Source organism: Ornithodoros turicata, chromosome 3, assembly GCF_037126465.1.
Source record: "Ornithodoros turicata isolate Travis chromosome 3, ASM3712646v1, whole genome shotgun sequence".
Lineage (NCBI taxonomy): Eukaryota > Metazoa > Arthropoda > Arachnida > Ixodida > Argasidae > Ornithodoros > Ornithodoros turicata.
In genome coordinates, this window is record NC_088203.1 from 86,203,929 (window position 1) to 86,780,644 (window position 576,716).

Genomic DNA, 576,716 nt, shown 5'->3' on the forward strand with positions numbered 1-576,716 from the left:
TTCGGGGATTACCGCTGGAAGGTGACGATTCCGCAAAACAAAAAACAAAAACAGAAAAAGAGAGATTAGGAAAGGACTTAATAGACAAGAGGAGAAACAAAAACACCCGAGAACACCCGAAGGCACAATTATCGCCCGATTGCTCCCTGAATTACAGATTTCAAAATAGCACCCAATTTTTACCCCCCGAATCTGAGAAAGGCATTTAACACGAAAAAGTCACTCCCTAAGTATATACGACCGAGTACGGTCAGCGGGGAAGGCAAAAGATGACATGCGACGTGCGACCAGGACAAGATGGCAGTTTTGCCAAAAGCACCAGGTTGAGGGCAGTTACAGCAATGACGGGTTTGTGTCACCCCTGTGCAAAAAGTAATCGCAAAATTCAGCGAGATGGTGTTGAGGATGAGTGTTATATAATGGGCGTGTGGCGGGGAGAGTGCAATCGTATAGTATTGCGGTTTCCTTCGTTCACAAAATCACGAACGACGCAACGGATGAATGCTGTTCCTTTTGTGGTAGTGTCAAAATAACGAGGTCTTCCATTCTGCCTGGAGAAATTTTTGTCCTCTAGTTCCTCTTTAATGCCAGCTACTCTGTATCGGAGCGAACCTAATCATCACAGTTCCATAATCAGTGTACAATCGGGACGGCAAAAGATGACAGTAGTGGATCTGCTCCGTTGCGCGACTTCTTTCGAAACAATTGAGGCGGTAATAAGGTTAGAGAAACGATGCTAAAATTTTCCATGTTGCGTAACGCGATTAAAGCATGACCCCCCCCCCCCTTCCCTCCTTTGATTTGTCACGGGCGCCTGCGCGAAAGCCAATCGCGACAATTTTCGCGGACTCATGCGGTCCAGTTAACGTTCGCTTCCGGAGAGAGTTGGCTGTACCGTTGCAATATGGTTTTATTCGCTTTGCTTTCCTCCCGCGCTTTAAGGAAGTAATGTAGTCGGCGCCAGCTTGCAGAACATGATAGCAAGCGACAAAGCCATTATTTTCATTCGCAGGGATCTGGAAAACTGCAGTAAGCTTGTCAAATTTTTTGATTGCAATCAATTGCCCGTCTGTTACTGTAGGGAATGACATCATATTCGCCCAAATATCGTGGGCGGGCGTACCGACAGAAGCGATTTTGTTGCATCTCCTATAGACTGCCATGTATTGAAAATATGACAAACTTTAATTAGCCAAAAATCAGTAGATCGCACCAGGCTTTCAAAAATATGTCACTCCCTAGATAAACTCGAGGGGAAGACGCCGGTACCTGTTTCGTGTCGAGATTTAGCGATGTGTACGAGAACCTTGCGAACAAAAATTCCCCATAGACTTCTTAAGAAGTGCAGCAGCAAGATGTGCAGCATGGGGATCGGATTCAACGGAGTACGCCTTCCGTCAACGAAGCGATTTGAGCACGCGCGCGCCAAAGACGACGATGGCTCGAAGTACTGCCTGTTGATCGATACCAAACCAATGGTGCCGAAGCTGCTCGTCAGCCGGGAAACGATGCAGCGCAAACATGCCGCAACCACAGCTGTCCCGCCGGACATTATGCCCAGCGTAGATCTCTTGCCATAACAGTTTACGTTTTCGCTGGTTCTTAGTGCACCTAAAAATGACACAATGATGCTCAGACGATCCCTCGCGAGCGTATGACATGCCACGTCCTGACCACGTTGCTGTCACTTCACCGAAGCGTCGAAAAACTACTTGATTCTCACGCACGTAACCGCGAAAGGCTGGCAGGTGCCCTGGCGGCCTGGCAGGTGGTTCCGGTGCGCTAAAACTCCCTAATGTGTGCTTCTTTTTGATTCTGTGTTAGCGCCACGAAGCAGCTATGGACTTATCGCGTACAGACGTGGACAGAGAGAGGACAGCAGGAACGAGAGGGGGATAGGGGTTGGTGTGAGTCCTGGGCCGACTTCAGGGAGCACCGTGTCAACATTCGTCTGGAAAGTCTCCCGGAAAATCCAGGGAAAACCTTACACAGCACAGCAGGTGATAGGATTCGAACACATCACCTCCTAGTCTACCGCACGACCTTGGCTACCACCGGAGAGTGGTGGTTTTACCCATTCGGCCATGACTCAGCTAGTGACTCAGTGTCCGCATAGTTTTTTTTTGATTGGGTGTTAGCGCCGCGAAGCAACTGTGGCTATGAGCGGCGTACAGACGTGGACGGGCGGAGAGAGGACAGCAGGAAGGAGTGGGGGACAGGGGGATTAGTATGCGTCCTGGGCCGACTTCAGGGGGAACTGTGCCGACATTCGTCTGGAAAGTCTTCGGAAAACCCAGGGAAAACCTCAGACAGCACAGCCGGCGGTAGGATTCGAACCCACCACCTCCCAGTCTTCAGCACGACCTGTCCGCATAGTGCGTCTCACGTGATCTGTGAATACAAACGCAGCGGAGTTACAGCGTAGGTGGTGTGCTACTCATGTACGTAACCGAGAAAGGCTGACAGGTGCCCTATCTGCACTCTTATAAAAAAGGGAGTCAAGAGGGAGTCAAATGGTTCTCGGACACCCTCGCGAACGGAGAGGGCGTTGCAGCGGCGCCCTTCCATGATCGTATTTAATGAGGGGTGTTGCGTGCACTCCCTTCATGGAGGGGTGTTAGCCGCACTCCCCAATGTTTATGACGAGGTTCTTCCAGACTATGCAACAGTGAAACCTCGTACCTTTATTCATTTGTTAAAATTATCGAGACACACCTGCAACTAATGAAAGAAGAGATGAACAAGCCTGTGTTGAAATGGCCAAAGTAGTTGTATCCCTGCAGAGGATATTTACTTTTCGCAGGTCCTGGCTGTACAAAAAAAAAAAAAAAAAAGGCGTTGGCGGCGGATATCCTTGGAAAGTGGCCAACATTACGTACTGAGGAACAGCTACTGCAACTTTCCAAGCATGCTGGTGCCTACATCTTGTTTTCTTGTGCTCATAAAGATACCGCCTCTACAATGCGGTTTTTCTGGTTATAATTGTCATTAACACTTGGATCGGTCGTTTCATTCGAGGGAAAATGTCCGTGGAAATACTCTCTAATGACAAGGGAAGCACCAGGTCAAGTAAGAAACGCAATGTCCGATAGAAAGGGATATCTGTTCTGTAACGCTAGGTACTTTGAAGTTACTGCAGATGCACTGCGAGTTGATGAGGCGTATGTCCGTCACCGTTACGAAAGTGTTTCGCTCCTTTGTACTCTAGGAGCGAGTTGTAAAATTTTGGGTCTTATAATACTGCAAGCCCAATGACGGTTTCTTGGGGATGTTCCGCTTGGGTAGTTCGGTGGGCCACTGCATCTGTTCGTGTTTTGGGGCGAGGGCAGTATTTTTTCTTTTTTGTAAGTGGTGCAACAGAGATCAGTAGCAAAAAAAAAAAAAGAAAGAAAAAGACCAATGAGGTAACATCACTTAATGACACAGTGGAAAACAGTGTGCTTAGTGTTCTCTGCAATGTGCTTGGATATAAGACAGTCAAGGTAACACCCTCAGAAAGGGGAGTCAAGGCAACACCCTTACAATGGAGTCAAGAAAACACCCTTACAAGGGGAGTAGCGTAAACACGCCAAAGGGAGTCATATGTGATGAGCGTGAACACCCCAGGGGAGTTTCCCATACTCCCTTTTTTCTAAGAGTGTGAGCCCACGTTTCACAGCCCGAGAGGAGGAAAGGAGCTCCGCAAGGAGCTGGCTCCAGGCTATTTTCCCCTTCTCCCATCGACCCTAAAAAAAGCTCCATACACTCGCTCAAGAGCACGTGGCTAATCGCAGGCCGAAGTGATGCATTTAACGCGTGTTACGGGATAACGACAAGTTGGCTCATGGGCCGACTTCAGAGGAAACTGTGCTGGCAGCGCTTTAACTCAATATTGTCGTTGAACTATATGCTGTTTATCCTTTAAAAATGCGTGTAGCTTCTTCTGGTTTCGTGCTTCGCGAGTGAGAACTTTGTACGTAATATACAACCTCCTTGTTCAACACGGCGAATGCGTTTTCGTGCTTGTAGGTGAGGTAGGCATGATGGGAGCGCATAAACAAATGGGCATTTTGCTTAAAATGCGATTTGCAATGATGGTCAAGCACAGGGTGCAACGAAAAAGGAGAACCGCCTTCTTTCTTCACGTGACACGTGTATACGCCTCAGTATGCGAAATAGGACTGCCTGGCACATACTTTAGGGAACTGAAACTCATTGCGGTTCCGCGGGAGGGAACATGGGGAGGGAATGGGAGATAATCTCATAAGAAGCACTAGGTGGAACGGGAATAAGCGAAGTGGGAAGACACGAGCAACTAACCATGATGCGCCAAACAATTGTGAATTATGATGAACCTATAGTTACAAACCAACATCATTATGCCAGAAGAACCAAGTAAAAGGCATTAGAATAGGTATAACGGGTAAAGACATGATATTAAAATCACAAGTCCTTAAGGATGCCGGTGTCCCTAAAAAATGCGTATACTCTGCTAAAAAGCGCAGGACTCTCGTTAACCATGCGAAAGGGCTGGATGAGGTGACAAAAAGTCGCAGGGGTGGCATCCAGAGTATTGCTCCGTAGACGAAAGCGTCCTGGGCGAACGCAATGCATCCTGGACGGGTCCTGGTCGCACGTCACAGCAAACGTCAAGGCACACGTGACCTTAAAGATGGCGGCGCCCGTGATCGGCGGCCAAACCGTTTGTAATCAATGCGGTTGTTTCTGCGCGACGTTTTGGATGTCTTTCGATCGCGGTAATTATTTTTATCCGATAATCTCGCAGTAAAACGCGCCCTTTTACACATAAGTCCTCAAGTCCCCCCTCAAGTCCTCCGAGCCCATTTTCATGCTCTGGTAGACGAGAAGTTTTCTACGTTTACGGCAGCATATACTGATGGCGCATCCCGAAACAACAAGTCCGCCTCAGCCTTCGTCATTCCATCCGAAGGCGTCGTGCACGGAAGACGCTTTTCACATCCAACCTCCTCCACAGCTGCGGAACTCTATGCCATCCTTTTCTTTCTACAACACATCGCTGATTTTCCACCCCGGGAATGGGCAGTCTTTACAGACTCCAAATCTGCACTTCAAGCAATGGAAAATTCCGGCATACGAGGCCCATCCGCACCCCTAGTCACAGACGTGTTAATGGCTTACCACACTATCTACGCCGCAGGCCACAGGCTAGTTCTCCAGTGGGTTCCAGCCCATTGTGGTGTCGTGGGCAGTGTTGCGGATTTGGCCGCTCAAATCGGATTTAAATCAAATCCGCATTTTTTCTGAAGGTAGTAAATCAAATCCAAATCAAGTCCGGATTTAATTTTGGCACGTTAAATCAAATCCTTTTAAATCCGGATTTGTTTTTCCGGACCTAAATCAAATCTGCTTTTAAATCCGGATTTATCGAATCTTTTGACAAATCCGGAAGCCAAAATTCGTGCAGTAGCATTACTAAACCTATAACCGTGTCTACAAATTACTAATACTGCACGTATTCACTAAACAGCGCTTAAATAACAGCGTGACGTGGCACAAAGAGCAATAAATTTCGTCTGATTGACGAGGATATAAAGGGCCAACCTATCAATCCGGTGGCCGAAGTTTTATTCATAGTTTAGGACATAAATTTTTGAGTTTAGGACGACATGTTCGGTTCTATTCACTTTGTTTTGACGTGAATGCGTGCACCTTATGCGTTCATATGATGGCGAAGACCACGAGTTTCGCGACATGATTTGGCAAGCTTGAAACCGGTCGTGCTTGAAGACTCAGCTAGAGGTCCACGGGAAAGGTGCTGTCCAATGGACAGAATAACGTTAACTGCGTTCAAAGAACTGCACCTGGTGCTCCCTCGGTGCGGTGAGGGCAAGTGATTGGAACAAAACGGCTACTCCTGTCGCTCTGGAGAGAGGACGCCGCTAGTGCGTGTGCAGATTTCAGACAAGGTCACATCAATTCGCGTAGAATGCGAAACGGCACTTCGCTCAATTTCAAATCCATGCATCTTGTGAGGGAGCTTGGCGAAATCCATGCGCAAATCCGCTGAAAAAGGGGCGATTCAATCCAAATCCAAATCATTCGTGAAAAATGCGATTCAATCCAAATCCAAATCCTGCCCATATTTTTTTGCGCAAATCAAATCGCAAATCAAATCCGCCAGCCCTCTGGTGGATTTAAATCCGGATTTAAATCAAATCTGTGGACTCAAATCCGCAACACTGGTCGTGGGGAACGAGCAGGCCGACAGCGCCGCAGAAGCAGCACTCTCGTATCGGAACCGGACCCGTATTGTTCTGCTCAGAGAAGACCGCCGTTCAATTCTGCGACGTCTAGTGACACCCCTGGCTTCCCGCCAACGGACAACCGACATTCTTCCCCCCTCTATGTTGAACAGAGTTGATCCCACGCTCGCTTTCCGCATGCCACGAAACACATCTCGTCAGGATGCTGCATTAATCCACCGCATGCGCCTCGATGTGGCCTTTACAGCTCAGTGGCGTTACCGCTTGAGACAAATTGATTCTCCCACCTGCTGCCACTGTGGTGCTCTTGAGGATCTGGAGCACATTCTTCTTCATTGCCCTCACTACGAACCTTCCCGAACCACACTCTCCGAGTCTCTTCGTCAGCTGGACTCTCGCCCTTTCTCCCTACCGAAATTGCTTGGTCCCTGGCCCAATCCAGCCCAGCAACGCTTTGCGCTCAAAGCTCTTCTGACATTTCTGGACACCATCGGACTTCGATCGTTATTGTGAAGGGGCTCGTTATTTTATTCCCCCCATTCCACCCAGCAATGGGGTAGAGTATCGCCTGTTGCGATGAAACTCCCCACTCTCCAAGGCCGAAAATAAAGTTGTTGTTGTTTTTACACATAAGGGCTTGGATTGTTAATGACTGCCAAAGATGTGATGACGGCCGCCCGTTATGACTCACTGAACCGATTTGATGTACTAAGGAGAAATGGGCTACCATGTTGCGGAAGAAGCACCGCATAGTTTACGCTGGCAAAATACGTTCATCTCTTGGCGTTAAGACGATGAAAATATGTCGGTAAGCGGCAAAACGACATGTAAACAGAGTCACACGACCTCAAAATGACGTTTTCTATGACGTGTGACCAGGACAAGATGGCAGTTTTGCAAAAAGCACCTGGTTTATAGTAGTTACAACAGTGACGGGTTTGTGTCACCCCTGTGCAAAAAGCAATCGTAAAATTCAGCGGGATGGTGTTGACGATGACTGTCATATAATGGGAGTGTGGCAGTGAGAGGGAAATCGTATAGTATTGCGGTTTCTTTCGTTCACAAAATCACGAACGACGCAACGGATGAATGCTGTTCCTTTTGTGCTAGTGTCAAGGTAACGAGGTCTTCCATTCCGCCTGGAGAAATTTTTGTCCTCTAGTGTCCCTTTAATGCCAGCTACTCTGTATCGGATCGAACCTAATCATCACAGTTCCATAATCAGTGTACAATGGAATGTCCAGCCCGACTTTTCACACTGCCGATACGCAAGCGTTAAACGCATCGCCTCGACCGTGATACGTCACGATCTCCTTCGCGAAGGCCAATCACGAGGTTTATTTCAAATGCAAATAATAATAATGCCGTGATGTTACACGTGATATTACACGATTTCCCAGTGTGGCGACATCTTGCACGTGCCGCAGGGCATAGGACTAGGGCATAAAAGACATAGGGCATAATTTCGACTACCTAGGGTTCTTTTGACGTGCCTATCAAAACAGCTTTCGGGTGCCGTCGCGTGCGCTCCAGAGCGTGCCTAATGCAGAAATAGCCATTTCGCGTGTTGCGTGCGCGTTCCAGATTGGGGACCTTGTGGGGTCAATCTTCAGCTCGCACGCGACTTCAACAAGTGCGCGACTGAACGCGCGGGCCGTCTTCATAGCACGAGATTGCGAGTCAACGCTACGATTAGCCTTCACTTCGTCGCTAAGCAGGAAGTGCGATACATGGCTCTTAAACGATCATGGGTCATGACTGTGTTTTCACTTGCTGCTCTGTACGCAATTCAATATAGTCGCCGATAAGAATTAACGATATCCACACAATATTTTCAGGCGCGACAGGGACGCCCGCTTGCTTGTCTTCGTCGACGCCTTGGTAATCGTTGGAACCGATAGAGCGTATACACTGAAAGATCATTAAAAGCAGGGCTCAACTAAAAATGCCAGCTGTGGTTCGCCTTGCTTCTCCGTTGAAAGTCTGGCACGTCGTCGCCGCCTTCTGGTCCCCAACGCGTTGGCACAGGAGAGAGAGAGAAAGAGAGAGAGAGAGCTGCTTCCATGTCACCGGCGTGTGTTCCAAGTGTTCCAGGTTCAGCTTCAGGACCTTGGCACAGTAGCGGACATAAATTATGCGCTCTACGGTTTGTACCGGGGTACCCCCACTGGCAACAACTTTAGTGAAGGGAATCTGCTACACTTTGGTCCGTCTTCCGTCATGCATGCCCTAAACTATCTTCACGTACTACCCAACCTGAACAATTTTCCACTCTTCCTATGAATCCTTCTGCTGCACTGCATCTTGTCGTCGTCCCTCACAAGACCCCTCTCCAAGTCGAGGAAGTTCTTTTTGAACGTAAGATCCTCCAATATTGATAATGTTTCTGATATTGATTTAATAGTGTGCAGGGTGGTTCTGAGCGATATGCTTTCATTGAACGTTCAATCTCCAAACTATCTCAGTTCACGGGTCCTCGTTTCAATAGCCTCGTTTACATGAACTCGACAGGAGCGGGTAGAGTTGACCAGCGGGCTGAGTAGCACCCGACCTGGCGCTGTTTACATGAACTCGCTACAAACGGAGGCAATCGCAGCATAGCCCGAGCGTGTCATGTTGAGTCGACTCGACGCGACGAGATGTGAACACGCGACGCGACAGCGTTTACATCAGGGAGTCGAACCAGTCAACTCAACTCGACCCGCTTCTGTGGAGTTCATGTAAACGCGGCTGATGTCAAGCCTCGCCTTCCTGTAGCTGCTGAGAAAGAATTGCGTGCCAAACGTCTAGTACTTCTGCAAAAGGACAACTCTGGACTTTCTGGTGCCTTCCCGCATGCTGATTTCTTCAGAATGCGCAATAAAGCTGTAGACAAGGTATCTATTGTTATTATAGTTACGTGCCGAAGATACTCTGAGTGTCGTGACAGACTTGTAGCCGCGTTAAGCCGGGTTGACAATCGACCCTTCGGAGTGCAGAAGGTGCTGGGCTCATGGTCACCGAGCACTCAACTGCCAGCTTTGCGAGCCGTTACACAGTTTTTAAGGGACACCAAGCTGTTAGACGGGCTATGACCCTGCCTGTGGCGTTCGTCGCCGCTTCGCGACATCTCCAGTGGGTGTGGGTGGATGTGTCTGGCATTCCTTTCCTTAGGTGATCTGGGGTAGCCGGCCCTCGTGATGAGGGCTACAATCCCCCCTTTTTTTTTTCTTTCAATCATCATCATCATCAAGGTATCTATTGTACCGTATAACCTCAGTGGTTTCAAACAACGGGTTCTTACATTTTTTTATGCCAATCAGATGATCCCGACATCCTTGGTACGTAAATTCACAACGCGCACGCACACACACACACACGCACGCACACGCACGCGCACGCACACAGACTGTTGAGAGCATCTAACTTTTAATGAGACGAGACTTTCGTGAAGAAGGCTGCACTTCTGCAGGTCCAACATGAAGTTACAATATTCCACAATATAGAAGACATGTTGTTAGGTAGAGAGCGAGGGTTGGTACAAATATAAATATAAAAATACAAACATATCAAATTAAAAGGGGGTACGACTCCATCAGTTTCAAACAGACAAGGGATGAGTTGACAAGAACACTATAGCATAATACATAAATGACCACGGTGGCGAGGTCAGTACTTGGCACAAAAGGCATTCACGGGCGCCATTCTGGGACCCTGTTTTCCCTGAATGTCGCTCGTATGCAACTCAGTACCCTCCCCACAGGGAAGCAAACTGGGACCCTTACTGTTTAACGTTTATGTCAATGATATTGCCAGCCTTGCCGCTGATACACATTTTATAATTGATGCGGATGATACCAGTATCTTCCTTTCTGAGACTGATGGTGATATTTGGGTAGAAGAGGCGAATATACTGTTTAATGCCAGTAAAAAAAGAGAAAAGGGGAAAAGTTAGCCATGGTTTAGGTTGCTATTCCCAAATGAAAACAAACAAACAGAAGGAAGATAAAAGCAGCAGACACAGAAAATTATGAACAGGAAAATACACAGCTCCTCCACTAATCATTGTGCAGACAGTCATGTAGTAGGCATCACTGAGTGCTTAATGAGTTTAGATTCCCTAAGGAATCGTGTCAGCGGAGACGTGACTTCAGCGTGGTGAGTAGGGCCAAATAGCACCACGAAGAAAAGCTCTCGGTAGCCTAGATGAGCGAGATGGCGCCGGAGACCGGACCCGTGATCTTCGTACCGCTGGCAGGCAAGGAGTATGTGTGGCACGCAGACCTGTGCGTAACGCGTTACTTGTAATCAATTACTTTCTTTAGTAACTTTTCGAGTAATCAGTTACTTTACTGTCACAGTAATTTTTCGAGTAATCAATTACTTTTCTGAGTAATCGATTACTCAGTAATTGATTACTTTTCTGGCAGAGATTAACTTATCTTTCAGATGTTCTGCCCCAAGTCAAGCCCCTTGTGCCGTCAACCTTTGTTGGGTAATTCTACTACAGCAAGCGTAGGTCATTGTAATAACGTTCTGTAATTTCAGGGTCTCGGTCCCTAATCTCTTCCTACACCAGTGTGGTGGTACCTGATGCTTTGGAGGTTTAGTGAATCATGGGGAAGTTCCACGCAATGCTCTTCCACAATCGGGTCAACGTCATAAATACAGTAGACGTACAGATCTACTTGTCCTAGGCGTTTTCGTGTTATTTCAGCTGTTCCGCTGTTGGATCTTTGTTTTTGTTTGTTTAACTGTTTGTTTGTTTGTCTGTCTGTCTGTAAGGGAAAAAAGAGGAGAAATTGGACTTGTCTCTCGACTTGTTCTGCTACACCTGAGGCACACAAAGACGGGTATACTTTGCGTAAATGCAGAGTAACGACCGGAGTAACGCGTTACTTTTCTACTCGTTACTCAATTACATTTGGAGTCGAGTAATTGGTGACGGTAATCAATTACATTTTCCGTAGGAGTAACGGTAACAGTAATCAATTACTTTTTTTGGAGTAACGGGCACAAGTCTGGTGGCACGTCAGCTTCTACATCACAAGTGGGGCAAAGAGGTGATGAATGTAGGCTCATCTTAAAGAGGAGGAGTGGAGTTCGTGCCACATTCAGACGTAGCCGATGAAGCAACGACTCCTCGATGCGCGGGATGCGGCCAGGCACAGCATGTGTCATCAGCGGGTCAATGGATTTGAGGAACATGAGTGTATATTACCGAGATTGCTATCAACGCATGGTACCGAGATTGCTAATGTTTTGTTTTCAAATGTTATGGTATTTGTTGTGTTCCTTTGTGCTTCCGGACGTGTGTCCACATGTTTCTTAGAAGTTCTTTTCTTTTTTTCTTTCGCCAGTGTACTGCTGTTGGTGAGACGAGCCTTGTCAAGCTTCTTTCTGAAGCTTTTTGCTCGATCCCTTTCACGTTTTGAATAAACATTATTATTATTATTATAAGAGTAGCATATTCGAGTTTTGAGCGAACGAAAGTTTTATTCACCCTTTCACTGTTTACAAGCAGAAGGCAGATCCGGAAGTTGGCTAGGGTTCCCAGCGTCAGCGGCAACATGTGGCGCCACGGTACCGGTTCAGATAAACTCTTTTACAATTTAAAAAAAGCGGAAGGATTTAACTCAAATGAGTAAAAGCGCGTGGCGCCACATGCAGCCGCTGACGCTGGGAACCCTAGATAATTTCCGGTTCTTTTCTTTCTTTCTGTTTGTAAACAGTGAAAGCAGTGAGCTTGACCTCGGTGGAGGTCTTGTCCAGCTTTCTCCTGATGAAGCCTATACGGAGCGGCAAGGTTTCAATACCATGTCCTTGATGTGATTTTCTTCATGACAGGTTCTCAGTAAAAGTGACGCCAAGGTACCGGTATTGTGGTACACTTTTAAGAGTAAGAGAACCAAACGTTTAAGTGTGTGGCACAACAGCCTTCTCGGGTACAAAAATACTTAATGGTTTGCTTTTCACAACATTTAAATTCATTTTCCAGGTGTGAATGCGGGGCGTGTGCGAGTGCTGTGTTTCGTGAACGTTTGTCCCAAGCAGTACAGCGCTGCTTACAGAACAGTATCAAATTTTCCTGGGGAGCGGGTGGCAACGGTTGTGCGCACGCAGGCGTACGGGAAGTGCCGAGCTGTTTCCCTATAACGTAAATCCTCAATCGGGAGTTCTTCGGCTTCCGTCAGAAACTGCCGTGTCTCGGCCATTCTCACAAACCCCAAAACAACGACAAAAGCTACGAACAAAGATGCCCCATTTACCCAATGCGTTCTGCATTAATACAGAACACATTCCCTCTCCTTTGTTTTTCTTCTCTCTTTTCGTCGTTTTAGTACTCTTTTTCTCCCGTAAGAAAAGGCTAAACGAAAAGTTTGTGGATGGGGGTGGGACCAATGTAGGTCTTCATGAGCGATGCGAATCATAGGGCGTGACAAACGAAATAAGTGGCGTACAGCTCGCATCAGTGTTAACCTGAACGCCATTGCGGAATGCGGGTACGTGGCCATTACATCCAACGAGCTGTTACATCCATCGTGTCGTTACATCCATCGATGGACGTAATGCTGCGGTCCCTGGTGGTGCTTAGCAGAGGTAGGCACCCTCACCTCACAATATTTGAGGTGAGGGCCAATTTTTCTGGTGATGTTTGAGGTGAGGTGAGAAAAATCGTCAAAAATTTTTTGAGGTGAGGTGAGGAAAATCATTAAAAAATGTTCAGGTGAGGTGAGGAAATTTTCAATTTTTTTAGGTGAGGTGAGGAAAACTATGGGAAAATTTTTTGAGGTGAGGCGAGGAAAAATTTATGAACGCACACTTTATGAAAACTTTTCCCGCGCATACACGAGATATATTTCCATCTTTCCGCAGCTTCTGTCTCTCATCTGGGCGGGGACTGCCCTCCTCTCTCGCCGCTGATCCGACGCCCGACTTTGCGCGCCATTCGCATACCCACAATTGAACCTCAATTTTCGCGCAACTTTTATGGGTATAGCAATCGTTCCACGAAGCGTTTTCTGTGATTGACTAGGCCAAATCCTCCAGCAAGAAGAAGAAAAATAAAAGAACGTTACATTGACTAAGCAATTTAATGAGTTCAGTTTCGAAAATGTATTTCATTGGCAAAGTGATGAAACTATTTGTATTTGCATGGTGACAAACTAAATGTCAAGAAGAATGTTGTTTACCCCATATTTTTCCGTTAAGCCGTTTTCTTATAATAGGCTAATGACACGTTTCGTGCCGCACCCTGTATGCACTCACGCTTGAGGTGGCCTCGGTGGCTCAGTCGGTAGCGTGTTCGCCCTCTGATCCCGAGATCGCGGGTTCGAACCCGGCCGAGGACGCCAGCAACTTGGTGGCAGGGTACAAGTTGCTTAGACACGCCGTCTTCCGCGAGGGACGTTAAATACGGGGTACCGTGTGATGAGCTTTCATCGCACGTTAAAGAACCTTCAGGTGGGCAAAAACAATCCACAGACCGACCGCTGTGGCGTCGCTCATGATCTCAGTTGTCTCGCGACGTAAACACCCAGTTATTATTAAAGCCAACGCGCATCGAATACACAATCTTCACATAGGATACACAAATAGCTTTAAAAAATTGAGGTGAGGTGAGGAAAATTTCGGAAATTTTTTTGAGGTGAGTCGAGGAAAAATTTAAAAAAAAATTTGGGGTGAGGTGAGGAAAATTTCGAAAAACATTTTTGAGGTGAGGCAAGGTGAGGAAAATTTTTCAATAAAAAATTGAGGTGAGGCGAGGAAAAATTGTATGAAAAATTTTGAGGTGAGGTGAGGAAAATTTTTCTCCCAGAAAATTGAGGTGAGGGCGAGGCTAGTGAGGACAAACGCCCACCTCTGGTGCTTAGTAGAAGTAACGGTCAGTCTATTTAGAGGGGTGACCCTCGTTGTGCAGACGTTGTTTTCTGCTAGTCGCCGCCAGGGTGGCTCTCTTCCCACTTCGCAGGCAGGAGCGATGTTCAAGATAACTTTGACGCGAGCCGTACGTCCAGGTGCATGGATTGCATGCGAGAACACGAAGATCATCTTCGCATGGCTCTTGCATCGTAGCAGCGAACATCAACTGACAAACTGTTTCCTTCGTTCGTGTGGGAAACAGAAATGGGTGGGGACGCCCGGCAACCTTAATTCAGTATGAAGATGTTGATTTGGTCTAAACGGTGTATAGATTGTGACAAGGCGAAGAACAACTCGGGGTAGCCAGGAGGACTAGCTAATAAACAGGCACATAAGAGAACACAACAAAACACATGGAAACAGAACAAGAACAACAACAACATAGATGAATGGATGATGATGATGTGGGATGTTTCCCTGCGTTGAGTGCAGGACCCTACCCCATTCCAAAGAGGTTCATATGAGAGGATGACGAGGGAAGGAAATCCCTACAGTTCGTGAAGGAGGCCGGTGGCCCTCAGAAACAGAAACAGAAATTTGGCCTCGTTCGATACACTTCCTCGTTCGAGGGACCTGTGGCTCACATTGTTTGCAGGCTGCAAGGTTTCAACGCCTTTCGTTCTGTTCTTTAATCATGTTTGTTTATATTAATTCTTTATAATTTTTTATTTTTCTATTGAGATTTTCTTTAATGTTTTCTGAATTAGTTGAAGGACAAGACTAGATGAGCGTGTTCGCTATAGCGAACACGCTCATCTAGTCTTGCCCTAGCACCGCGACAGAAATAAAAGTGATCCGCTGGCATTGAACACGTGTAGTAGTAACAGAGTGGCCGCCAAGATGCTTCCCTGAATATACTCCACTACAGCAATGCAACACGAGATATTCAAGATCCATACATCGCTCCCCTGTCCCAACCTTCATCACTCTGACGCAAAAAAAAACATGCAGGAGGTCTACACCATAGACTACATGATACAGCAGGAGGACTCGCGTTAGCGACCATGTTGAATATAGCTAGAGTCAACGGGAAGCTTTTTTAAATTCCGTGTAAGCGCCGCGAAGCAGAGCGGTCGACGTACAGATGTACACAGATGGAGAGAGGACAGCAGGAAGGAGTGGGGGACAGGGGGGTTAGTATGCGTCCTGGGCCAACTTCAAGGGGAACAGTGCCGACCTTCGTCTGGAAAGTCTTCAGAAAACCCAGGGAAAATATCAGACAGCACAGCCGGTGGCAGGATTCGAACCCACCACCTCCCAGTCTTCAGCACGAGCTCACCTACCACCAATGAGCGGGTCGCCTTAACCCGCTCGGCCATGCCGCTGGTCGAGCGGGGAAGCTGCTTCAATACGAAGCAGATGGATGCAGACACGTGTCTACAGATTTTTTTTTTTTTTTTTGTAAGGGCGCACTGAAAGACTCCTCCATATGTTTTTGTTTTTGGCTGTAATGGTTTGTGAGAAAAATACCTTACATGAGTTTGCAAGAACGATCATGGCGACACCTCTCATGAGCACACCCCCGCTCTCGTTCCGACATTCTGTAAGAGAATGAGTGAGGGAGACGTACGTCATTCCTTGACGCAGCAGGGCCCGATGGGAAGGCCACTCAAGAGGTTACATCACAGTTGTTCGCCGTGCTGCTGCTGCTGCTACGTCGCTCTGTGGGTTCACTACATCAAGTCAACAAATCGTTGACGCAATATGTATGCTATGGCAGCTCTTATTCAAAAGCGGTGCTGGTGCTGGTAAAAGGAAAGGGGAGTCTATCAGGAACTTCATAAGAGTCGGTAGAAAGGGCAACGTAAACGAAATTGAAACAGTGCTATCCGAAACAGTCATTAAAATAACTCTATCATTCCAGCAGAACGACACTGCTAAAAAAATAATGTCTTTTCTCAGGCAGCCGTCGAGCTAATAGAATGGGCGCAGTTTCAGAAAGCTCTCGGAGGCAAGACGTAAGTGGAGACGTTTGATTTTGTTTCCTTAAGGTTGACAAAGCCTAAAAGAATCAGTTTTTTTTTTTGCTTAAAACGCACAACGTCGTCCCGTTCGAAAGGAAAAGAAGAGAATACTTTTATTACCAATTAAAGGAAGTTCCAGGAGTTACCTTATCTTAGAAAAGGATAACAAAATATCTAGCACGCTTTCAGAAAAATTCCGTGCACGAAATGAAAGAGCCCCGCCAAGCACACGCCGTTTCAAACCACAACCGCACGCTTATATCAACCACACGCGTATTCCAAATGCACAGCACGGCAGGACGCATATAAACCAGTTAGTACGCCGACTCGCATTACGCCTTCCACAGGAATATTATTGTATTTTTACCGCGCCGCTGGAATTAAAATGTCAGGGGGTGACGCTTTTCTTGGGTAATGTTAGCGTAAACCGCCTTAGCGAAGTGACTCTGATTAAACCTGGGCAAAGAATGAGAAAGACTTGTTTCATTTCATTTCATTTCATTCATTTCATTTTTATTACCCTCAAGCGCGTTGTTCAACATAGAAGCAGAACACAAGCGAGCTGGTGTACACAGTAACGTTGGCAACATGTTCCTGAGCTTGGGGAAAGGACAAAAGACAAACACAAAAACGAGCAGCAGAAACGAACTGTTCATTTTTCTGTTTTTATCTGTTGCCCTTCCTCCAAGCTCAGAGGCGTGTTGCCAACGTCAGACAGTCTTGGCTCGATTACGACCGACAGCAACACACACACGTGGTGGTGATGACACGATGTGTATCACAGCGGGGGTGTGGTACCCCATTACATGTGAGTTATTACATGAATGTGATATAAGTAAAACTGATACAGCACGCGTGAGAGGTGTGCTTTATACGTCATGGAGCCTATATAAAATACACCACATACTAGTATGTACCTCACTTGTGCAGGCCAACTGAATGTATCCTCTTGGCATCCGCGCATGCACGCCGCGCCGTGGCTCCAGACAGACGCCGCCGCGATTCTTGCGTAGCGAGGAACATAATGCTAACGCATTAAAGCAAATTTATTTTATGATGATGATTGGGGAGTTTCATCGCCAGGAGCGATACTGTACCCCATGGCCGGTGGTAATGTGGGCAATGAAATAATGTGCCGTCTCACAGTGGGGACCGAAGTCCTACGACGTTTAGAAAGCTTTCCAACCAAAGAGCTTTCATGGCACAGCATTGGTGGACTGGATTTGGCCATGGACAAATCAATTTTGACAAAGAAAGGGGGTCCAGAGTACAACTGATTAACAGACCCCGAAAGTGAGGTTCGAGAAGTTGGCGATGTGGGCAATGAAGGAGGATGTGCTGTACAACAACAACGGATACATGATTCTGACGACATGGAATGTTTCATCGCTGGAGTGTGAACCCTACCCCATTACATATGACAGGTTAGATTAGCAATGGTATATGGGAATGAAGTGTAGCGGATTGCAGAACAGTTTAGGTGTCTCCAGGGGATATGTGCATTACAAAAGGAGACCGGGACGAAATCAAGAAAAAAAAGAAGAAAAAGAGCACTGAGGCTCAGTAGAGAAGGTCCAGCACAAATGTACGAAAGGAATGTGATTGTATGTGCCGTTCAAACTGACACATATTCGGAGAGCCACACGGTATGGGTTGCTGAATGCGTCCGCACTGAACGTTCTCACGGGTATATGTAAGCATCACGAAGCGTTCCAAAAAGAATACAAATATATTTTGAAGTGTACAAACGAGAACTTACAAATGTTCCTGCACCACTGGCACCTTTGTAGCCACTGCCATTGCGATGAACTTTCAATCTGTTACGGCGTTTGACAGTTTCGTCCAGATAGTGTCACACGACATTTTTCGTTGAAAGATTTCAAAACGAAAGTACGTAGATTTATGGCGGCGTTACTTCTTTTCAAAGGGTCCCGTTCCCTCTCTATCTCTCTGTATCTCAAAAAAAATAAAAATCAAACAGAGAGTAAACATTGCCCTTTGTAGAGATACCGCTGGCTAAAAAGGCCTCCGCGTCGCGTACAGACTAGAAGCAAAAGTAGGCAGTAATATTAATCGTATCTATTGTAAGACTATCCTGTTGGCACTTTTGTGTGGCCGTGTTATGTATAATAATATTGCCCTTGGAAATGCGGAACATAATACAGAAAATATGTGTGTTACTTGTGCTATACAGGGTGTTTCGTTTCAGCTGCAACACATTTCCATAAAAAGGGGTGTTGCCTTAGAACTCCTTTACTTTTGTCATTGAATTAGTCGACGGGGGTGCTACAAGGAAACCGTATATTTTCTCAATCAAGGAACTAATTAACGCAGGTATTTTTATCAACTTTTTAATTATTGACTTTATGGAACACATTGCAATTGCGATATTAAAGCCTGATCTCCACATGATGCTCTCGAACTACAGATGAAGCACAAAAGTAATCACAGCGCGCGTTACAGACGTAAGTACCTTACTTCCATCGTCGGTTGTGTACAGCAAGTAATCTGCAAAGGAACGACAGTGACGTCATTCGCACACAATTCAGGCAAACCCTTTTCGCGGTATGTTTCACGATCTTTGTTTTCTTGTTTTATTTTTATTTTTTGCTTGCAAGGAGCTTTGTGCATCACCGCTACATATCAGCGCTTATCGCACCGGGGAAAGGTGAGACCCAAGCAGCAAAATGTACTGAAAGTCGAGTGCAATAGGGGTGGACGAGTAGGTGGATGGCCTTGAACAGGCTGGTGAAACTGAAGTACTCTGATAAGACGAATACCGACCACCCCTATTGCACTCGACTTTCAGTACATTGTGCTGCTTGGGGAGCCGTGCCCAGCAGATTGAGATAAGAGATACGACCGACTCCGAACACATGAAGGAAGAAAAGAAAGCAAAAAAGAAATACAAAAGAATGATCCTGAAACATACCGAGATAAGGGTTGCCTACGTCGCGTATGCCTTTTTTCTGTGACATTAAGTGAGGGCGGAGATATCAACGTCGCTGACGCTCTTTTGTCGACCACTTGCGGTTTACAGTAGGCGACAGCGGCCAAATACTTTCGTTCGTAGAGAGCGCTGTCATTACTTTTGCGCTTCATCAGTGTCTCGAGCACATCATGCGGACATCAGACTTTAATATCGCAATTGCAATGTGTCCCTAAAGTCAATAATTAAAAAGTAGATCAAAATATCTCTGTTAGTTAGTCCCTTCTAATTGAGAAAAAATACGGCTTCCTAGTAGCAGCCCCGTCGAGTAAACCAATGACAAAAGTAAAAGCGTCCTACGGCAACCCCCTTTTTATGAAAATTTGTTGCAGATGAAAAGAAACACCCTGTATAATATGTTGAATTTGTGACACTGGGCAGCATTATACACTAATTTCGCATACAAGATTCCATCACGGAGCATTACAAACACTTACTATACTGGCTCGCGCTGGAGATTCCATTCTAGAATTCGTTTCTATATGAGAACAGTGATATAGCCTCATCGGTGTACTCAACGCGTGTCATGAGCACGAACTACTACATTATAGTGACAACATCATTTGCACCCGCCTCCAGCGCCGCAACATTGAGGCTGGCGGTGGCGCTTCTAATCGGCCCGCTCATTGCTATAATACATTGTACTCAAGCTTACGTGAGGATTTTCGCACAGTGAGTGCATGTTGTTCTTGCAAAAATAATACGTTGGCTAGCATCATCATTACATGAGTCTTGAAGTCTCGAAATAAGCGTACCGTCGATGTCGTCTACTACTGCTATGGGGGGGGGGGGGGGTGATGGCGAAAGGGCTTGCCGTTGTCGGCCACACAGAGGTGGGCGACGTCACGCTATGTGTACGCTTCCGAACGTCCGAAATTCAAATTTTCACTGGCCAATCACGATGGAGTAGATAGCGCCCCCAGCGGATTGCGCGGACGGGATTCCGCTTAAGGGTTGCTGATTATGACAAGGTCGCTAGTAGTGTTGGGATTCGGAAGATATCCCGAACCCCATTTTTCCCAGATTTCTTCGAAAAAAAAACGGGGATTTCAGGATTTGTGTTGAGTACTGCAAACCTATTGTGGACGCAGTCGCGACGCGGAACAGTGTAACAATGAGGCTGGTGCACAACACGTCACGCGCAGCCTTTGACCGCCTCTGAGCCACGTGACATGGGAAAACATGGGGATGCATCACAGGCGCCATACTGCGTACCGAATGAGGCAGCAGCGTGCGCTTTTATATCGTAATATACCTTGTATCGCCAACTGTAGGATGGGACAAGAGTCAGCTTGCCCACATAACGCTTCAAAAATAGACCACAAAATAGCAACCGCCTGAGATCCCTCAGAAGCCTTCGTATCTATCGTATATATCTCGTATCGTAATCGTATCGTAATATACCTTTCAGATATATACCTTTATATATACGTATATACCTTTACGTATACGTAATATACCTTTCAGATACCTTCAGATATTGCTTCAGATAAGCAAGCGCCACCTGTGTCACGCAAGGGCTCATGGGAATTTCGAGCGCCTTGTATCATTACGAGACAGCCTGAGGCGGAGGTGCAGAAAGAACAACAACATTCCCGGTGTGCGCAGCAGCAGCCTCAGTCGGAGTAAGCCATAACCGAAGCGACAGCGCAGTGTCTCTCAAAGTTCCCATGCTGCTTTGCGCCACGCGCTTGGTGGCGCGCGGGTCTTTTTAAAATCGTCTATTGCACGCATGTCGCAACAACTCACCGCATGCCCTTCTGCTGTGACCCCAATGCGGCAATATGTTCTCCTGCGTCACGTGACGTCGCTGCACAAACCTTTCTTTATTTTATTTCTAGCACGCGTTTTGAATTACAATTATTTGTGGCTAGCTGCCTCTAACGCAGTCCAAGAGCGTACGCATCTTATTTCATTCCTTCCCGGTAGTCAGGCTTCCATTGTTGACGCTCTAACTCTTGCGCCGGGGCTCCGTGCGTTGCTTTCATCGTTTGACGGGTACGGCGTCGTCGAACCGTGGGGCGCGCACGTGAACAACAGCACAAAGAAGGAAGGAAACACGAGCGTTTTCGCAAACCAGTCTTTTCCTCAACATCAAGCAGCCGGGAGCATTCACTTCATGTTGCTTGGGAAGTCTTGATATTTCACTGAGTCAGTTTTGGAAGTCGAATATTCGTTTCGCATTCGGCGAAATAAATCGGTCGGCGCTAGGCGAACAAAAATGATACTTTTACTCCAGGGCCTTATCAGTTTTTGGATGAAAAGTGTCCCATACTAAAAACGAATGTTTTGATTAACACGTAGTGACAGAACGCCGAGGAGCACATAAAATGCACACTGGAATCACCAGAGTTGCTACACAAGGGGCTAGATTTTGAACTTTTCGCTATCCCGTAACGCTTGCTAAACGCTCGTGCTTCAAAGTTGACGGCCAATGCGCGTGGCGGATTGAGCGCGCAAATTTTGAAAAATAGCTATAACGATCGCTATGTGCAGATGAAGATTGAGCCCAAGGGCTGTGTATGTGCGCTGTTTCGGTTTTACATGAATCCCGAAATCCCGACGGCCCGGAATTAGTCGGGATAATGCCGGGACTGTAAAAGCGGCTCGGGATTCCCAACACTAGTCTCTAATAATCTACTAGGTCGTGGTCGTGACCTTACCTGCGTCGCTGTGAACCTGCATCCCAAGTCCTACAACGAAGGGTATAGTACGGCATGGCAGTTCGTCTCTGCAGGCACAGCGGAGAGAGTAAAGTCTAGAGGAACCACGTGACAAACTGTCTGACCACTCACAAGGAGGAGATATTCGTAGAGCGCCATGGACGCACAGGAGAGACCACATGCACCTCAACCTTGAAACCATATTTCAGAGAGGGACCAAAGGCGGTCGCTCCACAGGCAATAGGGAAGTTAGGGAACTGAGAAGTTGCGCAGACAGCTGAGCCACTTACATAGCGTATGGGCACGTCAAAAATCGGCACAGCGCATATCGACAGCGACGTCACCGTGACATCACAGGCGGGAGGCATCTAGGTCACTTGGGTGTCCGTGGGAGAAGTCACGTGCTCGCGAGAACCAATACGAAAGGCTGAGGCTCCCACTCCTCTGACGTCAGCGCCTGACGCCGAACTTTTCTTAAGGACTTCTCTTAATATCACGCTAACGACGACACGCAGAAAAATAATTCATGTTTCCAATACTCTTGCAACCTGTACAGTGCGTGTATTGTGTGACATGAAAGAAACATATTGTACGAATCCGTTTAAAGAGACACGAAACTGGTACAATGCAATGTTCATGCATCTCCCAAAGGAAAGTCAATGAACAATACCATAGGCAGGCTTGTATGGTCAATCGCGCCAGCAAATACACGAGGTAACGTATTATCTCACTGATGTCACAACCGTCAGGGCCTTCACCATACACTGTGCTGGCTTATGTGCCATTCAGTTAACGGTTCATAGCACGTCAGGCCGGCGGGGAGATTATAGAAGCACGTACCATTCATAAAGTAGGATGTGATGAATGCTGCAGTCAAGCCCCAATCGCCTTTTGCGGTGTTCAGGTATTCGCTCCGAGATCGAGCAGTGTCGGCGCGCTGCGGAGAAACTATGAACTACCATTGTGTGGACGCGTCGTCTGCTTTTACACGTTTATTCAGCGTTTACTGCAGTAGGTGAAGCATTGAAAAACCGGACAGTATCGAACCAGTTTAACTAGATAACTAGACTGCATATAACTAGCAGTCTACCAGCGTATAACTAGACTGCATCGATGCGCACTAGGCGGTAGCCGACTGAATAGCGGACTTGGCGAGAATTTGGAACGAGACTTAACATGGCGGCACTTCTGGTTAGACCGCTAGGCAGTTGACTAACCGGGGTATTGGAACGCAGCCTAGAATTACGGAAAAGAATTATCAATTCCGAACATCGGCCCACGGGTTATCCACACTAGAAGGGTGACAGTTTCGCCCCCTATAGGTCGATCTCGCAGCGAATACGATTCTTTGATATAAGTGAAGGTCTAGACTGGTTTTTCCAGGATGACAATGGTGGGATCACATGTAAAGGTCACAAGACTAGACATGCGGCGGTGCCAGGATATGCAACATTTTTTGTCCCCATTGTCCTTTATCGCACGCCATGCATCATACAGCTAGATGATAAATGAGATTGCGTTTTCTACGGCGGCCTTCAGAGACTGCGAGGGCTGAGCATCACTTCTGCGAAGTGCAGTAGAAGAAAGAATGCACTTCATAAGTTCCCAACAAGGGCTCCCGTAAACTTTAAAGCTTAGCTCACGGCGAATAAAAGCTATAAATATTGGAGCACAAAGAAAGCAAATCTATAGCCGGCTGAATTGAAGGAACCGCCCCTTTGGGATCTTCGGACGTAGGAATCCTTGCGCCACTATAGTCGCCTGGCAACCACGGGCATAATCGTCATTCCGTGGTCCGCTCCATACACAGAAATTCCTCGATCATATATCATTCTGTGATGGCGAACCGCGCCGAAACTACAAACATATCGACTTTCATACGCTGTGCGGATAGATCATCGGTCTATTCAGTCACTCAGTTTCCCCCTCTCCCCTATTGCTCGTAGAGCGATGTCTTTGGTCCCTCTCCCAAACAAGGTGTACTATCTCAAGGTGAGGCACACGTGATTTACTGGCAGAGAACCATGCCGGTCTACGAACACCCCCTTGTTGCTGCCTTGTGACTGGACAGGGATTTCGTTACGTGGTTCCTCCAAACTTTACCCTCTCCCCTGAGCAGGGACAAATTGTTGTACCGTGTTGTACTGTGTTGTACCGTGTAACACTCCAGCGTGGGGAAGGAACAATCACACTAACGGGCAGCGACAACATATGCGCAAAGCCGGCAGAGACGACTTTGTAAAACAGATATGCTTTTCTCTCTGAAGGTCAGACATCGTGCACGCCCTCTGCACCGTAGAAATCATTTGGGGAGATGCTAGAAGCAAAGCTGAGAGAGAGAGAGAGAGAGAGAGAGAGAGGAATGGGGGAAAGCAGGGGACTTGTACGGAGGCGATGCCTCCTCGCAACGTCGAGGTCGTGATCGATATACGGCCACGGCCTTTCAATGCGTGAACGCCTGTCGGCTTCGGCATCCCTGGTATCCAATTCAATCCAAGTCGTGTTTTTCCTTCTGGGCTCCGTGTGCGAAGTGCGTGTGTTTTGTCTGCTATCATCGTGTGGCTTGAATTGCTGCCTATTCCGTTAGGAACGGGTATTGTACTGAATGAATCTTCTGCTGAGACACAAGAGAACGGCGTACGGAGCTTGTAGGGTATACCGTTCGTGACACGTTATGCCTTCCGTAACTATCATGGCGGCTCAGTTGTGGAGATGCCCCTCTTCGCCATCTTGGTTTCTATAGTCACTATGAGAGTTCCACGCTTTGCAGACACACTGAACCGAACAGCACATGTACATCTTGTAGTGCCATCTAGGGGGAGCGCAGAGTATTTACTATTGGACGAACACGTCGTCCTTTCACATCTTTTCATCCAGGGAGTTCCACTACAACGCATTCAGCAGCTCTCCACAAGTGACGCCTTCACTCTCGCGGATAAGCCAATGAGGGCTACGAGGCTTGAAGATGAGGCTGGGGAGAAATAAAGCAGATCGTCTATCATGTTGGGTAGGTAGCGCATCTGGACATTGCGTCATCTTCATTCACTGTGTACAACAAAAACTTTATTTCTGGCATTGGAGAGCGGGGAGGTTCATCGCCACAGGCGATACTCTACCCCATTGCCGTTGGGAATGTGGGGAATAAGATAACGAGCCCCTTCACAATAACGATCGTAGTCCGATGGATTCACTAGGTAAAGCAGCAGGAAAGTAGTTCTCCCTGGCTTTTCTTCAGACGCTTTAAGACAAATATCGCTACAGTTGCCTGTGAAGTCGGCCCATGACGCGCGATCTTCCCATGCGATAGTCATGAAGTAGCTAGCCTGAGCGTTGCCGACTATGACAAGCTGCTCAGCTGGCGGAAGAGGGGGAGTTGGTGATAGATCATGTCGCAACACCACTGCAGCACTCAGACAGGACCAAATCCGTGTGCGAATAAAATTCCTGTCAGTTGAGGGTCTGCAGATGCGTTCGTCTCGTCGTTTTAATCGCCTTGGTCCTGTCTGAGTGCTGCGGTGTTGCGACATGAACCACCACCGCTGCTATTTCCCGCGCTGCTCAATGCGCAGTCTCCGAGCTTGTTCGCTCTCCAAGCGTCACTTCGTACATTTTTATTGCCACGGTTAGGGCATTGCCTACTTTACTGAATCACAGCAGCATTACTTTTCTCATACTCGTGCAGTATAATATTATCGGCTTTTGGGATTATTACAATCGTTATCGTTTGAAATTTCCACTCCGACAGAAGTATGCGCAACACCAGGGTGACGACACGAGGGTGTTCCTGTGACGACATGACTGCTCGGCACACTCACACGCCACCAATCCATTCTCGCGTGACCTAAACCGTGTGAATGTTTCGCTTCAGCCAGTTTCGCGGTGGAATAGACGATTTTACAAAGATGTGTGCGTCACCAAGCACGCAGCGCAAAGCAGCATGGGAACTTTGAGGAACACTGCTGAGTTATGGCGAATTCGGGTGATCATTTCGGGGAAAGTTTTTTTTTTGCCAGATCCCGAGCAGTCATGTTCGCTTGTTCAAAGCGAAGCTATCTCGCATGTTCGCGTGATAGCTTTCCGAGAGCCCGGAATTTGCTAGCGAGAACTTTTTTCGCCAGGTCTCCAAACGACTGAACAGCGGGTTGGTCAACTATATCCGGTGTCGTCACATCCGCACTGCAACTGTGGCGAGTGGCCTCATTGGCCCGCACGTCGGAGTTCACGCGGTTTAGCAGACGAAGGACGATCGCGATGCCCCTAGCGTGATCCAAGCGACTAAAACCCCTACATTCCTGGCACTCATGTTCGGGTGGCAACGGTCACGTGAATCAGCTCGGGCGCCATCCTAGCAATTTCCGAGCGCTATGCCGTGTTGCAATGAAATGACCACCCGAATTCGCTATTATGGGGAACTAGAACTATAGCTCCGTCGTCTGCTTCGGTTACGGTTTACGCAGGCTGACGCTGTTGCTACGCACACCGGGAATGCTGTTGTTCTTCTTCTACCTCCATCTCTGGGGGTCTCGTAATTTTTTAAGTATCCCTCTAAGTTCCTTTGAGTTTTTTTTTACCTATTTTTGTACCGTGAATGGGGCAAGCTTACGCTTGTTTTATCCTACAGTTGGCAATACGAAGTTCCTTTGAGCTCTTACAAGCTTAACAAGCGGGATAAATGGTTAGGGAAAGCTTAGGAAAATGAGTACACAATTTTCTTTGGCTCATCTCATAGAGTCAACAATACACGAGCTCTTACATGCCACTGGTGGCGCTGGCTTTGTCCCGTTGTGGAGAATATGTGTGTAGAACGCGGTGCGGCGGTGTAGGTGCGGCGCGCATATGGGAGCACGTGTAATCGTGAATCTGAAGAATCTTCGTAACGAACAAGGTGAGCAAACGCCTTCCGGTCATTTCTTGCAGCACTTATAGAACTCGACTAGCTACTGAAAGGCAGGAGCTGTTTCTTAGAGGCACTTACATTTGGACCTGTTCTTAACATATTCTCGTACTCAGCAGGTCATGAGTTGTGCTTTGGTTGGTTTCGTGAATGCGCCATCACCTCGCTGTGGAACAATAAGGTTTCTTTTGTGATGTCACAAAACTGGTAATTCGCATTGGTTGTTGTTGTTAAGGCTGCGTTAGACGCGCACAGCACCGAAATTACATTGTAATTGCTATTCGCCGATAAATGTCGGGTAAACCATGTACACGCAAGGAAAAACACCGAAAAACTCCGATTTCGTGAAAATCAATAAACATCGAAAAACATACGCCGAATCAGCTCAAAAATAAACATCGAAAACGCGGAACCCCTACAGAAAGGCGCACGCGAAGAATACCGGTAAAGTGAAGCCCATTGTTGCTGGACCGCCCTTCCGTGGAAGAGCGCCGAATCACCCAAAGGAAAATTTTCGTTTTCTAGTAATGGGTGCGCCACATGTTGATGGGAAGATTGTGTCCACCGAATCATCATACGGTATGGATTCATATCTCACTGCTACTTCAACACGTTTTTCGTGTAGAGTCTCCTTTAAATTACTTCGGCAAAGTGCGGTTGCGAATCCCGTAAATTCCATTATTGACGACCTGTAGCTTGCTTTGCCCATTCGAGGTCTACACAAACTCCCTCATTTGTTGCTTGAAGTTCAATCATCAAAGGAGCACTGCGGGCACACCGAGCGTATGTTTCTTTATCGCGTTTTGGCTTCACCATGCCTTCAGGTGTGCCTCGCCATTTTGCATCGCTCGTGCACAGGCTTCGTCTCGAAGTTGCATTAAAGCAATTCAAGCATCTGATCGGCCGTTCCGACTCTATGCTCTGCTCTCGCTGTGCTGTTTTGGCCGATACCAAGCATGTGCTCCTCGACTGCCATCTTTACACCTCCCAAAGGGCAGCTCCTGCAGTGTCGCCTGCAATCGGTCGCTGCCGCACCATGCACATTGGCAACCATCCTCGGCCCTTGGTCTAACCAGATCGACCATCGCCAAGCTCTTGAGTACTTCAAGATTTTTCTCCGGGACACTGGTCTCCTTTGAATGGTACGGCCGATAACAAGGTCGTCGGGGTTGCAACGCATGCGGTGCTGTTCCGGGAAATAATTTTTCTTTCGCCTTTCTACCCTATGATGTGCCTGCGTACTTGCGTGCTGTGTGTGTGTTTTTGTGTGTTGTGTTTTTGCCTAGCGTTCTGTTGATGTCTCACTGACTCCACTGACTATCGACCCCTATTTAGCATCGTTCATCACCTCATCGTCAGGACACATCTCATCCTGCACATTGTGCCTTGTGGTAATGGGCCGCACCTCATGTGGCGAATTTCCCCATTCATCACCATTAATTTATCTGTTGTTGTCGTTAACCGCGTGACATGAACGTACGACCTTCACGAGCTGTCACGCAAAATATTTCATTTGGAAAGCGCGGAGAAAATTGGTTTAGAAGAGTATATGCGGCGGCGATCTCTGATCTCTCCCGGCTCCTTGTGGCCTGTTGTAACGTCAGATCGTCGGGCACTCTTATTGGCTGCTGAGGATCGTCTGCTACGGTAAGGGAGGAAGGAAGTCGACCGGTCGACTGCTCTACGTTAGACTCGGGACGGTCGGCGCCAAATACAACCTAAAAAAAAAAAAAAGAACGAAGAGCAGAAAACAAAACAAAAAGTACAAGGTGCGACATCTCACCATTGGGTGGAGGACATAGCGTGACAGACTGGAAGCTGAGCTTTCCTGGCGAGATGGAAAGTTCTCTTGCGCATCAGGATTGCGCGAATTTTTGTTTGTACGAAGCTTTTTGTACGAATATGTTATCCCAGGGCTTGGAATCCTTTTTTCTACTGTTCCTTGATATTTTGATCCTTTAAGATTAGTTTAGTTGGCCTCTTGTTCGAAGCTGTAGTTTTCACAACAAGCGTGTCACCGCAATGTGTCGTTTAGGAAAAATACGCACACCTTTTAGCGGTGGCGAGAACTTTGGGGTGTAGCATAACATTTCTTAAGAAAACATCTGCGTGATCGATTCCGATAACCGACGCTGATCGAGGGCCAGCAGCGATGGCGGAAGTACGCACACGGAACGGCGAACGCGCCGCTGCGCGAGATTTTGTTTTCTGAGAACGTCCGCTAGGGAATGAAACCTAAAAAAAAAAAGCCCAGAAACCCAGCTGCGGCATCACGGGACAACAGCTGTGGCGAACGCACTGACCTAACGCTCCTCTCTGAACGCCTCCTCTTCCAGCTTCAGACAACGCGCCCAGTTTCGCGCGCGTGTCGCTTAGTTGTTAAAAGCGTAGCTGATTCTCATTATTTTTTCCCTTCTTGAAGAGAAGTAGCGATTTCGTCCTACAAACTGGGACCCATTGCTCCCACGCAAAATTACTCTCTGTCACGCACACTATTATATTACAAACGGGCATGCATGCCTATACAGTAAATATTTTTTTACAGCTTTCGGGTATGATGGCGCATTCCATTGGCAGAGCTGGGTCAAATTTTTGCCCCGAGAAGGGACGAAAGCTGTTCCATTGGCAGAATCGTGTCAGACGCCGAATGTTTCATTGGCAGAGCAAGGGCAAAACGTTTGCTCGAAAAAGCAATAGTTTTTGACCCACGAGACCAAAGCGAACCCGGGAGAGCACCGGGTCACGCGCTATGCGCAGCGCGTGCTTCGTACCTCGAACGATTGTTAGCATTCCACTGACGAAGCAAACCCGTGTATCCCCGCCGGGAGCATGCACTCAAACCAGACTTGTGCCCGTTACTAAAAAAAAAGTAATTGATTACTGTTACCGTTACTTCTACGGAAAATGTAATTGATTACCGTTACCAATTACTCGACTCCAAATGTAACTGAGTAACGAGTAGAAAAATAACGCGTTACTCCGGTCGTTACTCTGCATTCACGCAAAGTATACCCGTCTATGTGTGCCTCAGGTGTAGCAGAACAAGTCGAGAGACAAGTGCAATTTCTCCTCTTTTTTCCCTTACAGACAGACAAACAAACAAACAATTAAACAAACAAAAACAAAGGTCCAACAGCGGAACAGCTGAAATAACACGAAAAACGAAAACGCCTAGGACAAGTAGATCTGTACGTCTATACTGTATTTATCACGTTGACCCGATTGTGGAAGAGCATTGCGTGGAACTTCCCCATGATTCAGTAAACCTCCAAAGCATCAGGTACCACCACACTGGTGTAGGAAGAGATTAGGGACCGAGACCCTGAAATTACAGAACGTTATTACAATGACCTACGCTTGCTGTAGTAGAATTACCCAACAAAGGTTGACGGCACAAGGGGCTTCACTTGGGGCAGAACATCTGAAAGATAAGTTAATCTCTGCCAGAAAAGTAATCGATTACTCAGAAAAGTAATTGATTAGTCGAAAAATTACTTTGACAGTAAAGTAACTGATTACTCGAAAAATTACTTTGACAGTAACGTAACTGATTACTCGAAAAATTACTAATGAAAGTAATTGATTACAAGTAACGCAATTACTAGTAACGCGTTACGCACAAGACTGACTCAAACCCCACCCCGCGCGGGGCAAAATCTGCTGTCCCAATGGAATACGTCATGAGCGTCTTGTCCTATGCCACACGCTTTTGTGGTGCAAGTTTCACACCATACAGAAATGTGTTTTGTAGTACACCCTTCTAAATGGTGTACAATAGAAAAAGCACCATTCGAAAGAACACATTCTATGCGGAAAACACCATTTCAGGGGAGTATATTCCTCCTAAACCCTCTTTCATATATTTTTTCTTCTTCATAGACCACTCATTTGGAACTGCGGAGTAAACAAAAAGATGTTCACTTAGGAAATAAAACCCTTTAACACGCTAAAAGATGTCAAGAAGTTACTGTGCAAGTTAGGCGGTCATGATTCTGTAAGCCGTATCGTCTATAGCAGGGTACAAGTGCCACAGGACCAGTTCCAGTGCACATTCCACCTTGTCCTGTTCGTGCAGAAGGTGTGCAATGCAGACAAGCTAAGCTGGAGAGGATGCATAAGCAACTCAGTCCTTGAGAGAGTGGAATTCAAGCTCATTGCCTGGTATACTGCAAGTGTACGAGGTTATATACACTGGAGCGGGAACTTCGTGTCCGCATTCGTAACGTTTCCGTGGCAACGTAGTGTGTAATATAAAACGGAAGCTAAGCAACCATCCTCTGTATTTACCTTGAGGGCTGCGTAGAGCTTTTGTGTCAATGTTTGTCGTCATGCAGGTGAGAAACGCTTACGGCTCCGTAAACCCACTTTTTTTCTCTCTGCATGGTCTGTAAACTCCCTAAGCAGGGTTGCAAAAAAAAAATCAGGATTTTTTTAAAATCAAATAAATCTGATTAAGTTGGTTTAAATCGGATTTGTTTGAGTTTAATCAGACTGTAGCAACCCTGATAAATGGCCATTTTTTCTTCACAGTCATGAAGTACGATGACATGACAATGACAGCTTCGGCTTCGTTTTATCCATATACGACACTGAGTGGCATCACGACTGTTCTAACACAACGTGCGGAATCTACCTCATCCGTGTCCAATTCATTGAATTTTTTTTGTTTGACTGTTGTTCATCTATAACAAGCTCGTATACAAGATACTCAAAAAGCATTTAAGGTTACAGGAGCCCCAGACGGAAACGTATCTGAGTAGAGTCCGAAGTACCACATGCCTCTAAGAGTAGCTCATTACTGTATGTGTGAGGGTACTATCTTGACAGACCACAACTCCTACATACCCCCAGCATAAACGCTCATGCTCTTCAGCACAACACACCAGTAAGCCGCGTATCCACTAAACTTGACGTGTTTCTCCAAATTACGCATCTACGAAAAATGATGCACGCGCCCCGGGATATCTACTGTCCTAAGGACAGAGTACATTGTGTAGCGCGTTGATGGCCATTGGTGTATTTAGTCTACCGTCATTCGACTGGACTGGGCATTAGTCGGACTGTGCTTGTTCTTTGTTATGCTTCTTGATCATCTTGGGATTGCTTTTGTTCCGTTTTTCTACTTTCTTTTCTACTCATGTGTTCTGGAGTACTCTGTCCCGACTTTGTCAGGACTCACATCTCCATATTTTTCGAATCAATCAATCAATATAAAAATGTTTAAGTTAGACACGAAATGCTGACATCTTAAAAAAATATTTCAAAATAATGGTAGTAATATACCAAGTTATTTCAAAAGTATTTGAGATAGAGGAACTTGAGTGGAGTATTTAAGTTATGTGCAAGTCTGCCGTAAAGTGCAGCATTACCCGTAATCGTTTGCGTTACGATGTCTTGTCGAAAAGGATGCAATGTGGGTACTGGGTATGTGTACAGGCGGCACTTGTATAACAACGAATGATTAGTCTTACTGTTGCTGCAATTATTACTAACCAAATATTTGTGCCCTTCTGCCACGTTTTGGATCTCCTTTCTGAATTTTGAATCGGTTTCTTTCTCAAGATAAATTATTCGATTTAAAGCGGTGATTTACATCACGCCACCCTGTCGCTAAGCATGCGCTACGTGACAACGGCAAGCCCTATCACCACCACCACCACCACCACCAGGCCTTCTCGGGCTCGGGAATGATATATCCAAACGTAATGTTTTTTTTTTTAATTTTGTGTTGGCGCCACGAAGCAACTGTGGCTATGAGCGGCGTACAGGTGTGGACAGATGGAGAGAGGACAGCAGGAAGGTGTGGGGGCGGCGGGGGGGGTTAGTATGCGTCCATGGCCGACTTCAAAGGGAACTGTGCCGACATTCGTCTGGAAAGTCTTCGGAAAACTCAGGGAAAACCTCGGACAGCACAGCCGGTCGTAGGATTCGGACCCAGCACCTCCCAGTCTTCAGCACGACCTTGGTTACCACCAACGAGTGAGACGCCTTAACCCGCTCGGCCATGCCGATAGTCCACACGTAATGTGTGAGACGACTAGACGTCGAATGGCGTCTGTTAAAACATAGGGCGAGCTAACGTGACACTCTTGTCGTAACTGTATGTAAGTTCAATCCCAAAATTCGCGGACACCCCCCCGCCGGTGAACTCCGTCACCATACTCAGCTGCTATGCGGGAAGCCTGCTTACAGGATGTTCATTCAATGGGAGACAGCGTTTATGCCAATTAACAGCAAAACAGAATAAAATTTTTAAGATGTCATCGCCTAATAGAGAAGAACACCATGTAAAGAACCCCTGGAGACATGAAAGGCACCAGCAGAATATAAGCCTAGTGCACCCTGGCCAAATGAATTTTAATGCATTGCTTCTATGGGGATTCCGTCGATTTTTGCACATCGCCCATGTTTAGACTACGATTTTTCGACAAAGGTAGTCAAATTCTGCAAATGTCATCGCCTATTTTCGTTCAGTACGTCCTCCAGGCCACATACCAACCACGGCACGATGTGTGAGTGTTAATCCTGATGCACCCAGGGCCTTCAAAGTCGCGACTGAGACAGGGTTCCCCTCCTAGGCGCTCGACGGACTAAGTCCCAGCATTATCGTTATACGCATGCGCTGAGACTGTACGGCCGGTCTGAAGGAGTTCGAAACGAGAACTGTCATTTTTTCCAGAACTCGAAGTGGCTGACAGAACAGACAACTTTATTTTCAGTGAGTAATATACAAATGATACCGTCTTGTATTTTATATTTATATGAAACTATACAACTTGATAAAACTGTGCATTTCGAGTGCCGTTTTGGAAGTGATTTTGTCAAACGCGACCTTTCAGGGTGCAGGAGAACAAGGTACGGGGTTCAAACCCTGTGATCGTACTTTCACATATACATACACATATACATTACATTACATAATCAGCTTAGGATATCTTTATTATCATCGTTATATCAAATGATATTAAGCCCCGAACTTGATGAAATTCGCCATTTGGCCGTTTTGGAAGCGATTTTGTCAAACGCGACCTCTCAGGGAGCAACAGGGGAAGACACGGGGTTCTAACCCCGTGATCTTACTTTCACGTATACATATTATAATATCAGCTTTGGTCATCTTTAATATTAATTTTATATCAAATGATATTAAGCCCCGAAGTTGACGAAATTGGCCACTTGGCCATTTCGAGTGCCGCTTTGGAAACGATTTTGTTAAACGCGACCTCTCAGGGTGCAACAGGGGAACAACGTACAGGGTTTAAACACAGTGATCTTACTTTCACGTATACATACTACAGAATCAGCTTAGGACATCTTTAATATTATTTTTACATCCAATGATATTAAGCCCCGAAGTTGACGAAATTCGCCACTTTGCCATTTCGAGTGCCGTTTTGGAAGCGATTTTGTCAAACCCGACCTCTCAGGGTGCAACAGGGGAACAACGTACGGGGTTTAAACACCGTGATCTTACTTTCACGTATACATACTACAGAATCAGCTTAGGACATCTTTAATATTATTTTTACATCCAATGATATTAAGCCCCGAAGTTGACGAAATTCGCCGCTTTGCCATTTCGAGTGCCGTTTTGGAAGCAATTTTGTCAAACCCGACCTCTCAGGGTGCAACAAGGGAACAACGTACGGGGTTTAAACACCGTGATCTTACTTTCACGTATACATACTACAGAATCAGCTTAGGACATCTTTAATATTATTTTTACATCCAATGATATTAAGCCCCGAAGTTGACGAAATTCGCCACTTTGCCATTTCGAGTGCCGTTTTGGAAGCGATTTTGTCAAACCCGACCTCTCAGGGTGCAACAGGGGAACAACGTACGGGGTTTAAACACCGTGATCTTACTTTCACGTATACATACTACAGAATCAGCTTAGGACATCTTTAATATTATTTTTACATCCAATGATATTAAGCCCCGAAGTTGATGAAATTCGCCACTTTGCCATTTCGAGTGCCGGTTTTGAAGCCATTTTGTCAAACCCGACCTCTCAGGGTGCAACAGGGGAACAAGATACGGGGTTCAAACCCCGTGATCTTACTTTCACATATACAGGATACAAAATTAGTTTAGGACATCTTTAATATTATTTTTATATCAAATGATATTAAGCCCCGAAGTTGAGGAAATTCGCCACTTTGCCATTTCGAGTGCCGCTTTGGAAACGATTTTGTTAAACGCGACCTCTCAGGGTGCAACAGGGGAACAACGTACAGGGTTTAAACACAGTGATCTTACTTTCACGTATACATACTACAGAATCAGCTTAGGACATCTTTAATATTATTTTTACATCCAATGATATTAAGCCCCGAAGTTGACGAAATTTGCCACTTTGCCATTTCGAGTGCCGTTTTGGAAGCGATTTTGTCAAACCCGACCTCTCAGGGTGCAACAGGGGAACAATGTACGGGGTTTAAACACCGTGATCTTACTTTCACGTATACATACTACAGAATCAGCTTAGGACATCTTTAATATTATTTTTACATCCAATGATATTAAGCCCCGAAGTTGACGAAATTCGCCACTTTGCCATTTCGAGTGCCGTTTTGGAAGCGATTTTGTCAAACCCGACCTCTCAGGGTGCAACAGGGGAACAACGTACGGGGTTTAAACACCGTGATCTTACTTTCACGTATACATACTACAGAATCAGCTTAGGACATCTTTAATATTATTTTTACATCCAATGATATTAAGCCCCGAAGTTGACGAAATTCGCCACTTTGCCATTTCGAGTGCCGTTTCAGAAGCGATTTTGTCAAACCCGACCTCTCAGGGTGCAACAAGGGAACAACGTACGGGGTTTAAACACCGTGATCTTACTTTCACGTATACATACTACAGAATCAGCTTAGGACATCTTTAATATTATTTTTACATCCAATGATATTAAGCCCCGAAGTTGATGAAATTCGCCACTTTGCCATTTCGAGTGCCGGTTTTGAAGCCATTTTGTCAAACCCGACCTCTCAGGGTGCAACAGGGGAACAAGATACGGGGTTCAAACCCCGTGATCTTACTTTCACATATACAGGATACAAAATTAGTTTAGGACATCTTTAATATTATTTTTATATCAAATGATATTAAGCCCCGAAGTTGAGGAAATTGGCCATTTGGTCATTTCGAGTGCCGGTTTGGAAGCCATTTTGTCAAACCCGACCTCTCAGGGTGCAACAGGGGAACAAGATACGGGGTTCAAACCCCGTGATCTTACTTTCACATATACATATTACAAAATTAGCTTAGGACAATATTATTGTTATATCGAATGATATTAAGTCCCGTAGTTGATGAAATTGGCCAATGGCCATTTCGAGCCCCGGTTTGGAAGCGATTTTGTCAAACTCGACCTGTCATGGTGCAACAGGGGAACAAGGTACGTGGTTCAAACTCTATGATCTTAGTTTCAGATATACACATTAGAAAATCAGCTTTGGACATCTTTAATACTATTGTTGTATAAAAATATATTAAGCCCCGAAGTTGATGAAATAGGCCATTTGGCCATTTCGAGTGCCATTTTGGAAGCGATTTTTAAAACGCGCCCTCTCAGGGTGCAATAAGGGAACAAGATACGGGGTTCAAATCCCGTGATCTTACTTTCACATATGCATACTACAAAATCAGCTTAGGACGCTTTTTGCTTAGGGAGTGTCGTTTCGGAAGCAGTTTCTTCAAACGCGACCTCTCCATGTACGGCCTGGCACCAGGATTAAAGGGGCTTCGCACGTTTTAAAGGGCTCGATCTGCTGCCGAACTTTGCGGTATCCTCTGTTACAATCCCAGTACAAGCCGTTCATAGTATCTTTTTGGCACAACGATACAAGTCATTTGAGTCATTGTAAAGGGCCCTGCTGCCGCCTTTTCCAAATTTTGCGGTGGTTTCCGATGCAATCACAGGAGAGGGGCATAACATAAGCTGTCGCGTCTTTATAGGTGTGTAAAATGTCGGCCACCATGATTAAAGGGGTTTTTGTCCGTTTTAAAGGGCTCTGCTGTAGCCTTTTATGGAGTTTGCGGCCGCATCCGTTATAATTCCAGTAGAACGGCAATAGCATGCATAACCCGTTGCGAATACTTATATGACTTTGGAACTATGATACAAGGGGTATCGACCGTTTTAAAGGGCTCTGCTGCCGCATTTTCCGTATTTTGCGGTAGTCTCTGTTACAATCCCAGTAGAACGGCATTGCACAAGCCATTGATGACATGTCATCGGCAGCATGATACAAGGGGTCTCGCCCGTGCTGAAGGGCTATGCTGCATCCTTTTCCCGATATTTGCGGTCGCCTGTGTTATGATCTCGGTAGAATGACATAGTATAAGTTGTTGATAATATGACTGTGACAGCATGACACAAGGGGTTTTGCTCGTTTAAGAGGGCTCTGCTGCCACGTTTGCCGAATTTGGTGATCGCCTGTGTTATAACTCCAGCAGAATAGGATTGCACAAGACACTGGTAACTTTCTTTCTTTCGCTCCATGATACAGGGAGTTTCGCCCGTTTTATAAGGCCTTGCTGCTGCCGTATCCAAATTATGCGGTCTCCTCTTGCGCAATTCCGGTAGAAAGGCACAGCGTAAGCCGTCATTAATATGCCTTTGGTACCATGATACAAGGGGTTTCGTACGTTTTAAAGCACTCTGTTGCTGCCTTTTCCGCATTTGGTGGTCGCTTCTGTTGCAATCCCTGTAGAAGAGCATCATAAGCCGTTGATAATATCTGTTTGGAACCATGATTAAAGAGGTTTTGCCCGTTCTAAAGGGGCTCTGCTGCGGTCTTTTACGGATTTTGCGGTCGCCTCCGTTACAATCCCAGTGGGAAGGGCAATAGCATAAGCCGTCTCGAATATGCCTTTGACACCATGATACAAAGGGTTTTGCCCATTTTAGAGGGCTCTGCCGGCGCGTCTTCCAAATTTTGCGGTCACCACTGTCAAAATCCCAGTACAAGGGCCTAGTATAAGTCGTTGATAATGGCTTCGCTATGCAGAATACACCAGTGACTCTTTGTGGTGTATTCCATGGATGCCCCTGCCATCATCGGGGTTGCAGAAAGGTTACTTTTTACTTTTCTCAAAGAAGTTGGCAAGTGATGCAATGTTTCAGAAGGATACTGTGGTGGTGGTGGTGATGGTGAAAGGGCTTGCCGTTGTCGGCCTCACGTATATGGGCAACGTCACGACTGACGCCATGGGGAAATGTGCGTCCTGGGCAGACTTCTAGGGTCACTGTGGGTCATTTCTTGCAGGTCGAGGTGTAAGCATACCATGGACTTGTTTATGCGTGCTGCACTTCGAGAAAAATTGGTTGATTACCATGAACAGTGAAATTCAAACGGCTTCGTAACCGATATGTTCTCAAGCGGTGAACCACCTCAGGCCATAGTCATGCACTATTTGTTGTTGTTGTTGTTGTAACGGATATGTATTTTCATCTATGATGTCTTTTCCTCAGACTTTAGCACCAGTGCTCGTAGGTGTCTGTTGCCGTGTAAATGTTCGGACTGCCGGCGATTTGCTGAGCAAGTTCACTTTTGTGCCCCGTATCTTGGCAAGTTTTTTTCCTTGCCGTCGCGGCTCTCTCGCTGAATTCAAACGGAAGGTATCAGCCTTTGGTCCGTTGCGCAACTCGTATCAGCAGCGAAGAGGAACGACAATTTCTTCTTTGTCATTGTTGTTGCGGCTGGCACTATCATCAATGCGCATAGAAGCTAAGATGCGGTACCCGGCGTGATAAGATGTCTGCGTGATTTCGAGTGGAGAGAACCATAGGGTGGTATATCTATATGGATACATATTTATGCGTATATGCATTGGTGGCCAAGGTGTATCGGGAAATCTCACGAATTACAGGGGAGTGGTTGGAAAAATTCAGGGGGAGTGTACACCTCCCTGGGGGCTGGGGGTAATCACCCTGGAAAGGACCGCAATTATAGCAAAGTACCTTAGCGTAAACAGCTGAGCGGTATAGTTATTAGGCATTAGCATATACAATTCGTCAATGAGAAACTTCACTTGACACACCAGCAGAGACAAATGAGCTTCTTTTCCAAATTAGACATTGAAAATTTGAAAGGCGTTACAAGTTCTTCGTACATAGTTCTTCACGAACGATTATCCCAACGTTCAGGAGCACTGAAATTGTCGGTTTACACACTGTATTGCTGATTTTGCTTGCATTTTCAACGTGAAAAAGAAAAAGGAAATCAGGGAAAGAGAAATAATTAAAAATATTCACACAATGACCCTCGAACATAACTACTCCATCTATTTTTTTTTCTTTTTTTTTCACTGCGCCTCTCTGTGCTCAGTATACAGTTTTTCGAGCATGATATCCGGAGAGGCTGCTGCTATGCTGTAAGCCCATAAACTTAGTGTAATAATTAACCAGATCGCTAATCGGTATAACTACTAGCTGAGGTTCATGAGTCACAAGAACTGCTCGAATGTGAATGTCCTTCCTAACGTCGACAGGAGCAACACTACAACGAGCAAGGGTAAAAACAATGCCTGAAAACCTGGTTTCATTCCGAATTCTTCATTATTGGTGTGCGCGCGCGTGTGTGTGTGTGGGGGGGGGGGGCAGCTTTATTCTATTTAGTGGTCAAGAGCCCTCGGGACACAGAATAGCTGACTGCAAGCCATGCACATGCGGCCCGCGTGTGTGAGAACCCTGATTGCCCTGATCTAAGCATTACTTCATCTTAAGCGAGAAATAATGTACTCGAGGGCGCGTAGCACTTGTTTAGCGTTATCTCCAAATCTGGTATTTAGTTCTGCTCCAAAATATCTGGTCCAAAGAAGTCGCGATTGATCAAACTATTGCCACTCGCATCGCCACAGCACTCGCAGACGCCAAACTGTCCGTATCTTCCATTTCATTTAGTAATAACTCTGGATATAAACGTGATATCGAAGATGTCATCACTTAATTACGTAGTCTGTGTATCCATGCTTAATAGCTATGAGTCCGCGGCCTATACCTGGTTCCCTTGCCAGAGCCCGCGAAGTAGCGTTTGGTCAAATCATTCATTTTCAAGCGACCAAAGAACAAACAGGAGACAAGATCAGACACAAGTCGCTCTGTTGTTGTTTCGTGTTTGTTCTTTGGTCGCTTGTGGATTTACACCAACCAGCCCAATCTATATACTTCAGACATTTTGCCAAATCATCGCCCAAGAGGCACTCACTGGCACCAATTTGTCAGTTTCCTCTATTTTAGCTCGTAATAACTCTTGATACCAATTTGAGACTGATGGTATCATCAGAAAATTACGTAGTCTGTGTATCGTCTGCGGACCGTAGCTGCTGTCCTTGCTGCACTCTTAGAACGCGCATTTAGTGAATTTGTCGTCCAGAAGGTATCACAGGCGCCAACCTGCCAATTTCATCCGGCAATCTCCCGATATCTGGAAAGTCTCATGCTCGTTCCCACAGTTATACATCACGTCTTATTCTTTATCTTATGCGAATGCTCCCGGGCGTGTTATCGGTGTTGTTATCAGGTCGGGGCGCGAAAAGGGAATTGTTCGCCTCAGATATGTCCTCCTCTCCCTGCCCAGATCTGTTCCTCCTCACGTAGTCACGCACCACCCTGTAAACTTAGCTTCCTTGCGTAGTCCTCTGCTATCAGGTCAAGCCGGGTTTCAGAGGGGGTGTCCCTGAATGCTGCTCTTGTTTCCTGCGTGATGACGATGATATGGGGATGACTTCCGCTCATTGAGCAGAATGCTACCCCATTGCTATTGGGGAAAAATGGAATGATGATGATGACGATGATGCTGACGACGCTGACGGGGTCTTAGAGGGAGTCGATCAGGGCGGTAGTTTCAATGAATTTGATAAAGGGTCGCAAGACGGACATCTGCTTTCGTTTGTCCCATGGTCCCAGAATGAGTCTGAGGTCAAGGGGTCGGCTGTCAATCCGCGCAAAGTCGTTTGCCAACAAGTGACGCTCCCTCCTGTAAGTGGCACATACGATGATCACATGGTCCGCGGTCGCTGGCACACCACACTCCGGGCACAGGGGGCTACTGGCACACCCTATCTTGTAACGGTATGGTACGACGTAAAGGTAACATTCAGTCGTAAGCGACCCGACACAGAACTACGGGTAGAGGTATCACATTGTCATTTCTCATGTATTGTGGATGTAATATGGATTCTTCAGCATGGGTAGGCCTTGGTATGTACACCTCGTATTTCATAAACGGCTGTGAACATTTGCGTTAATTAGTTCGCGGGATTGCTTTAGTTTGCATCTACGCATACGGTTTGCGTCTACGGTGAATAGTAATCGTGTCGTCAGTTTGAAAGGCTGTTGGCTGAACCTATTGCCTGGAACGATTCGACAGAACTTGCGGTACTCGAATAATGCAATATCTGAAAAAGCTACGCAACCACGGGGTCCATGTCACTTTGAGCTAAGGCAACGAGCGATCGGAGCTCTCGGAAAATTTGTCATGTACATCGCGGGCCGTTATAAGCGACACAAGTTAAGCAGCACGTGTATTAGAAAATAGTGTCGACTTCTTGTCAAAACACCAATTCCATGTGACATTTTTTGACTGACTTACTTAATGTGAGAAACGAACCGTGGATGTGCATCAGATACCGCACCTAGGAATTTAATCTCTTCCTGAAACGTTATCGGTGTACCTTTCAGCGATAAGCCAGCCGGTACCCAAGCAGCACAATGTACTGAAAGTCGAGTGCAATAGGGGTGGACGGGTAGGTGGAAGGCCTTGAACAGACTCTTGAAACTAAAGAACATTGATAAGACACATATCGTCCACCCCTATTGCACTCGACTTTCAGTACATTTTGCTGCTTGGGTAGGGTTGTGGTGAATGAAACACCATAGAAAATGTTTTACTGGTATTAATATTTAGTTCTTTATTGGTGGACCAGTCAACTAATCTGTGAATATGAAACTGTACTTTCAGTGACAATTATTTCAAAACGGTCGTCGGGGCAGTACGCTTGCGGAAAGATTTTTCTTAAATTATTTCGCCAGTAATAAGCAGAGTAGTATCATCAGCGTAGAGTAGTATCTTTGGGCGAATTCGTTTTCAAAATGTAACAAAACGGCCGGGCGCTCGGAAATTGCTAGCCTTTTGCCCGCTCTGGGTCACGTGACAGTTGCCACCCGATTTTAGTCGCTTGGATCACGCTAGGGGCATCACAATCGCTCGTCTTCGGGCTTCGTCGCTTCGTCGTCTCCTAACCCACTTGAACCAGGCCTCCATAGCTCCCCGCATTCGCGGCTTCGCGGCAGTAGAGAAATAAAATCACGTCATAGACACGTGGTATTACATCGTCAGGCATAATGGCGGATGCCCATTGGCCGAAGGAGGTTGCGCGCTCCGGGATTGATTGACAAAGTTTCGAAATATCTGACAGCTCACTTTTCGCGGGCAGTCGGCCTGGCGGGCAGCTCCAAGCAAGGTCGCGGCGTCTCCGCGGCTCGCCGATGTCGGTTGACCGCAACGACCAAAGAGGAAGTGTATTCGCGGGTTTGTTCGTGAATTATAGTGACTCTAACCATGTACTGATCTCCGACAAAGTGTCAACCTACAGACATTCTGGCCGGGTCGGAACTGGAATGCTTGGTGAGCTGACGCCCGAGGAACACTTTCGAGCGCTGTCGCATTTTCAAATACAGTGACTAAGAAGAGAGTGCTCGTAACGACAAAAGTATTTCCCGTGACTGTGTGACCTTCGGTGCATCGCCAATATGAGAAGAAGATGCTCATCTGTGAAACGCACGCACTCGTGGACTTCGCTCGCCTCCAGAAGTAGACTGTGTGTGTGCTTTGCAAGTTCGAACTTGGTTTGGTTGCAGTCTATTAAACGAACGAAACGTCCTGTACGCACGGTGAATATATGAGTCAAACATTTGAGTCTATACGTTGCATCAATAAATATGTATTTACCCTATCAAAAATATCTTAGTTATTTTGGAATAACGGGCGCCAGGTATGAAAACCAGTAGAAGTCAATGGTAGCCAGGGCCGGCTGGAAGCCGAGCCAAACGGAGAGGTTGCTGATTGGCTTGCTGCTAGGCATCACGACGCATTTTCATTGGTCGTATGTCCAGTGTTGCATGAATTATCTCAAACTATGGGCTCTATGGGGAGCTGTGGGCGCCTGCTTGAACTTCGACGTGCGGGTCAATCGGACCCCTTGCCACACTCGCAGTGCGGATTTGAGAACACCGGCAAGGAAGGATAACGGACGTATTTTCGTTGCCGTTTCTGACACCAGCTATTCAATTTCGTTTCCGTTACGTTTCAGTTACTCTTTCTGGTAATGGAACGGCTGTTACACAGCTACGGGAGGACAGCCCGTCCGGCTGTGTCAGCACCCTGTTTTACCTAAGTACTGCTTCGGTGTCACGCGTACACACTACACAGGTAATTTTGCGCACGTCTTGCAAGATTTTTTAAATAAATGTACGAACATGTCTTCAGTCTTCAGTCAGTCTTCTGTCTCCAGTCAGATTCAGTCCAGCAACCCAACATGGGCGCAACCTTCATCCAATGTCGCATTCATAGGCGGACGCTCTCTGTAGTAAACAATACTGCCATAGGCACGGTGAAATAAAAAAGTAAAAATAAATTTAAAAATCGTAAGCTGTCATCTTCATGCTATGGTGGAGTAGAGTGCGTGAGTCAGTTGTGCAAATATCACGTGTTGATGTCATGGAGTTATAAGGACTGGGACGAATAGGTAAGCGAGGGATGAACCCTCGAGATCCAATACTGCGCTTTGTTCCCATGTTCTCGTGTAGTATTTAGAGCGTCACAGGGAATGTTGTCATCAAAATACCAAAATAAAATGAAACGTCACTCGAATGTCATCGCATAACAGGAATAGCCGTTACCCGAATTCAATACCGGACGATAATTTTCGTTTCTTTTTCCGCTAAAGGAGGGCCGTGGTAAGCGTTTTCGTTTTGGTTATCGTTACCGCCTTCAATTTCGGTAATATACCGTTTCTGTTTCTGTTACCATTACCGTTACCTTTACCTGGATACCAGATGCAGTTGGGCAACCCGCTGCCCGGTTGTATCCAGGCCGGGCGAAAAAAGTGCTAGCTGTCAAATTCCTGGAGCTGGGAAAGCGCCACGCGAACATGTGAGGTGGCTGCGTTTTGATCAAGCGAACGTGACTGCTCGGGATCTGGCAGAAAAAAGTTGCCACGAAATGACCACCCGAATTCGCCATTAGAATCTTCAATAGATTTGGGAAGATCATTTATAAACCATAAAAAGAGGAGATGACCTAATATTAAGCCCTGTGGGACCCCGATATTTGTAACAGGAAGTGAATACAAATCTTGATATTTAACAATTTGAGTCTAAGTGCACGACCAGTTAGTTCATAGCTGACTAACTTATCTAAGAAGTGCTTGTGATTAACGGAGTGGAAAGCCTTGGAGAAGTCAACAAATACGGAAAGAGCTCAACCACCTGCGTCCAGTGATTGTGTTATTCGTCCACTGAAGGTTAGTAGAGAGAGAGAGAGAGAGAGAGAGAGAGAGAGAGAGTAGAGGTAAGATCCACAGCGAAAACCAAACTGGGTTCTACTGTCCTACGTAGTATGTTAAACCGGTTAATATAGTTCCTTAATGGATTGTATAACAATCTTTCAAACGTTTTGTTCATAGCTTGCATAATAATGATAATAATAATAATTGGTCTATAATTCCTTTTCTCTGAAGTACTACTTTTCTTATGAATTGGCACAATAATAGCCATTTTAAGTGCCGTGGAAAATTTTCCTTCCTTAAACGACAAGTTAACAGCATGAGATAATGGAGAAAAGATAGAATCTTTTACGAGTTTTAGTCTTAATTGAAACGCTTATGTTGGCATGACCAGATGGAGTCATCTTACGTGTAACTGTCCAGAAAATTATGAGCGGGACGAATTTTAAACGTGGGCAAATACACGGACCGTCCTCGGTGGGTCAGTTGGTATCGTGTCCACCTAATGATCCCAAAGTTGCGGGTTCGAACCCGGTCGAGGACGCCAGCACCTTGATGGCGTCGCTCACGACCATGATTGTCTCGCGCTATCGCCTTTGCGTGCGTAAGGAATAGCGTGGTGGCACCGCGCAATGCGCAAAGCTCTGTTTATGTATTGCGCGTTCGCAGAACCACCAACGCTATGGCCTTGCGTACGCAAACGCGATAGCGCACGGTATACTAAAACTCCATAGAGGGTTTTAGTGCGTCGTACGCTATCGGTGTTGCGTACGGAAGGAATAGCGTTGATGGTTCTACGCACGCCCACAACAAAATGGGAGCTTCGCGCAGTGCGCAGTACCACCAACGCCATCCCCTACGTACGCAAAGGCGATAGCGTACGATGGGCTAAAACTCACTATTATCAATGCACGGGTTCTCAAGCCGCGTACAGCAAACGACATTGTCTTCCTAAGAAGAGGATGTTTTGACGGCGCCTTCGAATATCCCACATTTTTCTACAATTTCTAGTCTAGGTGATAACGGAGATAACGCGTGGCTCATATAATGGCGTCTGCACGAGAGAAAAGAGCGGAAACGGAAGTAATGCTATCTCAGGGACACGGTTACAATACGGCGCGCTCACACAATGGATGCGACAGCCTTCTTTCATCCTGCCGCACTGATCATCATTTATGGAGATAATAGAGCGTATGCATGCGCGGAAACGCGTTGCGACAGCAGGCTTTCCGAAACCGACGTCTACGGCCAGGTCACCATATTTCATAAGTGTATGCTCTCTGAAACAATCTTGGGTTGAAAGTTTGTTAGCAGGGACGAAACACAACATCATTTTCCCCGAATATTTAGCTATAGAGGCAAGCTGGGCTGTTGATCAATGGTAGATGGAGGGGAAGGTGCTGGTGGGATGGCCAAATCCACAAAGGCAAACCTGTGCTATGCTCACTGGTGCGCTTCGTGAAAGGCATCGGATGGTTCTGGTCGTCTTTTAAGGATGAGAATGCTCAGAAAATCCTAGGAAAGTGATTAGTGGCTTGTCAAAGTGCAACAGCGGACTGAAAAAGTGTATTTATTTTGCATGTATTTCGGTATATATTTTGTCTCGTAACCTCTGAATCAACGACTTAATACTCAGAGCATCAAAGACGTTGGTGTAAACACTACGCGCGTCCACTAATTTTCACCGACTTAACATCATAGTTTCGGACTCTTCAGGAGGAAGTCACCTCACCAGGAGCCCTGGCGTCTGCCTCCTTGCAGAAGCGTTCGTCTCAAGACGGTAAGCTGCCAACAGCATTGGCGAGCAGACGGAAATCGACCATGTGAGACGGATTCCATCTACCTTCAAAAACACGGACCAGATATCCCCATGGCCATCATCATCCGTCGTCGTCGTCTTCTGAAAAAAGCTGTTTTTTGGAACCATCCACTATGGTAATGGTACCGTGATTGTTCCACGTAAGGTTTGTCTGCGCAGTGTGGCGACATGATTGCACGTGCCGCAGGGTAGGAGCGGATACTGCGGATAATTTAGACCACCTGAGGTAATGTTGACGTGCGCCGGAAATCTCCGACACATGGTGCTGGAAGCAATGTTTACCGCCCCCACATTGCTACCGCCCTCGGCCGGGATCGAACACGCGATCTTGAGCTCGGCAAGCCAGCACGTTACCGACTGAGCTGCCGAGGACGGTAAGCCCACCATGGTGAGCTGGTCCTACCTGCTCACCATACTTCCTCAACCTTCGTGGAGCAATGTTGCCAGTCGCCAGGCAGACTGTACAAACTATACCATCACAGTTCTCAAAACCAAATATTAATGTTATTTCCGCGCCACATAGAAAACAATACAGGGTAGCTACCTATAAAAGTTTACACAACATGACTTCTATTTTGATTGTTTTCCCATAGGAATTTGGAGGTTGTTTTATTGTAACTTTGGATTGGAAATTTTTCAAGATGGATGAAATTTATTTGAATTGGGATGAAATTTATTCATTTATTTAAATTTTATTTAAGTCTCATGTGTTGATGTCATGGAGTTATGACGACTGGGACGACTATAGGTAAGCGAGGGATGTGATGTGATAGAAAAAAAAAAAGAAAAAAAAAGGATTTAAGTCACGACAAAGTCAGACTGGCTTGCACACTTGTCACAAACGAGGGACCAGAAAGTCTCACAAAATGTCAATCAGATGAGCTTCTTCGAGGAAACGTAGGAACGCTTTCAATGCAGCCGCTTGGTGATTGACTGGCTGAGGACCCAGGAGCCTTACAAGGTCAAATGGCAGGCGTCCAGGCGAGCCAGACTTATTTCTAGTGTCCTGCGACTGTCGGCATACTTGGGGATGCACCACCGAGATCCAATATTGCGCTTTGTTCTCGCGTATATATATATGCTCTCGTGTAGTATTTAGGGCATTACAGAGAATGGAGTAATCGAAATACCAAAATAAAATGAAAAGTCACTCAGATGACATCGCACAACAGGAATAGCCGCCACCCGAATTGAATAACAGACGACAATATTCGTTTCCATTGCTGTTTCCGGTAATGGAGGACCGTGGTATGCATTTCCGTTTCCGTTATCGTTACCATCTCCAATTTCGGTAATATACCGCTTCTATTTCCGTAGCCCTTCCCTGGCTCTCACACCTTTAAAATAATCTGGAAAGTATAAAAAAATAGGCTGTATTTCAGTTCTGTTAGTTTACCGTAATTTCACGTGTATTAGCCGCGGCTTATGCGTGATTTTTGTTTTCTCACGGGCGCTCTGCGGCTTATCCACCGGTGCGGCTTATCTGATGACTATTTTTTCCTGGTATTTTTCCCATATGCCGGTTTTAACGAAAGGGCCGACAGTGTCTCTGGAACAGCACCGCCCTGCCGATGCACGAACAGTGCGTAACAGGGACGGGTCCACATTCGAGTAGACTGGTCTTCCTGGTGCATTCCCCCAAGGGGCTCTAACGAAAGTGGTGACAGTGATTCACGTCTTCTGGAAGACCACTGACCCATCAATCCATGAAAAACTCCCAACAAGGGCACAATCCGATCTTGGTAGAACTCTAGAGCTGACCTCCTATGCCGACCCTGTAGTATGGACCACAAGGTTTATGGCCTTCTCTATGGTCTCCTTTGTCTCACAAATCACTCGTCTCGTATTGCCCGCGGCTTATCTGCCAGAAAATTTTCAAAACGTTCCTAAAAACGCGTCCTGCGGCTTATCTGCGGTGCGGCTTATACACGTGAAATTACGGTAATCGCATTTTTCGCAGCAGGTTTTGTCGTACGCGATATAAACACGGGAAGACATTGGAAACCCAACAAAATGCCTCCATGGTCATTTCACGGGAACAATCTTTACTCGAAGTGTTTTTTTTCTTCTTTGTAGTATTTATTTTTATTTATTCAAACTACCCTACTTCTCCACTTACTGTGGAATTGCGTGGAGGAGAGGGAAATACAGCTGATACAAAAATGTCAATCACTTTATCTAGTTAACAGAAACTCAGTGCTTTCTAAGTATCAGGAAGATTCAGACATAAATAAACAAAGCTTCATGGAGAACCTGTTTCTACTGTTGGTGGCAACTAGGTCCCGTGGAAGGCCATTCCATTCTGATATGGTTCGCACGAAAAATGAATCCTTAAAGACCGACGACCGGTGGCGATACGGCTCGACCTTGCATGCGTGATCCAGCCGTTCCGAGATAAAATGGGGATTTCGCAAATAATCGTATCGGCTAACACCCGTGTATCCATAGTATATGTCGAAAAAAAGTTTCAAACGAGACGCCTTGCGGCGATTTTCCAGTGATGTCCAGCCCAAGGCTGCTTTTAAATCTGCTGATCTGACATGCTGAGAGTAATTGTTCGTAACAAACCTTGCAGCTTGATTTTGTACCCTTTCTATTTTCTTCCGAAGACCAATACCAGATGGGTCCCATACTGCGCTAGAATATTCCAAGATCGGGCGAACATACGACTCGTAAACTATTATCTTGATCTCTTTAGGAGCTGATCTAAAATTTCGTCGCAGGAATCCAAGTGTTTTAGTAGCTTTGGTAAAAGTCCGTTCGATATGTGTATCCCACTTTAAATTCCTGCTCAGCGTGATGCCCAAATACTTGTAGTCTTCTACAGTTTGAAGGACTGTGTTGTTTAGTTTATATGTTAAAGTGTGTATATTCGAAGAAAACCCGATAGACTGACATTTAGAGATGTTTAATGCCATGCCCCATTCTCTGCACCAGCTCTCGATTTTGACCAGGTCTCTCTGTAGGATATTAATGTCATCTGCTGAGTGGATTGCCCGATATACTACACAATCGTCAGCAGATAACCTGATGCAAGAATCCACGACTTTGGGAAGGTCATTTATATATATCAGGAACATTAGTGGGCCCAATACTGATCCCTGTGGGACACCAGATGTTACATCAACTACTTTTGAAACTGCACCATTTAACACTACAGATTGCTTCCTATCTTTAAAATAGTCATTGAGCCAGTTCAATACCACAGGGTCCAATTTCAAGAACTGTAACTTGTGAAGCATTAAGTTATGATTGACAGCATCAAATGCCTTTCTGAAGTCGAGGAAAATGCAGTCAGTTCGGATCTGATTATCGAAATTACGTGCAAGATCATGATAAAAGCAGACAAGCTGAGTTGTACATGACACGTTTTTGCGAAATCCGTGCTGTGATGGAAAGAAAAAATTATTTAGAGATAAGAGAGACACTATAATTGAACAAACAACGTGCTCTATGATTTTGCCACAAATGCATAGGAGTGAAACAGGTCTGTAGTTTTCACCGTGAGTTTTATCACCTACCTTAAAGACCGGAACGACGTTGGCAAACTTCCATTCCTTCGGGACCTTAGCCGTCTCCAACGAGCGTTTGTAGATCACATAAAGATATTCCACAATAACACTGGAGCATGCCTTTAACACAATAGAAGATATACCATCAGGTCCCGGACTTTTTTGGGTGTTTAGATTTCGAATCTGAATTAATATCCCATTTTTTGATAACCTAAGACTGTCCATGCAGTAGTCTAACGACACAACATACATTGGTTTGCGTATAGCAACATGACACGAAAACACAGATTTAAAATAATTATTTAAAACCTCACACTTGTCAACCTCATTTGTTACAAATTCACTATCAACCTTAATCGCTGGAATACCTGTAGGGACCTTATTCATCGACTTCTCATATTTCCAAAGTTCCTTTGTATTGCCGCCAAGTCTGGGCTTTAGTTTGGAAAAATATGCTCGCTTTTCTAACCTGATAGACTGTCGAATGCGTCTTGATAATAGCTCTATTCTATCGTACCTTGACGGGGTTTTATTCTTGACATAAGCGGAAAAGGCCCTCGCTTTCTGCCTAATTAGTTTCTTTATGTGCCTCGTGAAGTAAGGTTTGTCACATTTTGCTTTATGTTTGATTGTAATTAAAGAGACATAGGTACGGACTAAATTCATCAAGGTATTTTTAAACGCATTCCACAGATCATCAATATCTAAATGTTCTCCAAGAGCCTGGAAATTGGGAAGACTGACTACGAGCTCTCTATTTAAAGCCTCGAGGTCTCCATTTCTATACAAGAAGACTTTCCTCTGGTTGCGATAATTTCTGACACTGTGTGGGGTCCTCATTTTAAATACTACACAGTCATGATCTGATATGCCGAGTATAACTGACGTATTACAAACGATGTCCTTTTGGTTACACAACACTAGATCTAAAATGTTTGAAGCGCGAGTAGGAACGAGGACACTTTGTTGGAAAGAATGTGCTGTCAACAAATCTTCAAAGGCTCGGTACACTGGTGAATTATTTAGTCTAACATAAGCCGTCTGACCCCAGTTGTAATCTGGGAGATTAAAATCACCTGCAATTATCACCACGCTGTCAGAAATTAAACAAACCTGCTCATGCAATTTCATTATTGGATCGTCACCACTGTTTGGTGGTCGATAAAAGGAGCAAATCGCAACAGTTAAGCCTTTGAGTAATAGGCGGCACCATAATGAGTATGATGTGAGCCTGAAGTCTTCTGTGAATTTCACATGACTTTACGCCTTCATTCACAGAAATTTCATGACAATTCGCTGTTCGAGATGCGCCCCTCACCTTGTTGTCGGCCATCTTGTCCAGCACGTGTCTTCTGTTTTGCACAAACTTTGGACCACCACGTGGTGAACGCGGAGGCCTGTCGCGTGCGAAAATGACGAAAAAGAAATAGTGCGTGCCATTTGTACACTCAGGAGAGAGAAAGTCCCGGTTTGACTTGAACACCCCTCATACATTAGCACAAAAAGGTACGAGAGCAGCCCGTAATCGTGGTGCGCAAGAGAGCTTTCAGGAAAGACTGCTCCTGCGGCAACCAGTCTGTGACGTCACCACACTTGCCCAGTAGTGAGGATCGCGTCCTCTTTCTCCTTTCTTTCTTTCCGCGGTTGTGGCGCCGCGCGTCCCGCGCCTAACATAGGGCGGTCGACATGTCTCCTTGCTCCCGGGCTGCAGCAGACGATGCTCGGCAGCCAATAAAAGTGCTTGGATGAGCTGACGCCACAACACGCCAGAAGGAGCTGGGAGGGTTCGGCGCAGGCGTGCATTCTTGTAAATCAATTTTCTCAGGAAATGCACACTAGCCAAAGGAAATATTTAGCGTGAAGGTGATATATGTACATACCATGCGGCAAAAAAGAAAAAAAAAGGCAGGTGTTGCCTTCCGTGCTGCTTTAAATTTAGGACCCGGCTTATTTTGGGCATCCGCGACAGAACGTTTTCACAAAAGCCAATCAACAACGACCCCTTAATATGCATCGGATGAGGAATATCAACAAGGGGTTCTCTGAAGAAATTCCGAAACGGAACGCACCCGAACCCATGCGGAACGAAGAGCCCAGCTCAAAGCGTACCAGCGGGTACGTACACAAAAGTGATACGTGTCCCGCATTTGGTTTGGATTGCGAAAGTTGAACAGCTCGCTTTGCTGTGCTGGAGCAAAAGGAAGGCTAAAAACAGCAACACAAGCGAGGCAAACAGCGGAAAATTTCGCGGAGTGGCCGTGCGAGGAGTACATAGAGTTTCTCCGACGGTGTTGGTAAACAGCGTTTTCTTTGGGCATGTTTTGACCTGTCCCCATGTTGGTCCCCAAGCCGTCAGTCTACGTTGAAACGTACACAGGTAGAAAACCGACAGAGCAGCTCGAGGAAAGGGCTGGCATGAGGCTAACCTAACACGTGCTTTAGGTGTAAACGGAAAAGCAATCTTTGCAGTGGTTTGTCTCTTCACATTGGAGAGGGTAATATTTGCAGAGACCACGTGATCTGTCCACTCATAAGGCAGTACTTATAGACCTCCATAGCACAAAAATGTTCACCAAACCTTGCGCTGCTACACTTTCATTTGAGGAAGCGACCAACGAGGTTGCTCCACAGGCAATAAGGGAGAGGGGGAACTGTGGAGCTGCGAAGAATGCTTACCTGGTTGCATAGCGTAGCGTCTACATGTTCGTGCCTATGTGGGCAGCTATGTGGGGCAGCTGGGGTGGTTGGCAACCAGTACACATGAAAGTACACACCAGTGCTCATAAGTATTAGCACGAGCAAAAAGGTAGTAGGGAACGGGAGATTTTTCGAGGCTTTTCTGATTGCGGAGGTAAAGAAGTGTGTTAGCACGGCGCCTATTGGATGGACTGAAAAGGAAAAAGAAATTTGTGACCTGTTTTAAACCGTGTGTCCGTTCTGAATAAACTGTTGTTAGTGCGCTATCCATCTGTGTCGTCCCGTCTTCGTAGTCCGCGTTATTTTGGTGCTTTTATCATGGCTAACAGGCCTAAGCTGACACGTTGTACTAGCGCTAGGACACATTATTCGGGCCACTCAGAGGTAGTTAGACGGGTTGTGTACTCGACGGTTATAACTGCAAAGTGAAGGTTTAAGTGCAAAGCGTGTCGTGAAATAAGGTATTTGTCAGTTCAGCGCCTACTTGTGACCGTCCTTGTCGTTTCCCCAGCACTGCGGACTTTTATCGATTTTAGAAGGCGGTTATAAGTAATGCCATTAGGATACCTTTTATACATACAATCAAGTACAGCTGCCTGTCGCAGCTAACAGGGGTCTGTTCGGCAGGATTCCTGGAAGAAGTAATAAAATCTCTTGCAGACAAGGTGCTGCAAGAGGTGAAATGAGCGGGCAATTGGACGCAAAGAAGATAGATGTATAGGAAGACCGGCTGTCATGTTTGAGAACATTTCAATTGAATCTGTTCAAGCTTCGATTGAAACTTGGAGCTAAAAAGTCTGTAAGCAGTACTTCAGTCGGCCTCCTTCAAGAGAGAGCGTTCCTAGCATCTGATTGTACCCTACACAACATGTATTTCAAGGGTTGTTTGTGCTAATAAGCACCAGCCGTAAGTCGTCCCCGAACCTGTTTCTTCTTCTTCCCACGGAGAATGACCATTAGCCACAAGGGAGATTGGCCAGGGCTATGGATTTGACTATCTAGACTATGACTATGACATGACTATGACAATCTGCACGGAGAATGTATTTTTCTGTCTCGTTGTTAAGCTGCGCTGTATACATCATGTGGAGGTAAGTATTCCATTCAGCATCGCTTGTTGAATATTGCTACGTGGGCGAAATTATCCATACAGTCCTACCCTGCGACACGTACAGCATGCCGCCACACTGTTTACATGTGCCATGTGCTTAGTAGCAATGTGCTATTTGTTCTTTTTTTGCCCAGCAAAGGTGTCCAACTGGGCCTAATACACCACACAGCGCACTCTTAAAGGTGCCGTACTGGGCAGTACTATCATACAGCCGCGTCTTTGTAGAACTTGACAAATTAAATATAGTTTTATGCCACATCATGGTTACATCCCCCTGCTAAAGAAAACATAAAGCTATTCTTTTGACTCTAGAAGGTAAAATTCAAACTAAACCGCATGAAAACTGACAGCACAGATGCGAATATGACCCTGTTGATGAAGTGAGCGTACAACATGAAGGTTGCGAGAGACTTTAACTCCGCCGACATCATTGAAGAATGACTTCGGGAGTATGCTATGTGGAACCCCGATTACATCTCTCCGCGTCTGAGCAAGGCAACAAGCACTGCTACGCTTGAACTTCGCTGGGGTTCAGGCGAACCGCGCTGAACTCAGGTTGTTGTTGCAAATGTGACAACAACAAGAGTTCCAGGTTGTTGTTACATTTGCACGACGAGCACGACGCTCGGACGGTACCGCTCCCTCTGCATGACATCTGTGCATTCGTATCAAGGACACGAAAAGGTGGTGGTGGTGGCGTGCCGTGGTGGACCTCGCTATTGTTGGCAACGTCAGGACTGTAGCTGTGAGATGAGATGAGATGATAAGGAGAAGAGGGTGACAGGCACTTAGGCGGAATCGATTGATGAATGACCAGTCCTCCAAGTCTTTTAGCAAGACCCAACAACTTGACCTAGGACATTGAAAAGGTCTCCAAGCTACCACAACCCACAAGCAGCCAATGGACGATGACGGAAGACAAGTAGATACCACCACTGCTTCTTGTCTTCCATCCTGGTACTTTGGCTGCTTGTTTTTTGTGGAGCTATGTACCAACTACTCCGCACTGCCACCTTTGTGTCTCCAAGCTAATTCATGACATGAAAAGGTTAATGGCGCAATTCATTTCCGACGAATCACGAGCAGATGTTGCACTGCATCAGTAGCTAAATTCCAAGAACTAATTGGGTCTGTATGCTCTCGCAAAGGTGTGTCAGCGACGTCGCCAACGTAATTAGCGCAGAAAGCGCTGGACCAATAGACTACTGCAAATGCGTCGAGCTCGGGATTTTATCGTGAACAGTTGTCTTTATTCCGCTACAAACTTGCAACGAACGTACCAGTGGACGAAATAGCAGATGAAAACGTTAGGGACGATGGGCTCGCCTTTTTTTTTTCTTTTTGTGACTTATCAAACCAGTCAACAATACAAGCTATCACAGCTTGTCAACGATTAGTTACACAAATCTATAGTTCTGCAAGTGGTTATAACGCTTCTCTCAAGCAGTTGAGATGGAGAAACAGAAATATCAAAGCACTATTACATACCTTCTCTATGAATGTTGTACACCTCTTGTTATGCGGGGTAGCCCCGATTATATTATCCCCTTCTTTGGCTGCTACAGAAGTCAGAGCGTAAGATACAAGTATGCATAACATAGCATCTCATACAAGACGTATTCAGTTTTCAGTACTTGTACGTAGGACAAAGATATCAAACGCTATGAAAAGGTGCTGGTGGTGATGGTAACAGAAGAGAGGAGCTATGGTATACACTCTAAAAACAGAGCTTAACCGCCTAATACGCTCCTAGCCAGCGACCATCCCTAATGACAACGTTCTCTCCCCTCATTTTCTGAAAACGAGGGGCCTACGCCACTTTGTGGCATTATGCAGTTCATAATGGCCACAAAATTGGCGCATGACTCGTCTTCATCAAATCAAGGGAGTGAACGTTGGCATTCGGGATGATGGTTTTCCAGGAGGGTGGCCTATGATATCATCATCTTGCATGTGCAGTGCTAGACAAAAGCTTACTGAACGCGCGAGCAATGCATTTTCTCCTTGACGGGACACCCTATAGGGCGGAAGCGAGCTCGTTCACTCTGGTTCACTCGTTCAGAGGAGGGGAGAGGAGTGCGTCGGTAGCGACACCAATGCAAACCACTCCGTGACCACATTCAAGCGATACCGAAACTACCGCGGTGTGTCGCAACGGGACATGGAGGAAAGAAGAATAGGAGGCACCCCAACTGCTCTTCGACAGAAGAGAGAAGTGTGGGCCAAGTGACGTGAGTATAGGAGGCGAGCTGTAGCTTCTTTGGAGCCACGCGGGGGTCACGTTACCTGAATAGCCCAATGAGGTCGCTTTGCACACGCCACGTTGGGGACCACTTCGGCGTGCTACCACCACACCTCTCCAAGTATCCCGAAACTATGCGTTGGGGGGCTCCCATAGAGATGTATGTAACTGGCACCGGAAGGCGAGTGGTGATGTCACTGGAATGGCCCCCAATCTCGGCTTCCCCTCTCAGAGCAATACCGCTCCTCCTCTCTTTCCTTCCTCCATGCAACGAACGCACTCACCCATTCCTCTGAACGAGTGCCGAACGAGTGCCGAACGCCGATGAGAAAATATAGCTCTCGCGCGTTCCGTAAACTTTTGCCCAGCACTGTACACATGTGTTCGCATGTGGCGCAAGAGCTGAGATACCGAAATTTCAAAACAGAGCGTGATACTCAGCATGGGTGTCGGAAGTTCCTCGCCACAGAGGAGGGAGCTGAATCTCGAAGGACTAGTTCATTAAGTTAACACTAAAGTGCAAAAATTTACTCGTGGGATGAAAGGTGCCGTTACTTTGACACTAACACAAAAGGAACGGGAGTCATCCGTTCTGTCGTCTCAATCAATCTTTCTCTCCTACTCGGGAATGCCGACAGTGCTGAGCGAGCTCCCACTGGTCTCCTCAAACGACTTGTCCAATAATCGTGGGAGATCGTTTAGGGAGACCCACCCGAGGCAAGGCGGGTGCATCGCGCCTCCGAGTCACAACGTAAAGGGCAACCTCCATGGAGCGAATGTACAGCGAAAAAGCTGCGAAATTCGCTCAGCGTCGGACGCCCTGCGCGAGGCGTCAAAAATGTGAGCGTCGCCGCCGATCTGCCCATGCCAGATATTTTCGCCCAGCGGCCGCGATTCCAGAAGCGTCAACTGCACTTGAACCAATCAAAGTGCTCTTCCGCTACGAATGTACGCCAGATCGTCTGCACGTGGTCGTCTGCTCTCGTGAATCATCGTCATCGTCGTCTTCTTGCAACTGGATGGTGTCGTCTGCTCGCTGTTTCGTCAACAGCGTCGTTAGAACGTGAGGCATTCTTTGCCAAAAAACATGTTTTCCTTTCGCAGTAGTGAATATGCCTTTCGGTACGTTACTGGGCGCATCTTTTCGGACAGTTGTTGGATTTAGTTGCAAAATTTGTGACATTAAATGCACTTTTTCGAGCAACTGATTTCACTAAGCTTTCACCTTATACCCTGGCAACACTGACATCACAGTATGACTTCCCGACGCCGTCCGCTGGTTTTTCGTCCCATGGAGCTGGTGCCGGCGAACAACTGGCGGCAGAACTCGCGTGGCAGTCTGCCGCGCGAACTTCGTTGCAAAAAAATCGCTCCATGGAGGTTGCCCGCATGCTTCGAACTTTTGCTTTTATACTGATCATGTTGTGAAAACACCCGTTGGATGCTTGGAGCACATTTGCAAGCTTTCGATGCAAACACGTAAAACCTTCGCGTTAACAAACCATGTGAGCCGGCTTCCCCGTCTACTTTGCATATGCACACTCTCACGCGTGGCCCATTCTCAGTGTGTGGAAGTCCATTATCGGCTGGCGGAGATGCACCGCTGTGACTGCAGCTGTTGAGTAGTCTATAGGAGCATCGTCTTTCTATATATATTAATTACAGCACACACACTTTTAGATGGGGAAATGTGTTTTTGTTAAGTCACCGATTTCTCTCACAGAGCAGATAGAGCAGACGCGTTTGGCACAAGCTTTACGGGAAATGACCAGAATTCAGGGACACGACACAGAAAGCCGGCTTCTCGGGATAGCAGACAACGATGCAAGAAAGCCAACTTGACAGATTTGCACGAGGATATGGAAGGAGGAAAAATTAGGGGAAGGACGAGCAGGAGAGATAAGAAAGAGAACTTTTAACGTCATCTGCAAGGCAACAACACCGTGGGCACGCGGGGCATGCACGAGAGCTCGTGCTCAGGTAAAAACAAAATGCAACGCGTGGCTCTGAAATTGAAACATACATCAAGCCTTTTGTGTTGGTTGAATGTCGTTGCGAAATCAAAAATCGCGCTATAGAAGCTCATGAAGCGAAATGATTGGTCCGCGTGAGAAAGGCACGATTAATAATTGGTGGCGCCGACTATGATCATGAGCGACGCTTTCAGACATATGTTGGCACAGTTCCCCTAGAAGTCGGCCCAGGACGCACATTTCCCCAGGGCGTCAGTCGTGACGTTGCCCACATACGTGAGGCCGACAACGGCAAGCCCTTTCAACATCACCACCATGATCATGAGCGACGCCGCGGTAGATAGATTGATCTATTTGTGAACAATTTCATTATGCAAAAGCAGCTATGGCCTTAATGTAATCTTTAGTGGAAATTAATACATACATGAACAGTGTACTCGACAATAATTTCTATTGCAATTAAAAAATAGTAGACAAGGACGTCCAGAGATCGCTATTGCAAACCTGCTGTTCGTCAATCAGTACCAATGTAGCTACATTTACCGGGTCACTTATTTTTAGGCAGAATATTTCGTTTTCCTACATGATCACTTAGCACAGCCGCAAAAGCGTCGTTCTTCTGGTCTTCTGTAAGCGCGATTGCGCTGATTCACCATTTGTGTATTCCTTGGGCCTTTCTGTGAGCTTTTTCGTCACTGTGTGGAAAAGAAACATCACAGATATTTCATAGAATGCGAAATACTTGATAAAGGGAGAGAGAGAGAGAGAAATCTTTAAATGCACAGAACAGATGTGGCTATCCGGAGATAAGAAACATTCAATGGATGGTCTACAGTACGGGTGAGGATAACCACTCGCAACAGTAAGCTAACAAGAAAAGGAGCCAGCTGCTGGGAGTTCTTTTTCAATGCGGTCGCAGTTATGTCGCTGTCTTCACCTATCTTTGAATGACTAGGTAGCATACGTTTCTCGGCGTTTATCATCACTCTTACACAGTGTTTTATGAAGGCCCTCGGTTGAATTATTCGTAAACAAGTGGCGATATCTACATATCTAAAAGATTTCTTTTTACTGGGCGCCCCTGAGACATTGGTTAAGAACTCAACACCGAGCATAGCAATTAGCATGCGCTCATTAACTAAATAAAAAATGCACGTTTTCACTGGACGCTTTCGGAACCTCTATTTTACCAAAATCAGCGAAAAATATTCCGAAAAAAAAAACGCGTCGACACTAGGTGATTTCCTCTAGTAATTAATTGTTTAATTAATTCAATCAATAATTGATTAAGGTAACCGGTACTACATTTGAGTCCCAAATTCTTGTCTGTATGGATCTCACTATCATTTCGAAGACCCCAATACATCTATGGTAGAGGCTAGCGCTCCAATAGTCACAACGAAATAAAAGACGACGGTAGTTTCGTTTTCCGAAACACACGGATAAGCGCCATCCCGCTTGAGAAGCAACAACAACAACAGCACACGGACTCGGGCCGCGCATGAGCGCATGGGCAAGTGCATTTGTTATATGGCTATGTCGGTGGCACGCCAATGGCACACACGAATTTAGTGCAGTTTTGTTGACCACACTCGCCACACTTAAAGCCTTCGCCTTCTCCGCTGAGTCTTGACCAAGTCTGCCCTCACACAAATTTCGAACCGTCACTCAGGACTCGACGGTAGGATGATTCCGCCAGTAATCCTCAACAGCGGATCCCCGATCTGGATTGCACAACTCATCGATTCTATCGCCTGCTTTCCACGACTTCAATCGGAGGAGGCCCCGTCACAACACATGCCACGCAGCATCCCACGTTGAAGTATTTTTTCGACATCAGATACCATGAAAGAAGTGTTCTTAAAACGTGCTCGGACCAGTGTCGTCTGCACCAATGTCCAGCGACAGAGCAATCTTCACAACTGGTCTAAGGCATGCGCTAGCTGCTGGGCCATCGCCGACACACAGGAGCTGCAACTACGCAAGTTAAGCTAGTTACGGAGTCATAGTGGCGAATGTTCATCCGCTCTGCTTCTGTTCCTTCACGAATTTTTGTCCGACTATCTATCAACGGATTTTTGTTCTGAAAACGGCACCGGTATCAGGTGACCGAAGGGACCAGATGTTCACATTGGAACAACTTCGTAGCTTTTATAATTAAAAAGTGAATTATTGAAAGTTAATTAAGACATTGCCTTAGGAGCTTGCTAATGCCCTCCTAAGGAGTGCCCTTCAGCATATGCTATTGTAGAGGAGGTGGTGTCCCTCTACATGAGTCCTGACCTGCGATGATGGAATGTCCCAGCGGGCAAATAGACGTGGCCTCACACTAGGACTGTGCCGGTAGAACTGCCGTGCCAGCGCCGTAGCGCGTGGCAGCAGAGGCACGTCGTCATCGTAGTCCACCCGCCGCCATACTATATTGCAAATGATTGCATCTCGGAAGAAGTGATATATATATTTTTTAAAGAAATATGTTCGCATTTAGCTGGGACACCCTGTATGTGTTTCTCAAACTCAAGAAAGTGTCGCTGCATCAAGCAAAGTTTTACCGCGTCATCCGCAAGACATCCTTGGCACTTGATACACAACAAGGACCACGTCTTGCTTCGAGGCCAATCTTTTTTATCTCTTTTTTTTTTGAGGGGGGGGGGGAGGGGCGTCACATCATGATATGGAATGAGAGACATCTCTATCATAGGTGGTGGTGGTGGTGGGTGGTGAAAGGGCTTGCCGTTGTCGGCCTCACGTAGGTGGGCAACGTCACGACTGACGCCCTGGGGGAATGTGCGTCCTGGGCCGACTTCTAAGGGAACTGTGCCGACTTATGTCTGAAAGCGTCTGAGGAAAACCCAGGAAAAACCCCAGACAGCACAGCCGGCACCGGGATTCGAACCCGGGTACCTCCCAGTCTCGACCTCTATCATAGGTAGGGTTGGGATTTCGGGATTGATGGCAAACCGAAACAGCGCGCATACACAACCTTTGTTTAGTAACTCGAATGACTCCTGCGTGCGTTTTGTGTCTGTCTCCTCGGTGTTCTGTCGCTGCGTGTTAATCGAAACATTCTTCTTTTAATATACGACACGTTTTATTTTTTTTTAAACTGATATGGACTGTTTTGTGTTCTCCTTAAATAACAGTCGTTTTATTGGCAGTTGTCATGCATGGCGCCTACCGATTTACTGATTTGCTGATTACCGAGATTTCATACTGTCATTGAATACGAAACAAAGATTCGACTCCCGAAACTTTTTATTTCCAACCTTTTTTAACCGAGCACCAAAGCCTTGTTTATACCGGCAGATGTGTGGACGAACTAATGCGGCGGCTATGTGGCAACCTATTGTACAGCTTACCCTTGATTGATTTGTAAAAAAAAAAATGGAAATGTTAGTCCCGAGCCACTCGGGACTGGCTACTCCAAGACGCGTTATTCAGAAAAGAAAGGGAAACTACACAAATCTATACACTCCGACCTGTCGACGCTTCGCGTTCATCATAATTCGTCCTCTCATATTAACCGCTGTGAAGTGGGGTGTGGTCCTGTGACGACCACAGGGAAACATCCCATGTCATCATCACTTCTCCTTCGTTTATTGTTGTTGTTGTATACACTTTGAAACGGAGTGGATGAAAACATCACCACAAAAATTGGCACCAAAAGCAACAGTGTAGGAGAGTCCACCCTTACCCTTACCATCTTGTATTTGCATTCTTTTTTGCACCATGTGCTGATTTTGTGTGTGTGTGTGTGTGTGTGTGTGTGTGGATTTTTTGCATTTATGTTGTGTTGTCGTTGCTTTTATTGTAACCACGTTCGCTGCAGCGCCTAGATGGGAGTTCGGACCCCCATTGCAAGGGAATTGAGCAAAAAAAGGAGACAAAAAGAAGCTCAATCACTGACAGCAAGCAAGAGCAGAGCATGTTGGTTAGTATGCACCACAGTAAAGAATGCAACAGAGACACAGAAACGGAAGTTTCAAAACTTCTCAAGCAAGAGGACGTGAATGCCTCCGATTTTTACCGACGTCCCAAATCAACCAAAAGCTCATTTCATCCGAAAAAAATGTTCGGAGGTTCTGGGCTTTCGGTTGATCTGGGCACGCGAGTGGCAGTGACCCATATTCCCCAAATGCTCTTTTCATCCGAGCGCCCGGAACCACCGAAAGCGGGATACTTGAAAGGACACACTTCCCCCGTTTGCCAGGGAGAAGAGGAAGGGTGAGCGGTTCTTGGGTGTGCGGGAATCCAATGTACTTCCTGTATCTGACTCAGAAGTGAAGTTTGCCAAGGAAAGTCGATCGATTATTGATGTCGATCGCGTTCAAGAAGTGATCCGATTCGAATAGAGCGATTTTCCATGTGAGTGACTGGAGTCCGGGCACTGTGTAGGTCATCATAGTGGAAAACGAATAGTAATAAAGCGCTCACAGCTCAGGTCCCGAAAACACTCTATTAACCGGCTGAAACAACCCCTTGGAAATGCTTGCAAGCAGTATGAATGCATGAAACCAACCTATCGTCTGAACTGTCAATCTCCTCAGAAGGCGTTTGAGGTTTGTGTATTTTCCGCCGTCCCGCTATATGTTCCAGCCACAGGACATACCATTCCAACCATGTTCTTTTTCCCTGCCTCATGACGCGGACCTCCGTGAGCTTCCGAAGATAGTGCTTCTCCCGTGAGAAGCGTGCATACGAATAAAATTCATTTTCGAAATATCTCTCAGTTCAGATCACTTCTTGAACGCGACCTCATTTGTACACACCGAGTGTCGTGTCATTTCTACCCACCCAAGCTGAGGCTTCTTTAATATAGATCCAGTGCATGGGCTCTCTCTTTTATATCAGTCATATCTGTTGCATCTCGCGGAGATCCAGATGTCAGATCTCTAAAGAGAATTATTAAGCACGGGAACAAAAGAAGCTGTAGAAGTAAGCGGACCGCATACATCACGTCACAGAACATTTCGCGCACCGGATGAGCTGCACCCAGGGACCCAACGTGACGGCAAGGGTCACGTGACACCCTCTGGTGAGTTGCAGGAAGCACAGCTCGAGCCAGAGTTAACTGGAACGCGACTTCGACCGCCGAATCGGGAAGGGAGCCACCCTAGCGGCGCTTAGGAGAAATACAGGGAAATAATATTTCGACTGTCCTACTTATGGCGAATTCAGGTGGTCATTTTATGGCAACACGGCCTATAGCGCTCGGAAGTTGCTAGGCCGGCTCCCGAGCTGGTTCACGTGACAGTTGTTACGCGAATATTGAGTGCCTTGGATCTAGCGGTTTTAGGATCAGGGTCAGGCTTGAATCATCCCTTTTTGAATCAGGGCAGAGTTCGTACACTTGGAAAACGCTCGGGGCATCGCTGTCGCCCGTGTTCGGGTTCCGTCATCTGCTAAATTACGTGAACTTCGACGTGCGGGACAATGAGGTCACTCGTCACCGTTACAGTGTGGATTTGACGACATCGGATATAGTTGGGCAACCTGCTGCACGATCGTTTCGAGACCGCGCGAAAAAAAGTGCTAAATGGCAAATTCTGGGGGCGAGATTGCTTCGTTTAGACATTGCGATTTGCGACATTGAGATTGCGAAACATACGAGATTGCTATGTTTCGACCAAGCGAACTGAACTGCCCGCGATCTGGAAAAAAGTTGCCACGAAATGACCACCAGAATTTGCCATTATGCTGCGAGGGTGTCCGCCTGGGCATGAGTTGTGGACTCGGCATCACCCTCACCTGTGGTTATCATCGCGACGTTGTGTGGGTGTGAGGCGATTATGTAAAGGTATATGCAGACCGATATCATGCGGATGCGGTGCTGTTATCTCATTAACACACAAAGGTGGACACCAAATGCAATAAATTTGCCACTAGACTCCATGCATCCTTCATCCTCCCTTCCTGCTTCATAACAAATCTGAAAATGTCCCACTGAGCGAACGCGACCACCTTATATATTTACATACAATACTCTTGATCCAGCTTTGGATCGTTACAGGAGTGAGCTGTACACATGTCTTTCCAATTTAGCTAAAAACGTAGGCATGCTCTGTTCGGCAACAATTTGTTCAGGAAGGATGTTCCAGTCGTGTACTGTCCTAGGGTATGAGTATTTAAACACATCGGTACGGGCCTGAAATTCCTGAAGGGCCATACTATGTTTGTGTCTTGAAGGCTGACTGTCGGCAGCTAAATAGGGAGAGTAAGGGTTGCGTTTACGTAACAAGAACAATTGCTTAAGTCGCTGTATCTTGAAATATAACTCAATTGGGGGCAGCCCCGCCCGTCCACATAAAACAGATGCTGAGGTTGTTGATCTGAAATCCTTATAAATAAATCTTGCTGCTTTACGTTGCACGCTTTCCAGTTTCTTCTTATGAATGGCAATATGTGGGTCCCAAACTGTGCAGGCATACTGAACCAACGGGAGAACTAAGTATTTATACGCCGTTAGTCTAACCTGCGGTGTGCTTATCCATAACTTACGTCTGAGCTGGAACAGCCTTCGCAACGCTCTCTGGGCAACAAAGTCAACATGAGTACTCCATGAAAGATTCGATTGGAAATAGACCCCAAGATATTTAAAGGAACTGACCTGTTTTAACAAGACATCATCGACATAGTAGTCACAGGATAGCCGGCGTTGTTTTCTTGTCACACACATACATACTGTTTTGTTAACATTTATAGTTAATTGAGCAAGTTTGCACCACCCTGCTACACAGTCTAAAGCTCCGGACAATGCAATCTGATCATCAGGGCAAGTAATTTTTCTATAGAGGACAGTGTCATCTGCATAGAGACGTAAATTCACTCCATAACTACTAACGTCGGGAATATCACTGATGTACAAGTTAAACAAAAGCGGACCGAGCACAGATCCTTGCGGCATCCCGGAAGTTACATCCAGTAGATCTGAATTTGACGTTCCTACTTGTACAAACTGCTTCCGGTAGGCAAGATAAGACTCGGCCCAGGTTAAAAGAGTTCCGTTTTTCAATATGCTTTTTAATTTGGTCAGTAATTTGAAATGAGGAATCGAATCGAAGGCGCGTCTGAAATCGATGAATAAGACGTCAACCTGCTCTCAGTTATCTACAGTTTCAGCCAAGTCGTGATGAAATGCTGTTAATTGTGTAACTGTCGAAAAACCTTCTCTAAAGCCATGTTGCCTGAAGCCTAGTATGCCATCTTCCTCTAAGTATGACATAATATGTTTGTAGAGCACGTGCTCCATTAATTTACAACAATTGCATGTCAGTGATATTGGTCGACAATTGGAAGGAAGTAACGGGTCACCCGACTTAAATATCGGTATAACCTTGCTTAATTTCCAGTCATCTGGAATCTGGCCGGTCTCGAGTGATTTGGAAAAAAAAATAACTTCAAATATCTAGAGCACCACGGGGCGTATCTGAACAGAAACTCATTAGGAATATTGTCAGGACCGTTACACTTTTTAGTATTTACACTTAGAAGAAGATTAAGAACACCATCAACGGTAAACTCTGGATTTGAGATGGGGGCAGCTGACGATTCCCAACAAATTCTTAAATTGTGATTCTCTTTAGTGAAGACACTCTGAAAATATTCATTGAACAAATACGCTATCCTCTGTGGGTCTTCAATCACCTCCTCATTACGGCGAAGTCTGATGTCACCTTTGCGTTTTGGTGACAATTGTCGCCAAAATTTGGAAGGCTCGTTTTTCATAAAGTTACTAAGCGTAATGGTGAAGAAAATTTGCTTAGCATTTTTTAGCTCAATTCTCAGTTGATCCTTAAGGCAGATCATTCTTGATGTTAGTGCCATCGAATTCACTCCCTGCCTAAGTCGCTTCCGAGTTCGGGCTGTTCCACGTTTTAAATGGATGATTTTCCGGTTAACACAGGGGTTGTGCTTTGCAGTCTTCTTGCAGCACTTCGGTATGATTTGGAGGCATTGGAACACAACGCGCTTAAACTCGCGCCATATTTCATCGACCGTGATATCACTTAACGTGCACTGTCTCTGAAATAATTCAAAATTGTCCTCATGGTAAATGAGTAATTCGTTGTCTGGCGCTTGACTGAATCTGTATACAGTGATTGTTTTGTTCGCTGTTGATTGTGCACAGGTATTTACACTTGTATGAACCACCACCATCTGATGGTCCGATATACCATTTTCTACTGTGCAGTGAGATTCCCCTAGAACGTCGGACACAAACACAAGATCAAGAATGGAGTGTTGGCAATCTGCAACCCTTGTCGGTTTGTCAACAAGTTGTGTCAGGCCATGTAATACACTCATATCCAATAATCGCTGAGAACTTTTACGTCTGAAGAACCAATAGAAAATCACGACCAGTCTATTCCAGGCAAATTCAAATATTCGATTATTAAAACATTCCGAAACGACCTTAGGTTAAGAGCTAGATAGTCATTAATGTGATCCATGTAAGAGACATGTGAGCCTGGTGGCCGATATATGTTAATCGCCACCTTCGCATGTATCAGTGAGATAAAGTCATTGCACCCGTGCGATATCAGCCTTCACATAATCGCCGCGAACACAAACAAACATCACGATGATCACAGCTGATAGTATTTTTTTAATTCGGTGTCAGCGCCGCGAAGCAACTGTGGCTATGAGCGGCGCACAGACGTGGACAGATGGAGAGACGACAGCAGGAAGAAGTGGGGGACAGGGGGGTTAGTAGCTGATGGTAATGCTGAGTCAACACCTCATGGCAAGGAGGACACTCCCGGAGCAACAATGGGACAGTCGAAACACTATTTGCCTTTATTTCTTGTAAGAGCCGCTAGGGTTGCTCTCTCCTCGACTTTAGCTCCGCCAGTCGAAGTGGCGTTCCAGATAACTCTGCTTCGAGCTGTACATTGGATTCCCGCACACTTAGGAACCGCTCACCCTTCCTCCTTTCCCTGTTAAACAGGAGAAGCGTGTCCTTTCATGTATCCCGCTTTCGGTGGTTCTGGGCGCCTGGATGAAAAGAGCATTTAGGAGATATGGGTCACTGCCACCCGCGTGCCCAGATCAACCGAAAGCCCAGAACCTCCGAATATTTTTTCGGAGGAAATGAGCTTTTGGTTGATTTGGGACGTCGGTGGAAATGGGCGTTTGGAGGATATGAGCCGCTACCATTTTCAGCGCTCCAAATAAAGTACCTTCTTAAATCCGGATTTTTCAAATCCATCACAAATCCGGATGAGGAACTTGCACTGCTGAACAGCTGTGGAATGGTTTCAGAATCGACCGCAGTTTTCGAAACTCTGATTTTTACACAGAATGCCTAGTTACTAAGACGATCAGTTGCGAACAGTTGCGAACAGACGAACAGTTGCGGAACTAAGAAAAAGAGGCGACACATATGGAAGACGTCCAGTTCAGTGGAGCCCCATGAGCATAAGCTGCGGCAAAAAGAAATGAGAACTTCCTTGCGCGGGAAACGCCGTGCTTATTACTCCCTTGTCGCTGGTCTTGGTACGGTACACCTGCCACATGATACATTTCTTGCTGTGCAGTATATATGATCGAACGAGTGAAATAAAGTGACGGGAGGGCAGCATAATGCTACAGCACTGCGAAAATTGGTGGGGAGTAGGAAGGATAAGATGGGTTCTAGCGCTTTTTCTTTTTTCCGCGCATGAAGTATAGGCCGTAAATTGACGTAAGGAGCGTGCAAAATCGTTGTGCAGTGTTCGTGCAGTACCACCGTAGAACAGCCTATCATTGCTTTCTCCGTGATACGGGCCTCCTGTGCTCCCAGTGAGCAGTTTTTTTTAGGGAATAGCAAGCCGGCGTGCTGCATGGCTGACCTTTGCGTTTTTTTCCCCTTTCCTTCCTTTTTCGGCGGAGCAAGCGGCCACGGTCGCGCTGACATGCGCATCGCTCGTACATATAGGCTGGATTTCGTGGCAAATTAGGTAAATTCGAATCCAAATCCAAATCTTTGAGGAAAAAACGTGATTCAATCCAAATCCAAATCCCTAAGCAAAAATATGATTAAATCCAAATCCAAATCCTGTTCATAATGAAGCCGCCAATCAAATCAAAATCAAATATACCGTTCTCTTTTGTGAATTTAAATCTGAATATAAATCAAAGCCGAGATTTCAAATCGCCAACACACAACAATTGAATCCTGCTTATCGGTACCCCGCAAGGAACGGGAAAAACGCATGCGTTCTTAGACTGCTTGAGAGGCAACTAAGGACAAAGAATTTTCACTCAAAATGCGTGTTAGAAATTAAATACTCGTAATTGTTACGCTGTTCTGTGTCGCGACTGCGCCAACGATAGGTTTGCAATATTAACCCGAAATCCCGAAATCCCGGGATATTATCGAAAAAAATCGCAGAATTTCGGGATTCGGGATATCCCGTATCCCAACACTAATCATAAGCAGCTCATTCAATTTAAAGCACTTCTCTCGTCGACATTAGTCCTTGTGCGGAAATAAACATGCTCAGTAAAAGACTGAACACGGTTCGATTCGTACATGTACGAATGTTTCGAGAATGTTTCAAGTGTTTCGAAAGTGTCGACTATATTGACTATATACTAGTACTGACTGTATTGTTGTGGCCAGGGAAACAATTTTCTGTATGTATGCCCTCATGTAATGCACTCCGGCATTTGAGGTTATGTTAAATATATAAATAAATAAATATCACTGTTTTTCAGGTGGAGACGATGACGATAGTATTCTCGACTACTGTTATCGCCGTCTCCAACCTCACATTACGAAACACTGATACTTGCGAAACATTCGTGGTGCTAAGAGAAGGAAAAAAAAAAAAGAGAGGAAAAAAAAGAAAACCTCACGGCGGCCCCAGGTTCAAATACACTCCCCTACCTATATATTATCCCATAAAATAACCCCACGTCAAGGTGTCGTTTTCAATAAAGGCGGGAGGGAGAACTAACACCGAACCCGTGGCCCGGATCTGATGACGGCTCTTTACAGCCAAGGAAACGTCCCAGCAAGATCATTTATTTTACACGAGACACTTTCCTCGTAATGTGCTGCTCTCCGCTTCTCATTTGCATGGAAGATCGCCGATTTCTCAAGACATTTTTATTGCACATGTATCACCATGTCTTCGTGGTTTCGCATACAGAGTACGCTCGGCTCAAGGAGAGCGCACATTTTGATCCGTCCTTCGACGAGTGTCCTGTCCGGAGGAAACGAAATCGTGTCGGAAATCATCCATATATATATTTTGGATAAATATCGTAAATCCGCCACATTTGTGGGCGTATCGCGTTTTCCGTTGCGCGTTCCAAACAGCGTCTTCGTGAAGACTCAATCAACCCTGCACGAGCTCTCTCTGTAAAGCGGGCTACACCTCATCAAGTGTCTGCTGGCGGAGGAGTACCCTTCGAAGGCGGCCACTATATGAATGCCTGATTGATGCCACGTATAGGACTGAACGCTCTAAGCCTTGAAGGTAATTGGAAGTACATGCGGGTGGTTGAAGACGCTTTCGTTCGCATGAGCTAAACTGTAGATTATGGCATTTGGAATTGCAGGGCAGACAACGCGTTTGAAGAAATATAACTCTTCACCAACTAGCCCTTAAAGGAAATCTATAACACCCATCCGAAGATCAGCTCAAATTATTTTGAAGACTTTAGACTCCCGTTCGATTCAGTTTTAAAGGTACAATCAAAATCGTACCCACCTCTTTCTTTTCTCGGCACCACACCGCGACCATCACTTCGCTTGAGGGCCGTTTGTTGCAGTGACACGCGTACGTGTCCCGCAGCGAAACGGTCTCGCTCTAACGAGAGTGCGACCTATAAAGCAAAATCGCGTCGGCCATGCTGACAGCTGCCGGGGTGATGCGTGGATATGCTATCAATGACAATTGAATATGTCGTTTTGTAGAAGACGCGGCAATGTGCATGATACGGCGTCCTTATGCAGCACCCCGAACGAAGTGCGTTCGAAACGTGCGGATACACACTAGCTCGCGATCACTTATGCTGCCCGATTGGCTGCGGCCGTTTCTACTTCTTCGGGATTCGGATCAGGGTATTGGCTTCTTTCAATGATGGCGTTTTTCCTGGATATTGCGATAGCTTCAGTGGAATAGTGGCAGTTGAAGAAAAGGGGCCAACAGTGGGATTTTCTTCAACTGCCGCTGTTCAATTGAAGTATGCGACTGGGCGCTGTGAGGCTCGTTTTGTGTTCGTTCTTGTATGTTTAATTGCTTCGTCTACCACTACTGTTCGAGCGTCCATAGCGTTTCAGTGACAAACAGTAGAGCTCAATGACACTGCAGCTTTCATCTGAGAAAGAGATAGATATATTTATAGATGTAGAAAGCAAAGTACGGAAGCGGACTGCGACCAGCTGCTTCATGAGGCTTGGTGTCTGTTAGCACTGCACACTTAGCGCTGAGTGTCAAGCAGTGAGCCCGTCTTAAAAGATGGTTTCAGTCCGTATGCCCTTGAGATAGCTCGCTATGGCACATCATCCGGAGTTGTCTGTGCAGCTTCGATCAACTCGCCAGTACACCCTGCAGGGTCGACGGACCAGTTTATCGTTGTTCAATGTTTGCCGGCTAGAGTCAGGGAACAAGTTGTTTTTTGCGTTTTATTTCTCCTTTAAGCTGGGGTATTGCCGAGGCTCTGCACAATGACACCTCTCTCGCTTTTTGAGAAGTTCGAGCGCGAGTGCACAAGAAAATACCGCAGAGCAGGGCGTGGAGTACGCGTTGCTGCGCAGCGTCACTACAGTTTTGAATCGAAAGCATCGGAAGAAAATAATACCCACTGAGATCCTCCTTTTCAATTTGATTCGCCAGACGCTAGGCCTGTGTTTCTACCGGGTGTTTCGGTTAAATCCCCGGGCTAAATAATTCCCGAACCGGGGCACCAATCGAATAACTTTCTTTTTTACAAGTATCTGTCCAATACCGCCTACAAGATGCACACCGCGTGAATGAGCGGGAGGCGCTCATTATTTAAATAAAAATTCAAATGAGTTTCGTGAAAAAAGCTAACTTCTAAAGCAGGGCGCCGTCGGCATTAAAATGGGTACTACCCCTTCTGGTCCCCTCCGTAGATACCTTTTAGAGAAATGCCTGCAACCGAAGCGGGTCATTTGTTGCAGTAATTAATTGGTTTCGCTTTACATATTTTTGTCGCGGCTGGTCGCGGTGAAGCGCAAAAGAACGCTCTTTCACTCCCATGTCCACCAATGAATTACGTCCTTACACCAATGAATTACGACCTTTTGCGCTTCGCCGCGACCAGCCACGACAAAAATACGTAAACCGAAACCAATTAATTACTGCAACAAATGACCCGCTTCGGTGGCAGATTTTTCTCTAAAAGATGTCCACTGAAGGTCCCAAAAGGAGTAGTACCCATTTTAATGCCGACGGCGCCCTGCTTTAGAAGTTAGCTTTTTTCACGAAACTCATTTGAATTTTTATTTAAATAATGAGCGCCTCCCGCTCATTCACGCGGTGCGCATCTTGTAGGCGGTATTGGACAGATACTTGTAAAAAAGGAAGTTATTCGATTGGTGCACCGGTTCGCAAATTATTTAGCCCGGGGATTTAACTGAAACACCCGGTATACCTGCCTTTCAAGTCCCCGAGACTGTGAGTTACTAAGAGCTCGGAATCAAACGTCGGATTGTCTCTCCTCCTGTTCTCTGTACGATTTCCGTGCCTGTGTCTGAGAGTGTCACCCAGACTTCTACAGTAACTTGGGTAAAGTATTTAAGCTAGGTATCATAAATACTTTTGCGGGTAACTTGGTATCTCGCAAGTACTTGCAAAAGTTAGTATTTAGTAATCCAACTTAAATGCCTTTTTTAATGACTTCTACTCATTTTCCAAGTTGATTTAAAGATGCTCTATGTGTGACAGGGAAGTAGAGCGAAAGATTCTCTTTCGTTTCAGCAATGCGCTATGAGCGATACATATGCTTTTGCGTCAGAGATATTCGAGACATTTTGTGTGATGCCATTTTCAACATCAGGCTCTTCGTATTTCTTCGATACCGAGTTGCAACTGTGACGCGAAGGTATCTTAAAAGTAACGAGTTTGTTAAAGAATTTGCAAGGTTGGTTATTTAGCACTCCACTCAGTCACTTTTTTGCCCGTAACTCAGTAACTCGAGTCGGCCGCGCACCAGCCCTCGCTGACTTGCACTTTGTACGAGCTGTTCTCTCCCGATTTAAGCTCTTCGTCGATTTGTTGCAATTTACCTTCGCTAAAAAAGAGAAGTAAGAAAGAACAAACACATTCATGCTGGGATGATGTGCTTGCATGTACCCCACTACCGTTTGGAGGTGCGGTGATTTTATTAGTATTAGATAGTACTAGACGATTACAGTTTGCGTGAGAGGCGGGTCGTTGTCCAAAAGTTCCAAAAGAGGCGGATCTCTTACAGCTGATGTGCAGTGGTGGACAACGGCCTCGGAAGTGTACCAAGGAAAGAAAATTGTTTTTAATATTCCGTGTTTGCGCCGGGAAGCAACTGTCGCTATGAGAGGAGTACAGACGTGGATAGATAGAGAGAGGACCGCAGGAAGGAGTGGGGGACAGGGAGAGTTTAGTATGCGTCCTGGGCCGACTTCAGGGGTAACTGTGCCGACATTCGTCTGGAATGACAGCCAGAAAACCCAGGCAAAACCCCAGACAGCAAAGCTGGTGCGGGGATTCTAACCCACATCACCTTCCGGTCTCGGAGTGGAAAGCGGTCATCCTATAATCTCTATGCCACGGGAACTGGTAAAGGAAAATATAGTTGGAGGTGACATTCTTTGAGATTGAGGGAAGACATGTTATGAAGACGTGAATACCGTATGTTTATTCCGCATTTTCTTTCACATAATCGAAACCATATCATACAGGCGAAATTCATTTTCTCATTTCCTCACTGGGTCAGTGATGGCTTCTCTCTCACCCACTTGTTCATGTAGCGGTTCCTTGATTTCTGTAACAGTTATTTGGTGCGGTACACTGTAAGAAAGAATGTTAGAAGAGGGCGACAACAGCCTTGTGGCGCATGAGCACTGTTTCTCGCGCACTCATTCTACCTTTGCTTTTCGCTCCCACATTAAACCTGTTGTTTCGCACTGCCGCACTGCGCTCTTACTTCTTCAGGTTATGGGCCCAATGAAGCGGGCATCCTTCCCAAAAGTGAGCGGTTCAAGAGCGGAAGGCGTACTGGACCTGGTACATACGGACGTTTGCGGGCCCATGAGGGTTCTTACGCCGAGCAAGAACAAGTACTTTGTAACGTTTATCGATGACTACTCTCGGTACACTGTGCTATACTTGCTAAAGTCCAAGGACGAGGTACCTTCGAAACTTAAAGAGTACCTTGCATTAGTAAAGACTAAGTTTGGCACGTACCCGAAGGTCCTGCGTGGGGACAACGGAACCGAGTACACTGGCAGTAGATCTCGACTGATTCTGCGAGACTGTGGGGTTGAGCTTCAGACCACCGTTCCGTATAGCCCTCAGCAAAACGGTGTAGCAGAAAGGAAAACCCGCACACTGTGTGAGAGTGCCAGGAGCATGCTTTTTGGAGCGGATATGCCAACGACTTTTTGGGGCGAAGCCATCGTGACGGCGTGCTACCTCCAAAACCGACTACCAAGCAGAGCAGTTCACAGAACACCTTACGAGCTGTGGCACAGCAAAAAGCCGAGCTTGGAACATCTCAGGATGTTTGGGAGTCACGTCTTCGTGCATTTTCCAAAGGAAAAACGGTCTAAATGGGATGCTCGTGCTGTCGAAGGGAGACTGGTTGGCTACGGAGGAACTCAGAAGGGATACCGAGTACTTCTCAAGGGGAGTCATAAGATAAAGGTGACTCGGGACGCGGTAATCGATGAAGCTCCAATCATACAGAAGTTCTGCTCGGAATCGTCTCCACCACGTCACGAAGAATCAGGAGATCACCGGCTACGTCATGAAGCGGGTGCAGATAGTCCCAGCGAGATAGAAGTAGAGATGTGGCCGAGCATATCTTCACCTGGGGAAGAAGAGGTCAGTGGTGCCCCGGGAGAGGATCGAGAGACAGCCGTAACTGAGCTTCGGCGTCCGGCTAGGAGCAATAAGGGCGTCCCGCCAGACCGATTTTCCTACATCGCTCAGGCCGCGCCAACTGCTGATCCTGGCAGCTGGAAAGAAGTTCAAGCATTGCCAGCTTGTGAGAGAGTGAAGTGGATTGAGGCTGCAAACGAAGAAATTGCTTCACTTCACCAACTTGACACGTGGGCTCTTGTGGAGCTTCCCCCTGGAAAACGACCATTCGGTTGCAAATGGGTTTTCAAAACAAAGAGAGACAAAGACGGCAATGTTGAGAGATACAAGGCAAGGCTCGTTGCCCAGGGGTACTCTCAAAAATACGGAGAGGACTACGACGCTACTTTCGCCCCCGTTGCAAAGCTTACGACCTTGCGGGTTCTTCTCACGGTATCAGCATCACGAAAGTTGCAGGTTCGTCACTACGATGTGAAGACTGCTTTCCTCAATGGAGTGATTGAAGAAGACATATACATGAGACAGCCCGAAGGTTTCGTTTCGGTGGGTAAAGAACATCTAGTCTGCAAGCTGCAGAGAATGGGCTCAAGCAGGCCGCGAGGGCATGGAACATCAAGGCAAACGAAGTCTTTCTTGAAGAGGGCTTCAGCCGTAGCGAGGCAGACCCCTGCCTCTACTTCAAGACAGAAAAAGGCAGTCGCATATATATCCTTCTCTATGTTGACGATATGCTGATTTGCCACAAGGATGATTCAGTCATTACTGGAGTCTGGAAAAGTTTGAACAAGCATTTCGAGCTCAAGGACCTTGGGCATGTCAGCCGGTACCTAGGAATCGAAATAGAGAGATCAGAAGATGGTTGCTTCTACATCCACCAAGCTAAAAAGATCGACACCCTTCTGGAAAAATACCAGCTCATGGACGTCAAGCCTAGTCACACACCTATGGACCCCGACTACCTGAAATTTAGTGGCGATCACAGCTTACTGCCGACCAACGATCAGTACCGTCAAGCTGTCGGGGAGCTGCTGTACTTGAGCACAACTACGCGTCCGGACATTGCTTGTGCCATCGGAATTCTTTGTCGTCGCGTGAGTAAGCCACGCCAGCAAGACTGGAATGCCGTGAAAAAGCTTTTACGTTACTTGAAGTACACCAGAAGCTTAAAGCTGAAGCTCTCCGGGCAGCCAGGCAGCCAGGTATGAAGCTGGAGTGTTACGTGGATGCGGATTGGGCAGGAGATGTGTCGTACCGCAAATCGACTAGCGGGTACTTCGTCCAGCTGGGAGGCAGTCCCGTCTCCTGGTCCACGAGGAAACAGATGTCTGTAGCATTGTCATCTACAGAGGCCGAATATGTCGCAGCGGCACACGCGTCACAAGAAGTTTTGTGACTACGACAGCTCTTACAAGTTTTTGGTTATGACCAACTTCACCGACCTGCCTTTACGAGGACAACCAAGGCTGCATCAAGCTTGCACTTCGCGAGGGACACAGCGCGCGATCAAAACACATTGACGTGCGACATCATCATCTCAGAGATTTGGTCCAACGCGGAGTCATACACCTGCAATACTGCGAAACAGCCAGGATGGTCGCCGACGCATTAGCCAAACCCATCCCGCGACCGCGACTACTGCTTCTGGGGGAGCACATGGGTCTCTTTGAGCATTAGTTGTCGAGGGGGGGTGTTAGAAGAGGGCGACAACAGCCTTGTGGCGCATGAGCACTGTTTCTCGCGCACTCATTCTACCTTTGCTGTTCGCTCCCACATTAAACCTGTTGTTTCGCACTGCCGCACTGCGCTCTTACTTCTTCAAAGAAGGGTGTGAAAAGCTAGTAATTTCTATATTTACCGCCTAGGTCAACATAGCGTCTGATAAAGGGTGTAAAAGGGTGGTAAAAGAAATTGTCATATATCCAAATTGCTACCAAAAGGTGTAGGCCCCCTCGCTTACCGAATCAGAAGCGATATCATTCGTGGCAATGGTTGGCGGACAACGTGCTATGCGGTGAAGTTCTGTCTTGAGAGTGAGGTATAGCAGGTAGAACTTTGCAACCTTTTAGGCACAACATATGCGACAACTATTACCTCCTAAAAGGCGTAACTGCTCCAACTTTTTTTTTTAAGAGTGTACGGGAACTAGGGAATCTGCGTGAGGGAGTGGCAAGATTATGCTCGCGGATCCGATAAAGAGAAGGGAGATAGCGGACGTGCACGTCATTGCAGTGTAAGGAATAATGTTTTAATTGACATTCCAGGAAGGCAGAGCTTTCTGGAAACCGGCCTCACGCGGCACTCAACGTGAACAGCCGCTGCTACTGCTCCTTCCTCATTAAATGAAATCGTAGAGATAATGCACTCTCTGCCGATGAAAATGGGTGCGCTTTTTATTGAATTTCCAGGCACCCACTTGCTGCAGCCATATCCCCCGAGTCGACCTTGCATTCATTGCCGAGTTCGAAAAAGCCAGGGGTCAAGCCCCAGCCGTGGGAAGCCATACGAAGACAGCAACAGTGTCACAGATGCAGTGAAGAATGAGTCGTAGGACGAATTAAATAATGAAGCCGAACGAGCTCTGCGAGGCGAATGTACATAATCGAAAAATGTCGAAATTTTAGAGTTTTTTTTTTTTAAATACGGTGCGTGAGAATAGGGGACCCGAAACATAAGGGCTATAGAGCACGCATCATGATTGATAGAATAGTGTTGCGATAACGCAGAGCTGTGTATTTGCGCTTCTCGCTTGCAGTAAAATATCGTTGCTATCGTAAAAAAATACATTTTTTGTGTGTGTGTATGTGTTGTCAATGTTTTCTGTCGTTTGCAGACTGCACGCCCACGCAAATTCTCGCCGGACGCTAAAGCGACGCAAAGCCAGCTTTCGGGCACCACGCTATTTGCGAGAAATATTTGCAATGATTATTGTTTGAGAGTGCGTTATGCCGTTTACGTTATAAGCTTTTAGACCGTATATTGATCATATTGAGTACTGTGGAAACACCAGCGAACTTTTCCCACTCATATTCGAGATTGAAACGTCCCATACAAACATACAGAAATGCACAAAAGGGAGGCGAGCAGCGGTCGTTCATCGGCGAGCGATATTTCAGGAGAAACGCTCAAGATTTTTATGGCCGAAGCAGATTGATCAAGGCCACGATTTCCGAGCGCACATTGGTAGCAGATTTCCGCGCTGGCAGACTCCATCAGTGGCATTCCAACAAGGTGGAAGGCAGCGCCCGCCCGGCTGCAGTATATCGTCTGCCGCAACCGGAAGCAGAGCCAGCCCACGTGACGTGACACCACGTGACCGTCCGAATTCCCTGCGCGGCTCCTCACTCCCCAGTCGAGAGCTAGAGCTCGGAGCGAACCCATGCTGGTGCGTGTCGCGACATGACAGGATTAAAGTGCACGGATTAAGGTGGATTTGGAGCCGGATTACGCGTCCGGAAGTATGCGTGACCCATGACGGGAGTTGCTTTCCGGCCGTTGGCTGTGCTACTCTCCCGCTGTTGGCTTCTTTTGGCTCCGTTGCTGCTCTTTGCCAGTCTACATCACGGTGAGCATTCGCTTTCCATACGTTCACCGACTGTGACAATGTTGCCAGCCGATGGGCTGAATAAATTACGTCTGGGTCAAGGCAAAGAATGCTGTTCGTGCACCGGCAGTCGTCTTTCGGCTGCAGGGGTCAGAGAGGTGATGCTCCCTCATGAATAGACATGTATGTACGTGGAGTATCTTGAAAAGTTGTTACAGTGATGTAGAGCGTGCAACAATACGAAGCACTACATTTCTCGAGCACACTTCGGATAGATAAAGAAGTGCTACTTGGCTGCATGATATATTTTGCGAAATACGAATGAAAGACTCGGTGCCCGAAAAAAAAAAAAAAACGTATATCCCCCCGAAATAAAGAGCTTCTTATTGCACTTCACTCTATATACAGTGAAGAACGTTTTATAAACATTCTCGGATGCACGCCTAGCTGTTGTTTTAACCGACATATACATTATCTCTCTCATACGTGTTCATGTCTGTCCAATTCCGTGGCAATTAATGATTCCGATCCCTGTTCTCTCGCTTTCTTTCTTCTTTAATTGATGTATATTCTTTCGTTATTGATGATTAATATGTCCGCTCGACACGACCTAAACAAGGTTATAATATTCAGCTCTTCTATGGAAATGGGATGGTTACGGTATACCAGCGGAAGGCATGCTTTTCATTCATTTTCGTACTGCAGAGAGCCAAACGAAGCCGCCCATGTTTTCACATATGACTTTCTACATCTGAGCATAGTATGATGATTAAATATCCTAAACAGTATGATGACACAAGCGAGCTGGTGTGATCTTGAGACAGGCAACACATCCTTGAGCCTGAAGACAGCGGGGACCAGGAGACCAGACACACATGGAGGCTCAAAAACCAACGAAAACAGCGTTTTGATGGACGATAACGTTTATACTTTTTAACAATAGAAATACTTTTTATCCCTTCTGTTCCCGCTTTCTTCAGACTCAAGTATATATGTTGCCTGTCTCACGACTTTCTATCCTTTGACGCGCCCGTGACGCAAGCTTCGCCGCATCTCCAACGCCTGTCGTCTTATAGCAGCATATCAGAATTATTAACGCCCACCCTGGAGACTTTCGAAGTTTTTTTTTAGGCTGAATAAAACGAGACCTCTTTCTCGAAACTTCTCTCTTACAATGGCACTTTACCAGAAATCTGATGTCACAGGGTAATGAAGCTTATTGTTGAGGTTTATAGTCGGATTTACACCAGTGCTTCAGTAATCTTAAGGGGGTGTAAAGTCACGATTAGCGTAATTCGTAACTACAGGCGAGTCGGCTGCACTGCCCCTGCCGTACCTGGTTCTGTCGATTCATTGGGTCGTTATTTCAAGCCGTCTCATAAAGTTAGTTTTGTTTTCTGTTTTACTTTTCATGCCGTGGAATAAAGAATGCGAAGTTTTACTCGGCGAGCTCTGCCGAAGCTATTTAATTTGTATGCGGCTGTTTAGGTACTTAGTTTGTAGTTGTAGGTGCTAAAGTTGTAGTTGTAGGAGCGCATTCCTACCGAGTGCGTCGGCGTGGCGAGCGGCTCCTCTTCGTTACTGTGGTCGGGCGCCTATGCGATGCTGTCTCACAGAAACAACAACAACAACTTTATTCTAAGATGATGAATAGGTAGTTTCATCGCCAGAGGCGATACTGTACTCCTTTGCTGATGGTGATGTGGAAAAAAAAAAGTCAATTTAGCGGTACTATCGTAGACCATATACACGTCCGCAAGGTTAATCTGCCGTAGAACAGCTCTGCCGAACAGAACAGCACGACTGATCTGCCGAAGCTATCTTGCACGCAGACTTTGTCTTATACGGCATGTATCGGATATCACAGACCAGAACTAACCAGACCAGAAAGCCCAGAAAAACGAGCAGACAGTTGCCCATGTAAACACAAGCATAGTGTGAATTCGGCACCATACGCACCATACCCCATGAACAAACACAACGGCAGGCAGACCGCTTATTACACGCTGCCAATCAGCCACCCACAGAAGTTTCCGTAACCAGACAGCTGAAGTTAAGACATCACACGTTAGGAAACTTGAGCTTTATGCGTATACGATTCAGCTGTTTGGTAACCAACGAGATCTAGAGAAAATACAACGAAAAAGAAAAAGCGAACCTGTTTACATAAAAATCGTGCTGCGCTGCTAACGAACATCCGTTATATAGCAGTTTTACATCTGCTTTTACGTAGGCATGTACTGCGGCCCTAAACTTCGTCATCTTCTATCCCGTGCGAAATGGACTACACTCTAATAACGGAACCTCACTGCATAGCACTCTTAGCCAACCATCATCCCGAATGACAACGTTCCCTCCCTTGATTTGATGAAAACGGGAGGCGTACGCCATTTTTGTGGAAATTATGAATTGCGTAATGCCTCAACAATGGCGTACGCCCCCGGTTTTAAGCCATTCTTGGAAAAGAACGATGTCACTGATATTTGGCTATGTGGTGAAGTTCATTTTTAAGAGTGTAGGCAATTGGAATAGATTTACTCGTACACTGTAAAAAAAAATCGCAATTTCACACAAGAGTGACTGCTAACTCTGTTGCCGGCATATGTGTCGTAATCTTGTTATTGCAAACTCGCAAACTCGTTATTGCAAACTTTTGAGTGCACACTGCACAACTACTATAAGCAAAGAGCATGCCGCTTGCATAAGGGGGATATTAAACTGCGAAAACCTAGTCCGGAACTGTGCCGTGTGACGCCAGTCGAATTTTGTGCAGCATGTAGGTTACGGCTCATATGCCGGCAACAGAGTTAGCAGTCACTTGAGCAGTAAAATTACGGAATTTTTTTTTTTTCTACAGTGTAGGGTGTGTCAGCCTAGTTTGGTGAAATGCACTGTCGAACACGTGGCTTATGCTACACTCTTAGAAATGAACTTCACCGCATAGCACGCTCCTAGCCAACCATCCTCTCGAATGATATCGTTATCTGCCCTTATTTGCTGAAAACGGGAGGCGTACGCCTCTTTTGTGACAATTATGAACGGCATAAGTGTCACAAAAAAGGCGTACGCCTCCCGTTTTCAGCAAATCAGGGCAGATAACGATATCATTCGAGAGGATGGTTGGCTAGGAGCGTGCTGTGCGGTGAAGTTCATTTTTAAGAGTGTAGGATTCAAGTAAGTTTTGTGCTAACGAAAGCAGAAGCAAACCAGCCAGAAACAAACGTGCGAGGCTCAGAAGAGGACGGACTTTGACTAAGAAGGTTTTAAACGCAGCTGCAATAAACTTACTGCAGATAAAGGAATTGCGGGGGAAGAATACCGAAGAGATCTGTTTGTCAGAAAAAGTCATAATTCACGGCTGAAGGTCGAAGCGCATGCTGATACAATTCAAGCTCGTAGAGGAAGAGGTACGCGTTTTCTTCAACGGCCTTCTGCACTCTACACTGTTAAAACAGAACTTCACCACATAGCCAGCACCTAGCCAACCATCATTCCGAATTATATCATTCTGTGCCCTGATTTGTTCAAAACAGGGGGGAGGCGCCTATCTGGGACAAGATAATCTGTCCCAGATAGGCGCCTCCTCCCATTTTCAACTAATCAATACACAGAATGGTATCATTCGGAATGATGGTTGGCTATGAGCGTGCTATGCGGTGAAGTTCTGTTTTAACAGTGTAGAAACCGAACTTCACCGCAGGGCACGCTCTGCGCAAACCATTGCCCCGATTGATAGGGTTATCGCTTCTGACTGAAAGAGAGAGGGAGGCGTACGCCTTTTTATACCAGCTATCATATATCCAAATTGCCACGAAAACGCCCCTCTCTCTCCGAGTCAGAAGCGATAACCCTATCATTCGTGGCAACGGTTGGTGCACACCGTGCTATGCGTTGAAGTTCTGTTTTTAGACTGTATCATGGCCGACTTCCCCGGTCATAACAACGCTGCAAAAACGGAAGTTCACCGCACTGTTAAAACAGAACTTCACCACATAGCACGCTCGTAGCCAACCATCATTCCGAATGGTATCATTCAGTGTATTGATTTGTTGAAAATGGGAGGAGGCGCCTATCTGGGACACATTATCTTGTCCCAGATAGGCACCTCCCTCCTGTTTTGAACAAATCTGGACACACAATGATATTATTCGGAATGATGGTTGGCTAGGAGCGTGCTATGTGGTGAAGTTCTGTTTTAATAGTGCACATAACACGCTCAAGAGCAGACTCGTTATTGCTCGTGACTTGTGGAAAGCACGGGGCACAGGCCTTATTGTGACAAATAAGTTAATAATGTAATGGCATACACTTTTAGAAATTGAGCTTCACCGCATAGCACGCTCCTAGCCAATCACCATCTCGAATGATATCGTATCTGCCCTAATGTGTTGAAAACGAGTGGCGTACGCCTTTTTTGTGACAATTGTGAACAGCATACTGAAGTGTCACAAAAAGGAGTACGCCTCCCGTTTTCAACAAATCAGGGCAGATAACGGCATCATTTGAGATGATGGTTGGCTGTAAGCGTGCTACGCGGTGAAGTTCATTTCTACGAGTGTAGGTGTAACAAAAAGGCGTACGCCTTGCGTTAAGAAACAAAAAAAAAAAAAAAAAAACAGACCAGGAGGGAGAGAGGAGGGAGGAGGGAGAGCGGTGCCATTCGTCATTCGTTTACCACACTCTCGTTGTTCATGGACACAAAAAAAACAAAAAACAAAAAATAAATAAAAATAAATACCTACATACCTACATGTCACTCTAAAAACAGGGCTTCACCGCATAGCACGCTTCTAGCCAACCATCAACCCACACTCTTAAAAATGAACTTCACCGCATAGCACGCTCCTAGCCAACCGTAACCTCGAATGATATCGTTATCTGCCCTGATTTGTTGAAAACGAGAGGCGTACGCCTTTTTGTGACAATTATGAACAGCATAAGTGTCACAAAAAAGGCGTACGCCTCCCGTTTTCAACAAATCAGGGCAGATAACGATATCAATCGAGGTTATGGTTGGCTAGGAGCGTGCAATGCGGTGAAGTTCATTTTTAAGAGTGCATATGAAAATGCCCTTTCCCTTCATTTAAGAAAAGCTGGTGAGTGTGCGCCATTTTTGTGGCAATTCGGAACTGCACAATGCCATGAAAATGGCGTACGCCCCCCCCCCCCCCGTTTTCAGCAAATCAGGTGAAAGAACGATGTGACTGCACTCTTAAAAATGAACTTCACCACATAGCACGCTCCTAGCCAACCACCATCCCGAATTACAACGTTCTCGCCCATGATTTGTTGAAAACGGGAGGAGGAGCCTATTTTGTGCCGTGCATAATGGCACAAAATAGGCTCCTCCTCCTGTTTTCAACAAATCAGGGGCGAGAACGTTGTCATTCGGGGTGATGGTTGACTAGGAGCGTGCTATGTGGTGAAGTTCATTTTTAAGAGTGTGGGGGCGATGGTTGGCTAAAAGCGTGCTATGTGGTGAAGTACATTTTTAGGAGACATCGAGACGGGGAGGTACCCGGGGTTCAAACCCCGATGCAGGCTGCGTTGTCTGGGGTTTTTCCTGGGTTTTCCTCAGACGCTGTCAAGCATATGTCGGCGCAGTTCCCTTAGAAGTCGGCCCAGGTCGCATATCCCCCAGAGCGCTCGTCGTGACGTTGCCCACTTCTGTGAGGCCGACAACGGCGAGCTCTTTCAGGAGCAGCAGCGCCACCACCACATTTTTAAGAGTGTATAGGAGCGTGTTATGCGGTGAAGTGGTCCTTTACCGGTGCAGTCAGTGAGATACAAAACGTTGAGCGGACTTCTGCGTCAAGCCCTGTACACACACCCTCACTTCTCTTCAAGATGGGTCGGCTAAATTCACCAAACTGTAATGTCTGTGGAGTGGAAGCGGACATCCCACACCAACTCCTGTATTGCCAGCAGCACTTTCAACATAGGGACACCCTCCGCTGCCGTCTGCTCCAGATTGGCTGTAACGACTTTTCGTTGGCCGCTCTTCTTGGCCCCGTCTTGCACCCCAACCAGTGGGCTGTCCACTGCCGTTCTCCTCGGTTTTCTCCGAGTCTCAGGACTCCTGACCTGCATGCAACGTTGTGCTAGTGTTTATTCCCTTCTTTCTTTCTTTCTTTTCGTTTTGTTTCTTTTTTCTTTCCTTCCTTTGTTTCGATTCCCTCTTTTTCTTTTTCCGTCCTTTTCTTTCTTTATTCCCATTTTTGTTTTTTTCTTTCTCCTTCCTTTTCTTTTTCGTTTTCCCCTTCCCTATTTTTCCCTTTTTTTTCGGAATAGCAAGCCGGCTCTTTGCCTGGCTAACCTTTTTTTCTTAAGAAACATACCCCCCCCCCCCTGTACACTCTAGAACCAGAACTTCACCGCATAACAGACGGGAGGCGCCTATCTCAGACATGCATAATGTGTCCCAGATAGGCGCCTCCTCCCATTTTCAACAAATCAGGACACATAATTATCTCATTCGCATACGATGGTTCGCTAGCAGCGTGCTATCGTATCCGAATGATACAATTATTTGTCCTGGTTTGTTGAAAATGGGGAGAGACGCCTATCTGGGATACATTATGCATGTCTCAGATTGGCGCCTCCCCTGTTTTGAACAAATCATGACACAGAATGATATCACTGGAAATGGTGGTTGGCTAGGAGTGTGGTATGTGGTGAAGTTCAGTTTTAACACCGTAGTTGTGTTGCATTAGCTCGAATCCTTCCAAATCCTAATCCTGAATATCGGAATATCGTCGAAAACATGTACATCGTTTATAACCTTTCTTTAAAAAGTCTTTAAAAAGCGCGCTGGCCATGTCACGTCGGGACTGGGAGGTACACGGGTTCGAATCTCGGTGCCGACTGTGCTGTGTGGGGTTATTCCTGGGTTTTCCTTAGACGCTTTCAGACATACAGGGTGGTCCACCAACCATGATAGAAATTCACAGTAAAAAACGTAGGCCCCGGAGAGGCGTGCGGTGAAGGGATTTTTTTCCGACAATAACTTTTGCAACATATTGGTAACATTTTTGTTTCATTTCAATTGACGGAAAGTTAATTTCTTGAATTGAAATTCAAAATTTCCCAAGGCAACCTAACGTTTTCTTTGCGGAAATGGGTTCCCCGTGGTCATTTTACTCAGTATAGCACATAATCCCAGTCGTAATGCAATGGCAATTGCCGAAATAAATTCGCCGAAAATCTCTGGAAATGAGCCCTTGGCTCCGCCTCTTTTTTGACGGCTGGTAGTTTGAGCGCAAAGCTGGGAAGAAAGGAGGTTACATTGACACGCCACACGAGGAGGGAAAGGGTTACAAGCCGTCGGGTGACCTCATTTTTGATAAGATAGCTATGATTCCTGCACTCACCGCGCTTCTTTGTTCCGTGGGTAAGGCTTGTAACCCTTTCCGCCCTCGTGTGGCGTGTCAATGTAACCTCCTTTCTTCGCAGCTTTGCGCTCAAACTACGAGACGTCAAAAAAGAGGCGGAGCCAAGGGGTCATTTCCACGGATTTTCGGCGAATTTATTTCAGCAATTGCCATTGCATTACGAGTGGGATTATGTGCTATATTGAGTAAAATGACCACGGGCAACTCATTTCCGCGAAGAAAACGTTAGGTTGCCTTGGGAAATTTTGGATTTCAATTCAAGAAATTAACTTTCCGTAAATTGAAATAAAATAAAAATGTTACCAATATGTGCCAAAGTTATTGGCAAAAAAGATCCTTAGACCGCATGTCTCTCCGGGGCCTACGTTTTTTACTATGAATTTCTATCATGGATGGTGGACCACACTGTATGTCGGCACAGTTCCCTTAGAAATCGGCCCAGGACGCACATTCTCCTAGGGCGTCAGTCGTGACGTTGCCCACCTCTGTGAGGCCGACAACTACGGTGAGCCCTTTTACCATCACGACGACCACCACCAGCGTGCTATGTGGTGAAGTTCTTTTTTAACAGTGTAGAGCGAAGTGTCAGAGGCTCCTTAAATGTCAGACACCTTGTCGCTGCCTTGCAGATTGTCGCGAATTATGCACTGCGAGCGTAAACAGCAGCTTTGCCAACTCGCACAATTGATTAATCTCCCATTGTTCATAAGCTACGATACAGGCGCAAAATGGTAGCCATCATCGCCATTACTGGAGAGAGAGAACGTGCTTAAGCGTACATTTTTAGAACGCCTCAGAGGAGACAAATAACCGTCTTCGCTTAAAGAGTTTCTAACTGGCAGCTCACTGCTACCAAATTGGGCTTGGAGTTTGATGTTTCGTAACCTCGACCGGCTGATGACTGCAATAAAAGGTTTAAGCGGGAAATCTGAAGGATGCCGTTAACAGGGAGCTCAGCAGACAGAGAATAAAAACATATAAAAGACCACGACAGAAGAGTTTCGCAAGCATACACTCTTTGTCCCCTCTTTTGGGCAACGGTGTCAATATACTGTATATATGACTTCCAGGCATTATGAAAGGAAAGTCTCAGCATTTCCTTTTTGGAAGGCTCAGCTCTCCCGTCTTTCCCGAAAACTTTTTTCAACTGTCTCGCATCTTGCTTGTGTTCATCCTTCTATAGTGAAGGAGTCTCGCTTCTTTCAGTTGTTTGCTTAGTACGGTCCAAAGCCTCCAGCTGGCTATCTTGTTAGCCATTGTTTCAGTTGGACTTTAACGCTCCACCCTCTCTATGTGAAATCCCCATATAGTCCCCCATAGCACCCTGTGTCCCTAAAGATAGCGTCAATACAAATACGGCGAACGCGTAGCAGACGCGCGGGTTCTAAAACGGGAGCGAGTGTTAGTATATTTGCGGCTCAGTATTCTAACTCATAAGCATACCTCGGCTAAATTCACTCATAAGCATATGAGTGAGCAAAGGGAGAACTAAGCAGCGAGTGAGTGAGCATGATTGAGCAAACAAGGAGCTGAAGTGGAGATCGAGTGGAGCAGGGGCGAGCAGGAGTCACCGACCATCAAGTGCCGACACAGTGCCCACAGTCAAGTGCCGACCTCTGCTCTTAAGACAGATGTAATAGGACACGTAATATAAATTACTATCATTGAACTCGAATTCCGGAACGACGGGATATGGTGATATTTCTTGGAAGCACCGCGAGAACTGAGCGGTGCAAATGAATGTTGTTCTCTGAACCTGCACTCTTAAAAATGAACTTCAACGCATAGCACGCTCCTACACTCTTAAAAATGAACTTCACCGCATAGCACGCTCCTAGCCAACCATTATCTCGAATGATATCGTTATCTGTCCTGATTTGTTGAAAACGGGAGGCGTACGCCTTTTCTGTGACAATTATGAACAGCATAAGGGGACATTTATGCTGCAGCATCGCTGCTCGCTGCTCGCTGCAGCTTCAAGCACATCGCTGCTCGCATAACCGCTAGGGTGCGTTTACCCTGCAGATTGCTCAAGATGCTGCTCGCTTTCGCTATATCAGTCGCCTACACTGTTAAAACATAACTTCACCACATAGCACGGTCATAGCCAACCATCATTCCGAATGATATCATTCTGTGTATTGATTTGTTGAAAATGGGAGGAGGCGCCTATCTGGGACAGATTATCTTGTCCCAGATAGGCGCCTCCCCCCTGTTTTGAACAAATCATGACACAGAATGATATTATTGGGAATGATGGTTGGCTAGAAGCGTGCTATGTGGTGAAGTTCTGTTTTAACAGTGTAGCAGCGTTCCCTGTGGAAGGATGGAAACGAGGAAAAGTGGGAAGGAGGAAACCGACTTCATCACAACCAATCGCAGGTCGGATTTCAAGACGCCAGTCATCAATGATACCAGGAAGACAAACATGTTTACATTCCTATGTGCAGCGAGCAGAGCGGCAAGCAGCGGCGAGGATAAGCGAGCAGCCAGGCTGCAGGGTAAATGCACCAACAGAAAGCTCTGTGTTTGACCTGTCATCGCCAGAAGTCAGGTAGTCCCCGGGCATGTTCAAACATGTTTGGCAGCATTGTTGTGGCGATGATCATGGCGTGCATCTTTGGCAAGCAGCGATGCTGCAGCATGAACGCGCCCACAGAGATACATGTGTTTGTTTCGTCATCGCCAAACAGCGATGTGCCATGTGCCAGCAGCGATGCTGCAGCATAAATGTACCCTAAGTGTCACAGAAAAGGCGTACGTCTCCCGTTTTCAATAAATCAGGGCAGATAACGAGATCATTCGAGATGATGGTTGGCTAGGAGCGTGCTATGCAGTGAAGTTCATTTTTAAGAGTGTAGCTAACGATCGTCTCGAATGATATCGTTTTCAGTCCTGATTTTTTGAAAAGTGGAGGCGTACGCCTTTTTGTGACACTTATGCTGTTCATAATTGTCACCAAAAGGCGTACGCTTCCTGTTTTCAACAAATCGGGGCACATAACAATATCATTCGAGATCATGGTTGGCTAGGAGCCTGCTATGCGATGAAGTTCGTTTTTAAGAGTGTGGCTTTAAACTTACCCTCCTATATTCTATAACGCGTTGCACTTAGCGGCGCTACGATAGTCGCGCCTCTGTCGCACTAGCGGAATAGTGGTCCTGCTACACATTGTATTGGTAGTTGTAGAAAAACTATTTCCGCTACAACTTTGACGCGGCGACAATTTTTTTTTTTTTCTGCAGCACTACATATTTTTCATCAGATCAAAAACGGGGAACGCAGAGGAAAGGAAATGCGAGGCACCGGAAAAACATAAGTTGTTCCCATCCGATTTACTTGTCGTTCAGGCAGATGTGTCAGGCAATCCTCTTTGATTTCATATGCTCTTATAAGCTGAGCTACGCCGAACGCGACGCTATTCGAGTATCTCAGCATTTATCCAATTGTATTTTCTTACGCGTCTCCGCGTACCTTTCGGAGTTTTACGAAGCACATACTAGCACGGAGTAATATGAGCTATGGAGCCAATTGTTTAACGCGGAACTACGAAGCTGCTATGTGCGCGTTGTGGACATATTTGTGATAGTTTATTTCAATTGCATTCTTCGTGACAGGGAATGTAAATGTCGCGTCGTCTTTGAAAGGAATGCAAATAATAATAACGTGCTACATATAATATAGATAGGTACAAGAAAAAAAAGCAATCTGGGGACAGTAAGTGTGTAGAGGGATAATGTCTGTTTGAAAAAAAAAACAACAAACAAAACAGACGCGTGATGATGAAGATGATGGTGATGGTATGAGGTGTTCACTGTTGAAAACTGCGGGTATTCCCAACAGAAGAGTGTTTTGCGGAGCAACAGTGGTGGTGGTTGGTAAAATAACAAGGGGAGGTTGAATTCGCGCAAGCGAATTCTGCTACCCCCCAAAAAAGAAAGACGGTACACCCCGGAGCAACAGCCTTCAAAATGGTCGCATTGCCCAAGATAAAATTCAAGATACGCATAGTGCGAAGTGAAGTTTCATTGCGAAATATTGGCCCAGCCGGACCATTGTGGTCACCATCCTGGCGAGGCGTGCGAGTTAATTTGTCCACTGCATAGCTGGGCGTCCTCACTCATGAGGACCCTCGTGAAGACGCCTCACCCTCACCTCACGACGATGAGGTGAGGGTGAGTGAGGCCAGACTACGCTGAAAATTCCTCACGACGACAATCGTGAGGCATTGTCCCTCATGAGGCCCACCGTGAGGGCCCTCATGAGGCCAGTCATCGTGAAGCCATCATTACGTGAGGTACAACGTATTCCGTGAGGAGCCTCACGGATGAGGCCGTGAGACCCTTTGTAAGGAACCTCACTGATGAGGCTGTGAGGCCTTTCGTGAGGAACCTCACGGATGAGGCCGTGAGGCCTTTAGTGAGGGACCTCAGGGATGAGACCGTGAGGCCTTTCGTGAGGGGCCTCACGGATGAGGTGATAGGTTCGGACACCTCTTTGCTGGAGCCAAACGCTAACGTTAAACCTCACTGTGACAGTAACAACTGTTACCAAATTTATCCAAGCACAGCGCGAAATCCTATAAACAGTATAATGCCGCGCAATGTCATTAGTGCCAACTACCGACACAGTAGCTCAACGCCGACGTGTCATGTGAACATGACGGAAAGTTCTTTTGAGGCTCATGTGCCTCCTAGTGACTTGAAGACACGTCAGGCCATGAAGGTATTCACGAGGCGAGGGATCATGAGGCCATGAGGGTCCTCATGAAAAGAAGGTACGTGAGGTCATGAGGGCCCTCATGAGGTGAGGACACGTGAGGATGAGGACCCTCATGAGGTGAAGATACGTGAGGCCATAAGGGTTGTGAATAGCCTCATGAGGTGAAGGCATGTGAGGATGAGGATGGTGAGGCCTCTCGGGATCCCGATGCCTTGAGGTGAGGTTTGTGAGGGCAGAATTTAAAATGGAATGTGAGGATGAGGGCGACTGAGGTTTAGTTACTGGTGAGGAAAATTTGGTGAGGGTGAGTGAGGCCAATGAAGTCTGTGCTTCGTGAGGTGAGGATGATTGAGGCCGCAAGAAAATGCCCACCTATGGTCCACTGTAGAGTCACGGCGCCGTGAGACAATATGCGATGATGTCGACGCATCGTCCTTTGCAGTTAAAAAGCTTAGAGCAATAGAGCTACCCACTAGCTCTCGTATTTACTGCGTGCGGTCAAAAGGACAGTTCTACGGAATAGAGCATGTGGGAACAGACGACGGAAACGTTTTTGTAGTGGCATGCGGTCAAAGGTGAAAAAGAAGATGGAGACGATGAAGAGGATGAGAAGGAAACCGTGATTTGATCACTGTTCCCCGCAATACAATACTGATCACAATATACAATAGAGATCAGTGGATTTGATGGACTTGAGCTCGCCAGAGGTGTGCAATAAAAGGGAGCCTGGTCACTGGGAGGAGCCTAAAAAAGAAGCTCGACCTGCCAATCGCGGTTGCGCACCTCTCGTTGGTTTGCTTTTTACCGCGGGGTTACCATGACACCTGAGAGCCACCTAAGATGGCGCCTAATGCAAAGACGGTACAGGGCGAATGGAGCATTTTCCCTCGAAGGCACAAGCATGCGCGCGGCTCTCGTTCTGACTGAAACCAGCCGGAAACATTACGGTACACTGTTAAAACAAAACTTCACCACATAGCACGCTCCTAGCCAACCATCATTCCGAATAATATCATTATGTGTCCTGATTTGTTCAAAATGGGACGAGGTGCCAATCTGGGACAAGATAATGTGTCCCAGATAGGCGCCTCGTCCCATTTTCAACAAATCAATACACAGAATGATATCATTTGGAATGATGGTTGGCTATGAGCGTGCTATGTGGTGAAGTTCTGTTTTACCAGTGTACGGTAACGCTCGTTCCTGGAGCCCTTCGGTCGATGAGGAGGCAACGCTTCCGGGGTTTCAGAATCAAAGGTGTAGGGAAAGGATCCAGGGACGATAACGAACAACTTTAAAGGAGCAATGAGGTGACATTTAAGGTCGCTCGACATCCTGCCTGGGGGCTTAATCGCTTCATCGTCGTTACGGTCGTTACAAGCTAACGACTGGCGGGAAATTTAAAAAGGTGGGCACGTGACACATTGCGCGTGACGTGTACCACCTTTTTAAATTTCCCGCCCGCCTTTTTGAATTTCCCGCCACTCGTTAGCGTGTAACGACCGTAACGACGATGAAGCGATTAAGCCCCCTGGTCTGTTAAGCTGTCCAATTGGAGTCACCGTGCAAAATATTTTCAATCTGCGTTATAGGGTGCGTTATAGCTGTGCAATGGAATTGCAATCGGATATGTGCGGATAGCTTGGTGCTAACAGAAACGTTACAAACACCAATCTAGGACACAGTTTGCACGTGAAAAAGGTACAACAAACTGTGAAAAAATAATAGTATATCAACAAGATGCCTTTTTTCTTGTTATGAAACCTTGTTATATATATATATATATATAAAGAGGGGAAAAAAGCCATGAAAGAAATAAGTAAATGACGCTAGACGTGTTTGAAATTCAAACTTACAGATTAAGATGGCTTCAATGGCTGCACGTAGAGAAACAGATGCTCATGTGCTGTCGCATCGTTCCATGAGTATATATATATATATACCCGAAGAATTTTTAAAACAAAAACAACGCGGCATACCAGATTGTACTTCTTACAAGCAAACATTGAAGTTGGAGGCATCACCTTGAGCTTGAGGGAGACGAAGTAGAGAGGAGTTCAGCGTTACACCGGCTTGCTAGCGTACCTACTTTTCCTTTCTTCAAGCAAACATCACGGCGAGATAGGTTCATAGGGTTGTCACCGAAGTGTAGGCTGCATTCTGAAAGAGGAAGATGGATGACACACATTATCGAATACAGATGGTGAAGGTGATTTGGTAAAGATATTTTTCTCTTTTCTATACCCTGTATCAGAGCATTTGCTTCGTCTTGCACGACCCGGTACTGTGTCCAGTGTGACACTCTGAATTAAAAAAAAAAAAACAAAAAAAAAAAAACACCATAGCCATTGGCATCATATCGCGCGGACGGATCAATGTAGAATGATTTATACACTAACGAACTTGTTGTTCTTTCTAAGATATTTCGCACAACCACGAGAACTTAACTCGAGCTGTTTGGAGTTTTGTTTTGTTTTGAGCATATGGGCCCCATACTGCCAAGTTTGGACCAATACGGGGAAAATCCTGGCAATATGGGACCCATATTGCCCATGTACACCCCATATTGACTGAAAATGCAGAAAATCGTACGTACCCGTATTGGTATGCCCAAGCAGCTTCGCAAGAACCGAAAGCGTGTGCAAGATCCAAAAGCCGTTGAAGCGTGTGAAACGCCCAACTCAATACGTCGTTACATCCAACAACTTCCCGCAGATAATGCACATCGTTCGAAACAGTCAACATATGTGGTAATCCGACTGTAACATGTTCTGCAACTCAACAAGTCAACTTTCCACTTGCTGCGATGGAGGAAAGAAGAAAAGGTAGCGCCTCAACAGCCATTCGACAGAAGACAAGCGTGGGGCAAGTGACGTGAGGATAGGAGATGAGCAGTAGCTTCTTTGGAGCCATGCGAGGGTCACGTTACCTGAATAGCCCAATGAGATCGCTTTGCACACGCCACTTTGGGGGCCACTTCGGCGCGCTACCAACACACCGCTCCAAGTATTCCGAAACTATGCGTTGGGGGCTCCCATACAGATGCATGTAACCGAAACCGGAAAGCGAGCGGTGATATCATTGCAGTGGCCCCCAATCTCTGCTTCACATCTCAGAGCAATAGGGCTCTTCCTCTCTTTCCTTCCTCCATGACTTGCGGCAAACAGCCGCCATCTTGCTTCGCGATGCCAATCGGTCGAACCGACTGATAGCGTGGTCGTTTGAGTGAAAGCACACGTCCTAGAAATAATGCGCACGCGCGACACTCGGGTCGGACGTTCCATTCTCGCTAAAATGTCGCTGGTTCCTCTAAAGACAGTGGAATTGCGGAAGGTCAAGTAAAAAACGCAATGTTTGATAGAGAGGCATGTATATTCTGTATCGCTAGGTGCTTTCAAGTTACTGCAGGCAGCGTGAGTTGCTGAGGAGTATGTCGGTCACCGTCGCGAAAGTGTTTCTCTCCTTTGTACCCTAGGAGCGGGCTGGAAATTTTTGGTCCACACACTATTGCGATCCCATTGAAGGCTTCTAAGGGATGTTTGGCAGCCTGGGTCCTTCAGCAAGACGGGCGTAGCACCTCTTCTTCGTTTTTAGGGCGATGCAGTATTATTTTTGTAACCCTATGCAACGTGGACCAATAAGAAGATCTGCAGAAATAAAAAAAAGCAAAAAGAAGAGAAGTATCAGAGGTGGATATTATACCAGATAATGCTTTATTGTTACGCGGGCTCACCGTTGGCGTTATCACGGATATATTGGCACAATATGGGCAAAATGGACTGCCAATATAGGCAGCTCATATTGGATCAATATTGGTAATCCTGGCAGCCCACATGGGTCCAATATTGGACCAATATTGGCGTGCTCATTGGGAAGTAACTAAGATAGCACATAGTACGTTAGATGCATTAAGCAACGAGAGGGCTGAGCTGCGAGTGTACAATAGCGGAAAAGTATTTGCGTTGCTTTCAGTGTGTCATAGCAGTAGCGGCATGGCGTTACCTTTTCAAATTTGTAGCAATGGTAGTATTGCGCTACTTTTGAGCGCACTGCGCTACCGGACAGTTTGTCTCTGCGCAGGGAAGAGAGTAACGCTTGGATAACCTACGTAACCCATTCCAACGCAACAATAAGGGAACCTTTTTTGATGCTGTGTTGGCGTCGCGAAGCAACTGTGGCGTATAGATGTGGACAGATGGAGAGATGACAGTAGGAAGGAGTGGGGGACAGGGGGGGTTTGTATGCGTCCTGGGTCGACTTCAGGGGGAACTCTGTGCCGACATTCCTCTGGAAAGCCTTCGGAAAACCAGGGGAAACCTGAGAAAGCACAGCCGGTGGCAGGATTCGAACCCACCACCTCGCAGTCTTCAGCACGACCTTGGCTAAGGGGATATTCGTAGACCATCATTGGTCCATAGAAGAAACCACCTGCAACCTTCAAATGGTAACCCCTTATTTGGGAGAGGGAACAATGAGGTCGCTCCATGGGCAACGGGAGAGAGAAGGAGACTGAGGAGCTGCGCGGGGAGTTGACCTACTTGCATAGCGTGTTGCAGGTACAGCGGTACTTCGTTACTTAGTTTCGGTAGCTTGGACAACACTGCAGCAGCGAGAGTCAGATATCATGAGTCTGAGGTTCCGTAATATAAATACAGAATTACGTATGAGAAATATTGACGACGATCATTATAACAGAGAGAAGAGACAACGAAGACTTAGGCCCATTCGGCGGCGGGGTTCTCATACTCCAGTGGCCGTAGCGTAGAAAAGTAAAGACCACTTAGAAAAGTAAAGTAGCGTCCGAATGAATTGGAGAAAGTAATACTCAAAAGAAAGGCAGAGATTTCGCTGTAGAAGAGAAATTGGTGTCTGTGTGTTCGGACACAGCAAACGTAAATGCCTACTATTATAGAGGAAACGAAAATTCTATAGCCCGTCCTCATCTTGAGTATGCATCTTTCATTTGGAACCAACCTCAAAAATATGTAAGAGAAAATCTCAAATCTGTCCAGCAGGGCTTTCCCGCTCCACAACTAAAGATTGTTCCACATGCAGTAGCATCTCACAAATAAAGTAATATTTTTCGCTAGCAAACTTATTCTAGACTAATAACAAGACAAGTGTTCTTTGTCAAACCTTACTCTTTTACTTCTTCCTTGTCTCGTGCTTCCCATTTTCAACCGCTATATTGCCCGCGAGTCCTTTCGTGAATGTCGGTTTCAGCATCCACGCAAAATCCGTTCGTGTCCAGGCGGGCCAAAAGCCTTTATTCCAATCATCACCACATGAGAGACCGTTTATATACACGAGCGACATCCTCATGGAAGATTCTAGTGGAAGAAAGAGTGAAACAGTGCTCACACAGCCGAAGTTCCGTCCCGTGTTATGTTGAACATTCACGCGGCGCGGAATATCGGGAGTGGCGTACTGCACACACAGTAGATGACACCATCAGCATCTTTTCCTGCCGTCTGCTACGGAATATGTTGTGGTTGTGTCGCAGGATATTCCCCACGGTTAGCAGCGTACGTGAAGACACGACGTTGAGCGCTCGCGCTCACGTGACCGCAGAAAGCTATGACGTTTTTCGCATCTTCCGCTGGAGTATTCTGGGGGATTTCGTTCGTGTCAATACACGGAGACTGTTTGGTATAATGTATCACTCCATCATGTAGTCTCTCAACAGGACATCTGTATATTCCTTTCAAGCTGCGCCAGGCCATCTCGTATTTAACGGATATGCTCTGTTTGTTTTTTTCCTTTTTATCTTCTATTGTGTCATGCACTATTACAGTTTTACTTACCCCCGTTACGTAATTCCCTGTTAGGGTCCTCAAGGTAAACAAACGACGTAATTGAAATGGGAAGCAAATCCACACTGCGGGCACCACACGAGAAAGTAATCTACGATAAGTAGTGTATCAAGCGGACGGTTGAACAACGCGTTTGCTATGAAAATGATGGAACAATTGGGAGGAGCTGCACGTTCCTTCTCAGTCATTTCGAAGCTTTGAATATTAGTATTGAGCACACATTACCCCACCCCCGCTCCCTTTTACCTTTTTCGATATGCTAAACGCGCGCGACAAGGTTGATGGAACGAAGGTCTCCCTCCGTTATTTACAATTCTAATGGTTGACGCCACACAAAAAGAAAGAGAAGCCCTCGAGCTCTTAATGCATGTCATGTGAAAGGATTTTGCGCGATCGTTTCGCAGCCAAATTGAAACACTGTGAGCGCACGTCGGGAAAATATATCACGTGTGATTTCCTATTCTCTCTCTCTCTCTCTTTTTTTTTTTTTTTTTTGATCCTACAAGCCAATCACGTGGAAATAAGCTCTAGCGAACGGATGATACCATGTATTCTCACGGGCGGCATCTTCACCGAAGATTCGAGGAAAAGAGAAAGCAAAAAAAAAAAAAAAAAAAGAACTGATGTTCATGTGATTGTTGACAAAAAAAGAAAGAAAGAGGCAAACAACTGTTCACGGAGCCGTAGTTCCGTCCCGTGTTATGTTGGGCATTCACACAGTGCCGGAATATCGGGAGTAGCGTACTGCGCAGTTAGCAGACGACACTTTCGCAGATGACACCGTCAGCGTCTTTTCCTGTCGTCTGGTACGAAATATCTTGTGGTTGAGTTGCAGGGTAGCAGTGCACGTGAAGACATGACGTCGAGCGCCCGCGCTCACGTGACTGCAGAAAGCTGTGACGTTTTCCGAATCTTCCGCCGGAGTATATTCTGGGGAATGTCGCTCGTGTGACGTGAATACACGGTTACCGGAAGGTTCTTGGAGTCAACTGCATGTTGTAACTGTTTGCACTAAAATCATAGCTTCACAGAGCCCCTGTTACACGGGCAGTCTTCAATGGTAGTTGAAACCACTATCCATTGAACACGAGCGTAGCGCCACCAAGCGTGTAACGCTTAACTTCTCAGCAAGCATTGGATCCAATACTCCCTGAGAGGTTGACATGTTACAAGCTTGATGGCGCCACGCGTATGTTCGACGGCCACTGGTTTAAACTATCATTGAAGACTGCCAGTGTCTCGCCGAACCAACCATCATTCAGAATGATATCGTACTTTTCCTCATTCATTGAAAATAGGAAGTGTTGGCATTTTTGCATCACTTTTGACATGTATATGTTAATATCCTGTACAAAAAGGCGTACATTTCCAGTTCCATCACGAAAGGATTGCACTCGGCAACTTCGAACTCCCAGTTGTATCCGAAGGTAGTCGCGCGCAGGTCAGTTACCTACATACTACATAACAGACGTCATACTCCCACGGCTCACCGCCTTCCGTGCCGCGGCTGGGGGGACCCGGGTTCGAATCCCGGCATGACTCTGTCGGCATTTTATTTCCTCAGGCAGTTTGAGACAAATGTCGGCATCTTCTCCGTGAAGTCGTCCGAGCACTCAGAATCCCTACAATTCCCCTCCGTTGCAGTAATATCGCTCAGTAAGCCTATACCGAGGGAGTGAGGTAAGATTCTATAAGTGTCTCGACTTTCAAGATGATGCTTCAGTTCCAGCATCTGTATCTTGCGTTCTTCACAATGAGGTGAATCCCGAAATACATTGCGAACGAAACATTTTGCTGGCGAGCTGCAAGACAGCATGATTTTATTACTGAGAACGGCATAAGTGTCATCAACCTCATCAGCCGATCAAATGCGAGGTCGATACATAGACAGATATAGATTAGGAAGGGGGAAAAATGCATGGAACGTTCAGCAGCCATTAAAGGCGCTACCGGCTCCATTGCTAAGGATACGTTACAGTGGCACACTCCGAGACTAGAACTAAAAATACAAGAACATAACGACAATTCAAGGTACAACAAGGTAAAACAACCGCAAGGTACTCGGCTGAGAAAGCCTTTGACAGGCTCCTGCTATTCGAACCAGCATGATAAAGAAATGCTATTGTTCTGCAATTGCTTTGCAACTGTCGGCATGGTTGCAATTTCGTTCACATTTAGGGCTATTGTTTGTCGTTCAATGCATTTATGGACGCATATTTTTGTTGCCAACATCAGCCTGTTTCTGTAGGTTCGAATAATTGCGCTCTACATTCGACTTATTTTTAGCTCTTGTAGCCCACAAGATAGCTTTTCCACTGCCATTCTTATGTTTTAGTTATCCTCTTGTTTTCTGTTCCTATATATTATAACCTACTAACTATATACATGTGCAATACACAATTATGCCATGTGAGAGGGACTGTATAACAGGGCTTGCCCTCACAATCCCGGTATTTCCGTATTTGTCATCGTTATCTATTCGAATAAACTACTTTGACTTCGATAGAGCATTTAAATGCTGCATTTATATTTGATAATATTTACATACTCCACTTTCGAACTATCTATTTATTCTGCGTTCTTAGTAAATACGTTCTCAGACAAAATATTTGGTAAATACGCGAACATTTTATTTATTCCTATCCATAAGCTTTGGGATGCGTACCCACGAAGCACGTGCCATGTCTCAATCATGCTTTATATGCACTTAGTAGCTTGCAATGCACCCGGAGCAAATGTGGCGTAATAAATCTGCGTTATTTGCTTCCTAGAATTATCTTTTATCCGATAAGGTCATAAAAGTGTCTGCGGGGAGTCCGGGGGGTAGAATGCCTCACCTCCTCTTCCGCACATTGCGAGGGCCATAACAATATAATCGATCGGCCAAGAGAATAATGACACAGAGTTTCCACGCGAGTCCTTAAAGTGAGGCGGCTGTACAAAACGGCGACTGTTTCCGCAAATACCTTCCCGAAACGGCTTAAGAGGCTCAGGAGCTCCACTCCCGTCAATCGGTCAAGATTTGAGCGTCTTGGTAATAACGGTCGCTTAAGACGGTCCTTGGGTCGGAAAACACCGTCATGTAGCTGGATCTTGTTCAATTCGGGTAAGCGTGCGCTCAAAGGAGTGGCGACTTTCAATTTCAATTTATTCCATCAGATAGGCTACTGGTAGCCACGGAAAGCCTGTATTTGAAACTGTCTGCGGCGATTGGTTGACATCTTGACTTTACGTGTCTACGTGCAAAGGAGTGAGAGGAGGACTTCTCTATGTAGGTGGCACTGCGGTAGCCCTCGTTCCTCGGACGTCGGAGCTTGACGCTTACGTGCCGTCGAATGTTCATATGTCGCCATGTACGACAAGTAGAAAAATCATTATTTTTCCCCTCAGTACTCTAGCTTGTAGTACAATGCGTGCATGATGTAATAAACCACGTCTGTGAAAGTGCCGCAAGTAGCACAGAAGTCATTTTTAACATCCTGTTTTCTTTGTATAAAACTGCTAAGCAGACCAGTAAGATGCGCCATACCAATTAATTCACCCTATAGAGTTATAATTATCACAGAAATTGAACTTAAAGTGCTCCGCAAAAAGCGAGCGTGGAGAGCAGTGAACGGCGGTGAGAACGGCGGTGGAGAGCAGTACCAGCAAGGTATATTTAAACAGGTAGCGCAACTCCCATAGGCCCCTGTGTCTTCAGAATGACGCCATGATAGAGACGGTCAGCGCCATCCATCCGTTGCGCGGACTACTACGATTGTAAATAAATGACGTCAGAGACGACGTCACTAGTATGAATAATAAGTAGTGCATAATTAGCCATGCACGTTTATACTGGCCCACTTCGCTTGCCTTGTATTCCCTTTTCCGCGCCCAGTCAACAATACCAGACGAGAACACAGAAAAATAAAGCATATCATATTTAATGAATCATATCAATTCCAAATACATACGGTTATCACAGATTTTGACAACTCCAAACAGAAAGGCGTCTTGAGACCACAAAGAAATTAGAAAGGCTCACATAAGGCCCATTTCTCACCTGGAGCTATACGTACATCTAGTGATTAGACGTTTGCATTTATTCAATGAGTGGCCGTTATAGGTCCATTGCAACAAAACACAACATCGTTGGTGCACAGTTGGTTCCTGCTAACACTCACACCATCATGGCCGCTCGTCCCATGACGAAATCTTTTTTTCGCGGGCCCAGCAACAGGAGATGCATTGTTGCATTCATATCTGTTCACATCTGTTAATCTTGGTCTACAGCACGGAGATGTGAAGGTCGCTTCCTGTTTAACCCAAAGAGTGTACGAACTCCGTATTACAATGCACGGACACACGGTACGGATACAGAGACACACGGATAAACACCCCCCCAACTGTGTCACATGCGCAAAGGAGCAGGATACGGAAATGTACTGGAGTGGTAGATGATCTCGTATATATGCACGAGCGGGGCAACAGAAAGCTTTTTCTACATTGAAATTAAGAATAACCTATTAGTACACACACAAGCCAGGCCCATGTTGTAAAGTTTTTCTGTTTACAACCGTACTTCTACTGTCAACACCCAGGATCGCTCGCGCCTCATGCTGGTGGCCTTGCCGATGGGTCTGATTTGGTATTTTCGCTAGTTTTCGCTACCAGTTTAGATATACCTTGGTACCAGTTTGTGATCTCTCTGGGACCTCGTGCTGACGCTACAGGGGCCACGCTCGCTGATTGGTCCAGAGAAATGTTGTCTGCTACTCAGCTGTCGTCTGCTACTCGGCTGTTCGGGGTTCTGAAAAAGCATTGCTCCTGGCTCGGTCATGATTCGGCCGCTCCTTCTATCCCCAATTCTCCGGGGGAACTTGCGAAACTGGTTTCGGCGGCAAAAGGACAGGGCGCTGACCCCCACTGAACAGAGAACCAGAACGAGTTGCCCCTGCAACGTCATCGACGGCGTGCCATCATACTTCTCCTCCTCGTTATACACGGGGTGGCGAGCCATGCTTACGAAAGTTTTTTTTTTTTTCTGGGAAACAAATTGCACACATCAAAACCTTTCGCGCTACTCGGTAAATTAACCCACACACTTTTATCAGACGTCTTAGTCAGATTTTTTTTTTATGGCCCTCTGTACTCCTTTAAGATTTCTAAGGTCGTGGGTTCAAACCTAGCCGACGACGACATCAACTGGGTGGCATGGCACTCTTAAAACAGAACCTGGCCCACCATCACCTCGAATGGTGAAATCGAAAGGCGTACGACTTTTTGTAACGCTCACGCAATTTTGTTAATAGACCTCCCCCTGTTTGTAAACAAATGACGTCATAGTGTTTGACAGCGCCACCAATTTGGTAGACTTGAACTACGCTCGAAGCCAGAGGCGAACAAGGTCGCGCCCAAAAGCCACTGTCTCGAATGGATTACGATGGTCCCTGAAAGGAACGCGACCTTCGGTCCTCCTTTCCTTTCAGTAGGAAGCAGCGAACAAGTGCTCATTCGTGGAACACAGCCCTCCCCTTTCCGATTTGTTTCGATTTCAGTCTGTCTAGCAACGTCATGATGACGTTCGGGTAGTGGTCTATTGTATCAAAAAGGCGTATGCGTTTCCCACAAATCAGGAGTGATAACGGTGTTGTATTACCTAATGACTGGCCTTCACCGTGCTATGCGATGAAGTCCTTTTTTAGGTGCGCGCCAGAAGAACAATCAGGTGGACGAAATTAATCCTTGGCGTCACTCGTGATCATAATTGCCTCGTGACGTACGAGTATAAAGCCACGCGTGCATGTATACTGGAAGCTTCTGCGCGGTACTTGAGCTACACGCGTAGGATTACTAATTGATGGAGTGTGCAGCGTGCTGTTAGGGCACGGTTTCCAGCGTAGTGAAGCAGATCCCTGTCTCTATTCCAAATATGTGGTTTTGAAGAGCGCGTACATTCTGCTGTGTGTGGATGACATGCTTATTTGTCACGAGAGGGACTCTGTCATTGCCGGAGTTGGGAAAGAATTAAACCAGCACTTTGAGATCAAGGATCTTGGACCCGTCATCCAGTATCTGAGAATCCAAATAGACAACTCAGAGCATGTTTTTTTTCTCTTCCATCAAAGGAATAAGGTCAACGTGCTGTTGGAGAAATGCAACCTGGCAGATGCCAAAGCGAGTGTTACACCCATGGATTCAAATTATCGGAAATCTTACACGAGATTATGACGTACTGCCCACTAGCGAACTCTATCGACAGGCAGTTGGGGATCTGCTTGTACACCACACCACGTCCGGTAGTGGTGGTGGTGGTGGTGGTGGTAATGAAAGAGGTCGCCGTTGTCGGCCCCACAGAAGTGGACAACGTCACGACTGACGCCCTGGGGGAATGTGCGCCATGGGCCGACTTCTAAGGGAACAGTGCCGACATATGTCTGAACCACGTCCGAACATTGCTTGTGCCATTGGAATACTCTGTCGGCGCGTCAGCCTACCACGTCAGCGTGACTGGTGCGCTGTAAGGAAGCTATTAAGGTACCTGAAGTTTACACGAGATGCCAAGTTGAAGCTTTCCGCTGACGCAAGTTTGGAGTTGGTATGCTACGTGGACGCGGACTGGGCAAGCGTTTGACACACCACTGGTCAACGAGCCCATACTTCATCCAGTTGGGAGGCAGTGCTGTCCCGCAGATAGCAGCCCTCCGTGGCTCTATCATCTGCGGAAGCTGAATACGTGCCAGCAGCACGCGCATCGCAGGAAGTACTGTGGTTGCGACAGCTCTTATCTGACTTTTGTCAGGATGTGCGAGACACGACTTGCATGTTCGAAGATAACCATGGGTGCATCAAGATCGTACTTGGTGAGGCCGTAAATGCTAGGACAAAAGCACATAGATGTGCGCCACCCCCATTTGCGAGACTTAGTTGACCGCGAAATTGTCGACCTGCAGTACTGCCAAAGTGCTGATGTGTTAGCGGATGCCTTAACGAAGCCTCTATTTCGCGCCCTGAGAGTGCAGATGAGCATCGTCAACGGCTAGTTGTCGAGAGGGGGTATTGGAATTGGCGACAACGACGACATATTGCATGCATGCGCGCCTGTACTTGCGCACATGCGTAACAGTACGTGCATTAAAATATATCTCCGCTGTTCCACAGTACGGTATCACTTTATTCCCGCTACACAACACGATGAAGAAAAAGAGTGACATCTGTTCTCCGACAAAGGAAATCTGCGGAATCTACAGGACGTCGGCAATTGCCTCGACTTCCTGCAAGATAGGTTTTTTTTTCTTACTTTTCATGTGGTATATGCGTGCCTTGAAAGTGCTTCGAGCATATGCTTACTCTGTTTGCACTTGGCAGGTTGTGTACATAAGCTGTCCTCGCTTGCCTCACCCGGTTGTGGTTCATTTGAATATTTCGTCCCGCCCATGTGCCATTGGAAAGCTCGTTTGTCGAGGAAGGTATTAACGTGAGCGTGTCCTCTGGTTTAAGTAATTGACAGCGAGAACTGGAGAGCAATGTTGGCGCTGATCCTCTGAAAGTGCGCACGAGTGACGTCTTAGAAGTGTGTTATCTGAAGAGGCATGTAGTTAAATTACCTCGAACTCATTAGGAACGCCTTAACTTGAATTGCAACAGGTCCATTAGTAAGTCCATTAACTGCCTATGGGTTTTTGTATTAGTTGTTGACGGTCCATGGTAATTCACCTCTAGAATATGAGAGTACCTACATCGGTGAAACAGGACACTGTCTTAATCATGGCTCCCAATTGTCCTTGGAACGATTCCAATTTCAAGGTGTGGCAAATCCTGGAATTTTCCACAGTCCTTGAAAACCCTTGATTTTGCATCGCTTTGTGGTTACTATGGAGCTGCTGGTGCAAGTTACGCTTATCCGGACTATAACTATAGTTATAACCACATCACGTAAATTTAATTTAGTTCATTGATCTGATGATATGCAACTATAGAAGAGACTATAGAACACTAATAATATAGAAGATTAATAGTTTCGAAACCACAGCAGTTAGTACTCTTTGCAATAGGCGTCACCAGCAAGAAATTAACAGCGCCCTCGGTTATACTAATCAGTGTTCCTTTCCTCCCTTTAACATTGAGGTGTCGTCGGTCACATTTGCGAACGGATCACTATTGTGCAGTCACGTGTATTCTCTTACGTGATACCTGTAGCTTGTAAATATATAGTTTTTTTTAAATAGTGAAGCCCTGGTCATAAATTGCGTTTTACATCCCAGACAAAATGACGGATGGGCCTTGAAAGGTACAGAAAAGACCCTCGAATTTTTGTTGCAAAATTCGTTGGGAGCCACACTTAATTGCAGACCTAGCGAGCATGCACGCCTAAAATGATCACGAAGCACGCGGAGGATTAAACCCGTTCCTTTTATATTGTTGTCAAGGTAACCGCACCGTTCATTCCGCGAGCAGAAATTTTTGCACTTCAGCCCTTTTGCACTTCGACCCTTTGACCCCTTTGAGGACGCTGCAAGCGCTGTTCTTCATCGGTGTCCACCAAAGGTAATAGCCTAGTGCGGGTATCCTACATACTTTATGAGATTGTCCAGCAATAGGGGAAATTGTTAGTGCAAACGAAAGAGGGACTAGCTAAATAAGTAACTCAAATACGCCCGTCTCTGCATGCATGGCCAGCCATGCGTATCAATATGCTCTACGTGCTACCGATGGGCCATTTGTGAAAATATAGGGCGCCGCGCGTTTTGTATCGTCTTTTTTGTTGAAAGGTCCAGCCTTCGATCGGTGCACGGTATAGGTGGAGCCCACTCAGATTCCAGTAGCTCGCGCTCGAAAGGGTGTGTGCCACGCCATTGCTGGAGTGAGATATCAAATTTCCTATCAGTAACTGTACTCGCATTCGTTATTTATTTATTCACTTCATTTCCTTTTGAGGGGAAGGGGAACGGACGGAATACATAGGGAACAGTATCGTAAATATGATTTTGTCAGCAACATCTGAAAGATACTACTGCGCGCAACATAAGTCGGTTAGAGTGTCCTTGGAAGTGGGACTGTTCTCGATGTCTCAAGATATAGACGGTTCGACCCCCGTGGTAGTGACAACGAAGGAATCTGAGGAAAACTTCGTATTGGCAGGATGAAGATGTATGTTTTATATTCAAAGCTATGGTAGCGCCGCGAAGCAACTGTGGTTATGAGCACTGTGCAGAAGTGGACGGTTGGAGGGAGGACAACAGAAAGAAGGAGGAGACGGGTGGGTTAGTATGCGTCCTGAGCAGGGTTGCGGAGTCGCCACTCCGGTGTTTGGAATGGTTCCGGAATCATTCCAGATTTAGCAGAGCCCGGAATGGAATTGGAAAGGAGTGGCGGAAACTTTCCTAGGAATGGGGATGGAATGGTCTGGGTGCCCCGGGGGCAGTTTTGGTTTCAACGTGCTGCTTTCTGCCCTCGCACCTATTGCACCGCACCTGCACAGGGTCAAGAGTGAAATAACCTTGTCTTTGCGCTTTTTTGTGCTTGTTAATGTCAATCTCCTCTAGACTCTTAGAAATGAACTTCACCACATAGCACGCTCCTAGCCAACCATCATCCCGAATGACAACGTTCTCGCCCCTGATTTGTTGAAGACAGGAGGAGGAGCCTATTTTGTGCCGTGCATAATGGGCACAAAATAGGCTCCTCCTCCCGTTTTCAACAAATCTAGGGCGAGAACGTTGTCATTCGGGGTGACGATTGGCTAGGTGCGTACTATGTGGTGAAGTTCATTTTTAGGAGTGTAGCACTGCTGGACTTGCCAGTATATGGTTACCGGTCCTTTTCTTTTATTGAGGGAATTAACGGAATGGAATTCGGTTGCCAAGCCATTCCAGGAGTGGAAACTGACCATACCTTTTCATTCCAAGGAATTGAAAGGAATGGAATTATCGCAAATCTCCATTCCTCGGAATGGAATTGGAATGGAATGGAAGACCCCATTCCGCGACCCTGGTCCTGAGTCGCCTTTAGGGGGAAGTGTGCCGGCATCCGTCTGGAATGTCTGCCGGAAAACCGGTGGTATAGGACTCGAACCGACCCCCTTGGAGCTGCCACCAACAAGCGGATGGTTCCATCCGCTCGGCCATGACGTTGTGTCTGGTATGTACGTTTCGGATAGTGTTAGTGGTCAACGCTGTGGGAGATGTAATTAAGTGACGAAAAAGTGAGATGAAAGAACGGGGTGTCGCCATGACAATATACCTTGCGAAATACAGATCAACGAGCAATTTAAGGCGATAATGTGAGATTTTTTAAGAAATTTAAATTGTAGGGTAACGCTCCACGTACTGTTATAATCGGATAAAATAAAACGGGTGAGACTGCTTTGAGCAGCCTCTAACGTATTTGAAAGGCTGTCACTTCCACGATGCCACACGGAAACCGTATACTCTAGCTTTTGGCGAACAAATGACCCGTAGATATGTACCTTAAAGGCGAAAAAAGGAAAAGTCATGAATGGTATGATTCAGGATTACAATAGGGCACACATTTACACAAAACGTTTGAGTGCAGCGCGCAATCCTGGCGCTCTAAACAGGCTTCGCTCTGTTGCGGAGTCAGAGAAGCTCGTTCCGTCAGCTGCCAATATTTGACGTCACGTCATCCGTCCAATAGTGAGGGGGGGCGCATTCTTTTAGGGGTTGTATCTGCCGCCTCCTGCCGACAGAGAGCTGTCGACCGGTCGCCTTGCTTCCGAGCTGCACACGAGTACTCTTGGCCAATAAAAGTGCTCCGATGGTTTGACGTCACAACACGTCAGACGGAGCAAGGGGGAGATCGCCGGAGCTGCGCGTGCTATTGTGAGCTACTTTGTGCCAACTCCAAGGAAAGGAAATATTTGGGTGAAGCTCGCACCCGCGTAACAACATATACAGTGTGTGTTTTTAGCCTTTGCATAATTTTTATAAAGAGCTATAAGAGCAGCATAGATGTCGTTTTTGCAGCTGAGTTCTGCGGCGAGGCGGACATCCACTGGAAGAGAGTATATGTCACTATAAGATGACTGCTTACCTGAAATTCATTAGAAACTGAAACAGACTCTTGAAACTCTCAAGCTCTTTAATTAGGGATTTTCGGGCAAAAGCGAGATAACAAGCCGGGAAAAAATCTGATCGGGTTCGGGTTGAAATCCGCTCTGTCTTTTAAAAATAAAGAAAAGAGGGCGTGCCGTGGAATATCCATCGCTGAATTTCGGTATGCAAATGAGCCGAAACCGAAAAATCGCAACTGAGGAGCGCATCACCCTCGCCGACGGAGGCTATCTGGTCCGGAAAGCGGTTTGTCTGGCCAGCTGAGTGGCACCTACTTCAATCATCTCTATCGCTCCAAATCACGTGGCCCTCTGATGTGAAATGGGCGCTCTACTCGCCGCGTTCCCAATCGCCGCGGCTGTGGTTCACTTGCATATCAACATTCAGGGATGGATACGCCCGTACGTTTTCCAGGATTTGTTAAACGTGAAATGGCTTGCATCTGGGATAGTCTCTCAATCTGCTATCTCACCTTTGCCCAAAATCCCCTAATCAAAGAGATAATTAATGAAGGTAATTAGTCATCTTACAGTTGCACACTTTCTTTGTGAGAGGATGTCCGCCGTGGAACTCAACTGTAAAAACGGCATCTATGATGCTCTCATAATTTTTTAAATAAAAATTCTGTAAAGCCTATAAAAAAACCTGTATGTTCGAGTTGCCTTCCACGCTCTTTTAACGCTAGAAGGGGCAAGATAGAAGGAACGCTGAATGAAACCGAAAGATAAATCGTATACATTTTATGTATGAGTAATATGGATCTTCTATGAGAGATCAGATGCATGATGTATAAACGCAAAGGTACTTCTATGTTGATACGAATTGGACGCTGTCGCCGCTGACGTTATGCACGGGAGAGAACGCAGCGTTGCAAGAAAGGAGAATTCCTTCAGTGGCTTGCATTTATTACACTCGTAGATCAAAGCTTGGAGGATTGCTTGCATGATTGAATACGGCTCTGAAAGAGCATAGCGGGGGCGCTTTGTGTGTAATCTCGCTTTGGAAAAGCTTCACATATCAGAAAGCGTGAAGTTTATTATGAGGTGAGGACCACTGACTTTCATCGTCAACACTGATGATGACAATAATGATTGGCACAAGAACGAGATGGGGAGCCTAGTCACCACCAGTGATTTCTTTATAAAAAAAAACACACCTTACATAAAAAAGCAATGAGTCTAGGCCTTCCGTACCAAACCGAATGGGAAAACATGGTGCCAGGGAACCTTACACACATGCGCACAAAACAGCTCCTAACCTAGCTCTGAAAGCAGATGATTCCATCACGTTGCGCGTAAGCGTCTGGCTACGATAATGGATGTGAAGGAAGCGCTGCAGTGGGTTATTTGCAAATTGCAATATAGGCGCAAGTCATCAGAGGACGACACTACCGTGTCCTGGCCACAGGCTCTAGCGGCACCAAAATACAAGGTACAAGTACATCTTGTGCACTTTGTTGAAAATACGTCCTTCGAATTACCTCTGCTCATTGAAAATACCGTTCTAATTAACACCACTGCTCATTACCCAATATTTTAAAACTTAGCTAATGAGTCCCATGTAACTATTTAGTTGAACACCACGAAAAAATTACTTGTGGCTACGATATACGAGTGCTAACAGCATTCAGTTGGTTTCATTCGTGAAGAGTGTCCCGTCCTTTCGCTTAGTTAATGTTATTTGGGACACCCTCTGTATTTGTCGCGAGAAAAGACAGTTCCGCACCAGAACGACGATCTACTCCGTAGATCAGAGACAGTATAGGATAGGGCCGCAGAAGGGAGAGTACTTCCAAGACATACCAAGAAGCCTGTAGGGTTTGTGGTGTTATAGGTCTTCAACTGGCAGTTCTTGCTCGCTGCTCTTGTAGAGCCCACTGGGCGTTTCTGACTTTAGATTCCGGAGCTACGCGAATGTGGTAGGCGGTGACGAGCTTTAGATCCTGCGTCACAGCGTCGCACACATTAGGCTCCCTGACCCTGTGTTGCGTTCAGTTCTATTTTTAATAGCACCGCGTAGGAACTGTGGCTGTGAGCGGCGTACAGACGTGGACAGATGCAGAGAGGACAGAAGGATTAGGTATTACTGTCTTACTGGTTCACAGACAGTCCGCCTCAAGTGCTTTGCGGTGTGCTGTTCCCGGAGAGATTTTTTTGCTAAAATCTCGATTTGGCGGTCGCTATTGAGAACATCGACGTCCCTCTGGACAGTCGTTGCAGACGGCGTGAAGCTGCGATGACTGCGTATGGACACTCATCCTGCTTAAATCCAGACGGGATTACATGGAATGTAACGACCAGCCCTGTACCATTGGCTTCCATCGTGCCGCTGAGCTTTGTGTAAATAAATGCTGAAGAAACAGGGCAGTCCTGCACTCTTGGAAGACCCTCATACCGTTAACGTGTATGATCCTGTTAAGTATGCCCATAGTGTTTTGGATCATACCAGACACTCAGCTTAACCGGTTGCCTTTCAAAGGTAACTAATCCCCAATCGTTTGGAGTGAAATTCCGGAGTCCCGCAGAGTCGTTCCCCAAGGAAGTCTCGTGGACTGCATAGCGCCGAAAAAGAGAGGACAAATGACCTCCTTGAAAATGCTGAGGGCTAAGATTGCATTCATGGACCTTTTTTTTTTCTTTTTCACAGCCGCTTATGCGCATGTGCTGCAGCGTGATGACCTTGTGGGTGACGGACAAGCCTGTGTCCACGTGTTCAATAGATGACACTGGATGGGACTGACGGGCATACTGACAGGGGTGGAAACTAGTGGGGACAGCGCGCGAGCTCGTCGGCCCCACTAAAAGTCTGTTTTGGATTCTCTCTGCATCCCACGTGGGTTTGTTTTGGAGCGCGCCGTGGGTGTTTCGCCGGAGAGCCGCTTGGATACGAGGCGAGTGTGAAAAAGGTCCATTTATGCTCATGTGCAGCACTCGTAAAACAATTCGCGTATAACCTTCGATGAACTGCTACGTATCTGCAAGGGGAAGGGAGTTGCCTCAGGACAGAAGCCGCCGATATTTCGAACAGAGACTGTTCTTCTTCTGCGCCTACCCAGAAGAAGAACAGTCTCTGTTCGAAATATCGGCGGCTTCTGTCCTGAGGCAACTCCCTTCCCACATCTCTACCGGTTCGCTGGATTTCTACCCATCTACGTATCTGCAAGTATCGCAAGTCTTCACGGGTACAAATAGCGGCGAAAGCTGGTCTCTTGTCAAATTCACACCTTGGCATACGCTTGCCTGAAAGCGTAGATGTTAGCCCCTTTTTCCTCAACCTGCTTTTGTCATCTCTGCAGCGATAGTTCCAAATCACTGCTTCAGCTTTAGGCAATGTGCAGATAACATCTGTCTTTGACCTCAGGAGAGCCGTGGCCGGCGCTCGAACACACACTGAAGGAGCCCCCGACGTGGTGATCATGTTCCTTAAAACCAGTTGCTACTTTTCTTCCGTTCACTAAGAAGCTCCGGTCGTGTTTTCGGACGGACGTCAACGGGAGTGCTGGTCGTCGGACAATTACCATCGCGTTCTGAGCTTCTCCATTAAGTTATCATCTTCCAGAGCAAGTTAAATGTTTGCATTAGCATCTTGGGATTTTTGGCGTTGTCCCTGTGGGGATCTTCGTGTCCGTCACATTGCAGTTCTCCCTCATTTGAATAAATAATGGTAATGGTACTGTGATGTTACATGTAAGGTTTGTCTGCGCAGTGTGGCGACATAATTTGGACCACCGGGGGTTCTTTTGACGTGCGCCGGAAATCTCCGACACACGGTGCTGCAAGCAATGTTTACCTCCCCCACATTGCTACCACACTCAGCCGGGATCGAACCCGCGATCTTGAGCTCAGCAAGCCAGCACGTTACAGACGGCGCTACGATTTGAATTTTTTTGAGTAGCATTTGAACAGTACGCACAGGCCCAGGACGCACACTAACCCCCCTGTTCCCCATTCCTTCCTGCTGTCCTCTCTCCATCTGTCCACGTCTGTACGCTGCTCATGGCCACAGTTGCTTCGCGGCGCTAACACGGAATTAAGAAAAAAAGCATTTGAACAGTGTAGTTGTTTTCGCGTTTCTCCTATCGCGAAGCATTTGCGTCAGCTTGACTTGCGTGCACCACATCACGCGTCATTCGGCGCTTTTTGCGTCCTTATCGCAATCTAAGCTCACGAGAACGTGTGAAGTGTGATAAACTTCTTAGGGTGTACCTAATAACCGACTTTGCGGCGTCATCTGAACGGAGGTTACGGTGGTAAGAACTCACTTGCGTTGATATATTCATCACTTCACTTCTATCGTCATGAGACGTATAATAGAACGTGGTTAATGGAAAGAGTGATGGATCGAGGGGGGGGGGCATCACTTTGGACAGCACAGCCAATCGCTGCCCATCACGGACATCCCGACTCCATTCTGCCTGGCAGCAACCGCTTCACAGGGTGGCCCCAGGGATAGTTTCGGACACAGCTGGACGGCGTGGTAGACTTTCTTCCATGGAAATTAATAGCCCGTCTTTTTATTGCACGCACTCTCATCGCCTACAGGGGACACTCAAGCGTTTTAGCAACGCGTCCTATATAGGCACACTACAAACCGCCGTGTATAATCGCCTTGCGAATGGCCTCGTCCAACGATATGACACAGAGCTGGAAACAACACAACACTCTGCAGCGTCTAACGCTGTCTTGAGATGGGACGGGCTTCATCGGCGCTCTTTGGGACACTCGCTGAAGACAAGCAAGGCTTCGGCTGCAGAACCGCTCGGATTGTATACAGTTGCTTCCTCCGCCAGGCTGCTGAATGTTCAACACCGAACGAATCGCGACACCCCAGCGGAACAAGCCTGAGAGTCCACCGTCTTTGTAGAGAGACAGAGGAGATCCATTTGCACATCCAAACGTGTCAGCCTTGATTTTTTGCCGCATTTTTGCCACGCCTCCCCACATCTGTGGTCTTCTCGCGAAACGCAGAAGGAGGCCTTTACAGTGCTTTTATGATTGGCCATTCCAAAGCAGCAAAAGAGCCGATGAATGCTTCTTGCTGCAACTGCAGAAATGTCTTGGTAACATATCGATAAACCGGATCAGACCGGCATATACCTTGATCAGTGATCACGTGGTTCTACTGAAGAGATTTCAGTCCTGCAACCTCTAACGCATCCCTCGCACTCCCCAAACCTGTGACCCCACGTGTATGTGTTATAACTGTTCGTCCTCTACGTCGTCAACCGCGCAATATCGGCATATCGTCACGCCACTGCATGCCTGTCCTGCCGTCGAATGTCTCTTGACCCGCCTCTTCATCGTGAGGAAGCTGCTGCATGTCACCATATGCTTCCACAACCTCGGGATGCTAGATTCCTTGACTTCGAGAAGAAACTCACGTCTCTGACGCCATGAAACGAATTCCAATTAACTCGCCGAAACCACGATCACCACGGGCAATGGTATTGGCAGCGCCGTCATTGGTCGGGAAAAGTACATGGTGGGTCGAGAGTTTCTCCTGCTTATACTACAGCTAACAGCAATTTCTGATATTATTTTCTGCACAGTTGAAATGGAGCAAAAGTCTCATCTTGCTCCACCGGTTAGAAAAGAAATAACTAGTAGCTCAATTACCGTATCTTCATTGCTCCGGCTCTCGGTGTTAAAATCCAGGAGTCGTCGAGACCCCTGCATGTGTAGCTCATTTTTCCCACGAACGGTGAGGTTGATCCACTTATCAAAATTATAGTCCACCCTGCTCTTTGGTGTTCCATAATACTGGCAGCTCTCGGCGATCGAAAACGACGGCCAACTACGAACTACATGCACCGCTTCGTTCCGGTTTTCTACAGGGAGCGCGACAAATTACCCGTATAACTCTATACAGTGTGATCCGCGCATCTACGTGGGCACATATCACATCCCTGCCACATGGTTGTGAGCGGTGGAGGAACCTCAACAAATCGGTGGACCGCGCAAAATCTGGAAAATATCCTGCTCGTCGATCATCACGTTTTCTTTTGGATTTTTGCAGAGGGACCTTCAGTCGATCGGAAGTCGTCAAACACATTTTCTTCTCGCATGCATTTATCGCATACTGCGCAGTATTTCCTCCACGCAAACCATTTTTTCTGTCAAGTTCTGCTGGCACGCAGTTCCACGAGCGCATGTCATGTGATGGGTTGTGGATATGTTTATTGTAAAGGAACAAAAGAAAACGATAACGACGTGCCTTTTGCTGAGCAGTTATTGCAACTGTCTTTCACTCGCAATCTCACGAGAGATGGTGATGGCAGAGAAAACCCTTCAACAAGTTGTAAAAGGCGGCATATGCGGTTTTCAACTGAGGCGTAAATGAAAGATGCCATATTGAAAGTCCAGTCGGTGAAGTGTTTACCACCACGGCAGACTAGCACGTAATGCTCTCCTAGAACTAAGTCCGCCTTTCAGGTCTGTTTTGCACCGAACACTTTATATGTAACCATCTATCTCGAAACGCCAACGAAGCGCCAATACAACCGTATAACAGGACACTGGCATACCGCTCAACGGTATATGCCGGTGCATGCCGGTCCAATACCCAAAATAGACACGTTCAGATTTGTTGACACAATCGGGCTTTCCGTCACACTTCTACACACGTCGATTTTCATGCAAAACCGTATACGGTCCTTTCAAGGCAATTCTAAAGTGATATCGGTGCCATTCAGCACTCACCGTACATGCATCCCGGAGCGAGCCTCGCAGCATGCATAGATTGCACCATGCCACGCGGGGCACGTGTGGTGATGACACATCTCTCTCTCTCTCTCTTTTTCGTTGTTGGAACCGTTTACACAATGCACATTAGGGAAATTTCCAAGTGCTCGGTGAATGTTTGTTCGCTTAAGGTTGCGTTCCTTCTATGCTTGCGTCTGGCATGTTTTTCTAGGACCGTTCTGATTTTTCCTTGTTTGTAAAGCGCGATATGCCTCTTTTCGGATTATGTCCCGTTTCTTTTCTTTTTTTTGTAAAATAGGGCAGCATGGCACGTCTCGTTCTTTTGTTTGTTGTTGTTTTGTTTTGTTGGGTTGAGCATTTTTTTCAACCCTGAGTTTCCTCTGTTCTGTATGCAGGGCTCACCTGCATCATGTAGCTTATTGCTTTACGATGCACTCGGGAGGTTGTACGAATAGCATGATTGTCCAACGAGAGGTATCTACGTATACCCACGGTATCAGGTAACACAGGATATAACCTGACTCAGCCATGTGCGTGACACACATTGCTCCGTCTTGGTTGTTGTTTACGTACGCCAATAGTCGATGGCACAACACAGGAATAAAACCCAAGGAATACTAGGGACGGTCATTGAACTCCGAGACTGCCATCTTTCTCTGAAAAACTACAAGTGGAAGCAAGGTGGCATGAAGATGGGACATGTGTCAACCCTACGCAAGTGCATAGGCAAACACTGAAGCCGGTATCTGTCCCCGTGAGGGTCTCAGTGAACGAATATTTGCATTTTATTCCTCATTTCACGATGCAGACAATTCAACTCTCCTCATCAATGTGTGTATTCGCCTGAGGGAAACTGGTGGTGGAGCGCACGAATCTCTGAAAGCACCTTTCAAAGGAGACTCCTACGTAAGGCGGTCGAAAATATTTGTGTTGTATTCCCCTTTTCAAAAGGGAGCGCTTTCCTTTGAAGATGACCCTCGCCGTTCGCCGTCCACACAGAGGAGACCGTGGCACGTGGAAGAAATCCTTGGAGGTCACTAACGTCTATCAGAAAGGTTGTACTTAGTATGAGAAGAGTATTTGGTACTTATCTGAAGGTTTTAAATGAAGATATGCAATAGACAATTTTAAAAAGATGCGCGCGCCACCAAGCACGCAGCGCAAAGCAGCATGGGAACTTTGAGGGACATTGCTTTGTCGTCTGCTTCGGTTGGTTTACCCCGACTGACGCTGCTGCTGCGCACACCTGGAATGTTGTTGTTCTCCGTCTACCTCCTCCTCTGGCCGTCTAAGTTTCCATGAGCTCTTGCGTGCAACAGGTGGCACTTGCCTCAGTTGTTGACTTGGTTGGGGAAGATAAAGCAAATCAGTAAATTAACGATATAGGGAGTGGTAGGCTAAAACGATAAGGAAGATGGGCTCACTAATTATGTGACTCGTCTAATCAGTCAACAATACAGGTCCTTGTGACTGGGCTTCCGCCTCGATGCCAATACATATAAAAAGGTCTATTGATTCCTACCAACGTTCCTACATGGTTCCTACACCACGAGAACGCCCGTGCTCACAGACCTGTCGTGCACACGATCCTCTAGCGATTATGCCAGCGAATATTCCCTTGCTTTCATAAGCTCCCTTTCACCCTTTCCCTTTCATTGCCGTGCCGGGCTTCTTTTTTACCCTTAGGATCAAGAGAACAAGGAAGGGCAACGCAACGAGACTAGTCAGAACCCGTAAACAAAGGAGGCTTTCGGAGGTGCTTTCGTCAGTGGCAGTGCTTTTAACAAGCGGGTGGTAGCGAGGTAGTTAATTGAAGTACATACTTGAGTGAAAATGCAGCCTGTCCGCGCAAACCTGTCCGCGTCTGTTGCTGCATTTTCACTCAAACAGTGCTTTTGTCACTGGGATAAGTTCATATAAGACGACACTAGTTGGATGGAGTCGTGGCTTACTGGCCCGTAAGTTTGGGCACTCACTCAGGAAAAAAAAAAAGCTCCAGGAATTAGATGGGTTGCCCTCGTGTACAGAATCGTAGAGCAAAGCTCCGATGGAGCGCACGTATTCATCAAGATCACAAGCGCAGGTTCTCTGAGCTGTCCTGAGGACGCGCGGAATCCTGAACATCATAACAAATGACATAAACTGGAAGGTGTAGGTGAGGCGTTATGTATTACATGTTACTTATTCAGGGTTGTCTGGGTAGTAAAAAAAAAATCATTCCAAGGAGAAAAATAAACAGCCCAAGGTGGTCATTCAAGGTCTTTTTTTTTTATATTCCGTGCTAGCGCGGCGAAGCAACTGTGGCTATGAGCGGCGTACAGACGTGGACATATGGAGAGAGGACAGCAGGAAGGAGTGGGGGACCGGGGGGTTAGTATGCGTCCTGGGGCGACTTCAGGGGGAAAGTCTTCGGAAAAACCCAGGGAAGTAGCTTGCCGTTGTTGGACGCACACAAATGGGCTTCGTCACGACTATAGGAGGAAAAAAAAACAGGGGGGGGGGCGGGGGAGACGAGAGTTGACGAGTTCAAAGTGAAGCATAGGCAGGATGAACGATACCGATGGGACGGAGGTGCAGAGTGGTCTTTCCGCGAGGCCAGTTTGTTGAAGAAAACGCAAGAGGTTGCGAGTTTTTTTATTTCTTTTTTTTTGTAATGCGTTGTGCATGACGACGCACTACAACAGCGTGACGAGTATTACACCACACACTCGGCTCCTGCTCGATAAGAGTTACAGTTGTCTTCCTAAAAGATTGTTGTCGCGTTGGTTGGTGGCACGCTATTTCTGAGCAGTCCGCCTGTCGATAACTATGGGTGTGGGTCATTTCTTTTTGCTTCTCAGCAAGACAGCGTTTGCATCATGCCGTTCAGTCCAACGGGTCACGGTTTTCTTCAGCAATACGTTGTGACAGCTGAGAAAGAAAGGCAGGAAGAACGACGCGGTTACGCCTAAGCCGTCAGAAGTCGTCAGTGTTGGGCATTTGTCGGGAAGAGGTCGACAGTGACATCCCTCTCTTCGAAGCTTCCTCCTGTAATCCCTCGTGTGACATAAAAAGTTGAGTGCGGTAGCTTTCTTTCTGTCTTTGCTACAACGAATGGGACAGCGGGGACTATACGCTGTCAATGTTTTGTCAGGAGAAGCCTACGGAGTCTTACGGTCATGCCATTTAGTTAGTCCTAGGTGCTGCTTTTGGGATAGTGCCCTAAATCTTGCTAGAGGGTATATATAGATTAAGGGTCTGCGCAAGCAGTAAGAACTTTAGTGACTTCTACCGTTTATTTAACGTAGGTAGAACAAAATAATATACGAGACCTGCTGCGCACTTGGGTAATTTCATTGACCAATAGTGATTGAGTTGAGTTGAGTTGAGAAGAAAAGAAAAAAAATGAAGAAATAGGCACTTATTATGAGAGCCGGCTACTTCAGATCACTTAGGAAAACACAAATGGCTATCTACAATAAAACCAATGAGTGACAAGGACTCTAAGTCAGTCAGTCAGTCAGTCAGTCAGTTGGTACGATCACTATTGGTGTGTGGACCAATAGTGATCGTACTAACACAGTTATTGTTATTGTAGTACAACGGGAAGAATATAGCGCGAAGGACTTCGTTTCTGCGCACGTGCACTGACGACGTCTTAATAGCTTAGGGGCTCCACAGCGATGGGAATGTATAGACGACCCTCAGTTTACAAACATGTGACGTCACGAGAAGACCGGTTCGAGGTTATATTCTGCTGTGGTGAGCAAGATGCGGGAAAAACGCGTCGGCTGATAGGCTGATAAGGCTGATAGTGCCCACCAGCATGCTTTGCGCGGCGGCGTTACGTAATCAATGACGTAGGAGCTCAAGTCGTCTATACACTAACGACTGCATGAAATCCTGCATTTCTTACACGTCACTGGCAGCTATAGATGGTGCTAATCACAAATAGGCTGACTCACCTTACGTGTAAATCTAACCCTAATTTGAATTTGATAGGTGAAAGTGATGATATATGATGTAGTATACGCCTCGTGCGCCTCGATCGTCGCGCCACTCTGAGGACCTGGCTGCGCCGGGCGGAACTTGTTGTGGGATTCGCTCTCACGCCTTGGCTGCGACGCCGTGCTTTTTGCAAGTTTCGCTGTCGTTTCGTTATTTTGGTTAGACTTTGTTGAACTGCGCATAACCGCTACACGCAATGCCCTCGCGCATTAAATGCTGCTTTATGGCTGCTCGAACACGTTTACCAGCCTCGTTTTAGATAACTACATTTTAGAGATGATGTGTCAGTTTATCTTACTCCATTTCAGTGAGAAAGCTCATTTAAACGAGTTACATTTTATAGGCTGAATAATGTCTTAGGGAACGTCGTTCTAGTGACGTAAGGTCTTTGGAGGCATGCACAGCCCGTTTAGATAACTATTTAGTGAACTAGTTTAGCTTAGTTAACGAATCTTATCTACAATACATTAGATTACGGTAAATTAAAAAAAAAACAGTGGTACCTAAAAATACGGGACTGCTAACATTCAGGTAATTTCATTCGCATATCGCTTTCCGCGTTGTTTTACATCTTGGTGCTTAGGACAGCCGTGTACGTGTGAAGGTGTACACCATATCCGTATTGATAACATGCAGGTGTGTGAATGGGGTTACATAAGTGCATTTTGTTTCTTTTGGTCGCTTGAAATATTTTTGCTACTTGTGGAGGGAGAGACAGCCACCCCCAGCGCCTTATCCATGGGGGTTGCCTGACCCTGCCTTGGGAACTGGCAAGTTTCGACAATAACGCCGAGCGAAAGTTCACTCTAGGATTGAGAATATCATTTATATATATCACCATCAATATCGCTCACCGATTCGTAATCTGTACGCGCTATGCTCGAACGTGTCCTTTCGTTCGAGCGAAAATGATTCGCAAAAACTTCCTATTGTTGCAGCCTCAGAACCACCTGAAATTAAATGCGAACTATCCATTCATTTAGGCATAAGGTCAAACTGCTGAGGTAGCCTGTAACTGTGCGAAGTGCTGGCGAAGTGTCTGCGATTCATCGTCAGGGTGCATAGCGCTCACTCATCACCTTCGTTAAGAGCATAGCAGAGCTCTCGTCTTTTCAGACGTTTTTTTTTCTTTTTTCTTTACTAGACCTGGAGTAGACTGTCCCGCAGTGAGCGGGCTCACATTTCCCTTTTTTTGTTCTCCTATCATCATCATCATCACCAGTGCGAGTCACTTGTCTTAAAGGCGAAGTGCAGATGGGGTTTAAAAGATTAGGTACTCACTTCGTCTAATTCATCCATCTGATATAATCTTACGCACCCGTGTGCGATACACAATCTGATAGCTTTGTACGCTACACCAGCTTCTAGGCGACCTTAATACTCTTTCTCTGAGTAAAATAACCTCTTGTAAATTTGTCGTGTGACGAATTCAGTCTCTCTCTATTATTATTATTATTTATTTTTTCGCCAACGTCAACATCTTCACTCTAATTCATAATTTAAGTCTACAAGCGTACATAAAATTACGAACATAACATAACACGGAGAGTTCGTCTAGCGTTGTCAGTGTGCATGAACACTTTTGCAACAACACAGGGAGCAGGAAGATATTTTTATTTATTTACACAACACTGCAGGCCACTAGGGGTGTGATATGTTTATTAGAACAAAGGAAAAAATGGGGGAAAGACCTGCCAAACGGGACGCCGGCTTGCTATTCCGCAAAGAAAAAGGAAGAATAAATAAAAGAAGAATAAAATAAATAAAAAGAAAAGAATTAGGAAATGAAGGATAAACTAACAAACGGTGAAACGAGGATGAGATGGATTACAGAAAAGATTACTTTAAAAAAAAACAAAAAAAAAACATTAGGTTAATGCGTTGAGGGTGAGAGTGGGGCATTGAAGAATGATATTGCACGACTTCAGTTCACAGGCTGTTCATGAGACCTGTATCGCTCAAGAAAGTCAAAACTGCTTTGGTCACAGACCGATGTGTGGGACGTCGTACTGGGCTGAGCAGAGTGGCCACAGAAAAGTCTGTGCACTCCAGCTCGAGTTGGCGTCGTCTCAGCGTGGCTCGAGGGGTTTCGAATCTGTGACAGTCAAGGACAAGATGTTGAATATCAGCTTCAACAGCGCAAGTGAAGCATTTGGGCGAGTGGAGATGACCCATTTTATAGAGGAGCAGAGGTGTCCTGGCGACATTAAGCCGTAGTCAGCGTAGAATGGACGCTTTTCGACGCAAGCAGTGGTTTGTGGCAACGAAATGCACCGACTGGTTGATGGACTGGAGATGACCGTTCAATCGGACACCGTCCTCTTGAAACTGCCGAGTGCCGCTGTGGCGGAGTCGCTGTATCTGTAACCGACATGCTGAAGCTGAAAGTGGTAGTAAACAGTTAATATTGGTGACGTCCCCATGCGCCCGACGTGCTAAGGCGTCTGCGCGGGTGCTTCCGTGCAGGCCGGTGTGACTGGGTACCCATTGGAAACACAGGCTATGACCCGAGGATAAAAGTCGGCTGTATGTTGCGACTATCATGGTGTCTAGGACGCTGATTGTTCTGGTACAATAATTTGCCAGAACTTCTAGCGCCGCCTTAAGGCCTAAACGCCTGGAGCGTTTTCCCGACGTTTTCAGGACGCGCGCACGCTCGGCGTGTGTGCGACCTCGGAAAAACCAATTTTTCAACGCTCGCGGAAGGTGTTCGCCGGAATCTGTCGACTACAGATATTCGCGCGCGTCTGGGCGCGTTTTCCGAGAAGTAGACAGAACGATGGCCGCGGTGCGGGAGACAAGGTTGCGTATGAGTAGCTCGCATAAATTTTTTTAAACATCATCCACCACATTAAGTTTACTTGTACATTTTAATGATATCTGGAATGAATGAACGCAGGAACCACAGGAAAGAAGAGCACCGCCACGTTCGAACATACATTTGTGGCCGACGAATATAGCAACAGGGGGGCGCGTCGCTCGCTCCGCACGCGTCCCATGCGTTTCGGGTGGTCGCCTCGCTGGCGTTTCTTCGCCGCGTGTGCAAGGCCATGGCGTGCGCGCGACGTTTTGACGCTGGGAAAACGTCCCACGCGTTTCGGGCTTTACTGTCCGTGAACACAGTCCAAGCGCCGGGCGTTGATCCCGCAATGTGGTTCAACGCGGTCAGCAGGGCGAAGAGTTCGGACTCGGTAGATGACGTTTCGTAGGGGAGTTTGTGCGCCATTTCAAGGTTTTCATGTGGGATATAAAAGGCTGCTGTTGATCCGCATTGAGACACTGATCCATCGGTGTACACAGGGAGTCGTTGAGAGCAAGCTGAGCCGACGTGCTCCAGCGTAAGTTGATGAGCAACAACGGGAGGTACAGAGTTTTCATTCAGAAGACCAGGAATGTGGTCACATACAGAACGCTAGCCACAGTTGCTACGCGGCGCTAACACGAAAGTAAACAAAAAAAACATACAGGAGGCCTGTGGGGCCACTAGGGCCCCAGCAGGAGTGACTGTATAAATGTAGATGAAATAACAAACACAGAAAAAGTTGTGCGGTGACGCAAATACAAGATATATCGGTTACACGGATGAGTTGTTTTACATGTTACACGTGGTCAAGATAAGCATTCCAGTTTCCCGGCGATATCAGCACGTCCTCCGGTATCTCATTCCAATCTTCGATGGTTTTTACAAAAAAATGAGCTCTTGAATCTGTTAGTGCGAGCGTATATGGGGGTTATTTGAAGTGCACGTTTACGTCGTGTATGCCTGGTTTGTGCCTTGGATAAATAGTGGTCGGGATGAATGCCTAACTTGTGGTTGTACAGTAGGCACATGGATTTAAATCTACCACATTTCCTTCAATAATCCTGCCTTCGATCCCATGTCATCATCACTTCTTCATTTATTGTTGTTGTTGTCGTTGTTCGATATGCCAACGATGGTAATTGGGCTTCTAACAGCATATGTGATGGCGAACAATACCTATTATATTTATTAAGTATGAATCGGGCGGCCAATGTTTGAATTTTTTTTCTAATTTCTTTATGGTGTTTTGGGCCTGATATGGAGTGACTCTAAGGGTACATATAATAGTAGTAGGCATACCAGGGAGGTGATACGTTTGTAGTGCTCGTTGCTACACCACTGTGTTTCAATCTTTCCAGTCTTCACTGCAAATAAGTAAATTACGCACGGAACCCCTTGGCTTCGATGCATTGCTGTATTCGGAACATTTGAAGGAGGCTGGCAGGGATTTTTGTTAGAGGCGGTTTGGATGCAGGGCTACCGAGCCTTGTGAAGATGACTTGAGGGTGAAAACCTAATGCAAATGCGCAGCATATACTGTTTACAACGTGAAACCCAGGTTGACTAAAAATACTCATAACACAAGCGCTAAAAACAAAGAAAGGGACGGACAGAGAGCAGACACAGGTAGCGCGACGACTAGCGCATACGCTATGCAAGTAGGGAAACTATCTGCGCAGCTGCGCAGTTTCTCTCTTTCCCCGCGTTCCTGCGCTCTAAAAAAATGAACTTCACCACATAGCACGCTCCTAGCCAACCATCATCCCGAATGACAACGTTCTCTCCCCTGATTTGTTGAAAACGGGAGGCGGAGCCTATTTTGTGCCATTATGCACGACGCAGAATAGGCTCCGCCTCCCGTAGGTCACTCGGCGCGCCATTGGTTGGCGCAGCAACAAATCGGAAAGCACATGAAAAGACGTCAGGAGCCACACTCTTAAAAATGAACTTCACCGCATAGCACGCTCCTAGCCAATCGTCATCTCGAATGATATCGTTATCTGCCCTCTGATTATCGTTATGATATCGTTATCTGATTTGTTGAAAACGGGAGGCGTACGCCTTTTCTGTGGCAATTATGAACAGCATAATTGTCACAAAAAAGGCGTACGCCTCCCGTTTTCAACAAATCAGGGCAGATAACGATATCATTCGAGATGACGATTGGCTAGGAGCGTGCTATGCGGTGAAGTTCATTTTTAAGAGTGCACGCTGCGTGGTTGACAAAAGTTGCGTCCTTGCCAAAAAAAACGGCAACCGTGCGGGGTACAAGTACAAGCGCTGTCATTGTATCACACGCTGTGTCGGCCACGAAGAGTGCGTACGGCGCCTGCAAATAGGGAGTGGAGGGCCGTTGCAGAACGCGAACGGTGTAGCACACCGAGGGGACAAACAACCAAATGCACATTGGCTGCACGGCGACAACATGACCCAGAAGTGAGGGAATGCAAAGCGGCTGCGATGAAACAAAGGCGAGAAGACCCGACAGTTAGGGAACGCAAGGCCGAGCCCAAGAGTCGGAAACTGTCCCAGCGGGCTGGTAATCGTAAGGCTGAAACTCAGAAGGCCGAAAATTCATAAAACCGAACTATCAGAAGGCCGAAAGTTAAAAGGACGAATTATCGAGTTCTTGAGTGCCGAGGTATAGTCGTCGCTACAATACATTCCCCTCTTTCCATGTTCTGTAGCTGAAATATGGTCTAGCTCACCGTAGCTGAAAGTTCTGCCGCTGCCCTTTTTTTTTGTTTTCTTCTTCTTCATCCTACTTGCTACATTCCTGCAGAACTCTTCTAATCAGTCCCATATGTTTGAACCAGAATCGTTAAAAGACCATGTCAACAATAATAAAAATAAAAAAATATTTAAGAAACATGAAAATCCGCGCTCTAAAACTGGTTCGAGTTACAAGAGATAAAGTATACTGAATGGGATGGGCTTTTAGGTGAGGCTCTAGGACATTTCGGTACAGGACGTTTCGGTACGGACGTTTCGCACGGGCGTTTCGGTAAACGGACATTTTGGTACACTGACATTTCGATATGTAGACGTATCGCTAGGGCTGTCCACACGTTGCCGCGTCGAGAAGTATCTCATGTCCGCGGTCGTGATACATTAATGAGACGCTATTCACTCCTCAGAGCCTATATTCTATCAACAGTCAACAATATTGCCAATTGGTATACTGATGAATAATGCATTGGTATACCATCGTGAGCAGCATCTGTGATGACACCACTATACAGAGTGTTTCTTTAAGCGTTACAGAATTTTTATCATAAAACTACAACAGAAAATAAAAACTAAGATTTTTTTTAATAGGAGAGATACGTTTTTATACAAGATTTCTCGGAATCACCATTGATCACAAACTTTCCTGGCGAATACATGGCCTGGCGGAAATCCCACGAGAGAGATATGTTTTTGGGTGCGTGTGTGTGCTCATTCGCATAACTAATTGATTATAATGTATCAATTGATTTCTTCACCGAAGCTTTTGATGAAAAATGTGAAATTGCAGAACAGCAGGCGATCCTTTTTTTATCTCCACACCTTATCCTCGAAATCTTCAAGGCCGGCGTGCGGTTTATATTATTCTTCTCCCAAATTTTTCATCAGTTCTATCGAATCTTCGTCATGTTCCACTACACAGTTTCGAGTGACGTGAAGCAGTTCTTAATTCATTTTTGCTGTTATCTCTCCTGCGATTCGTGGGAAAGTGCGAGCTAGCAGTAAGGTGTTTTGTTTTAGGTAAAAGTATTTCGTTATGTGGCGACGCCTGGGTACAAAGCAGTGGGACTGAATTCCTTCGGGACACAACTCTCCTGGACAAGCTCCAACTTGGAAGACTTAGAACTCAGGAACTGACAACCCGAGCTGGCAGCAGTGAGGGAGCACCTAATCTCCCGTCTGTCTCACTACGTTTCACTTTGTTTTTTTTTTATTATTATTTGGAAGGAGTCTCTTTATTTGCCCTGTTTTTCTTTTGCTTCATTTTGCTCTCGCTTCTTTCCCCTTTTTTTTTTTGGGGGGGGGGGGGGAGTACCAAGCCGTTTTGAGGTGGTCTTGTTTTTTGTCACTAAACATATCCCCCCTTTATGAACCAGCAAACTTTGGCCAGCCCGTGACCACAGCCTGCAGCGACTCCCCCGAGAAAGCGAGCACAGCAGCAGTGGTAAAAAAAACATCCATTCGTCTAATATCATATACTTTCCCGATGGGTCAATAGCATCGACAAGCGTCGATGTACCGAAATGTCCGTACCGAAGGGTCTTGTACCGAAATGTCTGCGTGCCTTTAGGGGAGTTTTTCTCCGGGGACGTTTTCTCCGGGAACCTATTCTACGGTTTCCGTGCTCCTGTGTCAGGGGACAAGCGTGGTCATTATGCAGTTCTTGAAATACAACGGTACAGAATGTTGCAGGCGAAGCAAAAAACTCCTAGAGACCTTGTCACAGAGATTCTGTGCAGGGGTAAATTAACGATGGTCATTAACTGGGCTTAAGTTTATTCTGTACAGCAAGCGATTCAGACGGTTGCTTGTTCAAATCACGTTCGGGTTACCAAATGTAGAGACACAGTAGTGCACAGCATATGGCAAGTGGGGTCACCAGAACTGCACAGGAGCACACGTAGTGCATTTTATAAGTTTCAGTTGTAAAACCTAACTCATATAGCTCGTTTCCCTATTTATATATATCTTTATATTCTATTCATACATCTCATTTTGCCCCATTCTCTGTCTGGTTTTGGCCTAAGGGTCGGGGCAAAATGAGAATTTCGAGTATAGCTCACCAACTTCTACAACTTCCTTGTATAGCTCCTCTGGTCTTTTTTTTTTTTTGACAGTGAAAGTAAACTAATGATATTCAATTCAAAATTTGTGTCTCGTCTGTCCCACTTTACCCGATCTGTTCGAAGCTGAAGGCTTTCCCTTGTGGGCAAGACGGTACCATTTCCCCGCTCGGTCGACAGCCATAGTTAGGGAGAATAGACTGTAACTCAGCGTGATATGTACGTTATCCATTCATGTCGCAGCCCATTTTCTTTTCGACTATTCGATACCGGACGGGGCTGGTATGTATCCCGCATGTAACCGAATCTAGAGGCTCTGGAACGGACAGCATTTGATCTACAGTTAAAGGGGTACAGAGGGCCATCCAAAATATTTTCAGTTTGAGACATCTAATGAAAGCATATGCGTCAGCTTGCCGAACAGCCCAAAAGGTTTTGATGCATGCAGTTTTTTCCCCAGAAAAAAAGAAAATGAAAAACGTACACGAACACAGCCGCACTCGTTCACGGGGTGTAACAAGGAGGAGAGGGACGACCTTTGACGTCATAACGTCTGCGCGGTCAGTCGAGGCCAGCGCCTGTCTTGTTTGTGCGAGTGCGAGTGCGAGTGTGTGTGTGTGTGTGTGTGTGTGTGTGTGTGTGTGTGTGTGTGTGTGTGTGTGTGTGTGTGTGTGTGTGTGTGTATGTGTATGCGTGCGTGCGTGCGTGCGTGCGTGAACGTTTTCTTCTTTTGTAGACGGTAAACCTGTTCCCTCGAGGGGGATTAGGCATTGAAAGGGTTACCCTGGGCATGGAGAATTTCATTGTCCCGCGGGAGTTTCCCTGTGGGCAATGCTTCTTCAGAGCCCTGAACAGCTGACTAGCAGACGATACTCTGAACCAATCGGCGAGCGCGGACAGTGTAGCGTCACCGCTAGGTCGCAGGCTGGTTCTGCTCTCCACCACTGTTGAGCATGGTCGCTTTTTCCGGCGTACTTTAAATTCAATTTCTGCGATAATTATGACTTTGTGGGGTGAATCACTTCTCATGGTGCATTTTATTGGCTTATTTTACAGTTTTATAGAGTGAAAACAGTGCGTTAGAAATGACTTCAGTGCTCCTTTAAAGGAGGAGGAGTGTTATGAAAAAATTGTTATTTTATTTCCATTTGGTCCGTGTGTGTTCCCAGCTTTCATAATAATGATTTAATTATTCTAATTTCTAATTCCCAATTTCTAATTGCTGCATCTGGGCGCGCTGCAAGGACAAGGACACGTGGCAATGTCCAACAGCAGCGGTCCCCAACCGGTGGTGAAATCCCCCTGGGGCGATTTGGAACCTAGCAGTCATGAAGGGAATGGATGCATGTAAATTCGTCACCACACAGCCCTTGCGCGCACTCTGAGTAGAATATCGTTCACAGTACATCTCCCTCGCGGGATCGTCTCGACAGTATATCATGATTAGAGCCTCAAGTTTTGAAGTTGAAGTCATTTCTGTCTAAATTCGGGGGGTAAAAATCGGGCCAATAAACGTGTGCTTTAAATTCATGCATATTCGGTTGAAAAGACTTCCAGTCTGCTAAATTCGGGACGAAGTCGGGCTCAGTTACTCAAACTAATTGTACTGACTTGGTACAAACGGTGATGTAACTGCGTTGGCTGCCTAACAAGTTAGTGTGCATTCCTATACCGACGTCTGAGTGAGGGCGATCTGCCAGGTAAAAATCGGATTTCACCATAAAGTGGCAATTTTCGATTCGGGGTGCAAATTTGGGGGAAGAATCGGGTTAAAACTTCAGGCTCTAATCATGATGGCTCCTGGGTGCGCACGGTACTCGAATGGCTATGTAGCGTCAAGGTCGCTCGTCACAAACAATACCTCCGATACCAAAGAAATGCGTGCATTGATAGAGAGAGAGTTAATATGGCCGGGAGGGGGGGAGGGGGGCAACGCTTTGATGGACGACAAAAGGCGTGAATGGTACATAAGAGGTTGAGAACCACACTCCCACAGTTTGTTGATGACTATAGACACTGCACTGCGAAAAAGTGCTCCTGCGCCACTTAAATCTTAACTCTTTCACCATGTTCACATTAGTAAGTTGCAGTTATTCGAACTTCTCCGAGCGGGTGCTCTCGATAACATATGCGAAATTTTCCTTCGTAGTTCCTTGTTTCATAACTGAGCAAGAAACAATAACACTAGAGAAAACCAAGTAGTGGTTTTACTTTACCTTCCCCGCTTTCTAAGCCGCTTTCATGTAAACACGCATTCGGCGGTAACCCATTTTCCCACACAAAAACAAAGCGCGCCCCAGGAGTTGTTTACCAGGAGGCAAGTGGTTTGATTTTTCCGTCAACACAAGGGTCGGCTCACAATGAGCTATACTTCTTTAACAGCAGAGAAGCGGTTAAAAAACAAGCGAGCTGCTAGCATAGACCCATAACAAAGGAAGAAAGAAAAGAACACGAAGTTCGGTTTGGCTTGGCGGGAGGACAAAACACGAGAGCCAGTCTCTCCCTCTCTTTTTTATTATTTTTATTTTTTGTGATCTGTGCCATCAGCTCACTTGCTTTTTATTCATTCATTCAGTGGCCCAGGCTCGTGTTGTTTCTTCTTCTTCTTTTTCTTTTCGGTTTAGGCTGTCACGCAGATTCTCTCTACGCTTTAAAGTGCCACTACGGACTTAATGTCGCGTCTTCAGAATCCTACCAAAGTTATGTTACTGAAATCTTCTTGTCTCACTTTACATTCCTGCAAAATATTTTGGCTCTACACTCTTGAAAATGAACTTCACTGCATAGCACGCTCCTAGCCAACCATGATCTCGGATGACATCGTTATCTGCCCTGATTTGTTGAAAACGGGAGGCGTACGCATTTTCTGTGACACTTCATAATGCTCATATGCTGTTCATAATTGTCATAAAAAAGGCGTACGCCTCCCGTTTTCAGCAAATCAGAGCTGATAACGATATCATTTGAGATGATGGTTGGTTAGGAGCGTGCTATGCGGTGAAGTTCATTTTTAAGAGTGTACGTGACGCGTAAGCTAGAGAAAATTAATTTTTATTTTTGAGAACTGTGACGTGCGACCACCAGCGACAAAAATATGTAAACCGAAACCAATTAATTGCTGCAACAAACGACTAGCTTCGGTGGCAGATCTTTCTGTAAAAGATGCCCTCTGAAGTTCCCAAAAGGGGTAGTAATCATTTTAACGCTGACAGCGCCTTGCTTTAGAAGCTATGTTTCTTCACGAAACGCATTTGAATTTTTATTTAAATAATGAGCGCCTCCCACTCATTCACACGGTGCGCAGCTTGTAAGCGGTATCGGATAGATACATGTAAAAAAGAAAGTACTTCGACTGGTGCACCCGTTCACGAATTATTTATCCCGGGAATTTAACTGAAATACCCGGTATAATGCCTAAACCTTTTGAATGTAGTCAAATTTTCATGGTTTCTGTGTTTAGGGAATACATTGTACAGTTAATTTCTTTTCGGAACATGTTTGAACAGCGTATTTGAAGTCATTCGTGGGTTTTGAAATTTTTTCTGTATTCAGTTCTAGTAACTTTAGGAATTCGTAAAGGTAACTTTTTTTCTGTGAATATTTTCCCGACACGTAAAACAGTGGTTCCAAAAGCGTGTGAAGTAAAATTTAAAAGTTACACTCTTAAAACTGAACTTCACCGCATAGCACGCTCCTAGCCAACCATCATCGCAAATGATATCCTTATCTGACCTGATTTGTTGAAAACGGGAGGCGTACGCCTTTTTTTTGTGACAAACATGAACAGCATAAGTGTCACAGAAGAGGCGTACGCCTCCCGTTTTCAACAAATCAAGGCAGGTAATGATATCATTCGAGATTATGGTTTGCTAGGAGCGTACTGTGCGGTGAAGTTCAGTTTAAGAGCGTAGGATGTTTATTTAATTAGTGAGCGTATGCAAACGGGCCGCTCACTGCTCAGTTCGCGGCCGATGTCCCAATACTTTTTACCAAAAGGAAGTTCTTCGATGGTGCCACCTATTTACGAATTATTCAGCCGTGGGACACTTGTGAAACATCCGGTGTATTACATGCAGTATACTTAGGCGGGTACGGATGGACATGAAAAGGAATATTGAAAATGTGACGAAGGGACTCACGTACTCAAGGTACGAGTCTATACAGTTTATTATTTGCCTTTACCGAACTAATAAGAACTTAACTACGGGACTTTTGGAGTTTTCTGGCGCAAGGTTAATGCAACTTAATGAAACGGGGAGGTTATTACTACATAAAGTTAGGGTGTCATTATGGAGGTATCTTTATGTAGTCTACAACTTCCCTGTAGCTAGGTTCTTATTAGTTTTTAAATGTAATGTTTTCTGGCGCAAGGGTAATGAAACTTAATGAAACGGGGAAGTTATTTCTACATAAATATAGGGTGTCATTATGGAGGTATCTTTATATAGTCTACAACTTCCCCGTAGTTAAGTTCTTATTAGTTTTTATATGTAATAAATTTTCGTCTCGTACCAATTCTTTAAGGCTTCTGAGTCTCCTTCGTTCTTTCCATATATTGTATTACATACATATATACAATATGAGCGAACGTAGGAAGTGTGGATACTAAGCACTACGTTGATATATGAAGACGACGACGACAGAGGAAGAAGAAGAATATTATAACATCACCATTGCTGCCAAGATGGCGGACGGTGAGGGCAACGAGTTATGTGGCTCCTGCTCTGCCCGTTTCTATCCTGGGCAGCAACACCTGGACTGCGTTGGACCATGTCGAAGCCGTTTCCACCTTAAGTGCATTAATGTTGGATCAACGGAGTTCGAATTCTTCACGTCCGGAGGCAAGTCTTCTTACAAATGCAGCAAATGTGCGCGACAGCGGCAGAACGCACCATTATATAAGCCTAGCGCAAACGAGGAAGCCATGAGCGCATTGCCGCGCATTCGCAACGTTCTTGGCTCCGATGTCCTTGGCATCGAACAAAGTATGCCTCCTGCTGTGGTTGATCTTTTCCGGCTGTTCGTTCAAAATTTTGAAGACCTGACCACTGAAGTATCACTTCTGAGAGCCGAGATAAAGGACTCGCGTACTTCTGCCGCCCCTTCGTTTCCTCAGGAAAGTACAGGTGCCCATCCTTCAGCTTGTTGGACTGATGTCGCTTGTAGGATAGCGGGGGATGTCCCTGTGCCAACTACTACTCAAAAGCGTGAAACACAACCAGGCAACCAAGATCTACTTTGTCCAATTCTGAACGAAACTCTCCGAAACATCCAGTCGTCGACGAAGAGGTTCGACTCTTCGGGCACAAGGGTCGGGTAACGATTTAAAGACTTCGGCTGTCTTCCAGGCTGTGTGGCGAAAGCTCTCTTCGTTCCTCTGCTGCATCCAGACACCAGCACGGCGGACTTGTGTGAACTGCTTGCTCCTGTATTAAATGGTGGTGAGATTACCAACAACGTACCCAAACGAAATTTCACTGGTACTCTGCCTTCCATATTTCGAGCAATTCTCAACGCCATAAATGTAGCTGAGATTTGGCCACAGGAATGCATTTTACGCGAGTTTCGGGACAAGCGGGACGGAACTCTGGTATTGTGTGCTAACAATACTACATAGTTTTCGCATGGAAAGTCACTGTTTATTATCAGAATGTACGGGGTTTGAAAACTAAATCGTGCCAGTTCCTACCGGATTCTGTTTCATGTCCTTATGATATCGTTTGTCTTAAGAGAGACATGGCTATAGACAGTAACATGCCTTGTTCATTGTATTTTCCTCCTCGATTTCATCTCTGTCGGAGAGGCAGAGATTTAAGTACGACGGTGGTGGTTTAATTGCTGTCTTTTAATTGTTGTCTTGTGGTTTAATTTAAGCGCTGTCTCTGTACTATTAGCAAGAAGTGACCATAGGGGTGGTCTGGAAGTGGAATGTGTTTGGACTGAAGTTCCCGCTGCTGATGCACGGTTTCAACTTGTTGTTAGAAAATTATTTTCCTCCTGGCTTTGATTGTGATCTGTGTGTTAGCCATTTACACTCCCCGCCCATACCTGAACTTTGCTATGAAAGTGAACAAAAACCGTATGGGAGCGCAAGGCGGACAGTACTCATATATTTAAGAGTTCCTGCATGTTTTGGAGCGATGGAGATGATTGATAGGTTGATGATTGGAGTTGATTGATGATGGAGATGGACTTTGTAAGGTTTCGTGTTCAGCTATATGGTACCTGGTTTCCAGTGGGATCGCACTACAATACAATGAGAAATTGTGACTCAAACATAGCTAAGAACTTTTACTATACTTATACTTACTATACTTAGTTGACTCCGTATACCCTTGTGGTTTTCATCCATTTAACGTGAACTTTTTAACTTTGTGCTTGTAATGTGCTCAATTTAATTCTGTCTACTTTTATAATTGAAGACATAGGGCTTGTTGATGAACCTCTATCACGGATTGGTCCTTATCACCCTACTTTTACCGTTACGCTCGGTATTTCGTGCCGTACAGGTAGTCACCATGAGCAGTGGCGGAATTGCTACAGATGGTAATTGGTCAGATATGGTCACTTGCAGCAAGTATCTTTGGATTATGTACTGCACGATCGAAATGTGGATTGCACAGTCCAGAAAATAACTAGTATGTAGTGAAAGTGATAAGTATGTCCCAAAAAGACACTCGCGAAATGTAAAATACCCTCAGTGTTTCCTACAGAGTTGAAACGATGTTTACGTAGTAAATTATATTATCATCGTTTGTATAAAAAGAATGGATCTCAGCGGTGCTATCAGAGGTTCAGCGCAGCACGTGCGCTTTAAAAAGAAAAACTGTTTATCGGAGATCAAGCGCGTCTAGAGGAGTCTAATTAGCAGATCAAATGATTTCTGGAACTGTGTTAATTAGTATTAGCGGGAAAATCGCATTACTTGTTTTTACAGTGCGGGACAGTTCCGACCTTGTTTCGGACCCATTTATAGGGTGAGCATAGGGAGGGAACATTTTTGCAGCTCACTTCAGTTCCTCTTATTCATCTGTTTGCACCTGACACCGGGATACACTGCAACGACTGTCTTCCTTTTGCTGCTGTTAATGAACGTTAGGTCGTTTCAGCAATTAAAAGCTAAAGTCTGTCTCCCTCTGGTAACGACGGAATTTTTAACTACATCGTCAAGAGTTGTGGTGGGCTGCTGGTACATGTTCTCATTCTTTGCCGGAATATGTCCTAGCAGGTGGAAGTTAGCCGTTATTTTTCCTGTGCTTCCAAGTCGGGTGACCCGTATGTAGTTAACAATTGCCGCCCAGGGTTTTCGAAAGTGTTTGAAATGGTTATTTATGCTCCTTTTAATACTGTAGTATTAGTGGCCTAGCTCCTCAGAAATTCCTGTGGTCTGCCCCGAAAACCCAGCTCGGACGATAGATGGCGCCACAGAAACCGTGCGCACAGAAAGGTATATGATACTGGACTTGAGTACGCCGCTTTTCCCGTGCACAGGTCGCGTGCGGAATGTCGCCCGAAAACCCACTAGCGGCTAGGAGCTCCTAGTAAACCATAACACCGGGCGTGTTTGCTAGGTCAGGTTATCACGAGGCAGCTACGGGCTCTCGAATGCTACGTTCTACTACGGGAGATGACGACATCCCTTGAGGTTGATGGAAGAAAACGGCGAACAACAAGCAGCAGGACAAGTCTCATATGAATGGACCTTTTTCACATACGCGTCGTATCCTATAGCGGCTCTCCAACGAACCATGCTCGGCGCTCGTCAAAACAATCGACGTGGGTAGCACATAGGACGAGTGGCGTCGCTAGGGTACGCGTCACCCGGCGCGGGAGCTCTTTGCGTCACCCCCCACCCCACCCTATGCCCCCATTAACGGATATCATGATTTCCGTATCAGGCGATTCACGGTAAATAAACATATTACATCACACTCAGAAAGAAAGAAAAAGTGCCTCGCAGAAGGTTCCTCATGTTGTTTTTGGCGTCATCGTGCCACAGAGAACGGGAGGAAGCGGCAGTATTGATGCGGCGCGTCACCCCTACCGTCGCTTCACCCGGTGCGGACCGCACCCCCCTAGTGACGCCACTGCGAAGGACCAAAGCTGGTCAGGGGTGGGGCCAACAAGTTCGCGCCATTCGCGCGGTCTCCCCTTTGGTCCCCACTTCTGTCGTCCCCATGCTGCGCCATCTAGTGAAGACGGAGATAATCCTCCCCGGCACCTCAATGACATACGCATGCGCATAGGCCATTGTGAAAAATGTCCATTATCACCAGCTCGCTTGCATCTTACTTCTATGTTCAACATTGTATTACATGTTGCAAGCGAGAGTGCCAATGCGAGAGGGCGATCTCTTGCTTCGTCGTGGCGTGGCCCTGCCGACATGAACAAACCTGAGGCAGTTTATAAGGAGAGTTTGGCCATTCTGTGATCTTTTGCCGCCCGTAGATAGGGAGCCGCCATGACGTCAGAGCCATAATCGCTCCGCACACCTGACCGGGATGAAAGGCGAACCGCGGGTGCTCGGAGGAATTTCAAGGCTGTGCCTCAGCTCCAAAGTGGTGTGAATGAGAGATTTCAAGCCGATAGCTCTGATCCATAATGGTGCCACTGGCTGGCCTTGGCGCCGCCCATCATGTGACGTCCAATGGCGCGCTTTGAGACAGGCTCCTCCTAATGGCCAAACTCTCCTAATAAAGGGCTCTGGAACAAACAGTCGTTCTCGGACTTCCCGGAGCTTACCACTTTGTTCACCACCCATGTTGGTAGCCGTTTGTCTACGCGTAAATCCAGTTAGGGTGATCGTCATCCCCGCAGGTTTCATGCGAATGCTTCAGACCTTTAAAATGAATAGCTCTCGAAATACGTATTTCAGAACTCCGTAAGCCCATACCGTGCATGTGTTAAACCCGTGTACGTATAACGAAGAAGAAACAAACAAACAAGTCATCCTCTAATGCGGGACAGTGGATCTTAGTTCTTAGCCGTACCACACAGTGCGATTTCCTCTCTAGCATTACACCATAACAAGGGTTCCGCGTTTTCGGCACTTATTCCTGGGGAGATTCGGTGGGTGTTTATCGGCATTTACACGTTTTGTCAAATTCGGATATTTTCGGCATTTTAAACCCTTTACGCGAGGAATGGATGCCGAAAAGTCTACAATCACTAGGGAGATGGAGGACTATGGAAGGAGCTAGAGCAGCAAAGTAGGAGGACATTGAAAACGCAAATAATTTCGTGTCCTTTGTTGGAGAGTTCCATATGTACTTGGACGCCCTTGACCACTGATCAAAGTGTTGCAGGGGCACCCCTGAACATCCCCTAGCCCCCCTAGCAGCTCCGCGGGGCAGTGTTCCTCGCATTCCACCTGGAAACGAGGTGATGGACAAGCGAAAATGTGATGCCCCGGAGGAAGAAAAGTGCAATCAGGTACCCGCATTTTCGGCACGTAGCACCATATTCAAGGATATAATTCGGAGTTCGAACATGCCGAATTTCCACAAAAATATTCGGCGGGTGTTTTTTGGCATTTTTCGGCACACGGCGAAAACGCGCAACCCTAAGTCATTGCAGTTCAGCTCCTATAAATTTGACCCATATCTGCAGACCATTACGCGCCATTTAAAATCAGAGAGTTTTAGTACATCGTACGCTATCGCCTTTGCGTGCGCAAGGAATAGCGTTGAAACTCACGTGAAAACTCACTATTTTCTCCACATTTTCTTAGCCGTTCGATCGCTGTCGCGTTATTCCCCGTTGCATCAGCAGAGAGACTTTTTCTGTAACAAAATTATAGTTCTCCGCAATGTGGCTTTATGGGAGGTAGGTCAGTTGAATCTAATTAAGTACCTTTTTCGAACTGTGTGGAGCCCCACTTGTTTAAGATCGGCAACAAGGAGACACTGTTTACTTTGACGTTACGAAGGCGCCCGATCGCGTATATAGTTCACGACGCACTTATTTTAAAAGTCGGTCAATATGGACTCTGCAAGTTACTGTGTGTAGTTAAAAAGTTACCTTACGGACAGAAGTAAAGCTTTCAGAGCAGTCAACTCCATTCCTTTTTCTCTCGGGGTGTCACAAGGTAACAGCGCCTGGGCCCTCTCTTATTTGTTACGTTTCTTAATGATATTGTTCTTTTCGTACTTTTCGTAAAGTATTGTGACGGTCTTTTGCTTGCCGATGACATTAAAATCTTCCTTTCCGTATCTACCAGAGCCCATTGTGCTTCTGTTTAAATGGACATTGATTCGGTCAATGACCGGTATGTAAAGTAAACGATCTGTGTTTAAATGCTGTAGAAACTAAGGTTGAATCTTTCACCAGAAAACGCTCAACGTTGCTGTACGATTATTCTTTAGAAGGTTTGCAGACGCAACGTGCTGAAGTTGTGCGTGACCTTGGTGTGATTTTCGACAATGCCGTGTTTCAGTTTCACCATAACGTCTCGCACGTTTATGTCTCCTCCGTGAGGATGTAGGTACTTATAGCGCTGTCACACGGCAAACGGAATGGCATTCCCCGCGAATGTCATTCGTTTATCTTAAATCGAGCTAACCGAGAGAAAAAAAAAAAAAAAGAACAAAAAAAAAAAAGAAACTGAATGTTGTTCGCAAATGATGTCAATGTCGATAATTAAGACAGCAGGGCCGAACATATGAAGCATTAGCGTGTAATCACTCCATATACAACGCTAAATTGCCCTCTATGAGTTGCCTGCACTGAGCATGCGTGCTTACAGCACAACAGCGTGCACTAACGAAATTTGCAGCGTCATAATCAAGGTGAAGAGAGGAAACAGCGGTCACTGTGGTCGTTAATTTTTATCTGACAACATGAAATAATTTATCAGGGAAGCTATAAGTTCGTTCAGTGTAGAAATAACGTGATGCAGCCAGATGATTAATCGGAACGCGCCTATTGGATAGCGCTGCGCACGGTACTGCACGCCGTCCAATGGGCGCATTAAGTTATCTCTAGCAGGGTTGCGGAATGGGGCCACCAATTCCGTTCCAATTCCATTCCGAGGAATGGAGGTTTGTGATAATTCCATTCCTTTCAATTCCTCGGAATGAAAAGGTATGGCCAATTCCCACTCCTGGAATGGGCTTGGCAACCCCATTCCATTCCGTTAATTCCACCAATAACAGAAAAGGAACCGGTAACCGTACTGGCTAACCCAGCAGCCACCGGGACACCCAGACCATTCCATTCCAATTCCATTCCTAGGACAGTTTCCGCCATTCCATTCCAATTCCATTACGGGCTCTGCTAAATCTGGAATGATTCCGGAATCATTCCAACTCCGGAGTGGCAACTCCGCAACCCTGATCTCTAAACTGAACGAATTTGACCTTCCGGGAGCGTGCCGTTCCCGCGATTCTCTGAAAGAAACGGCATCGAAACGGAGTGCTCGGATTTCGTTCTTCCATATTTTCTTCTTCGGAATATCTGTAGGCGTGCGTCTCCTAATTCTAAAAACGAAATTTTTATTGCGAGCGTTCAAAGTACGGCTTTGACCGACGGCCTCTATAGGTCTTTTGCACGTGCCAATGCGCTCCCTCTTATTCTCCTCCTTTTCGCGACTAACGCCATGACGATGATGATGGCGTGGGATGTTCCACCGCAGGAGCTGCGTTATCCTACCTCATTATCCCATTTCACCGATTTGCATAATGAACACGCGAAAACGCTGTTATCAGAGCACTCTCTTTCGCGTTGTGTCCACATAACACACGCAGAGGCTCACGGGGAGTGACATGAATACGCTCAATAGGCCTATTACGACCTATAGGGCCTCGGAGCGTTTATTTTTAGTTACTAACCTCCTCTTGCAGAAAACTAATACCGCGCGATTATATTTCTAGAGAAAGTAGTAAAAATTTATAACAGAGAGAACGCGGTTGAAGAGCATCTAAATTTGAATGAGACAAAAACTTTCGTGCAGAAGGTTGCATTTCGTCAGGTCATTCATCAAGTTACAAAATTCCAGAATATATACGACATGTTGTAAGGCAGAGCGCGAGGGTAGGTAATAAAAATTAAAATACAAACACATATAATAAAAGGGGTGTACGAGACCTTTCTACCTTACAACATGTCTTATATATCATGGAATTTTGTAACTTGGTGTTAGACCTGAAGCAGTGCAGCCTTCTGCACGAAAGCCTCGCCTAATTAAAATTTAGATGCTCTCAACCGTATCCTTTCTGTTGTGGATCTCTATCACCGGGTACTTACACACTGTCCTTCTACGTACTCGAAATATATATATATATATATATATATATATATAAGAACGTGAAATTGATTGATTGATCTGTAAACGAAAAAATGGGGATGTTAGTCCCGAGCCACTCAGGACTGGCTACTCCAGGACACGTTATTTAGAAAAGAAGAAAGCGACGCGAACGCGAAACTGATTGATTGATTGATTGATTTTAAAAGAAAAAAATGGAGATGGTAGTCTCGAGCCACTCGGGACTGGCTACTCCAGGACCCGTTATTAATAAAAGAAAGGGAAACTACACTAACCTCGACGCTTTGAAATGCTTTGAAAGAATAAATGAGAACATCACCTAGCTTGGCACCAATAGCGAAGTCTCAAGGCACTAAAAACTAAGAGCGTCACAATGTGCGAAACGCGAAACTGAAATTCTACACGTTTGCGCAGCTGTCTTTTCAACGCAGATTCAGCAAAGGCACGGCTATTTTTAGCTATTTTTTTAAAAATTTATTAGGAAATACAACTAAATTGTGAGTAAGTGAAAATAAAAATAATATGGCGAAATCATATATTATCCCTATCCACGTGGGTGCTGTTTACTCCGCATGCGCGTAAAGAGGAAAATTGAGCCATAATGTGGGAAGAAGAGAAAACAGAAAACAAAGAAAAAGAGGACGAGAAGACAGCAGGACAGTAGAAAAGTGAAGAAGAGTCATTAAATATATATTATACGGAAACGACAAGCGATTTGGCTTTGTATACGAGACCAGAAGTCTCTACAATACCAGTATAGTCACGAGCAACCATTACACCCTCCTCCTCCTCAAAAGCGAGGAGTACGTCGAGAAACATGAGGGGAAAGTGTGCCCTGCCATTCGCCGGCCTAAATACCCACGCGGGGTTATTTCCAGAGTGCGGCGCAAAGCGTAACGTGACCAGCGCTTCCATTTCTGCGCGCATCAACATTTACGCCCCACCGTTACGACCGTGATTACAGTGCGAGATGCGGTTCATGCTCTGCGAGGAACGGAGAGTCCTATTTTGAGCCTCCCCTCCAACAAAAGCCGACCGAGTAAAATAGCCCGCGTGCGGACTTATGAGGAGGTTTGCACGTAGGGACCTTCCCGTTATACGGGCGCGCATTCATCAAGGCAGTAGCGAGAATCTGCTACAATGGAGACAAGCATTTCTCCAGGAAAAAAACGTTAGAGTCAGCCGAGAGCGGTAATCTGTTTTCACCCTGAGTTGTGTTTCGGGTGGAGAGAAAAGGGACGCTGCATTCTCTCCGCGAGAGAGCAGCCATCGATTTCTCTTCCGTCACTCAGACTTCACTTAGAGGGAGTGCGTTTGTGTGTGCGTGAGGGAGAAAGGTGGCACTCCGAAAAAAAAGAAACATGGCCAACTTAGGGATGCGGTCTGTGTTAAGAGGTCCGTACGTTTCGTCCCGCGTGGGAGAAATACCCCTAAAGGGGGAACCGAATACGGCGTATTTCAGGACGTAAAACCGCAAGCGGGACGCCCTGAAATACGCCCCATGCGGCTCCAGCCACGACTTACTAGATTATAACGACCGTGTCATAGGTATCCCTTCCCAGAGCCGCATTTGGAAGCTAGCGGTGGCGCTACTCATCGGCCCGGTTATTGCTTCCTCCATTTCGAGAATACTTTGTACTTCGGCTTACGTTATTCTTTTTGTACAAGCGGTGGATATCTCACGGAAGATGTTTCATTCGAAAGTGGATTATCATCATCATTCTATGCGTTTTCATAGGAGCTGTTGCTGTCGTCTGCTACGGTAGTCGTACGTCTGCTTCTGCGCGTTCAAAATTAAATTTCCATTGTCCAATCACGATGTAGATCTCGCGGGCCCATGGGTAGCGCCTCTAGCGGATCGTGCGGACGAGCTGCTCGGCGCGTCTTTCGCGCTGAGGTACGCACCATGAGGTTCCAGCTTAAGACGGGCAGTTTAGTGTCACGTTCACCGTGTGACACTTGCACATAGTGTCATTCTTGCACTGTCACACCGCATCTTTGAGTGACACTAGGCAGAATGTGTGCACTAACGATTTTGTGGGTTCCCTAAACTCACTTCACTTCTCTTTCGCGGCCCGAGTGCGCAGCCTCGACTGCAGGCTTCGAGGTACAGGTAATAATACTGAGCAGAAGCGAGGGGCCCCGACAACCACAATATTTTTAAATAAGCACTTTCAACAGCTTGTTTATTTGACTTTAGTACAGTGTGACATTGTGCCGAAAAAGAGTGTCGTTACTCTCGTTCGCAGCCTGTGAAAACTTCGCACTCTCGGCGATCATTTTTGTTCTGGCATACTTTTGAGGCCAATTTGTTTAATGTTGTACGAAGATTTGCAGGAATTTGTTTCTAAATCGAAGAAAATTCCCAGGAAGCTATTGTGGCGCATACCTAAAGATTTTGCCGCCGTTCATTCTTTATCTATCGTAATAGGCCTGGTCGCTTAGCGACACTTACTTAAGCCGTGTGGCAGACACGTTAGCGAAAGTGACATTCACTTGGGAGTAGTGCAATTCACGAAAGTGACACTATATTAGCCCGTGACACGGGTATGATATTCGATTGGGTGTGCGAAAAATGTACAGGTCCTATCAACAGCGCGGCTGCCACCAGTCCTGTTGTTGTTGTTGTGGCGTGTTCCACAACGAACGAAATGAGCTCCTTGCGAAAGAACGACCGCACGCCGATGATATGCACCGCACGCGAACACAGCACTCACCAACTCTCCATAGAGCCCATAGTATAGGTAAATTCATACAACATTGGGCACACGACCAATCAGAATGCAGAGATTACTCCCTCAATCCTCCAACCAGAAGTCTTTCCGTCCGGCTCGCAGCCCGACCGGTTCTGGCTGTTACACTCTCAGAAAAAAGGGTGTGAAAAGGTGGTAACTTCTATAGTTACCACGTAGGTCAACATAGCGTCTGATAAAGGGTGGTAAAAGCAATTATCATATATCCAAATTGCTACAAAAAGGCGTACGCCCCCCTCGCTCACCGAATCAGAAGTGATAGCCCTATCTTTCGTGGCAGAGAGTGAGGTAGCAGGTAGAACTTTGCAACCTTTTAGGCACAACATATGCGACAAATATTACTTCCTGAAAGGTATAACTGCTCCACCCTTTTTTCTGAGAGTGTACTGATTTCTGCGTACTGGTCTGAACCGGCTACCCCTAACCTCAGTCTACTAGCTTTCATGCACGCTGTGATTCCCAAACAACAGTAAAAGGTGTCGTAATGAACATAAATTTATTTGAGTCATTAAACTGACACAGTCGGCAGGTTGACGGATTTACATGCACTAAGCGTACTGAGTCCATTGCGTACACTCTTACAAATGAACTTCACCGCATAGCACGCTCCGAGCCAACCATAATCTCAAATGATATCGTTATCTGCCCTGATTTGTTGAAATCAGGAGGCGTACGCCTTTTCTGTGACAATTATGAACAGCATAAGTGTCACAAAAAAGGCGTACGCCTCCCGTCTTCAACAAATCGGGGCTGATAACGATATCATTCGAGATTTTGGTTGGCTGGGGGCGTGCTATGAGGTGAAGTTCATTTTTAAGAGTGTAGCGCTTCGTAGCACACTGGAACCAAGTTCAAACTTGCAAAACACGCATATCGACGCAGCTTATTCCCAGCAACGAGCAAAACGAGCAACTGTCACATACTTGCGCACAATCTCTTGATCATCATGTCCTTACCCGCTACACGTCAAACATAAAATGCTGCTGCTTCATGAATCCTATTTTCTTGTCACCGCTATGCAAATCTGAAGACGCTCGAACATGTTCATCGACCCAGAATTCACGACAACACTTCCGTTTGAAATCCGATTCGACCGATCCGGTTCGTAGACCGATGCTCGTGTCGAGGAAGAGGACAACACGATCAAAGACACCATAATACACGGATAAGACGGCGAACGCCGAACGCACTTGCCTCTCAACGAAAGGCACCGCCAACCTGACGTCCACCGTTCAAATTTCAAATGAAACCGCCGAGCCGACCAGTGGCTGGCCAACGCCTTTAAAAAAATCCTCTTGGAAAGAGCGTATCGGAGAACGAGAGAAGGTGGAGAGTACGTCGTGACGTAACCTATTCTCCTGACACGTGACTGGTGATGCAGGCTGCCGTGATTCAAGCAACAACGACGATCACGACGTTGACGTCAAGCGAGTGTCACGCAGGCCGCGCCGACTGTTTTTTTTCTTTGTGTGTGTGTGTGTGTAAATTTGATTGTGGTGACACTACACCACACAGGGAAAATATTTTGCACAGCGACTCCTGCGTGAGGAATGAGACAGGGTTCCGACCCATGTTAATTAGTTTGTCCCCCTTATTGTTCCTTTAAATACTTACTCTTACCTTAATATCTTACTCGGTACTTTTTCGAAAAGTACTTTATTTGTACTCAATTTCAACATTTTTTTTTTGTATTTTCCACTCAATACTCATTAAGTACTCTTCCTGAGGAACTCATGCTTCCGGAAAAGGCGTATTAAACGCAGTTTAACGTATACTCAAACGATTTGTATAAGAGAAGCGGTGGCGATGAAGCTCCCCACTCATCATCATTCATATATAGTTGTCGCTTTTGTATAAGAGAAGCCGTCGTGTGGCTGGGAGAATGAAAGCAGGGTATAGGCAACAACATAAGTCTGCCAATTATCGTGAGACCTACGCATTGGTGTGGTATGCCAACAGCACTCAGAAGGCTCTCTATTCCACTTGGAGGCGTTGGCCCCGGCGAAAGCATACGCGAACGTTATGCCATTCGTTTGACCTTTTTACCACCCAGTAGCTACTTATTGATGACTCGATGAGTGGTCCCTTACGATGACAATTGCGTCACTTGATCTCAGGGAAAACTGATCAATCCGTCGACAAGAAACAGACGGAAAGGTTTGAGGTTGGGATCTGTAGATATCTCGGACAAAATACTGTTATTGCTGACAAGCAGTCTTGTGTTCGAAACATTTTGACAAGAAAATTATTAAATGTACATACGCGCCATATATGTCAAATTATGTCTTAAACACAAATAATTTCAAGGTGAAGATCGACGTGAAATAATATGTCTTGGTTGTAATGAGTAAGGTAGAGTGTTGCCTCCAGAAGGGCAAGGGTCGGTATCGCGTTACTTTTTCAAATTTGTAGCGACGTTAGTACTTTTCTTGTGGAGTTGCGGGTAGCGGTATCCAGTTACTTCGTTTTGCTAGCAGCCCAAGCAGCACAGTGTACTGAAACTCGAGTGCAATTGGGGTGGACGGGTAGGTGGAAGGCCTTGAACAAACTTGTGAAGCTAAGGAAAAATTGATAAGACACATACCGTCCACCCCTACGCTCTTAGAAAAAAAGGGTGGAACAGTTATACCCCTTAGAAGGTAATAGTTGTCGCATACGTTGCGCCTAAAAGGTTGCAAAGTTCTACCTGCTTCCTCACTCTCTGCAACGAATGATACGGTTACCGCTTTTAATTCGGTGAGCGAGGGGGCGTACGCCTTTTTGTAGCAATTTGGATATATGATAATTGCTTTTACCACCCTTCTACACCCTTTATCAGACGCTATGTTGACCTAGGTGGTAACTATACGTCGAAGTTACCACCTTTTCACACCCTTTTTTCTGGGAGTGTATTGCACTCGACTTTCAGTACATTGTGCAGCTTGGTGCAACACTGATCCTCGGTACATTCTTCCTTCAGCATTCAGTACCGTAAGTTAAATACATTTTCAGTATAGTATCTTGCATATCACTGGCTGCCGCGTCTCCCGTCAAACCAGGGAATGGTGGCGAATTAACGCATGAGCGAAAAAATAAAAAAAAGACGCTGCCGGAATTGACAGCTGCAGAAGTCGTTATTGCGAAACCAAATAAAAAGAGTACACATCAAGGTGACGAAAAAGAGGAATGAAAGACCTGACGTGACGGCGTATGGAAGTGCGGAAGGTAGATGGACCAGTGAAGTTCTTGGCTTTCTCTTGCTGTTCTTTTTTTTTGTTTCCCCTTCTTCTTCTTTTATTTTTTTTTTTTTTTGCTGGCGTTGGCGGTTGGTAATAAACAGCCTTGCGTAACCGCGAGGATACTTACTTTACTTTTCCTTTTACGACTCAGGTTATCGTAGCGTGATGACAGAAAAAGAGTTTTAGGAGAACCAGGATGCTTCACGCGCTACGACTCCGCGTCATCAACGGCTGCCCAATCTGACATAGTAGACAAAAGTTCGGTATTTATGCGCTTAAATACTTACTACTCAAAAGCTCAATACTTGCTTACTTAATAATTCCTGAATACTTACCTAGGTACTTAATTTTTAAATACTGAACATACATCAGTACTTTCTGTGCTTAAGTACTTCCGTATGTAAGTATCTACAGATTTTGTGACTCTGTGAACGACCATGCGGCAATGTTTTCAAAATGATTTTTTGGCGCAACACTCCATGAAGGTGGTAGATATCGTCTACAGTGAATCTCCTTCACGAGTGACAGCAATACAGAAGGAACGGGATTAGCCTTTCGTTGCGTGAGGATACATGTTTTTGCGCTTCAGTGCCCCTTTAAGGAACATGTGCTGAGGATGCGCCTATCTTGGACATACGTAATGCGTCCAAGATACGCGCCTCCTCCCGCTTTCAGCAAATCAGGAGACAGAATGATATCATTCAGAATGGCGGCTGATTAGGGGCGTGTTACGTAGTGAAGTTGCGTTTTAACAGTGCGCAGACGACACCATTTCAGGAGGGCGCAGGAGCGCGCGCGGGGGCGGGGGGTGTAGTTAATATAAAGCACTGTTTCAAGTGGGCGGTTGGGAAACAGCCTCTTCAACAGTTACTACACCTTTCAGTCTATCTTGTGGAGTAAAATAAAGCTGTTTGTTTCCAAGAACACCCGTTTTACACGTTGAAAAGAACATAAAAATGGCTGTATGAGACTTTGGTGAACAACAACAACTTTATTTGAATGATGATGAGTGGCGAGTTTGACTTGGGGTAATATTGGACTGATCTCGCACCTAAATGCATACGCATAAAGGAGCTATGAACTGTACCCAGCGAGCCCGCCGACTGTGTCAGCTCCAAACGGCGATTTCAACGTGTTGTCTGTGACATCTTTTGTATATAGGTGACTTTGATAGGTGCGTATCTTCAGCACATAGCATGCTCCTAGCCAACCATCTTCCCGAATGACACCGTTCGCGCCCATGATTGTTGATAACGAGAGGCGAAGCTATTATGTAGCCATTATGCGCGGCGACAAAATGGGCTACGCCTCCCGTTTTCAACAAATCAGAGACGAAAACCTTGTCATTCGGGATGATGGTTGGCTAGGAGCGTGCCATGTAGTGACGCTTTCAGACATATGTCGGCACAGTTCCCCTAGAAATCGGCCCAGGACGCACATTTCCCCAGGGCGTCAGTCGTGACGTTGCCCACATACGTGAGGCCGACAACGGCAAGCCCTTTCACCATCACCACCACCTCATCTTGAAGAGTGTAAAGCAGAACGTTATGTGTACCTCCGCGTTGGCGTCTGATTGGGTGCTACGATTCTTCAGATGACGTAACGATGGATAGAGGCAGAGCCGTCGCGAGGCGCGTTTGCGCCGGGGGCAGGGCAAATCTGAAGCCCCCCTCCGTCACTGCCGTCAGAAACCTTGTAAACAAAGAAAAGAAAACGCCCACACTGGCGAGACCGTAAATTCAAATTCTCTTCATTCCTACTTTATACTGTCCTACCAACCTGCCACAGGGCTTGCCGTCCGGCGCCCTCTCTGGCTAGGGCGCCCGGGGCGGCTGCCCCTCTCGCACCCCCCCCCCCCCCCTTATGGCCTTTGCTGCCTTTGTGCCATTAAACCCAATCTTTCTCTCTCGCGCGCGCGCCCCCTCGCTACGTCTCTGGATAGAGGTATCTGGACGGCGGTGCGTGTACTCGCCCGAATACGAAAGAGTGCGTTTTTGTATTAACGCTGCACAAGTTATGACGGAGAAGGATTGAACAATAGATTGTAAATAGAATTACGAAGCGTATAAGAACAATATTGCATCTATTAATCCCGTAACTAAATACATGCAGAGAGGGGTTCTTACCTCCTTTAAAGGGGTTGGGACACTTTCGTGGATATGGTTCATTACATCATGGACGCGTTATACTGGACGCCAGAATACTGAGGAAGAAAGAAGTATTCTTCTACTTGTCGTACTTGGCGAGAGACAGGCCCTCGAACACACTACCGAGCAAGCCACAGACGTCACAGAGCTCAGAACTGCGTCCATTCCCATTGGCAGCAGTATTCACGTGACTTCTCGTGCACTGCCTCACTGGCAGCGGAGAAGGCTGTGACATCACAGCCGCGCAAGAGTCTCGGTCTGTGGTCCCGGTATTCGCGGTGCCCATTTTCTCCATTTCTATTACCCTCCTCGCTGTGAAACTTTCAATGCAGGTTCACATGGTTGCAAATAACAGTCTTTTTCGTTTATCTGGGAGAACCCGGAGAATCCGCGTTATGACTCTAGGGCCTCTGGTCCTCTCTTTGCCTCTCCTTCTCTGTGAAGCTTATCGATATATGTTCACCAAATTATTGCGAGCGACGATTCCGACGAGGAACAGTATCACCTGTGGCGATGAAGGTGGGGCTCACCTTTTTGGCGCCTCATCTAATCAGTCAACAACAATAAAGAAAAAAAAATTAAGACGTACCTCGCTCTTCATCCTAAAAATAAAGTTGGTGTTTTCGCTTGCTTCTACGCATTTGTCTTTCGCTTTTGGAAGACGACGGCAGCTGCCGTTTCATAACATCATGTAGAACACAGGTTCAAGTGTTCTGCAAGTCCCCGGCAAGCACATACGCATGTTTTCGTATGTGCTTTGAGAGTTAGAACACGTCCTCATGCATAATGGATCAAGATCGATATTTATGGCCCCCGACGAGAAAGAAGAGCACAACATTTCTTGGGGGGTGCCTTGGTTGATCTTCTGCTAACACAACGTTCGAGAGTGAGTGCTTAACCGAGATTCGCTTAGAAGGGCAGAGGAAATCGGTATAGCTGACGTTAAGTGTAGCTCTGCACGATTCGTTGGGTGATTGTCGTTCGCCAACTTAGATGGAGAAGAACGGGGGAGCTCCAGAACAGTCTGCGAAACGATCAATATCTGCTCTACGGGTTTAGATTGGATGTTTGAGAGAGAAAAGGAAAGAGAGGTGGCCCTTACAAAGTGCGCGATGCTTCTTTTTGGACACGACCTAAGACGTGCGGCTTCATTTGCTGACATGTGCTGCCCTGCAAGCGATGTTGGGCACGACGTCAGATCTCTGTAAGTCCGTACAGTCAACACCACCTAGACAGAGAAGGCCTGCTTACTCGTCGCCATGACGTAACAATTAAGAGCCAGCCAATGAGGATCGTGTTTTGAATGGCCGTCTAGCCAGTCACGGACGTGCTTTCAGCGGTCGTGGCCAGGAAGACGAACCATCGTCGTCTGCGAGTTGTGATTAAACGTATCCGCGTACTTAACGGGAAAACTTGGAAATACAGCGCAAAAGGTCTCAGCCTTTCTCAAAACTGATTTTCTGGAAAGCGTCTTGCACTTTTTCATCCAAGCATTTAAGTCTGCAGGTTCCAAGTGAGCTGCAGTCATTTGCGGGTTCTTGCGATGAATTCGCAGAACGGTGAATCGCACTAGCAGACGAATTCTAACTCTTAATCAAAGAAGGGAGAGGAGGCAATGACCAGGCCTTTTGTATCGAGGTGGCTTTGGTACAGCCCATGCCCTAGCGCTGCCACTCCGAGACTGAGAGGGGACCCGGGTTCGAATCGCACCGCCGACTGTGCTGTCGGCTTTTTTCTCCCTTGCTGTTCCTCAGCCGCTCTAAGACAAATGTCGGCACAGTATTGTGCCGACACAGTATTGTGCCCAGTATTGTGCCCCCCCCCCCCCCGCCCCTCCTGCGGTAGTCGTGACGTTACCCCGCCTGAGCGTGACCGATTACTGCAAGCATTTCCACCACCACAACCACCACCATATGTAAGCCATGTTTACCCTTCAGGGACTCAAGTGCCGTGTTCGGTTTATCAGTTCTCTTTTGGAGTGCACTGTGGTCCTCCTTCCGCGCGCCTGACGTTTCCTGAACACGTTTCACTGTAATTCGTATCATGCGACAACTTCTGAAATATGATATACGACGAGATCCAGACGGACTTGTGAGGCTTTTTTTTGGTCCACTGGTTAGAGGTAAAATTCCTAATGCCGCGAAATACCGCCACCATATTTCTAATGCTTGTTTAATAAATACAAAATAATTACTTTTAGGTTGGTTAATCCGCACAAATAAAGCTGAAAACGGAAGTTTGTTGACACAGTCTGATGGGCGTCTGGACTCGTCTTGCTTATAATAACATCGTGGAGTTCGTGTAAGGCGACGTTGATCTTCACCAAAAGCCAGGAGGCCCGGCATAACGAATAATGCAACGCTCAGAGGCGGTCCGAAGGTACAAAAAGACAGAACATTCGAAGCCAGAGTGGGAGAAAATGTTTATTGCCCCTGTCGCATAAAAGACAAGGCGTTCCACAGCGCGCGGCCATATATATCGGCATAGTTTCAGTGGTTCATTGCATGTAATGTAATGTAATGTATGTAATGTAATGTAATGTAATGTTCTTCGCTGGTTCATTGTATGCACTGTTCTTCGCTGTCTGTTTTTATCTACCACTGTTTATTCATTGTATGTTATTAACTGGTTTCTCTGTATATACCAGTGTTATTTACTGCTTGCACTGTACATATCATCAGGTTAATGTAATAAATTTTCTTTATATATATATATCGGACGGCTTTCGTGGGCACCCTTGTATATTTGCTTATAGGCCAGCTAAAAGAGCAAATTATCCCATGCCAAAAATAAAACCTTCACCTTTCTGGACACCACAGGACTTCGATCTTTATTGTGAAGGGGCTCATTATTTCATTCCCCACATCACCACCAGCAATGGGGAAAGTATCGCCCCCGGCGACGAAACTCCCTAGTCATCATCCAGTAATAAAGTTGTTGTGTTGCAATGCGGTAAGGGGAGCTAATGGCAGTATTGGCTCGGTGTTGTTGCTCACACAGAAGTGGGCGTCGTCACGACCATAGCAAAAAAAAAAAAGAAAAAACAGAAACAAAAGAAAGAGACGGATGGAGGATAGAGGATGGAGGGTGGAGATTCGTAGAAGGTGCATGAGTTCGTCGGGGAAAGCAAAGTGTTAGATGGGTCGTTGAGCAAGACCCGCCTTCTGCAGAAAGAGAATAAGGTTTCTTGCTTTAGCTGAACATTCGGCAGAAGAACCACCGAGGTATAGAGGATGTCCGCTAGCGTGCCCGAGGTGGAGCGAGGGAGATGGGCTTCGCGCGCAGAATGGTATGCTCGACATGGGGGTAGGGTATCACCTCTGGCGATGAAAGTCCCAATGACCATCGTCAAGTACAGTTGTTTTTATTGTGTGCAAGTATTTAAAACATAGTTTACGATAATCAAAATCATCCGCATGTGTTTGCACCAGACAGACGAAACTTTCGATGTCGGGCGCGCCCTGCTGCTTTAAAGGGACTATCGCATCCGTCCCGGTCGATTCCGAAACTGTAGTGCTTTTTTACTCCGCGTTTATCACTGATAATAACGCCGAAAACCCGACGCGAATTGGCAGCGTTGTTCCTGTGTAGTTTGACATAAAACTTGGCAAGAGCAGACGTCGCATTCTGGGATTCCCTCTCTGGAAACGTCACATGGACGAGGCCAATCACTGCGCGCCCTTTGACATGGAGAATACCAATCACGGAGCGGCCGGAGGGACCTTGGTAGCCTTGGCAACCGACCGACAGGCGGGCGGGCGAGGCGGAATGCTAGGGGACGGCGTCTTCTCTGTTACCGGCTCGTGGAATGTTGTTTCTGGTTAACATTGAAACGTGTTCGTACAGCTAGGAGCGTAACGCCGTGTTTCACGTAACATGGTTACGTCTGCACTCACACCGGTAAGCGAACGTCAGCCGTATTTACCGAGGACTTTTCACTTATTATAGTGCGATGCGAACGCCAAGCAGACGATCTCGGAGACAATCGCCTTGCGCTGCGCTCCAATTCGTGTGCCTGGCTTACGTCATCATCGCGCTGGCTGCAGATGGAAGGCGGACTTTTAAAACTCGTTTACTTAATATGTAAGCTGTTTTCGGAAGAGAAATTTGGCAAAGTTGACTCTGAAGCGGTGACGAACATTACCCTATCGGTATCATACATACGTTCCCGGACGCGATAGTCCCTTTAAATCAGCACCTGTGGGTTGATCTCTTGCATTGTCTAGGACCACATCGGCCCAGCTAACCTCTTGCCCTTGAGCGGGCGCTATTGTTTGAACATGGTCGTCCGTGCTCTTCGCCATGGTCTCGTCTATCTGCGACCGCGTCTGCTGCTGCCCTTTTGCAATACGCACGCGCTGACTGGCGATGGAAGACGGCGAAGATGTTAATGGTACCGGCAGGGTAGCGTTACTTATTGCCATGGGCCATTCAAGGTCACTGTAAATTTACCTTGCACCGTTCTTAAAGGTTTTGGGCCTGTTTCGGGCTTGCGGCTTCACTATTTGGGTGTATGCTAGACCCTAGACTGTGCTAGACCTCAGAACGGCTTGAGTTGACAGCTATTGCACGTATAGCCCTGGAGGGTTGATGTTTTCATTACTTTTCATATAGTGCGAAGGATGTGACAAACGCTACTATGTGACGAAACAGTCACGTATTTCATGAACCAACCACCGATGACATCCAGTTGACCGCCCGCGAGTACCCTATATGGAATACCTATCTTTCGTTCTAGGTTTTCTAGGACTTCGTTTTTCGTGCAATCTAAAGCAATTTAGTCGGGCGTTTCAGATGTCGGGAGTGATAAAAATACTTCCGATACACCTTCTGCGTGGTCCTCTCCGTTTTCTTTCATTTCCTTCGCCTTTTTCTAGGTCCTTCGCTTAGAGCTCCAAAATGTAAGGAAACACTAGTAAGACACACAAAAACATAGGAGAACGGAAGAAGAATTCTCGACAGTTGCCTGCTGGGCTTCCGGCTCCTTCGCAATATTTTACTCGAGACGCAGAAAAAGGCAATCGATCAGCTGTTACGCACACTTCCAGTCCATTGGAGGCAGAAACCACTTTCCTTTCTACGGCCATTGGTACACTATAAAACATGCGACAGTTTCCTCATTGCAGTTTGCAGGGAGAATATCGGTTGTGCATTACACGGGCTGTGTTGGATCTCAGACGCCGTGTATTGAGTGACGCTCCTCTGACGAGTCGAACAGGCCGCGTTAATTTGTGGGCGGCTTCGATTAAACCGGGCGCTTTGAATTAGGCGATATCGATTAGCGAAAATTCACTAGCGGAACTTTGGGAAACCTCAAACGCACTCGGCGCGTGGAAGCACGCCAATAATTTCGAACTTGCGTGCCTACGGATATGTGGTGATGATTTCGGCGACAGAGGCTGTGAGGGTTAGAGCAAAGGGTGGCCAGATATAAACGTTACAATTGGATTGGATTGGATTGGTAAAGAAAGAAAAATATGGAGAGGTTAGTCCCGACCGAACTGGATACTCCAAAACGCGTTTGTGGGTGAAAAATAGAGCCAGAAAAAGAGAACAAACAAACAAAAACAGGAAACAGGAAAGGGGTATTGGGTGAAGAAGGAGAAAGCATAAAGGAAAACGGGGGAAGGGAAAAGGGGAGGCGTTAGGCACCCAGAAACACTCACTGGAGAAACATTACAATTGTTTCCACACGTCCTGCAATCTTTGAGCACTTTGCGTTGATGAAACTGAGAAATGCCACGCCTTAATTTGAACGTTACGTCGACTTGAAACGATATTGCAATTTGAGTGGTAAAAACCTGGATTGACCTGGTAATTCTCATGGCGGTGCCAGTACGAAGGTAAATTTTGCCTTTCCGACATCACGAAGAAGGGTGATGGCACCCGGAGGAAATCAGCATGGTCGGAAGAGCGTGTACGAAATACGTCGATGGTCCTTCGGGGCAGTCTATGGCAGCTTCCAAGATATTTCGTGACTTTACGTCGCGAGACAACTACGATCATGGGCGACGCCACAGTGGTCAGTCCGTGGATTAACTTTGCCCACCTGAGGGTTCTTTAACATGTGCCGAAAGCGCAGTGCTCTGTGCACCGTATTTAACGGTCCTCGCGGAAGACGGCGTATCTATGTAACTTGTACCATGCCAACAAGTTGCTGGCTTCATCGGCGGGTGTCGAGCCCGCAACTTTCGCATCAGTATAGGCGGAAACGCTAACTGAATCACCGAGGCTGTTTGGAAGGAGGCTACACCATTTCTCGTCTCACTTGGTTCCGGTGCCTTGGCCGTGGCTCCTGGTCCATTGCCTCAGGTTTCTAGTTCCTGGCTCTGTGCCCCGATCCCGCCTCCGGGCTCTGGACCCTGGTTCGGCCCTTCATATCCCAGCAACAACCGACATGTACAGCAGACACCACCGATCTAGATCAGCGCTGGGACAACTTTACTGCCGCTCGGAGATCACATGCCCACTGTCCCATTCATTTGTCATTCGGACAGCAAATACCTTTCTCGCAACGATCTACTGTCCCTGCCTTATGCAATCCACGGAGGTCAAACCTCGCGAGAGCGCTATATATATACATTAACAAAGCGCTCTCCGGATCCTCTTAGGACCCTCTGCAAGGGCAAGGACAGCGTCATGACCATGTGCTGATGATTACGCCCGTATACGCATCGAAACGTCTAACTTTTAACGTTGTCCGCTCACGTTATGCAAAGCTGGTATATTTGGTCAACACAACAGCATGCTTCAGCCCGTAAAGAGCAGGCAAGTACGAACAATTATTTTAAAACCGAAGCGAGTACGATGCGAATAGAGACATAGGCCGGATGCGCATGCAGCAGGTGTACGGATATATAAAGATGTTTACCGCATGAATACGGGATATACTCCTGCGGTTCACAACATGAGGTAGCGTTCACTTTATTTTACGCCCTCTCTTGTGCGGTTTTCGGTCTTATGTGTGCAGCTTCAGAACCGTTCTAATATAGTTCGGTTTAGAAGAAACGTGAATTCGGTTCGAAATTCGAATATAAAATTAATCGTTTCGGAATTCAAAAAATTCGAATATTCGCACATGCCAAGTAAAGGGTCTCGAAATGGCATCCCGTTGCTCCTTCATGTGCCGCGACGCAACCTATAAGACGGCAAGAACCCCATTAGCGGACGGCACTCCTACACTTCGGCTGGATTCTACGGCCCTCATCTTCCACCATAGCTATATCTGTACGTATGGAAGAGATCCTCACCAGCCGTCATCAATCAAGATGGGAACCTCAATAGCCCTTGAACGACATCCGCCAACAAGGAGCTACCGCGTTATTGACACGTGTCGGGCTTCTTCGCGTCTCGCGCTCTCGACGGATAATCGACGTGGCGGTTGTTCGCAGACACTTGGAGACTGCGATTGCACCATGTGTCATCGTGGAAATCCCGAGAGGGGGCGCTTGGGGTAATAAAAAGGCGCCGAGCGTTATGGGAAGGCATCCGTTGTAACAGGCGTGTGTGACAAAAGAATATATGGTGCTAGGTTACTGTGTGACAATTTCCTCTGTCACTTCAGCAGGTACAAATATCGATTTTTTTAGGATGTGCGTTCCTCGTTAAGCAAAGGGATGAAGAGAGAGAGAGAGTAAAATGATGGCAGGATAGTGACTAGCTCACGACAATAGGAAATACGTATTCATATAGGAACCAGTGCACAAAATATTTTCTCTGTGCGGTGTTTTCTCACTGCGCAAAGAATTTTACGCGAAGCATTCGGAGAAGGCAGGCGCCCAGCATAAAATGGTGCCGTGTTGTTACACGTTAGGTTTGTCTGCCTAGTGCCCGCATGCCACATACCACGTGCTAGCGGATCTCCGTCCCGATCGTTTCCCTCAAGCCGCTGTTACTCTGCACCCGAGGAGCGGAGAAACCATACAGCGGGGTAATCCATGTCCAACGCAAGCAAAGAGGTCTTCAATCGAAGGTAACTGTGTGGTGGCCACCGATGACGACGACGACGACGTGCCCCCCCTGCCACGCGCTACTGCGCTGGCTCGTCAGTGTGACCGTCTTAGCGTGAGGTCACGAACATCTGCCCACTGGAACATTCCATCACCGCAGGACAGGACTTATGTAGAGGAACACCATCTCCCCCGCAACTGTACAGAAGACAAGGCTATGTGCAACGAAGAGGGGCACTGCGCGCCTCGGGGTAGCAATCGGTATATAAAAGGGACGCGGATGCTTTTGTATCCTTGGAATTACCGCTGGGAAAGAAAGCAATGCGCGACACGAAAATGAAGGAAAGACTTCGGAAAGACCAGCATCGGTAGCTCAGATAGTATAGCGTGTTGGCTTGCCGAGCTCATGATCGCGGGTTCGATCCCGGCCGAGGACGGTAGCAATGTGGGTGAGTTAAACATTGCTTCCAGCACCGTGTGTCGGAGATTTCCGGCGCACATCAGAAGAACCCCAGGCGGTCGAAATTATCCGCAGTCCTGTCGTGCGGCACGTGCAGCATGTCGCCGCACAAATAGGCTGACGAGTAGCTTATAGTTTCACAGAACGTCACACTAATGCAAGATTCGGAATCTGTATTGCTTCCTGGAGCCTCAATGCAAATCCATTAGCGGATTAACATTTGAATGTTGCGCGTGTGCAACACTGCAGATATTGCTTGGCAATGGATGTCGTTCGGCAAAACCTTTATAATGCATCAGGTTAGCAGGTCATTGATTGGTTCAACGGAACCGCAGTGGAACACGAACGTGATTTTTTAAAGTCTTCTCTGCTCGGTAAAAATACCCCTCATCTCACCCGATATGCTGTATCATCTCGTACTTCATAATGGAACTATGCAGGATCTAAAGTATGAGTTACATGCATTACAATTGGCAACACCGTTCAAAACCACCGGTCATTCAGTCGATGGAGTACATTTTCGCTGTACATATATGACTACACGTCTATGACTATATTCGTCACTGTGGCGTCAGGTTCTATTTTTGAAGCAAGCGGACGACCAATGCGGCAGCGTGAAACAGAGAGTTTTAGCACATCGGAAGAACGCTACGGAAACGATACCGTAAAGGAAGTTATCGAACCCAAGCTGAGCAATAGTGAGTTTTAGTGAATCGTACGCTATGCCCTTCGCGTACGTAAGTGATAGCGTTGTTAGTTCTGCGCACGCGCAACACATAAAAGAGAGCTTCGTGCAGTGCGCAGAACCACCACCACGCTGCCCCTTGTTTCGTGTTTGTCTTTCTTTTTGTTTGTTTCTTTTCCTTTTTTTTCTTTCTTTTTTCCTGGGAATAGCAAGCTACCGTAGCGCCAGGCTAACATTTCTCTCCTATTTTTTTTTTATATAATAAGCATATCCCCCCTTACGTACTTAAAGGCGATAAAGGAGATAAAGGAGATAAATGCGATACCGTACGATGCACTAAAGCTCTCTAATGTGATGTCACCCGCTTCTAACAAACTGGGCGGTTGACCTATCATGCTTTCAGAAATGCTGTCGTGGCCACCTTCCGATGTACCTAAAACACGGTAATGCAGGATGCGGCGGAAGAACACGACGACCCGCCTCTTTCTGTTACTTTCTCACTCTCGTGTCAGATAACACTGCCTTCTAACCACGCTGCCTTTATCAGCAGCAGGAGCGTGGAAAAGGAAAAGTAAAACGACACCTCCATGGCCTCGTTGCATCGCTTCCTTCGGAGATCTGAGCACGGGCGATGTTTTGCGGGCCTCGGAACCATGTTTTGGATCTCTCTCCCTCCTTTCTCTCTCTGGTTTCTTCTTTTTTTTTTCAGCTATTATACCATTGTAGTAGGGAACGTATTTTGCCACGTAATGGGATAAAACCAACCGAAATGATGACCGCCCTCTGAAGCACAGGCGGCAAGCCTCACCGGCCGCAGCACATCGTTGCCATCGCGGCTTCTCCCGCACCTGTTTTTCTTTTCTTTCTTTTTTAAGGAGTAGAACACCGGCACTTGCCTGGCTGACGTCTCCTTTTGTGTGAATAAACATATACCCCCCCCCCAACCTGCGCTTCGTCTTTCTGGCAAAGAAACGTGAGGTTGGCTCGGGTAATTTCGGGGTTCAACTCAGAAAATTCAATTTCTCGCGACTTAAAATCAACAAAAGTTCTCGGAAGTCATGGCAAAAACTCTCCCGATATAGAACCCATGATTTTCAGACGAGAAGGTTTTAATATTATTTTTTTAAGACGTTAGGTAAAATACCCTGTACCATCATATACAGGGTGTTTCAAAAAACGTGCCATTTGGACTTTATAAAAAAAAACGGGGCGACGAAAAAATACTGGGTCAACGGCATTTGTGTGGCAACTGAATTTGCCATCTTTCAAAAATATTTTCATTTGGTTTTAATTAAAAGAAATTGAATTTCTTTAGTTGAACTCCAAAATTTCCCAAGTCAACCTAACGTGTTTTTTTTACAGAATTAGAGAGCCCGTAGCGAACTTAGTCAGATCCACCAAGAAATTATTCGCTCGATATTGCAAATAGAACTGCACAAAGTCCCAAAATTGAGGCTTCAGGGTTTCGGGTATTCAACTGCGCACAAAATCAGTCGCCAATACGCGCGGAGAGCCTGACATGCTCCTGCCCCCACGAAGCTAGTACAATTTATCGCCGAACCGGCGTGCAGCACAAGACGTGCCGATAACAAGGCGGTTGACATTGCATTGTATGTGGAAGGGTAGGAAAATTCAGTGAACCACTAAGGAAATATTACGGGAACAGGAAATGTTAAGGGAACAGCCACCCGAACAGTTGTTCGTGTGTCAAGTTCCTCCTGCATACAGGGTGTCCCAGAAAACGTGTCATTGAATTATAATAAAAGAACTACACCATCTAGAATCATGCGGTCAACTGCATTTGTTCTTACTAAGTTTTTGCCACCTCCTGACGTGAATGTCGTGTAACGTAAGTTTAATTATGTAAGTTTTTGCGAACTGAAGTCGGAAATTTGCCAAGTAAAGGTCACTTTTTTACCCCACCAATGTGAAGAGCGAAACTAATTTACTTAAATTAATGATAATTGACAGGGATATTCAGGGGCTTTTCCCACCAGAAAAAATTGCTGTTTTCGAAAGAGAAACTTGGCCAAGATGACTGGTGAAGACTTTGACGAACATTACCGTATCGGTCTCACGTACAGTGAACCCTCGTTAATATGACGAGCACCGTTCCTGCAGATTTTTGTTATAAAGCGAATTGTCATACTAACGAGAAACGCACAATCCGCTGACCTCAGAGACCGCGTCGTGCCGGCCATTCTCGGGTGCACAATAGAGTCACTAAATAGGGAGCAGAGTAGCGACACTGAGCCACGCCGGTGAGCGAGACCGCCATCTTGGGTCCGGCACAGCTGCGTCGCTTAGCAATGGGACGCCAATCTCCCCATTCTCCGCCGGAGAATGGGGAGATTGGCGTCCACATACACATTAAACAGACGAGTTTTAAAGATTCCAACAAGGTTCAGAGGTCAATGTCAAGCCAAAATGTCAAAGAGAACTGGGACTAGACTTCGTTCAATGACAGGACGCTCGAGGGCGCTGTGATCGGTGTTCCTCGAGCGTCTGCGACAGGTGTCGCGTCGATTTTTCGTAAACCCGAAAGTTAGTTTTTGGAGCCGAGATAAAAGGATCCGTTAGAGGTAGAAAGTTGCAATCAACGGGTTGTCTGTACTCCTTGTAATGAAAAAAAAAAAAAAGACGCTAACTAATCTTACTAATTGATTACAAAACACATATAGCTTGACTGTCCTCACACCAGTGGTAACACTATGCAGTGCGTCTCTTTGCTGTGCAAGGAACCATTATATTTTTAAACTTTGGATCATTTTTCGTGAAACATCCCGTATAATACATCGTTTAAAGCCATAGAGTTACAAGTTGTAGAAGAACTTTCTTAACACGCCCCCCCCCCCCCCGGCCAAACACAAGAGAGAAAGAAAAAAGAACGAAAAAGCACCGCTATGACTATGAAGTATGAAAAAGACTATGTAAGTAATAAGACTAGTGTTGCCTTTTCCCATGCATCAGACTTGACATTTGTGTTGCTTCTTTGTGATCCAGGAACGAAATCCGACCTCACTTAAGAGACGTATTGGTACTTACTTACATACTGACTGACAATTACGCGTGCTGAGACAAGCCTACCCACAAACAGAATGGAAACTATTCCTGTTTTAATATGTCACGTATGTTGTATCAACTTCAAGTTCATACGAAGTTCTAAACAGCAGAGTCGCTGTGTGTGGCACTACACAGGCGTTGGTCAGAGTAAAGGTTACGAACGCGCAGCTCAAAATGTCTAGACCATCTGTTTGATTGGCGTGCGCTTCAGGAAGCAGGATTCTGTTTCAACACACTTCCAGAATTTTCCGTTGTTCTGAGAACTACGAACACACCAACTCATTCGGCAAAGTTCCCTTTCTGCATTTTCAAGCAGATGTGCCAGACAGCGCTTTTTATCGTATAGGTACGAACAGAATTGTGCACGCTGTGTTACGAGAACGACGCGACACCTCCTCTACTATATACACGGTGAGACGGCAGGTAATGAAGTTGTGCAGAAGTTAGATCCCCTATAGTTCCGAAATGTACCCCCCGCTGTGCACCCAACGGCTTGCTGCGAGCTGTATAGAACAACGTGGATGGACCAAGGAGGAATATTCAGCTTCATGCACGATTACAAGGTTGTGGTTCGCGAGCTTCCGGGAAAATGGTGCGCACCCGCGTCGAACGTTCCCATTCTCCTATACAACTCAGTATAACTGTTGTGCTAACCAGGGTTGTGGAGTTGCCACTCCGGGGTTGGAATGATTCCGGAGTCATTCCAGATTTATCAGACCCCGGAATGGAATTGGAATGGCGGAAACTGTCCTGGGAATTGAATGGGAATGGAATTGGAATGGCGGAAACTGTCCTGGGAATTGAATGGGAATGGAATTGGCATTTTTTTCGCAGGCAGAATAGAATTGGAATGTATGTAATGGTCTGGGCGCCACACGGTGAAGGGTGATGGCTTGGTTTGGTTTTAAGAAAAAATAAAATGGAGATTTTGGCTTCGCTAGTGTGAGGCCCGCAACCCCACATCACTTGCACCAGTTACTTTAGTGGAAAACTCCTGTAATGATGATGATGCCAATGAAAGGGAGGAGGGCGAAATAACCTCGTCTTTGCGCTTTTTCCCTGCTGGGTAATGTCAATATCCTCTATAGCACTGCTGGGCTAGCTAGCACGGTTACCAGTCTTAATTCTTTTATTGGTGGAATTAAAGGAATGGAATGGGTTTGCCAAGCGATTCCAGGAGTGGGAATTGACCATACCTTTTCATTCCGAGGAATTGAAATGAATGGAATTATCACAAATCTTCATTCCTCGGAATGGAACTGGAATGGAATGGGTGATCCCATTCCGCAACCCTGGTGCTAACTCTGCTTCTTCCTTAGTAGGTGTATTCCAAGACAACCTCCCCTGTGCAAACTCTAAAAAAAATGAGGGGCGGTCAACGCTTGAATGTAATATGAATTAACAGAGGGTAGCTACATTGTTGACAAACGGTGATTAAATAATTTTACCCAACAGAGTATATATTCTATTCTACTGCCCCTCGCATGGCGTGACGATGAGACCTTTGTGATCTGAGAAATGCGTCGTGAGAGTTGACACTTCTTGCACCAGTGTTCGAATCTCGAAGACCAGGTCGATGCACGAATTGCGGTTGGTGGTGGGTTCTGTCAGATTGTTGCACAGATACGATATGTAGCGTATACGCGGTGCGTATGCATTCAACCCAGCTCGTTCCTTGGCACGGCGCCGTTGTTTGGAGGCAGCTTGTGCTGTGCAGGCGACGCCTTCGGACGTCCCATCCTGACTAGATAATTTCGGAGCCCAGACAACACATTCCACAAACAGAAGAAGAGAGAGATCATGCCACACGCACAAACGCAGAGGACGAGAGTTTTGTGTCAACGTCGAGGCGGACGCGTGAAGGCGAAGTGTGGCGTTAACATCTTGTAATATATACTATATTATAATATAATAATGACATAATAATAACTGGGGGTTTACGTCACGAGACTTATGGCCTTAGTAGCTAATGCGCCAGAAAAACCCAAATCAAATCACATCACGAGACAACTGAGATCATGAGCGACGCCACAGCGGTCGGTCTGTGGTAGAGTTACTAAATAAGCTACGCTAGCTAGCTAAGCGTAGCTTATTTAGTGACTCTAGTCTGTGGATTACGTTTGCCCACCTGAGGGTACTTTAACGTGAGATAAAAGCTCACCACACAGCATCCCGTATTTGACGTGATTCGCGGAAGACGGCGTGTCTAAGCAACTTGTACCCTGCCACTAAGTTGCTGGCGCGCTCGACCGGTATTGAACCCGCAATCTCGGGACCAGAACGCGAAAACGCTACCGACCGAGCCACCGAGGCCGGTGAGGCATTAACATCTGCCGCCTGTAAAACAGAACTGCACCGGACGGCACGCTGGGAAGCAACCGTCATTCATAACTATATCGTTCTCTTCCTATGGCGAATTCGGGTGGGCATTTCATGGCAACACGGCCTAGCGATTAGAAATTGCCAGGTCGGCGCCTAGGAATTAAATAGTTTTTGTCCGAACTTTGAGGCACAAACAATCATAAAAAATTGTGATGAACAAGTTAACGTACACGTGGGCATTTGCAAGAACTCAAGAGAACACGTCTTTCTTTCGTTTGGTGATGACAAAACGTGCTCATATGACTTGAGGGTTGCAGAACTCTCTGACTGCATGTCAAAGGCATACGTGAACGATACATATTTTGAAAACCCGTGGCGCACACGCGTATATCTGACACCGTGTCTTCACTTAACACCATACATGTGCAATTATTTAACATACCATATGTTGCGCGGCGAAAATGTGAGCGCTGCAAACATCCTCTGGCACAGTGAAGTATTCTTTTTCTGCACTCCTCTTCGTATTCACGTACAACTTGGTTGATACTTTTATCTTTGCTAGTCATTCGTTGATACGTGTTGTGCGACACCAGACAGAAGATTTCTCTCGCAGAGAACACCCATAGTGGATGCATGTCTACTCCGCATTAGTACGGTGATACTGTTTACTTAGAAAACAGCGCAGAGGCGGGACACGAAAAACAAGTACACACACAGAGCGCTGTATAGCAACTGAAGCTTTACTTCTGAAAGGGGGCAAAACCGAAAAGGAGAGAAGAACATGAAAGGAGGACAATCAGGAACACACTTGAAGATAACTAATCTCTTTGTACAATAGGTCCACTGATGGCTTGCTGACACATCTTTCAACTCTATTATGAATTTGTGCTCCTTCGTAAATTTCCCTGGCGAGCCTGTCGGAGTAGCTCCTAAGTACACGTGTGTCTTGCAAACGAGGTCGGCATCCGCAATCGTGACAGTGCATGGCCAGGTTGCTGCCTGTGTGGGTTTGCAGGGAGGATGAGTGTTCGCGCAGCCTGTCATTCAGACACCGTCCTGTCTGCCCCACATATGCCTTCCCCACATAAGGAATGTCATAAATAACATTACACTTGCACTGGACGAAAGGCCTTACATGCTTTTTGTTGCATCCGGAAGCAACGGCTTCTTCAGTGTTGACGCGTCGACACAACACGCCTAACTTGTTAGGTGCAGTGAATACAACGCTAACGCCGGCACGCTGGGCAACTTTCTTTATGTTGTGGGAAACGGCGTGGATATATGGAATGGCCGCTATCCTGGATGGGCGATTATGCCTGGGAGCCTCTTCGCGTTTCTTGTGCAACTTCGCGAGGAGAACCTCAGCTAAGCCTCTTATCAGTTGAACGGGAAAGCCCGCGGTTTCAAGCCTCAAAACTTGTGACAAGAGGCTCCGCTGAACTTGATGCGGGCATGAGCGTTTCACGGCATTTTCCATTGCCGATAGTGCAATACTGCGTTTGACCAGCTTGGAGTGGGCCGACAAAAACGGCAAAAGGCCCTTCTTGGAGCGTAGGGCGGATGTCCAGCACAGGTGGTCAGGCTCGATGGCGAGTTCAAGGTCTAGGAATCTTAGTCGATGTTCCACTGGTAACTCCCTCGTGAGTGTGAAAGGTGAGAGGGTGCGCTGGAAGATGCGAGTTATGTGTTCTGTGCGCTCGTCCACGGGCACGTTCCCAGTGTCAAGGACGATCGAGTAATCGTCAACGAGCCTGAAAACCCTGGAGACTCCCATATCGCGGAGGACACGTTCAAGCCGCCTGTCGTATCTTGCCAGCAGCAAGTTGCTGAGCACGGGACACACACACACACACATACATTGGATGGTGATGGAGTGGGCGATTCACCGCCGCTGAGGCGGTACACTGCCCTATTTCGCGTTGGGGGAGGATGAAGGGATGATGATGGGGCTTTCAAAGAGCCGTCGCCAGACCGGTGGAGCACAAGTACTCCGCCAGAAGACGAAGGCCCTGTGTCTGGTGGGCAGCGTTCGACCACGGACCGAGGATCTTCGCTAGGTTCTGAGCACGGGAGCAACGCATGAACCAATGCAAACTCCGGCTCTTTGCGAGTACACTCCTCCCAAAAACTCGACCGCAGTTGATTGAAGGTACAGTCCGAGGACTGTTAGGAAGGTGAAGACATCAACTACAACTTCATTTTGAAACCGAACAGTTCCGTAACGGTCGACTCCTTTACAAACACCTTCGATGAGCTCGTCTTGAGGCAGGGAATAATACAGGTCCTTGACATCAAGTGAGAAGACGCTGTGCGATCCTGGGTTTAAACACTGCAGGAAGTCGGATACGTCGCTCGGGCGGGACACAAGGAACGGATCCTCAATCTCCAAGGCTGAAAGCGCCTTCTGGATGAAACGTCCTACCGGCTGCTGCCAGGTATGCCGCTCTGACACGATGGCACGGAACAGTGAGCCTTCCTTGTGAGTTTTTATGGAGAAGAAGACCTGGAGACTGAGTGCTTTTGCTTTCTTCACTGAGGCTACCAATCTAGGCAGATTCGTACTCTCGCAAAGTTCAAGGGCCCGTTTCCTGAGTGAATGGGGAACTAGGTTTGTCCTGACAAAGTTGTCATCCATGGCTTTCTGTGTCTTCCTGTAGTAGAGGTCTGAGGGAAGGACGGCGAACCCACCTTCCTTGTCGGTCTGGAGCAACTTGAGGTTTCTCTCACGTAGGGACTCAACGACGCCGTTGGTCTTGAATTGGGCGCATAGGCTCGCGGTGGCTGGAAGCGTGTCGACCGTGCAGGAGATGCAGCGATCAACCTCCTGGGGATGAGCCCTGCTAGGGGCTGAACATTCAATCTCTTTGGGAGGTTGGGGAGGATCCTACCCCAGACGAAATCAGAAACTTGCGACGCCACCCTGAGTTCGTTGTGAAACCGACGTTGCCACATGCCAGGGGGGCATTCCCGGGCGCACGCAGCTAGGAGAAAATCCTTGAGTAGGCGTACCTGCCGACAAGCCTCAGAGTGAACGATGCGACAAAGTCTTGATCCATGGGACGACGACAGTGGGAAGGGCCCGACCAAGAGTTTTGTTGACCAAACTGTTTTCTACGTAGTTATGTACCAACTTGCCCAAATCTCCGCCTTAACTCATTGTTTACTTTGCATGAGGTCTGAAAATGCATACATGTCAGCAAGACAAAGAAATGCCGGTTCCTTGCTCTGTATTCCGAAGATTAAATATTAGGTCGTGCGATGGGTCAGCACATATGAGAATTCCGTTCCATTCTTCTTGATTAGGAAATGATGAAAAGAAAGCGTGGTGTATTTCCAACATGCTGTGAAGAAATTCGTACTGCAACATTCTTGTTTTGGATTTCGATACATTCTTTGTTGCCGGCATTCTGTCCGTAAGCAAGAGAAACGTGTACCGCTAAGACGCAGGCAACAAAAGGCTTCTTCTGGCGGATGCCACACCCCCGAACATTAAGCTCTTTATTAATGTATGAGCAAAGACTTTGCAACTTACGCGGAGCAGAGAATATAGCCTGAATATCACACCTGACCGCAATCCTTTTTATATTGTGAGATACCCAATGAACATAGGGTATGACCACTGGCCTGGCTAGAGGCATGACAAAGGTCCTTTTCGGAGTAGTTCTCCTAAGTTGCTTCAGTAAAACCTCGGCAACATCAACTAGCACATTCTCAGGAAATCCAGCACATCTCAATCTGGTTATTTGGGTCTCGAAGCTACTGTTCACCATGTGCTGACACGATTTAATCAGAGCCGCACGCATTACTGATTTGGCCAAACCTCTCTTCACTAACTTGGAGTGAGCCGAATCATATGACAGGAGGCCTTTTTTGGACCTAGGGTTGTATTTATAGCAGATATGCTGTTGGGTCTTATACAACAAATACAACCCTAGGTCCAAAAAAGGCCTCGTGCCATATGCTTTGGCTCTCTCCAAGGTAGTGAAGAGGGGTTTGGCCAAATCAGTAATGCGTGCAGCTCTGATTAAATCGTGTCAGCACATGGTGAACAGTAGCTTCGAGACCCAAATAACTAGACTGAGATGTGCTGGATTTCCTGAGAATGTGCTAGTCGATGTTGCTGAGGTTTTACTGAAGCAACTTAGGGGAACTACTACGAAAAGGACCTTTGTCATGCCCCTAGCCAGGCCAGTGGTCATACCCTATCTTCATAGGGTATCTCACAATATAAAAAGGATTGCGGCCAGGTTTGATATTCAGGTTATATTCTCTGCTCCGCGTAAGTTGCAAAGTCTTTGCTCACACATTAATAAAGAGCCTAATGTTCGGGGGTGTAGCATTCGCCGCAAGAAGCCTTTTGTTGCCTGCGTCATAGGCACCATATTTTCTATTACTCTAGATTGTGGCGCGTGCTATATTGGTCAGTCGGGGCAGTGCTTGAATGTCCGACTTATGGAACATGCCTCGACCATACGCCGCACCCCATCAGGTCACGTTGGCCTGCACTGTAGGGGCTGCCAGTGCATACCATGCTTCGAAGAAACATCTGTTCTGTACAAGAACACTGATAAGGCTGTACGCGAGATAATTGAAGCCCTTTGTATTCACAGAAAAGGGATGCATTGTATCAGTGTCCCGTCCCTTGCGCTGACTGACCTAGAAAAAGAGTTTCTAATCGTGGAGTGTGGGGTTGACCTTGCGGGCCCACGTGGGAATGCAATTTTGTGTAGCTAGTGCGCCACCTAGCTTTCTTATGTTTGTTTAAATATGCCTGCGCAAATAAATTCCTGTCAGTTGAGAGCTCGCAGATACGTTTGTCTCCTTGTTTTAACCGCTCTTCGTCCCGTCTCAGAGCTGCATAGCGACCCGGACGACATCGTTTGTTGAAAGCAGGAGGCGTACGACTTTTTTGTACCGCTTGACATACTCAGACATACTATGACATGTTTGATTTCCCGTTTTCAACAAATCAGAGGGTCTATGTCATTCTTCATGATGATTGGCCAGGAGCGTGCTATGCAGTTAAGTTCACAGGCCCCGCACTGGGTCTGTGTTCACCAACTCTTAACTATTCAAGATCGGCTCTAGGGGTGACGCCTGCTGTGGCCACTGTCAACAACCTGAAACAATCCAACGCATCCTGTGAGATTGTCGGGCATACCATTCTGCGCGCGAAGCCGATCCCCCTCGCTCCACCTCGGGCACGCTAACGGACACCCTCTACCCCGGTGGTTATTCTGCCGCATGTTCTAAGCAAGAAACGTTTTGCGCAACGGCCCATCTAATACTTTGCTCTCCCCAACTAACTCATGCACCCTCTACGCATCCCCACCCTTCATCCTTTATCCTCCACCCGTCCTTCTTTCTTTCTTTTTTTTTTGGGGGGGGGGCTATAGTGACGACGCCCACTTCTGTGTGGCCGACGACGGCGAGCCGATCCTGTCATTAGCCCCCCCCCCCCCCCCCCCACACACATTTCTAAGAGAGTAGTGTTGGCCGAGTTGCATACCGCAACGTCAGGCAGTTCGTAGCGGAGTTCCTGGATTGGCGAGAAATATAGTACGGCAATCGTGGATCCGCGTAGGGCGCAGAGGGTAAAATTTGGAGAAACCACGTGACCAAGTGTCTGTCCACTCACGAGGCAGATATAGAAGGATATTCGTAAATCAGCAGGGGCACACGGAAGCGACAACGCGCGCCTCGCCTTGAAATGTTGCCCCTTAATTGGGAGCAGGGACCAACGGGGTCGCTGTATAGGGGAAATAGGGAGCTGCGCAGACGGCTCACCTACTTGCATGGCGTATTGCGCAGCCGTATTCTCCAGATCGTTTACAGTTGGCTACAAGTAGAGTGTCGAACCGAATAATTTACGACTTCTGTTTCGGTTCAGTTCTGGAGCGCAGAAACAACGGTTCGAACCGGTTTACATAATGCAAGCTTTCCCTCGAACACATAAAGTCAACAGCGTTTTGACGTCAAGCGTTGATTTATTTAAGACATGCATGCTGAGTTGATGACAAGGCAAGCGCACACGCGCTTTGCTCAACGCAAGCAGAAGTAAGAAATGTTTTATATAAAAATGTTAAAATCATGAATATGTACATCTTTTATTAGTGTATTGCCTACTTTTTGTGGTGCCGAGATCGCCACAGGCATACATTAAGTGAATCAAGTTAGAAACAAGACTCAGAACAGAGGCTTAACCCAAACACAAAGCGTACGACTAAATTTATTACGAGCATCGTGTACCACATTCACGTATAGATACAATTTAGAATAATATTTGCAACATATATAGACGGTTGCAATATGGCCGGTATGTCACAGGCGCGGTCGGTTATTTGCTTGCTCTGCCGATTGCCGGTTGAAAGATCACACCGGCAGCCTTTTGCCTGTAGTTCCAGCTTAAGGTCTCTCATAGAGTCTTTTGCCAGACTTCTCCTTCAACATTCCACAGGAGTTCGAGGAAATTTAGAGCGGAGGCCTAAATCCATTATTCCAAATCGATAAGGAAACTGGAATGTGGACTCAAGGTAAATAACCGATGGTCTCTCCTTTATCCACACCGACCGTTCAACTGGTGTAAGCGTTCCAGCTTTTGTCCTCCTGGCTACCATCGCAAAACACTAGTTCAGTGGTGCCCCCCCCCCCTTTTTTTTTCTTCTTCTGCCGTCTTCGGTAGATCAGTCGGCTTGCTGAGCTCAAGATTGCGGGTCCGATCGCGGCCGAGGATAGTAGCAATGCGGGGGAGGTAGACATTGCTTCCAGCACCGTGTGTCGGAGATTTCCGGCGCACGTCAAAAGAACCCCTGGTGGTCGACATTATCCGCAGTCCTACCCCGCGGCACGTGCAGCATGTCGCGACACATATAGGCTGACATCACCTTACGTGTAGATCTACTCCCAATTTGATTTTTTTCTTGTTCTTCAGCTGTCCACTACATTTTTGTGTTTCGTGGCGACAGTATCAGTGGTTGTGTGAGCCAGTCTAATTCGGACGGCTCAGTCACGGCAGACAGCTCGGGCGCCGCATTTTATATCCCTGATAGTGATTCTCAGCAGGGCTTTGCCCTCCCTTACCCAATGTCCTTTATGGAAGCAGAACTCCTCGGCATTCTGTCGGCTCTACAGCACTTGCTCGGTCAGCCGGATGTACCGTGGGTTGTTCTAACTGACAGTAAGGCTTCACTGGATCTGTTGCTGTCATTTCGCCCCAGCACAATATGCACTCTCCACGCGCTCATACTGAGAGCTCTGACACAACTCGCGGCTACTGGCCATTCTGTGACGCCTCAGTGGATCACGGGACACGTAGACCTTCTTGGTAACACCCGCGCAGACACAATAGCAAGGCACGCAACATCTACCAGAGCTCTCGCTGCTACCCCTCTACCCCTAACGACCTCTGCCTTTTCCCTGCACATTCGCCGGTGGTACTGTGTCCGTACCCGGCAATTCTGAGCGGACTCTACCTCATATTATCATTTCATACGTCTCGTAGACCCCCTGCAGGACTTTACTATTGCCTGCCGTTGCAATAGAGCTGAAGAACCACTCCTCCATCGTCTTCGAATGAATGTTGCACGGACACCCTTTACTCCTGTATAAAATGCGCCAGACGAACTCTTCCATTTGCGCAACTTGTTGTGTGGAAGCCGACATTGACCAATGTCTCCTATCCTGCAACCGGTACCTCTCACAAAGACTCATCCTCCAACGCCACTGGCGACAACTTGCCTACCCTAACGTCACTTTGGCCACCCTGCTCAGCCCGGTCCTGCACAACCAGGGGGCGGTTACGGCTACGCTCTTGAGTTTTCTCCGTGCCACCGGCATCTCCACCAGCCTCTAAGGCCCTTTTGTGTGTATGGATGTGTTTCTTTTCTTTCTTTCCTTTCTTTTTTATTGAAGGAACAGCAAGTCTGCCTACGCCTGACGAACCTTTCCTCCCTTTTTTTTTTCAATAAACATATCCCCCCCCCCTCTCAGTCTAATTTGAATGTGCGACTACCATGAGTTCTCCGCCTGCAAAGAAGGTATACGCCTTCGTTGATGCGTTTTTTTAAGGTGAGTAGCGATTGCATCCTGATTTTGACTCCAGTTCTATTACGTGTAGCGTTGTTTCGTTTTTGCATTGCAATATGCAACATCAAGATACCCAGCCAAAAACAGTAATGACTTGAGAGAACTGATGTTCTGAGGCTGGAACAACATAGAAAGGACAAAGCCTCAAATTCCCTAAGAAATTAACGAGGAAAGTGACTTCCATCTTTCATCAGTAATAACTACTTTTGTGCATTATCTTGAGCGAGCATACTATCTGTGTGCCTCATCTCCTCCCACCATTTCCCTTTCTCTCACATGTCCTCCTCTCCCTTTAACCTTACCCTTTCCTGTGGCTGGTGTCTTTCATGGCGAAAAGCGCCAACCCTAGCAGCATATGAGGCAGTCTTAGCCCCCGACTAGGGTACCCCTCACATCCTTCATGTCAGCCTTGTCCAAGCGCCTTACGAAAAAAAAAAAAAAAAAAAAAAAACTACGTAGACTCGTTTGCCAGACGGGACGGACACAGTACTTTTTATTAGTTTCGGTTCTGTTCCGGTTCTGAAAAATAACGGTTCCTACGGGTCGGTTCGGTGCCACACCCATGGCTGCAAGTATGCCGGCGTAGCCAACCCCAAACTCGCTGAACCATCAGTGACCCAGCAATTTTATCACTTCGTGGGAAGTCTTCCCTTCGTTGTTGACGTTGAATCACTACATAATTCCTTCCAAAGACCTCGTTCTATGAAAAGCCGTCGAATGCGCCGATATTAACACGCTATGCGCAAAGATGTGCGTTTGTGCGGTTCCTGATGCCGCGACGGAGGCGTGAATAAAATATCATGCAGCAGATGCCGACGAGGTGACACCCATTCCAATGCATAACATGCAAATGGGTACGCCTAGCAACGTTCGTAAATTAAGCACGAAAACTCCTGTGTCTCGCAACGCGGGCAGGTACACGTCAGGCACCGACCTTCTTATCAGAGGACATGTGTCTGTTGTATGTATTACAGATGACCTATACAAAGAGAATACGTGAGGAATTTGCTTGAGAGCAAGCTGCCTAGCAATGAAGTGTCATGTTGTTGTCATTTTGCACTCACTTGGTTGAAACGTTTGAACTACACCTTGAACTCCATCACTTAAACTCGTGCATCCGTTTGTATTTTCTCTGCGTAAGCGTCCTAGCCAGTTCGACGTCGTCGCGACTCACATCACCATTTGTTTCTTTATGACATCACCATCACCATCCATCACCATGTTGTTTCCTACAGATATCCGCGTACCGACAAAGTGAGATTTGAAAGCGATGCCTTATGTAAGCGGAGTACGTTTTACGTCTTATTCGTTAGCAGCTCGTTTTGAGCAGTTGATTTTTATACACTTTTTTCTTTTTACGTTTATAAGGCCCGGTTTCACCAACGCCGATTAACATTTGAAACGACATCAACCGTCCCTTAACTCGAATTTAACGCTTCACTCTGCTTCACTGAAAGGAGTTATTATCACTGAAACATTCATCAGGTCACCAACTAACGTTTATTAAAAAAAATGAGTGTTCACTTCAAGTTTTAGCAACCTTTGATCTCGGTTCAAAGTTAACCAGCGTTCGTGAAACCGGGCCTAAGCACGTTTATAAATGCAGAAACCATGTTTAGACGATTTTTTTTTAATGCTTAATATCGGTGTAACACAGGTTTCGAGGGTTCAAACACCCCCACTACGAACTCGTAGCTTTGGTAGTGCATTTGGGAAAAGGAAAATTGTGTGGAATCCTCCTTCTCACGCAACTTTCCTATAGAAACCCTCAGAAAATACGTTGCTGGCTACGCTACTGAATGACATCCTGATCCACCGTTTCCATTCAATACCATGTGTTCTAGAATCGTTAATAACAGGCAGTACTTTGACATTAAGAACAAGATGATAAAAGGCAGTGAAAATTATTTTTCCTACATGTAGCATCCTTTGACCCCGATTCCTTTAAGTCAGGACGTAGGGAGGCATGTCCTGCCCCTATGGATCGTGCAGAACTCTGGAACAAGGACTACGAGAGATAGATGACGCTGATGGTGCTGATGATGATGACTTAACATTTCAGGAAGCGCCCCGAAGTTTTTGATAATTTTGGTAGCTGCGTATCAACGGGGGTTTCGAGGGTTCAAACACCCCCACTACGAACTCGTAGCTTTGGTAGGGCATTTGGGAAAAGGAAAATTGTGTGGAATCCTCCTTCTCATGCAACTTTCCTATAGAAACCCTCAGAAAATACGTTGCTGTCTACGCTACTGAATGACATCCTGATACACCGTTTCCATTCAATACCATGTGTTCTAGAATCGTTAATAACAGGCAGTACTTTGACATTAATAACAAGATGATAAAAGGCAGTGAAAATTATTTTTCCTACATGTAGCATCCTTTGACCCCGATTCCTTTAAGTCAGGACGTAGGGAGGCATGTCCAGCCCCTATGGATCGTGCAGAACTCTGGAACAAGGACTACGAGAGATAGATGACGCTGATGGTGCTGCTGCTGATGACTTAACATTTCAGGAAGCGCCCCGAAGTTTTTGATAATTTTGGTAGCTGCGTATCAACGGGGGTTTCGAGGGTTCAAACACCCCCACTACGAACTCGTAGCTTTGGTAGTGCATTTGGGAAAAGGAAAATTGTGTGGAATCCTCCTTCTCATGCAACTTTCCTATAGAAACCCTCAGAGAATACGTTGCTGGCTACGCTACTGAATGCATCCTGATCCACCGTTTCCATTCAATACCATGTGTTCTAGAATCGTTAAGAACAGGCAGTACTTTGACATTAAGAACAAGATGATAAAAGGCAGTGAAAATTATTTTTCGTACATGTAGCATCCTTTGACCCCGATTCCTTTAAGTCAGGACGTAGGGAGGCATGTCCTGCCCCTATGGATCGTGCAGAACTCTGGAACAAGGACTACGAGAGATAGATGACGCTGATGGTGCTGATGATGATGACTTACCATTTCAGGAAGCGCCCCGAAGTTTTTGATCATTTTGGTAGCTGCGTATCAACGGGGGTTTCGAGGGTTCAAACACCCCCACTACGAACTCGTAGCTTTGGTAGTGCATTTGTTAAAAGGAAAATTGTGTGGAATCCTCCTTCACATACAACTTTCCTATAGAAACCCTCAGAAAATACGTTGCTGGCTACGCTACTGAATGACATCCAGATCCACCGTTTCCGTTCAATACCATGTGTTCTAGAATCGTTAATGACAGGCAGTACTTTGACAATAAAAACAAGATGATAAAAGGCAGTGAAAATTATTTTTACTACATGTAGCATCCTTTGACCCCGATTCCTTTAAGTCAGGACGTAGGGAGGCATATCCTGCCCCTATGGATCGTGCAGAACTCTGGAACAAGGACTACGAGAGATAGATGACGCTGATGGTGCTGATAATGATGACTTAACATTTCAGGAAGCGCCCCGAAGCATCTGTGTGGAACTTCAGATCTGTCAACGGCTCATCTATTGCATGCACTTTTGTTTTGTGACCCACACGAGCGTGCTCCTTGTATGGTTATGAAAACGGACGCTGCGAGAACTGTATGCCGCTAACACGATGTTTCTAGAGCACAGCACGCTGCACTTCAATACTGGGAAACTGAGCCCGACACATGGGGTTCGGACCACTTCCCTATTGTGCTATCGCCCCGACGTCGGAATAATGTGCCCAGGAAAACGAAGAAAATAACGAACTGGGAGAAATACTGACAGGGACTGGCCAGCTCTACGGCAGATGACCTGCTCGACTGTATAAAGACGTGCTTGGCAAATAGTACGAAGACAGTATTTTACCCCGCCTCAATGCCTGTTCCTGACGTTAAGTACCTCAATCTCCAAGCCGTGCGACGTCGGGCACAGAGAAGAGATATAAGAATCGGGCTAGAGGTCGACTGGATCTCGTACAAGCGAATCTTGACTGCACATAGAAGACACGTATTAAAACTGAGGCGCACATAGTGGATGCAGTTTAGTGAGTCCCTTAATGCTCACACCCCTGTCACAAAAGTATGGAGTACACTGAGAGTCATTGAATGCCTCCCTCAACCGTCAAACCCGCTGGTCAAGCTGTCCGATTCATACAAAAAGAGAGCCTAAGGATCTTGCAGAAGAGTTTGCCACAGAACTAGCGCAAGTGGGCAGCTGCAATGACCCTCGTCCGTCGCTTAGGGTCTCAGCTTCCGATGGTTCCCCAACAGATGATGACATTACCATGACTGAGCTACAGGAAGCTGCCAAGGGCTTAAAACGACGCAGCGTCGTTGAACCAGACGGAATATCGAATCAGGCCTTGAAGAACCTAGGCGTTGTCTCTCTCCTCCAGCCATTCAACAAGGTCTGGTGTTCCGGAAGCATACCCTCTGATTGGAAACACGCCCGTGTCATCCGTATTTTAAAGAAGGACAGACTGCCTGATCAATTGTCCTCGTATCGTCCCGTTGCTCTCATTTCGTGTGTTGACAAGCTACTGGAAAGAATTGTTCAAAAGAGGCTGTCATGGGATTTAGAGCAAGGTCACCATTTCCCTGAACATATCGCAGCCTTCAGGAAAGGCAGAGGTATATCGGACGCAATTGGTGAAGTGGCCACAGGACTAAGGCAGGCGAGGGAGTCAAATACATTCGCTCTTGCCCTGTTCTTAGATGTGAAGAAAGCGTACGATTCTGTAAAGCACTCATCCTGTTTATTGGCGCTAACTGATGCCAGGATTACTCGGCGTGTCCTGAGATTCATTGTAGACTTTTTGTCAGACAGAAAGTTCGACGTATCTGTTAGCGGCCACATTAGTTCCACAAAATCTTTTCAGCGAAGGGTCCCGCAGTTTACTATCCTCCACGCTGTTCAACTTAATCATGGATGGGATCCAGAAACGAATGCGCCCTACACCATCTGCGCCACAACTGACCATAAACGCCAATGATATCTGTCTCCGCATAGCAGGAACGAACAAGGAGAAGATTCGCGTCTCAGCTGACGTTAAACGCCATCAACGAGGCCTTGTCAGAGAGAGGGCTGGAGATATCACCAGAAAAGTCCCAATGTCTTGTCTGCATCCCCCCAAGGAAACACGTTGCTAGGGACTTCCTACGTCTAAGCATCAATAACATCCCTGTTCGAAGATGTAAAGCATGCAAATACCTTGGTGTCACTATTGACAGCTCCTTACGCTGGACTTAGCAGGTGAACGAAACCATTGCTAAAGGGAAGAAATTGCTAAATTTGCTCAGACGAATCAGTGGCAAAGCACGGGGCTATAATGCACGATCCATGCTCACTCTGCATAGAGCTCTTATTCTATCTCTGATTCTGTATGCGACGCCGTACGTTGACCTGTCGCCAACACAATGGCTGAACCTCGAGCGTCTCAATCGAGCCGGTATACGAAAAGCGCTTGGTCTACCCAGCTTCTCCAGCATTACCTAACCTATCTGGAGTCAAAGGAAAAGCCCGTCAGCATCCATTCAAAACTCAGAGGGCTCCAGTTCATAGACAACGCAACTCTTCTGGACAAGAAACAACTCCTCACCGGTCTTCAAGACAACCTTGTAGCGGACGACGACAACGACGACAACGATGGCCACGCGCGTGGAGCACCCGCTCCCAGTTCCACCGGCGCGGCCATGGAGATAGGCCACCGTCATCGCCTCTCCGTGGCATACCATCATCGCCGGTCGGGGCTCATGTAGAGGAAGACCACCGTCCTCTACATTTGGTGACCCGGACAAAGAACATCACGTCCGGAGCAATTCGGCCCTTCACCATCCCAAATTTCCGACCACGCCATCGAGCAGCACTACCTCCGGCACACACGGCCCACCTTCACTCTTACCGCACTCTTCGCTCTCTCTCACCTACGCTTCTCTCTTCGCTCAAGTCTTCTCACGCTTCTCACTGCCGGCCGCGACACTCGAGCCTTGCGCTCACCTGCCGGTTGCGGCAGTCGCGGCAGCCGACGCCTCGGCACGCTTAAGCCCGTCTCGGCACCTCACTCACTCCACCTGGGACTATCGAGCTTCGGCTCCCGTGCCGGTCGCGGCACCCCAGGACCACGACACCGAGCGCCTCACTCTCTCTGCGACGGATCGCTGTTCCCGTCCACACCTACCGCAAGGATGACTACCTACACACGGATCGCTGTTCCCGTCTTCATCCTCTCTGAAACGCCGCCAACGTGTGCCGTGCCCCTGTTCGACCACACGTCACCACGTCCATACGCCTACCACGGTCGCCCGTTAACTCCAGCTCTTGCGATGCGTCCGCAACGCATCTGACGGCCGGGGGACCCCTGTAGCGGACGACGACAACGACGACAACGATGGCCACGCGCGTGGAGCACCCGCTCCCAGTTCCACCGGCGCGGCCATGGAGATAGGCCACCGTCATCGCCTCTCCGTGGCATACCATCATCGCCGGTCGGGGCTCATGTAGAGGAAGACCACCGTCCTCTACATACCTCACCACGAACCTATAGGCCGCCTGGCTAGGTCGCACGTCGATTGCGCCCTACCGTACGACGAATGTATCCCACGACCTGCTACTCCATGGCGTGAAGTAATGACCAATATCTCGTTGCACATCCCAGGGCTACGAAAGAAGGGCGAATCCAGCTCACTGGAAGTCAAAGCAGCTGCTGAGGTCCTAATTAGTGACACTTTTCACGCTCACACTCTGGTGTTCACAGACGGCTCTGTTGACGCAGAGTGTAGGAGCGCTACTTCCTCCTTTTATATCCCATCATTGAATGTGGCATGGCAAGGAAAATCAGTTCGATACCCAATATGCTCTACGACGGTTGAGCTTCTGGCAATATTACGTGCAGCAGCTGCGGTACAAGTCAAGGGAATCACCAAGGCTGTCATCCTCACGGACTCGCGTAGCGCTCTGCAAATGGTGATGAACCCCACATGCAATAGCATTCTAGCCCGGTGTATCAGAACGTCATGTGCCCAACACAAGACAATCGGTGGAGACATCTCCCTGCAATGGATCCACTCCCACGTCGGCATTTGTGGCAACGAAAAAGCGGACCAATTAGCATCTGCTGCACACCACAGCACTAGCCCTATTTTGCCAACCCCGGGAGCCAGCGACAGAAAATTTGTCATCAATGAGATAGTTCTTACGCAGCACCCTGGGATCCGGGACATCCTGGAAAATCATCGACTTGATCTCCCGCACAGAGGACTTTCTCGCAGTACACAAACTCTGCTCTTCAGGCTGCGAACAAGAAGCGCTTTCAGTAAATCACAATTATTCAAGATTGGCTCACTAGACAACGCAAACTGCATACATTGTCAGCAAATTGAAACTATCGAGCACATCCTACTGCATTGCTGTGCATATGCTGCGGTGCGGGAGAAATACCTTGGCCATTGCAGGAACTGTACCGTGGATGATGTCCTACATCCCAAAGGCTCTTTCACGGAAAGACACTTCAAAATTCGCAGCCTCGTCTACTTTCTCCAGGAATCTGGCCTAGCTCAAAGGCCATAAGTACTGCTCAGACTTTTCGGCAACTCTGCAGTGACAGCCCTAAATCTTAAATTTCGGTCGTCATCATTCCTTCATCTGTTATCACACCATATCATCTCATCCTGGCAACAGTCGTGACGCAGCCCACATACGTGAGGCCAACAACGGCAAGCCGGTTCGTCACCACCTCCACCACCACCACTTGAATAGCACATTAAGTCAACAGCGTTTTGACGTCGAGCGTTGATTTATTAATAAAGTTGTTGTTTTTTAAGACATGCATGATGAGTTGATCACAAGGCAAGCGCGCACGCGCGTTATGCAACGCAAGCAGAAGTAAGAAAATTGTTATATAGAAATGTTAAAGCTGCTAAAACAATGAATAGGTACATATTTTATTAGTATATTGCACACTTTTTATGGTGCCCATGAAGATCGCCACAGGCATACAGTAAGCGAATCAAGTTAGAAACAAGACTCAGAACTGAGACCTAACCCAAACACATTACGAGCATCGTACGCACTAAATTTATTACGAGCATCGTGTACCACATTCACGTATAGATACAATTTAGAATAATATTTGCAGCATATATAGACGGTTGCAATATGGCCGGTATGTCACAGGCGCGGTCGGTTATTTGCCTGTTCTGCCGATTGCCGGTTGAAAGATGACACCGGCAGCCTTTTGCCTGTAGTTCCAGCTTAAGGTCTCTCATAGAGTCTTTTGCCAGACTTCTCCTTCAACATTCCACAGGAGTTCGAGGAAATCTAGAGCGGAGGCTCAAATCCGCAGTTACCCGATAAGGAAACTGGAATGTGGACACAAGGTAAACAACCAAGGGTCTCTCCTTTACCCACACCAGCCGTTCAACTGGTGTGCGCGTTCCAGTTTCTGTCATCCTGGCTACCATCTCAAAATACCAGTGCAGCGATCCCCTGGAAGTTTTTTTTCCTCTTTTTTTTCTGCCGTCTTCGGCAGCTCAGTCGGCTTGCTGAGCTTAAGGTCGCGGGTTCAATCGCGGTCGAGGACGGTAGCAATGTGGCGGAGGTAGACATTGCTTCCAGCACCGTGTGCCGGAGATTTTCGGCGCACGTCAAAAGAACCGGTGGTGGTCGACACTATCTGCAGTCCTACCCCGCGGCACGTGCAGGAAGTCGCCACACCATAACATCTCATCCTGGCTACAGTCGTGACGCAGCCCACATACGTGAGGCCAACAACGGCAAGCCGGTTCGTCACCACCACCACCACCACTTGAATAGCAAGTACATATAACAAAAAGCGAGGATGTCCGATCAAAGGAACTGCAAAGGTTTTACTACTAATCAAGATGGCGCTTTCTTAAAAGTAGCGGTATAAAAGACCGCTTCTAAATGCCATCCCTCCAATTATCATATTTTATCATAATTTAGCGCGTAACAACTGGAGCTGCAGGCGCCCTTAGGGCAGCCACCTAGCTCCAGAACATCATAACCCAGTTAAACTTATCTTATCTGTGGCGTAAGAATCCTAGACCCAAGTAGTGAGATCCTTTTCGTGATGTATGGTGAGGAAGAATTCTAGCTCACCATACATGATGTATGTGAGGTGCAGATGTCATCCTGTATTACAGCAAGGTTAGTTAGTTGCGGCGCCATCAGATGTGTGACCCTCTCTGGAAGCAGGATTGTGTGCATGTCCACCCATGGTAACAGCATACACCTGTGGTTGCGCGGCGATATTTGGGAAGGACTTCATATTCTTCGAATGAAATATGCTCCTCGCCGAACGATATACTATACACATGAAACACCTTTAAGGAATGCCGCAATCGACCGACAGCACGACGACGACGAGGAGAAAACACTTAGTCACCGGATCTTCTGGGGGTCCCGGAATTTTCCTTCCTATACAGCCGACTGTGCCTGCTCGAGAATGCTGCGTTCCATCAGAGCAGTGCTTTGGCGGCCGTTGCCAAGCCTTTCACACTCAGCAGCGTTTCCCTGGTAACAACTTCGCAAAACTGGATGTGGAGGGTAACCAAAGATGCGAGCAACATGTGTAGTATTGCTAGATTTATATGTGCATTAAGAAGACACAGTGCGAGCCATCAAAATTAAGCTGTGAGATGGATGAAATCGACAGGTCTTATAGACATTCTAAAAGTACTCTTGACTTACTTGAGAGACTTACTTGACACTCTTCACAGTAGCTTTTCATCCGGGGCTGCCGCCATCCTTGATGGAAATGGAAATAAACAAGAACAAGACGTCATCACAAGACACGATCCTAGTCAACCATCATGTTCAATGGTATGGTTATGACTCCTAGCTACACGTACAGCCAAGGTGTTTGTGTTGTGACCTTTCACACAGCTCTCTGTTGCGCATCCCCAAACACTATTTCTGGGTGCTCCTGCTGGGCTCTTGACCTTAAAGCAGTGAAATGCCTCTCTCTATTTTTTTTCATTGGCTCTGGCGCGTTGTGCAATTAGATTAGCCTTTCTTGAGGAACGACAAGCACAGACCACCGGTAGCGGGCGTTGAAGGCCTGCGATTTGCACGCCCTCCAGGAACCATTCTCTGCTGCAAATAGCAAGTAGCACTGGGATCCCTGCAATTCTCACGTCGCGAGACCCTGGGAATATTCTTAAAAAAAATTCTGGCATTTCATGACTCGAGAGAGATACTGAAAACCTACTGCTGGCGCAGTCGCGACGCAAAGCTTCGGCGAAGTCGCCCAGGACACAAACTAACCCTTATGTCCCCCACTCCTTCCTGCTGCCCTCTCTCCACCTGTCCTCATCTGTACGCCGCTCATACCACAGTTTCTTCGCGGCGCTACCACGAAAGTAAAAAAAAAAGAAAAAAAGAGGAATAACTCCGGAATAACTGATTTGTTGTTTAACATCTAGCACAGGTTTGATTGATCGACGGTCATGTGTCCTTAGCTGCGCAGACAAACAAAGTATATCGACATAAAGTGTATGGGGCGGGGTATGGTGTTGTGGAGGTCGGAAAGAGAGATGCGCAGACCATAAGAGCCAGGGTCGAACTAAACGTTTATTCCACTGGGCGGCCCCAGGAAAACTATAGCGCGCTTAGCGTGCCGCGCGTAGGTGCGTAGCTGGCCGGCTTCATCGTTGTCGGCCGGCCGCAAAGCGGTGTCTGCTACAGGGCCCTCCCCCTAGACTCCGGAAGGAGCGATCGGACCAGGAGACCTTCTTGCGGGGAAGGGGATGGGTTGGGATGGCAAGCGGCGGCGACGCAGAGAAGGGGACTGCAGAGCAGGTGGGAGGGACAGGTGGCTCGACGAAAGCGGGCTTGAGCCTGTCAATGCTCACGGTGTCAGACTTCCCGTTGACGTTTAAGGTGAAGTGTTTGCTGGAGCGGCTGATGACTAGGTGCGGTCCGGAGTATGGCGGCTGCAGGGCTTTACGCACGGCATCACGCCGCACAAAAACGTGCGTGGCGGTCGAGAGGGCTTGGGGCACGAAGGGTGTGCGGCCGGGGCAAGTACGCGGCGAAGCTGGTCGGACGTCCTCGAAAATCTGGCGCAGCTTGTCGACGTATGTAGGCGGGTCGGTGACAGAAGCTTGCGACGGGACGAAGAAATCAGCTGGCAGGAGCAAGGTGGTGCCGTAAACGAGTTCGGCCGGGCAGCAGCCGAGGTCTGGTTTCGTGGTGGCGCGAATGCCAAGCAGGACGATGGGAAGGATGGTAGGCCAGTTGACGGCGTTTTCGTGGGCCATAATGGCTGTAGCAGAACCTTAAAGCGAGATAGACGAACTTCTTCCAAAATCCGTTTATTGGAGGCAGTTGCTCCGAGCCATCCTACTCGTTCTACAACGTTAAGAACAACAAAAAACAAGGTGTTATTCCCCGTGCGCTTTCGAGCGAGCTTGCGTCTTCCTCTTCCTCACAAGCCAAAACAACGCCAGTACAAGCCAACAGCCAATAAGCCAACACATTCATAGTCAATTCTCAACACACTCCCCCGCAATGAGTTTGCTCATTCTTGGATCTCCAATGGGAACAAGTGCTGTATTGCACGCCTTAAAGTTCCACCGGTCGGAAGTTGCACGACACATGAACGGACATGTCCGTCTCTACCTGGAAACGTCTTTACGATTCGACAGATCTTCCATAGGCCGCGAGGGACCCTATCTTCCTTCAGGAGAACCAACGTGTCGGTCTGTAAGTCAGTTGAGCCTGAAACGCGTTGCCAATGAGCAGTCCGTAGTTCCTGTAAGTAGTCACTCCGCCACCTTCGCCAAAACCGTTCCAGTAGCGACTCGCGGTACCGCATTGCCCTCTGCAGTCGCTGCTGAGTTCCAGTAGGCAACTGCGCTGAAGTGACGAAGGGTGGCAGTCGCGTCAGCCGTTTTCCAATTAAAAGGTGCGACGGTGTCAATGGCTCCGGCTCCTCTGATTCCGCATAGACGAAAGTAATCGGTCGGGAGTTGATAGTCGCTTCAGTTTCGGTGAGCACGGTGGTGAGTTCAGGAAGTGTTAAACTGCTCCTTCCAAGAACCTTTCGAAGAGATGTCTTGACCGACCGCACCATTCTCTCGTAGAATCCTCCCCACCATGCAGCCTTTTCCACAATGAATTTCCAATGAAGTCGAATGCTGGAGAAATAATATTTAGCTTCTTCGCTACGAAGTGAGCTCCATAACTGCCGAAGATCTTTAGATGCGCGTTTGAAGGTCAGGGCGTTGTCCGAATAAACTGTATGACAGACACCCCTTCTTGACACGAACCTCCGAAAAGCTAGCAGAAATGTCGCCGTGCTCAGGTCCGTGACGATTTCCAAGTGAACAGCTCTCGTGATGGCGCAGGTAAACACTACTATGTAGGACTTGCAATCAGTGGTAGCACCCTTGTAGTAGAGAGGCCCGGCAAAATCAACTCCCACCACTGAAAAAGGTTCGTCCTTGGTAACTCGATCCCTCGGGAGTGGTGCCATTGGCTCTTCCGCAGGCTTCGCGCGCCACTTTTGACACGTCAGGCAACGATGAAGCATAGCCTTCACCGCTTGTCTACCATTGATGACCCAGTATGTCTCACGTAGCTCAACAAGCGTGTCTCGTACACCTCCATGAAGCAAACGAAGATGCGTACGCATTATTAACTTCTTTGTGAAGTCGTGATGTTTCGGTAAAATAATCGGTTGCTTCTGCGATGCAGATCCGTCGCTCTCTTGAAGTCTTCCCTTCAAACGAAGGATTCCATCTTGATCCAAGTAGGGGGATAGTTTAAGGAGCGGAGAAGTTGAGGATATCCTTCCACCGTTACTGGCCAGGACTTCGTATTCGTCTGAGAAACATTCACGTTGAACCTGACGAATCCAGTACTTTTCTGCCTCATTTATTTCTTCAGTAAGGAGAGGCCCAGATACGTTTTCATGTGGTCGTTGACAATTCAAATTAAACCGTTTGATCCACGCTGTTATCCGTAGTACACGAAGGAAGGAACTATGCTTGGTGAGGTCGAAGAGAGCACATTGATCCCCCTTTACAACCGCAACTGTAACTTCCACCGCCTTCGTTTCAGTATTGACGATGTCTGTGGGTGTTCCAGGAGCTCTGGGCTCTGGTACCGAGCCGACCATGTCAATGGATGACAACCATTTTGGTCCAGTCCACCAAAATTCATTGTTTTGCAGTTGCCTGGGTAAAACACCTCGCGTGAGTAGGTCGGCAGGATTTTGTTCCCCTGGACAGTAGTGCCATGTAGAGGGATCGCAAAGGCCTTGTATTTCTACTACTCTGTTTGCAACGAAGGGTTTCCATCGACTTGCATTGGCCTTGATCCAGCAGAGCGCTACACTCGAATCGCTCCAAAATATCGCAGGGAAGCGTTCAACGTGGAGTGCACCGACAATGTAGTGAGTTAGCCGCGCTCCGATCAGCGCTGCAAGGAGCTCCAAACGTGGCAACGTAACGCGCTTCAGCGGGGCTACTCTAGCCTTAGCAGCTATAATCTTCACGTTGACAGTGCCGGCATCAGTTTCCGTCCTCAGGTACACAACGGCGCCGTATGCTTGAATACTAGCGTCACAAAAGCAATGCACAGAGTGCTTTGCTGTTGGTCCCTCGGTTATAAGTGCTCTGGGTACGGCTATTTGAGTGACGTCCGGGATCCCTTTCGTCCACCGCAGCCATTCAGACAGGAGATCATCTGGCAGTAGATCATCCCATCCGAGTCCTTGCTCCCATACTCGTTGGAAAAGAATCTTCGCCTTGATAGTGTATGGTGCAAGGAACCCCAAAGGATCAAAAATTCTTGCGGTTGCTTGCAGCAGGCAGCGCTTGGTGTCCGTCTTGTAGGTGATGAATTTCACAAGAGAGTCCATGGAAAGCAGAAGTGTGTCCGTTGCGGTGTTCCAGCTGAGTCCTAAAACCTTTTTTGACTTGTAATGAGAATTAGCCTCCGCGTCTTGTTCGCTGCTTCTCCTGAACTCACTCTGTAGATCCGGCGAGTTCGTCGTCCACTTTCGTAGCTTCATTCCAGCTGTCCTGACGACCTCGTTAGCATCTCTGGAAAACTGCTCCCCTTCATTCCGTGTGGCAACGCTCGTCACCAAATCGTCAACGTAGAAACTCTCGTTCAACGTCTCACACAGGGACTTCAGAGATGGATCTGCCGAAGAAGTACTCTCAAAATGACAACGAAGCGTAGCAGCCATAATGAAGGGACTGGATGAGGCTCCAAATGGGACACGGGTCATCCTCCAGACCTCAATTTCTCGTTCGGTGACATCACGTTTCGGCGTCGCAGCATACCAAAAAAACCGAAAGGCGTCACGATCAGTCTTGTTCAAGGAAATCTGGAGAAAAGCCTTCTCAATGTCAGCAACGACTCCAATCCGTTGTTTTCGGAACCTCATTAGTACTGCCAGCAAGTCAGGATTAAGGTTTGGTCCAGAATCCAAAACGTCGTTCAACGAGGGACAACCGGGAGCACTGGAAGAGGCATCGAAAACGATGCGCATTTTGGTGGTTTCCCTTTCATGCTTGACAACGGCATGGTGGGGCATGTAATATGTTGGCCCATCCACTTCATGAGGGAGAAGAACCCTTTCTGCATGACCATCATCTAAATACTGTCTGATCGCCTTGTCATACTCGGCAGCCATGTGTTCATTCTTGGTAATTTGTTTCGTTAAAGAAAAGAGCCTCTTCCTTGCTACTTCTTCGTTTGACGGTAAATACGGGTGCACAGTCTTCCACGGCAGTGCGACCTGATATCTGCCGCTCACGTTCTTCATGGTCGACTTGAAAGCTTGAAACACGGCGTCCTGATGCGTCGGGTTACTGTCCGTCTGAATTCCGATATGTTCCAAGTCCCAAAATTTCCGTAATTCATTGCACAATTCCGTTTCTTGAGACTCGACGTTTACCCGCATGACTCCTACGTTCGTACATATTGTAGTTGAACTTGAAGACGATGGGCCCTGTACTGTCCATCCAAAAACAGTGTTTGCCGCTACCAGGTCCTCGCTGATGTGCTGTATCTCGCCAGTAACGGTCCGCCAGTAATAGTCGGCGCCTACAAGTATACCGATGCCAGGCTCACAATGAACGTTTCCAACAGAAAGGTCACCCACACGCATTCCGGCCCGATGAAGGTTGGAAACCAAATCCGTGTTTGGTAGTTGCATTACGTCGTTACAAATATCGGGCATTTCCAATGCTTCTATACGTAGCTCACTTCTGTCGTACTGACTTCGGAGCCAAATCTGAACCCGACGACACTTCCTCTGCCTGGCGCATTCCGTTCCAAAGGTGTACAGCGATATTTGTTCCTCCCCTACTGGTTGACAGTTGAGTTTCTTCGAGAGTGATTGCTTGATAAATGATCTTTGGCTTCCGCCATCAAGAAGCACACGAACCAATTGCCGTTCGGTCTCACTTTCCGCCCAGGCTCGAAGGGTTTGGAGCAGTATGGTGACACCAGCAGAACTTGCAGTGCTTAAGCTTGCCGACGTAGCCAAGGCTGAAGACTCCACGGAAGTAGGCTGGTTTATCGGATCACACATAACGGTGAGATGGCGTCTTCCGCATTTAAGACATCGAAGTCTGCTGGCATTCCTACAATCCCTCGAACGATGATACTGTCGGCCGCAGCGAAAACATCGCATTTGGGATTTCAGTTTCTCTTTCTTCTCTTGAATCGAAATTGGAGCGTCACAATTCTCCAAAGTGTGTTCGTTGGATTCACAAAATATGCATTTTGTCGTCTCTGCAGCAACAGTCAATGCAGCCCCGGTCGGAGGAGGCTTCTGTGGCCACTGCCACTGCTTCTCGATCATACCCTTGCGTCCTTCGGGTTTTGTGGTCGTGTCGTAAACTCTCTCTCGACTGGATACTTCAATTCTCAGGAACTCTAAATACGAGGTCAAATCCTCTTCCCCATCGAGGTGTTTCCGGTCGTATTCAAGGTTGAGGTCGCTGGGAACAGCCTTCCTTAGCGCAGAAAGTAGGAGAACACCGTAAGACGTTTGCGCAACGTCGAGAGCTTCAAGAGAGCGGACACCAGTCATGACGGCGTCATACAGCTCGCGGAGCTTCATTACTTGACTGGAGTCGCTGACTTTAGTCAGAGTCAACAGGCGTGACATGTGCGCATCGATGATGAGACTTTTCTTGCTGAACCTTTCTTTCAACAAGTCCAAAGCGATGTCATAGTTCTCTGCAGTCAGCGACAGTCCACTCACCGCCGTTGCAGCTTTGTCAGTGAGGTAGCTACGCAGATACTTGAACTTGTCCACCTTTGCAATTGACTGATTGCTGTTTATCGTAGAATCAAATTGGTCCCAAAAACTATTCCAGTTCCGGAGGTCGCCGTTAAATCGTGGGATTTCCAATTTCGGTAGCTTCACTGTAACGGTTCTCGTACCGCTACCTGTAGTCTCCAGTGTGCTGTAATCTCCCCCGCCTTGGCCATGTCTTCTCGATCCGTCAGCAAGTTCTCGGCCGTATTCCATGTTCAGTTTTTGTACAGCTCGGGATTTCGCTACGCATATCCTGTCCTGGTATGTCTGGGAGCCTGCAATCTCTTCGTCGTAGACTTTGTCGTCCAATACCATTTCTTCAATGGCGAGATTCAGCTCCTCCAGCGCAGTTTCTTTTACTTTCAAGAGATCTAGCTTCTCCTGAAGATCACCTCTGAGGCTGGGTGAATGTGGTCCGTCGAGTAGTTGTTGTATTCCGTCAATAAGTATCGTTGCAGCTGCTCGAATCGCACCTCGCTTCCGCTTCAGACGTTCCATTGCAAGGCTGGTCCACGTAGTCGTCTATCACGTTGATTTCGTTGATATGTCGCTGACGTTCGGCTACTCCCGGGTTTCGGCACCAACTTTTCTTTGTAGCAGAACCTTAAAGCGAGATAGACGAACTTCTTCCAAAATCCGTTTATTGGAGGCAGTTGCTCCGAGCCATCCTACTCGTTCTACAACGTTAAGAACAACAAAAAAACAAGGTGTTATTCCCCGTGCGCTTTCGAGCGAGCTTGCGTCTTCCTCTTCCTCACAAGCCAAAAGAACGCCAGTACAAGCCAACAGCCAATAAGCCAACACATTCATAGTCAATTCTCAACAATGGCTGCCTTTAGTTGACGGTGAAAGCGCTCCACCAACCCGTTGGAAGATGGGTGATAAGATGTGGTTCTGATTCTGCTCGAACCGAGGAGCTGGAGGAAAGCCGAGAAGAGCTTGGCCTCGAACTGAGCGCCACGGTCAGTTGTTATAAGGGATGGCACGCCAAAACGGGCGATCCAAGTGGCCAGGAATGTTTCGGCCACAGTGGCAGCTGTTGCATCAGGCATCGGGGCCGCCTCTGGCCAGCGGGTAAACCTGTCGACGGCGGTCAGGAGGTAGCGTTGGCCAGAGGATGGTGGAAGCGGGCCCACGATGTCGACGTGCACATGATCGGACCGTGCGTCGGGGGGCATGAAACGGGCAAGGGGAGCAACAGTGTGCCGTCCGATCTTCGATCGTTGGCACGGGTTGCAGGCGGCCACCCACGAACGAATGTCGGCATTCATGCTTGGCCACACAAACCGCGCACCGACGAGTCGTTGGGTCGCCCGCACTCCGGGATGGGCGAGGTTGTGCAGCGAGTCGAAGATGGACCGACGGAGAGGTGTGGGCACGTATGGTCTAGGTGGAGAAGTGGAAGTGTCGCAGCAAAGGCGGGTTGGTGAACCTGGGAGCGTGACGTCCTCAAGCCGCAGCGAGGTGGATGACGCGCGCAAGGCTTCCAGGTCACTGTCGGCAAGCTGGGCGTGAGCCAGGGCTTCGTGCGACAGCGGCTCAATGGTAGCAATGCGGCTGAGGGCGTCAGCGGGGCCGTTCTGAGAGCCGGCGACGTGCTCAATGCAGGTGGTGAATTCAGCCAGGAAAGCTAGATGACGCGTCTCGCGAGGCGAGTAGCGGCTGCTGGCCGATCGGAAGGCGTACATAAGTGGCTTGTGGGAAGGGAGTTGCCTCAGGACAGAAGCCGCCGATATTTCGAACAGAGACTGTTCTTCTTCTGGGCACCGTCCTCATCATTGGCATGGTATTTAAAGGGTTAGGTGTGACGTGTTTAAAGGTTCATGCGAATTGTGGGTCAACAGCCCGGAGGGAAGAAAGGTCCGTACGGGTTTTTACGGCGGGAGTGAATGGCTGCTTTGTTAGAGTGTGGAGGGGATTATGTGAACGTAGTGATCTAGGCTACAGACCGGTTGCAGAAAAATGGAAGGTTCACGAACACGTGGACGAAACGGGACAACAGGCAAGAATTCGCAAGCATAGCGAAAGATAAGGAGGTTAGTGGTTACGTGGGGAAAATTCCAGAACGAGCAGTTTTTTTGTTTTTTTGTTTTAATTATATTTGTAATACAAAGTTGTGGCATGCAATAAAGAGAGCAGAAAGCAGTGGCCATGCAGAACATAACAGATGATAATGGAGGTAGATGGGAAAAGCATATTTTATTTGTGAAGTGTTTCTAGGGTGCCTTGTGATTTGTTGATACCGGACGGGTGAAGAGCGTTGAACTTGTATATGAGATAAGACTCCCTATCACGTCTGTCACGTGTGGATCTAAACCCGGTTTCTAGAATATATAGTTTAATGTTGTCAAAATTGTGACCAGGAACGTTAAAGTGTTCGGCGACTGCTTTGGGGAGTTTGTTGGACGTGTCGGTTCTGTGTCCGGTAAGGCGGTTGTTCATTTGTTGGCCGGTTTCACCAATGTATTGCATAGAGCAGTCGCCGCATTCAATGCAGTATATAACATTGGAGCTTGTGCATGTGAATGCGTGGTTAACGGGGTGGGTGTAATTGCTCGCAGTGCTTTTGATGGAGTTAGCGTGTTGAACGTGCTTGCATGTTTTGCAGCACGGGAGGTTGCAGGGTCGTGTTCCCGTGTACGGGGCGCTCGTTTTGCTGATTTTGGCATTGACCAAGGAGTCTGCCAGGTTTCTTGCGCGTCGGTATGTCACCTGTATGGGATTTGTGAATATGTTGTTAAGTCGGTCACTGCTTTGGAGGAGGGGCTCGTGCTTCTGTAGAATGGCTTTGATGTTTGGAAGTGCGTTGGAATATCTTGTGATGAAGCTTATTTGGCACGCGTCGGGATTTTTTCGGTTTTCCAGAACCTCGTTTCGATCGAGTGTGAGTGCCTTGCGACGGAATTCGGTTAGGAGGGAGTCTGGATAGTCCCTTTGGGCAAGTGTACTGCAGAGTTCGTCAAGCTTCTCAGCGTAATCTGTGTCGTTTGAACAAATTCTGCGTAGTCTTACACTCTGCCCATTAGGAATTCCAACCTTACAGTGACGCGGGTGGTGACTCTTGAAGTGAAGGTATTGTTGTTTGTCAGTTGGCTTTTTGTACTTCCCTCCGGGCTGTTGACCCACAATTCGCATGAACCTTTAAACACGTCACACCTAACCCTTTAAATACCATGCCAATGATGAGGACGGTGCCCAGAAGAAGAACAGTCTCTGTTCGAAATATCGGCGGCTTCTGTCCTGAGGCAACTCCCTTCCTACATCTCTACCGGTTCGCTGGATTTCTACCCATCTACATAAGTGGCTTGTGGTCAGTCAAGATGGTGAAACTTCCGCCGTCCAGCTCGTAGTGTTGTCACCACGGAGAGTGCCGGGGAGGACCATCGTGAAGCACGTGGAGACCGGGAGTAAAACTCACTGTGGCCTCCGTGCGTGACCCCGGTGGAACGTTGGTCCCGGTGCCCCTTGACCGCAATTGGATGGACCGGACTGCCACTATGTTGCACAAAAGCCAGGTGGGAAGGCGAGGCGGGAAGGGTTCCTTGACCGCTGGCGTAGCAGATGCGGGTGGCGCGGTCGACAGCGGCGTACCGCGACCGGTACAGGAGCGTGATGCTCGGGAAGGTGCCGCTGGTGGGAGCCCGAGGAGTGCCATCGTGAAGCGTGTGGCGACGTGACGCAGAGTGCGAGACCATGGCGACGTGATCTGGGTAGATGGGTAAGGTGGGTAGGGCCATGGTGTGGCGCGGTCGGGCGTTGCGATGAGTGGAGCCGCGGTGAATTGACGTCGTCGCCTAGCGGTTCCTCGGTAGAACGTTGCACCGTACCTTCGGAGGTGGGCTTGCTAGGCTTGCAGTAGGCTCGGAGGTAGGCTTGCAGTAATTTGGGATGGTGCTTGGCCGAATTATGCCGAACATGGTGTTCGTTGTTCGGGTCACCAGATTTGTGGAGGTCGGAAAGAGAGATGCGCAGACCATAAGAGCCAGGGTCGAACTAAACGTTTATTCCACTGGGCGGCCCCAGGAAAACTATAGCGCGCTTAGCGTGCCGCGCGTAGGTGCGTAGCTGGCCGGCTTCATCGTTGTCGGCCGGCCGCAAAGCGGTGTCTGCTACAGTGTATGGGGACTTGTGTTCATCGTTAGTAAATGGTTGAAAGTTGCGTCGTCGCTGTCTCGTTTCTTCGTCTGTCGTCGCAGGGCCAAAAGTATATCGACATTCCGCTAAAGTCATGCGATTCAACCAGCGCGTGGTTTTACTTTTTGCGTGCCAGTAATGGACTGGAGGCTAACTGCAGAAGGAATGGCAAAACACTGAAAATTCTCCGCGTTTCTATACGAAGGGTCTCCACATCCATCACGTTCAACACAATATGAACCACTTGCTTGAGAAATAAACCATCTGGAGTTTAGAGAACAATACTACTAATTTTCAACACTATACCGCCGAAGGTATTCGCTTCTTGTCGATTGCCACAGGTTTTGATACTTCAGTGATTCAGTTTTGTAAAGTCGAAGCTTAGTTTCGTCGTCGGAGCCAGTATGAAGTGAATCCATGGGGATTACGCGTAACGACCGCAAATAAAACTAATCACTGAATTTGAGGACGACATAAAATAAGCCTCCGCAGATTTGTTTTTCTATAAAAAGATCCCATGTTAAAAAACAACGTAAAACATTAACTTATGAGTTATGACGATATTTTTATTTTTTATAGTTACAGTTTTTAAGCAGGCCGACAGCGCCGCAGAACGATAAAAGGGATAGGGCGCAGACTAACTGATGCATGACGATGACGATGCAACACAAGAGTTCTCAGAGAGAGTTCTCTGAGCACTCTTGTGCTTGTCTTCGTGTCCCGTGTCTCTCGGTTATTCGTTCCTTCAGCGCCGCAGAAGCAGCTCTCTCGTATCGGAAGCGGACCAGTATTGCACTGCTGAGAGGAGACCGTCGTTCCATTCTGCGACGCCTCGTGTCAACCCTGGCTTCCCGCCAATGAACAACTGACATTCTCCCACCATCTACGCTGAGCAGAGTTGATCCAACGCTGGCTTTCCGTATGCCACGAAACACCTTTCGTCAAGACGCTGCGTTAATTCACCGAATGCGACTCGATGTGGCTTTTACAGCTCAGTGGTGCTGCCGCTTGAGACTAGTTTACTGTGTCAGATGCTGTAACTGCGCTGCTCTATAAAATCTAGAGCACATTCTTCTTCATTGCCGACATTACCAACTTTCTTGACTCTCCTTTCCGCACTCTCCGGGTCTCTTGGCCCGCTGGATTCTCGCCCCTTCTTCCTATTAAAATTGCTTGGTCCGTGGCCGAATCCAGCCCACCGACGCTCTGCGCTCAAAGTTCTTTTGACATTTCTGGAAACAATCGGACTACCATCCTTATTGTGAAGGGGTCATTATTTCATTCCCCACAGTATCAGTCCCCATTCATCATCTTAACTCCCCATACCACATTCATTGTTGTTGTTGACGTATAGAGACAGAACGCCGAGAAGACGCCGATGAAAATGCCCAAGGGAAACGTCAGAGTTACTACTCAAAGGCGTTGTATGCTCGCTGTCTTTATCTCAATCCCGGGATTTCTCGGAGACAATTCCGACATTCTGGGATTCCCATGACTATACGTGTGAGTGAACGAGGGACGTCGACTTCCCTCCTTCGTGGTGGTGCTGGTGAAAGGGCTCGCCGTTGTCTTTCTCCTCCTCCTCCTCCACCTCCGTCGTGACGTTCGCAATGCCGGTGGGAGGGCCAGCCAGGTTATGTACTCGTGACGTAGTTGGCGCGGCCGAAGCGCCGTAGCAGTCGCAGTAGCAGACCAATTTTTGCCGGCCAATGAGAGCTCACGGCTGCTCGCACGTCCGCTGACATAGAATCATAAGCAGGGAGTCTAGGAGAAAAGCTGGGAGAGAGAGTAATTGGGGAGAGCAAACGAGCTGTACTGAAGCGAGACCCCCTCCCAGCGCCCAAGTCCAGGAGGCGATGAAAGATGAAAGAACATCAGTTCTTTCATGTTCCAGGAGGCGCCCTGATTGAGATTATGGATTCAGCCGGATTCGGCCACAGCCTTTCCACGGGTGAAGACCAGGCGCGTTCGGCGCCATGGTAAGGAATTGCATCCAATGCAAGAATCCAATGCAAGTTGTGCTTGTTTCCGCTGGGCTCCGTGTGCCATGCCGTGTGCGAAGTGTGTTTGTTTTGTCTGCTCTCAGAGAAATAGGCGCTCATTACGAGAACCGGCTACTCCAGATCACTTAGAAAAACAAAAATGGCTAACTACAATGAGAACAATGAGTGACAAAGACACTCCGTGAGTCACTCACGCACACTGTCCACACACACTGTCAGCCACACTGTGTCAACCAACTTTGAGCCTCCGCAAAATCGCACAAATACCTGCATGGCGTGGAAGTGATGGTCCGGTGACCAAGGGCCCAGAACCTTGACAAGATCGAAGGCTCTGCCATTCAGACGAGCTAAAGAAGCTTGTAGGTGTAGTCGGTACTGCTGATACCGTGGACAGGATAATCAGATGTGTTCAGTGTCCTCAACAGTCCCACAGGTGCCACTTTTCGAAAGAAGCCGCGGTTCCATAGTTTCGGATTTCTGCAAGAGTGTGTGACATCATCGAGAGTCAGTGTCTGTCTCCTATTCAATGATGGCAGTTGAAGAAAAGGCGCTTATAGTGGCACTCAAACCTACATCCTCTGATTGCCGGTCAGAGATGCGGCAGGTAATAGCTGGGCGTTGTGAGGCTTGCGTTTTAGCTGTTTGTCCTTCTATGTTTAACTGCCTCATCCACTACAACCTTACAACGTCTACAACGTCTCAATAACGCGAGCGCCCCCGCTCTGCACTCAACGTTGGAAGTTTGCCAGCAGGTCCCGGCGAGGAGACGGAGAGGGACCGTGAGGGAGCAATGTTGCCAGACGCATTGCAGACTGCGCACCATATGACGTCATACTTCTAAAAAATATATAAAATAATTTTATGATAGAATAAAGTGTGACACACGTGGGTTGTAATAGCATAAACCAGCTCCGTGGCATAGTGGCCAGGATGATCGGTTTCCACATCGATACTGGAACGTTCCACCGCAGACTTGTACGTATCTTGAGTACGTACTCAAAAGTCAAAATACAGTATTTTAAATACTTTTTCCGGTATTTTGGTACTCTACTCAATACTTTTTGCGACAAGTATTTTTGATGTATTTAAAATACTTTTTTCGGTATTTGCTACTCAGTACTCAAAATACTTTCCTTCCTCGTCAAGCCATATCCAGCACGCTTCCCGCCGTGCCGAGATTTTCAGCTCACTGGAATTCCGGGAATTCGCTAATCTGTCATTTATCCTCTTGTACAATAGGCTGGTCCCACGCTTGGCCTTGCTTGTCAATAGCCAACTTCGCCAGAAAACCGTTCCTATTCATATTGCCAGGCGAATCACCAGGGGATTAGGTACAAGAGAATCCCGGCATTTATTTCGTTGGTCACCGAAGCAATAAACACGTGCCAGAGGTTGAAAGACCCGAACGGACATACAGGAGGGATTACGAAGTTTTGGGTCAGAACATATCAACAAAGTTTGCTTGGGTTCACTAAAGTTCACTTGACATCATTACAACATTACTTGACACCAATACGTTGCAAATGAAAGATATGCTTAGGCATGGCTTATGAAGTTTATTGCTTTCATTTGTAAGGCCACGTTCAGAATACGCGTTTCACTTACTGCTAATACTAAAGTACTTTAAAGAGTATCTTAAATACTTCTTAGAGTATTTAGTACTCAACTCAAATTACTTTCAGTTTTGAGTATTTTGTACTCTATTTTAAATATTTTTTTACGTAGAGTATTTAGTATCTTATTTTAAATACTTTTGCGCAGTATTTTGTACAAGTCTGGTTGCACGTCACTTGGTGACGCGGATTCGAATCCACGCACCTGCTGTGCTGTCTGAGCTTTTTTTTTTTCTGGGTTTTCCGGTAGACGTTCCAGAAGAATGTCAGCACAGTTCCCCCTGAAGTCGGCACAAGACGCATACATCTCCCACTCGTTCCTGCTGTCTTCTCTCCATCTGTCCTCGTCTGCACGCCGCTGATAGCCACAGCTGCTACGCGGTGCTAACACGGAATTTTAACAAAATTGCATAAGTTCGGTAAAATTCTGGTGGCACTTCAACTGCTCAGTAACGTCTGAATAATCGATAAGTTTACATGTACAGTTGTGTTCGTCGGTCGTTCCTTTTCCCGTGCCTGTTTCTCCCGCTTTGCAAGACCCGCGCAATATAATAAGGCGTCCTTCACTGCGTCTACGTGTGCGCTATTAGCTTGCGAAGGAGGCAGGAATTCAGCAAAAGACGAATATGCCTCGTACGCCGATCCTTCTACCTTCTTACGGGACACACATTACACGCTTCGTTTAGCCCCAAATGAATAGCTTGGAGCGCCTTGTCGTTCCCGGAAATCCGACAGCTGCTCGGGCAAACAGAGCGCTGTTGAGATTTGGTCCCAAACGAGCCATGAATAATGGGCCGCTCATAATGACTCTTCGACGGGCGTTATGAAGCGTGCACGTGCATATTAATTGGCACCAATTAGGAAAAAACGCCGTACGCGTTCTCATTACACCTTCGTTCGCCCGTTCATCACTGTGGCGTTGCGCTATTCGCATGAGACGCCTTCAGTCGTCTTTTCAGTGCTTAGCATAGAAATCTGATTGAATGAGAGTGTATAGATGGAACGAAGTGAGCAGGAAAAAGTAGGACACAGAAGGGCTAGTATGTGTCCTGGGCCGACTTCAGGGGCCTGCTCCGGCATCTGTCTGGAAAGTCTGCCTTGAAACAGAGAGCGCTGTTGGTGATGGGTGTCGCACCCGTCATCACTCTTAAAAATGAACTTCAGCACATAGCACGCTCATAGCCAACCATTACTCCGAGTAAGACCCTTCTTTACCAAGCTTTGATGAAAACGAGCGACGTACGCCATTTTTGTGGCATTACGCAGTTCATAATTGGCACAAATATGGCGTACGCTTCCCGTTTTCATCAAATCCAGGCATATAACGTTGTCATTCGGGATGATGGTTGGCTAGGAGCGCGCCGTGCGGTGAAGCTCTGTTTTTAGAGTGCACCTCCAAATCTTTTTCATAACCTTCGAGCTGCCACCAACCAGTGGGTGATCTACCTATGTGGCCATGCGAGTGATGAATAGCTATTTTCGGAACACCTTTCATTTCCTCGCGCTACTCATAACTAACGAAATGTAGTCTGTCCCTGGTCCAAATCAGGTGGCGTGCGATATTCTTTGGAAGCGTTGTTTTGTAACTTCAAATGCACATTAGGGTGGTCCAGGGTTCGATGAACGCGAGAGCACGGCAGACACAAAAAGCCTATGTTATTGTTTTCCTTTCAGTCAAACATTTCCCTTGCTTTCAGCTGTGGCCTTCAACGACCTGGTGGCAATTACCTGCCGTTGCAACTTGTACCCTTCCGTCAGGTTGCGACCGTCCTCGGCTGGGTTTGAACCCGCGAACTTGGTATCAGCAGAGGGTCACAGACTGAGTCACCGAGGTCGGCCCAGACGATCGGAATGATATCATTCTGTCTTCTGACGTGTTGAGAACAGGAAGCGTACGCCCCTTTTGGACACGTTACGCAAAGTGTCCAAAATGGGCAGATTCACCGTATTTTCAACAAACCACGAGAAACAACTATGCCATTCGGAATAATGGTTGACTACGGGCGTGCTATGAATAGAACGCTATGTTTCCGCACAATTCATGTATCTAGCTCCACACTTGGAGGTCGCTATGAATTTCCCATTTCATCACTGCCACATTATCACGTGTCACATTAATCAATCGACTTTTCGAGCCAGAGGTTTCCTTATCCGGCTCCTCGTTCCTCCGCACTGTTTTGATACGCTCGTGCTTCACCGCACACGATTTCCAACGCAGCCGGCTGTCTCATTCCATCTTCGATCGCATGCCATTTCCTTGTGATGTCTAACTGTCCTTCAAAGTCTCGACAGAGGATGCATTCCTCGGCATTGCGCGGGCTCGCAGTGTCGATTTTCATTTCTACCTTTTTTATATACGTTCGACATCGTGGATCCTTTCGGGAATAATAGCCGGGTTCGGTGTCGTAACGCTGGCTAAGCCCAGGAAGGAAACTCCGGGGAACTCTTTTCTTCCTTCTGGTTTATGCTGTAGTATCACAAAAGTCTCAATGTTTCCTTGATGCTAGTAGCTTCGTTATGGGAATACACTATCTCTGAAACAGACATTTTTGCTCTCAGTGAGGTCTCTTGAGACATTCAATATTCTGCAACTTCTACTTTTCTAGACACGATGTACTGCACATGCGTTGACTTGGCATCTGTTCTTCTAATGTGCTGTTAATACGCGGATGCCTCATTTTTTTTTTTTTTTGCTTCCGACGGTGATGGAAAGAAAAGGAGAGCTTGCACATTTCATTTCATCTAAGAGCCAGTTGCTTATAAATACTTTTTGATAAGGTTCCGCGTGACTTATTACTAAAGAAATTATGTACTTTAAATATTTGCCCTCAAGTGCTGAGATGGGTTCGAAATTTCTTCTAACCAGTCGTCAGCAGTCGGTATTTTCTTTAATAATTCACTTTCTGAGTTCGCCTATGTAATCTCTGGCATCCCTCAGGAATCCGTTTTAGGACCCTCATTTTTTTAAGCCGCATAAATGACCGACCAGCTTCTTTAATTTCTAATATAAGGCTTTTTGCTGATGAGTGTACAATTTTTACCAATTGCATCTCCCAATTATCAAGCCTTACTACAGGAAGACCTCAACAAAATCTGTCACTGGTGCTTTGACTGAATGGCAAATGTCACTATATGAAAGTAAATGCAATGTTGTGAGTTTTATTCGCAACAGAAATAGAACTGAGTTTCCATATTCCCTTTATCGTGTCTCTCTTCAGCAAGTAAATAATTACAAATATCCCGGTATTCATTTTTCTTCCGATTTATCTTGGGCAACTCACACAATGAACGTCGCTTCTGCTGCAAATTAGTCACTTCGCTACCCACGCCGTAATATAAAGCTCGCTCCTCCCCACATTAAACGCATTTCCTACCTTTCACTTGTGCGACCAAAAATGGAATATGCCTCAGCCATCTGGGATCCCCACCAACTTTATCTAATCGACACAATAAAAGCTGTACAGAGCCGCGCGGCCAGGTTTATCTTCTCTAATTAGGATTTCACAGCCTCCGTATCTCCACTAAACTTGAGCTAGAAAGCCTTTCTGCCCATCGACCGATATCTCGCCTATGCTTGATGTATAAACTTTGCTTTCACCCATCATTTGATGCGCCTTTTCTCAGCCCTGCGGCCCATATCTCTACTCGCGCGGACCATAAAAGAATGCCTCCAACGCCCACGTTGTATTACCCTCACCTTCGAAAAGCCTCTCATACCTTGCTCCATACGAGAATGGAAGTCCCTTCCGGATTCGATCATCTCACAGGTAAACTTCACACAGTTCAAACAGGCACTCTTCCATTATATTGATAATCCATAGGTCATTAAGTGTTCATGTTTTGTCATTGTGATTTTAAATTTTTTGTGTCGTTATTGTGTTCTGATAAACGCTGTAATGCCATGCTGTAATGCCCTTAATGTGCCCTGAACGTAAATAAAATTAATACAGTACTATAAAATAAACACCTCGCAACACAGCACACACGTGATGTGGTGCTCCGAAAATTTTTCAGGAAGCCGAAGGAGAACCAGATCCAACGACACGAAGAAACTTACCACTTACACCTCTTGCCCGCATGTACCTTGCAGGGCATCTTTTTCGTTATTGTAGAGGACGACAATGTTCTCGCTTACTGAACCCTTCGTTGTAGGTGAATACCTGTTGTAGTTTTCCAACCACAGCAACAATCATTGTGTGCGTATATAGTTTAGCTAAACAAGGGGCTGCCTCTCGCTGTGCCTCGTATGTCCCTGATCTACTCTAGTCCTTCAGATAGCCATTCAAAGAAAGATGGATTGATTGATTATTATCGCGATGAAATCACTGTTCGCAGAGCACGTATATTTTCCAGAATATAATTGTTGCTGTTGTCGTTCGCTACGAAGCCTAATCGTGCCGATCGATGCCATGGAGAAGGAGGCCATCGGGTGTGTTTGTATTAAACGTTGTATTATATCGCAACGCTGAAAAACAACTACGGAACCGACACGAAAAGCCTGCGTTGCCATGCCCCAAGCAGCACAACATCTTGGACCAATATTGGCAATGCCGGTCCAATATTAGACCAATACTGGGCCAGTATTTCCAATATTGATCCAATATTGCGCCAATAGTGGCAATGCCGGAATAATATTGGATCAAGATTGGACCAATACTGAGCCAGTATTGCAAATATCGATCCATAACTGGGCCAATATTGGCAATGCCGGCCATTTGTTGGACCAATACTGTGCCAGTATTGCCAATATTGATCAAATATAGGGCCAAGACGTTGTGCTGCTTGGGACTAGGCGCTCGTCAAAGGAATATAAAGTGTCTTACAGGGACTTTCCAAGCCCCCCCACCCCTATGACATAAAAAAATATCCCCCCCCCCCCTGTGTCTCCCAATCCCAGAGCTCCTGTCAGAAATGCCAAAACACCAGATATGGGTGTCACCCCACCCTGCGGGACACAAACACCCCGGGGGCCTCGTCTCCCAAAAGATGAAAATCCCATCCCTGGTGTCTGAGTATTGCGTTTGAGCCTCTTCAGACTATCTCATTATACGTCATCCACGAAGGCAGAAATCCATGGAATTGTTAAAGCTCTGGCATATGCGAAACCTTGTCCACCGCAGGACCGGATCTTTTTATCGGACTCGAAAGCTGCAATGCAGGGCATCGCCGGACTTGGACTTCGATCGCCAAATTTTCAACTTCATCAGAATGCTAGAGTTGAGCTGAGTTGATAAGAAAAGAAAAAACTGGAGAAATAGGCACTCATTACGACAGCCGACTGCTCCAGATCACTTAGGAAAACACAAATGGCTATCTACAATAAAACCAATGAGTGACAAAGACTCTCAGTCAGTCACTCACACACACTGTCCACACACGCTGTCCACACACACTGTCAGTCACACTCTGTCCACCAACTTGGAGTCTGCGCAAAATCGCACAAACACCTGCATGGCGTGAAACTGATGGTCGGGTGTCCAAGGGCCCAGAACCTTAACAACATCAAATGGTCTGCCATCCAGCCGAGCTAACGAAGCTTGTAGAGATTGCCTGTGGTGCTGATACCGTTGACAGGATAATAAGATACGTTCAGTGTCCTCAACAACAAGGTGCCACAGTTGGGTGAATCCGCCTTTCCAAGCTTGTGAAGAAGACGTCGGCTGTAGGGCACGTTGAGGCGGGGGGAGGGTATATTTATTAGACGAAAAGAAGAAAAAAACGGGGGAAAGGTCAGCCAAACGAGACGTCAGCTTGCTATTCCAGAAATAAGAAATAATAATAAATAAGAAGAAAAGATAAGAATTAAAGAAATAAAGAAATAGGAAGGAATAATAAATAAATAAATAAAATTAAGAAATAAGAAATAAATAATAAGAATTAGGAAATAACGGAAAACTAACAAATGATGAAAGAAGGATGAGGTAGATTAAAGACAAAGCTGACAAAAAAAGATGACTAACAAACGGTGAAAGAATGAAGAGATGGATCACAGAAGACGACTTTAAAAGCAAAGCATGAGGTTAATGCGGTGAGGGTGAGAGCGGGGCACAGAAGAATGAGATTGCACGACTGAGTTCACAGGCTGTTCATCAGACCTGAACCTCTGAGGCGGAGCCGGTGGTAAAGTGACCCAAACGGCCTAGGGAACGATGTCGGGAAAGTAGAGGCAAGCTCCGGGTCAGTGTCCTTGAATACTAGAAACGTTCACCGTTATGGCTGCTTCTGGCTGGGCTTGGTAGTATATTTCATTCTGTTCCTAGTGGGCCCGTTTGTACACACACACACACACAAAAGAAAAAGAATATGAATTCGAGTGTCAAACTCAATCTCGACAGCTTTGGCAGCGCTCACCGCACAAAACGATCAGATTCCTATGGATCTGGCCTAATGTACATCGGGCGTCCGCTATTAATTTTCTCTCACTCCGAGATGCAGCCATTGTATAGTTGACTGCTCGATTCTCTGGAACTCTATATCGACGAGGAGCTATGAAGAACACCACGTAAAATTGCACGGGTAAACGAAATGTAAAAATGCGAGACAGCGACTGTTGGGTAGCTTCGCGTGTGCGAAGCTGGACACAAGGAAGAGGCCCTATAGCTATGTGGAATAAGCACTCCATGACCAATTAACAAAGGTTTCGTTGCGAGAATCTTAGCATGACTTATTCATTTGGATCGGTATTGCATAAAACCAGCTGTTTCCCCCTCCCTACATTCCTCTCCTCCGAACAGTGTGACATTCAGTCGACACTCTTAGAAATGAACTTCACCGCATAGCACGCTCCTAGCCAACCATCATCTCAAACGATATCGTTATCTGCCCTGATTTGTTCAAAATGGCAGGCGTACGCCTTTTCTGTGACACTTATGCTCTTCATAAGTGTCACAAAAAGGCGTACGCCTCCCGTTTTCAACAAATCAGGGCAGACAACGATATCATTCGAGATGATGGTTGGCTAGGAGCGTGCTATGCGGTGAAGTTCATTTCTAAGAGTGTAGGCACGCAGACCGCTCGTCCGCACAAACGTTGCAGGGACGGTCGCATCCGTTCCAGTTGACTCCGAAACTATGGTGTCATTTTATTCCTCGTTGGCCACTGACCACGGTATCAACAAGTTGGCGTGGATTTCTGCCGACGTCGATGATGGACGATGTGACAGACGGTTGAGTTGAGTTGAGTGATGAAATACCGAGTGTGTCGTGGTAAAGAAAGCAGCCTCTAAGCATGCAGATATGTTGATCCATCTGTGAACGCTTCAGTGGGCCCAACATATCGGCTATGCATAACGTCTACTGCCAGCGGTTTAGGAACTGTGAGCATCATCGTCATCATCATCACTGCCACTGTCCAATCCTCTTCGTCGTGGCATCGTTCATCCACAAAAGCGATGGGTGTGAGAGAGGCCACGGGAGTTCATCGGCCAGTGGCGACCCATTAACATCTATGAACTCTTTAATTCGGCTCTTTACCAACCTAAAGCCTTAATAAACGTCTTTCTTGCCTTTGATAACACGCCTGGTGTTCCGTATCTTTATTCATCAACATATGTGATGGGGACGTCATCCTGACTTTTTCATTACCGGCCGTCAGCGACTAGCGGGGCCTCGCTGTCTTCCGATTTTGTGCCTATGACAGAACTGATGTTTGCACTTGGTTCCTTTTCACCTTGAGACCAGAATGGAAAAGGAAAACGGTGGCAATCGAAGGGACCGCTTAGGAATGATGCGCACTGTTGGCTTTATTGTGAATGGAGGAACCTCGAGCTTCACTTCCCGATGCCTTTGTATGCATTGCTCTGCTTCCGCCAGCAGGCTTTTGCTCTCAGCGGGTGCTTTGATGATAGGGTATGAGACCCAAGTATTGACGAAGACCCTTCCTCCGCCGTGGGATTGTTATGGGGATTTCGTGTGCTGCGGATATCACCATCCGCATTCACATGGCTCTCAGCTGCCAAGACACTTCTCACAAGCAAGATGATGGATGACAGAGATGTACTCTAAGCCATGGTGTCTAGATAAGCTGCCTGTTTCTTCCAGGATAAGTCGCCATCCAAGATAACCCCGAAATGCCATGACATTTAGCGTGCTTGAGCGCCGTATCAGCACGAAAAAGATCTTTGCATATGCTTGCGAGTACAACAACAACAACAAATAGATCATAACCATGGCCTGGGGTGATTCATCGCTGGAGAGCAGTACACTACCCCATTACACGCAAAACATGAGATGTGAGATATGAAAATGAAGTTATGTGCAAGTACAACACTTGAACTCTCCTCCACTGGCTGTTAGGACGTGCTCAATGCTCGCTACGACGCCACATTTGGAGCATAGGCTGATGTCACAGTATCCGATCCGGTACTTGAATTGGGGAGTGAAGGCTACATTCAGACGTTGCGAGTACAGACAAGCGCAGCTGTTGTGTCAAGTGATACATCCATGCAGACTTCCTGAAAATACCGCCTAATTATATCCCGCGGCTGTCGAAGACGACACTGAATGCTGGCCTTGATTTCTTAACAATCCAGAAGAAGACGTCATCGGCATATGTAGAGACATTGACCGTGGGAGCAATGCGGGTCTTCAGGCCTACCATTACAAGGTCAAACAGGATTAGATTTAGCACGCTTCCCCGTGGAATCCCACGAGGAAACACGACCTTCGGTGATGGTGCTGGCAGCGTGCTGTATCCGAGAGATATGCCTGCCGGTGTGGCGACATGTTCCTAGGGGGATCGTTGGGGGATCGATGTGATGATCCTGGGTCGATTTCACACGGGTCACCCTCCCAGTCTCGGGGTGCAATGCCACCGTCGATCCTCGGGGAGACACCTTCTGGGACACGAACAAACATTATCTTCTGTCGCAAAAAGTCGCCAACAGGGATATTCTGCTGGAGACACCAACTTGCACCACGTGGGCAGTGTCACATGCTCACTCGTCGTGCAGGAATACTGCCATGACTATTGCCTACGTAACGAACAGTAGCGATGAGATCATGAACGGAATCGATTGAGTTGCGATGCCGTTGAAAGCCTGCCATCTCTTTAGGGAAAACATGATGGAACAACATCATGCTTGTCTATGAAGTGTCATGCGTTTTAAAACTTTTCAAATGCAACTTCCAGGTTCCATGGAAGAATGGTTGAACATCTGAGATTTGTTTCCAGCTCTTGAGCATCTCTCCACTGCTCCATGACATAGTGGCACGCAGTGTCTCTACGATTTCGGATCGCCCGATAAATGATTGCGTCGGATTCTGGCGATGATTGGACCCGTCACAAGAAAATTGTGGCTCTGAGTTAGCTAATGAGAGATCAATTTCTTGATGCGTTAGTACATTCACAAATGCGATCGCTTTTTTGAATCCGGAACTTCGTTCGTTCTCCTGATTATTGCAGGTGGTAATGAGCGTAGTTAAAGAGACTATCGCATCCGGAAACATGTGTATGAGACCGATACATTAATGTCTGGTACACAGTAAGTACAGTTTCACAGTTTACTTGGCGAAATTTACCTTCCAAAAATAGCTTGCATATTAAATGAACGAGTTTTAAAGGAGCTATGAACTCTTCCAAGCTAGCCCGCCGACTGTGTCTGCACCAAACGGCGATTTTAATTTGTTGGCTGTGACACCTTTTGTGTAGATGAATCAAATAGGTCCGTATCCAACCAATGCGATCGCGGTTACCTCGGAGGCGGAGCCATTTATGTACTTATTATGTACGGCATAGTTGCACAAAGTAGGCTCCGCCTCCCGTTTTAAACAAATCGGGCTCGAACGTTGTCGTTCGGGATGATGGTTGGCCAGGAGCGTGCAATGTGGTGAAGTTCATTTTTAAGAGTGTATAGCAGACGATGTTATGTGTACCTCCACGTTGGCGTCTGATTGGGTGCTACAATTCTTCAGATGACGTAACAACGATAGATGTATCTGGATGGCGATACGTCTACTTGCCCGTATCCGAAAAGAGTGCGTATTTGTATTAACGCTGCACACGCTATGAAGGAGAAGTATTGAACAAGAACTTGTAAAAAGAATTACGAATCGTAGAAGAACAATGTTTCTCCTATGACACGTGTAACTAAATAGCTGCAGATGGCAGTTCTTACCTCCTTTAAAGGTTCGCATTGCCTCTACAACTAAGGAAGCTCCAATGGTAGGAACATCAAGATGACGTAAGCCAGGCACACGAAGGGGAGCGCAGCGCAGGCGATTGTCTCAGAGCTCGTCTGCTTCACTTTCGCATAGTAATATACTAAATGGAAAGTCCTTTGTAAATACGCCGATTTTCGCTTACGAGTGTGAATTCTGACGCGGTACGTCACGTGGAACACGGGAGAGCTAACGCGCGGCTCCTTGAAGGACGCCCTTGAACTCGCCTCGCCGGGTAGGTTTCCCTCCCGCGGAGGCAGTCGTGCAATGGGCGACTACTCGCACAGCGGGTGGCCAATGAGAACAGAGAAGGATGTGACGCCATGTTGTATACTTCCGGCAGCATGACAAGCACACGGGGAGCGCGGCAATAAATCGTTATACTCCATCGTGGTATCAACATGGCGTGTGGCGACGAGAATATCATTTTTTATTGAACGTGTTCGGGAATATTCCTTTCTTTATGATAAGGGTCATCCCAAGTTCAAGCATACTACCTTAAAATAAAACCGGCGGAGAATAATCGGAAATGAGTTCCAGTTGACAGGTAAGTGCCACGACTACACTGCTCTGCTGATGCGTCACGGCATCACGTCTCCCTTTCCTTAGTGTGAGCGGTATTGCAAGGAGGAACGTGTTCACAGTCAGCAATACCTCGTCCATGATGCGCGCGGGTTTAAGAGAGGGTGGTACCGAAATCGCAGCGCCGATGTGTGTGCTCGGTAGCCTGTAGCCGAAGACATGCAACGTCCCGCGGATTCCCGTCTCCTGACGAGAACACAGGTTGGGGGGGGGGGATGCGAGCCACACCATCTCGTGCCAGTTGCGCGAGGATAGCCGGCGGCGCGGACCTGCAATCGCTCCCCCGCAAGTGGGAACTATAGCCTTCACGGTTCTGGCTCTACGAGCATGTAGTGCTAACCCAGAAACGACAGTCCGGCATTCCGCAAGCCGATCACAGATATCCCCCCATTGCAGACACCCGGCCGCCCGCATCCCACCGGTCCCCAGAGGGCGTTCCCTGAGTGGACTTGTCCGTGTGACGTTTTCTCCGATCTCCAGAGAGGAAATTACGGCATGTTCTCAACGTCCTGCGCCTGCTCCTGCGGTGCATCACATCAGATTGCAACGAAACTATACTCCACTAATTTCGCGCCGGATTTTCGGCGTTATTGTCGTAGTTTCGTGATCGACCGGGGCCCATGCGACGGTCCCTTTAATAATCACAATTTTTGCTCTTATTCCTGTCATAATAATAAATGACCAGCGGACCTAACTCACACGTTCCCAACACAAGCCTCCCCGGGAGAAATGAGGCCAACAGCGGAAAAAGGAAAGCGTATCGTCCCAGACACTGGCACGAAGGCTGGACGCAAGGCGTATCGATCTCTAATTTCAGGAGTAGTACCTGAAACAAAAACAGAGCACGAAGGCAGAAAAGAAAAGCACGCCAATTTGTCGCAGTGAACGAAGAGAAACATCGCGATACACTTCACTAACGGAAGAAGAAACCAAAACGGCCATGTCACCACCAGTAGCGGAAACGGAAAGCAAATGAGAAATGGAACCCAAAGTAATTTTCTTAACTGGACAAAGCGAATCAAAATCTTTAATCGCCGTTTACTGCAGAGTGTCGTTCCGCAGAGGAGAAAATATGCGATTTTAAAATGTGTCTCAACGATATCATTGCAAAGTCAGGGGCGTCAGAAAGTGAGGGCAACGGGGAAGACTGCCCCTGTTGCACACGGGCTGTGAATCTGGCTGGATGCCTTACGTTGTCTCTTATAATTTATGAGGCACAGGACTTTGTAATAGGAAAATTTATTAACGGTAACAACAACACACACACCCGAACACCCGAAGCACAACATACAACAAACAGGACTACAGGACTTGCGTGCTCACCAACGTGACTTTTGATATCTGCAGGTAACGCTTTTAAGTGACAAGAATTTATCACGTGACATACATATATTTACTAGTAGCATACATGTCACTTTAGCGCGTTTAGTTTTTATTCTATTTTTATTTTTATGTATTTATTTATTGCCTGCGGAGCGTTCTTAATGCAACAATAGTTTGAACGTCGGCTCGCCGCCCCCTTTGTGGCGAGGGATATCCGACGCTTGTTCCACATCACCTTTCTCACAATCGTTCGACAAGCAACCCAAGGTGATCTGTTATTTCGTAGCTGTTGCGCACAAGCAGACGAAGCTCTGCATCTTCCTCACTGACTAACTGATGAGTAAAAACCACACCCTTCTTATTAACAGACATCCCACTTATTCTTCTGGGTCTATTTGCATAAGACGTAGTCTGATGTGCTTGCATGTCCTCGAAGCCAAGGCTGGCCAACTAATAGAAAGCAAAATTATGCTTATTATATGATGTGATATACCCACCATGGTTCAGTGTCGAAGGATCGATAATAAGTAAAAATAAATAAAGAAAAGAAAAACGCTGTGCAGATGAGACTGTACTGAAACTAATAAAGGGCGCAAATTGCAATTTTTAAGACTTTTTTTTAGATTTTCGGTTCTCTAACACACGATTATCTCTGTCTTCCTTCCAAACTCATTTCTATTCTGAATAGTTACCGTCGTAGTGAAAGCAAGCAACGCAAAACTTATTATTTTACTGTTTACTTATATGACCTACTGTTGGTATTTGTTAGTCACCGTATTTCTCAGAAACACTCTTAAAACAGATCTTGACGATATAACAGTCGAAACCCTACCATTGCAGAGAATGATACCATTATCGCACTTGATTTGTGGAAAGCGCGGAACGTACTCCTTTTTGTGACACTTAACATGTCGGCATAACTGTCACAAAAAGTCGTAGGCCTCCCGTTTCCAACCAATCATGGGAGGGGAAGATGTCATTCTGGGTGACGGTTGACTGTACGCGAGCGTTGTTCGGTGAAGTTATGCTTTAAGGGTGCAGGTCTCGGATAAATCCGGGCGGGTTGTTGTTCTAGACGTTTTTCTCTGGTTTAGTTTTTCCCCGCCATTGCATATTTTCCCTGACAGCAAGTACTGGAGCAGCCAGTCCTGGCCAACTTTAGAATTTGTAGAGAGTAGCAACTCCACACTATTCATGTCTCCTCTAACCTAATTTAGTGTAAGGTTAACCTAAGAGTTAATACTTCTCTATTACTATTTTCAAGGGAGGCTTCGAGTATTTCTTCGTAATTTGAATTCATGTAATTTAATCGTTTCTATTTATCTATCTAATCTAATCTATCCTGGGCGTAAGGAAACGACCAACATGATATCTCTTTATATTTTACTTACTACCATTATACTTTTATCCACCAGCAAACTAACCAGCCATCCCGCATCGTTACTTCTATCGGTTACGCTTTTAATTAACGCCAAAAACAAAAAAGAAAGAAAAATGGACGGCAGCGCATTAGTAACGATAACGATGATGCATTAACTTTTTCTCACTTCTTCGAGCGTGGTGCTTAATTATTCTTGCCAACATTTTAAACATCAGAGTGTTATCGATACCTTTTTGGAGCTATTGTATGTTACAAATTAATCTGTACGCTTTCAATGAAGACTGTCACGCTTTTAATTAAACCAAAAGAACTAAAAAAATATGCGCCACAATTGAGCCGTCCACCGTTAATTTAAGGTTCCAATCTTTCTTAGCAAGCCGTACACGGAATCATTTCTTTCAGCACGCCCTCTTTCCGCTGAATACACAAGCAAGCTCGTGCAATCATATCTAATTAACCGAGCGAGCATTTTACGCATTACAGGTTATCAATAATCGATTTAAAAATTTCTCTTTTCTGCCATGTTAGAGCCCTGCAACTAATTCGGGGTTTCTCTCGTTCCAAGCTGTTACTATAGTTGGTTAAATAAAGGCAACCCGGCCGAGGACGCCAGCAACTTGGTGGCAGGGTACAAGTTGCTTAGACACGCCGTCTTCCGCGAGGGACGTTAAATACGGGGTGCCGTGTAATGAGCTTTCATTGCACGTTAAAGAACCCTCAGGTGGGCAAAAGCAATCCACAGACCGACCGCTGTGGCGTCGCTCATGATCTCAGTTGTCTCGCGACGTAAAAACCCAATTATTATTATTATTAAATAAAGGCTTCATGCAAACATGTGTTATCTGCGCGCCTATCTCTATTCATATCTATGCGATACAGACTGAAGAATAGGGAGGAGCAACGTGTAGAAATGGACAGATGCGTGCAAGGACTCCTATTGTGATTCCCAAATAACCTACGTATCGTTTCAAGTGAAGAAAATTAGCAGAGGCTCTTTGGCTGCACGTTGAACATATGTACAACTACGCGTACGTTTCGAATAAAGCCCATTCAAAAAGTGTGATGAGCACTAATTTCGACATAGGCTTTACCGCAACACTATCTGTCAGTTTCAAGCATACCAGCCCCCGTGGCATAGTGGTTAGAATGACCACTTTCCACGCCGAGACTAGGCGGTGACGCGGATTGGAATCCCAGCACAGACTGTCTTGTCTGGAGCGTTCCCTGCGTTTTTCGGCAGACATTCCAAAAGAACGTCGGCACAGTTCCCCCTGAAGTCGGCCCAGAACGCATACTAACCCCCTGTCCCCCACTCCTTCCTGTTGTCCTCTCTCCATCTGTCCACGTGTGTACGCCAGTCATAGTCACAGTTGCTTCGCAGCGCTAACACGAAAGAAAAAAGTTTCAGGCATAACTATTGCATCCATAGATAATACAATTAGAGATGTGCGCGAGTGCGGCTTTAACCGCGGATAGCATTAAAACGGTTTCCCTTCCGGTTTCCGGTTACCGCTTAAAACGGTAAATCCGCGCGGATGAACGCGGCTAAAACAGCGCGCCTCTACGATATGCGTTGTCATACGCATTTGATTCGCAAAAGTGAGTATTAAGCTGGATTCACACATGCGTTTTTTGAACGCGTTTCGCGTTCGCGGCTCCGCGAAACGCGAGCCGCGGAGCGTTTCCAGCCGCTTTTCGAGAACCGCTCCGTGCTGTAGCTTCGGAGGGCAGAAACGCGAACGGTTTTCATCCAGCCAATCGGAGCGCTCGGAGGGGTGAGGTGGCTTCCTTTTGGCGCCGGCGGGCAATGGCGGGCCTCCCGATACCGCGCTGGGATCTTTTGTCACTTGTGCATGTGTATGTGTTTGGTGCTACCGCGTGTCCTTGTCACCAATAGCTGTTTGGTGTCTGAGCTGTCAACGATGAGCTGGGAATTTGCGCAAACAGCGGAATCGACGAAAATAAATACGACTTGTGTGTAACCGTGTTTTGGTCGTCGGTAGGTAAACATGTGTCTCGCTTTTTCTGCCGTTCTTTCTCTGCTATTGTGTCGCGTTTGTCGTTCCAACGATTGATGATTCCAGCAGAAACGCTTCACGATAATTATAAAATGGAGAACACGCTTCACAATGTAAGTTTTGAGGAAGAGAGCTGGAAGTGTCGGTACGATCTTGACGTAGCAACAAGAACGAAGCGCGTTTTCAGGATAGCGGCTCGGCTATGTGTGACAGGCCCCTCTCGGCGGCGCCGCTTTTTGAAACGCATGTGTGAATGAGCCTTTAGTGTCACTGCTGAACGTCCCCTGGGTGAAGCCATAACTGTGAGCGCGCAGTGAAATTCGCGCTTCCCGAAGGAATTATTCTGCGTGGCAGTTCCTAATGTTCCAAGTGCCCTCCGTGCCCATTTAATTGCTATTATTGGGCAACTGTGAAATGAGATAATGTCTCTGAGCCGTTCGTGCGCTGAAAAGTAAAGACGTTTGTAGCACGACATTTCCGGCATGTAGGTTTTTCCCTAGACAAGCAGCGATCGTGTGCGGTAAAATATTCAATATCCGCGCGGACACGTGTATACCTATTTCAACTAGCGCAGCTTTTTTTTTTCTTTAGTGTGGGCTGTGTGAGAGGTTAGCCAAGTCAAGGCTGGCTTGCTACTCCATTCTACTACATGCTTGCTACTCCCTAGTGCAGTTGCAGACGCGGTCGCGTAGCTTGCGTGCGCTGCTTCCATGCGGCTGCGGATTCCGTCGGTGTTATCCCCCGCGCTCCACTCTTGAATATAATCGCGCACTCCGCAAGAATATAGGCATGGAACATAGTTAAGCGAAAGGTCAAAGGGGTGAAAGGTGAAAGAATAGAGGCATGGAACATAGTTAAGCGAAAGGTCAAAGGGGTGAAAGGTGTAAGAATATAGGCATGGAACATAGTTAAGCGAAAGGTCAAAGGGGTGAAAGGTGAAAGAATAGAGGCATGGAACATAGTTAAGCGAAAGGTCAAAGAGGTAAAAGGTGTAAGAATAGAGGCATGGAACATAACTAAGCGAAAGGTCAAAGAAGTAAAAGGTAAAATAATAGAGGCATGGAACATAGCAAAGCGAAAGGTCAAAGGGGTAAAAGGTGAAAGAATAGAGGCATGGAACATAGTTAAGCGAAAGGTCAAAGAAGTAAAAGGTAAAAGAATAGAGGCACGGAACATAGCTAAGCGAAAGGTCAAAGGGGTAAAAGGTGAAAGAATAGAGGCATGGAACATAGTTAAGCGAAAGGTCAAAGAGGTAAAAAATCAAAGACCATAGGCTTGGAGCACAGTTAAGCGAAAGGTCGAATTGGAAGGAAAGCAGAAACGTCGAATGCATTGCGGCGTTTTGGAATGTTTTCGCATCAAAGATCGGACAGCATGAATACACACTGCTATCTACAGCAGTGTAGGTGCAACGCAGACAGAAACACTGTGGGAGAAAACAAACTTGTTGACATTACTGCATGCGCCCATTATACAAGCTCTCGAGTTTCGGCTTGCGGCAACAAAAGCTGTTTGTGTACCGAACTGTGCTTAAACGCGTGGCAATTACTTTTTTTTTTTTCGGGCTTTCGGGTGCGCTATTTTTACTGGAGCGCTTTTAACAGCGAGCGAACTAGGTGTAATGAAAAATAAGTACAAAGCAAAATAAAGATGATTCTAACGCAATTATAATATTATTCTGGCCGTGGTTACTGACTTCAACGTATCAACGCATGCGGTGTGCACAGATAGCACATTGTATGTTTATTTCGCGTAGACAGACGTAGTTATGTACGATAGAAGGGAGACAGCGCATGAGTTGCTTGGTACATCTTGACAGGGAGAAAGAGCAGAGACACAGATACAAAGAAAGGTAGTTATGTATCTGGGGAGAGAACGGATCACTAGAAGAGCAGAAAAAAACTCAACAGCTAGGGAACATTCATCTTGTAACGTGAAGTAACACAACACTTGTGTAAAACAGAAAAAAATATGTTTTTTTTTTCTTTAGTATCACAGGAAAGCGAACTGATTTATCACAATAACGCACTTAAATGCCCTAACCCTCTGCAGCACCGTGAATGCCTGCACTCATTCTATCTGTTCCTGACGTCTACTAGCCTGCTTGAACTCCTCTGACTTCAAAGCTGTTGCCTTGAATGCGGGGTTCTGATCTTCACAGCATTTCATCTCCGGTGGCCGACCGGATGAACTACTATCCCCATCAGTTGAGACGCACCCCCTTGTGCCATATCTCATTTGCGTGTGTTGTGTGTGTGTGCGAGTGTGTATGCCTCATCTTTTTCATCGTCAACACACTCATATATTAACCCACATGCACTGAGGTGTAGTACCGCAATTGTTCCGGTGGATCACCTCATCTCATTGTCACTCATGCATAGTTGTAGTTGTTGCGCTTAAATCGTAGTCCACCGCATAGGACGCCCATGAATATCCAGCACTCAGAATTATATTTTAACATATCTGACTCCGCAAGAACACGGAATGCCGCAGCAAATCGGGAGACAAAACAATATCGTTTTGAATGCTACACTCTTAAAAATGAACTTCACCGCATACCACGCTTCTAACCAACCATCATCTCGAATGATATCGTTACCTGCCCTGATTTGTTGAAAACGGGGGGCGGACGCCTTTTTGTGACAATTATGAACAGCATAAGTGTCACAAAAAAGGCGTACGCCCCCCGTTTTCAACAAATCGGGGCAGATAACGATATCATTCGAGATGGTGGTTGGCTATGAGCGTGCTATGCGGTGAAGTTCATTTTTAAGAGTGTAGTTGTTGCTGGTGCCCTAAGCGTGTCATGTACTGAAGTTCTGTTCCTGACGTGTCATCTGCTGTAGTTCTGTTCCTGACGTGTCATCTGCTGTAGTTCTGTTTTTAGAACGCGTCAGAGGGGTTTATGTTACTGCTCAGCATGAATACAGATTAGAAGCAGCATGAATATAGAAGATAGATATATTCTTTGTGGGGAAGAACAAGCTTTGCTAGAGTATCATTTATGACGCTGATATCTGAACGAAATAAATGAATGGATCAGTGTGATGCTACGACGATGTGACATGACCTTATCAGCTAACGATGGAGTGGTATTGTCCATATACAGTTTAAACTTGCTGTGGTTAGACAAACGTGTTCAATGGTGATTAATTGAGATCTCCAGATGCTTCGCTGTTGTCTGCTGGTCTGCAAATAAAGCTGCTTCAAATATGCCGTAACTGTTTGCGTGCATGGTGATAGTGTTGCGATTATTTAAATGCTATCTAACGTGCTTCCTTAGACTACATGGTTCATCGTTTTCGTGGACCGTCCAGACAATTGACGCAATCAATTGCAATGCTTGCCAAATGATGGCCCCACACCGCAAGATACTTAGCTCCACAGCTAACATGGTTGCGCTTACTGCGTTCAATGATGCTGATTTCCTGGGGAAACGACATACGTCTTGCGACCTTTACCGTGTATTCACACGAGCGCCTTTTCTGACTGCGCAGCGACTGAAGGAGGAGAAGGAGGTAGCAGCATTATAACGCAACCATCCAACCATTCGGTCGCGGGCGGAGCTTATCGCACAGCAGAATCTATGAAGCACGCTCGTTTTTATTGTATTTTTGGCGAGATATCAAAGAGCCTTGTGCAACATCACTGCGCTCAGCAGCTCCGTCCGTCAGAAAGAAGCACACGGATAGTTTGTTCGCGGGGCACAGAATCTGACGACTGACGCGCAGGAGGAGGACGGAGCGAAAAAGAAAGCCACCCTCTGTTGCCAATGTTACAAGCTCTATTATTTTTTTATCTATTACACCAGGTAGAGCAACATCCGATCTTGTGGAAGCTCGCCGATGAGCAAAACCGAAATGTACCGAGGAAACATGCCATGTGGGAAAAGATCGCTCTTGAAATGGAAAAGAGACACCCGGATGTCAAAGCAACGGTAGATGTGTACATCAAAACACTTTTTGGGTCCCCATATTCACGGCGTAGTCGTTGTATCAGTTGCTGTTAATTAATCATAACGAGTTGGCAGCATTCGCGTTCCAAACCAAAAGGTATCGGCTCAGGACGCTAGCAGTTTGGTTTAAAAACAAGAAATGTGTGAGCAGTATCGCACGCCGGGTAAGACAAAGGGGTGCAAAATTTTATCCCCAAGCCGGCCACTGTGGGGTCACGCATATTCATAGTTGTCTGGCATCATAAATTAATCATGTAATTGTATAATATTTTAGGGCTGTCATTACACAAGCCTACATGGCAGCTCCCCGGGGTCATCATCACGTCATGCAGCGCATTCACGGGAGGCCACTGTGTGCATACATCGTGTTCTGACAAGCACCAGCGAAAACGATCAGTTGTAATAAAGGGAGTCAGTTTTCCGCGGTTTCACTATTCTTATGAGTTTCCCATTCATCGCGGCCACACAGTTTGAGAACTGCCACAGCGCTTTAGAGTAACCCCTGGACAAAGCTATAGTGCTGAAGATGCAACACTTACGTGATGGCGTCTCGCTTTGTCATGACATTATTTCATAATTAGTCACTAGGAGAGCTTCCTATATAACGCGATATGCAAAAAGTGCCAATTCGTGAATTTCGTTTTGTTCCATAATTTTATATGTATGTATGGGACGGTAACGTACCTCCACCAAAAAAAGAGAAAAAGAAAAGAAACAGATCATAAGGGTTGTTTGAGTGGGTGTGAACTCTGCCTCGCTATGCCACCGGAATGAGTAGTAGACACAAAAACATGGCCTGTCCAACGTCTAAAGCAATGGGGCCAATGAAACGCAGGAATTGGAAGCCACCAAAGCTAGCCGGAAAAAAAAAAAGCAAGACGGATGGAGGATAGAGGATGAAGGGTGGAGATGCGTTGAGGGTGCATGAGTTCGTCGGGGAGAGCAAAGTATTAGATGGGCCGTTGAGCAAGACCTCCCTTCTGCAGAAAGAAGGCAAGGTTTCTTGCTTTAGCGGAACGTACAGCAGAGGGACCACCAGAGACACACACACAATTGACACAAAAAGGTGTACGCTCCACTCTGTCCTCCAATCAGAAGTGAGAGCCCTATCATTCACGGCAATGATTGGCGCAGAACCTGCTATGCGGTGAAGCTGTTTTTACTGTGTTCGAAAGGTGCGACCTTTACGCCACAGCCGTCTCTGCTTTACACCACACTCAACACCCCGTCAGACTGCTGCGGAGTCACGGTAAAAAACGACGACGCACAGCTTTCACAGTACTCTCTCCTACACTCTTTCCCGCTCACTCTTATATACGAACGTTTTATGCATTTAGAGGCATGTTTAGGCGCACATAATTCGAACGAACCTGTTGCAGACGATCACTGGCTAGTATACTGTCCCGCATATTGGCCTCTATACTCTCCTTTTGCGCTTTGCTATGCGGAGCAGAATGTATTTAAAAGTGGCCGCGTCGATGCTCAAAACCTTGCGGTAGACAAATGGGTCCTCGTGTCGTAGCTCCCGTAGAAAGCTATTTTGCAGACCGTACTCTTTCCTCAGCAACCATTCATTCGTCCATAGCTTCTTTAACCGCTTCTTTTCGTGTCAGCATTCACTATCGTCAATGAGAAAAGCAAGAGCCACAAATTTTCGCTTTCTTTCGTCCATTGTGTACCAAGCGCCGTGCACACAAAATTAATGCTGCAACGTTCAACCGCAGCGCGAACGTAATCCCCGGCCACGTAATCCGGCTACACACTATCTGTGTAGGTGTTCCAAAAGGGCGTAGCCTCAGCGCCTTATCATTTACCCCTCTCGCTCCTTCAGTCGCTGCGCCGTCAGAAAACACGCTCGTGTGAATACACGGTTACATGCTTAGATATGCGAAACGTCACGAAGAGATGTGTGTCTCACTTCTCGTCGAACGAATATACTCTGCATTTATGGGATGGTAACCGACAACAAATAAGCTAGGTGCTATCAAAATGAAAGCACGAGGGTCCAGTTGGTGTGATATACAATGTCCAATAAGAGCTTCGATGGTGAAACGCCACAACGGTCAGTTAACAGGAGCACTAAGCAGCACTAACAAATTGACCATTGACCTGCTGTAGCCCTGCCTATGGACAAATGAAGGAATAATGACAGAATTTTGAATTACAGTTAAGAGTAAGTGTGTAATGCCGAGGGCTACGTTTGTGACTGAACGCTATTTATGGTCATCAGCAGGTAGTAGCAGACATAAGGCATATTTACACTTTGAGTGTCACAATGCGGCTACTGGTACCATCAGTGTCATCACCAATTTACAACCATCGATTGATTGATTGATTTGTAAAAGAAAAAATGGAGATGTTAGTCCCGAGCCACTCGGGACTGGCTACTCCAGGACGCGTTATTCAGAAAAGAAAGAGAAACTACACAAATCTATACACTTTGAAACGGAGTGGATGAAAACACCTCCACAAAACTTGGCACCAAAAGCAACAGTGTAGGAGGGTTACAACCATCGATCATCATCACCATTGGTAAAATCACTTGATTAAAAGCACCAGAGTGAAAAACACGCACACAATGAGCACACAAAATTTGTGAAACGCAAACATCAATCAAAGCCCTATCCTCATTGCGTATTTTCAGTTTTGGGAATATGAGGTGATCACGCTAATGACAATGACTGTGCTTTCCTCTTCGCAGCTGTGGAAGCTAACGTCTGGCGGTGGCGGCGGTCGGTGGAGCTGGTTGCTGGCCGGCCTCTCTTCCCGGAGATTGAACAGCCTTCCTTCGACAATAGTACACCGACTGACGTCACCGCGCAACAAGGACAGACCGTTTACTTGCATTGTATCGTGACGAACCTCGGCGAAAAAGTGGTAAGTGCCCCCGACACCTGGGGGTCCTTTTCTTTGTGTTTCTCTTCCTGTACATATCCTGTCCTGTTGGCAACGCTCACGGAGCAGGACTGCTTAGTGCTTCGTACTTTGTACGTTATGTGCAGTCCGACGAGCCGACGGGGAGCGGTTACGAATATTTTAATTATGAGAGAGGAAATAGTCAAATAATGGTCGACTTGCTACAGCATAAAAAAAGAAGAAGAAGAAAAAGCAGACGACTAAGAAAATAAGCGTACAGCATTTTCCACAACCTTCAACGCGTAAACGGAGAGTTATTTTTATTTCTTTTGTAAATAAATTACCCTTTTGTAACGCTTCTGGTTGAATCAAAAGAGCCTATTCCACCTTCGTAATAACAGCCCTGAAAAAGATATATGCAAAGCACCCGTCTGAAGCAGCAGCAGCAGCATTCCCTGATGGTGTTTTCTGAAGAATAACCCGTTTAAAATGGGGCTCTTTGCACAGAACACCCTTCTGAATAGCGTTCAACCTACACCACGAAGGTGTTTGCCGTAGGAGAAGACAATTATTACTGCGTTAGACAACATTATTTATCGCGAAGGGAGAGGTTATTATGTATATCCAAGGAGAGTTATGCGATGCCGGAGTGCGTCACTGAATGTCTTGTATCGCTGGCACATGACAAGAAGGGATAGGGTGTTGGCTTATACATCGCATATGTAACAGATCGGGGTGTCCAGCTGGCACACTTTAAACAGAATCGATGGAGTCCGTCAATAGTAAAGCGGTTGCGACGCTTCGTGTCAAGTTATTACGGATAAGTATAAAATGCAATTATCTGCATTCCAAGTTTTACAGCAAATGGAGTTATTGGCGCCGAGAAGTTTGGGAGTCATCCCCTGGTGTCGACTGAACGAACGGTATCGTGGGGGTGATATTACCGTGCAGTATTCGCGCATTGCATTGCGTATCAAGGCATTACCCGTGTAAGAGGCTGCCCAGCGTTGATCTTTCCTGATAATGCATGATGAAAACGACATATGCGTTCCAAGTAAGTCGCATTTATTCCAATAAGATAGTTTTTACTGTAAGTCACAAAAACAAAACAGAAACCAGGATCCCCACCAAGAGGCGGCACAGTGGCGCCCCCTAGTGCAGATCTCGCCGCCAGCACCACCAGGTGTCTCCGCCAGTGAGGAAGCGCGAGAGAGGTCACGTGCTTACGATGGGAATGGCTTGACGGGTACGTGCGTTCAAGGGTTTATATCTGGCCAAGTTCGACACGTAGAAAAATAATAGATTTTTTCCTCAGTACTCTAGTGTGCAATACAATGTGTGCGTGATGTAATGAACCAAATCAATCAAAGTGCCACAACCCCTTCAAGGAGCACTCGATGAGGAACAGAGTCCTCCCGCCTCGATATATAGAGGAGATGGTGTTCCCTTACATGAGTCCTCACCGGCGATTACGGAATGTCATGTTCGTATAGCCTCACGCTAGGACGGTGCCGGTAGAACTGGCTATCTCTTCACCGTCATTCACGGACCGCACATCACTCCCCCCCACCGTCCCGGCCCCAGACGCGGAGCGGCACAGAGCTTGCGGTTGATGTCCGCGTCGGTACGCGGGGAGGAGAGAGAGGGGCGACACGTGGAAGAGGGACGGCTGGGCTTGGCGTCTTGTGCTTGAATTTGAGGTGCTGATCGGAGAGTGGCAGCGGAATCAGTGGTGCCGACGACCGCTGGGCGGGTTGAAGGGCCGAAGTGATCTAGTGAAGTGGCGACAGTACCGCGACCGATTCGTGAGCGATGCGCTCGGTCGTAGTGTTCCCGCGAGGAGAGTGCCGGGGAGGACCATCGTTAAACACGGGGAGGCCGTTAGCAGACCTCACTGTACCCTCCGTGCGGGTCCTCGGTGGAACGTTGGTCCCGGTAGCTCTTTACCACAACTGGATGAACTGCCAGCATCTTGTATCGAAGTCCGATGGCAAGGCAAGGCGGGCACGGTTTTGGGGGCTGGCATGGTTGTGCGGATGGTGCTGTGCAGTCGCCAGCGGTGTAGCGTGACCACTTTGCGAGTGTGACGCTCAGGAAGGTGCTGGTGGAACCCGGAAGAGTGCCATCGCGAGGAGTGTGGGGGCGTGACGCAGAGTGTGTAACTATGGTGAAGTGAGCAGCGAGATGGGCGAACCATGACGCTGAGCGTGCGTTCAGATAAAACGCGTTAAGTGGTTGCGTTGGCGTCGTCGCCTAGCGGTTCCTCGGAAAAACGATGCACCGGATCTGCAGTGATGACTTCGAATATGGTCTTGCGAAAATTCGGGATGGTACTGAGCCGAATTACGCCGAACATAGTGTTCTTTCGTCGGGTCACCAAATGCAGAGGACATGGTGTCTGTCTACATGAGTCGTGATCGGCGGTGATGGAATGTCGCAGTGGACAGATGCTCGTGGCCTCACGTTAGGGCGGTGCCGGTAGAACTGGCTGGCTGGCGTAGTGGGCGCGCGACAGCAGAGGCACGTCTTCATCGTAATGCACGGGCCGCCACAGATATATATCATCGGATGACGTAGTCCACCCTTCTGCCAATGGACTGTAGGTAATGTGTTGGCTCTTACAAAGCAGCCTTGTGGGTAAGGACATAAACAGAGAGCGATACATCATCATTTTTTAGGAGATAGCGAAACAGCAAATAAACTTTGAAGGGAAGTTAGAGAAAGCAATTCTTTGTTGCGTCCTTAATGCACACCAGTAGCGAACACGATCTATAGACTATAAAGCACTTCGGCTTTTACGTCGCGAAATGTTGCTCGTAGGCCTTCAATAGCGTTGCCTCTCTGGCAGCTGTTTGTATTGCGCGCAGCATAGAAGGGACACACTTTACGTCCTTTGTTGTGGTATCTATATTTAGTGGTAAAACGCACCACGTCATTGTCATCATTTCTTTGTTGTTATGTTGGTGACACATCCGCGATCGTGCGTGAAAAGAAGGGCGTACTTTTGTGTCCAAGTACAAGAGAACTCTGGTAACAGATGACAATAATGTGAAAGCTCGACCAAATACTTGCATTTGTTTGCCGTCCGCGAGCCGTTCAGTGGACTTCCCAGTAACCACAGGTGATGCTTCCATAGAGGACCGCGGAAAGAGGCGTTTTATTCTGGAAGCTATCGCTACACAAGGGGAGGGGGGTATATTTGTTAGAACAAAGAAAAAAATGGAGGAAAGGTCAGCCAGACGGGACGTCGGCTTGCTATTCCGAAAAGAGAAAAGAAAACTAAATAAAAGACGAATAAAATGAATAAAAAGAAAGGAAAAGAATTAGGAAATGAGGGACAAAGTAATAAACGGTGAAGGAAGGATGAGATAAATTAAAGAAAGAGATGACATTAGAAGAAGAAAAAAGATGAGGTTAATGCGTTGATGGTGAGGGTGGGGCACTGAAGAATGAGATGGCATGACTTGAGTTCACACGCTGTTCATGAGACCTGTGTCGGTCAGGAATCTCAAAACTGCTTTGGTCACAGACCGCTGTGTAGGATGTCGTACTGGGCCGAGCAGAGTGGTCAGAGAAAAGTCTGTGCACCGCTGTGTGTCGCAGCTCGAGTAGACGTCGTCTGAGCGTGGCTGGACTGGGGTAGAATCTGGGAGAGTCGAGGAGAAGACGTGGAATATCAGCTTCAACAGCGCAAGTGGAACATCTGGGCGAGTAGAGAAGACCCATTTTATAGAGGATCAGAGGTGTCCTGGCGATATTAAGTCGTAGTCGCTGTAGAATGGGCGCTTTTCGACGCGAGCAGTGGTGTGTGGCAACGAAATGCACCGACGGGTCGATGGATCGGAGATGGTCGTTCAATCGGACAGCGTCCTCTTGAAACTGCCGAGTGCCGCCGTGGCGGATTCGGCGTACTTGTAACCGACAAGCTGAGGCTAAAAGTGGTAGTGAACATTTATTGAAGATGACGTCCCGACATGCCCGACGTGCTAAGGTGTCTGCGCGGGTTTTCCGTGCAGGCCGGTGTGACTGGGTACCCATTGGAAACACAGGTTATGACCCGGGGATTGAAGTCGGTTGTATGTTGCGACTACCATGGTGACCACCACCTACCATACCACCTACCATACACCACCTATCATAGACCACCGATTCTTCTAGTATAATAATTTGCCAGAACTTCTAGCGCCGCCTTACTATCCGTGAAAACAGTTCACGCGCCAGGCGCTGATCCCGCAATGTGGTTCTACGAGGTCAGTATAGTGAAGAGCTCGGAGTCGGTAGATGACGTTTTGTAGGGGAGTTTCTGCGCCACTTGAAGGTTTTCATGTGGGATATAAAAGACTGCTGTTGATCCGCCTTGAGACACTGATCCATCGGTGTGCACAGGGAGTCGTTGAGACTAAGGTGAACTGAGGTGCTCCAGCGTTTGTTGATGAGCAACAACGGGAAGTACAGAGTTTTTCTTCAGAGGACCATGAATGTGGTCACATACAGGAGGCCTCCGAAGAGTCCACATTGGCGGGGCATAGAAACGCACTGATGGTGAGGTGGGGAGGCACAGTTTCAGGCGGTCATCAGCAATACCAAAGCTAAAGTCCGGGCAATCAACATCGATAAGCCGAAAATAATGGTAGGGGTGGTGTGTGAGGTACTGCGCATAACTCCGGAGTGTTTCCACATCTGGTAGGACGCCTGCCGGCATTTCGCGTGCCTTTGCCAGGACAGAGTAGGTCTCTGTCGTTCTGGGAACTCCCAAACAGACGCGTAGGCTTCGGGCCTGAATATTAAGAAGCTCACGGATACACCGGATACGTTGAGCCCGCAGGCTGTCCCGCAATGTGCATAGGATGAACGCTGTGTGCACGTGACGGAAGTCAGCGCATGAAGGGCACCACGACAATCCAGCAATGCAACGTAGAGCATTTGCAAAACCGCTGCTCTTGATGGCTATTGTTTCTACGTGCCAGGACCACGTCATGCCTCTGTCTAATGCCACGTGAAGGTATTTGTACTAAGGGATCCTACAAAACCCAAATGAAACCGAATATAAAAAAAGAGCGTCGTCATAGCTTCGACGAAGCGTATTCAGTCGGCAGTGCTTCGAGTGTTCTCTGAGAGAAGTACAAATCTCCACGGGTTACACCACGGGTCTCCTTACATTTGATAAACAGCGGAGATGGTAACCAGCCTGGTTAAACCATGAAGGTCATCACATATCCCTGCAGTGGATTCCAGGTCACTGCGGTCTAGGAGGCAATGACGAGGCTGACAGAGTAGCCGCGACTGCCCACGAGTCCCCGACAGCCGTGCCCATTGTGCTGTCGATAGGTGACAGAAGGGCCCTACTAACTGCATGGTTTCAACCCTTGGCTCTGCAGCAATGGCGCCGGGACATCACGGCTCAATCTCTCATGCATTCTGTAGACCCAAATTTGTCGTTTTCTTTCCCTGCCCGTCTATTACGCCATTTTACCTCCCTCCTGCGCAGACTCCGGCTCAATGTGGCTTTCACCCCGCAATTCAAGTGCATGATCAGATGCTGTGACACGGACCTCTGTTCCACCTGGGGTGTCGTGGCAACCGCTCAGCACATTCTTATGGAATGTTCACTCTACTGCCCGCTAAGGCGGATTCTGTGTGATGAGCTTGCCCGTATCAGCAAGGGGCCGCTCACATTAGCTGCACTCATTGGCCCCTATGAAGATTCTGTGCGACATCGTCGGGTTCTTCACCTGTTCATGGACTTCCTTTCGTCGACTGGATTGTTCCAGACGCTTTAGTTCTTTTTGTGTTTTCATCCTTCCTTCATCATCTTCACATAATGTTCCACGTGCAATGGGGTAGGGTACCGTACCACCGCGGTGAAACACCCCATCTCATCGTCATCATTTATTGTTGTTGTTGTTGTTGTCTGGTTCAACCGGCTGTTCTAGCACTAGGCACGTGTTCATGCTTCCTGAACTTGGGGATAAAAGAAAGCCAGAACATAAGGGCTAAGCTATCACATTGAGAAACCAGAGCATAAAGTACCGTAACAAATGAGGTGAACACTCTTATTAATGACGTGTTCTTTCACCGACGAAGGCTCTTCGCTCAATACGTTCCCCACTATGGGGGGGGGGGGGGAATATGTTTAATGCAAAGTAAGAAGAAGGAAAGGGAAAGGTTAGCCACGGTGTAGGCTTGCTATTCCCTAATGCTTTCAAGCAAACAGAAGAAAACAGCTCCAGTCATTTTGCTGCTATTTTCCACATTACTGCCAGGAAGTTAAAGTAGGCAGACAGGTAGCACGTAAGCCGCAGCCGTTGAATTTGCGCGCGACATACTATGAGGTTCATTGTATCGCACCCGTCACCCACCTGATGAAAGCTACTGGAAAACTGGTTCAAGCGTGCCTGAGATAAATCCCGGGAGTAGTGCGCTAATACATGTAATAGGTGAATCCTTTGGAAAGCCGTCCATAGACGGGTAGGACATCCACTGTCAACGTCTTACCGTACGCTGCGGTATACCAGGCAATGTAAGCCCTGAGCAGATGCCATACCTTTCACTTCATATTCACTTCACCATTGGACACGGCCGACCTGTCTTTTATACCTTAGCGACGTTGCCACGAAAATGTCATTATCGTCTCATGATATTCAGGTGTCTAGTGGCATTATTTATGAAGCCTGTGCCACACGTCATTTTGTAAGCCACACGTCGTAAGGCCCGTGCCACACGCGTCGATGCCGGCCCACTCACTCGGTAAAATATAAATGCTATTTCAAAAGATCCATCCTAGTTAAACATTTTGAAAATGCACGTCATATTCTCGAACATAATAATATCAAATGGGCAGAGCAGTTTTAATGTATTGTGAATGACACCGTCAGTTAATGCATTTGCCCACCGGTACCAAATCGAAAGCAACTAATACGGCGCCATCCTCAAGTTCTTTTGCGGTTGTCGGTGAAAATTTCTAACAACTTGGGACTTCTTTCCTGGAAAGATGTGTCAAATCACATTGTGTAGTACAGTACAAAGTGGTATTATGCAAACTAAAATTGTTACCCTGCGCTAACGATGGAGGCGAGCGTTTCATGGGCGAATGAGTTGCGGCGAACCCAGTAAGCGGAAAATGGCATTAAGGCAAACGCCATTAAAAGTGTACGTGTGGCACCGCACGAATGACAACATAACTTCACTCACTAAGGACTAAGGCCCGGTTTCACCAACGCCGATTAACATTTGAACCGAGATCAACTGTCCCTTAACTTGAATTTAGCGCTTAACTCCGCTTCGCTAAAGGGAGTTACTGTCACTGAAACATATTAATCACGTCATCCACTCACGCTTGTAAACAAAAAAAGAAAAAAAAAAGGAAAAAAAAAGGATAGAGTGTGAACTTCAAATTTTAGCCACCCATGATCTCTGTTCAAAGTTAACCAGAGTTGGTGAAACCGGGCCTATACTTAATGTCATTTTTGGTGCCCGTGTGGCAGGGTAGAAATTGCAAATCAACGAAAGAGGTGAAATAATGGTGATACAGAGTGACCTCAGTGTTCCCCTAGAAACCAATTCTGCTTAGACTCTTGTTGCGCGAGGAATGTAAGAGGTTCACTCTGTGACCAGGATGAGCGAGGAGAAACAATAAGACGGAACCGGGCGGCCGAAAAAGGGAGAACGAAAGCACGCACGCAGGCACCGGGAATCCGAGACGGAAAACCTGAGCGTTTCGTTGTCTTCTCCGAATTCCTACATTCCCGGGCGTGGAGGTGCAAGTCTGTGAAAATTGGGGAAGCGGATGAATCGTATAGCGAGTCTCAGGCACAGACATTGACGTCTGCTTGAGTTTCTTGACGGAAATACAAGCACTCACCAGGATGACAAGCACAGCCAAGCATACACTGCGCCCGCTGGCATCATTAATGCCATATTCAAGTACAGCGGAGCTTCCCCTTCAGCATTGGCTTGCAAACGTCTCGCAGCTATTCGTTCTATTGCTCCATGAGTATGGAGCTCGGGTCTCCGCGACCAAGCACATTGAAGGCCGCCACATACAGTTGATATATGAAGCCACTGTAAACGTTGGTGACCGTGTGAGCTCCAGCCACGTCCCTCCTTCTTGACTGCAGTGGATGTTATATCCTGTGAGATCAATGCTGGGCTTCATGACTCATTTTAATGGCAAGGTGGTGTCGTCCGTCACTGCTGTCACTTGATATATGCGGAGCCACTGTAAAGGTCGGTGTCCGTGTGCGTGTCGGCAGTCTTAACGATGGGGTTCTTAAGGGACGGCCCTCCTTCTTGACGGTAGTAGATATTAACCTCTGTGAGTTCACTGCTGGACTTCATGGCCCATTTTAATGACAAGGTACCGGCCGCGACTGCTGTCACAAACAATTTCGGAGCCTCGGGAACATCACCATCCATCGTTTTCGCAATCTTCTCCTCCGGGGCTGGTTCGGCTCACGCGCTGTTGCAGGTATTGATTATAAAAGCATACTCAGTGTCCCTCTGAGTCCACTAAGGGGGTGCTTGTGGCTGACGTTATTGGACGCTTCCACACGGCGGTAGGAGAATGGGAGTTCCGAATCTCGGTGACGATAACCTATGCAGTAGCCCTACAGGTTGCCGTTCCAAAGTTCCTGGAGAGGTGCCTTCCGTGAGACAAATGTTATGATCTTTTCATTTCAACGAGGATGTCTACAAGGGCCCTCGTTCGCCTATGTGAAAAACAACCGTTCTGGAGGGTTCTCCGCGTCCTAGGGCGTTCTCTGCGATCATGTTGAGCACGTACGTTGTCCCGGGCAGCAGTTCCCGTATCATGGCAGAGTTCCTGGAACCTGTTACTTCCAGTTCTCGTAGGCGGTGCGCCGTGCCATGGCGCCTCCAATGCTGGACGATGTACTTTGATATTTGAGTGTTACCGCTAGACTTTTTGAAAAAAAGGTGGAATAGTTACATCTTTTAGGAGGTAATAGTTGTCACATATGTTGTGCCTAAAAGGTTGCAAACTTCTACTACCTACCTCACTCTCGGGTTGTCCGCCAACCATTGCCACGAATGATAGGGTTACCGCTTCGGATTCGGTGAGCGACGGGGCGTACGCCTTTTTGTAGCAATTTGGATATACGATAATTTCTTTTTACCACCCTTTTACATCCTTTTTTCTTAGAGTGTATAAGACGTGCTCCACGTGACACTTGCAGAGCGGCATCATACGACCCAGATCCGAACATCCTGAGGTGGACCAGGTAGTTCTTGCTTGACGAGCATGACTTCGCGGTCGTCCTTGCCGTACTTGTTTTCGGTGCGGCCGGTGTAGAGTGCTCTGTCGTTGCGCTCTGTATAGTAGATGACCATTTCCGATATCAGGTCGTCTGGCGTCATCGTCGCCTCGCAATGTTGTGCTTCTTCAATCGAACGTTTCCCTTGAACAAGGGGATAGAAATTGGCTGGCCGCCATGCGTTTGGTATTGGTATCGTGGTGACTTCGCATCGGATCGAGACTGGGAGGTACCCAGGTTCGAATCCCGGGGCCGGCTGTGATGTCTGGGGTTTTTCCTGGGTTTTTCCTCAGACGCTTTCAGACATATGTCGGCACAGTTCCCTTAGAAGTCGGCCCAGGACACACATTCCCCCAGGGCGTCAGTCGTGACGTTGCCTACATCTGTGAGGCCGACAACGGCGAGCCCTTTCACCATCACCACCACCACCACCGCATCGGCGTGCCGTGACCACGGAGTTCTTTTCCTCGAATCTGAGGGGCCAGTCTCAACGGAAGCCGGACAGTGTAACAAAGGTTGGCTGGTCGCGCGTTTTCGTAGAAGCGTTGTGCGACCAGCTGGTCGCCCGATGTCACGGGGTGGGGATAGTTCTCAATTCCAGTTGATATATGTGTGTTGCCCTCACAGACACAATACGCACGTGTCCCCTACTGCATTACCTACGCTATCATTAGAGTCGTCGCAACCTTAAGACCAACATCGCTTGGGAGAGGTTTTGGGATGCTCAGTATTGACACACTTCAGAGTGCGCCCTAAAGCTGTATGTACATATTATACACGCCTGTAATCATACGTGTGTGACTATTTGAGTGTGTTTGAGCGGGCTTCAAATGAATCATGGCAACTGAATGATTGAGTGAGCTTGCTTTCCTGCACAGGAGAAGTAGGTTCTCTTCCCAGGGAACAAGTTTCTCGCTCCATTCACATTGCAGTTCGCGTTGTTTTGTTCAGATGCGATGCCGCTGAAAATGTCGTAGTGAGAACCCCCACAAGACATTACCACCGCGCTGTAGTTATCATGGTAACATAGATGCTGTACGTATTTCTCGGAAAGCAACAGGCAGGGAAACAGCATTCTCCAGCATTCATCTCCGGAAGGAGAAGAAAGAAGGAGTAAAAGCCGTGGTTTGATTCGGCCCATGGGAATCGACACCCTCGAGCCATAGCCGTAAAGACAATCGTTTCTAGTGTCTTGCTCGTTCCTCCACTTTATCTTGCGTAGCTCATGCTTTCAACCGCTATTTGTCTTCGTGGTGACGCTACCTTAACGTCTCACAATGACACGCTTAATATGTATAGTCGCGCACAGGCTGATTTATAGGTGGCCTCTTAGAAGAAATAAAAAGTTGTTTACTCGGGCATTCGGGCTTATTACACGTTTACAAGAGGAAAATGTATGACTGCACACATATTGAATACTTTGCAACATACAGGGTTTGTCACTTGAAAACCAAGGTATACAGTACATCAAAAACAAGGTGAAGAAGCACTGTCACACGCTTTCTTATGCTGTTCCGAGTCGTCGCGCAAAATAGTTCAATTAAGTTCGCAGCCAATAATCCATGAATCAATTTGATAGCCAGAGGCTTTCCAGTTGTGCCGTCACAATCCGTCGCTACCGCTTCCTTCTTTTTCTTCTTCTTCTTCTTTTTTTTTTTCTGCTCTACATGGAAGCCACTGATTCGAAATGTTTCGTTTTACAGTACTCACTTCGTTTTACCGTATCTCATCACTGTCTTCAATCACATTCATCTCGGTATCGCACTAGCATGATGTCCTGAAAGAAAAAAAAAGCAAGAAATGAAATAAAAGTAGCAGCTCATGTTTATGGTAAAAGCTGTAAAAGCGAATCTGGACGCGAACATGCAGTGTGCTTTTCTTGGTCATCTAAATAACTATATACGAAGCGCAGTTGCATCAAAGTTTCCACATGACATCTGCAGGTACGTTGCAGCCTATTATATCTATGATATCAAAATCAGTTTAGGGACCTCAGGTTGTCCCTCTGAAGATTTTTTTTTTTTTTGTTTCGTAACAAATGGCAACGAAATATTTGGTATGTGTGTGCGCGCGTGCTTTTACTGTGTCTCCTGTTAACTAAGGACGCGCTGACTAAATTTGAGGAGTCACATGCAACAGCACTATCCTCGGTACGAGGACCCACACCCTTGTATTTGTCTAAATTTTTATGGTACGCCTTGGGAGCCTTAGGCAATAGTTATACGCCTAGAGCATTGTAATAAATATGGAATATATAATGTTTACTACCTAGGAATCTCCGGACTGATATGTTGAAAATAGAGAGGGAGAAAAAAAGAAACGTCTAAAAATGTTCATAAACATGATCAATATGATGATCGAAATCTCGGCTCTTATCGTTACGTATGTGCCTCAAAGTTTCCTTTCGAACTGCTCTTTCATCGAGCGGCATACTTCTTTGCGAAGAATTCTTCTGATGCGTATCGACAGAAAGCATATTCTTTCTTTCCCGCATCGAAGCAATGTGGAACACTTACCTCCAGGGAAGAAATAACAGGTGGAAGAGAACAAAAAGCATACAGCGGATGTTTCACAAAAATTCCAGAGCTGAAGAATTCAGAAACGGTTGAGGCCGTCGAACAACTTTCTTTTTGGTAAACATCACTGAATGATTTACCAGAAGGTGACCAGTGAGTGCCTCATTTGCATTTACGTTTATTAATTAAATAAAAATTCTGACTTTTAAGTTTTACTTCGGACGGTTAATTTCGGCATCTGTACCGTGGTGACCGGGACCTTTAAGCGAAAAATATTATAGAAAAAACCCGCTTTGACAGTTAGTGATATTTTCGAGCAAATAATTGGCGGTTTACATATTCCTGCGGAGTAGAGCCGGAATGCGCTCTTTCGCTCAGCTGTCAGGTTCCGAAAATTGCGTGTTCGTCCTCCTGGATCACACAAGGTGGGTGACGGAAGATAAGGAACGGTCACAAGAGACGCTTAGGTATATTCGTTGTCCTTCCCTACCCTGCAGGCACAGCTTGCTGCAACGTTAACTTGAACGCAGCTTCGCCCTAAGGAGGGGGGAGGTGCGAGACACACACAGACACACACACATAAATACGATGATGATGTGGTGGGTCATTCTCCGCCGTTATGGCGGTACACTGCCCCATTGCGCTTGTGGAATGGATGAGAGGGTGATGATGATGGGAAGGTGTCGTATTCGAGTTCGTCCATTAGTCCAGTGCTGGAGAGGAACTCAGCAACAGCTCGTAGGCGTTGCATCAGATGTGAAGGGTCCGACCATGGCCCGAGAATTTTGGCTAAGTCGAACTGGCTTTGATCGACGCGTTGGAGAGCAGGTTCCATGAGGCCGCGCTCGCGATCTTACTGTCCGCAGACCAGGAGGACGTGATGGAGGTCACCGCGCACACCACACGTGGAACAGAGGCTGGACGCGCCGACACCGAGGAAGTGTTTGAAAGCCGGTGTAAAAGCAACATTAAGTCTCATGCGGTGGAATAGTGTGGTAAAGAAACGCGGCATTCGGCGGGGGAGAGTAAGAGACAATGTTGGGTCAACGGAGTAAAGCAGAAAGTGGGTGGTGATGTCACGAGACACCCTAGCGCTGCTTAGGAGAAATGAAGGGAGATAATGTTTGGACGGTGTTACTTGTGTTACAAGGGTGCCCCCTATCGTGTTACAGGTGTGCATGACGGAGGCCCCTGTAACACGAGTGGGATAGTTCAAACTTTATCTCTCTGTATTTCTCCTAAGAACCGCTAGGGTGTCTCTCGCCACACTCTGCACAATGCCGTGTATTAAAAGGGAGTATAGCCATTAATGGGACCTGCATATACCTGAGGCTCCAGCCACTTTTTGAGGTATCTAGCCAATCACAGGTCGAAATACAGTTCCCTATTATTTCAGGCCATCCAGTACTTATACCTCACCCTTATTTACTCGGCACCACCATTTTTGAGAAACTCGATTGATTTGGATTGAAATTTATATCAGGTGACAGACCATTTTACGCCCACTTTTATGAACGCCATCTGCATGATTGGCCAGGAGAGCGGTAGAACCGCTTCTTCGTAGCAGACGGCGGCCAGTATGAACTTTTAATTCACGTAACGTAAGTAGATTGAATCGAAAATGCGCAAAGATGCATGTATAAATACAATTGAATTATATAAAGCAAAACCTTACGCATTAGGGGCGTCTTTCTTGCTATTTTCTTGCGAAAGCGGTCTTAACTATGCCTAACGGTAGCGACGAAATATCTCATTCTCGCGTAAATATTGATGGCGGAGCGAAAATTGAAGCTACTTTTGCAAATGGGTACGTGAGGATATATACTCCACCATGAAATTAAAGTAGTCTGTGCTTTATTTTATTTTTTTTTTGTCACGAAATCACCGCTTCGTCGTTTCGAGCACCATCCTCCATCTTGGAGAAATTTTGGTGTCATGGTGGCCCCCACGGAAAACGGCAACGAATGAAGGGCGCCCAAGTTTGATTGATTGAGCCTCGATTTTAGGCTCCTCCTAATGGCCAGACTCCACTTTTAATACACAGCACTGACTCTGCAGGGCGAAGCTGCGTTCAAGTTAACGTTGCAGCAAGCTGTACGGCAAGCTGCGGCTGGCAGCTGTCGTTGAGTAGGCGAGATAATCGTAAACATGACCAATGCGTCCTGAACGTTGTCTAAAAAAAATCAGGTAAAAAAGGAACGCTTTCCTACGGCTCTTCATAATTCGTCACCCCCGTGTGTTAACCAAGGCGGATAAACACGCAACGGAGAGGCGGATAGCTGAGTTAACGATCTAATTTGCCGCGCTACTCCGCACAAGAAATACGAAAACCGAAACCAATTAATTACAGTTGGCATTACAAACTACTCGAAAAAAAAATACTAACTATATCGATGCGGTTTCTTTTCTGGAATATTTTTCGCTCAAGGTCCTAATCGCTATGGCACAGGTGTTGAAAGCGTCCGAAGGAAACTTTAAAAGTTAGGAGATTTATTGAATTAATGATCGTATGCAAATGAGACACTCACTGCTCAGCTCTTGGTCGATGCCTCAAGGATATTTACTAAAAAGAAGAAGAAAAAAATAATAAGAAGAAGCTCTTCTATAGCGCTTCGTTAGCCGTTTCGGAATTATGCAGCTAGGGAATTTTCGTAAAGCATCCTGTGCGTAAAACGCAAGGCAAACTTGTCGAGCGCGACAGAATGTCACACGAGGTATAATACATGTAGGAAATCTGGATGCTGGTGACCAGATGGTGAAGCGGCTGGATCCCGGCCGACGGCGGTAGCAATGTGAGGGAAGCAAACATTGCTTTCAGCGCCGTGCGTCGGAACTTTCCGGCGCACGTCAAAAGAATCCTATGTAGTCTTAACTATCCGTAGTCTTCCTTTTGTTTTGCTTTTGGGAACAGCAAGCATACATAATGGCTAACCTCCCCCCCCCCTTTCTTTTATCAGCATTAAACATATCCCCCACCCCCGCAGTCCTATAACCTGCGGCACGTGCAGCATGTCGCCACACAAATAGGCTTAACACAGTATTATTAGATGGTGATAGATGAGCTACAACAGAACTTCACCGCATAGCACTCTGTGTGCCAACCACTGCCACGAATGATAGGGTTATCGCCTGTGATTCGAGGAGAGAAGGGGGCGTACGCCTTTTTGTGGCAATTTGGATATATGATAATTGCCACAAAAAGGCGTACTCCCTCCTTTCTCCTCGAATCAGAAGCGATAACCCTATCATTCGTAGCAATGGTTGGAGCACAGCGTGCTATGCGGTGAAGATCTGTTTTTAGAGTGTAAGAGGACCGCTGAAATCGAAAAACCAAGCCGGAGGCGCATTACAGTATCCCAGCAGAGTGACGGAACAGAACAGAGCCTGCAGGGGGCTGGCTCATGATGCTGGATTGACCTGTAGCCAAGGATCTTGAGACATCGTATTGTTACTATTCTCAAATCTAGCTGGGCTAATCTGAATGTGAGAGGCTTTTTCTACGTTTGGGGACACAACAGGAAGAGGCGTGGCGTTTACTTCGTAACCACAGGAGGGCTGCACACGCTGTAATTCGGTGGTGAAATCTACCTCGGCTTGCAAAGAGGCCGGCCACTGAAGGAGTCGTTCAAGCAGGGTCGGTGGAGAAGACGAGAGATGGTGGGAGCCAGTACTCCAGCCCAGCGAATCGATTTTCTACGGGAGAGTGACTGTCTTGAATCACAAATGAGCTAGTGTTCGCCGCACCACGTGTTCTATGTTCTGCAGATCCCCATTGTTGTGAGCTCGTCTCCTCCCAGCATCACCCCGCTGATTACCAAGAATTTCACAGTGATCTAAAGGATACACTAGAAAGGAATACGCTGGCCGCTCAGAGTAACTCATGAGTCGGTGCACCTGAGGGCGAGAGTATCTGTTGCCACTGAAGAACAGAAACAGCTTGAATTCCCGTCCTGCAATCACTGTTAACGACCTACCCTGCCGGGAGGGGGGAGGGGGTGATATGATTAGTACTGAAGAAAGAAAGGGAAGAAAGGTTAGTCAGGCGTAGGCCGACTTGTTTATTCCTTTAAAAAAAAGAAAACAAAAGCAAACAAATACAAACACGCACGTACACAAAAGGGGGACTTAGAGGCTGGTTGAGAGGCCGGAGGCATCAAGAAAGCTCAAGAGGGCTATCGTAACCGCCCCCTGGTTGTGCAAGACATGCCGAGGGAGGACATGGGGGCTAGTTGAATGTAGGAAGTCACTGAAAAGGTTACCTAGGGCTGCGTCAGATGACGCAACCCCAGAGGTCATTGGGGAGGTGTGTTAGCTGAGCTCATTTGGTGCAGCCCTAGACGGGTAATCCAGAAGATGTGGGTTCGAGTCGTGCAGCTAGCTAACCTTTTCAGTTACTTCCTGCTTTCCTCGTTCATTGTTCTTGGGCACTTGAGGCCGGAAACCATTTCGATATCTAATCTTCGAATGACGAACGCACACATCGAATCTGTTGTGTCGCCGTCTGTATAGACGAAACTTCTGTTGTCGTTTCTTGGCTCAAGACGGAGATGACGGAGAACTCTCGGCGAAGTGTCCTTGTTTGTGTAACGACTGGGAATATCCACACAGGTTTACGGACCCCATACAACCAAGGCGACGGTGCTCCGGAGTGAAGTTAGCAACCAGCATTGGAAGTCCGTTCAACCAATATATTGATTGTTTTTCACGGCAGAAGAAGCAACATCTGTATCTTGATGCGCCTGACTCAATATGGTTGAGGAAGTCAGCGCCCGTGTGTGCTTTCTCCCCCGTTGTGAACATATCAGTACTGATTCGTGAACGGCCCACAATACGGGTGCTGAAGTAGGCGTACGTCCCCTAATGCGAACACACACCATTAGCGCCGTATCAGACAACATTAATCAACGTTTCTTGTCCATCTGTCAATGAACTATTTGCAATTTAGCACGCAGACTGCCGATGATCGAATGGTGTTGTGCAGACAGGTGCGCGCCACAGAGAATTCTCATTATCGAAAGCATCCCTCTCTCTCTCCTGCATTGTTTTAGTTTAGTTCACTCAAGAGAAAAACAGACAGATCCCCCACGCGCGCGCGCGTGTGTGTGAAGTTCAAATACACGGAGAGCTTGATCACATGCAGTTATGAGGACCTGCTACTCCGCATTGGTTTACTGCAACACATGCGTCACTGGGACACTGGTTATGTCACGCTCAAAGAATAATAGTCACACAGAGTCGCGGTCAAGGACGAGAAACCCATCCCGTGTCCCTCAGGCATTGTATATCAATGTATCAATCCCTGTTTCACACTGCTTCTGCAACTACTACATTCCATGACCTGCACAAATTGTTTGCATTCGAAAATGGAGGACCTGTCTTGTCAGTATCACATCATTATCATTCGCGTAGTTTGCTGTCACAGCATGTTTCAACCACCTTAATCACACCGCCACTTGCACATGCAGCAGTGCACACTGGACCGGTTCTTCTATGCTCCAGAACACCGGTACATGCTAAATGTAACGCACAAGCTTATGAGCTTGCACTGAACGTTAGCTTAATTGCCTGTGAAGGAACCTGTATTTGCTGGCTGTGTGTGTTTTCGGACGCAGAGCAGCGGTGAAATTCGAGCGACGCATTTCAGGTTGTAGTACACTCTTAAAAATGAACTTCACCACATAGCACGCTCCTACCCAACCATCATCCCGAATGACAACGTTCTCGCCCCCGATTTGTTGAAAACGAGAGGCGGAGCCTATTTTGTGCCCATTATGTACGGCACAAAGTAGGCTCCGCCTCTCGTTTTCAACAAATCGGGGGCGAGAGCGTTGTCATTCGGGGTGATGGTTGGGTAGGAGCGTGCTATGTGGTGAAGTTCATTTTTAAGAGTGTAGGCTAAAAAATACAGATAGAAAAACGGCAAAGACTGAATTCACCACAACCTGGCATAAATTCTGAACTGAGAGACGTTCACAGGTTCTGAACAACGCCAGGCTATTAGGGAGTAGCACAACTCCAATACTAAGTTCAGATATTCTCAGCTTGTCGTTGGAAGTGCTATACGGTGCTCACAATCTTAGGTGCTTGCCGATGGCTGGCTAGTTTATCGCGTGTTGAGCTACGTTCTTCTGCCCACGGCGTCCACATAATGTTTCAATCAACTTCGACTCGCCAGCAAAGAGACGCGAACATTTCGCAGCGAAAATTGGCGAACACAGTGCAACACATCGTAGACATACTGGACACGCTACTGTTGGCGGGCTTATTTTCTCCTGAGTTTAAAAACTGTCACGATAACCAAGCAATAAGATTTCGCGATTTATTACCAGCGGTTCAAGCCTGTCGATGTGGCCGTTTTATGCGGATATTCACATTGCCTTATAATCAGTCAGAAAGCTACAAATGAACAGAACGTCGTTCAGTCTCTGTGCAACGTTAAGCACAGTGTAATATTATTCGTGGCTTTACGTCGCGAGACACCTATTATCACGAGCGACGCCACTGTGGTCGGTCTGAGGATTAATTTTGCTCAACTGAGGGTTCTTTAATGTGCGCCGAAATCTCGGCAGACGGCACACCGTGTTTCACGCCGATTGCGGAAGACGGCGCGTCGAACAACGCTATCACAAAGCGCAGTCTTCAATGACAGTCGAAACCAACGTCTACTGAGCTTTTGCGTGGCGCCACCAAGCGTGTGTGGCGTCAACCTGTCAGACAGCATTGGAACAAATGCCATTTGACAAGTTGCCACGTTATGCGCTAGGTGGCGCTACGCGCATGTTCAATGGCGATTGGTTTCAATGGGCATAAGACATATTTAAATTGACTACCGCATCCGGAAACGTGTGTAGGAGACCGATACTGTAATGTTCGGCATCGGTTTAGAGTCTACTTGGTCAAATCTCTCTTCCAAAAACAGCTTATATACGAGGGGCGTTCAAGTCAAACCGGGACTTTTCATTTTTCGCAAAAGTCAAATTAACTAACAGGCGAGAAATTAGTTTTATTTTTTAACTTAATCTCCAGCTGCACTAATGCACTTGTCCCAGCGTTTCACGAGGACTTGGATACCAGCAGCGTAGAAATCCTTACCGGCGCGGAGCAGCCATGATCGGACCGCATTTTTGACCTCGCCGTCGCAGCTGAAGTGGCGGCTCCCAAGGAACGCTTTCAGTGGCCCGAAGAGAAGGAAATCGCTGGGGGCGAGGTCTGGACTGTAAGGGGGAAGCGGCAGCAACTCCCAGCCAAGTTCCTGTAAAGTGTGTGTCGTGAGATGCGCGGAATGCGGACGTGCATTGTCCTGTAGGAGGAGGACTCCTTTCGTGATTAGGCCCGGCCGCTTTTGCTTCAGCGCCTTATGCACACCCCTGAGAACCTGGCAGTAATATGCACTATTGATAGCACTATTGATATCGAGACATGTTATCCGTCGGTCTTTGAGGATCAGGCGCTCCACAAGTTGGATGTTCTCAGGAAATCTGACACTGGGCTCTGAGCCGCCCCGGCCGGGATCGTCCGGCACTGATGTACGGCCGTCTCGGAACCGTTGGTACCACTCAAACGCTTTGCTGCGGCTAAGTGTATCGTGGCCATACTGAGCCTGAAGTCTTCTGTGAATTTCAGATGACTTTACGCCTTCATTCACGAGAAACTGCATGCCAATTCGCTGTTCGATGTGCGCGCTCACCTCGCTGCCGGCCATCTTGTCCAGCACGTGTCTTCTGTTTTGCACAAATTTTGGCCTACCACGTGGTGAATGCGGAGGCCTGTCGCGTGTTAAAATGACGAAAAAGAAGTAGCACGAGCCATTTGTACACTCAGGAGACAGAAAGTCCCGGTTTGACTTGAACATACCTCGTATTACATGAACGAGTTTTAAAGATATGCCTCCTTGAACAGCTAAGGAAGCACCAGGGAGTGTAATATCATGACGACGTAAGCCAGGCACACCAATGGGAGCGTAGCGCAGGCGATTGTCTCGCGTTATATATATATATATATATATATTACAATATACGAAGTGAACAGTCCTCGGTAAATACGGCGTCTCTGACTTACCAGTGTAAGTCCTGACGTGACCGTGCCTCGTGCAACACGGTGTTACGCTCCTGGTAATACGAGCACGTCCGACGCTACCTCAGAAGCCGATCACACTCTCCGCAACTTTCAGACACCTACCACCCGCCCAGCGATCGCCAAAGGCCCTTAGGCCGCTTCCTGATTGGACCAGTCCGCGCCAAAGGGCACTCCCCGATTGGCCGTGTCCGAGTGGCATTTTCTCCGATTTCCAGAGAGGGAATCCAGGATACTCTCAGCATCCCCCGTCAGCTGTTGCCATGCATTACATCAAATAGCACCGAAACTGCTACATTTTTTCGCGTCGGATTTTCGGCGTTATTGTCGACTATGAAGGAGGAACGGCATTGTAGTTTCGGAATCGACCAGGACGGATGAGACAGTCGCTTTTGGGAAAAACACGTACTTGAGAACAACGAACAGTGCAACGTGAGCGGTTTCAATGTCGGTGTCCTGAATACCCATACAAAGAGATAAAAGCTGTGAACGAAGATAACAGAGGTTCACGCGTCGCCTACCCTACACGAGGGACTTTCACCGTGGTCACGTCTCAGGGAAAAGGAGACACGTTCCCGTGCCTGCGTGTTCCCTAGTTCACACTGATCTCTTTCCTTTCCCTCATGCTTTTTTTTTTCATGGGCCAGCGGTGTGATGATAAGTGACCGATGCAATATTAATAGAATGTATCTAGGTATTATATCCTTCTGGCCAGATCAAGCAAATCGCAAGATATCGTAAACGAGACGGTGAGGCTTTACTTTCCGACAGACGTAGTTGTTCACGTACTTGTGGGCCAACTGGTCACGCGTCCTCTTCTGTTTTCCAAAGACTTCTGCGGTTGACAGGCCCTTCTTTGAACGTCATGTCACGTCCACGGTTGGTGACAGATGATTTGTAAATGGCAAGTGCTCGTTTTTATTTCGGGCACGGTTAACTCTTGTTCTCGCCCTCAAGCTTTCATCAATAGCCAATTCCACCGGCCGTTGTTAGTGCAGAGAAACCTTACACTGGCATGAGTGTGAATGTTACAGTGTAGGCTCCTGTATATCGTGCCTCGCATTTTATTGGTCGTTCCTTTCGCTCTTCGTTCGTTTCTGCACTCAACCCGCACAGGCGGGTGCATATGACGTTGTTCTCTAGTCTCTTTTCTTCTTTCTTTCTTTCCTTTTCCTTTCTTTCCTTCTTTTCCTTTTCCGTTTTTTTCTTTTTCGGTTTATCCCTTTTTATCCCTTTTGTTTGGAATAGCAAGCCTGCTCTTTGTCTGGCTTCCTTTCTTTTCCTAATGTCTCTTTTCTTCTTTCTTTCTTTCCTTCTTTTTTCCCTCCCTTTTTTTGGAATAGCAAGCCGGCTCTTTGTCCTGCTAACCTTTCCTTTCTTTCTTTTTCTTAATAAACACATACCCCCCTCTCCCCCACCCCAGCACCGGCACACTACACTGTGCTGCACAACACTGAAACACTGTGCTGTAACGCTGTGCTGCACGAAAATTCTGCATATTTTTTCGCTAGATTGAGCAGCTGGAAAGTAAGTTCCAGGGTGCGTTCCATTTATTTTTCTCCCGCAATGGATAGAAGCCTTCCCCGCGCGATTTTAACGCGATATTTCCACCAGGACGAAAAGTAGGAGTCCATGTGGACTGTGGATTGAATGGGACTGGAAAATAAAATTAGGAAGAGATTGTGCGCTGCCTTGCGGTTCGTCGTTCATCTATTAGTTTCTTCCTGCCTGAACCCCTGGAATGCTTCTACCTTGAACGTTTACTCACCCGATACTTCCTTTCCTTCTATACTGCATAGCTCTCTGTCTCTTTCTTTCTCGAACAGTAGCTTTGGTTTAGATTATCCTGGATATTGGTTATTGGTTCCATTCGTTACGTATCCGGACATTCGTTATCGGGTTACTCAATACGGGCACCCTGACTCACATAATTACTGAAACAGGAATAAATGTAATCTCGTTCCTGCCGTACAGGGTTGCTCATCGTGCGATATACATCCTGCGTTAATGCTAAAGGACGACCGTCTCGTTGGCAACATACCAAGCGTGTTTTCATTAGGATTAAATGGAAATGCCGGAATTGGTCACGACATAGGAGGATTAATGGAATTATGAAAGTTTTTCGCAAAGTGAGTCACGCATCTCGATATCTTTTCTACCATGATCATCACCATCATTATATGAGCTAAATATGGAAGGGTTTCGAGTCTCTAATGAAGGCTCCTCGCCTTTGCCAAAGGATATATTGCCCGAGTAAAATAGGGTGTTGTGCCCAGCTCGCCTGGGATTAGTTATGGCGGCACTCCATAAGCCTGTAAGACGAGTAACGTCGTGACAGACAAAAAGCTCTGCAAGGGAAATAATGAAAGTTCTATTATTAACTACTTGCATTTACATACTTATTATTAAATATTTGCATAACCACAGACATTTACACTTTAGATATATGCGGTGAATGTCGGTCACGAGAACAAGCTATTCATCACAAGGTCAGTTTAATGATGAACCTTCGACCTGAGCAAAGACGTGCGATTTAGGGAGAGTTAGAGCCACTAATTAAGCTACGCTTCAGAGTATCGACACTGAGTTCCAAGAGAGAGCATCCGTCATCTTGTTTTCGGGCTGCATTACCCACGCGTACGCGCACTGCGCACGTTAGCGTGCCATCTACCGTGCGCGGGTGAAATGTTCCTTTCGTTTACAAGCAGCAGTTGACGACCTTGAGCTCACTTCGACATCTTCGGGACGCTCTAGTGAATAGTACATTGATTATCGCACAGCAATCATACACGCTTCTCTATTCCGCAGCGAGCATTACGTTTACCGTTAGCCGTTAGCACTCATGCCCCCCTGCTGCCCATGTGCCGCTTGCGTCTTTGCAATGGCAAGGAATAGCAAGTCATCTACAAGGAATAGCAAGTCGACTTCTGTCTGGCTGACCTTTCCTTTCTGCTTGCCTTTCTTTTTTTTTGTAATAAACATATCCCCCCCCCCTGCCTTTGATCCTCAACTGGGGATGGTACCGGTGTGGTGCGGAAACAAGATGGCGCTCCTGCTCTCCCTTGGACCTCAGTGTCGATACCCTGAAGCGAAGCTTATTTAGTGACTCTATGGAGAGTAGGATAGATGCGTCCCCAACAGGAAGATATACCGTCGACACTGCAATATGTTTGCGAGAACTTAGTCTGAGGAAGTTGATGAGCACATAGCAAAAATAGAACTTGCCTTCTCGATGCGCAACAATATTCATCAGTTTTACCTAACTGCGGCACGTCACTTATACATTGAGGGTCACTATACCAAATTACTACATATTATTGCGGACCTGCCTCAATGGGTAGCATGGCAAGAGTAACAGGACCGAGAGACCGAGCTACAGATGAACAGAATGTTACTTTATGAAGTCTCAGCATAGGATGTCCGAGCTCGGTGTGCCAGCTGGCCCTAAGTACTGAAGCCTCCTCTCTGTCAGGCAGCATGCTCGCTCGTAACCCGGGTCATTTCCGAAACGACGCTCACAATAGTTCTTGCGCCGTCTGTTGCTCCACCCATGCAAACACGGGTGAGCTCCCAAGAAGTGTCCAAATCAAACGTTCGCAATGACGAGCCTGCTTCGGCCCGACATCTTCCAATTTGTTAAGTGCCAGTCACATAGACCCAGTACCGCAAGGCACAATAGGCGACTTCAGATATTGCTCTTGTGCTCCGCACGGGGGCCCTCCGTCGCCCAAGTCACGCGCATCGCGCAATGCGTCGTGGAAAATGGTTTGCATTCGTGCTTGCCTGCCTGTTGCTCGAAGGAAGGAGGGAAAACCGAAACCGTTTGCGCTCTTCTTCTGTCTGACTCATGAAAACTAAATCCCAAGGTGCAGTGGGGCATTCGCAACACGGCGCTCTCTGGCGGGCCATCCATGCAATTTCTGAAATCGTCTATGGGCAGGATGAGATGAGTCCTGATGATGAGGTGATGAACGACGCTGAATAGGGGTCGATAGTCAGTGAGACAACATCAACACAACGCTAGGCAAAAACACAGCACACGAAAACACACACACAGCATACAGGTACGCAGGCACATCATAGTGCACAAATACATTGATGACGATGATGAATGGAAAAATTCAACACCTGGGCTGTGACCCACTACCCCGATGCCGACGGGGCTGCATGAGATGTAAAATGACAATGAGGTGACGATGGGTGAGAGACGCTAGTAATTGGCTGCACCTCAGCATCTGCGGAGTAAGGCCCCTTTAAATGAAGGAAGGCAAAGCATGTGGAGAAGTGGTCTAAAGGACTTACAGGAGACTGGTGTTTTGCAGATAATCCAGGAAATCTGCAGGGCGCGACGGTGTTGCAGGATGTGGGTCCACAGTTCAAGGACCGTTGCCAAAGTCAACGGAGCGGCAGTGATTTGCTTCATGCGGTTTCGTAGCGCTTCTCGTTGACTCCTGAATAGGACACACACACAATCGTCACAGTCCACATACACGTCCACAATCTTGAATAGGACACAGTCCACGATCACATGCTTGATATCTGCCATCGAGGCACACCTGGAGCATAACATGGTGTCAAAGCGACGAAGCCTGTGTTTAAAGTGTCGGGTGAAGGTCACACCGTTACGGAGACTGTGTGTAACGGACAAAAATTCAGTGGCGATTTAGCTGTAAATGCGAGAGAAATGCGTTGGCATTAAGCGCCCCTTTTCCGGTCCATACTTGACTTCCGGGTATTCACTTTCGGTCTAAACCCAACTTCCGGTTGTCCACTTCTCTTCTATGCTTGACTTCCGGTATCCACTTCCAGTCCAACTCGACTTACGGTACTCCACTTCCGGTCTAACACGACTTCCGGTTGTCCACCTCCGGTCTATACTTGTCCTCCGGTTCGACACTTTCAATCACTCTATGTAAGTCCAATCAAATAACCTTTAAGTAGCCTCAATTGCTTTCAATTGCCCTTTAATTACCGAAGGCAACCGCAGATTACCTGAGGTAATGTTAAATTTAATCTAATTTCTCTGAATTACGTTCACTTGCCTTACTCTCAATTTCCCTTTAATTGACGTTTGCATTTAATTGCATTTAATCTTTCTCTTAATTACATATAGCTTACACTAATTCATTTAAACTCAACTTTCTTTAATTACCTCTAATTACCTTTAGTTACTCTTTCTCTTAATTGCCTTCAACTACTTCAATTTCAAATCATTTACCTCCATTTGCGTTTACCCTCTTATATCCCCTTATGTCCATTTATACATCTGCCTCGGTGAGACTTCACAATCTCTCTCTCTCTCTCTCTCTCTCACACACACACACGCACACACACTCACACATACATACATACATACATACATACATACAGCTTTTTCCATTTCCACACTCCGACTGCGCAAGTTGAGGGATAAATCGTGATCCACTTCTCTCATGATGGTCCTTGATGGGATATCTTGACATCATTGCAGATGGGGGGGGGGGATATGTTTATTAAGAAAAAAAGAAAGTTAGCCAGGCAAAGAGCCGGCTTGCTATTCCGAAAAAAAAGGGAAAAAGGGGGAAGGGGAAAACGAAAAAGAAAAGGAAGGAGAAAGAAAAAAACCAAAAGGGAATCTAAAAAGAAAAGGAAGGAAAAAGAAAAAGGGGGAATCGAAGGAAAGGAAGGAAAGGAAAAAGAAACACGGGGGAATAAAAAAATGGAAGGAAAGAAAAACAAAAAGCAACAAAAAGAAAGGAAAGGGAAAGAAAACAAGAAACAAAAAGAAAGGAAAATGAAAGAGAAACAAAAAGAAACAAAACGAAAGGAAAAGGAAAGAAAGAAAGAAGAGAATAAACACTAGCACAACGTTACATGCAGTTCACGAGTCCTGAGACTCGGAGAAAACCGAGGAGAGCGGCAGTGACAGCCGCAGATGGGACAGTGGCTTTATCATATTGGCAAGGTAGCTTCTTCTATCCTCTTTGGAGAGGATAATTGATATTGCGCTCGGCATACGCCATGGCATATGCATGCTAAATACCCTCCGAACATCGGGATGCGCATTTATGACACTCACAAAGCAAAAAGCGAAAAAAAAAAAGCAGAAAAGAAAAAGAAAGAAGGAGGAAAGAGAGAGAGAGAGAACAGGTAAGGAGTATCCAAGCTACATAGCGAAAGCGTACGGAGCCCGATCACTTGAATGTTACCTGAATGAGTACTGGTACTATGGTTTACGTAGTATGTCAACTGAAGCTTTTTCGTAGAACGATGAGCGACTGAAACCACCAGTGATTTATGAGCCGGACCCTTCGAGCTTCCTTGAGGCGAAGTATGTCGCAGCGTAAGCCCTGCATTCATTGGCCGTTGCTTGGATATCACGTGTTCAAGCGTGGCTACAAAACTGCCGTGAGAGAGGACAAGCTTCCGTGGCCACGGCTAGTGGCCACACAGTAGCCTGTGAAGTCAGGCCGGGACTTGAGTGCGGCCAACAACGGCAAGTTACTTCGACCCCCCCCCCCTGGGACGCGCGGTCCCCCGTGATTGTCGTGACGTTGCCGTCCTAAGTGTGTCCGACTACAGCAAGTAGCTCAGTCATAACCACCACCACCGTGAAAGAGGGCGAGCTTCAGATGTCACACCGTAAACGGAAGCGCTGTCGGCGAAAAAAAAGTTCTCCAGCTCAAGTGTAAGCGTGGCGAGGCGCAGCAATGCGTACGTGCGGGGGAGACTTCAGAGCAACGCGGGCTAAGCGGGCGAGGGCGTCTCGCGAAAACGACGGAGAGCACCAACTTCATTTACAACGCAAACGGGACGCGCGCTAGACAACAAAAAGGCTGCCTACTATACTCGCGACATTTCCGAAAATATGACCATTGTCGTTCTGACAAGGTCACAGGGGCCTTTAGCGTGCCCTTAATGCACATGTTATCGACATACCGACGAACCCGGTACCGGCCTAGTGCAACGCGCTCGCCCTGTCGGAGACCTGGAGCAACCTACCGCGTCTTATGGAAGGTTTGTGATGCGTTTCTCATGCCAAGAGAGAAGACCGCCGAAGTGCCAGTGCCGTCATCTACTCGAGACTCGACGAAACTATTTTAGCCATCAAGATAGTCACTTTCAAAGTAAACCAGGTAGAACCCGCTCCAACCTAACTTAGCCTGGGTGAAGTTTGGGGAAGGTGCTGCCAGTCTGCTCAGAGGTGGCGACTCACAATAAGCATCGAAGTCCTGTGGTAACCAGAAAGGTGAAGAGAGCTTTAAGGGCAGAGCGTTGGTGGGCTGGATGTGGCCAGGGACCAAGCAATTTTGTGAGAGAAAGGGGGCGATAGTCCAGCTCGTTTAGGGATCCGGAGAGTACGGTACATCGAGGCGCATTCGATGAACTAATGCGGCATCTTTACGAGAGGTATGTTGAGGCATGCGGAAAGCGAACGCTGGATCAACTCTGCTCAGCATGGCTGGGGGAGAATGTCAGCGGTCCACTGACGGGAAGCCAGGGGAGTCACGAGGCGTCGAAGTACGGAACGACGATCTCCTCATAGCAGTGAGAAATTGATTAGTGACCGTACGAATAAAACATCATATACTAAATCACAAGCATATGTTCCAGCGTGAAGATAGTGGCAGCTACACACGCTGCCTGCGGGGGCGCAAGTTGGAGCGTCTGGAAGCTGCTCCGGGAGCGGGATCCATTGAAGGAAATCTCTGAAACTGGGACGCAGGGGCTAGGGGAACGTTGTATTGAATCAGTCAGTGTTGCAGAGGCAGTACTCTGCTTCGGCGCTAAACTTAGGGGATAGCATGAGGACACACTAACAGTTAGAAAACAAGCCCTGTGCTGAAAGATGAGATACATAAAATGCACACATGTCAAACGTCCATGTACATTACGTTTACCTAGTGCAAAAAAGAAAAAAAAGGCGCAGATAAGCACACACGAAGCATACATCACGCAATAGAGGCTTTTAGAGCATCAATACACAAGCGTACTTCATTACTGGTTATTGGTTATTTAACCAACCAACAACAACAACAAATGAAATATCACTCCAAACAAAACCTGAATACAGTGTTCCAAGAAAATGATTATCGTCCCTTAGAAAAATGTCTTCCTATCGCTGACTCATTTTTACCTCGTGCTGTTCTTCTGGTTGTTGCTCCAGTTGTTGTTGTCCTTTGAGTCTTCGCTGTGTGGAAGATCTTTCAGAGACTACTTAATATTGTGCCCTGAGACACTGCAGCGGTTTTATGTCAGTCCTTCCACAATTGCTCCATGACGACCTCTGCTGCGAACGTGCCCAGTCTTTTCTATTGACCGCTTCTTGGCAGCCTAACGTTCATGATGGAAGAGCTCCAACTGAACAGAGGACACAAGACGAAACGGCACACACACCAGCTCACTCACGACTTTTTATTGTAGGTACACAAAGTCAACACGTAGACTATCTTCATCGACGCAAGCAGGGGAGGGGGAAGACGGAAGTGTCAAAGAGAGTGGGGAAATGTGATGATGGCACAGAAGCGGGAGAAGTGTGCAGTCCCCCTTCCTCTGGGAATAGGGTAGTCGCAGAGAACTGCTCACCACAGAAAACACACGAGCGTCCATCAGTATCACCAGATCACCAGATCGTCACCACCAGCTCGCTTGCTACCTAACTTTCCTTTCGTCCATCAGTAACCTTCGTTGGGATGCTCTCTGTAGCACGGTATCAGGCAGGGTGATTGGCGAAGTTACCCCAGCGAAGTTACGCGTAGTAGAAGAGGACTGCAAGGATGCCCCCACCCTCATCGGGCTGGTATACAATTACACTGGAATCCTCTAAAGGAAAGATCAAGGGGTTCCTGCGGGATTTCAATGCGGATTTTGAGAAGCCCCAGTACATACTGGTTCGGGGTCTCTATGAAGGAAGTCTTCGGTTTGCATCTAGCCAGTAATGATAAAATTCACAGCACCCGCACTGGAAATGTTATAGATTGTGCCTTCGTCAGGGCATAGACAAGCAAGTCAGCATCATCAACATCATCATCAACATCCTCTTCCTCCTCTTTATTGGCATCATCATTACAGGAGTTTTCCACCAAAGTAACTGGTGCAAGTGATGTTGAGTTTCGGGCCTCACACTGGTGAGGCCAAAATCTCCATTTTATTTATTTCTTAAAACCAACCAACAAACAAGTGGTTACCAAGCACGACAGCTACTTCAGTCTCCGCAGGCCTCTACTGTCCATCGTCGGAGAATGCCAGCGATGATCTCATAAATGCTGTCGCATTTCAGTGACAATCTGCACAGCGATTTCTGCCCTAATTTTTTAGCGCGCTAGGGGACAGAGGGATTTCTGCTTCTTCGCTCCTTTCTGTCAATGAAATAGCAAGTCAACTTTGCGTCAACATTTCGGAGCAAACGTCTCCATGTCTTTTTTTTTGTTCGTTTGTCGCCTCTAATCTCACTGAGTTGTCAGATTACCAATGGGGTCATCTAGCCCAATTAAACGTATAATCTTTCTGTGAGCCGCATATTCTGTTCATGGATACAGTGTGACATCCGGTTTGTAGGTCCAGTTGTTGCGGATGGAACCGTACAACAGCGTGCTATACTTGAACCTGTTGCTCAAACCTTTTCGATCGTAAATGATCGATCATCCAAGTCGAGCGAGGTCGAACTGGAGTGCACGGCGAGCGCCTACAGTGTAGCAGGAGATGATTCACATTTCAAACGACAGAATGTTACAATTCCAATTTGTGCACTATTGACACGGGTATTTTTTTCAGTTCGAGTTGCTACAGCAGAGGGTTATACAACCTTTGCTTACACAACATACCATGACTGATATGCAGTTACCGGATTATCATACAGTTATCGTTGGTGATCCTCCTGGCTCACGTGTGCTGCTGGAATACTGTAGCTGTAATAAGCTGATCGACCCGAGAGTCCTTTCCTTTAGCTTCTGCCGTAAGATTACGCAATGTCCCCAAGTTTCTGATCACATCTGTGTCGACCATTTCTCCGACTGATCCCTCCACGTGTGACAGATGTGCTGTTATAACAAAGCGGATTCCCGAAGAGCTGTAAAAGACTTTAGTCCGATACGACGAGGACATTGTTTTGAACGGGCGTGCATTGTCTGAGCTCCTTTGCGCCTAACAAATTCCCGGGGGTTTCGCGTTCTTGTGGTCTGCCCCCGGCTCCCCCACTATGACTGCAGGAAAGGCCGTTGCCTCAGCATGGCTCTGTACGGTAGGGCCGCCAAAGCATCATGCCTTTGACTTGCTTGTGTTGTGCACGTCTCTTTGTGTTCCAGCCTCAGAGCTGTTACCTTCCATCTTGACTTTACCACCTTGATCCAAGATCAAGGTGGACTGTCCTTCCAAGTGGTTGTGAATAAATTTAGGGTTCGTCGATTTTGGGTCAAACCCGATTTTTCACGATAGTTCCTCCCGAACAAGTTTTCAATAATTCGGGTGAACCCCGATATCTACCCGAAATCCTTGAGGTCCTCCAACTTGTCGTTCTTGGTCAATCGTCGAAAAAGTGAATCATAATATCAGCAAAGGGAGCCATTTGTGACAACCCATTTGTCCTCCTTTTATAATCCCCTCCTGCAGGAGTCAAAGACGAGCTTTTGCGGAGCTCGGGCAAGTGCTGGAACACTGCCCCAGTTTCGGACGGAAATATAAGGATTCTTGTTTCTTGTCCTAGTGTCACAGCAGTGACTTGTTTCATATGCCTTTCGTTTCACCAGAAAATTCCCCGATGTCATATCAAACAGAGGTCATAGTGCCTGATTTTTCCCCGAATTCTCGTGTGTAAATAGCACCCGATTTTTCCCTCCCGAATCTGAAAAATCATAAAACCCGAAAACGAAGAACCCTATGAATAATCAGCATGCTCGAGGTGTAGTTTATGAAGCTAGTCGAGTCGGGGCAGAAGATGCTGCAGCTCCTCTAGTTCCTCAACTGCAAGAACGCTGTACTTAACGATCAAGCGACTTCCTGAGTACATCGCAGACGAGCTGTTCATCCGCACCATGGCGTCGTCGTAGGGCACGGTTCAAGGGTTCTCACGCATATTAGGATCGCCCTAAAATACGAAATGGCACCCGTCTAGTCTAGTGAAGTTCCAGACGAAAAACACCGTATACCCCATTCCCTTGCTGTTGGAACCGACCGAGCACTGATAGATTATAAAGGAATAAAGAAGGCATGGGGGAGATGTGGTGCAGAGGGCCATATCCGCGGTGAGTGCAAAATGCCGCGCTGAGAAAGATGCTCAGTCTTCGGACGCCATACACTTGGCTGCTGTGCACCTTGTCTCGAGTGCGTCATGCAGGGGCCATACTCCTCTGCAGCCAGGGGGACTATCCCTGTACGAGAAACATGCCGGCCACCCCTGACAGCTGTGCGAGGCCACCCTCACTAACACCATTGGATTAATCGCAGGGCTTTCCTCCATGGGTATGCAACCTCATTCGACGACTGTATAGCAACCATCTGAGCTGCCTCTTATTAGGTATTTTCAGTAGATCGAAAGCACTCGACGAAAAAGATGAGATAAAAGAAGCTGTTAAATTAAAGCAGCGTGATGTCAGCCAATTGAAAGGAATAAGGCCATTGACATATCATGTTCTCGGAACCGATATCGTGGACACGTTCATATCTGCTATAACTCACTATTATTGCATCGCTGGGACCATCCGTTGGAGAACATAGAACATGTAAAGAGCCTTCAATAACCATAGCGTCTTGTTGTCTGGTGATACGCGCGAGTAGGTCGGCAGTAAGTACCGCGAAAGACGCAGCATTTCGGATTTTAGGCTTTTGGGGACATGCTTTAGATGTCCTTTTTTTTTTGTGTGTGTGTGTGTTTGGTGTTGTCCTTTCACACGCATGCACAAACATAAACACATATGGCGACAAGCTGACGCGTTTTACCGCTGTCTGAGCACACAGCGGCCGGTGCACTTCCTTGCTCAAGAGTACAAACTCTTCGTGGCATATTAGACGATTTTAAAAAGATGCGCGCGCCACCAAGCGGGCGCTCAGAGCAGCATTGGAACTTTGAGGGACACTGATCTGTCGTCTGCTTCGCTTATGGTTTACCCCGGCAGACGCTTCCGTTGGTCACACCGGGAATGTTGTTTTTCTACCTGCGCCTCTGGTCGTCTCGTAATGCTCTATGACGCTCTACGTTTCCATGAGTCCTTGAATGCCACAGGTGGCGCTTGCTTTTCTAAAAGGTCTATTCGTTGAACAGACACCACAGAAAGTTACAACTAACTTAAAAGTGTTGAAGCTGATATCATTTAAACCAGAATTTCTGTTTCACAATCGGCTTGGTTGCCGGTTATATCCGTGGTGCTTTTGGTTACGATGTACACGTTAAAGGAGCATGGAAATGACATTTCACATGGCTCGAAACCGTGCTTCATCTGTGAAGCTGTCCACCAGGGGCGGATTACTGGCCATTGCATCGGTGCGTCGGCCTAACGTGGCAACGCCCACCGTCGGGCAAGCGCGTGCTGCCGACGCACGGTCTGAAGTGGTCAGTAAGGGCACCGCCGTCCGCTGGGTAGGCGAGCCTCGCCAGCGCGAGGAGCAATGACGCTACTCTCGATGACAGACGCAAGTCTGTCATGCAAAAAGCCTAAATTTGACGACATTAACTTACTTTGTATTTACCTCTAAGAAATATAAATTTTGTTACCGCGTGGAAAGAAACCTTCTTGCACATACTTCGCTAGATGAGCACGTAAGACAGGAATCAGCCAATGCGAATGCAGTGCAGTGTCGTCTGCTGCCGTCGCCGGCTCGAAGGGAATCCTTCGGTGCTCGGAGCTGTCTCTTTTTCTTTTTTCGCGACACATGCGTTGAGGATTAATTGCGCATTTTATTTTAGCATTACGTTCGTAGAAGACGAGGACGGTGATCTGTGCACTATACGCCGCGTGGAAGATTGCTATACTGACGAGGATAAAGTTATTTGGTGGACTTACGGTGTGCTTGCTGAGCTTTTCGAGTGACCTCCTCCTTTTTTTTAGTTGTACAACTAAACTAAGCAGTTATTCGGGTAAGAGCTCAGGACGACACACGGCCTGCTGAGGCTTCCAGAGAGTTGCCGGCTAAAGCAAGCAGCCAAGCTTAAAATGTGCGGAGCGGAGGCATATGTCGACAGAGGAGGAGGCAGGTGCCACCATTACTATCGCACCTACTCCTTGAAGAACGAAGGGGAATGGTGGAACAACAACGGCGAACTGCAGGAAGCATTGACCGCCTATATTAGGTATGCCAATCAGAGTTACTAACAATACGGACAATAAAATATGTGCTGGCTCATTCCCGTAGGAACTGGTTCCAATATCACAATATTTTGCGCACAAGCTTCTGCAGAAAAAGCATACAAATGAATAGCGCAAGTATTGCTAGCTTTTTTTTTATTGCAGTGTCAAAATATTTCATAAATAAAGGAATGTCATGTTTGTGCAAGACGAAGTTAACTTCACAATGGTGGGTTACAAACACACTAACTCAGCTTATACGGGTGATAACAATCCCTACATGGGAAACACTCGATGTCATGTCCATGTTTCCATATACATCCTGTATGTGTACACACGAGGCTTTGGACAGTCGGAAGAAGGAAACAAACTGCTCTTCCGACAACCACGTGAAGACATCCTTGTGAACACGAAATGTCCTCGTTGACTTCACTGAAGCGGCTCCTTGTTCCACTACAAACGCGTACACAAGCGCCATTTTCAACGACGAACGTCGCAGCGTTTTGCGTCGGCTGACCTCCTCGCCCAATGGCTACGAACGGCGCACGCCCGGCGATGGTGGCAGGCTGCCAGTAAGGTCACTTCTTCCTTCTCACGACGAAGCGGGTCACGTGCAGCACGCGTTACTATGGAGACGACGCTGCGCTACGCACCGACAAGTGGCCAGTAATCCGCCCCAGGATCCACCATGCAAAATATTTTCGCCCTACGGTGTATTGTCACTGCACAATAAAATTTACAAAAGACAGTCGGAGAAAGCAGTCGCGGACGAGAGACACGAGCTTCCCGCTTGAGGAGCAACAACAACAACAACAACACGAGCCTCGCGTGATGTAGAAACTGCTCAGTGCCTTTTTCTTTGTTTTTCTTCTCGGCTCACGCGCCACTTATACATGCTTGAGCTGTGCCGTTTGACGTCACTGGTCACGTGCCGGAGCTCGTGATACGTCACGACGTCTTCTCGCAGATGCGCTCTTTGCACGTGGAGGAGGGTTTTTTAAAGGTGTGCGGGAACAGAGCCTTGCGCGTGCTCTGTAGGTTACCTGCGCTCATCGTTCTTTCGCAGGAGTTTATTTTATTCGTTGCAGAACACGCCGCAGCGAAAAAAAAAAAATGTTTTGCCGGTGACTCCCACGCTCCTTTAACGAAGGTTATATCACTGCTATGGCAATCGTAGCGTCGCACAAATTGAGATAAAAGGTACGAAATTGCGTTGGACGGAAGTGGCTACAGTGCAGAGAATTTCGTTTGTCGCGCAAATTACGTTTCGTGTTCAACCAGGATTGAGTGAACTGATTCCACTGCACACTCTCATTATGGGGTTTATTCGCATGACGTCATCCGTAGGAGACCGCCACTGTCACTAGCAGGCAGATGTGCGGCCATCGGCCGCCATATTGTAGGTCCCATCCAAGCCGTTTCCGATATCGCACTCACCGTATATTTGGTGTTTTAAAGTTATTAAAGCAAATCCAAGTAATTTGCATGTTTTCGACGTTAATAGTCACCCAGCGAACGAATGCAGGAACATAACTTCGTGGGACCTACAGTATGGCGGCGAGGTAACGTCAGTGGGTGGTGGTGGTAGTGGTGAAAGGGTCAGTGAGTAAACCCTATACCGCGACAGCCCCCAACCCGAATGAACGCCTGTATTTCTTCTTTTTTTTACCGTACAGGATAAGACCATTTAAGAGAACATCTGCATGTTTGAAAGAGCGGAGGGAGGCGTTGCATTAGGGAGTGCCTCGTACAGGAAGACATGCTCAGAAATAGACATGTACAGAATACTACAGAAATGTAATCAAAATACGAGTATGAAATACTCGAGGCAGAATGTAATTAAGGTACGCTGCAAACGCTATGGACAGATTTAATATACCAGAGCCACATTTAATATACCAGAGCTACATTTAATATACTATGTACAGTCTTTTTTTTTTATCGGTATGTGTTTAAATGGTCACTAAAGTGCACATCAATACTCTATTTAGTAGGTCTTGGTGCACATATTCTTACGATCTCCCTCTCACTCTTTTCGAAGAAGCGCGACATTGCGGAGAGACCTCCGACTGCTCTTCTCATACGGTCACCCGTTTTGGTTGGACAAATCGTTTGAGGAGACCAATGAGGCCCCTCCACTTCTTCAGAAAGAGATGGAGAGGGAATGCGCGGGTAACTTCGCTCATAAATCACTAACGGCGAAAGGAATGAGTCTCGTTCCATCTGTGTTGGAGTTAAGGTAACACAATCTTTCATCACGCATCAAGGTAACACATTCTTTTATCAAATTTTAGTACGTTAGTGCCACTTTAAGCGGGTTCTATTGGGGTTACAGTAAGCGTTGCATTACATAACGTCCTTCTGCCAATCCTCCTTTTTTTTCTTTGAAAAATAACCTTGCTAGACAAACAAAGCTCGGAGAAAGCGTGGACCGATAATGGGAGTCCATTTACACGTAAGGTAAGTCAGCCCATATTTGTGCGAGGATATTTAGCGTGCTGCATGGTACGGCGGTGGGTAATTTGATCCACCTGGAATTCTGTGACCTCTGAGACACGGTTCAGCAACCAATGCTTACTTTCCCCATATTACAAACCACCTCTGTCTCTAGGTCAACACTAAAGAACCTCCTTGGCCCTCATCGAACTCGCGACCTTCAGCGAAGCACGCTATCGACCGAGCTAACTCTGGGCCGCTATGTTTGTTGTGAGTCGTGTTCAAAGAGAATATGACCATGGAAAAGAAAGCTACCTCTTTCCTAGATTGCATTCGGTAGTCCAATGCCAATATGTGGAAGCCCGCTGTGTAAACCTACTGTCAATGACACTGCTCCAGAGATGGTCTACGTTTCTGTCTCAAGAACGAGATGGGGAACAGAGCTAGCGCTGGTAACTTGCCAAAGCCGAAAGTTCTTGTTAAATAATACTAGTCCTCAAATCCAATGTGTTCTCGGGTAAAAGGCTCCGAATTCGTGTAGATTAAACCCCACGAAAGGAAACTCCCGGGAAGGAAAGTTTACATTTTAGGTAGTCAGAGCGCAGTACCTGAAAACGGACTCCATAGGAAACGTCAAGTGGGACGAAAAGGCCTCGGAAACAAGACTCGCTGCTGGATATGATCTGAAAACAGACAAACAAGAAGTAATTATACCACTGTGTAGACAACAACAACTACAATAAATGAAGGAGAAGTGGTGATGACATGGGTGTTTCCCCATGGTAGCCACAGTACACTGAGTAGAAGATGATGAAGAAGTATTGAAAGTTCAGCACCGGTCTACCGGTATGAGTACTAAAGAAGATATTGTAACTGAGAAGAAGAGGTACCAACAAAAGTATGTAACAGTCTATTCACACGAGCGACATCCTCACGGAAGATTCTAGTGGAAGAAAAAGCGAAAACACTGCCCACGGAGCCGAAGTCCCGCCCCGTGGTATGTTGAGCATTCACACGATGCGGAATATCCGGAGTGGCGTACTGCACATTTAGCAGACGACACTTAGCAGACGACACCGTCATTATCTTCTCCTGTCGTCCGCTACGGTAAATCTTGTGGCTGTGTCGCAGGATATTCCCCACTGTCAGCAGGGTACGTGACGACACGACCTTGAGCGCTCGTGCTCACGTGACCACGGAAAGCTATGGCGTTTTTCGAATCTTCCGCTGTAGCATTCTGGGAAATGTCGCTCGCGTGAACACACGGTAAAGTACAGTATTCCGTGTACGGTACTCAATATACGTACAAGTCTGCAACGAATGTCATTCTATCTCTGCCCCCTTGTTCACGATGCAACAGCGCGAGTCTCCACCCAGCACGTCTCCTTGAGCGAAGGGCCCGATTCTTAAATAAACGAATTAAGTAAATAAGGCACGAGCAGCTTGCCAGAATCTGTGCTGGCAACACGTCAAGACGTCCGCTACGTACCACATAAGATTCATTCCTAACTGGATGCAAGAAATATGGAACGAAGTTGTCGCGCTCTTGGTCGCTGTCGGCAGCAGGCGACTTTCAAAACTTGTGCGATAACAAGCGTCGTGTATTTAGGAGGTGGTAGACATGTTCTGCTGTACAAAACATGCATCAATAAGCCTTCAGCGTCCTGTTCCGCATTTCGCTGTGTGGAAACGTCGAAGCGTGGAACACGTCAACGGGGACCCGACCATTGCCTTATTCCAGGTGACGTCTCTTTGTGATTTTTGTGGGTGCAAAGTGGTTCGGAACTAAATATCCGGCATCTGCTATATTTCTGTGTAGTTCTGGAAACACATTCATTGTCGTGGGTGAGAGCTCCAAGTGAGTACTTAGAGTTGCAGTTTGGCTGCGGAATCGAGCAGACTCTATGGTGTGTCCCTTTCATACGTGATATTTCCATTCTTGCATGCACATTCCCGAAGCATTTAAAGCTTACCACTCAGTGACTTTTTAAAGTTGGAGAGCCTAACGAAAAATCGGAAATGGAAATTATGGGAAGCGAAGAATAAAAAAGGAGAATGAAGGCAGCTGAACAAGTGTGTGAAGCCATTAGGCGACGGAGGCCGCTGGACTTGAAAACTTGTCCGTCGCGATGAACAACAAACATCTGGCAACAGCGTGGAAGGCTCGTCCCCTACTGTGTGGTCTTCCAGTGCCGCAAATTCCGACTGCAGGTGGGATGGGTTTCGGACCCCGACAACTTGCCAATTTGCAAGTGCTTACATATGAGAGGATGGTAAACGTGTCCGGCGCTGTTTTTATGTTATTCCATTCAGCAAAAAAATTGGATACACATTTTTTTTTCTTCAAATAAATACGTTACGAAGGACCGTAACCTTGTTAGTCAGACTCTCAATGCCGATACAGAGGAAGGTCTCCTAATCAGATATTGCCGACGGCGATAGGGTTGTGATCATGGACACTAACACACATATGTATGTGACTGGCAATGATGCAACCCTTGACATTTACCATCCGATAGGAAATCTCATTACTTTCCTTCCTGTAGCTGTCAGCAGCGATTTTGCGTTGCATATGTATGCAGCCCGTGTAGTGCCTTAATATTCAGCTGGTAGCGCATAGCCACAGCGTATGCCCTCACCTGCCATGTGCGTGCGTGTGCGTGTATGTGTTTGCGCGCGCTCCATTCATTTTATACGCATCGCACTTGCACAATAACCCACATCTAACGGTGTTGCGCAGCGCAACGCCTTCGGTGAAACATCTCATACCATCTCGATCACGTATATCTTGTTGTGTCGGTGACCTTGCTGAAAATGGGTTTTAGTATAACGTACAATGTCGCCTTTGCGCACGTAAGGGATAGCGTGGTGTTTCTGCGTAATGGGCAATGCTCTGCTTGTATCTTGCGCGTCCGCCACAACTACCAACGCTATCCTTTACGTACACAAAGGCGATATACTAAAACTCACTAATGAACCACCGCAGCCCCGGGGCGTTCCACAAAAAGGCGTTCCATTATGGTGCATTTGATTGCGTCCACACTGACGCGTGATACTATATTTGGCAGTGAAAGTATCCTCCACTAGCTCTTCAGTAAATAAGTAGCTTGCAGCTGATCATCGGGCCCCTCTCTTCCGAGTGTGTATGTTCTGGCTTTGCGATGCTACCTACATAGATGCTGCTAACGCTGTAGAACATAGATGTCTGTATTAGCGCAAACGCCAGAGCATGTCACTTTCCTGCTCTGTGCGGAAGTGCCGCAGGGGAGACGGCGGTGCGCAGCTGGGATATAGTGGCATCTTTAATAAGCAAACGCACACGTGTAAATGCACACGAATATACGGGAAGCTAAACGGTGGGAATGACTGTGGGAGTCAAAGAGAAATGTATAGGTCGGGAGCAGACAGCAGAAGTTAAGGACCTGTATTATAACACAGGGGGTTATTAACTGGGGAAGGGGGGATCACATTTCGGCAGGGAGCGCTACGTTTAATAGGGATATAATAGAAATACGGATATGTGTGCATGAGACAGGAAATTAAAAACTACCTAATGTGGGGTACGGGGGGGGGGGGGGAGAAGTAATGTTTGGGAAGGTGCGGTCAGCCTGCTCAGAGGCGGGCTTGTACAAGATCCACAACGTATTTAGATGAAGTTACGGAGTGCTAGGCAAAAAAATAACTGAGTAGAGCATTAAATACCTAATGTTGAAAGGTATTTAAGATACAGTATTAAGTACTTACTCTTAAAGGTAACTCGTTACTTTGAAGATATTTGACGTCCCTACAGCACACGGCGCACTGCAGAGACAAAAGAGAATCTTTCGCTCGACCTTCGTGTCACTCACAGAGGAGTATCATCAAGGTGACTTTGAAAATGAGTAGAAGTTATTGAAAGAAATTTGCAGGCAGAAGGCGTTGCGATTTTCAGCGGTAGCTGTTGGTGACTTTTGCTGACGCTGACGAAACGTTTGGCATTGCAGCCAAATATCGCAACATTTTCCGTGACGGTCTGCAAATTTGTTTGTAAAATGTTTGTGATATGTTTGCAGAAGGGTTATTAATTGCTGGAAGAAAACTCCGGGACAAGAAACAGACGTATACAGGAAAACAACGTCTCTTTGTGCGTCTCTTCGTTGTCTCGGAGTTACTTTCCACCATGTACAACCAGTTAAACTGCAACTTATCTCTCTTTACAAGGCTATTAAACCTTATTGCTGTATTGACCTCCGTCGTGCATGAGGGCATGATCGAGGCGCCGGATCTGCATGAATGGCATTCGCGGAGAAATCAGTTGTTCACTCAAAAGGTCGAGCTCCGGCAAATAGGTCGGCATAGGTGGATAGACATAGCCTTGACACGTTGCGAGTGCCGGCGCGCAGCGAACGTAGACACGTCGAGCAAACGCGTAGTCAGGTTGGCGTCGGGTGGGAGCTCTCAAATACCTACTTCCGACTTGGTGACGACCTACGCCAATGGTGACTTCGAGGGACGTTGGCAGAGAGTACGTTTTTCGGGTTCTCACTACAAAGAGCTAGCCGCTATGTATCGCGGTTGACGAGACTCTTCGGCAATATTCCCTTGGTCTGCTGCCCTTTTAGTGTGCTATGTGGTTCCCGCATGTAGTTTGGTTATCGTAATGGTACAGGCGTCAGGAAATAAAACTAATGCGAAAAACGCGCATGTGAGGCGTCGGTGTCCCTGTGATGTCACACTGCTCACTCTCGTTTGTTTACCTATCGCCGCACTGGTTCAGCAGGGAAGTCTAGAACGATTGAGGGGATTAGAATGTCTTCAGCAGATTGCAATGTCTTTACGATAGCACTTCCGAAAATGCGGTACGCCACGCACCTGGGTCCTTTGAAGTGGGTGGCATCAGGTTGCTGATCTTGGATTTGAAAGGTTCCTTTTTCCTTTTTGGGTGTGCCTCCCTGGAACGCTTCCGATTTGTTGAAACTCCCCAATGTGTGCTTGCTTTTAATTCCCCTGCCCCGCACGCAGCTGCCGTTCTCTCGCGCCGCTTTCCGTTTCACCACCTGCGCGCGCACCTGTCACTCTGTTTTCCTCCTCTCTGGCGCGGAGAGGTGAGGGGGATTTTGTTCCACAGACACGGTGATCTCGTGAAACCCTCCCGTTAACAGCTGCCGCTGTAAAAAGTATTTAACTTATATTACTAAATACTCACCTAAGATGAAAGTATTTTCAAGCTACCAACTCGCAAAAGTCTTTCAGATACGTAACTTAAAGGTACTGTAAAGCAGCACCGATCAAATGTCATTTAGTGTGGCTATTCGATAGAACAAGTCACCAGGACAAAAACTGCGCAAGTTTCATTCCAATCGACGGTGCAATTAATTAGGAAATTACAATTAAAGATTACGGGCAACACTGTACTAAGTATTGGAAATGAATCCGTATTCCTGACACATACGGCGGCAACCACATTGCATGCGTATAACACTGGGCCCGACATAACAATACACCATAAAATCCGCCCCTGCAATCCACACAACGATCCACATCTGAGGATAAACGGATAAGCGAACTAAAATGAAATGCTGAGCCGTTGAAAAAAATGTGTCAGACGTTCAAGAAGCCAGACAGCGTCGGGACTTGTTTGTTCACAGAGGTTCACAGAGATAGTTTGTTCGTTCGAAAGAGGCCGCGAACAGAAGGAGCGCGCAGGCGCAGCAGAGAAGTAGGGAGAGCCTCCATCGAACAGCGGCCAGCGCTGGGTTACTTCGCAAAAAACACTGTCAACAGTGGTTTCAGAATGCATAAGTAAACAGTAAAACTAATAATATGGTTACTAAAATAACGAAGCTCCGATGTAATAGTGTGTAATACCAATTTTCAGTGTTGCCCGCTGTACAGGGGGTTGTTTGACACCAGGCGTCGCACCGCTCCACTACGCCGCATCTTTCATGGAAAATTAAAAATATTTATAGCGCGTTGTCGCTCGTATGGTTCCGCATATGGTATTTAGAAGCAACAAAGTCTCTAGTCACATCACCGGCATATCATGCTTGTCTACTGTTTTAAAGTACCTTTAAATATTCTACTGAAGTTACTGTGCAAGTCTGCTCAAGGGTGACGGCTCGTTGCTGCACCAAGTGGAGGATGAAAACGAACAGGTAAATGAGGGAAAGGACAGACGATGGGGGTGCAGGAGAGGGAGGTTTGTACAGACCCCCTTGCTCTGGGATTCGGGTAGTCCATAGAACTACCCACCACACAAAACATGCGAGCGTTCTTTTGCAGACTTCACTGGGCGCGTTAAGTGGCGACTCTTGCACTGCAAAGGGAGTGACTGTTTCACCCCACAAGGAGCATCTGTTCAACGTTCAAATCCTCAACAAGCAATGTTCAAAATCCTCGCCTGCTCGGCGAGGATCCACGCTTCCGCTCACACCTATTCCCGCTTCGGAGTTTTGACACACACTGCAGGCACGTGAAAGCGTAGCATTGAATAAATTGATTTTGCGAAAGGCTGAGTCGTTGCGTTCTCACACCAGCGCAAACGCAGGTGATCAGCGATGGTTAATTTCCCGACGTGGATCGATCACTCATGCTTGTAGCGCAGCCCAAAAGACACGGACAAAGTCGGACACAAGACAACTGCGTACTCTCAACTGAACAGCTTTATGAGTATTTACCAACTATCCCTCCTTTATCCTTTACTGGGTCGATCAACCGACTGATCAAATGATTTTTGATTGATTCTTTTGAGCATCGTTAGTCGTTGCAAATTAGTGTAGGTCAAACGAGGTATTGCCGTGCAGAGCATCAGGGCAGGCATCCCTGCACCAAAGCACGTCTCCTAGCTGGCGGAACTACGTCACTTCACTTCCGTCCCCGTCCATTTGACTCCGCTTTTGAGAAGGTGTCAGAAATTTTGGCTCGAGCTACAAGCACCTGAAGTGCGCTTGGCCGTTTAGTGAATGGAGTCATGACTCTTTTGACTCTGGGGTCGCTACGCCCACTGGGACACTCCCTACGCCAAAGTAACCGCCAGGATGATAGGCGAAGTGACCACATGAGTCATGACTCAGGTACGAATTTCCCAATGAAAGAAGTCCGGGGTAATGTCGGCATCATGCAGGAGGTGGGGGGGGGGGGGATATGTTTATTAAGAAAAAGAAAGGAAAGGTTAGCCAGACGAAGGTCGGCTTGCTAGGTAGCAGATCATATCCTCCAAACGCCCATTTCCACCGACGTCCCAATTCACCCAAAAGCTCATTTCCTCCAAAAAAATATTCGGAGGTTCTGGGCTTTCGGTTGATCTGGGCATGCGGGTGGCAGTGACCCATATCCCCCAAATGATATTTTCATCCAAGCGCCCAGAACCACCGAAAGCGGGATACTTCAAAGGACATGCGTCCACCGTTTAACAGGGAGAGGAGGAAGGGTGAGCGGTTCTCAAGTATGCGGGAATCCGATGTACAGCTTGAGGCAGAGTTAACTGGAACGCCACTTCGACTGGCGGAGCTAAACTCGGGGAGAGAGCAACCCTAGCGGCTCTTACGAGAAATAAAGGCAAATAGTGTTCCGAGTGTCCCACTGTTGCTGTGGAGGTGTAAGCCTTGCCATGAGCTATTGACTCGGCATTGCCCTTAGCTGTGGTTATAGTCGCGATGTTTGTTTGTGTTTGTGGCGATTATGTGAAGGTGTATGCCGGCTGATATCGCACGGATACGATGCCTTTATCTCATTGATACACGCGAAAGTGGTCGCGTTCGCTCAGGGGGGCATTTTCAGATATGTGATAAAACAAATGATTTTGAAATGAACTCGTTATTTTATTCCCCCCATTCCATCCAGCAATGGGGTAGAGTATCGCCTGTGGCGATGAAACTCCCCACTCTCCAAGGTCGAAAATAAAGTTGTTGTTGAGGATGCACGGGGTCTAGTGGAAAATTTATTGGAGTTGCTGTCCACCTTTGCGCGTAGCAATGAGATAACAGCATCGTATCCGCGTGATATCGGCCAGCATACACCTTTACATAATCGTCTCAAACCCAAACAAACATCGCGATGATAACCACCGTTGAGAGTAATGCCGAGTCAACAACTCATGCCAAGGCGGACACCCTCGCAGCATCATGGCGAGTGGTGGTCATTTGGTGGCAACTTTTCTTTCTTTTTTTGCCAGATCCCGAGCAGTCAAGCAATCTTGCGTGTTCGCGTGGCACATTCCGTGCGCCCGGAATTTCCCAGCTATTACTTTTTTCGTCCGGTCTCGAAATGATCGAGCAGCGGGTTGCCCAACTATATCCGGTGTCGTCAAATCCGCACTGCAACGGTGGCGAGCGCTCTCATTGGACCGCACGTCGAAGTTCACGTGATTTAGCAAACGACGGAACCCGAAGACAGGCGACCGCGATGGCCCTAGCGTGATCTAAGTGTACGAACTCTGCCCTGATTCAAAAGGGATGAGGCGAGTCTGGTCCTATCCTAAAACCGCCAGATCCCTGTTCGGGTGGCAACTGTCACATGATCCAGCTCCGGAGCCGACCTAGCAATTTCCGAGCGCCAGGCAGTGTTGTAATTAAACGACCACCACAATTCGCCATAAATAGGACAGTGGAAACATTATTTCCCTTTATTTCTCCTAAGCACCGCTAGGGTGATTCTCTTCCCGATTCAGCGGTCGAAGTGGCGTTACAGTTAACTCTGCTTCGAGCTGTACTTCCTTCAACTCGCCAGAGAGGGTCACGTGGGTTCCTGACTGCTGCTCATCCGGTGCTCGAAATGTTCTGTAGCATGAGGTATGCGGTCCATTGATTTGCACAGCTTCCTTTGTTCCCCTGCTTACTAATAATTTTCCTTAGAGATGTAACATATATGACTAATATAAATATGAGACCTGATGCACGAGATCTATGTTAAAGAAGCTTGATGGTAGCTCGATAGAAATGACACGACACTCGGTGTGTACAAATGAGATCGCGTTCAAGAAGTGATTTGAACGGAGAGGTATCCCGAAAATGAATTTTATTGGTATGCACGTTGCTGACGGGAGAAGCACTATCTTCGGAAGGTCATGGAAGTCCGCGTCATGATTCACGGAAGAAGAGCATGGTGGGAGTGGTATGTTCTGTGGCTGGAACATTTAGCGGGACGGCGGAAAACAAACAAACCTCAAGCGCCTTCAGAGGAGATCGACAGTTCAGACGATATGTTGGTTTCATGCATTCATACTGTTTGCAAGCTTTTTCTAGGGGTTGTTTCAGCCGGTTAATAGCGTGTTTTCTGAACGTCTGAACTGTATTAACAGAACGCATAAAAGAAAAGTAAAGGAGGAGGTCCTTTTTGTAACCTTCTTCGAGACCTGTGAAGTGGGCGCTTTGTTACTATATTTGCTTTCCACTATGATGACCTACACACTGCCTGGAGCCCTGTCACTCACATGGAAAATATTCCTCTGTTCGGATAGGATCATTTCTTGTACGCGATCGATATCAATAATACATTTCCTTTGCAAACTTCACTTCTGACTCAGTTGCAGGATTGGATTCCCACACACCCAAAAACCGCTCAGCCTTCCTCCTCTCCCTGACAAACAGAGGAATCGCGTCCTTTCAAGTATCCCGCTTTCGGTGGTTCTGGGCGCTCGGATGAAAAGAGCTTTTGGGGGATATGGGTCACTGCCACCAGCGTGCCCAGATCAACCGAAAGCCCAGAACCTCCGAACATTCTTTCGGATGAAATGAGCTTTTGGTTGATTTGGGACGTCGGTGGAAATGGGCATTTGGAGGATATGAGGCCTAACCGGCTTGCTATTCCAAACAAAAAAAAGGCAAAGAAGGGAAGAAGGAAAGAAAAGGGGACGAAAAGAAAAATAAGAAAAGAAAAGGAAGAAAGAAGGAAAGAAAAGGAAAAGAAGAAAAGAAAAGGAAAATAACAAAGGAGATAAGGGAAGGAAAGGAAGAACACAAAACTAAAACTGAAAAGTCACACACACAGTCACACAATCACAAGGCGTTGATAAGGTTCGAAGCGTGGAGAAAGCGGAGGAGCGCTGTGGTGACTGCCCACTGGGTCGAGAGAGAAACACAGGGCTCACAGGGAGCCCAGGAGACCCGTGTTACGCAGGAAGCGGAGCACCGCTTTTGTGCCTCTCCAGTGGTTAGCTCGCTGCACAGGCCCAAGGAGTGCTGCGAGAGAAACGTCTGTCCGTCCGTCCGTGCACCCAAGCTCTGACAGATGTTGCCAGAGCACGGCCCGATGATGGTGGTGACGCTGACAGTGGAGGAGCTGATGAGATATATCGTCTTCTACACCGCAGCAGGGGCAAGTGGGAGATGAGACGCGGCCCATTTTGAACAGGAGTGAACGGGTGAGGGCAACGTTCAGCCGGAGACGATGTAGAAGGGTCTCCTCCTCGCGGGTACAGCGGCAGCCGATGACAAACTCCAGTGAGGGGTCGATGGACTGCAGGAACGCATTAGGAGGTGGGGATTCATTTCCTTACACATCCTATAACCATGTGCAAAATGCCAATTCCAACCGCGCTCAAATGGAGCATGCTTCTTGGCTCAGCTTTATGTTTCTAATTTTGATGCACTTCTATGCTGCGGCAACTGTCTGCATGTACGTCTACGATGGGGCGTTTCTTTTCTGTTATGAAGTCCGTTTTAAGGCGCCACTTATTGTCTAAGAGTTCCGAGAGCTCCCCGAAAACAGTAATGGTCAACAGGACAGCGAGTGTAACAGCATTACGAAATAACATGTTTCTATACTGGTCAATTTTGTAAGTGGATTATTTAATTTACATAGGAACGATTGGACATGAGCACGAACTAAAAGGTTATGTTATTTGTAAACAGCCTACACAAGTGTAGCAAGGGCCCATGCAAGAAACGTTCAGCTCCCCTACGGGGTAACACATCCCCTGTGACGGCTCCGCTTTATGCTATTGCCATTGCTCTAAGAAGCAGTATTCCAGCCATGCTGTATATGGTGACACTTTTACAGCATTGGTTCCGAAAATTCTTCGCGCCCACAATCTCCGCCGAGCCGTAGAGTGCATGCAAATGCACTTCATATGCAAATTGCGGACTTGCATTATTCTACTTCGTCGTATGTCGTACTATGGCCGTCACTTTCAACCAGTCTCCTGTTTGGGTGACTTGGCTCTGATAAGCTCCCGCCAGACGGGCCGCGACGGAATGAATAGCAACGTCACCGTGAAGTTATCGTATCCACGGGAACCAATGACAGCGTGCGTTGATTGGAGGGGGGGGGGGGGGGGTAGATACGGTATTTTGAAGGTCATGATATTGTTCTTCCTACCCTTGACACTCGCCAACAACGTTATCAAGACAGCCTTGGCTACCTAATACCGGACTATCTAATCCACAGACTCCACTGTGGCGTACGTCGCTCATGATCACAGTTGCCTCTCGACGTCAACCCCCAAATTATTAGCTATTAATTGCTGAACTATCGAATACTATAAAAAAAAGTATCTAAAGCTGAATTCGTCGAGGGCGGAGAGGCTCTGGCACTGTGTTGCAGTGTTGTTAGTGAATACAAAAGTACGGACAGAGTATCTACAGGGTGGGTGCAGATAAAGTAGTCCCACATTTTCGCTCATATAGCGCGTTCCCTGCATACCGTACGTACTCCCGGCGGCGCACGACGGTGCATTTACGCGGTGCAAATCGAGTAAAAAAATCGTGATTACCAAACTCTGCGCAATAAAATCGTTAGCAACGCCAACTTCGCTCCGTGTATTTCCAATGGGACATGGCACTGTAGCACAGTTACATCGCCCTACCGCTGGGGGAAGTCACTCATGCAGAAACAAAACGGGACCTGGTACGCCTAGCGGTAGCTAGACGCAACTGTGCTGTGACCGCCATATTGACTTCTGCATAGGAAAATCGGGATGCACGGAAAGCAACGTTTGCATGGATAACTCTTTTATTACGTGGAGTTTGGTTACCACGATTTTCTTTGTTCGTTTTCATCGGATAAATTCGTCATCCCGCGCCACCGGAAGTTCATGCGGTAAGCAGGGAAAACCGTACGCGCATAAATGTCGAGCTACTTTATCTGCACCCACCCTGTACTTTGTAACAGTAAATTGTGTAAGATAGGCCCCAGACTTGGCGCGAAGCGATCCTGCACTCATCAAACAGAACCTCGCCGCGTAAAACGCTCCTGGCTCATCATCATCCCGAACGACGTGGTCACCTCCTGTGATTTATTGAAACGGTAGAAATTGGCGCCTTGGATGACGCGATTCGCCGGCAGTGCCGTAAGCTTCAGACCATAGGACACATCCCAAAGGACTGCTGGAAAGGATTTCTTGGAATCTGCAAGTGTATATGATACCCAGCAGGCCATTGTACACCCCAGCGGCGCGCTCTTCACAGACGCTTTCTTTGCGTAACAAGGCTGCCTTGGAGCAACACCTCCTAGATAGCAGACAGCCTGCGTCCTACGTCACGCAGGGGGGGTATGCTCTTACAACTGTTGACGCTGCTATGACGTCATGAAACAGCGAATAAGGGAAAAGCTCGAATGAGCTCGCAAAGCTCACGCAGGCCTTCGTGTGTGACGAAGGGCGCAGACCTTGTGCTATCTAGGAGGTGTTGCTTGGAGGCCTCTATAATGACTTGGGTACAACTTGGGTTTCTACTTCGAGTGCGGGGAAACCATCGATCTTGCTTACGTCCCACCGTACCTTCTGTTTTCATAATCACCTCATTTTCAGCTACAGTAGTGACGATGTCCACATCCGTTGAGGCCATCGCCACCACTACCGTGTGACACTCGCGTGGTTACGTAAATTGTCACAAAATGCGTACGATCTGCGCCTTCCACAAATCAGGAGTGATAACACTATAATAGACCTCTCCCGGTCTTTAAACGAATGATTTCATAGTGTTGGACAGCGCCACCTATTTGCTAGAGTTAAACTACACTCCAAGCTAGGGACGAACAAGATCGCGCCCGAAAGCTGAAGCCCGAAAGCCTTGAGGGGATTAAGATGGTTCCTGAAAGGAACGTGGCCTTCGGTCCTACTTTTCTTTCGATAAGAGGCAGCGAACAAGTGCCCATTCGTGGAACCCAGCCCTCCGCTTTCGATTTCAGTCTGTGTACCAGCGTCATGATGACGTTTCTCGGGTAGAGGTTCGGGTGATGTTCTATTTCAAGGAAGCAGAAGATAGTCTAATCTTTCTTTCCACCGCGTCTTTCTTTCTTTCTGTCTTTCTTCTGTCCACACTCGTGTGTGCAACTCTGGGGTCGGATTCACAAACAAGTTCGTAAGATTCGCTACGATGTCGTAGTCTACAACCGTCGTAAGACATCGTCGCAAATCGCGGGGTTCAGTATTCACGAAAGGATCGTAAAGGAGAGGGAGTTTCACGATGGGCAGAACGAGCAAGAAAGAGCAGCTGACGTGCTTCCTGAAATGTGACCGTGGGATTAATGAGCGATTGGGCCCGAGGTTATGTTATTGTTATAGCAACGACGTCAGCTCAACCAATGGGGCCCGTTGTATCCTATGCCACATGCCACGGTGTTTGTCAACAAAATCGCTCGGTATTTTCAGAAGTGTGTTCTGAAGTTGATATAGAAGTCACTCATCGGGCCTCAAAGCGTGTCCACCGGCCGAATTTTACGGAGAGCGAGATAGAGACCCTCGTGGAAGGGTACAAAACAAACAAAAACGCTATCGACGCCAGTGGAGATGGAGCAGCAGGAGCTAAAGACAAGCAAAAGGTCCCTAAGCACATCACTGCAGCCCTCTTCGCGGTTTCGGGAATTACACGGAACTTTGCAGAAGTAGAAGTGGACAGACTTTAAAAGTTCGAGCAAAAGAGAGGTATACGATGTGGACGTTCGCAGGAATAGCACAATGGGAGGGTTCATTGGGAATTACAATAGTTGTTAGGGTGGATATTACAGAGAGGAAAGGAAAGGACGGCTATGAAATTTCATAACATTCACAAGTATATTAATTTCAAACGTCAGGAGCAAGTGTAGACCGCAGCGCGGCTAGTACCGGTGACGATACTGGAGGAAAGAGTGGTTGGGGCCATTGACCGAACTGCTGTCCATGATATTCCTGGCAGTTTCGATATTGGTATGTGTGTGAGGGGGGATGAGTGCACCAAACACCCTCACCACAAACTTGTGTTAATTAATTCGCTGAGAATGCTGTGCTCAGCTCTGACTCAGCACAAGAACTCACCAATCCAGGCACATCCCATCGACCATGTCCAACGACGCCTCTTTCAGGGGCTACGTTTTCTCCCATGTGTACTTACCTTCAGAAAAAGCGACTGCGAATGATATCTATGTAGAGCCTGCTCAGCAGCCTCAGGCATCCGCCTCATGGTCAAGCAAGGACTCATGTTTGAGCAGGGGCATTCAGAGTAGAACCACGCACAGAACCACAAGCATACTGTACCTCCTCATGCTTCGTCACGTGCATTCACAGTGTACAGTCAATTGAGTCAATAATTATATGCCTGTCTTCTCAGATTAGTGTGTGCATGGCATTTCATGAAGGCGTCAAGATGACAGCCGCACTGGGGCAGAGGAAGTTTTGGAGACTCACAAGAAAACTGAGAAACATTTAGCAGGCCTGCTTGTCCTGCAATGCGAATGCTTGCCATATAGAGCAGCATAAGTATGGGGTGAACACATTGCCAGGTGAGAGCTTAAACCATGGCAACAGTGAATAGACTGCGTACATAAGAATGTGGAATCTTCATTTATTTAGTTGACTTCAGTTACAAAATTATTTAGGAGCGTATTCAGACATAAACGTGTTTTCTAAAACAACCACACTTTCCATCCCCCGGGCACTCCTCCTGCACAATTTCAGAATATGCACACGTATACGGAATGTTCATAGAGAAGGACCTTGCTTACGCTACATTGCATGACAACTGCCTGGACATGGCCAAACATAATTTACCCAGGGTGTTTTTTAGAAGTTCACTCGGTGTGCGAATGAACTTCATTTGAGCGTCCACACTGCACTTGTTACACCAACGACGATGCGGGAACAACTGCTTTGTTTCACGGCCGCCAAATCTCCAATCACCAACTGGAAGCTTCCACTTGAATAAAAACGAAACGCAACCATCACCTGCACGTCCCCGCGATTAGCGTGGCACCGATCAGTTGGTCACCTCAAGGAGGGAGCCAACACGTACGTCGCACAGGCTATACGAATCCCAGCACTTGACATCCTATGATAGCGTAGCAAGTGGCTCTCGGAGACGTCAAACAAGGTCACACGTTTCCAACAAGCCCTCTCACGTCGCAAACCTCGTCGCGGTTCCAACTGTTCGAAATCCACACCGGCCAAAGTAGGCAGCCATGTTTGCTGTTGATTGACTTACGACAGCTCGGGGGCTCTCTTAGGATTTCGCCGTAACTTATGACGATCTTACGACGCGCGCGCTTCGTGAATCCGCACTTTATCGCAACGTTGTCTTACGACGGACTTGCGACAATTTTTGTCGTGCGAACTGTTTATGAATCCGGCCCCTGAATACCGTGCCCGTACCCAGCCGCCCTCGACGAGCACAATATCGGTTCCCTTGTGGCACGCCAGTCGGGCCTTATCGGAGTCAGGTCACGAGAACCGGAAATTGATTAGAAGTGACGACGACAGCGCATTATCTTTCCTCAAAACAAATCACGTCATTCTGCGTGGTAGTAAAGGGCTGAGACTACTCCGGAAAGTGTGTTCTGTAACCGAGTCTTCAGGCGTTATGGTTGCCGTGGACATATATAATATAAGGGGAGACATGTTCCATGGAAAGACGTCTCATCGATAGAAGCGACACCTTTCTGAATGGGCGATGTCCTGTACCGTCTTTGCGGGAGAAGAACATGTCGAGGAAACATGGGAATGCAGAAAACTACCTCAAAAAGTACATTCAAAAGCGCATTCAAACTCGAACTCAACCCTTCCAAAGCGCATGCACGATGATGTCCACCTATTCGGTAGAAATGCGTTAGACATGATATATGGGAAACTTTTTTTTTTTTGTACTCTAGACAGACTAAAAAAAGAAAAGAAAGATCATAGCACCACAGATTCTCTTTTTGTCTTTTTCTTTTTTTCAGGCGGATTATACGATCTGGTGGACATTCTCTCGAATGGAGCATGTATCGCGCACGGGCGCATGTAGCCACTACATGACTAATTACTTAGAATTCATTGACTCACTTGATTAACCATTTTTGAGGAAACGTGAGACAACAAAATTGGAACCAGTTATAATTTAAAGCCACCCTATTTAATTGCGAAACGCGCACGTACTTTGAAATATCCATCACACACACACACACACGCACGCACGCACGCACGCACGCACGCACCAAAAGCACAATCTCGAGCACTGCTTCCACTGTCCGAAACATTTTTGGAGGTCTTCTTCGGAAGCAGCAAAGGGACCTCTCGTCACATTCGTTTGCAGCTGAATGAATTTGAATGTAACGCCGTTGAAAGAAAAGAAGATCTCAGGGCGTTTCGGGATATTTGAACGAATGTGAGGAGACAGCTATTTACCATTTCCAGAGGCATCCAAAAATATTTTCGACAGAGGAGGCGCTGCTGGGCAAAGTGTGGTTTCCGGAGGGGAATACCTCGATGGTGAATATGTTTCAAACTATATATAAAAAATAAAAATAAAAGAACAGAAGAAAAACGTCGATCAATTCTGGATACTTTTCAGTCAGTCCTCGTATACGTATACAGGGTGTCGAGCTAACGCGTATACCCGGGTCTAAAGAAAACACGGTGTGTCATGAGCGAATAAAAACTGCAGAATATTGTGAGCAGTCGCGTGTTCTAATCGCCTGTATTTTTTCCATTGAGGCTGATTAATCAATTAGGCGCAATTAACTAGCTAACTTTTTAGTTATTCGCGGGCCAAGTGTGAATTGGAAAGTTGTAGAGCGTGTCGAGAAATACCAATCGCAATTGTTTTCTACGGAGTACACGTCTTGCGTGGAATTTTTTCCCTGGTAAGAAATAACGCCGGCGAAATCCGATAGTGCACGGGTGTTTTGGTAAGTGTATAGGTTCGGGTTCGGGTTCATGCATATCGGCTCAGTTCAGGTTTGGGTCTAGAGCACAGAAATTAAAGGTTCGAACCGGTTTGAACCAGTTCAAATCGGTTCAGTAAAGCTCCAAATTTTAATTCGCTAACATTGCATTCAAACGTGATTTTAAGCGCACAAAATAGAACGCTCTCTCACTGAAGTGTTATTGCGTAATACTCTGCATGAAGCAATTTGGCTTACAAGTGTTGTATACCGGCAAAGCGATCAGTGCGTTGCGGATAACTTCCTGCATGTAGGTTACAGCGCAAAAGTAAAAGGGCCATCCACACATGGTGTCTCAAACAACCAAAACCACGACGAACTGCCATCTCTAACTTGCCGTTTCAATCTGGGCGGGGGGAGGATCTATTTATTTCGAGAGGAAAGTCAGCCAGAAAGAACGGCTTCCTATTCCTTGTTAAATAATTCCTTAATGGGTAGTCATGTTCTTGGGGTAGTTAAAGTAAGGCGACGTGAGGTATTCCACCCACGATGTCGCAGGCTACTAAGGAGACCGGTATCGCGCAGGTAGTGGAGAAGCGCCGCCACCAGCGCAGGTTACGCCACCACTTTGTTAGACCACCACCAAACGAGAGGCTCGCGTTAAGTCCTTGTCCAATTGGCTGAAGTTTACCACGAATGGACATTTACCAACTACCTCGCTCCCGTGGCTCGTTACCAGCTCCTGTGGCTCAGTGGTTAGCGTGCTGGCCATGTCACGTCGAGACTGGGAGGTACCCGGGTTCGAATCCCGGTGCCGGCTGTGCTGTCTGGGGTTTTTCCTGGGTTTTCCTCAGACGCTTTCAGACATATGTCGGCACAGTTCCCTTAGAAGTCGGCCCAGGACGCACATTCCCCCAGGGCGTGAGTCGTGACGTTGCCCACATACGTGAGGCCGACAACGGCAAGCCCTATCACACCACCACCATCGCTTCGCTCCCTTGGTTCTACAGATGACGTTTCATAGGGAAGCGGAGAGGCACGCTCGAAGTCATCGCTAGGGACATAGTACGCCGCTGTCGGCGAACCTTGCCGCACTGCAATGCCACAGTAACTAAGGATCCACTGCATTTGAATGTCATGACATTTTAAAACTGCCGCATGGTATGCGTGCAACACATCTTGCGCAGCTGACGCCAGGGATTCCGTAGTAAACATGGTAGCTAGAGTCTGTAACGCACATTTCGAGTCGCTATAGATGATCCAGCGAGCAACTGAAGATTGCGAGTTGATAAAACTTAGTGGCAAGAGGACTCCATAAAGTTCAGCGGCAGACGCAGAGGTGACGTGAGACAGCCGCACTGCTCTTAAGATATTCGCCTCCGGTATAACGAACGCACACGAGGAGCCGCACTCTCTTAGAAAAAAGGGTGGAGGTAATAATTGTCGCATATGTTGTGCCGAAAAGGTTGCAAAGTTCTACCTGCTACCTACGAATGATAGGGTACCGCTTCTGATTCGGTGAGCGAGGGGGGCGTACGCCTTTTTGTAGCAATTTGGGTATATGATAATTGCTTTTAAAACCCTTTTACATCCTTTATCAGACGCTATGTTGACCTAGGTGGTAACTATAGATGTTACCACCTTTTCGCACCCTTTTTTCTTAGAGTGCGGATGATGTAGAGGCATCCGTGAAAATCTGTATTCTGTCTGCGGAGCTGTTTAGTAACTCAAGACTGAACTGTCGAAGAACATGCGTTGGTATGTCCTTCTTTCCCGAAAGTCCAGGCACATTAATTCTTACGTCGTGAGGCTATAGGACCCATGTTGGGATATCCCGTAATGCATGCGGCTTGTGCTTGGGAATAAGACCACGTTGTGTCTGGATGGCTCGGGTAAAAGAAGAGTGGTAACGACTCATAACGGCTCGATGCTATGGCGATGGTGACGCGTTGCCAACCGCATGTAGTGGCGCAACGTTTCTTGCATCCTGAGAGCTGATAAGGTGGTTCCCGTGCTTCTGCCATGGCTAAAGCGTTTGACGTCGTTCGGCCATGCCGCTGATCGGGGTGAAAATTGAGTTTGAGCTTGTAAAAAAAGAAGCAATGGAATTCGTCATTTGACTAATTCTACTACTCCCATAAAGAACCCCTAAATGGATGAACCCCACAGAAACGAAAAAGAAATATGAAAAGATGAAGAGGTAAAAAGAGAAAAACATCATCCCTTCCGGTCACAGAATTGTATGCGTAGCTGCATCCCCTAGAAGTGAAAGGAATTGCGAGAAACTATAACAGGAACGAGGAACTCGACGACACATGCCTAGAACGCGGTCCTAAAGTACAGATAAAGTACAGGTGGTGCGAGTGAGCAGCAACGTCAGCACGCGGTAGTTAGCAGACGACAGCGGCACTTTCAAATACATGGTTTCGAGTTGTTCGCACTTGACAAGATGCCCAGCTTTTTCTGTGGATTTCCTACAGCTTTTGTAGCTTTCCTTAGCGCCATATGCCGCTTGAAACACCATGCAAAATCCGCTAATGAGACTACCTACTGTTGGATCAGTGGCCGCTTAGGCCAGAAATGGCGCTGTGCAAACTTTGCTACAAGAGCCCTATGAAATTGAAAAGTGCTGATAGCGCTGCATCTCTCTTATTGGGTATCGGATGAAGATGATTTTCTGGAATGAGCCTGTTTCATGCAACATGGACGGCTGTGAAGTTACAGCACCGTAACGTCGGAGCGCAAGCAAGCCCGTGCGAAATTTATAGCTTATATATAGCTGCTATAGCTATATTATAGCTATTATAGCTGTAATAGCTATAGCTAATATATAGCTGCAACAGCAATAACAAACTTACAAAGACGTTTGCCTGTAACCCACGTAAGGACAGTTGCTGGACTCTTTCTTCCGAGCATACCAGGCTTGTGAGGCGTACTCAGCCTGTCTTAACGTTCTACCGCTTTGAAGTTCTTCCGTTCTTTTATGCTTCTCAGAAGCGCAACGTACACGCCGCACTCGCCGGGGATGGAAGATCAGAGTCTGGAATAAATTATGCGCCGAGTGAGTTACACACGAAAAAGAAAGCGCGAAGAATGTGAGACGAGCGCGCGAGAGCAGCGAAGAATATGTGAGGCCCGATCTGCTTTGTCATGCAAGCCCGCTCATTTTTTAATGTAGAGGATCGAGTTGCTGTAGTCAGATCTCCACGGTCAGATGATGTTATCGATCGTTCCGCTTGCTGGCGGTACCAAAGGTCGTGCTGAAGAATGGGAGCTGGCGGGTTCGAGTCCTACCGCCGGCTGTGCTGTCTCAAGATTTTTCCCTGGGTTTTCTGAAGACTTTCCAGACGAATCACGGCACAGTTCCCCCTGGAGTCGGCCCGGGACGCATACTACCCCCCCCCACGCCCCCACCCCTGTATCCGACTTCTTCCTGTTGTCCTCTCTCCATCTGTGCACATCTGTAGCGACCAGGGCTGCGGAGTTGCCACTCCGGGGTCGGAATTATTCCGGAATCGTTTCAGATTTATCAGAGCCCGGAATGGAATTGGAATGGAATGGCGGAAACTGTCCTACACTCTTAAAAATGAACTTCCCCACAGAGCACGCTCCTAGCCAACCATCACCCCGTATGACAACGTTCTCGCCCTAGATTTGTTGAAAACGGGAGGAGGAGCCTATTTTGTGCCGTGTATAATGGGCACAAAATAGGCTCCTCCTCCCGTTTTCAACAAATCAGGGGCGAGAACGTTGTCATTCGGGATGATGGTTGGCTAGGATGTGGGGAAGTTCATTTCTAAGAGTGTAGGAATGGAATGGGAATTAATGGAATTAGGCATTTTTTCGCAGGCGGAACGGAATTGGAATGGAATGGTCTGGGTGCCCCGATGGTAGTTTTGGTTTGAACACGCTGGGGTTTTTGCCCTCGCGCCCTTTGCACACACGCACCGCACCTGCACACGGTCAAGGGCGAAATAACCTTGTCTTTGTGCTTTTTCCGTGCTGGGTAATGTCAATCTCCTCTAGCACTGCTGGGCTAGCCAGTACCGTTAACGGTCCCTTTTCTTTTATTGATGGAATTAAAGGAATGGAATGGGGTTGCCAAGCCATTCCAAGAGTGCGAATTGATCATACCTTTTCATTCCGAGGAATTGAAAGGAATGGAATTATTACAAATCTCCATTCATCGGAATGGAATTGGAATAGAATGGGTGATCCCATTCCGCAACCCTGGTAGCGACAGTTGCTTCGCGGTGCTAACACGGAATAAAAAAAAGTTATCGATCGTATCTAAATAATCCATCGATATCTTATAATTCTGCGCTGTTATAACAGAACATCATCACATAGCACGGTGAAGGCCAATTGTAAGTGCATAAGTGTCACAAAAGGGCGTACACCTCTGGCGCCTCCGGGTCGCAACGTAGTTTCGGACAGTTGCTTCTGACTCTCCACGTCGCCAAAAAAACACGTCATACTTTGAGCACAATTGCACGCTTTTGCGAGAAACACGTAAAATATATGCGTTAACCGGAATATTTTCACATTCTTACCGCTAATGGAATTATAAAACACAGCACTCGCAAGTGTGACTTACCGTATCATTCCCCACATAATCGTCATCATGTATCTCTGTCTCTGTCTCTCTCTCTCTTACCGTATCATTAAGGGCAACATCACACTACCATCCATTCACTGGATCTGCTGCTCTCTTTTCGTCCTAGCACAATATGCACTCTCCACGCACTTATACTTCAAGCTCTCACCCACCTCGCGGCCACTGGCCATTCATTGACGTTTCAGTGGATCCCGGGACACGTAGGCCTTCTTGGTAGTACCCGCGCAGACACAATGGCGAGACTCGCAACCTCTACCAGAGCTCTCCCTCCTACTCCTCCATAACCCTAACGGCCTCTACCTGTTCCCTGCACATTTGCCGGTGGCGCTGTGTCCGTACCCGGCAGTTCCGAGCGGACTGTACCTCATATGATCACATTTTACGTCTGGTAGACCCCCTGCATGACTTTACTATTGCCTGTCGTTGCAATAGAGCTGAAGAGTCACTCATCCATCGTCTCCGAATGAATGTTGCACGAACACCCTGACTCCTGTATAAAATGCGCCAGGCGAAATCCCCCAATTGCACAACTTGTTGCGTGGAAGCCGACATTAAGCGCTACGTATTATCCTGCAACCGGTATCTCTCTCAAAGACTCATCCTCCGACGCCACTTGCGACAACTTGGCTACCCCAACGTCTCTTTGGTCACCTTGCTCTGCACGGTCCTGCACAACCAGGGGGCGGTTACTACTACCCTCTTGAGCTTTCTTCGTACCATCGGCCGTTCGACCAGCCTCTAAGGGCTACTCGTCTGTGTGTGTTTCTTTCTGTTTTGTTTGTTTGTTGATCTCCTTTCCCCTTTTCTTTTTAATTTTCTTTCCTTTGCTTCTTTTTTTTTTCGGGAATAGCAAGTCGCTCTACGTAGGACTAACCTTTCCTCAATTTCTATTTTTTTTTTCAATAAACATATCCCCACCCCCGCATTGATTTCAGTAGCCTTAACTGATATATTGAATATACTATAAACTAAGACAAACTATGGCGAATTTTCATTTACGCCATATCGCACACGTGCATGGAACAAGTTGCCTTCAGACATAGAACTAATGAACAACTTACCTGTGTTTAAACAATAACAAGAACTACCATCTCCATTTTTTTCTTTTAAAATCAATCAATCAACAAGAACTACACGAATGGCGATGGTATGAGGTGATTCACAGCAACAATTGCGGTACCATACTTCAGTGCATGCGGGTGCCTGTGTTTAAAAAATCTGGTGCACCTAAATAAATTTCTAGTTATTGCATGGTTATCAGTATAAGTAGTGCTTTATAAAACACATGTCACACGAAACACGTAACCACCTTTGTTTTGCACAAATGTACGATTAGGACTGTGTGTAAAGCCTATGACTTTTTGTTATTCTTATTTGTTATACTTCTTCCTGCTGTCCTCTCTCCATCTGTCCACGTGTGTACGCCGCTCATAGCCACAGTTGCTTCGCGGCGCTAACACGGAATCAACAAATACGCTTCCCTATGAAGTCGGCCCACGATAACCCCAGTGCAACACGCCGCCATACCGGCTGACAGACCGCTCCGCAATAAAACTCCAAAGATACCTGCCGAACATGTTCTCACCACATGTGGAACGCGCAGATCATGATCTTGCATTCATGAGTTGGGTCACTGCATTCATATCGCTGCTGACAGCCCGATCGACAAAACGCGCCGGTTTTTGCCCGTTTCGACGAGACGCATTTCGGCAAAGGCCGGAATTCGAAGTCGATCGCGTTTTAGTACATGTTTTTTCTTATATCCCATGTTGGCGCCGCGAAGCAACTGTGGCTATGAACAGAGTACGGACGTGGACAGGTGGAGAGAGGACCGTAGAAAGTGTGCAAGAGTTAGAGAGGAGGTTAGTATTCGTCCTGGGTAGACTTCAGGGGGCAACTGTGCCGATATTCGTTTGGAAAGTGTTCGGAAAACCCAGGGAAAACCTCAAACAGCACAGCCGGTGGTAGGATTCGAACCCACCACCTTCAGCACGGCCTTGGTTACCAGCAACGAGCGGGACGCCTTAACCCTCTCGGCCATGCCGCATGTCACAAACCTCCAATCACGGACGCCTGTTGTGTTGAATGACGACAGCGCAAATAAGCTTCGCATAGCTGTTGTTAAGGTAACTGCACGCTGTAACGGCACCCTCCAAAAACACCTTCTCGGTTTTCGGAACAGGTTTGTGACATATAACCGTGCAAGTGTAGACGTCGGGAGAGGCGATAGGCGTTGTCGTGTTCTTACCAGTTCCGTCTCTTTCTTGAAGATCGATCATGCAGGCCGAAAACGTACTGGCCAAGTACTGTAAATGGGAGTTGCCAAGTGCGTCGAATGGGCACACGCTGTCAAATATGCCTTTTGGAAATGTGTCGCCAACGGGATACATTTAATACAACGATGACAGGTGTCCTAGTGAAAAGGAGATATCATGGGCGGTGTGTTTTCTCATTCAACAGAATAAAATACGGCCGGATCTTGCCCGGGTTTTGCCGAGTGCGTCGACTCACGATGCTTTTTCAGGGGAGTTTGTCGACATTGCGTATTCTTCAGTAGAAAGATTTAACTGTTTGTCTTCGCGGGCCTTGTTCAAATAGCTTCAAGATTGTTTGCTTGCGGCTTCAACCTTGCGACTTCGGGGCGCAGTTGCCTTACTTTAGGTACGTATACGAAGAGGGGAGTCAAGTCCTGTAGATCACATAAACAAAATACAGAAGCCGACACTGAAGATTTTTGTTTAAGTTTAATTTGTACAAGCTTTCGCGTGGAGGTCCACGCTTCCTCAGGTACAAAGTGTAGTGGTGACACACATAAGTATATATAGTATAGACACTGCTGTACAAAGAAAGGGAAAAGGAAAGGAGTGAAGGTTAGGTAGTGAAGAAATACATAAAATGACATGGACGCTGGCAAGCTGTAACGAAAAGGCGCTTTGGTTATGCATATTTGTACAGCGTACATACCAGCAGTACAATACTGCAGTTATTTTGATGCAGATGGGGATAAGCAAGGCAACAAGGGCTTGCAAGCGGTTCTTCTAAAGGTACCCTAAAGCAGTTCAGGCGGAATGTCATCGAATGAAGTCAATAAATAGCGTAAGCCCTCAGGACCCTAAAATCACAATTTTGGTCCATAATTTTAGTAGTAGTAGTAATAATAATAATAATAATAATAATCTTTATTAACGTGCCCAAGAACAGCCAAAGCCTTGGCTTTGGCCAAGCTGTGCTTTGGCTAAATAATAATAATAATTATTATTATAACTGGGTTATAATTATTATCATTATTATAATCATTATTATTATAATAATTCGGTGCTTTACGTCGCGCGACAACTGTCATGAGCGACGCCACACTGGTGGGGTTTGTGGATTAATTTTGCCCACCCGTGCCATAGTCTGTCACACTCATAGCGTTTGAGGAAATCAAACATCAAACACTCTGCCGAAGCGGACACAAACTTCGCATTTCCCATCAAGTACGGCAGAAAAATTTCATTACATGTACATAGCACTGGGTCCAACGCAGCGACTTCTACAGCGTGCCGCGTGGAAACAAAAAATCACAACAAAAAACGCTGGACACATGAGCATCAGTGCCGCCGGATAAAATGAGGGTTGTGTCACACCAGCGCCGCACCGGCCGATTGTATCGCAATTTGGACAGCAAATTCGATTGTTTTAGAGTGACATGTGCGCTATGTCGTGAGAGATTTATAAGCAACAAGCTCCTAACTGATACCAAACAAGGTAAGCCGCTTACTTGTTACTTTGCGATAGGTTTAAAGCGTCTCTCGTCCGCTGTTGTTGAGCGACCTTTTTGGAGAAATCGACTCGTCGTGCCGGTCGTGACGCTGAGGTCACTAGCAGTTTTTTCTTGTACACCATAACGCTGACAGAACTATACACAACTATTAGAAAGAGAGAGAGAGAGTAAGAGAGAAAAAGGCTGGTAAATATCTTCTGATGATGTCTACCAAATATACATATGTGGAGTGAGACTCGATTGCGAAGGGCACTGTCATTTTTTAAAAAAAAGGGACATTCGAGTTCCTTTTTTTCTTCTTCTTCTTCTTTGTTTCCTCGTGGCAAGCTTTTTCCGCGTAGCTCTATTGGCACAGCGCACTGGTGGTTCTTGGGAGTTATCGCCATTGCAGCTTATTTACGCAGATTTATGTTGCGCCATTTTGGCTTCGTGGATGCTTGACCCAGTGACGCATACAACGAGCTTTTGATGACTGAAGAACAGCAGTACTGAAGCACGTGGCTGTAGCGTATGCAGCCAGAACCGCTAGCCTCTTCATTTAGTCGCAGCCCTCTTGCTCGCCCGGCTAAGGCATCCTTCATTTTCCACTACAATCCATCTTTGTCTTCCCGAGATGCGTACTGAGGCAGCGCGGAAGTGCACTCGTTTCGCTATCATCACGCTCCATCACAAAAGCGCAGCAAATATTACGCTTTCTCGGTGAGGCAGCCGGAGTAGGCACACTGGTTGTCGCTTCTCCTGCCTACACTGCGCCAGTGCAGTCAAAGCACGCTTTACAGGAGATCACCAAGGACGCATCAACGTGGAGGTGCGCATTTTCTGACTCGACTCCTTATTGGTGGAATGCATTTCAGACTAGAGCATTTTCCCGAGAGACAACTTTGCCGCGTTGCGCGAACGGATGCGACACCACGACCATAATATCCGTTCTCCAGCCCGCTCTCGAATACTTCCGGTTGAAACGCAGATACGGAGTTCTCGCATGGTGTCGCATCACGCTCATCCGCCGCCGAGTACCATACGTCCTATACCATAATAGCTATCTGTCAAACGACGGTTTATGTCCCCCGTGCTGTTAATGTGCGGGTACTTGTCCGTTCTCGTTCATATTTTCGTTTAAAAACCGGTGTTTTTAAAGGCTAGAGAAAAAAGAAGTGTGCGCCGTACGCAATGAAAATAATGACCTCTTAAGTAGCCTACAATGTGACATTGTTGTTGGTGATGATGATGGTAGAGAAAAATGTTGTTGGTTTGTTTGCTTTCACAAAGACGTGAAATATGCAGAAGTGGGAAAACGTGTGTGGGTGTATGTGCGTGTGTGTTTTGTTGCCACACATAAGTAGCTAGGTACAGTACGAAACTGGGTCACAGATGCGTGAACTTAAAGCGTCGCACGTTACATTTAGTCAAGTCTCACCAAATATCCTTATAAGAAAGCAATGTGGTACCGTTAACTGGACGGTTATCCCATTCGTGTCCTTTTCTCAATCCATCAGACCATCGCTGAAAACCGGAAGAATCGTTGCTAAAATGAGCTCATATTGTCGGTTCATATCACGGTTCGTGTCGTCATGTCGCCGCTTTTGGTTGCTACAGTCCAAAGATTGTCCAACCGTATATCGAGCAGGTTAAAGGGCGACAACATTAGCACGCGCAAAGTTACAAGAACCCGAGCGGCAATGCACTCCCTTAATGGGAACTGTTTTCGCGTCGTCTGCTTATAATTTCCTAGCTGATATTGCTTCTTCTAAGGTGATTTATTAGCAAGTAGGGCGGGAGCGATGCGAAAAAACAAAAAATCACGCGGAAAATGGCGTGTGGTCGTTCCGATAAGACAACACAAAAGAAAGATGGATAGCATGAAATCAGTTGGAGCAGCGCGAGCAGTGTTATAGTCGGCCGCACTGTCGGCCTTCTTGAGAAGGAGAGCGAGAGAGAAAGTGCAACTTTCGGTTTCTTTGACTCATAAATCACGAGTGACGCATCCGATGAATTCCGTTACTTTTTTGTCGATGTCAAGGTAACGGGAATCTTTCATTCGGCGTCGAGAAATTTTCGCGCTCTCACAATGGGAACACCTCGTTAGAGGCCATGCATTATTCGCAGACCGAAACAGTGGCTGGGAACCCACGGGCTCACATGCGCTCCGATACCTTTAGCAGCTCCACTATTCCCCCGGCTATCTGCTCTGACAGCGGGTCTCTTTTTCTGGCACACCAAGTTGGTGAAGATATATATGTTGCTCTGCTTCCGTTGCACGAATATGAAAACCGTCCCAGCGGGATCAGTTCCTACGCGAGCCAGGAGTTTCCCTCTCTCTCTCTCTCTCGTTTTCCTTGCGAGTGTCGACGACTCCTGGAAATAGCCATGCAGTTTGCATGCCAAGAGAAAGGTGCGCTGCAACTGAGTTTAATTCGTAGCTGCTCATAAAAGTTGCGCGCGAGCGATGATTACGCAGGCTTTCCAAGCCCATTTGTCTGACTTATTTTGCTCGGGCTTTGTAAGGTGTCCCCGGAGTAGCGTTGATGCGGGCCTTTCCCGTGGCTATATTTTTAACGCGAGCCGGCCGCGGTAATCTCCCAGCCGAAATGGCGGGCTCAAAATTTGAGTATCCGCATACGAAATGAGCGCAGTGAGTTGTCTTTTTGTGAGCTCGGTATATGAAGCACTAGGTGATATTTCCTGAGCAATATTGCCCTACCGTGGCGAGGTAAAATAATACAATCAGCTTTTCAACCCACTGGGTGATATGTCCTGGAAGTCTGTTTAACCGTAGCGTGGAAAATCTGACATTCCGTTTTTGGTAGGTGGCTTGAATAGGCTTCGACGAAACTTTATTGTTGCATCACTAATCGAATGCCTCACATGCAATGGGGTGCATTCTAAAAGCGGCACATCACCACATAACAAACTCCTAGCCAACCGTCATACCGAATGACGCATTCTCTCCCCCGAACGGGAGGCGTGCTCCTTTTTGTGACACTTCTCAAGCCCCGCGCTTTTCACGAATCGGGGATGATAACAGTACCATTATGCGCAATGGTTTGCCTTGAGCGTGATGCGCATAGTTCACACTACTGCGTTTCACTACGTGCGACTACGTCCGACATAAGCGTCCCGCTGGACTGTTCACATACATACAACACCGCAAGTGTCACCCAATGCGCGTCTTTCGTAACAATCATGTCCACGAAGCGTTATGGCGGCAAGCTTGAAGTCCACGTTTCAGTCCGACATGACACCAATTGCTGTTACCATACTTTGAATGAAAGTATAAGGAATCCCACACTTTTTCTTGCAACCTCCATTTACGCCATGTTTACAGCGGCCATGCTGTAATTTATCTTACGCAAAGGAGAAGGAGACGCCGTTCAACACGCATGCGCGGAATGCGGCGATTGGTTCTCCGCTTACGGCTCGGTGCGTGCGTCAGAAAAAGTTCAACGCATGCGAGCTGCTTGCGTTCAGCAGCGGACGGTCACGCACGCATATATGGTTCACAGTTCTGCGTTTCCATGCGTGCAGACGCGGGAGAACGTTGGTTAACGTGGCAGCAGACGCGTGCGAGACCTTCCGCAGCAGAACGCAAAAAGTTCGTCTGATCTGAACTGTTTCCGGCACACGCACAGGCCCGCAAGAGGAGAACCAATCGCCGCGTTCCGCGCATGCGTGTTGAGGCGCTTCTTCTCTGTGCGAGACGAATCCCAACACGGTCGCCGTAAACATGGAGCGCATGGAGTGTGCAAAAACATGCGCAACATTAATTACATATGCTTCGAACTGGCAGCAGCTTCTGTCATGTCACACTGAAACATGGACACAAAGCTTTCTGCCATAAGGCTTCGTGGACAAAGAGGCCACGACAGTCGCATATTGGCTGCCACTTGCGCTGCCCGCAGAAATGTGAACACTCTAGCGGATCGCTTGTGTCGCGCACATGCGTACGCAGGCGTCCGCACGCCATGAAACGCAGTAAAGTGTGAACCAAGCTTAACCGTTCGCCCGCAATGAAACGCGGTTGTGTGAGCCGTGCATTATACGGTGAAGTTGTGTCATAAGAGTGCATGTATTCACGATCTAAACAACGACTTTATTGTGAGGTGATGATTGGGGAGCTTCATCGTCAGGGGCGCTACTCTACCCCAGTGTTTCTCAACCGGAGTTCCGCGGGCCTTGTCCTGAGGTTCCGCGAACTTCTTCCTCGCACTGTTCGGCAGCCGTGAGTGTAACTTGATCGCCTACAAAGGCTCGGTTCGGGCAGCATTGTTATGGGACCGTGCTCGACATTTGATCTTTAGCATTGGGGTTGATATGGAGATCGCAGGACCAGATAGCAGCAGATGACGGCCATTGCAAATAGGTTTCCAAAGACAGACATTGGCTCAACCCGACAATTTCTCCGCGCATTTGCCTTTCTCTTGGGTTTCGAAAGCATATATTACAAGCACTTGGAAAGTCGGAGCTACTCTCCTGCCTACTTGTACTTGGGGTGTACTGCTTGCGACACGGTTGTCTATAATCGTCTATCAGTAGTTCTGCAGCTCATATTTCCTTGGCTGCCCTCGGAAATGTTGTTCCCATGCTGTATCTAGAGAAAGAACATGTGATGGACCTGTTCATTACTAAAAACAAAATGATGTGATGACCTTGCAACACCTGCAGATTTGAGATGGGATAAACCACAGGGTGCTGATTTCAGACAAGCGTGTCGCGAGCAGTACAAGCATCAGTAGCAACCGACAAAGCGTTATCTGCGGGGTGGTGCGAAACTGCGACGAAACAATGAACAATGAAATAAATTATAACTAAACAACGCAATATTCTTTTAAATATAAGTGTTAAATATATTAAAAGTAAGCAATACGTGATTGAATAATAAATAATTCAATATTTAATTAAATTTGAACAAAAATTTGCTATATGTAGGACATCTAGTTCGCTCACCCTTTTCTACACGGTTGCCCCAGTATAGTAGGTCCCTTGAGGTTGTGCTAGCACGATCACGGGTTCCCTGAAATCACAAAAGTTGATAATCCCTGCTCTACCCCATTGCTGGTAGTGATGTGGGGAATTAAATAATGGGCCCCTTCACAATAACGATCCAAGTCCTATGGTGTCCAAAAACGTCGAAAGAGCTTTGAAAGCAGAGCGTGGAGGGGGGGGGGGCGAGATTTCAGCTGATTAAGAACCACCATCTTCACCATCTATTTGTAGCTGTTGTTAGGGCAAAGTTGCAAGGAAAACAAAACAGGGATCCGAAAACGCCGGATGACCGTGGTGGTCGTTTAGGTAACAGTTCTAAGAATCGTTCCCACGTTCTTATGTTCAGGTCTCGTGGATCCGTCGGCGCGACTTCGCCGTGCTCACAGTCGGTCTAGCTACCTACACGGCCGACGAGCGATTCCAGGCAGTTCACTTGGAACGGTCTGAAGACTGGATGCTGCAAGTGAAGCGGACACAGCCCAACGATGCTGGGGAGTACGAGTGTCAAATCAACATGCATCCGCTTATCTCCTACTTCGTGCGGCTCATCGTGCTCGGTAAGCAATCTTGACGCCTTTAAACTTTTCAGGAACAAAAAAGGTACCACACAATCTGAAATCTGATCTGCACCCTGTATCATGCTGAGAACATACCTTCATTCAGGATTATATGGTTCTCTTTCGTGATTTGTTGAAAATGGGAAGTGTGCGCCTTTTGCTTTCATCAGTTAGGATACATATGGATTGAGGTTTTAAAAAAGGCGCACGTCAGCTCCGATTTTCAACACATCAGGAAAGAGAATCATACCATTCTGAATGACAGTTGGTACCGATCGTGTTATGCGGTGCAGTCCTCTTTTATTTATTTTTATTACCTCTTTTAGAGTGCACCGTTCCTTTCGAATGATTATCGTTCTCTACCTTGAATTTTTGAAAATGGGAGGTACACACCTGTTCGAGACAATTTGCAATTATGTTCCACAAAATGGATATCATAAATTGCCGAACTTGTACATCACAAAAATGTGTACGCCTCGCTTTATCTTCAAACCAAAAGTAGTAGTTGGTACGATTTGTGCTGAGTAATTAGGTGTCCTTGAGGGTGCGCTGTAGTGAAGTCAGGATTTTAGACTGCGCATCAAAAAAGCGCTGCATCTCTCCAACGCCTCCACTCTCGAGAGGAACCACTCAACAAAATGATGCTGTCATCGCTCCTGATTTGGGGGGCGAGAGTGGCGCGTATGCCTTTTTGTGACCAGCAACACAACTGCAAAATCTCCAAGCAATAGTTACGAAAACTTATTGCGGAATTAAAAAAATGTCCGAAAAAGCCGATCACCTCCCACTTCTAACAAATCAGGAAATAGTACACCATTACTCGGAACGAAGTTTGGCTATATAGGAACGCGTCATGGGGAGATGCCCCGTGTCCATAGTTTCAAACACATGGCACGTTTTCGAACGTGATTCCTTTCACTTGGAGTTCAACAAAAGAGTGAGATTGAACGAAAAAGAAGACAAAAAAAAAAAAAAAGCAGCGTGAGACGAAGAAAAATGGATTCCCCGGATTCTACAGAACCGGAGTTTTCAATGGTCTTATACTATGCGAAAAGTCCGCACACACAGACACCGTAAAGCAGAAAAGTAAAATGTACGGTACGAAAGCAAAAAGGAAACCAACCAATATTCGATTCAAAGAAAGAGTTGGGGTGAATCCCGTTGAGAGCACAGCTTGCGACACATTTTGTCGAAAATTCGAAAATCGCATTTACTGTATTGTGGTATCGACCACATTCAGAGCCTCTTACATGCTGTGGGGTTTCTTTTGGTCGCTATGGTGAACCCGTGTGTTACCATGCTTATTGGCTTAGTTTGGTTTGATTTAATGAAAACAAAAATAAAGAAACGATAAAATCGAATTGAAAGTGTCTTTACTACAGCTGCTTGATAAGGAAAAGAGCCGCAGCAACCGAAGGCCAGAGCAGCCGGACAACAGCCGTTAATCCAAAAGGAAGAACAAACCCGAGCACCCGTTGCATGCGCTAGAGTCCAAAAACCCCCGCTCCCTTATCGTCCTTATCGTTTTCTGTGTACGCCCACCCCATCACCATCCAATATATGTGTGTGTGTGTGTGCCTGTGTACAACACTGCTGTGTTTTCCAGAGTATACAAATCTAACGTGAACGGTCACAGAGTTAGAAAGTTTCTTCGGAGCACAACCTTCGCAGGTTCAGATATATAGCACAATTTGTCTTTCGTGCGCTTCACGGTTGCACACCTATCGTGAAATTTACATGTATTAGCTTGCCGGTCCCATGCACAATCGCCAGTGCGTGATGTCAATTAAATGATATGCAAAAATTAAGGGCGTACAATAATAATCACGTGTTCTGTCATATTTTGATGGCTGTGTAACGCGGTGTTATTTATATCGATAGAGTGTATACCACTTGATCGTTATGTAGGATAACTTTTCAAACACTAGCTGATCTGCAGAGTTCGTCAAGCAGGTTTATTTATTTATTAATATTATTATTATTTCGGCGTATTATACAAAAAAAAAGAAAAAAGAAAACAACAACACGACACTAGAAACTGACCAAGACGTTAACGAAGCAACGTCGAGCTTGTAGGATACACATTGGGACAGAAATTTACGGAACATGCATGGGACTGGCGTATTTCTTCGTCGGAGCGGCCCCCTGCTAGTTATGAGGAAGAGACTGAATAAGAGACGGGTGACTGCCTGTCCTATCCTATCAATCTCTCAGAATGTGTATTATGTCCAGTTTGCTGCTAGCGTGTCGCTCCAATTGAGAAATGCGACAACCCGGTGTTCCGTAAACTCTTGTGCAAAGCTGTATACTATTGGATCGTGTTATTACGTGGAGCAATCAATAAATATCCACATTTCGCATTAATTATCTGAAGCGGTAACTATATTCGACGTTTACTGTAATGATTAGGCTTTCGTGTATAATATGTCACGGCGTTCTCCACAATAAAAGGGAAAAATACCTGGACATAACTTTCAGAAAAGTGCATCACACGCACTATGTGTCGAACAAACATTGAAAGTTTTGGTGTCTTTTGTTTTTGTTTTAGTACGGATGTGGAGGATTTGCCACACATTTACTGAAACCAAACATGTTTAATGGGGTCGTGACACTTTGACTGATGTGGTTTATTACATCATGCACACATTGCACACTGGAGTATTGAGGAAAAAAATATTATTTTCCTACGTGATGTACTTAGTGAGATATAAACCCTAGAGCACACGTACTCGTCAAGATCTGACTTCGGAGCTCCGGCCATTCCCATTGGTAGTCGTAAGCACGTGACCTCTCTCGCGCTGCCTCACTGGCGGAGACGTCGTCCGTGACGTCAGAGTCACACAGGTTTCGGTATTCGCGGTGCCGGATTTTTACACGTCTAGTAACTTCTATTTAACTTTATTTAACTTACTGTCTATGCCGTAAGCCCTTTGGGTACCCTTTGCCGTAAAACTTGGAATGCGGGTTAACACCGATTCGAATAAGTGCATTTTACATTTGTCCGGAATACCTTGAGGCGAGGTGTCGCAATCCCCTTTAAACGAAGCTATATCAGCTCCAGTGCCAAAGATTGCCTTCGTCCAATTTGAAACGAAACGAAACGAAAGCTAAAGGCATGCAATTGTCAGACAGTACACCAAAGAATGCGGATAAAGCTTGTTCTGATTTTCGTTAAAGTTCTTTCGTTTTAAGACCCGGTCATCTCGAGTCGCTTTTGACTCCGACCACTTGGAGAAAAGAGTGTTCCAATTCGCCGTTTTCTTTTTCTTTTTTTGTTCCCCAGTGCCTCGAGCTCGCATCTTGGAAGCCCCGGAGCTGTTCATTAAGAGTGGATCTTCGATGAACGTGAGTTGCGCCATCGAGAACAGCCCGGAGCCACCTGTGTTTGTCTTCTGGTTCCACAATGAGCGCGTGATCAACTACGATGGACCGGGTCACATCTCGGGGGCCAAGAAGGAGCCCGACGCCTATGTGAGCAACTTGTACATCCGAAACGCTAGGCCCCAGGACTCAGGGAACTACACCTGCGGCCCCTCCAACGCGGGATCTACAAGCGTCGTCGTTCACGTGCTCAACGGTACAGAAATATTTCTATATAAACGGAGTTTCAACACCCTGCACGCTATGGACTCTACCAAGCTAGCTAGTCGACTGTGTCGGCTCCAAACGGCGATTTTAACGTGTTGGCTGTGACACCTTTTGTACAGATGAATCTGATATGTCCGTATCTTCACCACATATAGCACGCTTCTAGCCAACCATCATCCCGAATGACAACGTTCTCGTCCATGATTTGTTGATAACGAGAAGCGGAGCGACATTTCAACAAATCAGGGACGACAATGCTGTAATTTGAGATGATGGTTGGCTAGGAGAGTGCTATGGGATGAAGGTCATTTTTAAAAGTGTAGACGTTGTGTGTACCTTCGCGTTGGCGTCTGATTGGGTGCTACAGTTCTTAAAATGACGTAACAATGTATAGAACTATCTGGATGGCGGTACGTCTACTCGCAGTGGCCGAAAAAAAAAGTGCGTTTTTGTATTAACACTGCACACGTTATGAGGGAGAAGTAATAAGCAATAAATTGTAAAAAGAATTACGAAGCGCAGAGGAACAATATTACACCTATTACACCCGTAACGATATACCTAAATACGCGTAGTTACTAAGTACCTAAATACGAGTTCTTACCTCATTTAATATGAATGCGAAGTGTCGTAAAGAGGTACATAATGATAAACGGAACGCAGCCCGGGACACGAACGAGGAAGTCCACAAACGAACTGCTGGGTTCGTTTCAGCAGTTCGTTTGTGCACTTCCTCGTCCGTGTCCGTTTGCGGCTGTCCGTTTGCGGCTGCGTTCCGTTTATCATTACACTCTTAAAAATGAACTAGCACGCTCCTAGCCAACCATCATCTCGAATGATATCGTTATCTGCCCTGATTTGTTGAGAACGGGAGGGGTACGCCTTTTTTGTGACACTTATGCTGTTCATAATTGTCACAGAAAGGCGTACGCCTCCCGATTTCAACAAATCAGGGCGTACAACGATATCATTCGAGGTTATGGTTGGCTATGAGCGTGCTATGCGGTGAAGTTCATTTCTAAGAGTGTGTACAGTTACGAACTACCCCGCATTTCTACGCTCGTAAAGAGGTGTTTCAAAGATTCCCAATTTTCAACGAATCGTTGAATCAACAGATCGCCGTATCAACATTTACAGAATCAACAATTCTATAAATGTATCGTCTATTATTGCCTGATAATATTTTCTTTTGATCATCGTTTAGGATTGTTTAGGATCTGTCTGCGTCTGCACACGTTTGAGGTCAGTCTCTGCGGGCTTCCGCTGTAAGAATTAACGGTAATAACGCCATGGGAGTGTTCCACTTGTGACTTCTTAAAATACAGAATATCAATTATCTTATGCCGATAAATGACCAGTTTCTTTTTTTTTTCGCAAAATTTTCGCGCTAAGGAGAATACTACCGATAAAATAGTCAAAAAAGAAGAAAGTTACTGGCATAGATCCATAACGGAGAATTCCGAGAGTACATAGTCGAAAAGTGGAGTAGCCGGCTCTAGTAATAAATGCCTATTTCTCCATTTTTTTTTTCTTATCGACACAATTCAACTCAACTGAAGTGGGACCCGGTGAAGTGAAAAAATTGTGTCGGGAGCAGCCGATATTTCAGAGGAAAAATCTCTGAAATATCGAGAGACACTTTGCTTCAGTCAAGAGCGTGTACAGGGACGGCGAACGAAACACATGCGCACAAGCAGGGAATGGTAACAGACATATTTTCGATTGTTACTGTTTCCATTTTCGTTACTGCAATATTTTCATTTCCGTTGCGTTTCTGGTACAGTTTCTGGTAATGGAACGGCTTGCTGACGGAGGACAGCCTTTTCAGCTCTGTCGGCATCCCGTTTTAACTAAGTGCCGCTTCGGTGTCACTCACGCGGTACACACCACACAAGTAATTTCGCATCGTTGGGATCCGTACATCTCATGGGATTTCTTTTTTAATGCTGTAGAGTGTCGTGCTCAAACTTTGAGTCCAGCAACTCAAGTTGGGCGTGACTAGACGTCCTTCTGATGTCGCATGCATAGGCAGACGCTCTCAAGTAAGCTGCCATTGCCAAGGTGAAGTGAAAAAAATAAAAAATAAAAATAAGCAGGCTCGCATCCACAGGCTATGTCGTGGAATCTGAGGCCACATGTGTTGACGTCATGAGTTACTGTGTGACATGACGCTGAGTTACTTTATTTATAATACAAGACCCGAACGGGTGCAACATAACGGAGAAGTTGGGCGACAATAACACTGTAGAAAATGAAAAAGTAATTACCATGTTCGGCAAACAACAAGAGAAATTGTGTGGTGTTCAGAGCATGGTATTACTGGGAACAGAGAAAATAATGAAATAAGAAAACAAAAATGAAAAGTCACTCATGGCACTGCGCAACAGGAGTAACCTTGCCCGAATTCAATGCCGGACTATCATTTTCGTTTCCGTTTCTGTTTCCGGTAATGGAGTAGCGTGGCATGCGTTCCCGTTTCCGGTATCGTTACGACCTCTAATGTCGGTAACATATACCGTTTCTGTTTCGGTTGCCATTACCGTTCCCTGCGCACAAGGTGTCAAACGTCGGGTAGACGGCACTTTGCTCGGAGGAGAGGGAAGTGGGACGGAGGGGAAGGGGAGGTCAGTTGACTTATTTGCTGGTAAGCAGCATGGTCTTGTACCCGCCCGTGAGGATCGACGCCCTCGAAAAAGTTCGGGAGAGCTCGATGGATGGGCTTCCGACAGTGGAAGTTGCCTCTCGAACACAATTGAGAAGTTTATTTGTTACGGGAGCACAAATTACATCGCCAGGAGAATGGTAATCTGTTTAAAACAATGTTGATTGGAATCAATTACGAATTCCCTAAATTGTTCCGCATCGCAAAAATTCTCAAATTTGATTCCGTGGGAACCGTAAAAATCAAGAGGCATAATATTTCAGAGGCATTAACATATTTATCACATACGTATATCAAAGAAGCACAGAAAGCACTTCAGTCACCACCTTGTTTTTTTTTTGTTTTTTTGTTTTTTTTTAAACCAAGCTGTTAGCCTGCCTATTAAGATGCTTCATACGAAAGTGATTTATTCGAGGGATGCATAAATATCCCAGAATGCGATTTTAAAAATCGCAACATTGCGCAACGGTGGCAATTCCCGCAATTAGCCCCCCGAGTAGCTTTGACGTCATTACGGCACAGGCCGCAGATTGGTTTAGAGAAATGCCGTCCGCTACACAAGGAGAACTGAAAAAAAAGAAAGAAGGCGGGAAAACGCCGACCCCGATTGGAGCGCAGTCACTCTTGTGAGTTCAGAGGGAACGCGGGAGTTTTTTCTTTTTTTTCCTAAGAAAAATATTGTATACCAATGTGTCTTCTTAGTTGTCAAGTCAGGTCACATCCTTTCATAATGCGTCGTGCACAGAAAATTCTTTAAATGAGCAGAGAAGTTTGGGAGTCGCCCCCTGGTGTTCACTTAAGGAACTGTGTCGTGGGGATGTTTCCTGGACTGTATTCGCACACTGCATTGCGTATCAAGGCATTGCACGTGTAAGAGGCTGTCCAGCGTTGATATTGGCGGGTAATTCGTGACGAAAACGATATATGACTTCCAAGTAAGTCGCATTTTCGTTCCAATATGGCAGTTTTTACTGTGAGTAACAGAAACGTAACGGAAACGAGGCACAGTGGCGTCCTTAGACCCTAGTGGAGGGTCTCGCCGGCCAACACAGCCCTCTTGCAATACACGGCGTGCCTTTTCTCAGTTTCTTCTACACCATGGTCGTTGAGAATATCCGATTACACCCATCTCAGGTGCAGCACCGTTGCAAGGGATTTTATTATGACTATTACATAACTCTGGATCCAGCGAACCCTAGTCCCGCCGTGTAAAAAACAAAACAAAAGAAGTTTGGAGAAGCGGATTCAAAAGCGGTTCTCGTGGGCGTGAAATCCGTGAAAACGATCATAAATATCTTAATCATTAAATATTGCAGACGGAGGGAAGAGAACACAGCGAAGCTTTACTTGTTTCTCGTAGACGTTCCATACGTGTGTTTTTTTGTTTTTGTTTTTTATCACTTTCCCTTTCTTTGTACCTTCTCTTCACGTGAGAGATCGGCTGCGACAGCGAAATGCTCTGCTATAGTCCTCCGTCTGCCATTGCAAAGTGAAACCGCTATCTCATGTTACATAATTACGTTTTGATATCTCCACTCGTTCGTCGGAGGTATATCGTCTTACGCGAACACTATTGGATTATAATAAATTCACCTTTTATCTCAGGCCACTCAGAGTACAAAATGATCGCTCCTCATATTGCCTCACCTTTACATTAAAAGCCGAGAGGGCTAGAGCGCATGATCACTAGTGAATATGTTAAATTTATTTAAATTTATGGTCGCATATAGAAGCACAGGAAAGGTAACGGAGCTCTCTATTTCCTGCGTGTGACCTTTTGCAAAGCTCAAGGTAAATTTGCTCTTAAGTAAGTAGCCCTGGAAATGGAACTGGAAGGAAAAATGAAAACATGCAGATGGTCGTGCCATCAACGTGAACGCATGCTACTCCATAGCACTTAGAGGAGCACTAAAGTGCACCAATTTGTCCTCGAAGATTGCTTAGCGCCGCTAAGGAGCTCTGCTTATGAGCGCCATACAAACATGGACTGAGGAAAGACAGGAAGGAGTAGGGGACAGGGGGGTTAGTATGCGTCCTGGGCAGACTTCAGGGGAAACTGTGCCGTCTGGAAAGTCTGCCAGAAAGTCCAAAGGAAACCTGAGACAGCACAGCCGGTGCGGGGATTCGAACCTCGTAGCCAACCATTATCCCGAATGACAACGTTCTCGCCCCTGATTTGTTGAAACCGGGAGACGGAGCCTATTTTGTACCCATTATGCCTCCCGTTTTCAACAAACTAGGGGCGGGAACGTTGTCATTCGGGATGATGGTTGGCTAGGAACGTGCTATGTGGTACACTCTAAAAACTGAACTCACCCCATAGCACGCTCTGCGCCAACCATTACCCCGAATGATAGGGTTATCGCTTCTGATTCGAGGAGAGAGGGAGGCGTACGCCTTTTTGTGCCAATTTGGATATATGATAATTGACACAAAAAGGCGTACGCTTCCCTCACTCCTCGAATCAGAAGCGATAACCCTATCATTCGTCGCAATGGTTGGCGCAGAGCGTGCAATGCGGTGAAGTTCAGTTTTAAGAGTGTAGAAGTTTTCTTTTTAGAGTGTAGAAGCTTCCTAAGTGACGAAACTGTTTTAACAGTGCGCGCGTAACTGTTGTCTCTACATGTGCATAGATGAAATATCTAAGGCTATACATTCACAATCGAAAAGACACAGATATGTGTTCATTTGTTGATTCATGTGATACTGACTTCGTATTCTTAACCGAAACATGGCTATCAGCCGAAGTGTGTAACCGTGAACTATTTCAGTGTCATGAGACATGTAATGTATACCGTGTTGAGAGAGGTCAGAGAGTGGGTGGAGGCGTTCTATAATCACAGTAGCTGAACAAATTCCGTCATCAATAATAACTATTCCTACTGAACTCGAAATGGTACAGGTATGCGCCACTTGCGACATATTAGAGGAATGCTATACGTGGGGTCTGCTAACGTCCACCGTCATCGTGTTCGACCTTTGTTAGTGCTTAACACGATGTGCTAAACATTATAATTTTAACTACCATAACATCAAATGGCTCGAGTCGCAAAACAGTCTGAACGCGTCTCACACTCTGCAGAATGTAATCTGTTTGCAAATATGGTGCGAGGATTTTCATCTCTGTCAACTGGTACAGCGTCCTACGAGGACGACATCTTCATGCGAAAGTACACTTGAACTTGTCCTTAGCACTGTAAGAGTTGAGTTGACCTTATCATGAATTTTTTTTTTGTGAATTTGTATAGACGGGCTTAGTGATCACTCTATTATTCACTTCTTTATCAATACTCCTACTCATAAACCTACCGGAAATACCAAAGTGGTTAGAAGCTACAAGCAAGCTGACGTCACGGCTATTAACAACGAGTTATACTTGTTTTTCATTGGTTGAAAATCTTTTTTTTTTTCTTTTTCTTTTTTTTTTTGCAGGAAGTACAAATACTGATATACAGACGGGGGTCCCTAGCAAGCTAGTATGAGACCCCGTGTTAGTTATAATTTGAATTAACAGCTCGGTGTGCATGTTGATATCAAAATTACAGAAAATGTAATAAACTTGGTTAAGTATAACATATTGAAACATACACTGTGGCAGTTCAGAGGTAACACACGAGACAACATAACATACATCAATAATTTAATATTGTGGGATATAACACAAAGAAAAAAGAAAATATTTACTCCGACGGGTATATTAAAGGGGTGGGGCACTTTCATCAGTGTGGTTCATTACAACATGGACTCATTGTACTGTACGCAAGAATGCGGAGGAAAAAAGAATGATTCTTCTGTGTGTCGTACTGAGCGAGATACGATCCCTCGAACACACTCCCGAGCAAAGCGCAGACGTCACAGAGCTCAGAGTTGCGACCATTCCCATTGGTAGCCGTACGCACGTGACTTCTCGTGCGCCCTCTCACTGGCATGATTGTGTTGTTTATAAAAAATGTAGCCTGTGACACCGATGCTGTCAGTCAGATCTCAATACGATACGAACATATAGTGTAACACATGGAATATGGAACGGAACATTAAAAAATATATGTACATTAGGATTTCACGATCAAGCTCCGACTACCACCACTCATACGCACAGGGGGGGGGGGGATATGTTTGATGCTGATAGAAAAAAACAAAAACAAAAGACACAAGAGAAATACGCACAGGATAGCATTAGCTTAGAATGGGTACCACATTTTCTCGGCGTTTTCATCTCACTCAACTTATCTTGGAGAACACACATTAACTATACAGGGTGGGTGATCTAAAAGGTCAGTCACATTTTCGCGCATGACGCTATGCACACTTGACGGACGGACTTCCGCTACCACAGAGTGAATAATTTGTGCCAGAGAAACCTACGAAAAAATCGTGGTTACCAGGCACTGCGTAACAAAGTAAATACGACCACGCAAACTTTCGTCTGCATGCATTTCCTATGCGTTATACCGATGCAAACACGGCGGTCTGCCACTGGTTGAGTGCAGCTTCCGCCGAGGGGCGCTTGCGGCGTGGAAACCGAAACAAATTCATGTCGGCTAGCGCCCCTAGGCGGATGCTATACACAGCCATTGGCAGACCGCCCTGTTTACCTCGGTATAGAGAATAGGAAGTGCATGAAGACGAGACTTTGCGTGGTCGTATTTATTTTATTACACAGTGCCTGATAACCACGATTTTATCGTAGGTTTCTCTGGCATAAATTCTTTACTCTGAGGCAGCGGAAGCCTGCGCGTCAAATAGGTATCGCGCCATGCGAAAATAAATGTGATTGACCTTTTAGAGCACCCACCCTGTATAACAAACCACGCGAATCGTACCCTACACTGTCAAAACAGAACTTCACAACATCGCACGCTCCTAGCCAACCGTCATTCCGAATTATATCATTCTGTGTCCTTATTTGCTGAAAATGGGAGGAGGCGCCTATCTGAGGCACATTATGCTTGTCCCAGATAGGCTCCCCCCCTTGTTTTGAGCAAATCATGACACATAATGATATCATTCGGTATGGTGGTTGGCTAAGAGTGCGCTATGTGGTGAAGTTCTGTTTTAACAAGGTGACGGCGAGTCCTTTTACCACCACCACCACCTGTTTTAACAGTCTAGGATATGTCAAACGCAATTTCCTTCACGCTCCTCTTGGCCTTAACCTAATCCTCTACAAATCCGCGGTCGCACCTAAACTTGGGTATGCAGCCTCTGTCTGGGATCCTGGTCAAGTAACACTTATTAACGCACTTCAAACCGTTCAGAACCTAGCTGTTCGTTTCAGCCTTGGTAACTACCAACGCACCGCAATTTTTACGTCCATGAAAGCTAAACTCCACTTACCAAACCTCGCAGTACACCGAAAAATGTCCCGCCTATGCCTTTTTCATAAAATACACTACCATAATGATTCGCTACGACCAAATCTACTCCTTTCTTCTACGTAGAGTGCTGGACAAAAGTTTACGGAACACGCCCCGGCGCATTCCTTTGACACGCTAGCAGCGAGTGGGACCGTACGGACTTACAGACATGTGCCTAAGTAACCCAATCACCTGTTTGTAAGTCCGCACGGTACCATTTGCTCCTAGCGTGTCGCTATGAGGAAGGAATGTGCCGGAGCGTGTTCCGTAAACTTTTGGCAGACACTGTACGTCTCCCGGCACACTAGTCATCGTCAGAAAGCACAAATTCACCATTCGTCTACTAAAAGATTCGCAGATTCGGTTATTCCAAGGACATCTCATGATTGGAACCACCTCACTGGTTGCATTACATCCATTTCATTTCGTTTCATTTTCATTTGTTTGAAACATTTATAGCAAACGTCATTTCATCGTCTAGTCTATTTAAAAGTGACATTTATGAGCATGCAACTGAAGTGCTTTGTTATTTGTATCACGATTTTGTAAACCGTTAGAAGAGAACTATTACTTACATTATTACGATATGTTATGTACTATCTATATAACTAACGAACCACTCCCCGCTGTAACACTCCGGAGGGCAAATAAATCAATAATAAGGACGACTCAAGAAAATTTCTGAAACACAGCTAAACCTCGCACTTGTAATTCTCAAAAATCTCGGAAAGGGGGGCGGGAGGAGGAAGAGAAACAAGAGAGGGTTTGTGTACACATTTCTAACGCGTTGTAATTCCTCTAAACTCCCTAAAGGAGTCTTATACATTCACAAATATACACACATCACAAGTTCACAAAATAAACCTGGTGTTGTTGTTCTACGTTTGCTTTTCTCGGCAGCTAAACCCGGAGTTTCGCGCAAAATAGGGGGAATATGTTTAATAGAGTGAAAGCAGCTGTGCCACCTCACGGGGGACGCCGTTTCTATCAGTACTCAACTCATGCTCCCGGAGGCGTTCACTGATACAACAACCCGTTTGAGCTACGGAACAGAACCCATACTCGGGGGTAATAGAATATACGACACACTGGCAGTATAGAGAACAAAAGGAAGGCCTGTGAATGACAACTTTCTCATTCAACACAGAATTTAAAGATGGCAAGCGTGCTTAACAGTCGTTGGAGAACGCAAGTTTTATGTAAAAGCCTTTCGCAATTGCGCGGGTATTATAGGAAATACAGGGTGTCCCAGCTAAATGCGAACATATTTTTTAAAAATATATACATCACTTTTTCCAAGATGAAATCAATTGCCTTATAGCATAGGCTGAAGGGTACTCCTTAGGAGGGCATTAGCAAACTCCTAAGGCAATATCTTATTAATTATTGAAAGTTAATTAACTTTCAATAATTAACTGTTTCATTATAAAAGCTGCGAAGTTGTCCCAATGAGAACATCTGGTCCCTTCGGTCACCTGATACCGCAGCTGTTTTCAGAACAAAAATCCATTCGATAGATCGTCCGCAAAAAAATTCGGGAAGGAACACCTTTTTTTTCTTTTTTTTGTTCATTGCGCATCTTCGGAGACGCGTATTGCCTTCACCCCCAATGTGAGCGGGTGAAAGAGCGCACTACCACCTCTTGCGTCCTGGAAAAAGATTAAAAGAAAACAGAAAATGCAACCCAACATAAGGGCAGTTCCAATAGAGTTACCCGATACGTTTGTTTTTGTTTTCTTTCCGCAAGTTAAAGCTCATCTTCGACGCATGAGGCGGCACCGTACTCCTTCACCCTCTCACATGGGGGGGGGGGGGGTGAAGGAAAGACGCGTCTCCGAAGATGCGCAATGAACAAAATAAAGAAAAAATGGTGTTCCTTCACGAACTTTTTGCGGAGGATCTATCGAACGGATTTTTGTTCTGAAAACGACTCCGGTATCAGGTGACCGAAGGAACCAGATGTTCTCATTGGGACGACTTCGTAGCTTTTATAATTAAAAAGTTAATTATCGAAAGTTAATTAGGACATCCTTAGGAGTTTGCTAATGCCCTCCTAAGGGGTGCCCTTCAGCCTATGCTATAATGCAATTGATTTCATCTCGGAAAAAGTGATATATATATTTTTAAAAAGTATGTTCGAATTTAGCTGGGACACCCTGTATAATGGTGACAGCGAATAAAAAAGAGGCTGGAAGAGGCTGGTGGTCGTGCCTTGTTTCTTAGACGGTCGATATGCTAATCCACGTAACTCAACGAGGGCTCTAGAGCCGAGCAAGATGTATAGTCATGCCGCTCAGCGCTTCATGTCGTAGAGTGAACACAACTTTTTGTGGTAGCAGATCTTAGTAAACACAAAATGATTACCATCTTCCAAACGGAACTGGAGTAAGGCAAGAGGCAACATCCTTTTTTCACCAATCGATAAAATCAATCAACATTCGTGCTGCTGTGTCAGCAAAGAACGCATTGAGATAAAACAGTGAGATAGAGAGAATGTTCAGCTTCAGTGTCGAGAGAAGGGCATTTGATAGAAAATTGTAGCTCAGGGGGCAAAAGAAGTGACAGTGCCAACAATCACAGCAGATGATAGAGAAGCGATATTAGAAATTGCAGTGATATCATCGAAATTACTGCAAACACATCAGACACCACCTAGAGATTAATACTCTAGTCAGACGGCAAACTGAATGCATTAAACGGAATGGCAGTAGCTTCACCTCCTAACCAACCATTCATCTCGAAATACATCGTTCTCGCCCCTGATTTGTTGAAAACAGTTGGCGTACGCATTTTCTGTTACAACAACGGCGAGCCTGTCCTGCCATTACCCCCCCCCCCACTCCCCCGTCTGTTGCAATTATGTCGCGCATAGTTGTCACAAAAAAGGCGTACGCCTCTTGTTTTCAACACATCAGAGGAGGGAACGATATCATTCGAGATGATGGTTGGTTAGGAGGTGAAGCCACTGCCATTCCATTTAATGCATTCAGTTTGCCGCGTGGCAAGGGTATAAGACATTACAAAAGTACAGATTCCATTATCGAAGATTGTCCAAGTATATTTCGACTGAAACACAGGCAAAGGAGGAACCGATGCACCTGCCGTTAGTATGAATGAGAAATTTATTTTGCCGGCTGACGGCAGTGCACTCAAAGTAGGTCTGCTTCTAAATATACACGACACATTCATCATTCGTATGTACATATAGCCTTGCCTCTTTGTATTGGGCATAGATTCCTGTTGTTGTTGGGTATAGGTATAACACTTGTGGACCTAATAGGGTCATTTACATTTGATAAATAATGCACGGATTAGGTAGAAGGGCTCATGATAAGAGTTGTGAATAATGTCAGTACGTAAGCAGCGTACTAGAGTGACGACGTGGAGACCGAGACAGAGAGGAAATAATAGACAACTACTTCTAGACTAGAGTGCACGTGCGTTCGTAATCCTGTTACAATTTTCCGCACAAGGACTACCACTTCGTGTATTCCGTGTCCCATCTGTGCATGTGCTTAAGGGGCAAACAATAGTAGATATATGCGATATGGCATTCGCGCATATGGATTGCCCTAGTTATTGCAGCTCGTACATGTTAGATTAGCAACAGTATAGGCGATACCCGAATTAACTTAAATCTAGTCGCCCATGAGTAGGCTATGAAATGGAGCACATGTATGGTTTTAGCGCATAATGTAAGTTAATTATTGCTCCTCTCAGAAATTCTATTCAGGAAAGTTTGTATCTGCTCTTAACTGGACGGCGCCTTGTCCGAGCAGATAGGTCGACTTGGCAGTGCAGGTTTCCTCAGCATTTAACCGCAAGGAAAGTAGGACGCCGACTTTTCATTCCTTCCAGTAACTCCACAAGACTCATAATATCTTGAGGTTGTGCCTTTTTACTACAAGACTTCTCATATCCTAATTACACAATACGAGCAAACGCGATGTGAGAGTTGTTTTCATAACGGATTTCGTTTAGATCCGCCGGCTTCGTTATCCATATCTCGTTCTGACTGCAGCAAGAATCATATGACTCTGTTTGTTTCGTTGTGTAACGCGCGTTTGTTATACACCCTTAAAGGGACTATAGCATCCGTCACGGTCGATTCCGAAACTATAGTGCCGTTTTACTCCACCTTCGTCACCGACGATAACCCGAAAGTCCGACGCGAATCAGCGGAGTAGTTTCTGTGCAATTTGATGTAATGCATGGCAAGAGGAGACTATGTACGTTGAGAGTATCCCGATATTCCCTCTCTGGAAATCGGCGAAAACGTCACTCAGACACGTCCAATCAGGGAGCGCCCTCTGGCGCGGCAAGTCTAATCAGGGAGTGCTCGGAGGGGCTTTTGCGACAGACCGGTGGACAGTTGGGACGGCGCCTGCAGGTCGCACAGCCGCGGACTTTCCGTGATCGGTTGCGGAATGTGTCATTTCTGGGTTAGCGTCGGACTTGTTCGTGCAGCCAGGAACGTAATGCTCCACGCAACGTGGTCTCGTCAGAGCTCCCACAGGTAAACGAAAGTCGACGTATTTACTGAGGACTTTTTTGTTAGTATATTGCAGGTCCCCCAAGGTCGCCATTTTCCCATGTATTTGTTGCTATCCCGATGCGTGCAATGCCGGAGGCTGCCCTTAGATACATTGTTACCAGACGTTGGCTTGCGTTTGATTGTAGCGCGCTAAAGATCCAGTTGAAGCACAATCCAAGCCAGGCCAAGTCACCGAAGGAGAAATGGACGACTGCGCCTGCGGCGCCTGGTACGACAGGTACGCTATGTGATGCACGCAGCCGTGCACTAGATCCTTCCGATCGCTCAACACGTTTAAAAACGGGACCGAAAAGTGAAACACGACACAGAAAGTTGTTATACGCGTTTTATTCGGACATATAAAGACTAGATTCATTCGCAGAAGCAACAAAAACATTTTGCCGCTAAACTTAGCGCGCTGAAGTGATCCGGAACGGCAACAGTGAGGTATCTAGTGGCGGCCTTCTTCGTTGCACGCTTTTCCGAGGTGAGTTTGGGGGACCTAGTATATTGCGGTGCGAACGTGAAGCAGACGAGATCGGAGACGATCGCCTTCGCTGCGCTCCCATTCGTGTGTCTCGCTTACGTCATCATGATGTTACTATCGCTGGGACTTCCTTAGCTGTAGAAGGAATGCGAATCTTTTATTTAATATGTAAGCCGTTTTCGGAAGAGAAACTTGGCCAAGTAGGCTGTGAAGCGGTCCCGAACATTACCGTATCGGTGTTCTACACACGTTTCCGGATGCGGCAGCCCCTTTAAAGCAGAACCTCGCGGCATAACACATTGAAAGCCAACCATTGCGCCAGCATGATACCGTAATTCGCTTCTGACTTGTGGAGAGCGCGGGCGGCTTCCGGCGTTTTGTGTACTAAAAAAAGGACGCAACAAAGATCTGTTTTGACGCCTCAATGAAATGGCTGAAATAGACAAGAAAGAAGATAAAATATTCGTAAGACATACTAATCCGCATCTGCATGGCTTGTTGGGCTCTCGCGTGCCCTGGAACAGGGGAAGACGACGACGAAGAAGGTAAACACGTCTGGGAGAGAAGTAGCGGGAAGTACAAAATATTTTTCTTTTCTTTTATCAGTTATTGTAACGGGCGTGATGAGAGTTTTACATGTTTGTGATGAAACATTAAAGACCTTATGCTCGCTGAAAAATTATTGTCTCAGTGTTTGCATCGGATATGGCACGTCCATGTGCTATACAGGGTGTGTGCAGATAAACGTAACCCGCATTTATGCACTTAGCTTGTTGTCTACTTAACTAACAAACTTCCGATGGCGCACGATGGCGCATTTATGCGTGCGAAATCTGCAGAAAAATCATGGAAGCCATACTCAGCTTAAAAAATAAACAAAGCAACGAAAACGTCGGCCTCCGTGCATCAGAATAGGGCAACATGGCGGGCGCAGGAGAGTTGTGGTCAGGTACCGCTAGGGGAGCTATCGAAATCGAAACGATGTCCCACGTGGATGCTCATCGATAGTGCCCCTAGCGGTGCCTGCACATAACTCTCCTGAGACCGCCATCCACTACCATGCACTGTCATGACCGCACTATTCTAATGCATGGAAGCCGATGTTTTCGCGCTCTGCTTATTTTTTTACGCTGCGTATGGCTTCCAGGATTTTTTTTTTTTTGTAGCTTTCGCACGCATAAATACGCCATCGTACACCACCGGAAGTTCCTCGGGTAAGTAGACAACCAGTTACATGTTAAAATGCGGGTTACGTTTTTCTGCACACACCCAGTATTTAGTACATCAGCGCCCAGCGTCTGTCACTGCTTGGAAGTTGGGCTCAGGAAGTACTCCTTCGCTACATTGTTTCCTTTCCTTTCCTTTCTTTTTATTTTATTGGTAGGAATTGCACCTAGTAGGTTTTATGCTGCGACGAAGAATTCTCCCTTCATATTCCCATGATTCCTTACTTGGTAATTGAAAGGCGTCTTGTCGAGAAGATGATCCAGGTAAGCAGGAAGACGCAGACTTTGCTTCACGAGGTGCGCCAGGCGACGGACATCATGTATTACATGAGCTAACTGACGAGTTTGATCAAGAGCAAATCACAGGGAATGTATAATGGCAAAATAAACTAATGAAGATGCCTTACGCCTAATTCTTCCGGCTCAAAAAATAAATGTTCATCTTCCAGAAGGATTTCTACCTTTGCTGCAGTATTTTTTTACATCTGTTAGTTCAAAATCATCGTCGATCGTGTACATGTTCCCGTTTCTGTACAGGGTCCAAAGTAAATTAAAGCGTCAAACATTTTTACCTTTTTCACAACCGCTGAGCCCTGATGTATTATATTTATTACACGACGCCATTTTCTATAGCCAAAAAAGAGTAACCTCGTATTTTGTATTTTTGGGTTCCTTGGACGGTATAGAAACCAAATCTAGTCGTGGGAAAAAAAATTCTACCGAATATTTCAAAAATCCAGAGCCGAAAGGGTTAACATAACTGCATAAGTGTCACAAAGAGGCGTACGCCTCCGGTTTTCAACAATTCATGGGAGAGAACGATGTCATTCGAGATGATAGTCACTTGACAGAGCTCGGAGAAAGGGTGGGGCAACGAAAATATCTAGGATACCAGCTGGCACCGCATTGAGGAAAACGTGAAAACAGTGAACCATTTTTGGGGAGAAAAAAAACTCTTATTGCCAGACAGCAGGTATCAGTAAGTCGCTAGCTCAGATAAGCATTTGCCATTGAGCATTTTTCTCCGGTTACTTACTTACGGTTACTTAGCTCTCGGGTTCCTTCATATCGTCCTGCTTTCTGAGCCCTCTGGCGCGTGTCTTCCTCTTTCCTTTTTTCGTTCCTTCGTTGTCTTCCTTTTTCTTTTTTCCTTCTAGGGCACCCGCCACCATTACCGTCATCTTCAAACGATACAATATAATACAATTCTGCTGTGTGTCCTTTGTGTTTACATTTTCTTCCTCATCTCCCTGTTGTGTTTACGTTGATGATGTCGATAATGGTAGAGGATACAATACGGAGACGGCTGTTGAGACCGCGGTTGTGTAGGAAGCTTATGGGAGAACGTGGATAGTAACATCGTAAAATCACGTACCCTCGTACCCTCTATGACCTTCGGAAGATACGTAAGTGAACATTGTGCAGTCTGCCGATGGTGAGCAGGCTAATGACCCCACACTTACACGGCGTCAAAAGCGATAGCATTCTATCAGAATATACTGCGAATCTTCTCTCCAAATCGACCAAGAAACGCATTTGTGAATCAGACAGTCAGTCGGAGCCGTTGAATTTATTCTCGCAGTGTGCGGGTGATGTCCGTGGTGGTAACCTGTATGAAAGAGTAGGGGGTCAATTCTATGAAGCCCAACTATATTGGAGCCGCCGCTGTCGACCACTTTCTGGTGCAGTCAAGGGCTACTGGATGTTGAAAAACATATACGCTTCGCATCCGTACCTGTCAAATATATGTTAGCTCGGGATTTTGATGGTACGCATGCAGTGCTTCCGGGTCAGCGGTGAAACACCCCATCTCATCGTCATCATCTATTGTTGTTGTTCGGAGTCAGCTGCATCGTGACCAGTCAGTAGCCGGAGTCATGGCCAGTAGTAGCGCAGCCAGAAAAAAAAAAAGAAAGAAAAAAAGGAAAGATATTTCGGGAGGGGTTCTATGAGGACTTTACACAGGGGAGGATGATTTCTCCCTTCTTTTCCCTCTCCCAAATGAACTACCGAAGGTACGTGTTCGAGAAAGAAATTGTTGAGCCCCCGAAACCCCACACTCTTTAAAATGAACTTCACCATATAGCACGCTGAAAACCAACCATTGCACAGTGTGATATCTCTATCACTCTTGATTTGTGGAAAGTGCGGGGCGTACGCCTTTTTGTGACAATTAACATTTCTGCATAAGCGTCAGAAAAAGGCGTACGCCTCCCGTTTTCAACAACTTACGGCAGAGAACGATGTCACTGGAGATCATTGTTGGCTAGGAGAGTGCTGTGCGGTGAAGTTCATTTTTAAAACTACAGTTCGGCTACGCGACTGATGTCCATGTGCCGTACAGGGATCCACTGCAGGCCAACAGTAGAGTACCACAGGCTGGGAACAGTACATAGCAAGCAATATAACCTTGCAAGGACAATGCAAGGGACAAGATAAAGACAAAAAGCACGCACATAGTATGTCAAGGTGAGGATGGCAGCATATTGAAACGATGAAACATCGAGAACGGATGCAAGTGACTCTCGCAATGAACTTCATTATTTGATAGCAGGCGGGAAGAAGTAACGCCAAATAGTTTTCTACATAGTGCGCGTCACTACGGATATCACGCTGGCCTATACGTTTGTCCTGCTCTCCCCAAAGTGAGTCGATCTAAAATCGAATTCAATCGAACTCAGTCCGAGATCGCTGAAATGTAATTTAAGTTGGGCTTAGGGTTTATAGGAGCAACGACACTTCTCGACAGTCGCCACTAACAGGCTCGTGTGTTGGGCATCTTGGCAGACGGCACGTGTAAAATGAAACGAGCTCGTGTCCACTTCGAAATTAGAATTCTTCGCGAGTTTGTCTGCCCTCATTTCGGAAACGTTTGTACCATGTAATATCGGGGGAGGGGGGAATGGGGGGGGGGAAGATTCTTGCCATGTTTTCGTCGCTCGTCGCGAGTTCAAGGTTACGAGACTAAGCTATTTAAAAAAAAAATAACCTATACGCATAATGTTGTTCATGACTTTGTTTACAATGGAAGACCAGGACTGATTCTACGTTCACCGGTAGCCTTGGAAAGCACCGGTGTGTTAGGAGAGAGCGCATAGCCCCACTTCTGCGCATGTGCTGCAGCGCAGGTATTTCGAATAACGAAGCATGGTATCACCGCCGATGGGAACCAGGACCGGGGAACGAGCAAGTTTTGATACAGATGTTGCAATCATTTACTGAGGCACTTGGTAGTCCCTTTCCTCTTTCTGTAACTTCCTTCGTGTAACCACTACACAACGTACGGACGCTTGAAAGTGGCCGAAGAACGTATTCTATCAACTGTCTTACATCAATCCCGGATATATCATTTGCACGCGTGGACCCTTGGACCTCGTCGTCAGGCGCCATTAGCAACACCTGAGACGATAATTTCAGTATCGACCCATGCATGGGGGACACAGACAGACGCTCTCAATAAAAAGAAGTCAATACAGTCGATGACCTGTCGTCGTACTTCCTGCTATGCTGTAGTCCGATCTTAATTATCTCGCTGAGAAATATTCGATAACTAGCGACATTGGCTCAGCGAGAGACGTTGGTTATGGGTGCTTCTGCGGTGGTTGCGCTTGAGCCAATTAGCGGTGCGTCAGACATAGAAGAGTCTCACATGTGCAGAAAGACAAAAACAAACCGTGTAGGAACACAACATTACATAACATCGTCATTGCGTTTCGTTGCACCTGGAACAGTTCTGGGAGCTGTGTGCTTGAGGGGGAGTCGGTATAGTGTCAGCGTCGCTTTATTTTTGGTTTTTCTTTTTTGTATTGGTGGGAGGCGGGAAGGTGTTCACTTTGGGAGCAGCAGAATTTGTCGGCTGACGCGTTCGGTTTCTCACGTTGCGATATAACCAGTGTAGATCAGCGAAATGTACGTCATACACCAGTGAGGAGAGCAAATTCTCCTCAAAGAAGATGGATAGAAGGAAGGACTAGAAGAACTGCGAAACTGGAATTTTTGCTCTAGAAAGAGGCAGTGTCCATTCTACAATCGTCGGACATAAAGAAGGAGATCATTATAGCTTAAGAACAAGTAGCACAAGAATGTTCTCCGTGCCTTGGCAACACGCCTGGGGAAAAGGTCGAATTATTTTGCAGCTGCCACGCACAGAAAATTTCCGCCGCCATTTCCGGTTCCCGACTGTCTCTGGGTTGTTATCGACACCGTATACCTTTACAGAGCTACACAATGTAGTGCACGCCAGGACTTTCAGAGGGCTGGCGTCGCTACTTTGTCGCACTCAGCTTCCCATTAGAATAGAGCCCGTGGAATGGCTCCCTCGCGTTAGCTGTGAGTACTGCGTCCACGACGACTGCCTATACGAGCGCTGGGTTCGTAAAAGCCTTTCGTGGCTCGAGCTCTAAGTTGTGTACTTGTTGAAGACCTATGAGGCAAACTTTGCCATGTCGTTCTGTTTCTGTATGCTGTTTCATGTACGCAAAGCTACACTCTAAACACAGAACTTCACCGCACAACACGTTCAGTACTAACTGTTACTCAGAATGAAGCGTGAAAGATGACGCAAGCAAACTGGTTTTGCATATCGGTTGTTAAATGTAGACTGAGCCTGAGGGAAACCGAAGGACACGCACAAACAGACAGGCCAATGAGCCGTGTCTTGTTTGTCTGTGCAAGTCCTTCGATTTTCTTCAGGCTGAAGGTACATTTTTCAGTCGAAATTCAGAACGAAACAGTTATCTTTCCCGACTTTGTGAAAATGGCAAAATCCTTCGCCTTTTTATCAATTAAAATACACGTTAATTGAAAAGGCGTACGCCCCGGTTTCTCCTCAAATCACAAGCGATGACGACTGCATGATTCGGCGCAGCGCATGTTTGGCATATGTTGAGTACGTGTTTGGCAGAGTACGTTTGGCACAGAGCATATTATGTGGGGACTCTTCTTAGTGTGTATATACGTTATCAGCGTAGGATCTCTAAAAGCAGAACTTCACGAGATAACACGCCCCGGCCGACCTTCAATCGACAATGATATTGTTTCTTGCCATTGGAGGTGTACGCTTTTGGTGGCACTTTGAATTTATGCAAATGCTGGTGGTGGTGGTAGTGGTGTGCTATTTCGGAGCGGTCTGCCTGCCTTGTGTAAATGGCCACAGAAAAATATGTCCACACCCGCCCACACCTCTTCCAAGAAGGGGTTCATGCATTCCCCTTATTGGACCACCACATAGGCTGGTTCTCGAGGCTCGTTGTGACGGGCCGTGCTTGTGAATGTACTATAACCACCGCTATTTCTATTGACAGGTGAGAAAAGAGCAGCCATGCAACATGAACTGTCGCGAGCCTCTCGCCGCGAGCCATGGCTTCTGGTTGCCATCGTCTGGACCCTCGCTTTCTCCTGACCCGGGGCTTTGTGATGAGGCGTTCATCGATCCGTCCACGTCCCCCTGTAAGTATACTGGAGACGCAACGGCTTTATTGTGTGCTATGGCCGCGCATTACGCAAAACTTATGAAACGCAACACTTATATACATTGTATTTAAAATAATACTTGAAATACTTGAAATATAAATACATTTTTCTATATATGAAGCGTTTTTTAGATTCCCGAATTTAGAATGTTACGTGTTTGTATCCGTAAGGAGGCCCTTTCTAAGTATTTATTTGCAGAAGTAATAATCATAATAATAATAATTCATCAAGCAATAGACATCAAGCAACGAGGAAAGTCGTACGGGAACTACTGTCTCATCAACTTTTGTAAGAAACAGGTCATAGTCAACCTCAGTGGTTTCAGTTGGTCATGTTGAGTCCTTTTAATTCGAAGTGTATATATATTTTTTTATAATGAACGTGTTTGTGAGAGGATTATTTCACCACAATGCGTAAAAAAAAAGAAAGAAAAAAGAAACAGCATGTGGTATTCCTATCCGAATACCGACTACGTTCATACGCATTCGTATTGTGATTACCAGCCTATCCATGGTGCACGCGATCCGCACCTTTATGTTCGGACTTGCATGTTAATTCGAGGACGACGAGGAAATAACCTGTTATTTGCTTAAAATTGAAAATGAAACTGAGTTTTGGTTTTCTTTTTTTTTTTTTTTTTGTTGTTGTTGTTTTCACATCCAGCAAAAGGCGCCAATTAGAGGGACAAAGCGGGGTAATTCGTACAGGTTCATGATTTTCTAATATACAGCATAGGAGACACGGACACAATTGATTATGAACAAGAACGAGACGTACGCCTCGATACTCTCAACTAAGGGAAAATTTTATCAGGAAAGGGTATTTATACAGAAAATGCACGTGATCACGGCTAACGACAGGCCGCATTCAAGAGGACACGCGCACAAGATTACATTACCCGAAAGGACAAGATATGATAGATCAAACATCTGAGCATGACAGCATACAAAGGTTGACAAAAAGCTTGTCTGTGTGCAAGCATTCCTTTTCAAGTTTGGTAACAGATAACGATGGGGAACTAATGCATTTTTCTTTTAACTTGTAGATAGAAAATTCCCGTTATCTCCTGCACTGTTTTATCCCTATGTTTTGATAACACAGAAGTATGTTCTGGCTGTCTGTCATCTGGCTGTCCATGTAGCCAGTGCTCATGCACGCCTAGGTTTGAATAGACTTCTGCGTTATAAAAGCATAGTGATGAAACAGTGCGGGAGATAACTGAGGCATTTTCTATCTACATGTTAGAAGAAAAATGTATTAGTTCCCCATCCTTATCTCTTACCAACCTTGAAAAGGAATACTTGCACACAGACCAGCCTTTTGTCAACCTTAGTATGCTCTCATGCTCAGATGTTTGATCTATCATATCTTGTCCTTTCGGGTAATGTAATATTGTGCGCGTGTCCTCTTGAATGCGGCCTGTCGTTAGTCGTAATCACGTGCATTTTCTGTATAAATACCCTTTCCTAATAAAATTTTCGCTTACTTGAGAGTATACAGGTCTACTTCTCGTTCTTGTTCATAACCAATTGTGTCCGTGTCTTCTATGCTGCATATTAGAAAATCATAAAAGGCACCAATAACTACCAGTGACCATCAAACGTTGGTCCGTCTATTATTATGCATAAAATCAAATAAAATAGTATTGCGAGTACGTGTAGAAATCGAAGATAGATGATTGCTGTGGCGTTCTGCACAGATTAAAAAAAAACTGAGCTACTGTCCGAACTAGTAATCGAATAAATAAATATAAAATTCCACGCCATAAAGAATGGAATAAACGTTAGCTTGTTTCTAAGTTAGTAAGTTAGTAAGTAAATTAGTAAGTTAGCTTGTTTGTAAGTTTGATTCTATTTTAGGCTGAGCTCCATTATTTAAACATTGTCTTTGTGCCAATTAATTATTGACTGAATCACTCGCGCTCTCGCTTCTGCCTTCGGGTGGACCGATGCGAATTCCCGATGCATGTTTTATTATTCGTTGGTTATAATTCACTTTAGCGACATTCTAGGGAAGTCCAAACTAACAAAATGTGTCGACATGCAGTTGTGTAGCGCGTTACATAGAACACAGTTCTATTCCTTTGTATATGCAGCACTTATTCTAAGCAACATTTAGCTAGCGGATCCAAATTTTATAACAGTTGCTCGACGTCTTGCGTGCAGACAACAATTAGATTATTTTAGAGACAGGTTACTTCCAGGGTGGCATCAAGGGACAGTGAAAGGTGTTAAACATTAGCGTCACCTTCGATATTTATTGCGGAGAACAATATGCGAACCAAACACCAAATGCAGAACAAAAAGATTGGGAAATCCCCTTGCAAGTGGATGGTCAACTTTGCAATCCAGTGTCGAAATAACCTCGGCATTTTTAATAAGCTCCTAAAAAATATTGGTTGCAACGCTGTAAAGGAGATTCGAAATCAATTTCACCTATGTGATCATTTAAGTTTCAATCGCCATCTTGCGCAAGGTGTGCTTGCGTTATATACAAGTGTTTTAATTTCCTACTAGGACTAGCCTTAATTTTCTCATTTAGCAAACTAATTTGGAATATCAATGGAGGACCAGCTAACAGCTGCTGTCCAATTGTGCAAATTTCGCAAAAATCACCAACACACAAATGATCCTTGATGAGCTAGTACAAGCACAACTCCACAGGGTTCAGGTTCAGGGGAATTCTGTAAAATCATTGGCTAAATCTTCCCATGAAAAGACTTCCCCGAAACATGCAGACGATGCTTGACCAATGATTGGCTACCTGGACGACACAAATTATAGACACTCTAAAAAAAATGAAAAATAAAACTATCGAGCAGTCAAGAAGAGTGTCGAGCACACAAATAAAATTAACTGAACTCTGCATACAATATAAGGCGCGGGAAAAACAGTTTGAGCGCTGCAGAAATGGTACGCCGGTTAATATCCGAAATGATCATATGCTCTTCCGCCGAGAGATACTCGAAAACGCACAGCCTATAGTCCCTCCCTCCCCTGAGGAAACGGGCCTTTCGTAAAATATGATTCTACATTCAAAGTTACTGACCCCTACTCACTTCGCAAACGACTTCCTACTAATCCGGACATCGACCCATCCACCGCCGTCCCGCTTCTCACCTCATCTCATCTCACAGTCACGACGCTACCCACACTCTTAGGGGGGAAAAAAGGATTGAAATGATGGTAACCGCCGTCTTTACTACGTTTATAGCGGCGGCCGGTCGTATAAAAAAGTAGCATTGTGTTTAGCGGCACTCGTTGCCTTCTTCACCGCAGCGCGCCCTCTTGGATGAATACTGGGCTGTAAGTACTCGCGGCACTCCGTATAGTTTTATAGCCAGCTTCGAGTAAATGATCGGCTTGTACCTTTCTCATTATTTTTTGTCGTATCAGTCCGGTTTACGATTATGGGATACACTGTGTCCATCGTGTTGTACTTCCTTTGCGATGCCATCAAAGTAAAAATCAGTACGTTGACTTCGACCAGCATGACGCCGATGATGACATAGTCCCAGACCGGCATCTTTTTCACGCCTTTTTCGACTAGCATACGCGCACTTGAGTGAGGTATTGAAGTAAAGTACGCTCAGGGCGTGAAAGCATTACAGAGAGATGTGTGTGTGTGGGGGGGGGGGGGGGCAACAATGCAAAAAGTTAGTGGATCACGATAATACAGATGCATATAGTAACAACAAAAATCTATGTTACATGGAGAGAGTCACATAATTATCTTTCATTATTAACGTACTACCATCGCTGTCATTATTAACATACAACGATCACTGCCGTTACTGTAGATCGCAGCAATGAGTCGTAAACTTCACCGCATAACACGTTCGTCGCCCACCTGATTGATTGATTTTAAAAGAAAAAAATGGAGATGGTAGTCTCGAGCCACTCGGGACTGGCTACTCCAGGACCCGTTATTAATAAAAGAAAGGGAAACTACACTAACCTCGACGCTTTGAAACGCTTTGAAAGAATAAATGAGAACATCATCACCGAGCTTGTCACCAAAAGCGAAGTCTCAAGGCACTAAAAACAAAGAGTGTCACAGTGTGTCAAACAGGTCCGTCGAGACGAGAAATTGCACAAGGGCGCGCATGGCAGGTATGAGCTGATTTGCTGGCCAGCACCCAAGAACCTTTTCGGTGGAGTATGGCCGATTATCCAGGCGAGACAGGGACGACACAAGGGTACACCGGTGTGCACTGTACCTCGGGCAGTCTTGGAGTATATGATCCACGTCCTCAACTACATCACACAGACTGCAGTTGGGGGACGGGACCATGCCGAGCTTAAACAAAAGTCGTCCACTGTATGGCACGTTGAGGCGAAGCCTGTAGATGAGCGACGTGATGGGTCGAGGAAGCGCTGACGGCATATAAAAACGGAGATCTGGGTCCACCCTGCGCAGGAACGACGTAGAAGGGGACGGGACACTTCTGCGCCAGTGTTCACTGCACAGACGTCCCATGAGAGCACCAATTGCTTGCTTCGCGTCCGCTTGGGTGAAATACGTACGGTGCGTCGGTACGCCTCGTGCCACATGAGCCCGTCTCGCAAGTAGGTCAGCAGCCTCATTCCCAGGGACGCCACAATGACCTGGGATCCACTGCAAGGTGATGTTATGTGTCTGTGTGACAGCACATGAATACTCCCTGAGGACGTCACACACCAGTGGAGCGAGGGAGCTCGAGCCCAGGGTGCACTGCAGAGCTTGGAGGGCGGTTTTGGAGTCACTGTATATGGTCCTGTGCATCGGTGGTTGACGGGACACAATGAAGGAAAGCGCCATAAGAATGGAATGCAGCTCGGCCACAGCAGCCGACGTCGGGTGCGACAGCTTAGCGCTTCGTTCAATCGACAGCTCAGGGATTACGAATGCACAGGTAGAGCCGGTCTGTGTCGCCCACCTATAATATCGAATGACATTGTTTCCTCCCCTGATTTGTTGAAAACGGGACACGCATACCTTTTGCTAGCACGTCTGCTGTTATGTTAATTGTCATAAAAAGGCGTACGCCACCACGCTTCCCAAAAACCAGGAGCGATAACGGTATCATTCTGTACAATGATTGGCTATCAGCCTGTGACGTGGCAAAGTTCTTATACATGGGTCGCTCGAGGTTGACCGACACCATCGCTCAAGAACAACAACTGAGTCAATGTAATTGAATAAAACATTCGAAGTAGGGAGTGCGATCCTTCTCGTATCAGCGGCATGTGCAGCACGTACACCAGCGGCAGCTACCATGGTGGAGAGCAGCGTGTCTGTAGCCGTGGAACAGAGATGTATAATCGAGTTCCTTGAAAAGGAGAACGTGAAAGGAGCTGAGATTTTGCAAAGATTACAGGCAGAGTATGACGGAACGAACAGTGTCAAGGGGAAGAGTGTACGAATCGTGCAGATAGTATGGCGAAGGGAGGGATGCGGTGATGAATGAACCACATGGACACGTTCGTCCCACTGCAGTCACGCTAGTGAACATCGCAGGCGTCGAGCAAGACGTCCTCGAGAACCGGCGAGTAACAGTCCAGGACATTGCAGCCGACCGTTACTGTCGACAGTGTGAAGACAATCATTCACGAGCACTTAAGCCGCAAAGCCTGTAGAAGATGGGTTCCAAGACAACTAACTTGTGACCAGAAGGGAGCACGTATGGCAGTGTCGGAGCAGTTGCTGAACCGGTTTCAATTCGAGTGGGACGAGTTTTTGCAATCAGTCATCACACGTGATGAAATCTGAACGCATCATTTTACCCCACAGACAAAAAGAAGCAGTATGGAATGCTGACATAAGTAAAGCAAGGTGCAGCCGTCTGCTGGGAAGCCCATGGAACGGTCTTCAGTGACACGCGGAGTGGCATCTATGTGGAATTCTTGGAGCAATGGGTCACGATTAACGCCCAGTACTACTCCACGTTAATAAACGGTGCCCTGCGAAACCCCATTCGCAAGAGAAGTCATGGGATGTTGTCCGGAAGGGTTATTCTTCTTCATGACAATGCCCGGCCTCAAACGGCGAATTGGACGGCAGCAAACCTGGCCGAAATGCGCTAGGAGATTTCGCCCCCTGCCCTTTACAGCCCAGATCTAGCCCCAAGCGCTTATCATTTGTTTGGGCCCCACGCAAGCAGGCTTTTCCGCGGAGAAGGATACGCGTGCGCGACGTCTCTCTGAGGACAATGTGACGTCAAGAGGGCGTTCCCGTTTCCCCAGCGTCGAGATGCGCTTCCTATCGCCAGCCCTGAACCAACGCCACGATACGTCACGCGAACCAACCGCCCCCTCCCGTAATATGCTCCTCCCCCGGCACTCGGCCGCGCTGCCGATGCCCACAGGAAAATACTGTAAACTCGGAAAATACGTCGATTTCGAACGAATGGAATTGACCGGGAGTTGGGGACATCCAGCTGTGTTTTCAGTTTCATTCGGGTGCGAACTATGCCTTTAAAGACCATCATGGAGAAAAGACGTTTTACACTGGTGAAGCTCTCCAGGAAGATGTCCTGCAGTGGCTAGACGTCACCCCACTTGTTTCTACGCAAAAGGCATCAAAGAGTTGTCACAGCAATGGAAGCGCTATCTATAGATGCGCATTGTGAATACTTGAAAAAAACTGACGTAGTTTGGTGTTTTCCGAATTTTCCATTGCATTTAAAGGAATAAAAGTCCCGGTCAACCTTGAACGGTCCTTGTATTTTAGGAATGTAATTCCCAGCAAATCAGAAAAGATGTACATTTCGACGTTGTTGTCAATCCTGAGCGAGTTCATTGCTTAAGTTTATTTACATGAACTGTGGCCGCGCAGCATTCGGTTTCTCTTGCGTAATGAATGTTTCGACGCCATACTGCTTTCGCCTCACTTACATTCGCTGTCTACGTTTCTCTATAGCTACATGCGATAGATCGATAGGGCATTGTCAGAGCGCGGTAATTGAAGTAAGGTGAGCTCGATGGAGAGAACTTCCATGTGTTGTTTCAGACCAGCTGGCTCGCCGCTTCGCCAGTTTCTTTCCTCGATTTTGTCTCCTTTCTGTCGCTGTTTTGTTTGCGTTGGTTGTAGCGATTTCTGGGAAACAAAGGGACGAAAGAGGTTACTTGTAGTGAGAGCGAAAGATGACACAAGAGTAATGGCGCAGCTGGCAACTTCACCCGCCTCCACCCGGTTCTTTTTCTGGCGCCCTTATTTTGTGGAATGCGGTTGTGATTTTGTTTCCGGTTAATTTCATTGCTGTTAACAGACAGAGTAGGAAGGAATCAATTTATCCCGTTATTTACGTCGTATTCATAACGTGTCGCCCTGCCTCGTGTCTGAATGAGTGAGAAAGATGCGAGAGAATGGGGAGAGGCTGTCCGTCCTGCCTGTACTTAAGGCTCTAGAAATGAGTCGGGAGATAGTCCGGCTGTCGTCGCGTAACGGTAGCATCCCTGACCGAAAATCAGAAGGATCTAGGTTCGAATCCTTGAGCCAGCACCTTTTTCCTTAGTTGTTTCATACAACATGTCACGATGATGCGACCAGCGGAACATAGGTGCAATACGCTGCTTCCCCGCTCCTCACTCCAGGTTGTATTTGATGCTGCACATCACATTTGCTCTTTTATATACTTTACTCCTGTCACCGGCTGTGCTGTCTGAGGTTTTCCCTGGGTTTTCCGAAGGCTTTAGAGACGAATGTCGGCACACGGCATGTGCACGGAATGTGTGCAGCACGGCGTGCGGCACGGCTTGTCAAGAAGGAACTACAGGCTGTGGACAGAGGATGTTGACGCCAGTTCTGCGCCGGTCTCTCGCCTTTTGCTCGTGTCTCCGAGGTTTGGCGTGTGGCCCGGAGTCTGACAAAGACCCCTTCACCTAGAAATCCTTTGGGTGCACTCACTTTGTCTCTCAAGAAATCTGAGGTTGACGTGGCACACGACTTTGGTAAGAGTATCTCTGCAAGGTCGCAGGCTGCACAGACTGAAATATTTCATGACCATACTTGCCAAGAAGCCATTGCGGGTAGACAGCCAGTGATCAACGACGTGATGGACATGGATTTTTCAGTTGCCGAATTCTGGGCTGCCGTACCCCTCACACGTGCCAACTCCTCGCCAGGTGCAGACGGCATAACTTATCGGGCCATCCGAAATCTTAGCGATGCGGGTAATTCTTGTCTGGTCCATGTCTACAACACCTCATGGAGAAACAGGGAAGTGCCGGCGAGCTGGACAGATGCGTTAGTTGTCCCTCTGTTAAAGCCGAGCAAGCAACCTTCTGATCTCTCCTCCTTTCACCCTGTCAGCCTCACAAGTTGTCTCGATAAAGTTTTGGAGCGAATGGTGCTGCAAAGGCTAGAATAGTGGCTTGAGGGACATGGAGCTTTCCCTGCGGAGATGACAGGTTTCCGTCGCAATTGCAGCGCCATCGATTCGGTCCTCGACCTGGTCACCTCCGTCGAGCAAGCCAAGAGCCATAAGATAATTGTCATGGCGGTTTTCCTGGACGTCAAAAGAGCTTACGATACCGTCAGTCACCCCTTTGTGCTGCACGCACTGCTGCAAGCCCAGGCCTCTGACAGAATGTTCTTGTGGCTGGCGGATTTTCTGCGCGAAAGAGCACTCTCTGTTCGCACGCGTAAGGGGTCCACGCCGCATATTCCGTTAGCTCATGGGGTACCACAAGGGAGCGTCTTAAGCCCAATTCTCTTCGATCTGGTAATGACAGGCCTAAAGTGCTGCGTTGGCCGAAGAGTTTAAATTTCCATTTATGCCGACGACATTTGTATTTGGACAATTGGGAAATCAAGGCCAACCATACGCCGTCGTCTTCAGCTTTCGCTGGATAGGATTTGGCGGTATCTCACTGAAGCAGGCATGGATATCTCGGCTGAAAAAACAGCAGCGCTAGCCTTTACTAAGAAGGATATACGCCAGTGCCAGCTTTCCATTGGTAATACGCCGTTGAGATAAGTTAAACACCACAGATTTCTGGGCGTCATGCTGGACTCCAGCCTGTCCTGGAAGAAGCATGTCGAACACTTAGACACCAAGGCCCACCGGTGGATATCTGTCATCCGTCACTTTGCCGGAGCTAAGTGGGGAATGGATGAGAAGTCCCTTCTGGCCCTCCATCACGCTTTAGTTCGTGGTACACTTGTGTACAGCCTCCCTGTCCTGCATGACGTCTCCCAGACTCAAGAACAGCGACTTCGGTGTATACTTGCGCGAAGCCTGAGGATATGTCTTGGTGTTCTGAGAGTCACGGAAACTCGAATGGTGATAGCCGAAGCCCGTGAGCTACCGATAGAAATCTTACGGCAGATGGAAACCATTCGCCATTACATGCGCCTCAGAACGCACCACCGTCGTCATCCCCTTCTACCAAAAATTTATCGGCAAAGTCAAAGTGCTCTCTTCAAGTATCTAATGAAAGTGAGGCCCAAGCTTCTTCCGTCGTGCTGTGCGTCGTCCCTTTGTCTGTGTTCGTCTCGTCCCATTGTTTTACCTTCGCACTGGGGTATTTTATCCATTTTAAAAGCTTCTTCCGTTCACAATCCACCCAACAGTTCCCACAACGCCTCCGTGGTCGCTTGTGCTCCTCTCACTCTCCATATCTGTCACTGGCCTCAAGGTCCCAAAACATCAAGTGCCACGTTTAGTTCTGCAGCAGTTGGCAGCGGACATGATGCACCTTAGATATCCTGACCACACTGCCGTCTTCACTGATGGATATTCCACACGGGATGGTTCGTCGTGTGCTTTTGTTGTCCCATGTAATGCAGTCGCACGTGGATATCGTCTGTCACATCGTACTTCATCAATATCTGCGGAGCTGTATGCCATTCTACTGTTTCTGCAGCAGATATCCCAACTTCCTTCGCGTGCCTGGGTAGTCTACACCGATTCTCGGGATGCTCTGGCTCTGTAATGTGTGGAAACCATGGGGCTTCGTGGGTCTCTAGTCTCCATTGAAGTAGACATTCTCCACCAAGATCAAGGTCACCATATATCCCTGCAGTGGATTCCTGGTCACTGCGGTCTAGGAGGCAATGAGGAGGCTGACAGAGTAGCAACGGCTGCCCATTGTGCTGTCGAGAGGTGACAGAAGGACCCGACTAACTGCATGGTTTCAACCCTTGATTCTGCAGCAATGGCGCCGGGACATCACGGCTCAATCTCTCGTATATTCAGTGGACTCAAATTTGTCGTTTTCTTTCCTTGCCCGTCTATTACGCCATTTTACCTCCCTCCTGCGTAGACTCCGACTCAATGTGGCTTTCACCCCGCAATTCAAGTGCATGATCAGATGCTGTGACACGAGCCTCTGTTCCACCTGCGGTGTCGTGGCGACCGCCCTGCACATTCTTATGGAATGTTCACTCTACTGCCCGCAAAGTCCACTCTCCCACAATTTTTCCCACCCACGTCCCATATTCACACAGTGGGATATAGTCCAGGTAGGCTGCATCTTTCTCAAGTAGCGTAGTAGTGGTTGAGACCCGTGAAGCATAGAAGGTTGGACACATCATACACCTAAAGGCGGTCCTGCATCCTCCATCGTTGTTTCTCGTCAATCTCTCTGTCAATGGATCTTCTTCGGAACTGCTTAGGCGCATGCGCATGACCTTGAGTCCGCCGGACAAAGTCACCTCCGTGTTCAATAGATGGCGCTTGATGGGATCGACAGAAGTGGGGGGCCATTGGGACACCGCACGAACGACGCGAGCTCGTCGGTCGCACACCGGGCCGGTTTTGGTCCTTCGTGTTACCCACGTGGGTTTGTTTTGGCGCGCGTCGAGAGCGATTCGCTGGAGTGCCGCTAGGACACGATGCGTATATGTGAAAAAGGTTCACTCAATTCGGTTGGGAAGTAGAAAGTGATCTGAAGCCCAAACCGAAAGTTTGGGCTGATTAAGCACTAGCAATCACCAAAATCTACGAGTCAATACGTATTTTAGGGCAAATTGAACAGTTCGTCGTGGCGTTATCGGATGGGGAAAATATATGTGGGGGAAATCCATAGAGGTTGAACGTTGTCGCTCCCCCTTGAGCTCCCAAAATTCAAATCCCGCTTTACAATGAAAGACGAGAGGTCCACGAAAAAGCAGTAGCAGCGGGTGGCCGACCGCACATTTGTTTCGTATGCCTTCCGTTGAACCTGCAGATTCTGAGAGAAACCCAACCTGGCCTAACCTAACCTGCAATACGTCTCCAGTAGTAAATGCGATCCGTGAAAGAACAAAAACAAAAAACAAAAAAACACACACACCGAATATCAATTAGGAGCAGATTTATACGTAAGGTGAGTTAGCCTACTTGTCGGGCGACATGCTGCACGAGCCGCAGGGTAGGACTACGGATAATTTGGACTACCTGGGGTTCTTTTGAGGGTGATAATCTACTTTTACGCCTCAGGCTACGATCTCCGGAGCTACTTTGATCTCGTATCCAGTTGCGGTTATATATCACTCCAACACACGTGTTCGCAACACTGAGCAGCGCTCCTCTTGCATTCGTAATGAACCTAAGTCTGCAGGAGCAAACTCTCGGCGCATCGTGGCCAGAAGAGAAAAAAGAGTCAGTATCGCTTTGAATGTTCAAAGCGAGCGGCGCCACACACAGCATCCGTCACTGTCTTCTCCCGCAGTTCCGTCTTTAGTGCGCGATGCCTTTCCTGAGAATCCGATCGACTGTTTCTCACGGGCGAGAGGCGGTGGGACGCCATTGATTTCCTATCACCCTTCGCCTTTCCCAGGCGCCGCCGGTCAAAAAGCTTCCCGTTGGGGAGACACCGCGGGATGACACGGACGCTTTTTTGCAATGGAAGTCGAGCGTCGAAAAGATTAAAGTTTTTCTGCGTACTAAATCCCGTGTGTTCAGAATCTTACTGAATTCAAGTGATTACAATCCGTTTTCTTCTCTATGTGAATCTCAATGTTTTTTATTCTCTACGTAACGCGAAAGTATCGTAAAGTTAATTTATAGTTTTAGAGAAGTAGGACGTCACAGGGGTGCGCAACCTGCAATGCATCTGGCAACAATGGGTGCGTGAAGTAGGCGGCTCTATTTTGGCGCACCCAAATCGGGAGTATGAGGCACCTGGAGCGGTCACCATACAGCGAAAAGCAACTTTGGAGCGCCACACTGCTGGCACGCGGATGCCGCTTCCTGTTATCTGCTTATGCACTGCACAGACGCAGGACACGTTGGCTTAGTTTAAACCTATTCGCCTGGAGTAGTTTTGGCGTCGCCACCTCGCGGAGAGTAGCCAGTGACGTCACGTGTTGGATGCGAGGCAGGAGAGCGGACGACGCATAGCTCTCGAGGGCGTCTTTTGCGTGTGCCGTGTTTGCATACAACTTACTGGTACGACTCTGATACGAAGTATAGCTTGAACTGCAGACCCAAAAAGGCGTGGGCGAGTATCAGGAGACAAAATTGCATTTGTATCAAGCGAGAACTGTCAGGGCAGGGCGCGTCTGTAAGGCGTACGAGCTCCTATTTTCCGCATAGTCAAATTCAGACAGGAGCAACAAACGTTCAGTCGGCATACATTTTGTGTATGCGAGAGAAGGCAATTTCTTCAGCTTTAGTAGGAACTTTGATAGGCCACTTTGTTAAATTAGTAGCAAGGTGTCTGTTTTTCTTGAGCATGTAGATATGGTAGATGAGCTTACGTGTAGAATGCTCATGTAGCGATGTAGGTTCAACATGCATAGCAATAGCAAAGTGCCAAAAATATGACAAATACTGGGTTCAAGAGCATCTAGGAGCTTCTCTTAACTGTGCACTAAAACATAATGTGAATTTCACTAATATTGGCATAGGAAAACTGTTACTTGGGTGAAGGCACACACGCACATAAAAACGTCTTGTACACAGTGGCAAGCCATCTGGTGTAACGTACACATGGATTGATATCCTTGAGAACGAAATCCTTCTTCGCGTTCTAAACGCGTTCTAAAGGCAATGAACCCTGTGTCATAAACCTGGTGTTTGTGTCGAGCTCTAATCTCTGTGCAACCCTCGCAGGAACTTGGGATGGAGCAGCAGAAGGTGCAGGGTAATCCAGGAGTCATTGATTGCCGGTGCTCCTCCACAGAACTGAACTGCCACACAGGTGTGCTCACATTCCAGGACGTTGCTCAACTGTGTCGAAGGCGCACTTCCTAAGTGTGTGTTGTGTGCGTGGAGGCGAAGAGACTTGCACTCGGATGTGTGAGGACGTTCGTGAAAAAGCTGCGACATGCGGTGGGTGCTCAAGAACCGGACGTCTATCCGTGCTCCTAGAAGTAGACGGACACAGGCCTCTTACTCGTGACCATGGAGCCGAGAACAGAGACGGCCACGTTCACTTACGGTTGATCTGTATTTCTTCTCCGGCTCATTTACACATTTCCACTTAAACGTACGTGACATTAAGATCGACAACTGCAGGGGTAAGAGACACTCCTGCTCAGAAGGGTGTACGATGGTTGTGACACCGCATTGTTACTGAGGGCTTGGTTGTATAAACCTTCACGGGACATCAACGGAGCCCATTTCGTCGGGAATAATTTTACCGCAGCCGACGTTTGTTCCTCACGTTTGTCTTTGGCAGACTGAATCGGAAGACGAGCTCACGCAGCTCGGCTTGGTGATGGCGAAGAGGTGCACCCGGAAGTCTTATCTGACGATTCCGGTGTAACATACTGTAAATGTATCCTTCGTGTACATAAACTTATCAGCCCTGTGGTTTAAAAATAATAAATGGTTATGTACGAATGTGGAGGGACGGCTGTCCTTTGAGTCAATAATTGCATGCGTACCCGGAGACTTAGAGGTTTACAGATCACATATAGTAGTGGATGAGACAATTAAGCATAGAAGAACAAACACAACACAAGCCTCACAACGCTCAGTTCCATACTTCAATTGGTTCGCGAATCCCACTGCTGATGCGCTCTCTTCAACTGCCATCATTCAATTAACGTTTCGTGCTCATTTCATGCGTAACGAAATTTGTGCTTCGACAGCATGACCTTGGAACCATTTCCGGAAAACGCCAAGACGCCAGCACGTTCCTCTTGGATAAGTTGGGTTGAGTCAGGTTTGCGGGTTCTTACACCTCCGTGAGGCATGATTGAGAAGAAAGCACACGGAAAGCACGCACAGAACAAATACAAGAGTGTCTAGTCTAGAGTCTAATCTAGTGTAGTGATATAGCAATTCCATGATCATCATCACCATCTTCATCGTAGGCGTCGTCCTCGTCATCATCATCACCAGAGGTACCGCACCCACCCAAGGCATGATGTAATGATGTGATAATGGTGATGATACATCATAAAAAGGATTTGTAGCTGTACAACCTCTGGCACTCGCAGCTGAGATACAGCGACAGCTGTGCCACTCTACATTGTGGACAGACTTTAACACTATTATTTCTCTGTGTTTGAGAATTCTTAACATATAATGTGTTAATGTTTCGAAATCATATCCTACAAATGCATTGCAACTCGAACCCTGTTCAGATGTTTATGAATCTTTACAATCTTCTCTGAACAAGCTCGTATTGCAAGTATATAAGACGAGAACCTCCACTAAGAACCCGCCAGGCGCGAAGGGCGTGGCGTCTTGTTCTTTACTCTCCCCCTACCTGCATCACCACACCTCACGTGATACCCGACGTTGAAATATGCCACCTATGGGACACACGGCGCACGTACGCTATCCGATGCTTAACTCCGCATACAGGGTGTCCCAGAAAACGTGTCTTTGAATTATAATAAAAAAAACTACGCCACCTAGAATCATGCGGTCAACGGCATTTGTTCTTACTAGGTTTTTGCCACATCCTGATGTGAATGTCATGTAACGTAAATTTAATTGTGTAAATTTTCGCGAACTGAACTCGGAAAAGTTGCCAAGTTATGTCACTTTTTTACCCCGCTAATGTGAAGAGCGTGCCGAATCTACTCAAATTCACGATAATTGACAGGGATATTGAGGAGCTATCCTATCGAAAATATAGCCGAACATCATGCTCTTCGGAGCACCCCGAGCATAGCGCGCGACGACTTTTTGAGCGCTGTCAGTCCGACGAAAAGGAGGTTGGAAACCCAGCCCACATAGTGACCGTAAAAAATTGACAGTTCATGAAATTGGGAAAGGGAAGGCATGATCCCAACGGAAGTCAGATGCGATAAGACATATCTGTGTTATCTCTTTCTACTATCCTCGTGTGGGCCGGGTTTCCAACCTCCTTTCGTCGAACTGACAACGATTGCGCTGAAAAATTCGTCGCGCGCTGTGCTCCGGGTGCTCCGTACAGACAACAGTTGACGGTGTTGCGCATGTGCGGGCGTGAGCACATCGGTGCGAAACCACAGCCCATCGCAAACGTCACAAACATGTCCAAACTCGTTCTTCAAAAACTTGTCTGCAAAATCCGCGTGGGTCAGTGCAAACTCCGACGGACGCCCACTCGTTTTAGGTGCACACGTCTGGGACAGTTGGAGCGCAGGGAGCGCGCTCCTTTTTTGCTAAACAGTGTCACAGTGTCACTCCTTTACCGGAGCGCGGCGCTCTTGATGAACTCTCACGCTCCAGCTTGCAGGTCGGAGTGACTCCGTGACGTATGCAGGATTGGGATGCCGGAAAACGAATGAGACGCCTTGGAAACTACGCCTGGGCGCTTATCGCGCTCATGGCTCTGAAAGACAGTTTAGTAGTGGCATCCGAGTACGGGGGACGGAGTACACCGAGCGCGGCCTCGGTCTCGGCCTCGCGTTCCCTCACTGCTGGATGATGCTGTCGTCTGCTGGGTGATGTTCTACAGCGGCGTGCCGAGCCAACAGCATCTAGATAGAGAAAGCCTACGCATTGCCTCCTCTCCCTAATTCGCTACGTGGACATATATACTCAGAATTCGTCTGCTGCTGCGATTCACCATTCTGCGAATTCAAGAACCCGTAAATGATTGCAGCTCACCTGGAACCTGCAGACCTAAATATTTAGACAAAAAGTGCATGACGCTTTCCAGAAGAATCAGTTTTGAGAAAGATTGAGAACGTTATGCGCTTTATTTCCAAGTTTTCCCATTTAGTACGCGCGGACGTTCAATCATAACTCGCAGACGACGGCGGTTCTTCTCCATGGCCACGACCGCTGAAAGCACGTTCGTGATTGGCTACGGCCGTTGAAAACACTATCCTGATTTGCTGATTCTTAATTGTTACGTCAAGTCGACCAGCGCGCAGGCTTTCTGGATCTATATGTGGTGTTGGCAGAGTCCTCTACTCCCTGTCTGCAGACGCCGTACGCACTCTTCGTGGCCGCCGCATAGCGTGTGATATACTGAAGGCCCTTGTACACCGCACGGCTGCCGCTTTGTGGCAAGGAGGTAACTTTCGTCAACGACGCAGCGTGGCTCCTGACGTCTTTTCACGTGGGGAGGGGGGGGGGGTCGAGGTAGCTTGCTGTTGTTGGCCGCACTCAAGTGGGCATCGTCACGACTATAGCCTCTTTTCAGGTGCACTCCGATCTTCTGCTGCGCCAACCAATGGCGCGCCGAGTAACAAGTCAGGACCTACGGCGTCCTTCACAAACAAGTTCCCTCATTCAGCTATCGATGTAAAAAGGATTAGAAGCTGCCCTGCGAAAACTCTTACTGTTATACGACACAACATACAGACAACGACATCTGTAGCACGATTACTTGGCAACGTGAACATCTCGAAATCCGAATGCACAGTTGCAAGACATCTTTCGAATACGTCCCATCTTGCTGCCTTCGCTGGACCGACTAGGTGCCCTTTCAAAAAGGCAATTTTTATGTTGTCCGTGCTCCCTTGTCCACTTTGAGGAGGAAGGAAAGCATGCTTCACAGGAGAAGGGAAATCCTGTGCGCGCAACGTTTTCCAAGTATAGATGTGGGAAATAGCCGAAATGACCTCAAAACGCCGTCATGTCAATAGGACAGGCTTCCCTATTTAATGCCCTAGCACCCTATACATGCATGACGTTGGAGTCATAAAGAGACAGTCGCATCCGTTCCAGTTGATTCCGAAACTATAGCGCCATTTTACTTTTGTTTATCACTGACAGTAACGCCGAAATTCGGACGCGAATTAGTGGAGTAGTTTCTGTGCAATTTGATGTAATGCACGGCAGGAGCAGACGCCGGATTGTGAGAGTATGCCGGAATTCCCTCCCCGGAAATCGGAGAAAACGTCACACGGACAAGTACTAGCCATGTTTACATGAACGCGACAGAAACGGATCGAGTTGGTTTATCGCAGCAATTCCTCTTCCATCAAGTCGTGTCGGCCAGTCTTCTAGCGAGGATTGATGTGAGGAGGTGCGATAAGTCAACTCGACACGTTTCTGTCGGGGTCATGTAACCACGGCTACTATCAGTCCTTTGGCCATCGGCGAACTGGCGTCTGCGGGTCGCGGATATCTGTGATCGGCGTTTCCGGGTTCTCATGTTGGTACAGCCAGGAATGTAACACCGTGTTTCAGGCAACAAGGTCGCGTCAGAACTCACGCTCATAAGAAAAAATCAGCATGTTTACGGAGGTCTTTCCACTTAGTATATTGCAATGCGAACGCGAAGCAGACGAGCTTTGCGCTGCGGTTCCATTGGTGTGATTAGCCTCCGTCATCATTATACCGGGTGTCTTTTTTTTTTTCGATACATATTTTTCATAAAAAATCTATAAGGGCTATAGGCATCCTGTTTTCACTTCTATCATCTCTGGGCCGGAGGACGTTCTTGGCCATCTGTTGCTCAACCGTCGAATGACTAATTACCTAAAAGTCGTTAATTAACTTTTTAATTCTAAAAGCTACGAGGTTGTCCCAATGAGAACACCTGTTCCCTCCGGTCACCTGATATCGTAGCCCTTTTCAGAACAAAAATCCGTTCGATAGATCGTCCGCAAAAAATTCGTGAAGGAACACAATTTTTTCTTTATTTTGTTCATGGCGCATCTTCGGAGACGCGTCTTTCCTTCACCCCCAATGTGAGAGGGTGAAAGAGCACACTATCGCCTCTTGCGTCCTGGAAAAAGGTTAAAAGAAAACAGAAAATGCAACCCAAGATAAGCGCAGTTCCGATAGCGTCACCTGATACATTTGTTTTGTTTTGTTTTCGCAAGTTAAAGCTCATCTTCGACGCATACTGTGCTCCTTCACCCTCTCACATTGCCGGCGTAGGAAAGACGCGTCCGAAGATGCGCAATGAACAAAATAAAGAAAAAAATTGTGTCCCTTCACGAATTTTTTGCGCACGATCTATCGAACGGATTTTTGTTCTGAAAACGGCTACGATATCAGGTGACCGAAGGGAACTGATGTTCTCAGTGGGACAACCTCGTAGCTTTTATAATTAAAAAGTTAATTAACGATTTTTAGGTAATTAGTCATTGGACGGTTGAGCCGCAGATGGCCAAGAACGTCCGCCGGCCCAGAGATGATAGAAGTGAAAACAGGATGTCTATAGCCCCTATAGTTTATGAAAAGTCTGCATCGACTGTACTACTTTCGCCGGTGCTTCCTTAGGTGCAGAGGCAGTGTAGTCTTTAAAACTCTTTTATTTACTATCTAAGCTGTTTTCGGAAGAGAAACTTGGCCAAGTTGACTGTGAAGTGGTGACGAATATTACCGTATCGGTCCCATGCACACGTTTCCGGGTGGGATAGTCCCTTTAAGTGAAAGACTGCTAGTAGTAAATAACTGCGAAAAAAAAAGGGGGCAAAAGGACTTGAAGCAGGGCGGCTGCAGGCGCCGTATGGGCGCCTGCAGCTATATTTCATTTGGATGGTTTTGTGGTTTATGATGCGTAGCTGCTAGTATAGCTGCTGTATATGCCGCTTTCTTTTAGGCAGACACACAGCGCAGCGGATGCAAACAGTGCACAGTGAAAATGGATCAAGAGATTCAGCGGGTGCTGCTATCCCGCGATACGAGGCAATTTCGATACAAAAAGAGACGACCCCAGTCAGTCGGCATGGTTTTCCTTGCTGAACTCTCCGTTACTGAAACCCCGAAAAGTAGACTTTTGCGGATAAGTCCGAATTGATTTAAATTTTACTAGCCGAAGTATTTCGGATTTTTTCGGATCCGTCAGAAAAGTCTGAAGCCTACACATCGACTAACCATACAGGTCACGCTATAAGATGGGTCAGGAACGTCTGGAAGAGCTATGTAACGCCTGCGTTGGTATACTGGTCTGTCTGGTATATGTAATAATAATACATACTTGTGCACGTGTTTAGTTACTCCATGGCGAAGCTGCTGTTCCATGACAATACGCATCTTGATTGGGAAGTTGGGAAGGCAGAAAAAGTATCGTCTGTGACAGCGTTCTGCAGACTGCACACTCCGTTGCTGTGACGAAATAAGATGGAATGTATACCCCAGCAAAAAGGCAGAAAGTAGCCGCGGTCCGTAGGTATAAGAACGGCTCTTCCCCCATTTAGTACTACCTCTTTTTCTTTCTCTCTCTTTTTTATTTATTTTTTTTCGTGCCTGGCAAAGCTCATTATTATCATCTCGTCGCAATAATGAACCCCCCCCCATAACCACAGCCTTCCATCCACTTCCAACCACATGGCTTTCATCCCCGTAGGCAGAACAAGAAGCATTTGCCTTGACGGGAATATTTTTACAGGGTTCATAAAACTAGCGGTGCACGTTGAGAGGGGAGTGCGCGTTACCGCTATGAACATGCGCCCAGCATTTTCTTCCTGAAAGAGAGAAAGAAGGGGGCGACCGGGGAATTCGTGTTTCCAGACAACTTGCACGTCGTCGCAAAGCTGATGCTGGTTAAAAACGCTTTCGCTTATAAAGGAGAACTCAGCCTCGGAATTACATTTTCTTGTTAGAAATGTTAGGAGGGAGGGGGAATACGTTTATTGAAGAAAAAAAGAAAGAGAGGAAAGGTTAGGCCGGGTAGGCCGACTTTCTATTCCTTAAAAAGAGAAAAAGAAGAACAGGAAAGAAAAGGAAAATAGGAGATAAACAAACCAAAAAAGAAACAGACACACACATAAGTGGGCCTTAGAGGCTGGTCGAGAGGCCGGTGCCACGAAGAAATCTCAAGAGGGTGGTCGTAACCGCCCACTTGTTGTGCAGGACCGGGCCCAAAAAGGGTGGCCAAAGAGACGTTGGGGTAGCCAAGTTGTCGCAAGTGGTCGTGCATGCAGGTTATTGTAACAGTGGTATAGCAGCGTAGTTCTGGCCCGCGGCAGTTGATCTGGGGCTAATTAGGAGCGTCATGTTCAGGGATCCAAGGGTTCCGGTTGTTGTTGAAAAAGCGGACTTTGAGTTTGGTCGTCGGAAAACACAGATTTTGCATTTTGAAGCGCAAATTCGCAAGGTTTTAGGTGCTACAAGATAGGAACCTTGTTTCTCCTTGCGGACGATAATAGTGATACATACTTCTCCATGAATCTTATCATTCGCTTCCTTGCTTCATTCCTTCACTCATTAATTCCTTTTTCCTAATTATTTTCTCTTCTTTTTATTTATTTATTTATTTTTTGCGGAATAGCAAGACGACATACCGTTTGGCTGACATTTCCTCCTTTTTTTGTTTTCTCTCTTCTAATAAATACAGGGTGTTTATTTTTATTCGTTAGATAATTTTTATTAAAAACCTAGCAGAGCAAAATAGATTCCGTTTTTGCAGTTCAGTTCTACGGCCAGGCTGACATCCTCTCGAAGAAAGTATGCAACTACAAGATGGCTAATTACCTAAAATTCATTAATGAACTCTCTTAATTATAGGGGATTTCGGGAAAAAGCGCGAGATCAGAATGAAAGACCATCCTATAGTTGAAAGCCATTTCACGTTTGGAACATCCTGAAGCACGCACGTGCGTGAAGATATCCACCCCCAAATTTTGGTACGCAAATGAGCCGGTACTGAAAAAGCGCGCCTGACAAGCACATCACCTTCGCCGACAGAGGCTCATCTGGGCGGGAAAGTGGTTTATCTGGCACGCAGGTCGGCACTTACTCCAATCATCTCCATCGCTCCGAATCACGTGGCCCTCTGAGGTGAAATGAGGGCTGTGCCCCCTGCGTTCCAGGTCGCCGCGGTTTCGGTTTCGGCTCATTTGCATATCAAAATTCGGGGGTGGATATCTGACACGCACGTGCGTGTTTCAAGATTTTGTAAACGTGGAATGGCTTTCAACTAGGATGGTCTCTCATTCTGATCCCCCGCCTTTGCCCGAAATCCCCTAATGAAATAGTTCATTAATGAATTTTAGGTAATCAGTCATCTTGCAGTTGCATACTTTCTTGGAGAGGATGTCAGTCTGGCCGTAGAACTCAACTGCGAAAACGGCATCCATTTTGCTCTGCTAGTATTTTTTTAATAAAAATTTTGTAACAAATAAAAATACACACCCTGTATATCCCCCTTCCGTAGCTACAATTTCTGGCCTGATCGTAGCAGCCTAATCGCAATCTCATAACAGGACAACGACATATTCTTCGAAAACACGCAAGACCCTATTAGAGTAACGAAACAACCCGTAACTTCTCGGGATGTCCTGATCCAACAAACCCGCGTGCTTTCTCTAATATCCAAAAGGGCTGCCCGGTACACGTACACAGAGAGAAAAAAAGGGGGAACTGGTGTACCGAAGAAGCGTTCTTCGCCAACGGAGTACAAAAAGTGAGCCCGAAGATAGACCAGAAGCCAGGAGTCATGTTTAATAGAAGGATAGCACTGGCTTACATAACAAACAAAGTAACAAAACTTTTGTTACTTTGTTTGTTATGTAAGCCAGTGCTATCCTTCTATTAAAAATGTGTGCCCCCCAGAAGACGCGAAGGGCAACAACGTTGCCAGATCAGAGCCGGGCGCTCCGACGGAGCCTAACATGACGTCACAGCTCTCAAAAATAAAAATTAATTTTCTCTAGCTTTCGCGTCACGTAGAGCCAAAATATTTCGCACGAATATAAAGTGAGGGAAGAAGATATTCAGAAACGTAACTTTGGGAGGATTCTGAAGACGCGAGATTTAGTCCGCAGTGGCACTTTAAGAGGCGCAAGTAATGGGGTAGAAGAAGCCATAACCTTACATGTACAGGCTCTCATAAGATTGAAGCCAGATCTAATCGCAAGAAATGTTTATGCAATGCTTCACTGTAAACTGTTCGCGTGGAGTGTTGCAACGGGGCAGAACTGTTATGGCGGCATGGGTACCTGTATTGTGAGTAACCTTTGTCGCGGAAAAATGACGAATTTCCCATCTTTCAGCAAGGAATTCGAATATCTTCTGCTGGGGAAAACTAGAATAACAGGTCGTGATGGGGTGCGAAGGGGATACGTTTGAGCTTAGATTAATATGGGTCTGTCGTCTTTTAGATCACTAACATACTTGGGAGTGGATTAATGCTTAAATGTTGTTTCTCTTTTAATCTTCGCTCAGCCTCTTATTTACGTCACAAAAGTACTCAGGTTGACGGGGCATATTGGGGAAAGCAGCCCTACTGCGGCTGTAGTCATTGATTACTTGGGCGTCGTTTTTTCTTTTTTCCCCCCTCCTTTGTTGTTGTTGTTGTTGTTGTGTGTACCGTTGGCTTCTTCTACATGCTCGTCGGTGCAAATCTGCAGCCTTCTTCGAAACGTCAGGTAATGGTGTGTTTTAGTAAACCACTTTGCAAGTCCCGGTACGGTACACGGTACGATGATCCGAAACGATATCACGATACACGAGACTGACGCTGTGGACGTTTTAGTACACCTTGGAAAGTGACGGTACGTTTAATTAACGTCGTAGCGCTCCCGCATGGCAAATCTTGAACCCTGAACCGTGAAGTCTTTCGATGTTACTCTGCTGAGGAGTTCCGTTATTGCAATCCATTTCGTTGCATCCACGAAAGGGTTACTCGCAATCACCTTGAGCAGCATAAAAATGCTACGGAAGTCCGCACCGCCACCTTGCTTCTCGCGTAGTTGGTACAGTCGTCTTCTCCTCGCGGAAACCCGATACGCTCGCGAAGCTCCGGTAGCGTCGCGCATGCGCCATGAGACCAACGCCGTAGCGGGTAAAGGTCTACAAAAAAGGGCAACTAAAATTCTCCAATGTCCTCATGCTGCTATCGCCGGACAAATCGGGATACGTCCCAATGCATATCCATACAGTTGTGTATTATACGTGTCTGGAAACTGACAACTCCCAAGAACAGCAAGTAACGTGAACAGCGCAAAAAGGACAATATTGGCATTACGCATTAGTAGGGTTCGGAATCCCGTCCTGCGTCAGCGCCAACGGGGTATGCAAGTGGACGTAAGGATCGGGATTTCTGTGTGGCTGTTCCCGATGAAGTCGTATTCAACTGTAACCACTTAGGCAAACCACGAAATATCAAATACCAACACAGCGCGAGTTTCCTGCCTGTTGATGCGTTTTGCTCTTCTCTTTCCTTCATAGCAGCCAGTGTGTGCCGGTCTGCAGTGAAATAGTAATAATAGTATTGCTGAGTCTAGTTTTCTGCAAAGGCCATACGAGTGCGTTTACTCTACTACGCCAGTGCTATTTACGCCACGTCACTCTCACCTGCTTCGTTGCCAGCATCCTCTTCAAGGTTAAGTTAAAGACTGAGAGTTGCTAAGATGCTACCTCGCTGTAGGCTCTGTTTCCCCGAGGTTTCCCCCCGGGTTTTCTGACACATGTTCCTGACAGATGACAGCGGATCCCCCGGAACTCTGCCCAGGACACGCATGGTAACCCTCCCTCTTTCTCCCACTCCTTCCTATATTTTTCACTCTCCACGTCTGTACACCTCTCGTGACCCAATGTCTTCGTTACAGTGCTTATGCAGCACTAAAAAGTATCAGGATAATTGACGCCTTTCGAAGCTAAAACGGAGCAGTCCCTCTGGAACCGACGTCCCGTTTGGCTGACCTTTCCTTTTTTTTCTACCCCCCCCCCCCCCGATCTGGAGATGATTGTCGCGATTGTGGTGGTGATGGCAATGACATGAGGTATTGGTGTTCCTGAAAAAAAATAAAAAATAAAAGAGAGATATTGCATTTATTGAATTCATTGGAGGTGGGGGGTGGGGGGTCTCTTTATGGGAGTAACCGAATTTGCCGGATTACATGAGGCGTTTCTCCACACGAGTTACGGTACCCTGCCCAATTACAAGTGGGTTATTATAGTACGAGTCAGATGTGAACTAAACGGATGGAGCACACACATGACCGGTGAGATACACACTGTAGGCATACGGCACCGAGTAGAATATAAATGGTTTTCAAAATTTTCTCGCATGACCTAAGCTATGTTACCCTCTGATGTACGCAATGAATGGAGCGAAATAGCAGTTGGTAACAATAGATATCAGTGCTTTTTACCACAAATACAAAGGCTCGCTGAACGTCGTAAAGGATACAGACAAAGAGGAACGTAATCCCTTGGAAGCCACCGTGCATTGACCACCGTGCCATGATCTTCAGCTACCGTACCAAATCATCTTACCATATTGCAGAGACTCGCACTGCTTACACTGACACTACTTACACTTACTTACAGTGACTACTCACACTGACTCGCCAATGGTTACACTCGCACTTCGTATCTCGTTCCGGTTTGGAAACACAAGGGGGTTTATTTCTCTTGCGTACATCAAATATGACTTCAATGGCAAAGTTGTTTCATTCCTCCTCTATACACCACCGTGACTTCACGCTAGAACCCTTGGTGAAAGACGCGAGAAGCACCCGGCGTTTTGACAGTAACAAACAACGCCGCACAGCCCGTACACTCTAAGAAAAAAAGGAGTGATTTTACTCCTTTTAGGGACTAAATGCGTTGCCACAAAAAATAGTCCCTTTCGTGAGTAAATGCGCGGGAGTAAATGAATGGCACAGAGTGGAGACTGTATCTCACGCTCTGTTCTCAGATTCCCAGGTACATAATTCGTGTGCATGCACGAAAATACGTCGAGTCAAACCGTCAATCGTGATATATCGTGTGATATAAAATCTTGCGACATACATAGGGCACAATTTGCGAAGAAAGAACCGCTAACTGTTACGCAGCCTTATGCTATCAAATTGACCAAGAGCGTACACAGTAAATTCAAAAACACCCTTTCTGGGTAAAAAAATGTGTTTTTAAGCAAATACACCTTTTTTAATTCCACAAAGTTAACCAAAGGCCGCAAAAAGGGTGCTAAAAAAAGGTGTATGAGAAAACACACTCTTTATTACACCAAATGCTGTATCAAAAAGGGTGTTTCTATGCGTTTACACCTGTCTTTACACCCTTCAAGTAACACTGGTGTCGAAAAAGGTGTTTACGTTATATACACCCTTTGTACACTAGTGTTGAAAATGGTGTTTTCATTCGTGAGAGAAAAATTACGTTGGCTTGACAGATCCGCTCATTAGGTAATCACATTATACACGATAGCTTGAGTTGAAAACACAATATTTGACAGGGAGGGATGTCAGGAAGCCTGCTGATATCTTTGACTCGTTACAGGCGTACGTGTTAATTGCAAAGACACATTTTCGTCACCGTTACAGACGAGTTTTGCTGCACTAAGCTGAGCGAACATAGTCCAACGAACTGTATTTCAGTATATGATCAATCTGGTACGCCAATTTAGGCTAGCGAGGGTGCCCGGGCTCATTACTGGCATCGTCTGAAGATGGCAGCATCGTAACGTCGCTCATTTCACGAGCACGGACGGCGTTACGATTTTGCGATCTTCACCTCTTCCCTTACGCATGTCCAAGTGTTTTGCTTTCATTTTAAGTGGATTGTCTTTTTTTTTTTGTTTGTTTGCTCACTCACAGTGTTGCTAGGACGATGAGGGTTGTCAGTGATGCGCAGCGCTCCAGTTTAGGTTCTGCGGTGGAACCACGGCTGGTACTGTGCCGTCTCTAGGGTAGTTGTTGCCATGCAAGCAAAAACGTCGGACTGCATGGCTCGGCATACTGTCGCGGGAGCTTACACCCATTCGAAAGGGTGTAAGAGTGTTTAAAGGGTGCCAAACAAGGCATTTTCAAGGAAAAGCACCCCTTCAAAGGGTGTTTTACACAGAATACACCCTCTAGAAAGGGTGTTCTAGACCATACGGCGTAAAAAGTGTTGTGAGTTATATGACAAGCCATTTACACCCATAAGCATGTTTTTCAGTCTACAGTGTATTTACGTAGACTGTTATATTCGGAAGACCATTAGCGTAGTTCAGTGACTATTTGCAGTCCTAGGGAGTAAATGTCGGGGTTAGGTGACTAAAATGGGGAGTAATTGGGGGGGCAGTCTAGGGGACTAGAAGCTGCAATTACTCTCCATTTTACTCCTTTTTTTCTTAGGGTGTACGTCCTCTCACATTCGCGCGACATCCTGTGCAATGCCCGCCTTCCGCAACGAATTTCAAACAGAATTCATGGCGTTTGGTATTTAGATCGCTTCTCTCTAGACATGTCGTCGGCAGCGTCCAGCGGTCACGGCCCAATCTGCCGAATCCCAGTTCGCAAACAGCACTACATCGCAAGGTTGATCGATACGGGCCTGGATACGAGACCTCTCCATCTTTATTAATTTCACGCTACCCATACACTGAAAAAATAACGAGGTCAGTAGATCCTCATAACTTGAAAACTGTCAAGCGCTATGTTTTTTCATTGTCTTTGTTTTTGACGAAATACCCACCTTGGTGTGTTAACGCTGTTTCCTCTGTATTTTTTCATAATTTTCTGTATCCCAGCTGTTTGTGTCTTCTTTTGTTTGCTTGAAAGCATTAGGGAATAGCAAGCCCACACCGTGGCTAACCTTTCCCTTCACTTTTTTCTTACTTTGCATTAAACATATCCCCCCCCCCCCTCTGTACGGAGCCCCTCCTTACGTGTAACATCACGGCTCCATTATTATTATTGTTGTACGGAGCCCACTTCCCATCATAGCAAATAAAATGGAGCCCGATCCTGACAACCGGTGCTTAGTACCTGCCTCGCATTCGCCGTTCCATCAGCAATCCGGACAGTATGGGCTACAGATAGAAGATGGCTTGGCAAGGGCCATTGGCCCGCCAGTCTTCGCCCAGAGCAACAGTTACCATAGCAACCATCTCATTCTTGGGTGCATTAACATTGCACGACCCGAGTAGCTGTTACGAACGGCCACCACCACTTTCGCTGCATTCTCTTGCACCTAGACATGCATAGGAATTACTGACTAGAACAAGGAGACAACTGCGGATAAGTCGGACGATGAAAAGGATAGGTGGTCATTCCCTATCCTGCACCTCTCCTTCCTTTCGAGATGTTTATTGCTCGGGTAACAAACCCGTTCGGGGATTCTGAGCGTCACGCTTCAGATGCACAGAAATTAGCGATTGACTGTAGAGTTACTGAAGACAGGACAGAGTGGACTTGATCGATAGATAGAGTCGCTCAAACTTCGAAGGCATATTCTAGCAAATAACGAATATAAGACGGCGAGGAAAAATGAACGTGAGAGTTTTGATTCGCATATCCGTAATGACATGTCGCGAAAAAGTCGAAAAGACGAATATCCTGTTCTGATTGTTTTTCGTTTCTACACACACACACACACACACACATATATATATATATATATATATATATATATATATATTATATTTAAAGCGAGCGATAAAAGAAAAGCATGGGGTACTTTACTGCTACTTGAGTAAGAAACAGGTACTGCTTCACTATCCTTTGGCCAGGCGACAACAGAAGAAGGAACGAGACAGCGACGACGCATGGGGGACCCAGTTATGTTGGTGTTACGCGCAGAAGATGCAGAAGGCAGTTCTCCCGTTCAGATCTGGTCACTCCAAGACTGTAAAATTTGGGGTGGTGTCGAGTTTGTTGAGCAACGCAGTGGCGAAGTCCTGTTCTCACCAGGTAGAGATGAGCATTAAAGATCAGATACTAAGGTTAACGAGAGCGGGTTATCCCTCGGACTTTGTCAGGGGGGTAGTCAGGAGGTTGCTGAGGAGTAAGAGGACCCCTGAGGAAGGAGAATGTACCAGTACGAGTCAGCCGACAGTCACCTTACCCTATATCCATACTGCCACCCACAGGTTATAGAAAGTTGCAGCTAAGAATGGTATAAAGGTGGTAGTGTCCGTCAAGAGGAAATTGAGATCCCTTCCTGCCGTTGTGAATGGTGGAAGGAGGGAGTGTGTCTGTAAGGTACGGCATAGGAACAAACAGGTCCCTTGCTTAGTGGGGGTGGTGTATTCCATTCTTCTGGGATGGGGGGAAGTGCTACGGGCCGATGCGTAAATGAGCGCTTACGAGAGCATGCTAATAAGGCATCAAATGCCGAGGTCGGCTCTTCCCGTTTAGCACGTAATGGGTTGCGGTTGCGAGCCTAATTTCGAAGCCACTGAGATAAAGTTTAGGTCAAAGGATGTGTATCTCAGGCAGGTCGTGGAAACGCAACTCATCAGAGAACAAGGTAGAGATTGCGTTAGTGCCCCCACCGCGGTGCTTACAAAGAAGCAAGAAGAAGTGATAAAGAAAGGTTGTTGGTTTGGGTGATATCACGATGTTTGGCATCAAGTGTTATCTGTGACATAACGTCATGTGGGGGGAGTGTCGGGTAGAATGTATGTTTCGCTTGTTTTCAGCGTTAGTAAACGGTTGAAAGTTGCGTCGTCGCTGTCTCGTTCCTCCTTCTGTTGTCGCCTGGCCAAAGGATATGTACCAACCGGCCCCATACACAATGTGTATGTGACTGCTTCCAAAGTATATCTAAACTGGTAGCGAAAACTAGCGAAAATACCAAATCAGACCCATCGGCAAGGCCACCAGCAAGAGGCGCGAGCGATCCTGGGTGTTGACAGTAGAGGTACGGTTGTAAACAGAAAAACTCTACAACATGGGCTTGGCTTGTGTGTGTACTATAGGTTATTCATAATTTCAATGTAGAAAAATCTTTCTGTTGCCCCGCTCGTGCACATATTCGAGATCATCTACCACTCGAGTACATTTCCGTATCCTGCTCCTTTGCGCATGTGTCACAGTTGGGGGTGTTTATGCGTGCGTCTTTGTATCCGTACCGTGTGTCCGTGCATTGTAATACGGAGTTCGTACACTCTTTGGGTTAAACAGAAAGCGTCGTTCACATCTCCGTGCTGTAGACCAAGATTAATACGTGTGAACAGATGAATACAATGCATCCCCTGTTACTGGACCCTGGCCCTATGTGAGCCTTCCTAATTTCTGTATGGTCATCACGATGCCTTTCTGTTTGGAGTTGTCAAAATCGTGATAACCGTATGTACTTGGAATTGATATGATTCATTAAACCTGATATGCTTTATTTTTCTGTGTTCTCGTCTGGGACTGGGCACAGAAAAGGGAATGCAGAGCACGCGAAGTGGGCCAATGTAAACGTGCATGGTTAACTATGCACTACTTATTATTCATACTCGCGACGTCGTCTCTGACGACATTTGTTTACAATCATAGTAGTCCGCGCAACGGATGGATGGCACTGACCGTCTCAATCATGGCGTCATTCTGAAGACACTGGGGCCTATGGGAGTTGCGCTACCTGTTTAAATATACCTTGCAACTTCACTAGTAGCACCTGTTTCTTAGTCAAGCAGCTGAACAGTAGCGCTCGTTTCTCTTTTATCGCTCGCTTTAAATAAAATTTCTGGACACGTTAGAGCAAACACCCTGTACATTGCAAGTATGAAGGAGCGTCCTTTTAGATTAGATTACATTAGAGGCCGGAAAAGAGCTTCCTCTTATAAAAGTGCCACACGATACTTCTTCAATGGTGAAGCAACTATGCCGCGAGACAGCTTCAGGAAGTTAATCAGCAAATTAAAACGAAAAAAAAAAAGAACGAAAGCTTGGAACGAGCGTGGAAAACTTGGAAAGAGCATTTTAAAAAACCAAGGACACCTGACGAAAATAGTTGAACACAAGCTGTAGGCGTTTTTGTGTATAGATGACGATCTTTTTCTCCTGTCCGCGTTTTTCCCATTACCTATTTCATCACATAAGTGGGGTCAGGAACTTATAGATTCCGAACACGTATGATGAACGAACGTCTGATTCGGACGCGGGTGCCCACTCGAGAGCTGTTCGTCCAAGGGCTGACTGATTGTTTTTTTTTTCTTTTCGTGCAAGTGTGGCTATGAGCGGCGAACAGATGTGGACAGGTGGAGAGAGGACAGCAGGAATGCGTGGGGGACAGGGGGGCTAGTATGCGTTCTGGGCTGACTTCAGGGGGAACTGTGCGGACCTTCGTCTGGAAAGTCTTCGGAAAACCCAGGGAAAACGTCAGAGAGCGCAGCCGGTGGTAGGATTCGAACCCACCACCTCCCAGTCTTCAGCACGACCTTGGCTACCACCAGCGAGCGGGACGCCTTAACCCGCTCAGCCATGCCGCTGGCCCTGACTGATTATGTTTTCGCTACGTTATTTTACGTCGATATAATGTTAATAACCCTTTCTTATTGTGTTTATCTTGACCGGGCTATCATCGGTGTTTTTGGCTTTCCGCGGTACAAACATTAAAATTACGTGCTAAAACCAGTCGACATTTCGCTTTTCCTTCTCGCTTTTTTTTTTTTTTTCGAGGAAAATAACGTATGATCATGGGGGCACTCGGGCGTTGTAAACCTGTACTGTCAAAGCTCTCCATCCACGAGCGGAAGCATTGAAAGGTTACGTGAACGTTTCTCCAAATAAAGTATGGCTTACATCTGGCCAGATTGCATGTTTTCAGGCTTCATATGCCACGCTAGTTGCGTCAAGTGACCCAGCACAAAAACGCGGTGTACTTATGCTCTTACAATTTCTGCCAAACCGTAACTATACTACACGTAGTGCAACACGGTTGAAGGGGCATTAAAATGCTACAAAATTAGCCTCGCAGAATGAAAGATGTGGTTACCTTGATGGCAAGACAAGAGGAACGGCATTTGCCCGTTGCGTCGTTCGTCAGTTATACACGAGTGGCACAGTTCCCTTAGAAGTCGGCCCAGGACGCACATTCTCCCAGAGCGTTAGTCGTGACGTTACCCACCTCTGTGAGACCGACAATCGCGAGCTCTTTCACTACACCACCTGACTTTTCTCTTTCGCAAGGAGGGCGGTGATATGCGGAGCAGCGCCTGATTGATCTTCTCAAACAATTTGCTCAAATTATCCAGGAGAAATTTTTGCAGTCTATATAATGTTCCCCTAAACTAGAGATGTAGCAACGATTTTCCGCCCTAAAAACATAACTTCGTCGCATGACAAATCTTCTTACGCCTTTTTCTATCGATCAACACAATGCATTTGAGCAACCAATGAGAGAAAGCCTGTTAACTACAGCAACTCTTAGGTGCAGTAAAGGACGAAGTGTGGTGGTCAACTAAAAGAAATGAAGCAGCAGATCCCAAATTCGGGCGTCACCAAGCTCCAAAACGCAGCTTCTTCTAGTCTACTCTCTGTGGTGGGGTTCTTGGCCGGGCAATGGGCGGAATAAGGGGGCACGAGCTATAGGGTGCTCGCTCTTCGTTGGAACAAAAACCAGTCACGCCGAATGAGACAAGGCCTTTCTTTCCTTGGATTTGGAGACGCAGGTGACATTCCTTCGTTGAAGATAGGCACGTAAGTGGCCAATAAATGTTGCTTTGCGATTAGACTTGTGTGGCCGGCGTACCTTGGGCTGCGTTTCGGGCCTGCGACAGGTTGGACTGAAGACCCCGTGTGGTTGGCTCAGGGAGAACTCCAACAAATCGGCGCCCAACGTGTACATTATGGAGTTAATCCACGGGAACGGGTTAGAACCCGTCACCGTGACCAAGTTCGGGCGGCGGTGATCCACACACAGGCTAGCGGTGCCGTCCTGCTGCGGTGCCAGCACAACTGGGAAGGCCCATGGGCCATGTGATGGTCTTACAGCGCCCGTATCGATTATTTCCTCTAGCGCAGCGACGAACTGCTTGCGCTTGCAGGCGCTTAGAGGACGAGGGTTGCATCTCCAATGTCTTGCGTTGCCAGTATCTATTTGGATACGTAAACATCAATTCGACCCTACTTCTCCGAAAACATGAGGAAAATGGCCGCAGTGCTTGAAGAAGCATACGAAGCATTCAGAGAATGACTTCCAAAACGGCGGGCGCAACAACAGCTGCCAGTATCCTCTTCCGTGAGGATCTCCAACGGGCGGAGATTGTTCAACACCGGAAGGTACTTCGCCGGTTTTCTGAATCGGGTCGCCGTTATTAAATTGTTTCCAGTCTCGCCTACAGTTGATGATAGAGGTTTGCTCCACCGGCCGGCACTGGTCCGTATCATGAGTTATCCACTCGATAAAAGGGTGCTCCTTGCTACTTTCGTACTGGTAGCCCCGCGACGTAGGTCCAGCAGTATTCCTGTCTGGATAGTGGACTCGCCTCCCAGGGTTATTGTACCTGTCAGTCCAGGCAAGTAGAGAAATCGTTGCCGGGTGCGTCGTCCATCGACGGTCTAGCGTATAGGCTATTGTGACTTCAGCTAGTTCAACAGAACCAGATGCGACCATCAGGAGAGTTTTGGTTGCTCGGACGGACATATTCCTTTCCCGGCAGCAGCTGTAAATGGTGTCTCCGATTAAACGATGGCAGTTAAAGCTGCTGATGTCTCCGATCAGCAACAATGCTGCTCCAGTGTACACAAGCGCTGCGATATCCTTACTCAGGACGCACACCAGAATGTAGGTTCCGATATTGCGAATGTCATCCTAAAATCGGCATGCAAGCGGGACAGGAGCAGTTTCCACATTATCAGTCAAGGTGGCATCGCTGAGAATTAGTTGTTCCTGATCGGTGTTAGTACTGGAAGATACCGTCGACAATTATCGTCGCCGGCGTTTTCCTGCGAGGAATTCGGGCCCCATGAGGCGCGCGCATTCTCATCAGACGTGTACGGGTTCGCCGCAACCGTAGCAGCGCTGAGGACTTCGCACGTTGTTCTCGACGGGCTTCGGTGGGGTTACCCCTTCCAGCGGAACGTCACGCCGGCTCCCCAGCGTTTCATGACGCCCGTTACTGGCATCTCGTGTCCCCAGGGCCTCGCCTGCATGACTAAACTCGGTTCTTTTCCTCTCACGAGAGAAAGGGTGCAGCGCACGACGGGAAGGACCGGCGGGTATTCCGCTACTTGGTCTGGGAGGCCAACGGAGCGTGTACGCACTGGTCTTCGCCGGTCTGGGCGTAGTCCAAGCACAACCGCTCAAGAGTTTCCTCCGGCCGGGGTGGTGGGCGGGACCTCGGTTCCTCCAAAAGATCTGCCTGAATGCTGCGAGCCCTCCTGGACAGATCGTCGAGAGTCGAAAAACTACATCTTCGCAGGTATGACTTGAAACGGGGGTGGCGCTTGCGGAGAACGCGTGCCACCTTCTCTCTCTCTCTCTCTTCCGTGAGTGGCTCAGCTCAGTGGTAGAGGTCCTGGATTGCCCTGACGTATTCCTGAAGACTCTTCGCGCTATGCTGTGTGCGGGCTATCAGCTCTTCTTGTATGCGCATAACGTAGTACGGAGGCAGCCAACTCCTCCAGGAACTGCTGCTGGAATTCTGTCACAGACAGAAACGTGCACTGTGACCTACGCCGTCAAGCAGCGGAGCCTACCAGGGTAGCGGGGCGTATTCGACGCAGTATGGCGTCGACGGTGGCCCCGAAGGCTGTCTGATAAGCTTCCAAATCGGCGATAAAGTCCTCAGCAGATTTCGAGTTGCTGTAGCCTGAAAATGTCGGCATCGGCAAATTCAGGCGTAGCTATGCGTCCGAGGGGGCCGCATACATACTTAACTTCAACGAAGGAAAATCATCTGCGTCTCCAAATCCCAGGAAAGAAACGCAATGTCTCACTCGGCAAGTACGGTTTTGTTGTAACCAAGCGTGACCCTAGCTCGTGCTCCCTTATCGCGCCCGCTGCCCATCAAAGACCACCACCAAACTTCCTTCGTTCTTCACTGAAGCCCTCAAGCCCGGTGGATCAGGATGGCTCGGAGACAGGATAGGTGGACATGTAGCGTACTAGTATTCCGATTGCCTCCAAGGTTGCGCAACGGATTGCACAACGTCCCATGCGATTGGGCAGCCGAGGTAATATGACTTTCGAAGTGCGTTATATTTCACGCGTGCCTAAATCATTCTCTCCCATTTTTGGCATCAGTGAAAGTACGCTAACACGGCGCCTCTTGTCTGTTACTTCGTCCGTGGATGTTTAGCACCATAAACGCGGATAACCATATTTCTTCGCATGGTCATTGACGCTTAACGTTGCAGCGCATAATATTTTTTCCGTTTTGCTAACAGTAACGGTACATTACATAGCAAATTAATCAAAACGTGTGCTCATTAAGTTCATTTCTTCTGGAAAACTATACGGCCCTTTCCACTGGAATTGGAAAAGAAAGGAAAATATGGAGATATTAATCCCGACCCAGTCAGAAGTGGTTACCCCAAAACGCGTTTGCAGGTCGAAAAATAGAGCCAGAAAAAGAGAAACCCCCTTCCCATTCTTGTACACGATACAGTTTAATTTGCAAATATAGCATCTAGGCATTTTGCTTACTCTTCGATATCACACACGGGAAGAAGAGACCGTCTGCAGTCACTTATTAATCCTTATGTTTTACATAAAAGTGTCAATTGACGCCCCTCCTCCCCTCCTCTAACTTATTTCCACAAGCGTTTCCAGGTCTAATCGGGAACACCAACTTCTAGCGTTACCTTCTTATTCCGGCCGGAAGCAAACGGAAACCATAAAAAGTTGCGGCATTACGGAGCGGTATCTGGAACACGGTACTGATACGTCCAAGCCTGCCTCGAACTTTCCAATCAGATCGCAGCTTGCATGGCGTTTTTCAATCACTTAGCTCTCAGCATTGGCTTTTTTCCACTTTTTTCCCCCTCTGGCCTCTATGGCCCTTCTGCGCCATCAAGATCCCATGTGGCCATTCTTTCCGGTCTTATCTATACTGCGTAAGGAAGCCAGAAAGAACGACTGAACGCGCTTTCTACAGTCATGGAAAGAAGGAGCTCGTACACCTAAAAGCAAAAAAGATACGTAGCGGTCCGTTGCCCCGCGATCATGCTAAGTGCCTGCATTAGTGAAACGGAGATTTAATGCCTCCATGCGTTATCTTGATTTTTCGCGAAGCAAACACGCTAATAAAACCCGTAAACGATGCACACAAAACGACGTTGCAACGCAACATGATATGCTCGAAAGTAGTTCTCTTTTTTAGATGGCTTTGTTTCCGTGGACAGCTGCTGCGTCAAACTTTGGTCGTATGTGCATGTGTTCATAAATTTGGCATATTTTCTTCGCAAACATCGAGTCGTGTTCTGCATGTAAGAGAGGTCTGAAAAAAGAACAAGAAAAAAAAAAAGGTCAAAGCACGGTCCGCGGTTCACAAGGAGGCAAAATCTACATCTGCGCCCATAAAACAAGAAAAAATAAAAGGGTGGTAGTTGGCAGCACGGGAGTGGGCATTGTCACGACTGTAGTCAGAAAAGGATGAGGGGATGGGGGTTGAGGGATGATGAGTTGGAAATAGGATAAAGAAGGAACCAGAAACAGAACTTCATAAACTTCGGCACAGGACAGGTTACTAGTCAAGCATCATTGCGAGTGAGAACTCTCTCCTGATTTGTTGACTTTTTTTTAAGTTCTGTGTTAGCGCCGCGAAGCAACTGTGGCTATAGGCGGCGTACAGATGGACAGATGGAGAGAAGACCGTAGGAAGGAGTGGGTGACAGGGGCTTATAATGCGTCCTGAACCGACTTCAGGGCGAACTGTGCCGATATTCGTCTGCAAAATCTGCCGTAAAAAAACCCAGGGACAACACCAGACAGCACAGCCGGTGCGGGGATTCGAACCCACGTCACCTCCCAGTCTCGGCGTGGGAAGCGGTCATCCTAACCACTATGCCACGGGAGCTTTTCTTTTCTTTTTTTTTTCTCTTTTTTAAAACTGATTTTAACGCGTCAATGGTATGTACAAGATGCTAAGTACGACAATAGATATGTACACTAGAGCACTGCAGGGGCCCGGGCTTACCCGAAAGCCCGAGCCCGGCCCGGGATTCACATTTTTTATGCGCTCCTGGGCCGACCAACTTTCTGCACCAACTGCACACTCATGACCGACTCAAATTAGAGGGAATCTGTCACCGAACGAAATCTTCAGAAATTGATGCATAATGTAAAAACCCCGAGACTAGGGAACACGAAGGGACAGACACAACGCGAAGTTTTTTGAGACTTCGTGTTGTGTCTGTCCCTTCGTGTTCCCTAGTCTCGGGGTTTTTATATTATGCATCATCTTCACCAGCTCGCTTGCTTGCTTCCTAGCCATTTTTTCGTTGTTCAGAAATTGGTTGTGCATTGGCAAGCCAGCGAGAGGAGCATTGTCACATGACTTATGCCCTCACTTCCAATGGTGATGTAACTTTATTTGTGTCATAGTGCCATAATACTATTATTAGATTGCATTGGTTACGAATTGTGCAGGTGTAGCTGAAAAATAATAGTTCTTAAAAGGTCAAAGCCATCGACGCATCCCAGTTGGCATTTCTCAAGAGAATGTTGTTCTCTTGGTGAAATAAGATGTGAGATTGTTTGTCTGTGGAGCTGCCTAGTTGGTACTTGTGTATACACAGATGGCACCGCCTCGAAGTTGGCCTGTTGGTCCGTGTGAACACTGCTTAAGGAGCAGCCACAAGGCATGCTTTGGAATCCTTCTCTACCTGACTTGTAGACAGCAATGGCCATGATGTCATTCCGCAGGTGAGACAGCACGAGCGCTGTGCACCAGTTCGGTAGAGAAGAAGAATGAAAAGCGAAGTGTATCTTCCATCTGACCCTTAATTTCTGCCCCCTATGTGTGAACCACACGAGTGAGCACACAACTGACAGCAGCCAAAGAGCACATTTGTACAATGCTTCACGCAAGAAATTCATAAACAGAATCCACCTAATAACTCGAAAAACTCACTGAGTGTCAATGCAGTTCGTTCTCATAATATTTTTTTGCTGAAGGTCCTCACCCGCTTGCACGAAACTTCTGCTAGGATGCTAACCTTGAGGCATTTCCTTTAACACAGCTCTTGCAGTACATTTGTTTATAGGAAAATTTATGTCAGTAGCATGTGATACAGGCACCAGCAAGGCTGCACTAAAGGGAATTCCTCAAGGTTAGGACCCTAGCAGAAGTCTTATGCAAGCAGGCCCACGTACTTACCCAAAAGTGTCCAAAGTAAAATTCAAAAGTTGATATTTATTCAATTAGTGAGATATATGCAAATAAACCACTCGTTGCACAACTCATCTTTAGCGATATGAATTATTCAGACTGGGGACCTTCACGAAAGAAGTACAAAAGAAATGGGACGTGGACAACAAAAACAGGAGTAACAATTAAATGAGGTGTTTACACTCTGGCAGTTTATTCCACGTAGGAGCTGCTGTTTTTGAAATCTAGTCTGCAATATTGTAAATTCTGGTAAGTAGACTTCTTTTAGGACTTCTCTATACCTGACTCACATGATGTAAGGCCATATTTAGGTATGTTTGGTATCAGGAGGGTAGTGATTCTATTAGTAAACGTATTGATGACACATAACAGATCCTTCTCATATAAAAGACATTACCTGTAGCAATCAAAATGCATGTAAATCCTGTAAAAATATGCCTTATGAAAGAATATCAGGCGCCCTGTCTAATCCTTATGCACGAAAAGGGGGGCCGTTCCCCCAAAGCCCCGAGATCAAGAGGAAAGTCTCTTCTCCTGCACCCACCTTCCAACACCTGCATACATACAGACATACATTATATCAGTGTAAACAAAGAGGTTGTGTTGATAGACCTGGTGGTTATGTTTTCATTGTCATCACGGCATGCTTGGGCCTGAGCCGGGTCCGTACTGGAAATCAATAGAAGACGTCGGGCCCTGGTCGGGTGGAGGTCGTAGAAGCCGGGCCTGGGCCGGGCGCGGGCTTGAAAATTAGGCTCGTGCAGTGCTCTAATGTACACTATGTACATTACAGCGCTAGTTTCCAGTGACACTCCGTAAACAGGCATCTAACATACAGCACCACCCAAAAGGGCGGGAGGGCGGTGGAAAGGGAAACCAAACTGTCTCAGTAACCAACGGGTCCCGCCCGAAGGTCAATCACGTGCGGCCACTTCTGGATGTCTCCTCACAGGACATGTAGATTAAAAAATCGCCCAGCGAAAACAGCATTCGTCGAAACTTCCTACAAGCTGTTCATTTGCGTCATTTGCTTTTACGCCCCTTCAAGGCTAACTAGGTTTCCTTCTACATTTTACCCTGGTTTCCTTTATATATCCTCTCCGATTGTTCGAATGCAGTGTTTCCACAGAGACTTCCAAAATAATGATGTTCATATTTTTTCTGATTTTAATGGTTTTAGAACTGCTGTCTATTATTGTTTGTGTGTCTAATGTTGCTTGGCGCTTTTTTGTTTTATCTGTATTATTTACTGTATTGGTGTTTTGTATCAATTCTTAGAGTGCACCCCCGTGTAGCCTTCAGCTGTTGGTGGGCACTGACAATAAATAAATAAATATATCATACGTGCGACCCACAACGCATATAATCCCAATAGGAGTAAAATATCTCACGGCAGTGCGCTACCACACCGCACAGGAAAATAGCGAATTGAACGGGGAGACAAGATAATATCTTCTTTGAATGTGCGCTGGAAGACATCCCAGAAGAAGATGGCATCCCTACAGCCGAGAAAAGCGTGTTCTATTGTTTCCTCCTCCGGGCAGAGACGGCAGTTAAAATTATTCCAGGGAACCCAAAAGCCCCTGTCACGAAGCCCTGCGCGTAGCGGCAATCTCCCCGTGTGAAGACGGAAGAAGAATGTCCTCACTTTTGCGCAAATAGGCATGCGGCTCAGGTGTAAAAGGATGTCACTCCCGGGCTGGGGTTCAAACATCGTGCGATACATTGGTGGCGGGAAAAGGGAGCCCAAGATGGCCCTTCCGAGTGGTCTCGAAGAGAAATTCTCTCGAAGAACGAACTAACAGAAACCAGAAAGAGGCGGCTACTTCCTTGTTGAAGCCCAAGACAAACATTGATGTGTCATAAACCGTGGACACAAAGACCTCAGGAACTCCGTCACGAAGGATCGCAGTGACACAATGCTGCAGGAACGAATTCAGTTATTCGCGTACAAAACGAAAACGCCAAACAAGTTGACGGACAGGGACAACCAGGAAAGACACACCTAAGCCACTAAGTTTGATCGGCCAAAAAAGGTTACCACGACGCATCGACTCATAGGCGGAATTCTATATAAAGGTGCACATGCACCTCTGAATGCGGTTTACACAGATCTTAGCGCACGGGAGCACTTGCAGGAAGTAGCTTACCCGAGACGCAAAAAACGTGTTCAGAACCCATGACCGGCCAAAAATGGAGAAATCCAGAGGCTTCCGAGCAGCCACGACATGTCGGACCGGGCAAGGAAGGACGCCCAGAAAGGACCAGATACAAAGAGAACAGCGCAGCTCAATCCCTAGGTATTTTGGACCAGGTAGTTGGACCAGGACAGGTTTGCCATGAGGCTGGGCGTGCTGTCCCACCTTCCGAGCCACGATCCGCTGCATTTAGGCCAGCTGACACGCGCACCGCTAGCTTCGCAGAACCGCCGTACGGGACAAATAGCGCGATGAGAGAGAGAGAGAAATACATGATGACGATGATATGGGGATGACTTCCGCTCATTGAGCGGAATGAACGCAATGAACACTACCTACTGTTGAGCAAAAATGATGACATCATCTGCGTAGGCAAGAACCTTGACCTCAAACGCGTGCCTCCGGAAGCCGCGGACATGTGGGTCCCCCAGAATAGCTCTACACAGTGGCTCAATATAAAAGGCGAATAGTAAGAGTGAAAGCGGACAACCCTGCCTGAGAAAGGGAAGCATCAGCACGGACGGGACAGGCCACCTCCAGCGTTCTCGACCACGTTCGCGGCAATCCACATGCGAGTGTCCGGTCAACAGCCGCCGCGTTGAATCTTACACCTACAACAACGCGGCGCATATTAAACGCTGCCACTCACCATCCTTACCGTCCGCACGTGCATCAGAACCTCACGGAGTGCGATTTTGACAGGAGAGTACAGTATGCAAACTGAGCGCTGGCGTCGATTGAGGATGAAGAAAGCTTTCTGTCTAAAATCATATGGACTGACGAAGCTCGATTCGGTCGCGGCGGAACTGTGAACACGCAGAGCCGACACTACTGGTCTACTGCAAATCCTTACTGGCTGCTGCCCAACAACCATCAGTGGCACCGTTTTTTTTTGTTTTGTTTTTTCTACGGACCTGCGTTAGTCGTGACGTTGCCCGCCTTGCGAGGCCGACTACGGCAAGCAGTTACACCACCACCACGTGGCAGTGGTCATTCAATGTTTGGTGCGGAATCCATGGATATCGTGTCATTGGCCCGTACTTCTTTGATGGCCACTTAACCGGAGAGCGATACATCGGCGAAGTGCTCGACAACGTCCTCCAGGACTACCTAGACGATATGCCATTATCCGGCATGCGTGGTGTCTGGTACCAACATGACGGCGCCCCTATCCATGCATACAGAAGGTCGTGTTTATGGCTCGACTCGACCTCCCGAGACAAGTGGACTGCCCCTGGAGGTCCCGTCCTCTGGCCAGCTCGGTCCCCTGATTTGACATCTCTAGACTTTTTCTTGTGGGGCCACATAAAAGACAGGGTGTACGACAGCGATCCGGTGACGCCGGCAAACTTGAAGCTGCAGATACAGCAGTGCTGTGAGCAGATGACTACGGAGCAATTACGAAGTATGATTGAAGCAACAGAAACACGCATCAGAATGTGTCTTGCTGCGGAAGGCAGGCATTTTGAGCACGCCTTGTAGTTTCTAGTTTTCTCTCAAAAGTTAGTTTTTTTATTTACACGGAGAGGGACGTCGTGTAGTGAACACTTCTGGAACATTTAGTTTATACATCACACATCTTTATGATGATATTTCAGCGTGATTAAGACCGACGCGCTGCGATTGTGAACCATGCTGTGATCAGCAGGAGGCATTGCCTTAGCCAGGGAACGTGCCGTTCTCGCAGGGCAAAAGACAGCTCTCTACCGTTCGCTACTAATAAAGGAGAGGCTTGATGCAGCTGAGAAGGAACCGGTGCATGTTTCCTTACATTTCTTTAAAAAAAGAAAAAAGTAAATCTCTTGTTCATTTGTTCCGCTTTATCTTAATATTCGCTATGTAATATCTCGAATTGCAGTTTACTTGAGCGAGCGTTACGTGGTGATAGGAATGCGGTATCTCTAAACATCCTCTCGCTATCAGTCAAAACGGGAAGGTATCAATCAGCATACCAGCATGTGTGGCGAAGGGGTAGCGACGCCTGTCTGCTGTACGGGGCTGTTACTTTTTCGTGAGCACTCCCCGTTGAGAAGCAAGCTCAAGAATACGTAATTCATTGGTGGATAAGGAAGTTGAGGAGCGTCTTTGTCCACTTCACCGCCACCAACCGCGGCAAATAGTATGCAAACCGAAACCAATTAATTACTGCAGGAAATGAGCCGCTCCGGTGGCAGATTTTTCTCTGAAAGGTGTCCACTGAAGGTACCAGCAGGGGCAGTACCCATTTTAATGCCGACGGTGCCCTGCTTTAGAAGTTACGTTTTTCACGAGACTCATTTGAATTTTTATTTAAATACTGAGCACCTCCCCGTGATTCACACCGTGCGCAGCATGTAGGCGGTATCGGACAGACACTTGCAAAAAAGAAAGTTCTTCGATTGGTGAACCCGTTTGCGAAATTATTTAGCCCTGGGATTTAACTGAAACACCCGGTATATATAAACATATATATATATATATATATATATATGTTTATAAGTCCCAAACGTCGCCACACCAGCATTGGACAGCTGTTTCGGCCTTATTGGGCCTTCATCAGCAATGCGTAGGTGGGCGACGTTTGAGCGAGTGGCGTCGGAAGGTCACGTGGAACGTGATGTCCTCCCGTCAGGGTGAGAAACTCACCTCTGAAAGCCGAGTGCGAAGCCAGTAAAGTATTAAGTGAAAAAAAAATAGCATAGGCTCTTTGGCTGCACGTTGAACATATGTTTATAAGTCCCAAACGTCGCCACACCAGCATTGGCCAGCTGTTTCGGCCTTATTGGGCCTTCATCAGCAATGCGTAGGTGGGCGACGTTTGAGCGAGTGGCGTCGGAAGGTCACGTGGAACGTGATGTCCTCCCGTCAGGGTGAGAAACTCACCTCTGAAAGCCCAGTGCGAAGCCAGTAAAGTATTAAGTGAAAAAAAAATAGCATAGGCTCTTTGGCTGCACGTTGAACATATGTTTATAAGTCCCAAACGTCGCCACACCAGCATTGGACAGCTGTTTCGGCCTTATTGGGCCTTCATCAGCAATGCGTAGGTGGGCGACGTTTGAGCGAGTGGCGTCGGAAGGTCACGTGGAACGTGATGTCCTCCCGTCAGGGTGAGAAACTCACCTCTGAAAGCCCAGTGCGAAGCCAGTAAAGTATTAAGTGAAAAAAAATAGCATAGGCTCTTTGGCTGCACGTTGAACATATGTTTATAAGTCCCAAACGTCGCCACACCAGCATTGGACAGCTGTTTCGGCCTTATTGGGCCTTCATCAGCAATGCGTAGGTGGGCGACGTTTGAGCGAGTGGCGTCGGAAGGTCACGTGGAACGTGATGTCCTCCCGTCAGGGTGAGAAACTCACCTCTGAAAGCCCAGTGCGAAGCCAGTAAAGTATTAAGTGAAAAAAAATAGCATAGGCTCTTTGGCTGCACGTTGAACATATGTTTATAAGTCCCAAACGTCGCCACACCAGCATTGGACAGCTGTTTCGGCCTTATTGGGCCTTCATCAGCAATGCGTAGGTGGGCGACGTTTGAGCGAGTGGCGTCGGAAGGTCACGTGGAACGTGATGTCCTCCCGTCAGGGTGAGAAACTCACCTCTGAAAGCCCAGTGCGAAGCCAGTAAAGTATTAAGTGAAAAAAAATAGCATAGGCTCTTTGGCTGCACGTTGAACATATGTTTATAAGTCCCAAACGTCGCCACACCAGCATTGGACAGCTGTTCGCCATTTCAGGTGTTTTTGGTGGGTGATCAAAGGGGACCACCCTACCAACACTCATCATTATGGCGGGGGCCCTGATGTTGTTGGGCCCCAAGGTCACCGTATTTTTGCCTGTGAAAGCACCAAGTGGTTAGCCAGGTCTTTGTACTCTGTTCACAAATCATTCACTCTAATCGTCATTCGTCTCATTCATACCATTCACTCACTCATTTGCCCGAGACCGGAATCGTCCTTCCCCCCCGAAAATAAGCAAAAAAAAAAAAAAAAAGTTACCACTAGGCTTTCAGAGGTGAGTTTCTCACCCTGACGGGAGGACATCACGTTCCACGTGACCTTCCGACGCCACTCGCTCAAACGTCGCCCACCTACGCATTGCTGATGAAGGCCCAATAAGGCCGAAACAGCTGTCCAATGCTGGTGTGGCGACGTTTGGGACTTATAAACATATGTTCAACGTGCAGCCAAAGAGCCTATGCTATTTTTTTTCACTTAATACTTTACTGGCTTCGCACTGGGCTTTCAGAGGTGAGTTTCTCACCCTGACGGGAGGACATCACGTTCCACGTGACCTTCCGACGCCACTCGCTCAAACGTCGCCCACCTACGCATTGCTGATGAAGGCCCAATAAGGCCGAAACAGCTGTCCAATGCTGGTGTGGCGACGTTTGGGACTTATAAACATATGTTCAACGTGCAGCCAAAGAGCCTATGCTATTTTTTTTCACTTAATACTTTACTGGCTTCGCACTGGGCTTTCAGAGGTGAGTTTCTCACCCTGACGGGAGGACATCACGTTCCACGTGACCTTCCGACGCCACTCGCTCAAACGTCGCCCACCTACGCATTGCTGATGAAGGCCCAATAAGGCCGAAACAGCTGTCCAATGCTGGTGTGGCGACGTTTGGGACTTATAAACATATGTCCAACGTGCAGCCAAAGAGCCTATGCTATTTTTTTTCACTTAATACTTTACTGGCTTCGCACTGGGCTTTCAGAGGTGAGTTTCTCACCCTGACGGGAGGACATCACGTTCCACGTGACCTTCCGACGCCACTCGCTCAAACGTCGCCCACCTACGCATTGCTGATGAAGGCCCAATAAGGCCGAAACAGCTGTCCAATGCTGGTGTGGCGACGTTTGGGACTTATAAACATATGTTCAACGTGCAGCCAAAGAGCCTATGCTATTTTTTTTCACTTAATACTTTACTGGCTTCGCACTGGGCTTTCAGAGGTGAGTTTCTCACCCTGACGGGAGGACATCACGTTCCACGTGACCTTCCGACGCCACTCGCTCAAACGTCGCCCACCTACGCATTGCTGATGAAGGCCCAATAAGGCCGAAACAGCTGTCCAATGCTGGTGTGGCGACGTTTGGGACTTATAAACATATGTTCAACGTGCAGCCAAAGAGCCTATGCTATTTTTTTTTCACTTAATACTTTACTGGCTTCGCACTCGGCTTTCAGAGGTGAGTTTCTCACCCTGACGGGAGGACATCACGTTCCACGTGACCTTCCGACGCCACTCGCTCAAACGTCGCCCACCTACGCATTGCTGATGAAGGCCCAATAAGGCCGAAACAGCTGTCCAATGCTGGTGTGGCGACGTTTGGGACTTATAAACATATGTTCAACGTGCAGCCAAAGAGCCTATGCTATTTTTTTTCACTTAATACTTTACTGGCTTCGCACTGGGCTTTCAGAGGTGAGTTTCTCACCCTGACGGGAGGACATCACGTTCCACGTGACCTTCCGACGCCACTCGCTCAAACGTCGCCCACCTACGCATTGCTGATGAAGGCCCAATAAGGCCGAAACAGCTGTCCAATGCTGGTGTGGCGACGTTTGGGACTTATAAACATATGTTCAACGTGCAGCCAAAGAGCCTATGCTATTTTTTTTCACTTAATACTTTACTGGCTTCGCACTGGGCTTTCAGAGGTGAGTTTCTCACCCTGACGGGAGGACATCACGTTCCACGTGACCTTCCGACGCCACTCGCTCAAACGTCGCCCACCTACGCATTGCTGATGAAGGCCCAATAAGGCCGAAACAGCTGTCCAATGCTGGTGTGGCGACGTTTGGGACTTATAAACATATGTTCAACGTGCAGCCAAAGAGCCTATGCTATTTTTTTCACTTATATATATATATATATATATATATATATATATATATATAGAAGCACCTGTCTGTTCGGCACCCCAGCCTGGCTCCCCAAGACACAGAGCCTTCAGCTGGGGAAGTCGGTACATGACAAGTCGTTACCCGAAGACACTGGGGACGCACGCTATATGTAATCTAACGAACACCCACAACTCCTTTTTTTAGGTGTGTGTGTGTGGGGGGGGGGGAGGTGTAGTAGTATTCTCCGGGAGACGAACTCAATGTACATACTATATATATTATATATATATTATATTATTATTTATTGTTTGTAACTCAAACGTCGCCATGCCAGTACTGGACAGCTGTTTCAGCCTTGTTGGGCCTCATCAACAGAGCTCCGGCTATTTTTTTTCCTTATATTATTATTTATATATATTTGGTAACGCTCAAGCTGAGCCTGTGGGTTTAAAGAAGGAAAGTATAGAGACCTATGCCAAACTCTGCACTTTTCTTTCACAACATTTTTCTTTTACTCTCCCTTTGCATTTGAGTTACTCGCCGATAATGCGGCAGGTAGACGGCGCAGTATAGCAACACCACTCCACTCTATCAGCGTGGATCATAGGGATCAGTGTGGATCAGAAGTGGATCATAGGGGCATATCGGGAAAGACGGACTGACTGCCTCGCAAGGGAAGTCGCTGAAGCCACGACATTCAGGGCTCATCTAAGCTCATAGAAATGTCGGTGGCCACACGGGACCACACCTGGAAATTTTCCTGACTAACCAACTGCAGATGGCACAGCACCACCCCTTTGCACCACTGCCGGTCCCACTAAGAGGATGCTTCGCTTTTAATACGTCTTCGTACTGTCTGGGCTATATAGGGTGCGAGCCCCAGAACGCACACGGGGGGCCACACCAACACCGTGCCGTGTATTAAAAGAGAATTAATGGGACCTGCCTATACCTGGAGCTCCACCCACTTTTTGAGCTCTCTGGACAATCACAGGTCGAAATAGAGTTCTCTATTATTACATCCATCGAGTACTTACCCTAATACTTCACCCTAATTTACTGGGTGCCACTATTTTGGAGAAACTAGATTTATTTGGAGTGAAATTGATATCACTGGTGACAGAACAAAACGACAGAGTTTGCGCCCGCTTTTATCAACGCTATCTGAATGGAGAGAGGCATGTTGGGAAGGCTCAGAATTGTAGAAATGGTTGCTGGCAGAAGTGTTTGGCCAGAAGAGCGGTTCAACCGCTTCTTTGTAGCACACGACTGCCGCTGTGAATAAACCAACTAACGTAAGTAGATCGAATCAAAAATGAGCAAAGATGTATTTATAAATAAAATTTAATGATATAATGCAAACTCCAACGTATCAGAGGCGTCTTACTTGCTATTATCTTGGGATCACCGTCTTAGCTAGACCTAATGTTAACGACGAAACATCTCGTTTTCGCGCAAGTAATGCTGGCTGAGCGAAACCTGAAGCTGATTTTGCTAGATGCGTACACGAGGGTATATGTATATACTCACAGTATGAAATTAAAGTAGTCTGTGAAAACATTTTGTCACGAAATCTCCGCTTCGCCGTTCCAAGCACCATCCTCCATTTTGGAGAAAATTTGGTGTCATGGCCGCCCCCGTGGAAAACGGCAACCAATGAAATACGCCTAAGTTTGATTGGCAGATCGAACTCCTTTTTTAAGCTCCTCCTAATGGCCAGACTATCTTCTAATACACGGCACTGCATCAACGATACCAGGTGTGCCACCTGCAATGCAACTGGTACTTTAACACACATTCTTATGCGTTGCGGTGAATATATCCTTAGTATACATAATCTATTCCCTGGGGACCTTCCACTACCGGAACATCATTCAGCATGGTCTTATCTCCTTTCTGAGACGCACGGGACTCCAGTTCCGTTTCTAACCCAATTTCTAAACCGTAGACCCCACACCACGCACGAGGAACAGCACAAGTACACATATGTCGTATACTTTCTTCAGTATGGACGTTTTCTAACTAAGGGTCTGTGTATTATCCCAACTATCTACGCTAAAGAACGTTGTGCATCACAGTGTGGCATCCCGAGAGACTGAGCACGTGTGCTATAGAGGCGAGGAATCGTGCATGATGGCCTATCTAACAAACACCCACACATCTTCCTCCACTTACATCCTTTTCTCGTCTTCTCCGTTCGAGCAACTTGCCAGCATGACTTAGCAACGTACTTGACATGACAGGCACGTCGCTCTGAATAACGCTACTCTGGCGGGTGAATGTTTAAAGATACGTATGGACACGGTGCTTCTACAAACGCAGGTCCGTCTACTCTAGGACCGAACGCGGACTGCTCAGTGACCGCTTGGGATTGAAACATAAATTGTGGAAAACTGAGAGGTGAAGGAGAAAGAGGGATAAAAAGAAAATGCATTGAAACTATCGCACAAGTACTGTTGCACACTAAGATAGGTTCCACACTCACTTCACTCACTTGGCTTCAATGAGGTCTCTACACTGTTAAAACAGAACTTCACCACATAGCACGCTCTTAGCGAACCATCATTCGGAATGATATCATTATGTGTATTGATTTGTTGAAAATAGGAGGAGGCGCCTATCTGGGGCACACTAGGCGCCTCCCCCCTGTTTTGAACAAATCAGGACACAGAATGATATTATTCGGAATGATGGTTGGCTAGCAGCGTGCTATGTGGTGAAGTTCTGTTTTAACAGTGTAGGCATTAGACCTTGGTGTCCGCCTCAGTACTCCGGAAATATTTGACTAGAGTGCGAAACGCTCCTTGGCTGCCATGCCAGTGTCACGACCCTAGAAGTTCTGACAACTGAAAAGCTGGTTGTCCAGTGCTCCGAACTCCTATTGTAGATGACAACGTGCTTCAGAGTAACGTTTAGAACAAGGATGTCTTCCGCGCTCTCTACAGCTCCACACACATACACACAGCAGTTTGGGGAAGCCGCTTTCCTTATGATATGTGAATTCGGTCACTGCATATAGGGGATACTCAGTCGAAAGCGATGCAGCAACGTTGCTATGGATCGTGACAGAGTTGGAACAGAATCGGAAGGAGCTGCCTTGGTCTATATCCTGCTGGACATGGGTTATTGTGCAGATGTTGGCACTTGTTGCAGTTCTTGACGGTCTCTTCTACGACGAGGTCGACTGTGCGTGCCAGTTGCTTCATATCCGTACCATGCGAGGTGCGAGTATACAAAATAACGTATGCAATGTATGAGCTCACTTATGACTTGCAAACACACACACACACAAACGCACACATCGCGTCACGTCACGTCACGTCACGTCACGTCACGTCACGTCACATCACATCACTTGCAAACAAAACAGGAAAGTCATACAGCGACTTCCCTTCGATCTTTTATCGACTTTTCTGTGGCCGAACGATACCTATCTTCGCAGAACTGGCTGTTGTCCGACTGTTGCCATGCAGAAGATAGATTTAGGCGCTTTCCGGACGTCCTGTAACCGATTATTGCTAAGTCAACTGGTCAAACGTCTGTCACCAAGCAAAGTACCGCCAGGAGATCGTGGGTCACCTCGGACCTCACCTCAATCAGTAAAACAGAAAACCAACTTGTACAGAAAATGTCGCTCTAATCCAACAAATCAAGATTTCCACATACGCTACAAGAGATATAACCTGTTTCGAAACGTGCTGGTTGCTGCAACGAAGCAGTATTTTGTTTGTTAATCATCTTTTTTTTAAAGTCATCGTCGTCTTCATTCCATCTCATCCTTCTTTCACCGTTTTTTAGTTTATCCTTTGCGGAATACCAAGCCGACGTCCCGTTTGGCTGACCTTTCCTTCCTTTTTCTTTCTTCTAATATATCCCCCTCCCCCGAGTATCTCGCTCTGTCCATATAGTTGAATGTGGTTTGTGATCAAAAGTAGTTGTGGAATGTGATCGTGAGGGCTCTAAATAAGACTTGTAATATTTGCAATGTTACCCATATGATAGCTGACAACTGTAGTATGGTTATTAATAGAGGGCGGATCTATATGCACTAAAAAGTCGGGGAATGTGGGCATGCTACTATGCACTAAAATTGGTCGTAATATGCAGTAAAAATATGCACTTTCTGAGTTGACAGTTTTGACTATATCTTAAGTTACGTCGTACAGCAGTCGAAGTAAAGTTAATATAACGCGACAGCAACATCTTTATTGCAGATAATACAGAGAAAACGTCACGCGGTTGATACCATGCGCCAAGCGCGTCACGTGCACAAGGTTTGGGTAGAAAACCTTCAGGGAGCCAGCAGCCTTTATCATGTAGACGGCGGCATCAGTGTAAAAAATCCGGAAGTCCTCTCCGCCTCCGTCTGGCCATAACGTCTTGAGGAAGTCATTTACGAATCTAGCGACCGTACTGTAGTTGGTTTTCTCGAGCACGTGACATGCCAGTAGGTAGGGTCTAGAGCTTTTGTCGTCACCGAGCCGTCCAACAATAAGATGTGCCACATAGCGGCCGTAAGCGTCCATCGTTTCGTCCGCAGCAGCCCACATTGGGCCCTTTGCAACAGACGCCCGTATTTCATCGAGAACCTTTTCATACAAAATAGGCAAGTAATTCTTGCGCAGAGTTGACTCCGCTGGTAACTTCCTGTGGGTATATTTTTCAAGGCGCCTTCTGAGCGTCGGGTGCTCAAGTTTCTGCTACGGGATATTAGCAGCTACGAAAGCTTCTGACAGGTCGAAGCAGAATTCGTCGAACTCCAGGTAGGACGATAGGGCATGGGCAAGTAGGGGTTGCGATGTGCTGCCTTTCTTTACCTTCTCAGAAAAATGGAACTGCGACCGCACGTGCTGGTCCACCTGGAACTTCCGCGTTGCGTTGACCTGTCGGGAAAAAAAGGAAGACGGATAAATTCTCATCAATAAATTATTTGCGTAAGGAACGGCGGATAATTCTGACGCAAGGGGGCTAAGGAAACAAAAAGCTAGAATAGGAAATAGCGGGTGTGATACGCCTTGTGTATCCCGTACGAAATGGATATCGAACTCGGAAATGCTATCGCGTCCCAGCGACACAAGCAACAGCGTCCAAACTAGAATAGACTACGACGAAGAGAACTGAAGTAGAAAACGTCACGCACAGCAGAACTTGTTGGGGCGCTAACCCCCGGCGCCCAGCGATAAAACGCGGAAGATAGCCCTATCTTGAGCCGCATGCCCGGCTTCGTTGACCGCTGGTACTCAAATGCAGTTGCGCCTGTCTCTCTAAAAGGGTTCCATCCTTACCTTCTTCTCACATATCCTGCAGGAGAACACTTTTCCGTCCGTAGACAGATCCGGGTTTTCTGTCGTCCATCTCTTGTACAGACACGCAGTTCAAGGTTTAGGTCTCGGCCATTTCGGGACGACGCTTTCCACGCTTGCATGCCAGGCAGATGCAGACGCTTGAAGTGACAACTGCCGGCTCGGCGGCGCCCAAGCGACGGACGCGCGTGCCAGTCAAAGGTCATAGTGTCGTCGCGCGAAAGAAATTGAGGAAGCAGGCGAAGAGACGGTATGAGTCGAGCAGCACGTCAGATTGTCGGCTTGCAGTACAAAAATATGCCTTTCGAAGTTAGCAGTGGTTGAAAAATGCGAGGCCTAGAGTGGGGAACAATCATGTGGGGTTAGCATGAACCGGTAGCAGTTGCCTTGATCTCAAATCAATGCGTCATATCGGACACTGCGGAAAATATGCAGCAAAAATGCAAAATATGCGGTTATGTACGGAATATGCATTTTCATGCACCTAAAAACCATGTTGAATCGTCTCTACTTGCTATGAAATGCGCTTATGTATCGCCTAGACCCAAGAGCATGTCAAGGAAAAAATATGCATTTGCATGCGGATCCGCCCTCTAGTTATTAATGGCCAAGGGCAAACATGTAGCATATAATAAAAATAATCCGTTTCAGTTGTGTGGAATTCATTGAACAAGACTCAAATTAAAAAAAAAATTGAGAGTGCAAAATAAATTCATAGGTACATTTTATGATAAATACTTCAGGTATATGATAGTATTCTCCACAGGATTAATGTGTGTTCATTGTCAGCGAGGAGGAGGTATCGTGATTTCTGTTATCTTCACAAGGTTACCTATGGGAAAATCAAACGTCCAGATCTTTGGAGTGACATTTATTTACATGTGCCGTATAGGCCCACACGTTCTGCAATATTAATCTACCCTTCTGTCCATCATCGACATTGTCCACTGAGCCATGTGCAGCGTGAGTTCAATGATTTTTCTGCACAAAAGGTCTGCAAGAATGAAACGAGATCTATTTAGCTACTTATCCGATGCTTAGCATCGTTTTTTTGACAGTTGTTTGTAAGTGTTATCTGTCTTTACTCAGTACGTTTATTTCTTTCTTTCTCTCGGTTAAAGTGCACCACTCACAAGGGTTACATCCGTTGGTGGGCATAAATAAATAAATCTTTAATGAATAGTTCAGAAACGTAGCTGGTCAGGTTGAATATATCGTCCTTCGGGTGACGTTCCCACTTCCACTACCACATTCTTATCCGTCCACATTTTTCTTTGAACCAACGCGTGCCCAAGAAGTTGAAAGCGTAACTCTTAATATTAAAGCAAAAGAAAATCCAAGGGGACAGGAAAATACGGAAAGGGGGATATTTCTTAGACAAAAGAAAAAAAGAAGAAGAAGAAGAGGGATACGCAATGAAGTGAGTCTATAAGACTCACTTCACTGCGTGACGTCATAGGGATGCGGTGGCTCTGCTCTCCTGCTTGGTGGGCAAAAATCGCGCGATCATCGAGCCACTGGGTGTTTTCGGTCGTTATTAAAGGCATGCCACAATGTGATGCACTGTTGGGGACACGGTTGGGGGTCTAAAATCTCCAGCCCGTGGCCGAGCAGTCCCCTATCGGCGATGTCGCGCACGAAGGAACTATACCATTAGTCTCCCAGGTAAGGCCACGCAGCGCCACCTGTCGGGAGAGAGTACCATCGCATTCTCAGCGTCGTCTGCTAGGAAGAGCAGTCCAGCGCGGCCTCCCCTCGGGGAGGGTATTGGTATAGTTCCTTCGTGCGCGACATCGCCGATAGGGGATCGTTCCGCTGCGGGCTGGAGATTTTAGACAACCGTGTCCCCAACAGTACCTATTCGATGTGTTCCGCGGTACAGAAAGGTAACATTACTCCGTACACACCGTGCAGCTTCCTACTCCCTGTAATACGTTTCGATTGGGAAGTCGGATGTCCGAATGCAGGTTACAGTCGGGCCGCATAAGGCTCAATATTAGGCGCATTCTTGTTCTTTGTCTTTATAAATGATTTGCCGGGATTCCTAGCCAAGGACTGTGTCCTGTACGTAGAGGACGTGACCATATTTGTTGAAGATAGCACACCTGAATGTTTGTGTCGCATGAAGCAAACTTTCTCAGGAAATTATTACTCTGGAGTTGGCGTCGAATTTTACAAAATCGAACTACGTCGTATCCCATGCTGAACAGAAATATTTAAATCTAGAAAACCTAAATGTTTTCTCTTCACCGTTCGCGCTTACGCAGGTCGGGCCATTAAAAATATTGGGTTTCACGTTAACGAAACACCTTATATAGTTGGCATGATCACGTGACTAACGCCAGACGAAAAGTTGCACATGGATTGCAGGTCCTTGCAAACACTAAACGAATTCTTTCCGTCAACGCCCTTATCAAACTATGCGTTAATTCATTCACGTATGATTACAACTCTATGGACCAACATACCGAACTGCTCTTCAACCAACTTTAATCTACAAAAGCGAGGGGCAATATTAAATAATTCAGCCAGGAGAATCAATTACATTTGCCATTCACATTTTCCTTGCCCTCAGTAATGGAAATGTTTACCCTAATTATGTGTAAGATAAGCCCATTAACCCAATGCCTCCCACATGAAAATGTGCTTTGCCAGTGTATAGACATGATTTGGTCATTATTTGGCCTTTCTTTGGAGCTCGTTTTCTTTTGATCTGTGTCAAAATGATGTCTTTATAAAGTTCATGGGTTTCCCTTTTCTGCATGTTCCAAAAGGATATTTCCAAAGGAAATCAAAATACTTTTTTGTAATTTTTTAACATTCACTGAACGACTTGCGTTTGCAATTTGCGATACAACTTTATCAAACTACTGTACAAATGGTAATTATACACGTCTCCCTTTTGAATGTTCATTTCGAGTTTGCAACTGTGTAGACAGGTGTAGCCTACATCAACACTGACTATAGTATGTTGACTTTTCTACCAACGTGGCATTTGTGATCTATATCATACTCCTTCCGCTATACGAGTATAGGGCAGCCACGCGATATCATAAAAGTGTGTGTGTGGGGGGGGGGGGGGTGTACACGTGGGAAGAATAACCGGAAGAAAAGCCAACAAATGAGAGGTAGGGGTACCGAAGACGTGCTGTTGCATTCAATTCAATTCCCAAAGAAAGTCTAAAGGAACTCTACAGCAACATTGCTACAGAGGGTCTTTTCAAAATTTTCTGAATGAAATCTGTCCCAAATAGCCGTAAGTAATTCCAATTCAAATTCCAGTTTATTTCAGAATGTCAGAGTGTTAATATAACGTACATGAGGAGGAGCCAGAGGGAAGAAATCCCGGTTAAAGGCTTCTCCCAACAATGATATCAAAGAGTAACAAATGCATTTCACAGAATTATATTAATAACAACGAATAATAGAACAAGTAAATCATAATACTTACATCCCCATTTTTTCTTTCATCACATCACAATAACAATAAAAAAGCCACGGACTTTACACTCAATCATAAATAAACGAACACATAAAGGTGGTTACGTGTTTTATGTGAGGTGTATTTTATAATTTTATTATAACTCTTATATTTTATAATGTATTTTACAACTGATAGTGATAACATTTCATCACTAGAAATTTAAGCACATACATCCGTAGTAAGTAAATGATGCCTGAGTGATTATTTAAACAGCGATAAGTTGTTCATGGGTTTTATGTCTGAAAGGTAACATGTTTTATATATGTGCGCTATATGATGTAAATGAAGATTTGCCATAGGTAGTTCTAGCTTTTGGTACTGGTTGGATGGTAAAAAAAGAAAAAGATATTGCGATTTTGGCCCAACTCTACATTGGGCCTGCTACTCCAGTGCGCTTATGGTAGCGAGGTCTGGCTACCAAGGAGTCACAAGGTTGTTTGTTCCAGAAAAGTCCTACCGGTCATTCCTGCTCTGGTATACTTTTTGGCATTAAGGATACTGAAATCAATGGGAGAGGGGGGAGATATGTTTAATGCAAATAAAAAAAGAGAAGGGATAGGGGAAGGGAAAGGGGAATGGGAAAGGTTAGCAATGATGTAGGCCTGCTATTTCCAAAAGCTAACAAACAAAGAAAAGAAGGTAAAAGCAACAGAGACACAGAAAATTATGAGAAAAAATACAGAAGAAAAACAGCTCCTTCACTAGTCGTTGTGCAGACAGTCATATAGGACGTGTCAGAGAGTGCCCAAGAGTTTAGATTCCCGAAGGAATCGTGTCAGCGCAGACGTGACTTGACGTGACGTGATGGTAGTCGGAGGTTGCCCTTAATGGTACGGTAAAGGCCCGTTCCGACATACAGCGCTGTTTTTCCCTCCTCTCCCGGCTGCGACTCGATGGAAAACAGCGCTTGGCGAAGTTGAGCTTCGGTGAACTTTCCCATCGCTGTCTCCCAGCGATAGGCTCCCTGAACCAATGAGAACACGGCGCCGCGTTCACGTGACGGGGCTGCCTTTCCCCCCCCCCCCCCCCCCGATCACGTGAGATCACCAAGCACAGCGCTGGGACAAGCGCTGCAAGTGCGAACCCCACAGTGGAAATACAGCGCTGTTTTGCAGTGCTGCGGTGCAGCGCTGTGGAGCAAAGCGCTGTATGTCGGAACTGGCCTTTGTTACACTTAGAACGCTGTATTTTATAATTTCATTAATACGAAGTATGTGAATGTGTGATTTGTATGTAATGGCCCACACGGACGCCCAGTATGTTATGTGAGAATGAGCAAAGGCAAGGTACAAGCTAAGCAGTACGTGTGTTGGAAAATAATGTCGACTTCTTGTCAGAGCACGAGTTCCATATGAAAATTTTCGATTGATATGTTAGAGGCAAACCTTAGGTGCTAATCAAGTACCACTCCAACGAATCCAACTTCATCCAGAAATGTTGTAGGTGTGCCTTCCAGAGATAAGCCTGTTGGTACACTCTTAAAAATGAACTTCACCACATAGCACGCTCCTAGCCAACCATCATCCCGAATGACAACGTTCTCGCCCTCGATTTGTTGAAAACCAGAGGCGGAGCCTATTTTGTGCCGTACATAATGGCACAAAATAGGTTCCGCCTCTAATAGCATCCAGAAGAATAAGACGGGACGCTGGTGCGGTGAGGCCACGGAGTAAGAAGACTAGGAGATGAAACTTCACTCTCTCCCGCGACCAGAGAATGTACGAGGAGCGCGCGCTCGGCGGCCCGGCCCGCACTGCCATCTGTTGCACGAGGACGCATAATTTCCGAAGCATGCGGTCACATGATGCTGTCGCTTGTCCGGCGGCGTGACTAAAACACGTGAAAGCACGTGAATTAAGCTAGCTAGCTAGAAATGAAGAAGAAGATGAAAGGATTACGCGATCATAGTGCTCCTGTCGTCTGCTGAACAGAACCGAGAGGCAAGAGAACGAAATTGTTTCCGTTGGTTTCGCTAAACCAGGAGCGCTACGTAGTTGACAAGCGTGACATTTATTGCCAAGACAAACATCGTTCACGGTCATTAGTTTGTCATCATCCGTAGAGGCTGCCGTACTACTCGCGAAAAACGCTGCCTTCCCCATAGCCTTCCATGTAAAAGCGCAAAATGGAAGACAGCGCCGCCCTGCCATCTGTCGCGTAAAGTCAGCAACTGCCTTTTTTCTCTCCCCCAACGTGACAGTCTCTGGTCACGCGCCGGCGCTTGCTTCTATAGCCAGTTTCACCTCCTAGTCTTCTTACTCCGTGGGTGAGGCTAACGTTCCTTGGGCCAAAACCTCCCAAGCGTGTCAGCTTTCCCCTCCTGACTATGCAAGTTCGTGAGTACTTACCGCGCACAGTTCAGTGCAACAACTGCCTTCGCTACGGTCATGTAGCTGCATGCTGTAGCCGACGGATAACATGCCCTAACTGCGGGTCCTCCCACGAGAGCTCGATGTGCCCTGAACCCGAACCCACTTGCATAAACTGCAAAGGGCGTCATGTCGCCACATCAAGGGACTGCCCATCCCTAAAGTTGCAACGACACATCGCCAGGGAACGGTCTCGCTCCAGTAGCAACTACCGAGAGGCAAAGGCTAAAGTCCGGCTCACAAAGCGTCGCAATGAACCTAAGGCACTGGGTACACGAAAGTCTCTGGAGAAGCCTTCACATAGGGGTGTACAACCCGCTCCTAAGAGCCTCCAGGCGTAACAACAACAGATCGTTTGGGCGGAAACTGAGTTTCCCTCTCTATGCCCTGTAGATCGTACAGAGGAAAAGGATGCCTATCCCGCACAACCCCATGGAAAGAAGAGCGACCCCCCGCTCCCACCCCATTCCCAGCCAGCTTACCGTAAGGTGTTAGACCGTCCAGAAGGCGCAGATCTGCCCATGGTCATTATCCAGCTTCTCTTTGCTGCACTGAAGGCTATCGTTTCGGCAGTTCCTGAATGTACTACTCTAACAGAAATCCAATCGGTCCTCCAACTCGAAGCCGTGATAGCACCCCTGCTTCTCCCCGGCAGCAGGCGTTAACAACACCAGCTTTCGTACATCGACCGGCGCACAATTATGACCGAACATACAAACAAGAGAGCGTTCCTTCCCCGCATCCTCCAATGGAATGCTAGAAGCTTGATTCATAAACAGGCCGATCTTAAACTCATTTTACGGAAGATGGACTTTGATGTGTTAGCGATACAAGAGAGCCTATACCCAACCATCATTCAAGATACCACCGTTTGTCTGATACAGCGCCAAGGGCCACCATGCGGACGGCCTCCTACGTGCATCGCTATTTGTGAAACGGTCCATTGCCCAGACTGAAATTGACCTATCCCACCTTTGCTCTTCAACAGAGGAATATGTAGGGTGTCTACTGAAAGCCGGCTCCAAGTCAGTTACTGTCATATCTGTATACCAGTGGGGTCATGCTCCGCCCAACGTCGAGTCTCTCAAGGCTCTGCGGCTGGTTTGTCCAGGTCCTCTAATTGTGTGCGGAGATTTCAATGCGAGCCACAGTCTCTGGGGTGGTCGACGAAACTGCAGACGTGGTAATTCCACTGTTAATTACGTCTCCTCCAGAGACCTCGTGGTGCTCAACACCGGCTCGCCGACATATATGCTCACCCTTCACAAAGCCCTCATGTTGTCACGCATTCTCTACGTGGCGCTGTACGTAGACCTCGCGCCTACACAGTGGCAGGCCCTTGAGCGCCTTCATCGCGCCGGAATAAGAACTGCGCTTGGTCTCCGAACCTTTTCTAGCGTCACCCAAACGTACCTGGAAACTAAGGAAAAGTCTGTCAGTGTCCACTCTGGGCTCAAAGGACTCTAGTTTCTGGATAATGCGTCAACATCTATCAACAAACATTCCCTCTTCACAGACCTCGAACAAAGGTAACACACATCCCTAGGACGCCTGGCTAGTGCCACCAGCTCTCTAGCCAACAGGGGGGCTCTGCCTCGGCTCCCAGCTAGTCCACTTACGCCGCCATGGCGGGAGTTCTTGCCTGCAACAACACTTCACATCCCTGGTCTACGGAAGAAGAGCGAGTCCAGCCTCCTGGTGGGCAGGATAGCAGCTGAGAACCTGATAAGCGACGTCTATCACACGCATGCTCTGGTTATCACTGATGGCTCTATTGACCACCGTTCCGAGAGCGCTACCAGCGCGTACTACATCCCGTCAATGAACATGGCCTGGCAAGGGAAATCAGTTCGTTACCCAATCTCATATACGACAGCCAAGTTCCTGGCCTTGTTACACGCAGCTGCTGCGGTTCAAGTCACCGGAATAACTAAGGCCGTTTTGCTTACGGACTCCAGAAGTAACCTCTACAACGTGATGAACCCCATGTGTAGTAGCATCCTAGCCCGATGTATAAGGAGGTCGTGTGCCCAGTATAGGCTAACCGGAGGTGAGCTTACGCTCCGGTGGATCCCGTCTCATGTTGGCATCAGAGGCAACGAAAGAGCGGACCAGCTAGCATTCTCAGCACACGACAGCTGCAGCCCATCCTTACCAGTTCCGGCCGACACTGACAGGCACATGGTCGTCAAACAGCTAGTTGAGGCGCGTCATCTTGGCATACTGGACATCACGCAGAATCACCGTCTCTCTCTTCCCACGAAAGATCTTCCCCGTGTTATGCAGACAATGCTCCGTCGATTACGCACGGGATCTGCGTTCACGAACTCGCAACCGTTCAAGATCGGCTCCAGGGAGGACTCCAGTTGCGGTCACTGTAATCATCCGGAGACTATCGCGCCTATCCTGACAGAATGCCGTGAATACCATACTATGCGGGAAACTCATCTTCCCCACGCCAGGCCTGGCATACTGACGGATGTCCTCTTCCCCGAAGGTTCTTATGCGGAACGACTTTCAAAAACTCGCGGCCTCGTGCGCTTTCTTTAAGAAACGGGCCTCGCGGAGAGACCACTCTAGTGCACCTCTCATCTACAGTGTGCCACCGTCCCATCAGTATCGGTCATCCTGCCTATGCATCACTTTGAAATCCTCAACTCCCCTCTCCCCCTTCCCTTTTTTTTGGCTATAGTCGTGACGATGCCCACCTAAGTGCGGCCAACAACGGCAAGCTACCTCGACCCCCCCCCCCCCCTCCCCCTCCTCAGTTTTAAGAGTGTAGGGTTACGTCTCGTTTGGGTTAATAGAACATCATAGAGACTGTTTTACTTGTATTTATGCTTAGTTTGTTATTAGTGCACCGTTCAATTAATCTGTTAATATAGAGCTGTATTTTCAATGACAATTCATTCATAGTTTTTCCACTTAAAAGCAATGTGGTGTCATCTGCAATGAGAATTACCTCAGAATGTACAATAGATTTAGGAAGATCATTGATATACAATAAAAATAAGCCAGCAAAGCACCGCCAGCAAAGCACCGCCAGCGTCACCTTAATGAAAACTAACCTTCATTTGCCACCACTGTCACTTCGCCGTAAAATAAGTCGTCTCCGTCTATTTCGCAAGTTTTATAACCCTGCGATGAAAACATCACTCATCCTTACTCCGAGTTACATATCACCAAGATTAGACGACAATCAGAAAGTCGGCATCCATCGTTACTGAACATACGCATTTGCGGAATCATTTGCGCGACGAACCACCGGAACCACCTTCCCACTTCCATCGCTTCAATTATCAGCATTCAACGCTATAAAGAAGCACTGTTCGAACATTTTTGTGTTGCTCAGTAACTGTTACTTGTGTATAATTTGTATTACTGGTTCTATGTTGCATTTGTGCACTTTCCAACTGTCCTGCTATCCCTCCGTAATGCTTCTGCCCCGATGGTAATAAAATTAAATAAATAAATAAATTTAAGAAAAGTTTACCTGATATTGAGCCTATATTATAAATATTAGTTATTATATTAGCCCCGATATTAGTAATTACAGGAGGTGAAAAATATCTTGATAAAGTTGATAAGTTGATAAGTAAAAAACCTTGATATTTAACTATGTGTGTTCGGTTACATAAATAACTTTTGAAAAGCCTAAGTGCAGGACCGGTAATAGACCTCTACCCGAGAAACGTCATGATGACGTTGGTAGACAGACTAAACTCGAAAGGGGATGGCTGGGTTCCACGAATGGGCAGTTGTTCGCTGCGCCCTATTGAAAGAAAAGTAGGACCGAAGGTCGCTTCCCTTTCAGGGACCATCGTAATCCCCTCAAGACCATGGTGTGACTTTGTTCTCCTCTGGCTGCAAGCGTAGTTCAAGTCTACCGAATTGGTGGCGCTGTCGAACACTATGGCGTGATTTGCTTACAAACAGGGAGCTGTCTATTCCATAGATGCCTATCTTATTTAAAAGGATCCCATGATTTACGCAGTCAAAAGCCTTCGAGAAGTCAACAAATAAGGAAAAACTAGACCACCTGTATCTAGTGATTGTTTTATTCGTTCACTGAACGTCAATAAAGCTGTCTCTGTCGTCGATCCGCTGCGCAAAATCAAATTATTCTGGCTGGTTCTTCTTCGTAATTCTTCTGCAAAATGATTCTGCATAGTATGTGAAATCTCTTTATAGAATTGAATAGTCTATTATATAACGACCTTTCAAAAATTTTGCTCAAGGCCGGGAGAATGGAAATGGGTCTGTAATTGTTTATCTCTGAAAGGCTACCTTTCTTGTGGATTGGTACAATAATGGCCCTTTTGAGAGTTTTTCTTCTTTTAATGACAAGTTAACGATATGAGATAGAGACAGAGGGGAACAGATCTACTTTGTAACGAAACATGTGTCCAGTACAGGCATGGCGCGACGTTTGAGTACTTACAAACATATGCTATATGTGCAGACAAAGAGCTCCGGCTAATTTATTCCCTCACATACTTCACTGGCTTTGCACTGAGTTTTCAGTGGTGAGTTTGCACACCCTGACGGGAGGAGTCACGTGCTACCTGACCTTTTGACGCCATCCGCTCAGACGTTGCCTGCCTGCGTACTGCTGATGAGGCCCAAGAAGGCCCAAAGAGCTGTTCAGTACTGGCATGGCGACGTTTGCGCACTTGCTAACGTATGCTATATGTGCAGCCAAAGAGCTCCGGCTAATTTTTCCCTTACTAATTTGTAACTTGTTTTAATCTGGAGGCACTTACGTTGTCATACCCGGGTGCGGCGTTACGTAAAGATATGATGGTTAGCACTTCGGGAGTTGATCTAGGTTGTAAGAAAGACTGCGGTTGTCGGGGCAATCTCGAAGAAGTTAACATGCCAGGTGATCAATTGGCCACAGACGAAAAGTACTCACTAAAGGCAGCAGCAGTGTTAAGAGGGTTATCTAAACAGGTACGGTTATAAAAAATTAGAGACTGGACGAATCCATAATCTTGTGAATCCGAATCTGAATCTAAGGAAAGTTCTGCGAATCCAGGCATCTTACGAATCTCGAATCTTTGGAATCCTTCCTTAAAAAGAGTATTTTGAAGCAGAATATGATATATTTGTTTAATGAAAAAACTAATTCAGTAATAGTTCATTTTCACGACAAAATATACCATATATACATCTGGTTAAGTGTAACTTATCTATCATGTTGTTCACCGACTACAGGAAATAGATAATTCTCGAGTCTGAATTGTTTTCACAAAACAAACTACAAATCAACAGCAAACTATGTTACTTACAAAACTTTTTTACATAAGAGTTCCTGCCTCAGCTCTTTCAGTCTACAACAACAACGACAATAGATCAATTAATGATGATGAATGTGGGACTTCGCCACATGATAACAATATAAACAAGAAAACACACGCCGACCAATCAGGCTTTCGGCGGACTCCGGAATCGCCAATTTCAAACAGAAACAAAACAAACGTGGCTGGTGGATTCGAAAGATTCGATTTGCCATTTCAGACACTGGGGTTCGGATTCCCGAATGTGGAATCCCTGCCTGGGATATTCGAGGATTCGAGGATTCGGTTGGCACATCCCTATATAAAATCTTATCAGCTTGTTGTGTCGACTTAGGAATTTATGGACCACTTTCCACTTACCTTTGATATATGTGCATGATGTGATCTGTGAATGGTAGTAATCCCGTTTTGAGCGATTAATAATCCTGGACAAATACCTAGAGTACAAAACATACCTGCGTTTAATCCAAAGGATTTCCCACGTAAAATCTAAAGAATTTCAATTTGCATTCGATTGAGTCTTTTGAGTTTTTTTCTGTAGAAATTACATTTCATGTGCTAAAATTATTTTTAGATGACGGAATTATACAGCGCAAATGTTCCTCACATAGCTCATGCAGAAGGAGGTAAGGAGCTTATCTTTGTTGGACTTAAGATTTGGAATTCGCTGCCAGTGGTGTTTAGGAAACTGAATAGTATGTTTTCATTCAAATAATAACTGTCATGCCATATTTGTAGGGCTGTCGAGTATGTTGATTCGTCCGGCCCCAATTCGATATCCCGAATGAGACGTTAGGGGCTATTATTTTTTTTTATATATTTCTACTCCCCGTTTTCTCTCAGTTTGTTATATTGTGTATTACTGCATCACAGACCTGTCTTAGCATTCCCACATGTATCCATTGCATGAAAGAAATACAGTGAACCCTCGTTAATATGACCCCCGATAATCTGACATACGGGTTTTACGACCATACTCCTGGGGAACAATGCACTGAAACCTCTGCAAATCTCCTCCGTTAATATGACAATTCCGCATTATGACCAAAATTTTCGGGACGACCATGGTCATAATAACGAGGGTTCACTGTATTTTTGATTCGTTGATTGGTTAACGTAGGTGGGACGACTTCTCGCTTTCCCTAAAGAAGACAGTTGATCACAGCGTTGAAAGGCTTCGAATCTTTATCTGTCACGCGTTCATGCCAACCATTTATTGGAAACGTCCTCGCTTTTGACAGAATTGATTTTCTTGCTGTTTCTTTCGCAATATTATTGCGAGTGACGGACAAGATGTCCAATCACAAAGGAAGTAAAAAGATAAAAAAAAGACTAAACCAAACGAGTCAGCGTTCCGGGGATTAACCTTCAGAGCAAGGAAGGGGCAGTCTTGACAGGCAGTCGTGTTCAATGCCATCTGCGGATGATCGATCCCTGTAGAGGAAAGTCGTATGCGGACAGGGTGACGCATCTCTGTAACCGTGATAGATAGAGATACCGTTCGGATCCCTTGTATGGGTCCAAAAATGCACTGCCGTGGCTAGTGGTCGTCGTTACTTAATGTGACGATGTTCCTCCGACCCCAAGACGGGACATTGGGGGGGGGGGGGGGGGGGGGCTGTCAGCACATCTACTACATTACACTTCGCCAATTCCCCAGTGCTGTTACGTTTGCTCGTATTTTAATTGGTATTCTTTTCTATAGCTTACTTATTGTTTCTGTATGGTAGCTTTTGAAGTGTGTTTAGCTGAACACGGACGAGGACGATGTAATTGGCGTGCGCGAGTCTCGGGCGCGAGCCTGTGTTCTTGAGCCGGATTTTTCTCAAGCCTCACCTACCCTCCCCGGCCCCCAAGATGCACTCACAATGGCAACATGACATCATCACCACCTACTCTCTGCTTTACTCCGTTGACCCCACATTGACTCTTACTCTCCCCCGCCAAATGCCACATTCCTTTACCACAGTCTTCCACCACATGAGACTTAATGTTGCTTTTACACCGGGCTTTCAAACTTTTCCTCGATGTCGGCACATCCAGCCTCTGTTCCACGTGTGGTGTGCGCGATGACCTCCATCATGTCCTCCTGGTCCGCGGACAGTACGATCGCGAGCGCGCCCTCATAGAAACTGCTCTACAACGCGTCGATCAACGCCAGTTCACCTTAGCCAAAATTCTCGGGCCATGGTCGGACCCCTCACATCAGATGCAAGGCCTATGAGTTGTTGCTGAGTTCCTCTCCAGCATTGGACTAATGGACGAACTCTAATAGGACACTTTTCTATCATCATACCTTCCTCAAGAGCAATGGGGCAGTGTACCACCATAGCGGCGGTGAATAACCCACCACGTCATCATCCCATTTATGTGTGTGTGTGCGTGTAAGCCGGATTGTATATGGTCTTTTGTATTTCTTTTGCGGCGTGGAGGCATCACAGTTAGCAATTTTCGTGCTGCATTCTGTTTACTGTGTCCACATACTTGTACGCATACTAACGGAAAATCTCGCTCGGAACTTTCTGAATCGCTGAACTTCCATTTCGTGATTATTGTCAACGCCGGGATATATCAATCTGACTCCCGCGAAGGCAGCTTGATGAGCAGTGCGTGCGCAGGCGATCACTTTTCCGTCACAAAGCACTGTCATAGGGATGTCTTATTAGAAACAAACAAACAAGAACACGTTAAAGTTAATTCGTAACTTTCCATTGGCTAGATCGTTGAAAGATGTGAGCCGGAAGAGTGCAACGTGGGAATAGAACAACCTTGTTTTGCCACTTTTTTTTTCGGGAATCGTTCCAGTCAAAAGCGGGACAAAACACCGTCCCCAAGTAGTCTCTAGCGGGACAGCGGGACCACGACCGCAAAAGCGGGATAGTCCCGCCCAAATCGGGACGTCCGGTCACGTTACGCACAACTTGAAAATGTCGATGAAATGTGGAAGTCACTGAAAAGGTTAGCCAGCTGTAGGATTCGAACCCACATCATCTGGATTTCCGGTCCAGGGCTCTACCAATTGAGCTAAGCTAACACACCTCCCCAGCGACTTCCAAGGGCGCGTCATCTGAAGAGAGAAATCAACCATTCTCACTCACTCATCCCCCTTTCACTCTTACATTTTTTCTCACTCATACACACAATCATACGACAGGATCGACGCAAGCGGCAACTGTTGAACATGAGAGAACTGATGTTCTGAGGTTGGCCGGAACAACATAAAAAGCACAAATACATACAAAACCTCAAATTGCCTAAGAAATTAACGACGATGTGTCGATCCTGTCGTATGATTTTGTGTATGAGTGAGAAAAAGATGTTATAGTGAAAGGGGGATGAGAGAGAGAGAGAGTGGTTGATTTGTCCCTTCAGATGACGCGCCCTTGGAAGTCGCTGGGGAGGTGTGTTAGCTTAGCTCAATTGGTAGAGCTCTGTACCGGTAATAGAGAAGATGTGGGTTCGAGACCTACAGCTGGCTAACCTTTTCAGAGACTTTCACTTTTCATCGTTAATTTCTTAGGCAATTTGAGGCTTTGTCTGTATTTGTCCTTTCTATGTTGTTCCAGCCTCAGAACATCAGTTCTCTCATGCTGAAAATGTCGCCCGTACAAATACGCGTGGAATTTCCTGACACCACCTTCCTTTTCTAGTAGACTGTGAATCACAGCCTACTAGAAAAAGAATGTGAATGAGAATGAATCACAATCTGTGACAAAGACACAGACTGCGATTCATTTCCATTTTTTCCCCCTAAGTGATCTGGAGTAGCCGGCTCTCGTAATGAGTGCCTATTTCTCCATTTTTTTTTTCTTATCAACTCAACTCAACTCGCAATCTGTGATTCGGTGTTCCAATGTCATGGAAGTGACCCAACTACCTGCGGGAGACCCCGCTACTTAGCAGTTTGGTGGACGGAACGGCGGAAGATCGGTGACCCCACATCGACTCTGTGGCTGACCAGGACTGCGCTCCAAGTTGAGTTGCTAACCAAATTGTTTTCTTTCCTATCTTTCTTTTCACTTCTTTTTATCCCCCTCCCCACGCAACGTCAAATCTGTTCACGTCATTATCGGGAGCACTCAAGCTTAATGCGAGAGTGCAAAAGTAGACGACATCAAAGTTAAACCTAAACCATGTGTCTCGTCTCTGAGATTACTCGTATTGCGTTTCTCTTCCCAACACAAGAAGAAAGTGGCGTGAGGCGGCCCCGAGCAGAGCAAAAGAAACGAACCGGGCAGCCAGCTGTGAAGTCTCGATTTGTCGACAATAATTTCCTGCGAAATGTCGGCGCCATTGTAATTTGAACGAGAGAAATAATGGACGGGCGAGCACGGTGGCAAGACGCTGCGAGTTAAAAATTTCGCTCTGAGAAATGGCAGGAGGATTTTTAAAACGTCGCATAAATCAGTTTGAATGGAGTACGCGCTGCACTGAGGCGCGACGACACAGAGGAATAACGGCGCTGCCATGTCAGAGATTGGACGTAAACGGCCAAGATTTCTCTTCTCAAAGAAAAGTTTTGCTGGCGAAGAGATAACGACTGTGGTGCTTAGAGTCGCTCGTGCTGCTGCTGCTGCTCTCACGCTCAAATTAACACTATCCGTCCAGATCTCGCGTTCATCTTGCATGCATTGCCGTTGCATTGTCATCTACGAACTTCCTGCGTCGTTACCAGGATACTATGACATCTTTGACGTAGAATTTATGTCTTTCTGGCCATTTATGGGGCTGATACACAAAAAATATTTCGTGCAACGGTTTGACGTAAGCACGAAAATATCGGTGTATAGGGACAAATATCACTTACGCCAATCGAGTTAGTCTATACGTTCTGATTAATTAACTAGTTAATTTGATAAAGTAAGCTAATTTAGTTAATTATAGGCCACGAATGTAAATTCCTTGTCCAAAACCTAGCGGACCTCTCAAAGGAGAGAAAAACAAATTGGAGAGAAAAAGTGCTTTTTTTTCATACTGTCATTCTTTTTTACGATAAATGGATTGAATAAGATCTATTGTGCTGTTCGCACATCAATACTTTTTTCCACGGACCATGTGCCTTTCCACCGTTGTTTTTTCCTTTCGTCTAATAAATATATCCCCCCCCCCATGTGCTCGGATGAAAAAAAGAAAAAGAAAACTCACCGCATGTCGTGTTCCTGCTTGTTTTTGTCGATCAGACACGCAGATGGGCGAGTGCTTGCAGGGTGTCCACAGATACTCATTTACACAAACGTGACCCGAAGGTCAATCCGGACTAAAGTGCACTAGTGCGTCCACCCACACACCATCTTTATACTGCCACGACTGAAGCAGCGATAGAGCTATTCGAACATTTGTAAGCGCTAGCCGACTTAGCTTCGAAGCACTGCGGAGTATCGCGCAAGGAATACCCGACTTCGGCGCACAGTCGTTGAGCAAGCCCCAGGAAGGGACTATATCTGAAGAAAGTAATCTGACGCGAAGTTTCTGGCGTCCGTGATGCGATAATTCGGGAAAGTTCCGGAGCAACTATCACCTCTGCGGGTTTATCAGATCTCCTATCTTCAATACGTTTTGTGAAGGCAACGTAGTGCACCACGGGCATCAAACCGTGGACGTATTGCAAGGCATTGCACTCTAATTTAGCTTAAGTCGCAATTTTTCGGTCCGCATTACCCTTTTGCGTGCCAGATGTCCGTCAGCCACAATGACCCAATGATGTGACTGTGGATGCTTTGTCTGCAAATTTTTTAAAAACGTTTTGCAGTCGAAGGTTGCAGCAGTAACAACATCAACTTGTAGCGATGCGTCCGCAACGCATCTGACGGCCGGGGGACCCCTGTAGCGGACGACGACAATGACGACAACGATGGCCACGCGCGTGGAGCACCGGCTTCAGTTCCACCGGCGCGGCCATGGAGACAGGCCACCGTCATCGCCTCTCCGTGGCATACCATCATCGCAGGTCGGGGCTCATGTAGAGGAAGACCACCGTCCTCTACATACTAATATACATCTTGACAACATCATGGAGCACTAGTTCACTGAGCAACTTGCAGAAACGCGGCTTGTATGAGCGATCCCGATTTATTACCTTTTGATGTTTTTCTTGACGAAAAGTTCTTGCAATGAGGAAGACAAGGTTCTGCAGCCAAAGATGGAAAAAGCAAGGAGCAAACATGATTTGTCAACCGCCACATTCGTAAACGCTGCCTCATTTGTGTTGTTCACACACACACACACACACACACACATAAAGAGATGATGATGAGATGAGGCTGATGCCGGCTAGCAGGCTGGGCGCTGCCCCAGTGCCATTTGTAGATAGTGAGAGATGATGATGGAGATGAGGAGTCAGGTTGTCAAAGCAGGGTGGATGCCTGTTGATGACACACGAAAGAAAAGTCGTATCACCGAAAAAAGTAGCCGGAAAAGTAGCCGAGACAAGGTCAGAATCGTATGCTATGCCCTATCGTCTGCTCTGGTGGTATTCCGTTTGGCGCATATTCTAGCCGGAGAAGTAGCCGAGACAACGTCAGAATCGTATGCTATGCCCTATCGTCTGCTATGGTCGTATTCCGTTTGGCGCAGATTCTAGCCGGAAAAGTAGCCGAGACAAGGTCAGAATCGTATGCTATTGAGTGTACCCTATCGTCTGCTATGGTCGTATTCCGTTCGGCGCACATTCTAGAGGTAACGCTACGTACGCTGCGTGTGAAAGTGCGCTCAAATATGCAAAGTGACCCGATAATGGTTTTCCACGAGGAAGAATGTGTATTAAAGATTATCGAGACGTTACTGTGAAATATTTGAACGATACACTGTTTCGGTTGTACAGACATCACAGACACATTTCCCACCGTGCCCCATTTTGCCGAATGGCGTGTACAGCTAGTTCAGGTACATTTTAACATAGCGCACGTTCATTTTCATCTTGCTTATCTCGGGGAACGAAGATTATGTAGGACTTATTACGCGGGAGTCTTATGCACGGAGGACTCAACGGGACACTTGTGTCTCTCCGTAACACAGACACCCGGGTGCTCACCGAAGCCCATTTACCTGGCAGCCACGCCACCGTCTTCGGTTGCCTTTTCACCCTTTCGGTTTCCGGTTTTTCGGTTTCGGTGCCTTTCGATGTTTTTTTTTTTTTTCGGTTGTCTATCTTTCCCACTAAACGAGCGCTTGCTTGTAATAGTTCGTACGGCAGTGGTGGTGCTATCGCACAGTGTTGGCTAAAAGTGTGCGTGCTAGCCAACGTTGACGCATTCGTGAGATAGCCGGGCGGAGTGCGTCAGTATCGGCAAATTTGTTACCATCTGGCCCCTACAGCTGGCGGCGCAATATCGTTACAAATAAAAAAACACAAAAAACACTAATAATAAAACTAAAAATGTTCTCAGGATCTCAGGGCAACAAACACGTATTCTACGTACAATGGTTTTGTCAGAATCAACCAGAGCTGCTCGCGTATTCTTTTGTTGTTCACTTCAGTCCGTCGTTCGACAGCTTGTTATTATTCCCGAGCCAAGTACTGATTGTGCATTGCAGTCTGTGTTGTGTGTTCTCTGTCTGAGTGTGTGTCTTTTTGGCTGCAATCAACACCACGTTGAACTGATATGAACACAGAGGGCTGTATTCTTAAACTATCCTTGGACGCCGCCCTCCGCTCGAGCTGCTTCTCAAGACCGATGTTGACCTTGACTTTGACTCGACCTTGACTGATCGGCCTTGACTCGAAGCACCACGCCCACAGAGGAAATCCGACGCACCTCTCTTCGTGTACTACATGGTAGTGCCGGTGGGTGCTTCTTTGATGTTCAATTAAGAGAAGGAGCACCTTTTACCCCCACTCACTGGAGTCGAGTCGAGGCTTGTTTAAGGATACGGCTGTGTGGTACAAAGATGATGATAGTGACGCTGGATTAAGGCTTTAAAGCTGGCCGTTACGCCATTCTGGTCGGAAAAGATAGTGAATGATAGATTGTATAACAGATTACTCATCATACTCTCATCATCAGGACACATCTCATCCTGTCCATTGTGCCTTGGGGTAGTGGGCCGCACCGCATGCGGCGAATTCCCTCATTCATCATCATTAATTGATATGTTGTTGTTGTTGTTGTTGACAGAATACGTATCTATGATAAAGTGCAGACTAATCTAGATAACAAAATCACAGTTTGGAAGCCAAGGAGTTCCTAAACAGGCGGAGATCCTACAAGTAGTGTGCGCGGGGGGTGGATATGTTTAATAGAAAGAAAAGAAAAGAGGAAACGTCAGCCATGCTGATGCCGGCTTTCTATTAACAAACAAAAGAGCTCTAAACAAACATTACGAAAAAAGGAAAGAAAAAGGAACAGTCAGAGCAGCACGACATAGCACGAGAAATGCGTGGAAGAGGGCGGCCGCCCGAAGGCCCGAATCTTGCAGGAAAAGGAGCAGGGCTGTGGTGGCGGCCCACTGAGCCGAGGGACGGGACCAAGGAGGGTGGCCATGAAAGTTGTGCTCCACGCAAGCTGCATTAGACGGCAACGGAGGCTTGCCGTTGGCGAAGGTGCTGCTGGCATTGCAGGAGATAATGAGAACTATCAGCCACCTCGCCACAGCTTTAACACAAGGGTGGGGGGCTGGATGGCCCATTTTGTATGGAATCAATGGAGTGCGGGCAACATTGCGACGGAGGCGGTGCAGAAGCGATTCCTCGTGGCGAGTGTAATGACACGTAATGACGAAGGCAACCGAGGGGTCGATGGACAGCATATGACTGCTGTAGGAGGTAGCCTCAGATCTGAACCCTCGGGCTCGGGCAGCACACCGGTGGCGAATAGATGGATGGCAAGCCGAAGCGGTAAGGGGCAGACGTGCAGTGGCAGGAGTCGCACCTCCGGCAGCGCGTCTTGCAGCCGCGTGCAGGGGGGGGGGGGAGGTGATATGTTTATTATAAAAAAAGGAGGGAAAGGTTAGCCTGCGCTACGGCGGCTTCCTATTCCCAGAACAGAAAGAAAATAGCAATAAAGAAAAGAAAAAGGAAAACAACGACGAAATTGATCGCGTGCGGTACTTGATCATACCCGGATAGTAATGTCATTACTGTAATGAAATTAGTGTAATGAATTACTTTCCCTGGTAATTTGTAATGTAATGCGTTACCTTTTACATTATGTGATTTGTAATGTAATTTAATTACACTTGGGCAGTAACTTTAATGACATTACTCATTACTTTTTACAAAATAATCGGGTGTGTGTTCTGTGTTTGCACTTGGCAGAGAGGTGGGGACCGGCGAGTTAAAAGAATTCCAACGCCCACTATGAACGGTGACGCACTCAATCGGCACGGGGAACGGCAGTTCCATTCGACGAGCCAGTTGCCTTTGTTAGGGCACCCACAAACAAACTTTCTTCGGGCGACGGACATCTCGGTGCAGGACAATTCGGTGCAGGACATCTCGGTGCGGACATAGCGGTGCAGGGGCATTTCGGTGCAAGACATCTCGGTGCACGGACATCTCGGTGCACGGACATTTCGGTGCACGGACAACAGGGAAGAAAAAGACGAAAAGGGTGTTGGGGCTGTGTCGATAGCGCTGAAAGTGATGATTTGCGTGGTATCTCTAGCAAATAATTATTAATGCACCGGCAAACATACATTGCAAGCATAAAGACAATTATGCAGCAAGTTTTGCACATTCGTAAAGTGTGCAAACGCGGATTCGATATTATGACGTGTAAAAGTACTAAAACAAAGTCTAAGGACGACAAACACAGGTACGGCTTGTATCTCGTCCTTCGTCTTGGTTTTAGCGCTTTTATCTGTAATATCTTAAAAACAGGCCCAACTTGATGTTTTACGTCGATATCCTTGTTCATTTGAATATAGAGAGTGTCTTTAAAAAGTGCATTTAAACCGTGTCTTTAAAAACGACAAGATGCTCTGCATGAACAAAAGAGAGAGAGAGAGAGACGTTGGAGAGCTCTCTGGTACTTTTCGTGTCTTGCGCGTTTTCTTTTCTTTTTTCTTGTACCAAAAGTAAAAGTCTACGTGAGGCGCACGTGGCTGGGAAACAATTGGGATGCCGGATTAATTAATAAAGTGCGATTAAAAAGTTACTGGAGGTTAGGACACGCGGCTGGAAATAACACCAAGCAAATTTCATCGCGAAGGGCGCCTCGTTTTTTTTTTGTGTTTTTTTTTAACCCTTGGTGAGTCGTGCTCGATTCTAATTTAAACTCCCCCGTCCCGATTCCTCCGCCACGAAACAACCGGCTCATCTCCACCGCCCCCGATGCACCCGTCATATTTCCCTCGCCTTAGTGCAGTGACCCGCAAAGGTCACAAAAGAAGAATGTCTTGGAAGTCTAAACACTTTTTCATCTCTTATTTTTAAATAGCGAGGCTAGCGTGCAGTGGGATGTCCGCGCACCGAGATATCCGTGCACCGAAATATCCGCGCACCGAGATGTCCGCGCACCGAGATGTCCGTGCACCGAGATGTCCGTGCACCGAGATGTCCGTGCACCGAGATGTCCGCACCGAATTGTCCCACACCGAATTGCTAGCCTGACATGTAGAAGAGACAAATAGAAGAGTACAAGGCAAGTTTCGTCAACTTTTGTGGTTTTGTCCCTTGTGCGTTCCACAAAACTCGGGAACATGTATGCCAATAATGGCAAAGTAATGATTTTGTAATGTCATTACTTTTTCGTAGTAATTGTAATGTAATTTCATTACATTTCAGTTGCAGTAATGAGTACTGTAATTTAATTAAAATTTAACTGGAGTAATGAGTAATGTAATTTAGTTACATTTTAGAAGTAATTCACCCAGGTATGGACTTGATCATGTCTCCAACGGCGTTGCGGATACCTAGCTGACGGGGATGACGCCGAAATAAATCATGTAAAAATAAAACGTTCAAAAATAAATCACTTAAAGATAAAACTTTCAAAATAAACTCTTCAATATAAATCATGAGAAAATCCACGGTGTCGAAATAAACTCCGAAAAATAAACTTTGAAGAATAAACGCTTCGAAATAAATATTTTAAAATCCACCGTCCTTGATTGGTGGACAGCCGACGGCTCCACGTCCGCCGCGGAAAATAGTGCGCTCATCGCGCTTGGGGCTAGCCGGGGCCAGAACTGTGAACCAGGACATCTCTGCACCGGAAGTAGGTTGTCTCTCTGTATGTGACCCGTGGCCAGTGCTCCCAACTTTGGGGGGGAATGTTTTCTGATTGGGCGACTGGCCAATTTTATTGGTCGTGTATCCCGGCCGGCTTATCTCTCTCTCGGGCATAATAACATCCAGTGCGAATGACCGTCGCCGCGCAATCCGTTCACACCACTGCCATAGCCACCCCCCCCCCCCCCCCAGGCCTGTTGTCCTCGTTCACAGCTCAGTTCTCAGCTGGTTCAAGGGTCAAAAGTGTGTGTCCTGTATTCATACGCGCATCGTCCTTATCATTTTTACACCGAATATTTAGAAATCCAACGTTGTTATTTGAAGAGATGTACTTGATAACAGTGAAAAACATGAGTAAGAAACATCATAATAGCATGTTCCACCGAAAAGAACATCGTGTCGGCCATAAACTACCACACGGAACATCACCTTGCTAAGCCTAACCATGATTTATTTTAGCAGCATTTATTTTGAGGGCGTATATTTTTAAGTGGTTTGTTTCAGAAAATGGATTTTGAAGGGTGGAATTTTAAGCGTGGATTTTTTAATGTTTTATTTTAAAAGATTTAGTTCGGCGTACAGCCTAGCGGACGTATCCAATTGTTCGCATACGACACTTCCGAGTTTCAAAACGGTTCGACAGACGAACATGTTGACGCGGCCGCACTCTGCGCCATCAATAAAAGAAAGATGAAATTAAAGGAAGAATCGCGAAACTAACGCGAATATGGGTGATTCAACAACGCTGGGGTAGCATGTTGTTGCATGCATTTTACCATCAACGATATGCTATTTCACCTTTACTAAAGCCACGGAAATGCTTTTCAGATCACACACATTTTGCTGCGAGCTACGCGTTCAGTTGCGACGATTGCCCGGGCGTTCCGCATCACTTCGCTTCTTGCACTTTATTTGCTTTTGTCGTTGAACGAAATGCTGGTTTCGTTTTTCGCGCCCCGGGGCGTATATAGCTCTGAATCACTCCAGTTGCTACATTGTTGTTTCCCTTACGTTCCTTTGTTTTCCTTTTTTTGTTAGCCTCACTTGACGGGTATAAAACGGGAGTTAAAAGTTCAAAGGCCGGGTGGTTATGAAACGGAACAGGTGAAAACAAAAGCCCTTTTACAACAAGACCAGGGGAAGTAAGAAACGAATAAATGGCTTACTAATTGAAACACTGTTTACGAAACACGGCGATGTCGACTTTGCGTCGCATCTATGTGTACCCACCACGTGACGCCGTAATTATAGAACACCTCGCTGGGCCTGTTGGTACAATGCATATTGGAATAAAAAGCGCTAAAACGAGACGAGGCCAACGAAACTCGCAACCTAGCGCTTTGATGCGTGTTTCGTTGATCTCGTCTCGTTTTAGCGCTTTTACTCCAGTATGTCGTAATTATAACCTTTTAAAAACGCTCTTAACGATCTGTGTGCAATATTCTCCCAAAAGCGGCTCAGCCTCCGTAGCTTTCAATAGCTTTATAATAGCGTAACAATAGCTTTCTAATTATTAGACCGTTTCTCTTCTTACAGTTTCCATTGTTGCTGTCTTGGATTATTTTTGAAAGTATGCAATTACATATTCGCGTAATTGCAAAAAAGCGACAAGCTTAAGCTGGTACTGCACGAAATGTACGTGTGTCAGTATTAAGCATCATACTTATGAAAGTTGATCCGGGCTTGGCTGCGCTGTTTCGGTGTTTTTCCTGGGTTTTCATCGATCTAAATGCTCGCACATTTCCCTATGAAGTAGGCCCAGGACGCACAACTGTCCCGAGCCTCGCATGCTATTCTCTGTGCGAACGTGCAGGAGTGTGGGGTTTCTTTTCATGTTGGTTGCAGTGAAGGGAATTACAGTTATGTGCAAATTTTCCACATTTCCACTATTAAGAAAAGTTGCACAGATATTGGTAGTTGTAGGTTGCAGGAAACGTTCATTAAATACCCTCCAAATCAAAACTACGTGTGTAGGAGGATTATCCTGCTGCATTGCATTGCTGGAAAAACGCTTTTCTCCCGTTTTGTTACTCTTAATTTCTGTTCGCGTTGTTAACAAACACAACGCAATTATTACGCTGTTATTAACTAATTAATTTATTATTTTTCTATATTTTTCGTAGTGTGGACACGCCGTCCTGCATGTGCTTGCGATCATGTCAATGCGTGTCGTTTTCATGTTGGTGTGCCATGTCCAGACATCTCCAGTTTCTTTGTTATACGTTCTTAGAATGTAGAGGTGTGTGTCACGGTCCACTTGGAAGAAGTAACAGCAAAAATATAAAACACTGAAGCTTTCCTTTAATGGTTACAGGCTTTCATGCAGTGGACTGTGTTTCGTCAGGTACAAAAACAACAGCATTGGAGTTACAAATATATACCGGGTGCTTCAGTTAAATCCCCGGGCTAAATAATTCGCGAACCGGTGCACCAATCGAATAACTTTCTTCTTTACAAGTATCTGTCCAATACCGCATACAAGATGCGCACCGCGTGAATGAGCGGGAGGTGCGCATTATTTAAATAAAAATTCAAATGAGTTTCGTGAAAAAAGCTAACTTCTGAAGCAGGGCGCCGTTGGCATTAAAATGGGTACTACCCCTTCTGGGACCTTCAGTAGATACCTTTTAGAGAAAAATCTGCAACCGAAGCGGGTCATTTGTTGCAGTAATTAATTGGTTTCGGTTTACATGTTTTTGTCGCGGCTGGTCGCGGTGAGGCGCAAAAGAACGCTCTTTCACTACCATGTCCACCAATGAATTACGTCCTTACACCAATGAATTACGTCCTTCTGCGCTTCGCCGCGACCAGCCGCGAAAAAAATACGTAAACCGAAACCAATTAATTACTGCAACAAATGACCCGCTTCGGTGGCAGATTTTTCTCTAAAAGGTATCCACAGAAGATCCCAAAAGGGGTAGTACCCATTTTACGTACGGCGCCGTACCGTAGTACGGAGCCCTGCTTTAGAAGTTAGCTTTTTTCACGAAACTCATTTGAATTTTATTTAAATAATGAGCGCCTCCCGCTCATTCACGCGGTGCGTATCTTGTAGGCGGTGTTGGACAGATACTTGTAAAAAAGAAAGTTATTCGATTGGTGCACCGGTTCGCGAATTATTTAGTCTAACTGGGCTATTATTATTTAACTAACGGGGCTAACTGAACACCCGGTATACACTCGGATGACACACGTGAACATACGAAAAGGGAAAGGGTAAAGAACATAAATTACCAGAGGGATGACAAATACCACGTGGCTGGAAAAGGGTGGTCGCAAACCCGCGGGCACAGTAGAGGGAATAATGGCAGGCATGCAGAAACTGGACATGATTCAAAGAAAAAGACGCGGAACCAGTTGAAACTGGCGGCAAAGGTGGCACATCATAAGCGGCAGCGGGAAGCGGCATATTATGAGTGCCAAAGGGATTGGAGCTAAACCCGTTTGGGAAGGAAGGCTAAGCCAGAGCAGTGCCAGAGCCTGTCTTAGCCTTCCTTCCCAATCGGGTTGCACCCCAATCCCTTTGGCACTCGTAATATGCCGCTTATGATGTGCCACCTTTGCCGCCAGTTTCAACTGGTTCCGCGTCTTTGTCTTTGAATCATGTCCGGTTTCTGCATGCCTTCCATTATTCACTTTTAAATGCCCGCGGATTTCCGACCACCCTTTTCCAGCCACGTGGTATTTGTCATCCCTCTGGTAATTTATGTCCCTTACCCTCTCCCTTTTCGTATGTTCACGTGTGCCATCCAAGATTATAAATATATTTGTAACTCCAATGCTGTTGTTTTTGTACCTGACGAAATGCAGTCCACTGCATAAAAGCTTGTAACCATTAAAGGAAATCTTCAGTGTTTTATATTTTTGCTGTTACTTCTTATACGTTCTTCCTTAGACAATGACTACCCAGACTAGGATAGACAAACAAGTACGTATTGCGTTAAACAGAATGTCGCCCAGAATTTATAGAAGCGGCTGATACATATGGTACGTAACTTACGCAGCTTGCTCCCCTGAGAAACACATTCTGTCCACCATCTTCCGGAACATCCAATGCGTATACAACCCTGCGAGATCCCAAGCCCAAGCGTCCATCCGGGCCTTTTCTTGTGTTGCATCACAATTCTTCCGTTCCTAAGTGGGCCCCAGTGCTGTGCCATAAAGTGTACTTCGCCGCATACCAATTCAGTGTGCGGCGGAACCACCTTCCAGGAACATTCCAAGGAGTGGGCACTTGATAAGATTGTGCTGCGAGTCCAAAAATATCGACATCTAAGCAATGCATTGCTGTGCCTTTCTTAAGGTAATGCAGGGAGAAGTTTCTGTACGCGAGGAGAGGCATTCACGGCAACAAAACGATAATATTTGACCGTTTCAAGAGTGCACTGTCATGTCATAGGGCAAGCGAAGAGTCCTCGAAAGTCGAAGTTAAAATCGAGTATCAGGAAGGCACTCACTGGCCTACAGAAAATTTCAAATTCCAAATGTGTATTTGGCAGCCTTTGAGGGTTTAAAAGGAGCACTGAGGTGAACCCCAAAATTTTTATGTTTTCTTTATTTTTGTTTTCGGTGCGAAGTGTTCTCCAACGAATAAAACGAGTTCCTGCGAAACAACGACGAGCGCAGGTGACCTACCGAGCGAGCGAGAGAGCTCTGTTCCGCGCACTTTTGAAAAATTATTCTGCTCGTGAAAAGAGTTCATCGCAGAACGAGTGGACGTCGTGACGTATGCTACTCTCCTCACGTGACCAGTGACGTACAGCGGCACAGCTCAGGCATGTATAAGCGGGGCGTGAGCTGATAAGAAAATATAAAGAAACAAGGCACGGAGCCTCCAATACGTCACGCGAGAATCGTGTCGGCCGTCCGCCTCCGACTGTTCTTTGTAAATTCGATTGCACGGCTATAACGCACCGCAGAGCGAAAATATTTTGCGTGGTGACTCCTTGACTCCTTGAAAGCTTGACGATGAGGCAGGATTTCGAGCGACGTTAAATGTCACCTCATTGCTCCTTTAACACAAACATTAATCGTCCTATGCTCAAAGACCCGAAATGCACTGCGCAACACACCGGACCTTTGTCACAACGGATGACCTTGAAGCGCCGGCGAGGGTTATCTCCGTCTTGACAAGCTGGCGCCAGGCTGGCGCAGTATGGGGACGACAGAAGCGGGAACCAGTGGGGAGAGCGCACGAACGGCGTGAGCTCGACGGTCCCACTCCGGACCGGTTTTGGTCCTTTGTGCTACCCACGTGGATTTCGTTTTGGCGCGCGCATAGCGGTGGTTCGCTGGAGAGCCGCTTGGATAGGACGCGTATGTGAAAAAGGTCCGTGGCGAGCACGAAGTTGGGACGTCTGAATTTCTAGCGTTCTCACACCTGCGGTGAAACCGTGAAGGTCATCATTCTGTACTAGTTAGGGCAAGTTGGTCTATGTTGAAGACAGTTGAACTATTTTGTTAATAGCAGTCAGAGTAATCACATAAATCGCGCCATAATCCGTTAACTGAATCCCAAAACCTTTGAGAAATTACTGTGGTGCCAAACCAGATATTTATTGCGTACGAGCCAAAAATGACAGGATATATATTTTCATCAACTTACCCCACCCTATGGATAAGTTGAGAACACCCAAAAATTGATGCCAGGTTTAAATTTTGTCTTTTGTTTGGGCAAGCCGAAACGGTCAGCCACGAGTAATGCACATGGAAATACAGTGCAGTGACCACGGACAGTGACACAGCATCATAAATGGCGAGGTCATATTTTATTAGCCGAGGAGCAGAAGTGAGCAAACTGAAAGTCGATAGGACAAAAAAAGGCCCCTCTTACCTCGACCACATCTGCAAAACAGCGTCTGACGTCTTTCTAAAAAGCCACATGCAGAACGTCAACACGTTACTTCAAAGCCCAGACGACTGTGCTCACCCTGGTGTCACATACGAGAAAAAATTATTGCTAAGAAAATGGCACGCGAAAAACCCAAACTCTCCTCAACTTGCCCCGGCCTTCAACTAGCCCCACCCTACCCTATTCTTGCTCACTTAAATTTCACGCAGTGAATAAAGCATTGTTAACATTTTTTCATTCCGTGTTACCGCCGCGAAGCAACTGTGGATGTGAGCGGCGTACAGATGTGGACAGATGGAGAGGGGACAGTAGGAAGGTGTGGGGGTTTAGTGCATGTCCTGGTCTCCTGGGCTGACTTCAGGGGGGAACTGTGTCGACATTCGTCTGGAAAGTCTGCCGGAAAACCCGGGGAAACCCTCAGGCAGCACAGCCGGTGGTAGCGTTCGGACCCACCACATCCCAGCCTCAACATGACCTTGGCTACCAACAACGAGTCCACGCTTTAACCCGCTCGGCCATGTCTTTGGTATTATTATTATTATTATTATCGTCGTTATTATAATTGTTGCTATTATTATTATTATTATTGTCATCGTCGTTGTTGTGTTGTTCTTCTCAGCGCAATCCACAGGCTCCGCTTTACGTGAGACCGGCTATGCCTAAGCGATTATAAAAAGATAAAAACATTGAGACTACTGTTCATTACTGAGTAATTATGTAAGAAAACGTAGCGACTAAAAATAAAGTTTACACCTCTGTGACATAACTGCGAACATGCTCGCCTGCTGAATGCAACGCGAAGCTATACGTCAAACGGCTCGCACTGCAGTTCACTGAATTATCTTAATGCAATTTAATTAATTAGTTCAATAATATTTTTAGACGAACCACCTTACAAGAGCACAAGTGAAAAAAGAAAAGCTCCTCACGGAATGAAAGATGACGTTACCTTGATGCCAACACAAAAGGAACGCGGGATTCTTCGTTCGTGATGTATGAGCGAAAGAAACCGCATTCTAAGCTTTCCCTCTCCCTCTTCTTCTCAAGAAGCACGACGAGGCGCTGCGACGTCCTATTGGTTTCCTTAAACCATCTCCCGCGATGACTGGACAAGAGACCAATGGGAGGCCGTTCCACATTGTTGGCCTTGTTGAGATGGAGAGGAAGAGAGGAAGCGCAAATTGCGGTTTCGTAAGCGCATACATCACAAACGACGCAACGGACGAAATCCGTTCCTTTTGTGTGGGTGTCAAGCTAACGGCATCTTCCATTCCGTGAGGAGGAATTTTTTGCACTTAAAGGAGGGAAGAACTCCTATCTCCATGTATTTAGTAACGGGTGTAATAGGTGTAATATTGTTCTTCTACGCTTCGTAATTCTATTTACCAATTTATTGTTCAATACTTCTCCTTCATAAGGTGTGCAGCGTTAATACAAAAACGCACGTTTTTCGGATGCGGGCGATCTGACGCACCGCCATCCAGATACCTCTATCCATTGTTACGTACTGAAGAATTGTAGCGCCCAATCAGACGCCAACGCGGAGGTACACATAACATTCTGCTTTACAATCTTCAAAATGAACTTCACCACATGGCACGCTCCTAGCCAACGATTATCCCGAATGACAACGTTCTCGTCCCTGATTTGTTGAAAACGGGAGGCGCAGCCTATTTTGTAGCTATAATGCAGTACATAAAGGTTCCACATAACAGGCTCCGCCTCCCGTTATCAACAAATCATGAGCAAGAACGTTGTCATTGGGGATGATGTTTGACTAGCAGCGTGCTATATGTAGTGAAGATACAGACCTATCGGATTCATCTATACAAAAGGTGCCACAGCCAACATGTTACAATCGCCGTTTGGAGCCGACACAGTCGGCGGTCTAGCTTGGTAGTGTTCATAGACGCTTTAAGTGTCCCTTTAATCGAAATTTAATAGAAGGAAATCGAAAACATTACTGCAGAAATCGCTGTGCAGATTGCTATTGAGGTGCGATAGGCATTCTCCGACGATGAACAGTAGAGGCCTATGAAGGCTTGGCAACCACTAGCTTGTCTATGCTCCTGAGTCCTGACGAAGACACAATCTATAAAACTTTCTGTATGGGTTGTGGTAATTTATCGTCGCTGACTAGTCGAAGCTTCCTTTCATAAAGTCCGCGAACCAGTTGTTCTGGGGCTTCATGGTGAACGTATTGAAGTCTCCCATGACAATCATGGGCATGCTGTGTTCCTTCAAGTTTCCGACGAAGGTGTTGCTTGCAGAGGAATTGAAGAGTTTGACTAGAAGAAACAACTTTATTTTTGGCTTTGGAGAGTGGGGAGGTTCATCGTCACAGGCGATACTCTACCCGATTGCTGGTGGGAATATGGGGAATAAAATAACGAGCCCCTTCACAATAACGATCGAAGTCCGATGGTGTCCAGAAATGTCAGAAGAGCTTTGAGCGCAGAGCGTTGCTGGGCTGGATTAGGCCAGGGACCAAGCAATTTCGATAGGGGGAAGGGGCGAGTCCAGCTGACGAAGAGACTCGGGGAGTGTGGTTCGGGAAGGTTGGTGGTGGGAGCAATGAAGAAGAATATGCTCCAGATCCTCAAGAACACCACAGTGGCAGCAGCTGGGAGAGTCAACTTGTCTCAAGCGGTAACGCCATTAAGCTGTAAATCGGAAGGAACTTCTTCATCTTGCCTTTAGAAGATCCCAGCGCAGTGTATACCAGCTCGATGAGGGTGGGGGGTGTCCACTTCTAGACGCATAGGTGGGGTAACTTCGCCAATCATACTGGCGGTTACCGTAGTACAGAAAGCATCCTACTGAAATCTACTAAGGGATGCTCGTGAGTTTTCGGCGGCTACCCTACCTTACGCTGCGACTACCCACTCCACTATTCCCAGATTAGGAGGGGGATGCACACCCCTCTCTCTCTCCTGTATCATCACCACCATTTCCCTCTTCATTTTCACCCTTCCCTCGACTCCTTTGCATGGCTGCACCTAGCCGCAGCCCACGAGCAGGCTGCCCCCATCTCCCTAAGACATCATTCCCCCGTCTCGACGATGCATACGTCACCAACTTCGTCTCCAGCGGCTTGGGCATACCCTGTCTATTTTGAGCGTGGCTACCTTGGTTGTTAAGACAGTTTCCTAATTTCTCGAGTAGGTTGCGGCACCGGCACTTCGGTTGTTCATCAGTCTTTGTAAGGGAAACGCATCACAAGCCTTCCAATGTCGCGGTAGGTTGGTCCAGGTCTCTGAGAGGGCGAAGACGTTGCACTTGGCGAGTAACACGTGCACTGGGGTTCTGCACGTTAAGGGCCTCCATGTTGTCGTTCTCCTTGGCCCGCTGCACCATCCTTCCGGAAATCTCGAGTAGATACAAGTATAGTAGAGTAAACACTAAATGAGACGTCATTAGGTTGCGTTCGTTTATTCAACTCGAGCAACTCGAGAGCCGAGAGAGTTGACACTTGCTGGGCGAAAATGCCCTGGTGCGACTCCCGTGACGTCATCGTCCTGACAGTGATTCCCGCTCTGAATTCGAGGAATCAACACTAGAGGCGCTCGAGAGTCGACTCCCAGAGACTCTCTTCTCGATGAAAGTTGCTGGAGTCGTTGACGTACGATGACAAGTTGAATGACGAGTTGAATAAGCGAACACAACCTTAATGTCGATGTTACTGTCTCCGTGAGTTTGACTTGTTCTGAGACAAGGACGAAAGGGTAGAGAAGAGAAGAGAAGAGAGAGAAGAGAAGAGAAAGTGCTCTTACTATGTAAAGCCACATTGCGTGGCTTTTTTAACCACTACCCTGCGCTTACTGTAGAAGTAAGCAGAACCACTAAAAATGAAATGAAATGAAATGTTCTACGTTATGCTAAATGCAATTCTTTCACTTCAGACCCCACTGAATAGGGCCCGGAGAAACAACAACAACTTTATTTTTAAGATGATGAAAGGGCAATTTTATCGCAGGGGCGATACTCTATCCCATTGCTGAATGGTTATGTGGGGAATGAAATAACGAGCCCCTTCACAATAAGGTTCGAAGTCCTATGGTGTCCAGAAATGTCCAAAGAGCTTTGAGGGCACAGCGTTGGTGGGCTGGATTTGACCAGGGACCAAGCAATTTTGATTGAGTGGGATGGGCGAGAGTCCAGCTGGTTAAGAGACCCGGAGAGGGCGGTTCGGGAAGGTTGGTAGTGTGGCCAATGAAGAAGAATGCGCCATAGATCTCCTAGAGCACCGCAGTAACACCATCTGGGAGAGTCAATTTGTCTCAAGCGGTAACACCACTTATGATGGTATGGTGATGGTCGATGACGGTAACGGCACATGCGTGGTGTACAACGAACGAATGCTCTGTCATATTATTTGATATGACATTCTGATTACTTCCGCCTGTGTGAATAGCAAGTTCAATTACGCAATTTCTAAAGGTATAACCGCCGAACTGCTACATGTCGAATTGGGCGCTCCTCACATTTGCCTGCAGGAGTGGGAATGTACCTGGTCTCGTAAATAAGATCCTTGGGTCAACGGCCGGAATCCGACTGCCGTGAACAACATTATAATGGTGATAGCGTGACATGCAGCAGGCAGGTTTCAAACGCATTTTGAAGCGTTTGATACCGTGAAATTCTATTTTTAGAATGTACATCAGATCAAATTTTTACCGTTTCCTCCTTAACCTACCGTTATTTTTTTCCTGCCCATTCTCATTTCACTTTTTCGTCACTTGTGCACTCTTTACCTTTGACTCAATCATTCTCAGGTGTGACCAAGTATCCTAATTCCAGAGTTAGCAGTTCTTCGTGCAGGCGCAGTTAATAGCGATCTCTTTTCTTCTTTCATCCGCCATTACGAGGGTTAAACAGAGGGTTAGAATTACTTCATTAGATTACCTCATAATATGGGGGCAGTTTAATTAGCGTAATTTATAAACGACAACGCGGAAATTACAGTGCGGAAGTATCATTTTGGGTCTTTAATTCTGCTGAGACGCCCACCAAGATGAAGAGCAGCAATTTCAGCTCATGCAGCAGAATGGTTATGAGGACGGGACATCGAACATTCACAAGTAATTGGTAGATACCAGAAATCTTAAAGCACCACCAACCTGCGCTGTTCACTGACGACCTACCTCAAGGACATACGCGCTGAAATAATCTTTTAAATCATTCAGTGCTTTGACACGTCAAGCGTCCTCCCAAGCAGCACAATGTACCGAAAGTCGAGTGCAATAGGGGTGGACGGGTAGGTGGAAGGCCTTGAGTAGACTCGTGAATCTAAAGAACCTCGATAAGACACATGACGTCCACCCCTATTGCACTCGACTTTCGGTACATTGTGCTGCTTGGGCTCGAACAGCTGTCGCACCAGTGCGACCTACGTTTCCATTTTTTTCTTTCTATTGCTAATCTAGTCTTAAAGCATGTCAGAAACTTGGAAACGTGAAAGAGAAATGAAACGACAGCTAGGGGTACTTAGAAATAAAAGCATAAATTCATCTAACTCTCAGTGAGTTAGAGAAACTGGAGAATAATGCCTGAAAAAAATAACTATGAACCTATATATATTACTAGGAAGGGAGTTGCCTCAGGACAGAAGCCGCTGATATTTCGAACAGAGACTGTTCTTCTTCTGGGCACCGTCCTCATCGTTGGCATGGTATTTAAAGGGTTAGGTGTGACGTGTTTAAAGGTTCATGCGAATTGTGGGTCAACAGCCGTAGAAGTCCGTACGGACCCTTTCTTCCCTCCGGGCTCTTGACCCACAATTCGCATGAACCTTTAAACACGTCACTCCTAACCCTTTAAATACCATGTCAATGATGAGGACGGTGCCCAGAAGAAGAACAGTCTCTGTTCGAAATATCGGCGGCTTCTGTCCTGAGGCAACTCCCTTCCTACATCTCTACTGGTTCGCTGGATTTCTACCCATCTATATACATTACTGTTTTGCAGGCAGTGTAAGCATGGAAAATGGCGAATGGCGAATTATTATCAAGATATTTACTATAGACCCGTGCGAATAGTGGTTTGAAAACCGACGCGAATACGAAACGAACAGCTGCAAAATGGAATGGTTTGCACGCATAGGGGGAAGTTCAAACGTTCAGGAAAAATTAGCATTGAAAGGATATATTTTAATCTGCAGCGGCATACAAGCGCCAAATCTCTATCAGTATGCATTCAGAAGGTGGTGCCTTTGAGAACGAAACGTAGTACTGCGGCACCACCTTTTGGCTTAAGGAAAGGGATAGGACGAGTCAGTAGTGCACTTAAACAGTGTCTCTGGCGGTTTCGCTGTATACGAATTGTTTTGTTCTTGCGTGGCTTTTTGCGCGGCAACTATTCGAACATATTCGGCATGAAAGAAGCATTTGTTTCGATTCGCAATTCGAATACCGAAATTCGTATTCGGTTCGGAATTCGAATCGAACACATAAGTATTAGAAGGCAAAAATAGGCACTGTCAAGTTGCCGGTGGTGAGTAAATCAAGGAGTGATATTAAATGGTAGGAGCAACTTCTTTATTTACACATAATAAACAAGTCCGCTTGCGTCGCTTGCAGGTCCGCAAGGTCGTTTGCGTCGCTCCCGTCGTATGAATGTGTGTATGGGTGAGCAAAAATGTAAGAGTGAAAGGAGGAGGAGTGAGAGTGGCTGGTTTGTCCCTTCAGATGACGCACCTTTCGAAGTCGCTGGGGAGGTGTGTTAGTTTAGCTCAATTGGTAGAGACCTGGATCGGTAATCCAGATGTGGGTTCGAGTCCTACAGCTGGATAACCTTTTCAGTGACTTTCATCGTTAATTTCTTAGGCAAATTGAGGCTTTGTATGTATTTGTCCTCTCTATGTTGTTCCAGACTCAGAACATCAGTTCTCTCATGTTCAACAGTTGCCGCTTGCGTCAATCCCGTCGTATGAATGTGAGTCCTTCGAGTCCTACAGCTGGCTAACCTCTTCAGTGACTTTCATCTTTCATAGTTAATTTCTTAGGCAATTTGAGGCTTCGTATGTATTTCTCTTTTCTATGTTGTTCCAGCCTCAGAACATCAGTTCTCTCATGTTCAAGACTTTCGTGCACGAGACTGCACTTCTTCAGGTTACAAAAAAAATTTTTGATTTGATTTACACTCTTTGATTTACATAAGTATTCGCTTAGATACTCGATAAATTCGAATATTCACACGACATTATAAAATATTTACATATATATTTAAGGCAGGACCCCACGGGGCCTGCCCCGCTTAAAATTGGAATTGGAAAGAAAAATATGGAGATGTTAGTCCCGACCCAAGCAGGACTGGCTACTCCAAAACGCGTTTGTGAATGGCACAATAGAGCCAGAAAACAGGAACTGAAAGGCAGCATTTTCTTGACTTTAATGTAACTGACACTACTAATTTTTTAGGCATACACTATTCAGTATTTTTTTTCATACATGTCAGGAACATAACTTCGTCAGGAAGTACTGCATTCTAGCTTGTGTGAGGCTTCCTTTGTCTTCATTCACCAACGTAAAGAAGACCAGAAAAATTTTGCGACAACAGCCTTGCCATATAACACGCTTGCGCTCCAAATTGTGCCTGCTCAATCGGAAGAATTTTTGACCGTTTATATTTCTTCGTGCACACTTCAAAGTTTCCATAAGAACCTTTCAAGACAGTTCCTTAGGCAGAAGCTTTCAAGGCATCTGCAGAAGAACAGCTGGTCCTAATGAATGCTTCATAGGGAACTTTTCCTAGGTTTGTCGTATGAACGGCTATAAAAGACGGTTATTTTCCGAAATGTTCCGACGGTTCTTTGTAAGGGAAAGAATTTACCCTTCTTATTACCTGCCTTTGTTCGCGGACGACTGCGAAGCATAGGAGGTAAGATTTTAAGAAAAATAAATAAACTATGTGATGACATAATCGAAGTTACCTATTATGGAGCTTAGGTCAACGTTGTCACTTCTACAGAGTGAAGCTCACTTGCGAGTCTAAAGCTCGTGGCTTTTTGCAAGTTTGGTCATCGACTTGCATGATAAGATATCCCACATCATCATCATCGTCCATTCATCTACGTTGTTGTTGTTGTTGTTGCATGATAGGGATACTGTTTTACAGTAAGGTGACGGATACTGAGAGGAGGTACTCAAACAGGAACTGAACCGATAACCGCTTGCAGCCGATTCTTTTTTAGGAACCGTAGCTGTAATGTAATCGGAAATACCTGCCGTGTGAAATACGTAAAAGGCTCTCCTGACCTAACCTTGGTCAGCCGTTGGTTAAACGGCGTTCCACGAAAAGGCGTTCCATGAAACGGCGTTCGATGAAACGGTTTTCTATAAAATGGGCGGGCACCGCCTAGAACTTGAGCCATGACGCATGCTCCTCTAAAACAAGCCTCTCCATTATTCATTGCATATTCAGAACTTGCCCCTCTGAGGGGCATGCGGTCTGTCGTGTGAGCTTGTCTTGCGTGGTGTAATGAGCGAATTAATTAATTAATTAATACTTGCAAAAAGTCATTGTTACATTTAATTACATTACAATTTACATTTGATAATGTTACATTATTAATAAATTACATGTCGGTTGTATTTTAGTATGCTTTCAAAACAGACAGCCCTTTGGTGCACGTCTATTGGGATAGAAGAAGGCCTCGGAGAGTAGGCGGCGCTCCGATAGTGACAAGTGAAATAGGGTTGACCAATTCCGAGCACTATCGACACTTCGCTTCGCTATGGCGGAGTCTTGATTTGGTTCTGCCTGGACGACAAAAAAAGGGCCGTCCAAAGCCCTGAGGTCGTCCATGGTGCAACTGCATGATGCAACCCGGAGCGGAGCTTGAGGGAGGGGGCGGTTTCATCGACGAAGCGCGTAATTGGGAAGGAGAGAGGAGGAAAACTAATGTGTGACCTAGCGTTTTTTTTTTATTATTTGTCGCTGGGTGCAACTGCAAATAATGGGATGTCCAATAGGTATGGACTCTGACCTATAGAGGAGTGCAGGAGAGCCCCCTCTGGCCCTGAGGTCTCTCCGTCTGGTTGAATTGGATTAAGCGTCTTGTAGGGTTCTTATTTCTGACAAGCCGTTTGTAGGACAACAGAAGATTACCGATAAGGTACACCGGTGACGCTACCTAGGCACCCAGGACCTCTCAGTAAGTAGTGTGATGTACTGTACTCATGATACTGCAGGACCGTGGTGTCTTCAGCGTCGTCGTCATCGCTCTGGACATCCTCAGAACAGGAGGACCAAGTCGAGGACAAAAAGGCCGTGCGTTCGATGGCAGCATGCCTTTTTCTGCTATGGCATGGGGTCAGCTCACGTAGTAAAATCCTGCTTCAATAAGCCGTCTGTTCTTTTGTAGCTGGGCTTATGCTTTCTGCCACTAATACTGCCGTCATCAATACATATAAAACTTAAACTTTTTCGAATCTATAATGCAGATAGATTCCGATGATGGGTATATATTACACAACAAGAATACTCGAAAGTAATGCAGATATAATACTGTATTACCGTTTCGCTTCACCCCTGAACGTAAGGTAGTTACTCAGACTCAATATGATTTTCAACGTACGAGGGGCGTTCAAGTCAAACCGGGACTTTCTGTCTCCTGAGTGTACAAATGGCTCGCGTTTCTTCTTTTTCGTCATTTTCACACGCGAGAGGCCTCCGCGTTCAGCACGAGGTGGTCCAAAGTTTGTGTAAAACAGAAGACACGTGTTGGACAATATGGCAGACAACGAGGTGAGCGCGCACATCGAACAGCGAATTGTCATGAAGTTTCTCGTGAATTAAGGCGTAATGTCACCTGAAATTCGCAGAAGACTTCAGGCTCAGTATGGCCACGATACACTTAGCCGCAGCAAAGCCTTTGAGTGGTGCAAACGGTTCCGAGACGGCCGTACATCAGTCCAGGACGATCCCGGCCGGGGCGGCTCAGAGCCCAGTGTCAGAGTTCCTGAGAACATCCAAGGACCGACGGATAACATGTCTCGAACTGGCTCGAAAGACGCACCTTTCTGTGGGAACGTTGAACACTATAATTCATGAACACCTCCAGTTTCGGAAAGCCGGGCCTCATCACCAAATGAGTCCTCCTCCTACAGGACAATGCACGCCCGCATACCGCGGATCTCACGACACGCACCTTACAGGAACTTGGCTGGGAGTTGCTGCCAAATCCCCCTTACAGTCCACGCCTCGCCCCCAGCGATTTCCATCTCTTCGAGCCACTGAAGGCGTTCCTTGGGGGTCGCCACTTCAGCTGCGACGACGAGGTCAAGAATGCGGTCCGATCGTGGCTGCTACGCGCCGGTAAGGATTTCTACCCTGCTGGCATCCAAGCCCTCGTGAAACGCTGGGACAAGTGCATTAGTGCAGCTGGAGATTACGTTGAAAAATAAAACTAGTTTCTCGCCTGTAAGTTCATTTTACTTTTGCGAAAAATGAAAAGTCCCGGTTTGACTTGAACACCACTCGTATATGCAGACAGTTTTCTTCTGGAAATTATTTAAATAAAGACAATCTGGCAACCAGGGGTTACGCAAGCCCCTGCAGAGACACGCACTGGTACGGTTTGAAGCATTCGCTCTAGGCTAATTGGGAGTAATACCCCTGGCGCACAAACATGTTAGCACTCTTTTGAAGTGGGGGTCCTTTACAGCGTTGGAGGACCCTTATTGAAAATTGTTCGCGCTGGCGGCACACACCACAGCCGATCTGCCTTGAGTAGTTTCTCACATAGAACGCCGCACAAAATGTGGCACTTCGGACATAAGCCGCAGAGCAACGCGACATACTTGAAAGCAGGAAATTTTAAATTGCTAATTACAGTTGTCTACTTATGAGCAGTGTTGTACATAGCGGTGCTACTAGTAGCGCCGTTACCGTATTCGCTATTTTTTTTCAGTAGCGGAGTAGCGATCGCGCTACATTCCAACAACAACAACAAATAAATTAATGATAATGAATGGGGAAGCTACATTTGAAATTGGTAACGGAAAAATGTATTTTCGCTACAAATACGGGTAGCGACGGACCCTTGCAGAAAAAAACGTTTTATTTTTCAAATATTCTGACAGCAAAAATTATTAAATGGACACATGCGCTATGCGCAATAAATTATGTCTTAAATGCGCATAATCTCAAGGTCAAGATCAATGTGAAATAATATATATTAGCTGTAAGTAGTGGTAAGTAGTGGTAAGTGGTGGTTTACTTTATACTGCATGTGAGGGAACCCGTGTATTTCTTCCTATTGGGCGCGTCAGACGCTGGCGGCAAATATGCTGATTCATTGCTATGAGCATAAAATAAAAAATAAATAAAAAAATAGCCCACTCGGATCTGGGTCGTTGCAGAGCTCGTCTGGATATATTGCGCTCCAAAGTGGAGTCAAAGTTGATTGTAGTGTGCTACAATTCAATCCAATCCAATCAAATCTCAAATCTTTTTGCTTATTTTCAGTTTCTTTCGTTTTTGGAATAGCAAGCTGGCATTAGCCTGGCTGACATTTTATTTTTTTCCTTTCTTTTTTCTTTGCACTCTATTAAACATATCCCTCCCCACCGCAGCTGCCGTAGCCAGAACCAGCTAGAACGTTTCACGATCGGTTCAAACCCTGTAAATATTCCACCGGAACAATAAAAAGGAGGACACAAGAGTTAGAGGCGTCACCCTATGTTTATTCATTTTACGATTTCATCTACTATGAACAGTGGAAAAATCCACTGGGCAGAGTCAGGCAACTCTGGGTCACTATAAGGAGACGTCGCTCATTGGTGGACGCCGCAACGGTGCTTTCCAGTAGCGGTTGAGGTTGACAGCGTCAGTCTCATCAGCTCGATATAAATAAATAAATACACGGAAACGCACGCGTAACAAAGTACATGCGTGGTATAAATATTATTATGCACTATATAACCAGCGGTGCCCTGAATGGGATTAAAATTACTTACGAGCTCGCTGTCGATAACCTGTGCACTATAGGGAAGTGAGAGTGCTTTATCAGTGCTCGAATTTTCCTACGAGGTCGCAGTGCGTCGACACCAGTTCTCGAGGCCCGTCATTCATTAGTCGTAACTAGCTCGGGTTAGGCTACTTAACGTCGTTTGGCGAGCTCTGTCGATAATCTACTGCCATCGTGCTGAAGAGGGAACGCACATTCATCGATTTGGATCGTCGGCAACTTCACGTGGGTCCACTTTCGAGAGGAATTAGCGTATCACTTGTTCGCAGCGCCGCTCGGAGCCTGTCAAGTGCCCCATCCCGGCAACAATCGTGACGCTGGACGGACGAGTGGGCGGTGGGGGGTGACGACGGGAAGGTGCTGTACCGGCGATACTATGCAAGCACCACAGTTGTAGCTGTAAGCAAGGAACAAGATTTATGCCGTCGTAAAGGAAATTTTCAGCAAGTACAACAGATGAGCCAAATGCAAACCGCGCGGCGTATGGTGTACGTACAGATGATGCTTCATGATTACAGCAGCGACACACTATAGTATATGTGCGCTATGCCCACGTACACACAATACAGTACACAATACATACAGCTGATTGCCGTGTGGACTCCCTTCGTCGTGTACTCCCTGTGTCGTTCCCTTCAATGAAATATGAGTCATCATAATGTGTGACGTGTCATGTATAAAGTGTTCGCCCAATCTGTCCGTACCAACAAATTTTTCCACTCCAACAACATCAACATCAATCATAATCAGCCTGCGGAATGGTTTACCTAGCGAAATCACGTGTACACAGCATATAGGAGAATTCATAAATAACAGTAAATAATAACTCATAAATAAGCGTAACACGCGCACTTCACGTATACCAATAAAACAGAAAACATGTTTTTATGTGTGTCTTTGTATTAAGATTCATTTTCAAACCTCTTTATATAACGCAAACGAAAGGATAATAATAATAATAATAATAATAATAATAATAATAATAATAATAATAATAATAATAATAATAATAATAATAATAATAGTAATAAATATTTTCATATGTTATCAATATAATTGGAAATTGGAATTGGAAATGAAAGAAAAATATGGAGATGTTAGTCCCGACCCAGTCAGGAGAAATAGGCACTCATTACCTATTTCTCAGACTACCCTTTTTCTTTTCTTATCAACTCAACTCAACTCAACCCAGTCAGGACTGGCTACTCCAAAACGCATTTGTGGTTGGAAGCAGAGCCCGAAAAAGGAGAAGAAAAACAAACAGGAAAGAGGTGGTGTGGGCACTCTGCTCGCGCCATGCAAACTATATAAGAAGCCTAGAAGAATGAAAAGAAAGAGGTTACAGAATCGCAGTCGCTACTTTTATTTCGTGTTACCCCTGTTTACTCCAGCGAAGCGACAACGCCGTGGCACCGAAAACCAAGAAGAGAAAATTAATGGACAAAGTGGCGGAGATGGGCGAAGAAGACAAGGGTGATTGCAGTTTAGCAGCGAGAGTGCTGTTCATTCCTCAAATTGTCTTTTGGCGTTCTATTGCATTCTAGACGACCATTATGGATGACTCAGGGTGGTAGTGAGACCAGGCATTAATGCATGCAGATAGCAAATTATCTCGAAATTCTTGCTCAGAATGTGCAGGGAGGAGTGCCTTTGCTGCATGATAAATTCCTGGAGCAGGGCTCGCTTGCAAGAAAACCTACAACAACAGCGCCTAACTATTGCTGTAAGTCATGAACACCGCAAATGGCACGGCCTTACAGCGCGTTATGCCGCAATCGCGCACATACGATAGTGTTAGTGAATCGTTCTTCCTCAAAGGGTTGCGAACGCTTTGTCGGATGGCCAATGATAAGGGGAAGTGACTCAGAATGTATTCACCTGATTGGGTCGCGGCAAAACCGCTAGCGAACCTCAGTAGAGTACAGTAGAGTACAGTGTCGTAGAGGAAATCGGGGTGAGGTTTGCCTCAAAGGACGGCAAAACCGTTTGAGTGAAAACGATTCACTAAAACCTACCAATATTAACTATCGGTCAAGAATTGGTAACCCTGTTGTAGAATATCTCTATGATAATTTGAAAATTCATCCAGTTGAATATGTATTAGGTTTAACACACCAAATGTGGTCAAATACAGGAGTCAAATACACAATGTTTACAGACGAATCGAAGGCATTATCTACAGTCAGGGCTGGTTTTTGCGCAATGGATGGTACAAGAATTGTACATTATGCTCAATTTAAATTACCAGGTCATTTTTTTTCCTGACGAAGACGGAGCTTCCGCCGTAACGTAGCCGTCGTCCCTAATTTTTACAACTGTTAAGCTTTAATAAACCATTTTCTTTTGTTACTTCCTCTACTTTTGTCTTCTGTCTCCCATTTATCTCAACGTTCACTATACTTCATATACAATATATATATATATACATATAATATTCCACTTTTATCAATAAGTAGATAAGTAGATAAACACTCTGAATTCCCCAAGCCATCAGATTGTTCCCAATCCCTCATTCGAACGTTCTTTCTTCTTCTTTTCCCTCGCCTTCCTCTTCCTCCTCGCCCCTGTCCATGTCCCGGTCTCTTGCAATATATATATATATATATATATATATATATATATTATTCCTCCCTTTCCCCTGTGATACCTCGCGTGGGACGGGGCATGGAGGATGGGTTGTTACTTCCTTCTTCTCTCGCTTTCCCGTATCATTTATTTTATCCTTTAATCTATAGCTTTTTATTGTAAATAAATAAAAGAAATATTTTAATCAGATTCACTTTCAAAAGGAGGCGGAGGGGGGGGGGGCGGTGACGTGTGGATTCGAGCGGTCTGCCTGCCTAGGTTGGCGGCACGTTGCTCGGGGAAGGGATGAAAGGGGGTGGGGAAGGGTGTAGGGGAAGGGGAAGGCTCACACGTCTGGTTCTACAGTTTCCTGCACTACAACCGTCCGTGAGGGCCCACTGCCTTCAGAAACTTCAGCAGGGATTTCTGTACGGATTTGCGGCGTTGGAGGTTGCCGCGCGGATGAACGATCTCCTCAGTCTGGAGCTCTGATGTTCCAGGGTGCTGCACTGCTTTCTGGAGTTCCCGTCTGGCGTCGGATGTAGCCGGACACACCATTACAATGTGTTCCTCCGTCTCTGGCTCAACGCATTGACGACAATTCGGACTGGAAGTGCGGCCGAGTTTGAAAGTGTAAGCGCACGTGTAGGCACTACGAGATCGGATGCGAAGGGGGTGATGTACAGATCCCGACAAAAGTTTACGGAACACCAGGGCGACGTATTTCTTGATCTCAGCGACACCCTAGCGGCGAATGAGAGCGGACACGCTAACTGAGAGGTGCGTCGAGTACCTGGTCACCTGTTTGTAAGTCTATCTGCTCCTGTTTGCAGCAACCGTGTCGCTCAGATGACTATATACACCGCTCCAGTGTTCCGTAAACTTTTCTCGGGACCTGTACGTTGACATTGGCTCGCGCCGTTGCTGGCCACACGTCAGTGGGCATCGCCACGACTACAGCCAGAAATGGACTAAAGGATGAATGGCGGTGAGGTAAGGTAAGTACACTGCAAAACACAACTTCACCGCGTAATTTATGGTTTTCTTCGTTCATAAATCACGAACGACGTAACCGACAAATCACGTTTCTTTTGTGTTGGTGTCAAGGTAACGGGAATCTTTCATTCCGCCACGAAAAATTTTGGCACTTTGTAGTGACCCTTTAGACATGGAACATAGCAAGAGCGGACACTGATTGAGTCGCTTTTCACTCTTTCTGCAAACAGAGAAAACCAATTTTGTATCTTGTTCCGTGAACTCGAAACCAAAGTGCTTGCGACTCGTATAGAATGAGACGAAGTCAGTTGCTGATGTAGCACAAAACATCCGTGTCGTGTCGATTTCAACGTCAAACACTCACTGTCGCAGAGTAAATATCGTTCCACCGCGACGGAGTAAATTGGCTCCGTTGTGGATTTCAAAAGCGATGTAGTTGGTATCTCATCACATATATATAGAGCTGCGCCAGGCGGAGCGTAGTTGCTTACTAAACTCGTTGAAGCAGCTGGATCAGTACATCGAATTACGTGGAAACTCGCGGATTCGGACGCATTCGGACTCGCGGATCGGACATTTTCGGCGAACAATTACGAACTTGATACTCCTTTCCGTGCTGCTCTGTCGGCGTTCTTCAGAGCTTCGAAACACCACGACAATATTGGACGATGGAACAGTAGACGAGGAGAAATACACCATGTTCTACACTCGCCTTATATCACGCTCGTAGCCAACAATCATTCCCAATGACATCGTTCGCACCCGGATTTGGTGACAGCAAAAAGCGTATCGCCCCGGTGCTTGTGAGTTAAGGTGATTTAATGAGTTACTGTGACATGCACGTGAAGGTCAACGCAGCAGCAGCAGTTGACCTGAAGGTCAGCAGGTCAACGGCTTCGCCCGGTAGACTTATGGATGGTATAGAAATTGCCATAAGCGATCGAAGATCCCAGCGCTATATAGTGTCCGGGACTGCTCTAAGGTCTGAGAATTTTGATATACTGAATGGTCTAATGTCGATAGCTTCTAGTTGATGCAGAAGTGTGTACACCTCCTTCGTGTAGCGCGTCCACCATATGCAACCCACTAAATGTATGGCTTTGCTTCATACATTATAGTCCATGGAATGGACACCCGAAGTACCACACTCCACATTTGAACGTTCTTTTTTTTTTTTGTAATGTGTTTTTAATAACTGCTATTTTTTTCAAGCCACCGTCGTCGGTGGCGCAAAACAGTGCTGAGAGATGTCAGCAGACACACCCGAAGTGCTGCTTGCCCGAAGAAGCCCAAGGCCACCAATACCAAAGGCGGTTCTCCGGGAGCCCGATCCCACGTTACAACTGCCGATGTCATCATGGAAACAGAAAGTACGCACTTCATTTCACGACATAACGCAGGGATTTCCCCAGCATTTTCGATATTTCGGTGAATATACACAATAATTACGAAAAAGAACTATCAACTCCAAACATCGGACGGCGTGTTATCCACACTAGAATGGTAACAGTGTCGCCCCCTATAGGTCGATCTCGCAGCGAATAGAAAGCTTGCGAATGACACACTCGCGAGCTCGTTGGTCCTCGGTTCTCGACTGATTGATGGATTGCTGCTTTAATTATGTGACAGTGGTATTACGGTACTTACAGTTCGCTTTTAACACGCGGCGTACCGCTCACCAAATAAGACATCGTAAGCACCTCCGAGTTTTATTACAACCTCAACCGTAGTGATGCCGTAGTCAAGCCGGACTAGTCCTGCGAAGAGCATTGAAACGGATCATGTACCTTCATCAGCTTAATGAAGTTTCGTGAAAACTGGCAAACTTAGTTGTTCGAATAGCTCAGCCATCTTGTGGATCGTTGTTTCAAGAACATAAGAGAAGCTCGTTTCGTGGCATCGCACGGGTACCGTGATCATAATGCCCTTCCAGAGTCTCAATTTATTAAGGGCACAAATTTCTGGCAGCATGAACGCAACTAGCGACGTCCCATTGAGGATGCTACTTTGCACGCTCCGCCTGGTTTCTAACGACCGTCACATTTTACCCGTCATGCCCACGCGAAGAATCACCTTTCGCCATCTAGTAATAGATTTATCATACTGATAATGAATGCCGGGCACTTGACGGCGGCTTCTTACGCAGGAAGCGGATCGTATTTCTCCCCTTGGAAATCTTTGCGCTACTTAGAGGAGTTCACTAGCTTGCGAGAAGAGCGCTTCGAGAGTATACATTGTATGCTGCACATCGTCCATGCACGAAGATGCAAAGAGAGCGAAAAATGGTTGCCGTTGTACGAGAAAAGCGGGCCTCATAATGGTGGTTAAAGTTGGGTGGTTGGTCCGTATTTCGCAGCATGGTGTTTTCCTTGGCGCACTTTCCAGTTCTTAGGTCACGCGACGGAACGGCGCATGCGCGGGTCTGCGTCTGGGGTTTTTCCTGGGTTTCCCTCAGATGTGTAATAGGCGTATGCCGGCACAGTTCCCCTGAAGTCGGCCCATGGACGCAGCTATCCTCCCCACGAGCGGATTCCGCTCGGTCTTCCACTTCACCCTTTCCTCCTGTCCACCATCTTTCCCTTCCCGAGAAACATGCCGCCTAATCAGGCAGGCAGACCTCTCGGGTTCCTCCCAACGACACTCCTCCTCCTCCTCCCTCCTATCACGTTTACCCGCGGACGCGCCGTTCGACGAACGCCGTTACGAACAGACCACGTGCTGTTGGTTCCTTTGTTGTTTTCGTTCGTTCGTTTTGCTCTTACGGAGCTCCTTTGAGTCTGTGCTATCAGTGCAGCGGACGACTTTGTTAATGCGTTATTTCATGGGTCGTCTTATTTTATTACGGTGCAGAGCATTGCATAATGAAATGTACGTGATGTAGATAATCTATCATTCATCGTGTCGTATACTCTTGCACGTAGCACCATAAAGGTGTGATAAAAGCTGATGCGAAAATAAATAAAACATGTTCATGTAGATCAGCGCCAGCAAAAGACGGGATATGAAAGAGTTTTGGTTCGGCTGAAAGCGATCGCGGAAGCGGTATAGGTTTCGAGATTTCGAGACGATTGGGCAGTGCCGGCTCTGTTGTTGAGGGACTTTGAAATAAACATCGCAGATAATTGGCTGGTTTGAGTTTCCCTGAAACTGCACGGATATTGCGGCAGTATTTGATGTCTTTCGTTCCGTTCTATGTACCTTTCGCGTCCTTATTGCGTATAGGAAAATAAGTAAAGGAAAGACACGATCACGGGTTCTTCTCTAGATGCAACTGATAAAAACGGCTGTGCAAAACAGCGATGGAATGTCACTCGTAAATTGGAGCTCCACTCTTAAAAATGAACTTCACCACATAGGACGCTTCAAGCCAACCATCATCCCGAATGACAACGTTCTCGCCCCTGATTTGTTGAAAACGGGAGTGCATAATGGTACAAAATAGGCTCCGCCTCCCGTTTTCAACAAATCAGGGGGCGAGAACGTTGTCATTCGGGATGATGGTTGGCTAGGAGCGTGCTATGTGGTGAAGTTCATTACTAAGAGTGTAGCTCTAATTACCTGATATGGATGATGCCACGGAACCGTGGGCTATGTCAATATATACCTTTGTTACCAGATTGGTTACCCAGGCAGGGCGAAGAAAGAAAAAAAAAATGCTCCGCCATAACATAAAAGCTACACTCTTAAAGATGAGTTTCACCACATAGCACGCTCCTAGACAACCATATATCCCGAATGACAACGTTCTCGCCCCTGATTTGTAGAAGACGTGAGTGCATAATGGCACAAAATAGGCTCCGCCTCCTGTTTTCAACAAATCGACGGCAAGAACGCTATCATTCGGGATGATTTAGGAGCGTGCCATGTGGTGAAACTCATTTTCAAGAGTGAGTCACAGAAGTATAAGTCACAGAGTATAATTCCGCCAGCGCAGTCCGCACATTGAAAGTGGGCCATATACGAGGAGGTGCACTCGAAAAACAGTTGGCCTCACTCGTGTGGACAGCATCACGACTGTAGTCAAAATGCTAATTGTCACAAAAGGGCGTACGCCCCACACTTCCCGCAAATCGAAAGTGTTTACGGTGTCATACTCTGCAGTGGTTGGCCTTCGTGTTATCTGGTGAAGTTCTGTTTCACACAGTTTCATCACAAACAACCAACACCATCTGTTTCTGATTACGAATTGGCATGGTCATTTCCTAGCAGATTTCTTTGCCAGATTCTGAGCACTTGCGTTCGCTTGGTGAAAAAGTATAACAATTGCGCGTGTTCACGTGGTGTTTTCCTATAGCGCCAGGGATCTGCCAGCGCTTTTCTTCCCGTGTTGGGATGAATGTATTCGCGTATGTGTCCACAGTTCAGCAGGAACATCCGGATGCATGAGCAGGGATGTGCGCGACACATTGATCGCCGTGTTGGCTGCGTCTGACGCGTACCTAAAGAGCGGAACACACGGAGGTGCCATGGCGAAAACACAGGAACATCATGTCGTGTCATTAAGTGGGCCTTTTCGCAAGGCTTCAGCGGCAGTGTTGCTTTCATTTTCTGTGAGCAAACAAAATAAAATTATACTAAATTGCAGAGAATCTGCAGTAGCCTGTAAACATCGCTGCTGACAGTGACACGCTTTGTCATGGTCATAAACATAGTGTGCAGCAAACGACGGTACCCAGCGGATCGATGGCGACCCTAGCAGCATCCAAGGGAGTTAAACCGCTAGATTCACTTATGTTCGGGTGGCAACGGTCACGTGATCCAGCGCGGAAGTCAGACTAGCAATTTCCGAGCGCTAGGCCAACGCCACCTAGATTGAGAAAGTCTGCGCATTGCCTCCTCTCCCTCTTTCAATTAAGAGTCAGAATTCGTCTGCTACTGTGATTCACCGTTCTTCGAATTCAAGAACCCCCACATGATTGCAGCTCACCTGGTACCTGCAGACCTCAATTTTCAGACAAAAAGTGCAACACTCGGAGGAGTCACGCGCCTGAAAAAAGCCAATCATGGACGTCTTTAGAGCTGTGGGTGGGGTTGACTCTTGTCCAAAAGTATAGTGATCGTGACGACGCAGATGACAACGCCCACGGCATCTGTCGGTCCCGCTCACAGGGGTGGAATCCAATGTATTGCTCCGTAGACGAAAGCGTGCTGGGCTGCTGGGCGAACGCAATGCATCCTGGACGTGTCCTGGTCGCACGTCAGAGCAAACGTAAAGGCACACGTGACCTTAAAGATGGCGGCAACCGTGATCGGCGACCAAACCGTTTGCAAACAATGCGGTTAATGTTTCTGGGCGACGTTTTGGATGTCTTTCGATAACGGTAATTATTCTTATCCGATAATCTCGTAGTAAAACACGCAGTTTTGCACATATAAGGCCTCGTACTGTTGACGACTTCCAAAGATGTGAGGACGACCGCGCGTTAAGACCCACTGAGCCGATGCGATGAACTAAAGCAAAATGGGCTACCATGTTGCGGAAGAAGCACAGCATAGTTTACGCTGGCAAAATACGTTCATCTCTGCTTTATGACGACGGTAATATGTCGATAAGCGGCAAAACGACATGCAAACAAAGTCACGTGACCTCAAAATGACGTTTTCTATGACGCGCGACCAGGACAAAGATGGCAGTTTTGCCAAAAGCACCCGCTTGAGGGTAGTTACAACAATGGCGGGTTTGTGTCACCGCTATGTTCCCGCTACTAATCAGTTTAGTTTCGATTTATATCTTAATTTGTGGTATTTATTTCGTGTTAAAACTTGAAAATTCCCCTTTGAAGGCCGACTGCGTACGACTTTTCTTTTTCTCTTCTCCTCTTTGGGCACAAGCTTCGAGACGAAATTCAAAGGGTTTTCGGAACGAGGAACGCTCAAAGAAGGAGACTGTCGAACCTCGTTCATGGAAGCCGTTCTAATTGGGGCGGTGGGAATGAGTCCACTGGGGCTCATTCGTGCAATGAGAGAGAGAAGTGAAGGCTTGTTCGGGGATATCAGGGACAACTGTGATGTTCACAGCCTTCAGTTGGGCGTCCGCGTCGTATGTCACGTAGCCCATGAACGTCGTGATGAAAGAGACGATATTTCTTTAGGAAACCGAGCACGTGTATGCACGGGCCTGGTTGATGACCAGTCGTAAGGAACGAAAATAGCTGTTACTGTGGAAAGCTGCGAGCCTGTCTTCTACCACAAGGTGCTAGCAGAACCAGGCTGTTAATTGTGCAATAACTGCTAAAAAAAAAAAAAAAAGAAGAGACAACTACTGGCCTCGGTGGATCAATTGGGAGCGTGTCCGCCTACTGATACCAAGGTTGCGGGTTCGAACCTGGCCCATGACGCCACCATCTTGGTGGCACGGTGCAAGTTGCTTAGTCACGCGAGGGACCGCAAACACGGTGTGTCGTGTGCTGAGATGTCGATACACGTTAAAGAACCCTCAGGCCGGCGAAATTAATCTGCAGACAGATCTCATGATCACAGCTGATCATAGGCGTCGCTCATGATCGTAGCAATGGCTCTGTAGCTGTCTAGCGTCGTAAAGCCACAAATTCGCATTATCAAAAAAAGAAGAAAAAACGAACTGCAGCAGACCCTTGCGAGGCCCTTTTCTGTATACAAATGGGATCTGCGAAGCGTACATCATCGGGTTGCCCTACTCTCCTAATGTGAGATAGGCAGACGCGCCTTACGTCTGCAAATCTATCTTTGCCTTGCGTAACAGCGGCTGCTGAGACAATGCTAACACGAGCCAGAGCTCGTTTAGTAGACAGTCGTCTGCGACTTGCGCAACAGCAGCTGCTGAGAGAGTGCTATAGCAGAAGTAAGTGGTAGTTCAGTAGACGGTTAGGTGGTCGACAGGCAGAAAAACGAGATGACCTAAACTTTGTAACAGAGGACGGCCCGCGTGCTCGTCCTCCCTTCTTATCGGAAGGCAATCGGGCGTCCCTTGCAATGTTGTATGCCGATAGGAGTTCGATGAATATCTAAAACATGACCCCAACAGGAGCCCAATGAGGATGGCTCTTTTCAGTGATGCTGACGGCCTGATGAGGGTGGCTCTTTGCAGTGATGTTCACACAACTGCATAGGGTCCCCACATGGTGCAAATAGGTTATTGTTATAGTAGTTGTTAATCTGCTTTCTCAAGCATAGTATTATATGAACTAGTTAATTTTTCCTTCCCCCTGTTCCCCTGCTGTTACAGGAGCTATGTCGTTCTTATTCCGTGATAGCGCCGCGAAGCAACTGTGGCTATGAGCGGCACCCAGACGCGGACAGATGGAGAGAGGACAACTTTGAGGCGCAGGGGACTGGAGGTTAGTACGCGTCCTGGGCTGACTTCAGGGGCAACTGTGCCTACATTTGTCTAGCAGATACGTGGACGCCACCACAGTTTCCGTGAATGTGCCGCCTTCGTCTACTATAGATCATAAGTAGCCATATCTCGAATTTGTCGATATCCGGCAGCGCGCGTTAAATGTATGACTTCCAGGGATTTTCCAAGCACTCCCGTAACCCCTAACACCACAAAGAATCTCATAACACCCCCTCCCCCCCAAAAAAAACACACACACAAAAAAAAAAAACGGATAGAACTGCCAAAAACGCCACAAAAGCAGCAGTTATGGGCATCGCCACCCCTCCCCCTCCTCACCGGAAATCAAAAGCCTGGGAATATTCCTGATCACCTCGTTCGTGGTTCGCCACGAGCTCTCGCGTGACGGCCAATCACCACGTGTATTTTAAATAACGACCTACCGAAACGCTTTTCATGTGCGACGCCTAACGTCTGGAGCGCCCCAACCTCAACCATAACGATAACGCTTGCTATGTCAGAGCTCAAGATTGGGGTCCAGGACGCTAAGACCTCCCTCCAGCATGATTTATGTTCAACAGCTATGAAAGAAGGGACAATTGAAGGTTCTTTGAACGTTGACAGGGACAATTTGGCTCGTTATGCATCATTATTTGCAGTTTTCAATGTATTACTACAAGTTCATGAGTGATAACTATAGGGTTCCGGGTTTAGGATGTGTCCCCAAAAATTTGAAAACCATACGCAGTGCTACGTCAGCGCTTTTGTTGCGCCTTCTTTCTCGAACTTGTCTTTTTAAAAAAATTTTGCCCAGCACTGGGGTATTTTAACGCTTTTAACCATACACCACTGTCGAGATTGCCTCGCATCGCTGCTTAGAAGCCTATGCGACAAGAAAGGGTGGTGCTCTTGACCTAAATCCATTCTGAAGCAACATTTCAATGCGCAAAGCGTCCGTGTGATGCGGGTAAAACCTGCGACAACCACTCTCCGAATATGTCCACAAATAAATCCCGAAAATTCGGAACCCTATAATAACGTCGGCTCCCTTATAGGCAACATATACGTATGCTACACAGTATGTTTCCGTGTAACCAACGATCCCCGTTTGCTTCCGAACATCATCGCGAGAATAATCTTCCTTGTCGCGGGCAGTCTGCACTCATGACATCACCAAACCGCCAGCACGTAACAGCAGGCATCACAGCCATGCAACGCCACCTACATGAACAAAGACTGAACGCTTAAAGGACGTGACGCAGGCACTAAGGGTCTGCCAACCACGATAGCGCAATCGACAGCCGAAACTACAAAGACGAGCCGCCACAAGCAGCACGTGCAGCCACTGATAGTCACAGAAAGCCTCTGTTTCAAATAGTCTGCAGCGATTGGCTGAAGCAGATAACATCCTGGCTTTACACGTCGACGTACTGAATGAGTGAGATGAGGCATTAAGCAGGTGCCCTGTGTCAACACGCGAGCCTGAGCATTCAGGACCCTGAGCATTGCACTCAGTGGCGCAATTCCAGCAGGTTGTTTATTAAACGAGCACGATTTCGCAACAGACGAAAGTTCTCTCTCTGCCAGCGGCTGGTGGTGCTGGGGTGGCGTTGTTCTACCAGACTGAAGGGTGACGAACCAACTTTCACTTTGCAGTTGTGCGAGTCACAAACACTTCTCTTGCTCTAGCCAAAGCGACGAAAATCGATTGGGGATCCCAGCGTCGTATTGCTGTTGTACCGGATGCGAACACACTGTGCCCACGCCCTGTGCCCTTTAAGTAGGCAGATTGTTGTATAGGCTTGTTGTTGTTTTACGTAGCTTCTTCTCGGAGTAGCTGAACTTGTCAGGCGACAAGTTCAACCTCTCGGTATTATTTTTAGTTCGTTCAACTCCAACTCCAAGTAGGCAGATTCCCCCGAGTCAAAAATGTGTCACGTAGTGAAAGGTTACCAGAGGAACGTGATGGCCGAGAAGAAAAGTCCGTTCCTTGACTTAAACTTTTTAAACCTCTTTACTTCCTTAGTAGCAATAACGCTACTTTCTGCAGAGCGTCCAGGTACCGAGACTACACACATGCAGCATCGTTTCAAAGCATACATGACAAACGCATCTACATCGGGCGGTGGCGGTGATCCGTTCGTTGAGCACCTGTACATCTATTGTTGCATGCCGACAACTACTGCCGTTACGAGCACGGTTTCCACTTATGGCTGTGCACCATAGCCACGATGACGGCCCGTGATTTTTCTTCGTGTCAACCTAACATTTGCGCCTGCCAGTGATGGAAGAATGCTCACAGATTTTCTTCGATTAAAAAAAAAAAAAGCCAATGACAATGATAAAGCACTAGCAAAGCGATGTCTTCCACTGCTGACGGTGTATTTCCATCAGTTCTTCTTCGGCCATCTAACCACGGATATAATTCTCTCCGTAAAATTTTATCAGACCCACGCTGCATGTCCTTTGAACCGATATAACACGCAGGAGAATAGCCCAAGTGAAGTATGTCGTTCGTATCGTAACATATATAGAGTTATTTTGAATCTCAAAGTGATGAGAGCACAAGGGATATCGTCCGCAACAACAAGGACTATACTTTTGCATTGCCCGTCAACATTCGTGTGTAAAACGCAGAGAACGCGCCGATCACAGCCGCGTGCGCGAGTTCAGAAAATCCCAGTGCTCTTCGCGCACGCATTGCAACCTGGTCGCTTGCTGGGCGGGGGAACGAAGAATAATCCTTCACATTTCGCTTTCGCTGACCTCGACACGTCGTGGACAATGGACCGGCAGGGGAGAAATCGGAGCAGTTTGCAGGCCACCCGTTTCTTTCGTATTAGTAAACTCCCACAGTTCAAAGCGACGCTAAGCACTCTGGGATTTTCAGAACTCGTCTATTCTTTCCTCAGTGATGTCGTTCGTCATTGTGGACTTTGTAGGTTTCGAAGTCGTCGAGTCTTCGAAGGAAAGTCAATCTTGGTCCGCCACGGACCCAAACATTGCTTCAGCACCACTGGTTGCACGCAGCTGGGAGGTTTTATAGCCGCTCGCTGGCGTCCACTTTGATTGATCGGTAGCTGGGGAAAAAAGGAGAGGAAGACGACAAGAAAAAGAATCTGTGGGCACTCTTGAAGCGAAAAAAAAAAAAAAGAAAGAAAGAAAAGGAGTAAAGCGATTAGGGAAGGAAACGACAAGTTCGGGTCCTTGAAGCAACTTAGCCTCCGGGCGACGCGTAATTCGCTAGGTTCTGCATTTTCTTCCGTTACTCTGTGTTTTTTCCCTTTGTGCAATATTTGCCCATAATTACCGTAAATTACCCTGGGGACGTCGGGTTCGGTCAAAGCAATTTATGGGCTGCTATATATACACCTTGTTGTATTCTCCTTTTTCTGGATAGCGAACCATAATTCTCGAAAAGGGGTCATATAATTTATTCAAGAGAGTACTTCCTGCCTTGATTTTGGTCAGCATTTCGAATTGCATTTTATTTTTTCAATTTGCATGTGATTTTTATTTTATTTTTATTTTTTGCTTCAGTTTCACAGAACTAGTACACGATACCTGAAATGGTGGGAATTCGGGCTATAATGTTTTGCTCGGTTATGAATGCCTCTTGCACATAAACAAACAAAAACAAAATACGACAAACAAAAACACACCCGTTTTGTTTTTAAGACGACCTACAGAAGGACATAATGTCACTCAACTATATATCAGAGGATGAAAACTTAGAAAGCTGGAAGGCTTATATCCATCGGAGACGTTTCACATGGTAACGACAACAACAGATAAATCGTGTCTATAACATGAGGTAACATGGTAACCACTCCTCCGCCGGTTCCACTTCAGCGATATGGCAATTTGCTGATCCAATTGTGAGGACGAAGGCATTCCGCCGCAAATAGGGGTGGTCAATACATGTCGGCCGTGCAATACCACTCTATTCTCGATATCATAACCCCTATAGCGATTGACAAATCTTATTCTCACGTGGCCTTGGGTGTGGGATGACTCATATTGAGTTTGTTCGATTGAAGGCACGGGAAGGCATATGACAGGGACACTTGTTGCGAGGATTTTTGGAACAGAGAGACGTGTGGATGACAAGCTGTGCGTCTTTAACGGGAGACTTCGAAGGGAGACTTGGAGACAAGGGTTCGAAAAAAAATTAGGTGAGCATCATACGGAACACGAACCACAACGATACCGATACCGAACGATACACACGATACCGAATACAACATTCGCATTCATTTTGCGCGAGTAATTAATTCGTACATGATGACAATAGCAAACCGAAACCGAAATGCGAAGAGCAGAAAACAGAGCCCCATACTACGACGGTTCGTCCGGAGGAGGATTCAGTGACGTCGCTCAGCATTGTCGTCTGCTTCCAAGCCTGCATTCTTTCTCCCTTGCCGAATGCCGGATGATATCAGCAGTGTGTTCCTTTCAGCGCCCTCTGGCTTCACAGACCCTTATGAAAATAGTTTCCCAGATTGTATACAAACTGTATACAAAATCCTGGGTTGGGTGGATTAAAGGTAGATACATATTGTATACAGCTCAAGTCTAGTTTCTTCTAAGAAATGGGCGCGGGAGTAGTTACAAATTAGGTAGCCAAAATGTATACAAACTGGAAAGGAAATTGTGTAGAAACTGTATACATATTAGTTACAAATTCTAAACTGGCTGTATACAGTAAGATGTATACAAATTGTACACATGAAATTGTGTATACAGCATTTATCTGGCTTCAATGTGGTTCCTTTCAATAATTGATGATAGAAAAACAAACTGGATAGCAGATTTGAATAGAAGGTGGAAACGATATTTTATAGAAACAATATTTTGTAGGAATTGTAGAGCATATTACAAGTCGTATAGAATATGAATAGAATCTCGTTTCATTTTCGATGCAGCTTCGACTACTGGTTGACTGCGCATTATTTGCGTCGCCTATGCGATGGCAGTAGCTCGAAAATCTTCTTTTGTATTTCCAAAACCAGGAATCTTCCATTTATTTTACCGCCACATCCCACCCACGGCGTGCCATCTCACTCCAAAAAAACAAAGAAAGAACCGAAGAAATTCGTAAAAAACAAAAGCAAGAGGTAGGGAAACACTAGAGTCACTAAATTTGTTTGTATTGTTGACTCTATGAGATGAGCCACAGAAGCTTGTGTACTCATCTTCCTAAGCTTTCCCTAACCATTTATCCCGCTTGTTACCCCACTTGTTATTCCTATCTCGCCTATTTCTATCCTTGAGTCAACAACTGAGACAAGTTCTAAAACATTGCCACATTGCTATCGCACTGAAGTGCAGCATCCCATCGTATACTCTCGAGGAGTGCCAACACCACTGTGCTTCACATTTAAACCGCCCCGCATATCTTACCAATTCCCTCCCCTGGAAAGCTTTCAAATGCTCGGGAAACATAATTTCATTCATACTTACTCGCTCAAGTGGAACTTGATGATCCCGTCCACCACTCTGAAGCCTTTGCACTGCCACTGTTTGAAGAAATTTCGCTGCCCCAAACGTAACCTTTCCCTCCCAAGCCACATGCGGACATAATAGCTCACAATATTTCTAAATTTCGCCTTGCTCCAACAATCACCTCCATGAACAACCCTACACCTATTAAGCCACACTTGATAGACAATTTCTGCGGCGACCAATAGATAGAAGCTCTGCTGCTTCTTAACTACTTGCCCAATGTGGATCCCCACAGCTTGTTCAAACGTAAGACTACTTAATCCAAAATATTTTTTGAAGCATAACCAAAGGTATGCAGGCACTTTACACTCAAAAATTGCATGTTTTACTGTTTCTGTGCGACTACAAAGCGCGCAGTTCCGTCTACTGGTCTTACCCCATAAATAGAATCTGTCTTTCACAGGTAGTACTCCATGCCCTATTCTCCACAACAGCGATTTCCTTTTACTATCCAACCAGAAGCTATTCAGTCTTCTCCATCCCTCTCGTGGTATCTGGGAAGAGGAGTTCTCAACAAATTCTTTCCTCAAGTCATTGTATATTTCCACGACCTTGCAATCGCCATAGTCCTTATTATTGTTCAACGTTTTAAGCTGTACAAGAGCCTGTTTCGCTACTTTGTATAGTCTTGGCTGGTTTTCAGACATTGGGACTCTATGATCAATGCTTTCTTGCCTAAAAAGTTTTATGTTAGTGCCCAGCCAAAATCTCGATAAGAGTTTCCCGGAACCTTCCTGAGTTAGCATCCTGTAAGCTCCATGTACCGCGTATGCCTGTGCCAAATGTCGAAAGTCCGGAATTTGCAGGCCACCATCCTCTATTGGAAGCTTTAATCTTTCTTGCGCCACCCACTGGGTCTTTCCACTCCAAATGAAGCTAAAACAACATTTCTCTATTCCTCGGCATACATCCCGAGATGGGTGAATGACCGAGAACAAGTATGTGTACTTTGGCACCACGATCGCTTTAATGACCTGTGCTCTAGCCATCAGTGACATTGCAGGCTCGTCGTGATCGTTCATAATCTTTTCGACTGCTGCCTTCAAGTAGGACCAATTCTTGCAAGACGCTCCATGCTTATCAAATAGGATACCTAAAATTTTTACTTCATCAACAACTTTGAGCCCTAGATCTCTCCTTGGGTACTCGCCCCCCATGTACAGCATTTTCGATTTCTCTTTGTTAATTTTCGCTCCACTTCTTGTCCCATATTCTTCTAAAACCTGCAATGCGTTCTCCACGTCCTTTTCACTCTGAACAATCATTGACAAGTCGTCTGCATAGGCGACTATTGTCTTTGTCTGTGCTGAGCCAGGTATTCCCACTCCCTTGATTGATGAACACTGATAGAGCTCTCGCAAGAGGCGATCAAATGCCAGGACGTACAAAAGAGGAGAAAGAGGGCAACCCTGCCTTACACCTCTTCGAATAGTAAATTCCTTCCCTAGACAACCGTTGATGAGCAACCTGCTCTTGCATCCTCTATACATCGCTCCTATAGTGCTTACTATTTCATTTTCTGCTTCGACTTGTTCTAGCGTTTCCCTCAAAAACGCATGTTTCAACCTATCAAAGGCCTTTTCTTGATCAAAGGCCATTAAAATACTTCGTACGTCCCTCTCCGCTAACCACTGTATTACATCCCTGATTTCCCAAAGTTTGTCCTGTATTTTTCGACCACCGACTGCAGCCCCCTGAAATGGAGATATCCAGTTTTCCATGTTTTTTTGTAGCCTCTTTACTAGAACCTTTGCTAGAATTTTGTAGTCTACGTTTAAAAGTGTTATCGGCCTCCAGGCTCCCAACTGCTCCTTTCGCTGGGGGTCCTTGCATAACAAAGTAACGGTTCCCTCCATAAACTCGTCTGGTAGTGATCCCTGTTTTAGAGAGTTATTAAGCACCTTAACCAGAGAGGGACCCAGGAGGTTCCAATACTGCTTGTAGAACTCAGCAGGCAACCCATCGGGTCCAGGTGCTTTTCTGTTTTTCAGGCTACGGACAACCTGAACAACCTCCTCGCAGTTCAGTTCAACACCCCTGCGGGTGTAATCGGAACTGAAACGGTCCGACTCTGTGAGGTCTCCCCCGTACAAGTCTGAGAAGAACTCTCTGGCCATTTCAGCTATTTGTCTCTGACCAGTGATTCTGCTGCCGTTTTTCATTAGAGCCTCCATTGGTGGCTGAGCTGAAGAAAGATGTTTGGAGAGGAGCCTTCGGGAGCACCAGGCTTCCTTCTCAATTTTATTTTTCGCCGCCAAATACCTTACTGCCTCCCACCGCTCCTCCCTCAGGAGTGCCAGGTGATCGTTGGCAGAAGAAAATGTCACACCGGAAAGAAACCCAGTGCCAGTTTGTTGAAGTTGGCGCAGATGTGCCTGAAGTCTGCATGTCAAAGCACGCTTCTCATGGGCCTTTTTCCGGCCCCAGGCTCTCAGACAGTTCCTGATGTCATCTTTGAGTTTTACCCACCAAGCAAATGTACTGTCACTCTCCCGAGTCACTCTCTCAATTAAGGTCTGTATGTCCGCATGAATTTCTGGACACTGCAGTAATTTGGTGTTCATGCGCCAGGGGTGTCGGGAGCCTGGAAAACCCACTTTTGTCAATTCAACTAAAACTCCCTTATGATCAGAGATGTCAATGGTCTCCATCGTCTGAATATTTTCTACATTACCCAACAAGTGACTTGACACATAAATTCTGTCTAGTCTACTTCCCCCCAATTTATTTAGTCGTGTGAACCCATTTCCTCCTCCTCTAGCAAGTGTCCAAGCGTCTGCCAACTTAAAAGCATCTATAGCCTGCCGCAACTCTGCAGCTCCAGAAACGTTTTTATGTACACCCGATGGTGTATCTTTTGCATCAATTACACAGTTGAAATCACCTCCCACAATGAAACTGTAAGCTCCAATGAAATAGTAAGGAAGCTCATCTCTATAAAACTCCCCCGACTCATTTGCTTTATTTGGCCCATATATATTGATCAGTCTAAGCAACGTGCCATCATTATCTATGTCTTTCTCGAACGAAGAGGGACGAATTGCTCCATAAGGGCAGGAAGCAGAAGTTAACTTGTGCGTCCTTGGGACTATCCGGTGCTGCCAAAATATTTATCAATGAACATTTGTCACCGTCAAATAAACAACTGATGGGCGCTGCGGTAGCACGAAAAAAGATAACAAACTGGAAGCATCTGTGGACAAACAAAGGAAAGATTTATGCCAGGAAATCTGATGACTCTCCAGTTCTACAGATCAAAACCAAGGAAGATATCAATTTTATGTCGTAGGGCTGAGACGGCGAGTGCACCTTTGGTTCTTGTGACCGATCAGTATTTCTGCTCCATATTTCTCTCTACAGGACCTAGACGAGAAATATTTGTGTAACACATTTTCTTTGTTTCATTTAAATGTGCGTAGTTTAAATAAACATTACGATGAACTATGTTCATTAATTACATCAACAGAAAATCCCATAACTGTATTTGGGCTTTCTGAAACTTGGTTGAGAAAGGATAATGAAATATACTACTCATTTCAAGGCTATAACACAGAATTTTCCAGTCGCACAGTCGGTTGCCACGGTGGAGTAGCGCTACTTGTGAATGAGGTGTTGCCGTACAGGCTGAGAGGAGACATTATAATCGAGTGCGATTTCTGCGAATCTATTTTTGTGGAGGTCTCTTCTGACTTTTTTAGTCCTGACTCATTAGCATTTAAGGGTAAAAACGTTATAATTGGTGTCATATATAGGTCGCCCCAGTGTAGCGTGACTGACTTTCTTGTAAAACTAGACGAAGTTCTTAGTGGTCTCCTTCTCTCCCAATACAACGTTATAATAATGGGTGACATTAACATCAACATGCTTCAACATAGTCAGTCCAGTGAGTACTTGCATACTTTGCTTGCGAATGGTATGGATCAGTGGATCCGAGAGCCCACTCGTACTCCGGCTGACTGTGACGGCACCTTAATAGATCATGTCATATCGAATTTGAACGCGACTGTTTTCAAAGCTGGGGTGGTACCGTGCGATATGACGGATCATGATATCATCTTTGCTGTTGGATTGTTATCGTGTCATGTTATCACAGAACAAGTGACTCGTTCCCAAATCTGCGACTTTGATGTGGCAAGAACACTCCTGGGTGGTGTGGATTGGTCCTTTGTAAACACTGACATTTCCGCTGCTGCTAAGTTTAGTACATTCCACAAAGTGCTCCTCGAATGTGTTGACGCATCATCTAGAACCATTTTGCGATCTCGGAGACAGATCAGACGTAAGCCATGGGTTACGGCTGCCTTGTTGCGATCCATAAACCATCGCGCTAATATGTATCAAAAGGTGCGCAATAATCCTGATAATTTGAGAATAAAAGAACGGTACATAAGATATCGGAATCTGACGACGAAATTACTACGCGTGTCAAAGAGAAATTATTTTCAACAAAAATTTTCTGCCGCGTTTGGAAATCCACGACAATCGTGGAATCTTATCAATAGTGCATTAGGGAAGGTGAAGCCAACTTCTGCTGTCTTAAACATAATGGATGACACCGGAACCCAAACTAGTAATCAGAAAGCTATATGTAACATATTGAACAAACATTTCTTAAGTGTTGTTTCACCGGTAGTTGCTGGCGATAATGAAAGGCAAGACAATATTTTGCCATCCCACAACGAATACACGTGTTTCTTTTCACCTTCTTGTCCCGGCGAAGTAGAATCAGTCATTCGGAGACTGAAACAAACCGCAGCTGTGGGGTACGATAAGATATCGGTTTCCTTTCTCAAGAACACAGTATGCTTGATATCTGAACCCTTGTCGTGTATTTTTAATGAGCTGATAAGCGAAGGATGTTTTCCTGATGAATTAAAAATTGCCAAGGTCTGCCCTATTTTTAAAAAAGGTAGTAGAGTACAACCGGAGAATTACAGGCCAATATCTATCTTGCCCACACTTGCTAAAATATTTGAACGTCTACTGCTTACTAGACTTGAGGACTTTTTTCAGAAACACAATTTATTATCAGACTTTCAGTTTGGATTCCGTAGAAATAAATCAACGGAATTGGCTGCCCTCTCCATTAGTGAACTGATTAAACGTAATATAGAATCAAAATTGTTAACCATGGGCGTTTTTGTGGATCTTAAAAAAGCGTTCGACACTATAGATCATTCTCTATTGTGCATAAAATTGGAACGCTATGGAGTCCGTGGCGTCGCTCACAGTTTAATACGTAATTATCTTCGGAATCGAAGACAATTTGTACAACTCGGGGAAACGTCTTCATTTCTTGGGTCCAATTCTACTGGTGTTCCACAAGGATCCATTTTGGGACCGTTTTTATTTCTTGTTTACATAAACGACTTGGCTTCATACCTTAACTCTCAAACAATCTTATATGCAGATGACACATCAATCTTTGTTGAGAGTCATGACGTTGTGGACTTGTATGCAAAAGCTAATAACGTTCTTTTAAGGTTAAACACCTGGTTAACTTACAATCAACTCGTAGTCAGTCCAGCCAAATCATCCTATGTCTTATTCAAGCCACCACAAGTGCACATTCGATCACACGGCATATCTCTGGCCCTAGGTGCACATATCATTGAGAGACGTTCGTCAGTTAAACTGTTAGGCTTAGTGTTTGATGAACATCTCTCATGGCATGAACATATTTCGCACATCTGTCAAAAAATATACTCAGGTATATATGCTATTGTAAAACTTCGATATCTCTTTCCCTTATCAGTTCTCAGAACAGTATACATGTCACATATTCAAAGTTATATATCTTATGGCATTGAATGTTATGCATTGACATACCGGTCCACGACACATCCAGTGCGCATAGCCCAGAATAAGGCGCTTCGTGCCATGTTATCGCTATCGCCTCAAGAAAGTGTCTCTTTTGTATATCATGTTTTCAATATACCGTCGGTTCAGGTTTTGCTTATGCGTAGATTGTGTGTAATTGTTTTCAAACTGCGGCACAGTCTAATTTCCGTACCGTTTGTAAGTTTACAGGCCAAGACCTGCGTAATCCCATTAAGGAATCAGGGATCATTTGTCTTGACTTTGCCTAGTATTCGAACCAACTATGGCTACTTTTCTTTCCAGTATTTCGCGGCCAAAGTTTGGAACTCGCTTCCACCTTATATTCATACTTGTAATTCGTTAGTGGTTCTCAGGAAGATGATTCATGATTATTTCATGGGTGAAAGCGCTGTGTAATTGTCGTTGGTGCTTTACATATCAGGTGTTGACTCTTCATGTTGTTGATATTGGTGTTTTCTTCTTTGATTGAAATGTCCTGGTCCTGTATGAGTCGTTTGTAATACTAATTATATTTTATTTTTTATTTTGTGTTTCCTAGCGATCACTGTCGTATGTCAGCTTGAGTTGTATTCATACAATATTGGATCAATTCCACGCCTATGGCGTATGATCCTTCTAATTCGTGCCGTATAATGCATTCAATTTCTTTACCCCATTTTGTATGGCATTACCTCTGTACAAGCTGTAAAATAAAACATTTGAACTGAACTGAACTGAAACTACGGTTACTATTCTCCCGTGCAGGTCCTTCTCAAACTTGATAACTTTGACCTCTCTTGGTTTTAAGAAGATAATGCCGACCCCTCGTGAGTTATGAGTTCCGTAGCTCCAATAAGACAATGTGTTGAAACATCTGTCAAAGTCTTTTGCCTCCAGCTGTTTGTGCCAATGCGATTCTTGAATGAATATACAATTCACGCCTAAAAACCTTGCTAGGTCTATGACTTCGTTTTGTTTCACTCTACTTCTAAATCCCCTTACATTAAACGTTAATAATTTGAAAGTCATTGACGAAGTCGGGGAAGGGTTCAAGAAAAACACGCCGGAGAACAGCAATCTCATCTAGACACGCACCTTAGGCGCATTTACCCGCCCTCTTCCTTCTCTTCGATATCCTCCTCCTTTTCAAAGTCATACCCCTATCATTCCTCTCACTACTGTCACTCACACGCCCTTCACTTTCAGATACCAGAGTAGCTACGCTCTCTCCACTATCCGACGCCTCGTTATTTGACCCACGAGACGCACAAAGCGTTGGGGTGGTTGATGCGTCCGACACATTCCCTGGGTCACCACTAGAGCGATTTTCGAGCACCTCAACTTTCTTTATGTCCACCCTACTACACCCTTCTACATCCTCCGGCTCCTCCGTACCCTGGCTTTCGTCATCCTCAGCATCTTGCTTGTTCTGATGCTGAAGCTGATGAACCACTGCACTTTCCTCCTGAAGTGCGCGCTGATTTTCTTTATCTTCTTTTCCCGCGATATTTTCCTGCATTTCTACCGAATTTTCACCGCCATCATCCACATCTACCGAATTTTCCACATCCTGAGCGACACCATTGTTCCCCTCCTTGTCCTTGTCCGTGTTTCCCAAACAAGGAAAATTCTCGTCGGAAATCCACGGAGTGTGAACAGGATCAGGAACTCCTCCCCACACCGAATCTCTAACGTCGGCTGGGACGTTCCGTTTCCTCTCCTTTGCTGCCTTACACTTCCCACATTCTCCTTCATAGAAGGAGCTACACCACCGGCATCTAAGGGCCTTACAGTCACGAGCTAAATGGTCTGTCGCGTCACACTTAGCACACCTTCGAGTAACCCCGTGGTACAGACATTCAACACGGGTCCCTCTCACCGTCAAAAAGTTGGGAAGTTCCCCTCTAAGCTCCATGAGAACGAAACGCGTACCCGTCTCGCAGTCGTCGTGGTCACCACCGTACTTCTCCCTCTGTGTCTTAATTACAACACCGTAGTTCCCAAGTTCCTTCTCTAAGTCTGTGTCAGGATAATCAATCGGGTACCTGAACACCGTGACCCTCCTCATCTTTGCTCCCAAATAAAACGCATCAACTTTTTTCCCCCCAATCACAACCGATCCTTCCTCCTTAAGCAACCTCACTCCTTCCAAATCATTCATTACCACCTCATAATAACCATACCCTTGATTCTGCGCACCACGAACTTTACCAGGCGCGACACGTTTACAAGCATCCAACACATCTTTTCCGAAATAACCCTGCGGGGCTCGCACTTTGAACACCAAGATGCGGTCATCTTGGTTGTCGTACATTTTAGCTTAGCCGGTGTCTCAACCGGGAGACACGGCTTCGCAACAACAACCACAAAGTGCCAGTTACAAGCAACGAAAAGTGAAGAAATTATAAAGGAAAGAACTCGGTTAGGCCTAACAACAACAGAGCAGCAACAGTGCACGTCTTACCACCTCGTCGTCTTCCTCCTTCCCTCACTAAATTTTGTGACTCTAAGAAACACTTGCACACGCACAACGTAACGTGTTTGCAGAGGAACAAATACTGGTAGAACATGTAACGAAATGGCTAGGCCACATGTGGAGCCGTCTGAGCTTGAGATTCAACCACACGGGTGAGGAGAACACGCATAGATTGTTATTTCGGTAGCAAATAACAGTCACTAAAAATATTTCCTCCAACTGGTTAATATATTACTGCTTTAAGGACTGTGTTTGTTACTCAAACTACTCGAACTAACCTAGCACAATCTCCACACCAAATTAATGTGGTTCTGCACGTTGCGCATGCATGGAGCCAGCCCCGTACGGTTAGCTACGTACGATACGATTAGCTACTGCTATCAGTGGTTTAAACGATGGTATAGACAGTTGAAATAGGAACAAAAATGGTACTTCCGCCCTGGTTTACCTTTTTTATACATACGCTTTTTATACATTTTCCTCTCACAGTGCAGCAGCAGCAGTTCGTCAAGTGCAACATTAAAAAGTACTCAACGGTAAACGTTCACGTTGCCTGAAGTGATAGTCAAAATATTGCTATTAGCATTTGTATCCATATTCATACATGCACATATCACATGTATTAGTGTGTTCTTCAAATGTACAGCAAAAAAGAAGTAACACATGTCCGTAAATAAGATCTTTCGGGGCAGCTAGTATTAGCTCTATAGAGACTGTATAGAAAATGTATACATTCTAGAGTCTGAAGACTGTATAGAAACTGTATAGAGTTTACCAGTTAAAAACCCTATACAGCTATCTATTTCCTATGCACAAGATTGACACGTACTAGACACGATAGATAGATTCTCTATAGGTCCTGTATAGAAACTAGAAAATCATTTTCATAAGGGATTCGTCGGACTGACAAAGATTGTGCTGAAAGATTCATAGTGCGCTATCCTGTGGGAGCTCCGTAGAGCATAATGTTCGGTAATTTTTTCCGTTGGTATAGCTCCTGAATTATTTATCGCAAATTTGAGTACATTAGACACGCTCTTCACATTTGGGGTGAAAAAGTGACCTTTACTTGCAAATTTCTGACTAAAGCTCGCAAAAAATATAATTAAACTTACGTTACACGACATTTGCATCAGCAGGTGGCAAAAACCCAGTAAGAACAAATGCCGTTTACTGCATGAAACTATAGGTGGTGTAATTTTTCTTTTTTTCATAACTCGATGGCACGTTTTCTGGAACACCCTGTATGTGGTTGTATTGACTTTATCATGGTCATGCACCACATTCTGTGCACCACAGGAAATTTCAAACCAAAGGGGAGTTAACGTAGCATTTAAGAAAGCAATCAGCCATCATTTATTCCGTGAGGTAATTTACTTTCTCGGAAAATATTTATATGTCCTGCATATGTCTTGCAAACTTAACCATTCGGACTTCAGCACATTTTAAGTGAAGTACAGTTAGTGAGATCGCACAGTTAGTGAAGGAGACTGAAATGACCATGGGCATTTCAAGCTCTTCACTCTTGTACACGATACGATGTATCAGATGCTTAGAGCTTTCTCTTTAGAACGTGAAGAAAAGTTGTTCTGCACGAGGCAGGAGAACACGGGGCAAGCTGGAAGAATAGAATATTTTTGCTTGTCGTGGTGGACAGATAGCCGCGAAATTGTTCCAATTCTTTGTCCTCGCGTATGTGTATTTTACAAATGCTGAGCCCAGCACCGGAACACAAGATGCAAGTTTGGGATTACAGTACGACCAACTGTACGACCAACAACACACGAGACTCTGGTGCGTAGATACACAACCTCAACCCGTGACACATCAACAGTGATAAAAACGATTTTGAAGTCCCTGTCAATGTAAGGCGCTTGTGAAAGAATGGTCAATGGCATGGCCCATAAAAAAGAAATGGAGTAAGATTCCTTGTAGTAAATTCTTTTTTTAGTACTGCATGTGCGTACATTGTGATGGGGTTCACAAAGTCATAAAATACCACGGCTGAATAAATACTGAATAGGAACTAGTTACAAAACAGACAGATTTCTGTATAAAACCTGTATAGAGTGTTCTTGTAGAGAAATTGATAAGTGCTGGTTACAAAGTGGTTAGGAATTCCTGTATAGAAAATATATACAGTGCGCTCAATAAATCCTCTATCCAGTTTTAATCCACTTTCTATCTGCTAGATTGGGACTGAATAGGCTGGATACATCCTGGTTAAGACCTGTATACAAACTGGAAAATCATTTTTATAAGGGGAGGCGAAGCGCTCGCTTCGTAATAATTCGTTTGAGTAAAATCTGCGCAGTTTTGGACCGATATATTTCGTACACATGTTCCTCACATCCCAAAGATTACGAATATAAAATAACCTTTGTGGTGATATTGTTGCGGAGTCCCATTTTAAGGACACCCTACATCGTTTCGACTTAGAGCCCATGTGCTCGTTGTAAATTGCGGACAAAAATTGAACGTCCATCTATCTATACGTCCGCGCGCAGCTCACAGCGGTCGAGAAATCTCTCCCCCATTCCTGCAGCTTTTATTGCCGCTGGAAAGCCTAGTCTTCAACAGTTGTCCTTCCTACGCGGGAAACGCGGTACAGTCTTATTTCATTGAACATTTGCGTTTATTTAACATCCTATAGAAAAACTAAAAATGCTTGATTGGGATCGAACAGCACATTTTGACACCAAATGAACAAAACGAACCAAATCTCTTGTTTGATTTCTATGGCTTTGATGCTCGTAAAGGGCTGATATGCTGATATTCGGAGAGCAGCAGCCACGTAGGTCGGCTAATCGCTTTCTCACTTTGCTCGTGACTTACAGCGAGGCGGGACATGTATCTGCACGCGTTATAACGCTATAAAATGTATTAAACTTTGGACAACGACACGCGCGCCCCGATACAAAACGAAAACATGCAACGATGAACTGATGTATCTGTTGGTCTACTCCCCAGACCGAGGCAGCGGGAGGAAAGTTGAGGCACAATTTCCTAATTATTTTTCTTAGCATTTTCTGATATCTGTAGAACAGCCTGTTGATCCGCATATCTCCTAAAAAATCTATAGATCTCCATAAAAATCTGTAGATGTGGCAACACTGGATATAATGTTTGACCTTTCACTGGGCGAAAAGGGAGCGTAACCTCAGCAACATTTGCGACGATTCCATTCCTGTTATGAGCTGATACAAAAAGGGAGGAATATCGTAATGTTGTCCAAACTGCAATTACGCGTGAAATAGCGATTTTCTGCCCACCGAGATAGTGCTGTTTAGATGCAACCTAAAAACAAAATGACCTTTTGCTTCACTTCTTTCGCTAATTCTTCAATTCTTCGCAGCGCACCAAAGTTAACAGACGTTGTCAACGGGGCGAACTTCTATCTTTCGCAATTAAAAAGTTGATTAGTTAAAATTAATTAGGGAAGCACTCCACGAAGTCGATGGTGCGGCCATAAGTCAGCCCTCTTGACCAAGAATATATCGCCAATTATTGTAATCGAATTAATGCATTTAAATGCAAATTCTGACCACAGTTAGCGCGTAGATATCCAAATTGATACAAAAAGGCATACACATTCCGAAGTTCTGTTTGTGATTACAGGACATTCTGTGTGGAGTCCCCGAGCATTTGCTAATACAGAGAGCGAAGAAGAAAGCGAATTTACCTTCCAGACGCCTTTGCTCTGCTCTGCTATGGGGACAACCCATGAAAGTAAAAAAAAAAAAAAGAAAAGAGGAGAAATGAGGTGGAGTGCCTGCGCAAAATTTCCACGGGGGGGGGGGGGGGCGATAGATATGCGCGTATGCCTATAGGGTCCCGCTTTCTTTTCACTTCACTTCTTCCTTCGGAATGGCCATTCCCATTTAGGGGCTCAGCGAGGGTATCTCTAAAGGTGCACAGGGGAACTGCGAGAAAGAAACTTGGTCGTAACAAATCACCCGTGAGCTCTCGACTTCCCTCGAGAGCGTCAGAGAGATGCATAACTCGCGTGCACCGAGGCTGACCCGCGGTGTTTGTGGAATGGTTTCTGAGAAGAACCATCGTGTGGGACCTTCCGGATGACAGGATGTTGGGGAGCAAATCGGGGCAATGTCTCGAAATTTAATGGGGTTTTCAATATAGCGGTAATCCTGAGAAGCTGAAGAGAATTGTGTCAGACCGGATATTCCCGCAGAAGATAGATGGGGTGACTGAAAATGGGATATATGCGGTCTACCACACGCGGTCTGTGGTGGGGAAACTCCGCATTCAAAATGATAATAAGAAAAAGAAATAAAAAAAGTGTGGGCACACGAAAATAACGACGCGACACCCGACAGCCTAGTCCAGCCTTCTGACTGGAGATAGGGTTCTGAGGTGCGGCTATGCGACGAACCTCAGTGAGTCAGGACCCCGACCAATGACATGAGTACGAGTATGTCTAGAGGCATAGACGGACAGCCAAATCCTTGCATATTGGCCTTTGGTCTCTGTCAATACGGTGGCATGCAGCATCCGCACCAGGTGACAGTGGCGAGGAGGTGGTTTCCTCTCCGCCTGGAAGAGTCCTCCAGGAGCACGTCTATGATGAGAGGCTCCTGCTCGTCGAGTCTCGAGCAGGGAAGGATAACAGTAATGGTAACGGAAACAGAAACGGTATATTACCAAAATAGGAGATGGTAACGGAAACGGAAACACATACCGCTGTCCTCCATTACCGGAAACAGAAACGGAAACGAAAATTACCATCCGGTATTGAACTCGGGTAATGGCTATTACTTTTGTGCTATGACATTTAAGTGACTTTTCATTTCATTTTTGTATTTTAACGACTCCATTCCCTGTAACACTCTAAATAATACACGAGAGCATGGAAACAAAGCGCAGTATTGGATATCGAGGGTGAATCACTCACTTGCCTACTCGTGACATTGCCTACCTACACAATATCAAGACATGAGACTTACACAACATAGACTACACGCACAATACTCCACCGTAGCACGAGGATGACAGCATATATGTATATATTTACTTTCTTCATTTCACCGTGGCTATGGCAGTATCGTGTACTACTATCGCCCACCCCATCATCATCCAATGTATGTGTGTGTGTGTGTGTGTACTACTGAGAGCGTCCGCCTATGAACGCGACATTGGTTGAAGGTTACGCTCATCTTGGGTTGCTGGACTCAGAGTGACTGAAGACATGTTCTTACACTTCTTTAAAAATCTTGCAAGATGTGCGCATCTCAACGACGTAAAATTACTTCTTGTGTAGTGTGTACGCGTGACACCGAAGCAGCACTTGGTCAAAACAGGGTGCTGACAGAGCCAAACGGGTTGTCCTACCGCAGCTCTGTAACAGCCATTCCATTACCGGAAACAGGAACGGAAACGTAACGGAAACGAAATTAAAAGCTGGTATCAGAAACTGATAACAGAAACGAAAATATAGCAGTAACGAAAATGGGAACGGTAACGAAAATACGTCCGTTATCCTTCCCTGGTCTCGAGTCTTAAATTATATTACCTATCCTACACCTACACGCTAACAAATGAGGGCGGGGGGGGGGGGGGTCGAGGTAGCTTGCCGTTGTTGGCCGTAGAGTCACTAAATAGGGGTACAGAGTATCGCATTCCTTTTCCGCGCCGGAGCCGCCGTTCGGTGTCCTCGATTGGGCCGATCGTGTCACGTGGTTTCTCCTTCCAAGAACGCGCCGTCCATGTTGAGTCCCCTCCATCCAAATCCGGTTTCCTCGGTTGCGAGCTGGCTCGACTGCGCGCAGTTCTCTTGCGGAGAAGGGAGAGGTTGGCATCACATTGCTAGGCGACGCAGCCGCGCCGGACCCAAGATGGCGGAGGGACACTGTAGATGAGAGGTGCGCTATCCGCCCCTTGCAGTCAGACTTGTGCCCGTTACTCGAAAAAAGTAATTGATTACCGTTACCGTTACTTCTACGGATAAAGTAATTGATTACCGTTACCAATTACTCGACTCCAAATCTAATTGAGTAATGAGTAGAAAAGTAACGCGTTACTCCGGTCGTTACTTTGCATTCACGCAAAATATACCCGTCTCTGTGTGCCTCAAAAAAGAGATAGAGAAGAAAAAAAAAGGTTCAACAGCTTCACAGCTTAAGTAACACGAAAAACAAAAACGTGTAGGATCTGTACAGTTTGAGACAAAGGTTTACGGAACATGGCACTTGCATATTTCTTCAACGGAGTGGCCCCCCGGTTGCTATCAGGAAGTGATCGAATGAGGAATGGACTTTATTCACATCTCAGTATCTGCGTCCGCTGCACTTTGCTGAGAGAGTGTCGCTCCAATAGAGAAACGTAACACCCCAGTGTTCCGTAAACTTTTGTCCCAAGCTGTATGTATACTGTATTTATCGCCCGGGAAGACGTTGACCCGGTTGTGGAAGAGCATTGCGTGGAACTTCCCCATGACTCCCTCAACCTCCAAAGCTTCAGGTACCACCACACTGGTGTAGGAAGAGATTAAGGAGAGCGACCCAGAAATTTCAGAACATCACTACAATGACCTCCGCGTGCTATAGTAGAACGGCCCAACAAAGGCTGACGGTACGAGGGGCTTGACTTCGGGCAGAGCATCTGAAAGATAAGTTAATCTCTGCCGGAAAAGTAATCAATTACTGAGTAATCGATTACTCAGAAAACTAATTGATTACTCGAAAAATTACTTTGACAGTAAAGTAACTGATTACTCGAAAAATTACTCAAAAAGTAATTGATTACAAGTAACGCAATTACTAGTAACGCGTTACGCACAAGTCTGCTTGCAGTAGAGCTTCTCCAGCAGGTGGAGCGCCCTCTACCAGCCACGTGTTAACATTTGAGTAGTAACTTCGGGCGGGACTCCTCCTTTCCTTCGGTTTGACTTGTCTCGCTAAATCGTGTCCACTCAAGCGAAGCTTATTACAATCGCTCAGTACAGCGCACCTTTATTTAGTGCCTCTAGGTTAGACAAAGTTACACTGCACGTTTGTAATTTTTTGTAATGAAACATGTATAAGACGCGACGAGCTTGCTATGCATGACCCGAGCCAGGCAAATCTCGCCGAAATGAAAAAGGAGTCGAATACTCCCAATTTCTTCCGTGGGTTTGACATTTTTATGGTTGCTGGTTTTTACGGGTTTCTTTTTCTTCTTATGCTTTTTTTTTTTTCGGTGGGTTTTACTTTTCCACGTTTCTGGCGGATGGGTTGGTGTTCTCTTTTGATACATTCCTTGTGGAATTCGAGGGAGAAGTGAAATTGCGGTACTACACGATTATCCTGATAGGAAAGGCCCGTAATAGATAATGAGTTTTAGCATACCGTACGCTGTCGCTTTTGCGTATACGTAAGGGATAGCGTCTTGGTTCTGCGCAATGCGCTGCTTATGTCTTGCGCGTGCGAACCACCAACGCTTTCCCTTACGTGCGCAAAGGCGACAGCGTATGTTATACCACGGTTATACTGAAACTCACTATTAAGTGTGCAGCAAATTACGCGGAAATCCACCCCTCTCATCTCCTACAGGGCTTTCTAAACGGGAACAACGCAAAACGGCGTCAGTGCATTGTTCTGACTTTTTAGCTCCCCGGCACTGGGGTTTTAACGCTTTTAATCATGAGCCTAAGGAGTCCTTACGTAATTATTAAGCTAAAGGTGCCGTCATGTCTACTGTTCAATGAAAGAACGTCTAACAATTGCTGTGTAGTTCTGCATTTTAAAAATTTCATTTTCATTTCGAACGTTTCTGCAGAATATACTATTAAAGTTGTGCAATGCGCTCTCACAGACATAATTTCGTTGCTACCAGAGAGCCACCAGGCCAAGGAAACGCCAGCTCAGTATCCGCGGCAATTTTAATTGAAATTCATTGTCACCTGTACCGTTTGTGAATAGTTTATGCAAACTCAGGGACCAACGTAGCCGTGACCTACCTCTCCGCGTGTTTTAACTCTGCATATCTAACAAAAACCATAAAAATACTATAACCGTTCAACCGTAACATAACAATTGGGCAAATCGACAAGTTCTGAGATTACATGCGTGCGGAAATAGAATTTCGCAAAAGTCAGGGATTTTGGCATGAGTCCAAGTCAGCACACGTTACGACAATACCCCGGGAAATCTTCAGCCGAATGATGTGCATTCACAGATCCTTGCATCCACAGATCCCTTTGACAGCGCTACTTTGTCCAAAAAAATGTCCAGGCAGTTCATGGGCCAGAAACCGTGTCATAACAACAACCAACAACTTTAGCTACAGTATTTCTAAGGCCAAGTAGAGCAGGAACAGCCGCAACGCAGTCAAATCGTGTAGTCAAAGCAAGCGAGGATACGCACCCTTTACAACCCAACATTTTGCGCAGCGCCGGTAGGGGACATACGACGCTGGCTCCACCTGCGTGGTGCAAGGAGCGGATAGCGGTCTTTCCGCGAGGCCCGTTTCTTGAAGAAAGCGCACGAGGTCTCGAGCTTTTGACAGTCGTACTGCATAAGAACCTTCGGGGAAGAGGATGTGAAGGGCGTATGCTCTGCTAATGTCGCACTCAATTTCATCTATGAAAACCTCCACGACGAACATTGCGTAAGAGTGTCCTTGCCCAGGCGTCTTCACATTAGGCAAGAATGCACCTAGCGACAAGCCACCCAGGTAGCACATAAAGTTGTCGGAACGTTGCAGCAATGTACTCAATGTGAGCGGAACGTTGCCAACAAAAAGTCAACGTATTTGCAACGTTCCCTGCACAACGTTACGAATTTCACATGGAGAGTCGTTATGACAACGTTGATGAGTAAACGTTGCCTTAACATTTTTGCCGTAACGTTCACTGTACGTTTCCTATTCAGAATTTTGGAAGTTCTGTTTCAAGTGTTTTCCCAATGACATTCTATGATGAAACTTGCTCAGAAGTATAGAAGTCATGCTCATAGCTTGCTGAGAAGTGGCAGACATTTCGTGTACATTGTGGTTCTTCACAGAACAATAAACAGTGAAACTGCGGGCGGACATGTTCCTATACCTATATGCTCTGCCGCTAACGCAGCACAGGGACACCTTGTAATTGATTCCGACCCGGTAAACATTATTTCAAGCTGCAGAGCGTGTAGCGGACGCGCGCAAACGGCACAGGAGAATCCAGATCCCCTGGCGGGAGTTCTGTACATGCAATAATTTAGAAATCACATTCATATATTTACAGGTTTGCTTGCGCGGCATTGTAGTTAAAATATGTTTTAAAAGAACCAGAACAGGATATTCATTACATATTGCAACGATTAAGCACACGTAGAGTTTAAACTATCACATTAGAATGTAAGCCAGCAGCCGCTATCAGAGGAGGCACAGTAAGCCGGTTTCCCGGCCGCGGAAATAGTGTCGCCACTGGCATTTCCCGCCAAATTCCGGCTATTTACTTTCCATTCGCTCCGGTCTCCCACGTGACCCTTCTCGATCATGATTGGCTGAGGCTCATTTAACCGGTGGATTCGCCCGCGTTCGTTTCTCCGAGGCGCCGACCCGTCTGACCGTTGTGTAGCTCGCGTCTGCGGTGATTTCGTTTCGTGGATTTCGAAGATCTTCGAGCCATGGATGAACGCCTGAATGAAAGGTAAGCAGACAAACGTATGATGCATGTCAGTGATCAGACGTTTAATACTGTCGCCTAACTGTGTGCACCTTGCCCCGTATTACATCACTTTCTGCCGGTAAACAGTCATGATCTGGTTGATGATTCTGCGTGGCGTTGCTTCTTGTGTTTTGTTCCGCTGTTCGAATGTGTCTGATGCTTAATACACTGGTGTGCATGAAAAGGAAAACAGCGTGCATCGCGTACGCAGGGCTCCTCCAATTTTGGCATTAGTCGACATTAGACGCGTAACGCTGGCATGTCTTATAGAGCGTATTCAGCCAATTAACGTTGCCTGTGCTCCGGTTTACCATATTATTAACAGGTTCCCTTGTTTTTTGTTTTTTCATTCAGACACCGACAGCTGTTCGTGGCCCTGCGATCCGCGAGCATGTGGCCCCTGTCACCAGAAAATTCGACAGTTGTGCTGGGATGAAGCGGATGGCTTCTGCGACTCATCACGTGCTATAGATATGTATAATAATATCTACTTTCTCCAAACCGAATAGGTTCTCTTAAGGATTGTATAATATGATAGTCACGCTTTCTGTTGCTCGGCGCTATTTATTCTCTGTTTATTCTGCAGTATTCTGTAATAATCGTGTAGATTTACTTGCATTCAAATGTTGCTTCTTGTGTATATGTTTACCGTGTCAATAAATTTGTACATGTGAATTCCTTCGTCTTCTGGATTTTCATTTTCTGCTTCCCGATAATATTAGCAGATGACCTGGCGAAGCGCTCGGAACAGGGAGGGGGGGGAGGAGATGAGTGAGAGGGTGTGGAGAGGGCACGCAGCGCACATGCGCAGTTCGATCAGCCAGCGCGCGCTCTTTGGCGCCGTTTTCCGGCTATTTTGTCGTGATTCGTTACGGATGATCACGTGGTCAAGGGGGGCGGTGGTTTTCGTGGCGAAACTGTGGAAGCTACAGCTGCACTCCACTGCCGCTATCGTCATCAGCATCGAAGACGAACAGCCGCGAAGCCGAGGACCAGCAACTGCTCTCAACGGTTCTTCTTTCAAAAGTAAGTTGCTTTTTTGTGTTTTCATCGTCTGCTTCGAGCTTTTCGCGATGAAACGAGTTAGACGTAGAATATCAGATGTTGGCAGTCGACAGAGGCGTCGACGAGAAGCTGAAAATTGTCGTTTGCACCTCGCGTCCATAGACGATATATGTGACGACGATATGCGTGAAACTGGTGAAATTTCGGACGTTTCTGCCTCATCTGCTGCTGATGAATATGGGAGGAGGGACAACGTTGTAGATGTACGTGCGTCGATGGAATTTCATTTGACTTCCGGGGTGTCAGATATTTCATTGGATGAAGTCTTGGTCACGAATTTAGATGCCAGCGGTTCTGGTGGCTCTTGTACCAGTTCGGAAATATCAGCCGCTGAAAGTGTGGCTGACAGTACATGGCCGGTGGAGCCTCGCGCTGTGCAGACAGAGGCACCTGATGCCGCTTCGTTAGGGGATTTAGGAACACAGATGTGCTTGCAAACTAATTTGAAGGAATGGGCCCTGGACACAAATATATGCGCATCACATCTCACAAGACTACTGAAGATTCTACAGCCCCACCATCCGGAGCTGCCCGGCGACGCACGGACGCTCCTGCGTACTTCTAGAGCCACTAAAGTCACTGAAATGGGTAGCGGCTCGTACTTTTATTTTGGCGTGGCCCCTGCGCTTTCCTACATTGTTTCGAAAGGCTGTCTACCAGAGGGGTGTAGGACTCTGACGCTGACTGTCAATATCGACGGGCTTCCTATTTCCCGAAGTTCACGATCCCAATTCTGGCCCGTACTTGTCCTTGCAAAGGAAAGTTCAGTACAGAAACCGTTCATTGCAGCCTTGTATGTTGGTGACAGCAAGCCTGATAATGTCACAAATTACCTGACTGAATTTGTTCAAGAAATGAACACCATTACTACAGAAGGTTTCATTTTTGGTAATGTTAAATACAGCGTGAAAATCCACGCCTTCGTTTGTGACGCCCCAGCCAGGGCCTTTGTGAAGTGTATAAAGGGGCATAATGCTTTTTTTTTGCTGTGAAAAGTGCACTCAGAAAGGAACATATTCTAGGGAGCATAGGAAAGTAATATTTCCTGAAACGGACAGTCCGCTTCGCACAGACGAGAGCTTTTCTTCACAAGGCCAGCCAGAACATCACCGCTGTGCATCTCTTCTTCTTGCACTGAATGTCGGACTTGTGACCCACTTCCCTGTGGAATACATGCACCTTGCTTGCTTAGGAGCAATGAAAAGGCTCTTAGTACATTATTGGGTTTGCAGCAAGCCTTCTCCTTCTCGGCTACCTGTTCAGTGTAGGATTGAGATATCACACAGTCTAGAAAGCTTCCAGACTCATACTCCATGTGATTTCAGCCGCAAGCCACGTTCTCTTACCGAACTGGATCACTGGAAAGCAACAGAATTTCGGAGCTTTATGCTCTATTTTGGACCTATTGCACGAAGAACCGTTTGGGGAAAGCATACTATGATCACTTCATGGTGCTTAGCACTGCTTTGACTATCCTTGCCAGCCCTCGTTTTTGTGGAACACACTGGACTGTAGCGGATACCCTTTTGAAAGAGTTCGTTCGTGGTGCTGGAAGATTGTACGGGGATGGTATCTATGTGTACAATATCCACTCTCTAGTGCACTTGGCTGATGATGCCCATATGCTTGGTCCAGTTGACACATTTCCGGCTATCCCGTTTGAGAATTTCTTGGGTCAGCTTAAAAGGCTCCTGCGGTCAGGGGTGCTTCCGCTCCAGCAGATTGTAAGGAGGATTTCGGAGACTGGACCAATGCGACCAAGAAATCCCGGCCACGAAGATGGTATACGACTCTCTCGGAGGCTTACCCAAGGCCCAGCACGAGATGGTTTCCAAGGCAGCCAGTATGCAACCCTTTTGATCAATACCACGTTAATGTCCATCAAGACATCTGATTGCTGTGTGCAGCTGCATGACGGTAACATTGTAATCGTCCGAAACATTCTTGAGGATGATGGAAACATCATGATCTGTGGAAACTTCTTTGAAGCATTGCGTGACTCGTTCAGGAGTGGCGTGCCATCCTCGGAATTGGACATATACAGGGCTACAAATTTGTCTGCAGGCATGTCTGTGTGGAGTGCAGAACAGATAAAGGGCAAATGTGTTTGTCTTCCGTACAGCAATGGCTACGCTGTATTTCCTTTACTGCACCCACAAGACCCTCAAACGACTTAGTGTACAAAACACACCTTCTTGTATATACTGTATATAGCTACCTGTATGTATTGTACATTCTACAAGATATACTTTGGTCTGCCACAGGATACAATACACAAAGGTACATACAATGTGATTGCTGTTAGGGAATTGTGCTCAGGTTATTGCTTTCATTTGCGTTGGCCGTGGTGCTAAATAGTTTGCCTTTTGCGTTGCAGGCGAACATCATGTACAGTGTTGTGCATTTTACTGAAAACGACGATGTCGCAGTCGTTCCCAGTGCTTGGTTATCCAATGGGGCAGCACTGTGGCCACCGTACAAGAGTACCGCCAGGATTACCAAGGCCATCAGAGACATGGAATCCCCTGGGCTTAACTGGGAAACCCATGAGTGTAGAGAGCTTTCATCTGGCAGTAAGTGTTGTTGAGCGAAATGCCCCGGGAACGGAGTTCTTTTGCAACTGTTGTTTAATGGGAAGGAGAACTTTCACCACATACATTGCAAACACTCACATTGAAAAACATTGCATCATATCTTATATCTGTCATCAGCATTGCACTACATGGGAGAAGGGCAGACCCTCCTTAATGACTTCTGATGATGAACGGCTACTGATGATAGAATCATATTTTTAACATTGTCACACTTTTGATCTGCTTTCTGTCTTTCTTGCAGGGATAGATGTAATCAAAGCTCTTGCTGCAAAACAGTAACTTGAGTTGTTAAGTGTCCACTCATAGTAACTGCTAAGTTTACATCATGCAGATTCATATGAAGCAGCAAGACAGAAGGAAAAGAAGGCCGAAGAAATGTCAGACCTAACAACTGATGAAGAGTCATCAAGGAAACGCAAAAAGAAAGTGCCCCAACGCATATTATCATCATCAGAGGATGAATGCACAGTGGAAGGGGAGAACGATAATGCTCCTCGCAATCTTGTCCTGCCATCAACGTCCACCTTTGTGAAGCCGCCACCACCACGACTGTCTACACTTCCACACCTTCAACCTCAGACACGAAAAACCTTTCACAGTGGTGCACAAAGTTCTCACTCACAAGGTGTGCATCGAAAAGACCCCCACAGTGACTGTAGAGTTGAGAGTAACTGTCATGTCTCGCTTTTGGTAATACCGCTGTCATTCCCGTCACTGATATCCACACCGGAATAAAGCTGTGATGCTACCAGAGTGTCGAACCAAAATGTTTTTTTTTTTTCAGTTTGTTTCGGGTTGGGGTTCGGTCATAAAAGTTGGGTTCCGGTTCAGCTCCAGTGTTTGTGTACCATATATCAGTTCGATTAACTTGTCCAGAGGCTGTAAACCAGTTCAGATCCGGTTTGAGGCTCTAATGTGCTACAAAATTATAGGTAGCTACTATAAACGATACAAGATCTCTTAGTTATGTTTTTTATGCATTCATTTCTGTTTTTCAACCAACAGGACCCTCTTTCATCCCTTCCCCAAGCAACCTGCCGCCAATACTAGGCATGCAGACCGTTCGAATCCCCATGTCACCCCCTCCCCCCAGGATATGATTTAAATCGTGAAAAAAAAAAGAAATTATATGCCTAGATTATAATGGTAACATGTCACCTTGAAGTGGAACATATTTTTATGTAGCATCTTCATATGGCAAATGAACTACAAACGCCCTATCGAATCCTTAAGACGTGCCATCTCTGGCGTCACTAGGTCGATGTGCTCACATAGTATATATAGTAAAAATAACGCTTAATTCCGGTTTTCGGGTTTGGTTCTGCGCTCTGGATGCTACTACTTAGTGAGAAAGCAGTGTGTGATAGGTAAGCGGAGCGACAGGCAAAGACACATAAACAAAACACAACACAATGGCTTAAGTGGCATTTCCAGCCTCCGTGTTGTGTTTGGGTTCCGTGTCTTTGCCCATCGCTCAGGATTACCTATTATGGAGTTTATCCATCAGCTAGCCTGCATCTATGCCATTCTGTATATGATAAAGCAGTGATGAAATCGCGGTGCTTCTTTTGTTCTTATGTGATACTTAACATGAAGCGCTCTCTGCTTTAGCAGCTGTGATGGTCTGGAGTTGAAAACGGTAAAATCGAATGAAAACATTGTGAAACCTCATTTCTGGGTAGAAATTCTATGGGTCAGTTTAGATGGCAGTTTAGGTAAAAGTGGGCTCTATTGAGTACGACTGGGATCATAGGACTGTTGCTGTATACCACTGTAATTTGAACCATCAGTGGAACTGAGTTTTCTCATTCAATCTCTCTCACTTCAGCATTACAGGTCAAGGTTCTAGGACTCCTGGAAAAAATTGCGACAAAAATAGACGACCAGCTGAAAATTTTGCGGAACCTTCACACGAATGCAGATAGACAAGTGCCAGAGGATATTCAGTCTGTAACATCACTTCTTCCCGTGGCCTCTGAAGACGCACTACGAGAGCTAGAGCTGCTACTCGAATGCCAGCAAACAAGGACAAATCTGGTAATTTGCCTGCACCAGAGTTAGTCACACGATGGAGTCATCACTGAATGAGTGATGAACTATTATAGAAAAATTATAGGGCACTTGATTGCGGGTACCTTTTTGTGTGCATCTATTTTCATGTTTTGCCTAGTCTCTGTTTTTCATAACATGGCTTTGTTCATTCACTCACTATGGCCCTTGACATCTGTGTGCTGCAGAACCTGCCTGCTGCCTGCTAGAAGTGATTGCATACAGCTGCGTTCAATTAAGATGCAGGCACGTGGTTCAGAGTTTGCAAAAATTACTGCGTGTGCATTTTGTCATTTCAGACTTTGCGCCTTTCGCTAATTGGTGGTGCCTCACTGAAAGATGCCGTTCGTCATATCATGAACCGATGCATGGACGACACCTTTGCCAGCTGTTACTGCATGACAGGTCGAAAGGGAAAGCTTCCATTCGCATAGCTGAGACTGCTGTCTGTTATTACTGGTGTGTTTTTTTCCCGCCTCCTTTTACTACTGTGGCATGCTCTGTGGGACATATGTTCAGCCTTGCCTGTACTGCTCTTTACGATATTTTCATGTATTTTAAGGTAGTCCCGCATAGTCCCTTGTCATATCTTTGTGACTTTTGCCACAGGTGCACTACGCCAACTGTTTCCAACAGCTACAGACATTTCCGTGAAGTGCCTTGTGGGAGATTGGCTCAGACATGCACCATCAAGAATCAAGAGGCGGTATGTAGCTGTTTCAGTCCATGTGTACCATAAAATAGACCTCTACTTCTCTAAGAAATTGCAGGCAAAAGCAAAATATACTGCTGCAAGTATCAGAAAACTCGCCATGTGCCAGCGTTTAATGGCTCTGTTCCCTGTGGGCCGAATTGAATGTGAGGTTGATGTGCGCACTTGCCGTTACAGGGTGTTTATTTTAAATCAGATTCTGAGCCACTGCCTTTTTTTTTATCACTGGGCTACAAGCCGTGGTGTAATTGCAATAAGATCCATTACAACAAACGTAGAACTTCTAGCTGCTTTGCATGCCTGCTCTGAACAAGCGGGTTGTAGCGGGTTAGTTGGTTGTAGAACATACTTGATTGCAAATGCAGCAAGAGACACGGACAGGTAGGTTAAACAAATACGGCAGGAGACCTGCAGACTCGCAACTAGCAGAAGTTTAATGGGAGGAGACAAATATTGCCTACCTGTCCGCGTCTCTTGCTCCAATTGAAATCAAGCATGCCTGCTCTGCACTTCAGCAGGAATTCACTCTGTCTCTCTCGTGACTGATCTTAGAGGACAGTTTATTTCACACCACATCTGCCCAGAGCGATCTGTATATCTCATATGAAGTGCATAGCATGTACACTGTGCATCCCTGCTTCACTTGTCTCTCAGCCAGATTACTGTTCGGTCTAATAGGTGAAACAGGGATGCACAGTGTACAGTGTACCTTACGTACATGAAATACACGCATATACAAAATGTATAGCCACTGCATTTATCTCGCAGGCAGTCCCACGGAAGCCAGCCTGTATTGGAGCACTGACACGACTACCTTTTCCACACTGTCCACTTCGCTACTTGTGCCAAAGTCCGGCGGTTATCTGTGATAATATACTGTGATAGTAGTCCTGATGGCAATGGCAGTCAGAGTTGTTTTGTTTTAATGAATATGCTTCAAACATAATTATAATATACCCCCTAGCAAATGTTTTACATGTGTCAATAAATTTTTGAAAACCTTTCTCCGACCCTGTGTATTTGGCTCTGTTATCTGTGGCGCACAACGTACAGTTAGCAAACGTTACAGCCATGCCTTATACAAACGTTACAAAGTAACATGTGCGGAACGTTACTGATCCCACATTGCAGTAACGTGACATTGCGTTGCAGTAACATTGCTGCAACGTTGGCAGAAAACGTACAGGCAACGTTAAATTCGCGGACATTATCAACATATGGGCAACGTTACGTGTTAACATTCGCACAATGTTACCGCGACATTCAGTGCTACCTGGGCATTCTGGGTCACGAGCAAGCCGAGACCTTTGAGAACCCTTAAAAGCGCCCACGGGAAAAAGGGAAGGGAGGAGCACCAGGGAATCTCTACTAGTCGAGTTGTCGATGTTCGTCCGAGAGCGCCAACGGAAGTTCTGAAGCCGTCCCAGCGACTCCGACCGCTGCCTCGCCGTGGAGATGCGTTCCGTGGAGGTGCCCGCCGACTTGCCCGCACGGTAGTGATGACTCAAGCCCCCAATGAACGAAAGAGGACTCACCGACGGCCAGGGGGATCAAGAACTCCGCCCCTGAAAGAAAGGAGGTCACCGCACCTTGCCAGACTGTAAGCCGAAACCTTGTTGTTCTGTTGCGGCACTGTTGTGTAACTAGATGTCAGGGTAGATTAAATGATATTTGTCTTGGCACTTCAGTCTCTCGTGTGTTTTACTCAGCGTGGACCCGTGCCGATTTGCGCACTCATCACAAGGACGTCCGTCAGTATGCCAGGCCTGGCGTAGGGGAGATGAGTTTCCTGCATAGTATGGTATGCACGGCATTCTGTCAGGATATGTGCGATAGTCTCCAGATGATTACAGTGACCGCAGCTGGAGTACTCCCTGGAGCCGATCTTGAACAGTTGCGAGTTCTAGAACGCAGATCCCGTGCCTAACCGATGGAGCATTGTCTGCATAACACGGGGAAGATCCTTCGTGGGAAGAGAGGGTCGATGATTATTCATGATGTCCTGTATGCCTGGATGACGCACCTCAATTAGCTGTTTGACGACCATGTGACTATCGGTGTCGGCCGGAACTGGTAAGGATGGGCTGCAGCTGTGGTGTGCTGAGGATGCTAGCTGGTCCGCTCGTTCGTTGCACCTGATGCCGACATGAGACGGGATCCATTGGAGAGTAAGAGTTTTTGCAACAAACTTAACCCCCCGGTGGTCAATGAAGCCATGCGTGAACACCAGAGTATGCGTAGACGACGCTTATCAGGTTCTCAGCCGCCATCCTGGCCACCAGGGCGCTGGACTCGCTCTTCTTCCGTAAACCCGGGGTGTGAAGCGTTGTTGCGGCCACGAACTCACGCCATGGCGGCGTAGGAGGACTAGCTGGGAGCCGAGGAAGAGCCCCACTGTTGGCTAGAGAGCTGGTAGCATAGCCAGGGGCCCTAGGGATGTGTGTGTCCTTCGTTCGAGGTCGGTGAAGAGGGAATGCTTGTTGATAGAAGTTGATGCATTAACCAGAAACTGGAGTCCTTTGAGCTCAAAGTGGACATTAACAGGCTTTTTCTTAGCTTCCAGGCACGTTTGGGTGACACTAGAGAAGGTTGGGAGACCAAGCGCAGTTCTTATTCCGGCGCGATGAAGGCGCTCAATGGCCTGCCACTGTGTAGGCGCAAGGCCTACGTACGGCGCCACGTAGAGAATGCGTGAGAAGATGAGGGCTTTGTGAAGGGTGAGCAATGACCGCGCATTGCAGCCCCATGATTTTCCGCTGATTCTGCGAAGCAGGTTGAGCGTTTTCTTTCCATTGCAGATAGTCTCGTTCACTTGCCAGCGTAATGCGCTATCGATGGTCACACCAAGATATTTACATGACGCGCATCTTGGGATGAGAGTGTTGTTAATGCTGAGGCTTGAGAAGTATTTGCCCACGTACTTTCCACGGGGAATGCAGACCATGCATTTTGACTTCTCTCGCGACGCTTCCAGCGCTCTCGCAAGCAGCGCTGCATTGAGCCCGTCCAAGGCAATACCAGATGTATCACGAACTTTCTCCTTGTCCGTTCCCACGATGCGGAGACAGATGTCGTCCGCGTAGATGGTGAGATGAAGGGCGTACGGTGTAGGGCGGATTCCTCGGTGAACCCCGGCCATGATTAAGTTGAATAGTATAGGTGATAGAACACTGCCTTGTGGGACTCCTCGCTCAAACTTCTTCATCGAACTAATACACCCGTGGACGAAGACATCAAACGTTCTGTTGGATAGAAAGTCACAGAGATATCCCAGCAGGCGGCCAGCGACCCGATCTGCTTCGAGCGCAGCTAAACATGCCGAGTGCGTTATCGAACCGTATGCCTTCTTTACATCAATGAAGAAAGCGAGAGCAAACTCATTGGACTCTCTCGCTTGCTTCAGGTTAGTAGCCACTTCGACGCATTCAAAAGGCCATACAGAGACACCTGGCCACCCTTGCAAGAAACCGCTGGCGGCGCTTTGCGAGCTCTTTATCTCCGCGGACGCACTTTCCAGAATATGGAGCATACTCAGGGCACTCTCTACACCTGTTGCTCAACGGCGCCCCTTTCAAGCACTCGCGCTAGCAACCTCACGCTCGGAAATCGACGTTGCAAATGAATACTGTGCCCGTCTAACGTCAGCTTCGATGTCTCAGGGATCGTCAGCTCGTGCCATCCCGGTCGTCCTGGAATCCTCGCAGGAGCAATGTCTGGATGTCCCGTTCTCCTTCATGGAGTTGGAGGCTGCCCTAAGGAAATCACCCCCTCACACCTCTCCTGGGCCTGACTGTATTACGTACAAGGCCCTGCAAAATCTACCCCTCCATGGCCGAAGAACGGAAGAATGCAATGATAGTGCCGCTCCTGAAGCCAGGCAAGTCTCCACACGCCATTGATGCCTTCCGCCCAATTGCCCTCACCAGCTGTGTCGGGAAGGTTATGGAACGGATGGTATTCGCACGATTGAACTGGTATTTTGAGAGCACCCGATTCTTTCCTGAAGCTATGGCTGGTTTCCGGCAAGCGCGGTCCGCGATTGACAATGTCATCGATCTCGTCTCCTCCATCCAGCAAGCAAAGTCTGATGGGCTCCTAACGGCCGCTGTCTTCCTGGATGTAGCGAAAGCATACGACAGTGTTCTCCATAATGTTGTAGTCGCGTCGCTTCAAGAAGCTGGTGTGGGTGGCTGTTCCCTTACCTGGTTGCAAGCCTTCCTCTCTGACAGGTCTCTGTTCGTACGCACAGCAGATGGTGACAGTGCCAACTACTTTGTGCATCGTGGAGTTCCACAAGGGAGCGTCCTCAGCCCGCTCCTGTTCAACGTCATCCTGGCACATCTCCCTTCTCTTCTGCCCAAGCATACCAATATCACGATCTATGCCGATGACATTTGCATATGGACCTCTGCAGCGCGCCGTGATGCCATTCAGCGTCGTCTGCAACGTGCCTTAGACCTTCTTGTGGCGCATCTTGCTGACCGTGGGTTGTCGGTCTCGCCGGCTAAGACAGTAGCTATGGCATTCACGCGGCGCTCCTTCACCAAGTACCCCCTACTGCTAGCTGGCTCTAGACTGAACTACGTCTCGCATTATCGGTATCTAGGCATCATCATTGATAGGGGACTGACATGGTCGCGGCAGATCAACTCCCTTTCTGCTAGCGCCCGCATCTACTGTAATGTGCTCCGGCACCTCTGTGGATCCACATGGGGCCCGTCCTGTGCTGACCTCCATCGTGTGCACTGCTCCCTGTTGCTTGGCGTTATGCGCTATAGCCTGCCTGTCCTTTATGGGCTCTCCAACACTCACGAGCGGGAGCTGCTCAATATTCAAGCCAGAAGTCTCCGTCTCTGTTTGGGAGTGCCAAAGACAACCGAAACCTTCTCTGTTTTGGCGGAGGCACGCGAGCCATCGGTGCTTATTATTCGCGATAGTGTCGCCTTACACGCGTACACACGTTATCTTGTCCGCCATCCAGCCCATTACCTCTGTGACATTGCGCAACGTTATCCCGCATCTGCATTCGGTCAAGCTATTTGCCGTTTACGAAGCAACATCCCCTCAACTTCCGCCCGGACTTCCTTTGCGCCACCCATGTGGACACTTCACTACCCCACTGTACAAACGTCAATTCCGGGCCTTAGGAAAAAGAAGGTTGTGCCAACAGTTGTGGCCTGCCAACTGACCTTGTTCCACATCTACAGTCACCACCGGCATCGCACCCAGATATACACCGATGCTTCAGTCTCTCTAGTTGGGTCGTCTGCTGCCTTCTGCATCCCAGAGGATGGAGCTGAGCACGGCTTCAAGCTCCCTCTTATGTCATCTGCTGAGGCCGAGGCATTCGCACTACTGGCCGCTTTGAGACATGTCTCCTCGTGTGCGCCCAGGGCCTGGTCGGTCCTCACTGACAGTAAAGTGGCTCTGGAGGCGCTGGCCTCTTACTCTGCCGCAGTCATCAGTGACACCTATACCACGATCATCGCCCTGCACTCTGAACTTGTATCACTGGGACACGAAGTGGTGTTCCAATGGATCCCGAGCCATGTCGGAATTTCAGGCAATGATCGTGCTGACGCTCTTGCTCGGCAAGCCCACGACGCTGAGCAACCAACTGTCTTTCCCCTTGCGCACTCTATGTGCCAGCTGAAAATCCGCCGCTTCACTGCCAACCGCACACAGCTCTTTCAGCAAGAAGCTATACGAACCAATGCCTTCCTCAAATCCATTGACCCTTTAATGACATATGCTGTGCCTGGCCGCATCCCGCGCCTCGAGGAATCGCTGATTCATCGGCTGCGGCTGAATGTGGCCCGAACTCCTCTCCTCCTATTTAAGATGAATCAGCACCCATCACCTCTTTGCCCAACGTGCAACGTAGAAGCCGATGTGCCACACATTCTCATTGCCTGCCAGCGGTACGAAGTCCACCGATCGAGTCTCCGGCGCCGCCTTGCTCATCTAGGCTACCGAGAGCTTTCCCTCGCGGTGCTACTTGGCCCTACCCAGCACGCTGAAGTCACGTCTGCGCTGACACGATTCCTTCGGGAATCTAAACTCCTGGGCATTCTCTGATGCGCAACGATTAGTGAAGGAGCTGTTACTTCTGTATTTTTTGATAATTTTCTGTACCCCAGCTGTTTTCTTCTGTTTGCTTGAAAGCATTAGGGAATAGCAAGCCCACACCGTGGCTAACCTTTCCCTTTCCTTCTTACTTTGCATTAAACATATTCCCCCCCCCCCCACTTCAGCGATTGCGTCAGACGCGCTCAAGCCCTTCCGAAATGCTGTAATGTGATTTAGGAAGCAATTGCCCCGCTCCAGGACCCAAGCCAGCCTTTTGTGAATTATACGATCCAATAATTTGCCAACGCACGAGGTTAGAGCAGTGGGACAGTAGGAGGACAGTTGACTCGGTGGCCTCCCCGGCTTTAGGACAGGTATTACTCGAGCATGTTTCCAATCACATATGGGATGCATCCAGATGTCCAGACGTTGTTAAACAGCTGGAGCAGAGCGTCGAACTGGTCATCACCTAGGTTCTTGAGGGCCTGGTTAGAGATCCCGTCCGGGCCAGCTGCACTGCGCCGCTTTAAGCCTAGGATGGCGGACTTCAGCTCGGGCATTGTGAGGTCGTCCTCCGCTGGGGAACCGTTTGCTACAGCGTGGCTAGGAGAAATACGTTGGGCACTGCAACTTGCTACACGAGCTAGATCACTGGCATAGTCTTCGGCTATGTCCTTAGGCTTCCTGTTAGACGCTACCGATAACGTCACAAGTGGGTCGACAGGTTCGGGAAGGCTTTCAATAGCTCTCAGGGTATGCCAAACCTTAGTTATTGGAGTATGGGCATTGAGGGAGTCGCTGAACTGTCTCCACTGAGTCCACCTTAACTTCAAGGTATACCTTCTATGGGCAGCGCAGACACGCCTGTAAGCGACCCAGTCGCCCTGAAGACCAGTTCTCAGAGCTCGTCGCCGTGCTCGACGCCGCGCAGCACGGAGGTTGACGTATCGGAGGTCAGGGGCAGGCATACTGGCCAGGTAGGATACTGCTTTTGAGCTATTAGCCAAGGACACCTTTACACAGTCGAGCAAGGTATCTGCCGTAGAGCCGACCAATCCTTCCCTGAACTTCACCCAATTGGTGATAGTTTTCGTTTTCCTGGGGCCGTTACTGCGTCTCGGAGGTGAAAGCAGAATAGAGAAATGATCTGAACCCCATGTGTCAGGCTCGGCTTCCCACTTTAGGGTGATATCAGGAGAGACCAGAGTCAAATCGATGGCATTTATGTAGCGCGACGAACGCATATGAGTAGGAGAGCCGGTGTTGAACACCACGAGGTCGCTGGAGGAGAGGTAATTAACAATGGAATTACCACGTCTGCAGTTTCGGCGACCACCCCAGAGACTGTGGCTCGCATTGAAATCTCCGCACACAATTAGAGGACCTGGACAAGCAAGCCGCAAAGCCTTGAGAGATTCGACGTTGGGCGGAGCATGACCCCACTGGTATACAGATATGACGGTGACTGACTTGGAGCCGACCTTCAGTAGGCACCCTACATATTCCTCAGTTGAAGAGCAAAGGTGGGATAGGTCAATTTCAGCCGAGCAACGGACCGTTTGACAAATAGCGATGCCCGCGGGAGGCGGTCTGCATGGTGGCCCTTGACGCTGTAGGAGACAAATGGTGGTATCTTGAACGATGGTTGGGTAAGGCTCTCTTGTATCGCTAACACGTCGAAGTCCATCTTCCGTAGAAGGAGTTTGAGATCGGCCTGTTTATGAATCAAGCTTCTAGCATTACATTGAAGGATGCGGTGCAGGAACGCTTGTTCCTATGTTGAACTTGTTTCTATGTTCGATCATAATTGTCCGCTGGTCGATGTACGAAAGCCGGTGTTGTTAACGCCTGCTGCCGGCGAGAAGCAATGGTGCTATAACGGCTTCGAGTTGGAGGATCGATTGGATTTCTGCTAGTGCAGTACATTCAGGAACTGCCGAAACGATAGCCTTCAGTGCAGCAAAGAGAAGCTGGATGATGACCATGGGCAGATCTGCGCCTTCTGGACGGTGTAACACCTTACGGTAGGCTGGCTGGGAATGGAGTTAGAGCGGGGGGTCACTCTTCTTTCCACGGGGTTGTGGCGGAGAGGCATCCTTTTCCTATGGACGGTCTACAGGGCCTAGAGGGGGAAACTCAGTTTCTGCCCAAAGCCCAAACGATCTGTTGTTGCGGTCCCTGGAGGCTCTTAGGAGCGGGTTGCACACCCCTATGTGAAGGCTTCTCCTGAGACTTTCGTGTACCCAGCGCCTTAGGTTGATTGCGACGCCTTGTTAGCCGGACTTTAGCCTTTGCCTCTCGGTAGCTGCTATTGGAGCGAGAGCGTTCCCTGGAGATGTGCCGTTGCAACTTTAGGGGTGGGCAGTCCCTTGAGGTGGCCACATGACGCCCTTTGCAGTTTATGCAAGTAGGTACGGGTTCAGGGCACATCAGGCTCTCGTGGGAGGACCCGCAGTTAGGGCATGTTTTCCGTCGGCTACAGCATGCAGCTACATGACCGTAGCGAAGGCAATTGTTGCACTGAACTATGCGCGGTAAGTACTCACGGACTTGCATGGTCAGGAGGTGAAAGCTGACACACTTGGGAGGTTTTGGCCCAAGGAACGTGAGCCTCACCGCACCAGCGTCCCGTCTTACTCTTCTAGCTGCTAGGAGAGTAGGGAGAGGAGGAATGAATTGCACCGCATTGCACGCTCTCTCACGCCTCTTTTGTGACAATTATCATTGTCACAAAAAAGGCGTACGCCTCCCGTTTTCAACAAATCAGGGCAGATAACGATATAATTCGAGGTGATGGTTCGGTGCTGTGCGGTGAAATTCATTTCTAAGATTGTATATGTGTGTGCCACGATCGTGTTATCCGCGCTTCCGTCTATTCACACGAGCGTCAATGCCCAGAACACTCCAGCGGAAGATGCGAAAAACGCCATAGCTTTCTGCTGTCACGTGAGCGCCAGCGCTCAACGTCGTGTCTTCACGTACGCTGCCAGCCGTGGGGAATATCCTGCAACACAGCCACGAGATATTCCGTGGCGAACGACAGGAAAAGACGCTGACGGGTGTCGTCTGCTATACGTGTCGTCTGCTAAGCGCACGGTAGGCCACTGCCTATATTCCGGCACCGCGTGAATGGTCAACGTAACACTGGGCGGAACTTCGGCTCCGTGAGCAGTTTTCGCTTTTTTCTTGCACAATAATCTCCGGTGAGGATGACACTCCTATGAATACGCGGTGTATGGAGCCTTTCGCGTGTCCAGGATGGCACGAAGGCTGTAGAACGGTAATTGCGTGAATAAGTTTCTTTGCATAAAATAGTCCTCTGCCGACTGGTAGATGCGGTAGATATGGAGGGGCCTCAAAGGCTAACAGACGCGCGAGAAATTTTAAAGGTGGATATAAACAACGGGTGGAGGTTAAGTTCCTTTAATGAACGCAGAAGAACACTAAATGAATCTGGAGCACATCCTTCTCCACTGCCTGCACTACCAACCTTTTAAATCCACACTTTAGGTGTCTCTAAATCAGCTGGACTCTCGCCGTGTCACTCTGTCAAAATGTATTGGTCCATGGCCAAATGCAGCCCACCCTAAAGCACTTCTCAAGACTTTGGACACCGTTCTTCGGACTTCAGTCCTCACTGTGAGGCAACTCGTTATTCCATTTCACCACTCTACCACCAGCAACGGGGTAGAGTATTGCCGCTGGCGATGAAACTCTCCACTCATCCTCATTCAACTAAAGTTCTTACTGAATGAATTCTGAAGGTATTAATGAATTGCTAAAGCTCAGACTAGGACGTCAGAAGACTATGGCGAAAGATGTAATCAACATAGCGCCTAACACGTAGGGTTCGCGCTTTTCATCACGAGCAAAGGAAACCTTCTTCCACAAAATCCACAAACTAATTGGCGAGAGAGAAGTCCATTCTCGTACCCGTGGCAACGCCGCATTTCTGCCCTCAGAATGTTCTGCTGCACTCAAACGTTCAAGCCGAGGACAATCTCCGCGAGGAGATGCAATAGTATCACTATCACTACAGGAGTGTTGGTGGCCATGGCAGCAGTGAGAACCCACACCTCACTATAGGAGGTGGGGAGGGAGGGCAGTTCCTTTTTCGAAGCGCGCGGGGATGGGGGAGGAGTGTACGGCTAAAGTAATGTGACTTTGGCGGCGGTTCAAGAAGTATACTATGACGGGCATCCGTGGTACCCTTCACAAACAAGATACGTCTTTGCCAGAATCGTTGACGAGTTGCCAATAATTCTTGAAGATTATGACGCGCTCTATTGTTGTCGAGTCGTCAACCGGACGCCGACGCCATGTTGACGCAAAGCGTTGGTCGCGATGCAAGGGGAAAGACACGTGTGCATCGCGTCCTTGAATCTTTTCAGTTTGGTAGCAAATCCCCTATTTCAGAGGCGCCTGTGGGTCATAAGCCGGCGACCCCGTAGATTAAATTCAGCGCGACAAAAGTACATGTCAACCAGCCGGTGAACTGCATCAAGATGGCGCCTACCTGCTGGCTGATAAGCGGATTTCGCTTGGATTCAGGATTTTTGGGCGGTGCTACAGCGACTCTGACGTCAAACCAGCCTCCGCCCCCGTGAAGCGGCAAAAGATCAAAAGATAGCCAAACTCTCTCCAAACCAAACCGCTCTGGATTTATGCGACGAAGAGCGCTACCTGCTAGTGCCTAAAAATCCGCTCTCTATTGATCACTCACAATGGTACAGAAAATCTCATACGAATTACTCGCGTAGCTTTTGTGCAATTTGATCAAACACAAATAAAAATAAATCAAAACAGAAAAGAAAACACGATAACACGGCATACCATAACTGACCAATGACGACGCGCCTTTGACAAAGGCCAGCCGCCCGAGCGGCGGTCGTCTGGAAAGCGCGGAGCAGACGAGTTCTGCAACCATTGCCTGCGAGGGCAGTCGACTGAGCACTGCCCCCTGACTGGCGCACAAAAGTACATCACCATGACGTTCTTGCGGCTTGGCCATCCAGCTGCAGCGGCAATACGCTCTGCAAGTAACCGAGCGTTCTGCGCATATCTCCTCTCCTGGTTATTTCATTCGGGAAGATAGCAAGCCTCTCCTGTGATGGCTAACCTTCCCTTACCCCTTATCAAACAAACAAACAAGCCCCATTGGCTACGGCGGTGCCCTCCCTCTTCTCTCTCACTGCCTCCTCTCATGCGCAGAGACTCACTTGCACAGCGTATGCTACTTTCCAAAGTGGTTTATTTTTCTTTTTTTCATTTCTTTTTTATTTCCAAAGGAAATGAGCGCCAGGTACAAAAGGGATTAAGATCCCTGACGAGGAACCTCGTGCTCTACAAGCAGTCACAGCGAATTGAACAACATAGCAATAGATTACAGAACAACATACATTTTTGACAGTTTTAACAGCACTAGTGACTAATACCAAGAACTTTTAACATCAACAGAACAATTGTACCAGTAATAGTTCCAGTCATTCTTTTAATGAATTAATCTACAGGGGTCAGTATATCTGCATTCAATAACTCTTCCATCAGCGTTCTTTTGTATACAGGTAATGTTAGAAAAGACGTTAATAGGTGGCCCATACTATTGCAGAAATTTGGTAGCAAATAGTCAGTCGCCTGCATGCCATAGTTCGAACAACTATAAGGGTAGACATATAAATTAAGCTTTCGTAGTCGGTAGCGTTCAGTCGTGGTGTTTAACTGAATCGCACGTGAATAGAAGCTGTTGCACGCGGATAACCCATGTTTTAAAGTGCATAAGTGACGTATTGACAATATTTTTAATTCCCGAAAGGTCTCAGGAGACACTGCCTTAAAATTCGTAATTTAACGTAGTGCTCTCTTTTGCAGTGTATAAATTCTAGTGTAATTGTCGAGCTAGTTAATCCCCACTCCAACAAACAGTAATAAAGTGTGGGATAAATTGGGGCGTAATAAAGTGTCCCTCTTTATTTGTTATTTATTTAATATAACAATTAACTTTTCAGGAGACAGAAGTGGTCGAACAAAATATTTCTATTTCTAGATAAATAAATAAATTAAAAAATAGTTGTTTTGTTCTTGTTTTATGCACACGTATCCGTAGGCGACTGTTTACGGAAAAGTTTGTGAGAGAACTGTTCATAATTGTTGAACAGAGCGCATGAGGCCGTCAGGATGTCATTGCCAAGACTGTACAAAAGGGCTAGACCAGACGGAACGGTGTTCCGAACACAAAGGACAGCGAACTATGGCGATGTGAGATGATATGAACTGATGGAGCGAGTTGCATGATAACTACGACAACCACGACGACAACGATGATTATGATGACCATACTGTGGGCAAAACAAAAAAAAGAAAAGAAAACGGGGGGAGGAGCCGCGAGCTTGACTTCTTTCTTGAGATCCGATATAATGACAATGGTTAAAGGAAGGCGAGCCTTTGCAACATGGGTGCCTTTTGAGAGTCTCGAGTTCAGGAATCCAATCCTTTTCCGGAAAAATGAAATATTATGGCATATTCACGGGCTGAAAGCCGCGTACGTGCGGTATGTCCTCCTCGGCTGCCAACGCTACGAAGGACAGCAGTCCAGTCGCCGGCGCCGCCTCGCCCATCTGGGCTACCCAGAGCTTTCCCTCCAAGTTGTTATTGGCGCTACTGAGCACGCTGAGGGCACAACTGCGCTGCCACGGTTCCTTCGGGACGCTGGACACTTCGGCATTTTGTGATGCTTTCCTGCAGTGCCTGCCTGAACAACGGCTAATGCAGGAGCAGTTTTTCTTTTTTAAGGGAATAGCAAGTCTCTTGTGTGGTTAACCTCTCCTTTCTTCATGTTTCCATTAAACATGTCCCCCTGTTGTTTGGGTAGGAAGCTACGGCCCACCTAGGGTACTGCATGAGAACGTTACATATTATCCTTCTTATTCGATAGAGAAGGGTTAATTTTATCAGAGCTCCGCAATATTCATCGTCACACTTGGAGCGGGTCACGCTTGCTGCGCGTAGCGCTAATTTTCCAGGAAGTTCTCGAAGTTCAGAACTTTTTATAATATACAAAATGTAACGGCACCTCTTCGTAATGTTTTCTTTTCTTTTTGTCGTTTTTTTTTCGGATACTGGCACAGAAAGTCATAACTATCAAACCAAAAATGATTACTGTCGAAGATGTAGCAGGAAACCGTGAGCAAAATAATCCAAAATTTGAGAAAATAGCAGGAAATTCATTTTTTCAATTAAAATTCCGACATGAGGAAGTCGGACTATAAGTACGCGATCAGGGTGTCATTTGTTGCACGGTTCTCTCTACAACAAACCGCAAACAAAATCACCGAGATACTTTTTGCTACACTCACATACTTTTTATTTTTTATTTTTTTACTAAACACCTAATGGGCTGGAGGACCTTCGCAACCGAGAGGTCACCTCTTCCCCACATTGCATGATGAAGCGTGTTCGCCCCGAGCACCTTTTATATATCCTTCATCCTCTCCTCTATGTACTGCTTGTGTCCTCATCCATTTCTGGGAAGCCCTCGTCATGATCTCATTTTCGGCATCATCCTCACCCACATTGCCTCATTTTTTATTTATTTAGTTTTTTTTTGCTCTCTCGGGGCACCGCGGCTTTGTCGCATGTACCGTCTTTCTTCCCCCATATTTCTCTCTACAATTCAATTCATCTTCCGACGCAAGCACATATATACGAACGCGTTATTCCATTAGGCGACTACGTGAAAGCAGGTATTTTAGGCAGGAGCAGGCGGCTGCGAATGACCTTTTTAGCGTAGCGGGGGGAATTAATCTACGTACTCCTTTATAGCATAAAGGACTCCGAGGCCAAATTTACCGGATTGTAGTCGACATGTGTAAGTAATTTATGCGCAAGTTCTTGGTTCGCATCGTTTACTTTCTCTTGTTAGGCCGCTATCGCTGCCGCTATTTGTCTGGTCACCGAAGGAATAAACGAGAAGCGCTCATCTAAATGCAAATAGTGGCGCTATCCTCTGGTGAATTTCATTACAGAGGCCGCAGCGCAGTGAATACATTCCTACAGATCAACCTCACACGCGGTCGCTTCGATAACATTGGACAATGAATGGCCTTCTTTCCCGCACGCGGTTCGTTTTACTGGTTCGATAATGCTTTCCACCGCAATGGAATGGGTGTTGAACGAAGGCAATGTTGTCACGGATACTATAGTATGGAATGCTGCTCGTGATTAGTGGTGTATATGTTTAGCGGATGGGTAGTGTAACCGGAAAGAGAGTTGTTACGTCACGGTTGCGACGGCCCGCATGGCGCGTGTTTCTGTGAATAGAACTGCGTAAACGCGAACTGCGTAGAACGCTGCGTATAACTGCGTAGAACGCTGCGTATGGAACTTCATGGCCACGCACCGTGAAAAAATACGCCTGTCAAACCGCATGGGGCGCAAATCCCGCCGCTACGTGCACAGCGGGTTTGGCGTATGTGCTTTACGAAGTGTTTGCAACATTCTCCTCTCCTTCCTTTTCCGTCCTGAAATGGTTGTTTTCCTGTGCGTTCCTTTGTGATTGATTTGCATTTGAAAAAAAAAAAAAAAAATGGACCCTCATCAGCGAAAGTTGTACTTGGAGATATCCTTCTGCAGGTTTCGTAAGAGCGGCCATTGCTCAGAAGGAAGTAGGATGCTGGACCGGACCCAGAAGCGACTTACTGCGCCGTGATTGGTTGCTATGGACGCTCGTGAACTCACTGTTGCGTGAAATATCAAACCTGCTGTGATGCAGCGAATCACGCGCTACGAGCAGCTGCGACGTACACACACATAAAGAGACGATGATGAGATGGGGCTGATGCCGGCGTGCAAAATTTCGCGCTGGGCGTGTAAACTCAGTTTTTACGCCAGAAAAACGCACCATGCGGGCTGACCTTAAACCTTCCCACTCTTACGTGTTCCAAGTGACGACGTATATTCACTCGAGACTTGAGTTGGTGGAGCTACATGTTTTTCTATCACTCTCTCTCTCTCTCTTGTGTCTGTTCTTTTTACTGCCTGGGCTGATGGCGTGCATCGAGACAGGTTCAACTCTAAAGCAGCAATTGCTACATTGGGCGTATACAGCATAACGTGAACGTTATGCGAACTCTACTATACGCCACTTGCACGCAAGTTGTGAACCGCGTGCTGTCACCATATAGGTCGATGTTTATATTCCCTGCTAGCATCGCGAAATGACTGTGGCCATGAGCAGTGTGCAGACATCGACAGATGAACCATGTATTCATTTCGTACGAGCGGCATTCTCGAGAATACTTCAGCCGAAAAGAGACGAAAAACGTCGTATAGCTTTCTGCTGCCACGTATAAGCGCGAGCACTGCTAATCCCGCACTGCCAACGGCACGATAGGTACAGAAAGCCCGCTTAATGCGCACCTCTGACTACGTTGCACGCAGACATATAAAGCCGGCCAATCACCTCAGTCAGCCGAGATGTTTGAAACACAGGAGCATGGGCTCTGAGTAGACTTCAAGGGCGAGTGTGAGACATCTGTCTGGGAAGTTTACTCGAAAACTTCAGGGGAAAAGGCTCAGACAGCACATCCGGCGGAAGGATTTGAACCCGTCCCTTACGAGTCTTCAGCATGGCCCCGGATTTATTTCGGCCACGAGCGAACGTTGTGCGAGGGGAGGGAGGGGGTGGGTATGTTTCATGCTGATAGAAAAAACAAGAAGGGAAAGGTTAGCCATGATGTAGGTTTGCTATTCCCCCCCCCCCAAAAAAAAACACAAACAAACAAAAGGTAAGATGCAGAAACGGCGCTATATAAAGAAAATCAGGGCGCGAAACCGTTATTTTTTGGGGTTCGGTTCAAGTTCCGGTTCAAGGCTATCGGTTCGGTTCGGATTTGGGTTCGGCGCAACCGAAATAACGGTTTGAACCAATATTAATCGGTTCGAACCCGTTTATGTGTTCTGTGCCAATCAGTCTTCCTCATGTGAGAATTAATATCAGGTTCCGGCGATGGCTTGCTCCTTCTTTCTTCGTCTTTTTCCCTCGCCTCTACACTTCGTAGGTACAAAGAACCGTGCACTTCACAGCAGATAATCTTTTACTGCACCAAAAAGTGCTGGGAAATGGCGTACAGCTCATCATCTGTTTGTGCTTTCTGTGTGCAAGTGTACTGGCGCGACCAGTTCGACTTCGTCGAAACTCACATCCCAATTTTTTTCTTTATCACATCGCATCGCTAGCATACCATTGAACTCCATTGCAAAAGGCTATCGTCAATTTCTCAAGAAAGAAAAAAAAAGAGAAGAAAGCTGACACGGTAGTAGATAGGCGTATTCCAGAGTCCGTTGCGCATGCCGACACGTTGCTCCCCGTTTAAAACAGGTCGCCGCTCCTGTGTCTCCTTCCTCGATGCTCTGGGTCTGGACCACACGCCCTCTTTCCCGTAGTCGCTAGAGGTCTGCGTTGCTTGCGGATGTTACTCTGCGAACTATTAAAATTTTTTTTAAAATGGATAAAATACCCCAGTGCGAAGGTAAAACAATGGGACAAACACAGACAGTGCTGTGCGTCGTCCCTTTGTCTGTGTTTGTCCCATTATTTTACCTTCGCACTGGGGTATTTTATCCATTTTAAGAATGTCATACCAACCCGCCCAAATTTTAACCTTATTTCATATTAAAATTTACGTCGCCTTCTCACTGCGACCCTGAATGAATGCAAGCAGCCGAGGCAACAATGCAAAGTGTAGCTGTCGTGTAGCGCATCGCTTCTTTTTTTTTTTTTTTACACCTAGAGTTACAAAAATAAGCAGGGATGTCGTGAACCTTTTGGAGGTGAGGCTGTAGGAGGAGCATGGACTCACCACTTCTTGGTTTATCAATTTGTCCGCTCTATGAATTCAACAAGATTTCGAGCGACGTAGGGAGCTGGTGCGCGGCAGCCGAGTGGGAAGGTATAGGCGTTTTTACTGTCTCGTGAACCGGTTACCGAATCATATTTTTTCGGTTCAGTTCCGGTTCGTTCAAGGGGAGAGAAAAAAATGTTCACGGTTCGGTTCGGGTTCGGTTCGGCAAAAAGTAACGTGTTTTTTTGCGGTTTTCGGTTACGGTTCAGTTGCGGTCTCGACCCCTGCAAAAAATTAAGAAATACAGGAAAAGACAGCTCCTTCACTAATCGTTGTGCAGCCTGTCATATAGGAGGTGTCAGAGAGTATACCCAAGAGTTTAGCTTCCCAAAGGAATCGTGTCAGCGCAGACGTGACTTCAGCGTGCTCAGTGGGGTCAAATGGCACCGCCAGGGAAAGCTCTCGGTAGCCTAGATGAGCAAGAAGGTGCCGTAGACTGCACCGGTGACCTTCGTACCGCTGGCAGTCAAGGAGTATATGTTGCACGTCTGCTTCTACATGACACGTGGGGTAAAGAGGTGATGGGTGTTGGCTCACCTTAAAGAGGACGAGTGGAGTTCGTGCCAGATTCAGCCGCAGGCGATTAAGCAACGACCCCTCGATGCGCGGGATGCGGCCACGCACAGCATGTGTCGTTAGCGGGTCAATGAATTTAATGAAGGCATTTGTGCGTATAGCTTCTTGCTGAAAGAGCTCCGTGCAGTTGGCGATAAAGCGGCAGATTTTCAGCTGGCACACAGAGAGCGTAAGGGGAAGGACAGTTGGCAGCACGCTGTACGTACTCGGTCCCACGGTCCGTCGAGATATGTGGACATTTCTGCCTACTCCTTATCTAATAATTAGGGCCCGCAAATTTAGGCACTAAAAACGATGAAAATAGACAGGCAATTAGGCCCTCAAAAACAGCGACACAGGCAATAAAATACAAAAATAGGCACGCTAATCTTTGCTGGTGGTTCAGAATGCTCCACCCGGGAAAATAGGCTATGGTACCGTACATGCTTTGAGTACTTGTATACGAATGCTGAGGCTTCCTAGAGCCACGCGATATTGAATACTGCTTTTACTTCTCCACTCTCGAAGATCTCGAAAGGCCAAGAAAGGCAAAATCTTTTGATCAAATATATATGAACGCCTTTCTAGCATACTAAGGTAAAAAAGAGAAAAAGGACAAAAGGCGCCAACACGCAGAAACGAAAAGCAAGATGCAACATACGTTTCCACCTGTAAAACAGGCTGTTATGGCATTTTAAAATGTTCAAAAAGGCTACAATCCAGCAGAGTCGATAAAAAGGCAGGCAACCGCCAAAATGTCACATTTAGGCGTTTATAGGCAGTTGAGTGTTACGCTGTAAACTGAGAACCGCGGCCCTGAGCACTCGCCCCCACTGCGAAGAAGCCTTTTTTTTTTTTTTTTTTGCTCCACCAGGGCGTAGCAAGCCGACACAGGTTTGGCTGACCTCTCCTTGCGTGGACGCCACCTCCTGTTTATTAAACTTATATATACCCGCCCCCCCCCCGCTAAAATTCCGTGCCCTACTAATAATGCAATCCAGTGTGAGAACTTCGCCTACTGTAGAACCCAAAGCGAACTTATTGGAACGTTTGTAGAAGAAAGCGCGTTGTTCGGAGCGAAAGTATTACAGAATTCGGAGACCTTGCTGACGACATTTGCGCAGGTTGGAATGGTTAATGTTCCAGTAAGACTGTTTGTGTGTGCGTGCGTGAACTTGTCTGTTCATTCTTTCCCTCTTTTCACTCTGTGTGTCCCCTCCTGCTTGGGCCACTGCGTGGCTCGCAATATTTCTAAACAAAAATATAAATTAAAACAAACGCATTTGGCGAACTTTGGCATTATCTTCGTCCATTCCCTATCTATTCGATAACTTTTTGTGCTAGCGCCGCGAAGCAACTGTGGCTAAGAGTGGCGTACAGACATGGACAGATGGAGAGATGACAGCAGGAAGGACTGGGGGAAAGGGGGGGGGTTAGTGTTCGTCCTGCGCCGCTAAAAACTGAACTTTACCGCATACCGCACGCTCTGCGACAACGCGCCCTAAGGGGGGCGTACGCCTTTTTGTGTCAATGATCGTGTACCCAAATTGACACAAAAAGCGTTACGCCCCCTCGCTCTTCGAATCAGAAGCGATAACCCTAACATTCGTGGCAATGGTTGGCGCAGAGCGTGCTATGCGATGAAGTTTAGTTTCTTGAGAGCGCTTGGGGAAGTGCGACCACATTCGTCTGGAAAGCTCGCCGGTTAACCCGGGGAAAACCTCAGACAGCACAGCAGGTGGCACGGTTCGAACCCACCATCTCCTACACGATTAAAACAAAGCTTCACCACATAGCACGCCGTAATGCCAACCATTGTACAGGGTGATACCTATGTCACTCTTGATTTGTGGAAAGCGCGGGGGTACGCCTTTTTGTGACAATGAACATTTCCGCGTAAGTGTCACAAAAAGGAGTACGCCTCCCGTTTTCAACATATCAGGAGAGAGAACGATGTCATGCGAGACGATGGTTGGATAGGAGCGTGCTATGCAGTGAAGTTCATTCAGACGTCGAGACTGCGAGGCACCCGAGTACGAATCTCGGTGCCGGCTGTGCTGTCTCGGGTTTTCCTCAGACGCTTTCAGACATATGACGGCACAGTTCCCTCAGAAGTCGGCCCAGAACGCACATTCCCTACACTCTTAAAAATGAACTTCACCGCATAGCACACTCCTCGCCAACTATCATCTCGAATGATATCGTTATCTGCTCTGATTTGTTGAAAACGGGAGGCGTACGACATTTTTGTAACACTTATGCTGTTCATAATTGTCACAAAAAGGCGTACGCCTCCCGTTTTCAACAAATCAGAGCAGATAATGATATCATTCGAGATAATGGTTGAATAGGAGCGTGCTATGCGGTGAAGTTCATTTCTAAGAGTGTATGGGCGTCAGTCGTGACGTCGCCCACATATGTAAGGCCGACAACGGCGAGTCCTTGCACCATCACCACCACCGCCATCATATTGAAGAGTGTAGTCTTCAGCAAGACCTTGGTACAACGAGTGCCTGCCTCCATGTGTAACCATGGAGGACACTGAGCACGTTCTCGTCCACTGCTCTAGAGAGGCACCTCAAAGGGCTACTACGAAATCTGCTCTCGACCGATTGGACAACTGCAACTTTGACCCCGTAAAAGAGCTGGGTCCTTGGCCACCTGACAAGAGGGATGCTGCCTCGTTAACGCTTGTCACATTTATTCAGAGGTGTGCGTTGGAGTCAGTCTATTAGGACCGTGTGATGCTTTGTGCGTAAATGTTAACCGGTAATTTTGGCTTTTGCCCGATAGTTATCGCGAAAGTGGAGGTTCTCTTTCACATTTTTTTCACCTTATTTCTGTTTATGGGATTCGCCGAATTCGTCGTGTGACGAATTCAATCTCTCTCTATTATTATTTTTCATCAACATCAACATCATAAACAACGAACAACGACGGTTAAGTTGCAAGGCAATTCATGATCCTTCTAACGGCAATATTTCCTTTACTCTGGAGCTGAATTATCCTGCACCGAGCAAAACCGAAAACCTCCAAGATAACAGTTTCGACTCGATCGGCATCCTCAACTCATCTCTATACGACGCAGCGCAAGAGAAACCAGCACGATTGCTTCGCTGCGGAAAGAGAGACGAAATACCAGCAACTGTCTAATACTCCATTCTGTAGGAAATACTAATGCTCAACAAACGCTTCCAAGCGCCAACCGGCCGTCACGTCGACCTGTCGAGAGACGACAGGGGCCCCCCGTTCGCCAAAAAGACGAGATCCACCAACTGCCGGAAAAGACGAGAAAACTTCTTTGTGGATGCCTGCTCACGTCTCGGTGGCAATGATAAAATTCCTCGCTTCATACGTCGGCCATGAGATCGCTCTGGAGAAGAAAGGCAAAGTCATTCTTTTCCGCATTGCATCGACCGCTGGAACTATTGCGCGTCTGCCGGTAACATCTTTCCCCCCTTTGAATTGCGACAAATAACTCTTTTTGCTCCTCAATAATTCATCCGTGTAACGAACGCCGACAAGGGACTGGGCCGTAATTGGTCATCACGAGAAATTTGCACCGCGGCACGATTGGGGGAGACTGGGAAATATATACTGGGAAATATGCCGTCCTTTCTCGAAGCGCGCTTTTATATTCGATGAAAGGCAATCGTTATACTTTGCCGCTGCGAACATTAATCAGGACGGTGTTTGAAAAGTGTCGCTGAAAAGCCTCAATTATCTCGGACAAAGAGGCTACGCAAACAAAGCCCCGGCAAAAGTTGGATGGTTCTCTTTGTTCTATATCTCCGCTCTCGGCAATTAGCTCCGATCTATTGGCCGCGGGAATAAGTGTGTGGGAGTATAGGTAGCCGTCAGCTTTACGTTAACTGCATCGATCCTTTGTTCTTGGGCTAATTTTATACTCTGAAAACAGAGCTTTACCGCATAATACGCACATGGCCAGTCAGCATTCAAAGCGATACCGTGCCTGCCGCCTTCTGATCGTTGAAAGCGGGAGGCGTTCGCCTTTTCTGCGGCACTTCACATCAACGCAAAGTATTACAACGATGGCATACGCGCCTGGTCCTCAGCAAATTAGGAGGTGAGAAAGATAGCATTCGGAATGCTGGCTGCCCTTCAACTGTTCTCCGCTAGATTGGTAAAGAGACGATACGCGGTTGGCCATACATTTACTGCGGCAGAGGAATCCGTCTGTTATGAAAAGCACAACTTAATGAAGGCGATTTAATGTATACGCTCTGAAAATAATGGGTTGGGTGGGGTGGGGGGGGGGGGTAATGGCAGGATCGGCTCGCCGTTGAAGTGGGTGTCGTCACGACTGTAGCAAAAAAAAAAAAAAAAAAAAAAGGTAGAGGATGAAGGGCGGAGATGCGTAGAGGGCGCATGAGTCCGTCGGGGAAAGCAAAGTGTTATTAGAGGGGTCGTTTACCAAGACCCGCCTTCTGCAGACAGAGAATATGGTTTCTTGCTTTAGCGGAACGTTCGGCAGAAGAACCACCGGGGTGGAGGTTGTCCGCCAGCCTGCGCGAGCTGGGAGAGCGAGGGAGATGGGTTTCGCGCGCAGAGCTCGGTGTGCTCGGCAGTCTCGCAGGATGTGCTCGATGGTTTCAGGTTGCTGTCGGTGGCCACAGCAGGCGTCACCCCTAGAGCCGATCTTGAATAGTTGAGAGTCGGTGAACGCAGATCCAGTGCAGTAACCTATGGCGCATGGTCTGTATGCCTCGAGGAAGGTTATTCATGGGAAGAAGGAGACGATGATTGTGCATGATGTCACGTATCCCAGGGTGGCGCAGTTCAACAAGCTGCTGGACGGCCATTTGCCTGTCGGTGTCGTCCAGAGTTGGTAAACTATTGCTGCAGCCTAGGTGTGACGAGGACGCCAGCTGATCCGCCCTTTCGTTGCCGCCGATACCGACATGGGACGGGATCCATTGGAAAACGACATTGCCTCCGGTTTGTTCATGCTGAGCGCATGGTCTTCTGATGCTTCGCGCTAAGATGTTGTCACACATGGGGTTCATCACGTCCCATAGTGCGCTTCACGAGTCCGTGAGTAGGACCGCCCTGGCGAACCCTCGCACCTGGACCGCAGCAGCTGCGTGCAGGAGAGCCGGGAGTTCAGCAGTCCTTGAGGATATCGGGTAATGCGATGTTCTCCCTTGCAAGGCCACGCTCACTGATGGGATGTAGGACGCACAAGTAGCACTTTTGGTACGGTCGTCAATATAGAGCCATCAGTGAGTACTAGAGTATATGAGTGGTAGATGTCGCTAATCAGGTTCTCAGCCGCCACTCTAGCGACCAGGGGGCTAGACTCCCTCTTTTTATGAATGCCCGGAACGTAGAGCGTTATACCTGGTACAAACTCCCGCCATGGCGCCGAAGGTAATCCAGCAGGATGTTGAGGCGATCTCTCACTGTGGGCCAGGGCGCTAGTAGCGTATTCGCTGCCCAAACGGCCGAGGGACGTGTATGACCTTCTTACGAGGGCAGAGAAAAGAGAGTGCTTGCTTGCGGACGTGGCCAAGTTGTCTAAGTACCGGAGCCCCCTATAAGCTCGGAATGGATACTAACGGGCTTTTCCTTGGCTTCCAGGTAAGTCTGGGAGAAGCCGGAGAGGGAGAAGTGGCAGAAGTCCAAAGAAGTCAGGTATTCCAAGCGCCGTGCTTATTCCTGCCCGATGGAGCCGCTCAAGAGCCTGCCATTGTGTGGGTCCCAGATCTACGTACGGTGACACGGAAAGGATACGCGAGAGAATGAGGGCTCTGTGCAGCGTGACGAGCGAACGTGAACTGCAGCCCCATGACTTGCCACAGATCCTTCGGACTAAATTAAGAGTTTTCTTGCCTTTACACATCGTTTGGTTCACTAGCCTACACCAGCGTAAAGCACTGTCAATGGTGACGCCAAGATAGCGGTAAGCCTCACATCTTGGGATGGAGGTGTTGTTGACGGAGAGATTAGGGAAACCCGTGCCCACATGCTTTCGGCGGGGAGTGCAAACCAAGCGTTGAGACTTTTGAGGCGATACCACTAACCCTCTTTAAAGAAGTGCCGTACTGAGGCCGTTCAGTGCAATTTCGGCGCTGTCACGAAGCTTCTCCTTTTTGTCTCCAACAACGCGGATTCATCGTCCGCGTAGATAGTAAGTGGAAGGGCTTATGGAGATGGACTCCGGCCATGTTCAGATTGAATAGCGTGGGCGACAGAACACTGCCCTGTGGGACCCAGCGTTCGAACTTTTTCTTGGAGTTGATGCAGCCATTGACGTACGCATCAAACGTACGGACAGATAGGAAGTCCCAGAGGTATCTGAGCAGGCGGCCCGTGATACAAGCACCTTGTTTCACCACATCGCACGTCATAATTTCCGTCCAAATAATACTTGTTTTTGAGGAGGCTCAAAATGAAAAATTCCGATCAACACTGTGTCAAAGTAGACATCACCACTGACATTGCCCGTCAAGTATGGCGGCAAAACTACATTGCAGGCGCATGACACTGGGTTTAACCTTGCGACGGCTGCGGCGCAGCGCATGGAAACCCAAATCACAACAAAAAATTATGGACATATGAGCCCCAGTGCTGCCCGCTAAAGTAAGGGTTGTCTCACACCAGGAGTGACCCCGACAGGTTTCCTCGCCCATTTTGACAACAAATTCAAACATTTTCTGGCGCCATATCACTTATGTGCTATGCGGCGAGGTATTTATAAGAATCTAGCTCTTAAATGAATTTATACAATAATTTATAACAGGAAACAGTAAACAAATAACAGTAACACACATACACTGGATTATGATGAGGTGGGCGATTCACCGCCGTTGAGGCGGTACACTGCCCTATTGCGCATTGGGAACGGATGAGGGGATGATGATGGGGGCTTTCAGAGAGCCGTCACCAGGCCGGTGGAGCACACGTACTCCGCAAGAAGACGAAGGCCTTGCATCTGGTGGCCAGCGTTCGACCACGGTCCGAGGATCTTCGCGAGTAAACATGTAATTGAGCTGCTTATTTCTTGCTTTACCCTACCTCTACTGCAGAATACATTGTCACAAGGAGCATGCAGTCGGAATGATTTTTTTCCCGCGTGGCCCGCTAAAATACTCAGTATTTTTGCCCTCTCTATTGAAAATCCTGATATACCGGCCATGGAAATGGGATCCGAGTTACAGCAGGAACACCAAGCAAACTACATACAAACAGCTCTAGATATCTCTGGGATCAAAAAGAAAATGGACACACCGGCAGTTGTTCTGAAGATGTCAACGATCGCCTATCTTCACGACTTTTACTCAGAGGCTGAGAAGATGTTTACGGACGGGTCATGTACCGACACAGGATCCTCTAGTGCCATACACTGTGCGTCTTTCACAGAAGGCTATAGGCTCTCACACAGGACCTCCTCAACAAACGCAGAGCTCTACGCTATATACAAGGCATTCAAACATATCAGCACAACAGACAACCCCATCTGGATAACCTGCACAGACTCGAAACCTGCAATCCAATCGCTACAATTCCCGGACATGAACAACTCCCTAGTCTACAAAATTTATGTTGCCCATCAAGATATAGTTAATAGTGGAAAAACAGTTACGCTCCAGTGGGTTCCCTCCCATTGTGGCATACCAGGAAACGAAACTGCGGACGCCACAGCAAGAATGGCTCACAGCCAAGCAACTGTGTCGTCCATACCGTTCACACCAGAGGATGCGAAATGTCTCCTCACTCAAACTACTAAGGAAAAATCAGTCAAACTGTGGAAATCCTATCTTCGTTCATCAGACTACTTAACCTTCATAGACCCAGACCTAGCCTTTACGCCTCCACGGAACGTACCACGAAGCTTACAGACAGCCCTCCACCGAACTCGCCTGAGTGTGCTACTAACCAACAGTGTTGTGAATCGCTACAGACCATCGGCCTCCACTGACTGCCCTACGTGTGGCACCACTGAAGACACACTACACACAATAATGCAGTGCCAAAAGTACTCTACAGAACGATCAAGGCTTGAGAGCACGCTCGCTAAGCTGGATGATCGACCTCTCTCTTTCGTGAAGATCATTGGAGCCTGGCAAAATGAATCGCATCAGACGACCGCATTAACAGCATTCTGCAACTATTTAAAAGACTCCCGTATTATCACCCGTTACTAACCCTTATGTAAAGTAAATCACAACAGCACTGGGATGTACCTCACATCCCATGTCATGTATATATTTATTGTGTGTATGCGTGTGTCGTCGCACGTGTTTTCTGTTCTGTGTGTATGTTTTATTCATGCGTTATTGAAACGCTTTCAAGAAATGGAGCAGCAGACCCCTCAAGGGTGTCACTCAGTTCCAATGTTTGTAAATAAACAGGTATTATCTCTCTCTCTCTACATACAAACACATAAAATACCGGAAATACATCCGCAATTAAATTATGAACGATGTCGTCATGGGGTGTTTCCCCACTCATAGGCTGCGAGATACTACCGTAAATACAAAATGCGGAACATTCCGCGAATTCTGTAAGGTCATATCAGAAAAAATTCCGAGCTCAAGCTTCCACAAGCATGCATGCACAATTTTGGTTACTCGAAATGCATTGCGCTCCTATGTGTGTTCTTTGATACGATCACTGTTTGCATTACCGTCCCATGACATTCGCGAGACGAAACCGATAAATTGCTTCGTAGCGATGAGCGCACATTTTTGCTGATCATGGGACTTACAGCGCTTGACAAGCAGCTCGACTAGTTTTTCATTCTTTTTTTTTTTTTTTTTGCGCAACTTGCGGTGGTATGCCACAACTCCTTTAGCATATTGAGGACCAAATTAGAATGGCGCAGCGATCTGGTGTACTGTAGAAAGATATAACATTTGCTTGAGTTTGAGGTTGTCCTCTCCGTCTCGTGTGATTTTCAAACTGAAGGAAATTTTACCTCTTTCCCCTTTAACAACGCGATCGAACAGACCTCCCATATAGAGGTCATATTAAACGGGCACGAAAGTCCGAATATTTCTTCTCGCGGAATGGAAAATCAACCGTTCGACAAAGAACTTCTGCTTGTTCGTAGTTTTCGCCTTTAAAATGTTCTTCAAAACCAGGACGACAAGAAGATCCTTATCCATTCTTTCGGTCTGGACGATAAGAAACTTTCCGAGAAAGGTTCTTGGCACTATGAAGAACTGTCGAAGAACGGTTGTTTTCCTGTGTGGCAGTTGCCATAACCGATTTTAGTCAGAAGTTTTCATCAATTTCTCGTCTCAAATAGTCGGGTTCATACCAAACACGTCTCGCATAAAAGGTCCTAGTTGCATATAAAACGTACAAAGCTCTGAAAAATGAGGAGACTGTTTCTCAGCCTCGGAACGGTCCCTTCCCCATGTATGTCCCAGCTGTAAGGTCGACGGGGTACCGATGTACACCGAAAAATATTTAGTGTTGTATATAAAAATAATATAGTGACTATAGAAAAGTATATAGTCCGAGAACCCTTCTCTGAACTTTTCTTGTCTTTGAGAAAGAAAGAATGGTTAAGGCTCTCCTGGCGTCCTGCGTTTCTAAGAACCGTTTAAAGGAGCAAAATACGGACAAGCTGAAGTTCTTTCTGGAACGGTTATTTTTTCAGCGCGACGGCGCGGAGAGGCCTCTTATTGGTATCCTCACACTATCTCCTTCGATGATTGGACAGATCGTCTGTCTGATGCACCAATAAGAGCTCGCACCGCATTGTCGGCTCACTCAGAAGGAGAGACAGAGGGAAGCCGTAGTTTCTCTCGCTCATTAATCTCGCGCACGATGCAGCGAACGGTTGTGTGCACTGTTATGCCTTTACCGGCTGTGGGCACCTCAAAAATAAATAAATAGAAATTGTACGAATGAACCCCGTTCCTTTTGTATTCGTGTCAAGGTAACGTCACCTTTCATTCTGAGAGAAGAATTTTTTGCGCTTCGGTGTCCCTTTAATCATCGCTTTTCTTCTTCTCGGTACTTGGATTTACGAACCGCACGTGCTTCAGTCAGAGAGATGTACTATGCAAGAACACAATGTTCGCGCGATCTAATCGTCTTCCGGCGCTGGCTAATTGTGATGACGACTGAGTGCTGGGTCATGGGCGTGTCCTGTCTCATTTCTTATTAATCTCCCGTTCCCATTCCGAGACTGCCATACATTAGGTGCTGCTGCCCCAGTCTAATTAGTTGCGGCAAGTGGAGTGATTTCGAGTTGGTAAGGGCACCGTTCCCAACTGAAGCAGGTGTTGAGCTGCAGGCTTTGAATTAACTACATCGTTCGGTAATTGAAAGTTGACTTTTTTTAAGTTAAGTTAAGTTAAGTTAAGTTTTTTTGGCGAACGTGAATTATTGTAGTAATAATTCTAGTGCAAGCGTACACGCCTAAAAAATAAGCATTTGCATCGCAGCACGATCTCCGTTTTTTTCTTTTATCAATTAATCAATCAATCAATCATCGCAGCACGTTTCTGATGCGTATCGTTTGGTGCGCTGTTGTGGTAGAACGAAAACTATCAATTCATCAAGGGCCCCGTATAACACGTTATTGTTATTAAATCCAAGCACATATTTATGTACTTCATCATTCAGGTAGTGATGAAAGAAGCAGTCTATGACAACCTTCCCATTCTCCGCTGATAGCTCTTATTCTCCTGTTTGGATTCTATACGCCGTGACCACAGCCTGTCGTAGCGCAAGTGAATAGATCCAGAGCCTCGTAATACTTTGTTTTTAATTCCCGTGTCAATACTGCGCGAAGCAAGTATGGCTACGAGAGATGTGCAGAGATGTGCAGGTGCATCCACTGTTTTCATGTGGACGCCGCCATATTGAAAGAGAAGCGCCGCCTCACCGGAGGAACACGTTGAAAACGGTTGACCGCACGAGCCAGACAGGAGGAAAGCACACGGGCTGTGCACTTCCTTCATGGTATGCGTACGTATTCCTCCTCTTTGGTTCGCGCGTGCTGGCGTGCTGGCTGCGAAGCGTCCGGTGTGAGGCTGGATGGAAAACGGTGTACAAAAGAAGAAAATTCGTCGCATAACACTTGGCGCGTTAATAGCGGCTCTGTAGAGCACGCTCCGTCCACTCTGTCCCTCTCGCTCCGGAGCCTCTGCTAAACGCGCGAGTTTTTAAGCCAAGAGAGCTTTGCACGTGCACGTGATATGTGTGCACGTTGCGGCAAAGCGCCTTTAGGCCTCTGGGTGTCACTGAACGTTCTCTTCCGGTGGAGCCGTCGTCCGATCCGGCTGTCTGCAGCCCTAAAAAGATTAATTAAGGTGCAGGTGGGAGAGGAGAGTGCGAGAAGCACTACGACTCGAGGGTAGGAGCGCGGGGCCGCCACACGCCGCAAAAGATGTCTCGTTTAGTAAAAAAAAAAATCAGTGACGGTTTAGCTGTAAATGCGAGAAGTCCGTAGTCACAATACTAAGGTAAGGTAAGGCAAATGCCTTTTCCGGTCCACACTTGCCTTCCGTTCTAAACCCGACTTTCTTTCTAACCTGACTTTCGGTTGTCCACTTCCCGTCTATACTTGCATTCCGGTAACCACTTCCAGTCCAACTCGACTTCCGATTGTCCACTTCCGGTTTAACCTGACTTTCGGTTCTCCACCTCCGATCTATACATGGCTTCCGGTTGGACACTTTCAATTACTATATGTAAGTAGCTTTAATTAACCTTTAATTATCCTCAGTTACTTTCAAATAGTCTCTAATTACCGAAGGTTACCTGAGGCAATCTTGAATTTCATTTAATTCCCTTTAAATACGTTTGCTTAGTGAAGGAGCTGTTTCTTCTGCATTTTTTGATAATTTTCTGTATCCCAGCTGTTTTCTTTTGTTTGCTTGAAAGCATTAGGGAATAGCAAGCCCACACCGTGGCTAACCTTTCCCTTCCCTTTTTTTCTTACCTTGCATTAAACATATTCCCCCCCCCCCCACGTTTGCTTGCTTTGACTACTCTCAATTTCCCTTTCATTGGCGTTAATTACCTTTAATTACATTTTACCTCTGGTAACCTGCGGTTCCTTCGGTAATCTTTACTTTCATTTTATATTTCCCTTTATTACATACCTCTTACATTCATTACCTTTAAACTCAACTCTGTTGCTTTAATTAGCTTTAATTACTCTTGCCCCTTACTCTTAATTGTCTTCAACTACCTCAATTTCATATAATTTACTTTCATTTAGATTTACCCTCTCCTATCCCCATTCCGTCTCAACTTATACCTCTGCCTCGGTGACGTTTCACCGTCTCATGCACACATACATACAGCTTTCTCCACTTTGACACTCTTAATGCTAACGCATTAAAAGGAGCGAGCTCCATGGGCTCCGAAGCAGAGGCGGAGAGTTTTCATTTTCCCGGAGGGGGCAAGGCCGCACCGCGAAATAAGTACTCTGGCCGGGGGGGGGGGGGATATGTTTATTAAGAAAAAAAAAAGAAAGGAAAGGTAAGCCAGATGGATGTCTGCTTGTTATTCGAAAAAAGTGAAAGGGGGAAGTCTAAAAAGGCAAAGAAAATAAGAAAACAAAAAGAAGGAAAGAAACGGAAAGAGAAATGAAGAACACAAAACGAAAGCTCAAGAATCACACACTCTTGCGGGATCCTATGATGTATGCAGCAAAACAAAGGAAAAAAACAGAGAGAACGTAAACAGTGAACATGTGCACAACTGAAGGCATTACGCCTTTGAAAACTGAGTGCAAAAGGAACAAAATGTATTGAATCCTCCGTGTTTGACCCGAAATGAGCGCAATATGGTCAATGAAATGGGAGCAGCGGGAGTTGAACCCGCTCCCAAAGAATATGCGTTACCGTTACACCTCACTGGCAGCTGCTGGTACCTTTTTGACTGCTTCGTTTCATTGATCTGATTGCTTTGGGCGAAATTCAGGATACGTGTTGTGTCATCCTCTGTGTTTCTTCGCCTCACCTTCTACTGTGATAATGAGTATGGTGGGCGGATACATATTTTACAAATTGCAAGATGCATTTTTGGGTTGGTGCCCCTTCGCTCTTTTGACCCGAGTGCGCCGAGCCCCAAAGTTTGGTGTCAGTCTCTTAGCGGGACTTCCCGGAGGAGGCGGCGCCCCCCCTAGTTCATGTTCCGGGGGGACAAGGGCCCCCGCGCCCCCCCGCAGTCGGCGCCTATGCTCCGAAGCGATGTCCGGACAAAAACTGCAGTTGAACTGAACGCGCGATCGGAATAGTGGGTGCCTGAAATACATGCAATCGGAATATATCGTTTTCAAACAGTCGGAAACATTAGAAAATGAATTTAATCAGGTCTTGCAGCCGGTTGCGCGCTCCCGGCTGAATTCTGGCAACCGTGTGTGGACCGACGTCACCGGAGTCGGTTATGACAACAACAATAATAAATGAAGAAGTGATGATGACATGGGATGTTTCCCCGTGGTAGCCGCAGGACACTACCCCACTTCACAGTGGTTAATATGAGAGGATGAATTATGGTGAGATTGAAGCGACGACAGGTCGGAGTTCTGTTCTATTCTGTTCTGGTCGGTTATGAAGGCAGGCTGACCGTCACAAAAATGCGGTCTTTCGACTCGCAATCTGTACCGAGCGGTCGCTAGAAACATCTGCGTTCATGCCTTCGGTGGCGTCGGATTGAAACCAGCCTGGCGACGCCGTCAGCTGAACGATTCGGGATCTCGTCGGCAATGCCAATTACGTCACCGGAAGAAGCGAAGTAGGGAAGGGCCGTTTCAACCGGAAGCTGGCACTAGGTTTGGAAATCGATGTGTTTTTGATGTTTTATTAAAGAAAACGAATGAATCTTGCGAAGCTTTTTGGTGTTTTCTTCTTGGAAAGGAATCTCCAAGTGGATATCACATCAACTTTAGAATTCCGGATTACTCGCGGACACCACCTGGTTAACGCGCCCATGCTCTACGATAATCACGCGAGGCCGAGTGATATAGAGTTACCGTATCAGATTTGAGGAGACAGTGGGACGTACGCCTTTTTCTGCAACTAACATACCTACATAGGTGTCACAAAAGAGTGCACCCTTCCTGTGTTTTTCAGAAATTCGGGGAGAGAACGATGTCATTCGGGATTGTGGTTGGAACATAAATTCATCGCACAACATGCTCTCAGACACCCGTCATCCTGATTTATATCGTGCTCTCCCATGATTTATATTGTTACTTGCTTTTTCAATGCTGCGTGATTTGTTACAAACGGGAGGTGCACGCCTTTTTGGGACTCTTATGCAGTCGTGACAATAGACCTCTACCGAAGAAACGTCACCGTGGCGTCATCATGACGTTGGCAGACATAGCGAAACCGAAACAGCGCCGACGGACAACACCTCGCCGTTTCATAAAGCCGTATTCCTTCACGAAGGTCAAGGGTCGCTTCTTTGTATTAATGTACACACAAATAAGGTCATGCTTTTAGTCGCGTTGGTGTTCTCATTCGCGTTCCGAGCCCACCGCGGAAAGAAAAGAAGGCTCCACTGAAGGGATAGGTGATGATTCAGGTTTTCTTGGCGCATAAGCAACGAAGGCCATAATGCGCCAAGACAATGATAAGGAAAGTACTAGTTAAAACTATAGTGATTCAGCTAAGGTAAAACTGTACAGTTAGAGAATAAAAGGACATAAAGCTAAAACTACAATGCGTTTAAAACACCAACGTCTTCAAAGAAACTAAACACCCGTTCAAATGGTAGAAGAGCCTCATCCCCCAGCAAAAGGGATGGATGTAGAGGTGTGTGGTATGTGTAGAACTCATGGAAATGGTGAAGTCGGTGTGTTTCATGTGATGGGGGGGGGCATGTAATAAGCATGTGGAGGACAGACTTCATCCCGTCGCATCGAGTGCAATGTGGAGCCTCTTCATTGCAGAGGAGGTGACTGTGGGCCAAATGAGTGTGCCCAATTCTCAACCTGGCAGAAACAACTTCATGAAGACGACTGTTAAAAATCTGTGTCGGTTTTACAATGGTGGGCTTAACCAGGTGAAGTTTGTTGGCGTGTAGTGTATCCCAGTGCTGCTGCCATCTGCTATTTATGGCCCTCATAAGTGTAGGTCGGAGGTCTTGGGACGGTACATCAAAAGGATTCACCTCAGTTGAAAGAGCAGCTGTAGCAGCTGCATCAGCGAGTTCATTCCCGGGTATACCCACATGAGTGGGTACCCAGCAGAATGTTAAAGAGATCCTTTTTAATTACCTTACCAGCAAGGCACTGTGCCTTCTACACAAGGAGGTTTTTGGACATCACTATGTTGCCTATTGCTTGAAAAGAGCTCAGAGAATCTGTGTAAATGACTGACGACTTGGTGTGACTCTCTAAGATGTAGTTCAATGCGAGGATTATTCCGTATACGTCGGCATTAAAAACTGAGAGCATGTGAGGTAGACGATATGACTGTGTGAGTCCATCGGTTACCATTGCGCATGAGACTGAGGTGCGTGTTTTGGAACCGTCAGTGTAAAAAGCTCTGTGTTGTCCAAGACTTTCTTTAAGGGACTCAAACTCCTGCAGGAGCACAACCGGTGGTGTGTTCTGTTTCTTAAACATAGTCAGGGAGCTATTGAAACATGGAGGTGATTGCCACGGCGGGACCCGAGGACTAGCCTCTACTATGATGAAATCATTATGTTGGAAACTGTAATCCTCACATCCCTGAAGAACACGCATGCTAAATGGGGGAACAATGCTTGGCTTATTAAGAAACAGCTGCTTGAAGCGCGTGCCTCCAACGCAGGTAATAGCTGGATTATTGGCATAACCTCTTACCCTCAAAGAGTACGAAACAGATAAGTAAAATCTCCTTCTTTCGAGTGACCATTCGTTGCTCTCGACATAGAGGCTTTCCACTGGCGACGTGCGGAAAGCACCAGTTATCAAACGTTGTCCCTGATGATGTACTGGGTCTAAAATCTTCAGGACAGATTTCCGCGCAGACCCAAAGACAACACATCCATAGTCCATTCTAGACAGTACTGTGGACACATAGACCCTGTGCAGGATGTCATCTCCCCAAGATTTGTGGGACAGCACCTTCAATAGGTTAAGTGACTTAATGCATTTTGTTTTAAGGCTCTTGATGTGGGGTAAGAAAGTGAGCTTGCTATCAAAGATGACCCCAAGAGATTTGTGTTCACCCGTAACAGCAAGGTCCCCCAAGGGATAGGTGCATCGTCTCAAAAGTCAATGTCCTAATCCTGTGCGGAATGTCGTTTTGTTATTACGACTTAGTTCGCGCTTGTTTCGTATAGAGTCACTAAATAGGGAGCAAAGTAACGACACTTAGCCACGCCGGTGAGCCAGCCCGCCATCTTGAGTCCGGCGCGGCTGCGTCGCCTAGCAACGGGACGCCAATCTCCCCCTTCTCCCCCGGAGAACAGCGCGCAGTCGAGCCAGCTCGTGACCCAGAAAACCGGTTTTGGATGGAGGGGACTCAACATGAACGGCTCGTCTTGGAAGGAGAAACCACGTGACATGATCGGCCCAATTGCCGACACCGAACGGCGGCTCCGGCGCGGAAAACGAATGCGATACTGTGTACCCCTATTTAGTGACTCTAGCTTCGCATAGACACCACGTGCATTCCGTGAGAAACTCGTGCCCTTCAGGCTCCTGAAGATGGAAGAGCCAGCGGTAGCCATCTTTAGAAAGTGCTACCGAAAAGATAGGGCTACCGGTAGAATGGACCACAACAAGGTCATACAACTAATAACATGTAAGTGATTGCATAAGCACCTTACAATATGAAAAGCTATATTTAAACGTGGCTTTCTTGTGACTTGTTGATTTTCTACTTAGTAATTTCGCTGTACCAAGTTGGCGGCGCTGTTGTACCATCTGACGTCATTTCGTTGTAAACAGGGAGAGGTCTATTGTCACAGAAAGGAGTTCTCGCCTCGCCCTTTCCACAAATCAGGAGCGATGGCGGCAACAATGGTTGACCTTTTGCGTGCTATGCGGTGAAGTTCTGTTTAAATAGTACATCAGCTTTGGGCGGACCAATGTTTCCCTCAGCTACACTGCTTGCTTCTGGCATACCGCTGAATAACTTTTTTTGTTGTTGTTCCTAACGGTGTAATTACTCGAACTGTACTTTAGTAACATTTTCCCACGCAACATTAGTGACCACAGTGCTCATAGAGCAGTCCTCGCGCCTCCGACACGGACAATAAAAACCTGCTCCTCCGTTATGTGTGTGCGCGCAATTTACAGGGTAATGATTAGCGAAGCGACGCGCGGTCGAAATAATCCCGAGGTTTTAGGACGGCGGGTTGCGTCGATAATTGGGCAGAACGAGTGTCAATTTGGCGGAAGTCTGTTTACAACAAAGCGAGGCTTTCGGAAAATGTCACCTCGTTTGCGTGTAAGCAGGAGTGTTGTACGTGACTTATATGTAACGACGCTACTGTAATCTGTACTTTTTTCGGTAGCGGAGCTCTAATCGCGCTATCTTTACTATGCCTGAAGCGGAACAAGTATTTCCGTTACGGCTTTGTCAGCGCGATTCTTTAACGTTACTGATACCGAAATTTTTATAGTCCGCCGATATGTCACCATGCCCGTCGGTGATTATGGCGACCGTGCCAGAAATGAAATGACGTCACCGTGACATGACGTCACAACATCACGTGTCACAATGGATACCACCAATGACGTAACCGCCCCCCTCCCCCTGCGGAACCACCAGTGGCCTGCGCGATGGTGAATCGCAGCGCAGGGAGAGGGAAATAAACCCCTGATGTGCACTCGTCGCCATCGTACCAGAGTCCTCACAACTGGGCGGCCACGCAAAGCGCGCACGCCATCTGAAGAGCGAGAGTGGAAAGCGCATCGCACCGATGCTGCTGAGCACAGCCGTCACTCGCAACGGTATGTGCATTGACCTAGTCCTCAGCAAGAACATTGCCACGGACGGAGTTGAAGTGTCTCGCCTTCCCCATATACTTTACTGATCATATAGGTCTGTTGCATCCCTTTGAATAAAGCAAGTTTGAAAACAGTTCTCTATGTGTGCGTGACGAACACAACCGTAAAAGCATTGCACCCTATTGCGCCAAGATGACACAACAATCGCTGTCACTTCTTCACACATTGCAGACAAAAAAGTGACAGCGATTCTACTCATTCCCTTCAACGCTTTCCTCATATAAGTTGCTTAGTTTTGCTCGCAGTCGTCACGTGCACCGCTCATCGATTCATTTCATACCGGCACCAAGGACGAAACCAAGTTCCGTGTTAGCACAGAGAAGCAACTGGGCGATTCCACGCGAAATGATCCAGCGGACCTGCTCGGCCCCCACAAAACGATCCCGGATTTTTACGAATTTTTTTTAGCAGTCCCTAATAGTGCAAAACGACACACCACGAAAAATTTCTTCCCAAATCTCAATGTGGCGCGTGCTAGACACCAGCAAAGTTCGCAGCGCTGGTGAAAACCGTGCCTGGTGTGAACGGCAGGTGCGGCTCAGAGAAAGCACCTAGAACTGTGCGGTTGTCTTCTGCGTATAGAGGAAACTATGCTCTACACAGCGTCCAAATCCCGGTTGTCGTGCTGTAATCGGTGCAGGTATACAAAGGCCGGAAGTTTCGCAATTTTCCTCCTACTTCGCGATTTTTTTGTGGAAAGTAAACCATTAAATTTTAATGAATATTTTTTCCTGCCAAGGCCCCAAGGTTCAACTTCAACAGTAAAAATCGGTACTTCAACAGTAAAAATCGCCAAACACGTAACTTTTATAGTCATTGCAGGAAAAAAAGAGGAAGTATGTGATTTTTCCAAAATTCGCTACAATGGAGCGTAAAACACGCAATGAAGAGGTCGGAAGAGACGCCTGAAACCAACGCAGTTTTATAGAACGAGACTTCCTCTACAAAATCTCGAAGGTGTTTTTTCGTATACAGGAGTAAATATTTTTTGTAGTAGAGGGTTTGTTTGTTTGTTTGTAAGAAAAAAAAAAACAAGGAGAAATTGAACTCGTCTCCCGACTTGTTCTGCTACTCCTAACAAAAATTATCACCCCACCCCACCCCAAAAAACTACTTCTCAGGTGCTCTACTCGCAAGTTCGCTATTCACTGTTCAGAAGTCCACTATCCATATGTTCAGTAGAAGTCCACAATTAAACACTATTCACAATTATCCCAAGATCATGCACACAGGATGCTAGAAGGTTGTATCCATCCCACAGCTCTAGACAAATTTCACAAGTGCCACCAAGGCAGCATCCCTCGTGTTCGGTGCCCAAAGTCCCAACACCTTCACTATATCGAAGACCCTGCTGTCTAGTAGAGGGTATTATGACCACAGTGACCCACGTTGCATGTATCAGTGGGGTGCTATATTTTTTTCTTGGGCTCCTGTTTTAATTCGTTTTATTTTTAATTTTTCTCAGGTCTGGTTGGGTTTTAATGAGCAAGCAATATGCTGTGGCACAGACTTCTGCAAGGTAACCATAATTTTTGCTTCTGTAGCATAACACGCGTATTGCAATCCTGGGTGGTTAAGGTTATGGCATTGTTTCCGGTGTGCGCGGTGCCGGCAACGGAGATTGAGGAATAGCGGTGATGGACAGGTCTAAGTAATACGTTTTGTCGTGCGAGCTAAAGCACTGCGCGGAGGAGCTTTTTGACATCCGCATCCTATCCGAAAAATCCGTGTCTCCCATGGCACGCAGCAATAGTTCAGTTTCTATGCTCGATATATCAGGCCAATTTTCCAGCAAATAAACGTTGTTTCCCGTCAGCACAAAAGAGCAAAAAAAAAAAAAAGCCAACAAAGGAAAAGCTGTCACCAAACTTCATCCACACGGGCGACTTCCTCCTCTTTGGTTCTGACAGTGAAAACCCCGGAGCGGCATAGCTTTTGTAGCGAGGACAGGTCCTGAGCGTCCATGATGCTACCAAAGAATACACGACAGCAAGTACAGAATTAGCTTCCACGACAGATTATACGGCACCAAGCACAGCAACACATTTTTGCACCAAACGGGATATTGCAAGTGAAACGCAAGATCGGCGCCGAACGCGCACCTCGACTCGAGACGCCAGAGATCTCTCTCAGATGCGCGAGCGGCTTTCGTACATCTTGTACTCTATGTTCTGTACCTAGTGTGAAGCAAACAGATGGCGCAATCTCGCGGTTTATCCGAGTCTGACCCGCTCCTGAGCCGGCGCCATCCGCGTCCGATCCGCAGATCACAACAAGCGGCCATATTTCATCCGAATCCAGAAGTTTCTTGGGGATATCCGCGGGTATATGCTTCCATACGCGAATGGTGCAAGGCTTTATATAGCTGTGAGCCTCACTGGAACCTAGGACAGCATGGACGATGAACCACCACCACGAGATTCCGTCGTTTCCAGTAACTGCCATGTAAATGACTTTTTTGCACGTTCGTCTTTTCCTCCAGCGTTATAATTTGTTAGACTTTTCGTGGTTAATATTTTTACTGAATTGTTCAGCATTTAAATGTGACAGTTAAAGGGAACTTTCAACAAGTGAACATGCATCTACTCGGCTATAATATTCATAATGGTGATTTGGAACTCCACAGCGCTCAACTGGAGCCATGTTCCTTTGGTCCGGGTGGTTGTCATATTGAAATCCAACCAGAAAAAAATCGGAAATACGAAGGATTAAAACGGGAGCCCAAGAAACAAATATAGCCCCCCCCCCCCCCCCCCCCGGATACATGCGACGTGGGTCAGTGTGGCAGTAATACCCTCTACTACGAAAAAAAAAATATTTTCTCATGTATACGAAAAAACACCGTCGAGATTTTTTAATATGTTGTAGAGGAGGGCTCGCTCTATAAAACTGCGTTGGTTTCAGGCGTCTCTTCCGACCTCTTCATTACGTGTTTTACGCTCGATTGTAGCGAATTTTGGAAAAATCGCAAACTTCCTCTTTTTTTCCTTCAATGACTACAAGAGTTACGTGTCTTGCGATTTTACCTGTTAAAGTATTCCACGAGGCCTTGCCAGGGAAAAATACTCATTTAAATTTAATGGTTCGATTTTCCACACACAAAAAAAAATCACGAGTAGGACGAAAATTGCGAAACTTCCGGTTTTTGTATACCAGCACCAATTACAGCACGACAACCGGAATTTGAACGCTGTGTAAAGCATGGTTTCCTCTATACGCAAAAGAAAACGGCACCCGTCATATTGAGATTTGGGAAGAAATGTTTCGTGGTGTGTCGTTTTGCACTATTAGGGGCTGCTAAAAAAATTTTCGTAAAAATTCGCGATAGTTTTGTGAGGGCCGAGCAGGTCCGCTGGATCATTTGGCGTGGAATCGCCCAACTGTGGCTATGAGCGGCGTACAGACATGGAAGGATGGAGAGAGGACAACAGGAAGGAGTATAGGGGACAGCGGGGGTTAGTATGCCGGTGGTAGGATTCGAAGCCACCACCTCCCAGTCTTCAGCACGACAGTCATGCCGGACGCCATGCCGCTGGTTAAGTCATTGAAGTACAGTATCAAAACCTGACAAGAACAGGAAGTGAATGCCGCCGGCTGCTTATAATGTTGAAGAAAAGGCTGTCTTTCGAAATTCCAGACAGCTTACTTGCCAAGCTAGTGGTTCGCGTTGTGTCAAACGAGATATTTGTGGAGACTTTTCCTAGAGGCGCAAAGTTTTCACTACTTTGCCACACCACCTGCACCTAGTATCCAGACTTCGCCTGTCTATGTCACTATACTTCGTTTGTCTCCTGATCGTTGAAATTAGTCCGACGACTCCGATCACCAGTCATTCGCTTACTTTTCTTCGTTTTGCTGTTCTCGTGCATACCTCGCGGAAGCGCAAACCAATCCACGGAGCTTCTGCGCGTCTGGCATGGGCGACAAGAACGGGCGGAGCCCGTTCACCGGCACCGTGCAAGAAGCGAATATGCATACGTTACTTTACGTTACTATAGCGTGCTTGAGAGGCCGCTATGAACAAAGAATTGTACATCCTTCAAAACAGTGCCAGAAATTAAACAAATCGTAATTGTTTCACAGTCCTGCTTCTGCGCCAATAGTTTTCGCTATTGATTTTCGCAATTTTCTCCTCGAGACCCGAAGTGACGGGATTTTGTCGAGAAAATCCCAGGATTTCGGAACGTGAAAAGCAGTCGGGATTCCGGAATCCAGGATATCCCGGATCCAAACACCATGTGTTACTCCAGGTGCCACTCGACTTGGTTTAGGATTAAGCGCTCCATTACCTTGCAAAGGCAGCTCACTAGACTGACCTGCCGGAAGGAGTTGAACTCCCGTAGAGACTTTTCTGGTTTCCGAGCGAGAATTATTTGCGACGTCTTCCAGGATTCTTGGAGTACTCCATCACGCCAGCTTTTGTCGATCAGTTCCAGCAGCTGGTTTAAAGCCAAACGCCCAAGACTGATAATCGCCTTGTATGTGATACTATCAAGACCTGAAGAGGAGTGTTTCCTACAAGAGGGAACCTCTCCTTCTAAACTCACGCACGCTGAAATCTGTGTCCACTGGTCCATCGTTGTTCCCAAGAAGAACAGCTAACTCATGATTGGCTCAGAAGCTGGTGTGGGTGGCTGTACCCTTACCTGGTTGCAAGCCTTCCTCTCTGACAGGTCTCTGTTCGTACGCACATCAGATGGTGACAGTGCCAACTACTTTGTGCATCGTGGAGTTCCACAAGGGAGCGTCCTCAGCCCGCTCCTGTTCAATGTCATCCTGGCACATCTCCCTTCTCTTCTGCCCAAGCATACCAATATCACGATCTATGCCGATGACATTTGCATATGGACCTCTGCAGCGCGCCGTGATGCCATTCAGCGTCGTCTGCAACGTGCCTTAGACCTTCTTGTGGCGCATCTTGCTGACCGTGGGTTGTCGGTCTCGCCGGCTAAGACAGTAGCTATGGCATTCACGCGGCGCTCCTTCACCAAGTACCCCCTACTGCTAGCTGGCTCTAGACTGAACTACGTCTCGCATTATCGGTATCTAGGCATCATCATTGATAGGGGACTGACATGGTCGCGGCAGATCAACTCCCTTTCTGCTAGCGCCCGCATCTACTGTAATGTGCTCCGGCACCTCTGTGGATCCACATGGGGCCCGTCCTGTGCTGACCTCCATCGTGTGCACTGCTCCCTGTTGCTTGGCGTTATGCGCTATAGCCTGCCTGTCCTTTATGGGCTCTCCAACACTCACGAGCGGGAGCTGCTCAATATTCAAGCCAGAAGTCTCCGTCTCTGTTTGGGAGTGCCAAAGACAACCGAAACCTTCTCTGTTTTGGCGGAGGCACGCGAGCCATCGGTGCTTATTATTCGCGATAGTGTCGCCTTACACGCGTACACACGTTATCTTGTCCGCCATCCAGCCCATTACCTCTGTGACATTGCGCAACGTTATCCCGCATCTGCATTCGGTCAAGCTATTTGCCGTTTACGAAGCAACATCCCCTCAACTTCCGCCCGGACTTCCTTTGCGCCACCCATGTGGACACTTCACTACCCCACTGTACAAACGTCAATTCCGGGCCTTAGGAAAAAGAAGGTTGTGCCAACAGTTGTGGCCTGCCAACTGACCTTGTTCCACATCTACAGTCACCACCGGCATCGCACCCAGATATACACCGATGCTTCAGTCTCTCTAGTTGGGTCGTCTGCTGCCTTCTGCATCCCAGAGGATGGAGCTGAGCACGGCTTCAAGCTCCCTCTTATGTCATCTGCTGAGGCCGAGGCATTCGCACTACTGGCCGCTTTGAGACATGTCGCCTCGTGTGCGCCCAGGGCCTGGTCGGTCCTCACTGACAGTAAAGTGGCTCTGGAGGCGCTGGCCTCTTACTCTGCCGCAGTCATCAGTGACACCTATACCACGATCATCGCCCTGCACTCTGAACTTGTATCACTGGGACACGAAGTGGTGTTCCAATGGATCCCGAGCCATGTCGGAATTTCAGGCAATGATCGTGCTGACGCTCTTGCTCGGCAAGCCCACGACGCTGAGCAACCAACTGTCTTTCCCCTTGCGCACTCTATGTGCCAGCTGAAAATCCGCCGCTTCACTGCCAACCGCACACAGCTCTTTCAGCAAGAAGCTATACGCACCAATGCCTTCCTCAAATCCATTGACCCTTTGATGACATATGCTGTGCCTGGCCGCATCCCGCGCATCGAGGAATCGCTGATTCATCGGCTGCGGCTGAATGTGGCCCGAACTCCTCTCCTCCTATTTAAGATGAATCAGCACCCATCACCTCTTTGCCCAACGTGCAACGTAGAAGCCGATGTGCCACACATTCTCATTGCCTGCCAGCGGTACGAAGTCCACCGCTCGAGTCTCCGGCGCCGCCTTGCTCATCTAGGCTACCGAGAGCTTTCCCTCGCGGTGCTACTTGGCCCTACCCAACACGCTGAAGTCACGTCTGCGCTGACACGATTCCTTCGGGAATCTAAACTCCTGGGCATTCTCTGATGCGCAACGATTAGTGAAGGAGCTGTTACTTCTGTATTTTTTGATAATTTTCTGTACCCCAGCTGTTTTCTTCTGTTTGCTTGAAAGCATTAGGGAATAGCAAGCCCACACCGTGGCTAACCTTTCCCTTTCCTTCTTACTTTGCATTAAACATATTCCCCCCCTCATGATTGGCCTCAGACATGACTCATACTGCTCATTAAAGCAACATTTGGTCTGAATATTTACCGCCAGTAGTCGTCCGCTAGTGATCGCTCGGGCAGTCCGCAGTGTAATGTCAGGACCTGGGGTTCGCGTGTGTAACCAGAGCCCAGGCTGTTCATTGTCTGCTAAATTTGCGGAGCTGGTGTATACGGGGTTAGAGACGCACAATGTCTCCCAAGAACGGATGTCGACGGATAATACCAGACACAGGATGGACTGTGAGGCTTCTTGGCAGTGACTCTTCGCGTCTGTTGTTCGGAACAACATTTCCGCGCGGCAACGCATCGAGAGCAATCTTTCAAGAAGCGCCTTTTATAAATTTTGCACAGTTTTGGTGATGAAACGGTTTTCACAGATGGGTTATGCGGCCAGGGGGGCTTCCTGCCGAAAAGCGTATGTAACTACTGCACAACTACTGGACAAAGTTTGTAATAGCAATGCAGCTTTTGTAATGGAGCAGGTAGCATCCATGGTGGGTTACTGAAACCCCCAAGGTTTATGTTATTTTTTCTAATTTACCCAATAACTAACTAACAAACTAGCTAACTAATTACCTGAAACTCATTTGTTAAGTCATGAAATGTTTTCGAGTAAATGAGAGATAGCAGAATTGGAGCCGTATGTAAATCCTCCCTCTTCTTCTAAATATATTGAAACGAGCACGTATTTGGGATATACATCGCTAAATTGTGCCATGCAAATAAGCCGTAACTGAAACCACGCACTTCTCCAGCAAGCAGCTTCAAGAGCGGAAAAAAAAAAGGGGGGGGGGAAAGGGCGTTCACGACGGAAGGCCACGTCATTTGATTTGATGTGATTTTAAGGAAAAATAAAATGGAGATTTCGGCTTCGCTAATTGTGAGGCCGCACGTGTTTTGTAGCGACTGGGCTGAAACGCTGGTTTGTTCGCCAGATATAGACCGCTTTCCGGCCCGGATAAGCTGAAGCGATGTCGTTTTTGCGCTCGAGAAGAGTTCGGGTTTCGCGTCATTCGCAAATACCAAAGTTTGGACATGTAAAAGCACGTGCTCGCTTCAGGATTTTTTTAAAAAGAGGGTACACTCAAATAATATTCTACGGTCTCTCGTTTTCCTTAAGACTTCTCATTAAAAATTAACTATTAATTTTAGGTAATTAGTAGACGACTTCTGAAAATCCCAGTGCTCTTTGCGCACGCATGGCATACTGGACGCTTGCTGAGCGGGGGAGCGAAGAATAAATCCCTCACAGTTCGCTTTCGCTGACCTTGACACGTCGTGGACAATCCTTGACACATCGTGGACACAACGGACAATGGACCGGTAGGGGAGAAATTGGAACAGTTTGGAAGCCACCTGTTTCTCACGTATTAGTAAACTCCCACAGTTCAAAGCGGTGCTAAGCACTTTGGGATTTTCTGAACTCGTCTACTGTCCAACAGCTGCATGCTCTATCTCACAGGACGTCCGCCCTGACACAGAATCTGCAAAAATGGCATCGGTGCTGCTCTCACAGCTATTGTTAAACACCTGCGAAGGATTAAAAGTGTGCTTGGACGATACTGAGAAGGTTCTCGTTGCTGTAGGTAGGTGCGTTCCGATTAAGCCGAACTCAACTCATCCAATGAGGTGATGTTGTGCACATTGGCGTCCCCCATATGGGTAAGTGTTCAGTTGGTTTTAATGCGTTAGCATTAGGAGTGTCAAAACGGAAAAAGCTGTATGTATGTGTATGTGTGCGTGTGTGTGTCCGTGTGTGAGATGGTGAAGCCTCAACGAGACAGCGGTATAAGTGGACATGCAAAGGGGATATAAGAGGGTAAATGGAAATGGAGGCAAATGATTTGAATTTGAAGTAGTCGAAGGTAAGTAAGAGTAAGAGGTAAGAGTAATTGAAGGTAATTAGAGGTAGTTAAAGGCAGTTCAAACGATAAAGTTGAGTTTAAACGTAATGAATGTAAGACATCTGTAATTAAGAGAAAGATTAAATGAAATTAAAGAATACCGAAGGTAACCGCAGGTTATACCTGAGGTAATTAAATATAAAGGTAATAAACGTCAATTCAAGGGGGAATTGAGAGTAGTTAAGGCAACTAAACGTATTTAACGGTAATTAAGGGACTTCAAGATTACGTAAGGTAGTTAAAGGGTAATTACAGGGTAATTGAAATTGAGATTAATTAAAAGTTAATTAAATGGACTTACATATAGCAATTGAAAGTGTCAAACCGGAAATCAAACATTGAGTGGAGGTGGACAACCGGAAGTCAGGTTAGACCGGAAGTGGAGAACCGGACGTCGAGTTGGACAGGAAATGCATACCAGAAGTCAAGTATAGACGGGATGTGGACAACCGGAAGTCGGGTCTAGACTGGAAGTGAACACCCAGAAATCAAGTGTGGACCGGAAAAGGCGGTTAATGCTAACGCATTTCTCTCATATTTACCGCTAAATCGCCAGTGAATTTTTTGTTTTTGTTTTTTCGGTTATTCATCATTCCTCCTATCTCTCTCTGTCTGTCTGTTGTCTACAGAGCACCGATGCAAGAAACACAATAATAACAATATTATGATAATCCGTACCACACAATATGGAAAGCAGGTACGGTATAGTATGAGCGACGTCGAGAGCTCCCGAACACATCATCAATGGACCAAGCTCCAAAACAAGCAATTACATTCACAACAATGTCATTCCCTAGGGTGTGCCCTCCATTGGCTAAAATGTGATCCTCTAAACCGAGGTTTTTGTTTTTCCACTGAAACACAATTCTCTAAAGTGAAACACCCTCTCTAAAAAAAGAAAGAAAACATTCAACTGAAGTCTCGCTAGAGAATCCCCTTGACAGCGCGTGTGTGTGTGTTTTGTTTGTTTGTTTGTTTTTCACAGTGCTACGACGAGGACAGTGTCTCCCGGGAACTAGACCAGGTGGATTTGCGGGATGTGGGTTGTGACCACATTGTTCGCGCACCAGTCACCTGGGATTCGAAAGTTATTCACTGACAGTCAGTGAATAGGCGGGAGCTCTGGTGTACCTGTGTTTTTGTGCACTTGCCGCTGTTGTGCCCAACGACTAATATGCAGGAAACGTACGAAATGTACAGGAATAGCCCAGTACACCTCACATGCAGCATGAACCAGAGCATGATCCGCAACCTCCGACATTAATTACGCCGCATCTCATGATTTAAGCTCTGCTAATCTACTGTCAGGCGTGGATTTATCGCGCGTGTGACATTCAAATCTCTCCTGTGAAGGCCCCTGGCACGGGGATGCTCTGTTCAAGACTGAAATAAGACAGCTGTCGGAAAAGCCGGATAGTGACATGGCAAATTTAACTCGCACCGCTCGATTACAGGCCAGGTACACAGGGTGTCCCAGAAAACGTGTCATTGAATTATAATAAAGAAACTACGCCACCCAGAATCATGCGGTGAACGACATTTGTTCTTATTAGGTTTTTGCCACCACCTGATGTGAATGTCATGTATCGTAAGTTTAATTATGTAAATATTTGCGAACTGAACTCGGAAATTTGCCAAGTAAAGGTGACTTTTTTACCCTACCAATATGGAGAGCGTGCCGAATTCACTCAAATTCATGATAATTGACTGTGATACTCACGAGCTGTCCCATCGGAAAAAATAGCCGAACATCATGCTTTTCGGGGCACCGGACCATAACACGCGATGTCTTTTTGAGCGCAATCGCTCTGAGTCCGACGAAAGGAGGTTCCAAACCCAACCCACAGTGTGACAGTAGAAAAAGTAACAGTTCCTGAAATTGGGAGAGGGAAAGCATTATTCCAGCGAAAGTCGGACGCGATAAGCCATTCCTGTGTTATCTATTTCTGCAATGCCGGGGTGGGCTGCTATTCGAACCTCCTTTCGTCGGACTGACAACGATTGCGTTGAAAAAATTCGTCGCGCGCAATCTTGTGGGAGCTCCGTGGAGCATGAGGTTCGGCTATTTTTTCCGATGGGATAGCTCCTGAATACCTCAGTCAATTATCATTCATTTGAGTAAACTAGACATGCTCTTCACATTGGTGGGGTAAAAAAGTGACCTTTACGTGGCAAATTTCCGACTTCAGTTCGCAAACATTTACATAATTAAGCTTACGTTAAGTGACATTCACATCAGGAGGTGGCAAAAACCTACTAAGAACAAATGCCGTTGACCGGATGACTTTAGGTGGTGTAGTTTTTCTTTTACAATTCAATGACACGTTTTCTGGGACACCCTGTATACGTCAACCGTTACGGCACACTTAGCGACGATTTGCCGTGCCATGGCATCATACAACGTACAGGACACGCACTGGCTGTCATTGCATTCCGCCCTACATGTTTTCTCACACAACATACCTACATGCATACAACACAGCGGAGCCGTATATTAAAAGGGAGTCTGGCCATTAATGGGTCATGCCTACACCTGAAGCTCCACCCACTTTTTCAGCTTTCCGACCAATGAGGTTTGAAATATGGGGCGCTATCAATCAACCTATCCTCACTATTTCTCCCTGTATCCAACATGGGTAGCGCCATTTTGGGTGGCAAGTGGATTGGATGGGATTCAAATGGATACCTTTTGCAATCTGCAAAACTAGTGGCTTTTTGGTGCAAATTTGATGAACGCCACCTAGGGAGCGTAAGGCAGCACGTCGGGAATTGTCGTTTGCTTCCGTTGTTGTACCGCTGCCGGCAGAACCACCTAGTGGGACACATTCTGTTGTCGGTATGATTTTTAAACAAATCTACATTAATAGTTGGAATATAAAGGCAAGAATGTTTATATGCATGAAATCATGCAATTAAATATAATATTGTACAGCACAGTTCCGTTTTTGTTATGATTTCGTTGTGATCACCGTGTTCACTAGGCCTAACACCGGCGACAAAACGTATTATTTTCAGTTAGATACCGATGGCATAAGTTGAAACTGATTTCCGAGAAACGTATATCAGGATGTACGTTTGCAGCGTAAAATCAGAATAGCCTGTGAAAATTTTTTGGCACGAAATCCCCGCTTCACTGCGTTTGCTTTCGTCGCCATTTTGGGTGGCAATAAGGCGTCATGGCGGCCCCCTTCGTAAAAGGCAAACCAATCAGAGGACCGAAACTGTGATTGACAGGTCGAGCCTCTTTTTGTGACTCCTCCCAATGGCCAGACTCCCTTTTAATATACGGCTCTGCAATTCGTATGAACGTGTGTGTGAGTGAGAAAGCATGCAAGAGTGAAAGTGGAGTGAGTGAGTGAGTCAGTGGGTGTGGTTTGTCCCTTCAGATGACGCAACCTTGGTAGTGGTTGGGGAGGAGCGTTAGCTTAGCTCAGTTGGTAGAGGCCTTGACCTGCCATAGAGACAGCGGCATCTGGTGAACACAGGTATAACGTAAATGTTGTGAGGCCTAAATAAACAAAGCCTGGTTGCGCCTAAGGCCATGGAAGATTGAAAGAAATATGGACGTCGTTGAAAATACCAGACAGCGGCAGGAATCAAACCCTCAACAGGCTTTAGATTGCCGGTCGGGTTCGCCATCTGGGTCAAGTCATCAGTAATCCGTGCCATAATGGATAGCGCGCTTGACCAGTAATCAAGAAATACACGAATTGTACCAGCACGTTGTGACGAAAGACGGACCCGCAGTCGAAGTCATTAGACAGACGACTATTATTTACATTTACAGGTTGATGGGACGTTAGAAATCAACCACTTTTACACATAAGCGACGCCTTTTAACGAAAAGCATTTCTATTTCCAAACAGGATTCACCAACGAGAACGCACAAAACTAATGTCAGTGACGTACCGGTCCCGGCAAAAATTTACGGAACACGAGAGCGGTGTATTTTCCCCTCGGTGCGACACCCTAGCGGCAAGCGGAATCGCGCTTGCTCACTCGTTCAGAGGGGTGGAGGAGTCAGAGCCGTTTATAGAGAGAGTTTGGCCATTCTCTGGATCTTTTGCCGCCTTGTGGGCGGAGCCTATTTTGACGTCAGAGTCGTCTCTTGCTCCGCCCAAAAAGCCTTGATCCAAGCGTAATCCGTCCAGAATCCGCTTATCAGCCATCTGGGGCGCACCATTTTGATGCAGCCCTCCACCTGGTCGACAGTGCTTTGTGCCGCTCAATGTAATCTACAGATATCACTGGCTTCCCAAGCAGCACAATGTACTGAAAGTCCAGTGCAATAGGGGTGGACGGGCAAATGCAAGGCCTTGAACAGACTCGTGAAACTAAAGAACATTGACAAGACACATACCGTCCACCCCTATTGCACTCGACTTTTAGTACATTATACTGCTTGGGTTATGACCCACAACCTCTTGTGATATGGGGGCTTTGTTGCCAAACTGAAAGAGTTCAAGGACGAAGGGCTTTGGAAGGACGAAGTACACGTGTGTCTTCCCTCCTTGCATCGTAAACAAAGCTCAGCATCAATATGGCGTCGGCGACTGGCTGACGATGGGGCAACAATAGAGCCAGGCGGGGGAGGTCGTTCAGACCATAGAGTTAATATAGGAGGACTCTAGAGAACGGACTTGGCGTGCCGTCAATGGGATTCTCCTATCCCCGAGCGTGACCGCTCGGGCGCAGCCATCCGTTGGTCATGGACAGTGTTAGTGGACGAATTTCTGACCCCTAGCAACATTGGAGCTGTTCCGTTTGTTGCCAACCCTGTGTTGTGCAGTAACGTGGGATGACAAACGGGGAAACGGGCCGATGGAGGGAACCGAGGGAAGGACGTCCAGCGAAGGAAGCGAGGCGAGCCGTGTAATTGCGTTGAAAACGTACGAACCCTTTGGATGCGTGCAGAATTGATCGGTATCACAAGGTAAACGTTGCCATATCAAACGTGAATTATATTTTATCTGCGAGATTGCCTGCGACACCGCCAACCCTTTGCTTTCCACCGACACGGATGAACATGTTTACCGTCTATGACGTGTTGAAGTGGCGTTTGTATGCTTTGCGAGCGAAATCAATAAATCGTTACCAATCGTAACGAATGTAGGCATGCATTTCCGAAGACAACAGTAATCCAAAGATGAATACACGCAGTTAACCGTCATCTTCACGCTGCTCTGCGAACCAACGGGAACCGGAAATGGCAAACATGAAACCACCCGCCATTCCATGCTCTGGTCTGTCGAGTTTCGTGATGCAGGCGACGAACGAACAACAGTACACAAGCAAGTGATGTAGTGGGAAAATATTCACCGCTTATTTGTTTAACAAATACATATGAGATACGCACATAGTACGCCGAATTTAGATAGCAAGTGGTGAATTTGGGAAAACGAGCACGTCAAGTTTAGCGGAATGAAGCAGCCAACGAAAGGCAACGCCTTTCATGACCAACAGGTGGCAGCTCCCTTGTGGTCACGCTTCCTCGAGCGAGTCCAACCCCCTGGTTCAGATGTGACGTCGCATGACGCGCTTGAAATTGGGCTCCTCCTAATGGCTAAACCCTCTGGGAGGAGTGCGCCGGCAGCGACACCAATAGGCGATTTCAGAAAATCCCATGATGCCTAAAAGCGCGGTGCAGCGTGGGTACCCGGTTAACAGGGGAGAAGGGGGAGGAGGAATGCAGAGAGAGTTTTCCCATTTCCCTCCTTCGCCTCCATCGTCCCCACCGTCTCGCAACCTGGCCAGGATTCCGCAACGCAGGGAGAGCAAGACGGATAGCGAAGATCAGCTATTTTCGCCGACCATCTCATGGAGTAAGTTGATGCAATAATGGTGCAGTAACCTTTACGCCGCTTTCAAATCATGAGCGTCCCGCGAATAAAAGCAGTTCGTCCACAACACAGAGAAGCCTCTCGTAGAAAGAACGGCGGTTTCGGTTTCCTACCACACAGCATGGTATTTTCATTTAATTTATCTACTTATGGCGCAGGCGCGTATCCTGCGAGTGGAGACAACAATCCGCAAGACGTAGGACAGGTTACCATGCAGCGAAACTGATTAGTAGATGTGTACGTTAGATAATTTGGGCCGTACGTGTGACTAATCACGTGTAACGTATAACATTCACGCGGACGGAGCTTACGACACAACCGCTGGCTAACAACTGAACGAAGTGTTCTATTGCAGAGCACTTAAGCAAAACTGTTGGTTTTTCTTCTTCTGTGAAACATTGCTTTGCTGAAGCTTGGCTGCTTTATAGCAGGTATACGGCGCGTCGCGTTTCCCGGTACGCGTTTTCATCGCGCCGACTTATAAGTCATCGCGCCGATCAACGCCTGATGAATGCGATCATGAGTGTATTCACGGAGCACTGATAAGGCTGACACTCTTTTATAATAATTCGGGGTTTACGTCGCGAAGCAACTACGGCTGACACTCTTTTCGGTGCCGCTTCATCGCAAATAGTCATTTGATCTCCGACCGTAGGATACTTACTATTTTAAACTTCGTTCTCACCAGGTTGACCCACTCCTGCATTGATGGTTTACCAAAGGGCCCTTGGACTAAACAGCTTAAGGATTTCCCAAGAAGTTTCTGCGAGAAATCTATTCTGGACTATCAGGAAGCCGTGGGGGCCAGTAAGCATTATCTGGAGGGATATGCAATGTTCAAAGCTGAAAAGGTGAAAGATGTGCTGCTACATCACTCCACAAGCACAACGGTGAAAGGAAAAGTAAAGGCATCATACACACTCCGAAAGGAGTACCCCGTTGTTTTGAAAGTTGCTGCAGCTGGAAATGTCACAGGCGGCCATTGCAAGTGCCCCAGTGGCAAAGGGGGTGTCTGCAAACATGTGGGTGCACTAGCATGGTTTGTTTTGGATGTACTTCGTACAGGAAACTCCTACATCCCCGATCCAGTGTCATGCACCGAGAAGCCACAACAGTGGGGGCACAGAAGTGCTAAAGGAAATCTCAACTGCCAAGAATTCCAACAGCTTGTATTCGCAAAGCATGTACCTGGCAGATCTATAGTACAAGCAGCAGGGCCAAAGCTAAAGCATGAAGTGGGACCTACCAAGGAAGCGCTTCAGCTGCTCGCTGATAACATCATGAAAGACACTGGTTCACATATGCATGCCAGGATACTTCAAAGTGTCAACTACGAACCGGTAACGAAGAAGCGATGTGCCCTGCGCCCTTTGCAAACTGTTCGATCTAACCCAATCAGCCTGCCCACCAAAATACTCTGGGTCGACGATGTGAAGCCGTACACACCATATCACAGCCTCGGTCTAAAGGAAGCGCAGGAGCTTGAAAAGCTGACACGTGGACAAGGCTCGAACGAGCTGTGGATAAAAGAACGGTCTACCAGGGTTACAGCGTCCCACTTTGGCGATGTAGTTCGAAGGAAGGCACCAATCAACCAAAAGATGATTGACAGAATATTCTGCAAAAAATCTCACAGTACGAAGTACATGAGAATAGGACAAGAAAACGAGAACCCTGCCCTTCAGAGATACAAGCAGGCAAGAAGTGTTGACGTTTTTCCAGTGGGACTGTGTGTGAACCCAGGAATTCCTGACCTCGGGGCATCACCGGACGGCTTGGTGTACGAAAGGGACACTGGTGATTACGGGCTTGTTGAGGTCAAGACTCTGGCAAAAGCAAAGGACAGTAATCTACAAACAACAGACGCCATTGCTTGCAGCATGGCACTATTCCTAAAGGATGGAAAACTGAAGCACACACACAAGTATTATTATCAAATACAGGGACAACTAGCTTTGTCAGGGCTACTTTGGTGTGACTTGGTTGTGGATAGTGGCAGTGGTGCTCCATTTGTTCAGCGGATCCCGTTCAACCAAGAGCTGTGGAGAGACGTCATGCTTCCCTCGTTACTGAACTTCTATGACGCCAGTCAGAATAACAACTCTGATTGAATGGTGCAAGTGCATAACAGGAACTGTATTTGAGATGAGAGAGATCCCCAGTGGAGAGCCGCAGATATTTCGAACAGAGACTGTGCTTCTTCTGGAGAAGCACAGTCTCTGTTCGAAATATCGGCAGCTCTCCACTGAGGCTCTCTCTCATCTTTGGAACTGTATTTGTAACATAGACAAATTATTACAAAATATGTACATATTGACACAGTGAGTAAAATGAACGAATATATGTGGGACATCCAAAAGTAACCGGAGTGAAACCATGGTCCCTCAGCATTTTGCAGCTGCGGCTCGAGGAGCATTTGGAGTTTTTTTCTCGTGGGCCAAGCTGCAGCCGAGACTCCCATCATGCTTATAAGACAGCTGTGGCATGGCCGCTTGGGAAAGCCACTTATCTACAACTGGAGCTCAGTGTTCTCATAAGCATCATGAAGGTCTCAGCCGCAGCTTGGCCCAAGAGAAAAAAGTGTTCTCTGAGCTGTGACTACTAGATGCAGGGGCACCATGGTTTTATTCCCGTTTCTTGTGGGTCCACAGAAGTTTGTTGACAGATGATGTACTGTGTTAACGTTATATTCACGGCTATTAAGCACGATTACAGCACAGCAGCATCCTGCTTTCTGTCAAGAAGAGGGTCACCTATGAAATTACATAACAATGCACAGGTCTTCCACATTGGGTTTAACAGTCTTGCCATTGAGTTGCAAAAAACATATCTTAGGATGCGGAATGTTTTAACCTGCCTGATAACACGCTCCACGTGAATCCGTGCTTTTGCAATAGCCCTAGTTGTACTTTCATCTGCAAGAGACAACTGAGAGGCACCATTTAAGAATGGAGGAATGTTCAGGTCAACTTTGAGGTCAGCAAGATCCTCTTTGATCAGAAAGCCTCTGTCTGCCATGACAGCATCTCCTTCCTCAAGCAGCTTGTACAACCCACTTTGCCGAACCAGTGCCTTATCCGAAATCCTTCCAGGCGCTAGGTCACTAACAAATGTCACAAAACCATTAGGAGCAATTCCGATCAGACCTTTTGCTGTGTTGTGGGACTTGTACGTGGAATAAGTGTCACTTTGAACACGAAAGTCACTTGGGGTTTCAATGTACAGCTCCGTGCAGTCCAAGATAACTCTTGTTGACGGGTAAGACTCCCTGAACACTTCAGGCATGAACTCGTCTACAATGTCTCTGCTTGGCCATATCGGTGTTTTGTCAAGGTACTCGCATAAAAATTCTACCCAAAATGAACACAGCTCACTGATATATGCTACACTTGTCGAATACCTGTACGCAAGGTCTTGCTCAAGGAGCCCAACCCTTAGTCTCGTCAAAACAAGAGCCAACTGTTCTTCCAAGCTAAACAAAGGAGGTCTTCCCTTATTTGAACCTGCTTTGCTCGACAGTTTCTTATAGTCCTCATGACCAGCACGAACAAACTCACAAAACGTTTTAAACCGCTCATGGGTCGTGAAGCCGGTGTAGAAACGAAGTTTGTCACTGTCCTTTAGAACGTCCGATGGAGTTGGTTTAGGCAGGTGACGCTCACTGTGTTCATGTCGCTGCAGTCTTCTCTGGAGTTCTTGAATATGTGACTGCAACTTTTGTCGATCCACCTGTGCAGCACAAAGTTTCTGTTCCAAATCTTGAACTTCCCTGGTGTAAGCTTCCAGACGCTTTGCACTGGCATTCTCAGCATCGCTCTTCTCCTGAAGCAGCCTTGAGTTCAGTTTCCTGAGTTCCTGATTTTCTTTTGAAAGTAGTGCAAGCTCCTCACGAATCTTTGATTCTGCAATGAAACGACAGTTTATTCTAATTTCTGAGCAGAATTGCATGCACTGGAAAAATAGGTGCTTCCGAAAGCACAGCAACATTCCACTCTTTGATACGCCTGTCTTAAAAAGGAACAACTGCAGCTCTTCGTACCTTCTGCTGCATCATATCCATGGTGTGACACACTGAAGCTAGACTCTTGTTCGGAGCATGATACATCAGTTGAACTGAGCCCTTCGAAGGACGTCTCCACTGTTGTCTCATCAGCCACTTCGAGAAGAGACGGCTCTTCATTGACAGAACAACCTAAAAGAGAAAACATTGACGAGTAAGCTTCATATACCAGGATATTCTCAAGTAAAAGCATACTAACGAGATAAGTAATACAGTCAGCAATGAGGTTATAGTCATGACCACTTTTGCTTTGTATAAAGTGAGCAGACAAGCATGCTCAAAGGCAGTAAAACGCTGTTAAAATACTATGGATACTCACATGTCTGATGTGTCGTCTGAATGAATGTACCAGGCTTCAACAACCATGGTACTTTGTCCATGTATTTCCTCTTGCCAAGGACGTTGAAATGAGCTCCACAGATCCTGTGGCTTAGCCCTGGCTTCCAGGATGCCGGTACGGTTGTGTTTTCCACAAGTGCCTGAACCCAGAGGTCACGAGTTGCTGTGTCTTTCGGGAAGCAATGAAAGGAGACATCCCTGTGGCGTGCAGAGTTGTGTCTGCAGCTCGGAATGCAGCACTGAGTTCCACCACGTGGAGTAGCTGGTGCCATCACTGGAAAAGCAACAATATTGTATTGCTCTTTTTTGCAGCCCCTAGCCGGCACATACATGGCATCTGGTGACAAAAGTGCCACAAAATTTTTACGAAGAATATCATCTGTAAGCAGTAATCTGTCGTTTTTTCTCTATTTTTCCCGTTATACAGCACACGCAACACTTGAGCAACGCCTGCTACTGCGCCATTGCTCACTGTTCACTGTAGTTCAAAATGTGACGTGATATTCACACACGCTGCTGGGCCACTTGGTCAGACCCTTGAGGCTAAAAGCGCTAAAACACTGACAAGTGAGCTAAAATTACATGACAAGCTGCTAAAAGGCTGTTTGTTTCTTCTTTTCCTATAAACACTTTTCGTGTTTAATTGATTCGTCCGTGCTTTTAACCCTACAATGCCCTATTAACATCGCGTGTTTTTGAAGCGTGCACAGATCACCTCGCACCGCACCACTCACATCTCGCGAGCACTGCGTGACGACAACACCTCGCACTGGCCGATACAGCCGTTTCGGATGACTTGTATTAAGTTCTTTATTGCCACTCACACTCAAAATCACCGGAAACACGGTGACGTTTTTTCAACGCGAATGTGATCATGTAAACGCCGTAAACACGACACTGGCGGGGGACTTCTCGATTCCCCCCACTGATATTATGTATCACAGTTGCCCTGAATGCAAAAATGTGAATCGGGAGCATGCTTACCTTGAGTTGCCTTCTTTCGGCGGTCGGTACACAGGAGACGTGAAAATCAGAGCATTACGGAAGCGAAACATAGAACGTACGTGCCGCCATATTTCACGATAACCGGCTACCCACAATTCCTCGCAACGCAAAGGGCACCGGGATACTCCGCGCGACGCTCCTTGGGATTTCCTGAAATCGCCTATAGGCGTGTACCCGAGAAACATCATCATGACGTTGGTAGACACGATCGAATGGGCACTTGTTCGCTGCCTCCCATTAAAAAAAGAGTAGGACCGAAAGTCGCATCCCTTTCACGGACAATCGTAATCCTCTGAAGACCATGGCTTTCGGGCGCGACCTTGTTCGCCCCTATAGCTTCGAGCGTAGTTCAACTCTACCAAATTGGTTGCGCTGTCGAACACTATGACGTCATTTGGTTACAAACAAGGAGACGTCTCTTCAAATCATCTTTCGTGCACATTCAAGCCATACCGAAACTACCGCGGCGTGTCATTACCAGCGTACTCGCTCGCCCATTTCCGCTCGCCGGTAGGGTGTCGCACCGACGAGAAAATACACCGCTCGCGTGCTCCGTAAACTTTTGCCGGGACCTGTACATCACACAAGTTTGTACGTCAACCTGTACGTCACATATTTCCACAGCATGCTTTCAGTTCCTCAAACGGTTTCGTACAGACAGCCGTAACAGGGAGAATTAACGAAGTGTTTTCTTAAGTGCAACACTTTGAAAATAATTAAAGGTTACACATTCCGACGCTTGTGAAACGCGTACAACTGCGAGAACTGGAAAACGAAGTTTGGCTAATTAGATTCGTGCCCAAGACCGCTGTTCCGGTAACTCTAACTTGATGGTCAGACGACTTCCGCTGTTGAAGTTTGTTTCTCCATAGGGGATTGGAGAGTCGGCGATGTGTTCACTTTTGTGTGTGCGTGTTTCTGCATGTGTGTGTGTTCCAACATGTGTCTGGAAGTTTCCTGACTGCGATGCCGCCGTCTAGTCTCGGAACGGATCGCGTTCCTCCTAACTGGCTCGCATAGAAAAGATCATTGCAGAACGCAAAGCCCACGTGACGTCCTCCTGATAATTCCTTCCTCAAAGTAAACACGTTTCCTTCTGTCAGCCAGTCGCTTAAGACAGCAATTATATCAAGGTGCATGCTAACGAGATAAGACGGCAATCTTTTGCGATGTATCGATGTGTAAGAACACAGTGCAGAAGGCTTCCTACGTATTCCGCCATGGTAGCGTCCGTAATGATGTTTAATGGCTGCAATATTCCATGACTAGCATTTCCATTCTCAAGAAATTTCCTTATTGTTTACCTTTCCTGTTCGAAAAAGAGCGGGCATTTAAAAAACTTCGGTCACACACAGCTCTAATCCGTGAAATAAACGAGAACATTTATACGGGAGGAAAGAAAGCATGAGTCGCGGCAGCAAGAACAGGAAAGGTAAACAATAAGGAAATTTCTTGAAAATGGAAATGCTAGTCAGACAACTGTATATATGGACGCGGCGAAGAAATATCACCTTCTTGCAGAAAAAGCAATAATGTCTATTGCATATTCAGCTACCTCTTAATGTTCGGCTGTGCTGCTGCCTCTCTTGTAGTACACCTAAATTTGCTGTTGCACAGCTGCTGTAACCATGTCGTCTGCCAGGCATCCGAAGTGCTCCATTTATTCTAAGGAAATGAAAGTTGTTTAGTCAGTTTTAGAGTGAGGGTGCCACAATTTCTCTCTTGCCACATGCGTAGCTGCTTACTCTATAGATAAAGGTGTTCCGACTAGGACAACCAATGGTGTGAAGTCCCCTGGAGCTGTATAAAATGTTTCCCCTCGTTTGTTTTAGTAAAAGTAGTGGTTAAAAAATCTCACTCTGCTCAGCTTTGTTGCCCTTAGGGGTGTGATGTTATTGCGGAGGGTGGTCGGTCAAAGCGACGATCACTGAAGGTTCACAGTGAATCATTTTGCACCTTTATTCGCTCAAAACAGGCGTATTAAAGGTGTGTGTTTGTGCGTAAACCTCTTATAAAACATCCTTTTCTATCCCGCAGATTCAGGCAGAGGGTGTAAGAAGAGCATTACTAAAGGTGTAATATCGACATACACCACGTTTTATCCAATGTCGATTATTAAGGGTGCAAAGTGAGGTGTTGAAAGAGATGTTTACGTCCAATAAACATTTTTACATCCCATTTGAACTGGGGATATGGTGTTAAAAATTGTGTTTTAATTCGTGAAAGAAAAATTATGCTGGTTTCACAGCTCCGCCCAGCAAGTAACCACATTATAGACGATAACTTCAGTTAAAAACACAGTATTTGACAGGGAAGATGTTAGGAATTTAGCTGGTATCTTTGACTCGTTGCTGACGTACATCAGCCACGTGCCATCAGTACGTGTTAATTGCAAAAAGGCATTCCTGTCACCCCAGGCAGCACAATGTACTCAAAGTCGAGTGCAATAGGAGTGGACGGTATGTGTGTTATCAATTGTCCTTAGTTTCATGGGTCTGTTCAAGGCCTTCCACCTACCCGTACACCCCCATTGCACTCGACTTTCAGTACATTGTGCTGCTTGGGACCGTTACCAACGTTTTCCGCACACACACACACACACACATACACATAAATGGGATGATGATGTGGTGGGTCATTCACCGCCGTTATGGGGGTACACTGCCCCATTGCGCTTGTGGAAGGGATGTGAAAGTGACGATCATGGAAAGGTGTCCTATTAGAGTTCGTTCATTAGACCAGTGCTGGAGAGGAACTCAGCGACAACTCGTAGGACTTGCATCAGATGTGAGGGGTCCGACCATGGCCCGAGAATTTTGGCCAAGTCGAACTAGCGTCGATCGACGCGTTGCAGAGCAGTTTCCATGGGGGTGCGCTCGCGATCGTACTGTCCGCAGACCAGGAGGACGTGATGGAGGTCACCGCGCACATTACACGTGGAACGGAGGCTGGACGCGCCGACACCGAGGGTGGTGTTTGAAAGCCGGTGTAAAAGCCACATTAAGTCTCATGCGGTGCAAGACTGTGGTAAAGGAACGTGGAACACTTAATGAACGTGCCCCAACAAATTGTATTTCATTATATGATCAATCCGATACGCCAATATAGGCTACTTCGGCACTCACGCTGGCCCCATAGTCTTAGCAAGCTATCGAGGCGTGCCTGTGACGCATTGCGCTCCGGTTTAGGTTGTACGATGGAACCACCGCTGGAAGTCTGCCGTGTTCAGGGTGGTGCTTGCCATAGAAGCAAGAGCGTCGAACTGCATGTCTCGGCATGCTGCCGAGGGAGCTTGTATTACGCTACCGATTGGAGAGGGAGTATCTGCCAGGAAACAACTGCATCCTAAAAGGTGTTTAAATAGAATACTCCCATTTTAAGCGTGTTTTTGTTTTTAAACGCACATTATAAGAGTGTTTTATGAGGAATATACTTAATTAAAGGGTGTTTTAGAAAATACCCTTCATTCGGGTGTAAAGGCAACACCAAAAAGGTGTGCGCCGTGGGACAAGCCATTTACACCCTCCGTCTGCCGCATACACAGCCGCCGGCGCTTTTCGTCCGACACCCGCCTTTTCATGGAAAACACTGTCGCAGCCAACACCTTCCTCCACCGCATTGACCCGAAGATGGCCTTCACTGTGTCGCTACGGCGGTCTCGAAAGGAAGAGTCAGCTCTCCATCGTCTTCGCCTGAATGTCGCCCGTACTCCATCGTTCCTGTTCAAGATCAAGCAGCGTCCCTCTTCGGCGTGCCCCTCCTGCTCCACTGACGCCGACACCCATCATTTACTCTTGCCCTGTCCAAGATATGCCGCTCCTCGGACTGCACTCACGCACCGCCTATGTGCCCTGGGGCACAGAGACCTCTCTTTGGCCACCCTACTGGGCCCTGTAGGGCAGAAGCAATGGGCTGTTACCAGAGCGCTACTATGCTTCCTGGGTGACTCTGGGCTCCTAGACTGCCTCTGAGCGATCGTGCACTCATGCCTTCCTGCTGCCCATGTGCCGCTTGCGTCTTTTTCCTTTTCTGTTTCTTTTTTTGTCTCATATTTCTTTCTCCTTGTTTTTTTCTTTTTCTGCAAGGAGTAGCAAGTCGACCTCTGTCTGGCTGACCTTTCCTTTCTGCTTGCCTTTTTTTCTTTCTCGTTATAAATATATCCCCCCCCCCATTTACACCAAAAAAGTGTAAAAAAGTTTATTCTGTTGGGACGAGGTACCGTAGCGTGACGCCATCAGGGAACTGCGACACAGGAAGAATCATAGATGGGTTTAATACCAGTGAGCGATGAAAGATGTCAGTGTTGCAGTCAAGCGGTATCCGTGCATTTCGAAGATGTTTGACAGACAGAAACTTTTTTTAAAATTCCGTGTTAGCGCCGCGAAGCAACTGTGGCTATGAGCGGCGTATAGACGTGGAGTGATGGAGAGAGGATAGCAGGAAGTAGTGGGGTATACAGGTGGCAGACATACAGAAACGAAAACTTCAACTTGAAATACTACGACTTGAAACAGTGGGGCCAAGCGGTTGGAAGGGTGCCTGAAAAATATGTTGAAGTGGTCAGGAAAGTCTGAAGCGGGTGCATATTAAAGGTATCCGGCGTTCGCAGCCTATGCCTGGTCCAAGATCCCTCACGTCTGTCGTAGAATATCCTCTCGCACGTTCTCTACTGTTGACCCACGTGCCCGCTCTGTCTCTTGGCACTCGACTCATTACAATGGGCGCTGTCCTTTGAACTACTCTGAAGGGATCGGACATCTATTCGTGTCTTGCCGGGTATTGCCTTTTGCACAGAATCGGTGTAGAGATACTTGAAAACGATGGGGCCTATAGTCCATGCACTTACTTCAGGAGACGGGCTTTTGCGCATTCTGCGTTTACTGATCCTCTATACGCATTGCAGAGCGAACTTCCTACAAATCCCGATCCGTCTATAGTCATCATCTTTCAACCTCGACCCCTTCTTCTCGTTCTATCTCACCTTGAGTCTACACTGTATAAATGGGGAAAAAATGGAAAATATGGGAGTAGTTACAGCTTCTAGTGCCCTAGATTGCAATTATTCCTCATTTTAGTCCCGTGGCACCGATATTTGCTCTTCGGTCCTGCAATTAGGGACTAAACACCCGTGCATTTAGTCCCGAAAGGGGCTAATGGTTGTGGCAACGCATCTACTCCCCAAAGGACTAAAAGTATTCTTTTTTTCTTACCGAGACAGTTTTGACCCACGTGAGTGAGGTACACAGCGGCAGGCCACCATGGAAACCATCACCAACATGAAACAACGAACGCGGCGGTTCAGTCCTGCCATATATATATATTCACGTGCAATGCTATCGGTCAGACTAAAGCAATCAAGTTAGCTGCTTCATAAGCGCTGCACGCCGAGCAAAGCGGTACTATTCTATTAGAACGCAGGAACAAAGAACACCGAAGAGAACGTTAAGCAGCGCTTCGTTATCAGTTGAAGTTCACTGAACCTGAAAGTCAGATGTTTACAGAGAGGCATAGAATGAAAAATGAAGTGCCTCATCTCGTGCGGCCTTTCTCCCAATATTTTCTCGAGCGAAAATGAACGAGTATCAGGCAAGGCAGCCAAAGATTATGTAAACGATGAGGCGCTTGATTGATTTGTTTAGTTATCCTTCCTAGTTGTCCTTCTAGATTCGGGGTGTTTACTTTATGCAATTAATAAATATACGCTAATTAACTGTTAGGTAGTACGAACAAATTGACTTGGCCACAATTACAAACGAAGGACTTGAGGCTCCACGGCACAATCAGCGTGCAAAAGACTTCTTGCCTATTGTCGCTCATCGCGTGAAGCACTAATTATCTTGAACGTGTTAGCTAATAGGATTCCGTGCCACTACATCTAACGCGCCGTTACGTCTATCGTGCTCTTACATCCAAAAACGAGTCGTTACATCTGCCCTGCTGTTACATACAAACGAGTACCGTTACATCCAAAAAGACTTTACGTCCATTTCTGGCCGATACATCCATAAGTCAGTAGATACAACGAGCCGTTACATCCAACGGAAAACCGTACACTACGAGCTGTTACGTCCATTGCGCCATTACATCCACAGACGTAGGAAAGTGTGCTACAACTGTAACGCGAATTTCGCAACCGCAATTGCAGTTCTCCAGACACGTGAGCGAATTACTTTCGACACCTTGGTATCAATTTATATCGCGATAAACTCAGCAGACATGCAATCAACTAACGGAGCAACGAAGGTATGGCAGAAACCAGCAGGCTAAGGGTACTCTAATTGGTAACAAGGTAATCCGCTTCATGTGGACGATGCGAACCAATAGAATTTTTATCAGACATGTTTTAATTATCCGTTCGGTTACTATTTTTGCGAGGCTAGTTCGACTGATCTGTACCGAGGCGAGATATCAAAGGCTATGCGGAGTGTTTGAAAGTAGGTTATCAACTTATCACTGAGCAACGTGCCAGCTTCGCATGTTTGCGACGTTCATCGAAGTCGTTTTAGCGACCGCGCTGCAGCGACACAAAACGAAGGTTAGGATGGTTAGTTTATGGCCACAACGAGATACCTAACAGGGCTCGGAACCAGAGGTGAACTCGAGCCGAAATTATCTTTTTTCTAGGGATGAACTGAACCAAAACTAAACTGAAATAAATGGGAATTACCGGTCATCGAAACGGATCAGACCAAATGTTTTCTTCACCAAGCCAGCTCCCAATTTCCATAGTAAACAATGTAGCGCAGCTTCAACGGTTTCACTACGTTTTGAAAACCTTCTTTCGAGACAAATCAAGCGCCTTCAATTTGGCACTGATTTCCTTACAGCGCACGGTGTTTATTGGGGGCGGCTTGAAACGGCAGGTTAGGGATGGCAGCCCGTCGCGGTTTTGGCTTTTTTAAGACACCTTGAGCGAAATGCCCTTTCCCTTTTGTCCTGTAATACCATACACTGTTGAAGCAGAACTTCACCACACAGCAAGCTCCTAGCCAACCACTATTCCGAATGATATCATTCTGTGTCCTTATCTGCTGAAAATAAGAGGATGCACCTATCTGGAACACATTATGCATGTCCCAAATAGGCACCTCCTTCCTGTTTTGAACAAATCAGCGCACAAAATGATATCATTCGGAATGGTGGTTGGCTAGGAGCGTGCTATGTGGTGAAGTTCTGCTTTAACAATATAGCCACCTGGCAGACTTAATGCAGTAAACGGAATGGAATTTACTTCACCTCCTAACCGACCATCATCTCGAATGACATCGTTCTCTCCCCTGATCTGTTGAAAACAGGAGGCGTACGCCTTTTTTGTGACAGTTATGCAGAACATAATTGTAACAGAAAAGGCGTACGCCTCCTCTTTTCAACAAATGAGGGGAGAGAACGATGTCATTTGAGATGATGGCTGGTTAGGAGGTGAAGTACATCCTTTCCATTTAATGCATTAAGTTTGCCGTATGGCTAGGGTATTACTTACATGCCCGAAGTTATCTGCAACGCACGTCTGATCGCTTTGCCGGTGTACTACACTTGTTAGCCAAATTGCTTCTTGCGAAGTATTACGAAATAACACTTCAGTGAGAGAAAGTTCTATTTTGTGTACTTAGAGTACTGAGGTGACCCCCCCCCCCCTTTTTTTTTTCTTCGGTGTGGAGTGGAATCTCCAACGAATAAAATGAGTTATACCTGCGAAAGAACGACGAGCGCAGGTGACCTACAGAGCGAGTGCGAGGGCTCTGTTCCGCATACCTTTGAAAAATTCTTGTCCTCGTGAAAAGAGCGCATCGCAGAACGACAAGACGTCGTGACGTATGCTACTCCCTTCACCTGACCAGTGACGTACAGCGGCACACCTCAAGCATGTATAAGCGGCGCGCGATCTGCGAAGAAAAACGAAGACACAAGGCACGAAGCCTCCCTAGTACGTCACGCGAGAATTGTGTCTGCCGTCTGCGGCTGCTTTCTCCGACTGTTTTTTGTTTTTTTGTTTTGTTTTGTAAATTTGATTGCAAAGCTATGACGCACCGCAGAGCGAAAATATTTCGCGTGGCGACTCCTGGTGGGCAGCTTGACAGATGAGGCAGGATTTGGAGCGACGTTAAATGTCACCTCATTGCTCCTTTCACCAGGCCTAAATTACGTTCCAATGCATTATCAGTGAATCAAAATTTTCAATTTCAGCGAACCGGTTCGAACCTTTGCTTTCTATGCTCTAAACCCGAACGAAACCGATATGCATGAACCCGAACCCGAACTGAACCCCAAAAAATAACGGTTCCGATCTCTGAATTACCTATACCGAACGTCTCATGAAGGTCATCCGGGTGAATAGTTCTCATACAGGTAGAGCTACTGAAAAGCTTTCTTTTCGGTGAGCATCCTTTTCACTGAGACATGGGCCAAGAATTGAGCAGTTAGGAGGGGCCCATTTGCATACGCTCATTGATTAAATAAAATTCGTAAGTTTTAAATTTGACTTCGGACGCTTTAGAAACCTCAGTTTTGCCGCTCGGAACCTCAGGCGCAAAATATTCCAGCAAAACAAAAAAAGAAAAAACGTGGACACGTGGTGATTTTTTTATTCATTAATTGGTTCCATTTACATGTTGCATGCGCAGAGCAGCGTACCAATGTTCTCTTTCGCTCAGGCTGCTCTCAACTCTTTCCGTTGCCAATAGGTGGTTGGTTGGTTGGTTGGTTGGTTGGTTGGTGGTTGGTAAAATAACAAGGGGAGGTAGCCCTTTCACCATCACCATCACCACCACCACCAACAAGGGGAGGTTGAATTCGCGCAAGCGAATTCTGCTACCCCCCAAAAAAGGAAACTGTACGATCGCACCACAGAAGGTGCGCACAAAGAGGCATCTTGAGACAGACCCTTGGCCATCTCGACAGCAGAGACTTCAGCATAGAGAAAGTCTTAGGCGTATGGGACGCTAAGCACAGGGACGCGGCCTTCAATGCTCTTGTCAATTTCAATGTGAAATCTGGACTAGAAACCATATACTAGACGGTGCGTGGACATTACTATGATCCTTGATATGAACGGCGCGCTCGGTCCTGCGTGGTCGCGGTCGAGACGCTCGCCCCGGTGAACTTTTGCGGTGCGCTCGCGGTGCCAATAGAGTTCCCCGAGAACCACGTTATTGTCTGGTGAACTGCCCACTGGTTGCAAAACGAACACACGTGGTCATATACGACAGAACACGCAAATAGTTCCAAGGTGCCCGGCACCCACCACTATAACGCTTCAGCCGCTGCAATGTCGACATAACACGGGGAATAGACCTCTCTCCCTGTTTGTAAACAAATGTCGTCATAGTGTGCGACAGCGCCACCAATTTGGTAGAGTTGAACTACGCTCGAACTATAGGGGCGAACAAGGTCGCGGCCGAAAGCCACAGTCTTGAGGGGTTACGGTGGTTCCTGAAAGGGACGCGACTTTCGGTCCTACTTCTCTTTCAGTAGGAGGCAGCGAACAAGTGCCCATTCGTGGAACCTAGCCCCCCCCCCCCCCCCTTCCGATTTCTTTCGGTTTCAGTCTGTATACCAACGTCATGATGACGTTTCTCGGGTAGAGGTCTATTCTACGCAGAGATGACGGAAGGTAAGAAACAGTCGTAAGGGACGCTTCGGTATGCCTTTTCACAGAGTGTAATGACAGTTAATTAAGTTAATGACAGTTCAATACAGTGGACACAACGGGTTGCGACAACGTAAACAACCAATGAAGCGGGGGAATATTTTAGCGGACGGCTGGTTTGATGTACTGGAAAAGGAAACAAAATGCAGAGGTTGGACGGAGTTCTTGTACAAGACACATGCACACACACAAGAAAGACAGCAAAATATCCAAGAACAGTTGACAATCGAGCTAGCACGTAGTCGTACGGTCATTTTAAAGCCGAAACCGCAACATCCACGTTGAGTAAATCCTTCTCTACAACGATTAAACGAAACGAACGACGCGAAAAAAACAGGGACACAACAGAGGACTGCCGGAAGAACAACCGGCATCGTTTCGGTATCTCTCTTTCTTCCGTAGACACTTCCTTCCGGCCGGTCAACCTGACCAGCGGGATCTGCCGTTGGCATCGTGGCATTACCTATTTCTCTTTTACCTTTGCGTGCGCTGTGTATCGTTGAGCTCTGATAGATGAGGACATAATCGGTCCAATGACCACGAGGGAGAGCGTCACACCGATTGATTCCTCTATACCAAAAGGGTCGAGAGGGAATCAAATCGTTTTTTTTTTCTGCTTTCGCTTTACTTTAGTATTTCTACAGCACTTGCGCGTTTACTTTATTTTTCCTTTTTGTTTTTACTTCCATGTCCAATTTCATCTTTGTGTGTGTGTGTGCGTAACAGTTCAGTGCGCAGTTGTAAAAAGCAAGAGCAGTTTCAAATTGACTCGTCCGAGGTAATAGATTAGCTCTCCCTTTCATTCTATTAAATAAGGTCGCGATATTAATGTAAATTTTCTCTTTTACCGCTTCAATTTTTATGGATCGAAGGCCCTTCCCTTTCATTTATCTATTTTCTCTTTCGGCCTAGAGCAGCAGCAGCAGTGGCGCAGCCGATCGTTGGGGAGCTCTCGCCTTTTGTTTCTTCATCCATCGATTAATCTCCACGTTCCCAACTTCTATTTGTTGTCTTTAATTTTTATCACCGTTCGGCAGCAATTTACGATACTTATCGTTGGCCCAAAATTCAGTACTTTCCGGCACTTACACTTGACATTTACGTAAAATCGTGATTTATTGCTGGATGTTGCTTCTAAGCGACTCGCCAGAAATTAATGGTTCATGTTTTTTTTTTCTTTTTAATAACGTTCCTTGTTTTATGTGCGCTCTCTCTCTCGTTCTCCTTGTCCTTTCTTCCTTTTTGTTTTTCGAAAGTGCAAACAATGTGATGCTGCCAACTTCGCAGTTATTATTAGCACGATGGAGCACTGGGGCGTTCAAAATGTGGCCTTTGTGCCAAACGAAGCTCGCATTCCACATCAGCGAGTAATTAAAACCGACCTGGTGACAGTGGGGACATCATGAGTGCTACGAGAGTGTGTGTCAAACACATTACCGCACTCTCACCACATCCCACAAGTGCATATCAAACGTGATTAGAGACTACAGAGAGAAGCCCCTGGTATCGAATATCACGTACACGATGAAAATAAATGAAATGAAATGAAATATTTGTAACTCTTGTGGGCTGTGGGACTTGTAGAAGGTTCTTTCTTTCGTAGTTTTTCTTCTTCTTTCTATCTTTCAGGGGGGACGTGTTTAGTTGCATTCCAAACTCTGTCCTGGGGGGCAGGGGCTTTAAGAGGATGTACGCAGCCGTAAACTCAGTAATGTGAATCAGCCTTTAGACTCGTCCGACTTGCACCGATGCGCGGTTGGTTCGGGACGGTAAACAGCACTACGAAACATGTTTAACTGGACAGGTTCGTAACCTGGGTTTGTTTTCGTTTTGTGTAGACGTTGTTCGCCACACAGAAGTGGGCCTCGGTGGTGGTGGTGAAAAGGCTCGCCGGTGTCGGACTCACAGAGGTCAGCAACGGTCACGACTAACGCCATTGGGAAATGTGCGTCCTGGGCCGACTTCCAAGGGAACAGTGCCGACATGTGTCTGTAAGCCCCCTCTTATGTCCCCTCTTAAGCCCCCTCATGTGTCTGTAAGCGTCTGTTACTCGGCTCTTCGGGGTTCTGAAAAAGCCTTCCTCCTGGCTCGGTAATGATTCGGCTGCTCCTTCTATCCCCAATTCTCCGGGAGAACTGGCAAAACTGGTTTACGGTGACAAAGGGACAAGGCGCTGACCCCACTAACCGGTTCTGACAAGTACTCCTTATAACGTCATCGGTGACGTTGCATCATACCTTCTCCCCCTCGTAATACCCGGAGTGGCGAGTTAAGGGTGAAGGCGCGTACCCATGTTTATGTGAGTTTTTTTCTGGGAAACAAATTGCACACATCAACACCTCTAGCACCATTCGGTAAAATGACGGACACACTTTCATCAGACGTCCTAATCTGAAAAGTTTTTGGAAGGCCCTCTGTACTCCTTTAAAGGAGCATGGTAACGCTCGAAAAAATATGCCAGCAGCAGTGGTAATTTGATTTGATGCGTAAAAGAGCATTCCATCAGAAAAGACCAAGAAGTTGGCAGAGATTGTCGCTGCTGTGCGCACTCTTGTAAAACTAATTTTCCCGCGAAGTGCGCGCTTCGCAAATAAGATAATTTGCTGGACAGTTCCTCAAGATAGTATGTTCATATTATGCGTTAAAATATTGGATATATGAAATGCATTTCGTGCTCCCTCCTTTAACAAGGTCGCCCAGTCACACATTTTTACACGCGTGCTTGGGGTTACGAGTGGCATGGTGAACTACAGAAAGAAACCATAACGATGGTATTGTGCAGGACAAAAGGGGACATTGGGAATGTACAGTGCTGGACGAAAATTCACGGAACACGCTTGTGGTGTGTTTACTCCGCGGCGCGACACCGTATTGGAGGGCTGAACGGGCTTGTTCACGCATTCAGAGGGGGCAGAGGAGACAGAGGAGGGCGCCAAAGCGATACCGACACTGTCGCGGTGTGCACTCGCCCACCCCTTTGAATGATTGAACTCGCCCGCCGCTGGGGTGTCCGCGCCAAGGAGAAGGTACACCACTCGCCCGTTCCGTAGACTTTCGTCGAGCACTCTACATTCCCAATGATGGTCCTTTGTTGTTCACGCAGTCGCTGATTGATGCATCGGCACGCTTGGCCGATACATGCCTTTCCACGTGAGAAGTTGTACCAGTAAATCACTCGTATAGAGCATGAGCAAAACGTTCTCGTGGTCAATATTACACTCTTCTTCCCGATGTTTTCTTTCCTTTTTTTTTTTTTTTTTCTATTGATGGGGGACCCCAGTTTGCTTTTCGAACTAACATAGCCCCGAGTCCATACATGTTCCCTGTTTCTTTAAGCTATTCAACTCTCTGTCCCCCTCTCTTTCCTGCTGTTCTTTCTCCATCTGTCCACGTATATACGTGGTGTTCCTGGGGATACCTTTTTCCGGAAATTCGGATCTCCCTGGGAGACAGACATTTTTCCGACGGTCGTCCCTCACATCTTCGGGTAGCCACACTTTGAACTTCCCACGAATATCCGTCGTTTGTCCTCACAGGAAGTTACACGGTGATGCCCGGACGTCGCACAGACTTGCGTTGCGTACGTGCTCAGGGCCCATCCATGTTCAGGACGTCCACCCATATAGCTCCTGGAGATGTCCACCTGACATCCATTTCAGGACATAGACGTTGGCATCTATTTCGGACGTCCGCAGGAGGTAGTGTTCTATCTGCTTCATAGCCACATTCCCTTCGCGACGATAACAAGGAACAAAAAATATTTAAGCTATTCGGTATCGGAAGGATGTACGGCGTGAAGGCCGGTTTTCGAAAACATTTTTTTTAACGGTTTTGCTTCTTTCGGTCAGAACACATCTTTTCATGCAGGAGCCTACGGGCAGTGGTCACAGGGACGTCAGGGTGGAATCCGGCTTCTTTCAGCCTTGCGATATGTTATTCAAAACTGCTCTCTAGTGAATATGTTTGGCATGGATTGTTTACATTTCAAGTATGCACCTACAAGCCAAAAGATGAGTCCTTGATGAACTCCCATGTGATTGCAGGGGGGGGGGGGGGGGGCGTAGGTATATAGAGAGAGGTTCTTGTTTCGGTCCCACAGCAACACCATTTTCTTATCGCATATGCATATGCCTGGCAATGACACTTTGCTCCCTAGCATTCGAATGCGCCTTCACCTACAAACGCTAGTGGTTTGTAAGTGGTACCGGCTTGATATCTCGTCACACTCAAAGACTCCAAACACACGAATAAAATAAGTATTTAAAGAGATTGAAACATTTATTTTACTCAATAACAAGGCTTCGGATGGAGTCCGTCCTTCATCAGTTGCGATCGTCAGGTGCGATCAGGTGCGGTCGCACCTGATGAAGGACGGACTCCGTCCGAAAGCTTGTTTTTCAGTAAAATAAATGTTTCAATCTCTTTAAATATTTATTTTGTTCACTTGCGAGTGCTAGACTTCCCCCCCTTTTTTTTTGCCTGTTAGACTCCAAACACACCAAAGGAAACAGCTAATGCGTTGCAGGTAAGTATGATTTTGGTTGTACAAGCAAAATGGACAATACCAAGGAGAGGAACTATTTGGTGCGCTGTTGTTGTGAGCCGCCGAGGAGGTAAGTGGCCAGATCCCCATACGGTAGACAAATCGAGGCAGAGGCCGGTTGAGAAAGAGACGACGTGTATATATTTACATGATTGTACAGACAGAGACAACCCGTAGGTTGCAGGTGGCGGCTTAAACAGCCAGCGCGTAGAAGGAATGAGGTTGCAGCCTTGAACGATTCCGGGAAGCCGTCCTCGTTTTCCCTTTTCATTAGGGAGTGGAAGGATCCCAGTGGCCCTCTTTGAAGATGTCCGCTCGCGTACCCCGGGAAGCTCAATATGGCGATATCTCAAGTCTCAACACTGTTCAAGCAGATTTTGTTTGGTATGAGTGTATCGTCCTAGTCTACGGTTATTGCAGTAGCCACACCACACCCAACCCCGTCGGGATTTTTAACATTTTCATAGTTCCCATTTTCTATCTAATGTAATCTAGTACAAGAAGAGGGAAATTGTTTTCTTCTTGCAAGATGATGTGGAGCGCATAGACCTCTTTCTGCGAGGCAGGTTGCGCGGGCGAACAGCAACGTCAGTGCCCCAAAATATGCAACGCGCTGTAGTTTAGCAGACGACGACGGCACGTTCAAATAGATGGTCTCGAGCTGTTCGCATTTGGCAAGATACACCGTTTGTTCTGTGGATTTCCTATAGGTTTCGTAGCTTTCCTTGGCGCTATACCGCTTCATACACCATGCAGATCCCGCTGATGAAACCACCTACTGTTGGATCTGTGGCCGCTTGTGCCCGAAATGGCACTGCGCTCGACTTGGCAATCTTTGCTGCAACAGCCTTGCTGGCTGCACGACAACGGGATGAGCAAGCACACAGGGAAGTGTCCGTCGGTGTCCGTAGTACTTCATTCAGGCACCATATCACTGTACCGCCATCACTGTATCACCATATCACTGTACCACCATCACTGTATCACCATATCGCTGTGCCCGATAGATTGATAACGTTAGCGTCTGAAGGAAAGGACACGCGCGCGGAACTGCAGTCCGTCATGCGTAATAAACAGGCAGCTATTAGGCAGGCTTTAAGCTATTCAACTCTCTGTCCCCCTCTCTTTCCTGCTGTTCTTTCTCCATCTGTCCACGTATATACGTGGTGTTCCTGGGGATACCTTTTTCCGGAAATTCGGATCTCCCTGGGAGACAGACATTTTTCCGACGGTCGTCCCTCACATCTTCGGGTAGCCACACTTTGAACTTCCCACGAATATCCGTCGTTTGTCCTCACAGGAAGTTACACGGTGATGCCCGGACGTCGCACAGACTTGCGTTGCGTACGTGCTCAGGGCCCATCCATGTTCAGGACGTCCACCCATATAGCTCCTGGAGATGTCCACCTGACATCCATTTCAGGACATAGACGTTGGCATCTATTTCGGACGTCCGCAGGAGGTAGTGTTCTATCTGCTTCATAGCCACATTCCCTTCGCGACGATAACAAGGAACAAAAAATATTTAAGCTATTCGGTATCGGAAGGATGTACGGCGTGAAGGCCGGTTTTCGAAAACATTTTTTTTAACGGTTTTGCTTCTTTCGGTCAGAACACATCTTTTCATGCAGGAGCCTACGGGCAGTGGTCACAGGGACGTCAGGGTGGAATCCGGCTTCTTTCAGCCTTGCGATATGTTATTCAAAACTGCTCTCTAGTGAATATGTTTGGCATGGATTGTTTACATTTCAAGTATGCACCTACAAGCCAAAAGATGAGTCCTTGATGAACTCCCATGTGATTGCAGGGGGGGGGGGGGGGCGTAGGTATATAGAGAGAGGTTCTTGTTTCGGTCCCACAGCAACACCATTTTCTTATCGCATATGCATATGCCTGGCAATGACACTTTGCTCCCTAGCATTCGAATGCGCCTTCACCTACAAACGCTAGTGGTTTGTAAGTGGTACCGGCTTGATATCTCGTCACACTCAAAGACTCCAAACACACGAATAAAATAAGTATTTAAAGAGATTGAAACATTTATTTTACTCAATAACAAGGCTTCGGATGGAGTCCGTCCTTCATCAGTTGCGATCGTCAGGTGCGATCAGGTGCGGTCGCACCTGATGAAGGACGGACTCCGTCCGAAAGCTTGTTTTTCAGTAAAATAAATGTTTCAATCTCTTTAAATATTTATTTTGTTCACTTGCGAGTGCTAGACTTCCCCCCCTTTTTTTTTGCCTGTTAGACTCCAAACACACCAAAGGAAACAGCTAATGCGTTGCAGGTAAGTATGATTTTGGTTGTACAAGCAAAATGGACAATACCAAGGAGAGGAACTATTTGGTGCGCTGTTGTTGTGAGCCGCCGAGGAGGTAAGTGGCCAGATCCCCATACGGTAGACAAATCGAGGCAGAGGCCGGTTGAGAAAGAGACGACGTGTATATATTTACATGATTGTACAGACAGAGACAACCCGTAGGTTGCAGGTGGCGGCTTAAACAGCCAGCGCGTAGAAGGAATGAGGTTGCAGCCTTGAACGATTCCGGGAAGCCGTCCTCGTTTTCCCTTTTCATTAGGGAGTGGAAGGATCCCAGTGGCCCTCTTTGAAGATGTCCGCTCGCGTACCCCGGGAAGCTCAATATGGCGATATCTCAAGTCTCAACACTGTTCAAGCAGATTTTGTTTGGTATGAGTGTATCGTCCTAGTCTACGGTTATTGCAGTAGCCACACCACACCCAACCCCGTCGGGATTTTTAACATTTTCATAGTTCCCATTTTCTATCTAATGTAATCTAGTACAAGAAGAGGGAAATTGTTTTCTTCTTGCAAGATGATGTGGAGCGCATAGACCTCTTTCTGCGAGGCAGGTTGCGCGGGCGAACAGCAACGTCAGTGCCCCAAAATATGCAACGCGCTGTAGTTTAGCAGACGACGACGGCACGTTCAAATAGATGGTCTCGAGCTGTTCGCATTTGGCAAGATACACCGTTTGTTCTGTGGATTTCCTATAGGTTTCGTAGCTTTCCTTGGCGCTATACCGCTTCATACACCATGCAGATCCCGCTGATGAAACCACCTACTGTTGGATCTGTGGCCGCTTGTGCCCGAAATGGCACTGCGCTCGACTTGGCAATCTTTGCTGCAACAGCCTTGCTGGCTGCACGACAACGGGATGAGCAAGCACACAGGGAAGTGTCCGTCGGTGTCCGTAGTACTTCATTCAGGCACCATATCACTGTACCGCCATCACTGTATCACCATATCACTGTACCACCATCACTGTATCACCATATCGCTGTGCCCGATAGATTGATAACGTTAGCGTCTGAAGGAAAGGACACGCGCGCGGAACTGCAGTCCGTCATGCGTAATAAACAGGCAGTGGCGGCTTGAGCAACTCAACCGAACCACTCACATCCACGACAACAAGCCGCGTCAGTAATGTTGTAATGTCCTTGGTAAAAACAACCGGACCTCCACCGTCATCCTTCAAGACGGAGTGCTTTGATGGGATTCCCAGATGGGGATTTGCGCGCTACCCGAAAGGCAAGGAACGCTTTGTCATAGGCGGCTCGCTAGAAGGATGGCGCTAATAAGGTGGGGCTCGGCTCCTCACTAATGCCTCGGTAATAATCCGACATTGCCCCGGCACGGAAAAGAGGCGCCTGGGTAAGAAGGAAAGAAAATAATCCGTATAAATATATGTCTTCGGGAACGCGGGGTCTTGGTTTTCGTCGCAAGAAATTGAAACATTCCACAGAGAAAATCATTAATGCGCCAGCATAGCCGATGGTTCTTACGCATAATGAGTCATTAACTGTAACGATGCGCTCGAGAAACATGAAAGCATTGTACGAGAGATGTCTCTAATGAAACGATGATCACATTCCTCATGTGGATGGAACAGGAATGGGTAGTCACGCAACCCCGCTGCAGCGAGGAAGCAGTACGACATTGAACATCAATACGAAATTTGGAATACCTCGATTATTTTGTTCGGCCCGATTTCTATTTCGTAGCAGTTTTGAAGAAGTTGCTATCTTGGGTAGGCTATACTTAGGGCCCGACACGTTCGGGTTAAGCCCGATTCCTCCCTCCCGAGTCAGTTATGGACCAATTCGGATTAAAACCGATTTTTCATGAATTCCAATCACGTACCGCGTATCGGGTGCACTATTTAGTAGCAAGCTGATGATGATGATGATGATTAGTATTTTAATGGCGCAGCAGCAACGGAGGCTTTAGTAGCAAGCTGTACGCATGTTTGTTGTAAATACCATTTCAGTGGGAACAATAAACTATTGCGAAGCACATTTGATTTTATGTGCGCACAAAGTCAAAGGTGTTTCGTATAGTGCACCATGGTGCTTGGAACATATCAGTCGTGAGAAACGCGTGTTTCACCAATAAGTGCTCCTTTAACTGCGAACCGTATGCTGGACACAAAGGAAAAAGTGCCCCGTTAACTCCCGAATGTATCAATAGCAGCCGATTTCCCCCGAATTACATATTTTAAAAAAGCACCCGATTCCACCCTCCTCCAGCTGTAACCCACCCTGTTCCATCGTCGTAATCTATTTGATGTTGTTGTTGTTGTGTGCACTAATCAAACGACGCACTGCCTTCGGCGACCAAATACCTCGGCCATTCCAGGCCTGCGGAATGCAACTTCTGCAGCCGCCTGGGCTGGGTATACACATGTTTAGCTACAACGTCGTTAAAGGGGCGGTCCCATTCATCCCAGTCGATGTCGAAACTATAGTGTCATCACTATTACTAACTATAGTGTCAGTACTCCTCGCGGGTCACTGAACATCGTATCGAAACTCCCACGCAGAAGAGCGGCGTGGTTTGACTGTTATTCGATGGAATACATGACAAGACCAGACGCCGGATGTTGAGAGTATGCCGGAATTCCCTCTCTGGAAAGACGAGTAGACGTCACTCCCCAAGAGCCAATGAGGGTCCGACCTTGAGAAAAGGAATGCCACGGCCGTGCCAGCACCACCTAGATACAGAAAGCCTGCGCGCGCTCATCGACGTGACGTAACAATTAAGAGTCAGCCAATCAGGATCGTGTTTTCAACGGCCGTAGACAATCACGAACGTGCTTTCAGCTGTCGTGGCCATGGAGAAGAACCGCCGTCGTCTGCGAGTTGTGATTGAACGTCCTCGCGTACTAAATGGGGAAACTTGGATATAAAGGTATAAAAACTGTCTCAATCTTTCTCAAAACTGATTTTTCTGGGACGCGTCTTCCACTTTTTGTCTAAATATTTGGTCTGCAGATTCCAAATGAGCTGCAATCATTTGCGGGTTCTTGAATTCGCAGAACGGTGAATCGCCGTAGCAGACGAATTCATTCGGAATGAATTCGTCAGACGAATTCATCCGGAAAGAGGGAGAGGAGGCAATGCGCAAGCTTTCTCCATCTAGGTGGTGTTGGCCGTGCGGCTGTCTCACAGACATACGGGGCGTCTGGGTGGGCGACTTTGTCATCTAAGAGTCACCCTCTCACTCCTCCGCTTAGTGAGTGTCGTCACACCAATGAAGCCTCTGATAGTTGGCCCATGTCGAAAATAGTGGTTTCGGTTTCGTAGATGGGTTGCCGGATGCGACCGTTCCTATAAACAATGCGTGATGTCTGATTTCAGTGGTTGTTACGCATTCAGGTTTGAAAGGTTAGTCCACAGATAGATGGCTGCACTCTTCGCTTGAAAAGCTGCGCAACGCACCAGAAGGTACAACGTTGATCTTTTTCAACTTTACTATAAATTGAGAAACTTCGAAGAAAGCCAAGAACATTTTTCACGTGCACCTAAAATCTAACGAACTACTGCAAAGCGGTTCGCCTGCTGCTTGCCACGTCTTTTGTTCGCCATACTTACTGCTCCCCGTTGTCAGGATTCAGGTAAATCCATCCATATCGTTTCATATCGTTTTGTGGCTACGCCCCTTGTGGACTAAGGCCTACATGTAGCGAACTTGAGATTAACGGTCTTACAAGTTTGCTTTTATTAGAGGCCGTCATCTATCTTTATAATCGAGGCGAAGGAAGACATTTCCAAATATATATTTTACCGGTGTCTGGGTTTTCTTGAACTTTTTGGCATTGGCTGAATAGAAAAGAAAAGGAAGACAACGTCATTTATTTATTTTTTTCCTTCTTCATTTCTTTTTCCAGAGTGGGGGAGGGGCGGTATGTTTATTAAGAAAAAAAGAAAGCAAAGGTTAGCCAGGAAAAGAGACGGCTTGCTATTCCGAAAAAAAGGAAAAAAAGGGGAAGGGTAAAACGAAAAAGAAAAGGAAGGAAAAGAAAAAGGGAGGACACGAAATAAAGCATGAAAAGAAAAAAGAAAAACGGGGGAATCAAAAAAAAAGGAACGAAAGAAAAACAAAACGAAAGGAAAAGGAAAAAAAAACAAACAGAAAGAAAGGAAAAGGAAAGAAAGAAAGAAGAGAATAAACACTAGCACAACGTTACATGCAGTTCACGACTCCTGAGACTCGGAGAAAACCGAGGAGAGCGGCAGTGACAGCCCACTGGTTGGGGTGCAAGACGGGGCCAAGAAGAGCGGCCAACGAAAAGTCGTTACAGCCAATCCGGAGCAGACGGCAGCGGAGGGTGTCCCTATGTTGAAGGTGCTGCTGGCAATACAGGAGCTGGTGTGGGATGTCAGCTTCCACTCCACAGACATTACAGTTTGGTGAATTTAGCCGGCTCATCTTGAAGACAACTAAGGGTGTACGGGCAACATTCAGTCGTAGGTGGTGGAGAAGGGATTCTTCTTTACGGCTGCGGTGGCAAGTGATGACGAACTCCATCAATGGGTCGTAAGAATTAGTTGTAAGTCGTAGTTTCGGCACGGAATTGCTGAGCACATGTGGCACTCCGACGGCGTATGCATAGACGGCATGTGGAGTCTGTAAGTGGCAGAGGTGCCGGGGCCGAAGTGTCATCAGACCCAGCGCGTCTCGCTACTGCGTCTGCTAGGGTATTTCAATACACGCCTACGTGGCCAGGGACCCATTGAAACGTGATGTTCTAACCAGTGGCGAAGAGTTGATTGAATTTTTGAAGCGTCATGGTGTGCAAATCGCTTATTATGCTGGGGGGAGATGACGAAAACATATCTAATGATGCCTTGCTGTCGGTAAGAATGACACACGTTCCGTGCCCTGATTCGGTAATATGCTCCAGTGCTGCCAGGATACCAAACAGTTCGGCTTCTGTCGAGGACACTGTATTGTGGAGTTTGAAACCATGCCCCAGGTCTTCATTCGGAACTGAGAAAGCCGCGCTGGAACTATCTTGGGCGACTTACTCGGTGTGTTGAGGCGAGGTGCTCCAGTGTGAGCTGGTGGGCCGCAACTGTGGGTACGTCTTTCTTGCGTTGGAGGCCAGGGATGTTAGAGCCAATACAGGGTCTTTCAAGAGCCACATCGCCGGTGTATAGGATGGTGTAGACGCGGGAGATGGAATACTCCCTTTCAGGCGGGCAATGGCACTGCCGAAAGCAGACGCCGGGCAGTCCTCATCAATGCGATAAAGAGAGTGGAGCGGGTGCCGTGTAATGTAGCGTGTATAAGCGCGAAGGGTATCACCATTCCGCGGTATGTGAACCGACTGCTCTCGCGCCTCTGCCAAGACAGAATACGTCTCCGTTGTCCTGGGGACTCCCAAACAGACACGGAGACTACGGGCCTGGATGTTGAGCAGTTCCTGTTCTTGGGTTCGACTGCGACCATGCAGATTGGGTAAGCTGTACCGCAATGTCCCCAACACCAGGGCTTGATGGACACGATAGAGGTCAGAGCATGACGTGTCCCAGGATGCACCAGCAATACGCCTCAGTACATTTACCAAACAGTTTGCCTTGGTAGCAAGCAGCTTCACATGCTGGGACCACGTCATGCAACGATCAATTGTAATTCCCAGGTATCGGCAGGTCGTGAAAAAGGTCAGGGGTGAGCCATCAATGAAAAGTGGGTGCTTATGCAATGATCTCCGTGAGAATGCCATGGCTACTGTCTTGCTAGGCGAGACAACCAAGCCGCGGTCCAAGAGGTATCTTGAAATGATGTTTAATGAATTTTGTAGTCGGCGTTGGATCGTGTCACGCCGAACGGCGGAAGTCCAGACACATATGTCGTCAGCATATATTGTAATGTGAGTGTGATTATGAAGCTGCGCAGGAAGAGAAGCCATAATGATATTGAATAAGAGGGGACTGAGGACGCTCCCTTGTGGGACACCACGGTGCACGCGCAACGTCGCAGTGTCCCCGTCAGCGGTGTGCACAAACAGGGAGCGGTCAGCCAAGAAGCCTTTGATCCATGACCAGGGGCAGCCCCAGACTTCAGCTTCTGAAAGCGTCGCCATGATTGCGCTATGGTGGACACTGTCGTACGCTTTCTTGACGTTGAGGAAGACAGCGGCTGTCAATAAACCTTCGGCCCTTGCCTGTTGTATCCTACTGGTTAGAGTTATGACGCTGTCCATCGCTGAGCGGCCTGGGCGAAATCCCGCCATCTCCTCGGGAAAAAACACCGTGCTCTCAAGGTACCAGCTCAGGCGATTGAATATTATACGTTCCAAGGTCTTCCCCACACAGCTTGTAAGAGCTATTGGGCGGAAAGAATCGATGTGATGCGGCGATTGACCTGGTTTCAGTAGAGGGACCACAATCGCGGTCTTCCACTCGTTAGGGACTTCCCCTTGGCTCCAGCTCTCGTTGAAGGTCCGTAGGAGGGTTGCTGTTTAGGATATTTAATATAACCAAGTAAACGTGTGTAGTACAAGTTCAATACAGTTCCAATATAATGTAGCACAAACTAATTACACAAAATGCTTACACAAGAGAAGTCACACTCTAAGACAAGCTAAAACAAGTGTAATATTCCCAAAGAATCCCACAAAACGCCACTAACGCCACTAAGGGAGCCAGTGGCAATTCAAGGAGACACGGCCCCGGCGGACACTAATGTACCGTGTCGACCATCTTCGGAGGAACTCTGTCTCTCCAAGTGTAACAAACTGGGTCTCCAAGAAAATGACTACCTGCTTGTGGAGCGACATGAGGAGAGGGTACTGAACGCGAAGGCGCCTGCTTTGAGCTACCGCTCTGCATCTGTTCTTCCACAAGACGTACCTTGCCACTGCAACGAGCAGAAGAACAAACCTGTCCCTGATCCGGTGCCCTAAACGGTAGCGGAACGGGAAAACCCGGCAAACGAGAGTCCAAAACGTCGTTGCTACAACGCAGTCGTCTAACACGTGAGACACTGATTCAATGTTGGGACAATTCGGACAAAGGGAGGTATTGGTAACACCCCACCGGTTTAAGCGATCACGCGTAGGTAGAACTCCCCAGGCCGCCTTCCACAAAAAGTCACAGACTTCGCGTGGGAAATTGTCGGGCCGGATATCACCCCACGATAGACCCAGGTTTCTCAAGTTATCCGACCGGGGTTCATCCAAGAGACATAGTAGTTCGCAGATACGTGATGCAGGGACCGATCGAGGATCGACCTGAGGGTCCTGAGCCTGTATGTCGCAAAAACGCTCTGCGATACGTCGATAAAACAGGGACGGGGAAGTGGCTTCAGGGTACCTATTCCCTAGTCCGCGAGTAACTAATGCTCTGCGAAAGTGGCCCATCCAGTACAACGCAAGCGCACGCGCTGAATGCTCAGTATCGTCAATAACACGAAGGACAGCCCGAAGGGCAAGCAGTGTACAAAAAGTAGAAATGCACGGGAGGCTCCAGCCTCCCTGGGATCGCGGCTGTTGTAGGACCGCGCGTCTAACAAGAGCTGTTCTTCCTCTCCAAAAGAAGGAGAATATCACCGAAGAAACCCTAGTGCATACAGCACGGGGCGGTATAGCAACCCGGGAAACGAACCACAGCTTACTACATAGCACATTTTTGATTAGATATGCACGCTCCTGAAAAGGTAGGTCAAACCTACTGGCTATCGAAACCTTGCGTTCAACGTCCTGAAGCAGGGAATCCCAGTTTTCTCGTGCCACGCCCCGTTGGTCAAACACTACCCCCAGGATTCGAAGGGATAAGCACTGTTCTATACCGCCTAAGAAGTTGCCACTAAAACCAGCAACTGGCAATGCCTTACTTTTTGTATTGTTAAGCCGAGCACCGGAAACACGCGAATACTCGCCAAAAATCTGAAGTGCTTCGCACAGGCTATCACTGTCCCTGAGAAAGAGTGTAATGTCATCTGCATACGCAGATACCACCACCGAACCGCCGCAGGGGAGCGGGAACCCACGAATACGAGGGCAAGCAGCAAGCATACGTAACAGCGGGTCTATGCACAACACGAACAGCATTGGGGATAACGGGCACCCCTGACGAACCCCACGTGTTATTGGAAACGGCTGCGCTATGTTGCTGTTTACGACGAGGTCGCTTGTCAAGCCTGAGTACAACGACCGAAGCAGCGAGATGAAGGCTACGGGAAAGCCAAACATACGCAGAACACCAAAAAGATAAAAATGCTCCACGCGATCAAAGGCCTTGGCCTGATCAAACGAGACGACTGAACCAGGCTGGTGAAAGCTGTGGGCATATTCAATGGCATCTCGTGTCAATAGCAAGGACGAGAAGATAGTTCTGCCCAAAACTGAGCAGGTTTGAAATGGAGAGACGAGGTAAGGAAGTGCATTCCTCAAACGTGTTGCGATAAGTGAAGCAAGGATCTTGTAATCACTATTCAGCAACGTAATAGGACGCCAGGATTGTGGCGAGTTGCTATCGCCACCCTTCGGTATAAGGACAATGCGACCATGCTTGAAAGAAGGCGGAAGACGGTGCTCTTGTAGAAATCTAGTGAACAACGCGACCATAGACGGACCCAGGGCTGTCCAAAAGCATTTGTAGAACGGCACAGGCAGCCCGTCTGGGCCCGGAGCAGAAGAGACTTTTTGTTCAGCAAGGACTGCTTTAACTTCTGATAAGGTCACAGAACAACACAACGCCGATCCCAAATCATCTGGCAGTTCGGGCAACGAAGCCAGGAAACGTAACATCTCTTCGCTAACCTCGCTTTCTTGGCTTTCAGAAGAGAACAATTGTGCAAAGAAAGTGCGAAATACTTGAACGATGTCTGATGGGGCAGAGGAGACAGACCCATCTGCCAAGCGTACTTGTTCGACATGACTCAGTCGAGGTTGCCTAATGTCGGAGTTACGCATGTAGCGCAACACGTCGGGGTCCAAGATAGGACGGTTGCGGTTGAACATAACTGCAGCAGTTCGGGACGAAAAGCGCAAAGCTCGGTAATAGCGCTCTTTCAGGATGTCCAGATACTCTTGCATGAACAACGTAAGGGGCCCTCCACGTTTCACTAAGAGCATTCGACGACGAAGTTCATTTAAATGTTCAGTGAGAGCAACCTTCCTGCGTCTACCAGCTGCGATCAAAAGCTCTGACCAGTGCCGCTTAAGGGTGTCCCAGACGACCGGGTCGAAGTCTGTCTCACGCAAAGAGTCACGGATTGCCACCTCTACTTCAGAAGTAACTTCGGGATCGTGTAATATTGCGCTATCTAGCCTCCACCAGCCGGGCCCTCGAGTTTCCAAAGTCGAGAGATCCAGCGCGACGAAAAAAGGTACATGATCTGAAATATATCCCACTGAGACAGGAAACGGTGACGTTCGGCATTGAACAATGCAGTCAGCGTATTCATTAGGCACATATGCTCTGTCCAGACGACTAAACGAGTTCCCACGGGACCAAGTGTAATTGAACTGGTTGCCATACAAATGGACCCAGGCGTCAGTTAAGGAATACTGCTGCACTATTCGCCTCAGTTCACGCGCGTTCCACGTAGGCCTGCCGAAACCTGGACCAGATACATCCCTGCGAGAATCTAAAACACAGTTAAAATCCCCTATTAATATAAGTGGATGCGGTTCAAGCATGAACGAATGCAAGTTTTGAAAAAAAGCGTTAGATAACCCGGGACGAGCGGGCCCGTACACGTTAAGAACACGAACTTTACAGTTTGCAATGTAAATATCAAGACACACTACGCGGCCCGCAGCGTCATAACAACAAATACAATCACGAAGCAGCGACGGTCGGAAGACAACTACACCGACTCCCTCCGACCGCGCAGACCCCAACGAGAAGAAACAGTTAACAGAAAACCGCCTACGAAAATCACATACGTCTTTGGGCGAACTAAAGTTCGTTTCCTGGAGGAGCAATAGGTCACAAGAGGACACCCGAGCAAGGTGCAGTATCTCACGCTGCTTATCCGGGCATTTAAATCCCTGGGCATTTAAATCCCTGGGCATTCAGAGTGAGAAGGCTTAGTCGCATGAAGAATAAAAGGCTCATCATCATTCCTGGGAAGATCCGGAGTCCGTGCTAAGCTCCATTACGTGGTCGCTGTCAACTCGCTTCTTCTTCTTTTTCACCTCCTTGGGGCTACTCGTTGAGCGCATTATTCTCTTGGAATCTGGCCGACTACAGTCCATCTGAACAGTATCCACAGGTGACCCATTCGTTGAGGATGCAGCAGCTGGCGGACCAGCGCATGGCGGAGGAGACACGAAGTTCTCGTCGGCAGGTACGTTGTCAACTGGAGGGCTAGAAGTCAAGGGAGGTTCACCCTCGGAATCCATTTTCTGATCCAGCGATGCATCCTCTGATTCGTAGCAAACCGTGTTGGAGTCTTCAGATGAAACTTCCATTGAAGCATTCCTCTCCGCACACGGCGACACCTTTTGTACTGCGTTGGATGGCAGATGAGCTACTTGAGTTTCTGTCAGCACCCCTTGTGCTTCACCGGGCAAATCTTCAGCCTCCTGCTTCCGGGGATCGGCGGGGGCATCGTGTAGCGGCGGAAAAGCAACCGCTGGCGATACCAATACTTCAGAATACGGTCGCCTCTCTGTGCAGTCAGCGGTAGCATGGTTGGCTCCACACCTTTGACAGGGTCGCTGACAGGACAACGTTGGGTGACCGAACGAGCTACACCTGTCGCAGAATTCTTCGCGGCAAGCAGCCTTAAAATGACCCTCTGTTTTGCAACGTCGACAGACTCTCTTCATGCCAACGTAATCAAAGGTTACGCGATGGCCAAGTACACGAAGAAAATTAGGAACCGGGTTGTTCACGGACATCTCAATTTTCACCACTCTGTCCCCATTCCTCACTGTTGGCCTACCCTTGTACCGACAATAAGAAATATCCAGGACCTTGCCATGTGAATGAAGGGCACTACGAAGACATTCATTTGGGATGAAAACTGGAAGATATCGACAGATGACGTTGACGACTCTGGGACCCACGGGGACGATTTCTACACTTTCATTCCCAACCTTAATACTGCCAGCCGCATGAACCTTCTTCATGGCGCTAGCTGAGTAGACTACCACCTGGAAGGACGTTTCTCCCAGGTGTTGTACGCTGAAAACGGTGGCTTCTCCGGCGACCGCCTCACTTGCATCGACGATGTCATCTACAGACGTCCCAGCAGGGACAGACACATTAAAAGCCCAGTCTTTCGACGGCGTGCGATCTGACATTGCTGCCCCGGTAGAAGGCGTCACTCAGATGACGACAACGTCCGGGGCGACCACGAAAATGTATCCAAAGATCAAGAGCCAAGAGAACACACGTTCGAACACTATGCTTCTTCGTCTTCGTCTCGGAGGGTTGCTCAACCTGACAGGGGAAGATTCCGAAGGGCCTTATCTGGTCTGCTCCAGGGGAGGTATGCGGAGGAGAGTCCCGTAGTGCAGAGTCGAGCTGGAGAAGGGCAAGGAGCAGGTCCAGAGCCGGGTCTTTCGAAGACTGCATACCGGGTGGAATGCCTGGAGCTGATGAGAGCACGCCTGGAGGCTGCGCTGTGAGGCGCACGCAATAGTTATCCAAAAGGCACAGTTAAGAACGTGAGGTGTCCAAGGACAGGGAGCGGAATGGGGCCGTTGAACCACAGGAGTAGAAAGTCCCTTGAGCACTCCCCAAATCCGAGACATAGGGGTACGGGGAGACAGAGATGTCGAAAAACGACGCCAATGATCCTGTCCGAGTCTACATAAGTACCGGTGGAGAGCCTTATGCACCCGTCGTGCTTCTTGGCGGTCGTGTGGTAGATGAGTGCGTCGCGCATGCCGTTCCGCGCGGCGACGAAGGGCACGGAGGCGCTCGTATTCGGCGTCCACTGCAGAGAAATGAAAAGGGAGCCGGAATGTCCTTGTAGCCTCCTGCGTCGCATTAGCCACTGCGCGACGGATGTCCTGCTCATTTCGGAGCCCACCACTTCAAGAAGCAATCTCGATGGCGTCTTGATATCAATTTGTCCGTCTAACGCAATGTGAGGCAGATGACTGACGGACATGTCGTATACTGATCAAAACTGGTAGGTGGTCACTACCAAGGGTGTCAGCATCCACGAACCATACAGACCGGCGGGCTACAGATGGCGATGCAACGGTGAGGTCAAAACACGATGAAAGGTACGTGGTGTGAATAAACGTCGTAGAGCCATCATTTAGAACACAAAGACTCCTGTCGGCAAACAGGCCCGCAAGTCTTTCACCTCTTGCATCACAGCGTGTGCTGCCCCAAATCACATTGTGGGCGTTGAAGTCCCCACATAGCACAAAAGGCACAGGGAGCTCATCTATAAGTGTTCTCAGTTCGTTCACGTTATAGTTGACCGCGGGCGGGAGATAGAGAGAGACGATTGTGAGGTCAAAACGGGCAAAGTGAACTGTGCAGCAGACATATTCTCCACTCCCAGTCACACGCAGATGGATTGGATGACCGGAATATCAGAATGAACAAAAAGCGCCGCAGGCTTGTCCTACCACAGTGCTCAGAAACGAACGTAAGGTTGTCAGATAGTCGAAAGTCCTTGGTGATACCACATTCTGCGATGCACAGCACGGGAAATTTGTGCCTCCATACAAATTGGCGAAAGTCCGACGTCTTCGACTTCAGGCTCCGCGAGTTCCACTGAAAAAATAGCCGTTGTTTGATGCTGAACTGTTGGTGCAAGTGGTGCTGCATTATTCATTGCGGGTTGCAAGGGGACCACGATTACTTAGTAGCGGTTCGAGAGCAAGCACGGCTTGAACCGCTGGTAGGTCGGCTGACGCAGGGAGTTGCTGGACGATGGCGCGTAGCGCAGCAAATAGCATAACGAGTACAGAATCGAAGACGTTGTCTTGTCCCTCCGGTTCACGGGGGGTTTGCTGCCTGAAGCTGGTCGTGCGCCGGCCAACTTCCTTAGGTGGCAACTCAGATAAAAGAGCGGTTGGCTTGGGTTTCTTGACGGCGGAGGCGAAAGACTTCGACGATCCCTTGCTCTCGCGTGTGGGCTGCTCACTGCTGCCCGGAAGATTCGGGAAATGGGCTGCAGAAAGGTCTGCACAACCAGGATGTGAACGGTTAGCTCTCAGAGGAACGGTGTGTAGCTCCCCACTCAGAGCTCGTCGCCGGTGAGCGGCCACAACCGCCTTGGCAACTCTGCATGCACGATACGTCGCGGTATGATGCCCGTCGCAGTTTGCACACTTGCTGTGCAAACCTTGTAGTACCTGAGCTGTGCATTCCTTGTAGCCATGCGGACCAGAGCACACTTTGCATCGCTATGATCCACGGCATTCTTGAGCGTAGTGACCGTATTTCTGGCATCTGAAGCACTGAACAGGTGGGTCGAAATATTCCGATACAGGGTAGTATGTGAAACCAAGCGCGATCTCTGCAGGTAACACGTGTCCAGGTTCAAAGGTCAAGAGGACGCTGGACTTGACGATTGCGTTTGCAGAGCCCTCGCTCTCGCGGGAGTATGCCATCTCTCTCTTGACGCCAATGACTCCATTGGGACTGAAGTATTCTAAGAGCTATTCCTCGCTGTATCGGCGACGTACGCCAGTAATTGTACCCATAGTACGCAGGTATGACTCCGGTATGTAGGGTTGAACAGCGACACGTGCGACACGTGTCTGAAGACCCAGCAGCCGGTGCGCCGAATGTTCGGATGACACGTGAACTATGAGAGTAGGTTCATTACAGTGGGTATAGGACATCGAGTCAGGGGCGTGACATTTCTGCAGTGCGCAAGCTGTTTTGTTAATCATCATTGTATGCGTGACAATCTCTCAGAGCATGTTCGATGGAAACTGAAATCAAATGTAGAACAGATAACAAGAAAGGCCAACTTGTATGGAATTCTCCATTTCGAAATTCTGAGGTGTCTACGTCAAAGGGAGACCCCGCAAGGATTCGAAAAAACTTAGGTGAGCATCATACCGAACAGGAACCACCCCCTCGATACCGAATACAACGTTCGAATTCATTTTGTCCGAGTAATTATTTCGCAACTTATGGCAATAGTCAACCAAAACCGAAATGCGAATAGCAGAAGACAGAGCTCCACACTGCGGCGGTTTGTCCGCAGGAGGATACCGTGACGTCATCCAGCGTTGTCGTCTGCTTCGAAACCTGTATTCTCTTTTGCGTTTTGAAGGACACAAAAGGGACGTCCCATGTAGTTGCCGTTTCCGTCGTGTAGCGAAGCCCTTGCCAGAAGCACTCATGCAACATATATTGATTCCCCTATTTTGGCGTCGATTGCAACGGGATAGAAGGGAGTACGCTTTCCGAAAACGCTGTACGTTTCCAAAACAAGAGCTGGTTAAAAGAAGCCGCGCCTGGAAAAGACGTATGCCGGATGGTGTCAGCAGTTTGTTGCTTTCAGTGCCCTCTCGCTTCACAGGGGCGAAGCGCTCGCTTCATAATAAATTCGTTTGTATAAAATCTACGCAGTTTTGGAACGAGATATTTCGCACACGTCTTTCTGACATCCAAGACGTTACGGGTATACCATAACCATTGTGGTGATTTTGTCGAAGAAGTCCTCACAGTGAAGCCTCTGGTCCTACACTCTTAAAAATGGTGGTGGTGGTGGTGGTGGTGGCGTAAACCGGCTTGCCGTTGTTGGCCCCACGAACGTGGGCTGCGTCACGACTGTAGCCAGGATGAGATGAGATGATGTGATAACAGATGAAGGAATGATGACGGCCGAAAGTTACGATCTAAGGCAGACATTGCCAGAGTTGATGAGAAGTCCGAGCAGTGCTCATAGCCTTTGAGCGAGACCCGTTCTTAAAAATGAACTTCACCGCACAGCACGCTCCTAGCCAACCATCATCTCGAATGGTATCGTTATCTGCCCTGGAGGCGTACGCCTTTTTTTTTTGACACTTATGCTGTTCGTAACTGTCACAAAAAAAGGCGTACGCCAACCATTTTCAAGAAATCAGGGAAGATAGCGATATCATTCGAGATAATGGATGGCTAGGAGCGTGCTATGCGGTGATGTTCATTTCTAAGAGTGTACGGTGTCCAGAAACCCTAGAAGAGCGTTGGTGGGCTGGATTTGGACAAGGACCAAGCAATTTTGACATACTGGCAGAGTCAAACTGAGTTAGAGACACTGAAAGTGTGGACCTGAAAGGTTGGTAGTGTGGACAATGGAGAAGCTGATGATGATGATGATTGGAGTTTTATTGGCGCATGGACAACGAAGGTCATAATGCACGATATTTAATAAAAGAATGGGAAATACGGTATAAGACGTCACTCCTAAACAATGCCAAAGGTTTACAATTCCAATGGCTCCCAAGAAAATATAAAACCTCTACTTAAACGTATGTTATAGCCTCATCACCAAGCACTAGCGCTGGATGAACAGGTAACAAATATGTATAAAACTCTCTAAAAACACTCTAAAAATGCTGACGATGAGTTTCGTGGTGTGTGTGTGTGGGGGGGGGGGGACATGTGATGAGTATGTGCAGGACAAAGAGAAGTTCACCACAGGGCGTACATTGCGGTGGCTCTGCTCCGTAGAGTAGAAATTTGTGTTCGAGGAAGGTATGGCCTACCTGCAACCTCGTTCGCAAAACACTCAACAGATGATTTTCTTTCCAGGCTTGTATGTATCTTGAGTACATGCTCAAAATACAGTACTATACAGTAAAGGGAAAAAAAAAGGAGAAACACTGTCAAGGAGCCCGCGAAGAGGGAATCACACACGTAACATGAAAAACGGTTAGGAGCAACTAAGATTTATTTGAACAAGAACTTTCGTGCAAGAGACTGCACTTCTTCAGGTGCACTTCTACCTGCACTTCTACCTGAAGAAGTGGAGTCTCTTGCACGAAAGTTCTTGTTCAAATAAATCTTAGTTGCTCCTAACCGTTTTTCATGCTACGTCTACTGTACAGTACTTTAAATACCTTTTCTGATATTTTGGTACTCTACTCAATACTTTTTGCGACAAGTATTTTTAACGTATTTAAAATACCTTTTTCGGTACTTCCTACTGAGTACTCAAAATAAATTTTTAAATAAAAATTTTCGGTAATTCGGGGATCTGTCGTTTATTCTCCTGTACAATAGGCTGGTCCCACGCTTAGCCTTGTTGTCAATAGCCAACTTCGTCAGAAAACGCTTCCTATTCATATTGCCAAGTGAATCCCCAGGGGACTACGTACAAGAGAATCCCGGCATTTATATCCTTGGTCACCAAAGCAATAAACACGCGCCAGAGATTGAAAGTCTCAAGCTGACATACGCGAAGGATTACGAAATTTTGGGCCAGAAAACATCAACAAAGTTTACTTGGGTTCACCAAACATTGCTTGACACCAACACCCTGTAAATGAAAGATATCCTTAAGCATGGCAGATGAAGCTTATTCCGTTCATTTGTACGGCCACGTTCAGAATGCGCGTTTCACTTACAGCTAACACTAAAGTACTTTAAAGGGTATCTAAAACACTCCTTAGAGTTTCTAGTACTCTACTCAAATTACTTTCAGTTTTGAGTATTTTCTGCTCTATTTTCAATACTTTTTTCGTGGAGTATTTAGAGTCTTATTTCAAATACTTTTGCGCAGTATTCTGTACAAGTCTGGTGAGGAAAGCATGGCCTCTCAGCAACCTCGTTCGCAAAACACTCAACAGACGATTTTCTTTGCGGTCTCCATGACTTTGGATGTGAGGTTTAATCCAATGAAGTTCGTTGTATGTCTGAGTGCTCCAGAGGCTCTGCCATTTTGTATAATCTGTGATTTCCTGAGTGCTGACCTGATATCTTGCATGGGTATCTGAAACGGAGTGACGTCTTTTGAATCTGCTTCAGCAGCAGCCTGCTCTACAATATCATTGCCTCGTATGCCTGTATGGCTAGGCGCCTAGCATAACGGAATAGCCCGTCTTCTGTGCCGTGCTGGCTAGGGATTGTGCGCGCTGTATAGGAAAATTATCTTGTTTGTGTCTGCTACAAATAGCATTATGGGAACACAAAGAATCTCTATATATAACTAATGACCTCATGCAACCTAGAAGAAAGTGGTTAAATGTCAGGATAATGGCGAAAACGTCTGCGGTAAAGATATGCTACATTGTTTATACGGTGTGACCTCGTGTATGTACCCGAAATCATGGTACAAGTCACTCCTGCACTAGGCTTTGACTCATCTGTGTAAATTGCAGTGTGATTCCCAAAGCTTTCTTTAAAGTGCTGAAATTCTTGTGGTAATACTTCTGTAGAGGCTTTTGTGTTTGCTGTATTTCGTCAATGTAGTATCAGATATAGGAAGTGTTTCCCAAGTCGGGACTGTCTTACCACACTCTACAACTTGGGAATTATAGGAAGAAAAATCGTGATGCCAAATATCCCATTTCATTCTCATAGAGAGAGGGGGACTATACTGAGGGCCTGTTGATAAAGAGCTGTTTGAAGCGTATGCTTTTAACACAAGTCAGTTGCGCGCGGGGCGGGGGGGGGGGGAGCTATACTTATTAGAACAAAGAAAAAAAAGGGCAGGAAAGGTCAGCCAAATGGTATGTCGGCTTGCTATTCCGCAAAAAAAACAGAAAGACAAAAATGAAAACAAACATAAAAAATAAAAATAGGAAATATGGGATAAACTAACAAAAGCTGAAAGAAGGCAGAGATAGATTAAAGACAAAGATGCTTTTTTTTTAAAAAAAAGGTGAGAGGTAAGTGTACTAACGAATGTGATGACAAGACTCGAGTTGACAGGCTGTTCATGAGACCTGTGTTGCTCAGGAACGTCAAAACTGCTTTGGTCACAGACCGCTGCGTGGGATGTCGTACTGGGCCGAGCAGAGTGGCCAGAGAAATGTCTGTACAGCGCAGCTTGACTAGGCGTCGTCTGAACGTGGCTCGAGGGACGTCGAATCTGTCAGTTGCGGATAGCTCCTTATTCTCAGTGCGTAGGATGCTCCAAGATAAAATCGTCTTCTATTCAAGGAACATTCATGTGATTCCATGTACAAACTCTGCGCTGGAGACGGAATGCACCAAGCATAAGCGAGAGCCCCTGAACAGGGTCTAAAGCTTACAATACGAATTGATGGGCTGAGCCGTAGACGATGGACCCATAATCTATCTATGAGCGAATACACACGGCGAAGTGTCTCCTGGGCTGCTCTCCAAGATCTGTGTGCACGAGAGAAGTTTCAGTAAATTCAGTGATTTGACACATTTCACCTTCAAGTTTTGGATATAGGGCTTGAAAGTGAGCTTGGATTCGAATATGATGCCAAGAAATTTGCCCTCCGATTTTACAAGTATGTCTTGTACATTAAGTTAGAACATATAGGAGACGGAACCCATCCTCTGATTCTTGAGAATTGACACCCACTGTTTTGTCAGGAAATAATTTAAACCCGTTATGTGAGGACCATTTCGCCATTGTATTTATACAGAGCTGTATCTGTCGTTTACATCTTGATAAGTGGATCCGAAAGGTTGGTAGTGCGGGTAATGGAGAAGGATGAGCTCACAATCTTCCAGATAACTGCAGTGACGAGATCTAGGACAGCGAACTTGTCTCGAGCGGTCACGCCACAGAGCTGTAAAAGCCACATTGAGCCGCATCCGCGATGAATTAATGCAGCGTCTTGACGAGATGTCCTTCGTGGTATACGGAAAGCGAGCGTTGGATTAGCTCGTGCAAGCGTAGATGTGCAGAGAATGTCATTTGTCAATTGGAGGAAAGCCAGGGCTGCCACTTGACGTCGAAGAATAGAACGACGGACTGTCTCCTCTCCTCTCAGCAGTGCAATACTCATCCGTCTTCTAGATGAGAGAGCTGCTCCTGCGGCGCTGTCAACCTGTTCATTCCCCCACGACACCACAATGGGCTGGAACCCACTGGAGCATGTCTCCTGCTTCGTACAGATGCTGGTAAGCCATTAACAGATCCGTCACTAAGGGTGCGGACGAGTCTCTATGTCTGTGTTTTCAATAGCTTGCAGTGCAGGCTTGGAGTCGGCGAACACTGTGCACCCGCAGTAATAAGAACAAGGGCGAACAGCGTTTTCGTTGCGCCACTGCTCAGCAGCGAGCCGCTCACAATATGTGCGTACCACAAGCCATGACGCGGAAGCTTATCCTGTGACATGACCCCCAGCGGTTGAAGATCACGGGGCAGGAGACGCTGGTATATCACCGACCAAGCTCCCAGGATATTCTTGAGGTGTGACTCATAAACACATGACTGTTCGTCTCGACATTACCCCAGTATGGGCTATTCGCTGGCACAAGATTCGACGTCAAGAGGAGGTCCAGACGACGCAGGCAGTCAGGAATCGACGGACGCAGGCAGTCAGGAAGCGGCTGACGCATTGTCGCCCTCCACAAGATCTTTCTTGGTCGTCTCGAACGCCAGCTTGTATTTCGCGTTGTAAAATTGCCCTGATAGAGATACAGTAGGTGAATCAGTAGCCAGGGAGCAGGAACGAAATAATTAGGGCCAGTTTTTTATGATGCGCTAGGCCACGACGACGACGCCACTGCTGGAGGTAGGGGGTTGTGGGTGTGCGGCGCGAGGTTCAGCGTAAGATGTCCTATCTAGTACTTCAATAGCTGTCGACTCGGTGTTGATTCTTTGTGGAGTCACCGTTGAGCATATCCAACACTGTCTTTATGGCAAAATCCTCTATCAGAAAAGCCAACATCAAGCAGCGGCCGTCCTGCGTCACTTTGCAAACCAGAACGAGCACGCAGTGTGGTTTCTCGCTACTTAATTATGGGTAAGGCGGCGCTCAAATGTCGCACTCGCCCGCAAAAATACATTGCACTGCAAATATGCGCGCGTGGAGCTCATAGGCCTCCTCGCACTTGGAACATGGATCCTACAAAGCCTGCGTCCAATTTTCATTTGTAGGGCCTTTATTTGATAATACAATGGCAAGCGCCTGAAGAGATGGGCCGCATTGCAATGCAGCAGCACATTGCGACACGAGAAATCCAAGATGCATGGCATTAAACTTTCCGTGGTTTAATATTCCTCGGAATATAAGCAGGGTATGCATCGTGGACAGGGAGAGCCTCTGCCAGAGAAGCTGCGTTATTGAAGCGCACCGTAACGTCATCGGCGTAGGCCGCCACTTTCCATGAACCGGATATCAGAACGGACAGTGCCTGGATGCGGATGTCTGTATCAATATTCCGCTGCGAAGGGTCGATCGTCGACTTAAATAAAGCAGTGGAAAGAAGGCAGCCGTGTCGGACACTTCAAGCTACTGGGAATGGCTGATAGAATCGGTACAAGAGGGGGGGGGGAGCAGTTGTAAATGTTCTTGTAGAATCATGTGATGATGTTTCAGATGCATTCGGTAAAGCCATGCGTGAAGCACAACCAACAGGCGAGAGTGGTGAAAGCCTTCGCTTGCTTCAGTGATAGAAACTCCCATCAGGTGCAGAAGACGTGCAGCGAGTGACAGAGTGATGTGAAGCGGAGCGAAGTGCACGAATGAGCGGGAGACGGCGTGTGAATAAAGCCTTAAACTCAATAAAATAAATAACCGCATATACAAACGCATTTTGCGTTGCCGTACCAGCCCCTTAATTTCGCCGCTAAATTCGGACGAAGGAAGTCACTGAAAACGTTAGCCAGCTGCAGGATTCGAACTCACACCTCCTGGATTGCAGGTCAAGGCCTCTACCAACTGAGCTAAGCTAACGCTCCTCCCCAACCTCTACCAAGGTTGCGTCATCTGAAGGGACAAACCACACCCACTGACTCACTCACTCACTCCACTTTCACTCTTGCATGTTTTCTCACTCACACACACACGTTCATACGACGGGGCGACGCAAGCGGCATCTGTTGAACACGACGGAAATTGATGCTCTCAGACTGGAACACAGAAGAAAGGACATACGCACAAAGCCTCAAGTGCGTAAGAACAATGAATGAAGCAAGGAGGAAATCACTGAAAAGGTTAGCCAGCTGCAGGACTCGAACCCACATTTTCTGGACTGTCGGTCCAGGGCTCTACCCAGGACAATCTAGAAGATGTGGGTGGGAGTCCTGCAGCTGGCTAACCTTTTCACTGACTTCCTTCTTTCCTCATTCATTGTTCTTAGGCACTTGAGGCTTCGTATGTTAGTCCCTTCTTCTGTGTTCCAGCCTCAGAACATCAATATCCATTGTGCTGCTAAATGAAGTTTCTTTCTTTCCGTTTTTTTTTTTAATGTGCTTGAAAACTTTTATACTCTGTTGCGTAAGCGTGATCTACGCTGCAACGCTTGCGAATTTTCGCTTCGAGCGCTAGTTCATGCCGGATATATGGATCCAGTGAATCGATGACTTGGTTGTATAGACGCCGAAATAGCGATCCTCCAATCAAACCACGTAACAGCTCATTAACGAGCTCAGGCTGTGTAGCCCCATTGATTGCAGCGATGGAATTATTAACGACGCCTAATTACAAAGACAAAGGGAAAAGATAGTGTGAAGGGTGTTAAAGGTTCTGGTTATCAGAGTAATACCTCTGTCAGACGGCAAATTAAATTCAAATTAGTAAACTGAAATTTGTGTTACTTAACTGTCTTTTATTGTTCCCATCCTGTCAGACGAGGGACTACCGCTAGGGGCGCTACCGATGAGCATCCACGGCATCCATGTGGGACATGGTTTCAATTTCTGCCCCGATAGCTCCCCTAGCAGTACTTGAACACAACTCTCCTGCGTCCGGAACGTTGCCTTATTCTGATGCACGGAGGTCGAATTTTCGTCGCTGTGTTTATTTTTCAAGCTGAGTATGGCTTCCGCGATTTTTCTGTAGATTTCACACGCATAAATGCGCCATCGTGCGCCACTGGTAGTTCGTCAGTTAAGTGAACACACACACACTGTACTTTAATGCCGCTTTTGATTTCTGAATAACACATGTCCCTCGCAGCGCAGCTGCGCTAACTGTAACTATAGCTCCTGCGAACACTCAAATCAGACATACATATGCACCGAAAGAACAGAAATTTTGCCGTTACTTTCAACAGTAACTGCAGTACGCCAAACTTGGTTTCATGCGAAAGCTAAATATGTAAAACGGTAGACAAGATTGCATTATGAAAAGCTCGTCGCCGTTATAATGCGGTCGCTGGCGGGAACGGTTGCCTCATCCACGACCGATATAGCCCAAAGGGAAGGCTTCTCTGCCTCCGCATCAGTCGCTTTTTGCTTTCCTTATCTTTCACCGACGTCGGAGACTTCAGAGTAACGCTAGAACACCATCTTGCGCAAACGCCTGAAGCTTCTGTACGCTGAGGAAAAAAAAAGTCTATACGAAGACTATGAATGAAAGGATGTTGAAGGATTGTTTGAGGCCGAATAATAGTAGCGAGAGTGAACAACATCCCAGCTCCAAAGCATGCGCGCCCCTCCCGAGCTGGGCTTTGTGGACGACGGTGGCTTTGAGGGAGTAATCGATACAGGCGGGTGACGGCGGGAACGCTTTCTTCGTAAAAAATCGTCGTCCGAGGAAGAGGAGTTCACTAATTAGAACGCAGAACGCTAATTAAAAGTAATCGTGGACAACCCACAGGAGTAAGATTAATGTCGCACTATTGCTATACAACTTCTCCCAGAAGACCCGACGAAAACCTTCTCCTTCCGCAACGCACGAAGAGCGTTTCAGCTAATTTGATATTCGCCATTCATGAATAGAGCTGGCAGCGCCTGAGTTAGAGATGTATTCATCAATCCTCGTTGCGAACGTGCATCTGTTTTCCGGCGTTAAAGGGGCCAATTGAAAGCTCATTACGTTACGCTCCTTGAATTAGGAATGCCATTGCGGAGCCAGTGTCTAGTTGGTTCAGCTCGCGGTTTTTGTAAGGAATAGTTTGTCGGAATTCATACACACTAATGTATTTAATAACTGCTTAATCGTGCCATTGATTGTGTAACCCGCGTACATTTCATTTTCTTAAAGGGGTTGCGGCAGGTCGTTCCACGTTATATCAAATAAACGTAAAAGACGGTTCTTCGAACCGATGAGAACCTGCATCGAAAGTTCCACAGTGACGAGGGTAATAGAAGCGGAGAAAATGGGCACCGCGACAACCGAAACTCGTGCGGCTCTGACATCATATTCCTCATCGCCGCCAGTGAGGCAGCGCAGGAGAAGTCACATGCCTACGGCTGCCAATGGGAACGGATGCAACCCTGAGCTCTGTGAGCTCTGTGACGTCTCCGTGGGGAGTGTGTTCGAGGACTTGTATCTCGCTAAGTACGACACGGAGAAGAATAATTCTTTTTTCCACAGTGTTCTGGCGTGCAGTACAATGCGTCCATGATGTAATGAACCACAACTATTAAAGTGCCCCAACCCCTTCAAGTGGTACAAATTTCGCCGATAGAGCGCATGGGACCCCCGATTGCATGGGAAAAGCTATGTACTCGTACGTGTTATAAAACGCGCAGAGCCACTGAATTAAATAGAATCGAACGAAAGAATAATGCAGACCGGTGCATCCATGTCATTGATGCTTTTGCGTTGATGCCTTACTTAAAGTGGCACGGGAGTGGTAATTTTATGTTATGTTCACTTTAAGCGCTTTTGCGAGTTCACTACATCCGAAAGAATCAGCCCATCGTACATGAGTCTGCCCCTGGCATTGCTAACAAAAATAGCATAGCACCTATCGCTGCATGTCAACTTACCCTGGACCACAATCATGCCCTTCATAGCCATAGAACGGAAGTGTAGACTGACGGGTCGTTGCGGCAAGGTTCGTCGACGGCGGCGTACTAAGTCACTGACGACTTCGGCCATGCGTCTCTGCTTCCTTACAAAACGTCATCTGTAGAAAGTGGCTGTTTGCTATTCTTGAAGCATATGTCTGCTTCTCCGCCTAGTGCCTGGACGGTATTTACTGACAGCAAAGCCGCCCTAGCTATCTTACTATCTTTATCTATCTAGCTAGCTAGCTAGCTAGCTATCTTACTCTGTCAAGATAGTCTGCGACGTGCATTCCATGATCATCGTAATATACAGTGAGCTCCTGTCCTCGGGCCACACTGTGTGGTTTCAATGGGTTCCGAGCCACGTCGGCATCCACGGCAATACTCTCGCTGACGCCGCGGCGAAACGTGCCCATGCGTTAGAGCCGGTTGGTGGAATACACGACTTCGGCCATGCGTCTCTGCTTCCTTACAAAACGTCATCTGTAGAAAGTGGCTGTTTGCTATTCTTGAAGCATATGTCTGCTTCTCCGCCTAGTGCCTGGACGGTATTTACTGACAGCAAAGCCGCCCTAGCTATCTTACTATCTTTATCTATCTAGCTAGCTAGCTAGCTAGCTATCTTACTCTGTCAAGATAGTCTGCGACGTGCATTCCATGATCATCGTAATATACAGTGAGCTCCTGTCCTCGGGCCACACTGTGTGGTTTCAATGGGTTCCGAGCCACGTCGGCATCCACGGCAATACTCTCGCTGACGCCGCGGCGAAACGTGCCCATGCGTTAGAGCCGGTTGGTGGAATACACATCTCGACATCCACCTGCCAACTGCAGCTACGCCGCTCCCTTACTGTCAGCACGAAGCTGTTTGTCAAGGACGTTGCCAGGACCAACCCCTTCGTGGGGTCCATTGACCCAACGATGGAGCACACTATCTGCAGTCGTGTCTCAAGGATGGAAGAATCTCATCCTTCGGATCCGCCACAACGTCGCCCGCACTCCGTCACTGCTGTTCAAAATGGACCAGTAAGCAAACACCCTTATGTTCTTACCTGCAACGTTGAAGCAGACATTCGACACCTTCTTCTCGACTGCCGCCGTTCCAAGTCCTTCCGGGACAAGCTCATGTCTCGCTTGACCAGCCTCGGATACTCCATCTTCTGCTTAGTTATGCTTCGAAGCAATGCTTCGTTTTAATGGAATCTTGTAAATACTTGTACACCTCACATGTTTCTAACGATGTTGTACACCATGTCGGCATGGTGGTCGTGGGGGTGACGAGGATGATGATGGTGGTGACGTCGATGAAACTACTTCCTGTATTCGCGGTCATGCTAAGGCGGGCAATGTCACGACTATCGCAAGAGGAGATTTTATGTCCTGGGCCGACTTCGCATGGAACTGAGCCGACTTTTGTCTTGAAACGTCTGAGGAAAACCCAGGGAAAACACCCAGAAGCACAGCCGGCGCATGACGGTGACGAGAAAATCAACATGACCACTGCATAGGCGCATCAATGTTCCTTTCTCACAGACGCCTACATGGCGACATTCAGGGCGCAATGCTCCATACGCGGTGCGCCACTCTGTACTGGAATACTTCTTCTCAAAAAAGCCTGCTCACAATCGACAAAAAGAAGGATATGGGCAACTTATGATGCAGGCTGGAGTTACCTATAAGTCTTCCTGTACTTAACAGCTTCCAGAAGGCCACTAGTCTGCGCGTACGTCTCGTATTCGCACCTGCATGTCCACTGTTAACTATGGGAAAGGTACTCTAGTCTTGTTTTTTCAGGAGCGATATCGAAAGGAAAATTCGCAAAAGAGTCTGCGAGCACAGCTTTTTTTTGTGACTATTATGAACAGCGTGTCACAAAAACGGTGAAGTTCATTTTTAAGAGTGTAGTTCAACTCTACCAAATTTGTGGAGCAGTCGAACAGTATGAGGTCATTTGTTTACAAACAGGGAGTGGTCTAATGTTGGACGTAAAGGGAAACGACCTAAGCGTGTTGCACTCCTCCGCAGGCAACTCAAGGTTTAACTCGACTGCTCACGCGCGCTGCACCTGCGTAATGCTGTTTTGTGTCCGAAGTAACTTGGAAGTAACTCGTTCTTTTTTTAAGTAACTCAGTAACTGCGAGTTACATTTCAGGATGAAGAACTTCGTTATTAACTTAGTTACATTTTTCACACGGTAACTTAACTCGTAACGAGTTCTTTTTTACGGGTAACTTCTCAATCTATGAGAAAATGTACGAGAGTTGTCGCGGTCCCCAGTCACTTCTGAAAGTTGTCTGTTCACGCCGGTGCACTAGCGCGCTCAAAAGCAGACGATTTCTGTATCCAATCACGGACCTTCCCGCAGGGCGACGTTGCCGTTCTTATTGTTGCCAACACAGATAACGGCATGCTCTACAATCTTTATCAATTTAATTCGGTTATTTAATAACCGTGACTTGCTTTGTCGGGTAAATTTGCAGTATTCCATTTTCAACAAAGGGCAATCGAATGGTACACTTTATGAGACGGGCAGGAGTACGAAACCGTCCCCTTAAGAAACAATGTTGGAAGGAAGAATGTAGTAGGTAGTTGTATTGTACCGGTTCGCAGGCGCGCCGCTGGACGAACTGTCAGCGTTTTATTATTATTTATTTATTTTGTTTTTTGAATGGCGTGGTCTGAGGCGTCTGGGGTATGCTTCGTATTGTCAAACACATTACTACAGTGTGATAGAAGAAAGGTCTAGAGGCATCGTTAGAGTACATGAACAGTGAAGTCTATTGCTGGATGGCCATGTGTTGAACAACGATTGCCCTCCAACGCCACACCGTTGCAGATAGTATTCGCCGCTCCAACTGGCTGCTCGCCACCTGATGGACCAAAGCAGAAGCACTCAATGAATGATAGTAACAGCAGCTAACCGATATCTTTCGCGCTGACCCGAAACTGCCGTAACTTCCCTTCATGCGCGATGGATTTCCCGGCTTACAGACTTAAACAGGAACGAGCAAAGTACCGCGGACAAGGACATGCAATGGCGAGCATGCAGGAGAAGATGAAAAGGATACTATCACAGGGGCGGAGTGAACGAAAACAACGAAGACAGCGGGAAAAGACACGCGAGTTATGTCATTTGTACAGTTCTTGAAGCGGGTCTCGTGGAAGAAGGCATGAAGCAGGTTGATTCATTCATAGAAAATCATTCTTCCCTCCGCCATCTTGAAAACGACGCGAGCGTCTCTACAGGCAGTTGGGGAGGCGAACTGTGGGAGCGTAGAGTTGCGCAGGTTCAGATGGCTCGCAGTCTAAGCGTGAAACCTTACGTCGCCAAGTCATACCTCTACTCTACCGCAGGTTCGTGGATACGATAGACTTTGCGACAGTCGACTTCTTTGCTTTTCGAAATTTTTAACTTTCAAGCAATCGAAGGGCCACTGTCAAACCCTTTGAAACACAGGCGGCAGCGAACGGCTAACGAATGAAAATTAACTCTTAATAAATTAATAAACTCTTTTCTAATTAAGGTGGTTCGTTGATCACGGAAACGCATACACGCGTGTACGTATGCAATAGACCATTTCTGGGAACGCGTATGCGCATGCCCATCCACATCTGGCGGCGGCCGCCATGTTTAGTTGTTGGCATGAAAACATGCTGCATACATGCTGGAGGCTGTGATGCGAGTTGGCGAAGCTTTTTCTCGCAATGCCTGTAATGTGTCAACAGCCGAAATATGAAGGCATAAATGTCAGTGTATGGTTCTTCCGGTTCCCACCGTAAAAGCACCACCGATAGGAGCGGGAGCTTTGCATTCGCGCCGTTGGGCGCACGAAGAAAGATGGTTCCGTGTGGATGACGACGAAGAACTCACGTGTCACGCTCTCCGTTCCCAACATCTTTCTCTTTGCCTGTGCTGGCGCATGCGCTTTGAAGCATCTCGCAATGCCGGTAATGTGTCAACAGCCGAAACATGAAGGCATAAATGTCGGTGTATGGCTCTTCCTGTTCCCACCGTAAAAAGCATCACCGATAGGAGCGGGAGCTTTGCATTCGCGCCGTTGGGCGCACGAAGAAAAATATGGTTCCGTGTGCATGACGACGAAAGGCTCACTTGTCACGCTCTCCGTTCCCAACATCTTTCTCTGTTCTTTTAATTTGTGAGGTACGGTGGAGGTAAATAAACTGCTGCGTTAACCTCGTATGTGCAGTCGCTCCTTCAGCGTGTGTGATAAATCATGCACGTGCATGCTCTTCGTGCACAGCGCGCTTCGAATTTCTGTAATGAAATACGCTGACAGCTGAACAACTGCAACGCACTCGTGACAATAACGTTATTTTAAGATGAGGAATGGGGAGTGTCATCGCCAGGGGCTATACTCCACCCCATTGCTGGTGGTCATGTGGTGAATAAAATAATGAGCTCCTTATTCACAATAAGGATCGAGGTTATTGCCGAACACACACAGAGACACTCGTAGAACATAATACGATAATGGAAAAAGTCAAACGAGAACCATACAACACGAAACCACACAATAACGGACAAGAACCCCGGAACACCACATGAAAACCGAACAACAAACGAAAACAAACAAAAATATAAAACTGGAGGTACCTCACAATAACAAACAGTGTGAGACCTTTCTTAGCAAAAAGAATTAATTTTATTGGTTGACATTCACCGAATTCACCTTCATGCGTATGCTCCCTGTGCACGACACTTACGAACTCTTATTCGGAATACAGGCAGCGGAGAAGAAAAAGAAGGCAATTACCATTAAAAACTACAGGAACACAGGTGAAGCACGTTTGGAATACATCAGCACACTGATTCCTAAGAAAGATGCGTGCTACTCAGCAATGAGGAGCGTTTAGAGCGCAATAAATGCTCCAAATCAAATCGCTTCCCATTATTTCCTATGGGAGCAGCCGGCGCCAGTGGGCCCTCCAACATGGCGGCCGGTTACCGCACCTCTTTCTCACGCGCTCCTCTCCTATGCGCGATCCAGCCTTTATACCACTGATCTCTATGTATAAAGGCTGGATCGCGCATGGGAGAGGGGCTCGTGGGGGAGAGGCGTGCATTCGGGCCGCCATGTTGGGAGGCCCTAAAGCGCAGTGTGTGCCCATAGAAAACAATGGGAGGCAACGGAGACCTCGGAAGAGCGATCAAACAGCCTGCATCCAGTGCTCGTTTTGGGCAAAAAAACGCTTCATAATTGTCAACTAAATATACAGAATGGACGCCTATTTATTCCTTGATAAAGAATCACTCACCTCACACAGAACTCACAGAACTCAGAACTCACCTGTACAAATTTAGGCCCTGTATTCTTGCCAGTACGTACGACTGTAATTGCAAGAAGTTGCCATGATCGCTGCGGCGACTCTTGTGGGTACAGTAAGATGGCGGCCGGTGTCTTCACGCTCGCGCTCCCTATCCGTGATCAAGCTCTTTACAATCGAGATCAGTGCTTTATACAGTGCGTGTCACGCTCTCCGTTCCCAACATCTTTCTCTTTGCCTGTGCTTGCGCGTGCGCTTTGAAGCATCTCAAAATGTCTGCAATGTGTTGCGTCTAGAGTCACTAAATTTAAACTTATTTAGTGACTCTAGTTGCGTCGAACTGTACGGGCGTCGCCATGATAGTTGGCATGAAAACATGGCGCGTTATGAAGTGGCTTTTTGGGGCGTATCACATGTTGTGTGCTTCCACAGGAGCAGGCTATACCATTCAAAACAAATTTTATCCCGCTATATCCTCAAAAAATAAAAAATAAAAAACGCGAGCTACGCCCACGTGGTGTTAATTTGTCATCAGTGCCATCATATGTCATCATTGTCATCGTCGTCTTCTCATAATGTCGTCTCTCGCCGCCAGGGGCGACGCGTACATGGAAAAGGTCCATTGTGCGAAGCTGTTGCTAACTTGTATCGGAAGGCCCGAGTGTGTCGATTGCTTCTATATTGTATGCTCTGGACTTACCGACCTTATTCGATGATGGATTGAACCCGGAGCTCCCGCGGCTGACATGGGTCGCGATTTCGCCGTACGCACGAAAGCGGCAAAAATCCCCATAAACTGATAAAAACGAACATCCCGAAGCAATCTTCGCTTTCCAGCCGCTGTGAATTGATTCTGATGGAATCCTATTGGCAGGGACAGGTACGGTGCCAAACTTCGAACATAAAATTACGCCGAAGCGAACGAACTTGAAGGACATACGTGAGGTACCCGTAAGACCCAAGCGCTGGATTGCTTCGGGCGTGGAAGACTCCAGGCCATTGATTACGAATTGGTTAGAAGATTAGACAATAAAATATGTGATCTGAACGGAAAAAGCTGCCCGAAGAAAACGTACCGAGGAGGAACTAACCGTGTTCAGATGAAAGAACGATTGAAGAAAAATTAGTTATTTTTTATGCTTTTCGCAACAGATTTTTTTGCTCCTCCCACTTGGCCATTTCCACAGATTGGGAAGTTACCCGTAAAAAAGAACTCGTTACGAGTTAAGTTACCGTGTGAAAAATGTAACTAAGTTAATAACGAAGTTCTTCATTCTGAAATGTAACTCGCAGTTACTGAGTTACTTAAAAAAAGAACGAATTACTTCCAAGTTACTTCGGACACAAAATAATATTACGCAGGTGCAGCGCGCGTGAGCAGTTGAGTTAGACCTTGAGTTGCCTGCGGAGGAGTGCAACACGCTTAGGTCGTTTCCCTTTATGTCCAACTTTAGACCTCTCCCTGTTTGTAAACAAATGACCTCATATAGTGTTCGTCAGCTCCACAAATTTGGTAGAGTTGAACTACCCCTTAAAAATGAACTTCACCATTTTTGTGACACTTATGCTGTTCATAATAGTCACAAAAAATGCGTACGCCTCCCGTTTTCAACAAATCGGGGCAGATAACGATATCCGTGAGCAAGCACTGTATGGTCTTGCGGAGTGCTCTCGCCGCTGGCTGACGTCTACTCGTCTTTTCCGCCACGTTCAGGGTGAGTGGCAAATCATGTTCTAGCCAGCTCGCTAGGTCCGTACTACACTCTGCAGCGGCTCTCCCGTGTTTGGATTGTTCGCTTGGTATGGTCAGTACGAAAAGCAAACTCTCCTAGAGAGTGTTGTTATCTAGCTTGTAGGACTGTAACGTAAAGTTAGTGTCTGTCCAAAGGGGACTACCTCCATAGGTAGCTCTCCTGCTTGATGACAATACACACACACAGATAACGATATCATTCGAGATCATGGTTGGCTAGGAGCGTGCTATACGGTGAAGTTCATTTTTAAGAGTGTACGCTCGAAGCTAGAGGTGAACAAGGTCGTGCCAGAAAGCCACGATTTTAAGGGGACTACGATGGTCCCTGAAAGGGTGATGGTGGTGGTGGTGATGTCGAAAACCCCTTGCCGTATTTGGCCTCGCACCCTGAAAGAGACGCGACCTTCGGTCCTACTTTTCTTTCAATAGGAGGCAGCGAACAAGTGCCCGTTTGTGGAACCCAGCCCTCTCCTTCAAATTTGTTTCGGTTTCAGTCTGTCTACCAACGTCTTGATGACGTTTCTCTGGTAGAAGACTATTCGAACGTTATGCATCTTACTCCTTCTGGGCGTACAATGCTTCAGCTTCATTTCCATGGCAGCTGTTCTTGCTTCCTAAATAAAATACTGTCATTGATTGGATGTCACGTTTTATGGCAAAAAGAAAAAAATGCCATGAAGGAACCGGAGGGAAACCAATAAAATATGTGGACGTGACGGAAAAGCGAATTAAAAGTAACTTGGAACTTAACTTACTTTGGCAAAGTTATCTGAAAAAGGAACGAGTTCCTCTGAAAGTTACGCCGGCGCAAAAGTACCGAGCTAAGTTACAAGTTACCAAAAAAAGGAACTTAGTTACAGTAACGAGTTACTTGTCACGAGTTACCTCGAACTCTGGCCATTTCCCTCACTCTTTAGCTTTCTCTCTCTCTCTCTCTCTCTCTCTGCGTGTTTTATTGGTTCAGATGGAACTTTGAATATCCATATGCAGCACGTAGTATATACGGAGCGTAGCGATGCAGGGCTATATGGTAGAAATCAGGAGAAAGTAGCACAAATTGAAGATCTCCCTCTCTGCAGTTAAAACGTTCGATGGGTTCGGCTGAAAACTCGACGAGGCACGAGGCAAAAGGCGACGGGGCTGTCAGTTCGAGAACAAAATGCAACAAACTTTATTTACAGAGAAACCGGAAAAAAGCGGGAAAGCTTGAGAGGAGAAAAGACATTGCTCTGAGTTGGCTCAGGTTACAGCCGAGGACGAGCGTCGCCGTAGCTCACAGTGGGGTTCCTTGAAAGGGAGCGTCAACCCAACATGCATGGTTTTTTTGGCCATCCGCACTTGTTTTGTCAACAGCGCTTTTTTACTGGTGGTGGTGGTGGTGACGAAAACCGGCTTGCCGTTGTTGGTCTCACGTATGTGGGCTGCGTCACGACTGTAGCCAGGACGAGAGGAGATGGTGTGATAACAGATGAAGGAATGATGACGGTCGAAAGTTAAGATCTAGGGCAGTCACTGCAGAGTTGGCGAGAAGTCCGAGCAGTACTCATAGCCTTTGCGCGAGGCCAGATTACTGGAGAAAGCAGACGAGGCTGCGAATTTTGGAGTGTCTTTCCGTGGAAGAGCCTCTGGGATGTAGGACATCATCCACCGTACAGTTCCTGCGATGGCCAAGGTATTTCTCCCGTACCGCAGCATGTGCACAGCAATGCAGTAGGATGTGTTCGATAATTTCAATTTGCTGACAATGTATGCAGTTTGCGTTGTCTAGAGAGCCAATCTTGAATAATGATATGATTTAGTGAAAGCGCTTCTTGTTCGCAACCTGAAGAGCAGAGTTTGTGTACTGCGGGAAAGTCCTTTCAGCGGGAGATCAAATCGATGATTTTCCAGGATGCCCCGGATCCCAGGGTGCTGCATATGAACTATCTCATTGGTGACCAATTTTCTGTCGTTGTCTCTCGGGGTTGGCAAACTAGGGCTAGTGCTGCGGTGTGCAGCAGATGCTAGTTGGTCCACTTTTTCGTTGCCACTGATGCCGAAGTGGGAGGGGATCCACTGCAGGGAGATGTCTCCACCGATTGTCTTCTGTTGGGCACATGACGTTCTGATGCACCGGCCTAAAATATACCGGCTGCACTAATTACTGATGCACCACCACCTTTGATTAGGCCCCACCGGGAATAGATATATTCAACGACTTTTCCGCAAGAAAAACAAATGGCGAATTTAATAAAATTCTGGGCAGTATTACGTGACACACCCTGCATATGTCCTGTTTTATGGCTACTCTGTACCATGATGTACTGCATGATCTGCACGAAAGCCTTGTTCATTGTATTTCTAATTGTAACAAAGTGTTCCTACCCATTTCACCTTCCCTCAGTGTTGGTCATGATTCTAAGTTCTTTTTCTGGATCAATTTTAATTACTTCGGTTCACTCTCCATTGTCACCACTCATATTAGACCCCTAGCTATGGGGTAGCGTTCCACTCCTAGAGTGGAAAATCTCCCCACTTCATCATCACAATATATCTGTTGTTGTTGTTGTTCGGTTCTAAGGTATATATTATATATTTTTGAAGGAACAATTTTAGAACAACAACTACTACTACTACATAAAGGTGACCAATAAATTAGAGTCGAGATGAGATGATTCTGAACTCCAACTTGTCGTTATTTCATAACGCCCGTTAAAGGCGTCACCTTGCCCGTAATTCGTCACGAGTTCTCGTGCGAGGGCTAAGCAGAACGTCTATTCGAAATTGCAGTCTGCCAAAACAGTTTTCACGAGCCGCTGAGTGACATTTGATACACTGTATGCTAGTAAACGTTTGGATCTGTTCATAGGGCTAGAAGTAGTAGAAAAAATTGATATGTGTCCGTAGATAATTTTTCTCAGCGATAATAAACACATAGGGATGACGTACCGCGCTAACTTGTAAGATAAGGTACAGGATACATCCTGTGCTGCTAGCAGTCAACCCTCCCCTACAGAAATGTCATCCACGTATCCTTCAGGTATAGTGCTTCGTGCTTACGTTGTTTTTTTACTTTCGTGTTAGCGCCGCGAAGCAACTGTGACAATGAGCGGCGTACACATGAGGACAGATGGAGAGAGGACAGCAGGAAGGAGTGGGGGACAGGGCGCTTAGTATGCGCCCTGGGCCGACTTCAGGGGGAACTGTGCCGACATTCGTCTGGAAAGTCTTCGGAAAACCCAGGGAAAACCTCAGACAGCACAGCCTGTGGTAGGATTCGAACCCACCTCCCAGTCAGCACGACACCAACCAGCGAGACGCCCATGCTTACGTGTACAGAGAAAAATTTAGCACTTATGGTTCGAATGAACGTTTTTCACCATGGCCTATGCGCATGCGTATGACCTTGATGCGCCGGAGAGGATTATCTCCGTCTTCACTAGATGGCGCACTATGGGGACGACAGAGGTGTTACAGAGGTGGGGACCAGTGGGGAGACCGCACGGATGGCACGAACTTGTCGGCCCCACTCCGGACCGGTTTTTACCCTTGGTGCTGCCCACGTGGAGTTGTTTTGACGCCCGCCGAGCATGGTTCGTTGGAGAGCTGCTAGGATACGCGGTCTTCAACGGCCATTGAAACCAATGGCCGTTGAACATGCGCGTCACACCACCTACCGTGTAACATGTCAACTTCTCAAAGTGCATTGGATCCAATGTTCCCTGACAGTTTGACATGTTACACGGTAGGTGGCGCCACGCGCATGTTCACCGGCCATTGGATTGATCATCCAATGGCCGGTGAACATGCGCGTGGCGCCACCTACCTTGAGGACGCCCGTGTGACAACGATATAAAAAAAATATGGCCTTCTGCTGGATGAAATTTCGAACGTGACATCTATACCCGTAACTTGATGTACAATACAGCTCTACCCTCGAAATCCGTGGACTGTCCCTTTAAGCCTCAACAACGACCAATTTCGGTTAACAACGCATTTCAATGGACCTTTTTCACAAACGCAGCGTATCCTAGCGGCTGTCCAACGAACCATGCTCGGCGCGCGTCAAAACAAATCCACGTGGGTAGCACAAAGTACCAAAACCGGTCCTTAGTGGGGCCGACAAGGTCGCGCCATTCGTGCGATCTCCCCACTGGTCCCCACTTCTGTCGTCCCCATAGTGCGCCATCTAGTGAAGACGGAGATAATCCTCTCCGGCGCCTTAAGGTCATACGCATGCGCATAGGCCATTGTGAAAAGGTCCATTGAAGAAAGTGCCTAACGAAAATATGCTAGCGGTGGGATAAGTTGTATCATTCCTTTCATAAGTAGGGTAACCAGCAGAAAAGGTATACGCCTTCCGAGCAAAGCAAAGTAACGTCGTAAAGCTCTTGTATCTACAAATCGTTCACGTATATGGTGTAGAGGACGCGTGATACGGGTTTGCACTTACATTTCAATAAATTGCAAAGTAGCAGAAGGGCCTGTGTCGGACATTTCCGCGTTATCACTTGGTCTAATTCGAACAGAGGCCCAACTTCCACGACATTGGAGTTTGAATGTTAAAATAAATAAATAAAATATTAATAATAAAAGGGGGAGAAATTGGAGAGCCTTCCACTAAGCTTTCCTACCCAGCTTTCATTTCGTAGCCCCGTTTATCGCAAAGTTTTCTCATATTTATTCCCGCCAGTTAGATTACACGGATGTTAAGCTGTATGGCCTGTTAAACTGTTAAGCTGTATCTCCTCAATTTTGCTCAAAGTAGACAGTTTTCAGAAAGTGCAGGTAAATAACAAGCTTAGAACTGCCCCGAATTCCATTCAGGCTTTAAAATCGTACGTTTCTATATTAGCATAAGCAATTTACGTCCTTTGTGTCTGGTTTCAATGCTTACTCGATAGACTTGACTTTCAATTCCCAATATCATATTGTTCATATGTGACGGAGTGCTTTCATTTGAAGCAGCCAGTTCAGGAGTCCATGGATTTATCAAACAGGGAAAGTTTCAGGAAAGGCCGAGCGAAACTCGTGGCAAAATTCTGCGCTCGAAATGTTGCTGTATAATAGCGCGTATGAGGATATAAATTATGTGGCGCCACGGAGCTTCTAGTACTCCTGCACGGCAAATTAATTGGCATTCTCATCGAATGAAGTTCGCACCGAATGTCGTTCGTTTGTGCTGCATCGAGCGCGCATCTACACGAAGAAAAAGAATGTCATTCGCAAATGATATCACTATCGATGATTAAGACATCAGGGCCGAACATGTGAAGCTACATACAGGTACGGTTCGCTATATTATTATTTCTTTTTCTCGAAACTAGCGAACCATTTATTATTTCACGAAAGATTATTTCACAGCATTGTTGCGTTTTGGACGACGCCCAGTTGGCTAAGTGTCAGAAGCCAAGACAAGTAAGAAGTCTACGTGCGATGTGTGAATCACACGGTCGTGGGAGTCGACTCCTTCTTTCATGTTAAACGTTATTAAATTCGTGAAAAAATGTTGCAGTGAATGGGTTCTTCGAACTCATTCGCTGTGCGAATGCCATTCGCACGTACTGTCATTTCGTTTCACCGTGTGACACGGAAGGAATGTCATTCAGTGCGAATGCCCTTTGCTGCGAATGACATTCAATTTGCCGTGTGGCAGGGTATTAGCCTATCACTCCTCCAATCACTGCATGTCGAGCATGTCGAGCACCTAATTAAAGACAAATTATAATAATAATATAAATAATGAAAAGAAGCAGCACTTAGCGCATAATTCCCGCTGCGGTGTGGCTATTTCGACGACTACCATATTTGAATATTTCACGTCTTAGGCACCTTGTGGCATGTGCTGTGCTCGCCTGTTTGTGTGCTCCACCCACAGAACACTTATTTTCCATCACCTTGGGCTATGGTATCTGGAACAGCTGCCTTGGAAAGTTTTTAAGTTTAATTATGTGAAAAGGAAAGAAAAAAAAATGGAGAAATTGAACGACGAATTATGCTATCACCAGATTGAGCAGCACACGCCTCTTAATGAATCTGAATGAATGTTTCTGAATTTATTTTAGCAACTTTCAATTAAATTAAATAAGTGTACTAAATAACTGAAATACATATTACTGACACTAATGTAATAAATTTCACTGTACACGAATCCGCAACCCCAAGACGTTACATATATATAGAGAGAAATACATGATAACGATGATATAATGACGTTACATATAATTTTGTATGTCACGATCACATAAACGATCGCCCCCTCCCGTGTCCCACTCCTTCCTGTTGTCCTCTCTCCATCTGTCCACGTGTGTACACTGCTCATAGCAACAGTTGCTTCGCGCCGCTAACACGGAATCACACAAAAAAGTGGGAAGGACGCAAAATTCTACGTCAAAAGAGAGCTGTAAAGCTACCCTAACATAGCGTCCTCTCTTAAATCGTTCTCTTTCCTTTCCTCCTTCCCTTTTCCTAACGCGCACGACTCACTGAACTGTTGAAAGTGCAACGAGAAATGCGATGGTGAAAAGTAAAATACGGAAAGGGGAACGAGGAGCACGATAACACCTCGCACACCGAAAGGCTAGCAGTATTCTAATTATCCACTCCTCCTAACTCTCTTGAGTAAATGACTAAGGTTTTAAACTCCCACGCCACATCTGCACTTACATTATTGTCTCGAGACGTTTCTTCACGCGTGGGTGGGCTGAATACTATTAAGACTCACCCACAACGTGTAACGTAGCAACAATTTAGCGTGTACAAAGATTTGACGCTGATGTGCTAGGTGGCACGATGTATAATTTGACGCTAAGTGGCGAGCTCGAGGAGGCGTAATAGAAAGAACACACCGAATTCCGACATTTATTCACCCAAGTCCTCGCGGGCTTTAAACTGAGGTTACCCGCCTGGCTGCGCGCACGGCAGCTCACAAACGGGTATTCGTGTTACATTTGTGCTAATAGTATACCTGGGCACTCTAGTATACCTGTACGGATTTCAAGTGGTCACACTGTAAAAGGACGCTGAAGAAAAAAATGCATACATACATTTTTTAGCGCCCCTACCTCCTCGACGGTAGGTCGGATATCCCTAAATGAACTATATTTTTAATATACAATCTCTCCTCTGTCGATGAAGGAACAAAAGGCGGTGCATCACCACCGACGCTCTATGGGAATCCCCATATATTTTTCAACTCCCGTAGCGCCGCGAAAATTTGGTTGATCTCCGTGCAACTGCTTTTAAATTGAAGAGGATGCTTAGATCTAGTGCATGATCGAAGCAGATTTTGCGTTTTAGACTCAGAAATTTTTATATCGTCGTCGAAAGGTTTGGGAAAAGCTATATTTCGAGATTCCGCTCGCTTACAAAATAGAGCCGCCCAAAATCGAAAATCTGGCCCGATCACGCACTAGAAAAACATATCAAGAACCAATACCACCAAAAAGATTTCATCTACGTTAAGCTGTTGACTCGGCACACGAGTTTTTGTCATGTATGGTCATCCGTGGAGTACGCCGCTTCAGAATGGGCAGCGCAGTGCTGCCATCTCCCATGGAGGGTATCGTCACAAGACACAACAATTTGAGCGCTGGAAATGCTATACCGCTGCACGTGCAGGTGGACGACGAGGCCGACGTTGACTGTGACGCAGGAGCACGAGCACACGCAGCTTAGCCCTGCCGCAAATACTTGAACGGACTATACTATACATGAGCTGTTCCTTCATCGATGTTTATTTTCTCGGGGGGGGGGGGAGGGGCGGGGGAGGGCATGAACGTGGCATGTCATTCCCCCATATAACGCCGGGACGATCGCGTTTAGCCTCACTTCATTGGAAATTGTGTATTAAAAACAGGAATGCAAGAAAAAATTCAGAGCACCAGTCAGCTATCGTATAAAGGAAACATTTGAAGCAAAACCATTGCGGACAGGCACGAAAGCTTCTGGCTGTTTGAGACATGGAAATAATTCATGAGTGCAGAATAGGGTTGCGCACTGAGATCACACTGGAGATCACTGAGATCACACTGAGTCACTAAGTCACTGAGATCACACTAAGTCGTGTTGCAGGCAATGCTCGCAGCTTGTTGATGAATGTTGACAATAACGCCGCCGAGCACTTCAATTCCGTTATCGCGAAGTTTGTTGGGGGAAAGCGGATCAACTTCAGTCAGCGGCGGTCTTACCAAACACGCGCATTTGCCGCAGCCGTATCAGTGAACTCACGTGAAGGTTTGCATCATCGTGTGCACAAGGAGATGTGTCAAACAAAGCCAGGGAAGTACACTTTGAGCCTTCAAAAACGTTGTAATGCACGTGAGCACGTGAAGAGGCAAGGGCCAAGCGCCGTCTCAACACCAAAGCGAAGGCGGCCAGCCTTCCAGCCCTGCGTAAGAAGCCCGAGCGCCGAATTGCTGACTATGGGGAACAAGCGCAAAGACCAGACATGGAGCCAACGTCCTTGGCAACGGCATGCATCGACTACAAAAAATTGCTTGAGCTCTCAGAGGAGGACCATGCCGCATTACAGGAAGACACCATAGAGCAGTTTCTGAGCCTCCGGTGGAAACAAGAAAGGAGAAAGCGGCTTACGGCGTCTTTTTTTGGTAGAGTATGCAGGATGCGCCCCTCTACAAGTGCTTTAGTTACATGTGAGTATTTTGGGCTTTAGTTACATGTCAATATTGTGGGCTTTAGTTACGTCTGTCTGTCACTAATGCACCTGTTCAGTAGCTTCAAGGCGCTCGGAAACCATCACCCATTGTTGTGCACTTGCGGACATGAAAGTCGTTTCTGAACGCAGAAAAGGATTGCGCAGTGTACTAACACTGCAGTGCAAAATGTACAGACTAAAGGGTGTGGCTGACACTGAGCGTCCACCAAGCATCGGACAAGATCATATGGCCGTGAACATCGCTGTAGTTTTGGGAGTCCTCTCTAGTGGAGCACGATATTGAGCCCATGCTCAGTTCTGTGCTGCGCTGAACATGCCTTGTATAGTGACCGGAACATTCGCGAAATATCAGGACCAACTGGTGGACGGTAGCAAGCGTACAGGACAGAGTCACGTACCGGAACTGAGGAAGTGCTGTCTGTGGAAGTGCACGCATGTCTACCGGTACCAGATCCACGGCCAACTCCACGTATAACCAACCGGCAATACTGCCTCTTCGTTGTAGGTACTGGACGACGCCTTGCGGAACGAGAAAAGTGTGGTGTACCTTGCACGAATTTATAACGACTACCTCCTGCTAGAGCTTGTTGACCCTCGCTATCCTCGAAGCATGCGAATTAGAGTTCCCGATTACAGAAGGAAGTACGCCAGGCCAGAACAATTGTAATCAGTGTGCCGTGCGCTTTTTGCTAATCGGGACAAGGTCGTGATGTCGGAAGCCACGACGAGGACGGAAAAGAAAGATAGAGAGGATTTCTGGAAGTTCCTGCGCGTATAGGCAAGATGACACTCACAATGACAATTTGTTATGAAATGCTCTCACTCCGAGATCCAGACTGACAGAACCACGAGCTGAAGGTCACTTCCAGAGGAATGGGACATCAGAGACCCAGTTCGCGGCATGCTGATCTGTGCTTGGGCGAAGTCTGGGGCCGTGGTTAGTGACGACCAGGATGAGCACAACAGACCCGAATTATACAGACGACCAAACTGAAAACCTCCATTCGCACTTTACGTTCCAAGCAGCTGTATGGTCCAGGCAGACACATTTTTCTCCTCTACCCTGCTTTTCTTCCCTTTTCTTCTTCTCTTTTGCCTTTTTCCTCCTTCTCCACTGATGTCCAAGGATATGGGAAACGTTATGCAGCCTCTTTGCAGTTTTTGTTTCATTTCCCCTGACTGTGCAAGTAAATGAAGCGTTTTGCACCACCACAACGTGGTCTGAAATTTGTAAGCCCAGGGTGACAGAAAATAACAAAAACAGGTTGCGGCTTCGTTTCGCAATTTCCGCGTAATGTCGGTAGGCTATAACATGCCGACACCAACGTGTTTCAACCGCGTCTTGTCCAACCTAGGTTTTTGTGTTACGAGGAATTTCATTTATTATATGCGAAAGCATTGCAGAAATCACACGAAACGACTGGTGACTAACCCTTCGCCCGACAACAACACAGCACGGAACAGCAACAGATCGACGAAGAAGTTCAGGAGACGTCTGGACAGCCTGTGCGCATTCAAAAACCGCGCCACTAATTGTTCCGTCTGGCTGAGCGCGATATGCGTGTTTACATTATTGGACTTGGCATGGGTGAGCACGAGCGGTCATATGTTTGCACAAGATTTCGCTTGACCCGTCGCGCGCAAAGAGAAAACAAAAATAACACAAAAAGAAGACGTTACATCAGCGGTACCGCATTTCCAAGCAAACGCCAAAATGTTGTGAAGCGGTGTCTGCGCGAACCATTTCGCTCGCTGCGCCATCCCTCGATTGTAGACGACGAAGTACCGGCTCTGATGCACCGCCTTAAATATATACAACACTTTGCTACCACGCTTCGTTGCCGAAAGAGATATCAGTATAGAATTAGGTGAGAGCAGAAAATTGCCTATGGTTGGTATGGCATACCCCAACCGCTGCAATACTGATTCCAATTATTTTGCGGTTACTGAAAGGCAAACGTATCCCGTAAATGCAGCTGCAAAAGTATGTTGCACTATTTTAGTAGGGCGAACGCAGCGAATTTTCCTCTGGGCCCAGGTCTCCCCGGTGTGGCCTCGCACTCCCACTCCAGTTTCGAGTGGCACGCCGTCGCGCGCTTCCTGTTTCACAGGGCCTTCGGTCTCCCTGATGTAGCACTGATTCCCGCGGCTGGCACTTATTTGTGGACGTGTCCACCTCGGCATTCTCATTTGCGTACAACCCGTTTATATGCCGTTGCGAGACCAACAGATGGCGTCTGTCTATTATACCGCAGCGACTGAGGGTGGAGTACAGACTGGCGATATGTAGCTGAGTATAGCAATAACTTTTGCAACAATTTTGTTAATGCTGCACAAGGTGTGCATTTCGCTAAATTCTGGGAAGCGCAACCAAGTGGTTCATTGCTGGAGGTGCCGTCTTTATTATAGCCGCGAGAAGAAGTAAAAAAAAAAACTGTCCGGCTTCATTGCATAGGTAACATTTTCATCCCCTGAGCCCCGACATCACTTGATCGATTAGACAGAATTTGGTCAATAACCGGGTATCCGCACAAGTGACTTTATCTGGCGAGATGTCGGCCAGGAGGAAAGCTCGCGCGAACGAGATATCGCGGAAGAAATGCCAAGCGCATCCGAACCGACGGAGGAGAAGTTACTCGAACACGCGACGCAGGACGGCGCTGAACGCAGCGCAGCTAGCGGACGCAGTTTCTCGACGCAGAAATTATGTGGAGCGCGCAGAGAATGTCTCTGCGTCAGACCAGTGCACGAGAAGACGTGACGTTGCTCGCGTGCACCCAAGAAACTATGACGCGGCTCCTGTCGCCCTCGCGCCTCCGCCGAGATCTCGCCCGAAAAAGTCGCTCGTGCGGATACCCGGTAAGAGGAAGGCTTCACCACGCTCGGCCAGGCGAACCCTTGTCGTTCGAATGCGTCCCTCGTTCTTTTTTATTAATATGTGTCACAAAAAGATGTCACGACAATTTCCGTCGTAGAAAGGTATGTTACCTATGCAATGTAGCCGGGCAGTTTTTTGTTGCTTCTTTTTGCGGCTGTAATAAACACGGCACCTCCAGCAATGAGTCACTAGGTAGCGCTTCCCAGTACACTTTTTTTTTAAATGCATACCTTGTGCAGTATTGACAAAACTGTTGCAAAAGTTATTGCTATACTCAGCTACATATCGCCAGTCTGTACTCCACCCTCAGTCGCTGCGGTATAATAGACAGGCGCCATCTGTTGGTCTCGCAACGGCATACAAAAGGGTTGTACGCAAATGAGAATGCCGACGTGGACACGTCCACAAGTAAGTGCCAGCCGCGGGAATCAGTGCTACATCAGGGAGACCGAAGGCCTTGTGAAACAGGAACCGCGCGATGGCGTGCCACTCGAAACTGGAGTGGGAGTGCAAGGCCACACCGGCGAGACCTGGGCCCAGAGGAAAATTCGCTGCGTTCACCCTACTAAAATAGTGCAACATACTTTTGCAGCTGCATTTACGGGATACGTTGGCCTTTCAGTAACCGCAAAATAATTGGAATCAGTATTGCAGCGGTTGGGGTATGCCATACCAACCATAGGCAAGTTTCTGCTCTCACCTAATTTTACTTATACCTCTTTCGGCAACGAAATGCGGTAGAAAGGTGTTCTACATATTGAACGATAGAGGAAAGATTGCACATTAAAAATGTGTTTCATTTAGGAATATCCAACCTGCCGTCGAGAAGGTAGGAGCGCTACAAAATGTGCAATTTTTACCAAATCCGTTGATTTCGGCATCTTTTCTTCAGCGTCCCTTTAATGTGTAACCGTTTGCACTCCGTACAGGTATACTAGAGTGCCTATACTTTACGTGTGCTAGCTATGAGGGTTGTGACGTGAATGAAGTGACGTCAGTAAGGCTACAAAATCGCGAGAAAAAATCAAGTCGTGAAGACAGCGCCGCCCTACCCCCTCTCCAAACGTGGACTGGTTGATCGTAGGAAGCTCCGGATACCTGCTTTCGTCTTCACTGAAGTTCGTTTCCTACATATATTTTTTTCACTGAGGTCAAAAAATGTCACCGGCGGACCTTGGTCGATTTAAAATGGAATTACCCAATGGAGAACCTCACCAGAGCCAACACATCAACTTCCAGGTCTCGAAAGCTGACCCCCTTCCCGTAGTCAGGTCTAGAGATCTACCTCGTTCTCCTTCGCCTAAGCTCAACAGCATAGTCGTACCACTATAAGTTTGGCTCCGGTAACCACAGGGCTACCCATCATGGACGCATTTTCGTGCGAGCTCGGAAGTACGGTGTTGCCTTGTGTGCCTCTAATAGACACCTACAAACCAATCCAGGGGCGGCCGTCTTCTATCGACGGTGTAGCCCTCACCCACTCAAAACAAGACCTTGAATTCGCCCGTCAGCAACATTCCCCAGTCCACGTTGTCCTTATTGCACGCGAAGTTGCCAATGATTTTCGTCGCGCCTACCTGTGACATCTCTGCTGGCACACCAACAGTAGAAGAGTTGTTTCATGCCATATGTTTGCCTTCTTGCACAACAAGTTCACCCTGAAGTTCGAGCAACGCCGAGACTTCTTTAGGGCTCGTAATCAGAAACGTAACGGAAACGGGGAAAGTTAACTACTTTCCGCGGGAAACAATAATAGAAACGGAACCGTTTTCGTTTCCATTACCAGAAACCCAAACGGAAAGGAAACGGAATCCAAGTGCGGCAACCATAACGTAAACCTAACTCATGAGTTCGTGCTTCGTAGTCCGTGCTGGTTAGAGTCACAAAATAGGGAGCAGAGTAACGACACTGAGCCACGCTGGCGAGCGAGCCCGCCATCTTGAGCCAGGCGCGGCTGCGTCGCCTAGCAATGGAACACAAATCTCCTCCTTCTCCGGTGGAGAACAACGCGCAGTCGAGCCAGCTTGCAACCCACAGGAAACCGGTTTTGCACGCATGCGACTCAACATGGATGGCGAGTTCTTGGAAGGAGAAGCCACGTGACACTAACGGCCTAATCGCGGACGCCGAACGGCGGCTTCGGCGCGGAAAAAGAATGCGATACTCTGTACCCCTATTTAGTGTCTCTATAGTGCTGGTGGACGTCCTCACAGTTTTGGTGACCAGTATCTCGTCGCCGGCCTACCTTACCCGACCAAACCGCGCATGAGTCAGCATAATTCAAACGGTTAGGAGCATAATGACAAACTACATCAGGTGCTGATAAAGAGCATATTCTACACGATAGCTTTTCAACTGAAGATGCTAACCGTTTCAATTTCATTCTGTTAATTCAGCTACATGGAGCTAGCTCAGTGTCGACAGGTTGCCATATGGTGAGGAGAGTTCAACAACAACAACAATAAATGATGGAGAAGCGATGGGATAGGTATTTCCCCGTGGTAGCCATAGGACCCTACCCACATTTCACAGACGTTCATATGAGAGGGCGAGGAGGTCTTCTTATTATTATGGGTTCTTATCATGAGTTATTATTATTATGAGTTCTTATCATGAGTTCTTATTATTATGAGTTCTTATCATTGTGAGTTCTTATTATGGAGGTCAGCAACAACAATAACAAATAAATCATGACTACGGCCTGGGGTGATTCACCGCTTGAGAACAGTACACTACTCCATTGCGCACGAAACATGAGATGTGAAATATGAAAATGAAGTTATGTGCAAGTACAACTTTTGAACTCCCCTCCACTGGCTGCGCAGCGCTGCGTCACACAAAAGGAAGAAAGAAACACATAAAAGAAGCGCCAATGGTCCTTGAGAAGTAGGGGAGGACCCTACAGCGTCTGGAGCAAACCGGTAGCCAAGATGAACTCCAAGAACATCAGAAGACCTCGACGGTGTTGCACATGGCTCTGACATGGGCCCAGAATTGCAGCCAGGTTGAACGTCTGTCGGCTAGCACCACTCAGCTGAGCAGAGAGCTGCCGCCTCTCCGTATCGTAGAGCTTATACATTCTATTAGAACGTGCTCAATGTTCGCTACGACGCCACATTTGGAGTATAGGCCGCTGTCACAGTATCCGATTCGGTACTTGAATTGGGGAGCGAAGGCTACATTGAGACAAAGCCTGTGCAGGAGGGACGTAAAATAGCGTGGTAAACGGTCAGGAACTGAGAAGAACATAGTTGGATCCACCGAATACATGAGAGACCTGTCAGTGATGTCCCGACTCCACTGCTGGCGAGCTAGTGGCTGAATGAGCTCATTCAGAAGTGATCTCCTGTCTCCTCTTGATAACACCGTTGGTACAACAGCCCGTGACCGTTAGGCAGCCGTTGCCGCTCTTCGTTTCCGCTCAAATCACAGTGACCCGGGAACCACCGCAGGGATATATGATGACCGTGATCGCTTAGATGCTGAATTTGATGGAGTATATCTGTGACAACTGGGGCGAGCGGTCCACGAATCCCCATGTTGGCTATACATTGAAGAGCAGCCTTTGAACCTGAGTAGATGATCCAGGCCCGCGGATCGTCAGAGGACGTCTTACGTAGAAACAACAGGATAGCATATAGCTCAGCCGACGTTGATGATGTGCGGTGTGAGAGACGGTATCCATGTGACACACCGTCGGTTGGAATAACAAATGCAGACGATGAACGTTCATGACTGGTGGATCCGTCAGTGAAAACTGCAGTGTGGTCAGAATATCGACTGTGCATCATATCTGCTGCAAGCTGTTTCAGAACTGATGTAGGCACTTGGTTTCGTTTGACGTTAAGACCAGGAATTGACAATGCGATCGATGGTACTGGAAGAGACCACGGAGGCGTCGTCGACACCACTGGTCTTGCAGAAAACGGGGGAACCTTAGGTCTCACTTCCATGAAGCAGTTGTATGCGTTACTTTGCTTCCGGCGACAAACTTTTGCTACTGGTGGATGGCGGCGGTGGTGGGCTCTGAGGCGCAAGTAATCGCGAATGGTCTCCCTCTACCGTAAGACTTCAATTGGTATTTCGCGGGCTTCTGCTATCACCATCCGCGTTTCCGCAGCTCTCGGGACGCCAGGACATACCCTTAAGCTCCGTGCTAGAATACACCGCAGTCGTTGTTCTTGCGTCTGTGAAATTCCATGCAAGACTGGTAGGCTATATAGCAGAGTCCCTCGGACTAAGGCTTTGTGGATGACCAGAAGATACTTCTCATTCATTCCCCACTTCGGCCCAGCAAAGTGGCGAATGACGGAAATCCACCGGTGTGCCTTTGTGTCCAGGTGATCGATATGTTTCTTCCAGGACAAGTTGGAGTCTAGGATGACACCCAGGAATCTATGGTGTGCTACCTGCCTAAGAGGCGTATCGCCAAGGAAGAGCTGATACCGATGCATATGCTTCCGAGTAAAAGCTATGACTGCTGTTTTCTCAGTTGATATGTCCATGCCTGCCTCTGTTAGGTACCGCAAGATGTTATCCTGGGAATGCTGAAGACGACGTAGGATTGTTGGCCTCGATTTTCAAATAGTCCAATTGCATACGTCATCACCATAGATAGATATATTGACTATAGGGGCGATACAGGACTTTAGGCCTGTCATTACAAGGTTAAAAAGGATAGGACATAGAACGCTGCCTTGTGGTACGCCCTGAGTCAAGACAGCTTTCGACGTGACTCCTTCTTGCGTGCGAACAGAGAGTGTTCTGTGCCGCAAAAAATCAGCCAGCCACAAGAACATTCTGTGGGGAACGCCTGCTTGCAACAATAAATGCAGAACGTTGGCATGACGGACGGTGTCGTAGGCTCTCTTGACGTCCAGGAACACTGCCATGGCTGTTTTCTTCTGGCTCCTCGCTTGCTCGATGGTGGTGACGAGATCAAGAACAGAGTCTATGGTGCTACGAGTCCGACGGAAGCCTGCCATCTCTTCGAGGAAGGTACGATGACCCTCAAGCCACCACTCCAGTCTATGCAAGACCATTCGCTCCAACACTTTACCAAGACAACTCGTCAGGCTAACTGGACGAAAGGATGACAGGTCAGATGGATGCTTTCCAGACTTTAACAACGGGACTACTACAGCATCTTTCCAACACTGCGGCACTTCACCGCTTCTCCATGATGTATTGTAGACGTGGATCAGACACGACACACAGTCGTCGCTAAGGTTTCGGATGGCTCGATAGGAGATTCCATCCGCACCGTCGATTGGACTCGTGACAGGTACACCGCGGCTCTGAATTCACCCAATGTGAAGTCCATATCCATCTGTTCGTTCACCACTGGTTCTCTTCGTGAAATCGCCTCCTGGATCTCGGAAGCGAAAGCGCGGAATACTTCAGTGTTTGAAGCTTGCGAATTTGCGGATATAATTTTGCAGAAGTCCCGCGCAACAGAATTCTCGGACCGCATGAGAGACAGCGCCAGCACACCCAAAGGATTTTTGGGCGGGAGGGTCTCTCTCAGACTCCGGGCCACGCTCCACACTCTAGCAGCGCGAGGAAAAGGCGACAGCGTTGCGCAGAACTGACGCCAGCGCTCTCTGTCAACATTCTTTAGTTCTTTCTGTACTACCCTGGCTGCATGCCGCGCTTCTATGATGTCTTGAAACAGCCCCGATCGTCTAGCCTTTCGTTCAGCACTCCGCCTTTGCGCTCGTAGTTGTTCCACGCGAGGATTTGTTCCCATATGTCCTGTCGTGACCTTTACGGTTCGCGAACAGCATCGAAGAGAACTAGTCAGTTCGGTTAGCTCATCTGCTGACATGTTCGCCTGCGCGAATTCTGTACAAGACGTTCGAAAGTCCTTCCAGTTAATTAACCGAACAAATTTGGTCCTGGGTTGGCCAGTATACCTGTCGCATGAAATGTAGATGGGCAAATGGTCACTTCCTTTCCCATCGACATCAGTCGACCACGAGAGACTCCTGGAGGTCATGTTCGTGCATGTCTGTAGCTTTCCCATATCTCCTATAGAGTTTCGGAAACTAAATGGTGAACATAAATACTTATATTTTTTATAAATTGTAGAGTGTCGCATGTCTTACAAGCAAGTGAACTACTACGCTATCAAATTCAATCCGAATGAATCATAAACTGCTAAGCGCATCACAAAGCTTACACCGCAAATATATCGGAAGTGAAAAGAAAAACGAAAGAGGTATTCGGAAACGATAACGCAAACCGGTACTGAAAATACATTAAAACGAAAACAAACATAAAAACTGAAGTTTTTTATGCACTCGAAACAGAAACATTATTATTTTCGGTAGCAAACCCTGGTTTATTTGGACGCAGGATGGACGTTGGTGTTGTTGTCGGGCGTTCCAGCGTTCCAGGCTCCATCTCCCCCCCGTCACACCCTTTTGAAACCTTCGCGGCCTTTTTGAAACCTATTGCATGTTCTCGCCACACTTCTAAGAAAAGTGTTGTGCAACAAATGATTATTATTACGTATAAACTATTATTAAATTATTATTACGTAATAAATGATTATTATTACGTATCATAACCGCAGTTGCAGCTTTCTTCCCAAGTGAGGGGGGCCTCGTTCATTCTATATGTCCGCCTACCCGGCTCTGGGTCGCGTATTACGATGAGTGGGCGGCGTTGGCCATTATGCTAAGTGTTGGTACTAAATGCCGATGGCACGATAGGGAGCTCCCAACGACGACGCGTACCACGTATTTGCCCGCCAGCGCGCAAAAAACAGAACGCTTGTTGGAAAGTAGCGCGATATTTGCGTTCGGTGACTCTAAGCCACTACCAGAGGAAGCGTCGCAGTTTTCTTATTTCATCGAACAGTATTAACTACAATTAATATCCCACCTATGCAAATTGCAGAAATTGTTCGAGGAGTACTCGGTTGAGCTACTTCACTCGAGTGCGGGATTCCTTCAGCTGTTACGTTTTCTTGCAGAAACGGAACTCAAATTTATTTCGGTCCCCATTTTTTCGTCCACAATGAAGCGTCGACGTTCGTCTTCCTGAAGCAGCCAAATGAACCGAGACTGTTTCTTTTCTTTTTTCTTTTTTGTCTTTTTGCGTTGGTGATGATATGTCCGTGGGCAATTCGAAGGAACGCTTCTCTCTTTCTCGCCCTTCATTCTTATTCTTAGACGTTTTTGAGAGAACACTTATTCCGGAATATATTTTCCTTCCTTAGAATCCCATCAATAAACGCATAACTTCCTCGTCGTTCAGCTCTGTGGCCAGATATGCCTGCTGACATGATGTACATACGAGGGCTTCCAATAATACTACCTATGGCAGAAAAAGTTGTATGAAAAAAGAAAAAAAAAAAACTTCCATTTCTGCAAAAGAAATTGAAAATGTCAATAAGTCCTTGACGTCGTACTAGGGAACACACTTTCAGCTTTTTGAGTGCTAAGATTTTTCTGCGTTTATCGGCACGCTATATTTCTGCGAGATGCCATGCTTTGCAGAAGAGAATTTATCTCTACGTTGCAATACGCTTCTCGGGATATCTTCTCGACAGACACCCACTGGGACGGTGACAGCCTAGGCTAACAAGTTACGGGTTTCTGGGGAAACAGTGCAAGTGTTAAGACACGGCACAAAGAAAAAGAGAGAGAGAGAAAAAAAAACTTCTTGGCGTCTGTTTACTTCTCATCCTATCGCCTTTCCTTAACGCTGCCATGGCGGAAATGGGTGTCGTGTAGCCGCCTCCTGGAAAGAACAGCAGGAAATATGAGGCTACGGATGTGAATGGGGGAAGGTGACTAAAGAGCTTGAGCGTTATAAAAAAAAAAGTGTGAAAGTGTGTGGGGAAGGAGAGAGGGGGAGGGCAATCTGGAACCAGTATTATCCGGTGGCTTAAATACAACAACAAAATGAAAAGATCCCGTGGTTTCGTGGCTATGATAATCCCCCAGCAAGTCGAGAGTGGGAGGGTATACCCATGCGCAAATCCAGACAAGGGCTGTGATGTCCGAGTGTTTTTCCTCAGGCGTTTTAGAGGATCGTGGGAGGCAGAGCCGTTTATGAGGAGAGTTTGGCAATTCTGTGACCTTTTGCCGCCCGGAGATGGGGAGCTGCCGTGACGTCAGAGCCGTCATTGCTCCACCCACTTGACCGGGATGAAAGGCGAGCCGAGGTGGCACGGGGGAATTTCAAGGCTGTGCCTCTGCTCCAGAAGGCGGAATGGGAGGTTTCAAGGCGATAGCTCTGATCCAAAATGGTGCCACTGGCCTTGGCGCCGCCCATCGCGAGACGTCAAATGGCACGCTTTGAGACAGGCTCCTCCCAACGGCAAAACTCTCCTAATAAATGGCTCTGGTGGGAGGGCTCCAAAAGAGGGCTGTCAGCCTCTGACGTCACGTCAGTCGCCCAATGGTGAGGCGCGCGCGCCTCCTTTTTCCTTTCTTTTTTTCTTGCGGTTGCATTTGGCTTCTCCCGTCCCGCATCCGAAGCAGAGCAGTCGACCGGTCGCCTTGCTCCCTCGCCCTAGCACACGATTCTTAGCAGCCAATAAAAGTGTTCGGCTGATCTGACGTCACAACATGCCAGAGGAAGCTGGGAGAGCTCGCCGCCGCTGCGAGCACTGTTGCTCGAGGTGCCTTCCACGCTGAGTTGGCACAGCTCCCTGTGAAGCTGGCCCAGGACGCAGGATACTGCCGAGCAACACGCAGGCACACCGTTTGGAAGTAACATGCCACCAACCAACAAGCCATCAACGGATAAAGTCCAAGGTATATTTAAACAAGTAGCCCAACTCCCATAGGCCCCTGTGTCTTCAGAATGACGCCATGATAGCGACGGTCAGCGCCATCCATCCGTTGCGCGGACTACTACGATTGTAAATAAATGACGTCAGAGATTACGTCAGCAGTATGAATAATAAGTAGTGCATAATTAGCCATGGCACGTTTACATTCGCCCACTTCGTTTGCGTTGTATTCCGTTTTCCTCACCCAGGCAACAATACTAGACGAGAACACAGAAAAATAAATCATATCAGGTTTAATGGCACATATCAATTCGAAATACATACAGTTATCACAGATTTTGACAACTCCAAACAGAAGGGCATCGCGATGACCCCACAGAGATTAAGGAGGTTCACTTAAGGTAATTTCTCACCTAGAGTTATACGTACACGTAGTGATTAGACGTTTGCATTTATTCAAGGAGTGCCCACTATAGGTCAATTGCAACAAAACATGACATCGTTGGTGCACAACTGATTCCTGCTAACACTCACGCTATCATGGCCGCTCGTCCCATGACGATTTTTTTTCGCGGGGCCAGCAACAGGGGATGCATTGTATTCATCTGTTCACACGTGTTAACCTTGGTCTACAGCTCCGAGATGTGAACGCCACTTCCTGTTTAACCCAAAAAGTGTACGACCTCCGTATTACAATGTACGGACACACGGCACGGATACAGAGATTCACGGATAAACACGCCCACTGTGACACATGCGCAAAGGAGCAGGATACGGAAATGTACTCGGGTGGTAGATGATTTCGTATATGTGTGCACGAGGGGGGCAACAGAAAATTTTTTCTACACTGAAATTATGAATAACCTATTAGTACACACACAAGCCATGCACATGTTGTAAAGCTGAAAGTAAAAAGTTAAGATTTTAGAAGTTGACCCGATACGTAAGAATGGTAACATCAGTGAGGTATCTAATTATAGACCAATTTACTTGACAGTGGGTTGTTGTAAGCTTTTTGTCAAAACATATGTTGCGATTTCTTGAGTCCCATGGAATTCTGTGTGAAAGTCAACATGGCTTTCGGAGCTTAAGATACACAATCACTCAGCTAATTGCTTCTAGTGACGACCTTGCTCTCGCTGTTGACAGGAATAAACAGACTGATGTTATCTTTTTGGATTATCTGAAAGCGTTCGATGTGTCGCACGCGAAGCTTTTGAAAAAAAAAAAAAAAACTTTTTTTAAAGACGATAAAGTTACAAACTGGATTGGTTAATATCTGAAAGATCGTGTGCAGTATATGTAGTTTATAACGATACCCGGTCTAAAACGCTTCCAGTTATATCCGGTGTGCCGCACTGCTCCGTCATCGGTCCCGTGCTTTCTTTAATATTTATCAATGATATTACCTCTGGAATCAAGTCCAAAATCCGGCTCTTTGCTGATGACTGCATACTATATAGGGAAATAAGCTCACCTCAAGATCATCTAGTGCTAGAGGAGGATTTGAGACTGATCGTCCGATGGTGTAAAACATGGCAAATGCAACTGAATTTCGAGAAATCAGTGAGTATGACGGTTTCAAGGAAATTCAACCTTTATCACTTTGACTACTCCCTAGACGGAAAGACTATTCAACGAGTTAGTGAGTGCAAGTATGGGGTTTACATTGATTCTAGACTAAGTTGGAACGCCCACATAATATATGTTGTGAAGAAAACCCAGTATTGTTTGCACACATTATGTAGGACGCTGAAGTACACTACACAGAAAACAAAACTATTGTCTTGCAAGGCCTTAATACTTCCTATTGTTGATTACGCGGCGGTCGTGGGGTTCCCTTATAAGGTAACAAAAATTAAGATAATGCAAATGATACAAAACAGGGTGGTGAGGTTTGTGTGTAATAGGTACTCTATAGGACTGACTCTACTTCGGCATTATGCGTAAATTTAAAATTAGAACCGTTAGACGTCAGAACTAAAATACAACGTCTAAAGGTCTTTAGGCAACGTCTTTATAATGAACTCGTAGTGGACTTCATAGACAGTACATTGTTGCGTATGGGAGCGTCTCGTAAAAGGCACTCTACGCATATTAAGCCCCCGTTTGTTAGAGTGGATCTGTTCAGGTGTTCCTTCTTGATACGAGCAGTTAATGGATGGAATAGTTTACCGGATCATATCGTGAGCACCCCCAATGCAAGTGATATTCAGCGTAAACCTGAGTCGCATTATTTATCACTCCATTACGAGGACACATAAGTACCGTATTGTTATTGTTGTATATGTTGTATTGATGTTATTGTTGTATATTCTTATTGTATAAGTTACCGCATTGTATATCCTAATCAACTGCCTTTTCTTCTTTGTAACCCTTTTCTTTCCTCAGCGTCGTAGTGTAATGTTGAAGTGTAATGATATACTCTATATTATGCCCTCCTGCTACGCATGCCTCGGCAGAGCTTGCAGTATAAATAAAGAAGAAGAATCAGCAGTACGGGAAAATGGCAGCAGCAGAGAAGGGTGCGAAATCCTGGTCACGATGCTAAGGTTAATATGATACTAATTAACCGATCTGAGGCTGGAACAAACAAACGGACGGACACAGCACCGAATGAGGTCCTCTTCATCAGTCGTCGGAAAGCCTTCGTCTGCTGTCTCGCTTTTTCGGCGACTGCCATAATTTAATCTTCCATTTTTCAATAGAAGTTTCCACCTAAAGCGAGAGTAGCGGTGATAGTATGGTCGTAGTAGCGGAGTAGCTGTCAAGACCCGAATCGTCCGAGACATACCCGGGAAAGTTGCTGTAGGATGATCAGTATACGGCCGATATAGATGATCACTGGAACAATTCGTTTTTTTTTTCTTTTTATTTTTTTGCTCGGGGTTATGCACGGAGCGGTTCTGGTCAGGTTATAATATTCCAGCAGGAAAAATCGATCGTTCAAATCTGTTTAAACGTGGAGACGGAAGTGGTCAATGTGCCAATCCGAGTGTACACTCTCAGAAAAAAAAGGAGTAACGTAGGAGTAACTTCCCACATTTACTCCATTTCCACTCCCCCTCTCAGTCGCTTACACCCACTTTCTTCCTGCATTTACCTTGTAAGTCCATCACTGCAAATATAGGTACTCCCTCTTGCCGGCCAAATTTTAATGGACAAGTGATGTGTGACGTCACCCTTCTCGTACTGTGACTTTCGAGTTATAAACATGTGTACTACAGTGCAGTCATCCATATATTGGATCATTTTTGTTATATATTCCATGTTTTGCAGCAACACACTCAATTGGTGAAGTACTCACCGTTACATGGGAGCACATCGTGAAATGTGACCTTATGAGACACTAATTACGTCGAATACTTACCCCGAAGTTTACAGCGTTCGAAGGCGATTCCCAATGAAGGATATTGTGGGAAGCTCGGATGTTTCAAAGAGTGACACGAAAGCAAGGTAAATGATGCTTTTGGTTACTGCGTTGCGCGTGATTACGTCACCAGCCGTGCGCGCTAACATCTTTTACACTTTTCAGTGTGTATATAGGACTTTTCTTAGATGAACACATTTTGCACTCTTTTGACACTGCTGAAAGGTCTAGTTAAAGGTCTAGTGTGCGCCATGTAGAAGAGTGTTCCAGAAACTCCTGAAACCCACTCCAAAGGTGTGTGCCATTGGAGAATTGCCCGACGAGCGCTGAAGGCTGAAAAAAAAAAAAAAAAAAGTCGTCTTATCACCAGCAGTGCAGCATTCGATTTTACAGCGACAGCTGCGCGGAGGCAAGACAACGCTAAGCGGACGCCTAGCAGTGAAGGCGAAAAGACCCAACAGTGAGAAACCGCGACATCGAGGGTAAGAGAGCGTAAACTGCAGTGTCTCGTCTTCGAAGCGTACTTCACGGAACACAAATCCCGTTTGACCCTTTCAATAAGGCAAGCGTGAAGACAATTGTGTATGTTCGGGATGAACACAACACACACACATGCAAACATAGCATGATGATGGGATGGGCGGATTTATTGGCCGAAAAAAGAGGAAAAGGAAAAATAAAAGGAAAAGGTCAGCCATGCAGCACGCCAGCTTGCTATTCCCTGAACAAAAAATAAAAATAATGAAATAAATGAACAAAAATAAATAACAAATGAAAATATCAAATAAATAAAAATAACAACAAAGAAAAAGAAACCCGGCTCACAGTGAGGCCAGGAGACCCCCTATCACGGAGCAAGCGGAGCACCGCTTTTGTGACACCCCACTGGATAGCTCGCTGCACGGGTCCCAAGGAGTGTTGCGAGGGAAACGTCCGTGCACCCATGCTCTGAAAGGCGTTGCTACAGCACAGCCCAATGATGAAAGTGACGCTGACACTGCGGGAGCTGATGGGAGATATCGTCTTCTACGGTGCAACAGCGGCAAGTGGGAGATGGGACGCGGCCCATTTTGATGGGATGGGTGGTTCATCGCCACTACGGAACAGAACCGTGAATATATTGTGTCCCATTTTGCGAAGATGATATAGCTAACGCCTTCGTACACTGCGGGCGAAAAGGCGTATTTTTTTTATTGATTACACGTCTATTGCTTCAAATACGGTATGAAGACGTTGCCTCAATGCGACAGCACCTAGCGAGATAATTTAGGACCAGTGAGGCTCTACAAAACGAAACTTCTGACCCCCTTATTTTCTGTCGTCACCCGCAGTGCTTCGATTGATCCGAGGCAGCGTACGTAACGTGTTGACCAAGACTGGACCCGCGCACTCTCAGAAAAGTTATCGAACCACCCATGACATGATCCCAAATGCTTCACACCTCTCTCTGCACAATGTATAACTCTAAACTTGTAAACGTAGAATAATGCCGTCCTAGACCAGAACCTACTTGGATTAATGCAGCCCTAATAAGTCTGGTGCCCTACGCGGGCGTCTAAATTTAATACATTCGAAGGGAGCTTGCACGCCTATTGATCCCGTGCGTTCCTCTGTGCAAGTTCATCGATTTCTTCACACGTCGGGGTCATATGGTGCGGATTTCTTAAGCTGGGCGCAATCCTTTATACTATAATCGGGCATCGATTTATCTATCAGGCTGTGTTTCGTTAAACTATACCTGTGTCACGTTGGGATACTGATGTATACGAGCATACATCAGTACAGTATACGAGAATGACGTATACACCGCCAAAGTCTAGTATGCATTTTACTTGTTTATTTATTTAGAATAACTTCTGAAATTTAAAAAAATGTCGCAGAAGGAGTGGCATACAAAGTAGCAGGTAGTACACTGAGAATACAAACCAGCAGGAAAAACAGTACGAAGACAACTGAAACAACTGAACATTGAGACTGCATAGTCGCAGTTGCAATTTGATTAGGAAAGTTACACAAATTCGCGCACACCTAATAAAATTCAACACAAAACACCTTGAACAAGGTCAGTAAATGGTGCTAGTGAGTTACAGTCAACAGCATGCTGTGGCAAACAATTCCAAGTGGTGATCGCAAGAGGAAAAAACGAGTTCTTTAAACAGTTAGAATGAAAACGATAAGGCTCAATGTATTTAGTGTGTTTGTTTCGAGAGCTTCCTCTATTCGTCATTCCAGTGTATAGTGATGGATCAATGCATGACTGACCGCTAATGATTAACTGGAGTGTCTTTAAGCGCTGAACTGTTACTCTACTGGTTAACGTGGGAACCTCTACCGATTCGAGCAGTTGCGAGGGTGAACCGTGAAGAGCGAATTTGTCAAAAACAAAACGAATTGCCTTTCTCTGAATTCGCTCGAAATCCTTAATTTTTGTGATAGTTCTTGGAAACCAAATCACGGAACCGTAATCAAAAAGGGAGCGGGCGAGGGCCTTGTATGCAATTAACTTTGTGTCCGAATCCGCATCCTTCAGCGTTCTTCGTAAGAAGTATCCGGCTGTTTGCTTTGCTTAAGACGTAGTTCATACTCTTGCTCCAACTGAGATCATCACTGAGTAATAAACCTAAATACTTAAACTGAGTGACCTGTGCAAGTCCAATACCATTAAATGTGTAATTACGCTCCAGCACGATTTACTTCCTGGTAATTGTCATGTTAACGCTCTTTTGTTCATTGATAACCATCTGCATTTTTTTACACTAACCTGTAACGACATCTAAAGAATCCTGCAAGCAGGTTTTATCAACTGTCGAACTTACTTCCTTATATAAAGCACAACCATCTGCAAAAAGTTTAACGTTAACGGTCACTCAGTTGTCAATGTCATTTATGTATGATAGAAAAAATAGAGGCCCTAGAACCGATCCTTAGGGAACCCCTCAATGTACTGGCAATAGACCTCTACCCGAGAAACGTCATCATGACGTTGGTAGACAGACTGTAACCGAAACAAATCGGAAGGGCCGGGTTCCACGAATGGGCACTTGTTCGCTGCCTTCTATTGAAAGAAAAGCAGGACCGAAGGTCGCATCCCTTTCAGGGACCATCGTAATCCCTTCAAGACCATGGCTTTCGGGCGCGACCTTGTTCGCCCCTATAGCTTCGAGCGTAGTTCAACTCTACCAAATTGGTGGCGCTGTCGAACACTATGACGTCATTTGTTTACGTACAAACGGGGAGAGGTCTATAGACTGGGTGGTGCCTTGTTAACTTCAACGAACTGGAAGCGGTTACTAAGGTCTGACGATAATCAGCTTATGAGCTTCTCGTTTTTGAAAACGCAATGCAATTTGTACAACAGCTTAGTGTGTGATACTTTGTCGAACGCCTTTTCCATATCCAAGAACGCAACATCGACCTGTTCCCACCTGTCAATGGTTTGCGATTGATAGTGAACAAATTCGACCAACTAATAAGTAGTAGAGTGACCCCTTCTGAACCCATACTGACTTAGGAGCACAGATATATGACTACTAAGAACATGTTCGAAGAGTTCACAGGGTGTTGAAGATAAAAAGATAGGTCGGTAATTCTCAGCGCGTGACCGATCGCTCTTTTTTCTTCTTTTTGTGTATAGGTACAACCTTGGCTACTTTCTAAGCCTGAAAAACCAATCCTAAATCTTGTAGGTACAAACATACCCACTCAGCATATCGCTTGAGAAAGGCATTCGGAATGTGGTCTGGCCCCTCACTTTTTTTTTTTTCATCGAGGTTCCACAGTAACGACAGTGATGTAAACTCTATATCTGGTATGGCTGGCACATTACTATATAATTCAAACGAGTTTACCATGCCATCATCATGAGAAAAGACCGGCCCAAAATAATTGTTAAATTTGTCAGCGGTCAGCTTGGCGGCCAAGAAAGCGGGGGGGGGGGGGGTCTATTTATTTTGACAGGAAAAGCCAGCCAGAAACGTCAGCGAGAAAATCATTACCGCGGCTTCATTACCACTCTTGCGTGGTAAAATATGTCGCCAAAATTTACGTGGTGACTCAACTATGAACCTGCTTAACGTCGTCTGACTATAAAAACCGTATGTACTATAACGAATTCTTGCTCTTAATTCTCTCCGAATTTGGTCTCTTCTAGAGCACGATTTCTTTGACCGCACCCTCCCGGCCTCTTAGTCAGCTGGACTCTCGCCCCTTCTCCTTGTCAAAATTGTTTGGTCCCTGGCCGAATCCAGCCCACCAATGCTATGCGCTCAAAGCTCTTCGATTCTTATTGTGAAGGGGCTCATTCTTTCATTCCCCACATCACCAACAGCAATGGGGCAGAGTATCGCCTCTGGAATCTGACTGACGAAGGAAATCTTCGTTGATAAATATACTTGCACCTCGCAGCTTATTAGAACTCATCAACACATTGGTTTTAACCTTATGTGACAAAAAGCGGACAATAATGGGACGGTGTTTGCCTGACCTATAAAGCTATCGAGCCTAAGAGCGCGTTTCATGTCGTAGGGGCCAAGTTCCTCACGTAGGTGAGTTTAACAAATTTTCCGGACTTCCAGAGAGTTTCAGAGAGTTCATCCGAAATATCAACAAATATTAAATTGTTTCGCCTTTGACGATTTTAGAAGTCATCAAGCTTGGATTCCAGTAATTTTATATTTGTGGTCGGTTCCACGATGTTCGAATGGAGTTAAGGAAAAGCACTCAGGACCTTCGTTTCCGCCTATGAAACTTTAACAGCCCAGCGCAACTAGCTGGACTTCTATGCTCCTCTGCTGCTCCTTTATATCCTGAATTTCTCCGTGCAGGGAATTCTGTCCTTGTTCAAGTCGGGATAACGCATCTAAGACCTTTCGCATACCACCAGGCCCAGGATTTTCCTCCACGTCCTCACTCCTTAACGGCAGTGATTTCATGCAACGCAACACCTTGCATTTGGTTTTTGGTGAAAGCAAATTTCAACGGTTAAACTCTCTCGTTATATACACTCTTTTACTTATGGCTGCAGTCCGTGCAAGCATCACCTCCACCGGTATCGTGGTGAAATTTGTTGCGCAGGGAAAGCTTCGGCGCAAAGCTGACAGTCAACAGCCGGTTTGGTATGCCCATGACTACCGTGTTATTATGAAACGATTATTCAGATGCTGTTACGAATTGTATTGCTTTGAATGAAATAGACGGCAATAAGCCCGCCCTTCTTTTTGCGTCTCCGTTCCGAAGAAAACACAACAGTCATCTTTACCCTTCGAAAAAACGAGGCTTCTGTGCCGCTTTCGCTTCGGCAAAACGGGGATAAAGGACCAAATCTCCTCGGTAACTCTTCCAAACTTCCACGTATGAGGAAAAGCTTTCAGCGCCCTCTAACGCTGGCGATAGACCTTCGGATGGCCCAATTTCGGTTCCTGGGCTTCTCGATTTTCTTTGAGCACCTTGGTGTTGGCTTTAGACGCTGTTCATCTGACGTTGATTGACAAGTTTCACGCAAAGGGCTAGTGGGCTCCTGGAGCCGAACGTTTCTTCCAAAGGACGTGTTTATAGAGGGAAAGGAAGGGGAGAGTGGGCGGCATGTTCCAGTCGATCGACCCCAGAGTCTCTCTAGTCTTGTCCGCTTCACTTAACACCGAAGCGTTCCTTTTTCTTCCTCTTCTTGCAGACGACGCTTGTTCGTGCCGAGGCAATGGAGCGCGTTCGGGCTCCGACGAGGTGTGAGCTCCCTCACACGATAACAGCTCAATGAACCTATTTCACGTGCATTTGTGTTGCTGCGTCGCTACTTCCATTGCTCTGCCAGCTGATCACGCTTCTCAATTTCAAATCTGATGTCGACGACGCTAGAAGGCATCGCTGGAGAAGTTCTCTCAATTTACTGTGCCGATCTAGAGTGCAGACGCATCAGAGAGCTTCAGACCAAGATTTTGGCTGCGCTGTAACGACCCTCGTTGGCTGTGTCGCGGCAGTCCCTTTCGTACCTCAGCGTTTGAAACAACGGAAATAGAAACAGAAATCGATTGATTGATGGTATACATTGGTCATTTCGGCTTTTCAACTTCTGTTTTGTACAACCTTAGTTGCGGACATACTGTGTAAAAACAGAACTTCACCACATAGCACGCTCCTAGCAAACCAACATCCCGAGTGACAAAGTGCTCTCCCTTGATTTGATGAAAACAAAACAGGGGCGTAGGCCATTTTTGTGGCCTCGGAAACGGGCCTCGCGGAACGACCACCCTAGCGCACCTCTCATCTACTGTGTGTCTCCGTCCCATCAATATCGGTCATCCTGCCTATGCCCTCACTTTGAACTTTTTTTTTTTTTGCTATAGTCGTGACGATGCCCCCCACCCCCTTTGTGGCAATTATATATTTTTTAATTTTATGTTAGCGACGCGAAGCAACTGTGGCTATGAGCGGCGTACAGACGTGGACAGATGGAGAGAGGACAGCAGGAAGGAGGGGTAGACAGGGGGGTTAGTATGGCATCCTGGGCCGACTGCAGAGGGAACTGTGCCTACATTCGTCTGGAAAGTCTTCGGAAAACCCAGGGAAAACCTCGGACAGCACAGCCGGTGACAGTATTCGAACCCGTGTCACCTCCCAGTCTCGGCGTGGAAAGCGATCATCTTAAACACTATGGCACGGGAGCTGGTGGCAATTATCAAATGCATGATGCCGCAAAAATGGCGTACGCCCCGTTTGCAGCAAATCAGGGGAAAGAAGGACGTCACTGCGGACGATGGTTGCGTACGAGCGTGCTATGTGGTGAGGTTCATTTTTAAGAGTGTAGTGACTTTCTGTGAGGTGGTTTCTTCTATTAACAGAAATTTAATCATTTTCCGCGGATATGAGAACAAATAACTTAGTGCGAATCCCATGCAGCTGAGGTGCAGAAGAACCAAGCAACTACAAGAGTCCACCCGTGAATCTACGTAAGTATTCTGGATTTTAGCGTTTTTCTGGGTATGTCAGATGCTATCTGATGAACTGATGTCCAACAAACAACCGTGTGCAACCGAATTCAAATTTTGTGTAAAACTTTGAGTGTTGTGGGCATTCACTTCGCTTTGTAAAGACTCCTGGTCCGTGTTTTTTATACAAGTGCATTTACCTAAGAAAGAGACAGCATGGAGCACGTTCCACATGCATAAATTGTCACAGATCAGTAGAAACCAAATGAAGTACAATTTCTTTTGTATTACGTTTCCATTACTGTTCTCCGCAACGCAGAGGCTCCGTTTCGAGTTGCGAGTGAACCGCTATTGTCATCCCCTCTGCTGCCTATGCCCTATTGGAAATTCTGAGCCGAGCAACTCGAGATGTACACTACCAGACCCTGGTTCAGTGTTCTCAAAACAGTACTCACACGCCAAGGTAAGAGTAAGGGGTCATAGGCACGCGCCCTCGTGCAATGTCGCGAAGACTAGTGTGTAGACCTCGTTTGCTTGTGTTTGCGTACATTCGTAGATGGCTTAGATTAGGATGAACGAGGGACCGGTGCACCAATACCTCAGCTTACGTTTCCCGTGCTGTCACGTGATGTTCAAGGAATGTGTTGCACAGAACAGGGTCATGAGAAAACAAACCACTCATGATTCACGAAACATATCAGCAATATACCGCGTTAGCTCAATTCCAGCCGGTCATTTCCGTTTCCGTTGCCGGTCATGGAGGAACACGCATGGGTTTCCGTTTGTTTTAGCGTTACTAGCTCCAATTTCGCTAACATACCGTTGCCAACGATTTCCATTACCGTGACCGTTCGTTACTGACATACACGTAGAGGTTGGCCGCAACAAATCTGCGACACAGTATTCGTGTGTTGCCGCAGGAAAAGGCTATGGAACAAATGTGCCGTGGTTTAGAGCGCGCAGTCCACAAAAGTCCGCTTCATCAACGACATCGTCACTGAAACACAGTCATAAGCCGCGTTTCCATGCACACATAGGTCGACTAAAGGTGTTAGTCGACTTTTCTCGCCCAGTCGACTTCTACTCGTTTACATGTGGGAGGCTGGGGCGACTGGAAGAATCCCACACGCCGGACGACCTACAAGCGACTTAACCGATAGAAGCGCCATCTTCAAGTCCGACAACAAACATTCGACGGTTTGGAGTCAAGCTGTATTACAATATTCATTTCTAGGATGATACACAGCATGAAATTTGTGCTCTCTTTATTCCAAATGCACCTCTGCTGATTGTGAGGAGCTCCCGTTTCCGCCTTGTTGCTTCTTGCGAGAGGGGAAATGACTGGCGGGGAGGAAGTGACGTAGGGGACACAACTTGCAAAGTCGTCTTTGTCGGTTTACATGGCAGATGGCAGTCGACAGCTGCCGCCTTAACTACCAAAGTCGTCGATTCAGCGGCATTCAATCACCGTTTACATGCAAGCCGTATGTCGCCTTCTGCCGTCTTCATGTAAACGCAACCACAGACGGGAAGCAATTCCCAAGAGAGTGAATCAGCGATAAACCAGAAACTTTTTTTCCCCTTTTCTTCTTTTCTTACTTCTATTCTTCTCTTCTTTCCGTTTTCTTCTTCTTCGCTTCTCATTTTTGCAATGGGATACAAAGTGGACCTTACGTTCGACTGACCTTTCCGCTTTTTCTTCGAAATAAACATATCGTCCTTGTTCTGTGTCTGTGAATAAGGGTATACTAATGCTTCGATGACCAAGCTCTCGCATGATCGGTTGGCCCCCGACCCCGCAGCATAACGTTCAGAACTAACGGGTCTATGCTGATATTGCTTGTAGTAAAGCGTATACAGGGCCTTCGTCGTCCGCACGCAATATCGTGAAGGAAGGCGTATACTCGATGTTTTCCTAAGTGGAACAGTTCAGGGATCTACAAACTTCGTATCTGTACACTTCTTATTTTCTACCGTAACCTCTCGGTCTGACATTTCATGTTTCAATATATTTCCCAATATATTTCGGATAATATATTTCGCGGCATCCCGATATATCTCATGTTATATTTCATTTGCTATTACGCAATCACACCATAAAGCGCGCTGGCAACGTTATTGACCATCGCTTCGTGTGATGAACGGCAGTTTGCAGAGGTAACTTCCTGGCGGACGTGCATCGTAATACACGGTGTGAAACGGCTAAATAAAAGTTGGGGAAGGTATATAGCGACAGACACGTGGAATTACGTCATGAATCATAAATGACAACTCTAATAGTACCGAAGACTGACTCGCTCATCGGCAATCGCACGCCAACAACCAACCCCTAACGAATCAAATTCTAACCAAGAAAAGTACATCTCAACTGTAGGCGAATGACGAGACAGGCCGCAGAGCAATCCCCTGCCCACACTATCGATTTTCCTAAAATAGCGTAGGAAAACGGTGCCTTAATTAAATGCGCGCACGCTGAAAAGAAATGTAGGGCCAGACGTGGTGTTCGTGTTTTATTAACCTCATTCCACTCCTCCTTTTTCATGTTTGCTTCTTCCCAGCTGCTTGACATGGAGGCTGGATAATGTACCGCTAATGGCTGTCGTGGCCCCAGTTTTCTCCGACACGTGCTTTGAGGCAACGCGTGACACAATGCGCGTCATGTAACACGTGCCAAGCCGTTCGTAGAGACATTGCGGGCTTATAGGCTTTGTAAGTGGAATGCCAGAGCACGCTCGCCCACATCAACGCCATCTCGACGCCAAAGAGGGTTTGCTGACTCCTGGATGTGACGTATCATTGTAGGGATCAATGGAACTCCATCCACGTTGTTATAGTCACCATACCAGCTCCCGTGGCGTAGTGGTTAGGATGATCGCTTTCTACGCCGAGACTGGGAGGTGACACGGGTTTCAATCCTCTCACCGGCTGTGCTGTCTGAGGTTTTCCCTGGGTTTTCCGAAGACTTTCCAGACGAATGTCGGCACAGTTCCCCCTGATGTCGGCCCTGGACGCATACTAACCCCTCTGTCCTCTCTCCATCTGTCCATGTCTGTACGCCGCTCATAGCCACAGACGCTTCGCGACGCTAACACGGAATTTAAAAAAAATATATAGTCACCGTGGAAACGAGCCGTCTCGAGCCGCCACATGATTTGAACGCTGGTGATTAAAATCCTCTGCGATAAGTTGTCAGTTGTACCGCGGTCCCACAAAATGGCAACCCTGGCGAAATGGCGAACTCTGTAAACAAGAGAGAACTGATGAGACTTCCATCTTTCATCTGTAAACAAGTTGGCAGGCAGCGCCTACAGCGTCCGTGCTGTCAGTAAACGTACCGACTACCTGTCAAAGCTCTCCCGGAGGCAGGACTTGGGAAAACCTCAGAAAGTAATTGTGCAGGAAACTGTGGCATTTTCCAGTTTGGAATGAAAAGTATCTATCAGCCTCTGAATCTAAATTCTTCCCGCAACACTGCTGCACTAAACCTCTAGATCTGGAGAGAAGGCCTTCAACTTGGCAACGCTGGCGCCACCTGAACAATATTTCGCAAGGAACGACGCGCATGATTCAATAACAGACACCTTCAGCTCGCGTATCCGTTACGTTTCGTACGGGTGAAGTCGCTCGTTTCGCTCGGGCAAGAACGACTCACTAACCACACCAGCGACATTCCGGAGAATACTCCAGCGGAGGGTGCGAAGAACGTTTTAGCTTTCTGCTATCACGCGAGCGCGAGAGCTCAGCGTTGTGTCTTCACCTATATACTGCTAACCGTGGGGAATTTCCCGCGACACATCCACAAGATATTTCGTAGCAGACGACTGGAAAAGACGCTGACGGTGTCGTCTGCTAAGTGCGCAGTAGGCCACTTTCAATATTCCGGCACCGTGTGAATTCTCAACATAACACAGGGCGGAACCTCGGCTCCGTGAGCAATGTTTTCGCTTTTTCTTCCACTAATCTTCCGTGAGAATGTCGCTCCTGTGAATACACGGTAAAACTCTTGGTGCGTTCCACGAATATGAGTAACCCCCGATAAGCGCTATGACAAGGGTCCGCGATAGTCACCTCATGGCCCCGTGAAACGTAGTTAATGCGTTAGTGCGTAGTGACAGCGTTCCTATACAGTTGAACGATGTTGTTCACAAGAAAGCGTTAGCCTCCCATAACAATTAACATATCCCGTGTCTGCTTTGTCCTGTCACGAATCCAAAGTGATAAATAAAATGTCGTGTGTGCGTCACTGCGACAAACTCCATACGCCAACTCCACTAATAGTCGATTTTAAGAAGCTGCGCGCGCCACCCAGCGCGCGGCGCAAAGCAGCGTGGGAACTTCGAAGGATACTGCTCTGTCGTCTGCTTCGGTTATGCTTTACTCCGGCTGACGCGCACACCGGGAATGTTCTTCTTCTTCTACCTCCGCCTCTGGTCGTCTCGTAATGCTGAAATGTGCTATGAGCCCTTGAGTGCCTTGTGCTTGCTTTTCTAAAATGTTCTATTCCATATACTATATTGCCATGTGGTTGAAGTGCACGTGGGTCTCCAGACTGTGAGGCGTCAACTCATAAGTAAGGTTACAAATGTGCTTGCTTATCTTGCTCGTTATATTGTGTACATGAACTTCGAACTTAACTCAATCCCAATATGTTGAGAGAAGAGCCTTTCAGCAATATAGAGCCGCCGATGTTTCGAACAGAGAGTTCTTCCGCTTCTTTTGGTTCTCCTTCTCCTTGTTCCCAATAGGCATTTGTGCGTCAACTATTTACCCTGTATCGTTCCATCGGCCTTTCTGATTTTATTTCTCTATTTGTTTTTAATAAAGTCGCACCTTCCATCAATCACTACACCCTCGGCCACGTGGCAGTGACCGCTGCCACGGAATGCATTATCGGAATGTAGGTCGCTCGTTCAGTGGCGCGAGAATTTCGGGAGCTCCAAACTCACAAGTCGCACAAATTACCCGATCGTTGGCTCTTCCATTTTCTACGGCGGCTGGAAACCACGCTTCGATTTTCCAATGCAGAACGCGGACGTTCGATTTCAAGTAATCGCAAGCCTCGAACAAAATACGAGATGGATGGCGGGTACTGGAAGGACCTACGTGGGTACCAACGGATCTGCCGGGCAGTGGATTATTATTGGAGTTACGAGATTTTTTCGTGCGATATTGCGCTGTCTTCTCTTTCTTCGCCCCTTTTTTCAGTCAAAATATTCGAGAAAAAGCCTCGGCTGCCCCCGCCCAACCTTTGGCAAGAAGGAAAAAGAAAGCGGAGAAAGAATAGAAGCTTTTAGGTGAACTCATAACACGTTGCTCTCTACGGTCGTGACTGCCTTTGATTGATTGAAAAAATACAAATATTGAGACGTGAGTCCCGACAAAGTCAGTACAGGCTAACCCAGTATATGACAGTGTTTTGCCCTTTTTCTTACTATTCCCTTTCCATCATTTTGGTTCCGCGCGACCCCTGCAATACGAAGTTTTATGTATCGGTCAGCATGGGTGAGATATGGGCTGAACTTTGTCGGGCCACGGGTAGGTACCAGTAAGGGCGACCATATTTTGGCATTTGATGTCAATATGTTAGGTGACGGCCTACAAACGTTAGACGTGCAGTAACACAAAAAAGTGCTCGCGTGCTAGCAATTGCGAAGCGGGGATTTGCTGAAGCAAATTGAAATTGTGCATGCAAGTTGGTGTGCTTTAGAAAGCGGTAACAATTCGATCGAGCTTTGAATCTGTGCCTCTGAAATTGAAGAAAACATTACTTCTGTGCCCAGGAATTTGTCTAGGATTTGAATATTGGGGGACTTATAGGGCTTTTGTTTCTGATTTGCCTTTTTTCGTAGGTCCTTTTTGGAGAGTGCACTATATTTGTGGTGTATGTGTGTGGGCGGGTGCGAGAGAATCACTGTTGCGAAGAACGGTACGCATAATGTTGAAACGCTCACACATGGTGCGTTCCAGAATAACAGTTTAGTGCTGGATGATCAGGACACAGGGTAACAGTGAAGCACGCAGCTCGAATACTGGTGGTGCACCACAGGGCAGTGGTGAACGCAACTTCGTAGAACAGGTTGTTAAGCCTCAGTAAAACAAATAAATAAAGACACAAAGAGAACGAGAGAGAGAGAGAGAGAGAGAAAAAAAAACAAGAGCAAGGTACCTGTTCTTAAACTCGAGCTCCGGTCGTAATGAGGCAGTCCTTGTTATTCGCCAAATTGTGAAAACTTTGCTCTTTCGGATTGCATGAAAACCAGCGAAAAGACGCGCGAACAAGAGGATAGAATTAGAAGCCGTGCTCGCGTCTTTGCATGCGACTCTATGACGTACGGACTAGCCCAGCAAGAATACTGTGTTTACTCTACTAGATCAGAACGTCACGTGCGAAAAAGTGAAATTATTATGTAAAGCAAGGAACACGGCACACTGACCCTTTATATACGATACACAGCACGTACGCTATTATCGTGCGCTAAAATTCGTTTAAAATGCCTCTGGCGCGGTACATTCCAGAACGAAAAAAATGTCAAGGTTGTTTGTACCGAACTCTTTCCTTGTGACACCTACCAAGTCGTTTGCCTGACATTGCGTGCCAAAATGCCCATTCAAATATTCCAAAGGAAGTTGCATGATGGAACGTAACTGAATTTCACCCACCGAAACTATCTTTGCCATGGCAGCACATATGTCTAGGACGAATCAACTTGACAGCATAGCTGTCTTTACTCGTCCGCGTCTTCTGTGCTACTTTGTCCGTAATGATTAGGGTTACGGGTTTTCAGGGTTTATTATATATTTTATTATATGTAGTATATTCGGATGGTAGTTATTTTCTGAGAATTCAGTTTTTTTTTTTTTTTTTTTTTCTTGCAACCGAAACGGCGTCCAACATTCGGAGAAAGAGCGACGGCTGTGAAATCCAGCCCACCAACACCCTCCGCTCAAAACACTCCTGACCTTTCTGGACACCGTAGCACTTCGGCCCTCACTGTGGGGCGCCTCGTTATTCCATTTCACCACATTACCACCAGTAATGGGGTAAAGTATCGCCCCCTTGCGATGAAAATGCCCAACCAACAAAGATTAAGTTGTTGTTGTACTCGCAAAAAGAATAGGAACCAGCCTCGCAAAAACGTCTACTGTTATATGGTAGGACTCGCCGACAAGGCATCTGTGTCACGATCATCTGGCGACATGCACGCCGCGAAGTCTGAATATTCCTTGACAAAGACGCTGGGCTGCTTTCATGTCATCTATGCTCCCTTATCCACTTTGAGGAGGAGGCAAAGTATGATCCGCAGAAACGAAAGGGAACGGAAAATCCTAGACTTTGGACGTTTTTCTAGCAGACCCGGGAAATGGCCGAAATGATCTCAGACTGACCTGATGTCGAATAGCCTCACTAAATAGTGTACGCTGTCCAATCAGTGAAAGGATGCTCATCAAGCAAGCGAGCTGGTGGTATTGACGCCTATTGAAATCCCAGATACTATAGGGAGGGACAAAAAAAGTTGTCCTTTTTTCGTGTCCCTACCCTCGCGGTGTTCAGTATGCCCTGTTCAGTGAGTCCAATGTCGAGGTGCCTCAAGGCAAGGATGTAGATAGCCCGCGTTACACGGATGCTTGTTATGTGAAAGACACACTGTTCTTGGGTTAGAAGATCTACCCTTCCTTCTGGCCGGAGCCGATAACCCGAGGCAATCTCGAAAGAAAAGCAAACGAGCTTCGTCTCCCAGTAATCAGGGCATGGATTTTCTTGCTGAGCACTCCACTGAAGAATCCACTGAATCCCCCCAAAAGAGGAGTTTTCCGGATAAATCCCAACTGCTTTCTACGGCGCGTGTTTTTCGAATGAGATTTTTTTTTTCAGCTAAATACGAGAACCCGAAACTCCAGTTATGATGGATAGTTACCAACTACCCCGCGTTAAGACAACCACACACTGGAACACGTCCTCTGCCCAAACAACGGTGATAAAAATGCAAGTCTGCCCATCCTCGCGGACCGTCATAAAAGATCATCCTGATGAGCTTCTTTTCTTCCGATTCTCTATTGTTTATGGCCTTCGTTCAACCTCGTGGAGAAGTCTTCAGCTTCTGCTCCTTCCCGCAGTTGTTGGAATTTGGTGTCTGAACATTTTGTTTCAGTTCCATAACTTTTACGTCGCTTTTCCGGCTAGCTGTGCCCGAATTTACGAAGCGATGCAAATTGAAAGCGCCGCGCCTTCTTCCTTCTGTGAAGCTTCACCATCCACCATCATACAGAAACTACGCAACATCAAAGCACCATACCTCGTTCATTTTACGGAACTTCCATTTACTGGACGTAAGACTGTGCGCCAAATTAGTTTGATCGTGAGTTGAGATTAATGATAGTTGGAATGGGGATTTACGCGCACTCGTAACGTCTGTCAGTCTATAATGTGGCGACATGTAGAACGTGCCACAGGGTAGGACTGCGGTATTAATTTCGACCACCTGGAATTCTTTTTGACGTGCGCCGGAAATCCTGTGTTGAGAGTTTGCAATATGGAAGGATGTTTCGGTCTTTTCTTCTTTTTCTTTTTTTTCTTTTTTGCAAATGGAAGGTGCCGGTGATATGTAATGTCCAGTGGCGTAGCCAGACCTCCAAGGTAGGGGGGGCGCGATACGAAAACTCGCCCTACTCCCCACCCCCCTCGGAGGGGGGGAAGCACACTTACT

At 46.8% G+C, this 576,716-nt stretch overlaps 3 protein-coding genes and 2 long non-coding RNA genes across 5 annotated transcripts; 2 read left to right on the plus strand and 3 right to left on the minus strand.

Moving 5' to 3' along the window:
• Positions 1-76,912: 76,912 nt before the first annotated feature.
• Positions 76,913-317,129, plus strand: LOC135388763 (zwei Ig domain protein zig-8-like). Its single transcript, XM_064618540.1, has 6 exons — positions 76,913-77,106; positions 213,397-213,572; positions 279,846-280,056; positions 283,340-283,633; positions 303,214-303,358; positions 316,404-317,129. Exons 1-5 carry the CDS (start codon positions 77,013-77,015, stop codon positions 303,309-303,311), a joined length of 873 nt encoding a protein of 290 aa, XP_064474610.1. The 5' UTR covers positions 76,913-77,012; the 3' UTR covers positions 303,312-303,358; positions 316,404-317,129.
• Positions 215,433-222,926, minus strand: LOC135387693 (cell adhesion molecule Dscam1-like). The gene is given in 9 exon segments (XM_064616792.1): positions 215,433-215,652; positions 221,369-221,439; positions 221,442-221,533; positions 221,536-221,651; positions 221,794-222,055; positions 222,058-222,219; positions 222,222-222,245; positions 222,248-222,465; positions 222,697-222,926. Coding segments are annotated over 9 exon segments (1,395 nt in total).
• Positions 224,311-370,507, minus strand: LOC135388764 (uncharacterized). Its single transcript, XR_010421507.1, has 3 exons — positions 370,244-370,507; positions 249,713-249,787; positions 224,311-224,600 (listed from the first exon to the last, which is right to left on the minus strand). It is a non-coding gene; the product is annotated as an uncharacterized LOC135388764 (long non-coding RNA).
• A 57,828-nt stretch (positions 370,508-428,335) lies between these two features.
• On the plus strand, positions 428,336-429,088 carry LOC135387426 (uncharacterized). Its single transcript, XR_010421103.1, has 2 exons — positions 428,336-428,395; positions 428,768-429,088. It is a non-coding gene; the product is annotated as an uncharacterized LOC135387426 (long non-coding RNA).
• Positions 429,089-487,449: 58,361 nt separating this feature from the next.
• LOC135389729 (uncharacterized) lies at positions 487,450-489,421 on the minus strand. The gene is made up of 4 exons (XM_064619761.1): positions 489,130-489,421; positions 488,790-488,942; positions 487,604-488,652; positions 487,450-487,503 (listed from the first exon to the last, which is right to left on the minus strand). The coding sequence occupies exons 1-4, from the start codon at positions 489,419-489,421 to the stop codon at positions 487,450-487,452; spliced, it is 1,548 nt and encodes a 515-aa protein (XP_064475831.1).
• Between the last annotated feature and the right edge of the window lie 87,295 nt (positions 489,422-576,716).

Bases quoted from the DNA above. Each gene is read 5' to 3' on its own strand.
- LOC135388763 (XM_064618540.1), top strand. From the start codon at position 77,013: ATGACGGGAGTTGCTTTCCGGCCGTTGGCTGTGCTACTCTCCCGCTGT. The intron at 213,573-279,845 runs GTAAGTGCCCCC...TCTTATGTTCAG, and splicing joins CGAACCTCGGCGAAAAAGTG to GTCTCGTGGATCCGTCGGCG. The intron at 280,057-283,339 runs GTAAGCAATCTT...TTTGTTCCCCAG, and splicing joins CGTGCGGCTCATCGTGCTCG to TGCCTCGAGCTCGCATCTTG.
- LOC135389729 (XM_064619761.1), bottom strand. From the start codon at position 489,421: ATGGCACCAGCTACTCCACGTGGTGGAACTCAGTGCTGCATTCCGAGC. The intron at 488,943-489,129 runs GTGAGTATCCAT...TTTCTCTTTTAG, and splicing joins TCAGACGACACATCAGACAT to GTTGTTCTGTCAATGAAGAG. The intron at 488,653-488,789 runs GTACGAAGAGCT...GTTTCATTGCAG, and splicing joins TGGATATGATGCAGCAGAAG to AATCAAAGATTCGTGAGGAG.